At 38.6% G+C, this 488,016-nt stretch overlaps 3 protein-coding genes and 1 long non-coding RNA gene across 12 annotated transcripts; 3 read left to right on the forward strand and 1 right to left on the reverse strand.

The window, feature by feature from the left end:
- The first annotated feature begins 8,533 nt into the window (after positions 1–8,533).
- Positions 8,534–141,729, forward strand: FYB1 (FYN binding protein 1). Of its 5 annotated transcripts, none has more exons than XM_037530099.2 (19): positions 8,534–8,599; positions 58,563–59,712; positions 103,102–103,261; positions 111,279–111,325; positions 112,968–112,987; positions 113,542–113,576; positions 115,002–115,122; positions 116,589–116,748; positions 117,238–117,379; positions 121,272–121,288; positions 122,633–122,699; positions 123,489–123,626; positions 125,264–125,289; positions 127,494–127,560; positions 130,130–130,220; positions 131,155–131,317; positions 138,145–138,178; positions 140,528–140,559; positions 141,336–141,729. In XM_037530099.2, exons 1-19 carry the CDS (start codon positions 8,597–8,599, stop codon positions 141,356–141,358), a joined length of 2,496 nt encoding a protein of 831 aa, XP_037385996.1. In that variant the 5' UTR covers positions 8,534–8,596; the 3' UTR covers positions 141,359–141,729. The 5 variants fall into 5 exon arrangements, with proteins under 5 accessions (XP_037385996.1, XP_054544103.1, XP_054544100.1 ...); XM_054688125.1 differs by lacking the exon at positions 8,534–8,599 and adding an exon at positions 12,961–13,077; XM_054688127.1 differs by lacking the exon at positions 8,534–8,599 and adding an exon at positions 37,079–37,227.
- An 18,825-nt stretch (positions 141,730–160,554) lies between these two features.
- RICTOR (RPTOR independent companion of MTOR complex 2) lies at positions 160,555–265,672 on the forward strand. Of its 5 annotated transcripts, none has more exons than XM_037529954.2 (39): positions 160,555–160,631; positions 160,806–160,853; positions 195,416–195,513; positions 205,393–205,457; positions 206,289–206,420; positions 210,339–210,402; positions 215,157–215,283; positions 218,210–218,379; positions 223,033–223,100; positions 226,004–226,071; positions 227,060–227,142; positions 228,415–228,502; positions 229,080–229,170; positions 229,282–229,348; positions 229,485–229,565; positions 231,334–231,434; positions 233,114–233,279; positions 233,574–233,675; positions 233,793–233,839; positions 235,476–235,611; positions 236,152–236,351; positions 236,671–236,797; positions 237,225–237,389; positions 237,548–237,624; positions 238,396–238,474; positions 242,960–243,069; positions 243,508–243,595; positions 244,782–244,874; positions 245,388–245,494; positions 246,044–246,273; positions 247,164–248,172; positions 248,455–248,526; positions 254,745–254,922; positions 255,718–255,802; positions 256,319–256,552; positions 261,246–261,401; positions 261,732–261,855; positions 263,107–263,245; positions 263,364–265,672. In XM_037529954.2, exons 1-39 carry the CDS (start codon positions 160,583–160,585, stop codon positions 263,436–263,438), a joined length of 5,199 nt encoding a protein of 1,732 aa, XP_037385851.1. In that variant the 5' UTR covers positions 160,555–160,582; the 3' UTR covers positions 263,439–265,672. The 5 variants fall into 5 exon arrangements, with proteins under 5 accessions (XP_037385851.1, XP_037385852.1, XP_054544183.1 ...); XM_054688208.1 differs by lacking the exon at positions 160,555–160,631 and adding an exon at positions 165,544–165,590 and having other exon boundaries at positions 160,831–160,853; XM_037529955.1 differs by lacking the exon at positions 248,455–248,526.
- Positions 265,673–268,321: 2,649 nt separating this feature from the next.
- On the reverse strand, positions 268,322–311,490 carry OSMR (oncostatin M receptor). The gene is made up of 17 exons (XM_054688211.1): positions 311,407–311,490; positions 300,462–300,547; positions 298,544–298,722; positions 293,602–293,779; positions 293,210–293,485; positions 291,872–292,001; positions 291,196–291,347; positions 288,152–288,294; positions 287,668–287,821; positions 284,431–284,507; positions 282,956–283,178; positions 279,206–279,385; positions 277,673–277,777; positions 274,481–274,648; positions 273,452–273,533; positions 272,612–272,684; positions 268,322–272,252 (listed from the first exon to the last, which is right to left on the reverse strand). Exons 2-17 carry the CDS (start codon positions 300,532–300,534, stop codon positions 271,740–271,742), a joined length of 2,706 nt encoding a protein of 901 aa, XP_054544186.1. The 5' UTR covers positions 300,535–300,547; positions 311,407–311,490; the 3' UTR covers positions 268,322–271,739.
- Positions 280,001–294,992, forward strand: LOC129144753 (uncharacterized). The gene is made up of 4 exons (XR_008549287.1): positions 280,001–280,108; positions 280,904–280,986; positions 294,329–294,377; positions 294,776–294,992. It is a non-coding gene; the product is annotated as an uncharacterized LOC129144753 (long non-coding RNA).
- Positions 311,491–488,016: the final 176,526 nt, after the last annotated feature.

Here is a 488,016-nt window from a genome sequence, read left to right on the forward strand (position 1 = left end):
TAAGGCTGCCCACAAGAAGTTTATGGGAACTGGCTATACAACCTTGTTCATTAGAGACTATATACTTTATACCCTGGAATTTTTGAAAAGGTTTGGGGAAAAACTGGTAAGAAATGCTCAGCTACAAAGAAGAAAATGCAAAATCAAAAAATGTTCCGTTAAATGTCAACAACATTATCACTATGTCAACGTTATTAACTGTTAATCTTAATAAGAATTTTGTACATTTATAAATAAATTTTAAGTTAGGTTTTCTCACTTCCCAGGAATTCTCAAGTATGCACACGATTGCTGAGGGAAAACAGTAGCTAGACTATTGACTGGCAAATAATTTCAAAAGCAAAATTTTCAAAAAATAATTTTCAAGTTTCTTTCAACTGCAAAGAAAAAGGTTATTGAATGTGCTGTGCATTTTAATATGTTAGGTATGGTATGGAGAGGAGTTCTAAAAATAAAAGGTGCTTTATGATATTAAAATAGCCCTGAGAGGGCCTCCCCGGTGGCGCAGCAGTTGAGCACTGGGTTGTGAAGCTGCCTGCAGCCTCTAAAGCACTGGTTCGATCCCCGGCTGCTCCCCGGCCACTGGAGGAGGGTCCCACATGGCGCGCAAACCTCTCCTGCTGCCCGCTGCTCCCCTCAGCAGTGTACTTCGGTCCTTCTGCCTGCTCTGCTCCCCGCTCTGGCTCTGGTGAATTCTCTCACCCTCCCGTGCTTCTGACTGTACCCAGTGCTTGTATAAATAAATCTTAAAAAGAAAAAACTTTATAAAAAAAAAATAAATAAAATAAAAAAATAAAATAGCCCTGAGAGCTCAGGAGAATTCCCGTTTCCTGCCCCCAGAAATCTGGGTAAATCAAAAAATATTAGGATTTGTTAAATCTGAGTAAATACTGAACTCTGCTCTTAAATAATCCATTGTTGAGCTTTTGGCACAGAGGATCTGAATGAGGAGGAGTTATAGTAACTACTGACAATTTCTTACCTTGTAATCATAAAGTCAAACAAGAAAAGAGCTGAAATTTGACCAGACCTCAAAAGGTCGGCCTAACGATTTGCCAAGATCCCCTGTACTGAAAATGGGGGCTAAGACGCCAGTTCACTGTTCACAAGAGAGCCTCCGACTTCCTTCAAAGGTGACCTATCTGGTAAAGCATTTCCAGCAGGGGGCATTATTGAAACACCAGAAACCACCCAACCAGAAGCAGCACAGAGGAAAAAGCCCCGGGCCTGAAATGGGAAGAATTCCAAGAAACAAAGAGGTGTGGGCTTCTAGCTACTTGGCATTGCAACCACAGTCTACTTGTAGCTGGCAAAAAGCAGACTCCTGACAAGGAAACTCTTAGTTTGGCACACAGAGCACAATATCACCACTCCCAAGGTCACAAGATTTCTGAGGGTACAACCCACAAATGGAAGGAATGGGACGTGGGGAAAACAGGCCTTGAAGTCTCAGGAGTGACATTCAGATCATTTCCTTGAACCCCATCTGTTATAGGACAGGGAGAGGGGCAGCCCAAGCCCCGCAAACCTGCCTATTCTAAATGGGTTCTGCCATCCGCCGCATCAACACAAAACATAGGAGACTTTAATGGGAAGGAACTTTAATAAAAACTAGGAAACAATACAGGTGAGGCAAAGAGTCTAGTTTCTAAATGAAGCACCCAAAGTTACCCATCCCCTCGTGGGTAAAACTCCATCCATATGGGGTCGGCCCAGAGCAAGGCCCCAAAGCCTGCCACAAGTCTAAAACATCTTCCAGTGGGGACCCACAGAAAAGGGTCACAAACAACCAGACAAGCCCGGAAGGAAAAGAGCAAAATCAACATCAAGATAAAAGCTGCCATGGTCACCTCCCCACGGGTCTCACCCACATCTGTGTCACCCAGTCCACGACCAAAAGACAAGCGCAGTTTCTTCACATGTCTCTGTTATAGGACAGGGCTCCCCCTTTCCTGGGGACCACCCTGTTGCATCTCTAGGCTCCATGTGCCTCCTCCAGGTCTCCTTGCTCCATCCTGCTTCCTTCCTCAGTCTCTTCTGTAGCTTCTTCTCTCCCTGCTCAGCTCCACCCTTCCTTGGGTGGGGCAGGGAAGCTGGAACCTCCCCCTTTCCTGGGGACCACCCTGTTACACAGCCATGATCAAAAAGACCTGGAGGGGCTGGACAAACTTCATGCCCCCTTAAGATTAATGCAAAAGAAACTTATAAGTATTTCTACATTTAATAATTTTCCCCTTTAATACTTAAAACTCAGCTTGCTTATTCATTCTACTGATTACTTGGTAGACCATCAAAATATATCTACCACAAATGTTTAAGGTCTGGCTCAGCATCCTTACCCTGGCGTTACACCCTTGTGTCCACAGGACCATCTGATGGTGAAGCCAGTGCGATATTGCATGCAACAGCCCCACACCAGCAGCCTTGTGTTATTTTGGCCATAGCTATTTATGAAGAGCAGTCCAAAATGGTAGATAAAAGACTAGGCTCAATTTAATTTATTTCTGAAAAAAAATCTCTTTCTCTTTCTCTTTCTCTTTCTCTCTCTCTGAAACACACACCCACACAAACTTACAAATACTTTGAAAGACAAACCTCACACTCCATGTCCTCCGCCACCACCTCAGCCTCTCCATCCCCACAATTCATGTTGATTATCCACTACAATGCTATGAGCAGTGAAATGCTTCAAGAGAAAGGAATGATGTGGCCATTTAACAACAGACAAATGACTAAACAATACATAAGTCACCAGAAAAGTCACTAAGTCCAAGAAATGCCCAGGAATAATGTTATCTCCTCATGGTATGCTTCGGTTGATGCTTTGCAATGACGCATGCAATGATTTGACAGCTAACAGACAAGCAACGAATGGTAGTTGTCACTATTATTATCGTGCTAGGTTATTGATACAAATCTTTCCAAGGTTAAATCTGAAAATTGAGGAAACGATATATGGCAGAGTAGTTCAATGCTTTCCACTAAATAATTATTGAGTTCAATTTGTTGTTTTTTTTGGGGGGGGGTATTTTTTTATTGCAACCAAATATACATTGTGTAAAATTTATCATTTGAACCATTTTTAAGTGTACAATTCAGTGACACTAAGTACATTTACATTGTTGGGCAATGCAGTTGCATTGCATTGTCATATCTATCTCCAGAACTTTTCAACATCCTAACCTGAAATTCTGTACCTGTGAACAATGGCTCCAGTTCCTCTTTGGCATTCCTAAGTCTATAAAGTCTGAAGGCACATCAGTTATTTTTCAGCCGTTCTGGCTTCACCTTCCTGATGGGAGGGACACTGGGAATGAATGGATGGACGAATGAATGATGATTTAGGAAAGAATAAAGGAAACAAGAAGGACTTGTTTTTCATTCATTCATTGAAATGCAAATTATTGTCCACAAATTATCAGGAGCTATGATCAAGACTATTATGGCCTGTATTTTGGTGGGTTTTTTTTTTTTTTAAGATTTATTTATTTATGCATATAAGAACTGAGGTACATACAGGCCAGAGGTGTGGGGGTGAGAGGATTCACCAGAGACAGAGTGAGGAACAGAACAGACAGATTAAGTGAAATACACTGCTGAGGGGAGCAGTGGGAGAGTCAGGAGAGGTCTACTGCGCCATGTGGGTATCTCCCTGGCTGGGGATTGAACTCCTACTGCAGTGGCTGCGGATTGCTTCATAGGTTGTGTCTTAACCCCTTGTGCCACCAGGGAAGCCCTATTTTGGTTTTTTGGTTGCTTTTTTTTTTTTTTTTTTTGCATAGCAGAACTAGGGTGTAGGCCACATGTGGGGGGTAAGAGGATTCACCAGAGAAAGTGGGGAGCAGAACAGGCAGATCTACTGAAATACACTGCCGAGGGGAGCAGTGAGTGAGTCAGAAAAGGTCTACTGTGCCACTTGTGGGTTAGCTCCCTGGCAGAGGATCAAATCCAGGCCCTAGCAGTGATAGCACTGAGACTTAACCCCTAGGCCACCAGGAGGCCCAAAACAAGTTAAATCTTGCTTTTTAGAGAGTAATTGAGATGAAAGGATTGCAACTTGGATTTTACTTCTGAGAAGACTACACAGAACTAAAGAGGTAAGAAGCCATGAAAAGAGAATAGCAAGAGACCATAGACCCCACAGAGTCTCATGAGTCCACAAGATAGAAAGATGGATGGATGGATGGATGCATGGATGGATGGATGGATAAAACAAATGAGAGGGTAAGATACAAATAATAACCAAAATTACAAAGGAAAGCCATAAGTAACGACTATTCATTAAATAATGAATATATGCAATATATATTGCTTTTAGAAGCTTTGTTCTTTGTCTCTTTGTTCTCCAAAGAACAAAGTAGTTTGATAAAAGATTCTTTAAGTACAGTTTAGATTATTCTTCTATTGTCCTATTTCATCATTTTTTTAGAGCTGAGTAAATGGTTGTCTAGAGTTGGGTTTAAATGGTAAAGACAATTTTTCCCTGCTCTTCCTGAATTTAAATACAAAATTCTTGTTCTATTCAGAGATGGAATAAATTTTTCTGGACTTCATAAGTTATTTCTCCCAGGACACTGATGTTCTAAAGGGACTAAAGCTTCTTTTATTAAAATTAGAAAGTGAAAAAATTTATTTTGCTTTCAAAACAAAAAAGAGAGGAGAAATAAGCCAAATCCAGGAGCTGCCCATTTCCGCCTGCATAACCTTGCAAAGCAAGCCTATTCTTAACCTGCTTTCTTCCTGCTGCTTTCGACTTGGCTATTCCATATCTATCCAAGCAGGGAAACTAGAATTTCCTTGCATTTTGTGGATCTTTTTGTGAGTTCAAGTTGTTCTTTGTTGGAGCACATCACATGTATCTTGATAAGAGAAAAAAAAAAAAAAAAAGACTATAATGACATTTGAGTCGACCACATTCCAGGTCTGGAAAGTCAAGGTGTGACTTCACATTTCTGTACTCTAATCATTGTCAAAGAACAGCAGAGCAGTTACCATCTCCTAGTATTTGTCATTATTTTAGCCAAGAATTGTGCTTACACTTCCCATAAGTGATGGGCTTCAGGGCAGGCTGTATACATGCCGAATTAGTGTGCAAACTGTGTACCACTTCCATCAGATTCTGAAAGGAAGCCATGAGCCAAAAACGGTTTAAAAAAATAAAATCTGCTCTAGTATCTAGGGTAACAGAAGGAAGTATGAAAATTAATTCATACTGGAGGAGTTTCAAATCCAGTTGGGGAGCCAAATCCAATGCAATGGGAGAACCATAAAAGGCAAACATTTTATGTCTCAGTCTGTAGTTCAGAAAAAGGGGAGAGCAGTGAGGCAGTGACACAGAAGGCTTCCTGGAAGAGGTGAGACTCTACATCTATTCTCCTCTCTTAAGGGTCTTTTCCAGGTATGCTAACGTTGGGCCCTAAAAGTAATAGCATTTGTTTCTCCCCTATAATCATTCAGGTTATAAATTTGAAATCCTGTAAGAGTTTGCAAGCATTTCCAACCACTATGCTAACAATTTTAACCATATATGTTTTAAAGTCTGGTAAATACAACAATATCAATGCTTTATTTATTTATTTTAAGATTTATTCATTTATTTATACAAGCACTGGGTACAGTCAGAGGCACGGGAGGGTGAGAGAATTCACCAGAGCCAGAGCGGGGAACAGAACAGGCAGACTGACGAAATACACTACTGAGGGGAACAGTGGGCACGGCAGGAGAGGTCTGCCCGCCAAGTGGGACCCTCACCCAGTGGCCGGGGATCTAACCGGCGCTGCAGAGGCTGCCGGCAGCTTCACAGCCCAGCGCTCAATCGCTGCGCCACCAGGGAGGCCCTGTCAATGCTTTTAAATAACAATCAGTTTGCTGTCTATTCTTTTTCTTGTAAATTAACTTTAAAAAAGAAGCAGCTGGTTACTGCAAGCAGCTCAGTGTCTCTGCCCTCATCGCCTCCACCTAGCTGTTATCTTCCACTGAGTGCCAGCAGGCAAGACTCATTTTACCATCAGCTGAACAATAACAGTTTTTTAGATGCAAATGTGTTAAAAAAAAAAAAAAGGTAAATGGGTGCCCAAATATTTGAAGAATTAGAACCACTTTGGCGTTCTCTGAGCTAAGTTTCCCTCCACTGACAGGAATAATAGCAGTCTATACCACAAAAATACAACTTTATCTTCTTTAGATGGTATCTCTGTTATGTCTGTTGTCTTCATTGCATTTCCTGTTTCACCTCTCCGCACAGGGACTGACAGACTTTATTGACTTCACAGGAAATACTCTCACAAGCATATGTAATTTTGAAATGTGGTTTGTTCTTTTCTATTTTCCCAGTAAAGTGATGATGCTCCAAAAACTTATTGGGTTATGAATTATGGCTGGGGACTTCATCTTTTACCTGTTTTTCCTTATCCAAAATAATCTCTTAAATATATGTTTTTGAGAGAGCGCTGAATTTGTTTCAATAGCAACCAAGAATTACCTTAATCTGCATTTAGAAATAAGCATAAATTGAAGGGAATTCAGATAAATGAGCTGAAATTCAAAATGTCTTAATGTCTGTTAGGCTACACTGTTAATGTACACTCAAAATGTCTGTTAGGCTACACTGTTAATGAAATTACTAGAATTCTGTTGATTGTGTATTTTTTGTCTAACTTACTGGTACAGAGAGATAATCATAGGCTGCCTAAGAACAAGTCATCATTATTGAGAGCATAGTGAAAACCTATCAATAAACTTGGTAATAGGAATCAGGATTACTTCTCCTTGTAAAGCATGTTTGGTGATCAATAAACCATCTCACTAGTAGACCACTGTTCCACCTTTTAGAGGCTGGGCCTCAAACTTGCCTGCACTTTTGAATGACCTGGGAGCCTTAAAAATTACTGATACCTGAGTCTCAAATATGGACATTTTGATTTACTGGTCTGGGGAGAAGACTGGGAACTGGGATTAATAAAAGCTTTTGAGGTGATATAAATGTACAGTCCTGTTTGCAACCACTCCTTTAGACCCAGGACTGAGCATTTGATCATCTGCTTCAGCAGATAGTGAATAAGAGGCTTTCTGTTCAGCTACAGAGTATCTCCAGTTCAAGGTCTTCTGGCATTAATATTTAAAAGCATGCCTGGGTCCTACACATGTCTTTCCTTGATCTCTCGGCTCTATTCATTCACTGAGCATTTATTATGTGACAGAGACTGTGTAATTTCAGATCCATGACTACCCACCTCACGCTGACTGCTCCTCAAGTCCACTCCCCTTTAAAATACCTACAAGTTTTAAGTCAGTATCAGGTTCCTTTCTACCTCCAAAACGTGGCCCAGGTTGTCAACCCGCCTTGCCCTGTGGTGCTTCTTCCCATATTACTAAGCCCATCCTTATTTTGAAAAGCATTTTCATGAACAAGCCATAACATACCTTATTTTTTAAGAAGTGATTTGGTATTGTCACGCACCTAATTAGTATTACTTTGACAGGAAGTAAAGAAATTTGGTGACTCTCCCAAGTAGATGTGGTAATACTTATATAACAAGATCTAGAAATTAGCAACCCCAAATTAAAGCATTAGTTGACTTTCCTTTGCAATGGGAAATGAAGATGATTTTCTGTGCTGGAAATGACTTTAGTATCAAGCAACATCTTTAAAATAAAGTAGATACATTTACAAAATGTGTCCAGAGAAGTACTACAGATCACTGGTAAGAAATCTGACTACTTGGGTTCAAATAGTATGTGCCCTTAACTCAAGAATATCTAATTCACCAGTGTCAGAGTTTGAGGCATCTGATGCTAACAAATACTACCAAAAAAAAAATAAATAAATAAACAATACTACCAAAAAATAAACAAACAACCAAAAACATATGAACCTAGTCTGGCATAATTTTTGGCATATATTTTTTAACAAAAAAATAAACATTTTTTAACAAAATATAACAGGCAGAGTAACATTCTGTGATGTTTATGAATAGTGCCATCATTTAAATGTTGGTGAGATAAATTTTATTACATTTAATATTGTTTTTTAAAATTACAATGATCCTTTTGTTCTTTTTAAGATGATAAATGTTGTTAACGATTACAATACACTTAAAACAGAAAAGTCAAAAACTCAGCAAAGTACAAGACTATTATCACCTCCACCCAAGTCAACCACATTGCTGTTTTAGAATGAGTCCTTCATTCATAGATAATGGATAAATGGGTAGACAGATGATAGATAGATAGACAGATACATCCACAAATGCAAATTATATGTAAAATAGGTTAATAATATACGCAGAATTTAACATATAAGCACTTTAAAAAATGTCTATCCATCTTTCAGACTTCAAAACTTTCCCTGTACCTGTTCTCATGTTACTATAAAAATGTACTTAACTGAGTAAACCTGGTCAGGTATACAAATGCTCTGAGGGCTGAGAGAACATGCAAATTCAGCCTTCCATATCAATGTGTGAAAACTGGACAGACCACACAGTCGAAAAAAGGAAGTACACTCTGCAAAGCTAACTTGCACATTCACTGTCTGAGTTACAGCATCTTCGGGTCGGTCGCAGGGCACCAGGCACATCAACTCTTTCCAATAAAAATGGTAAGTAAAATATTTTATGACCCTCCCTGTTTTGGCAAACATCTAATCTTCTTTACATAGTACAGAGAGGGGTGGGGTGCTTCGCAGCCAGGTCTTCCAAGCCTTTCGAATCTTTGCTTGTCCCATAATTATTATTTAGTATGTTAAGAAAAAGTTGCTGAGTCCTCATTATACTAGTGGAGAGACTGGAGTCAAATTTCCCCTTTCTGGTTGTACTCTTTAGAATGGAGGAAGACTTACGCTTACTGAAAGAAAATTATATTCTTTGTGCTTCCTAAGATATCTGGGTGCCAGGACGAGGAATCTAGTCAAGTTTCCAATTATGAGAACTTTGGATTCCAGAAGAGAAATCCAGTGATAAATATTGGCCAATATTCCTGATGATCGGAACCATTTTGACACACAGTAGATCTACAAAAGCTCTTTTGTTTAAAAAAATGCATTTTATTGTTTTAATTAAAAGAAACAAACACAGGCCAGAGAGTCCAAACCTTAGGGGAAGTTTATGTCCCCAGAGTTAATGGAAAGGCATCATTTGGCTCACACTTATAATAAACAATCACCACATCCCCAGTTGTACCACAAAAATCAGCTTCACCCATAATGTAGCTGAACAATAAATGTTAATTAATATTTTGCTACAGCTTCCTATTATTTCCCCATAAAACTATGTTCTAATACATGTATATTCCATTGCTACCATAGTTTAGAGAGGCAATTTTCTATCCCCACACTCCATTCTCTCACTCCCCAACCCCCAAAAGATAGAGACTGTTTATCCTTTCTGTCATTCTGACTTCCCTTGCCATCCCTGCTGAGACCATATGGATTGAGACAGGTGATTAGTCAGAGAGGAAATACACTGTAGAACTGGAATACAGAGGACACAAGGTTCTTGGGAATTTTTTATATTTATAAATTATGTTTATAAATTAATTATTTATAGTTGGAAGCTTTGAAAAAGCACAGCAAAGAGAGTATAACCTTGCCAGGGGAAGAAAAGTCTAAAAACCTCTTAGGCCCCAATATATCAGGATAGTTGTTCAACTTACATATATCCGTATCTAGGTTTTAATCCCATATACTGAGATTTTATTTCAATGATATGTTTTTCTTTAAATTTTTTTAAATTTATTTATTTTTATACAAGAACTGGGGTACAGGCCAGATGTGTGGGAGGGTGAGAGGATTCACTGGAGACAGAGTGGGGAACAGAACAGGCAGACTGATAAAATACACTGCTGAGGGAAGCAGTGGGCCAGACAGGAGAGGTCTGCTTGGCCATGTGGGATTCTCAGCGGCTGGCCCGGATGGAAGCCGCACTGCAGAGGCTGCGGACAGCTTCACAGTGTGGCGTTCAACCTCCTGCGCCAGCAGGGAGGCCCATGATAATATGTCTTTCTTTCTAATTTCTGGAAATAATTTTATTTTACAACCACTAGTTCTTGCCTAATATTAGCTTATTTCTGTTTAAATATTCTTATACTTACCTATGGTCATTCATTTACTTGTTTCTTGATGGATTCTAAAGTCTTAAAGTCATTTCCAGATTTTTCTATTATTTTAATTTAGTTTTATGTAAATTCATCTTTCAACTGTTGATTTTTTTAAATTTAATAGTTTTCTTCCTGTATTTTGAAATTTCATGTTGTAGACTCATTTTGAGAAGGCTTGGTTAGTTGGTTGGTTTTCTGTCTATCAGCCTTCTTTCCACATTATCTAGTATAGTCCTGATCTCTACTTATTTCTGAGTACTTCAATCCAGAACCAGATCTGTACTAACAGTTGTATGCCAACGCCATATATTGCACTATCAAATGTGCAATAATGCACATTTAATTGTTCATTACTAAGTTAACTGACAGGCACCTTGGTCCCTGCCCTGGCTCTGGATTTGTGTCTACCAAAGAGTTTCAGCAACCTTATAGTGCAATGTTGTACAATGTGAGATGTTCAGGAGTATATCTGGTCTCTACTCAGAGATGTTAAGCGCCCCTACTCCAACACATTCCCCAATCAAAATCAGTCCCAGCTGAGAACCACAGATCTGTCCCGAGGCAATTTTTAGCAGCAGATCACTTGTTTTCCTTTCATGGTGCAAAGAATGGGAAACAGATATCTGTGCCTACCCTTCATTTCAGAGTGACCCTAGCTCAGATTTTCAGGTTAACCTATGGGAAATGAACAAACAAATGCTTCTGAAGCCTGAACTAAGAGCCAGTCTCACCAGTGCTTAATTCCCATTCTCCCTTACTGCCTTTCTGTTCAGCTTGTGCTATAGAAAGATATATTTTTTTGGCGGGTGGGGGTAAGGGGAGAGGGTATGTAGCTGTCATTAAATTTTCTCATGTTATATTCTATCACTGACATGAGGTTAGGTCAAGGAGAAAGCCACAAAACTTGAATTTACTGACCAGAAGTTGATTTCTCTATCTCTTTTCCCTCATTTCCTTTTAGTTTCATGTTTGCCTCTTTTCTTTTCTCCCCTCATCCTTGATCAGTGACAAAGGGTAAATCAACAAAGTAGGGGAAATGTGTCAGCATCAGGGGGAATGGGATATTGGTGAATTAGTCCAGTTTCTTCCTGGGAGAATTAATCTCCTTTCTTCCATCTCTATTACCACACTTTAACCCTACCCCAATCTATTAAGGCAATCGTGTATCCCCTAAACCAGCAGCATCTACATTCCCTGGGAACTTGCTATAGATGTTTGGACTCCACCCAAGACCAGCTGAATAATAAGTTGTGAGAGTGGGACCCAGCCACTTGTATATTCACAAGCCCTCCGGGTGATTTTGATGCAAGGTAAAGTTTGAGATTCCTTTACTAAGATGTAGCTAAGGCTTACATTTATGGTTCTCCACCTGGCTGCATAATGAAAACACCTGTCAAACTTTAAAATACACAGTCGCATGAATCCCAAACCCAGAGATTCTGATTCCACTGGCCTGGGTGAGTCTCATGTACCTTTTTTCTTCTAAATTCCCCCAAATGATTTCAAACATTCAGCCAAAGTTTGCTTTAGTCATTCATTTACTTTCTCAGTCCATTTTAATGATCACTTATGCCAACTCTGACCCAATGTTTCAGGAATTCGTAGTGGAAATGTATAGTTTTAGGGAACAAACTTTTTTTAATTTTTAATTACTTAAGTAACTGGTTTACAACACTGTATATGATTCAGAGGTATAAGAGTTCATCTTTTCAGGTATATGAGGAAACAAACTTTTAAATGAATGTTATTTAGTGTTAAGATTTCTTGAATTTCAATCTTAGTGCTGTCCATTATCTGCTATGTGGACATTAAACAATTTGTAATAGAATTGTTTAAAGATTTAACAAAATTGATTTAAGGATTACTTTTATATGATGTCTTCTGAATAATGCCAATCATATAGCAATGCCACACAAAATTTTTCTAGAATATATATTTTGTAAGTAAAACATGCACGGAATCTGCAAAACAAAGTCGAAATAAGTATTTGAGGGAGAGGAGTTTTTAAATGGGTTTAAAGAATGTTTTCCTTTTTTCATATTGGAACTCTTGCTTCATAAGCCCTACTTTTCCCACCAAGTGTTATATGTACTTTCAAAATATTGATTGAACAAATATTTACTTTTGTCATTAACATTTTCACTATACATCTTTTCAATCCATCTAGGAGAATTATAAAACCAGAGTTAAAAATCATTGCTCTATAGTCAAATTTGAGCTACAAAAATTGATAAGCCAATATTAAGTTCAACTCATCAATTCTGACAGAGATCAGAAGAAATGGATTGAAATAAACATTTGTTTAATTTGATCTGTGACATTTAGTTGAAAGAATTACGTGAAATCAAGCAAAAAACACTTTAACATGTAGACATTTGAGAGGTCTGACTTATATGAATACATTTTGATTTGTCAAATTAAGTACACAGACCAAGGAATTACTAACAATGTTATTCACTACAACTTTGAAAGAAAAATAGATGAATTTACATCACTAGAGGATATGCCTTAGAGAAACTAATTCATCATAAGTAGTCACAACTGCAGGAGACAGCATTTCAGGGATAGGTGGGGCTTTTTCACTTGCAGGCCCTCAGCTGATCCAACACAATAGTTCCATTTAGCTATCAATGGCATGGGGAAGGGGAACAGGGAGTTTCCAAACTACTTGTTAATTATCAAGCAAACAAACAAACAAAAAATAATCAATGAGGGTGGAATTTTGTAACTTGATTTCAAAGCAAAGTCCACCTGCAGCGACTGAGCATGTACCACTCAGATGGTTCTAGTTCCCAATGATATAAAAGTTAACCAACCTGAGCAAGTGTTGATTGAAAAGCGCCAAGAGAGAGGGAGGAAGTTCAGAGTTACCGGAATAGCCATATTTTGGTGACTAGTCGGGCATGAAAAGCCAGATAGGATTTCTCTGCATCTTGATTCTTCTACAGCCCCATTTTCCTCACTGTTCTTCCCTTCCACATGGTAAGTCCTTCTATTTAATTTGTAAACCACAGCACCCCCACCAAAAAGAGAGGGTGGCCAGTGCATTCCTGAGAAATGATGCTGCACTTAACCTTGAATCCGCGAGAAAACTGGTTTGTCTCTTCGTTGTTACAGGTAGTCAGTCCAGAAGTGGGAGAATATTGCCCTCTCGAGCGAGTAACATGAAAAAAAGAGAAATATAGAGCATCTTTGCCCTAGTGTGGGAATTACTGTTTCCATTGTTAACTGAATGGCTATAGATATTGAATGCATAAGTAAAAGTTCTATTTAAGGTTCTGTTTTAGTTATAATAATAACTAAATGTTCTTTTTTATTTATACTAAAGGTTCTATTTTAGTTATACTAATAAATCTGTGCCTTTAAGTCTCCTAGACCCATAGGGGAGAAACAAAGAGATAATGGTTACCAGACAGTAGTAACCAGTAGGGCTGAAGCTGGGAGTCTTGGCTGGATTATCAATGGTGTTTTCTCACAAGCTCTTAGGTCAACTCTTCTTCTTCCCACTCCACCCACCACCCTATGCCTCCCACACGAAGACTGGGTCAGTCTCCATTTTCAGACCCATTATCATCTTATCCAAGATACCCCTTCCTAGGTTATCTGCTTGGTTCTGGAAACAATGGAGTTGGCAACTCAGATCAGATAGTTTCTCTTTCTGGATTTAATATTCTATGAGCTAAATAAATTGTTCTAGTTTGTAGAGTCAGGATAAGGTTTGACAAACTTTACCTTCTGGCAAAATTTGGATCTGAAAGTGTCTATGTCTAGGAAGAGAGCTCAAGTGTAAAATCTTTTTTTTTTTAAGATTTATTTTTATTTATACAAGAACCGGAGTACAGGCCAGATGCGCAGGAGGGTGAGAGGATTCACCAGTGACAGAACGGGGAACAGAACAGGCAGACTGATGAAATACACTGCTGAGGGGAGCAGCGGGCGAGACAGGGGAGGTCTGCTGTGCCATGTGGGATCCTCGCTGGCCGGCCCGGATCAAACCAGCGCTGCAGAGGCTGCGGACAGCTTCACAGTGTGGCACTCAACCGCCTGCACCACCAGGGAGGCCTCAAGTGTAAATTCTTAACAGTATGCTGAGGCAAAGTCTCTCTGGACTCATCTTGTGGGGCCATATGTACAGGGGATTGTGGGTATTTTAATGTCAAATAGGTTATTGATGTCTGCAACTCACTTTGAAATGCTTTAAAACCCAAAGGTGAATGGATGTATGAATAGAATTGATAAAACAATAGCAAAATGCTTACAATTGTGAAATCTAGGCAGGGTATATATTGCTGTTCACATTCAACTTCACTTTCAGCTTGTGAGTATGCCTACAAGTTTTCATATAAAAAATCGGGGAGGGAATTTAAGTCTCAAATAGAATGAGCAAGTGTGACTGAGAATTTTAGAACAAGACAATCCATTTTCTATAGTCATAACTTGTGAACTTAAACCCTTCATGAGCTATCAGCAGAAAGGTTTTTCTGCTCTAAGTATAAATGGCTTTATTATTTTCCCCTCTTGTAAAAATGGGACCTATGATGATGTTTCTTTGGTCAAAAAATACAGGAAAATATAGAGGAAAGAAAAAATCCTACCATTTGAAGAAAATTACAATTAACACTTAAGTAAATATTTTTCTAGATGGATCATCTAGACAATCACTAGACAGGATCTTCTGCCTATGTCTCTTGTCATGTTCCCCCACTTTCTGCTCTCCACCACAGCTCTGGCATTTCCTTTGATATGGGGTTTCTAATTTCTTCCTTCCAGAAACCTTCCACTTTTCATCTTAATCCCCCTTGACCTGACTTGTGCTGCCTTAAGCATTTCTCCTAACAATGCCTGGAAATCCTCATCAAGCACCTTTGGTATTCAAGTGAATTTTCTCCCCAATTATTTTGCATCCCACCAAGGCTATTTTGCACACCCAAGGCTATCAATATGTTTGCCAATTTTACAAGAGCTTAAAGATTAAGGCAAAACCAACCATTTAACTTAACAGTAAGTACACAGTTCTTGTTCTTTTAAGATTTATTTTATTTATGCATACAAGAACTGGGGTGTAGGCCAGAAGTTCAGGGGGTGAGAGGATTCACCAGAGACAGAGTGGGGAGCAGAACAGGTAGATTGACTGAAATATACTGCTGAGGGGAGCAGCAGGCAAGACTGGAGAGGTCTGCTGCACCATGTGGCTTAGCTCTCTGGCTGGGAATCAAACTCATGCTGCAGTGGCTGGTGCTAGCTTGATAACGCAAGACCCCTGTGCCACCAGGGAGGCCCATAATTATACAATTTAAAACAAAATTCTAACCCTAGAGAGAAATGAGAATTTCCATGTAAATCTATGTCTGTTAAACTATGAGGAACACAAAGATTTTAACTGGTCACATACAAAATTCCTATTTCATAATTTTCTCAAATGTAAGCCAACCTCAGTTCTTCTAAATTTCTCTTGGATATTGTCTCAGCTCTTTCCCAGGAGTTCATAAATGCATCAGTGGCATAGTGTGAATTGCAGGGAAGGTTCTAGGTTCCCAGATGGATCTTGACAGTCTTCAAGGACACTTTTATTTCATGGCACTAAGACTAGATTTTGATTCTTTAAAAAGTAAGGTGTTCTTACCATATTTGAGAGGTGTCTTTATTACATCTGCTTCAAGAGGTCTTCATGAGTTTCCTTTCTTGTCCTGTAAATTTTCTAAATGGTTTCCTGATATTACAGAAATGTTACTTACTCCCGTTGTAACAGGGTGGTCCGCAGGGGGCGGGTTCCAGGTTTCCTGCCCCACCCAAAAGGAGGGTGGAGCTGAGCAAGGAGGAGAAGAAGCTGCAGAGGAGACTGAGGAAGGAGGGAAGCAGGATGGAGCCGAAAGACACGTGAAGAAATTGCACTTGCCTTTTGGTCGTGGACTGGGTGAAACAGAAGTGGGTGAGACCTGGGGGAGGTGACAATGGCAGTTTTTGTCTTGATTTTGATTTTGCTCTTTTCCTTCCAGACTTGTCTGGTTGTTTCTCACCCTTTTCTGTGGGTCCCCACTGGAAGATGCTTTAGACTTGTGACAGGTTTTGCGGCCTTTCTCTGGGCCAATTCTGCTTGGGTAGAATTTTACCCACGAGGGGACGGGTAACTTTGGGTACTTGATTCAGAAACTATATTCTTTGCCTTTCATGTATTGCTTATTAACTGTATTAAAATTCCTTCTCATTAAAGTCTCATATGTTTTGTGTTGATGCAGCAGATGGCAGAACCTATTTAGAGCAGGCAGGTTTGCGTGGTCTGGGCTGCCCCTCTTCCTGCCCTGTAACACCATTACAGATTCCATGAAGGGAATTTCAAAGAATAATTTGGATAATAAAAGTATACTTTTCATTGATTTCTATCTTCCTCCTTTTACTATAGCATTGTCCTAGCTATAAGATTCAAATCACTTTTCAAACATTGTATTTGAGGAAACAAGAAATGTAATAATATCATTTTACTAAATGCTTCCTATATGCCAGATACAGTTGTGCTGTGCATGTGTGTGTGTGTTTTAACATTTAGTCATTAAATTCTTTTTTTTTTTTAAGAGGAGACTTTTTTTTTTTTAAGATTTAGTTATCTATGCATACAAGAACTGGGGCACAGGCCAGAGATGCAGGGGGAGGGGGGATGAGAGGACTCACCAGAGACAGAGTGGAGAACAGAATAGGCAGATTGACCAAAGTTCACTGCCGAGGAGAGCAGCGGGCGAGACAGGAGAGGTCTGCTGTGCCATGTGGGTTTCTCCCTGGCCGGCCATGTATGGAACTCGTGAAGCGCTGCAGAGGCTTTAGATTACTTCATAGTGCAGTGCTTAACCCCTTGCGCCACCAGGGAGGCCCTAGTCATTAAATTCTTAGAACAAGCCTGGCAGAGAGAGGTTAAGTAATTAGCAACCACTAAGTGGTAGAAAGAAGAGCCGAACCCAGACTGGCTCCAGAGCCTAAGTCTAAGCCCTTGCACTCAGCTGACTCCTCAGGGTCCTAACATGACTCTGTACCAGCCTCCAGGTAGACACAGTGAGAACCTGTTATTTCATGAACTTAGAATTGTTACCAGGCAGGGTGAGGGGCACTCCAGAACCGCTAAACTTGGTGGTTCTAAATAGGTTCTGCCATCCGCCACATCAAGACAAAACCTACTCTAGTGCATAAGACCTTTCATGGAAAGGAACTTTAATAAAATTAATGTGCAATACAGAAAAGGGGAAGAATAAAGTTTCCAAATCAATTGCCCAAATTTACCCATCGCCTCGTGGGTAAATGCTCAGCCAAACAGGGTTGGTCCAAAGCCAACTTGAAGCTAGAAACCTGCCACGAGTCTAAGGCGTTTCCTGGTGGGGACCCATAGGAAAGGGACAGAGGGGCCCAGCACATCTGGGACAGAAGGAACAAAACCAAGATAAAAGCTGCCATTGTTAACCTCCCCATGGGTCTCTTGCCCACATCTTAGAGATGTTAATACTTTGTTTATTAAGCTGTCTTAAATATATAAACATTTTTATGTATCAAGAATGATTATTCCATAAAATGTTAGGGTTCCCTACTTGTTTTTAAGTACAATAAAATGAGAACTCCTTAACATTTTTAAGAGGTTACCCAGCCACCTCCCAAAACTCATGACAGGAAGATCACCCAAGAATTTTGCACAGATATCACCTCAGATGAACAGGCAATATCTCACCTGCCCTTTCAACTTCATAGAGCAACTGCAGGGTCATATCCCCTACAAGGTGATATTTAAAGGACCCTAATCATCTGCACACTTTTAATTATTCCTATTACTTGCTTCCAAAAAAAAAATAAAGTCATAGCTATCTCTCCACATAATCCTATTTAAAAAAAAATAAGAGGATCCAGACACTTTGATTGGTGGTGATTTTGGTTGTCTGATGAGAGCTTTTCTTAGTAACATTACAATAATGCATACTATTCTCCAAACTAATGGAATCTTTTTAGTCTCACTAACATTTGAAGGTCTTGATTTCTACAGTAACATTCTTCCCTGCTTCTCCTCCCTCTATACCTGTAACAATTTCTTCTCAATTCCCCTTGAACCTGTGCCTTCCATTTTGTTAACACTCAGTCACCATCATTTGCCACCCTGTTACTCTACCTGCCCTCCTGAAGCTTTAGCTATAATCCCTGCTGATGTCGCACATGTCTAGCACCTCAAAAAATGCCACGTGAGCTAAACGGAAGTCATCATCCTTCCCCAGTCTGTTCTTCCTATATACAATAACTCAGTGAGTGTAGTACTATCTACCCAAGCACCCAAGCCTCATCCTTCTGTGGCGTTTTGTATCTCTCCATTACCCATCAGTGCTGCCACTCATCATAAACACACAAGTACATTCCCTTCTCTCCAAGCAGATTCACTGGGCTACATTCAGAGTTCAGGTCTTACCTTCATTGACTAGAGTCTTGCATCATCCATATCTTAAATTCATCCTCACCCTACTGCTCAAACAGTCTTTCTAAAGAAAGACACGCATTTAATTATGTAACTTTCTGACTTCAAAACTCCAAGTAGACCTCTCCTGCCTTGCCTGCTGCTCCCCTCAGCAGTGTATTTCAGTTAATCTGCCTGTTCTGCTCCCCACTCTGTCTCTGGTGAATCCTCTTACCCCCCCACACCTCTGGCCTATACCCCAGTTCTTGTATGCATAAATAAATCAATCTTAAAAAAAATACTCCAGGTAGTTTCTAATGGCTTAATGCAGAGGTCAGCAAGCTATGATCTGTGCCAAATTGAGTCCATTGCCTTCTTTTATCAATAAAGTGTCATTGGAACACAGCCACGCTCATTTATGTATTGTCTGAAGTTGATCCTATGTTACAATGGCAGAGTTGTCTAGTTTTGGCATTGACAATGTGGTCTCCAGAGCCAAAAATACTTACAGTCTGGCCCTTCACAGAAAAAGCTTGCTGACTCAGAACTATCAGATTAAGTATGGGGTCCATGGTATAACCTGTAAGACTCCCATTCTTTGGCTGCAGCCTCTAGCTCCAGGGTTGGCTCTTGCCCTTGCACTTAAACCTTATTCTCTGATGATGCTTGTCTGCTTTCAGTTTCCCAGTATTGTCCATCAAAAATACTGTGGTGATGGAGGCGCACTTGCCTGCACCGTCAGCGAAGTAGCCACTAACCACTTGTGGCTGTTGAACACTTAAAATGTGGCCAGTGCAACTGAAGAACTCAATTTTTTATTTTATTTTTATTTTATACAAATAAACCTAAATTGTTACATTTCCAGCAGGTGCCACATTGGACAGTATTGTGCTAGACTGTGCCACCAACAGCATCTTTGATCATGTCAAGGGGAATATTTAAAATACTTGAAATACTAGTGTTTCCCAGTGGACAGTGTATTCTGATAGTTACCTTAAAGGTCACCTTTTCTAAAGAGGCTTTTCTGTTTCTGGTCTCCCCCGAAAGAACTGTGTATCCTCCTTTTGTGACTTTACTGTGCTATCAACAGGAAGATTATTTTTGACTCTGATATGTCTCCCCAACAAGAACAGCAATCCCTGAATGCACGTCCTTGCAAACTTTATCGCCACGTAAAAAGTCTCTAACCCTGTGGCTTGTTTGTGCCAGAAACCCAACTAAATAAATTCACACCACATTCAAACTAAATGTTTTTTTCAACATGTAAGTAACTTTCTGTCACTGAAAGTTTCTGTCACTTTCTGTCTGTTACTTTTACAAAGAAAAATGACTGCTCACACAAGTGTGAAAATATTCCAGTACCCCCCCATTTGATTTATTTCACACTAGAAAATATAACCAATTACAATGCCCCAGTATCCTGATATTGTTAGCATTTTGAAATCCCCATTGCTAATGGCATCTTTGAGACTCAGTCGAAATGCCATATTCCTCTAAAGGTAGTAATGAGGGTCCATGACATGGCTGCTCAGACAACCTACTTATTTCACCTACTTATTTCAACCTACTTATTTCACCTCCACTGGAATATGTTAATGCTGCCTTTTGAGAACACACTGGTAACTTGTGGCTTTTCTATACAGCAGTTGCATTTAGTCCCAGCAACTTTTAATCTTATCCAAACTAAGGACAACAGAAAACTCTGTAGTTTGTTTTCTACAGACATGAGCCCTATATTTTCAGTTGTGCATGTGACCCAAACAACAGCATCACCGTCAAAGGAAAAGGAAAAATGTCACTCTCAGATCTGAGGATGTCTGAGATGTGGCCCAGTCAGGTGGATTTCAAAGTCAGTCAAGCACATGAAACTACACTTGTTCACAGAGCGTGGAATAGCAAAACAAAGCTTCCATGCAAGTCCTATTCCAAGCTCCAATTTAAATATTGACATGTTTGAGGAGCTCCTTTTTGACTGTATAGAATTAAGAGCTCTTTGAGAAAAATTACTTCCAAATGCTTTACACTCTCAAAAGGGACATGTTTGAAATGATTGAGATTTACATTCAGATTATTTTAATTCATCTCTAGTGGTTTTTAAGGTTCTATCTTATGTATATGTGAGTGTCTTAACCCTGTAGGTTCAGAGAATGTGGAGGAAGAAGGATGAAGAGTGAGGAGGGTTATATCTCTGCATCCAATTCCGTCTCTCCCCCTCCTACCAAGTCACCAGAGTTACTGTACACACTCTGGGGATCCTCCGTCTAATAGATTTGCAAGAAGGCTGAGAACAGTCTCCAGAGCCCATGGGTGTGGAAATCCAAATTCTACTTTTTGCCAACTGCTTCACCTTAGATGAGCTTCTCCCTTCCATGTCCATTTCACCCTCTGTAAAATGGGGACAATGACAGCTTCTATCTCATAGGCGCTGAGGCCTGTCAATTGAGCCAGTATCACAGAAAAAGCATTTTGTGCTGTGTCCACAGAATGGAAGTTTATGGAATGCAAGCTCTTTAAAATGCTTCAGACCTCAGTGTAAATGCTTTCAAATCCTTAAAGTCAAAAGGATTTGAGTCTCTTCAAAACGGATTTGAGGGGCTCAAAACTCTTATTTAAAAAATTAAACAATGGCCTACTTTCTACAATGCTTAAAAACATCTGGGATTTCTTGAGGGATCTGAGAGAAGGGAAAAACCAAATATATTAAGTGAATGTGAATCTGAGACTTTGAGGCTGGGTAAATGGGTCACTGTTGTGCAGGACTCCCACTTTCCTATCCTCCTGGAGAGTGATCAGAGAGTTGGGAGCCCCTATTAAGAGTCATGTTACACCTGAGCAACCAAAGAAGCTTGCATTGATTGCTCTGAATGCTGGGGCAGATTCCCAAGACCTCAAAAGAAGGAAAACAGTCTCTCTAAAAAACAATAATAAAAAAAAAAAAAACAGCAAAGGACACCCAGAGCTGAGAAAGTTAATGTTGCCAGTGGATCAATCTTTCAGATGTTTTTAAGTACAAACATCTTTCAAAGCACAGTATATGGTGGCATATACTAGATGCACAGCAAATGTTAGTGATGAAGTTTGCTAAGATTAACTATAGACATGTTTACTTCCCCAGGTAATATATCAGAACACGGTGAGATATCACACTCATATAAAGAAAAGTACCTATAAATATACTTGTAGAATGTAAATGAGGTTTTACGAAAGTTATACCTCTATTCCTTTATTTATGGAGTTTTTTTAAAATCATAGTCCTTACCAATTTGGGGTGCTAATCTGGAGATGTGAATCTGGCTTATTGAATTGAGCCAAAACTATAAAGTATTATTCTTTTTACATCTAATACACACCCTTAGAATAAAGGGCTTAAGGTAAATAGAACAGTCCAAATTGAATATTAGACTTCAATTATAAATACAAACAAGATTTTATCATGTGTTAAAATTATGTGGGGATGGCTTTTCAGACATATGGCATGTAATGATGGAAAATATCAGCTTTGCTGAGCCAAATAAAAATATATATTAGAACATCTTTAACATCTTTAAAATAAAAACGAGCATCTGAGCACTATAATTAAAAAGGAAAGAAAGTGACCTTTTGTGAAAATCACCTGTGGGGGAGTTTTTCAATTTTAAGCCTTATTCTATGGAGGAGGTACTGTCGTTGTTCCCACATCAAATGAGAAAATGGAGACCTGAGCTCTCACAGTTGGATGTTCAAACCCAGGCTTTCTGGTTCTGGGCCCAGGCTGTGCTACCTGCTGTGTCTTTCTGCCTTGAGTAGGGTGATGCTTCTCCTTCCTTCGTCACACAGCTATGAACATGAGCACTTTTCCTGTCAGGTCATATGAATCTGTGATGTCTTTTCTGGATATATGATGTCTATATACTCCATGTTGTTGAATCTGTTCTTTATGTGAGGACTTAGAAACTTTGCAATTCCACTGTCACATCCCTTCCCTACCCTGTCACTTCAGAGGGACTGCTGGGGCATGTGAGTCTAGTCAATAATGAATTCTCAGCTAAAGTCCATTCAGAAATTCATGTAAAGACCATCTAAAACTGTTAACTTTTTTTAAAAAAAAGATTTATTTATTTATGCATATAAGAACTGGGGTACATGCCACAGGTGTGTGTGGCTGGGGGGTGGTGGTAAGAGGATTCACCAGAGAGGCTGTGAAGCAGAACAGGCAGATGTACTGAAATACACTGCTGAGGGGTGCAGCAAGCGAGAGAGGAGAGGTCTGCTGCACCATGTGGGTTGCTCCCTGGCTGACCAGGGATCAAACTCATGCTGCAGAGGCTGCAGATAACTTCATAGTACTGTGCTTAATCCATTGCACCACCAGGCAGGCCCTAGAACTGTTAACCTTATTCTTGCTTTTCTCAGCGAAACCTAATTATTATGTCTTCATCCCCTCTTTCTCAGCCTCCCAAAGAAGCACACAGACCCACATATTGAGAAACACACCTAACTGCCTACTTAGTGCAGGGACCCATAGTTATCATGACTATAGTTCTCATTTTGAGTTGGGAAAGTATCACCTTATAGAGAAGAGTCTCCTCACCCCACCCGTGCACATGCGTATACTTTTATTTTTTTTTTAAAGATTTATTTATTTATTTATACAAACACCGGGGAAAGTCAGAAGCGTGGGAGGGTGAGAGGATTCACCAGAGCCAGAGCGGGGAGCAGAACAGACAGACTGATGAAATACACTGCTGAGGGGAGCAGGGGGTGGCAGGAGAGGTCTGCACGCCATGTGGGACCCTCACCCAGTGGCCAGGGATGGAACCATTGTTACAGAGGCTGTGGGCAGCTTCGCAACCCAGCGCTCAACTGCCGTGCCACCGGGGAGGCCCAATGCGTATATTCTTAAGTATGACAAGAACAGATACGTGCCTTTTATCATTCTGGATGCTGGCAATTGGCAACTGTTAGAACATTGTTGAAATAGATTACAAAGGAAATTTTTGAGTTTGGGGATTATTTCAAATGGAGAAAATAAAATCAGTGATGTGATTTCACCACTTCTGAACTATGACACAAGGACAGCAATCTGAAGATTTCAGAAGCATGTACGTAGGATGACTGAAAAATTAAGAGGGGTAGGGCAGGGGTGAGTAGTGGTAAGAGGGAATAGAATGCAAAATCCTTGACCAGATAAAACTTCCTTTTGGACTTAATGTAAATTTACAGGAGACTTACACTTTAAATAACAAATTCTCTGAACAAAAGGTTATAAAACAGGTGTGTTCCAGCAAAATAGATCTTAAAGGCTAGCAGGTAGAATTGAGATGAACCAAAATCATAACGCTCAATGATTTTTCAATGCACCTGCTTTTCAAATAAGGTCACTTTCTCACTGGAACAAGTCAGTTTCTCTATATTATATGCCCCCTTGTGAGTGGTGCACCCTAAGATTGTGTAGGCCACAATCCACTCTACCTGTTCCTTTGCCTGCATGGAAATAAAGAGGAAAAAAAAATGGGGTGGGTGGCACCTGTCTCCCACTCTCAACCTATTCTTCATGTCCTTCTCTGTTGACAACCACTCCACCACTCTGGGATTTGAGGAACAAGAGAAAAGAGGAAGTACGTGAGGAGGAGATGGACATACTTGGGAAGGTGGTGGGGAACAGATCTGAATCAAAAGGCCCAAAAAAACCTCCCTGGTGGCGCAAGGGGTCAAGCACAGCACTATGAAGCTGTCCACAGCCACTGCAGCACAAGTTCGATCCCCAGCCGCCCAGGGAGCAACCCACATGGTGCAGCAGACCTCTCCTGTCTCGCCCGCTGCTCCCCTCAACAGTGTATTTGTCAGTCTGCCTGTTCTGTTCCCCACTCTGTCTCTGGTGAATCCTCTCACACACCCTCACCTCTGGCCTGTACCCCAGTTCTTATATGCATAAGTAAATAAATCCTTTTTAAAAAAAAAAGCCCCAAAAGTCAGGTGATCCTGAGATGACACTTCTAAGGCTCCATGAGCCAGTGGGGCTGACCAACAAGGCATCTTGGCATGTGATGCGCAGAAAGTTGCCATGTTTTTACGCACAACAAAGGGATTTTCATGTGTTAGAGGGGGAAGTGGTTTGAAAGAGCTGTTGGAGGCAAGATGTAAACAAAACAGACAGATCCTTCCTGGTACCCTTCCAGCTTTTCTACCATCCTGGCACATTCTCTGGGCATTTAAACCTTTCTAACTGCTGTCACTTCCTTTTTTTAATTTAGTTATTTTGATAAGCCTCTTGACAACCTTTCTGCTAACTTCATGGGTGTTGTTGTAGAAATTATACACAGTACTTAGAGGACTTGAGGTCTCCTTTTTCCTCTTCCTGCACCCCAGTAATAGTTCCGCATTTGACTACAGAGACTTCATTGTCCTCATCCGGAGTTGTCCTCACACAATAGCTGCTTTTTTATTGTCCTTTGGCAGGCAGGTGGGTTGGCACGCAAAGTACTATAAATAAATTGGTTTTAATTAAATATTTTTATCTTTGCCAAGTTAAAAATGAATTCTTTAAAAGAAGCCCTAAGAAGAAACTACAAATTCATCAAAGAAAAAGTATTTTCTTTTTCCTTCTCAGCCACCAGAAGTTACTATATGTATAATCAGTGGCATTAAGTAAATTGGTATTTTTGGATATACTTATTTCCATCTTAATTTAGGTTAACGAATCATTTTGAATCTTAATTATATCATTTTTTTACCTATGTCACCCATATTAGTATGACTTGTAAATATCAGAATGCTATGTCTTTTTTTAAAAGATTTTTATTTATTTATGCCTGCAAGAGCTGGGGTGCAGGCTGGATGAGGGAGGGGCAGGGAATGAAAGGATTTACCAGAGGCAGAGTGGGGAGCAGAGAATGCTATATTCTTTGTCTTAGATGAAGATGAAAGTAATTATTAGAACCAGACCCTAAAGATAAGGATATAGAGACACGTTGATAGCAAACTATTAATCCACATCCTCTGAGTAGTGTGTTAGTCAAATGCAGCCAACCATATTCCATTATCAATGCAAATAATCTGTCTCTAAGACACCTCTCATTTCTATTCTAATCCTGTTTTTCCCAATTATATTCACATGAATATTTCATATTCACAGCAACTGAAATATCCAAAACTAAATTCTCCAAACTAGTTCCCTATCCCACCTATGCCATCCTCATCAGTACCAAACATCTTGTCTTGAAGAATGAAAATGTGGTCATTTTAACTCTTTCTTCCCTTCTTTCCTTATATCCAGTCTGCCACTCAGCACTTTAGTTCAGTGAGTATCAGAATATTTCATGTTATGTCCCACAAAGGGATAGATATTAGATGGGATGGGGGAAAATTGAGCTACTTACACAGTTACCCCAAGATCTTAGTGGGTCTTATGTGAATGCACCTATAACCAGTGGACATATAGGCTGGGAAGCTCAAATCAAATCCATTCTCTCTTTAAAATATCTTTTCTTTTTACCCTTTTACTTCCATTTCTGTAACTACCATCTTAGTCAAAGACATTATTGGATTATTGTAATATCTTCCTGTTTTCCTTGCCTTTCCTCAATTTTTCTCTGGTGGTGCTAGTGACTGAAATACTTACACTGTGCTTTTGGCAAGAGTTGACGATTGTTTCCCATTACTCTGACAGCAAACCACATGCTTTCATCCGGATCTCAAGGAAAGGCAATTATGTGGTCCTATGTTACCTTTTAAAGTTATTTCCTATTTCCCCCAACAACCTCTATTCAAATTAAATTCACTAATTCACTTCCTACCACCAACATGATCACATTTTTTTATATTTTCTTTGATACTAAAAGATCCCAGAAGTAGTAGTATAAAGGAGTAAGGATATGAGTGCCTACTATGTTGTAAGTCCTGTGTCAGCTGTCACAGCAACCTTGCATGTTAACTGTTAACTAATATTATCCCAGTTTTATAGAGAAGGAAACTGAAGGAAGAAAACTGGCCAGGTAGAAAATTAAGTGGCAGAGAGTTAATACTGCAAATCTCAGCCTGATTTCAAATAATTTGCTATCACAAGATTAGCCCTTGATTATTCTTTATTATTCTCTGATTCTTGCACTGTTGTGCAACTGTCTGCATTTTTCTCTTCATCTGTCCTATTGTGCTGAGAACCTTTGCCTGAAAAACCTTTATCTCCTATAATTCTCAGTTGTTGTTTTATTGCTATGGATATGACATTTCAACTTCTGAATTTTTGCTAGTATTCAGTGTAACATCTAGTGCCCACCACATGCTTGAAATTATTTAGTGTTTGTAGACTAAAGATAACAGCTCCTATACAGCTGTCCAGTTATTTGGCATCAGAATGTGGGAGGGGAGGAGCAAAGATTTAAGCAACAGAAAGAGGAAGAAACTATAAACAAGTCATCTACATTTCATGAATTCTGCCAAAATGCTAAATGTAAATCTATGGCAAATTGTTGACACCCCTCTGTCCCTGCTTGGACAGCTGTGGATGACATCTGCATCAAATCAGCTAAGAGTTATTTACTTTCAAAATGTGCACTGACCCCATTCTAAGACCATAGGGTAAAAATGTCACCTTTGTTCATTTCTCAAGAAAAATATTTTTTAAGATCTTGTGCTGACTGTGGAAGGAAAAGCTGGTCCTTGGGGTGTTACCCATAATTCACTCTTCATTTAAGATTTTCTGAGAGCCATCATTTCTTGCCTCCATTCCTAGTTACAATATGAATAGGAAAGCAATCTTATTCCCCACAAGGCACATTGGCTTCTTTTTCTTCCAGAGAATGTAATAGATGATTGAGTTTGTGCTTATGAACTGTGTGATTCTGTAATTACTTCTTTGCATTTCAATGACTTAGAGCTTTGCACAATAGAACTGCTTTATCTAGTCTTGTAATCCCATTACCTAGGACATTGCCTCAGAGCAGACAACTGATACTTTTGCATATATAAATTAATGAAGCTTAACAAATTTCTCTCCTTGCCTGGAGTTGAATTTTTAAGTATCAGGAATCTCTTAATAAAGACACAAAATTAAAACCCAAACAATCTTGATGAGTGATTTTCAGATTCATCATAGTTCCTTATCAATTCAGACTATCTGACACAGGGCTACTGTGGTGATGGGACCGTTAGTGTGAAACTCAGTAGAAGATTCTGTAAGAAGACCTAGAAAGAAGACTAAACATCATATGTTTAGAGGCCACAGTTGGTTTATTGGAAGAATTTTTATTCACAGATAACAGAAAACCCTATGATCCCTGGAAATACATCTGTCCCATGTGAGCTAGAGAAGCAGTGGTTCTCAAAGTGTGGAATGAAAGCCCCTTGGGATCACCAGCTTCCTTTTAAGACCCCACAAGATCAAAACTCTCAATATAATAATACTAAGATATTATTTGGCTTTTGCATTCTCATTCCCTCATGAATGTTCAATAGAATTTTCCGGAGACTACATAATTATCTGTGAAGGCTATTAAGATATTTCCCCCCTTTCCAATTACATATCTATGTGAGGCTATATCTTCACATACTTCAACCCAAACAACATGTCATAACAGATTGAATGCAGACCAAACACAGGAATACAGCTGTTTTATATTACATTAAAGACGTTAGCAAAAATGGAAAACAGTGCTATGCCTCTTACTAAATTCTTTGTTTTGGAAAATAGATTTTTTCAACCATGTTATTCATGTGAATGTATAATGATTTATTGTTATTTTAAATGAATTAATACATGAAAAATCTTCTCATTTACTTACTACTCACATTAACAGTTGCTCTTGGGGCTGGCCAATAATTTCTAAGCATGTAAAGTGGTCTTAAAACTGAAGAGTTTGAGACCCTCTTATGTAGAATGTGGTGAGTACAAATTCAAGATAAATGGACTGCTAGGCAATGATTAACTGAAGAAGGAAAAAAGCAAATAGAAGCCTGATTCTAAGTAGAGTCAGAACAATCTACTGAAGATGCTGACCATGGTACTTCATCCAATCAGCTAATTACCCACAGCTCTTTGGAGGCTGCATCTAAGTCATACTTTTCTCTCTTTCATAAACTAAACCATTCATTTGCCCAGCCAAATATTTGCTAGCTCTTTCCAGTTGCATGTAAATTCTTTTGTTATATCAAATATTTACTCAACAAATGTTGCATTTACAATGGTTTTAAGTCAGACTTCAGTTTTAATTTGAGAAAATAGTTGGGTCGTTGGCAGCCTGGCTGAGGTGGGTATGTGGTCACAGCACAGAGATCCAGTTCTGAGATCGATTTCATGTCATCTGTGTTTTTTGCAAAGAGAATGGGTAGATGTGTGATCAAATCTGTCCTGACTCATCTTCCTTATAAGTTTGCTTATGAGTTTGTTTAACGTTCCATTACTTTTATTTTTAGGTAGTAAGGGTTAATGATCCCAGGAGACATTTTTATTAAATCAGTCCTTTTTTTCTACATAAGAATGCAATGTCCATTTTTATAAAATGCTACTACTGAAGGGCATTGGTATGTGTGTGTATGTGTAAGCATGTATATGTTCCCAAGTAGTTACCTCTCATTCTCTCTCTCTCAACCACTCTGACTTGGAGAAAGTTCACCACATTCCTAATTACTCTGCTCTGATCCATTTTCCAGGAGTTCAGAGCTAGGGCAAACAGTTTGACAATATACTTCTCCGTCTCTCTGTAGCTTCTCTTCTATCTTGCACTCTGCTTACAATCACTTTTCAAATCCCAGCACCTATGTAAAAATCTATTATTTCTTGTGTGACCCAAATTTACCTTGACATCCTTTGAAAGGCATCAAAAAATACAAGGTCAAAGGCAGTGTGATGTCAATGACTAAAACCCAACTGAACAGAGTCCAAATGGGAACTGCTGACTCTGTGAGAACTGAGTCTTCTCTGTCTTAGTTTCCTGTCCCACTCTGTGAAAAAGAAATATTTATCTGTACCCTCATTCACCTCCCAGCCATATCAGAAGCATTTTGAGTATTAGTAACCTGTGAGTTCCTTTTTATTAGCACTCTTTCTCCCATTGTCTTTACTGTTCTGCTTTCTCATCCCACCAAATCTACCCAAACCTTAAGCAGCATTTCAGGGTCATGCCAAGGCATTAATGAATTCTCATGTGTGACTTCTTATTTAGCATGTGAAATATATTGCCTGGTTGCAATATTGTGATTTATTAGAAATACTTATTTGGCCACTCATGTGACTAAAGTATACTTATCATATGTGTGTGTATGTGTGTATACACATATACACACACATACATACATATATATATATATTTTTTCCCCTCCACAGTCTCTGGCTCACAGCTCCCAAATGCCTTGAAATTTCCTGTGTTGAATGTCATTTTTTATATGCATGTGTTGATGTTTGGAAAACACCTGGGATATGGTTGATTGCCTGCAGTATCAAACACATGATTAGAATGTTGGAACTTCCAGTCTCTCCCCACATCTCCAGAAATGGACAGGGGCTGGATGTTGAGTTCAGTTGCTGATGGTCAATGAGTTAATCATGCTTCATACATAATGAAGCTCCTATAACAATTCAAGGGAAAATTTCAGAGAACTTCTAGCTTGGTGAGTCCTTGTTGATTTGGGAATAATGGCATATCACTCTCAGGAAAGAATCAAAATATGGCCTAATCATTGCTAGATACCCCATTGCCAGAGACTGGAAAAGACTCCAAATATTAAGCTAGGCACTTCTGCCCCAGTGCCAACCACACAGCTATGGAGGGCAAACCCACTTCATCAACTTTATGATTTGAAGAATGCTGTGGAATTTTACAAACACTGAAATTTTTCTCGGTTGTTCAGCTATGGCAATATCTGAATCCCACATGGCCTGAGATTTTAATGACTAAAAACTGCAGGAGTAGCATACTACAGAGAAAGAAGAGTGTGCTTGGGGATCCAAAGGCTGGGAGTCAAATCCTGCCTCAGTTGTTAATTCCTCTGTACCTCTTTGCCCTTCAGTGGAATGGAAATGACAATTAAGTCACACCTTTAGTTGGTTTTCAGTAATGTTTTCCAAATAGAGGAATCAATGTGTGAGTAGATGGGCAGGCAGGTAGATGGCCAGTGGGACAGATAGCCATTAAGCATATGTAAAACTTTTTTTCATATAACTATAGCACTTACAGTCTAAGCTAAAGGTCAGATTTAGTGATTTAAAGTAGCACGAGTTCATTATCTTAGTTCTGTAAATCAAACATCCAAAATAGGTCTCACTAAGTCAACATCAAGGTGCAAGCAGGGCTGTGTTTTCTGGAGACTCTAAAGGAGAATCATGTCCTCCCTTCTTCCAGCTTCTAGAAGTTGCCTGCATCCAGGGCACATGGACACCCTCCATCTTGAAATGAACAATGGCTCTGGGGTCTTTCTCAGGCTGCAAACTCTGATACACCTGCTTTCCTCTTCCCTGTGTAAGACCATTATCAACCACTGGGCACCCCTGGTTAATCAAAGACAGTCTCCTATCCCAAGTTCCTGACTTAATCACTTTCCTGAAAAGTGTCCTATGCCATGGAAAGTAACATGTGCATACCTCCAGAGATTAGAAGACATTATATTTCTTACCACACTATATGTTGGTTTTGGTTGTATTAGAAGCAGTACAAGGTAATTCAGAGACTCTTGTTCCTCACTGACCATTGGAATCATCTGGGAGCTTTAAAGAAAACATGTTCAGGGACCATGTCCGAGTACTGTGATTTAATGGGACCACCTGGCTCCGGCCATTGGCATTTGTTAAAATACCCAAGATTATTCTATCATGAAGTGCCGCGGACCAGCACAGCAGTACACGATGAGGCCACCTCAGGGTTGAGAGAAGCGTGCAGGGTGGTCAGGGCGTCGGTGAAAGAAATGACAAACAGACGCACTTCAAGAGTGAAAATCTGAGTGTAATTTTCTTTGAGTTTGTGACCAGTATATATATGTTTTCCAAAAGCACAGGAACAATGAATATCAATGAAATCAGCTTGCTCATGGGCTCAGCCTATCACCATCAGGGTGGTGATTTACATAACAAGTAATGACCTTTATAGAAGAAAGAAGGAAGTTTAGAAAGACAATAAGGGATTAAAGTTTGTAGTTCTAGAAAGAGGGGATAAGGTTTTTTAGCATTCTTGTAGTGGTTCCTGGTGGTCATTATCTTTTGATAAGCTTCTGTCTTTTCAGGGAACTTCTGCTGTACTTCCTTTGCTTCAGGGTATTTTGCTGTTCTCCCCCTGCATGCTGGTTGCCCAGCCGGACCTAGGGACCTTGGCGAAAGCCATTCCTAAAGGTCACTGCAGGGGGAGGTGCAGCAGGTATGTCTTCAGAGGGTTTTGCTGTTCTCCCCCTGCGCGCTGGTTGCCCAGCTGGACCTACGGACGGTTAGCCCTAAAGGTCACTGCAGGGGGAGGTGCAGCAGGTCCCCCTTTGTTTTTAGAACGGAGCTGGAAGGCGTACATATCTCGTTGAAGACGATGAATGGACCTGTGAAGTAAGCGGACACAGAGGGGAAGGAGTAAACAAAGGAGGAGGACGAGTAGGGAAAGAACAATAAAGGAGAGAACAAGATGATACCAGTGAGTAGGAGTCAAAGATTGGAGAGTGGAAGCTAGAGAATGAGCAAAGGAAGAGAGTGAAGTGTGCAGATGAGACTTACTGATAGCAGAAATTTCAGCTTGGAGAGACGAAAGGTCATGAGAAAGGTCATTGTCTTGCCAGATGCCCAATAGGTGATGTTTGGTAAGATTCCAATGTAAGGAAGAGTTATAATGTAAAGGCGTAACACAAATGAAACGAAACTGAACATGGCAACGAGTAGACAGTTGTTGTTTGAAAAGTTGAACCTCATTGCCAATAGCAATAACAATTTCTTCCAGAGCATTTAACTTTCTTTCTAACTTATAATCAATGTCCCGCTGTATTGCGAGCGCCATGGACACGTTTTTTGGTAAGGTCATTTACAAAAGAAGCTGTCTTAGCTTCCTGAATTAAAGCAACAGAGGAAGCAGCTAAAGAGGTAACTAAGGAAATCAGAGCGGCAATGCCTAGAATAAGGGTAGCAATAAAACGTTTGGGACGAAGAAGAGCATGTACTTCATCTAAAACTTGCATGGCAGTATTATCATACCAAGGCATATCATGTAAATCAACAGGTAACATAACATAGGAGGGTCTTTTGAGCAAGACCACCACAGGATATAGACGAGCAAGAGAGGGGGTAATACAATTAGTAACAATGCAACCGGAACAATGAATGGAGTAAGAAGTCCCATGAGATTGAATGTGTGTAGCTGAGGCGTTGCCCAGAAGTATAGCGAAGGGGTATCCAACGTAGGCACGCACTGGGATCTTAGCGGTGTCCTGTCCAGGTTGTTTGAAGTGTACATCAAAGGCAGCGAAAAGACGAAAGAGTTCAGGCTTTATGACAGAGCTTTCTGTTCAGGGAACTGGGTTATTTAGTCCTGCCAATGGAGGCAAGCTTCCTCATCATTTTCAGAGGTGTCTGGAACCCTACGAACAAAGCAGCAGTTTCTCCACATTTTAGTTTAGCTCTATGTCAACTCCCTGGAAGAATTGTACTCAAAGCCACACAAAAAGTTAGCTCTGCTAGAAAAAGAAAAAAATATATATGTATATAACATTGCTGTAGAGTCTGGTCAGTCAAAACAAGAAAACTTTGTTGAATCAAGGTAAAATGTAAAAACATTTTCAATGTTATGCCAAACAAAACAGTAAAAATCAGGTGTATATCCAACAGTCTATACAGTCCTTTGTAGAAAGATTTTTACTCTCAAAAGTTTATAATTTTGAATCAATTGAGGCCTTTTCTTCTTATATTGTGAGAAACAAGTCCTGCAGACATTAAATCATTGAAGTATATAATATTGCAAGGCAACAATAATCATTGACAATTTACATACATATCAGGTATGGAAAGATTTTGTTTTAGAAAACCAATGTTAACATTTTTGTACATATTAGAGTTTTACCATTTTTTCAAGTGACAGTGATTCCCTTGTAGTGTAACTTTACCAGGTAAACCAGATGGGATAAATTTATCTAATGTCCTTCCCAGGAGGAAAAGGAGAAAGTTTGTGGAGTGTCTCTAAAGCTCTGCTGACGTTTCACAAAATTTCCTTTAATTGATTAAATGACAGGCTACCAAATTTTACTTTAATTTAGATTTTTGGGAAGCTGTGTTATAAATACTTAGAAAACAGCAAAAACAACCATATTTAATTTCTATAAAAATTTTAGCCCTAAGTATAATATTGACAATTAAATCATAACCTTTATTTTTTTTTTATTTTTTTTTTTTAGAGGCATGTTTTTATTTATTCATTTATTTGTTTGTTTGTTTTGTTTATACATGCACTGGGTACAGTCAGAAGCGCGGGAGGGTGAGAGAATTCACCAGAGCCAGAGCGGGGAGCAGAACAGGCAGAAGGACCGAAGTACACTGCTGAGGGGAGCAGCGGGCATTGTCATCTCAAAAACCTTAGTTTTTCAGACACTAAAAGACATTATGTACCCAAAATCATTAACCTAGACAAGGGCCAAGATTATACCCAATGTTAGTGTATAAGTACATGTTTTGAAACAACCTATTAGATTAAAACTCAGTTATTATTAACCAAAAATTATTTTAGCTAATGTTTTCCCAAAATACTAAAATATAAATCATTTGAGTATAAAAAAATTTTTTTTGTAAAATTTCTTTGAGATTTTTAACATTTTCCTTAGCCTTGTTACTTTTTAATTTTTTTAGACCTTCAACATTTGCTTTAATACTTATCACTTTACTTTTCGGACCATTAAAATATCTATTTTTAATACATGTTTTTCTTTGTAAACACACATTTTACATTACATCGATTTAGGATTGTCACATCTTTCATTAGCAGTAAGGCATTATAATACTGTTATTTGTTTGTACTAGATGACTTAAGTGTGAACACACAAGGTAATATGACATTAGAATTTTTAGCTTTCACAAATAGGTGCAAAAAGTAAACCTGAAAGTTTAGTTGTAGGTTTAGTTTGTTATGACTGGAATTCCATTTTGCATGGCTGTTAATAACATAATGGCACATACCTAGGTTTTTCTAGGCTAGCTAATAAAGAAGCAATTAGGCAAATTAATAAAAACAAAAAAAATCAGAGCACCATATAGATACTATGTACATTTTGCACATACATGTGACTCAGTAGGAAGGACAAAAGTACCTTTTATACCAGAGATTTGTTTTTGAAATAAACACATTTAAACAAAGTATTCATAACTTTAAGGCATATATACTTTGAATTATATTATAAAATTTAAACTAGTTTTTGTTTATTAAAAAATTGTTTGATAAAGATCTTTAAGATTTGTTTTATGATAATTTATAAAGGCGCCATTTATAATTAGTCCTCCGGAGGTAAAAAACAAAACAAACACAAAGACAGACAAACAGATACAGAGATCTCTTGATAACATTTAAAATTTTGGTCATGTATATATATTTTGAAACACAGTTATTTTACCAATATGTGTGAAGATACTGAGGTTTTTAATGAGTTAACAGCTAAAATCTGTACACAGAATAAGTGTCTAATCTTAATTATTACCAAAGACCTAGGGCTGGAGACCACAGCAGTCACGGCAATTTACTAATTTTTTTTTTTTTGATAAGAAAATATTTTTGGAGTTTACATTTTTAAGAAATGATTATTTGGCTTTAGGTTGTTAACATATTATTTCACTGGGAAATACACTGTTATCTTGAGAACAGGAGAAGAGGTAAATTTTTACAGTCTGCCTGTAAAATTTGAGGTTTAGAATTTAGCTCAAAAATGTCTGTATCATCACTTTATGTTTTACCAGGTTAGTTTGTTTTAACAAGAAACATAATCTTTTACAGGTCCAATAAGTAAAATTAAAAGCTTTTATTCAACCAATAAGGATTTTGTATAGCTTGTTAGCACATCAAAAGTAACTCAGCAGTTTTTGCCTAAGACAATTTAGACTTTAAAATTAGAGAAACACAGGGAAATGGAACTTTTTTTTTTTGTAGAATGAACCAAAATAGTTATTTAAGGTGGATAATAGAAAAGCTCAGTCCTCCACAGCAGGAAGGTAGTAGAGACCTGTCAGTGATCCCAACACTGGAGAAAAAGTCCAGGCAGCTGCTTGTTGAGATCAAGGGTAGCCTCCACCAGCCCACTGCAGCGGGTTTATACTATTTTAATAAAAACTTTTTATTTATATTATAGTCATATAGTCTCATACATTCATATTTAACCATTTTTTTATTACTTTAACAATTGTGAATGAACTTTGAATACTATTATTTATAAATGTCTTATTTATTTTAAAAGAAACAAATGGCAAAAATCTTCACTGGGGGGAACCTAGCCTCTTCCCCAAATAATTAACAGGAAAAGATTGGAGCATTTTTCTTTTATTAAGATCATGTCACATTATTTGTTACTTGTTTTTGAGTTTTTATTTTTATCTCAACAATTTTAGTCAAGTCCGAGCTGGAAATTTGGGCTGGATTTTGGAATGGTGTCGTAATTGGGAGCCGATGCCTCTGCAAAGAGGTCAGTATTGGCTCTAGAATCAACTTTTGGCTTTTGAAAAACAATTTCACTGTCCTAAGAATTCTGATCACTTTTTCTAATACTGCAGGCTATTTTTTCTTTTACCTTTTGATTTGCATCTTTCATTTTGCCTCCAGCCAGGCAAAAATGACCTATCTGTTCAGGCAATTGTTTTATTAATACGGGGCTGTCAGCTGAGTCCTTTTTGATGTTATTTAGGGATACAGACAGCCATAAGTTTTTGAGTTTATTTATTTTCTCTAATTCAGACCCTTGATCTAGTGTCGCGGGGGAAGCATTTAAGCAAACTTTAATGTAATCTTGAAGGGTACCAGTTTTTCTTATAGGTCTAATTAGTTGTTTACAGAGGGAATTAGCATTTTCCCATGTAAGTTGTTTAAACAACAAATCTCATGCTCTGGAAGATGGAAGAACCTTATCCAGAGCAGTTTCTAATCTAGCCACAAAATCCTGGTACATTTTATCCTGGCGTTGGTGTATATTAGTAAGGTTAGTGGGCTTATGTTCAGGTGAAGGAAGATTTTTACATGCCGCTACAGTCAACTTATTAATTTAGATTAAGACATTTTTTGGTAGGGCAGTCTGTCTGTGTACCTCAGTATATTTGTCTGTTCCCATGAACATAGAAAGGGAAATTTTCTCAGCCTTAACCTCATCATCGTGTTTCTTAAGGAAGGCATGTACTTGGTCCTCATATTCCATGCGAAATAATACATACATCCCTGAAGGAAGAACAGTCTTGGCAAGATTATGCCAGTCATAAGGGGTCATCCAAGTGGCTGATAACATGTCAATAATTTGATAAGTATAAGGGGAGTTATTGTTAGGGGGAAAGGATGTCCTGAGATAATCTCATACAGGCTTTGTGGACTCCACCCCCACTCCAGACTAAAGCCATCAGGACATTGGGAAAGACAAATCCCATCACCACCAAGGGGAGGGTGGCTGGGACCTGAAGGTGGAGTTGGGCAGCCAGGTTGGATATAAAAACCAAACACGTGGGCCTTGCTCTCGCTCTGGCTCGCGATCGCTCGCCTCCTGGCTTCACCACTCCTGGCTGGCGGCCAGCTCTCAGAGCGCCATTTTGGGATTCCTGATCGGCGGATCGGGTAGGACTCATTTAAAACTTTGTCTCCCACTTTTCTCCCAGAGCTGTACATTTCCTCATTTCCCTTTCCCTTGTAAATAAACCTTTTATTAACCTTTCACGTGTGCCTGCAGTAGAGCATTAATAAGTCCTTTTAAGCGCGCGGGTGAGGACCCACAGTCAGGCACCCCGTTTTGTATCGGGGTTGCTCTACAACATTATGACCTGTTGTCTGAACAGCTAACTGTAATTCTTTTATAGTTTTTATAGGGATGGCCTCCCATGCAGGGCCATCGTCATCAGCACGAGTCAAGGTCGGAGGTCCGGCCACGGGAAAGGCAAATGAAAAATCTCCCGTCTTACTGGCCTCCCTTGCTGATCCTAGAATGCCACCCAGCGGCCCTCGATGGGCCTTGATATGATTAGGATTATTATGTAATGCAATGTTAGGTTTGGTAACAACTGGAAAAAGGTTAGCGGTTGGGCGGGAGGGTTTATCATTTTTGAAAGTTAATTTATCTAGCATTTCAGTATATTCATGATCATTAAACTCATCCTCTGACTGGGAAAGGGATTCCTTTAATACAGGAGCAGAGGCTTGAGCGAATAATGACGTGTTTAGATCATTATTGTTTTTAGGATTATCCTGAACTTCATTCTGTTGGCCTTCCCACAATTCTGCCTCAGTGGCATCAACCAACAAATCTCTAATTTGTACCCACAAGGACAGAGCCTGTCTCAGAACCTGAGATGGTCCATGAAGGGCATAAAACTCTTTCACTTCTTTTCCTACTTTCTTCCAAGTTTTCAGTGACAAACTACCTTCTTCTGGAAACCATGGGCATACCCGTAATATAAATTCATAAAGTTGCAGTAGAGCTTTCTTATTTACTTTAATACCACGTGTTTCAATCATGTTTTTTAATATAGATAGAAAAAGATCTCTGTTTTTGGTCTGCTGTTGACCCATGGTCTCGTGGTGCTTTTGTTCGCTCAAGCAAAGATTTCTTTCAACTGTGCTGTCCGGCCCGTGTCCCTCGCGGGAACTTGCGGAGGCGTCTTAGCTAAGGTCTGTCCGTATAAATCCCGGACCAGGCTACTCCGAAGAGCAGATGACCGTTATGCTGTAGGACGTTCCTCCACGGGAATCGCGGGTGCAGCCCACTCAGACTCCATAGCCACGAGGCCGTGGAGCCGTATTCATACACTCTCACACACACACAGCACCACGAGCATTCACTCTTAGAAAAACTTCTCACTATTTCAAACTGATCACCCTTTATCAGCGAGCTCCGGACGCTCCAGTGAGGATCCTATCCCTGACTGTTTAAAAGAGGGTATTTTAAGGGAATCACATTCACACTCACACACAAGAAGGGAGATAGCTTACCCAACACGATCTCTTCGTTACTCGCCTCTTCTTTGGGTGGAAGACTCAATGAAATGAAATGAAATGTCGGGGCCCCACGTTCGGGTGCCACCTGCCGCGGACCAGCACAGCAGTACACGATGAGGCCACCTCAGGGTTGAGAGAAGCGTGCAGGGTGGTCAGGGCGTCGGTGAAAGAAATGACAAACAGACGCACTTCAAGAGTGAAAATCTGAGTGTAATTTTCTTTGAGTTTGTGACCAGTATATATATGTTTTCCAAAAGCACAGGAACAATGAATATCAATGAAATCAGCTTGCTCATGGGCTCAGCCTATCACCATCAGGGTGGTGATTTACATAACAAGCAATGACCTTTATAGAAGAAAGAGGAAGTTTAGAAAGACAATAAGGGATTAAAGTTTGTAGTTCTAGAAAGAGGGGATAAGGTTTTTTAGCATTCTTGTAGTGGTTCCTGGTGGTCATTATCTTTTGATAAGCTTCTGTCTTTTCAGGGAACTTCTGCTGTACTTCCTTTGCTTCAGGGTGTTTTGCTGTTCTCCCCCTGCGCTCTGGTTGCCCAGCCGGACCTAGGGACCGTGGCGAAAGCCATTCCTAAAGGTCACTGCAGGGGGAGGTGCAGCAGGTGTGTCTTCAGGGGTTTTGCTGTTCTCCCCCTGCGCGCTGGTTGCCCAGCTGGACCTAGGGATGGTTAGCCCTAAAGGTCACTGCAGGGGGAGGTGCAGCAATGAAGCCGGGTTTGAGAGTCACTGGGTATATTTAAGAAAATGGATTTGGTCCATCATATGGACTTAATTTTGAAGACGTCTTTCTATATCTATACAGAGCATCCTTATCTATAAGATGAGCATTATAATCATTTTGGCAATATGGTAGCCATTTAGCAGTATTGGATAATATATTAAGCCTTATATACCTTTCCTGGGATGTTAACCCCCTGATAAAAGGTAATTTTACACATAGTAATTTTACAGAGCCAGCTAAATTATGTCTCTATAAGTAATGGCAAACATAAATATCAAAAGTGAATATTAAAATATATACTCCAAACTCACTCCTCCTAGTTACACTAACAGGGTTTAGCATTCCAACTTATTGTTGGAATGTAAAGTGATAGAGCTCAAGAGACATATTACTTTCTAGTGTCCTTGCATCTGGTTTGGGCCATGGCTAATATTCCTCAGATTTTCTCCTTTTATTTATTTATTTTCTTTAAAGATTTATTTATTTACACAAGAACTAGGGTACAGGATAGGGTACAGGATAGAGGGTGAGGGGATTCACCAGAGACAGAGTGGGGAGCAGAACAAGCAGATCAACCGAGGACACTGCTGAGGGGAGCAGCGGGCGAGGCAGGAGAGGTCTGAGGAGCCATGTGGGTATTTCCCTGGCTGGCCAGGAATCGAACTCATGCTGCAGAGGCTGCGGCCAGGACAGCTTCACAGCAGCGCTCAACAAGCTGCGCCACCGGGGAGGCCCAGGTTTTTTCCTTTTATAGCCACAGCTGGGCATTATGTGCTGACAGCCCATTGTCTTCATTACTCACCATGCAGCATATTATAAACCCAGTCCCATTGCAGCAAGGTTCTTAGTGCTACTGGTATTTAAGTTTATCCTTTTGTAAGAAATGCTCAGTCCCTGGCTTCTAAAAGACTTACACTGTTCCAGAATGCCAACTGCCAGATTCTTCCCATGAGCCACAGTCCTGTCCCACCAGGAGGCACAAGGCAGGACATTCATGCAGAACTGACCCCAATCCTTGTAGAGCAACCACGCCCCTCCCACAGAGAGGGAGACCCTCAGCGTGACCCCTAGACAAAGCCCCTTCACTACTCTGTTTAATTTCATGCATTGCTAAGGATAAGAGTAGGCAAAAAAAAAAAAAAAAACAAAAAAAAACCCCTAATTTTGTCAAGAGAAAAAGCTTTATTTAACTAAACTCAAGAGTCATTAACTATAATACTATCCTTGTGTTTTAAATTTTATACCTCCAGAATTTAAAAAAAGGAACAGAGGTTATATCACAAGCGAGGGAATCATGCTTTCTTCACTTCCAGATCAGAAAAAAATGGAGGGGATATTGTATCATATAAGGAAGATCTCATACATTTAACTTTGCATTTTGCGTTGATGGATTCTTCCTTTAGCTGATGGGGTAATTAAGGGGAAATACCACATTAACAAAAATAAAACTTTGACCTTGATGACTTAAAATTAAAATTTGTGGTTCTCAGTATTCAGGAAAGCTAGAACCAAGTGATTCTACTTCCTCTTCTTTCATTTCTGGGAAGAGACTTACAGCACATTACAATGTGACATTTCCAAAGTTAGCATGTCCATAGTGTGGAATACTTGTAGAAAAAAAAATTTTTAATGATAAAGGCATTTCTTTTTTTTCTTTTTAAAGATTTATTTTATTTATACAGGAGCTGGGGTACATGCCAGATGCGCAGGAGGATGTGAGGATTCACCAGAGACAGAGTGGGGAACAGAACAGGCAGACTGACTGAAATACACTGCTGAGGGAGCAGCGGGTGGGACAGGAGAGGTCTGCTGCACCATGTTGATATCTCCCTGGCTGGCCGGGATTGAACCCACACTGCAGAGGCTGCAAACAGCTTCACAGTGTGGCACTCAACTGCCTGTGCCACCAGGGAGGCCCACTTGTGGAAATTTTTCCATCCTATGTGAGATGAAAGCACCATTTTGGTTTGTTGTTATGTGAAATCACACTAGTTTTTAAATTTCCCTATTTTTTTATACACTCATTTTCATTTCAAACCTTCAGAAAAGCTTGAACGGTAATACAGCAAACAACTATATCCCCTTCACCTAGATCCCCCAATAATTCATAATTAAATTAATTAAAGTAATAAGTTGCACAGATCACTACATTCATTCCTAAAAATTTCAGTATACATCTCTTTTTTGGGGCATAAGAAGAGCTGGGATATAGGCCAGAAGTGCAGGGGAGGGTGTATGTGAGAGAATTCATCAGAGACAGAGAAGAGAGAAGAACAGGCAGATGGACTGAAATACACTGCTGAGGGGAGCAGGGGGCGAGACAGGAGAGGTCTTCTGTGCCATGTGAGTCAGTTCCCTGGCCAGGGATTGAACTCATGCTGCAGAGGCTGTCGATAGCTTCATAGTGCTGAGACTTAACCCCTTGTGCCACCAGGGAGTTCCTTTCAGCGTATATATTTGAAAAATAAGGATATAGTCCATGTTAACCATAATACCATTATCATACCTAAGAAAAGTAACTATATCTTTATCATTTTAATTGCCCATATTAAAACTTCTCCAATTACCCCAAATTATTTCATGTGTATCACATCCCCAGGACTTAACTTATTTTATAATTGGTAATTTGTAGTTCTTGACCCCCTTCACCCATTTGCCCCATCCCCAGTGTCCCTTCCTCTCTGGCAACCACCATCCTGTTCTATTAGTGGAATTTGAATTGCTTTTTTTTTATATAAAGATTTATTTTTATTTATTTATACAAGCACTGGGTACAGTCAGAAGCGCGGGAGGGTGAGAGAATTCACCAGAGCCAGAGTGGGGAGCAGAGCAGGCAGAAGGACCAAAGTACGCTGCTGAGGGGAGCAGCGGGCGGCAGGAGAGGTCTGCGCACCTTGTGGGACCCTCCTCTGGTGGCCAGGGTGCAGCCGGGGTTCGAACCTGCACCGCAGAGGCTGCGGGCAGCTTCGCAACCCAGCGCTCAATGGCTGCGCCACTGGGGAGGCCCTTGAATTGCTTTTTGGTTAGTTTTTAGAGTCCACGTAAAAGTGAAATCATGCAGTACTTGTCTTGCTCTGTTTGGTCTAATACCCTCTAGGTCCATCCAAATAGTGGCAAACAACAAGATTTGATTCTTTTTCGTGACTGAGAAATACAATGGAATATTACTCAATCATAAACCTTTTTTTTCCCTGAAGGGTTGGAGAGTCACTAAAGAACATTAAGCAAACATGATCCAGCTCAACATAGGAAGATCATATTTGACAGCTTTGAGAAGGGAATAGAGGCAGAGCAATACCACAAGTAACAACTACTGTTCAAGAGGAAGGAAGTGATGAAATAGCACACCAGGGAGGAGGTCAGTCTGCATGCAGAAACTATTTGGGAGGTAAAAGCAGCAGGACACACGGATGAGGTGTGCGCGTGAGAGGGAATCTGATGCTGGTTCTTGGCTCGTATTTCAGGCTCGTGTGAATACATGACTGCAGGATAGCCAAGTGAAAATGTCCCTTACCTCCCTGGTCAGAGTCTCAGAACTGAGCACATTGACCCCAGAGAGGGGATGTCCTAGGTGATATGGGACAAAGTGTGGTGAGAAGATAGGCTTTGAACCAGACAGAGGACTTGGCTGCGCTTGCATGCAAATGAAGGAACTTGTTGACCCAATGCATGGTTTGGGGTTCAGCCAAACTGGAGGGATCACTGTGGTTTTGTTAAAAGACACACCTGTGCCTTTTGCCTACTCCCAGTACTATGAGTCTCTCTCCTCTACTTACTGTGCTCTCCTGAATAGAGTGCATACACCAGAAGCAGGGTTCATGATAACTTGCTGGTTATGAGGAGAAATTGTTAGAAATAGTTTGTTTTTAAATGTTATCTTTTATTTTCTGTTTTTGTTTATATTTTATAATGGATAAAGTATATTCGCAAAATAAATATGTGTGTGCGTATAGATAGAGGTTCACTGATAACTAACCACGTATTAGGGGTACATATTCAAATGTATTTTACTTCTATCTACATACAATCAAAATCTACAGTGGCCATTCTTCTGCATCACAGTAACTCAGACAGGAGAATCAAGAAGGAGCAGTGGGCATGGGGACGTGGTTCCTATATACCCGCTTCTCAAAGCCTGCTAACCTCTCTCCAAGCATTGAGTCTGCTGATAGATCCCCCAGCAGGATCCCCTGGGAGCTGCTCCCTTATACCTTTTCTTAATTTGAATGTATTTCTAGAGTCTTACAAGCTCAGAGTTGGAAAAATCTTTACTGTTGCCCAGCTAGGCTTGGTTGTGTTTTGCTTTCCTGAGAAGCAAAAAGAAAGATCAGGTCAGAGGCAGGAAGCTGGGGTCAGAGGACGGTAGGGTGGAGAAAAGTCACCTGTTTTCACACTGTAAATAAAAGCCAGTCCTGCACCTCCCAGGTTGCGATGTTTCTCTGACTTGTGTGTAGGAGTTTTGCTAAGAAGAAGGGGGAAGAAGCTGTTAAAATCAAAGAAAATAAGCAGAAACTCTTTCTTGGCTTCTCTCCTACATGATCCATTTTCATCCTAATTACCAATGTGTCTGAGCATGGGGGGGCTCTGACAGCAAGCAGTGAGCTCACTCTAGGAATATACACCTTGGGTGGCCTGTGATCTGTATATGATTGGCTTAAAGACAGTGCTCTTGACAGCCAGGCACATGTCAGCAGGCACTGGTGTGGATCATGTGTGCTTGTCTGCTGCTCATTAGTCTGGAGCAGTGGCAAGCCTGGGTTCGCCTGCCAAATGCACGCCCTGGCTGAGCCAGCAGAAGGTGGAAGCCCGCCCCATCTGTCTTCATACCACACCCAGATCCTCTTAGGAAAGGAAGCCATCAGGATTGTGTGAAAGCCTAACTCAAGGCCAACTCATTCTCCTCCCAAACACATTAGAGATGTGTTTTCTTGATAAGTCACAGGAGTCTTTCAATGGCACAGCAGGGCAGGAGTATCCAAGGAGCCAGATCACCTCTCCATGGAAGAGGGCTGGATTGGCCGTTGGTTTCGTGTCATTTATTCCTTTATGAACTGGAATGTTAGCAATTGAAGGGAAATAACTGTCATAGTTGCTAACGCATAAGAACAATTATAAATATTTTGTTTAGAGACCAGGAAAGCAAACAAGCATATAAACAGGTCAACACCACAAGGTAGAAATTACATTGGCCAGATAGAGCTAGTGCAAGATTTTTTTAAGCTGGGGCAAAGGTAAAGATGAGATAGGAATAATAGAAGTATTTGTCTGGCTTATCAAGACAGCAATTTTGATATACTAAGTAGGTACTGATACAGGGGGTAAAGAGCTACGTAAGCTAACCTCCTCCATCCTACCTGGTGGCGCAGGTGGTTGAGTGCCACACTGTGAAGCTGTCCGCAGTCTCTGCAGTGAGGGTTCGATGCCGGCCAGCCAGCGAGAATCCCACATGGCACAGCAGACCTCTCCTGTCTTGCCCGCTGCTCCCCTCAGCAGTGTATTTCATCATTCTGCCTGTTCTGTTTCCCGTTGCTGAGGGGAGCAGGGGCATTGATTGGGGAAAGAAGAAACAAGCAATCCTAAGTCCAACTAGGATTCCTTCATGACCCAAGATCAAGTGCTCCATGTGAGATGAAGTCCTCCTTGACTCTTCTGCCCCCACACAGAAGTAATTGCCCTATCCCGCACCTTTCATAGCCCTCGTTCACACCTCAAGGTTAGGAACCATCAAGGGTATTGCAGTTGGTGTGTGGTATCTGTTTCTTTAGTGGGTATAATATAAGTTTGGGGCCTCCCCGGTGGCGCAGCGGTTGAGCGCTGGGTTGCGAAGCTGCCCGCAGCCTCTGCAGGGCCGGTTCAATCCCCGGCCGCCGGGCAAGGGTCCCACATGGCGCGCAGACCTCTCCTGCCGCCCGCTGCTCCCCTCAGCAGTGTACTTCGGTCCTTCTGCCTGCTCTGCTCCCCACTCTGGCTCTTGTGAATTCTCTCACACTCCCGCGCTTCTGACTGTACCCAGTGCTTGTATAAATAAATAAATCTTAAAAATATATATATATATATATATAAGTTTTTTTGCTGTAAAAGAGACCCAACATAAAACTAACTTTAAAAAATCAATATTTCTTCTCTGTCTTCCTTCCCCATCCTCATAACCTTCCAACACAATCCAGGAATGATGGAGTTGCTTCCTGGTGCCAGGGTGCAAGCTCTTTCTGTCCTCTAGCTGTGCCATCCCTAGAACACTGCTCTGGGTCTTTCTGAACAGAAGACTCAGGCGCAGCATCATTCCAGCCAGCAGAAGAGAAAGCAAGAGGGGCCCCAGTTCAAGCGCACTAACCAGAGGCAGAAATCACTTCTGTTTTGATCCTTGTGGGCTAAACTTAGTCAAACAGCTTCCTTCAGTGGCAAGAGGGATCATAAAATGTTCTGGTCTGTGAAGCTTATGATTGGCTAAAAAATAAGAATTCTCTTACTATAGAACAGGTATTGGCTTTTTCTGCAAAGGGTCCAACAGTAACTATTCTAGGTGATGCGTCATCTTTGTCATGTACTGTTATTATTGTTCTTCTTTTTGTTTTTATACCATTCTTTGAAAATACAAAAGCCATCCTTAGCTTGAGAATTAATAATCCATAGTCTAAATTTGACAGTTGGGCCATAGTTTGCCAATGCCTGCTGTGAAAGAAGGGGCAATTTTCCAGGCACAAAGTGGCAACCTCTGCATGGCATCGACAAGATTATAAACTAATAAGAGAAAGACCCTTGCCTCACTGATCTTCTGAGCCCTGGCACAGGGCTTGGACCACATGTTAGAAGCTTAATGTGCATGGTGGATGGATGAGCGAAGGAAGGAGTGATACAAGTAGATAGGGGAGGTCAATTTAACAACCCCAGTTTGTTAAAATCCCATTTAGTACCAATGACAGGCTCTTAATTACCATTTTAAAGAAAATGATAGTTTCAAGAAAAGTCTAAGAGCAGACAAGAGGGAATCTATTGGAGTTTCCACCATGGGAACACCCCTTCAGTTCATACAGTCAAGCACCCCACTCTACCAACCAACCACAGATTCCTCATAGTGCAGTGAATTTTCCTAAGGTACAGGCTCTCCTCAGCCTCCATGGCAGGTGCACAGTCCCATTGCAGGTAGATTACAGACAAGAGGCCTCCAGGGGCTGCAGAGCTGCCCTGGTGCTGAGGGCACAGCAGGAGAGAACTGTTTTTGCCTTTTTATATATCACATGCTTGGTGAGAATGTCAGCAGAAGTGTCCGGGCTGAATCGACATTTTTTAGTTCTCCTCTTTTTCCTTCTTCTTACTCAATATCCTGAAGACATAATAAAACTTTCTCGTCCAAATCAGCCTGATGGGGAAAGATGGGGCAGGCCTCTAGGCTTCCACATGGCGTCCCCCTGCCAGGCACCAGAAAGTGCTTCAGTTCTTGAAGTCTGTGTGTACAGCAGACGCAACAGCCAAAAGTGAGGGGCTCTGGCCCCAGGATGACCCAATAAAGAGGCCATCCTCACATCTCATGCTGCAACAGTCAGGTAACAGCTTTGCGCCCCGGCTTCTTCTTTGAAATAAACATGCCATCTTTCTTTTTTTTTTTAAAGATTCATTTATTTATACAAGCACTGGGTACAGTCAGAAGCGCAGGAGGGTGAGAGAATTCACCAGAGTCAGAGTGGGGAACAGAACAGGCAGACTGATGAAATACACTGCTGAGGGGAGCAGCGGGCGGCAGGAGAGGTCGAGTGCCATGTGGGACGCTCACGGGGTGGCCGGGGATCAAACCGGTGCTGCAGAGGCTGCTGGCAGCTTCGCAACCCAGCGCTCAACCGCTGCGCCACAAGGGAGGCCCCTAAACATGCCATCTTTTACAGCAGGAAAGGGTGCCACTTTGCAATTCTGGCAGCACAGGCTGTGCCAACAGGAATAGCTGAAGTACAGGTGTGTTCTATTGGAAAGAGCTGAAGAGGTGAGCATCAGACACTACTCAGTCTAACTGTAGGCAGTGGGCAAAGGCATGTAAGAAAAGGCATCTATCACTTGCTGTTTTGTAGCTTCTCAAGAGGAACAACTGGAGAAAATGACCTGTCTTTAAAGGCATAAAGGCACCCATCTCTTCGGAAATTATTTGAAAGGCTCAAATCCATGTTGCCTGCTTGTCCTTTTCATCCATTTTTTAGCTAGAAATGGGCTTCAAATGCTGCCCAGCTCCTGCCTGAATCCAGAGGACTTGGAGCTCAGTAAAGCTGGTTTCTAGTGAAATTCTACACCCCTAAAGTGAAGGCTGCCTCATGCAACAGTCACACTGACACCTAGTGGTCCAAAGGTTAAGCGCAAGCAATGACGGGCTTTTTCAAGCCTTATTATGCTTTAAAACCAAAAAAATCACATTTTCAACCAATATTATCCCATGTTAACCAAAGAGAGGTCAGGGGAAGTAGGCAGAATCTTTCACTTGTCTAAGGTGTTAGCAGGGCTGCCTCTAAGTCACCATTTCCAAGAACAAGAATGTAGCAGCAGTGGACCCATATATATATGATTGACACATATATAATATATATACACACATTGTATTTTTTATATATTTATATATGTTTAATATATATTTATAAATATGTTTTTGTATATTTATACATAATGTGTGTATCACATTTTGTTTATCCATTCCTTTACCAGTGACACTTATATTGCTTCTACCTTAGCTGTATTGTATTTGTTTTTTTAGATTTACTTTTCAAAAAAATCTGCTTTTTTATTTTTTTAAGATTTATTTATTTGTGCATACAAGAACTGAGGTACAGACCAGAGGTATGGGAAGTGAGAGGATTCACCAGAGACAGAGTAGGGAACAGAACAGGCAGATTGACAGAAATATACTGCTGAAGGGAGCAGTGGGGGAGTCAGGAGAGGTCTGCTGCACCATGTGGGTAGCTCCCTGGTGGGGGTCGAACTTATGCTTCAGTGGCTGCAGATAGCTTCATGTGCTGATGCTTAACCCCTTGAGCCACCAGAGAGGCCCCCAATAGCTATTCTTTTTTGGTCTGCACGCCATGTGGGACCCTCGCTGGTGGCTGGGGATCAAACCGGCACTGCAGAGGGTGCGGGCAGCTTTGCAGCCCAGAGCTCAACCACTGCGCCACCAGGGGAGGCCCCAATAACTCTTCTTTTAAAACAAAGTTCATGTGTAAAGCCATCTGGACCTGGGCATTTGTTTTGGGGAAGATATTTTATTACTGTTTCAATGTCCATGGTTGTGAAAACTTTGTTCAATTCATTTGTTTTACTCTGGTTAATCTTGGTAGACTGTATTGATCAAAAAATTATCCATTTCTTCAGAGGTTTCTTTCCCCTTTCAGATTGCCTGTGATGTTGCTGATTCAGTGAGAATGTTTGGCCTTGAGTTCTGTCTTGTTTGTTCTATCTCCTTGTCATCTCAGACCTGCTGTGACTACAGCCAAGGGTAGAACAAATATTAATCTATGGGCTGCAGTGACTAAGGATTCTTGGACAGAAGGTCAATTACTAGAGTAATGTGTGTATACTAGAGAATAATGTGTGAACTGTGAATTTTAATGAAAATAGTAACTATACAAGAAAGATAGTCAGGATTCCTATGGTGTGTTGGAAAAATCTAGGTTTAGCTCTCTTTCTAGCATGTGCTTGAACTTTTCTTTCTATATCAATAAGAAGTAACCAGATTTTGATAGGATCAAGTGGCTATTACATGTGAATTTTTGATTTAAAATGTAATTATTAGTTCTAATACTAAACTTAGAGTGTGCATGGTGTGGGGGTGTTGAGGATGTTTGTATCCTGAGTAAGTGATATTTACTAAGGCATAGACTTTTAGCTAGAATATGGCAAAGAGCCTCATACTGGAGCTAACGCATAAGTAAGGAGTTGCCACAACTCTCAGGAGAAAATGAAGGAATACATGAATGAATGGATACATGAGAATTTGAAGTTGCTGTGGGCATGAAGCACCTTGGAGCAGAGGGATGTTGGGTGTTGAGAGCAGGATACACACCACAGAAATCTTGAGAGTGAGAACATCACAATTTTAATGAGAAAAGTAAAGAACTTCACAATGACAAAGGTGAGAAAAGTTGCTCATCTCACAGCAGAATCTTGTTACTGTGACTTATAAGAAGAGAACAAGTGGAGTAAGAAGTGTGAGGTGACTATTTAATTCTGATTGCTAATATTAAATGCATTTTTTCCCAAAGTTCAGAAGAAGAGCGGTGATGGGAACAGGGTCAGAGAAGAGAGGGGAAGTGAGGGAAAGAAGTGTACATTGTCATATTCTGTAGAGTGAGGGTTCAAAATATTATCCATCTCTGTTGTAGAATCTTCCAGAATTCTGGTTTTTACTTTCTTCACATCACACTCTGAATCCACCACTGAGTAGCAGCTGCCATCTGTCTTGATTAGTCTGTTGATGCCTCCCTCTTCTAAGCAATTCTCTTAACACAGATCTTTTCACATGCAGGAAAGGAAGTCTCAAGAAAACCCCACAGAGGGCCCCACCCCTCCACCCTCACCCCACACCTTGCAGAACATAGACTTTCAGTTTCTAATTTGTTGTCAAGTACAAAAAAGGGGTTCACTGCCCAGGCTTGTGTGTATGTGTGTTTATAATTGTTGGGAGAGATGTGGAGGCTAATGGGAGGAAAGGAAGCATAATATATTTTTTTTTTCTCCACAGATACTCAAATAGTATCTTTTTCAGCCATCAAAAATATTTCTTTCAAATTTCATGTTTTTAACACAGTGAGTTTTATTTTGCTGGTTTATGCCATTTACATATAAAAAGTAGAATAGCCATAAGAAAAATAGATAAAAGTACGATCTCTTTACACTGTACAGTTGGAGGTACAGAAAAGATGAAAGGACTTATAACATTTCCATTAAATATTATCTAAGCTCTAAGTAAGCCACCAGTAAGGTATCTATAAAAACACTGCAAGTTTCTGTAAGGTCACTGTCCAAAGCAAAGGTAAATGTCCTAGCTGTTCTCTAATTTGGCATATTTAGTTAATGCAGGCTAACTGAATTATATCCAAAGAAAATATAAGCTACATTGCTGTAAAAACTATATGAATTAGAATAACAAAAAAAAGGTTACCAGACTGTTTTTCTATATTATCTACATCCGACTATCCCTTCTCTAATGCTATCACCCTTCCATTGGCATCAAGACTTCAAAAACTTATAGCACTATGAACTTCAGATATGCATTAAAAAGTTATAGTTAACTTCCTTATCCATTTATATTTAAGCTATGTATAGGACATGGCCAAGTCCAAACTGTATTTGTACAGGAGCTCTTTGGCAGGAAAATCAAGAAGAGAAGTTTTAAAGGTTCTCATTTAGAAGATACAGGTGATTTTCAAGTCCTGGCCTTTAAAGAGGTTTCCCAAAAGCCAAACTGGTTCATATACCTTGAGAACCCAAGACATCACAGCATTTGGGAGGTGGGCCATCATCATGTACACTTTACCACTTGCTGAACTGTCTTGCTTCCCCTGCTTCAATTGACCTGGAACAGAGAGTACAGGAGGAATAAGTAAAGGGTCAAAATAGCCGGTGCCTGGATGATACACAGTTACGCTTAGAGAGGTGTCAGGCCAGCCTCCTAAGGAAACCTCATTCACCTGTGTTGAGGAAAGTCAAGCACACAATTCCCAGACAGACCCCATACAGCTGGGTGGTTTCTTGTTACGCCGTTACACCTCACAACCCAAGGGACAGGGTCACAACAGACCTGGCTGCTGGGTTTGTCTGCTGTTCTCCACCTTCATGAGTCACCGAGAAAGTTGCAAAGGGTTATCACAAGTAGGGTTGCTGCCACTGCTTCCGCCACCAGCTCCTCCTACCTGTGCCCAGTCTGCAACAGTCCGCTCTTGCCCCAAGAACTCAATTTGTGGTGAGAGGCATGTTCCCACATCCTGTAGAAGAGGGGCCTGATCTCCCCTCCAGACACACAGCACAGCTAACTGGAATCCATCACAGCCCATTTGCAATGAAATGGGGATTCTGTCAGACAGAGAGTTCTTATGATTAGATTTATGACTGGGGTTTAACATTCTTTAAGAAGCTAAGGAAATATTTCTCCAACTATCATCTGTGTGATCCATCATAGTGAAACTCAAGTAAATTAAGCTCATCAGCCAGGGTGTTTAATCCATTAAGGAAATGTATGGAAAGAAATGGGCCAGGCATTAGGGAGACATTTCTTAGTGTTTCTCTTTGCAGGTGATGGGGTGCAGGGTTGGGGGGATGCTATTTTTGAAGAAGAAAGTAAAACTAGGTCCCTGCTTTTACATCCCATTGGAGACATTGAGTGTACATGTAAAGTCCATACATTGTGGAGGGTTTTTTTCTTTTAAAGATTTATTTATTTATACAAGCACTGGGTACAGTCAGAAGTGCGGGAGGGTGAGAGAAATCACCAGAGCCAGAGTAGGCAGACTGACGAAGTACACTGCTGAGGGGGAGCAGCGGGTGGCAGGAGAGGTCTGTGGGCCATGTGGGACCCTCTCCCAGTGGCCGTGGATCGAACCGGCGCTGCAGAGGCTGCGGGCATCTTCGCAACCCAGCGCTCAACCACTGCACCACCAGGGAAGGTCCATACACTGTGGTTTCTTAAATACCTAAATATTTAGACATTGTTAATGGAGATGAAAAAAGGTTTACTTTGGCTTCCTTAGCTATCGTGGAGCTGGCTATATACCATCTTATAAAGGCTTTTATCACAAGTACTGTATTTTCAGCCAACTTCCTTTAACTCTCCCTTTACAACTGAAGGCAATTAGAGTAGCTTTATTAATTTCTGAAAATAAAGGTTTTTGAAATTTATTTTCAAATTAGAACAATGTCCTTCTCTGTTTGTTGCATGTGAAGTCTCTTTAGAGAGAAAAAAGACAACCTACTGTGTATGTATGTACACACCTGCACACATGTGTGCAGGTGTGTATTGGGAATGAGTGGGGGGCTCAGTTGTGGGCAATATGTCTGTTATTTAACCTGAGCGATATAAACCGTGCGGTTGAATACCATTGTTCTAGTTAAGTGTGTTCAGTACCATTCAGTTCCATTCACCAGCCTGCTTCCCACCTGAAGGATAGCAAATTTATTTGACTAACAGATAAACATTGTGTCTCACTGTCTTTTTGTGTGTTTTTTTGTTTGTTTGTTTTTTTGTTTTTTGTTTTCTGTCTTTTTGTTATATCTTCTGGTCAATCTTTGGTTGCATGGCTGCTAAATATAAGAATCTGAAATGTAACCCAACAAGCTGGATTCTCCCTGCTGCCCTCCCCTGCCTGCTCCCTCCTCCACTTGCCCTGGCTGTGGTCTCTAAAGCCCTGGGCAAAACCCAGGCTGGCTTTCTGGAGGATTTTCCCTTTACATACCTACCTCCTCGTAGCATCCTGTATCTTCTGATGCAGCTACACCAGGGGTCCTATTCTGGCCAGTGACAGTGAAGCCAGGAATGAATTTTCTTATTTGAGAAGAACCAGCAATTCACACCAAATAAATCACGGGTAATGACATGTCACTTCAAAATAAAAGAATTATAAAAAGAAACCCATACACAGTAAAACAGCTTCACAGCACTGTGCTGTGAATGACAAAAGGGGAGGGGGGTGGGAGAGAGCATGAAGGCAATCTGGGTAAGCTATTATTATTTACTCCCTCATGATTAAAAGCGTTGATGCAATAAAGTAAGACCATCTTTTCCATGGGCACTATCTAGAGAACAGCATTCATAAGAGTGATTCATTCTCCTCTTACTTTAATTGCAAGAGTGACACAAACACATTTCAGAAAGTGAAATTAGGCTTTAGAGTAATTTTATTTTTTTTAAAGGTTTATTTATTTATACAAGAACTGGGGTACAAGCCAGAGGCTCAGGAGAGTGAGAGAATTCACCAGAGACAGATCGGGGAACAGAACAGGCTGACAGACCAAAAACACTGCTGAGGGGAGCAGTTGTTAAGACAGGAGAGGCCTGCTGTGCCATGTGGGTAGCTCCCTGGCCTGCCGGGGTTCACTGCAGAGGCTGCGGACAGCTTCACAGCACTGCACTTAACCCTCTGAGCCACCGGGGAGGCCCTACAGAGTTATTTTAAATTCAGTAGCTACCCACTATTCATGGATATTCTGTTTCTTTTTCACTTTACAAAATCAAACTTTACAAAGGTGAGACTATCAACAGCATGGTACCTTAAAAACAATCTCTAGTTATGGCCTTTTTGTATCATCTAGTTAATGTACAGTATTTATTGGTTAAGAGCATGTTCTATTCAAAAAGATGAAAAGCAGATTCTCTGGAAAGGTGTTTTCAATATATCAGACACAATAGGATTAACTCTCAGTGGTGTTCCTTAACATCAGCAGAATTCTTTGTTGTCCTGTGCATTGTGGGATATGTAGCATAATCCTGCTGTCATATATATATATACACACACACAAGTATGTATAAATACATATATGTATATATGTACACACATATGTATATGTAATCTGTTTTTAAAAAGATCTAGAAAATACTGTGCACTCATATGGACCATTGACAAAAGATAAAGGCAGAATTATTATTGAAAATATTAACCACTGAGATTGCATAGGTACCAACCAACCAAAATGGTTGCTGAACTACAGTCAGCTGTATTGTTTGTGTCAACTGAATATCGGGTAGAAAAATGATGCAGAGCAAAGATTCTCATTTGTGCCAAAACTGGGGTCAGGGAGAATATGTGTATGTGAATGTGTCTGCTTATTTTTATATATTTGAATATGCATGGTTTAGAATTATACAAAATAAACTGATAACAGCTGTTGTCTCTTCTGAGGAAGTGACTAAGTTCACCGTGTACTTTATTATTTCAAGCAGCTCAGTTTTGAAAGTATAAGGGAACTATTAATTATCCCAGAACAAGAGGCATAAATACATACTAGACTGGTGAGTTAATATACGATCACCCTTGAAATGGGGCACTAATGTTAGAAGTTTCAAAGCTTGGAGCAGTTTCCCTAATTCTATCATTCAATGATATGTTGCTCCTACCCTTCTTGTTTGTTTGTGTGTTTGTTTTCAAAAGGGCTCTAGAAAATGGAGTGGATATTCAATCTGTAATGAAATCAGGATGAAGACTGTCAAGAAATTTTTTGTATCGTTTTTGCTTTATTTCATCATTAAAGAAGAAATATAGATATTAAGGTAAAGGCAGAATCTGGGTGTGGAGAATTTTATCTAATAAACATCTTTATAATTGTACTAAAAAATCTCAAGAACCTCTGAAGCTAAGCTCTCTGTAGAGTTCAAGTTATTGATTTGCCAGACATGTTTGTAAAACTCAGATGCGACTGTTTCTTCAAAGTTTCTTACTTATTCTTGCCTTGTCTTTGAACATTCAGTGAAAGTTTCGGCATGAGTAAACCAAATTCAAACACAATTAACTCTGAGATGTTATCTGGTAGTGTATGTGTTCCAACCACCTTGATATAAAATTAAGACAAATCATTAGAAACGATACTACATGGACTAGGGAATTAGAAGAGATGATGATGGCAGGTAATCACCAGATGTTTATCTCATGCAATTCTTTACCAGTGAACTCTACATACATTAGACCAATTAATCCTTAATTAAAAAATACCTTGTGAGAAATAAGTATGAGTAGTGTTCTCATTTTATATATGAAGAAAAAAAATTGAATCTTAGAGAGGTTAAGCAACTGCTAGATCACATAACTAGTAAGTGGCAAAGTCAAGGTCAAGCCCAAGTCAGTGTTCCCTGTCCTGTTAGTCCTGACCTGTGCTACCTCTACAGCTCTATGATTGTCCGTTCCACTTCCAAGTCAAACATGTCTCTATTTTCTAAAGTAAAACCAGGACGTGGAGTTTGACTGTGGGTGAGTGTTGTCATGGTTTTCTCCCTTAAAATCCAACATGTAAAGTTTGGGTAATGAAATAAGATGTCTCTTAAATCTTTTGGTTTCTGTTCCCTCCCCAGTGCAGTGAGAAAGGTAAACCAGATGATGTCGAAGACTTCAGGAGCTTTATGAAAACAGAACACCTCCCTTCGTTACAGGAATTTTTTTTTTGAGTACCTTACAAACACTAATTGTTGGCTCTTCCTAATGGTTCTGTGCACAGGATTATTATTCCCTTGATAGTGGTGTTTAAACTAAGGCCCAGGGGACGTGTGTACGTACGTAACCTAAATCAGATCACTACTGGACTCAAACCTGGAGTCTTGTTTCCAACTCTGTGTTCTATCCACTCAGTTATGCAGACTCTTGTTATAAACCTAAGAAACATTATAGATTTAGAATACAAATTACAAATATAAGTCTCAAACATCAGAGATCTTCCATGGAGACCTACTTCTACAGGGGAAGCAAATTTCTGTCTCAGCTGTTTCTTTCTGCTTCTTGTGTTGAGCTTTGAGTCCTCTGTAGCTATGCTCTCCACGGAGGCCTAAGAGAAGACACCTCTTTTTCTATTCTCTCCCCAACACCCAAGCTGTCCTCACCATCATCCCACCTTTTGAGGCTACTTGAGGATTTGAGGAAATCATGGGGATGAAAATGGGGTCAAGGAAGGCAAGCTGAAAAAAAGCATGTTTTCCATAACTCAGATATAGTGTCATAAATTAGAGGAGCAAAATTCAAGCTAGAAAATGCATCTCTTATCTGGTTTTCTCCTTCTGCCTAAATTCTTTACTACCATCCTACAAATATATATGCCCTATAGTTTGGTAAAGAATAAACTCTGGTTAAGGACATCATTTCTTTTCAAAACCCCTCTTCAGAGTATTCAGCTCAGAGTTAACTCTTTTACATTCCCCAAATGTAAATTAAAACCCTGAGAGTGCTAGGCACTGGTCCAGGAATTGTGGGGATACCAAGAGGAATGAGGCATAGGAGCCCAAGACAGACCTGAGCCTATTCCCTATGCTCACAGTTCCTGCCCCACAGGCCTTGAACATGCTACTTAATGTTTCTGGTAATAACAATGTCCACATACTGAACCCATGCTGTGGGCCAGGCATGCGCTTTATAAATTCCATTGCTAACACACATGACAATTATGATGGCTAAGATTTATTACCCCATTTTATAGATTATACTACTGAGGTCTTTAATTAGTAAACTAGGGTTCAAACCAAATTCCCATACACTTTCTATGATGTCCTCTTGCAGTTTCAACCTCACTTTCCTGTCCTGTGAAATGGAGTTAGATAATTCCTTTCTCTGAAAGGATGAAATGGGGTCATAGAGAAAACGTGTGGTTCACAATCAAGCACATGTATTTATACAATAAAAGCCCATTCCTGTTATTATAAAAGAAAATAACATAAGGGCATGTAGAAGCGCCTAAAGTGCTACATGAAGTAAGAGGAAGGAGCAAATCTTCCTAATTGGACAGTGGTTTTGTGGTATTGAAGCAGATCTTGAAAAGTGGAGTATGTGTGGGTGTGTGGCAATAGTAGATGGGGATGAGAAGTAAGGAAACATTTTCTAGATGAATTTTAAAGTACAAAAATAGGGGCCTCCCCTGGTGGCGCAGGCGGTTGAATGCAGCGCTGTGAAGCTGTCCACACCCTCTGCAGCTTCTGTTCGATCCCCGCCAGCTGGCGAGGGTCCCACATGGCACAGCAGACCTCTCCTGTCTCGCCCGCTGCTCCCCTCAGCAGTGTATTTCATCTGTCTGCCTGTTCTGTTCCCCGCTCTGGCTCTGGTGAATCTTCTCACCCTCCCGCTCATCTGGCCTGTACCCTGGTTCTTGTATAAAATAAATAAATAAATCTTAAAAAAAAAAAAAAAAGACTCAACCTATGACGCTATTAGCAGCCACTGCAGCACGAGTTCAATCCCTGGCCAGAGAGGTACCCACATAGCGCAGCAGACCTCTCCTGACTTGCCCGCTGCTCCCCTCAGCAGTGTACTTCAGTCTGCCTGTTCTGTTCCCCATTCTATCTCTGGTGAATCCTCTCCCCTTCCTGCGCATCTGGCCTGTACCCTGGTTCTTGTATAAATAAATAAATAAAATCTTAAAAAACAAAAAACCCTGTCTTAAAAATAAAGTACAAAAATGAAATTTGTCATGGCCCCACATGTTTTCAGTAATTTTTTTCAAAGCTTCAGATATTAAAGCTTCAAATATTGCTAAAGGAACTAGAAAATTTAAACTCCTTGCTTTTGAGAGAAAGAACAATCACATCATGAATTCTTCAACATTAAATTGGATTGTAGTCACAGAGAGAGGGGCTGCCTGCCATCCTAACTAATACCCTAGTCTAACTAATACCTAGCTAACTAATACCCTACTCTAACTAATACCTAACTAACTAATACCCTACTCTAACTAATACCCAACTCTGCAGCAGGACTTGAGATGAAATGATAAATGTCATTATAGAAGAGACAAGACTAGCAAAACCAAAAGACTGAAATTCAGGCTTCCCAGACAGTCCATGTTCCTTCCTTATCCAGTCTCCTTTGTGCCCCAGACAGTGTCCCTTGGAACTAGTTTTGAAAGTGAGCATACTCTGCCTGCTAGTCTGCTTCCAGTTGAATCATCAGCACCAAATATTTAAAAAGAAATAGAAAAACTCATTACTTGGGTATGAAATGAATTTTTCTGCTACAGGTTCCTATAGCAAATAGACCTTAAATGTGGATGGGAAAAAGAACACTCCTATAAACCACCAAGATGCTAAACATGGCCGTGCTGTATAAAGCTTACAACCTAAATTTACAGGAGAACTTACTTTCATTTTTTAAGTACAGTTCCTGTGTAAGAATCTTGATTGTAAAATATAGAAGTCCTTTTTTAGTCACTTTCATGTTTTTCAGGTAAAATAAAACCAAGTTCAGAATAAATCAAGGAGCTAGAGAAGCAGGAAAGGGATGAGTGATTACTTACACAAAAGTCACAAAAGTCTGCAAGTCAGTCAAGGTAACCAAAAAACAAAAACGACAAAAAAAAAAAAAAAAAAAAAACCAAAATAATGCACCACAAGAGCGCTTCCCCTTCAAAGAAACTCTCACAACTTATTTTGCCATAGAGGAAGATAAATGTTACAATATCTCTCTAGCCAATCAGCATCACTGCAGGCCTCAAACCAGGAAGCCCTTTAATGTGTTGTATTTTAAACTGTGCAAGTAACTTCTGACTCTCAGCCAGTTTTTGTTCCCTATGCTTGTAGGATGGGAAAGCAGATGTAAAGTCTCTCATGGCGAAGTTTAACACAGGGGGCAACTTGACAGATGAGGCCTCCTTCAGCAACCGGCCCTTCAAAGTCACAGGGCAAAACTCACCTTCAGGAGTACAAGCTAAAAAGAATTTATTCAACAACCAAGGAAATGCCAGCCCTCCCACAGGACCTAGCAATGTACCTAGATTTGGGTCCCCAAAACCACCGTTGGGGGTGAAGCCTTCTTCTGACGAAAAACCTGACAAGGAGCCCAAACCACCATTTCCAAAGCCAGCTGGAGTGGGCCAACGATTTGGGGCTCCAGCAAACTCAGCCACCAGAGACCCTGAGGTGAAAGCAGGATTTCTGAAACCTACAGGCCCCAAGCCCATCAACTTGCCCAAAGAAGATTCCAAACCTGTATTTCCTCGGCCTCTTGGGAATAAGCCTCCGCTGCAAGGGATAAACCAAGACCATGATGTAAGGCCTCTAGGCCAGAAGCCCAGGTCTAATCCTCCAAGCCAGGAAAATGAACAGAATCAAGTGTTTCCAAAGTTGGCTGGGGTTAAAGGCAAGTTTACTGCAGCCACACAAGAACATGAGGCCAAGACCCCAAAACCTGCCTTTGGTCAGAAGCCATCCCAGGGTATAGATGATTCCCATGTGGAGGAGAGCCCCACTAAGAATGCACAGAAAGGACCCCCAGGTTCCTTGGGACCCAAGTTCAAAACTGGCCCTTTAAAACCAGCAAGAGAAGACTCAGAAAATAAAGACCATGGAGGTGAGACCTCAGGTTCTCCTTTTCCTGGAGTAGTTCTGAAATCAACTACAAACAGAGGAGGCCCAGGCCTCCCCAAAAATGTCGAAGAAAAGAAAGAAGACAGGAAGATAGATGCTGCTAAGAACATCTTCCTGAGCAAAGTGAATCAGGAAGAGTTGCCTCCTGGGCCGCCTCCTGCCAAGTTCACTAAGACCCCTTCTAAGCTGACAATAGGAGGGCCCTGGGGCCACAGCCAAGAAAAGGAAAAGGGAGACAAGAGCCCGGCCACCCCTAAGCAGAAGCCATTGCCCCCCCTGTTCACCTTGGGCCCGCCACCACCGAAACCCAACAGACCACCAAATGTTGACCTTTCGAGATTCCGAAAAGCTGCAGCTGGAAATGGTGAGCTATTTTCTTCTTTGCTATTCACTATGCTTTGTTGCACAGCAGAGGGTGTTTGAGCTACTGGGGGACAGTTGTAACAGGAAGGTTCCTATCCCTGGCACTCCTATATATTTGTTGACTTTTCTTTAATATCTTTCCTCCTTTGACATGGGAGGTACAAGAAGGTAGAAGACCTCAATCCTATATAGTCATTCTGGGAGAAAATGTCTTCGTAGGCTGGTTTTGGGGGTCGAAGGAAATATATCTATTCGGTCAATGTGTAGTTTTGCTTAATAATAAACATTTCATAAATGTCCTTAGTTAGGTTTCTTTTCTTTTGAATGAGACTGAGTTGTTAATACCATAAAGTAGAAAGATAAGCAAACCTCTAAGTCAGTGGTTCTCAAACTAGGGCAGTTTTGCTGCCCAGAGGACATGTGGCAATGTCTGAAGACACTTTTGATGGTCACAGCTGAAGTGTGCTACTGGCATGTAGTTGATAGAAAGAAGCAGGGACACTGCTGTAGACCCTACAGTGCTCAGCCCTGCTTGGTCCAAAATGTCAAAATTACATAAGTTGAAAAGCTCCCCTCCATCTGATTTTAAATGTCCTCAAACTTGTCATATATTTCCAGAGCACAATATTCAAGTAAGAGATGAATAGAACTCTTGTAAAATGACACTATCTGTTTTATATTTTAGCTATTTTCCATTTCTCAGTGAAAGTTTCCTGAATTTTCTGATTCATGAAGCAGTACATAACTAGGAAAATAAACCAGACAAAGGAAACATATTTTTCTGGGCAAAAGGTTTAGTTCAGGTGTGTGTGTGTGTGTGTGTGTGTGTGTGTGTGTGTATGTTTTAACCAGAAGTGTTATCACACTATTATGGCAATGCTGTAATTTGATATTCAATGATTTAATAAAGATTTCTAGCACTATATAGTGAACAGAGAAGCTCACTGAATATAAAATATATAATATTGTAACATGTAATAATGCCTGAAATAATTAGTATTTTAGGCAGATAATGTGTAACTGTTGTGTATTATAAGGGGGGTAAGGATACTGACAAGTGACCACTTCATTATTAGATGTAGTTTTCTAATATACATGGTCTAGTTAAAAACATCATAGGTATAAATATTGGTATTCTCTTTTAGCTCTATAAGAGCATCTTGCTATATGCCATCTTCCTGAGAAAAGGATTTCTTGGCATTGATAAACAGACCACATGATCAAATCTCCTATTAATCTATTATGTAGAGAGCAAGTTTGGAATGAGTCCACCACCATTCTTCTTCCAAAAAGATTCAGTCTTGTTACACTTCGTAATTCCTTACTGTCACCTTCTCCTTTTAAAACTGGTCTGTAACTCAGAACTGTCATTTTTAAAAAGGAACTCAAAGATCCTTTATATTTCCCTTTTGCATACCCGCCCCGCAACATACCTTCCCACTGCTCAGTTGCCCCAAGACATAGTTCAGATTTGAAATCCTCTCCTCAGTGTATTCTACTTCCAATCTCTGATTCCTCAAGATATAATTCCAAATGGATCCTGTTACTCTTAATCCATCTCTTCCCAAAAAATCAAAGCTCAATTCTTCTGAATTAAAACTCACTTCATGGCCTCCCTAGTGGTGCAAGGGGTTAAGCACCGCACTATGAAGCAATCCGCAGCCTCTGTAGCATGAGTTCGATCCCTGGCCGGCCAGGGAGTAACACACATGGCGAAGAAGACCTCTCCTGTCTCGCCTGCTGCTTCCCTCAGCAGTGTGTTTCAATCAGTCTGCCTGTTCTGCTCCCCATTCTGTCTGTGGTGAATTCTCTCACCCCCCACATCTCTGGCCTGTACCCTAGCTCTTGTATGCATAAATAAATAAGTCTTTAAAAAAAAACTCACTTCAGATTGTTATCAAGATAAAGGAATCTGATTCATAGTTTTAAATCCTGAATAACTTCCTTTTAAAGTATTCACATTTTTAAAGCATTTAATTTTTTAAAAGATTTATTTTTTTATGCATAGAAGAACTGGGGTACAGGCCAGAGGTGTGGAGGCTGAGAGAATTCACCAGAGAGAGAGTGGGAAGCAGAACAGGCAGACTGAGAAATACACTGCTGAGGGGAGCAGCGAGCAAGTCAGGAGAGGTCTGCTGTGCCAGGGTTTCTCCCTGGCCAGCCGGGGATTGAAATTGTGCTGTAGGGGCTGCAATAGCTTCGCAGTGCTGTGCTTTACCCCTTGTGCCACCAGGGAGGTCCCTAAAGCATTCAATTTTTAAACTGAATTTTTTTAAGTAGAAATTACATCTGACTCAAAAACAGCAATTATAAAATGATATACAGTGAAAAGCCACCTTTAGTCCTTGTCTTCCCAGGCTTTGTTTCACAATAACCATTCTTGTGAATCTCCAGGCCTATCTAAAGTTTTGTTATGTTTGCACAAGTAAATATAATAGCAATCTTGCTAGCTTTATTCAAGAAGTAGAATACTGTATATAATATTCTAGTTGTTGCTTAAAAAAAAGCATTAATCCTATATATCTTTCCATATTTTAACAAGAGATAATTGATTATTTTTTAGAGCTGTGTAATATTCCAATAAACGGAAGATTCATCTAATTGATTTAACAATTTTTGTTGTATACAAACTTTTGCTATTAGATCATATAAAAACAAGAAGAAGGAATCATGCAACAGAAAATAATCTTGTAAATGTAATAAAAAGTATTTGTTTTCTGAACACAGAATATTTAATTGTCAGGTCTCCTGATCCTATCACTGCTATTTTTCCCAAACCATGCTATAAATACTGTCATTTAGCATTCAATTAAAGAAGGTTAAAACTATATCAGAATTACAAAGTATATAGTGCTCAAACTAATGTTTCAGTTAATAACTCTATAGTTTTCCAGAACTCTAAAACAATTTTCTTAGCCTTCTGATTCCTTCTGATTTCTCAAACTCTCTACCTTTAGCATGTTTGTCTAATATATTAGCCATTAAAAATATTTATCATGGGGCCTCCCCGGTGGCGCAGCGGTTGAGTGCTGGGTTGCAAAGCTGCTAGCAGCCTCTGCAGCGCCGGTTCGATCCCCGGCCACCGGCGAGGGTCCCACATGGTGCGCAGACCTCTCCAGCCGCCCACTGCTCCCCTCAGCAGTGTATTTCATCGGTCTGCCTGTTCTGCTCCCCACTCTGGCTCTGGTGAATCCTCCAACCCTCCCACACTCTGACTGTACCCAGTGCTTGTATAAATAAATAAATAAATCTTTAAAAAAAAAAGATTAAAAAAAATTTATCATGTGTTGAGGATTAGTTATATAGCAGATACACTCAGCCCTGTTATTCCTCCCAAGAACCTAATGAAATAGGAAATCTATGCAGAAACTCAAGCCTAGAGGGGTTAGGCTGCTTGCACAAAGCCACAGTGCAATCAAGCAGGGGGAAGCTGATGCTCACTTCTCAGGGATTCCAAAGTCCATGTCCCCTTTCCAGCCCTCCCTGCTGGGCTGCCTCTCTTAAACCACAGGGCATAATGAGATAATAAATCAAGCATAAGTTCAACCCAAAAATCTCCTTCCTCTCCTTTTCTGTACTTTGGTTAAAACATGTCATCATCCTCATTATTACAAATAATAAAATAATATATTTATATAATGTATAAAACTGAGACCAGTCTGCTTACCATTATTTATTTAGAGTACAGGGATAATGTAATTCCTGTTAGTTGCTCAAATTTGTCCTCTCACCAAAATCTATTTAATCTAAATTTAGTATTAATACTGTCTGCAGCTTAGCAATTGCTTTAGTGCAAATATAACCTCTGCCAATAGACTTGCACCCAATTGAAGGGAGTTGGGATGCAAAATGTATATATTACACAAGGTCTATGTTGTCGATCTATTCAGTTTATTCAGTCAACCATGAATTTCAGTAAATCATGTTGCTTTTCTGAAAATGCCTTAAAAGCTAATAACTTTTAATTTCCAGAACCATTTAAACTTGTGAAAGCCTAAGTTTAAGTTTTACAAAAAAAAAAAAAAAAAAAATCAGAGAGATCAAAATTTCTCTGAACAAACCTCTTCTCTGGTTCCTGTTGGTTCCCAGAGCAGTGGTGAAAGACTTCCTCTGAAGCAAGCCTGTGTGCTTTCCCAGCAAGCTTGGGCTGTTAAGAGCCTTGGGTGTTGTTTTGCACTTAAGAGCTAGTTTTAACTAAAACTTCTGGGAAATACTCAGTCCATTCCTTTTTCTACTTGTCTTCTTAATACAGAGAAACAAAGATGTGTTATTCTACACTCCACTGAAGAACGATCAATTAGGCATCTTGACAACTGAAGGGGTAAAGCCAGGGTCATAGAGGGTGTTAGGCAAAGGCAAATGGGTGCACTGACCCCTCCTTATCTGAGTGTCACATTAAATAATCAGGCCTACAGCAATTTGCAACCAAAGCAATTTGCAACCAAAAGGTGTTTGGATTATTTCACTGATAAGTAACTTATTTCTTGGAAGGGGCAAGATTTTCCTTACAGACCTGAGGCTAATGCATTTCTAGTTTCCTTCACTCTCATTTGCATGCATTGTTTTACAATTACTTTGTTAGATATTTATATATTGAAAGGCATTTCAAATCCATGTGAATTGCTCCTACCCACAACCCAATCATTAATAGAAAAAGGATTTTGTGCTTTAACACTTTTAAGAATTGGAGGGTGAATGGACTCTTTACAGCAGAATTTCTGCAAGCATTGATATGTTTCATGCCCTTAGAATCTGAGAACAAAGTCCCTAAAAAGCAGATCCCAGGACACTCTGAGACATTTCACAAACTGGACAGTTTCAGGATGGAAAAGCTTAGAGATAAGGCTCTATGGAACACAGAATGGGACTGGTTGAACAAAATGGTGTTTCAGCTTCAGGTGGCTACATGGCTCTCCATTTGCTGTTGTGCTTTTGTTACAGGGAAGGGGAGAAGTATACCCCTGAACCCCCAAACCTACTGGCTCTAAATAGGTTCTGCCATCTGCTGCATCAAGACAAAACATACTCTAATGCATAAGACCTTTAATAGAAAGGAACATTAATACAATTAGTGTGCAATAAAGAGAAGACAATACAGTTTCCAGTTAAAGCACCTGGAATTACCCATCCCCTCATGGGTAAATACCCAGCCAAACAGGGCATTTTGTGGCAGAGCCTGAAAGTCGGCCACAAGCCTAACGCACCTCCTGGTGGAGACCGTAGGACAGGGGCAGAAATGTCCAGACAAGTCTGGAAGGAAATGGGCAAAATCAAAATTAAGATAAAAGCTACCACTGTCAGCCTCTCCATGGGTCTCCTCGCCCACATCTGTTTCATCCTGTCTAAGACCAAGAAGCAAGTGCTGTTTATTCACATGTGCCTCCTCCAGGTCTCCTTGTTGCTCTCTATCCTTCTTCCTTCTCCAGTCTCCTCTCCAGCTTCTTCTCTCCTCTCCACTCAGCTCCACCATCCCTTGGGTGGGGAAGGGAACTTGGAACCTCTCCTTTGACTGGGGACCACTCGGTTGCACCTTCAGATGCTACAGGTACCAGCTGTGTGCCTTGTGATTGGTGTCCCCTCTTACTTTACTCCAGCCTGACCCATTCTACTTCACTCACCCTGCTGGGAAAGCAATTTCCCATGGGCTCCCTTCTATCCAGGTTGAAATGTCTGAGGAACCACTTACTGTTAATTGAGCAGCCTACCCAAGTTTGAGTCCATAAGAGAAATGCCTCCAAAGAGTCTCCCTTTTTTTAAGTGCTCAAGTGCCTCATCAACCCTTAGGAGTTTCCTCTTCATTTCTCTTGAGTTCTAAACTCTCTTCAGTTCTTCTAAATTACACCATCTCCTTAGTCTAACCCCTGTTTTCTTGAGCAACCTGTTCCTTGCTGTATCATCTCAAAAGCATCCTTTGCCATTTTATTTTATCCAACGTCAACACCAGTTTTATGAACGACTACATGTTTTTTATTTTTATATTCTAATATTTAAATTAACTATCATGTCTGAAGTCAGCCTGAATTTCCCTCTTTGAAAATGATTTGCTTTTCTATCTAGATTTCAAAAGAAACATATCTTTAAATTTTAAAAACTGAGCCAAAATGTCTATCATTCATTCTATCCTCAATATCTTCTTAGATCTTCAGTATCTTCTGCATATTTTCTCTTAGAGATTTTCTGTTCAATATATATAGTGTCATGCCATTTCTCTTGACCTACTTGCTGGATGACAAATGCATTTACTTGTTTTAATCCAGTGTGATGAGTTTGTCTTTTTCTCCAGATGCAGTCTGAATTGAGTCATGCTTTTAGTCCACTCTTCTGTGGAGGGGGGATAGTTACAAGACAGTCCTTTCCAGGGGCCTGGATGCTATTTCAATCTCTGAATATCTCAGCCAGTGTTCTCTAGCAGGGCAAGGCCAAGGCTGGTGGCTCATCCCCCTTCTGACTCGTGTGATCATGGTATGGTGTTTGGGATCTTCACGCTAGAAGCTTCTCCTTGAACTTTCCCAGGCTGCTTACTTACTCCTGAGCCCACTTCTCTACCTGAAGTGTAATAAGGGGAAGTTACAGGCTTTTCTAGAATTACCATCTTCCCAACTATTGCTTCTGGACTCAGGGAGGAGGTAGGAAACTTCATTTGCTTCCTGTGGCACCACAATCTTTGTTCCTTACATACCAATTTTTGAATTTTATCAGGTTATGTTCTTTGTCTGCATGGTGGTGATTAGTGAGTTTAGGATAATGTTTATCTTGCTTATTTTTATTTTTTTCTATGATCTCTCTCTCTCTTTTTTTAAAGATTTATTTATTTATTTACACAAGCACTGGGTACAGTCAGAAGCGTGGGAGGGTGAGAGAATTCAGCAGAGTCAGAGCAGGGAACAGAATGGGCAGACTGACGAAATACACAATACACTGCTGTGGGGAGCAGCAGACTCAGCAGGAGAGGTCGGCGTGCCATGTGGGACCCTTCCTGGCAGCCAGGGATCGAACTGGCACTGCAGAGGCTGCGGGCAGCTTCTTAGCCCAGCGCTCCACCGCTATGCCACCAGGGGAGGCCCTGCTAATTTTGTTTTTGTCACTTTATTTGAATGTTGGAGTAGGGACAACTTAGTGGCCCCTTCCCTCATTATTTAATACTAATTGAGTATTTCAATTATAGCCCAGGGGTTATATTTCCAAGCAAACCATCAAGTCACAAGGCAGGCAGGAAGCTACTTCCGTGAACTTAGTGCCCACTGAGTCTTATTTTACCTCCTCTGGAGTCTGCTCATTGGTCAAGGATACTTGCACCTCCAGCCCCTCCCCAAGTCTACTATGCTGAGGAGTCTTCTAAAACTATCAAGGTAGGACAAGGAGAAGAGCTAGCCCCCCGAGGGGGACTTCACCTCTGGCTTGATAGGTTGATTGAGTCTGACCTCTGCTAACTTGCAAATTCCCTGAGAGCAGTTAGATTTTAAGTCTTTATCAGCTTGTTGGTTTCTACTTAGATTAGGAGAGGGGTAGAATACCGGACAGAAAAATAAGCCAGAGAATGAAAGAACTACTGGACCTGACCTATGAGAAAAGCAAATTTCCTCCAAAGCATAAGTCATTCTACCGTTGAAAAGTCCCCTCAGCACATTTAGGTTCTTAGTTCCTTGCTTGGTGCCCAATTTGACTTTCTTTCTTTTTTTTTTTTTTTTTAAAGATTTATTTGTTTTTATACAACAACCAGGGTACAGGCCAGATGTGCGGGAGGGTGAGAAGATTCACCAGAGACAGATTGGGGAACAGAGCAGGCAGACTGACGAAATACACTGCTGAGGGGAGCAGCGGGTGAGTCAGGGGAGGTCTGCCGCACCATGTGGGACCCTCGCCAGCTGGCTGGGATCGAACCAGCGCTGCAGAGGCTGCGCACAGCTTCACAGTATGGCGCTCAACCACCTGTGCCACCAGGGGAGGCCCCCCAATTTGACTTTCAATATTCTTTGCAGTCACTATTCTCCAGTACCAGCTGGTCTTTATTTTTACTCGTCAGTCTTTTATATTATATATTGTTATATTATTTGGGGAGTACATCTTCACACTTCCATATGTGCACACAACTAATCTTTTTTTTTTTCTAAAGATTTATTTATTTATGCATACAAGAACCAGGATACAGGTCAGAGGTATGGGGGGGTGGGGGTGGGTGAGAAGATTCACCAGAGACAGAGTGGGGAACAAAACAGGCAGACTGACTGCAATACACTGCTGAGGGGAGCAGCGGTGAGTAAGGAGAGGTCTGCTGTGCCACACCCAACTAATCTTTAAAGTTAATTTTAGCATATCGGTATCAACTGATATCATTTAATTTACAGAGGAATGTTTCCTTACATTCCCATATGTTATTCACCATACTTAGAGTAAGTATAAGTTCTTAGTTATGGGAAGAGAAATTTCTGTAAAACCCAGCTTATAGCAATACGCATGTTTTTTTACCCTGTTGTAATAATTCTTCCTGTCATCAAAAGGCAGAAGTTGGTATGTTTTTAAGCTGCTTACAAAGGAAAATGTGTAAACATTGTATAATCAACTGGAATTATATCGACAATAGTAGCATTAGCACAATATCAAAGAAGAAATAGCCATTTGCAATACAAATAATATTTTACTTTACATAGCTGTCTTACCCTTAAATAAAATGTAAAATTTACTATGGGATGACTTACTATAAACTGAGTGTCATCAAAATTATTTTTTGAATAGTTATTCAACCTATGGAATTAAGAACATTAATATGAAATTGCAATTGACTTGAGACTGAAAAGAAAGTTGAATCTAATAACCAGTGCAATTACATATCTAACAATCAAATACGTAAAAATGCTTCCTGATTTACTTTCAATTGCACTTACACATGTTAAAAAAATTTTCACTGTATAGGAAGATTAGAGTAAATATCCATGATATTATTTGTTTTTTTTTTTACTGGGCAGGAGAAGCCTTGCTTCATCTACTAAAATAATTTCCAAGTCAAGCCAAATGAAACCCTGTTTTAGAGGTAGATTTCCAAAATATGCATGTGCCACTCAAGGCTCTTCCTTCATTATCTTGATGAAAACTATGTCCAAATATGATGGGTTCATATGCTAAAAGCACCCCTTTGTACTTATGTTTTTAATTTTCCAAATAAAATGAAATAAACTTATAATCCAAGAATAAATCCAGTTATTGGTAGAACAAGATTATGTGTTGGGAGCAGAAATCTGGCTACCTGTTTTTACCAAAACATCTGGAAATTCCCTATTCCTTTAGAGAAAACACAATCATGATAATTATGAAATGACTCTAAGGCGCTAGCTTATTTGCTTTAGCAAAGCATAAGAAACAAAGAAGAGAAAATGGGTCTAAAAGCTGGAGACATTTATCTGCTATGTTAATCAGAATAAACAGGTAGGCAAGAAACATTTCTCTTCAGTTTGAATTGCACTGAAGAAAAAAACTGTGTCACTTTATTCTACTTGGCAGAGCGAAGGCAGAAAAAACATCCAGAACACTCACCAGCAAGAGATATTATCAGGAAAATGTAACTGAAGATCAGACATCTGGTTATAGAAAAAAAAATCTGAACAAAAAGCCAAATGAGGTTTTTCTTTCTCCAAAGTAAGAACTTGTGCTGTAGAATCAGCTATTTGTATTTATTGCAACAGGCTGCAGCTCTCTGCAGCTGCAATGCTGCATACCACAATGGTTTTTGCAACCTGGGGTGTGATCCTGGCAAGAAGCTGTACTTTTCCAAGTGGGGTCTGTAGGCCTGTAGATGTCAAGAGGGGCACAGGGAATGGTTCTTGCCACATGACATCTCTCTTTTCTTGATTTTCTTATGATTATCAGAGCAATAAGATCGTTCATCTGATTTTTAAATCAGCCCATTGGTGATATGATTAGAAGAACCAAGCAACTAAAAATCTGTTCCAAAATGGCACAGGGGATAAATACGGGAATGATTCAAAGTTTGAGTATTTGTTCTCCATATTCCAGAATAAAAGCTGTTCAACTATCATTAAGTGACGAAAGAGTCCTAGATTAATGTCAAAAAGGTCCCTCTTAGTAATTTGTTTTAAAATTCTGCAGTAGTTCCTATTTCTCTTCCAAATTATTACCTTACAGAAGTTACAACACACTTGAACTCTCAGTTCCTGAGGCTCTAAACCTCATCTTCTCCAGGATCCCTGCTACTCCCTGCTCTGCAAACTTTAGCTTCTGAATTATTCAGATTGAGTAAGAAAGATACACACACTCTCTCACTATACTTGTTGCTTGTTCTATAGTTCAGAAACAGTTATATGTGAGAGGAGGATAAGGCAATTCTATAAAATACATTCCAGCTGTTCGTTTTACTTTAAAGAAAATTCTCTAGACCCAATATGAGCAGTTTCACAAACAGGAAACCACACTCTTTTGTAGGAATATTCTTTCTTTGCTTTCTCTGAAGCCATAAATTCCTAGCCATCACAGGAGAAATTACTTGTACTCTGACTGAGTGGCATGCAACCAGATTAGATCTCTAGATCTGAATCTCTACCACTTGAAACTCCTGCTTTCTCCACTCCCACTGAGTTATTCTCTGGTGTACCTGCTGTTTGAATGGATCGGTACAAGGTCAAGGTCAGTTCAGGCTGCTATAACAAAATATCATAGACTGGGTGATTTATAAACATCAGAAATTTATTTCTCACAGTTCTGGTGACTGAGGAGTTCAAGATCAAAGTCCCAGCAAATTTTGAGTCTGGTGAGAGCCCACTTCCTGCTTCATAAATGACTCTCCTTTGTGTCCTGAAGTGGTAGGAAGGAAGAGGTAGCTTTCTGGGGTCTCTTTTATAAGGGCTCTCTTCCCACAAATGAGGGCTCCACCTAATGATCTGATCACTTTGTTAGGGGGAAAAGGATGTCCCAAAGCTAATTCCATACAGGCTTTGTGGACTCCACCCCCACCCCAAACCAAAGCCAAAGACACTGGGAACTCCAAATCCCATCATCACCAAAGGAAGGTGGCTGGGACCTGAGGGTGGGGTTAAGCAGCCAGGTGGATATAAAAGGCAGACACGTGGGCTTCGGGGGGTCCCCCCATTTTGGCTCTCCGCCAGCTCGCAGCGTCCGGCCAGCTCTGAGAGTGCTTTTTGGATTTCCAGGTCAGCAGATCGGGTAGGAAGCATTAAAGACTTTATTTCCCTATTTTTTCCCTGAGTTGTACATTTTCCTTATTTCCTTTTCTCTTGTAAATAAACCTTTTATTAACCTTTTGTGTGTGTCTGTAGTAGAGTTTTCATAAGTCCCTTTAAAGCGTGCGGGTGAGGACCCACAGCCAGGAACCCATTTTAAAATCGGGGTTGCTCTATAACAGCTTGGCGCCCAACGTGATTTGCAAGTTTCACCCATGGTTGACCAGCCCAAAGTAATTTTTCTTGCGTTGGTCACCATAAAAGCGCATTAGGGGCCTCCCAGGTGGCGCAGCGGTTGAGCACTGGGTTGCCAAGCTGCCCGCGGCTGCAGCACCGGTTCGATCCCCGGTTGCTCCCCGGCCACTGGAGGAGGGTCCCACATGGCGCGCAGACCTCTCCTGCTGCCCGCTGCTCCCCTCAGCAGTGTCCTTCGGTCCTTCTGCCTGCTCTGCTCCCCGCTCTGGCTCTGGTGAATTCTCTCACCCTCCCGCGCTTCTGACTGTACCCAGTGCATGTATAAACAAAACAAACAAACTAAATAAATAAAAAACATGCCTCTATTAAAAAAAAAAAAAAAGCGCATTAGGTCTGCAGGACTCACAGTGAAACTCTTTGTTTCACGTCTTGAAAAGTTTTTTTTCCCGTTTTAAAATCGGGGTTGCTCTATAACAACTTCAGAAAGCCCAAAGTACAGGGGATTAGGTTTCAACACCTTTACTTGGGTGACACCAACATTCAGTCGGTAGCGGGTAGTCTCTGCCTCGCAAGCTAACAGATGCTGTTCCACCACTTTGTCAAGCATGTTTTTTTTTTATTTATTTATATTTTTAATAGAGGCATGTTTTTAAATTTATTTATTTGTTTGTTTGTTTGTTTGTACATGCACTGGGTACAGTCAGAAGCGCGGGAGGGTGAGAGAATTCACCAGAGCCAGAGCAGGGAGCAGAGCAGGCAGAAGGACCGAAGTACACTGCTGAGGGGAGCAGCGGGAGGCAGGAGAGGTCTGCACGCCATGTGGGACCCTCCTCCGGTGGCCGGGGAGCAGCCGGGGATCGAACCGGCATCACAGAGGCTGCGGGCAGCTTCGCAACCCAGCGCTCAACCGCTGCGCCACCGGGGAGGCCCTGTCAAGCATGTTTTCTGTTTTTTCCTTGTGTTCTTCATCATACTCACATATTCTTTTCCATTCTTTCACATCATAGACAGAAATCTCCTTCCTTTGGAGATAAAAGCTTTCAGTAGAGCTCACAGAAAATGCTTAGCTTTATGGAGCTATGAGAACCAAGAGATTGTTTAATTGTGAACTACTAAGAAAACGTGGAGAATTGCCTGTGTCAATTTGATGATGAAATAGAAAAGCTAAGGTTGGGAACAGAAAAGCTGTTAGTGTGCTCCATAGAATATCAAATTAATTCCAAACACCAGTTCATGTTTTATTGAAAAATCTAATGCTCCCCGCAAGAGATCAGTGAATCACCAAGTCACTAGAATTCTCAAGGTCACATTCAGCTTTCAGCTTCTGCTTCCTATTAGATCACTTTAAGGGTTACCCCTGTGACCCTACAGTCACCCAAACAAGACTTGCACTTTTCCTTGGCTTTCACTGCAAAGTGCTCACGGTAGGCATTTATGTACGTGATAGATCTCGCTGAAGTGTTTGGTGACTAAGGGGTTTACATTGTGTTGAGGCAAGAAACTTAAAATGAAATCTTGGCAGTCACCCTCCAAAAGCAGCTAGGTATTTTGCAATTCAAGCTCCTGTCCTCTCCCCTGTGGCCTCACCTTCTCCTTTTTTTCCCCTCATTATTTTGAGTTCAGCTGTCTCTGGCCCCAAACCTTAAAATCAGCTGTTGTTTCCTTTGCATATATGAGGAAGTTTCTTGTTCAAAGTTCTCAAAGTCCTCTTCACTATCTTTTTGAAAGTCTAAGAAGTTAGTGGGAAGGAATGGCCAGGGGCAGGCCAGCAGGGAGGGGAAGAAGTTTTCTTTTATATCCCTACTGATAGCCATTATATTCCTGGAAGCAGACTGAGGATGAATAAAATATATCCAGGAGAGAGAGTTTGATCCTTTCCAACATAAGTACCCCAACGCAAGTGTTCCAAAAGAGTGTGGTTCTCAGGCTGTTTTTACCTGCTTTCTAGTCCCAGTGTCATTTAATAACCAGAGACACTTAAAAACCCAAACCGGGTCTCTGGTTTATAGTTGCTTGTTGATTTTAATTTTTACTTTATTATAATTAGGTTGGGGGAGGGGAAGAGGGAGTAGGATCAAAACAAGGGGGTGGGAATTGTATGGGGACTATAACCAAGATGAAAATGCGTACATTGTGCAAAAATGAAAAATGGTGTAAAAAATTAAAAGTAAATAAATTAATTAAAAAAAAAAAACAAAGTGGGGCCTCCCTGATGGTGCAAAGGGTTAAGCACAGCACTGTGAAGCGATCTACAACCTCAGCCTGCCAGGGAGCCACCCACAAGTCACAGCAGATCTCTCCTGTCTTGCCCTCTGCTCCCCTCAGCAGTGTATTTCAGTCAGTCTGCCTGTTCTGTTCCCCACTCTGTCTCTGGTGAATCCTCTCACACCCCACACCGCTGTACTGTACCCCAGTTCTTGTATGAATAAATAAATAAATCTTTAAAAAAAAAAAAACTTAAAGCAGTCCAGAGGAACTTTCTTCTACCAGACCTGGGATTTAAACATTTCCAGGTTCTTTCTTGAGTAAAAATATCACAAGGACCCCCTGCAAACCAATGTCCCTACATGTGTTTCTGATCACTGTGACACTAAATGGGTCTCTAACGAGGAAGAAGGCCAAAGTGAATGGACATTCCAGTCAACAGCAGAAATACATATATTCAGAAGATGCAAGAGAACATCAATACTGGGCCTTACTCTTTTGGAGGTTCTCAAACTTTAAGTTGCATGCAAATGCCCCCAAATGACTACTCCAGGAATTGGAATGGTGATCAACGTCACTTTGGAGGTTCTAAGGCAGGCTGTTTTTGGACAAAATAAGAGTCTATGAGAGCTATGGCGGCGGGGGGCGGGGAGGGAAGTAAAGAGAATGGTGGGAGAGGAAGAATTTCTAGTCACAGATATTTTTCTAAAAATGAAAAAAATGCTACAGCACGAGAAAGGACAGTAGGAGCTAGTGATTATAACATCAAAACAGGGAAACGAGTGAGTGATCTGTTTAAGCAAACAGGTAGTAGCCTATGGTTGATCTTAATAATTTGCTTATTTCAGGAAAGTGCAAAGGTGCTATTCAAATATCTAGTGCTGGGTCCTGAGTCCTGAAAGTTCTTTGTTTACCTCAGGCTTAACCTTTCATTTCCTGGATCATAAAGAAGTCCAGGGGTGTCTGAGGAGTGTCTGGAGTCCTTAGAGGTATTAGCTAGTTCACTGTTGTAACAGTTTGCCTTGAAATTGAACGCACCATCTGACTGGTACACCCAGCTGACCTTGACTTCCAGTACAGAGCACCCATAGGACATCTGTAATCAAGGCCTCTTGCCACCCTCCCCTTCTTTCCTGTCTTCCTACTTTCTGTTGTCTATCCCCTCCCCCTCCTTTTTTTTTTTTTTTCATTTCTTTCCTGTCCTCCACCCTGCGGTGGCCTGCAGGCTAGTTCACCCGAGTTTCTTTCACTTGACATGAAATTGCAATTCATTGAATTAAAAGGCATGTTAACCATTACTCAAGGTCAACAAAAAACTGGAAACACTAAGATAAACAGGCTTTGAAAACCAGAATAATTGTGCATCACTGTAAGAAGCATTGCTTCTTTGACAGATATCGCTACAATAATGGAGCCCACAGTCCCACCCCATGTGACCACATGGGTGTCCTTGCTTGGTGATAGACCCCCCCCCCTCGCCCCTCCCCACAGCTGACCAGGAGGATTAAGGGATGAGCAGAGTTAAAAACACTAGACGTTTCTATGATCTGAATCTAATCAGCAGCCAAGAGCAACTGTGCTGGTGTATTCTGCTCTCTAGATAACTCACCACTTGGTGAGAAGATGCATCTTTTTCTTCAATGTTTAGTGTTTTGAGCATCTAATCCTCAAAATAGACCTGTGTGTATGTAGTATTTAAAATAAATGAAGCCAATGCCAAAGAAAGTCTAGTAGTTGTTCTAAATTATGGAGTGTCTTTCCTCTGTGAGCTTTTTAAATGGTCTTCAAAGGTATGAGAGTTTCAAGAAAAGTACTTTCAAGTATTGATGCTGCAAGACCCCTGCATTTGTGAACTTGGTGATAAAAGGGGAATGTGGATGTGGCATTGATGAAAACAGTCTTTCTTCCAGCTTGTGATTGTTTTTGTAAACGGGAAACTTTTTCCCTCACTGTGATTGTGATAGGAGAGCTTGCAAAAAGCACTCAACCCTGAGTGATCCATGTGGTCCGTGAGATGCATTATAAAGCCAGGAGCATATTTTCATTTGTTTGTTTTGTTTTGAAAAATGCAAATGTGTACACAGTTGCTTTCATCAGGGAGAGTTCAGAGCAGACGCTTTGTTACTACACAAACTTTGTCCCAGTAGAGCTCCACAGCTTACTGTGCAACCTCCCAGAAAGGGGTAGCCTTTCGAAGCCTCAGTGTTCTCATCTGTTAATGGGGACAATCTGTCAATGCTATCAAAGAGATATTGTGAGTATTAAACAGAAATATATGAAAAATATTTTGCACCCTTCTTGGAATAGCGTCGAGTCAAGTCATCGGCAGCAACCTAATGATCTTTATTAATGAGCAGAAGGAGATAGTATTCAAATAAAGAACCCATCAAAAAGTGGAGGGTAGCCATCAGAAGTAAGAATGTCCCTCCAAGTAAGAACGTCAAGCGATTGCTGGAGATGATAACTCATTTTTATTTTGTTAAAACACAACATAAAAGATTTTGATTATCATATCAACTTGGCCCTCTTTTAGATGCAATATCTTCTTGCATCTCTCTTGTGGCATTGCTGTTGCTTAGGTGTGGGTTCTACTATTTGTAGATACCTCCTTTCTTGGTAGTTACTGTTCTTGAATATTTTCTTTGTGTGCATGTTGCTAGCTGAGATTCAGCTAAAACTGTTCACTGTTTCTAATTGTGCAGCCAGCTTGGGAGAAGAGCCAGAATGTGCTGTGGGGCTGGCCACTTTGGTGGCTAGACTTCACCATGGCCCCTCCCTCCTGCATGTAGTAGCTGGCTGAAGCTCGGCTCAGCTTTGCCCACTGAAGGTCTCAGCCATTGTGTTCATGATCCTACTGCGTAGAAGTCTAACTCTCTGGATATACCTCTACCTGCTTCATTTCCGCAGGTCGTTCCAAGGGCCCTTTCCTCCCCTGGCATTCTCTGTCTTCATGTAGACACTCTTGGCAGGTTCCTATTTTTATAGCCTTCTCTCTTGTGTTCTCTTCCGGCTTTTATTTTCTCTTTCAGCAATCTCTATTTCAGCTGATGTCTTTTTAGCAATTCCTCATGTCTTCTGGGACATTATGGGTTGACTTTTTTGCATTCCAGTGTGTTTATAATTGATTCATTTGCTTTTAATCAATTACATTTTTCATCATTCCTAGAGATTTGGGGTGAGCTTTGCTCACCCCATGACCAGCCTTCCATATTGACTGAGAACTTATAATCATGCATCTTAGTGGGAAATATTACTGTTGTAAAGCTTAACAGCAGAAAACTACTTAATGGATTGTCTGAAGACTATCATCTAGGGTTTGGGTTTACACAATGCAAAAAAATGTGAAAAATTCATTCATCCTCATGTATTGATATTGTATATGCCAATGTAATGTTTGCATCTAGTCAGATAGAGCCAAAAGTCCTAAAAAAACTAATTGATTATATATATTTTTTCATTCTTGAACTGTCTTGTGACATTTACATACAATACACACTCTTCCTACAAGGGGATAGAGGAGTGTATTTGAGTGCTTTAGTAGCACTCATTATCCATTATATGGAATTTTTAAATTATATAGATTTCAAAAAAGGATTTTGATATAGAATCCAGACTTAAGTTAAAAATGCTAACATAATATTAAGCTGGAACCAAAATTAATTGAAGCTGGGCTAAAATTACTTTTTACTTTTACTTATATTGCTTTCTATTCAATTTATTTTTATATGGAAATTGAAAAATGCCCATGGGACTGATATTAATTTTTAAAAAATACATATGATTTCTATAAAATTTTCTAACTAGATCAGAACAACTGGTACATCTTGACTTTTGAGAGAAACTATTTCAAAATATCTTTCACTTTTCAGAGAAACTATTTCAAAATATATTTCCAACAATTATCTCTCTGTAACACCATTAAGATAAATTTTGGGCAAAGGGTAAACCATTTAGAAATACATACATTGACTGAAGACATCTTTTTTAAGTCACACCCAGAAAATGATGGCAGTTTCTTCAGCATCTTGATTTAACAAAGTGTATTAAAGTATATTTCAGACCAGCTTGTGGCCACTGGGCTGGCTTTCAAGTTGATCTTTGAAAATTCACAGAAGACTCCTGGACACCACTTACCCCACCTGGTCACCTATAAGAGGCAAATACTTTTAAGTTATGGCCTAACAGGTCAAATGCATATGTTGCCCTTGTTTCCAGTTGTGGCAAAGACAACTTGAATACAGCCACTTTCCTTCCTAAACTAGAGTTTGAAAGAACCTAAAAAGGGAAGCGAGATGCCAGCAGAAAATGTCAGGCTTTTGAGGACAAACTTAATTTACTTTGTTTTACTTAGAGCTAGCCTGCTACAGGTTTCTTTGTCCTAAGATGACAATTCTGCCCTGAAAAACTTTTGTGGATTATGAAATCTTCCTGAAAGACATACAGGAAATTAAAATTATACCAACAATAAATATAAAAGGAACAATATCAAAGCTATGTAGGACAGAGATGCCAAATGTGGTAGGGATAGTGATAACATGAATAAAGACAGTCTCTCTTACCACCAATAGTGCCCCTGATTTTACCAAATATTTCATGTCATCCATGTGCTCAGTACTCTGACCTTAAATTATGGATCCTGGTTTCACACTGATTTGGTCTATGATAAACTACTTAACAAGGGACACCATTTGCTAAAATAAGCTCCATTTCACTTTGTAACCTACATTGCTCACACTTACTAACCCTGTTAAAATGACATACATAACCTGAGTCTCTGTGAAAGTCTTCTACAAACTAAAACCTTACATTAACCAAAGATAGACCTCAGGCCTAAATAAAAGTATTTATTTTTATTACTTAGGAACACCTGCTCAGTATTTCTGGGAGCTTCCTCAAATTTTGCTGAAACCAAATGACAATGGTATATGGCATTTGACCACACACATACACTAATGGCATCTGTACATGCCACCTGTTTTCCATTCACACTGGCATTTTTTGATGAAGACTAAGAAGGGAGGTTGCATGGAAAGCAAAAAGGAATAAAAGCAGTAAAAGATAAGAATAGAGAGGAAGGAATGGACCAAACCTTATGGCCATGTTAAAGATACAAGTGTGACCAGATCAGACTTTGATACTTGGGAAGGATTGTTCTAGAAGCACTATAAAGCACGACGAGTCCATTGCACTATTGTGGGTGGGATCTTGGACTAGAGAGCTAGCAGTGTCTGTGGAAAAAATTAATAGATCTTAGAGATACTTAGATTAGAAAATGATGGATTACTTATATGGGAGAATCATGATTTTTATTTTGAGCATGTTCAGTTAGAAGAGTTTTGGAGATGTCACATACACAGGTACTTGAGAGGGTCTCAAGCTCGAAGGAGTGTCTACCTAATTGTCCCAGCATGACCTTCAGAACTCAATGCTTTTCTGAGTTCTCACACATTTACTAGTGTTATATATTATTATCTAGACCTATATTGTCCAATACAGTAGTCAGTAGTCAGGGATGGCTATTTAAATTAATTAAATAAAATTTAAAACTTGGGTCTTCAGTTGTGCTAACTAAATTTTTTTTTTTTTTTTTTATAGAGGCATGTTTATTTATTTTATTATTTATCTGTTTGTTTGTTTGTTTTTGTTTATACATGCACTGGGTACAGTCAGAAGCGCGGGAGGGTGAGAGAATTCACCAGAGCCAGAGCGGGGAGCAGAGCAGGCAGAAGGACCGAAGTACACTGCTGAGGGGAGCAGCGGGCGGCAGGAGAGGTCTGCGCGCCATGCGGGACCCTCCTCCGGTGGCCGGGGAGCAGCTGGGGATCGAACCGGCGCCGCAGAGGCCGCGGGCAGGTTCGCAACCCAGCGCTCAACCGCTGCGCCACCGGGGAGGCCCTGTGCTAACTAAATTTTTAATGTTCAATAGCCATTACAGTGGCTATAGTAAAAGACAGCACAGATAGTGAACATTTTTATCATTCTAGAACATTCTGTTGAACAGCACTGGCCTAATGACCTGTTGGTACCTCAACTCCTCCATTTTGAAATAGAAATTGCATTTAATAAATATCATATAAGTTATATCTTACATGATATTAGCCATTTCTTTGCTAAATCCTTACATATTATATATCATGAAAGCAAAAACCATGTCCTACTCATTCTCAAATCCCCCATATCCAGCAAAATGTCTTTTACTATGCGGTTCACAAACACTTGTCGAATGAATAAGTTAGTAATTGTGTAAGCCAACACCTAAAATTCTGCTCCAGAAATATATGGAAAAAGTAATCATTTATGTACTCTTTTAGATTTATATTGACCAAATAGGTACTACAAATGGAAAATGTAGAGTAATATTGCATGTTTCATAAGACAACTTCAAAGATAAAAGATGAAAGATTTTATCACACATAATTATAACATAAGCAGCATAGATGTAGGAGGGATAGGAAGTGGATGCTATTCTCTCACATTGCCTTCTGCCCCGACTGCACTCAGTGTCAACTAGACCGGATTTCAGCAGGTAAGACCTTCCACCATTTACCACTTCATGGAGCCTTGAGCAGCAATAGCATTGTTGCTATAGCATATCTACTTCCATCTCCCTTAAGACCCAGGACACCTGACTGGATTACCCTAATGGTGGTGAGAGTTCTGCCCACAGTCTTCCTGGGGCTGGTCAGTGTCATCATAGGGACTTTCCTTAGAGTCTTGGCTAGCACCTACTTGCATATGCTCATCGCAGTGTTGTTGCAAGGGATCCCCTCATCAGACAGGGTCAGAAGGCATGGAGTACTGATGAAGGATTGGTGGAGGGCCGAGGAGGGGGGATAAGGCACATGAAGATGGAACAGGACAGAGAGGCAGGGCTTCAATACAAATACAATATTCCCTCTCTTCCAGTAGCCTAGGGAGGCCTGGTATAATTATCCTTTCTATGCATTCGGAAGAAGGAAATTGTAAATGAGGGATAGTTATTTTGGATATGATGAGTCATTGAGAAATGTTATATCAATTGTTGTGAGTGGCAAAAAATACTGATTAAATATCAGATATGTGGGCCTCCCCGGTGGCGCAGCGGTTGAGCGCTGGGTTGCAGAGCTGCCGGCGACCTCTGCGGCGCCGGTTCGATCCCTGGCTGCTCCCCGGCCACCGAAGGAGGGTCCCACATGGTGCGCAGACCTCTCCTGCCGCCCGCTGCTCCCCTCAGCAGTGTGCTTCGGTCTTTCTGCCTGCTCTGCTCCCCGCTCTGGCTCTGGTGAATTCTCTCACCCTCCCGCGCTTCTGACTGTACCCAGTGCATGTATAAACAAAACGAACGAACAAACAAACAAAAAAAATAAAATAAAATAAAAAATAAATAAATAAATAAATATCAGATATGTGATGGGCATGGACTAGACCTCAGGGACCCCACAAACAGATAGGCTTTTCTTCTCCTAAAGCTTCTCTTGTAATAGGAGCTTTGGAGTCCATGGGTACTATATTATCCCATAATGAATGTAAAGGTAGGGACAGTACAGCCTCCTGGGATTTAAATATTCTTGGACTTTAAAGAAGAAAAGCTTTTTCTTAGAACTGATACATAAGCTGAGCCCCAGAGAGAAAATAGGTGTCTCCCAGTGAGGAAAGAGGTTGAAGAGAGGATTTGGTGGGGAGAATACCTAAGCACGTGTAGATATCTGGAACAGACTGAGAGCTTGGGGGTTCAGGGAAGTGAGCTTATTTGTAATTTAGAATCTCCGTGGGAGGAGTGGTACGTGGGAAGTAAACAATTACTGTAAAGATAAACCCTGTGCCCTAGAAACAAAAAAAATTTCCCTTCTTCTCTGCCCCACATTTTCTGGCTGCCCCACAGGGATCCAAGTCAATATAGCAGGTGCTCAAATAACATTTTGTTATAATGTTGATGAGAAAAATACAATCTCTGTAGAAGCTGAAAATATTACTCGAAGACCTGCTTTCATTGTACATTGGCACAAAGTCGCAGTTTCCAAGAGCTTATTGAGGTTCAGTGAGGACTCATTGCACTTCTGTGCAGACTCGGGCAACGGACAGCTTTGGAACCAGGCTGTCTGATTCCTAGCTCTGCCCCTCAGCAGCTGTCAGACTTTGGTGAGTTAATAATTTGCATCTGTTCCATACCTATAAATGAGAACAACAATGTTACCTACCTTGAAGGTTTTGAAGGATGAATATTTCCATCAGCAGAGGTATTAGAACAGTGCCTGGCACAGAGGAAGCACTCTGCAAAGGTCATCTGTTATTATTATGGCCTAGAAAGATGCTTGTTGGCTGGCTTTGAAACAAGCATTCAGACAACGTTTCAACAGAAAACAACTTACATACTTTTCTGTGCCACAACTCACTGTTAGGGCTAGGAAGATTGCATTTTATTTTATTGAGGTAACATTGGTTTACAACACTGTATTTGATTTAGAGGTGTAGCATCGCACCCTTCAGCTGTATGTCACAGCACCACACCCACCAACGTGCCATAGACCTCCACCTGGTCCACTGTGTCCTGCCAGTCTTTACTCCCTAATCTCTCCCTCTGGCAGCCTCAACTCTACATTCACATTTCTAGGGTCTGATACTGGTTTAGTTTTTTCTGATTCTCTGTTTTGTTTCTCTGTGTTCCACATGTAAGTGCCACCACCTGGTATTTGTCTTTATCCTTCTGACTTAAAATTCCCCTTAACATAATACTTTCTAGTTCCACCTATATTGTTGCAAATGGCAAGAGTTTAATTTTCTTTTATAGCTGAGTAGTATTCTATTGTGTATATACACCACATCTTAGAATGATTTTCAAACTTCACAAATTTTCTGAGTGTTCCCAAGGATGATGTGATTCCTAAAATAAGGGACTTCCTAAGATTATACCTGATCACAAGAATCTGCTTTTTGTTTTTTCCTAAAAAAATAAAGTTTCAGTAGAACCAGTGTTCCCGAGAACTTACTTTGGAGGAAATGCTGCATGAGATAAATGTAGAATAACAGAGAATACAATTCAAATTCACTGCGCAGAAAGGTCTTGTGTTTGCTAGGAAAACTGCTATATAAAACAGAGCAAAAACTGCTTAAAAAGGAACTTATAGTCATTGTTCTAAATCTTAATTTGCTTGAGATGGGGAAGCTGAGTGAGAACAACTTTGCAAAAATATATCATCAATAAAGTAGGAAGTGGGTATTCTTGCAGCTTCTAACAGCTTCAACATTTTGTTATTCAGAGCCAGTGCTGCAAGACACCTGATCTCAGAAGGCACACGCACGCACATACAACCTCAAGGATGTGAGAGAGACAAGGAAGGGTGGTGGGAATTTGCTGGTGTCCTTTTATGTATAAAAGTTGAGGCTCAAAATTTTCACCTCAAGCAATCGCAAATGTTGAAAAACTTACTGGAATAAAATAGTTTTGCATTCTTAACCATGCCCTAATTTTATGGCAACTAGCAGTTTGAGCATTTTAAGTCCCAATGAATCCATCTGCAGTTATTATCAATGTAGTTGTTTTTTTAATGTCAAGTAGACTCCAACTCTAGCCTTATTTCTGTCAATTTTGTGTAATCTTGGGCATGAAATTTGTGGGGTTTTTTAATTGAAATAATATTGCATGATAGCATTATATAAGTTTCAGGTGTGCATCATGATAAATCAACCTCTGGAAATACTTCTTTGAGTTCACCACTACCATCAAATCATTGTATGGACCACCTTCTCAGCTGCAAAATGAAGGGGTGGATTTAGATCACCTCCAAGATGCCTTCCAGTCCTAGAGATATGTGAAAATTAAAGGAATAAGTAGGTTACAGATCTCTCTGTTTATTAATTCCCCAAAGAAATGGAGGCCTCTCTGGATAGCAGGGCATTGGAGTGAGAAGGCAGCAACAAACAGAATAAAGAGTGGAGGTTAGCCACAGCCCCAGGAAACCAGATAGATGTCTAGTCTTAGCCTGCAGGGCTGCTGTGTAATGTTACTAAATTCAGGAAGGTACTGAAATAGTAAGTATGGACCCAAATGGCTAAAAAACATGACAGCTGTCAAGAAGTTATCGTCCAGCATTGCTGGGAGGTAGTTCCTGACATGGAGTCCACATTTTTCAAAGTGAGAAATACAATCTACATGAGAATGTAGAGCAGGTGGGTGCATAATGTCAAACTGAAATTATAGCAACCCAGTCTTGGGAAATTAGACTAGTTTTGAACTTTCTGATTTATTCCTGCCTCTCAAGGTGAAACTTTATGGTGGTTTTGCCAGGGTGATTTTCACTGCCTACACTATCTCAATTAAAATGGGCTTTGGAAGCCAAACAAAAGACTAGTGCCTGAAATGACTTGAGTCCGAAAACCAGGAAGTTGTGTGTTGCTATTTTTATTTAACTTTAACAAAAAGCCTCACTTCTAAAAAAATGCAGTATTTCCATCATTGATTCTCTCCCCACATTTCTGTCTTGAGAGATGAGCACTTTTACAGTAAAGCTACTCATGATAATTGATTAATAATTGATTAATCCATGACAATCCAAAGTTGTGCGGTGTCGTGTGTTTACTTGTTTGAAAGTTTAGAATTTCTTTTGCTCATGATGCTGAGTAGAATAGCAGTGACATGCCTTTCCAATCAAGCTCTACTTAGGTAGCTATGAAAGTGGCCCAGATTCTCTGAATACGAGACAACAACTGTGAGGAGGCCCCTGTGGGGCTGCAGAATGGACTCAGGGAAGATGCTGTGTTGCTGTATTCAGTGGGGAACTGATCTGGGCCCTGCACCTGCTTCTGGAGCATTTATCACTCTGACGCTCATCTATAAAATGAACTATTCAGTTTTCTGGAATGCCACCAACATTCCAGGATACACGATTCCTTGTCAAGCAGAAGTGTCCTGCTTAGTGCAGGAATTTTAGCGTCCTTGACCTCCAACCAATGAAAGCCTTTATGACAACCAAAACCACCACCTACTTTTCTGGCCCCACTCCCTAGTCCAAATGCTTCCTTGGAAGTAGATACTGCCTAACTCATTTGGAACAATTAGCAGATGTGCCCTGAGATTCCTTTCTGCCCAGAATTCCACAAAGGGAGGTCAAGAAGGCCACCAGCAAGAGCAGTCATCAGCCTGCAGTTTAAAAAAATTTTTTAAAGATTTATTTATTTATACAAGAGCAGGGGTACAGGGCAGAGGTGCAGGGGGTAAGAGCATTCACCAGAGATGAGCAGGGAGCAGAACAGAAAGACCGAGATACACTGCTGAGGGGAGCAGCAGGCAAGACAGGAGAGGTCTGCCATGCCATGTAGGTATCTCCCAGGCCAGCCAGGAATTGAGGCTGCTGACAGCCTCACAGCGCTGCACTCAACCCACTGTACCACTGGGGAGGCCCAGTTTAAAATCTTTTAGAGGCATTCTATGCAACAGGAAACCTAAATCTAAAAGGCACATTCATAGTTGAATTCATTATAAAAAGATAAAGGGATGACTCCACATACTTTTGCAGCAACTTTTGTCATTCTTGTCTTTTAATCTCCAGAGGAAGGCAGAGTTTCCATCCAGGAGACTAAACAAAACCCTCAGATAGTTGCAATCCCTGAGCACCCCCACATTCTAGCACGGGTGAGCCAATCTTAACTCAAAGCAGTTTCAACTCAATCCAGTCCCACTCACTTCTTATATCAGGGTGATCAACAAATCAACTGTCTCCTCCAAACCCTGTCTAATAGATGTCTAGTCCAGTTGCTATTGACGAATTTCCTACCTTTACACTTGGGGACCTTCTTTGATATTTCCTTAGATTCTCCATAAAGAAGACTGAATAGTCAACACCATGCCTGACTGTGTGAATCTCCACTCTGCTCTCCCCTCTTTCACCCCCTTCTCTCATCTCAGAGATTTGACTACCAACATTTCCCCTCCCTCCCATGAGTTAATTACTAGCCTTGCTCACGCCAAGTTGATACGCATATATATATATGCACACATGCACATACACATGTACGAGCAAGCATCCCGTCATGACTTTTGGGAAATATTAAGGTACTTGTTTTTCACAATAAACCCTGGGAAATCTTTTTCTATAGGGGGAAGAGGTCTGTCTCTAATTATGTTTGCCCTTTATCTGCTAGTTATTCACTTTTTGTTTTTGTATAGTCTTCCTTTAGCTGCTTCTTGCACCTGAGAAAGTAGTGTACCTTTTCAGTTATCTCACCAGTGAGAAGCTAAAAAACTTATAAAAGGAGAAACTTAATGTAAGGTTGAGGCCGGGACAGAGATGGGGTTCAGAGGGGGGGAACTTGAAACTGCTGCCACCTGCATCCCAGGAGCCGGCTCTGCCCGGTTTGCATGGGCCCTGATAAGCAGCCTTGAAAGAACAACCAGTTCTGAGAGAAAAAACTTCTTTGAAAAGCAACTTCGTCTCTGCATTCTCCACCTCCCTCCAAGGCCAGCACTGCCCTATAAAATCTTGCCCTTATCCCCCAATGGGGTGCGACTGCTCCGACCCCCATTGGGGTTGGTGAACTTCGCCCAGGGTGCAATGAATTTCTTGCCTGTGAGAAACTTAGCCTGGCTCTCCTTTTCTTTACCACACCAGTGCTTTCATTTAGTCTTTATCTTTTTAAGCTTTTGAAACAAATGAGAGAGAGGGAAGGAGGTAGAGAAAGAGCGAACTCACAAGACTGCACTATTTTGGCTTTCCTGGGATGGCAACAAGAACTTAAGACTTGAATAAGAGAAATAGAAGTCTAGTCTTGGATCTCATGACTTTAAACTCTGTGTCCTTGAGTAAATCACCAAACTTACCTGAACCCCAGTTTTCTAACCTTTGATCAGCATACAGGGCATTTATAAGAGTTATCGTATGTTCTGTCATCCCTCATTTTGTGTTTTAAAACACTGCCCAAAAGCAGAAAGATGACTTCATAAAGAATCAACAGTTTCATGTACTCCAAACTATATGAAAGGCACTGTAACAGAAAATTCGCAAGAACTTTCAGTCCTAGGATTTTATGGTTTTTCTAGAAAGAGATACTAATTGTCTAGTCATTTCTTCCATAAGTGTTAGAGGGTAGGTAGTCAAAAGGGATTCTATGCTCTTGATGAGTCCACCTTGCCTTGTTCTGTTCCCTTTCTACACCTAAAACTAGTGGTATTTTATGAATAGTAGTTAAACATTGCTTCTGATCATATTGTCATTTGCCATCTCCTAGGGTCATCATCTAATTTTGCCCCTGACCCTCATCACCATCCACCTCACTTCCCTATTCACCCAATTACAAAAGGACTAATGCAATGGCATCTTAATGACTTTTCCTATTTCATAATCACTGGGTTCTCTTATTTCAATTATGTTGAAGACACAAGGTTTAGTTCTTGTAGAAAGACAAGTGATAACCAGAAGGAACTCTCAGAGAATGAAGTACTAGCTGAAATTGTCAGCTGGTAATTGCCATATTATCATTGAGTGTGAAAAAAATAAACAAGTCATGCTTTAAAACTGAAGAGAGGAATGATATTAATACATTTCAGCCCATGAGTTGCACAGTTTAGGAGTGCAATGACTACTTAAAATTACCAGTCTCTTCACAGCTTTCTGCATTTTTATGTTGACCTTCAAATAACACAAGGTGTCTCACTTTATTCTACATCAGTGATTCTAAAAACACTAATTGCTTGGCCCTAGCCCTCAAGTTTTGAATTCAGGAGATATGGGATGAGGCCTGAAAATTTGTTTTTCTAACATGTTGTCAGGTGATGCTGTGGTAACTGGGGCTGAGTCCACATTTTTCAGAACTACTGTCCTATTTTCTAGAAAAGAAAGCTGATAAGTACTGTTTCCAGATTACTTTTTAAAATTCTTTTAAGCAATCTACTTAAAAGATCTCTTTCTACTTTAACCTAAACCTTTTACCAAATCAGTAATGCCAGTATCAACTGGTTTGAGTTTCACTATTTCTTTTTTTTTTCTTAATGAAAATTTAATGCAACTGCACTTTTAAAATAATGCATACTGCTAACAAGATCAATGTGGAAACAGCAGTGTGCATTAGTATCGTGAGGTACAGCATCATACAGCACATGGAAAAACACACAACTAAAACAAAGCCTCACTATTTCTTTTATTGGAGAAGAAAACTAAAATCACTGTTTCTCAAAATGTGATCCGTAAGCCACAAGCACCAGAATACCCCAAGATGCAAAGCAAGAATGTAGACCTTTGAGCCCCCTTCAAGAGCATTTAAATCAGTATCTCTAAGGATGGGTTTCCAGAACATGTTTAGTAATTTCAAGATGTAACCTATTATGATTCTTATGTACTATAAGACTTTGAAAATTCTAATCATAGAGCTGAGCTCAGTAATCAATTTCTGAACAGTTGAATTTGTACTATTTAATAACAGCCTTTATAAAAGACTCCTTCCTGGAACTAGGAATCATATTTCAACTCAGTTATCTAAAATATTACATACTTTTTAACTTTTAAAATATCTATGATTTATAATTTATTAATAGTTCATCTATTAAAAGGGTTTACTAAAAGTTTTCCTATGAATATTGTACTAGTTGATTTTTTCCTGATCATAGACTAAAATTTTTAATCATTGATAAATAGTGACAAATGTGCTTAATGTCATCCTTGTTAGCGTCCTCTAACTTACCAGCATTTCCTTAAATATAATTCTTTGCTCTAAAGCAACATGAGGTTACCAAGAATCTGAGTTAAATACACATCTCTGACATAATACTGTGAAAGACTTCATGGGAGATTTGGTCAAAATAAGCACCCTGGTACAATTTGTAAGTTTACAGGATAGTCTAGTTTTAATAGAGCATAACAGACTATATCAACCTAAAAGATTTTAGGTGGGCATAGCTTCTGATATCTCTCCAGTTTCTTAAAATAGCCAGTTTGGTGTTCACTGTAGGTTGCTTTTAAAAAAAAAAAAAAAAGATTTATTTATTTAACAAGAGCTGGGATACAGGCCAGAAGCACGGGAGGGAGAGGATCACCTGAGACATAGCGGGGAACAAAAGAGGCAGACTGATAAAACACACTGCTGAGGGAAACAGCGGGCGAGACAAGAGAGGTATGACGTGCCATGTGGGATTCTCGCCAGCTGGCCGGGATCGAACCCACGCTGCAGAGGCTGTGGACAGCTTCACAGAGCGGCGCTCAACCACGTGTGCCACCAGGAAGGCCCTGCAGGTTGCTTATTTATGGTGAAGTCCTAGCATGTGTGGAAAGCTCAAAGTGGGGACTCACTAAGCTTCTTCTACTTCCTCCCAGTTTCTTCATGCTAAGGCTGCATCATCACTACCTTTCTTTTTTTTTTTTTTAAAGATTTATTTATTCATGCATACAAGAACTAGGGTACAGGCCAGAGGTGTGGAGGGTGAGAGGATTCACCAGAGGCAGAGTGGGAAGCAGAAAGACAGACTGACTGAAATACACTGCTGAGGCGAGCACCGGGAGAGACAGGAGAGGTCTGCTGCGCCATGTGGGTAGCTCCCTGGTTGCCGGGATCAGTGCTGCAGAGGCTGCGGACAGCTTCACAGTGCTATGCTTAACCCCTTGGCCACCAGGGAGGCCCGTATCACAACCTTTCATGGTGCAAAAGCTGCATTTAGAAAGTCATATTATCTGAATCTATTACCATTGTGTTAGTAGTTTGTTAGTAGGCCTCCAGCACTAACTTGCTTTACTGTGCACAAATGATATAATAATGATTAACAATTTGATATGTGCAGGCATATTGCAACCAAGTAATGATGATCTGTTGATGGACAGGGAGTAGTAGTTATCTACAAGGTCAAGGGGATTTGACTTTAAGTCTGGCTGACTTCAGAGTAGGTGGTCTTAATACTATACATTGGCTGACTAAGTTAGACTCTCCTTCCTGGTTGACCTTTCTGGATAAACTTTGATCAGTCCAATTCTTAATCTATTCAGAATCCTAACTCCTGACTTGCCCTGTTCTATTATTGCCAAAGGTTTTCTATTTCTCAGCCAAGTCTCTGATTCAAAATTTAAATTCATACTCAGTAAATTTCACAATTAGATAACTTCTTATTTGAATTCAAAGACTAATATTAAATATTATTATTGTTTCTGTGAATTATATGACTTCTGCTTATATTTGATTGTCATTATGTTCAGTGACCTATGACACTCATTTCCACTATGTACTAAAAATTATAAATTCTTTAGTGTATTCAATCTTTGCTTTTGTTCTAAGAGTGTTAAAATTTGAGAGGGCTTAACATTTCTTTTCCAGCAGAGGATAATTTATTTGTTGATACATCTATTCAACAAATATTTACTGAATGCCAACTGTCTGTTTTTGCCTGGGAAAACAGCAATAAGAATGATAAATATGGGTTTTGCTTTCATAAAGCTTACATCCTTTTTGCAGATGCATGTAAGACACAAGTCTCTGAATAAACAAATGCAGAGAATGCTGAGTCCTGTGAATAAAATAAAAATAGAATGATGAAACAGTTACTGAGAAGGTGGGAGGCAAGCTGGAGCTATTTTAGATGAGAACATCAGTGAACACCTTTCTGAGAAAATTATATTTAAGCAGAGACATGAATGGGGAAAGATTCAACTGCACGCTGATATGAGAGAGGAATTTATGAGCCGAGAGCAGCTATGCGCATTCCTCAGGCAAAAGCCAGGTTGATGAAGATAAAGAAAGCAGACTTGGTGCCTTCTTGGTGGCACAATGGGTTAAGACACAGCACTATGAAGCTATTCGCAGCCACTGCAGCACGTGTTTGATCCCCAGCCAGGGAGCTGACCCACATGATACAGCAGACCTCTCCTGACTCACCCGCTGCTCCCCTCAGCAGTGTATTTCATTCTGCCTGTTCTGTTCCCCACTCTGTCTCTGATGAATCCTCTCACCCCCCACATCTCTGGCCTCACCCTAGTTCTTGTATGCATAAATAAATAAATCTTTAAAAAAAAAAAAAGGAAGCAGACCCTGAGTTGGCTAGGATATCGCGAGTAAAGGGAGAAGTGGTTCTGCGTTAAACTAGAATAGTAGGGGCTGAACAAATCCTATAGGTAACTAGGTCATAGTTGGTAATTTGTAAGAGGTGGAGTTATTTGTAATAAATGAGCCATCATAAAAATTAGTATGGTCTGATTTACATTTTAGGAGTACTGTGACATTATTGACTTGTGTTTTGGAGCATATAGGTAAATGAAAATGAAGTTGAAAGACTTGTTGGAAAACTTTCAAGTGAGAAATGATGTGACTTGGACCAGGGTGATACAGTGGAAGGAAGAGAAGTATATGAATTTGGAATATATTTCAGAAGTAGTATTGATCAAAATTGCTCATGTGTTGAATAAAGGGAGTAAGAAATACAAAACAGGAATTACTGTGAGTGGTTGTTAAACATTTATTATATATTAATTTTATCAATTTACTGTTACATTTAGACCTGGTACAAGATTAGGTATAGTATAAGTGTGGCTATATACTTTTAATTTAATTTGTTTAATATAGTTGTAGAATTTATGAATTAGTCCTAGGAACTGTCAAACTTGATATCACTTGACTGGTTAGTATCATTAACCAAGCATACAAAAAGATAAACAAAGTGGGGAAATCTTTAAGTTCCATTGGTAATCTGACTGAGTTGTGGAGCATTAAGGCTCTGTATTTCAGTCTAACATCTTTGGACAGACTCAGAGATTCTTAAATTTCCTATACAAAATTTTTAATTATGTTTTCACTTCAGTGATCTCTAAAAAACATTAATGTAAGCATACATTTACATTAACCCTCAATAAAGCACACTTTTATTTGCCTACAACTAATAAGAAAGAACAAGTAAAGGTGAAACAATATCACAATGAACTTTGAAAACAGGCTTCAGAGTAATTGAGAATGTAAATGTAGTGAGAAATTGAGTATTGGGACATAATATTATAGTAATGCTAAATACTATATATGTCTTTCTAATTAGAGTATTTAAATTAATTTTAAAAATAGAATATGAAGATGCACTTAAAAATAGATTTTCTAGATGGTGAAAGGCATCCGACCAGTTACAATTACTAGCACCATGTGAAGATTAGACAGATCCACTAAACTGACCAAGTTTCTCTTCACTAAGGAATCTGTCATAGAGGAAATAAATGAGTGTGTAGGGAGTGTCTGCTGTGAGCTAGGCACTGGTGAGAAGCACTTATGTTCACTAACCTAATTATCATGACATTGTGAATTAGGATGTTTATCATTTTGCAGATTAAGCTGAGAATCAAAAAGATTAAGTGCATTTGTTGGCAAAATTAAAGATTTTTTTTTAAATGTCCAGTGGTAGAGATATGAAGAAACAGCCCTGAATGTGTCTACATGATGAAGTGGTTCTGGCAGGCACTGTGGGTACACTCTGCCTTCTCTGTTGGCATTTCCAGTCCTCTTTCCTCAACTCTTAAGCATTGTCTGCTGATCTGATGATCTAATTTACTCCTTTCAGAACCTCATTGTTTTGGGTTTTTTTTTAAGATTTATTTTACTTGTTTATGCATCCAAGATCTGGGGTGTAGGCCAGAAGTACAGGGGTGAAAGGATTCACCAGAGACAGAGCTGGGAGCAGAACAGGCAGATGTACTGAAATCCACTGCTGAGGGGAGAAGCGGATGGACAGGAGAGGTCTGCCGCACCATGTGGGTAACTCTGTGGCTGGGAATCCAACTCATGCTCCAGTGGCTGCGTATATCTTCATAGTGCTGAGACTTAACCCCTTACATCATCAGGGAGGCCCAACCTCATCATTTTATCAGGGACAAAAATCTGACTTTTTAGATGAACTGATGATGAAGCAATTTCCCTTAGTAAACTTTGTCTTCATGACACTCTTTCTTAGCTGAAAAAAAATGTTTATTGCAAACTTATAGAGCCCACAAGCCAAGAGAGCCCACAAATGTGTTCTGTTTGATGTGCAGAATGGGGGAGGGGGTGTTTGCTGGATTGATTCATTTTCTTTTTTAAGTTGCCAACATTTAAAAGTTGGAACATTTAGCAGAAAAATCTAGACTTACTCTTCAAATATTTACACTACAATGAAACAGGGCTCCTGCCTCCTGCTCAGCCACATTTCATGCCAGCCCAGCTACAACTGTGTGTTTGCCGGGTTCCCTGGCTGAGTGTGGGGGTTCTGGTTTCGTTGTGCCTCCATTTGCTCATATTCTGAAGTCACAATATCCTCTCTGTACCATCAGTATGTAATTCATCTCTGCTTGTAGATATTGTTTCTGGATTATTTTGATTTTATTTTAGAAATATTGATTTACCCAAAACATTCTCTCTTCCTTTCACGTATATATTAGGTCACACGAAAATGTTTCTAAAATTTGGGTTCTGGTACTCCTTTGTAAGTGATTAGCACACTTTTAAAACCACTTTTAGCATTTGAAGAAAAGAAATTCATTTATTTCTTCAGCTCAACTACATTCTTATAGCAGGAAAGAGGTGCTTTGTAAGCTCTGAGCATCTGATTAAAAAAACCTTTTCTTATATACTGACTGTTTTCTTTCAAAATAATATTTAACGTTCTGAAGAAGGAAGACTCAATAGTCAGCAATCTTCTGTCAAATTATTGCCTAAATTCAATTTCGTATTATTTCATGAATATAAACAGTAAAATCACTTATAAATATAATTTATATTTTATGATTACTTGTGATTATGTGAATTTTTTTTAAATACTTAAAAAAAAAAAAAAGATTTATTTATTTATTTATGCAAGCACTGGGTACAGTCAGAAGCGCGGGAGGGTGAGAGAATTCACCAGAGCCAGATCGGGGAGCAGAGCAGTTAGAAAGACCGAAATACACCGCTGAGGGGAGCAGTGGGCAGCAGGAGAGGTCTGCGCGCCATATGGGACCCTCCTCCAGTGGCCAGGGAGCAGCTGGGGATCCATCTGGCGTTGCAGAGGCTGCGGGCAGCTTCGCAACCCAGTGCTCAACCCCTGTGCCACCGGGGATCCCTGATTATGTGAATTTTTTTAAGATGTATTTTTTTATGCATGCAAGAGCTGGGGTACAGGCCAGAGATGCAGGGGGTGAAAGGATCCACCAGAGACAGAGCAGGGAACAGAACAGGCAGACTGACTGAAATACACTGCTGAGGGGAGCAGCGGGCAAGACAGGAGAGGTCTGCAGGGCCATGTGGGTCACTGCCCTGACAAGGGATCGAACTGGTGTTGCAGAGGCTGCAGATAGCTTCACAGTGCTGTGCTTAACCCCTTGCGCCACCAGGGAGGCCCCTGATTATGTGAATAATTTTATAGATGACAGATGATTAACTATCAAAGTTATTGGGGAGTGTATTTTTAAGAATTAAAAAAATATTGAGATAGTGAATATTGAAATTAGGTCTGAAACAAAGGGGTTTAAGAGTGATCCAAGCCTTTCTTTACTTAGTTTCCTCTAATTGATCATCATATTTATTTTGGTCTCTACTTCACCCTCATTCTAATTTCTGCTTTGATTACTTATGCAAACACAAATGTTTCAATATTACTTTTCTTTCCATTTTGATGGACTATTCTAAGCTAGCCAACACACCAACCGCCTGTTTTCAAAGCAAACGCTCTCTTACTAATATAGTTACAATGCTTTGTTTTCAACTAATTTGGTTTTCAAAATTTCCCATCCACTCCGTGTTTATAAATCCTTTGAAGGTAAGAACAGATGACTTTGAATTAGGGCAAGGAAAAATTCCGTAAAACTAGATTTTAGAAGCCTGTGACTCAGAAGTTTCAAGTCCTTACCTTTAAAGGCTGCTGAGGCTATTCTGAGAAATTTTAAGTTATTTTGACATAAAAGTTGCTATCTATCTATATATATATATCTATAGCTATATGATATTGTATATTAGCTCATAAAAGAGAGAATTTTTTTCAAACTACTTAACTAAATAGGATGCTGTGCCTCTAACATTCTGTATAAGGGGCACACATAGACAGAGTAAGTGTCTCATAAACATATGAAAAGGCCATCAGTTTCACTTATAAACAGAGAAATACAACTTAAATATGTCTTATAATTTTTACCTACCAGAATAAAGACTCAAACAGTGTAAATTTATGACATTAGCGAGGTTATGGTAAAAGTTACTAACTTCATGTGCCAGAGTTATATAAATTGTTCAAATCTCACTAAATGGCTATATTTACAAAATGCTTTAATGTTTGGTTCTTCCAGGCTACCAATTCCACTTTCTAGGAACTGAATTTACAGATATATTTATACTTGTGGTCAAAGATATCAGTACAAGAATAATTTTATAATTGCACTATGTATTATCTATTACAATTATAATTGTAAATATATCTAATATACATAAAAAATATCAAAAAATAAGAAGCCACCTAAAGGTTAACCATGCAGTTACCTGGCACGTAAAATTAAGTTATGGGAATTTTAAGGAAAATAAAATTGTGTGAAATACCACACGTGATTGCTGATTGCGCTACTGAGGGGGTGTTTTCAGCTACTTTTGGCTGCTGGGGTGTCAACGCTGAGGAAGGCAGTACACCACACCACACTGCAAGGGTAGGGGGCTTTCCAGAAGCTTGGTTGCTTCTGGTCAGAAGTGTGGCCACTCAATGTGGCTTCAAGTATAGTGGTAGTTTAGAAAACGTTTAAGTTTCTAGAGTGTGAGTATCCCAGTCTCTGCACAAATGGAAATACATATGCCTGTAGGAGTTTCATAAGATCCTGTCCCATAAAGAACCCAACAGGTGGTGGGATCACTGAAGAGTAGAACACCTACGTGTCCTGGGCAGGAACATGCACTGTTTCTAATTCTCATAGTCATCCTGCAATTTAGGAACCCACAATTTAGGATTACTGAATGTCATATTCACAGGAGGGAAAATTAAAACCCAGAGAAGAAAAGTATGTGACCCAGTGTTCAACAATTGGTACTAGTTGGACTGTAATCCTACTCGGGTCTGAGTGACTCCAGTACAATGGCTTCCTAGAAACCACTCAGCTTCCCAGGTTGACAGATGTTTCTGTGGTATAGGAATCAGGAAAGCAATAATGATGTTTGTGTTGGTACCTAAGAGGAAGGTTTTAAGGATTTAAAGTTAAATTTCCTCATTCTTAGCCCATTCTAAGATTTCCTAACAAATCCAAAATTAGGCATACTTGATTTGGGAGAAAGATTGGGGGTTGTAGCTTATTTTTTTTTTTTTATTTCTGTGGAGAGGTTTGGTTGTTGTTTTCTATTTTTTTTTTAGTTGAGATGGGTAGACTGCAGTGTATCCACGATGCCGCCAGACCAAGTAATAGCTTAGAAGAAGAGGAATATTCATTACATACCATGATGTGTCAGGTGCTTCTGCAAGGCAGGTGTCTATGATCATCTCATGGGTGAGAGATAAGACCTGGAAAAGTCAATCAATTTACTCCAGGCTCCATACTGAGTAACACACAACTGAAAGCTAATGTAAGAGTAGTGGAGTCTGAATTCAAACCTCAGCCTCTTTCCCAGAAGTCTTTTATTCAAACACAATAAAGATACAGGTGTGACAAATACAGACACTTGTTCCAAGAAATTGGTTGTGCAAGGAAGGTGAAACGTTAACTAATAAATGATGAAACAAGGATGAAAAAGGATTTTGTTGAGGGCCTCTCTGGTGGCACAGGCGGTTGAGTGCTGCACTGTGAAGCTGTCTGCAGCCTCTGCAGCGTGGGTTCAATCCTGGCCAGCCAGCGAGAATCCCACATGGCACATCAGACCTCTCTTGTCTCACCTGCTGCTCCCCTCAGCAGTGTATTTCTTCAGGCTACCTGTTCTGTTCCCAGCTCTGTCTCACCCTCTCACCCTCCCATGCATCTGGTCTGTACCCCGGTTCTTATATAAAAATAAACAAATCTTTAAAAAAAAAAAAGGATTTTGTTGAGATGCCTCAGAATAGAGATCAGACCACATTTCAGATGGAAAGGGCATCTTAATGGATGAAACACATAGTTGAAAGCACGTAGTAAGTGCTTAGTATTTCTTGTTTACTGCAAGGGGAAGCAATTAAGAAAATGGTCTGGGCCTCCCTGGTGGCTCAGCGGTTGAGCGCTGGATTGTGAAGCTGCCCTCAGCCTCTGCAGCGCCGGTTCGATCCCCGGCTGCTCCCCGGCCACTGGAGAAGGGTCCCACATGGCGCGCAGACTTCTCCTGCCGCCCGCTGCTCCCCTCAGCAGTGTACTTCAGTCCTTCTGCCTGCTCTGCTCCCCGCTCTGGCTCTGGTGAATTCTCTCACCCTCCCGCGCTTCTGGCTGTACCCAGTGCTTGTATAAACAAACAAACAAATAAATAAATAAATAAGTGAATCAATCTTAAAAAAAAAGAAAGAAAAGAAAATGGTCTATAAGAAAATGGGCACTGATAAGAACCTAGAAAGCCAGTTAGTGTTGGTAAGGAAGAATGACATTTTCCCAGAAATTCAGGGGCAAAGGAAATGAGGGAGAGCAAGATAGAGGATTTTAACTTAGAATGAAGGGTAAGTGGAGATGGTCAGACGAGTGCTCTCCATGTTCTTAAAATAAAAGGTAAAGTCTAAAGTAAAATAAAAGAGTAAAGTCATCTGTGGTGAATAAGGGCTAGGGCCTGAAACTCTAGGGAGATTTGAAATAACAATCAAAGTTAATGTGATAAAATATCAGTGAGACTCTGTCCTGAAAAAGCCTATGCTTTGTTGAAAGGAAATGAATGTGTGTGGGCTTGGAACTTTAAGGAATTCCATTATGTGTGCACCTTGATTATTTTACAAATTACTTGGGGCAGAGTTGACCAGACTCTGGAAATGTCATGTAGTCACTAGAGTTTTTCTTCCTGCTTAGATGGACAATAACTGTGTGTCTACTCAGATCCAGAAAAAATAAGCCTACACTCCAAGCTGTCAGTTCAATGGTTAAATCCCGGGGCAGGTACTTAATAATTCCCATATAAAGATATGATGAACTTAGGTAAATGATTTGAAGTTTTTAAGTCAGGACTTAATAATGGTTTGATTTGCAGTACCCCCTATCATGTGTGGTCATATTTTACATTTATACAATGCTTTGAATTTTTCAAGATGTTTTCACACATACCAACTCATTTAATCCTTAAACCATTGGAATGGTTCTACTCCCATTTAGCAGATAGATAAGTGAAATTGTGCAGAGATAACTAATTTGCCAAAGACAAAGAGTTTTTTGGTGATGGAAGTTGTAGTAAAGTCAGTTTTTGTTTTTTTTTTCCAGTTTTATTTATTTATTTATTTTTAAAGATTTATTTATTTATACAAGAACTGGGGTATAGGCCAGATGCATGGGAGGGTGAGAGGATTCACCAGAGACAGAGCGGGGAACAGAACAGGCAGACTGATGAAATACACTGCTGCGGGGAGCAGTGGGCGAGAAAGGAGAGGTCTGCTGTGCCATGTGGGATTCTTGCTGGCTGGCCGGGATCGAACAAGCGCTGCAGAGGCTGTGGACAGCTTCACAGCGCTGTGCTCAACCACCTGCGCCACCACCAGGGAGGCCCCCTGTTTTATTTTTATTTTTAATCTTTTTTTATTTTATATATTTTTTACATTGTTTTTCATTTTTGCACAACGTATGCATTTTCATCTTGGTTATATTCCCCATACAATTCCCACCCCCCTTATTTTGGCCCTAATCCCTCCTCTCCCCCCCACCCCCCGCCGGTGTGTCTCTGGTTTATAGTTGCTTGTTGATTTTGATTTTTAGTAAAGTTAAAGATTTTTAATGCCTGGCCCAGTTAGAAAACATCCCAACAAAAACAGAATTTAGAAATGCCTAGTCCAGGGTCAGAGTTGGTTGCAATTGGGGGCAAGATGATATAGTCTTCGGCTTTATAAAGAGATCAGATTAAAAAGGAAATTGAGAACCATAATTTGAGATGCTCCTTAGACCTCTTGGGACATGAAGTCTATTGGTGCATTCTTAGTCAAAAGTCACAAGGGTCAGAATTTATGAGATTAGATTTCCTGAGTTTTTGTAGATTTTGTGTTACTCCAGTATTATGACGATATCTGGAACCAGTATTTTGTGAGGTGCAAAGCCATGAAATAGTACAAATTCCACTCTGTATAATTACAATGCTATCTTAATTCATTGTGTCTTCTCTAATCATCCACTTTCCTCCCCAACCCTTCTTTCCTTCCTCTCAATCCTGTTTTACTGCTTATAGAATTTTAGATCATAAAGATCTAAATCACTTGAGGTTGCCTGTGTTTGAAAACCTAGACCTACCTTCAGGGCAGGGTCCAATCACCCCAGGCAGCCTCTGACTCATAAAGGGCCCCTCCTAGTCGTTTCCTCCTGGTAAAATGGTCCCAGAGTCCCACCCATCCGGGCATGCCTGATCAGGGGCACATGACTGAAGCAAGACCTCTTCTGAACTTCCAAGATTAAAGAGGAGAAAAAGTTAGAATAGGAGGTCATTAACTTGCCAGAGTCTTAAGAGCTGTTCTCATGTTCCTGGATTTGTCATTTCTCTCCCCTCACTGTTAACCCTCTCCATTTTTTTGTAACCAGTATGAATTGTTTTCTAAAACAAGTACAGTCAGTTCCCTTTAATTGTTACCATTAGTCACATTTTTTTTATGGTGAGGAATTTTATTATCAAAACTGTTAACTTCTCTTGTGAAAGTTCAAATGTTATAGCAAAGATATGTTGACCTCCCACTTGACTTGTTAGCAAAATGTCTACTACCCGCTTCGAGAAACCTGGAGTTCCTGATAAAATACGCAGGAATTGTCCTGAATTTGACTTTGGATGAGTGTGGGCAGTAAGTTCCAAAGTCAACTGATTAGCCCATAGCCACTGAGTCATCCTACAATGTCCAGGACAACAGCTCTGTCCATTGCTCTGGGGACCCACGTCTCTGTACAAGTCGTTCATTCTTTGAGGAAATAATTCTAAGTCATCTTTTCAGTTCCAATATTTTGAAACCACAGACCATTTAGGCAATACCCTCTGAGTCTTAGGGAATAAAGGAATAAAACCCGTAGGTACATACATCAGTTTGGACTGTTAGTGCTCAAATTTAACATCCCTAATTCTTGATGCCAACTGAACTCTAAACTTGTCCTTTCCCTCTAATTTAGTTCATATATTCTAAAACATTTTGTGACTTTATTTCAAATTCCTCAACACCCATTCTTGAGACTATTTTTTCCTCTCTGGGCCTCCATCTTTGGGAGCCTACTTTCCACTAATTCCTCAGGGCTTACTTTCCTGCCTGCTGACTTCCAGAATCACATTCTGAAGCACATATATGTGAATTTATTTGCAGATTACAATCTCCAGAGGCAGTTCTGCCCAGCATGAAATTAATAGCAGTTGCACAAAAGCATACTAAGAAGAAAGTTAATCAATTAAGAAGGCTGGACTTATATGCAGATCTAGGAATGTGTGTGAATGTCTATTTGAACTTACCAATATGTTCATTTCATTACCTTGAGAACAGGTAATGAAACAGAGCAGAAAGAGCATAGTCAACAGAAGCCCAGCAGGTCAAATTCTGACTGAGTTTAAACTCTACTTCTATTGTTTACAAACTCTCTGAACTTGGGAATGGGAACCAGATAATAGCATATATCCAAAAGGGTGATTCTAAAGATTTAAAAAATCGGTGATTAATTTGTAAAAATTTGTGATTAATTCATGTTATAGTTAATCTCAGAAATTTCCTGTAAATGTACTGTTTCTGTTTCTTCTTTACTTAATTTAATTCTATATCCACTCCCTTCTTTCCATCATCATAGATTAGATGTTTGCTTCTGATAATTCTCATATTACTAATTATATTTTAGTATACTTTAGAAAGTCCAAATTAAGATTTCAGAGCCAATTATGTTGCAAGTCTATATGTTTTTATCCCTGAAAAAACTAAGATGGTTTTCCTTATAATTATCTTGTGTATATACAATTATATGCCTTGTAGTATTTGAAAGTGACCATAGGTTTTACAAAACAGAATGATTCACTGCTAAATATTAATGTAATGTAGGCAGAATTTAGTGAATGCTCTCCCAAACTTGATCAGTAACATGACACATAAACAATGCACTTAATACTTCATTAAGCTTTTCACATCATCTGTGACAATTTTCCAAAAGTATTTTTTCTTTTAAATCTAAGGAGTCCCTCTGTTATCTCTCAGCCTGCTTTCCCCAGGTTAAGCTGCTCTCTGGAGCAAGCCCTTTCCTGGAGGAGGGAGGTGGCTCCCAGCAGTTCCAGAAGGACCCTCTTTGATTTCTAAGTCCTGTGGAAAAGCCAGCAGGCCTCTTTCTGGGTGGCTTTCGGTATTAACGCCCAGGGAAAGGAGGTTAGATGGCAGGCAAGCAGAACAGCAAGGGTCAGCACAGATGCCACGTCAGAAAATTCCATCAAGTCTCCATGAAGATGATAAGGTAGCACATGGGTTTCAGGGAAAGTCCATTTTCAGTGTTGCCAATCAAAGGACTCTTCATTCTCCAAACCATGGCTATGATTCACCCCCAAGCCTCACAACACTCTCATATGGTATTCCTCCTGCTTGTCAAAATCCCTTCTATGAAAAGGTATCACAAATGGTTAATAAGTATTTTTCCTTCTATTTGGACAATGGTTTATTAACATCTACTTCCAGTAGCTTACCCTCTTGTGTACAGCTTTCAAATCACTTAAGTATCTATCAAACCATATTATTTATAAATTAAAATAACAAGATGTCATTTTCGTCTATCAAATTCATTAGGGTTTTAAATGTTTATTCTACTCTAAAAGAGATATAGCAAATCAGTAAATAGGTTATTAGGAAAAAAACTATAGTGGGACATTGTTAAATGATTTATGCCATCTCACTTCTAACTTCAAAATAAATGACTGAGTTTTTAACAGTTAAATGTAGAAAATGAAGCCAATGAGAAGTAGGTGAAATATTAGATAAATAATTCTATATTTCAGACTAGGGAAGGCCTTCCTAAACATAACTTTAATGATAGATATTATACGTAAAAGAAATTATTGATTGATGAATTGGACATATATTTCTACCATATATGTAATCAATTAGAAATTTCTATTTATTAAATTTATATGGAAATGAATGTTCCCTACCTCAGCCCTGAAAAAAAATAGCTACCAAAAAAGAAGACAATCTCTTCCTGTGGGAACCACACCTAGTAAGGTATGTCACAAGACAGGAGAGCAGTCTGAGCAATTTTTAAATCTCCCAGAAGACTGTGATAGTGAGGGGAATGCATGAAGAGAGAGGGTGATATTTTTAGCAATTACTGTAAGTAATGAACTTTGGAAAGAAGCAGAAATATCTACAAGAAATTAGGAAACTTTTTGTATAATATGTCATTTAAAACTCTACCATTGATCCTCTAAGGAAATTTACAGTAAAGTACTATATTTCCTTTAAAGGTTTTGAAGATTTTTAAAGGTTTTATTGGTTAATGTAATTGAGGAACTTAAGGAGCTGCTGTGCTGATGTTGTTTGTTTGGTGTAGACAGGTAGAGGCAGGAACCAAAGAGCTCAATTATCATATTTAGTGAGAGGCAAAGAATATGATCCTTAATAAAGAGGTTTTACAAGCAAAGTTATGCTTTTGCTAAATGGAAAAATAAGGGAAGGAAAGCAAAAATCTTTATCTACCAAATAGAAAGTCAGTCTTTATAAAAATCATAGACATATATATATAGATAGAGAGAGAGAGAGAGAGAGAGAGAGGGATGGGTGGATGGATGGATGGATGGATGGATGGATGGATGGATAGACAGATTTGGAAGTAAATGCAAAAGAAACATCAGAAATGTTGGAAGTGATTGCCTCCAATGGGGAGAGCAGAAGACTACTGATTTTTACTATTTTTAGATTTTTTGTCACTATCTTGCTAATTCCTGAGCTTGTATTACTTTGATAAAAATGAAACTAAGATAATAATGCAGAATTTTTCTATAATATTGTCAGAGACTCAAAATGTAATGGCAAATGTACACCTACCCACCTAAGCTCTTTATTATAGTCCACAGGGACCACCATTGAATATACAGTCTATCTTTGGCCAAAATATTATTAAACAACATATGACTACATATGCAATAGAATATTATTCATCCTTATAAAAAATGAAAATTCTGTATTTTCCAACACCACTGATAAACTGAGAGGGCATTATGTTAAGTGTCATAAGCTAAACAGAAAAACAAATTCCCTTATATGCGGAATACCACTTTTTTAAAATAAAACTCATAGCAACAGCATAAAAGTGGTTACTGGGGCTGTGGGTAGGGATAATAGGAAGAGGTGATAAAAAGTCACAAAGTTTGACTTATAAGGTAAATAAGGTCCAAGTTACCTAATGTAACACATGGTCAGTATAGTTGCTACCTCTGTATTATGTAATTGATATTTGTTAAGTGTAGAGAACTTAAATGTTCTCACCAAAAAAAAAAAAAAAAGTAAATATGTCAGTCTATGAATGTGTTGACTTGATGGGGAGTAGCCTTTCCTAATATATATTTATGTTTAATGACCATATTATATACTTTAAAATTCCTATAATTTTATTAGTCAATTTTTTCTCATTGAAGATGGAGGGGAGAAGAAATGGAGTCTGTAAAATATCACATGCCATGATACTTAGCATAAAGCACTAATTCAACTTCAGTTGCATTTATTATATTTTCATTTTTAAGATTTTCATTTCTGTACACTTGGAATAATCAATTCTTATGTTTTGAATATTTATGTTAATTCATGGTATTTTTGCTTTGCTTCTTAGGTATCAGCAAGGGCCCAACATCATATGCAACATCTTCCCTACCACCACCACCACCACCCCATCCAGCCAGCCAGCCGCCATTGCCAACATCTCATCCAGCACAATCACCACAAGTCCCAAGTCTACCTCCCAGAAATATTAAGCCTCCCTTAGATCTGAAGTAAGCAAAATTTATCTTGGCATTTCTTTGTGTTCTCTGTGCTTGACTGAATGCTAAATGTTCCACTGTAAACTGCTGGGGTCACAAAGGTGGGCAATTGACGAGGGAATAGGATTGATGAGCAGATGCTTTCATGCCCTATACTCCTTAAAATCTGAGCAACTTTTCTTTATTGAGTCTTAAATTGTCTTCCTTGTAAGAGTTCATTTAAAGAAAGCTTTTACTGACTTTTAAAAAGTTCTGAAACATTCCTGAAGGCAGCATTACCACCATCACCATCACCACCATTATCACCAATATTATCATTGTCACCACCACCACCACCATCATTATCAACACTACCACCATATTTTACTGACTGGCTATGATGGTATTTTGCATATATAATCCTTACATTCTTTTCAAGTGAATGGTGTTATCATCATTTCACAGAGGAAGACATGGAACTTTATAGAAACTACTCCAAGATTACACAAGAATGTAGAGTAAAAATGTGAGACAATGCTGGTCTTCTGTCATCCTTTAGATTTTTGATTGTGTGTTAAAAAACACAGGATACTTTCATGCAATTCTACTCTTTCTTACATTTTCTTAATTAGTGCTTTTTAGAAATAACCAGACTATATAGGTTGCTATGCATGGGCTCTTTATTTGTAATTTACCAGAATAGCTGATTCAGTAAAAAAAACAAGTGGAAGAGTGAAATAGAATGAAATGTTTTACAAAGACATATTGAGATAACGGCAAGTGTGGATCCTTGTGGCAAGTCAGAGTAGATCCTCCCTTATTCTTCTAGAAAATTGTCTTACATGGTTGTCCTTTACCACAAATAATAGCTCTAAATATTTAGCTTCAGTTTGTTTTTTCTTTACTTCAGTTCCCCAAATTGATGTCCTTAACATTCCATAATCTGTGTAACGGTTTCTGTTAACAACCATTTCTGACTGAATGTTTTTTGTTAATTGGTGATGATTACAATTCTGAGCAGGGTTGTAAACATATTTGTCAATGGTAGCCAGCCCTATGTTTATTGTGTTTTCTTTCAATTATAGGCCTGAACCTATAATTTCACTTTGACAGTTTAAAGGCAGTAACTGTAAGGTGCTATAGCTTAGTGGCTATTTTCATATATATGGCCTGCTTTATGCATTTATGTTAATGACACACCCTTTCACACATTTGAATTTATTAATGCTAATTCCAGTACTCTAATTAATACCTTATGATAACCAGCTACCAAGTCAGAATGTTACTAATATGTGTTCTTAAATACAATGGATTTCTGTGTAGATCTTTTGTATTCATATATATTTAATCTTGTTTTTTCCTAATATTTTTCCTCCTCTAATAAATTTAATCCACTAGATATTTTCTTTCCTTCTTTCCTTCTCTCGCTCTCTTTTCTTTTATTGTAGTAATATTGTTTTGCATCACTGCATATATTTTACAAATACAGGTTCACGCCCCTTAAAATGTAAATTACCACGCTACATCCAACACCAAAGTACCAATACCCTCCTCCACAGTCTGCTGGACCCCTCCACCTTTGGCTCCTACTTTTCCCTGCTGGTAACCTCAGTTCTGCAGCCAGAATATTGTTTGGTTTTTCTGTTTCTTTGCTTTGGTTTTTTATATTCCACGTAGGAGTGAAATCATCCAGTATTTGTCTTTCTGCTTCTGACTTGTTTTATGTGGTCACAAATGGCAGGATTTCATCTTTTTTCTATATAGCTGAGCAGTAACCCACTGTGAATATATATCACATCCTCTTTGTGCACTCATCCATCCTTGGCATTTTATTGTTTCCATTTTATTTTCAAAAGTGAAAATGTGGGGGGAAAAAAAAAGTGAAAATGTGGTGTGTAGACCAAAACTTTCAAGTTCTCATTACAGACCTCAAGTAAATTCCAAAATGAAGAAATAGTTAGGTTTGAAACGTTCCTCCAAGGAGGGAAGTTAGATGACAACAGGAAGTAAAAGCAAAATGGCTCTTGATTTTCAGGCTCAAAGTTTACATTTTATGTGAGAGGAGATCTGGGGATAATTTTGAAGTAAAATTATGAGAAATAGCTAGTTTTATGCTTTACTTTTTTCTGCTACCTTCACTCTTGAAAGCATGGGCATTGGCCTGTCCCAGGTACTCCTGCCAGCTGCACATGCTGTTTACTTCTTGGGGCAAGATCTGGTTTATATTGTTTTATATTCACTTGATAGCTATTTTTTGAAACTCTCTTTTGTGCCTTCGTAATAAGAGTTCAGGTACTGTCAGTGAATAAGACAAAGATCCTTGCCGCCATAAAACAGGGGGCAAGAGACACAAGGGAGGAAAATAATAAACAGGTGATGGACATAGTATGTTAGGAAATATCTGGTGCTATGGGATAAAACAGAGCAGGGTTGGGTGGTATAGAGGGAGGGTGATCTTGGAGACAGCATGTTGCAACTTTAAAGGAGAAGTGGGGGTGTCTCCTTTCACAGAATGATACACTTGAGTGAAGGGTCAAGGAAATGAGGGAGCTAGGCATGCAGATATCTAGAGGAAGACCATTCCAAGCAGGAAAAACAGGCAGAGCAATGGTTTCAGGTATTCCAGGACTAGAAAGACTGAGCTATGGCTGGAATCAAGTGAGAAAGGGAAGGAGACATAGAAGAGTCAGACTATGTAGGGCTCATGGGATGTGATGGAAACTGTGGCTCTCATCCCAAGTGAAAAGGGAGTCACTGAAAGAGTTTGAGCAAAATGATGATGCAATCTGACTTACGTCATATAAATCTTGCCTTCACAGCTGTGTTGAAAAGCTATCATGAGCAAATGCTGAAGCAGTTAGGTAGATATTGCAGAATTTCAGGCAAGATTTGGAAGTGACTCTCATCAGTATGGTAGCTGGGGAGGTGGGATGAGGAGTTTTGATTCTGGATACATTTTGAAAGCAAAGACAATAGTATTTGGATTTGGGGTGTGAAAGAAAAAAAGGAAATATTTCCATCGGTTGAAATGGGGAGGCTGAAAGTGAGGTTTAGGGGTGAGAAGACAGAGCTGGTAAAGCAATGTGAAGCCTGGGGTGCCTCTTAAATATCCCAGGGGAGATGTCAAGGAGGCAAGTGTGTATAAATAGTGAAGAGTTGGGGTGAGAGCTCTGGGTTAACAATAGAAACTTGAATGTCATAGGCAAATATTCCACACTTAAAAGTCATGAGACTGGCTAGGGTCACCAGGGAAGTAAGTGTAAAGTGAAAAGAGAAAAATGGAGAACTGGAGAACTCTGACACTGCCTGATCCAGGAGAAGAAAACTCAGCAAAGGAGAATAAAAGGGAACAACCTCCTCCAGGCAGGAGCAGGGGAAAAGCAGCACAAGGATGTCCTGGAAGCCAAGTAAAGATAGAATTCCCAAGGAGGAGGCTGTAGCAATCTATTGTCTGATGCTGCTGAAAGCGTGATAAGTAAGGATTGTAGGGATCAGAATGCTACAGCCTCCTCCAGACCCAGAGTGGTGGGTCTACAAGTCTGACCGAAATTGCTTTAAAAGAGCATGAAAGGTGAGGAATCAGAAAGAGCAAAAACAGATACTCTTTTTGAAAAATTTTATTGAAGTAACTTTGCAATAAAACTTTTTTTTTAAGATTTATTTATTTATTTATTTATTTATACAAGCACTGGGTACAGTCAGAAGCGCGGGAGGGTGAGAGAATTCACCAGAGCCAGAGCGGGGAGCAGAGCAGGCAGAAGGACCGAAGTACACTGCTGAGGGGAGCAGCGGGCGGCAGGAGAGGTCTGCGCACCATGTGGGACCCTCTCCCAGTGGCCCGGGATCGAACCGGGGTAGCAGAGGCTGAGGCAACTTCGCAACCCAGCACTCAACCGCTGCGCCACTTTTTATAAATTTCAAGTATGTATCATTATAGGTCAATGTCTGTATACATTACATTGAGATCATCACTAGAAGTCCAGTTCTACCTTTCACCGTACAGGAGGAAGTCAATAGACAAACCTTTACTGGAGAAAAAGGAAGCAAAGAGATGGCACAGTGATTGGCTAGGGAAAGGGAATCAAGTTTCTTTTTGATGGAAGAAGTAACAGTATATTTGCATGCTAAGGGGGAAGAGCCAAAAAGAAGGGGAAGAATTATAATGACAGAGAAAGGGGAAAATTCTTGGAATCAAGTACTAGAATAATAGGGATCCCACGTGTAGGAGAGACTGGCTACCCAAATGAGCAAATGTCTGATAAAATTTCCAGTTCTCCCCACCGTATAGAGTCCCTGTATTATTTGAGGCAAGAAAACAAATCTCTAATTGGTATCAAGAAGGAATTTCAGGAGCAAAGATAGCCTTCATTACCTGCAATGCTTTTTAGAAGTCATTTGTAATTTTATCATTCAAGTCATAATGCCTTCAATGGTAAAAGATTGGAGGGAAGTGAGAATTAGAAATAATAATATTTTTTTAAATAAAGCTGTTGAGGCCAAAGTTACAATGAGTTTAAAACATAATTTATTACTGTATTGTTTCTCCACCTAGTGGTCAGAAATCAGCTTGTTACATTTTCTACTGTTTTAACTTAGACTTCTGTAGTGAAACTGAACTGAGTCAAAGAGGGTGTTTATTATTATTTGTGTTCAAATCAAAATCTTTAGTGGAACCTATTTCTTCCTAGCATTTTTCAAATTACTCATAATTTTAATGGCATAAGTAGTCTTTATATGAAAATAAAACCAAAGGTTGCGTATTTTGGTATACTAAACAAATCATATGGTTATTAATAGTAATGAGACAGGAAAAGTGAAGTAATAAGAAATAATAAATAATGGGAAGTGACTAAGGCAGGGAAAGGAAAGGTAAAACTGTTCTTACCCTGAGGTCATTTATAATCAATGTGAGACTGTTGTTGGTGCTACAAACAGAGAAGAAATATTTATAAGTATAACCTTTTTAGCCACTAGAAATCTAGCTTAAAATTTTCTGGAGTTTAAAACTTGTCATATCACACTCTACCAGATAGTCCTACCTAACTCCATTTGGATTGCATTGGCTTAAACAATGTTTTAAAAATCCCTTGTGTGTTAAACACGGGAATACACATTGCACAGAAAAGCTTACAAGGTTTCATTCTCAGTAAGGGCAGGTATAGAACAAAATTCTGTGTCACTTAGATTTTCTTTTTCTTTAAAAAAACAACTGTAGTAATTAAAAATAAGATTCATAAATAAAAGTCATGAATAACAAATAGGTATAAAGTTCAACAAATTTACAACTTTAAAAGTCAGGAAAAAGAGCTGTAATGACTTTCTAAAAATGAAAGTCATAATATTAAAATAACTTCCCTTAGCCTATTGAATTCTGCATCGTGTAGCAAAAAACAAAGATGTTGGTACTGTAAAATACTGTAATTGCCGAGAAGGTTCCTTTTTTTCCCCCTTTACCTGCTCTCTGCTTAGCTTTCTGGAACTGGGACTAACTAATCTCATCATCTCTTTATCTCCCTGTGGGGATTTTCTCAATGCCCAGAATGCAATTTTTTGAACAATTGGTGATAGTTTGACCTGAATTTATTTACAGCATTCACCTACTTCTCATCTTTTTCTTTTCTTAACAATGACTTCTATTCTTATCACTGTTTCACATTTGTTGAATATTTTATTGTGAAGCATGTTGTGAATTTAAACCTAAATAAAATAAACTAAAATTTATGTGCTGTGATGTTGGATTTGTGAATAAATGTGTGCGTGCAAACATTGGCTACAAGTAATAAAAGGTTTGCATAAACGTGCTGGCACATACATCTGAGTGTGCTGTGCAGACACCCCTCATTTTGCAAGTATTTGTTATTCATCTGAGTGTCTTAGGAAGTAAACTGCAAGTCCAGGAGTCTTTTTGATTTAACAGTCTGTTTCAAAAACCACAATAAGCAATTCACTTCAGTTACAAAAATTAATTTAATGTCTTAGTATTACTAGGGCATCATTAACTCCTCAAAAAAAAAAAGTCATGTACATGGCAGGAATTATTCTAATAACTTTCTAAAATTGACAGGTATAATAATAAACTAACTAACAGTGACAATCTTCTTTCCTCAAGGGTCCTGCAGTCTCATAGTGGGAAGAGAGACCTGAGATAATTACTGTATAATTATAGCAAGTCAGAATAATTACTCTAATAGAGTGATGTATGACAAAGAAGCGGCAACCCAGTGGACTTAGGGAAGACATGGATACCTGCAGAGAGAGAGAGTGTGTTTAAGAGGCTCAAAGATTAAGCAGGGAACACAAGCAGGGTATGATGAGAGGGCAGATTATTCCAGAGGAGGGAAATGGCATTGCTTAGGATTGGAGGAATAAGAAACCAGTGAATGTTCAGAAAATGAGCTACTAGTATTAGTAAGTGAGAAGATGATGTAGGAGGATGATGAGACAAAACTGTAAAAGAATAAGACTGAGCATAAGAACCTTGTCTTTCATGAAAAGGGCTATATGAAATGTCAGAAGGAGAAAGAGAAATACCAGCTGATTTCACTCATGTGTGAATTATAGAGGAAAAAATGATAGAAGACAAAAGAAACATAAATCTGAGCATAGAATTGAGGCTACCAGATGGGAAGGGGCAAAGGGCAGGAGGTAGAATGTGGAGAGGACCCAGTGGACTATAGTAAAGGACCATGGGTGCTTGGTGATGGGAGTGGTGGAGTGACATACATGTGAAAGTTGTGAACCAATATCTGAATCATATATGGCGGTGTATACCAGTGCTACATCAATAAAAAATAATGCAGTTAAAAAAAAAAAAAAGAGCTATGGGCCTCCCTGGTGGCACAAGGAGTTAAGACACAACCTAGGAAGCTATTCACAGCCACTGCAGCACAAGTTCCATCTCTGGCCAAGGGATCAAACTACCTTCATGGTGCAGCAGACCTCTCCTGGCTCGCCCACTGCTTCCCTCAGCAGTGTATTTTCAGTCAGCGTGCCTGTTCTGCTCCCCACTCTGTCTCTGATGAATCCTCTCACCCTCCACACCTCTGGCCTGTACCCCAGTTTTTGTATGCATAAATAAATCATTTTAAAAAAGAGCTATATATTTTTATTCTGTAGAATGCCCATGTATTCTCATGTCTAAGGTATTTACCTCTTGTGTTTTTATTAATATTCAATTAAAATCAACAATGCAAAGGTCTAATTTAAATATTTAAATTATCATAATATAGCATGCTATGCTAATTATGTATTTATTAATTATTTTTAAAACTAATAATTATTTAAAAATATTATTTTTCAAGGAGATCGTGGTTATATGAGGAAAAGATTATTGGATGAGGAAAGAGGTGAAGGTTTTGAATAACCATCAAGAAGAATGATACAAGAGATGATTGACTAAAAACAGTCCAATGAGATTGTGAAATAGTGTTGAGGATACAGTTGATTGAATATCAATTATGTGAGAGAGCTAGAATTAGTAAGATGAGAATTTTCCCCACCTATGCTAATCAACCAAAGAATAGAATTTAAAAAAATATAGATTGTTCCATTAATTTTTGTGGGAGCAAGGTATTAACAATGTTAAGAGAAGTTGGGTGAAGGGTTTGGAATGAAGCACCTAGGAATTCAAGACACAAGTGTGGAAAGTAAAGCCAGGTGGAGAACATCTGGAAAAGGTGAAGGATTTGAGGATTAGAACTAATTCCCTTTCATATATCTATGATAGAACCAATCAACTGCCTTCGGAATCCTAGAATTGAGCTATTGATTTTCCGCTATTTTAAAGGAAAACATTCCTGCCCTAAAACTGGATTAATTGCATCTGTCCACCATGAATGGAAAGTACTATACTCAACCTCTCTGAATCTCTGCTTTTTTCTCCAGCATTAATAGCATAAATATAAGGCTGAAGTCTATTCCAAGGACTTCTGAAAATTTAAATCAGAGCAAATATTAAAAAGAATATTTTTTAACTGTTCCCTTAATTTTTCCTTTCAAGGTGAACACCTTCTAATTCTCTTCTCAATTTTTTTTTCTTTCTTATTTTTAGAATCCCTGTAAACGAAGACCATCAGGATGGTTTCATGCCCTCTGACGGTAAGAGGCAGCGATGCTGCATTTATTTATTTGGTACTGCAGGAGCAGAAGATAAAGTTAGTCATTCTCAAAGGTCATTAATGGGTCATTATCATGGCCCATGCTGGAATCCCTGTTCTTGTTTTACTTACTTGTTCATTCCCTTTTAGTTCTATAACCACTCTTTTTCTGCTCTTCCTTTTATCACAGACAAATATCCTAACATATTTAAAGTATATGTGTTTGTATACATGTTTTGCATAATGTTGTATATGTGCATGCATTTGAATTTACATAAGTTATCTCTCTCTGGTCTTTTTAAAATACTCAATGTGGTATTACTCTATATGTATTTAATTTGTTACTGTTAATTGCTACATAGTACTTCCTGTATATTCCAGACAATGGTAATCATATGTCAGATGTAGATATTGCAAATACCTTCTCTCAGTCCATTCATTTTTTATTAACTTAGCTCTTGCTGTCCTTAATGGAACATAAATGAATTTTTATATAATTCATTAATTTTAAATTTGTAGTATATGCTTTTTAAGTTTTATTTAAGAAGTTGTATCTTGAGTACTCATACTTTCTTCTATGAAATTTATTCTTTGTTTTTAGGTCTTTGATATGTAGTTTACCTTTAAAGAGTTAGTAGAATTTTTTACATCATGTATAGAATCATTTTGCCATTACTGTACTTTAAATGAAAAATCCATTCTTTCATTAATTTATAATGCCACTTTTATGCTATATCAACTGTTTATGTGTGTCTATGCATATAAATGTGTGTGTGTGCATATAAATTTGTCATCTGTCACTCTGCTGTCTATTTTTTTTTAAGATTTATTTATTTATGCATACAAGAACTGGGGTACAGGCCAGAGGCGTGGGGGTTGAGAGGATTTACCAGAGACAGAGTGGGGAACAGAACAGGCAGACTAACTGAAATACACTGCTGAGGAGAGCAATGGGCGAGTGAGGAGAGGTCTGCTGTGCCATGTGGGTCACCTCCCTGGCCGGGGATGGAACTTGTGCTGTGGTGGCTGTGGGTAGCTTCATAGAGCTGCGTTTAACACCTTGCATCACCAGGGAGGCCCTGGCTGTCTACTTTATTCCATTGATCCATTTGTTTATATACCAACACCACTGTTTTTTTTGTAATTATTGCTCTATGTTTTAATATCTAATCATTAATTGATATATCTAGACACTGGAGCAGTAAAATATTTTTAAAATCTAATTAACTTGACTTGTTTGATGCATGAATGCAAATCCATCTTTGTGAAAAATAAGTCAAAAAGTATGAAATTGTGATTTTCTGAAAATGCTTTTACTCCACAAAAACCATATAACCAAATATACTTGCCTTTTATAAAGTACTAAACAGTGTCCTCATTATTTTTTGACTTTTGTATTATTTTATGAAAAACAATGTAATGATTTCATAATTTGTATGATTAATTTGTCAGTATCAAAAAACCATAGTAAGGGCCCAAAGCATGTATTGTATTTGGTGCTTCTATATCTTTGATAAAGCATCATTTCTGTTAGTTTATTCTGTTTAACTATTTAGAATATTATATTACATATAACAGTCCTTTACTAAAGTGCTTCTTAATCACAGCATGTTAAATTTTAATCTCTGTTTTTAACCCTTCAGGTACTGGAAATCTAGAAGAGGTCAGATTTTTTTCTTCTCATATTATATTGCTATAGCTAAAATATTTAACAATTATTATTATTCATTTTCTATTGATATAAACCAAACAAATGTAAATTCTTATGAATAATGATACTTTTCCATTTGTAATCTTATTTCATGAAAAATATCTGAGACATTAAACACTAATCACTACAGTGATTTATAATAATTTCATAGTGCTGAATATAAACTTAAGTCTAGCTATACTTCTGAATTTTATGGTAGGCTATGAAATGAAACCTTTATATTCTTATTTTCTCAGTCTATTGCTAAAGTATTTTAAACAAGCCAAGTTTACATATATTTCAGTTTGCAGTTGTCTTTCTAAGTATTTTTTGTATTAAATTTAATCATTTTTTATTTGTATTTGTATTAAATATTTGTATTAAATTAATACAATATTTGTATTATTTTTGTATTAAAATTATTTATTTGTATTAAATATTTGTATTAAAATATTTGTATTAAAATTAATCATTACTGATGTTTTAAATTCAAAACTAAAATTAATCATTATTGTTTTTCGTGACAGGAACAAGATAGTGAAGGAGAAACATATGAAGACATGTATGAGTTACACTTTTTACTTTATTTCCTTTTTAAGATGATTGTAGTGTTTCATATAAAGTGGCTATATACTACTAGGGGGAAGCTTTATTGTTCTGATAATTGTATATAATAATATTTTTTTCAATGCAAAGTACAGAAGGTCCTTAATTCTCTAAAGATTTTTTTCCCTAAAGATTTTATTTATTTTTGTGTAGAAGAACTGGGGTGTAGGCCAGAGGTGTGGTGGCGAAGGGATGAGAGGATTCACCAGAGACAGAGTGGGGATCATTACAGGCAGATGTACTGAAATACACTGCTGGGGGGAGCAGCGGGCGAGGCAGGAGAGGTCTGCTGTGCCATGTGGGTCACCTTCCTGGCAGGGAATGAACTCAGGACATTACTTCTCTAAAGATTTTACAGGAACCATTAAAAAATTTTATGTGAGAGATCATAGACTCATCAGAAGGAATTACACAGCCAAGAAGTTGTATTTCTTGCTTTTAGTGTCCTCAGTCATTGGCACTAGTTAATGTATATCTTCCTCACCTGAGTGAAGCTTTACGTCACATGGGTGCCATGAGAAATAACTTATCATGGTGCCAGATGCCAAAGTATGGCGGAAATATGTTTAAAAATAACTTCAAAATGAGTTTCTAGGGTGCCTGAAACTAAAAAATTGTCTTGGAGAGTGAGTAAAAGTCATAAACATGTTTTTTTATCTTATGTTGATTCAACTATCTTAATTTTTCTCTACCCAGTTCTTTTTTTTTTTTTTAATTTTTTTTAATAGAGGCATGTTTTATTTTATTTATTTATTTGTTTTTGTTTTGTTTATACATGCACTGGGTACAGTCAGAAGCGCGGGAGGGAGAGAGAATTCACCAGAGCCAGAGCGGGGAGCAGAGCAGGCAGAAGGACCGAAGTACACTGCTGAGGGGAGCAGCGGGCAGCAGGAGAGGTCTGCGCGCCATGTGGGACCCTCCTCCGGTGGCCGGGGAGCAGCCGGGGATCGAACCTGCTCTGCAGAGGCTGCGGGCAGCTTCGCAACCCAGCGCTCAACCGCTGCGCCACCGGGGAGGCCCTCTACCCAGTTCTTATTCATTCAATTCTAACATTTTTGACCAAAGTTTGCATGGATGCTCTTGTACCTGTGATTACATGTTCATGAAAGAGCATGAAAGTGTGTTGACATGAGTAAGAACAGGGCCTTTATACACAATGTGCTCTACTCGTTGGGGCAAGCTGTATGGGAAGCAGAGCTATTAGAAGGTACCCTCAGTTGTATACTTCTTACTGATTAACGACCTCAGTGACCTAAGAATTTTGACAACGCTTCACTTTTCACCACCTATACTTCAGCAACCATCTTCTGTTTGGGATGGCAAACCTTAACAAATCAGCACCTGCAGATGCTGAAACAGTCTAACAATTTTTATTCTATAGAGAAACATCCAAAGAACGAGAGAAGAAAAGGGAAAAGGAGGAAAAGAAGCGATTAGAGCAGGAGAAAAAGGAGCAAAAAGAAAGAGAAAAGAAAGAACAAGAGATAAAGAAGAAGTTTAAGGTAAGATCTTTGTGACTGAAGGGTGAAAAAGAGTTACCTCACTTTATAACTTTCACACACAAGGGACACCATTTTAAAGTGAGAGTAATACCTCTCCTGAAAGTTCACTATGGAATCAAGTAAATCAGTGTTACAAAAGGCACCATATCTATTAAAGGAGTCATTCAATTTTTGAAAAGTTTATAATATATAAGTAAAATTAATATTATACTCTGATTATTAAAACATTTAACCTTATAGAATGTACAGCTACCAATTTTTATATTTTCATGTGGAAAATGTGAAAAAATAAATGGAAAATCTTCATAGCACATTTTTATGAAGAATTGTTTAGACTATTGATGGAATTATGTGAGTTTTTGCCTGTGTTTCTTTTGTAAGAGTCAACTTTGCACACTTCACTCAAATAATTTTTTTTAGTAATAAAAAATTAGGAGCTGGAAATCATATCACTAAATCGGAACTCCGAAGTTTGTCAAGACTACGACTTCACAAACTATATGCCTTCCACTGAAATGTTGATAGATATTAAAATTAAATTAACACAAGAACTATGACTTAACATCATGTTTATTTAACTATAAAAAAAATTTCACACTCAAAATTACAAAATTAGGATGTATCTCAACATCACTGTCCTATCATACTCTCTTTTCTTTCTCAGGGATACTTAATAAATGATATGTCACATGCCTCAAGTAGCATCCTGAGTTTAAAAATATAAGGCCTAGTTTCTTTCAAAATTATAATGTATATTTGCATGTTAAAAGATCTACGAAGACATCAGTGTAGGGTAAAGAAATTCAGTTTCATGGTATAAACTAGATTATTCCCCTGCTGTCAGCAAACCAGCGTACTATCAGGATATTAATTTTTAAACTTCACAAACATTTGCTATCTTTTTATGTACAAAGTTATTTGAAAAATAATACCTTCTTCGTAGCTAGCCATGTATACTCCAAGTTTATAAACATTCAATTATTGTAAAGTTAAAAGAGAAAAAGAAGGAAAAAATTTTTTCCATAAGTACCATCCACCACTACCCCTTACCTTTCTTTTTGCCATTTTAAGCCTGCAGAGGACCATGTGAATTACCACACAACACAAAAAGGGAAAGGCTCCATCAAAACACAACACCAATGTGGATTGTCACACAAAAGTGGTGTTCAGCTATCAGGGACTGTCAGCAAGTCACTCAGAGTCAGCAGATAAATGTCACTCTCTTCTGGTGCCCAAGCACATGCTTATCTATCCTTTGCTGGTCTTTTCTGACCTCTGTGATTTTCCCCTAACACCTAGAACATTCCCCAGAAATGACATTCACCCTCAATTTCTAGTTCAAGCCTATAATGTTGGAAGTAGGCAGCTTGCCAACTTGTGGACATATTGTCTTTGAAAACTGCGTTGCTTAAAGATTTTCTGAATAGTAAAGACGCCACTTGTGATTATTTCTTTCCTCTGTGCAGCTGACAGGCCCTATTCAAGTCCTCCATCAAGCAAAAGCTTGCTGTGATGTCAAAGGAGGAAAGAATGAACTGAGCGTCAAGCAAGGAGACCAAATTGAAATAATCCGCATCACAGACAACCCTGAAGGAAAATGGTTGGGCAGAACAGCGAGGGGGTCATGTGAGTTCGAATTTCCTATAACTTCAAAGTCTTCTCTTTTGGAACCTATATCAAATGTGCCAATTCTTTCAGAATGCTATAAGCATAAGTTAGGAGTATGTTGCAGGAAAAAACAGATTTAAAATGGCAGGTCTAGCTCATCTTCACTTCATCTGTTATCCTTTTGATGGGGAACAAAGTCAATGTTTATATTGTTCCAAGGAGGGACAAAGGGCATTAGATTCATCATTGATGTTAAAAGGAAAAAAATGACTCATGTGAATCACTTTGGAATCTTTAAAATAATAGGTTTACCCCAAATCACAGCAGCATAAGTCTTTGACAAAATAAAGTACAATATATCTACATGAGAAGTACATAAATCAGACACCAAACAAAGTGATGAAAGGAAAGTTTAAAGAGCAAGTGCGCAATTGATGTTTTCTTCACAACCTTAAAATGTTTAAACTTTAGTTAACAACTGAACATGAATCATTCTCCTTTTGATAGATGGCTATATTAAAACAACTGCTGTAGAGATTGATTATGATTCTTTGAAAAGGAAGAAAAACTCCTTCAGTGCCTTTTCATCAAGACCTCTTCAAGATGACCAAGAAGTATATGATGATGTTGCTGAGCAGGATGTTAACAGGTATGTGCAAATGCACACTGTAAAACACACCAGACTGTCTTCTTGTCATAGAGTGTATATTTTAAGAAACTATAATCTTCTATCCCTAAGCTATATTACTATTTAAAATAACGAATATAAGGAAAGATCCTCTGAAACTCTGCTCTGTTTATTAAAGTCTTTTATTTTACTCTGGTTATAAGTATCAAATAGTATTTGAAAAAAATAACAAGCCATTTGTAATATCCTGTCAAATATGTTGTCATTCCAAAACAATGTTTCATAATATTCTTTCTGATTAGGTGTTAGGGATGTGCCTGAAGTAGATATGATTTTATAAACTACGAAGCATGTAATTTAAAATTTAACTCAGAAAAAATATGAAACATTTAGCACTGAAATTTCTGAGTCTAAATATAGTTGTTGTTCTTATTTGGAAACAGAAAACACAATTTTTTGTACTACAACTCTACTTTTAAAGTGAAAAACTAAAAGTGTGCATAAATAAAATAAATCTTTTTAATAAAGTAAAAGTTATTCTGTGTGATATCTGGAAATCAACTAAAAGTCCACTTTGCATGAGTCACTCAGTCCATTAGAATACAGTGACTTTCTCCCAAGATTTTTGGGCACCCCTTCTGGAGCAGGGGAACAGAAAAAGACATCCTCTGGAGACGCAGAGAGAGGAGAGTAGATATATTCTCCCTGTGTTTTCCCTGCTTTACTTCCCTGCTTTCCCCTCTGAGTCTTTCACTTTCTCACTCCCTGATTCCTCATCTGTCTCTTCACCCTAACTGCAATCTTCCTTGGTCCTTTAGTTTCCTTCTTGCTTTTCCGTTCTTCTTCACCTTTCATTCCCTCTTTCCTCCAATACCTGCCTTTCCTTGTAAAGCCATTATGTCAAGTTGATGGGAAAGGAGAAGGAAAATCTCCAGCCCAGTTAAGAATCCTCTTTGTGGAATTGGGAAATTTCCATTGTGGTCCACAAAAAAACATAACCTGTGCTAGAAGTGCACTCAGGTAAAGTGCACCTGCATTCCCCATAACTCAGATTTAAAGGGAAAAAATGCTTCAGTTATTAACGATATACAACATGTAAAACTATCAAGTTAGCAATATACTTACAAAGCATATAAAGAATTAGGTTTCCCTTTGCTTTTGCCTCATGCCATCATTAATATTTATTATACTGTTTCCTAGCAGTTTCATCTTCTAAAATAAATTATAGCTGGAAACACATTCCTATGTTGTGAACATAAGTTATTCAGCATATATCAAAATATGCAAGATGTGCACAGGAATTTACAGATCATAAATTGACTCTAATAATAAGAAACACATTGACATTTAAGAATCAGTTAATGCCATATTGGGTGTCAATTGAAGTACCACATATAGTCTGAGATTTACAGGATTTTCTGAATATGTCAAGCCACATACAATATATTATTGATATGTATACAGTTTTCACACTTTATTTTTATTTAAAAAATCCATTTGTCTAACATAGATTAAAGAGTTCTATTATATTAACAATGTTAACAAATAACATTTTTATACTGATGTGCAAAAAAAAATCATTTCTTTAAAAAGGGGTGATAGTCTTAAAAAATGAAGCATGATTTAGCCATAGTGGGTGAATGTTTCCCCAAACTAATGCTATCACTTTTTTCATTGTATTGAATCCATACCCAACTCCAAAAGACATGATCTACCTATTAAACATGTAGCAGAAAAAGAATCTTCTATTTAATAAAATGTGGTTGGAGGAGGTATGTGGTTTTAAGACTCAATATCTTAAACAAGTGTGGCACTATAATATTTACTAGCATCCATCCCCCTTATGCATATTCAATACGAAAATGAAAGAAGCGTAATTTCTACACAAGTTTTATTTTTTAAACTACAGCTGCTGCTGGTAGAAATCTCCTAACAGAACATGCTTTGTCCTTAGTGGAACACGGAAGATGCTGAGCCCAGCCGGCTGCTTGCCCTGGCAGAATGAGAGATGGCACCGAAGTCTCCTTCTCCCTCTTCCACATACCTCCTGGTTCCTTTCACTCTTTACCCGCTTTTTGCCATTCTTCCAGGGTCATAATTGCTGACTCTGCACTTCAAAGTCTTGGTAGACAAGAGGCTTAAAAGCACAGGTCCTGAGAGCTGTCCTCTCTTGCCCTCAACAAAGCAGTGTCTGTAACAAACATAAACCATGGAAGGAAAGGAAATTACAAATGCAAATATCAGACCTGCATCATGTAACAGACTTTTTTCTATGCACACCTCTCAACTTTCTCATCCCCTTTATGGTTTCCTCTTGCCTCTTTTCTCATACTCTCTAGTCTTTGTTGTCTCCTTCACCTGTTAGATGTTTTGCATTCTAAATAGACCATTTTTAGATGTATTTGTCAGGACTGACAGTCCCTAAAATTGCCTTCCTTCACATAATTCTAACTGCCTGCTTTATATTCAAAGGGCAGTGTCATAGAAAATGAGTGTGAAAATAGTTTGTAAGCAGTAGAGAATATACTTAAACATCATCAAAAATCCATTTTTTTACATATGAAAACAGCATTTTTTCTTCAAAGTTTCCATTAAACAGATAAGTTTTTATTTCTAAATTAATCATAGATTTGTGTTAGATCAGTTTCTTTCATTCTAAGTTAAGGTTGAGGAATTAGATATTAGTAGACACTTATGCTGTATGGTTGCAATATCAGACCATTGCTGTCAGATTATCCAAAGAGCCAAAATGGCAGCGCAGGGTCTGCAGGTCGGTGTTGGTAAAACAACTCTTGGAAGGCAAGAAGCTCATGTTGCCTCAGCAACTCAGTTAATTTAAAGTGGGCTTGGTCAAGTCAATTTCTCAGAGCTTCCATTTCTTTTCTGAAAAATGAAGGAATAAAACTCAATGACATGAAATTTTTCTACTTTTCATAGTCTATATTTCCTTGTCATTCATGGAACTCATGCTTTCATGGGAAACATGAGCAAAATAAAATCACTGAAATACAGAATGTTGTGGAAGTAATAAGAAATGCAAGCATCCTGGCTTTAGAGAATTAGGGTTCACACTGTATAAAAGCCCTGTGTATAAGGTTTCCATATTTATACAATGGAATATTGCTCAGCAATCAAAAAAGACAAACTCATGCCATTTGCAACAACATGAGTGGAGCTGCAAGGGGTTATGCTAGCTGAAATTAGTCAGAAGGAAAAATATGATACTGGATGATCTCACTTATGTGGAATATAGCGAAACCAAACAAAAGGTCAAGTAAAAGTCAAAACCAGCAAGTTGACTATAGACCTGAAGCATACTGCAAAGGAGGGGGTGTAAGATGCAAAACAGCAAAGGGAAGAATATAAGAGAATATGGTGATGGCTCATGGGTTATATGGTGGCAGGAAAACTATGGGGACTACAACAATGTAAGAAAAAATTTGATTAATAAAAAATAAGTATATAAAAAATAAAAATGTTTAATACCACTAGACCAAGAATAAAATATGATGGCTTTAAGACATTGAAAAAGAATTGAATTTAATACAATAATGGCCTTATTTGACTCCTGAAATAGTATTATTATTTAATAAGTCCTGTGGAATCATCTAACTATGTATAATATGAAAACTGCTTAATGGGGAAATGTTAAGGGCAAACAGTATCCTTGCTTTGAACATTTTTTGCTGAGTCTCACTTGATTCTTACTGGTTGTTTTGTTTTGTCATTTGCTTTGCTATTATTCATCTGTTGTAATAAGGACAAATTTTTCTTCCTATTCACATATAACATGCTGATAAATTTTAATTGGAATGTTATTTCCCTTTTGTAGAACTGCTAATATACATACATCTCTCCCTGAGAACTAGATCCTTCATAGATTAATTTAATTTGTTTATGCTTGTTTTTCTAGCCACAGTGGAAGTGGAGGTAAGCCAAACACTTTTACTGCAGTTTCTCCAAGTTTTCAACATTTTTGACAAAATGCTTCCATCTGCAAATACTAAAGAGGATCTTAATGTCATGGAAAGAATAGTAGGCTAGGAAATTATGGTCTGGATTTGGATTCTGTCATCCCATCCCCATCACTTCTTTCTTTCAAGTTATTACAGGGTGACTAAACTTCCAGTGTACCCATGGCAGTCTCAATTTATGCCAATTGAGCACAATTAGTAACAGCATCTGCCTCCTATTTCAGAAGTATTATTGTTTGGATGAATACCATATAATCACCTTGGCTATGACTTCTAAAAACCTCTAGCTTAGCTTTCTCATCAACAAAATAAAGGAATTTTATTAATCCCTTGCAATGCTGAAATTCTCATACTAAAACTCATATTTCAATTTCATTGTGCATATTTCTGCATGGAGAAGATACTCAATAAGCATTTGTAAAATAATTGCTTGTCAAAAAACAATGTTATTGAGGTATATAGAATAACAAATCAAAAAAAGAAAGGGTCTTACTTTGAAAAAATCAATTGGATGAAATGAAATAATAGAAATGAACAGTAACTTTTCATTTCTTTCTTTCAACTATCTTCATACAAACAAATTTACCTTTCATTTCAATGTCTTCACTTATAGCTTGATAAGTACCTTTTCTGAATGCCTCCTCACTGTTAGTTTTCATTTATCATTTACTCCCTTCTCCACAATAAATATGTAATTGTATCTTCGATTCAATTTTAGTTTTTCTTATATTTATTCTCCCCCTTCCGCTCTTCTCCAGTGCACAGTAATCATTCATCACTCTCATACAGTTATTATACTTAATCTCTAGTAATTCCTTATAAAATAATCAGCAGGGCAATTAAATTGCCTATCTATGTGAGAGTTGAAAATATTATTTTTCTTTAAATGGTTAGCATTTTATTTTTTTTTAAAGATTTATTTATTTATTTACACAAGCACTGGGACAGTCAGAAACACGGGAGGGTGAGAGAATTCGCCAGAGCCAGAGTAGGGAACACAACAGGCAGACTGACAAAATACATAGCTGAGAGGAGCAGTGGGCACGGCAGGAGAGGTCTGTCATGCCATGTGGGACCCTCGCCCGGGGGCCGGGAATTGAACCGGCGCTGCAGAGGCTGCAGGCAACTTTGCAACCCAGCACTCAACCACTGCGCCACCAGGGGAGGCCCTAAATGGTTAATATTTTAAAGAGGCTTTCTGAAGTTAAAGAAAGCAGCTAGATTATCAAATTTTGAATGACTATTACATTATCAAATCATAAAATTAACAGAAGATTTTCTCTCCCTACTCCAAATGAAGGAATCTTCCCACCTCCCCCAGAAGATGATATTTATGATGGGATTGAAGAGGGAGAAGATGATGATGGGTAAGAATGATCAGTGAATTGCCTTCTTGAAAATTATTGTATTTACTGAAATGTAACTTTTATTTCTAGTTAGAAAAAGAGGCAGAAAATAGTGTTCTATATTGCATTACTAAAAAGGATTTGATTGCTTAATTGAAAGCAGTAGTAAATTAAAAGTGTAATTGTACCACACTTCAAATATAGTGGTGTACTGTTTAGAAGGACCTCAAGAAATATGCCAAGTAGTTAAATGAAAAAGGAGTGAATTACAGGTGATATAGATATGTTTTCTAATTATTATTTTGTAAACCAATGTTTTACAACAATCTCTAGAATTTAGAGTTATATAGTTAATCCTTTATATAATAATCATAATTATAAGCAACTCAAATAAATTGATGTCATATGCTATCTATAGCAGAACCAATATGAATACTTAAACTTTTAAGTGTTAAAATATTTGAAATGGCATAATTTAAAATTTAAGATGTATTAATTACTCAATTTAATCATAAAACTAAATGGATATTTAAAGCTTAATCTGACTTAGCTTGTTAGTTGAAGAAGCAAGAGAAATCTCAATAAATAGAAAAAAATAGTAACTACTACTTACCTAGTAGCAACAGTATTCAAACAATATTCAAAGACCATGGCTTATAATCTTACTAGCATCATCTTGTTGAATATGATGAGTAGCTACTGCCTGAATGATCTATGAAGCATAATTACTAAGAAAAAACTGAATGTCCACCCAATGTTTTTACATTGAATCCATTATTACATTTTAATTAATGCCTGTATGCTCCAAAGCTCCATGCTACCGGTTGAAGAGAGAAGTAACTCCTGGTCCTGGGGGATTTTGAAGAAGTTAAAGGGAAAAGATGACAAAAAGAAAAGTATACGAGTGAAAACTAAAGACTCTGAGTCTGACAATAATGAAGGTCCATCGTAAGAGTCGACCACCAAATCCAGTGCATGATAACTACACTAATATTAATTTAATCAAATGCTACTAATATTTTATAACCAATAACCAAATTCTGACAGGCTTAAACTACTTTTTGTTATTTTCATTAGTCATCAGGCTCATTGACTGTGACCGTGTCACTCTTAAATTTATGCGTTTGCCAATATATAAGAAGAACAAAAGTAATCAAAAATTGTCATGGTTCAAAGATCTATTTTGATTTCCTTATGTTCATATGTAAACACACACACATACATACACATACCCTCACACATTCATACATAGTCACATACTTTACTTAGGAATTTTTTTTTAACTGCAGCATCATATCCAAAAACTTGCAATTCCAGTAGTACATTTTATTATATAATATTTTATACTGACTACTCTTAAAATATACAACTTTCAAAAATTAATTTGCTAGACACGAATTGGAATTCTGTAAGTTATTTAAAATCTTTGTAACTCTCTGCGCAATATGATATATTCATTCTATTTGAATTATATATGTATCCATAGTAAATTTTTTAAGTACCTTAAGTTTATCTAAACAAATCCTAGGATGTAAGTTTTTTCTTTCAATCCCCAAAATATACTTCAGGATAAATTCCACATATATGAATTTGAAGACTCTTCATGTTTGTCGGTATAAGAATATTCTTGTTTACAATAGAACCACCATACTTAACAACTGAAATCTGTATAAAATATTTATTCCACATAGACTTCCTAAGTTTAAGCCTATACGTGAAGCACTAAAGCAACACTCAATAAACAGGACACTTAAAAATTTAAGTGAACATAAGAAATCAGCCTCTTGATGCAGCGTTACTCAGATAAGATCTTTACCTGGAAATGAAAGAGGAGATTATTTTTTCTGCTTCAATTACACATCGCCTAATTTTGATCGTGATTGTTTGAACTAATGTTGTCTCCCACGTTAGTGTAACTGTGCACCATTTTTCCAGTGATGTATGTGTGTACATGTGTATGTGTGTGTGTTTAAAGTTTAGAAATAATAGAAACAAGGGGCTTTTTTGTTGCAACTAAATGCCACCCAGTTCTGATTCCAGAACACTCCTATTAATAAGCTCTTGCTTTCTAGTTTGAATGGATATTCCTGTCTTATTCACCATTCTCCTGTTTTGGGGTACAGATTGGAATCATTAAAATTCCTATGACCTTTGTTGACTTTGCTCTGCATTTCTACACTTTGAGTCAAATAAATCGTTTTGAAGCAGAGCTTTGCCACAATAACTCCAAGTGACTGAGTCATTTTTATTTCCTCTGGTGTGATTTTATGATATGCCCAAACTCATAAAACAGATGTGAAAACAATGGTCCAATGACTGTAGATGAAATAAACCACCAAATATCTTCATTCTAATTTCTTGGCCAACATTGGAATTAAATATAATTTATAGCTAAATTCCAAATTGCTGCACAGAAACTGGAACTTTTTGGGGAAATGGAGACTGGAGAATGAGAGAGGAATGATGGTCAACAGATTTATGAGCTTATGAAGCCTCCAGGTTGTTAGGTGTTCCTGCCTTTCCTAAATACTCAGTTTCCATTTTATATTAGACTGATTATAATTGTGTTCTCATTTTCTTTTCAGTTTCCCTTCTCCTCCTAAACAATTGGGTAAGTAATGCAATCTAATTGTATCTTTTATATCTTCCTTCTTACAGTTGGAATAGTGGGAAATCATTACACATACCCACAATATCTGAATGGAAGTCCTGACCCTGAAAATTATGTAACTTTGGGCAAGTTTCTACACTGTGCATAGCCATGGTTTCTCAACTGTTAAATAGCAAGAAGAAGAAAATTAAAAAGATTGATGGTTTTTAAACAGCTCTTCCAGGGGCCTCCCTGGTGGCGCAGGCAGATGAGCGCTGCACTGTGAAGCTGTCCTCAGCCTCTGCAGCATGGGTACCATCCCGGCCAGCCGGAGAAAATCCTACATGGCAAGGCAGACCTCTCCTGTCTCCCCTCAGCAGTGTATTTCCTCAGTCTGCCTGTTCTGCTCCCCACCCTGTCTCTGGTGAATCCTCTCACCCTCCCGCACCTGGCCTGTACCCCAGTTCTTATATAAAAAACAAACAAACAAATAAACAAACAGCTCTTCCAGGAGTCTTTGGGGTCACTTTGGAGAAAGGGTGAACTTGGCAGAAATGGACACCTTTGGTTCCATGCCCCACCCCCCAATTCTTTCAGAGCTTGATGTATTGTCCCTTTGAATTAAGATTTCTAAAAACAGACCAGATTATATGTCACTGAGGACCTTACGCATCTAAATTTCTTTGACTTTTTTTAAAATTACAATTTATATTGTATCTAGAAAAATATCCACTAAATGGAAAACTTTTGAGAACCCGATCACCACTTCTTTGTGCAATTTTAATGAGCTTATTTTTTTTATGCTTGCTGAGACAGCGCTTTAAAAGGCTTCTCAGCTTTACTTTGAACAAAAGAAAATTTTGCCTCACAAGAATTTTGGGGAAATTTAAAAAAGTTTATCTTATAAATACATCAAAAGCAAATCAAATACAAAGTTAATCTTTATTTCCAGACTGACTTTGTTTTCAGTTATCACCTTGAAAATAGGTAAGACAATAACTGAGATTTATCAATAACTGATGCTATACATATCTTTATCTATAATTTTCAAGAAATATAGCTCCACAGAGTAAGGATAAATTGAAACAAATGTGATCAATTCAGTAAAAAATGTCATTTTGTTTCAATTCTCTTTTGTTCTCAATTGTGTTTTAAATGAATCTGAATAGAATAGTCATTTTTTCCTCTTTTGGAAATCAATGATAATCATATTTTTACATATATATTATGGATTCTTTATACACGTGAGCAAGTTTTATCCTATGAAAAGAACCTGAATGAGGAAATAATACAAATGCATGCGTACACATATAAGTATTTGTGTATGTGTTAAATATTTACATATATGTATATATTATATATATTTATGTGTATTATATATATTTACATATATAGATGGAAAGAGAGGAAAGAGAAAGAGAGAGGGGAATTTTTAAAGGAAATCAAAATTCTTGCCACTATCAAAGTGCATTTAAACTTTTTATGATAATCATCCCTTAAATTGTTTGCACACTTTTCAACTAATATCTACAGCTGAAATTGCTGTAAAACAATTTAATAGGCACAGAGGGGAAGCATCCCTCTAGACAAGGACTCTAGAAGAAAGATAACAGGGAACTACAGATTGAAAAATCCACTGACCCAAATAAGGTCATAGCAATTTCCACCAGTACTGATTCTAAACAACTGCAGTGTCAGAAATGTTTTTGAAAATAAATATTCTTTCCATTTCAAGGTGGTGCCACTCCTAAATTACTATAAGTTAAAAGTTACAGCAGAACACATCAGTGAGTAAAAGAAGAAGAAGATCGGTAGGTAGGTAGGTAGATAAAGACATAGACGTAGACATAAAAGGATATATTTTATCATATCTTTCCAAATCCAAAAAGAATGATGTGTTCAGTCTCCACTGTCTGCTGTCCCAAAACCAGGAATGTTAATTTGTTTGTCAGCAGTCTACTAGTCTTGCCATTCATCAATCTGTAGATCTTTAAATGATCTAGGTTACTATTTTTTCCCCCCAGAAAGTGATAATGACAATCCTGGTCATTGGTTTTTTGAAGCAATTTTAACACACATGCCCAAAACTGTTCCCCTTCCAGGAAATGTATCTAGACACTAGGAGAACTTTTGATGTACTACAAGCACTTTTTAATGTAAAAATCATTTTTTATTGCTCCTACTAAAACAAACTAACAGTATTTCAAAATTTTGCCTTTTGTTAGAAGAGGGAGAAGAAGTTTACGATGATGTGGATGCCTCTGATTTCCCTCCTCCACCCTTCGAGATGAGGTAATTAAATTGTTTCATTATAATTAAGTAATGAAAGTGATATTGCATAAGCAAATTCAACTGGAATAAAACCCAATGGGCTGTTTGTCTACGGTTACACTGTTTGCTCTGTCCTCTCTGCCTGATCTTTGCCAGGTTTGTAAGTAGATAGCCTTGGTCTGCCTCCTTCTCTCCCCTCTCCCCCAGCTTCGTCTTTTCCCTCCTGCTCTCCCTATAGTTTTACTCCTCTTCCCCTGATTATCCACTGCCCTGTGACTCACAGTGGTCTGCATTCACTTATTTATTCATTCATGGGGAAAGTATTTGAGTGCTTGATCACACACAACCAATCTCACTGAATCATCTCCCCTTATGTTGACTTTTTTCCCAAAACCCTTTTGTCTCAAATTCACTTCTTAATTTATATATCCCCTCTTCCACCTGGTTCAGATTTTCTCTGAGTTCCACAGGAGATATTTTTTTTTATTTTATGGAAAATAAAATTTGCTTTATAAAAGAACTTTTGGTTATGTCTCTTTCACAGGCGCATCTGATTCTCAAAGGTTCAATATCATTTTTTTAAAAAAGCATTCCATAGCGAATAGTGACATTCTCAACTCACCTAATTTTGATTTAATTTTAGACAAAAATTGTTCAAAAAATATAAGATTAGTTATACAAAAAGGAATGCCTTTTGAAAATTCTTTTGAAGTAGAAAAAGTAGGAGTTTTTTATGCTCCAATAAATAAGTGAGGAGATCTGTGTATAAAAGCAAGAGCATTTCTCTAGCTTTTTCAAGAGAAAAGATGGTAAAGAGTTCTTAGATTTGATTAGTTGAGAGTAACAAAATATGATACAATAAATGGTGACTTCTGAACTATACTGGTAAAAACACATGAGGGAACACTACTTTTTACTAACATTGTTAAATTACTGACAGAGAGTCAATCTCAAGATCAAAGAAACTGAAGGGAAAATATTCTTTTACTTATATACAAAGATCAATTTCTGTAGGAAAAACAAACAAGAAAGATGAAAGGAGAATTATTCTCAATTTTCAGTTCTCCTTCAAAAGGAAATCTAATCTTCTTTAGTAATATATATTTTAATATTCCTCACCATTTCACTTCACTTCAGCAACTCATCAGGAAGTTGTTTTATCCCAGACAGTTGATAATTTTTTTTCTGTTTTATTATTTATTAATGCACAGATGCAACTATATTCCATAAAACAGCTCCTCCAGAATCCAGTCACATATTGGTTCTTTTTTTTCCAAGCAAAATAAAACCCAACTGACTGAACTTTATGTGATATATACTGTATTCTTCTCCATTCTTATTTTCAATTTAAAACAATTTCATGATCTCCAGGATATTATTCTGTTTTTAAATAAAATTCAATAAATTATTCTCTAAGAGAGCTTGTGGGACTTTTTAGCTCCACAGTGCTAATCTGGGACAGCAATTCCAATAATGTCTAGAGTCCCATAAAATAAGAGATGAGGTGATGATGCAGAACCGGTATGGAATATTGTGATAAGTCATTAAATTCTAAGTGAATAAATTAAAATCTAAGATTCAAAAATTATCAAACATTTTAAATAAATCTGTTATACACAAAACTTAATCTTAGGCAATCAAGTAAAAATCAATGTTAGTGTTCAGAGTATTTCATTATTCTCAAATATTCTGATTTTTAAATTTCTTTATGCAGAGATTCACAGCCTTTCCCTGACATTCATATTTAACCCTAGTACATGGTTCTCTACCTCAGTTGCAAGTTAGTATCACCAAAGAAGTTTGAAAATATATGTGTTACTACCTAAACACCATTCAGTATAACTAGAAATTTTAAATCAATTTATATTAATTAAAATTTTTAGGAAATGGTTAAGAACAGTGATAGTGTTTAAAAGCTTTCCAGGTAATACTGTAAGTGGACAGACTGGAAAATCACTATCTTTTAGTAATTAATTTCACATATAATCATTGGTTTTAGTTCAATTGGTATCTATGAACTACATATAATAATATACAGTACATAGTCTTGTAAGCTAATGTTACCTTAATAAAAAATAATACAATTTTTTAAAAAGAAACTATAGTATCTAAAATTTTAACTTACAAGGTTTCTTGCCTGCCATACTGGTTCCATTTCATATAGATATGATAAATCATATAGATAATATTTTTAAGCCATTTTTTATGATGTGCTGATTTTTAAAAAGTTTTTTCTGTGATATTGGCCAAGCCTCAAAATTATCTAGAAAGGACTGAAAATTATAGCTCAAGAATAGTTTGAGTCATGTGAAACTGCTGATATATAGCCATGTTTAAACTACACCTCAGTGATTTTGTGCAGCTCAACATAACAGATAATGCATTTACATTTAATCTATATCCTCTTGAAGAATCCCTTCTGTGTTAGAAAATGATGTCATTTATTACAATAAATGTACTGGATTTGTCAGAAAAGGAATTAATTAAAAATAAAATTTAGCAAAAATTTAATGTATGAATGCTTTACTATATACTGTTCTTTTGATATTTTCGAAATAAGTGTTATGTGATATGTGTTCCTCTATCCTAGTCAAGGAATGAAGGTCAAGACAGAAGAAAAAGACCCTAAGAAACTAAAAAAGCAGGAAAAAGAAGAAAAAGACTTCAGGAAAAAATTTAAAGTATGTCATAGTTAAATATTATATAAAGTTCGTAGAAATAATGAAAAAATCCAAAGACTATTAAGTACTAAAATGCACATTTGAAAGTGTAATTGTGAGTCTCAGTTATCCAATATAAATTCTTTATTTTAGAGGAAATTTCTTCTAGATTTAAACTTATTTCTATAATAAATTAAACTCTCATATATGCGCAATATGCATACTGTGATAATCATCTAAATGTAACCATCCTTTTATGCTTAGTAAATAGATAATAAAAAATAGAATGAATAATAATCAGTATATATTGTTTATGCAATGAGATATTATTTATCTATGAGAAGAAGGAAGTCCTGACTTTTATGTCAATGTAGATAGACCTTGAGATCATTATAATTCGGCAAGAAATTAGACATAGAAAAATAAATACTGTGTCACTTACATGTGGGATCTAAAAACTTCACACTCTTGGAATAAAAATGTGGTTGCCAGGGCAAGTGGCAGGATGGGGGAAATGGAGAGAAAGTTTCATTTTTAAAATGAATAAATTGTGGGGATCTAATGTATGGCATGGTGGTTATAAGTAGACACGCCGTATATTTTATGCTTGATAGTTGCTAAGAGAGTGAATCTTAAGTATTCTCCCCACAAAAAATAAATGGTGTGAAGTGATAGGTTTGTTAGCTAGCCCTGTTATGGTCATCATTTTGTAGTACACATCAAATGAACACACACTAAACTTAAAAAAAAATGCAGATTTCAAAATTATGTTAGGGTGGTGAGGTTATGAGTAACTTTTTCTAAAGGCAGTTTTCATTGATGCTCTTATGCTAGCTTTTATAAACAAGTAACTGTTTATTTAGCAAAGACTTTCTTAATAAATCTGCTAACAGATAAATTATTACTGTACTGGTACATATCAATAATGTAAAATGTTTTTCTTTATTTTTTTCAGTATGATGGTGAAATTAGAGTCCTCTATTCAACCAGAGTTGCACCCTCCTTAGCTTCTAAAAAGTGTGGAACCAGAGATCTCCAGATAAAACCTGGTGAATCTCTTCAAGTTATACAAAACACAGATGACACAAAAGTCCTCTGCAGAAACGAAGAAGGAAAATGTAAGTCACTGTTTAGTCTACATGGAAATGACATTCCAGAATTTACCAAACAAATTTTAGTTATTGCCCCTGTTTTTATTAATTTTTCTTATTCTTATTCTACATATTATAAATCATGGAAAACTTTTAAGAAATTAGAGATCTTGCTATGCTGAAACTAATGTATTTTCTTTTCATCTCTTTTCATTTCTCACTTGCTATATTTGCCACTGTGGTGCACGGTCGTGCCAAATCAGTGCTTCTCGAAATTCAATGCCCCATGTCAAAAATCCTTGTGTGGGCTTTAAATGTGCCGTTGCCTGACCCATCCTTCATTTGCTAAGTTGCAAGCTCTGCTGGTCAGATGGAGTCTGTGACCATAATGTCCTCCCAGCTTGTTCTTCTGGCCACTTAAGTGAGAATCACTGTGCCAAAGCCATGAGTAGCTTTTGTTCTGACCTAGTTTTGAAATTCGTGTATGTCACAGGTAGAATTTCCAATTTTTCTATCTTGCAAATTCACTTGTGTTCACATCCTATAAGACCTACTACTCCAAAGGAATTTGAGAGATTTCCTGTCTTCTTTGACTATATCAGTAATTAAAGCTGACAGATGAAAATGTTTTTGTCTAATTTGGAAAGGAAATTTGTCTCATGTAAAGTCCAGGGAGAATAATTAAAGGTTGTGCTGTCCTTTATTTAAAACTGGATACCAGCCTAGAGGTTTTGTATCAGTTCGGTTAGATTGCACGAAAAACATAAACTCTGAGTCGACTCTCAATGACATGAAGGTGACTCAGGGACAGGAACTGAAATGGAATTGTAAGAAGAAAGCACAGTGATTCAAGAGTGGGGGAAATGGACCCACAGTTGTCATGGAGGAGGTACTGTTGACTTTTTTTTTTTTTTAATTTATTTATACAAGCGCTGGGTACATTCAGAAGCGCGGGAGGGCAAGAGAATTCACCAGAGCCAGAGCGGGGAGCAGAGCAGGCAGAAGGACCGAAGTACACGGCTGGGGGGAGCAGCAGGCGGCAGGAGAGGTCTGCGCGCCATGTGGGACCCTCCTCCGGTGGCCGGGGAGCAGCCGGGGATCGAACCAGCGCTGCAGAGGCAGCGGGCAGCTTCGCAACCCAGCGCTCAACCGCTGTGCCACCGGGGAGGCCCCGGTACTGTTGACTTTTAAAAGGAGAAAACGGGGTGGGTACAAGGATACAGGCAGGAGTAGCATAATATTGAGCCTGAAAGCTCACGGTCAACAGTGCTATAGGAAACAAACTCCCCATTCATGCCAGCACGTGTCAGGATTACCCTAAGAATTGCATTAAATGCGGGCCTCCCTGTTGGTGCAGGCGGTTGAGCGCTGCACTGTGAAGCTGTCCTCAGCCTCTGTAGCGCAGATTCGATCCCGGCTGGCAGCAAGAATTCCACATGGCACAGCAGACCTCTCCTGCCTCACCCGCTGCTCCTCTCAGCAGTGTGCTTTGTCAGTCTACCTGTTCAGTTCCCCCTCTGTCTCTGGTGAATCCTCCTGTGCATCTGGCCTGTACCCCAGTTCTTGTATAAATAAAATAAAATCTTTTTTTAAAAAAAGAATTGCATTAAATGCAAAACAGCTATATGCATTAAAAGATCATCAAAAATATTTTAAATGTTCAAAAATTTTTAAATAAATAAATTCTATGAACACACCAAGCTGAATATTTTATATGATGATTATGATAAATAATGAGGAAATTTTCAGGGCCTCCTCAGCCGCACAGCGGTTGAGCGCTTGGTTGCGAAGAGGCCCGCAACCTCTGGAGCCCCGGTTCAATCCCCGGCCACTGGGCGAAGGTCCCACATGGCGCGCAGACCTCTCCTGCCGCCCGCTGCTCCCCTCAGCAGTGTACTTTGTCACTCTGCCTGTTCTACTCTCCCCTCTGGCTCTGGTGAATTCTCTCACCCTCCCGCGCTTCTGACTGTATGACTGTACCCAGTGCTTGTATAAATAAATAAATAAATCTTTAAAAAAAATGAGGAAAATTTCATGCTGTGTATAATAGTAAGAGAAATAAGAAGCCTACTTAATGCGGGGTAGTATTTATAGTCAGATAGTAAAATTATATAAATAAAAGCAGCTAAACCAAACTAAACTAAAATGTTAATAGTGGGTAATTAGTAGGTTATGGACCTAGGTAGTGTATTTTCTCCCTTCTAATTTGCAAATTATTTCCCATGTCCAATCTACTATTATTAGATTCTGAGTTTGAGAGTAGCTTCAATGAAGTGTTCTAATTCATTAGAACAACACACGCTGGCCAACACATTCTGTAGGACCTACTACCTTGTTTGGGGTTTGCTGAATTAAATGTAACAATTTGGAGATTGCAGTCAGTTTATCAGATGAAAGTATGACAGACAGATACATACATACATACATACATACATACACAGGAAAATGTCTGTTGACTCTTATCCTTAGTTTTATGGTTCACCTGTTATTTATCATCCAGGAAACTATATCTATCAGTTCCTTATTTCTGCATCTTCTGATGAGCAGCAAAAGCAATTATAATCCAACACCATAGTAGCCCTAACATTTTCCTTACTCCCCCTGCTTTTTTAATTTATCAAATAAAAACAGTTTACTAAGCCTAACTTGATGATATAAACTAGAGGTTAAAGCATTAATGATCATCCCTTCCCACTGTGGAGTTTAAGCCACTTTTACAGGCACTATTACATTTGTTCAAGTCTCATGCACTGACTGTGGAATTGAAATTGATAGACATTAAGATCTCAAATATGTTTCTGGCACTTTCCCAATTGTTTAGAATTTCAATATTTGCACTTATTCTACAAACCAATGTCTCATAAGCTGTGAATTTTCCCACCTGCTATCACTGGAGAAAAAATTTGTACAAAATGTGTGTTCTGAGATAGGAGCTGAGTTATTTGTGGCCAAAATGTTCTTCATTTTCCTTGAGCATCAAAGAAAGAAGGATTGTGAAAGTGCTTTGGATATTCCCAAATCCAATTGATGATTTCTTTGCCTCAGACATTTTGTTTTCAATTTTAAAACAAACAGCTGCTCAATTGAGGAATTTTTTTTTAAATTCTGAAATGTAGAAAGCTTGACTTGCAGCCTAAAAATAAGTATAGCGAGAGGGAGAAAGAACATTTTTATTAAACTAGCATTATAATTTATATTTGGTACTAATACCACATTTTATTGTTTTCTTTGATTCATATTATGAATCTTTTCCTTTGAAGTTGGACATTTTTCCACTTGTCTGGGTAGATCTTGGATTTTTTTTTAAGATTTATTTATTTATGCATACAAGAGCTTGGGTACAGGCCAGAGATGCAGGGGTGGGGGAGGGTGAAAGGATTCACCAGAGACAGAGTGGGGAGCAGAATATGCAGATGAACTGAAATACACTGCTCAGGGGAGCAGCGGGTGAGACAGGAGAGGTCTGCCTCACCATGTGGGCTTCTCCCTGGCCAGCCGGGGATTGAACTTGTGCTGCAGAGTCTGTGTATTACTTCATAGTGGGGTGCTTAATCCCTTGCGCCACCAGGGAGGCCCTTGCCTGGGTAAATCTATGAAGTATGATATTTTTTGAAATTGTACGAGACTAAATTGAGTAAATTCAACTTTATTTCTGGATATGCTCACAACTACTGAAATAATAAGAAAATTTTAAAAGTTATCACTTTTATTAAGTGAAAATTTGAATACATTGCAATAAAGGTATTTTCCACTTTCCAAAGATGATTTTGCATTTCCATGGTAATTTATGTCCACAACACCCTTCTGAAAGGTGAGTCATTAGTCCCAGGACACATCTGCACTGTAGCAGACAAATATTTTGGGAAGAAATTAACAAGCACATATGGGGGGTGGGTGTTACATTCTTAACTGGCTCTACCCCACCACATATTTAAAAACATTTGTTTCAAGCCACTGTGTTCTGCTTTATGAATGTGACCTTTTCCAAGTAATAATTTCATGCTATTTGTGAGAATTCCTAGCATAACAATACCCACAATATTATAGGGTTAACTGAACATGGCAACTGCTCTACATGGCACAGAACATAATGAGTCTTTCTGTTTATTTCATTTGTTTGTTTGCTTCATTAACATACATTATGTTGGGTGTACATAGAACATATGATCAAGGAGAGTATGTTTCTATTGCAAAAAAAATTATTTCTAGGAACTATAATGGAGAGATTATATAAAAATTCATGGTAAGTCATTTGTTTTGACACTGTCATGAATCATACTTTTAATAGAATGAAGTTTTAGCAGAGATTTTTAAAGGTAGTAGACAGCAAAACTTAAGCTGCATTGAAAGTCTCAACCCTGTGAAAATGCCATATAATAGTAATTTTACAGGTAATGAGCCCAAAATTATCACATCATTTCAGGAAGCTAAAATAGAGCAGTACATCACCATCCCACACTCCATCTCCATATAGTTTCTTAAATAATGTTCAAAATCATTGATGTTTATGTCTCCCACACAAATATAACCACAGAGCATTTCTCTTTTTCAGGAAGAGCGAGCTTGTCCTTAGAGCTCTTGAACAGGAAAGATATAAAAGGAAATGTACTAGAACTTTGAGAATCTAAGAAAATATGCTTTCTACAATTAATTTATAAATTTAGCTAATTCAGCTGTATGTTATGAGGTATTAACCTTGGTCATGTAAAGGGTTGTTTTAGTGTTAATTTCAGGCAGGGGTTTATCTAGGCCAACACAATTCTAGCATCACTGAGTTTTTAAAGGTAGATTACCTAAAAGCACAGGAAAACAAAAACCTTTCATTTCTAAAAATGGTGATTATATTCTCTTTATTTTGAACTATATTCTCTTAATTATCTACAGATTTTTTAACAGAAATATATGTGATACTAGAATAATTCTAGTCTCTGGTAACATTTTGCAATTTCTCATACATTTCTCTCATTCTTTGTCTTCTAATTTTAGTTCAAAAACTTCATGAAACCCGATGAGATTGACTTCATTGTTAAAGGGTTCAGTTCATATAAGTCACTATTTTATAATCATTAATATAAACATAACCATATAAGAAGAACACACAGTATTGCATTGCTTTATTTTCCAGTTTCTTTTAGGAGAAAATTCAAAATGAAACCAGAACCACCCATTTTAACTAAAGAAAAAAAACTTTTAACAAACCTTCAGAAAATTGTCCACATTTTAGCTTAAAATATAAGTAAACAGCTTCTAGTTATTGGAACCATGACACAAAGTCACAATTTACTATAAAAGCTTTTTGTCTGTACAGATTTTTTCTCTTTCAAGATATACATGTAGAATTGAGTTTGTTGGAGATGAGCTTATCCTCCTTTGAAAATTAAGTTAAATGATGATATATACATTAATTTTTTAAAAAAGATCTGTTCACATGAACAAAATAACTGTGATACCTAAGAGTACCCAAGCATCATAGAAATTAACTTTAAATGTCCTTATATTAGTCATATTTTCTTTGATTGAAATAAAAAGAAAGGTATACAAGCTCTAATTTTTCATACATTGAGTAAAAATGTTACTATAGTGTTTTGATCATTTTGCCATGTTTCATTACTTCTACACTACAGGAATTCAAATATAATTTTGATTCTTTTCTAAATATGATTTTTATAAACAGCTTTCATTAAAAACTGGTATATTTCTTGATAAAATATTCAGGTGGAGTTTTTTGCCTTGGGATATTTTAAGACAAATTTCATTGTCTTAAATTTCAATCTGATAATTTCAGTTGTGTGATCTTAACTTGAAGAAAATTTCTGTGTTAAATAAATGGTAACATGACATCAACATGTCTGAATAAATTCACTTTCATTTTACTAACCTTATGAGCTTCCTAGTTTATAAATTTTTACACATTTACTTTGATTTAGAACCAAAACTAGATCTGAAGTAGACTAACAAGTTGACTCAGTGAGAAATATGATCTAGAGGCATTATTGACAAAGCAATAAATGATATTAGTCTCAAACACACAACAGAGTTTAGGTGCTAACATAAAACTAATAATTCTAAAGTTTAGTAATATTAATTAGACATCAGCAGACATTTTTTGCAAGAGAAGTATCCATACTCATTCATAGGAGAATTTTCTGCAATAAGGGACAAATATAAGATGCTCAAAATGAAAATCACTGCTTTCTAGCATAAGATATGGTCTATGTTCTATTTAATCATGAAACCACTAGAATCCCTTGTATGTATTTTCCATAGTGATTTTGTTCCATGAAAGATGAAAATAAAAAGCCTAACACTGTAAGAGGGCAAAAGCAGTAGTGGAAAATCTTTCACACTGAATAAGAGAGCTATTCTGAAATCATTGAGATATATGCTCCCCCAAATAGCCACTAGATTGATTATTGCCATCTGCATGGAAAGTTGAACATAGTCCTGACTTTGCTACACATAATAAAATTTGAAAATTTTAGGCTTAGATTCAGGAAATATCTTACCTAAAAACCACCTTTGTAATCAGAGAAACTATGCTTAATAAATTCTTCCTAAAATTGGGTAAAACCTTGTGCAATGAGCTGCAGCAGCTTAGAGAAGAAAATATTTTTAATTCAACAAAAGGGAAGAAAAATTGTTGCAAATTGAGAGAAACTTGTGGGAAAGAAAAAAATTTAAAGATTAAAAAAGAAGAAAGTAAGGAAAGATAATGTGTCCACATAAGAAAAATGAGTCATTTTTGGAGATAAATACAGTCATTCAATATATTTTATCATTTAATTATATTTCTATTTATTAAAATAATATAGATTTTTCAAATCTGTAAATTTTATTTCCTTTTACTTTCATAGATGGTTATGTCCTTCGAAGTCACTTGGTGGACAAGTAAGTCTATATTTTCTTCTATTATATTCATAAAAATAATTCTATGCTTTTATTTAAGAAAGATTACTAATTCTGATTTAAACAAAATAATCAACTGAACTATCACCAATTTTAAAACAATACACTATTCTATGTCAATATGGCACAACACATAATAAAATTAAGGTTTTCATAGTCTCACTCTTATAAATAGATGAGAAGCCCTTTTCATTTATGATTATATAGTTCTCAGTTTTGTATATTATTTGGTGACAGATACTAATATTGGAGATAGACAGGTCAGAGCCACTAACACTTTCATTAATGTTCTGTATTTCTCTTGCTGATTAATACAGTGGTTGGAATGAATTAATCAGAGACCATTTAGTATCTAAACAAGGGGTGCTTCTATCATCTGTAAACAGTTTATAGTTTGACCCCTAACCAAGGGCTTTTCTTTACTCACATCAGGCACAGTAGAGTATTAAGTTGCCTTGTTCTATTTTGGAGCCTGCCTACACACACACACACATGCACACACACACACACATACACACACACAAAATAGCAGTCAATGATTCTTGTATTCTTATGAATTAAAACATTGTCACTGGCAGTACTAGTATGTAATTGGAGTCCTCAGAATGTTACAAAATTCTGTCCTAATAAACCAGTGCAAGAAATGAATTCCTTAATCAAATTAGGGTCATACACTAACACAAAGATTTACAGATTGCAGCTTAAAAAAAACCAGGAAGATTCACACACTGTATCTTTAAAAAACATGGCACCCATCAGCAAGATACAAATAAATGTTGATTGCTCTATCCAAAAAATGAGTAAAGAGTGAAAAGGAAAATAATCCTAACACCTTTTTTTACTCAGTTCTTAATCACATGTGGTAGGCTTGGGACTTTTCAATTGGTTTTGTTGTTCAAAAGACAAATTTCAAGGAAAGAATATGTGGCAAATGATAGGACAACTTATCAATAATTATTTTGGGATGAGAAGAAAAAAATTTAAATAAGTAATTATTAGTTCACCACCTATTAAAGTAAATAGTTAATAAATGTTCACTTGTTGAATGATAGGAAAATCTGTCCTCTTTGCATTTGTACCAGATTTGATTAGCCAAACTCTCCCTCAACTTCAGAGAACAGATCCAAACAGAAGACACAGGGAACTCACAACATCTGTCATAGTTGGCAACAATTTAAAGGGCCTGTTGCTGCTGCCATGATAGAAGCACATAGATGCTACAAGAACCAAAAGCAGGTCTGGGATCCGTGACTAAGCCACCTTACGTTTCTGAACTTTGAATCTATGTCCTATATTTTAAGGCTCTGTTAATATTTTCAATACTTTCTATTTTAATTATTTGCAAGTCATTTGGATTCCCTATTAGATTATATAAACTACTTGAAGTAATTAATTGTATCTTATTCATGTTTACGTCTCCTGGTACCTAGGAGAGATCAGTATGTGTGCCAAATAGGACATTTCACAAAGATTCAGGGCCAGGTAAAACCTATAGTGTATAAAAACATCCAGGCCTATTATGGAGGTTGCTTATAACCATAAATATTTTGAGAATTTTAGACCTTAAAAATCACAATGCAAACCTTACTTTAGGTACATATGTTGTGTTTTTATGTTTTATAATCAGTATTTACAAATTATAATTAGAAATGTGGAAAATGAGGCACCATTTCCTATGCCAAATATTATTGTATATCCTTTGACATTTAAAGTTCAAGTGAAAATGTAAACATGATATTAACAAAGATAAGAATGTGTTGAGTGTTGGATTAAGATCCCCAGTGGGTATTGCACCAGGATTGTTCATTTTGTTCAGTTAAACAACCACATCTAACAAGCTCAGTGCATCTAACATGGACTCATGCTAGGCCCTTGTTTCGTCTAAAGAGAGGTAGAAGACACTTTATTCTTTTTTTTTTTTTAAATAATAAATTTTATTTTTATATTCCCCCATACAATTGCAAACCCCCCATTCTGACCCCAATCCCTCCCCTCCCGCCCCCCACCCCCCAAAAAGGAAGACACTTTATTCTTGAAGCTGGATCTCTTCGTTCTATTTGTCTAATATACACAATAACTTATGAGGCTTTTCTTTAATGAAACAGAGGAATAGATTAAGCCAATGAAAGAAGCTAAAAATAAATATGAAATTTCTCCCCACTTTAAATGTATAGCTTGTAACATCTCACCCTTAATTGCTTTGTGTCATATATCATCATATTATTAACCTTTTGATCTAAATATTTTTAGATATTTAGATGTTTTCATGTTTAGATGTTTTCATGTTAAGGAGGCATTTTCTCTAAAGTGAAAATCATTTCTCATTTTCAGTGATGGAGAGATCTATGATGATATTGCTGATGGTAAGTCTCATATCACCTGGGTCTCATACCTTGAAAGATAAAATAAAATTTGTTCATCCCCCCACCCCCAAAAAAGGAAAAACTGTCTTATATGTCATTCATAATAGATAATAGTAATAGTAAATTTACTGTTCTTACAGCTGTTGGGTTAAGTAGAGTCTTCTAATATAGTCAGAATTTGAATTTCTTAGAAATATTAGGAGAGGTAAATGTCCTGTTATAGTGAAGAAAGAAATATTTTTCTTATGAGTAGATATCAAGAAAGAATCCCTAATTTATTTTCTTTAAAAACTGAAGTATGGTAATATTTTGGTGAATTTTTCATTATACTATGAATCTTGCTAAGAATTGCTTTGATCCATAAAAATATGTGTACTTGGCCCCAAAATAGGTGCTTATTCCTTAAGATACAATATTCATTCATATACTCTAAGTATCATACATTTTATGTTGTGATCTAAAAACTTAAAGTAGGCTAAAATGAACTGTAGTATTAATATATCCCCTTTTAAATGAATAATTCTTAGTGATATTTAGAATGATTACCAAAAACTACATTTAATTAAGTATTAGGTTAAAAAATAGTAATCTTGAGTCTCATCTTCATAGAGGCTAAATCTGTCCAGAAACATAACTTGGATTGTATAGTAAGCAATAAAAGATTAATAAATATATAGTCTTCCATTTAATTAGTTTTTCATGAAGTTCCAGTTTGTATCACTTAGAGACTATATGTTTATATAACTACTTTAAAATTTGTATTTTTTTCCTTTCAGGTTGCATCTATGACAATGACTAACTCTCCACTTTGGTCATTTTATTATGTTCATTTAATTCCAATATGAAATGCAGGTTTCAGTTGACATGCTGTTGAGTATCATAGAATATGGATGTACAAACTATTCCTTACCTATATTATAAATGTTGATTATAAAGTTTTGAAGTTTTGGTTTTAGAAAATTATCTGCTTATTCAATATCTCAGACAGAACCCATGAGATATAAGAATTATTAAAATCCCATTTCTGCCTCAACCTCAATTATAGAAGAGCTTCTTTCAGACCATCGAAGCACAGTTCCTCCTAAAAAAAAATTAAGAAAAAATGACTATGTTGTCTAAAGAAATGTAAGGAATAAAAATAAAGTATAAGAAAGGAAACTTTTGTTTGCCTTCCTACTTATCATAGTATCTTGTATTCTCTATTCAAATTTTCTATCTTTAAAATGTCAGAATCATTTTCTCTAATGGTGACATAAATGTTTTTGTAAAGTATAATGATAGCAGAACTTTTTCGTAGTTTGTCCCTATTTGTTAATTGTGAATGTGTTAATTACTTGATAAAGGATGTGTGCATTTAGTATGCACACTTGAGATTAAAAATTGTAGAAGACTCTAAAATATTTTTGTTTTGCAGATTGATTCACTAACCATTTAACTCTGTGCTCTGTTTAAATACTGTTGTAACAGAGCAGAAAGGAATGAGGACTACCCTAAAATTATGACAAATGTACTTGAAAATTAACTAGCCTTTTATGACACATCATCACTATGAAAACTTTTTTTTTAAAAGGTTTTGGGTTTGTTTTCAATTGCAGCTAAAAAGCTTTTTTTAATCACTTTGCTGGAAAGTTGATCAGCAGAGGGAATACAAATCAATAAACCCTAGTATATGGACTAGGCAGTTCCTTCTTGATATATACTCATTCCCAGCACAATCCCAAAATAAAATCTGAAAAATTGTCACACACAATGATACAAAATGCAAAACCATAACACCAGAAAAAATAGCAAGATGGGTAATTTTTTCATAGTTTCCAAAGTACAAAATGAACAAATCCTAATGCTAGATTTGTTAGTCATGAATCCATTATGTGATATTTGGGTAAATTTTTCACCCTCTCAATTTTCTCATGTATAAATTACAGGATTGGATTAAGTCAGTTTTTTTCAACTTTTTCACTAACAATTATCTCAAACATCTGTAACCTACCTCCCCAAAGTAAGTTCATGTTTCAGAAGCTTTTATATTCTTTGATTTAATAATGATTGATGCATTGTCTATGTTTTAATACTGCAAAAGCTTACTGGAGCATCTGAAATTGGTGCCAATGAATTAAAATAATTGCAAAGGAACCCAGAACCTTCATAAGGGTGAAGTAGAATTTCAAATAGGTAGGTGCACTGAAATTTGAATACAGATCATCAACTTTTGCTGTCCAATAGATTCTTGGAGTCTGAGATCTCCAGATTAGAAGCTACTGATCTCAAGGATCCCTTTAAATATGAAATACTTTTAGTTTTATTTTCTGATAGGATAAGCAGTATATCCTTATGTGATGAATTTATTTTAATTTTAGATGAAATTACAATATCCAAAAGTGCTTTTTTTGGTCTGTTTGTTAATTTGGAAGCGAATACACATAATACCCTGACAGTATATTTCCAGTAATTTTTTAAATTAAGAATGGCATAAATTCAATGCAATGTCAGTTTTTAAATTCCAAATTAGATCAAGAGACTATTTTAAAGTTTTGGTTTATACACCAAGAAACATACACATGCTTATGAAAGATTCATGTAATAGATAATTACCTCAATATAAAAGATATATTTGAACTATCGACTTTATTATACCAAATATTATTTCTGTTACAATTTCTGTGTGGAATTTTATCATATGAGAAGATTGACAAATAAATAATACCTTCAGCAGGTAACTTTGCCTTCTACTTCATCACATACTAAAAAATTTTGAGGCATCTGTCATTTTCTCCTGTAACTTGATCCCATTTCTACAAAAGGTTTCCTTTGATTCCCATCTTTTTTTTATATTAATTTTTTATATTTTTTTACATTATTGTTCATTTTTAAACAATATTTTCTTCCCCCCACCCCCTCAGGTGTAGTCCCCATAGAGTTTCCTTCCCCAAGGCACCCATGCACCATCACCTCAGTCCCCTGTGCTCCTCCCTCCCTCCCTCTGATCCCTCTCCCTCCTCCTCCCCTGCAGGATGTCTCTGGTTTATAATAGTTCGTTTTTGCTTTGTTGTGTTTTGTACTGTTATTATTTTTTTACACTGATGTCTTATTTGGTTCCCCTATATTCCTGCTATAAGTGAAACCATCTGATATTTTTCTTTTTTCCTTCTGGCTTATTTCACTGTTCATAAATCCTTCTTGTTCCATCCATGTTGCTGCAAATGGCATGAGTTTATCTTTTTTGATGGCTGAATAATATTCCATTGTGTATATATGCCACATCTTCTTGATCCAGTTATCTATTTTTGGGCATTTGGGTTGTTTCCAGGTTTTACCTATTGTAAATAGAGCTGCAATAAACATAGGGGTACAGGTGTTCTTTTGAATCAATGTTTTTGTGTCCTTTGCATAGATCCCTAGCAGTGGAATTGCCGGGTCCTATGGTAGCTCCATTTTTAGTAGACTAAGGAAACTCCACACAGCTTTCCATAGTGGTTGGACCAGTTTGCACTCCCATGAGCAATGTAGGAGAGTTCATTTTTCTCCACATCCTTGCCAACATTTGTTGTTGCTTGTTTTTTGGATATGTGCCATTCTTACTAGTGTAAGGTGGTTTTAATTTGCATTTCCCTGATTATAAGGGATGTTGTGATTCCCATCTTTTTGCTTCAGTCTCATAGGATAGGATACTTCCTGTTCAAGACCAAACCCTTCACCCCTGTCCCTAAAACTTCACTTCCTACTTTTTAGGGGAACTTGAGATAACCAAGTTCAAGTCCCTTCAACTTCCTACAACATTCAACCGTAATTCAATCAAGACACTATTTCAGAGAATAAAATGTCATTCCTCAGATTCAAAACTGCATTGTTATCCTACTACAATTATTCATTTCCCCCTAATCTTTCTCTCCCCCCACTTTCTCCCTTTCTCATCCCTCACATTCTTCTTTCTCATCCTTCCTTCCTTCCTTACCTCTTCTTCATCTCTAACTTCTCCCATCTTGCAGACTCCATTTTCCATGTTTAGAAACATACATAAACTTTTCTCATTCAAAGTACAAACACGCAATCTTGCCTTGAATCTAAATATCTATCTACAGTTCATTTCTATCTTTTGTAGTCCCATTGTCCTAAAATGGGACTATAAAAGACACATCTGGCAGCCTGGAAAATTTGACTCATAGATCTTCTACTATAATATGTGGAGATTAATTGACCAAAGACCCCAACTACACACTGAAATCCATCACCACATTTATGCCAATGTCAGACTTTCAACAGATTGTTCCTCATCAGTGACTGAACATGGCAGGTCTGTTCCTGAAAAATGCAGAATCCTTCATGTGGCCAACTTTGGTTTGAAGATACTCTGACATTCTGACTAAACCTTCCTTGTCTTGCATAGCATCAAAGATGCTTCTACCTGCCTTTGGGTGATCAGATTTGCATTGCTATCTGATGGTTCTCTCCCCTTTCCTCTTACACATATATTTTTGCCCCACAAAATTATTCAGTTTTCCAAAAACTCCACAGAAAAACTAATTCAACTAATCAATCAGTTCAGTAAAGTGGCAGGATAAAAAATCAACACACAAAAATCATTAGCCTTCCTATACACAAACAATAAATTGGAAGAAGAAATTAAAAAAACCATCCTTTTTATTATCAAAGCAAAAAAAAATCAAATACTTGGGAATAAATCTAACAAAAGAGGTAAAGGACCTATACAAAGAAAACTATAAAACACTGTTAAAAGAAATAGAAGAAGACACAAAGAAATGGAAAGACATCCCCTGCTCATGGATTGGAAAAATAAACATTATTAAAATGGCCATCCTACCAAAAGCAATATACAGATTCAATGTTATTCCAATAAAAATTTCAATGTCATTCTTCAAAGAAATAGAACATTCTTCAAAGAAATTCATATGGAATCACCAAAAACCCTGAATAGCCAAAGCTCTCATGAAAAAAAAAAAAAAGGGAATGGAGGTATCACACTCCCAGACTTCAAACTATGCTACAAGGCCATAATCATCAAAACTGCATGGTATTTGGAACAAGAACAGACACACAGACCAATGGAATAGAATAGAAAATCCAGAAATAAGCCCACAGATTAATGGTCAACTAATCTTTGACAAAGGAGCAAAGAATATGCATTGGAGCAAAGAAAGTTTGTTCAATAAATGGTGCTGGGAAAACTGGGTCGCTGCATGCAAGAGAATGAAGCTTGACTACTACCTCACACCATACACAAAAACCAACTCAAAATGGATTAAAGAACTAGACATAAGACCTGAAACCATAAAATATATAGAAGGAAATATAGGCAAAACACTACATGATATGCACATCAAAGACATCTTTACAGACACATCACCCAAAGCAGTGATAGTGAAGGCAAAGATAAACAGCTGGGACTACATCAAATTAAAGAGCTTCTGCACAGCAGAAGAGACAATAACAAAAACAAAGAGAAACCCCACCGACTGGGAGAACATTTTTGCATACAACACTAATGATAAAGGACTGATCACAAAAATCTACAAAGAGCTGATGAGACTCAACAAAAACAAAGAAAATAATCCAGTCAAAAAATGGGCAGAAGAGCTAAATAGAAACTTCTCTAAAGAAGAAGTGCAAATGGCCAACAGGCATATGAAAAAATGTTCAACATCACTTGTCATCAGGGAAATGCAAATCAAAACTACAATGAGATACCATCTTAGACCAGTGAGAATGGCACATATTAAAAAAACTAGCAACAACAAATGTTGGCGAGGTTGTGGAGAAAAAGGAACTCTCCTGCACTACTGGTGGGAGTGCAAACTGGTCCAGCCACTATGGAGAGCTGTGTGGAGATTTCTGGACCTACTAAACATAGAGCTTCCATATGAACCAGCAATTCCACTCCTAGGTATTTACCCAAAGGACACAGAAACATCAATTCCAAAGAACACCTGCACCCCTATGTTTATAGCAGCACTGTTTACAATAGCTAGGCTTTGGAAACAACCCAAATGCCCAAAAACAGATGACTGGATCAAGAAGATGTGGTCCATATACACCATGGAATATTACTCAGCATTCAAAATAGATAAAACACATGCAATTTGCAGCAACATGGATGGAGCTTGAAGGGATCATGCTCAGCGAAATAAGCCAGAAAGAAAAAGAAAAATACCGTATGTTCTCACTCATAGCAGGAATCTAGAAAACTTAAATAAGGGACCTGGAAAAAGAATAACTATAACATAAAAAAATCAAAATCAACAAACAACTGTGAACCAGAGACACTCTATGGGAGGTGGTGGGGTGGGGAAAGGAGGGATTAGGGTCAAAATAAGGGGGTTGTAATTGTATGGGGAATATAAAAATAAAATTTAAATAAAAATACTTTTAAATTAAAAAAAATTATTCAGTTTTCACTTCACCTTGGTGACTGCTTTTCAGACAATCTCAATTGAACACAGTATAGCCGAACAGTATGAATCTTCTTCAACTCAACTGAATCAATCACTGGCGAAGGAAGTTTTCAGTCAATTTTAAATTAACTGATATGAAAGTAGTGCTTAACCATTAAACATCTTCAGCCAACTAAGCAAGATCCTAGGAAGTAAATGCTGCCCTTCAGAGCCTTCGCCCTTCAAGTCAACAGGGCTAGTTTTTTATTCCCACATTGCTTGTCACTGTGTGGACCATACCAGAAGCGGCATATCCTCATGCAAGTTGACTCTAAAGGAGCAGATATTTGGAGGTGATCAGCAGACCACTCACCTCCTCTGGACAACAAGTTCTTCCACGAAGGAGGACTGGCAGCCCATCTCCACACATGGATTAAGAAGTGAGTGGGTAGGTAAAAGTCGAGACAGACAATATAGTCATCTCTTTCCAGATATTTTACAATAAAAATTAGGAACATGATACATGTTTTTTGCTTGGGGGAATTGTTTTCTAAAACAGAAAAGACTTGATGCCTTCCCAGGTGGCACAGTGGGTTGAGCGCAGCGCTGTGAAGCTGTCTGCAGCCTCCACAGCACAGGTTGAATTCCCAGCCATCAGGGAGATTCCCACATGGCACCGCAGACCTCTCCTGCCGTGCCTGCTGCTCCCCTCAGCAGTGTATTTCAGTCTGTCTGCCTGTTCTGCTCCCTATTCTGTGTCTGGTGAATCCTCTCACCCTCCTGCTCCTCTGGCCTGTACCCCAGCTATTGTATAAATAAAAAATAAATCTTAAAAAAAAAACAAAACAGAAAAGACTTGATCTTATTCAAAAGAAGATGGAAATGATCTAGTTGAGGAGGAAAGATAAAAGCATGACCTCTCCTGCCGCCCGCTGCTCCCCTCAGCAGTGTACTTCGGTCCCTCTGCCTGCTCTGCTCCCCGCTCTGGCTCTGGTGAATTCTCTCACCCTCCCGCGCTTCTGACTGTACCCAGTGCATGTATAAACAAAACAAACAAACAAACAAAATAAATAAATAAAACATGCCTCTATTAAAAAAAAAAAAAAAGTATGTAAAATTCTAAAAAAAAAAAAAAAAAAAAAAAAAAGAGAGAGAGATGAAATAATCACAAAGATCTAAGTTTCTTGAAAAGCTAGAATCTTAGATAATGCATTGCATTTTTTCCCCTAACATTCCTTCCTATATCTTTGACACGCTGAGCATTTGTCTGTATACATCATAGGTCCTCAAATGTTGCCATATATTATTATAACTAATTTTGAAATACTTGCCGATGCTGCCTATATTGTCACAATCTGCTACACAGGTAAGGGTTTATTTTAGTTACTGTGCGCCATTTCTTCTGCCTCCTGCTTGAGATTACCAGCTAAATTATGTAACCTTGAACGAGATTCTAAACTTTGTTGAGACTTGGGATCTTATAAAATATGAAAGTACCTACTTTACAGGGTTGTAAAAATTAATTGAAATCATGTGCTTAAACATTTAGTAGTGTCTGACACATACTATTATTATCAGCGCCTTGCTTGGTACTTTGCTATTATACATTTTGAAACTGTCAACTCAGTAGAATCCTGTTGAACATTATGTCACTGACAGTAAACTTGCTGAGTTATTTCTCAGCTGATATGTGAGTAGAATATAGAAAAACTTAACATAAAACACAATATATAAAACAGTAATAAAAGCAATGCTTGGGACCAGTTCAATTCCTAAATTCCTAGTATTCCTGATTATTTGATTGTGGCGTGGCACATTCTTCAAACCCCTCCTCCCCAGTATTTCCCAAAACACTATACTATAGGAAAAAAGTTGTCCTGGCTTTTGTAACACAGGCATCTACTTTCTAATTCAGTGACAATTTTCACTCTGTTTCACTTGGGGAAGTATTAGACTATGTTTAATGTGATGTAGTTTGGAACATAATCACAATATTCAGCTTTGTCAGCAAATATGTCAAAGTAATGGGTACCCACTGGAACTATACTATATATTAGATATATTAGATATATATATATTAGATATATTAGATATATATATATTAGATATATTAGATATATAGTATATTAGTATATATATTACATGCATAGTATATAAGATACACAGTATATGTATCTTGGAAAATCTATCAGCTCAATAGTAAATATATTTACTATTTTTTCTTTTATTGTTGGTTTAATTTTTCTTTTTTTAAAAAGATTTATTTATTTATGCATACAAGAACTGAGGTGTAAGCCAGAGGTGTGGGAAGTGAGAGGATTTACCAGAGAGAGTGGGGAGCAGAACAGGCAGATCTACTGAAATACTCTGCTGAGGGGAGCAGTGGATGAGGCAGGAGAGGTCTGCTGCACCATGTGGGTTACCTCCCTGGCAGGCTGTCTGGGAATGGAACTCATGCTGGCTGGCTATAGCTTGATAGAGCTGTCTTTAACCCCTGCGCCACCAGGGAGGGCCCTAGTTTAATTTTTGTTTCATGCACTATTCAAACTAAATTATCCCTATAGTACATATTTGATCAATTTGTTCACCCTACAACATTGACCATTTAATGATGAGAGATATCAGATGAAGCATGGTCCATTCTATAACCATCCAATTCTGTCAATAATGAGCTATGCATCCCCTTGTATGGGTGAGTGATAAATAAAATGTATATATTGTCCATGACAGGCAGATTCCATCTTAATAACACCAAATGCCACTGAGAGATCTAATAGAAATACAATCATAAAAATCTAATATAGATACACACAAATTCCTTAGCATCTGACGTGTTGCCAATACCATGAATGGAAACAAATAGAAGTCTAAAGTCAAATTGTGGCTTGGACCTTCTTCAACTGAGAATGATCTTCATTAGTTAATATAGACCGTGGCCAGGTTTTCATTAGCAAAGGAGAGCAAAGAAATACCTTCATTGTACTTCAGTGGACCACCAGTTTTGTTCTAGTCTTAGTTCTTAGAAATAGACCTTTAAAATATTGTAACATTTTTCAAAAACTTTAAATTGATGAAGAGCTTTACTCAGTCATGTAAATTATATCTACTCTTTGAAATTTATGATCTAACACATTTCATCAGATGCTGAAGCTTAACTCTCCACAATATCTCTAGCAGCAGGGTTGAAAGTAAGCCTTTTAAAATTAGTATGAAATGTAGGGTATTGTACTTTAGCTAATATGCTGTGCTTGTCAGATCTTCACCCTAAATGGTAGAAGCTATTAAGAAAAGCACTGAAATGCTGTTACCACCCACATGCCTCAGGGGACCGCAGTTTTCTTTTGGTTTCTCATCTTTAACACATATGAAGCTAAAAGAGGTACACTAGGATATGATGGTTACTAATCTTTAAGATCTAAACAAATGTACAGGATTGAAAAACGAAACAACAGAGCTTTCAAGGACACACAAAGGTTTCCTGTGCATTTGTTTAAGAGAGAAGCAATATGAAATTATCTCCTATTCTAATAAAGCTAAGAAGTGCACCTATTGGGAAGGCTTCTTACACTAGCTTCCCTAGAAGCAGAGCTTCAAATTGGATAAATCAGGAGTAAATTTTCTGCAGAAATAGTGGTTCTTTCATCATATAGGAAAGAATCTAAAAGTGTACATTTTTTGGACCGAATATTATAGCTTGTCTTCCTCACATCATTAGTGGACCATTCATTTCGGCTACAATATCACATATGCCACCAGACTTATAAGTGAATAAGTTGAGAGTCAGTTGAAAGATGAAAAGTCACTATAAATCTATTAATTATTATTCTATGGAATATTTTTCAGCCTTAAAAAAGAAGAAAGTCCTGTTAGTTGCTAAAGAATGAATAATCTTGGAGAACATAATGCTACAAAATAATCTAAACAGAGAAAGACAAATACTTTATGATTTCACCTATATGTGAAATCTAAAAATATCAAACTCATACAAACCCAGAGTAGATTGGTAGTTGTCAGGGACTAGGATGTGAGGAAAAATAGAGGTTGATGGAAAGATAGATGTTGATTAAAAAGACACGAACTTTCAGTTATATGAGGAATAAGCTCTGAGGATCTACAGTTAATAATACCATATTATATAGTGTATTTTTGCTACAAGAGTAAAACTTAAATGTTCTCACCCCCCAAAAAAAATTAATAAATATGTGAAGATGTGACAACTCAATAGTAGGAATATTTTGATTTCATAATTATGCTTCAATTAAAGAAAACACTTTCTCACAGTTGCAGTTGGTCTGTTTATTCTCTTAAATATATCTTTCCAAGAACAGTTCTTTCTTTTAATGAAGTCTAGTCTGTTGATTTTTCCTCATATTGATCATACTACTACAATCATATATAAGAAATCTTCACCTTATCCAAGGTCACAAATATATGCTTTCTTCTAAGAATTCTGTAGTTTTAGGTCTTATATTTAGGTCTATAATCCCTTTTGAGTTAATTTTTATAAGAGTGGGGTAAGATCAAAGTTCATTATTTTATAAGTGAATATATAATTGATACAGTGCCATGTGTTGAAAAACAATCTTTGCTACATTAAATTTCCTTTGCATCTTTGCCAAAAATTAACTGGCCATATATAGATACAGTAGCTGTTTGTATACTGCTATCTTCTTAACTAGTATACTTTGAAATAACATTGTGCCTTTTGATAGTGGAGAACCTTATAGCAGTCCAATTTTGTCATATATTTTACTTCTGTAGTGAAATCCATAATACATAACCCATGATACATCATTATTGCCTTTGCTTTAAATGAGAAATTTTCTTTTAGCAACCATACTTTAAATTTACATATGTTTTAATGATTCTTCAGTCTTCATTTCTTCCGATAGATCTGAACGTTCATGTTATTATTTCTCTTTAGTCTACAGACCTTTTAAACACTTAGGTAGAACACATCTGTTCATCACAAATTCTTTTAATATTTTTAATTTAAAATTTTTTGTTACTTTTTATTTTTGAAAATTGATTTTGCTAAATATAGAATTTTAGAGTACAAATATTTCTTTATGTTTGTACTTTAAAAGTATCATTATTTGAATTGTTTCTTACTAGAAGTCATCAATAATTCTTTCTGCAAAGTCTTCAGTAATTCTTAAAGTTGTTGCCTATAGTTAATTTACTTTTGTTCTCTGATTACTTTTCTGAATTAACTTTGTTTTATATTTGGCAGTTTATTATTTGCTTTGGATTTTTTTTCATTATTTATATTGCTTGTGACTCATCCAGCATTTTGGTTTTGTGTCTTGATAGCTTTCAACACATTTGAAACATTTTTGATATTAATTCTACAAATATTTTTTTTGCCCAATCTCTCTCTCTATTTCTCTAGGGACTCCAATTACATGGATTTTTAACAGTTGGGACTTTTTTAAAATTAGTCACTGATGTGCTTTTCAGTCTTCTCTGTTGTTTCTATTGGTCTCTCTTCTCATTCACTGATCTTTTTGTTTTAGTATCTAATATGTCATACTCTCAGGCCTCCCTGGTGATGCCAGGGTTTCATACACAACCTGTGAAGCTGTCTGCAGCTTCTGCAGCAGAAGTTCGATGCATGGCCAGCCAGGGAGCAACCCACATGGTGCAGCAGACCTCTCCTGTCTCACCCACTGCTCCCCTCAGCAGTGTATTTCAGTCAATCTGCCTGTTCTGTTCCCCACTCTGTGTCTAGTGAGTCCTCTCACCCCCCACATCTCTGGACTGTACTCAAGTTCTTGTATGCATAAATAAATAAATCTTAAAAGAAAGAAAAAAAGAAAAAATAATCTGTCATACTCTCATGGATTTTTGTACTTCTGATATTCCAATTTTCTTTTTTAGAATTTTTTTTAAAAGATTTATTTATTTATGCATACAAGAACCAGGGTACAGGCCAGAGGTGCGGGAGGGTGAGAGGATTCACCAGAGACAGAGTGGGGAACAGAACAGGCAGACTGACTGAAATACACTGCTGAGGGGAGTAGCGGGCGAGGCAGGAGAGGTCTGCTGTGCCATGTGGGTATCTCTGAGGCTGGCTGGGATCCAACCCGCACTGCAGAGACTGCAGACAGCTTCACAGCACCACCAAGGATGCCCAGAACTACTATAGTTTTTTGCCTAAGTTATGACCTTTTGGGGTTCTCAATGTAACCCTTCCCCTAAATTTTTGCATTTTGGGTTCTTAAAAGAATGCTCAACTGTTCACCAAGGTCTCTACTTGCTGGTTGAAACTCATATTCTTTTGGCAATCTGCAATCTCTAAAGTTGCCATTCAATTAAAAATTCCAGTGTAGCTGTTCTCTGCCAAGTCTCATAGGGATTCACCCAGTGCCGTCATAGCTTAAAATTCAGCTAATAAGTCAAGGAAATCCTGAACATATTTCTGGAACTTCTGCTCTGTATAGCTCCCTCCTCTCTGGTACTCTATTCCTCCAAATTCAATGGCTTTATTACCTCTCAATTTCAGTATTTCTTTCCTCCATCCAGTGAGACAGAGATTCTCTGACTTCCAAAGCTTTGTGTTGTGTTTTAAAGGTGTTTCTAGGGGCCTCCCTGGTGGCATAGGGGTTAAAGACAGTGCTATCAAGCTACTGCCAGCCTCTACAGCACGAGTTTAATCCCTAAGTGGCTAGGAAGCAACCCACATAGCGCAGCAGACTTCTCCTGCTTCCCCCGCTGCTCCCCTCAGCAGTGTGTTTCAGTTCATCTGCCTGTTCTGCTCCCCACTCTGCCTCTGGTGAATCCTCTCACCTCCTGCATTTCTGGCCTGCACCCCAGTTCTTGTATAGATAAATAAATCTTTTTTTAAAAAAAGATGTTTCCAGCAAAATGACAGAGAGAATGTAGAACACATTTTGTTTCTTTTATCTTGAGGTCACAGTGACACACTCTGTTGTCTAATTCTTAAAAACATTTGTTCATGTATTGAGTATATATTTATAGATGTTTATTGTGGAAAAGTAAGTTTCTTACCAATTGTCCATCATGGATGGAATCAGAAATTCTTCCTTAAAAAGTCTTCATTTATAGTTCCTTTACATTATGTTTCTAATAGTCTAGTATATGAAGTTCATGGGAAATAATTCTGATTTTTATTTTTACTTATTCTTACTCATGGTCACTTTTTCCTATGAGTTTGATGATATTTGAATGTGAGGGTTTTTTGTTTGTTTGTTTGTTTTTGTTTTTGTTAGATCTTAATTTGTGAAGAGTCAAGTAGTTGAAGTAGTATGTAGTTTTTTCCAGAAATGATTTGCAATTACAACATCTGGAAGCTAGGGGGTGCTACCAACCTGGGTGGACTTTAGTCAACCTCTAGGATCCTGGATTTGAAGCAGGAGCCCTATGTTTTCTGCTTTTCTCTCTTTTGGTAGCAGTTTAGTCTTCAGATCTCAGGTATGTTCTTGGTATTTGCTCTTTAGATAGCTCTGTGTTTCTAGTTTTCTGTTTGTTCACTGTCCCTCTAATTTTACTGCATTGTTTTTGTTTCATGGTTTGTGGTAGAGGAGATTCGAAAAAAAATTTTTTTGAACTGAGGTAACATTGGGGTATCCCAATCATGTATTACCTTTATTAACTGGAAAAAAAGAAAAGAAAAATCAATCTATCGATATTTATTATACAGATAAACAATAGACCTGTCATTTGGTCAGTAGGATAAATTGATACGAGTCATGTAAGGATCCTGAGAGAAGATTGGGTATCTGTACCTTAGAAGAGTTCACACACACATACACACACATACACACACACACACACATATCCCTCCCTCAGAAATTCTTTTTATGTGGGCAAATGGCCATAAATAATGTACAAGTAGGTGACTTTAAAGAATATATTTTCAACTGTCCTTCACAAAATGGATACATGGTTTAAAAAGAATCTTGCAAAGAAACTGGGTATAAGTAACAAAAATAATGAAAGCACAAGATTTTAAAATATGAGAGACCATATACTTTTCTTCATGATATCAGTAGGGAAAAAAAGTAATGATAATGAAATCAGGGGTCATAATGCCAGCCAAATTTTTTAAAAATTGAAATGATTAATATTATGTAAAATATGAAGGTATGCACATTATCCTTTACTATTACTTAATTCCGTATATTGTTCCTTGATATGTTAGTTAGTGGTAGTAGAAATCTATTGATCAGCAAATATTTTAAAACAAGCATTCAGAATATGAAGATCATTTTCTATATATTTTTTCAGTGACGTTAAAAGTCATGTCATATTGACTCTATTATTTTGCAAAAAAGAAAAACTTCTTTTCAGCAACAGACAAAACAATACATAAACTAAACTAAACTAAACTAAAATGTAGTCCCTCTGGTCGACCAAGAAAGAAAACTGAAAAGAAAAAAAAAAATAGCTGATGATTTGAAGAAATTGGTATTGGAACAAATAGACATTATGGAAACTTTGCTATCAGGTTGGACGGGAACATAATTGCTCTGCACTTGTCTCTGTTTGTGGTGCTTGCTAGATTCTGTTCAATAATGAAATACACAAATTTTGTCTGTGCCACCAAAGTCAAGATACACTAAATATGCATTGCTATAAGTAAACAACTTATGTAATAAAAGTAAAGAAGCAAAGTGACATATAAAAAGAAATCACAGAAGAAAAGATACATTACCACATGTGAAAAGTTTACATAGCAAAGACCTATAAAATAATTTAATTTTATACACTTTGCAATGAGAAAGGTTTGGCTATGAAAGTATCTTGTACCACACACATTTGACATTTATTCAATGGCAAACTTTTTTTCATAATGACTGGTAGATGTTACCTATCAGATGTGTTTTAAAAATATTAAATCTAATCTTTCCCTCCAAGGTAAAGTGGTGATAGTAACTAGGAGTTATTATTTATCTAGAGAAACTTGTGCTAGCAAGAGAAGATTTAGGAAAAGTAATTTGAAAAGATTTCCACTTTTTTTGTGATTTTTTTTTTCCCGGAAAACAAAAAGTTAAATGTGTCATCTATACAAATTTTTCACATCTACACACTTTAAAGTCATGGAACAGAGTTGTCTGTCCTAGAAGCTTCCAGATGAGGTTTTGAAACCATCTGATAAAAATTTCTAAATGTTGTAACTTCTGGCTGGCTATGAAAATGGGTTGACATTAGAGACAATGGACTTTTATAAGCTAGACAACATAAAAAAACTTTGCATAATTGATGGATAGAATTGAGAAATGAGTGCCATGGTTTAGAGACTGTAGTCATTAGCGTAGTTCTTTCATTTTTAACTTTGTATTTTGTGATTTCTCAGTTACTAATCCAATATCCAAATAAACTGTTTTCTTACAATAGCCTTTTGAATTGTTGGATCATAAGTTTAACAAGAAATTTTAAAAAATAGTAAGTATATTTAGTCCCATTGCTTTTATTTGTCTCAGGAGCAAAGTCACATTAAAAACATTATTTTAAATCATTTTTATTTCACTTTAAATCATGTTATTTCAAATTAACATTTGTTAATTTAGCCTTTTGCATATCATTTTGATGGCATTTATCTGGAAGTTAAATGCAAGATTTTACTATCAAGAGAAATTACATAAAAATAGACTGACCAAGAAGAGACTGACCTTCATGCTTTATGTTTTAATTTAGCAAAAAACAATTTACATATGTTGGGGTATGTCCACAATTTTTTTTTTTTTTTAAATAAGATGCACAAACAATTTTGATTTGTCCCCTACTTAACAAATGATCATGATCAAAGGTTAACATTGTGGTTTAGGATAATTGATACAATTTCCCTAAAAGAGCTTTCCTTAAAAAAAACTGTACATTTCAAAATTTGTTTTAGAACAATTAAAATTAGGAGATAGCTAAAATGACTCAAAACTCTACCAACCAGTGAGTCACTATTAAAATTTTAGTATAATACCCTTCCAGTTTCTATTTTGTTAATATGTTTCTTCATTCACAAACATGAGCTTATATTTCATTAAAATTTGTTTTTATGGGCCTTTATACCTTATTGAATTTTTTTAAATAAAATTTAAATGAGATTTTGGGACATTTCATTTAAAGGAACAATACTAAAATGCTACTTTAGCCTATAACCAAGGCTAACTCTTCATAATCAACCCTGTACAGGATTATAACATTTGTTAATTTAGCCTTTTGCATATCATTTTGATGGCATTTATCTGGATGTTAAATGTGAGATTTTACTATCAAGAGAAATTACTTAAAAATAGACTGACCAAATATTGTGGGTTTTCACTAATTTTATCTTGATAAGGCCTATGTAATAAGGCAAATAAATAAAGGAACTGGGATTTTGGTGAGTCTTTGTTTCTGTTCAACATGAGAGTAGTACCAGAAACAGATAAAATATGGTTTATAAACTAGGATATTAACTATATGTGGCAGGACAGAGACCAAAAACCAGAGATTGCCTATCAGGGCAGTGGTATATCTTCAGAACCAAGCTGTTATATCCTAGAGGTGTGGTCCTAGACCAAACCTCATATAACATTTTTTATCAATGACTAATGCTATGGGAAAAAAAAATTCATTCACACAGCAGTTGAAGTCTAAATGGGAAGTGAAAACTAAAAAGAGGAAGTCACATTCTTAGTGACCAGATTAGAATCAAAATGACCAGGAAAATTGGAGAAGTAGTAAGAAGTAAACAAAGTAAGTAAGGAACATGGGTGGGCTAAAATAAACAAAGAAGTAAACAAATTTCCTCTTCAAAAAGAGGAAAGGTTGCCTATTGGCAGGTAGACAATTATTTAGAGATTTTAACTAATAACAAGCTGATGAGGATCAATATTGCCTAAAAAGCAAACACTACATTGTGAAATGTATTCCTTACTAAAATTAACCTAAACTCCTGATTCCTAGTTATCATTTGCAAACACTAAGAACATATTGTTTTTTTCTTTTTTTTTAAAAAAAAGCCAGAGGTGGCATTCACCTTAAAAAAAAAAAAAAAAAATGTGGGAAACACCGCTACTCAAAAGACTACAATAGCACAGACTGAAAACTAGTTTCATTGTAAGATTGGAGAAAGATGATTTCTATTCTCTTGCAAGAAATTGGGGGTAATTAAATAATGATCTTCAAATAAGAACAACAATTATAAAGATGAAAGGTTGTGGATTCAATTCTCATGTATTCAATTCTCATGTATCCTAAATTAAAAGTGGATCAGGTATACTCAACTTCCGTGAAAGGCTGAAAGAGAAAATGTAGTTAGATTGTATTAGGAAGGAGTTAATTTAGAATAGAAAAGGACTTAAAAGATAACAGGATAAAAAGGGTGGCTTGAAAATTGGAACAATTGAAAGAATCTGGTAGAATTTCTGTCAATAGATTTGTACTTTTCTAAAATGGTGAAATGTGGAGATACATGGAGGGATGAAATACAAATTATAATGTTCTTTAGTTTTCTGATTGTGCCTTAGGCTGTAGCTAGAATAAATAACTTGCATGAAGACTTACAAGCTACAAAAGAGGGAACACGCTTCATATTATCCAAACTACTGATAATGTCAACAGACATTTTAAAAAAGTATTCTGTTACATCCTTTAACCTATGTGCAATATCTATATCAGGTGATTGCAGATCTACTAAGATAAAGATCTGAGATCTACAAAGCAAAGTATCCTAAGCAAGCAGCGTTCCTTTTATTTCCCTTTTGATGCATGCTTTTACTTTAATTTTTAAAACTTTTGTTTTCTTTATAATCGATATGTATTAATTGTAGGGCATTTAAAAAGTACAGACAAGTAAACAAGAACAATAACCATATATGTAATTCCACCATTGGGGCGGGGAATCAATCAACATTTTCATGTATCTCTTTTCAGACTTTATTCTATACACATGTGTGCAAAAATATTTTATAAAGTATACTTCTTATGTGGTATATTTTAAATGTTTATGAAAATGGGAATGTCCCAGTCACTTGATTTAATATCACGAACACGATTTCCTACACATATTCTAGATATACATTGTCATCTTTAATGGCATAATCCCTACTTATGGTCATTTGAGTGTTTCCGATTGTTCACTATTATTAACGACTGCAATTATCTTCAATATTGCTTCAATTTTAGAAACTGCTTGAGCGCGCGTGTGTGTGTGCGTGTGTACAGTTGCTCTATACTCCAGCAATTTGCTCTACAACCAGGTTAACTTTAAAGAAGGGTGAGCATTTTGTCGCCTCCTACTCGTCTTTCTGTACCGTGAGAATGGAAGTTAATTGACAGTGGAGATCTTGCTTTAACTAGCAGTGTTTCCCAGCACAAGCACGTGCTCTAGAAATGATCTGTTGGATGAGTAAATGCCCTGGATTTCTTCTTTACTCCAATACCTTCCTTAAAGATTTTTATTTTTTTTTAAGATTTATTTATGTATGCATACAAGAGCTGGGGTACAGGCCCGAGGTGTGGAGGTGAGAGGATTCACCAGAGACAGAGTGGGGAACAGAACAGGCAGACTGACTGAAATACACTGCTGAGGGCGAGACAGGAGAGGTCTGCTGCGCCGTGTGGGAAGCTCCCTGGCCTGCTGGGGATTGAACTCGTGCTGCAGAGGCTGCGGATAACTTCACAGTACTGTGCTTAACTCCTTCTGCCAATAGGGAGGCCCATTCTCACGGTACAGAAAGACTTGAGTAGGAGGCGACAAAATGCTCACCCTTCTTTAAAGTTAACCTGGTTGTAGAGCAAACTGCTGGAGTCTAGAGCAGGTGTACACACGCACACACGCGCGCTCAAGCAGTTTCTAAAATTAAAGCCTCCACAGCTAACAACTGCTAGGTTTATGCATTAAAAACACCAGGGCACAACATCTGCCTCAGCCACTGCTCCAGGAGCAACACCGAGAATGCGGACTGAGCGCCCCGCTGCCTGTCTCCCGCCTCGGGGCGCGCGCCGGGGTCGCCCACGCCGCGCTCAGGCACTTTCCACCGCCTTATCCCACCACGGGCCGTGAGGACACGGCCTCCCACCCTCGCCGGGAAGCGGCTCTGAGACCACACACGCGGCTGCTGGCCCGGGGGTCAGGGCGAGGGTGGAAACGAACTTCGTGAACTGGGCTGGGTAAAGCGACTCCAGTCAGGGACTGGGGCACCTTAAAACTCAGCACGTTTTGTTGTGTTTTAATGGTGTCCACGGCCGACTGAGGGTCCCTCCAGGGGCTGAGCCCCAGAGCCCCCGGCAGGCGGCTGCAGCAGGTGGCCCCGGCCTCCGGCCTCCCCTGCAGCTCGCGCGGCTCCGGGGACGGCTTCCGCGGCGGCCTCGACCACGCCGCGCGCCCGCACCCACGGGACCCCCGCGGGAGAGCCCCCCAACATCCGCCCCCGCCCCGGGCAGCCGCGCTTTCCAGGAGCCGGCGGGCCGCCTTGCCCCCGAGTCCGCGCGCGCGCCCCGAGCGCCCGCGAGCCTCACTCAGGGCCCGCCCCGCACCCCGCGGGCGCCCGGGGCTGTCCCGGCGCCGCCCGCCGCCCGGCGGCCCGAGGGGCGGGGGCGCTGCCGCGGGGGGCGGGCGCGGCGCGCGGGAGGGGAAGGGGTTCTCGCGCGACTGGGCGAGGTTTCCGGTGTTGTGACTGAAACCCGTCAATATGGCGGCGATCGGCCGCGGCCGCTCACTGAAGAACCTCCGAATACGAGGTAAGCCCGCTGCCGCCTTCGCCCCCCGCCCCCCGCCCGGCGGCCGCCCCCCGCGGCGCCGGCCTCCCCCGGGCCCCGGGTGGGGGAAGCGAGCCGGGCCGCTGGCCGGGGCCGGGGCGCCGCCGCCGGCCTGGGAGCGTATCCTAACCCGGGCTGTGTGTCTGTTTCGCGCAGGGCGGAATGACAGCGGCGAGGAGAACGTCCCGCTGGATCTGACCCGAGGTAACACGGGGCGCCGCGGGCGCCGGCGAGGGCGCGCTGCTGGGGGCCGCGGCCGGGGCGGGACCCGCACGGGACCGGCGCGGGTGCGGGAGGCTGAGCCTGAGCCCCGCCTGCCGGCCCGCGGGAGCCGAACCCGGGGCCGCCTCCCCGGGCCCATCCCCCTTCACGGCGCCTGCTGCTTCCTTCGCCCTGAGCCCTGCTCGGGCCTCGGGGTGCTGCGGGTGCCGAGGAGCACCGAGCCTCGCGGGTCCCCGGACCCGCCTGACACTGCCGGAGCCGGCAGCCGAATCCCGGGGGCGGCCGGAGGGAGGTGGAGGCTGTTATTTAGGTTGCTGGAGGATGTCTGAGGGAAGAGACCACATCCTGCCCTCCCCGGCCCCCAGAACCGAAGCCGGCCGGACCTGCTAGGTTCTTGCTGACCGCGTGACTGCCTTTCTCTTGGTCCGCCACCCTGGGGGACGGGCAGCGCTGATAACTCGGTAGTGAAACCCGGAGCGAATGCTCACTGCCGAGCGACTGCTCTACGCTGGCCTCCCCCACCCCCTTCCCCTTCCCTTCCCCTTCCCTTCCCCTTCCCCTTCCCCTTCCCCTTCCCGGGCGGCGGGGACTGTAGTTGGCCGAGACCGCCCCCTCGCCCTCGCTGCAGGTTCATTGTTTACCTTCTGCAGCGGTGGAGGGTTTGTTTACACCTTCGGGACTGGGTGAAGCCGGGTTGTTTTTTTTTAGGACCTAATGCGGCTGCTCGCCGGTGTAATATACCCTTGATCAGTCACGACATGGGATTTTATTCGAGGATCTTTCACCGAAGAGTTAGTGGTTCTATACAGGGTTTTTCTTTTCTCTTTGCGGTAAACAGGATCTGGTCTACTGATTCTGAAGAAGTCATGTTCACACTGGCTTGTAGTTTAGCGTGTCAACGGGTTCTTCTCTGCAGAACCAATTTCCTTTTTGAAATCTGAAAAACACTTTAGGAAGTTAAAGTCGTAAACATTCTATATGAATTTTTTTTTTAATTGAAACGTCGTTGACATGATTTAGCAACAGTATTTGCAAGTCTCCTTTTTGAGGTTCATCTCTATTTAAAACAGTACATGCTGTTTTGTTTCATTTTGTGTATCATGTGAGATTACTGCTTTGTAAATGACAGGTTCGTTTTCATTTAGCTACAACATGTTTGTAACAATTGATTCTGAAAGTTCAGGGAGAAGAGTTTCTAAAATAGAATAGTGCTTAACTAATAGCAGTGGCAACTAATTAGATCGCTAATGCACTGAATTGGAACACTTTTTCAGCAGATGGAGTTTGAGTATTAGTACAGAATGATACAAAGCTTTTGACTTTGTGTAACAGTTTGGAAACTTGATTAAATATTACACATATGAAAATTCTTACAAAATGTATGTGGGAAAAAATTTCCTAGTAAATTTCCTAACATAATAAGGAAAATTCCCACAACTCTCAAATTCAGCATTTCCGTTCTGGAAGAGATGTAGTTTATTGATTTAATTTCTGTATGAGCATATATATTTTAGATGGAGGTGAAAAGAACACTTATTAGATAGATCTTGAGTCTAATTTGTGTTATTAAAATCTTGGATATCGTGCTAGAAGTCCATTTTAGTTGTACTTTAAATTGATTGATCTATATGTATGGTTATTTTTCTGATGGGTGTCAAACTTTGGGGAGTAAAAGAGCTTGTGTACAAATCTGATTTAATATCTTTTTGTTTACTCCAATTTTACTGAAGTACACAGATAGCGCTGTATGTTTACCATTTAAAATGCTGTATTCCCTGAGTATTTCGTAAATGCCTGTGTGGATAAGCATTTCTGGATTAATACAGAAAATGCAGTTTCTGCTTGCCCTTTCAGACTGTACATCAGTTTGGAAAATATACATAGCCAATTGAAAACTGATTGTATATTGCCAAAAGCAATATACAACTGAGAGGTTATGAGAACTGTATAGCTAAATCTTGAGGAAGTTTAGAATAAAAAAAAATCTGAGTTGGATTCACTAAAGTTATGCCATTGTTTAAGACTACTATTCTGACAAACATTTCATTGTTCAAAAAAGGCTTGTGGATCTAACATGAAGAAAGCTCATGAGGAATTAAACTTGGCAATAATTTGAGAACTGTGGGGTAGTCTGGGTTACAGCTGCAGGACAGCTGTTTGTGGATTGTGTTACAGTATGTTTTAGGTAAAGTTTAGGCAACCAAAAATACATACTTTAAAATAATAAGGCAGTGTTTGCTCTTATTCTGATTGCTTCTATGTAACCTTTGAGAAGTTCATTGTGTAGCTTTCTAACAAAGTTCATTATAAAATAGAGGTAATGGTCATTGCAATTTCTAAAATAGCCATCACTCTATAGGAAAAAGAGAGCTGACTGTAACACCAAATAGATCTGGGTTGTAATCTCAGCTGTGATACGTAAGTATCTAAAAAAAGAAGCAATAACTTCAAAAGGTTATTAAGAATGTGAGAAGTAAATGAACTAGTGCTTAATTAAAGTACTCAGTACAGGACTTGATACCCTGTGAGTGATGTTAACTAAATTTTAGTTGCCTTCTTACACTGTGAAAACAAAATAATTTATATCACATTAAAAATACTTCAAATGATTGATTATATTATTATTGTTTATAAGGAATCATGATATTCAAATTTTCTTTTTTTTTTAACATACTAAATTGGTTGTAGACTGATCTCAAATAGAGTTCTTGAATATAACCACTATAAAAATATCTGCCTGATTATCAGGAAATTAGGTATATGTACTTTATCTATTTTTTGCATGCAAGATAAAATGTTTCATTTTACAGAACTTTAGATTTTTCTCCCTGACGGTAGAAACTTTCTTAGTAATAATGACATGGCTAGCCTTGCAAGCTTCTCGAAGCCCCAAAGTTAGTAAGATTCCTTGGTTTTAATACTGGTGTTAGTGCTGTGGTTTATAGGTAATGTGCTTTAGTTGACATACTAATTTTTAAACTAGTTTAGAAACTTCATTGAACTAGTTTAGAAACTTCACTGGTCAGCTTACTGGGAATTGTTGCTTTCAGTTTTGTTCAGTCAACAGCTCTCATTAATTTGTGAAAGTCCCAGATATTTGCTATTGATAACATTAAATACTCTTCTTTGTTTGGCATGCCAAAATCTATTTGGAAAACCAAATGCTTCCGATAGCCATTTCCACTGCAAGGGTAGACCTTTTTTTTAAATCAGTCCACTGGTGCATCTCTTCCTGATACTGAATAACTTGAAAAGACACTGAGTATTCTTCCTGTGTAAGCCCTTCCTAGTATAGTTTAACTTTTGTATTCAAAGTGAATTCCCAGGACACGGACACACCTGTATCTAAATATAGCTATTAGGATATATAATTTATTTTAAAATATTGAGTTTTGTATTTTTGGTGATCCAACACACTTATTTTCCCATTTACAAGAACAAAAAACTTGACTGTCTTACTGTTTAATATTGAGAAAAAGTCAGATGGTTATTTGAATTATGTAAATTTGTATACAGAGTTTTTGTTTTCTACTTAGATTTTTCATGTTTAATTGCTTGCTTCAGTTAGACAAAACAAACTGAATTCCTAGTAGATGCTAGATACTGAATTAAGTGGAGAAATAAAGATGAGGATGATGTTACTCCCTTTTTAGGCGTTTACTGGAACAAACATTAAAAAAAGTGATTTTGCAATATGGAACAATAAATTAAGTAATCAAACTGTTCAAGGAACAGAAGTAGCCAACAGCAGAGAAAGATTAACTGTCTGTTGGGATCAGAGAAAATTTCACAGAAGGATTGATTTCTCATAACAGTTGTGGTGGACCTAGTAGAAGGAACTGAACCTTGGCCTTCCAAGAGAATATACCACATCCTGAGAAAGGGAAAGTCAGAAAGAAGAGGAGTTACCCGGGAGGCCACTGATGTATAAACTGAGAGATGACTGAGGAGGGTGTTGATGACAGAGATGAAGATGAATATATATTAGAATGGAGGGAACATCACCTTCAGGTTCCAGACTGACTGTTACTTTCCTGCTTGCAGAAAACTTTATTAATAAGATAGAAGTTGTCTGATGTGAATTCCCTTATCTCCTCTTTGTCCCTCATCTTCTGTTTGTATTTCACTCGTACTTAAACCTTCTGTTTCCCTGACTTAGTGAATAAGGCGCTTCTGTTCCTTTCCAAGACTAACTTAGAATTTTATGTCCTTGATACTGTTTACTCTAAGATATTTTATAGAACTAAAATTTCTTCTTTCTTGTTGTTGGCTTAGCTTCTTGTGTTCAGCAGAGATTTGTTATATCCTTCATATGGACCAAGTAGCCATGTGATGAGGATAGATGTGGAAAGAAAAAGATGATGAAACAATTATTTTTGTAGGCTCTGCAGATAGACTAGTTTACCCTCACGCCACGGCTTTCTTCCTTAGCTGTTGTAGTCTTACAAGCACAGCTGTATTGAAAATAGTTTCTTAAAGGATGCTAGTAACCTTGTAAAGCTCATTGGTCTTTTTAAATTTCCCATTTTCTTTTTTTTTATTTTATTTCTTTATGTATCAGTAGTTTTGTGTATTAGCAGTTAATAACTTAATAGTTTTGTTTCAGTTACTAAAATATCTCATTTAATGTTCAACAATTCTTTGAGGTTCTCTTATTATCCCTGTTTTACAGTTGACCAAATAGGCTTTGAAATTCTAAAGAACTGAAACTTTAGAAAGGTAAGTAATTTGGCAAGGGCACAGGACTAGTGAATGAGTAACTGCAGCTCATGTATTTGTAGTCACTACATTATTGCTATTCTTGCAACTCTCACTCGATTTCGGTGAAATATTCCCTCGGTTCTTTCCCTACTTCTTGTGCCACTCTTTCTCTTTTTACTGACTGGTTTCCCAGCTCTTTAAGTAGATGAGCCTTAAGAGTCCCTCCTTGATTTTTTTCCATCTCTCCTAATGGTGCTACTTCCTGGAATAACCTTTTCACTTGTGGCTTCAAAATCCATGAATTGATATGGTTGCTATAATTACACGTTTATTCAGACTTTCCCTTCTAAACTTACAGAGCATTTTAGCATATGCACTTGTTAATCATCTTCAAGTCACAGATGTTTAAACCTTTGTAGCTCAGAGCATGCCCACTTGTCACTTTGTAGGTAGTGCCACCAGCCTGTGTTGGCCAGGCTACCAACCTACTCCTCACTTTTCGATGCTCGGTTGCTGTGTTGCTCCTATTTCCTTCTGAATGCAGTCTTTCCTTCTTTTCCTTTTCTCATTGGTCTCGTTTAGATCCTCATCCCATTTGGATTAGAGTTAAATACTCTTTTTTCTTGCCTTTTTTCACTCCCTCTGCTGTATTATTGTCTGGCTTATTTCCCTGACTTTGATCTTTCCATTGCCTTACATTAAAAAAAAAAAATGTGCACCCATACCCACTATTCATTTCTTACAGAATGTTGTCCAAATTTCTTATCTTGGCCTTTCTTGTAAAGGCCTTTAGAACCATTTCCAGAATTATTTTCCTATGTACTATCTTAACCATACTATTTTAAGTATATTTGTCCCTCTGCATAATTCGGTAACATAATCCCTTTCTTCTTTACATGAAGTAATTCTTAAAAGGAATTGGTGAGAGTTTGCTAACTAAAGCACCAACTTCCTATTCCTGTTCTTTTTCCTTGGAGATTGTCTTATGTCCCTGGTTGAGAGTCATTGCTTTAATCAAAGACTGCTATTTGTTATTCCCTGCACATGGTACCTGCTTTCTATTTACTTGACCTTGCATAGGTTGTTTCTTCTGCCTAGAATTCCATTTCTTGCTCCCTATTTGAAATCTAATTCCTTAAGGTGTGGATCACATGCTACTTGTTTTCTGGAAATATTTCCCTTTCATTCTAATAGGGTTTCATTGCTTCGTCCTCTACTTTTCCACAATTTTGTTTATTCCTTTCTAAATAGTGCTTACCATTGACTTGAGATCCTTGTCCAATGCGTTTTCCCTTCCTAGATCTTAAGTTTATTCCCAAACAGCTATCATAAATAATAACAAGCATTTATTGAATGGAAGAATGGAGACAGGAAAGGAATAGTGTGGTAATAAAAAAAAAAAATAGAAGTAAAAGAGCATTTCAAGTTTGCTGACCTGAGATACAATGAAATTGATACTGCCTTGAAATGGAGAAATCATTTTATTTTATTTTATTTTTTAAAAAGAGTTATTTATTTATTTATTTATACTAGCACTGGGTACAGTCAGAAGCGCGCTAGGGTGAAAGAATTCACCAGAGTCAGAGCGGAGAGTAGAATAGGCAGACCGACAAAGTACACTGCTGAGGGGAGCAGCGGGCGGCAGGAGAGGTCTGCGTGCCATGTGGGTCCCTCCCTGGTGGCCCGGGATCAAACTGGCACTGCAGAGGCTGCGGGCAGCTTCGCAGCCCAGCGCTCAACCACTGCGCCACTGGGGAGGCCCGAGAAATCATTTTAGAAGGGATGATAATGAGTTCAGCTTTGCATTTTGAATTTCAGGTTATTCACTTTGTCAGAGATGTGTCAAAGGTAGCAGCAAGTACTAGAATGGAAGTTTTACTTCTAAACTTGGTGATTTGGTGGTTCTCTGTAGAGGGCATTGAGAAAGAAAAATGTAAATGGAGAAAGTGTTGAAGATTTGGGTGGTAGAGGATAAGCTGATGAAAGAATATATCATACGGTAGATATCAATTAAAAAAAAAGGGGGGGGAATCAAAAGAAGAGAATTAGCAAGATTATGACCTGTAAACCCAAGAGGAGAGTTTTAGGTTGAAGGGACTGAGAGATTGTAACATTGAAGATGTGGCCTAGAGGACTCAGTTCTATACTTCCTTAACCTAAGGATGATCTTGACATGCTGATCTCTCCTGGCTTCAGTTTCCTGATCTCTAAAATGCATATTTGTGGCACTCTCACCTTCCATCTCTCTTTGTGATTCTCCGATATTACCGTGTTCCTCGAATATTGCAAGGTTAAAGAGCAAGCATTTATAGCCTTATTAAATCACCGCCAGTATTCCCAGAAACAGTAATGAATACATGTAGGAGTGATTGTATTTCATAGCACGTTAAATGTAAATTCTGGTCAACTCTCAATTTCCTTTTAAGTGATCATCTGCAGTGACTTGCTGCCTCCTCCCCCTCCCAGGTCTCAGGCTACTGAAAATAGGGCTGTGAAAAGCACAGTGGGGTGAGTGAATGGTTTGCATGCCTGTTATCTGTATCTGACTATCACCAAGCTAACCACAGTCCACTCTCAGTTATCTCCATTTTAGAAGGTGAGCAATGGTAGAAGCATGCTGAATATGTAATCTAAATTCGTTATTTAGATCGGGAAGATTTTATATTCTTTTCCCCTCCCCACAATAGATTGATATATTTTTCTTTTACATTTTATTTGAATTATTAGCATCAATTTTTATATCATAAGCAAATGCTATTAGAATAGTGGAAGAAAGTAAACAGGTTAATATTTATTAGGCAATCCACATATAAATAATTGAGAGTTGACTGTTAATGCTTTTTGGATCATCCATTGTTTGTATTATCTGTGCTTTGTGTCAGTATGGCCAGGTTAAAGCTGAATAACTACTTAATATATCTCTGTGATGAATGTAATTATAAAATTATGCAAATGACAAAATAAGTTGAAAATAATTATGTAAAAAGTAGCTAAGTATAGCATTCATATGTCCAAAATCACAGGGTTAAAAGTTAATTGAAATATAAGTCCATTCTTAAAATTCTGTTTATAAAATTGTCTGGTCAGATAGATTACATAATCTGTACAACATATCTGGTAATGATGAAATTTTATATAAGCTATAAAGCTGATGATGTGCTCAGGCTTCAAACATACCCTGTTTAAGGAGTCGACTGAATTTAATGGGAAATGTAAAAAAAAAAAAAAAAAAGAGTTTTTAATCTTATCTCTCATTTCCTGAATTTTAGAAAATCTGGCTCCTGCAACTACTTTTCCATTTTTTTAACCCAATATGTTGAAGAATTTGAATTTGTGGTTTTGTTAATGTTGGTCAGCATATTTTTGATGAATATATAATCAGATTAGTAAGAGGCATAATTCTTGGCTTCAAATAATTTATATTACAGTTAATATAGATCCCTGTGAGTAAATAATGTAAGTCAGTATTATTTAAAATACTTGCCATTTATCTTAATAAAGGAATCAGAAGCCAGCAGAATTCAGAAAAAGTGGGATATCAGTAAGGAATGACATAGAGGGAAGACTTCATAGAAGTATTGACACATCTAAGACTTTTGCATTTGAATAGTTAGAGTTCTAGATCAGGGCTTTAAAAGTCATAACTTAAATATTTCGAGAACTGACATATTCCTGTCATGTTATTTAGTATTTGAAGATAATGTTGAGCAAAAAGTTGGGTGATGAGTTCTGTATATAATTTATTTAACTGTTGAAGACTGATTATATTTCAAAGTAGAGCTGTTTGACCTTTGAAGGTACTGCTGTACTAAACTTGAGAGATTTTAGGCATATTGTGAAATGTAATTGTGTGCTTGTGACTATGAGTCCATAAATGTTGGCTGCATTCTAAAACCAAGTATAAATGATTTTTTTCCTTCCATTGTTTCATAGTATATGTGTCTTCTCTCTCCTTCATTAATACTGCATGTTCAAAGGGCTTTGTAAATTTATCATCAAACTATTTTCTAGAAGTATGCAGAGACTATAAATGGAATAGTTAGTGTTTTTATTTTCCATAGTAAAATGATCATATTTTCTAATCTCAAAATTTAAACATGTAGCCTGGATAGTGAATTAGAGTGCTTGAAATTAAGATTATCCTGAAAAACAAGGAATGTTTTCATTGCCAAATTCAAATACCCTATCCAGCCCTCTAGTTATTTGGGTAAAGGATAAACAATATTTGGGGAAATTATTATTCTATTAAAGCAGCAAAAAGAAACTTGAATTGCCACTTGTAGGCATTTTTATAATTTTGTTCAGAATCCAGTGTAATTTCATGTAGTTCTTATAATAAAGAAAGAGTGAAGAGACCCCAAAGCTGTAAACAAAGAAGATTGCCAAGTAATTTAGTTACTGAGAAGGAATAGCTTGCCAGATAAAAGTATATTTCACTGTTTTTAAATGTGTGCACATACATATTTTTATCAGTAATTTTATACTTTGAGAAATCTCATCTTAAAATAGTATTGCTAATTATTTCCATGTTTAGTGTTCATCCCTATATACTAAAACTTTTAATTGCCCTGTTTTTTTCCCCCACTCTAATCCTGTATAACACACACCCTAACCTTCAACCATACTACCATCACTACCAGTCCCCTCCCCCAAGAAAAAAAATAAAGGAAAAAAAGAAAAAGAAAAGCTCTGAGGGGAATAGAGATGCAGAAAGAGTGAGAAGACTCCAGTGGTTGGAGGTAGGTGAGCTGTGAACTCTTAACATTTAGCTGTATGGCAATTTTTTTTCGTGTGGGATGAAGTGGCAAGTGGAGTATTGTGGAATGTTTTATTTAGCACATGTGTTGTAGATAAGTTTTTAATCCTGTCCTGTTATATGATAATAGTATGAAATCATGAAAATGAGGTATTTGAATCTAAATAACTATTTTCTATTCTGTAGTCTGAAATTTCTAGTTTATTTTTGAATGGCAGAACTTGGTACAAACCAGGTCCAGATTAATTCCTGTACATTAAATTTCATATGACATATGAGAATTCTTAACATCAGACTTTATAACATTTTAATTGGTTAAATTTCATTTCATTTCATTTCATTATTTTTTTATTTATTAAGGTTTATTTATTTATACAAGCACTGGGTACAGTCAGAAGTGCGGGAGGGTGAGAAAATTCACCAGAGCCAGAGTAGTGAATGGAACAGCCAGACTGACAAAATACACTGCTGAGGGGAGCAGCGGACGAAACAGGAGAGGTCTGTGTGCCATGTGGGACCCTCACGGGTGACTGGGGATTGAACCGGTGCTGCAGAGGCTGCAGGCAGCTTTGCAGCCCAGCGCTCAACCGCTGGCCACCTGGGGAGGCCCTCATTTATTTAATTTTTAACTGAGATAATATTGGGGTTAATCCTCCCCACCCCCCCAATCAGGTATTACCACCAGAGTGCACCCACCACCAACTCACCCATATTTCACCACCATAGACCATTGTGCTTCCTTCCTTCCCTCTTCATTCCTTCCCCTCCCTCACTTGCTGTTTCAGGTCCATCCTCAACTATCAAGGATTAGTTTTTCAGCTTGTATTTATCTGACTATTCATTTAGTTATTTTATATTCCACATATTAGTGACACCATCGGTGTTTATCTTTCGCCTTCTGACTTATTTCACTTAGTATTATCCTTTCAAGCTCCATCCATGTTGCCTCAAATGGCATGAATTTATCTTAATCAGTTAAATTTTAGATTATCATAGCCTTAAAAATGTTTGAATCACGCTGTATATTTTAGTAAGAGCCTTACAATGGCCTCTTTCTCCTTTGTCGTAGGCAAATTCAGTGCTGTGTGTTCATGTTTCAATATTGTTTTGAATACATAAATATAGATTAGTGTTTGACCTAGCATAGTAGAAGCAAATTTTAAAAGATGTTGATTATTCTTCAAAGTGAAGTAAAGGGGTTAATGAGATTTGGATAAGCTGTGGCAGTAACCTTCTGCTGTTACTGTTTCTTCTAATAGCAGTTTTCTTTTATTAAAACTGTTCAGACTGTGATTTTATACCTCTGAATCACTTGCTGTGTTTCGACCAGTGCTACCTCAATTAAAATAAAAGTTACCTTTTTTCACTATTGTTGATAATTGTTTTTATATTGTAAAAATACTACAGAGAAAAATGTAGTTATTTTAAAATAAATAATTATATTACCATTAAATGTATTTACATATTAATGGATTTGGAGGAGTTATGTGTATTTATAAGTATCATGTCTATCTTTAAGCATATTTGAAAGCTACTTTAGAAAATACTCTCTCATTCAAAATAGGAGTCTTCTCTACCAGTATCTGACAGATATCTTCTATCATCACCCAGTCCTTACCCTGATTGTAGCATTTTCTTAATGGTTTGTTCCTTTGTTGAACAGCTATGTTTGTTAATAAAATTATCCCAAATTAGCTAAAAATTTAATGAAGTATAATTTTTCAGTAGTTGGTCTTCCCTTTGAAACAGTTTTCTTATTCTTTTATAAGTATGTACAAATAAGAAGTAGTAGATGTAATCAGATTGGACACTGTCATATATTAGAGAGAAACTTTTTTTTTAAGATTTATTTCATTTATTTATATAAGAACTGGGGTACAGGCCAGATGCGCGGAAGGGTGAGAGGGTTCATCAGAGACAGAGTGGGGAACAGAACAGGCAGACTGACAAAATACACTGCTGAGGGGAGCAGCGGGAGCGACAGGAGAGGTCCCCCGCACCATGTGGGACCCTCGACGGCCAGGATTGAACCGGTGCTGCAGAGGCTGCAGACAGCTTCATAGCTCAGCGCTCAACCGCCTGTGCCACCAGGGGTGGCCCTGGAGAGAAACTATTACCGTTTTCTCTCATATAGGCCAATCACCAACTATTTTTGAGTACCATTTTTTGTGTTGACATTGTTCTAATTAGTATATGTTTAAAATGTGGTCTTTGAACCCTATGTTGAGGGCTGTGTTAAAAACATAATTTAAATTGTGTAATTTAATTTTAATACATAGGAAATATGTATTAATATCCCTATATAACTGATGAAGAAAGTGAGGCCTGGATGATGCCTCACCAACAGTAGAAATATTGGCAGTAAGATTCTAAAACCTATGCACTTAATCCTTTACAGTTATTTCTAAATAAAAGTACTATAGAAGACAAATCATATTGCTGGAATAATTAGTGACTAATGAATATTTTATATATCAGAAAAATGATGATGTGGAGACCTCAGGAAACAAGTTATTATCTCTGAAATGTACATTTTACCCATTTTGATAAAATTACTTCTGGAACTATTACCTTTTTCTCGAACTTCTTAAGAATATATTAACTATACTTTATGGCTAGGGCCATCATTGTGAAAATTGATTATTGTGTGGGTGGGAAGAAGACAATGTATTAGTACTATACATAACATTGGACTACTCTTTTGAATCTTATGTGCTCTATCATTGCAATCACCTCTTTTTAAATTGCAAATATTCCCATATTTAGCAATCCTTTCATTCTCTGTTTTTCACAGCACTTTCACTGTGCTGTGAAATTGAAACTATATAGCTGGACTATAGCTAAGAACATGCATTTTGGAGCTGTAATTTACAATATTACATGCAAAATAAGAATAACTGATTTGTGATTATGAAGCAGAAGGATCCTGCTGTCAATAATATACATAACCTATAGTGAATAAACTTGGTGATGATACATACTTTGAAGTTTTATTGCTATTTTGGAGTGCTTACTTTTGTATTCTGGTTATTTTCCAAATAATAATTGTCTCATAGTATAGTTCAAAACAGGTGAGGTATGACTTGATGATGGGGTTGGTACTTATATATACAATATGGATATAGTAGAATTATATGAAGATAGATCGTAGCTATAAAGTATTGCTAATCTGAAAAAATGACATTTAATAATATATTAATTACATGCAGCAGAGACAATCTACAACTAAAGCTAAGAACATGCCCTTTGGAGTTAGACATCTGGATTTGAATCTTGACCCTGTCCCATAGAAGTTTTTAATTCTGGTAAAGTTGCTGTCTCTTAGTATGTTGGAGATAACACTTATTTGAGGAGTGAAATATTTGTAAAACATTTATTACAGGTTTGGCACATAGATATAATAGATATTAGTTGTTATTTATGTAGTCAATAAAAACATAAGAGGTGAGAGAACAGAGAGGTTAAGTATGAGCTGGAGAAAAATAAAAGAAAGTGGTGCATTGTTTCAACTTTGAATAAGTAAAATGTGGTTAAATCAAGAGGACTATGAGGCCTCTCTGGTGGCACAGCAGGTTGAGCACAGTGCTGTGAAGCTGTCCGCAGCCTTTGCAGCGCATGTTCAATTTCAGGCCAGCCAGGAAGATACCCACATGGCGTGGCAGACCTCTCCTGTCCTGTCCGCTGCTCCCCTCAGCAGTGCTTTTGGTCTGTCTGCCTGTTCTGCTCCCCACTCTGTCTCTGGTGAATCCTCTCACCCTCCCGCACTCTGGCCTGTACTCCAGCTATTGTATAAATAAAAAATAAATCTTAAAAAAAAAAAAAAAGAGGAATAGGTCATGAGTAAAATCAGGAAACTATTGAGAAAGGAATAAAATGAATAGATCAATAGAATATTAGTCTTCACATTGTAATTACAAGATGGGGTATGTTATTTAAGGTCTTGAAAGCTATGTAGAGATGTTAGACGTGTTTTCTTTTTACATGTTAAAATATATACAGTGAGAGAATAGTAAATGTTATTTTAAAATTTTTCATAGAAAACAGATTAAAAATGTTCTTCATAAATATGGCAGTTCTTTGAGTTTTGACAGATTGAACAGAGTATTGCAATACTGTAGAAGCTCTATTTTGTCTCCTTTGAGATAGTCTTAACTCATCAAGAATACCACTGTTCTGACTTATAACATGATAGAGTAGTTTTGTCTGTTTTTGAACTTTATATAATGTAGTTATACAATATGCCCTTTAACATATATGTCAAATATGTAATATTACCATGCTGTATAAAAATTATTTTAATCCAAATCTGTTTTTGTCTATTATGTTATAATGTGTATGGATTCTTTCCTTCTTTGTGGATAGTGGATTTATATAAGTGGATAGAGTTAGAAATAATTATAGGAATTCCAACTCTTTTAAAGAAATTTGCATCATTTAGATTCAGCATTCTTTTATGTACAAACTCTAAACAGAATGGGAATGGAAAGAACATCCCTCAACATAATAAATGCCATATATCAACCCTACAGACAACCTATTACTTAATGGTGAAAAACTGAAAATTTTTCTTTAAGATCAGAAACAAGACACGGATTCATACTGTTACCACTACTGTTTAATTAACTTAGTATTAGAAGTTTTGATTAGAGCAATCAGACAACAGCAGGAAATAAAAGGAATCCAGTTGGGAAAAGTACAGTAAAACTCACCATTTGCAGCCGATGTGATGCTGTAAATAGAAAATTCCACCAAAACCTATCAGAAACAATAAATAAAAACATCAAAGTTGCAGATTAAGAAATTAACATACAAAAATCTTTGCATCTTTATATACAAATAATAACAAGATGGAAGGAAATTAACAAAATTCCGTTCACAATTGCTTCAAAAGAAATACTTAGGAATCAACTTAACCTAATAAGTGAAGGACATACAGTAACTATGTTACTGAAGGGTGTAGATCATGACACAAGTAGATATATATTCCATGTTCATGGATGGGGATAGTCAATGTAGTCAATATAAGGAAGTGGCATATTTTAATTTTGGATGAGTAGGATGTGGTTAAATCAAGAGGAATAGATTGTGACTAAAAGCAGGAAACAGTTTACTGACCTAGAAATGAAAAAGATATAGAATTTAATTCTTCATATTATAATTATAATATGAACAGTATATAAATGAACAATATATAAATTTAATGCCGTCCCCATCAAAATATCAACAGTATTCTTCAAGGAAATTGAACAAAACATTAAAATTTATATGGGGCCACAAAAGGTCTCGAATAGCCAAAGCAGTTCTGAGGAAAAAAGGAGAGAAATGGTGTATCACATTACCTGACTTTAAACTTTACTGTAAAATGATGGTAATTAAAGCAATGTGGTATTGACATACAAATAGACAAAGGATCAACTCAACAGAATGGGAAGCCCAGAAACAAATCCTGTGTGTATAGCACTAATTCATGACCATGCAGTGGGAAAGAAGAGTCTCTTTAACAGATGGTTCTAGGAAAACTGAAAGCCAATTGTGAAAGAATGAAGTTTGATCACTCTAATTCCATGCACAAAAATAAGGACAAAATTTTGCCATTTGCAGCAAAATGGAAAGAGAGGAAATTAGGTATGGTAAAACAAGTAAAAACTACAAAGACAAGTATTGGACATTTACATCGCAGACTATTTGAGAAAGCAAAATTCTTATGGAAATTAGCAGACTCTAATAAGTGAAGTAAGTTTTCTGAGATTGGAGGCAGGGAGGAGAGAGAACATTTCAAAGAGGTGTGAAGGATTGAGTTGGAAAAAAAGATTTGAATCATTTTCTGAGTATCTCTGTCTTCTTGCCTTTGGGCCTGACCTTTTGATTGAATGACTAGAATTAGCCTATTAACACATCTGATAAGTGAATTTTTCATATTTTTTTCATTAGTAACGGTTTAAGGGGACAAAAGTATCATCCACAACAGAGTTCATAGCCATAGTTTAAAAAAGAGTTTGAAAAGTTGGAATTACAGTGCAAAAATGTTTTGTGTTCAATTGGTGGAAAGATTATCAAAATTGCTTTAGTGTTTTTCTACAGAGAATAAAAGGGAGGATGATACACATTACTTGTTCCTCACTTCAATAATGTATTTACTCGCTATATGTTAATATTTTACATCATAGTTTTAATTGAACATCAGAGTTGAAAAGTTAGTACAAAATAGAGATTCTTCGCCTGACTTACCTAATTCTTTCTTAAAATCTCAAAAAGACCAGTAGAACTGTCTTATCCTGCTCTAGTTTCATATAGGAAGAAAATATAATGTGTTTGACTTTTTAATGGACATGTTAAAACTTTATGAAACTGAGTCTCTTAAGATCTTATTAACAGCTGTAAAGTATCTCTATGCTATTGTTACTACTTTCCATTGTTTTTTCCAACTTTTCTCAGTGGTTTCAGTTTATCGTTTTCTATTTCTAGTCTGATGGTTCTTTACTGTAATCGGATACACTATAGAGATGGACTGCTTTTTTTTCTTTTTCTTAACTTTTATGTAGTATGTTATGTTCCTTGATTTGAAATAAATTTTAAAGTTTTTTTTTTGCATAATCTTCATTGAATATTAATTTCTTTTCCTATGAGATTTGGGGATGTTTTGACAGAAAAAGGTTTCACTGCCCCTGTCTTGATGATTGTCCCTCCAAAATTAGAACTGAGGTCTGAGAATATTACTTAGAAGTTGGTTAAATACCTGTTAGCAACTTTGTAACATATGCTTAACATATATTAATAAAGAGTTTTACACATTTTAATATGCAAAAGCAACAATAAATGTGAAAGTGAAACAAAAATATTGAAGTATTAAACAAATACTAGTAATCACTTTATTTTAAATACTCAAAATGATAAATTTTTATGTATCTACTCTTTGAAGTATGGAAAACAATGTGTTTGGAATTCCCTGAATGTGGGAATTTTAAATAACTTTGCAGGACTGCCTGATTTCTGAATCTAGACTGTTTACTTCACTGAACAGATTTAAGCAGAGTGTGGATTATTTGCTACTAAAAGAATACTTTTTTAATGGTGAATTTTGAGTGCTTATTTGATTCTGTTGGGAATGACATAATGCTGGAAATGTATACTTTTAAGGAGTATGTTATTTTTCACTCTTGTACATTCTAGTACATCGTTTTTCTTTTTCAGTGATTTTAAATGATTTTCCTAGAATAGAGCAGAAGTAGTATAGTAAACTGTTGGCTGTCCACCACAATCAGAACTTGGTCTAAAATGATATTTTGATTAAAACATTATAAAATGTGAAGTCTATCAAATGCTTTGTTGTTTTAACAAATACTCTAGAAACTTATATTTCGAATAGATGTTATTTCTTCCTAAGCTGTCCTCTTGGAAGGGCATGTATGTCCAGTGGTGATGTCATTATTTAAAACATTTTAAAAATTCTGTGTCTGAAGATTGCTGAAACTTAAAATGTGGTCCTTTAAATTGCAAATTAGCTTTTCCTTGAAATGAATTAATTAATTAGGCTTTGGGAAATAGGCTCAAATGTAATGGGAATTCATGAATTCATTCATTAATTTGAAATGAATTTATTGAGCATCTGTATTCTCTGCAGTACATTAAATACTGGGACATGCATGACAAAATATTCTTTACAAAATATGTGATGGGGGTCCTCTCTGGAGGCGCAGTGGGTTGAGCGCAGTACTGTGAAGCTGTCCGCAGCCTCTACAGCGCTGGTTCGATTCCTGGCCTGCCAGGGAGATTCCCACATGGCGCGGCAGACCTCTCCTGTCTCGCCTGCTGCTCCCCTCAGCAGTGCTTTCAGTCCGTCTGCCTGTTCTGCTCCCCGCTCTGTCTGTGGTGAATCCTCTCACCCTCCCGCACCTCTGCCCTGTACCCCAGTTCTTGTATAAAAATAAATCTTTAAAGAAAAATGTGATGGCTGCCATTATAATGTAGCCCTTGACTGTCTTTAAAGCCACTCTCATTTTCCAGCTTTCCCTCTTACTAACTGCGTTTGGCTGAAAAACCTCCTTTCCACTCATTTCTACTCATATTTTCTTTTCAGGTCCTTTGTACTTCTACATTCTGTCAGGATTGTACTCCTCCCAATATCTGTGTATCTTGCTTCTTAATTCATTTAACTCTCTTCACATATTACTTTATCAGTGAGGCCTTCTATCATTCTTTGTAAAATAGTCCCATCTCCATTCCACTTTATTGTACTCCATTCCACTTTATTGTATTGCTTTTACTTCCATCATCCTTGTCATTACTGCCATTACGTTATTATTTGTAGTCTCCCTGGAATGTAAGCTTTGTGAAGACAAGTACTTTATTTTGCTGACCATTGTTTCCTTAGTATAGCACGTTGTATGTGCTTGGTAAGTATTGATTGATTGAAAAAATGACTCAGATGTGTGTTTCTCCTAGGCTCTTCAGACCAATTATTTCCCTGCTTATTCACCACCTTAACCTTGTATATCAGACTTTATTGAATCAAACAGTTATCTTATTCTAAACACCTTTCTATATTTCTGAAGTATTATGATTTCTAAGAAAAATATTTTTCTCTTAAATGTTTGATCTTCATCATCACTTCTGGCTTGTAGCTCCCAAAAGACTTGGAATTTCCAAAGTGTTGAGAGTGACAGATGTGTCTTTTGCTGTGTTCATGAGGGTAATTTTTGGAAAGCACTAGTGGAGGGCCCTGATTTCCTGAGGAAATAAGAGTTAACTTCATTTCTCCTCCCCCACACCTCTGGGAAGGAAAGAGGATCTGGAGATTGAATCATTTTGCCAGTGATCAATAAGTTAATCAGTCTAGCCTAAATAATGAAACCTCTATAAGTGCCCCCAAATAGGGACTTTGGACCTCTTCCAAGTTGGTGAACTTTGGAGATTCTGGAAGAATGGCATGCCTGGAGAGGGCATTGAAGCTCCTTATCCTTTCCCCACACCTAGCCCTAAGCATCTCTTCTATTTTGACTGTTCCTGAATAAACTGATCATTTAGTGAGTAAACAGGTGTTGAGTTGTGTGAGTAACTCTAGCAATTTAATCAAACCTGAGAAGGGGGTTCTGGGAACTTCTGATTTATATCGCTACTAGGTCAGAAATAGAAGTAACAACGTGGGCTTGCGACTGTCATCTGAAGTGGAGGGCAGTCTTGAGGGGGACTGAGCCCTTAACCTGTGGAATCTCTGGTAGAAGATTGTGTTAGAATTGAACTGAATTGCGTTAAATTGTAGATAACCAGCTGGTGTCTGAAAATTGCTTATTGGTGGTAGGGAGCACACGCACACACACACTTTGGAATTGGGTCTGGAACCGTGTTTAATTTCCCATCTGGTTAGGTGCTTTAATGAGGCCAAATTAGACACCCAGGAGACATCCTAGCCTCTATCTTTGTCCTTGTTTTCCACATCAAATCTTCACCGGGTAATAATAGATTTACTTCTGAATGCCTGTAAAATTTGTGTTGCTTTTCCTTTACTTAGGCCCTTATTTCCCTTCTTGGATGATTGCATTGAAGTCCCTATTCTAGTTCTGTACTAAAACATTTTTGGAATTATGTAAAATTAGTTATATGAAAGAAGGTTGACAGGTGTTTGGGGGAGGAGGGATTGTCAGGAGAAAACGCTTCCCTGAGGCAGGTATGTAGTTGATAGAGGAGTAGCAAGAATGTACCGTGTAAAGATATAGGGGGAAAGTCTTCCAAGTAGATGAAACTATTAGTACAAAAACCCAGAGATACTGAACAACCAATATGGTTAATCCCTGATGAGTAGGCAGTTTTGCAAAGGGAAGTTATTAGAAAATTTTAAGTCAGGGAATGACACCATCTGATTTTTTAGAAAGATCTCCTCTGCCTGCTCTGTAGAGAATGAACTGGAACCCCTGGTGCAAGGCTGTGCATAAAACAGGTTACTAAATCTGTGGTAATCAAGTAATCCTTTTATTTTTTTATATCCATTTTTGAATCATTTGAGACTACAGTGTTTTCTTCAAGAGAAAAAGTAGCAAAACTAATATTGTAAAAATAATTGTAAAAAAATGAGTCACTTCCTTGTAGGCTTTGTATGCCTAAACCATAATACTTTAATATTTTGAGTTACCAAATAATACCTGAGCTGTCATTAATTTAATGACATTGCTGTTCACTGTGAGTGAAAATGCTATATTCCTTTATTCATTAAATTAATTACTGTTTACCATAGGTGGTGGTGTGCTAACTTCTCTGAAGGTTCAAGGTTGAAGTTATAAGATAAACTAGACCTTGCTCTTTAAAGAGGCTCTAGTTAGTTGCATGGCATTCAGAAATTGTAGAGTGGATGGATACTTAAATTTGAACACACATCAGAAGGTCAAAAAGGGAGTTATTAACCTTATATAACCTCTGCAAAAAATTGTGTTTATTTTACTTTCTTTGCTGATGCTGTGGTTAGATGCTTTCATTCAAATGTTGACTGTATTATTGGAAGTATAGAGAAATAGGGAAAATAGAAGAATGAATGAAGTTAATGTTTACATTTATTCTCTCTTAGGTTTTTTTTTTTCTGAATATCTGATTAGCAGAATAGGCAAATTTTAGGGGGAAATCTTGTTTTATACCACAACTTTATTTCAAAAATTGGTTTTTTGTGCTTCTCCACCTTTAAATTAATTTTTCTTTTAGTGCAATTCCTATAATCTGTTTTCTTTTTCAGAATGACTTCTGGATTTTTAGTTGTTCTTCAGGTTAAAGACCTTTACTCTTCACTTAATTTTGCTTTTTAATTTTGTAGATGAACATTTTTTTTCTTTAGTGAATATTTATGTTTATGTACAGGCAATGTTCTGGATCCAGCTTGTGCCTTTGGTAAAGTAAAATTATGCTTTAGCTTTGGGGTTGGTTAGTGCACAGGAGTGCTATGGATGAGGTTGCTCAGCAATCATGACACTCTTTCTGCTGAACAACAGTGAGGCTTCATAATCCTAAGCATAGTGTTCCTGGCAGCACTAGGTTTGGCACTAGAGTTGAAACCTGGTTTGCCATAACAAATATAATTGTATAATGTGTGGGTTTTGTTTTATTGATTCAGGAATGTTTTACCCTTTTAACAAATAGTGGACGACTTAACTAAGATATAGTAGGAGAAAGAATATGAAAAATTTTGACTGGTGATTTGCCTTTAAAAAATAATTGGTGCAGAGAAGTATTTAGGTATAATCTAATCAATACTTACATGTTGTTAAAATTTATTGCTAGAAATATTTAGCAAGCATGATTCTTAACTGATACTATTATTTTTTCATGTGACATTTATTACTTAATCTGAACTGAGCATACTTAGTAAGCCAAGTTTTGCACTAAAGAAGGACTTCGTGGGTTATGAAATGGTGTAGTTGAAGATTCAGCTGAAACTGAATAAGCTGTTAGAGTTTGAGTTAGCAGAATCCTTAGAGATCACTTAATGTGGTAAAACCAAAAAAAAAAAAAAAAAAAAAAAGAGTTCTCTGCATACGCTAAAGGTAGACCAACTGTTATCCTTTGAGGAGACTTATTAAGTTTACCCTCTCTTCATTTTTTTTGGTTATGTGTAGACACATGAGCATGCATAAAAGAAGAATTACAAATTATATGAAAAAAGTTTCAGACTTTATTAATAATTTTTACATATCTGGATTACAATTTACTTTTGTTATAATGTGAAAGTTTTTTTTTTTTAAATATTAGCAGTTTAAGCTGTTTTGCTTTAGAAAATTAGCATCTCACTGCTTTTTAAAATACACACATTCCTAATTATTATTGTGAAATGAAAACTGAGTTTGTAGGAGGAAGATCTAGCTTCAAATTCTTGCTCCATAATTTGCAGGGAAATAACAGACATGTTATTTAATTTTCTGTGCCTAAGTGTGCTTATTTGTGTGTGTGGGGGTATAATATTTCACATATTTTGGGGGTCATTATAACTATTAAAAATAAGTCTTCAAAAATCCTCACCTACTATTTGTCAAGTGCTTAGATAAAAACACAGTGGGAAAGTGTTAATGCATAAATAATAGTTATTTATCCATTCTTTTGGTAATGGGCATTTGGGTTGTTTGTAGTTTCTTGCTGTTATGAACAATATTATATAGTGTTGTACATGAATTCTGGTACTCACGTTTCTCTAGGATATATAACTTGCTATAGAATCACTGCTTATATGCTCTAAGTAACAAGATACAAGTTACTATTAATCCTTTGGGCAACACTTTTAGATTTTCAGACTTAAATTAAAATTTGTATTATGAACATTTTCAAACATAAGTAGAGAAAAGAGTGTAAGGACCCTTCATGTATTATTCACCTCACTTCACCCATTATAAAATTAAGAGATAGTCTTATTTCTTCATCTAAGTAGTATCTTCAGATTTTAGTTCATTTATTCTTTCATTTATTCCTTTGCTATATTTACTCAGTTTGCATTTGCATTAAGTTTTTTATTCAGTCATGATACTTTTATTTCAAGAAGTTTTTCTTGAATGTTTATATACACACACACACACACACACGTGTGTGTGTGTGTGTGTAAAATGCTCTCTTGAATCTCACATATTCTAACCTTTCTGGTTATCCTTTCCTTTAAACTGGAGGTTTTACAAGTAATGACTTGCAAATCTTGCAAGTATGGCTTACAAATGCTATACTTTTAATATTTTTTTATTGGGGCATGGCCATGTTCCTTTAAGTATTGTCCATGACTGCTTTGGCACTGTAACTGTTAAGTAGTTAAGTCAACTGCTGAGTTGCATTTTTATGGAACAAGCTTTCTAACTCCTTTACTTTAGATATATAAAACATGTTTCTCATTTTATTCTTTGTATATAAATGATACTTGTAATGAAGTCTTTAGATTTGTTTTTGCTTTATTGATTGCTTCTGCTTAGAAGCAATTTTGCTTTATTGATTGCTTCTGCTTAAATGGTTCTTTCATGTTTTCTTCTGTTTTTCATTTTTGTGCACTGAAATTTGTTAGGATACCCAGGTTAAGGGTAGTTACCTGGTTAAGTGGGTGGGTGTGAGGATGGTTGACGGCTGATTTTATTTCTACTTGCTGCTTGGGACTATTGTAGACCAGAATCTACTTTCAATTAAAATCCTCATAGTGTAGTTTTTATGCATGAAGTGAGAGTCCATTTAGGTTCCAGAAGCCACAAGCAGTGTCATCAGTATCTCAGGGAAGTCTCTTTGTTTTGGTTTGTTTTTAACTTTGTAAACAGCTACTTTCTTTGTTGTCTGCCTCTGCTGGGTTAGCATTCTTCTGATTCATACTTTTTCCTAAGATGTACTGTTTCCTAATGCCTGATACTGTGCCTGATGGAGTTCTCTCGCACTGGCACAAAGGTAAACCTAGAGTCTTCATGACCTGCACTTAAACTCTAGAGCATTTCTTCTCAAATTTTAATAATGTATTGGAAGTCACCTTGACCATTCCCAGGTTTGAAGATTTGCTAGGAGAGCACTTTATGGTAAAAGAATACAAAGCAAAATCAACAGAGAAAAAAAGCGCACTGGGTGAAATCTTGGGGAAAACAGGACCAAGCTTCTAGTGTCTTCAGATTCACACAGGGCATTCTTTATTCTCCCTTGCAATGAATTGTGATAACACATAGTGAAAAACAGTCCACTATGTAAGTTAAAAAACTGGGCCTCCAGGGATTTTATTGAGGTCTTGTCAGGTAGGCAGCGTCTGCCTGCAGGTAATAGGATTCCAGACTGACAGAGAGAAAGAAACATTCAGCGTAAACCATATTGTTTGTATAAATAGGTTAGGCCCAGTGAATTACAGGTTAAGAGTGGTCGGCACTTTCCTAGTATTTGTTTCCATATGCTGGCCAAGGGTCAGCCTTGTAAGCAGGCCTTTTTAATAAAAAAGTAGGTAGGTGTGTAGCAATAAAGCATAATGTACAAATGAGGCACTTTGGGATCTTGTTACTACAAATTATCAGATGGAGTAGGTTTTTGGGAGTGACCAAGATTCTTTGTTTCTAACATGTTCCCATGTGGGGGCCATGTTGATACCTCACAGATACACTTTGGAAGCCAGATAGTTTCTCTGAAGTCTGAGAAGTCCTTTCCATTAGCATTTTTATCCTAAACAAGTTGCTCATTTGAATTGGTAGAACAGAATTTTTGTTGAGGTTCTAAATTCTCTGTGTTGACAAATAGTGGTTATTTCTGGAGTGATATAGTTTAAATATATCACTTTGTTAAATTTTATACAACTTATATAAGAAGATATACTTATATAAGTATATAAGTATATACTTATATATACTTCAGTATTGTCATATATTTTGTGTCACAGGGAGTAAGGAAAAATTGACTGTTTTGATAACTTGTAGAAAAGAATGTAGGATTTCTTACATTTCTTACAATATAAATTATACAGACCCACAATCTCTTATCTATAACTTTGAAAATCCTAAAAACTCTGAAAATGAAAGCTATTTCTATAAATAACTTGATCTGACAAAGCCTGATAAAATTCATTTGCAGCAAAGTACGGCCAAGATTTGTTTCTCAATGTGTGCTGATGAATTTTACCTAAATATATTACTATCTGTGAATATGCCAAACTACCCCTAACCCTTTTGAGGGTGTTAATCTGTGGTGTATTTTGAGATTTAAAAAACTTAATTTCTAAACCTAAATCCCAACATGTCAGAGGAAGGATCATTGTTCTGTAGTAGAAATGTAGAGAATAAATATGTCTCAAAAACTCTATGGGAATGCATAAATAGATATATAAAATATTAGCAGCTAGTGGATCAGCTAGTGGATTCTAACATTCTGTTCATGCAAGTAACAACAAAAGAAATGCAAAATTTCAGTTTTACACTTTATCTTTAATTAAAACAACACACATCAGTGTTTGGTAGTCTGTCTGCTCAAATTCAATATGTCCTGTCATCAAATTAATTCATCCTTTAAACAAAACCTTTTAAAACATTCCCCCTTCAGGCAAATATAATGTCAACTAGGAAAGCACATCAGGCAATCACTAAATATCACTGAGACATCATAGTATATGTATCTTAAGCACATTTTATATAGACTGTTTCACAACAGTATCCTGTTTTTATATACTACTAAATTCAGAATTAGTACTTTGTATTTATTATCATATTTAACATTCTGTTAATGTTTTTTATGGTTAGATATAATCAATTATACATATTAAAGATGACACAACTGGTCTGAAATTATCAGAACAAAAACTTAGTAACTAATCTTGAGTCCTGTATAAAAGGAAACATGATAAATTAAACCTTTCCATAAACCTTAGTCAATGATGATTATGTGTAAATGCCATAATTAACTTGATTTATGCAAGTATAAACAGGTCTTATAAATTTACTACTCATTATTCTTCCCTACGTATCACTTGGGCAAGCATAAAGAATTGTATTAATCAAAATCTAAAGGTAAATTTGAATTTAACCATTGAAAGCTTTGAAAATATTAAAAATAACATTAGAAAAAATGTCATGACAAGGATTCCTTTTGAATGACAGTCATTTCCATAGCCTATTGAATGGCTCTTGTGTATTTACTACATATACTTGTGTATACTTTGTACTTGTGTACAAAATAAAACTGGTTTGTTAATATGAACATAAGTATTCCATTGATCATTATGTTATGTTATTGTGAAAAACAGAAAAATGAACTCTTAAGAAAGTACTTAATACTTTTTTTCCCCATTAGGCAGCTCTTACTCATTTTTTTTTTTTTTTTTTTTTTTAAGATTTATTTATTTATTTATACAAGCACTGGGTACAGTCAGAAGCGCGGGAGGGTGAGAGAATTCACCAGAGCCAGAGCAGGGAGCAGAGGAGGCAGAAGGACCGAAGTACACTGCTGAGGGGAGCAGCGGGCGGCAGGAGAGGTCTGCGCGCCATGTGGGACCCTCCTCTGGTGGCCGGGGAGCAGCCGGGGATCGAACTGGCGCTGCAGAGGCTGCGGGCAGCTTTGCAACCCAGCGCTCAACCGCTGCGCCACCGGGGAGGCCCTCTTACTCATTTTTTGCTTCAAATATCTAGGCCATTCTTACCAGCAAATCTTTTTGATAAATTCAGTTTACATCTGATGTAAACATGGGCAATGATGCAATGATAAGAAGATTATTAGGTACAGTAAATATTAGACTTTAATTCTTTATCCCACCAGTGCAAATTGGGACCTTGATTTCTGACAATATATAAATGTAATGGAAAATGTAATGCTTGGCAGTGGGCAGGGAAAGGAAGCAGAGCAGCTTGAGGAAGATGATTTTCTTAAGGTCGATGTTAAGCTTACATTTCTGTCTACTTTTTTCTTTTTGTACTGACATACAGTTTTTGTTTTGTTTTTTTTGCTTATGACAAATTTGATTGGGTCACAGCAGTTACATTGTTAATTATATTAAATATATTTGTTCTTAGAAAGTGAAATTCCTTTTCAAGCAATAGAAAGATGTTTTGGTTTGGTTTTGGAGGAATGATTGTTACAATTTATTGATGATCCTCAGAGTTTGACAAACACATTACAGAGCAGTATGATCTTTATTTCTTTTTACTATAACTATTGCCATTATAATTAGTCATAAGATATTATTTTAGTTGTCAGTTCTAGTTTTTTAATATTCACTATTCTGACCTGGGGACATTATTTTGTTACAATGCCACACTGAAAGTCCAGTTAAAGTAGTAAATTCCTGTTTAATATGAAAGAATAAATAGTCTATGATATGTAATAATATAAAAATGTTTTTAACTATTTAATGTACTAAAGCTAGAGAGATAAATGTACTGTGCAATGACTTTTCACAGGTTGATACACTTTGTGAAATCAAGAAATAAAAGTAATTGTTTCTGAATAGTATATTCTTTTATTCCATTAGTATTTTTTTTAGTGATTACTGTGTGTCAACCACATACAGTTCTAGATATTAGGATTTATATTACAATGGTGCACTAAAACAGACTTAACAGTTTGAGGAGGTAACTTCATATAAACATGCAAATAAAAATTTGTAATTATAAACTGGTATGTACTGCTAAAGGCTTTATAATGAGGTGGGTAGAATGTAGGGTGATAGCATATGAAGGAATAAAGGTTAGGCTTCAGAATCAGATTGTTTAGGTTCAAATCCTGCCACTTCTGATACTTACATGGTTTTAGGCAAGTAGTGAATTAATATATCTAGAATAATTTCTTAACATGGGGATGGCATTAATAGTACCTCCCTTAAATGTTTGATGTGCAGACTTAGTTTATGTAAAAATACTAGCACAAAGTTGTAGGTTGTATATATGTATTTGTAATTATTATTTTTGTATCAGTGGGTGTTGTTGAATATTGTAACATATTCTTATTTGAAAATGATATACCACCATATTTCAGAGTAGGTTATTGTCTCTTGTAAAGGTTGGATCAAAGAATCCAAAGAGATAAGAAAATATGGTTATTTAATACTCTGTCAGTCTTGACAACATGTTTCAAATTTCAGTGAGCATAGGAATCACAGAAGTGCCTCCTATAAATACAGGTTAACATGGGTCACTTTCCAGGTATACTTCACTTTGGAATCAGTATTTCTTATAATAACCCATATATATCTTATCAACATAAGTTTGAAAACCACTGGTCTATAAATCTGATTTTGATGCAGGACTGACTAGTTATTAGCTTTGACTCATTTTAACATATAACATTGTAAGGAATTTTTTGTTATTGTTTGGTTTTGTGCATATGCTTGCTACAAATTACTAAAAAAAAAAAAAAAAATTACCCCTAAATCTGTACTTACTCTGTGATTCCCTGTTAGTAAATACTATCATTAGTAAATGCTATTGAGAAACATAAGATTTGCCTTTCCACCTTTCCCCCATCTCTAATCCATTATCCATGAAGGTTTTTTGCAGGAAGATTTTTCTAACTTTTTGTTTAAACTTATCTCTGTCCCTGAAGTCTATTCTCTAAAGATGGCATTTTAATGCACAGAGCTGATAATATCATCCATTTGTATAATGCCATCCTTTGTAGTTACCTGTTGCCCAAAGATAGTAAGTTTCTAGGTATACATTTTATACAGCTGTTGGAGCAACTTCACTCTCCCTTGTCCCTGTGATCTTATTTTCTGGGAATACAGAATATCTTGCTATTCTTTAATTCCTTGAGAAAAATACCATATTTTTTAAATGTTCCATGTTTTTACAGATGGCCTTTCCCTATCTTATGTGCCTAGAAGACTTATTTATTTTTAAGAATCAAGTTCTAAGGTCAAGCCTGACCTGACTAACAGCTCTCTTGCTCTCTTGTTCGGTTTTTCTTTTAACCAGTGTTTATAGAGAACTATCCACATTCTTGGTATTATGTCAGAGACTAGTGATGCATGTGTAAACAAGACACAGTTCCCCATACTCATCTAATGAAGTCTCTGTCAGGCATCTCTTTATATTTTGTTCCGATAGTGTTACCTGTCTCTCTAATTCCATTACTAATAAATATTTTTGTGCCTCTCTTTTTCCCCTTTAAATTTTATCTCCAAGTCTGAGGCTTTATCTTACATTTATTACTATTTCTCACTTGGCAGTTGGCACAGTATATGGCAATTAGTGAGAACTGAAATGTGTGGCTGAATAAAACTTAGAAATATAAATGTAAAACTATTCCAAGAATAGATCAGAACTACCCTTTATAAAATACATTTATATATTCTTTATATGGTACATTTATAACTTCAGTTATCTAATAAATGATAAATAATAAAACATGTAAAACTAATCCAAAGGGGAAACTTGTTCCCACTGTATTGTTCTTGCTGTATGTAATGTTCGTAGTATATTTTTTTTCCCTCAAGAACTGGTAGGATTATTCTATCACTTAAAACTTAATTTTAAATTTTTAAAGCCATTTATAATCCATTTATTATATAACTTATTCAAAATAATGATTTGAAATAAAGGTAATAGCTTTTAAGTATTAAGATTATGTATTCATTTAACTTTTAATAGAAGTTCTGTTCATATGAATCATTTACTATTTCCAGATGACTTTTTTTAAAAAAAAGATTTATTTATTCATACAAGAACTGGGGTACAGGTCAGAGATGTGGGGGGTGAGAGGATTCACCAGAGCCAGAGTGGGAAACAGAACAGGCAGACTGACTGAAATACACTGCTGAGGGGAGCAGCGGGCGAGTCAGGAGAGGTCTGCTGTGACCATGTGTGTCACCTCCCTGGCCAGGGATGGAACTTGTGCTGTGGTGGCTGTGGGTAGCTTCATAGTGCTGCGTTTTAATCCCTTGCACTACCAGGGAGGCCCGACTTTTCTTTTTAATGGTCTTACTGAGGTCAATTCTGCTTTGTGTCTGACAGTTATATAGCAATACTCATAATAAACCAATTAAAGACATAGTTTTTATTAATAAAATTGTAAACTATTCCATCAGCAAATTATAAATCATTTAATTTATCTAATCAAAGGTGTGAAATGATAAACCCTCTACAGGGTCTTTTTTCCTTTCTCCATCGGTTTATAGACTCATTTCCCCTGAAGTCATTCAAAATGAAGCAATACTTTGAATTTGTAGAAAGAAGACATTTTTGTGTAGAGAGGAAGGTGTAAAATGAGGTAATTTGACAATCTAAAATTGAAGTTGAAGAAGATCTGAACCCCTGAACCAGTGGGAAGACATTATTGTAATATTTCAGATCAGAAGTTGCCTTACCTCTTTAGGTCATCATTATTATAAGAGTAGGACACTAAGACAAGAACCCAACAAAATGTGACCTTCCAATCTCTAGGAACAGAAGATTTAGAACAAATGTAGTTGTAAGAAAATCTTACAAAGAGTAGTTCATATTTAACTGTATTAATGGTGATCATATAATTTACAATACAACCTAGGATACATTAGGGAATGAAAGGCGGTGGTATTAATAATCACACACAATAGGTATACTTCAGAACACAGGCAGATCAAATACATGAATTGTTATAGCTGCTATAATAATGGTATAAAGAATGTTATGGGAACATAAAGAGGGGAGTTGTAGAATTAGGAAAACCTTTACACTACTGAATGATCCTCTTAGAGTGAGCAGGATTTTCCCCAATTTGGGTAGAGAAACAGGGCATGCCAGATTAAAGGAATCTAGTATCAGATTGCTGTCCATGTAGTCCTGACTCTTAAAAATCATTCACTCTTAATAGGTGCATCATTCTTTTAAAATAATCTGTGAAAATATTTAGTTTATAGTGAAGTCAGCCTGATTTTAAGATTATTACTAAACTGATTTACTTGCAGTAGCAATTGCTTGATAGATTTCCCTTGCTCATTTCTACTGTAGTGTTTATATTTAAAATATACCAGTGATTATCAAAAGGTTATTTTCTGCCATAGTTAGCTTGACAGGAAACATGATTATTTTCAGCATCTGAGGGAAGATGATACCAGTACCTGTTCTACATATTAGATAGTTACACCAGAATGAATGGATGGACATTATTACAAAAGGGCAGATTTTGGCTTCAGTATAAGAAAAAATACTGTACTACTTCCAAAATGTAATGGACTCTCCTGGGAAGTTCTGTATTTCTCTGCATTAGCAGTGAAAGGAAGGTCCTTTATCCATTATGCTATCTTTGGAATAGATCCTTTTTGTATTAAATTATATAACTGATATTAATAATGGCTAGAACTTCAGGAAATGTTAGATAGCTTGAAGCAGTGCTTCCTCAACTTTTGGACCCTGGGTAAGGGTGGCAAGATATACTCCCAGTGTTTTTGCTGGTGAAGGAGACAGATTTACTGCTTGCTTTTGCAAAGATAATGCCAACTGTAGTAATTTTTATATTCTTTTAATCTTTTATGTTTGCTGACAATAACCATAGATAATAAAGTATAAGTACAGATCAGATTTATATAGTTACGTTTAATTTTATTATATTTTGTGTCCCCAGCTTTCTAGCCAGTTGCTTATGTATTAGGCACATATATTCACAAATTACAGAAAATATTGTTCAAGTGTGTTATCATTCCTAATTTCTCTCTGAAATTTTCATGAAGGTTAATAAGTTTCTATTTTAATGATCAAATCTTGAATCATAAAAGTAATTCATGAAAACATATAACAAACATTCTTTAAGCATACTGATGTATGAGTTATACATTTGCTTGGACTGCCCACCTGTAGAATTTCACATGATTGATTCATAAAAATTGTTTTGCTAAACAAATAATAACTTTCAGTTATCATGTCTACTGCTTATTGAGTATTTGTAATGACACTGTGCTAAATTATACCTCATATCTTATAACAATACTTTCAAGGTAGGTAATTGTTTTCACTGTAGGCATGAGAAAATAGTTGTCCCAGAAGTTGTGTCTTAGCCAAGGCTCCACGGTTTGTAGGTGAATAAGCTAGATTCAGTACAGTTATTTTTCATTCAAAAGTTGTGTACTCCCAAATAGTTGTACACGAGAAGTTTTATGGGCATTAATTCACTGTGTGTACTTGAACCTAAATTTTATTAAAAATCAATTTTATATTGTTATTTATTTAACAGGTAGCTAGTTAAATTATTCATATAGAATATTTCAACAAGTTACAAAGCAATATATAGAGGGCATTTTAAAATAATGCATGTTTACGTATATACACACAGATGTGTGTGCATATATTATGCACATAGATAATTAAGTTAGAAGGGGAATGAAGCTATTTAACATTACATATATATGTAGATAGATGAAAGTTTAGTTACTGTAATTTTCTTTTAGTGGTTTCTATATGTTTGTATGTATGTGTATGTGTATGTTTTTATATAATATTGCACTAAACTGCTGGATATATTGAGTGACTGCAGTTATTTTATCACCTCCAGAGAGACCCATCAGGAACATACAATAAAATTTACAAATTACACAATAAAGAAGAGAGCCACTAATTCTAGTAATTCTTTCATGTTTTGCTTGCTTGCATTTTTATGATTTGCCATGATAACTAGCCAGCCACAATTCTTTTTTCTTTCTCCTTTATGTAGCTGTTAGTTTCTTACACTTAAAGGTTTCAGAGACTATCACAGATCATCTCATATATGCATTATAGTACTGACATAACACTGTTGGCAACAGTTAGTTTTGGAGATGCTAAATTGGAAACAGTGAGAATAAAAGGAGACAGATAAACCTCTTAAATTTCCTTTTACTTGTTAAATTAATTAATTCACATATAAGTCTTTGTTTTTTTTTGGTAAAATTGTCAGCAGTTTGCACCTAGAAAATAGGCAATAATTTGAATCTACCAGCCTTTGTGAAGAATTTTCAGATTAACCATTTTAGCTTTCTGTCAGTTCATTACATAATAGTAAGTGGTTACTTTAGTGACACTTTGGTATCTGACAATCTAATTATAAATTAATGTTAAATGGTTAAGTTATATTTTTTCAGTAGGTGAATTTCACATTGACATTAATAATCCTTAATTCTGACATTGCAAGCCACTGTGGAATCTAAATTACTTTAAGGGTTGTTAAGAAATTTTTGTAAAGTTTTCAGATAGTTAATTCATTTTAACATCAGTGGCTTACAGTTTTTCTCCCACAGTCTTTCCAAATGCATACCATTTATAATAACGAAAAATATTACTAAATACTAATGGTAATCTTGTAATTTATATTCCCTTGTAATTCTTTTTAATGCAATCTGATCCCACACAATAAACTTTTTCGTTCTAGTTTTAAGATTGCCTGAACCATTAATTATAAAAACCTTCTAAACCACTTAACTTCTATTGGAATTTCATTTGCGTTAAAAAAATCCAAAATCTGTAGAAGATGCTCTAAAATCAAATGAATCATTTCAGTATGAAGCAATTACAAAACTGATTGGAAGTAACTGGGATATGTAATGTCCTTAGTGGTCTGACACAAACCAATTTGTGATTGTAACAGCCAACACTCAGTAGTAGAGAATGGGAGAAGGTAGGAATATGCAAGCTAATTGTAAAATAAGACAATGCAGTTTCACTTGCTGAGGAAAACACTGATCAAAAATACTGTTCTTGGTTTTGTGTTAAATAAAAATGTCAAAGGAAGTATTAAATGGTTCTAGTAATTAAACTGTTGCAATGTAATTTTTTTAGATTGTTAGTTTTATTTAAAATAAATAGGATGCCACATGTATTAATAGAAAACTAGCTGTAGCAATCTGAGGAGCTTCACACTTTTATTCTGGATTTTAGTAATCTGTTTATCATGGGGTCATCTACTCTTGAAATCTACTGGCCATCTATTATACTATGCCTGTGTTTATATAGCAAGTGAGCTAAGAGTGGTTTTTACATTTTTAAAGCATTTTTTTCTCTCAGTATTTTAAGATGTAGCTTCACTGTCTTATTATTTGCCACATTTGCTGCAAGAAATATGCTGTCATCCTTTTCTTTGACCCTCTCCAAGTAACATGTCTTCTTTTATCTGGCTGCTTTAAAGGTTTTCCCTGCCAGTGGTTTTGACTAACGTGATTAGGCCATGTGTTGGTCTGGTTTCCCTTCATTGTTTTCTGTACTTGGGGTTTGTTGAACTACTTCGCTTTATTGACTTATTTTCATCAAATTAGGAAAGTTTTCATCTATTATGTCTTCAAATAAATTTTCTGTCCCTCATTTCTTTCCTTTGAGGACTCCAATTACATGTATGGTAATTGTGTTAGGCTATTTGAAGTTCTACAGCCCACAAATGCTCTATCATTATTTTTCTTATTGTGTTAAATTTTAGATAATTTCTTTTGCTTTGTATTTAAATTAACAATGCTTACCTTCTATAAAATGTTTGAGATAAAATTTGAATGTTATTCCCATATAGCATGTTTTCATCTGAGACATGGTAGTTTTCACCTCCAGAAATTGTTTGTATGTGTTTTTTAAATGCATGCCTTTAAGATTTTGAACATATAGATTATAGTTATAAAAACTGTTTTAGAGTCCTTTTCTGCTAATTCTCACACATGTGTCAGTTGTGGATCATTTTCAGTTGATAAATTTCTCTGCTCATTAATGGTCATGTCTTCTTTTTTCTTTGCATGCATAATTTTCGACTACATGCTAAACATTGTAAATTTTACCTTATTAGGTGCTGTACATATTTCTTATTACAAATCTTTTTGATATTGGTTTAAAGCATAGTTTAGTTACTTGAAAAGAGTTTTTAATTTTTTCAGCTCTTGCTTTGGAGATTTGTTAGTTGGGATCAAAGAAATGTTTACTCTATATCTCATTGTTCCCCACTACCTAACCAAGACTTTAAAGTCCTGTGAACTGTGAAGTTTTTCAGTCTGGATAGGAATGAACACTGTTCCCTGCCCTGTAGAATGCTGAACATTCTTGCCTTTAATTCTCTTAAGCACTGATTTCCTCACATGCACTAAACATTGCTCTGCTGACTATCTGAGAACTATCTGCAGCATTCTTTCTCTGAATTGCTCTCTTCTGTTAAGAGTTCTTGGTCTCCTCAGACTCTGAGCTCTGTCTCTTCAATTCAAACTGCTTGCCTGGGTTTCTCTTTTCAATACCAAGGCCTGAAATACTGTTAGGGACAGCAAGCTAGGACATTTGTAGAGCACACTTGTGTTTCTCATTTCAGGAATCATTGTTCTTTAGTTCCTGATGTCCATTGTCTCGCGAGCTATAGTTTCATATATTTTGTCCAGTTTTTGTTTGTTTCATTTTTTTTTTTTTTTTGTGATTCAAAGAGGATAGTATTTTTATTGTATCCAGAAGTGAAGGTTAGGATATTCAAATTTAAGATTTAGTTGTTTAATAATTCCAGGTGAAGATACACAGAGTTGGACCACATTCATGAGAGGACTAGATATGTCAAGGTCATCGAATAGGTCATCTGCATGGATGGACTTTGAAGTTACCTAAGTAGATGGGTTTAAGATAGAGAGTAAAATGTTAAACCAAGAGCCAAAGTTGCGAAGTTTTTGTATTGCATGTTTTATGTGTTTGGTTAAGAAAATGCTCTTTTAAATTATGTTAAATTGTCTTATTTTTTATTCTAGAACCTTCTGATAATTTAAGGGAGATTCTCCAAAATGTGGCAAAATTACAAGGAGTTTCAAATATGAGAAAACTAGGCCATCTGAATAACTTTACTAAGGTAAGTAACTTGAATCTTTATTAATATCATCTTAAATTCTTTATTCCTTACGATACTTAATAGACAATCAATCATTAATGAGATACACTCAAAGAATTTCCTCTGCTGCTTCTCAGGGATTTTGTCATGTGTTTTAAGGTTTTATTGAGTTCTTACATGTTGCAGCACCTTGATTAATCCCTTGAATGTATTTTTTTTTTTTTTATATATAGAGGCATGTTTTTTCTTTCTTTCTTTCTTTCTTTATTTGTTTGTTTTTTTTTTTTGTTTATACATGCACTGGGTACAGTCAGAAGCGCGGGAGGGTGAGAGAATTCACCAGAGCCAGAGCGGAGAACAGAGCAGGCAGAAGGACCGAAGTACACTGCTGAGGGGAGCAGCGGGCGGCAGGAGAGGTCTGCGCGCCATGTGGGACCCTCCTCCGGTGGCCGGGGAGCAGCCGGGGATCGAACCGGCGCCGCAGAGGCTGCGGGCAGCTTCGCAACCCAGCGCTCAACCGCTGCGCCACCGGGGAGGCCCCTTGTCATGTGTTTTAAATATAAATGCATTTGAATAACGGAAGCATTATATACTTGCAGAAAATTTGGTAGGTTCAGAAAAGAATAAAGAAAAAGGTCACTGAGAAGTTCACATCCAGACCAGTCTTCAATATTATTCACATAATGATATATTTTACTCTTTTTTTTCATGACAATATATGATAAGTATGTTTATGCTTAAGTAAACATAGGTGGGTGAGAGGATTCACCAGAGACAGAGGGGGAACAGAACAGGCAGACTCACTGAAACACGCTGCTGAGGGGAGCAGCAGGCGAGACAGGAGAGATCTGCTTCACCATGTGGGTTGCTCCCTGGCGGGGCCGGGATCAAACTCGTGCAGTAGAGGCTTCGGACTGCTTCATAGCGCAGTGCTTAACTCCTTGTGCCACCAGGGAAGCCTCCTATGTTTTTATTTTATGTATGTAATGAAAATCTTCAAATACCTTTCTTTTAGTTTGCTGGTCATATGTCAAGTTGTTAATAAGTTGTTTCAAGATTCCAAATTTGCATCTTCTATTAAATTTCCTAGTTTTATTTCCACATTCTTCATTCAACCCTGGTAGATCTTTCCACTTGCCTTGATTTACCTGTTAGAGGTTTTTGATAGAGGTTTATGGCTTGTTTGAGCTTATGTTATTATCAGGTAACAGCTAGAGATATATTTTTACAACTCTTGCGACCTAGGATTTTGTGGATTGGGGATGGATAGATGAATGACAGTGATTTTGTTTATTTCATTCTGGCACCAGTGTGGGTCCTAAAGCAAACTTAAAAGTGTAGAGCAGTACTATCCAGTAGAAATTCAATCTGAGCCACATAATGTAATTTTAATATTTCTAGTAGCCACACTAAAAAGGTAACAGAAACTTGTCATATTAATTTTAATAACCCTTTTCTTTATTCCAGTATATCCAAATTATTGTCATTTGATGCAATTAGTATAACATTAGTGGTATATTTAACATTTTTGAAATCAAGTATGAATATTACGTTTATAGCACTCACAGTTCACACTAGCCACATTTTCATTGCTTGTTACCATCTGCTGCTAGTAGCTATCAGTCATAATGGAATGTGCAGATGCAGAACTTTTTAGAGTAGGAGTGGCATACACATCTATTTTTAGGAATCTGTTAGCCATACCTTTTATTTTCCCTTCTCTAGCCCCCATTTATGTCTGTTTACATCTCAGATTCTCTTGGGTTATCGGCCATTGTCTTCTCTCTCTTTCTTTTTCTCTTTTTTAAAAAGATTTATTTATTTATTTTATACAAGAACCGGGGTACAGACCAGATGTGCGGGAGGGTGAGAGGATTCACCAGAGACCAAGAGGGGAACAGAACAGGCAGACTGACAAAATACACGCTGAGGGGAGCAGCGGGCCAGACAGGCGAGGTCTGCCCCACCATGTGGGACCCTCGCTGGCTGGCCGGGATCGAACCAGCGCTGCAGAGGCTGCAGACAGCTTCACAGCAAGGCGCTCAACCACCTGCGCCACCAGGGGAGGCCCTCTTCCTTTTTCTCTTCACTGTGTCAGTCCATTCAGAGGACTTTGTCTGATTTCCCCCATAGTGTTTCCTTAAGTTATTCCAATACTCTACTTGTTCTCCCTTCATTTGTGCTCTTCTAGTGTTTTCTCTGTCTGCTTCCTTCTCCTCCTCTTTTCCTCCATTCTGCTACTCCCTTTGTGCCTTTATCTTCTCTTTTCACTCTCTCCTATTCTCTTTCTTTTCTTCCCTAATCTCTCCCTCCTTTCTCTGTTCCTCTCTCCTTCCCTTCCCCTACTATATAGAATAATTATCTCTGTTAGGAAGCCCTGGGCTTTTGTGCTTTTGTATTCTTGTTTGTTTTTGTTGTATATAGTCTTTGTTTATAGCTTTCTTATTTCCCTGCTATCTTGGTGTCAGCTAATAGCATATCCTTTATTTGTGTCTTTAGATTATTTATGGATTTTAAAACCGCATATCCAAACCTAATAGAATTGTCTGCAATATGAGGGTCCCACCTTGAGTCAGGATCCCAGGGCCTGTTCTGTTAGTAAAGTCCATAAAGTTTGGACTTGATAAGATCTGTTTTGGCTGCTCCGTGATGTAATGGGAAAAGCATGATCTTTAGATAAAATAGATGGGAACTTACAGCCTAGCTTTGACCCTAATTATCAAAGCTATTTTGGGCCAAATTCTTTACTTAATCTGCTGCCACTGGAGGCAAGATTCCAATATAGTACCTAGCATATAATATATACTTGAACAGATAGTACCTTTCAACCTGGGATTTGTTTTTGTTTTGTTTTCTAACATTTTGTCACTTTTTTAGTTTTTTGCATAACTTTTGGAAAGTGAGTTTGCTTAATAGCTTGAGTTGCAGGCTGGTAAATTGTTACTATAATAGAGTTTTTCACCCTTAGCAATATTGACATATTGGGCGAGATTATTGTTTGTTTGGGGTACTGTTTTATGGTGTCAAGCAGAGTCCTTAGCCTCTATCTATTATATGCTAGAAGCATACCTCCACTAGTTGGGATAGGCAAAAATATGTCCTGATATTGCCAACTGTTTCCCATGGTACAGAATTACTTTTGGTTAAAAAGCACTACTGTAGTTCTTATTACAAAATTTCTAAATACCTAGCACCAAATAAACATTAAACTGGATTTAATTATGATATCTACATTTTGTTTCATTGGAGAGCCAGATTAATGGATACTTACAGAGCTGGTATTCCTATAAAGTATATAACTTCATGTCCTTACAGAATAAAATTTAGCAATCCTCAACAGTTTATAAGACTAGCTTTATAGAATAAGAAAATAAGAAAAATAATTATAATGTCAGGAGATTATTTAGTAGTTAATTGTTGACCCTACTCTGTGTTCCCATAACAGCTTATTATGTGTCTACCAATTTTTGCCTATTCTTTTGTAATTATGTGTTATGGTAAAGTTATTATCTTAAACTGAATTTTTTAAACACAAGAACTATATGGTATTTAGTTCACCATTCTTACATCCTGCTCTACCCTAAAGCCTGGCGAATAACAAATATTTATTTATTTATTTAAAGATTTATTTATTTATGCATACAGGAACTGGGGTACAGGCTTGAGGTGCGGAGGGTAAGGGGATTCACCAGAGACAGAGTGGGGAACAGAACAGGCAGATTGACTGAAACACCCTGCTGAGGGAGGAGCGGGCGAGTCAGGAGAGGTCTGCTGCGCCATGTGGATCTCTTCCCTGGCCGGAGATCGAACTTGTGCCGCAGTGACTTCAGATAAGTTCATAGGATGTGTCTTAACCCCTTGCGCCACAGGGAGGCCCCCCAAATAACAAATATTTAATTAAAGGTTTTATATTACATTGGGAAGACTTTGCATTTTTAAATATGAATTTTTGTTGGTATTGGCATTTGTTTTGTTATTAAGTATAAGCTTAGCTAAGTTAACATAGTAGACAGTGGGGCTAAAATGTTGTATAGTGTAAATTTTGTCCCTAGAATTAAGTCTCCTTTTAAAGTGCAAAGAGAGGATGCTGGTGATATGATTCTATAACATCATGAATGTCATGCACGCATGCTTGCCTTCTGACATCACTTCACTAGATAAAGTAATGTATATAACAGACTGCTGATGAATATAATCTTAGTGTTCTATTTTTAAAGCTGACAACATGCTCATAATCTAAAGACCTGTTTTTAAGATCTTTCACATTCTCAAAGTTCTCTTTCCTATATTTAATCTTACTATTTATACTAGAATCTCCAAAACAGTTATTTTGTTCCCTCAAAATATTATAATCTAAATGTAAAAAAATCAAACAATACAGCAGAATAGATGGTCACAAAGTGAAAGTTTTCTCTCACATACCTTTCCCATTCAGGTCCCTACTGATAAAAATATGACTTTCAGTGTTAACCACTGAAAGGTATCTATCCGTATCTGTTGTAATAATATGTGTATGTGAGTGTTTGTATAATTGTTTCATTGAGTTCTGAGAATTAAATGAGCTAAACAAAAAGAAGTATAGTAATGTAGTGCTCAGTTCACCATTTATATAGCTTATTGTGCGTGTATGTATGAATATCCAAAAGTCTTTTATAATGAGATCATGAGTTGTGTTGATTTGTAGTTTGTTTTTCTATTTCCCAATATATCAGAATCCTTTACTTTTCTATTTTTTTATATATAGCTATGTTTTATATTCACATATATATATACATATGTTTACATACATACAGCATAATTTATTTTATCCTTCCACCATCAAAAATATAAGTTTTCCCCACTTGTTTTTGTTATTGTAAACAATAACACTTGGGTATGATTTTATGAAAAATAGATTTTTAGAAGTTTTTGCTTAGCCAAATAAAAAGCAATCCACTTTTAATTTCAAAGCTTATTTCTAAATTGCCCTCTGAAAAGACCATTCTGTGGAATTTGAATCTGTAATAAGCTATTTTTTACAAGTTGGTTTATTCTACTTTTTGCTTATTTAGTAGGACGATTCATTTAACCTCAAATCAATACGAGTAAAATGAGAATAACATTTAACTGCCCATTACATTTTTTAAAAAATAGTAATTGAATGATCACTCCGATGTTTTTACTATTTAGAGATGGTTTAGACTTTGTTTTGGTATTTTCAGCACAGAATATTATTAATAGATACTTTTGAGTAATTTAGTTTTTATAAGAGTCATGGATTACTTTCAACAAATAAAATGATTGATGTTAGACATGGAATTTAATAAAAATAAACAAGTGATATGTTATCAGAATCTTACTCTGTTTAAAAATAACACATTGGGGGCCTCCCCTGGTGGCGCAGCAGTTGAGCGCTGGGCTGTGAATCTGTCCGCAGCCTCTGCAGCACCGGTTTGATCCCAGGCTGCTGGCGAGGGTCCCCCATGGCGCACAGACCTCTCCTGCTGTGCACACTGCTCCCCTCAGCAGTGTATTTCATCAGTCTGCCTGTTCTGTTCCCCGCTCTGTCTCTCGTGAATTCTCTCACCCTCCTGTGCTTCTGACTATACCCAGTGCTTGTATAAATAAACAAACAAACAAATAAATAATAACATATTGGAGTGTAGTGGACTGTGGGTACTGGTGGTGAGAAAACTATAGTGACTGCACCCCAGGGGAGAAATCCTATGGTGTGAAAAAATAAACAAGGATTTTAAAAAAAAGTTTTTTAAATACATTATGTAATAGTGTTTGTTTTGCTTATATAAAACAAATTAAACAGTTGTGCTCATAAAATAATTGTAGTTGTGATATTGGTTAAGTTTGTTTATAAGTAACAAATTTAACAAACTTTATTCAACTGAACTAAAGTAAAAAGAGGAATTCGCCCCATAGATGAGGAAGGCCAAATAATGGGTCCTAATTTTAGGCAAAACAATTCAAGAGTTGCGAAAATATAATAATAGCATTCTGTTTCTCCATTTTGTAGCTCTAGTGAGCAAAATAAATCATTTTTATGGTTTTCAGTAATAAAAAGAGATGGTAACAGTATCCTTTGCTAACAAAGGATACTGTTACCATCTCTAAAGTATTTCTGAATCTATTGGTTATATTCAGCTTGGTAATGTAACTGATAGTCATAAAAAAATGGGATGACAAAGGATAAACTTGTGACGGCTAATAATTCAGCATGTTATGTGACCCTTAGGTTGCTAATTCTTAGAAATGTCTTTCATAATTTCTAAACATAATCATAATCAGCGGTTTATTCTTAATCAAACAAGCCTGTATGACAGGGCAGATAGTATTACATTTTAATAACATACAGGAGACAGGAAGTTTATTAATAATGACTAAGGTAGTACTGAAGAAACTGCTGCCTAATAATTGAAGATTGATTAATATTCCGTTGACAGTTGAGGGATGATGTTCCCAATGTTGAAATTCACACAACTTCAGCATTCTTACTGTTTCTCAACCTGCCTCTTTCCAAGAGTAAGAGCTAACGGGTTTGATTTGTATTAAGAATTTTTGTTAAGTTAGATGATGATTAATAAAGTAGTGAGTTAGTCACATTAAGAATTTAGTATTAAAATAATTCTTATTTCTATTATCTTGAAACTGAAAATAATGAACTGGTAATAGAAGTGATGAAAAAAGTATGATATTTCTTTGCTAACTAGACCATGAGAATCTTACCAGTGTCTTCTCTAATTTTTTATTCTTGATACATGTGAATTAACTTACATTAAAAAGTTTAGTCTCTACCCCAAAAATTCCACAGAAAAACTAATCAAAATAATCAACCAGTTTAGTAAAGAAGCAGGATACAAAAGCAACACACAGAAGACGTTTCTAAGAAATAGCAACCTAAGGGTCACATAACATGCTGAATTATTAGGCGTCACAATTTTATCCTTTACCATCCCGTGTGTTTTTATGACTATCAGTTACATTACCAAGCTGAATATAACCAATATAGTATCTTTCCTATATGCAAACAATAAATCTGAAGAAGATATCAAGAAACCATCCTTTTATAATTGAAACAAACAAAAAAATCAAATATTTGGGAATAAACCTACCAAACGAGTAAAGGACCTATACAAAGAAAACTAGAAAACATTGTTAAAAGAATTAAAAGAAGACTCAAAGAAATGGAAAGACACAAAGAAATGAAAATAAAAAATATAATTAAAAAAAGTTTAGTCTCTGTTTGGGATAACTTTCCATGAAAGGTATATTTTCATGTAAGACTGATTAAGCCCTGGATTATAATCCTGGAGTCACCTTGAATTACCATTGAAAGCATTGCCCTATCATTTATGACTGTCCTCGAAAAATAGGTCCTGCTTATGACAAATAAGCAGTGTTTCATCAGAAAATGTTGATTTTAGTTTTTATTTGTGAATTCCTAGACTCCACCTGAGAAGAATTTTTTTTTTTTTCAGAGAAATCTTTCTTGCAGTTGAAATGCATTATTGTTAGATAGCAGAAAATGGTATTCCTTTGTAAATATTTTCCAAATTGTGTGTGTTTTGGGGGATCATAATGTTTGCTTTTTTTTTTTTTTTTTTTTTTACCATTTCATCAGAACTGCTAACTCTAGCAAATGTTAAGTGATAAATAGTCATATATTTTGTGATCTAAAGAGGTGGATAATTTGGAAAGTATGCTTTATAAATTGTATTTTTCTGCAAGGATAATTGGCAAGCGTGAAAAATATAATGCAGAATATGAGAATCAAGTACATTATTAGAAGAAAAACTGTAACCTCTGACATGACAAAGCTTTATATACTTTATTTCTAGGATTTCAAGACACTTTATCCCATTAAATCCATTACTGCTATAGTGGAAGAATAGAAATAATTGCCTTTTTAGAAATTGAGTTTTATATATAAATAATTAGTGTAGGAAATTAATGATTTTCCCATTTTTAAAGCAATGTATTTTATATAGTGACGTAAACAAATTCTAAGCTTCCTTTTTCTAATAATTGTGGAATAGAGTATGTCCCTATCTTATTCTATTAGGAACATCTCCCGTTTTTTGCTTCTCATTAAGAAATTGGATAGGAAAGTTTAGACAGATAGTGAATTTGTACTGCAAGCATTTCCCCCCCTAAAACATTAGACCTTTAAAATACATTCTTTCACAAAGTCAAATGTATTGGTAACTTTGATTGGTTTGTTCTGAGTGGCTAAGGTGTTCATAACTTTTTATTGAGGACGAATAATAATAGCAGGGCCTCCCTGGTAGCACAAGGGGTTAGGTCGCAGCATTATGAAGCTATCTGCAGCTACTTCAGCACAAGTTTGATCCCCAGCCCGGGAGCTACCCACATGGCCCAGTAGACCTCTCTTGGCTCTCCCACTTCTCCCCTAGGCAGTGTATTTCAGTCACTCTGTCTGTTCTTCCCCTCACTGAGGCTCTGGTGAATCCTCTCACTGCCTGCCCCTCTGGCCTGCACCCCAGCTCTTGTACGCAAAAATAAATAAATAATAATAGCATTTGAAGACACTTCTGATTCTTCTGTATTAAATGACTTTGCCTTTGATCCATTTCTATTATGCCCATTTCTTAATAACTTAAGAAACTTTTATGTAACTTTTAGCTAAAAATCAGTTTTCAAAACTCAGACTACATCCAGGTTAGGTGAAAGAAACTAGTGTTAGATCAGCGTTTTTAATGAAAACAACTAGGAAAGCCTGTTTGAAGGCAGATAGGAACTGCTCAGACAACAAGAAGTATAGGAGCCAAACTTCAGAGAAGGGAGACTTATGGATGAGAGATACCCAACAATTTTTGTCTGGGGAATTCTTACTGATGTGGAGTGTGGACAGGAAACTAAGCATGGGTCCCAGAGTTCTTGTGCTCAAAAACAGAAAAAACAACCTAGAACTTTTGGTGGGCTGGGGAAGTTATGTATAGGGATATTATCCCTTTAGTGTATTTGTTGAATCCTGGAACTCACTGCTAAGTTTAAAACCTAGGGAGGAGGGCCTCCTGGTGGCACAAGGGGTTAAGACACAACCTATGGAGCTGTCCGCAGCCACTGCAGCACAGGTTTGATCCCCGGCCAGGGAGCAACCCATATGGCGCAGCAGACCTCTCCTGACTCACTCATTCCTCCCCTCAGCAGTGTGTTTCAGTACATTTACCTGTTCTGTTCCCCACTCTTATCTCTGGTGAATCCTCTTACTCCCCCACACCTCTGGCCTGCACCCCAGTTCTATTTGCATAAATATATAAGTCTTAAAAAGAAAACCTAGGCAGGAAATCTTAAAAATCAGAATGGAGCTCGTAGTATTTTTGCAAGACAAAAATTAGATATGTCATCCTCCTGGAACTGGTCCCTGAACGACAGGTTCAGTTAAAACTTGGCAGGAAGTGAGCACAAAGGAAAACTAGAGGAGGAGAAAGTCTTACCAGGAGATCAACCTAATCTGGACTCAGCCTTTTCCAGTGGCCTAATAGGAGGTAAATAAAACTAATGTATGATGGTACTTAAGAGAAAGGTAGAAAAACAATAAGTGAAAGGTGTTGAAAATAAATGAAGTGTTGAAAGATCATAACATTATTGAGAACATGGTAAAATAGTATTTCCTTTTAGATTATAATAAATCATCATAGCATGTTGTAATTTCAGTGGTAATAACTGAGAGAATAGTTTTTAAAACAAAATTATTGAAAAGGAAAAATAGAATAAGAAAGCAATTGGTTACGTTTTAAGAAACTTAAAACTGGTGAGTCAAATAATCTGCATGTTTGAACAGTGGGTCATATATTTTTCACAATTTTATTAAAGAGAAATACATTATTTTCCAGTCTAAAAAATGATGTAATTAATATATATATTCATACTTACTTTTTCGGACAGCTCCTTTGTGATATAGGCCACAGTGAAGAAAAGTTGGGTTTTAACTATGAGGATATCATAATTTGGTAAGTCTAGTTCAGTTACTTCCTTCTACCCTTCTAGATTTTAGTGATTTTAATTTTATTAATTTTAAAACTGAAAATAAGATAGTGTAACATCTCATTAGATTTTCTAGAAATGGATATTTGAACAATGGAAAAATTCAGAATCTCCAATATTTTAAACTTTCTTCCTGCTGATATTTTGTGATTATCACATATAAAGAACTAATGCCAATATTGAAAAATACCTGGACTTCAATAGTTTAAACTTATGAGTTAAATTTGAAATTCACAAATTGAGTCTTCATATGCCAGAACAAAAACAGATCAATTATCTCTAGATCTAACACAAAGTATTTTTATAACAAAGCTGATTTACCCACACCCATCAATAGAGGCATAATGTTAGAGTTTTATAACCATCTTTTTGGTGTACTTAGGAATTACAACTGATTTACTCTGTGCCTGCCATTATAAAGCTTTATTCATTGGATTAAACGAATGATTCTCTAACCTACTTAGAGGCAGGTAGGCAGGTGGAGGGAAATAGATTGTAGAGGCATATATGTGATACAGCTTGAAAAAAAATATTTAATTTTCTACTGTTGATATAAATAAACTACAGAAGGTAGAATAAAACTCAAATAACTTTTTTCTTGATTGGTAAAAATGTATCAAGGAGGCACAGATTAAAAACTAACATTAGTGAAGTTCTGTTGTCACGGTGATTGATTTTTATATAAGTGAAATTACCAGTAGTTTTGCATATTTCAACTGAATTAATAATTTGGTGCCATAATTTTTATATGTATTTGAAACTTGGGCAGTAAAACGTTTTTGCTTGTTTTCATACAGTTTGCGGTTAGCTTTATTGAATGAAGCAAAAGAAGTGCGAGCAGCAGGCTTACGAGCTCTTCGATATCTCATCCAAGACTCCAGTATTTTGCAGAAAGTGCTGAAATTGAAAGTGGACTATTTAATAGCTAGGTAATTTTCCTAGAACTTTCTGTTTTTAAAATTATGTATTAAGGTTTTAGCATACTGATCATAAAACATTCAAATTTTATGATAAAACCTGTTATTTTTTTCATATATGTACAGACAAGTACACTATAATCTTAAATAAGGTATAGAACATTTGCAGCATTCCAGTCAAGTTACGTTTCACCAGCCATTCTTCTCACATTTTTCATTTTAGACTATTGATGGTTTTTCCTTTTCTTGAACATCATACATTCGGAGTATACAATCTTAATGCTTTTATTTCCAAAGTATTATCTGGACATTTAGCCATGCAATTTTTAATTGTTTTGTATTTCATGTTATAAAAAATTATTTATTCATTCCATTCTATTGATGATTTTCTGAGTTGCTTTCAGTGTTTGGCTATTGAAAAAAGCTGCCCTGAATATTCTTGTGCAAGTCTGTTGATAGATTTAAGCACTTATTTTTCCATGGTGTGTGTGTGTGTGTGTGTGTGTGTGTGTGTGTGTGTGTGTGTGTAGGAGTAGAATTGCTAGATTGTAAGGTTTATATAAAGCTAGTCTTAATAGATATTACCAGCTTTCCCAAGTAATTGTACCAATTTACAATTCATCCAATTTATATGCTACCATCAATATTTATTTGCGAGTTCAAGTCTCTTCACATTCTCATCTGCACTTGCTATTTTCAATCTGTAATTATAGCCTTTCTGCTGTTGTTTTCATTGTGAGTTCTCATTGTTATTTTAATTTGCATTTTCCTGATGAGTGATAATGTTAAGCACCTTTCATTAGATAGCCTCCCAATCTTTTGCTCATTTGTAAATTGGATTGTATGTCCATTTTGTTGTGTAGGAGTTCTTGATGTCATCTGGATATGATTCATTTTAGGTATATATTTGAGAATATCTTGTCCAAATCAGTCTGCCTTGCCTTTTCAGTCACATCTATTAAAAAATTCCATTAAATCATTTTATTTTGTGCTTTTAGTCTCTTTGGAAGATATCCTGTGCTTTCCTCTAAAGGTAGTGTATTATATACATGGTAAATGAACTTAATCTAATGTAATTACATAGAAATATACATATATATATACACACACTTATATGAGGTTTTCTTCTGCTGTTAGTCATCTGTCCCATTTGGTTTTGGTCTTGTGTTTCTTTTGGGAAACAATATTTTCTCTTCTATTAATGTTTAGGTTTATAAAATCTTTTAGTGGGCCTCCCCTGGTGGCGCAGGCAGTTGAGCTAAGCACTGTGAAGCTGTCTGCAGCCTCTGCAGCGTGGGTTCGATTCCGGCTGGCTGGCTGGCAAGAATCCCACATGGCATGGCAGACCTCGCCTGTCTCGCCCTCTGCTCCTCTCAGCAGTGTATTTCAGTCAGTCTGCCTGTTCTGTTCCCCGCTCTGTCTCTGGTGAATCCTCTCACCCTCCCGTGCATCTGTCCTATACCCCAGTTCTTATATGCATGAATAAATAAATCTTAAAAAAAAAATAAAATCTTTTAGTAGTTGTCATAGAGATTATAACATGTATCTTTGATATATTACTGTGTACCACTTCTATTACCACTATAACAATACAGGAAATGTCATGTAGTTTATCTTCTCACCTCTGCCTTCTTTATTGTATTTTTTAATTTCTATATATATTTGTAATCCCATAGGATAGTCTAATAATTATTGTTTTAAACTGGAACTATTTATATTTTTCTACACTTGTTATAGCATTCTTCTGTCTTACATTTCTGTTTTCATTTTGGATCACTTTCTGTTTGATGAATTTCCTTTACTGTTTCTTATAGTTCAGGTATACTGAAACGAAGTCTTTCATTTTTATTTCTGGAATTTTTTTTAACATCTTGAAAAATAAGTAATCTTTCTTTTTGTTGCTCCTTTGTGAGTGGTGTTTTCTCCTTGTCTACTTTAAAGGTTTTTTCCTGATACAAATCCTTTGCTCTGGTATCTCAGCTATGAGATTTGGATCTCTTCACTCTGCCACATGTCTCTGATGCCCTTACTCTCTTGTCAGAGTTTTCAACCTTGTGCTTCAGTGTGGTTACTTTCTACTCACATGCAGGTTTTTTTCTTATTCCTCCATCAGGCAGTAAATCAATCTCTTGAATTTTTAATTTCCATTACTGTATTTCTTTCACTACTTTTATTTAAAGACTCTAGGTCTCAGCTTTATTTCTCCCATCTGTCCTTCTGTTTTCTCTGGGCATATTAATCATAGTTATTTATAGACTTTTTATGACAACTCCAATATGTGAATCACCTGTGTTGTTTCTGTTGTCACTTTTTCCCTAGGTTTTTGGTTACTTGGTCCATTGTTTTAAAGAAGAGAAAACATTGTCTTATTGGATGTGAACATTGTATAATCAAAATTTTTGGTTCTGCATCATGTTTTTTTTTTTTTTTTTGGTTAAAGATTTATTCTGCAATGTTAACTTATTACACAGATTATTAAAGGTTGGTTTTAGCTTTACCTTTGCTCTAGGAAGTAACTATTTTGGATCTCGTGAAAGTGTGGCTGTTTAGTGACATCTCTTCTCGTTGCTCACCCTTGAGTCATAACATCTTTCTTGGAATAATTTATGCCTGTTGAAATTTCTGCTTTACTTCTTAGTTTCCCATTTGTTTCTTGAATTTTAACCCTTCTTTTGCACAATATAGAAATTGACGAAAGAGATTGAATGCATATCTATTTATACTTAATATCCATGTTTCCTTCTTTTTGGGATTTTCCCCCTCGAATCCTGGTCACTTTGGCCGCCCTAAAGTTTGGCCTGTGTTTCTAATCTAGCAGGATTTTGCTTTCTGTTAGTGCTCATGCCTTTAAGACTCATGGGATTGTCAGCTTCCCCCAGGGACAAAATCTCTGGATATGGAACTTGTACTTCTCTTTCTGTGGATTGTTTTTCATTGCCCTTTTAAGAGTTGCTCTATGTGTATCTTGTTCAACCTGTGTAGTTGTTTTTAGCAGGGGGGTTGATCTGCTCCACGACTTTAGTTGTAGCCAGAAATGGAAGTCAGCGTCTATGTACTTTTTAATAAAATTGCTATAGATTAATAGTAGTGTCAGGTAAAAGAAATGCTTTTTGAATGGCAAACTGTATATATATATATATATTGTGTGTGTGTGTGTGTATACCGGTATTTTATATATAGTCTAATCAATTTTTATGTATACTTCATATCGGTGCTAACTTAAGTATATAAAAGAATTGGTTAAAATAATGAACTACTTAAACAAATAAAAATTACTCTGCCTGGTAAGCCAAAGACACTTTAGAAATTAAATAAATAATAAATTATATACAGAATTGTCGATTAAGTGATAGTTGATTGAGATCAATTTTTGAAGTGACTTCACATTTTTTTTTTGACTTCACATTTTAAATTATGTTTTGATAAAATAGATTTATTGTGACTAGTACATAATACTTTTAGTTAAGAACAGTATATGAATCTTGGCCCTGGTTAAAATTACAGACTGAAACATAATCTTGAAATATTTTCCCTTTATAATTTTCATAAAATATCTGTATTTTAGCAAAGATCAGTGAATTTTTTTTATGTAGATTTCTGATACTTTGCTGTTTTTTACTTCTCTGTGTATATATGTTTGTGTATTTACAGGTATATAACATTGTGTAAATCATTTACAATATTCCTTCCTGAAGGTTTAAATGAAAGGTTTTGAATGTTTTATTATAGCATTTATTTATCACTATATATATATATATATATATATATATATATGTTAACTAAATAAATGTCTGCTGGTACTGAAAAATATGTTAAAATTTTTAAATACCATATTGACTTTTATGGAGATGGGTCTGGTCTAGTATTACTGAACAAAAAATTTTAAAATAAGAATGTTATCAGTAATTATATATTTTGTTTGTTATTTAGGTGCATTGACATACAGCAGAGCAACGAGGTAGAGAGGACACAAGCACTTCGATTAGTCAGAAAGGTATGCTATTTGGGAGTATAGTAAGATTTATGGCTTTTACATTAAATACAGAACTTTTAGATCTAGACTGGTGAAATTTTAAAATTTACAGACTTAATTCTTATTAAAAATTTAATTCTGTTAAAGTTATATATGAGTTAAATTGGTCTGTTAATTTTCTGAGTATGCATAAGTATTTTGTTTAATAGTCTATGTGATTGGGTATAACCTGGACAATATTTTTTATAAAATGTTCATTGTAAAGTATATTTCTTTCTTTAATAGACATGTAAATGAAATTGTTGCTCTGATGCATCATTAAAGAAAGAGGATTTCCTGCTCCCACTCTGATTTTCTCTTAATTGTGTATTTGGAGCTAATGCTTTTAAATGGATGTCTTAAATATTTAACAGCTGGTTGTTTCGAAGATGAATTTGGATATAATCCATTGGCAATTGCAATAAACAGTTCAGGCCATTGTGTAGGATAAAAGGTCAGTCTGAATTCTGCAAGAGAGGAGGTATTAAGGAGAATCCGTAATACTTCTAATGAGAGGCCTTCAAGGAATGTTTTTGTTGTTAAATATAATGTGATGTGATGTTGATAAAGGAACAGAGCATTAACTTGGTTAGAACACTGGTTGAGTAAAATGTTACCATGTTTCTTCATGAGGTATATTTTTTAATGTAAAAATATCAAATATTAAGCTTATCAGTGTTTCTAAAAACATTGAAAATTATTTAGTTGAGTTTAGCTCTTTTCCACCTTTTAATTCAGTGCTCTGGCATGGTGGACTGTTGAGATTGTACATTAAGTAGACCCCCCTTTTTTTTCCATTCATTTTTATAGTTTATGGTTAGTAATATGTCTTAAAAGAAGTTTGCCATTCTGAGAGTAATATTGGAGATAGATTACAAAATTTTTGTTTGTAAACTGTTTTATCAAGATATGATTTGAATTTTCTTATTTAAATTCAAAGATTGGATTTGTTTTTTACTTATTCATACAGTCCCTCCTACTGCCATGATTTTGAGAATTCAAGACCAGAAAACAAAATTTGTTTCTGAAGAACAAATTGGTTAGTGTGAGTTATATATATCAATGATTTGTAACACTAGGAATTAAAAGTGAGAAATTAAAATACAAACTTTTGAAAAATAACAATAAACCTATTACATGGAAACATGAACTTTTATAAAAAGTAACTGTATTTTCCAAAAAGATAATTTAGTGATTAAAGTAGTAGTATTTTGATTTTTGCTAATCTCTTTAATGTTTATTTTGATACAAGATAATTGGATTGTCATTTGCTCCTGCTTTCTTTCTGTTGTGATTCCAGATTCACTGAAGTCCTTGTAAAAGAATGAGTATAAAATAAGGCAAATAATGTCTTTGTATTATTATGGACATAGTTTTTAATGTCTTTGTATTATTATGGACATAGTTTTAACTTTGTAGAATCCTTGAAAGTATTGTAGGGACCCTTAGTTTCCTGAATCACACTTTGAAAATTGGTGCACTTTAAATCACATTCAGAAGAAAGACTACTCCGAATCGATTCAGACAATTCAATTAAATTCAGCTTCTTTGGATTATTTAGTAAATGTTTTATTTCAACTTTATGAAAATGTTTTATACAAGTTACAATCTATAAAATATTGGGAAAAAACCATTAATAGTTTAGTAATCCCATGACAAAAGTATTATTTTGTCTTCTGAAGAACAAGAGTGAATTGATTCAGATATCATTTGTGAATCAGTAATAGAAAAAAATCTCTTGTAATTGGAGGTAGAATGCAGGGTCCGAAGAAGAGTGTCATGCAGGATCCCTACTTGGTTTAGATAACAGCAGTTAAAGGGAAAGCACACTTGCTGAATAAAACAGTGGCCTCTATTGGCCAGAGGAACTATGATTTCATTTGTACTTTTAACAATGGAGCACATTTTTTCTTCCCCCCAAGGACATCTTGACAGCTGAGCTAGTTGAAATTGTTAATATTGATTACTAAGTCATTGAAGTTTTTGGCATTCAAAAGTTTTTTAATTTTTTGTAGAAGTATTAATCTTATATTTTAAAAGAAAGGCAGAAACCTTTGTTGCTTTAGGATAACTTGCTCTATCAGTATTTAAAGGATACTCACATAAATTTTCCTTCTCTTTCACCTATCTCCTTCATTTGAAGGATAGTTTGCTTGCTTTTTTTTTTTTTTCCAGGTGTCTCTGGTTTTTCCTCTCACTTTCCAAACTGTAGACTCCTTCCTGATTTTTGTCTCTCATTTTCGATGTAATTTTCCCACTGGTTAGTGGTTGTTACTCTTTATCCTTTTAAAATTTTACTTCCTGCCTGATTTAAGCTCTCATTTTCTTTAGTCATTATTTCTTCAGTCACAGATTTCTTATAGTTAAAAGGGATTCATTTAGGGAAATCACTTGCCTTTGATACATGCTAAGATAATGGTAAAGCTAAAGGAATACTCAGTTCTACAAATTTCCAAACCTGTGTTGGCCAGTGAGTCCTTTTGGTATTAAGCACAATCTGCTTCTCTTGGCATTCAGAGCCCACTTTTGGTCCAACCAATTATCACATTTATCACTATGTCATTGTGCATATAGGCAAACTGGCTGCCACCAATACTATCATTATTGCTTCTTTCCTACTCTCTTCATTTCTACCCCTTCCACATTATATTCATTCTATAGTCTTAACTCAAATTTCAGATATTTCCTATAGAGAGCTCAGTGCTTCTCTAATTCCTTTATATCATTTCTATAAATTTATTACCTACTCATGATCTATAATTTGTTTCTTATATATCCTATCATAACAAAAAAGGTGATTAAACTTTTTTTTTACTTAAATAGAATAAATTTTATGACTTTTCCCTTACTTAATATTCATTGATTATGAGTAAAGCTTTCTTTCATATACACAGAATGTAAGAGTTGTTTGTGTATTTCCTGTGGAAACTAAGAAGAGGATTTTATTTGTAATAATATAAATTTCAAGTTTTCTTTCTGTAACATGACACTTGAGATTCATAGAATAGAATTTTAAACTTGAGAATTTAGAAATTATATGGTCACATACCTCCTCACCTAATAACTGGGGAAAACTAAAACACAGTAGGGATTGATTTAACCAAGATAATGGTTTATTGATGGTAGATTTAGCTCTGAAAGTCAGTTTGTCTGCCATCCTAACTAACTCTTTCGAGAATTCATTATATACCTCTTAATGTTTGGGGAATTTTTCTTCTAATCTTCTTCTTGGAAGTGAAACAAGTATTGAAATCAAATTAGTATTATAAGAAGTTGGAATTTTCTCACTTGTGAAGAGTGCTATATTTTTTTAACTTTTACTTCCCTGTTTTCTCATTAGTGGAAAATATTGATTTGAAAATGAATGTGATAACTGTTGTAGATACTTTTGGTTATTGAAAATCTATTTTATAGTTGTGGAACAGTTTTCTATGAATTCAGTTGAACTTTGTAGTATTATATAGTGCTACTTAAACCATTTACAAGTACTCTAGCTAATCAGATCTCTCCTTTGATTTTCTATAAGACTTAAATCTATATATATCCTTCATTTAGTTCAATTGCCACAAGTCATATTTTTCCATTAGGATTCTAAATCCAGTAACATACAGGAACATTTAAATAATTCCCCCCAGGGCCTCCTGGTAGCCTAAGGGTTGAGTATCAGCACTGTTACCCTTATGGTCTGAGTTAAATCCCTGGCCAGGGAGCTAATCCGCATGTGGCACATCAGACCTCTCCTGTCTCGCCCACTGTTCCCCTTAGCAGTGTATTTCAGTAAAATGCCTGTTTTGCTCCCCACTATGTCTCTGGTGAATCCTCTTACCCTTGACATCTATGACCTACACCCCAGTTCTTCTATGCAAAAATAATAATAATTTCCCCCCATATTTTATTATCACCCAGGGCAGAAGTGATTCCTGCACCCATTTCAGGAATCTGTTACTTTGAAATAGCTCATCTATTAAATAGTCTTTATTTTATTAAATAGTAATTATATAATTTGTTTTTTGATTTCTAAATCGATGTTGTATGTATCTATTTTTAATATTCCAAATGTTATATTGCCAGTTATACTTTTAATGTAAACTGAGATTTATCCAGTTTTATCATCAGATGTATACTATTCTCATAATTTTTTTAAATATTAAAATGTTGTTGATTATTATTAGCTGTGCTTTCTGGCAGAGCAACAAATGATGGCTAGAGATAGGGAGATAGCATCTGTTGCAGCAAATTGAGAAAAAAATGAGTGCCCAAATCAATGAAAATGATGGAAGAGGGAATTGGGAAAATGAAGTAAATTGGTAGGATTTGGTGGTGATTGTATATGGGGAAAGAGTCGGGAATATAATAGTGTAGCAGTATGTTGACAGCTGTTGTTACCACCTATTTACTGTGTGTGTCTACTGAAAAGTTGTTTAAGATACAGTTCCTATTATAGTGGAGCTTTTAATCACAAAAACATCATGTTGGTCAACCAGTATATAATATGAGCTATTAGGGGGAAAAAGTCAAAGTATTTTTTCATGGTAATGATTGTTTTCATTTATTGCATAAATTATTAGTTATATTAATTTTATGTTTATATTAAACAGAAAATTTAAGTTGATGGCTAGATTTTATAAATATTCTAAGGTCATAAATACCTCAGTTTGAATAAGATCTATTTAAAAATGGTTTCTAAAATGTATTATGAAGCAAATAACTTCATTTTGTTATTCCTCCTGTTGCAGATGATTACTGTGAATGCTTCCTTATTTCCTAGCTCTGTGGCTAACTCCTTAATAGCGGTTGGAAATGATGGACTTCAAGAAAGAGACAGAATGGTCCGAGCATGCATTGCTATTATCTGTGAACTAGGTCAGAATTTTCTTCAAGTAATAAAAATGTAGTGTTTTGAAAGAATTTACAACCTTTCTTAATACTTTTAATACATGATTCTTTAGTTATTGAAACAAACGTGTAAAAAAGTAGAACATTCCTGACAAGGAAGTAGAGGACTTGTTAAAGTGACATTAAAATTCTCTGAATTTCAGAGTTTTACTCATAATGAAATTTAGTGTGTAGGAATTCCAAATCCCAGTAATTATAATAAAATCTCCTAAAATCTAACTCAGACAGATTAGTTAGCCACATCTTAATGTGGGTTAAAAAAATAAAAATCCATCATACATTAAAAAAATATTGTAAATGCAAAAGCATTAGGGACTTAAGTGGGTGAAAATACGGATGAATATTTCTGATTATTATAAGGAAAAGGAGTTTTGAGTTATCAAAAGATATCAAACAAGGATTTTAGCAGCTATAGATTTTAAGATAACGTGTAGTGCCAGAACAAATAAAAAAATGAATGTCACAAATAATTTACTACAAATTAATAGGAACAATAAATACATAACTAGTCAGCGATTTTAACAGTTCACTACACTTAAAACCACAGAAATTTCAAATGACAAGAGACTTCTCCTACCAAAAGTAGAAATGGTATATTCACTCTTGATATAATAAATTAATGAAAGAATTTTTAAAAAAAGAAGCAAAACAACAACCAAACTGTCACTAAGGATTTTAAAATATGGTCTACAATTCTATTGGTTTAGAGACAAATTCAGAAATTTGTTTAATTAAACTTTTTTTTTTAAAGATTTATTTATTTATGCAAGCACTGGGTACAGTCAGAAGCGGGAGAGTGAGAGAATTCACCAGAGCCAGAGTAGGGCTCAGTATAGGCAGACTGACGAAATGTACTGCTGAGGGGAGCAGTGGGCGGCAGGAGAGGTCTGCGTGCCATGTAGGACCCTTGCCCAGTGGCCAGGGATCGAACCGGCGCTGCAGAGGCTGTGGGCAGCTTCGCAACCCAGCGCTCAACTGCTGCGCCACCGGGGAGGTCCTGTTTAATTAAATTTTGAAAATAATAAAAATTTGATGATGTCGATGTATGGGATGCCTAAAAAATTATGCCCACAGTTAACGTCTCATCATAAAATGCTTTTATAATTAAGCAATAAGTAATGAAAATAAGTGAATGAACCCAAGAAATAGAAAAAGAAGAAAAACTTTTTCAAGGTTATTAGCTGAAAAAACAACAGTGAATTGAAGTCTTAGAAATAGGAAAAAATACATAAATTTTTGAAAAATGTTAAGATCAGAGAAACAGAAGACTAATATAGACCTAAGGAAGAGAATATTATAGGAATTTTAAATCAATTTATATATTTGAAAATCTTATTGAAATGAGTGGACTTCAGAGGAAATTTTAACTTCTAGTTAAAGCAAAACTTAGAAAACATGTTAGATCAAAAACCATGGAAGTGCTTGATGAAAAACACGATTTTAGGTATTTTATCTTAAAAACTTGTTTCAAGGAATAGATAATTCTTTTATAATGTAATCTGATCAAGAACATTAAAAATATAGAAAATACCAATTTATGAAAGTAGCATTTCATATAAATATATATTTATATACACACAGATGTATATACACATACCTCTACACATATATAATTACGAAACTACTTTGTTAACATTCTGGAATCTCTCAAATTAATACACTTTAATTGTAGATCTTTACAAATATTACATCCTTTTAGCTTTTAATTAGCATTTGAAAAACTTTCAGCTGTAGTATAGTAAGACAGTATAATAAATGAAGTTTGCATATTGGAAAGACATTGTGGATGATTTATCTAGAAAACTGAATCAAAAACAGAGTACGTAATTGAGCAGAGTGGAAACATGAAAATACAGATTGATATATTTATTTTGTGTATTGTTAAAAAAAAACAACTGTGTTTGACAAACAAAATAATAGGAAAAATACATGAATTATGTGTTTGGGGAGTACTTTTGAATTTGTTTAATTCTCAAGAAGGCACAACTTACATATACCTGTAAAAATGAGACTAGTGTACCAGAAAGGGACTAAGTGATGTGAGGGAAACTTCTTGGATGGTAAAAAGGATATTGGTTCCCTGGATATAGACATTATTCAAGTTTTTTGAACTGTATACCATTAAGATCTGTGTATTTTACTAGGTCATTTTACCTCAATTTAGGAAAAAGTAGAAGATGCCAAATTTTCAGTTTTAGCAAGAAGAATAAGAAGAACCAATGATTAAAACATACTTTAAAAATAATAAATGGAGTGAAGAGAAAGATTTTCTTCTAATAAATTTGAAGAAACTACTACCCAGGTTATCAAGAGATAGAAATGTGAAAAAGAATAATTGTAGACTGTATATATAGAAAAATTTTATATATCAAAAGTATAAAATTCAGTATGAAAAGTATGCTAGTATAATTTATTAAATATATGAAAAAATGTGTTTCAGTTTCTTGATAGATTGAAAATGGAAATGTTAATCTGAACTCGTGTAAAACATACATACTTGCTTTTGAGTACATGTAAACAAAATGTTTGATTTTTGAAGTAAATGAAGAGTTTCTGAGCTTAAAATCTGACCTAAATTACAAATCAAATAAGGGACTTAAAACAGATAAATGGCTAATATTCCCACTATATAAAGTAACTTCTTGTGATTGATAGGAAAGAAGAATCACTGCCATAAAATATGGACAAAGGATATGAGATTAAAAAAGTTTGGGTTTGGGGAAGTATATTGAGTGACTGACTACATACATTTATCCACATGTCCTTTTAAATGTTAGTAACTAGAAAGTTTTTTATATCAGAGAGGAAATTGTTAAAATAAATAGCCCAGTTTTCTGTTTATTTTTATTAATTACCCCAATATAATATTTTAAGTTTTTCTTTCTTATTTTAGCACTTCAGAATCCAGAAGTGGTGGCCCTTCGAGGTGGACTAAACACCATCTTGAAAAATGTGATTGATTGCCAATTAAGTCGAATAAATGAGGCCCTCATTACTACAATTTTGCACCTCCTTAATCATCCAAAGACCCGACAGTATGTGCGAGCTGATGTAGAATTAGAGGTAGGAACTTTCATATTCTTTTCTAATTTTCAAATATGACTTAAAATACATCCTTTTACATTGAAAATTTAAAGTAAATAATCGGTACAACACAGTATTCATAATCAAACTTAAATTAACCAAGATTGGCTTATTCCCAGCAATATTTTGTAGCTCATTTAGTTTGGACTGAATTGAAAATATTCTCAAGAGTACTCTATGAATATGTACAGAGAATATTTTATTATCTGTGAAAAGTGTACTAAGCAAAATAGAGCACAAGGTTACGTAAGATATTAATATTTAATTTTTATTTAAAGAAGGCCATTTATTTTGAAGGACTTCAATACATCCTGTGTAAATAGCTCCAACTAATTATTCAGTATTTATTAAACTTCTCTGAACTTGGAAACATGTGCTAGTAACGAAGAATATATTCAACTATATATATATATATATATATATATATACAGTAAAATATTTTTACTCATTCAGTGTTTTTTATAGTTAGTCTAAAATAATGAGGCTACTATATACTCCTTTGTGATAATGCATTTAGTGGAGGCTAAAATAGAATTATCACTATATTTTTACAGTTTACTAGTGGTGGTGTCTGATTTAGATATCATTCACAGTAAATGTAAATCAAAGATTCATTTGTATTTGGATATGAAATAATGCAGTATGTAAAAGAATAACTGTCTACTTATTTTTAAACATTTTGTGAAACTTATTTTAAATGTTCTATTTCTAATGTTTTTAGGGCTATTAGACATATTTGAGATTAAAAATTAACATTAACCTATATATCATTAACAAATTTAAGTAGAATATTCTTGGTAAGTGATTTAAAATACATTATTCATTGGAATGAACTGGCATTTTTAAATTTTAAATCTTTTTCAGTGTGTTTAAATCTTTATCAAGAGGAAAAACTAAAATTAGGGAGATTTTCCCTTCCCTGTTTTTGACACTTCTTCCTACCACTCCCCTGCTATATGTCTCATATCTTCTGTCATCTTGCAAGTTTTGTCTCTTTCCTGATCCTTTGTTTCATTTCTCTATGTTCCCCATATGAATGAAACCATCCGATATTTATCTTTTTCCTTCTGACTTCACTTAAAAAATTCTTGTGAAGAATTAATATTATCTGATTAATGATGACAACAACAGCAGCATTAATAGTAGCAGCTAACACTTCTAAGCTTAGAACAAGTTAGGTAGTGTTGTAGGTGCTTTGTATGTATTAACTTTAATATACATACAATTTTTTATTTAGTACCTGGAACATAATAAATACTCAAAATATGTCGGTTGCTTTGGGTGTTTTTCATTATCATCATCTTCATTGTAGTGTCAACTATTGCTATATTTTATCAATTTTATACTAAACCGATGCTTTGATTTTCTTTTCTACATAAAATGAAACTTTTTCAGTTTTACTCTCTACCAAATTTTCCTCTTATTAAACATCCCATTTTTAATGTGCTCTGATTCTATTCCTATTATATGTGATATATTTTTACTTCAGAGAGAAAAAATTGAGAACTTTATAAAATGTTATTAGAATATACAGTCTGTAATGGTTGTAAATTGTAATTTTTAAATTTTAAGTTAAAAAAAACATGTTTTTTAAACTCAGGGTAGGATAGTTCATAGTGAAAAGCTAGAAAAGTAGAATAATTTTAAAAATTATATATTTCACATAAAGATGTGAAAGCAGTGAGATCAGAGGGAGTGAAATTTTTTATCAGGTAGATTTCTTTGAGAGTTGTCTTTTTTTTTTTTTAAGATTTATTTATTTATTTATACAAGCACTGGGTATAGTCAGAAGTGCGGGAGGGTGAGAGAATTCACCAGAGCCAGAGCAGGGAGCAGAGCAGGCAGAAGGACCGAAGTACACTGCTGAGGGGAGCAGCGGGCAGCAGGAGAGGTCTGCGTGCCATGCGGGACCCTCCTCCCGTGGCCAGGGAGCAGCCTGGGATGGAACCAGCGCTGCAGAGGCTGCGGGCAGCTTTGCAACCCAGCGCTCAACCGCTGCGCCACTAAGAGTTGTCTTGAAGATCTACACATTCCTTTGGAAACACTTGCAGATTTTGAGCATAGGCAAGAATATGACCTAAACCTAGGTAGAAGATCAGAGTATTTGGTGGCTATATGAGTATAGAATAACAAATCTAGAGACATGAAAAGTCCCCATACCAAGTCTGATTTACCTCTCCAGATATTTACTGGAATAAGAAAGTAGCAACAATGTCAAAACTTGAAGAAAACATAGTTGAATGTGCTACAGTTTCTAGTGCATAAGAGCAAAGGCCTCCTGGGAAGAAGGGTCACAGCAAAAGTCCAGTGGAGTCTAAGAAGTAGTGAATTGATTATATGTAGTTTTTTCCCCCCTGCGGCCACATACTAGTTAGGATATAATTAGTAGTTAAAAATTCAGATAGGCTTTTGGTGGGATTAGAAAAAACAGAAGAGTTTTTGGCAGTTGTGTTGTGCTTAAGTGACAAAACTGCATATTTCTTAGCTGATTCCCTGTTTTTTGACATTTTTTCAAATTCTGAAGCTATTCTGGATGAATAAGTAAAAATGTAAGTTCAAAACTTAGGAACAGTATAGAAAAATTTCTAATCTCTGATAGCTGAGGAGAAAAATACGTGCTAAGCTCTCTATTGACAGTACTGGAGTACTGTACTTTGGAAAAACCAGGAAAACCAGTGGCATGCCCAGTCTTAAAAGAATTCAGTGTATAATCAGTTTAACTCAGTTGGTGATTAGGGTAAGGGTTTCACCTCTCTTAACCAACCTGACAGAGAACAGAATACATCAACTCCGGTTATGATTGGTAACATCAGGTGGAGCCATTTATAAAATTCACAGTGTCCAACATTTTGATCAAAAATTTCTAATCATCAAAAATCACATGACCATAATAACAGAAAAAAAAAGGAAAAAACTATTTTGTAGAAACATACGACGGGGTGATGTAGATATTACGTTTAGAGGAAAAAGACTTAAGACAATCATGGTTAATTTGTTTAGGAAAATGGAGAACAGGAGGAAGAAAATGGAGGAAATAATGGAAAATTTCACCAGGTAATTGGCATATACTAAGCAAAACAAATAAAAATCCTAGTACTGAGTAATACAGTACCTGAAGTTCTAAACTCAGTGAGGCGGAAAATTCACCTTGTATAAGAAGATATTGTCAGTAAACTAAAAACAACCCTGAAAGATATCTAGAGTAAAGCATGGGGGAAAAAAAAGGAAATAAAACAACACAAGAGATAAAATTATAATTGTAGTATATAAGTGTAGATTCTAGAAAGTAAAAATGTGCAGAAGCAAATTATCCAGAGACAGTTACCACAATCTTTGCTTCTGAAACTGATAAAACTTCATTTCACAAAGCTCAGAAAAACTCCAAATAAGATACTACAAAGAAAACAACATGTGGTCACATCATGATAAGATTACTGAATGCCGAAACAAATAAAAAAGCAGCTTGAGAAAAAACAAAACAAAATAAAACCTTTTACTTTCAGAGGGGCAAATCTGACTGCTGACTTCACAACATAAATAATGGAAACCATGAGACAGTAAAATGAAATCTTTAGAGTGGTGAAAGAAAAATCACAAACCCAACCTAGAGAAAATATCTTTCAAAAGCAAAGGTCAGACTAAACTTGTCAGACTGAAGAAAAAGGAAATTTAAAGGCACATCGACTCTCTTGGATTGCTTGCCTTTATGTCGTAAAGTAGTAAAGCAGACCAAGGTGAGGCGCACATGGGGAGCAACGGAGTCTTACTTTTCAGTTAGTAGTACCTTGTGGGTGAACTAGTTCTCCAAATCCAGTTAAGTTTTCCAAGGACTGCAACCTGAATAATATCTTGACTGCTATCTTATGAAGAACCCTGATCCATAACTCCCAGCCAAATCATTCCTAAGATTCTTGAGTCATAAAAAACATGTTATTAATTAATTAATACATGTTATTATTTCAAAAATGAGACAGACATGAAGAAAGGAAAGACTGAAGGGAGAGTCTGCACTCAGCCTTAAGATAATCTAAGACAAAGAAATACAGGAAGGAAGGAAGGAAAAATGCCAGGAAATGGGTGAGAGAGAGAGAGAGAGACAGTGAGCAAATCACTGATTGTCAAAATCAATACTGGTAATATATCATGCATTTAAAATTATATTTATAATTGAAATCTAGCCCACAGTCAATAGATGAAGATTGATAAATGAGATACAGTGTCTCTAAAGTTATAAAATGAGTGAGTTTGGCAAGTTTGATGAACACACAATACACCAAAATAACTGATTTCTTTATACTAGTAACAAAGGGAATATAATTCAACCTAGTAGTTATGTTGGGATTGGTAGTGACTACAAAGGGGGAATAAAGGGACTTGACATGTGCTGATTTTTTCTGGTTCTGCTTATATGAGTATACTTAATATGAGAAAATTCATCAAATGAACATTTAAAAGTTCAAAAATTTAGTATCATTTGAACATTTTCCTCAGTGATGAGTTTGAAAAGTACATCTCTTAACCCAGTTTACCAATTAAAGATATAAGATGGAATTAATTTTAACTTTACAGAAAGAATATTTAATTTTTAAATGTAATAAGTTGTTTTTTCTACTTTCTCTTTTTTTTAATTAGCGAATTTTAGCACCCTATACTGATTTTCACTACAGACATAGTCCAGATACAGCAGAAGGACAGCTCAAGTAAGTACCATTTGTTTCTAATAACTTATGAGATGTTGCATGTTGACATTTAAACTTTTAAATTTTCCCACTGTTTATATAGCCAGAGAAGTGTGAGTTTTAAATAAATTTACCATCTCATGTAGTCTTGTTCCGTTTCTCTTATAATATGACTGACTTGTTTTAAAAGTTAAAAGAAGCTTTGGGAATTTTAAAGATTTGGAATTTTCTTAAAATGTAAGGCTGTAGTAGAAACCTAGGATGTTAATTTAATTTTTTAAATTCTGTTAATTTTACAGTGAGAGACTGAAATAATTAAATAATAGGAAGTGATGTGAAGAGCTGTGTTAACAAATTTAGTAAGCAGAAAGAAGTACAATGTTGACTTTTGAGAGTAAATTTAATAGGGAAGTAAAATAAAAATCATTTTCTAGAAATGAGGCAGAATAATTTTCATAGTCTTTTTGAAAAGTTCAGTAGTTATTAGGGATAACTTTATAATTATATTGATTTAAGGATCAAATCACTGTGAAGGTTGGCAAATAACATGCCACTAGTAAATATGCAATGAGGTGTTTTTCTAGTAAGATTATTGGATTGTAGATATACTCACTAATTTTGATAGATGGTATATATTTTTAAAATCCTCACTAAATTTGGGGAAATTCTGGAATATTGGGGGTATTTTTGTTGTTTTTAACTTTTTTCCTGAATTAAAAATAGTAGTTTCCTGTCTTTAATCAGGTCTGCCATTGTATACACATTACACCCTAACAGATCATGACTTGAGCTAAGAAATCAAAATTGGTTTCTTTTGTTTAAGACTTAAACCTTATTCTTGCTAAGTATGAATTGGAATTCTTAAGCCCCTTTCTTGCCTGCTTCTTATAACACTTGGACTTTCTCTTTATCACTGGAGAATTATACATGCATTTTTTTTGTTGCTGTACAACAAATTACAACAAATAGCATCAGTTTATTAGCTTACAGTTCAGTAGGTCAGAAGTCTGACAAAGATCTTATCTGGAGGCTGTGGTAAAAAATCCTTTTCCAAGCTTATTCAGGTTGTTGGCAGAATTCATTTCCTTGCTGAAGTACAACTAAGCTTCCTGTTTCCTTGCTGACTATTCACTGTGGCCTACTCTCATCTTCTAGTGCTTCCCTCCTTCCTTAGCATACTATTTGCCACATCTTGAAACACAACAAAAATTCTTCAAATACTTTGAATCTTAAGGGTTACTGGGCTTCATAAATAACAATCACAAAAATGGAAGTGATAGCATATTCACAGGATTCAGGGATTAGGACATTTGATCTTGGATGGAGATGGTAAACTGTCTTTAGAATTTTCATTACCAGAACAAGTAAGAGATGAATCCTGGATATTTTTTAAATTTGGAGGTGAAAAAATACATTACACCAAAATCCTTTCTTTCCTATTGGTTTTGTACTTTCATTAAGTTGCTTGAGTTTGGGCAGTTTCTGGACATGGGTATTTTAATGGCCAAGGAACATGGAAAAGAGTGATTTTTTATAATACTACAAATATATGTAATAGGTTAGAGAATGGATTACCAAGCAATCAATATGTTTGTGTACTAACTTTCTTACAAAAAGGAGTACCAGGGCTTCCCCAGTGGCACAGCGGTTGAGTGCTGGGTCGCGAAGCTGCCCGTCAGCCTCTGTAGCGCCAGTTTGTTCCCCGGCCTCCGGGCGAGGGTCCCTCATGGCGCACAGACTTCTTCTGCCGTGCCCGCTGCTCCCCTCAGCAGTGTACTTCGGTCCTTCTGCCTGTTCTGCTCCCTGCTCTGTCTCTGGTGAATCCTCTCACCCTCCCACGCTTCTGACTGTACCTAGTGCTTTTATAAATAAATAAATTAAAATTTTTTTAAAAAACACTTAAAAAAAAAATGAGTACCAAAGATGGATCACACAGTTGTCCTATTCTTGTTTCTTCCACATCCCATCTCCCCATTTTAGTTTCAGTTGTATTCTCACTTTGATTGGTGCTACAGAGTTTAGTCGGGGGGTGTGTGTGTGTGTGTTTTCTCTAGTGTTTTTTTCCTCTTTCATAGACTGGTGGTTCATTGCTCTTTATCCTTTATTTCTTTCACAGTTCTAGGAGTTTCTGTATTTTCACAAGTGTTAAAAATTTTATTGGGGAAGAAAAAAGGTGGCACAGACAAAAATGAGTATTTGAAAGGGTAGGGTGGTTGAGGTAGCACAAATAATACAAATTGTTGTTAGGTATTGAAATTGGACATAGGCCACACATAGAAAATGTTTGACAAATACAAGTACTTCTATTGCCTTGATTACTTTTCTTAACTATTGCATAGAAAGGAACAAGTGTAATAATTAGATAAACAATTAGTTTATCTAAAGAAACTAGTTGGTGATATTAATCATAACTAGTTATTTAAATATTCCAGTGAGTATATGGATCGTTGAGCTTGCTTGTTTGAAATAAATGCTCAAATAAATTTGGGGCAAGACTTCTGAAATAAAGAAAATGCATGTGGTGAAAGAAAGAGATTTATGTGGTAAGTTTCTATGCTAATGGGTAGCCTTGCTAGAGATGCTTGTTAAGCAGGCTGGTGTTCTCTCTGATGCTCAATTAAAGGTGTTAATGAGCTATCTAAGAATAGTTTTCAGAAAGAGAGCAGGAAATGTAGAACTGAATAAAAAAACAGAATTTATAGCTTATTTTAAACCCTTGTGGATTTTAAATGGGGTCAGTATGTAATTGGGTAATTTCCTTTATGGTAGGTCTGATCTTAGTGGATTTTTTAAAACATGTTTATATTCCTGTGTAAATATTTAAACATTAACTAATGATAGCTCTTGTTCTACTACAGTAGCAGAAAAAACTCACTTTTCATTTTAACATTTTGTATTTCTATTTTTCTGCCCTCCCCTTATAGAGAAGACAGAGAAGCGAGGTTTCTAGCTAGTAAAATGGGAATCATAGCAACATTCCGGTCATGGGCAGGTAAGTTATTCTTTGTTGCTTTGTAACATTTGGTGAGGAAAGCTTGACTTTTTTGTTTTGTTTTGTTCAATTATTATTGCCATTGGGGGCTCCCTGGTGACTGAGGGGTTGAGTCTCAGCACAATCATCTCTATGGCCTGAGTTTGATCCCTGGCCCGGGAGCTAACCCACATATGGCACAACAGAACTCTCCTGTCTTGCCCTCTGCTCCCCTTAGCAGTGCATTTCAGTAAAAATCCACCTGTTCTGCTCCCACTCTGACTCAGTTGAATCTTCTCACCACCCCATCCTACCCGTACCCCTGGCCTACTCCCCAATTCTTCTACACTCACACACACACATACATACACACACACAAATTACTGTTGTTTTATTTAAAATAGAATGATAAAAAAATACAGTAATAAGATAATATTGCAATTGTCATTATTTGTGGCATTTTGTGAGTGTAATTTTCAGATAGCTGGTGATTGAATTTGCATTTTTTCCTTGTCATAATATTGATGTGTTTAAAATTGCTTGACCCATTACTGTCACTGAAGATTTTGATCCACACAATTTACGTGAAGTCTGTTGGTTTTACTCTTCTGTGTGTTCAATAAACTTTGCAATTAAATTTTTAAGACAAATACCAAGCAAAGTTTTGCAGTTTAGGTTGAAAAAAAGCTGTTAAATAAGGGAAATACAACATTGTCTTAACTATAGCCAATATTCTTACTCCCAGAGAAATGCTTATCAACAAACAGAGTCACTAGACAGATGCAAGAACTTTTTTGGATATGAAACATATCAAAGAAATTTAAATGATAAAATTATTGATTATCTCTAACCAACGTGGAAATACTGAGAATCTTTGAAATATACTATCACTTATAACCAGATACTATCATGGCTTGGGCAAAGATTGCAGATTTTGTAATTATGGATATACTACTGTAGAAATTTTGTTTTTGAAACTTAAGTTAGTGATTCCTCTTGTCTACTTTAGGTATTATTAATTTATGTAAACCTGGAAACTCTGGGATACAATCTCTAATTGGAGTACTTTGCATACCAAATATGGAAATAAGGGTAGGTAAACTTTATTCCCATTGTTTCATACCTGGATTTTTTAATGAAAGAAATTTATCCTAAAAAGAAAGATATCAGATGATGCTTTTTCCTCATGAATCGTTAATCTGTATCAAAAAGCTACATGAATTAGTTGAATCCTAAGTATAACATTAATCATTTGAAATACAATTGTTAGGAACTATGACTCTATTAAGAATTATATTTAAAATATTAAATTATACTGTATTCATTAACACTGCAAGCAGTACAGAAGGGCATTTTCATTGTAAAAGGTTCAAACAATGCAGAAATACACTTAGGAAAAAATAAAGTATTTATGCATCTTATGACCCATGTTTTTTATAATTTCTGTTATGGTTGTTTCTGATGAAAATTGTGTTTTTAATATTTATGTGTTTATTTGATAAATTCCTAAGTGTATAGGCATTTGTATTAAATTTTTAACAAATTGAAGTTGGAGGGACAAAAAATTACCTCTTTCAAGTAGCTTTTTATTTTTTCCCATTAAATTTTCTTGTTTTAATTTTTTTCAAAGGAACAAAATTTTCTCCTTTTCTCGGTTCTCTCTATGAACCAAATTCAAAATTATAGCTATGTGAATGATTGACAAGTCAGTAAAATCTGAAAAATAAAAGAGAAACTGTTAACCAGAGCTGCATTGCTTAAATGTGAACTAAAAAGCATTTAGACAGTGGAGATGAAAGATGAAAAGCTCTATAAGAGTGAAGTATGGTTGGGTCAATTCACTTGACTTCTTCCTTAGAAAAGAACATGGTCTACGGAGTCTGGCTAAGATTTAACTCCTGGTTTTATGATATATATAGCTCCATGATCTTGGGCGAATTACCTCTGGCTTTTAAACCTATTTCTTTGTGTGTATAGTGGGGATAATTGAAGATTTATGGGAAAGTTTAAATCCTATATGTGTGTGATTTGAGCAGAGGGGGCCTCCCTGGTGGCTCAAGGGGTCTCATAGGTCTCAGCACTATGAATTAATCCGCAGCCACTGCAGCAGAAGTTCCATCCCCTGCCAGAGATCTAACCCACATGGCAAAGCAGACCTTTCCTGTCTCGCCTGCTACTCCCCTCCGCAGTGTATTTCAGTGGCTCCACCTGTTCTGCTCCCCATTTGTCTGTGTTGAATCCTCTCACCCTCCTTCATCTATGGCCTACATACTAGTTCTTATATGCATAAATAAATAAATCTTAAAAAAAATCTCATAAACAGATTTATTATAGAAAATGAAATGTATTCATTTGCTTGTACAGCGAGGTCTGCTTGAAGTGCTTTATGATATATTTCGTCTTCCTCTACCTGTTGTGACTGAAGAATTCATAGAAGCATTGCTTAGTGTAGGTAAGTATTGAAGTGCATTTGTATCTATGCACATGTGGTAATTTTAAAGTGACTTATATAATGGAGACAGAATCCCATAAAAAAAAGCACTGAAATTTTGAATATTATCATCTTATTGTGTCATCATGGCATGAAATCAACATAAAAATAATTCTTGAAATAGATTTGTAAAACTAAGAAATTTCAGTATTTTCTTCATCACTCTAAATCTTGTAAATAAACAGTGGAATTCATAGAAAGATGAACCAATTAAAAAACAGATAAGACTAAAGGAAACAAGATTAAGTACCTAATCCCCCTGAAACTGAATTTTGTGAAAGTTATCAGCAATTTAATTAAACTAATCTGTAATTGTCAGATTATCTAATTCTTTTAATACACTGGACAAATAACTCCTAAGTTCCAAAGTTTTCTAAAGAAGTTAGATCTTTGTAGATTTACACAATTTTATTTTTTGAGTCATTTTTAAAATAGCATTAAAAGGTAATTCTTTATAGCCCACATACCTAAAGATTCTACATAATTTGATGTGTTTCAGTGATACCTAATTTCCTACTAACTACCTAATCTATTTTAGACCCAGGTCGATTCCAAGACAGTTGGAGGCTTTCAGATGGTTTTGTAGCAGCTGAAGCAAAAACTATTCTTCCTCATCGTGCCAGATCCAGGTAGAATATAGATATGAAATGGCTCAAGTTTATCCCAATACTGCTTTTATTTTAAGTTATGTAATGTTTGGAACACAAGTCAAACCATGTCTGTGATGGGTTTATTTCCAGGCCAGATCTCATGGACAATTATTTGGCACTGATCCTCTCTGCATTTATTCGTAATGGACTTTTAGAAGTAAGACTTTAAATTTTATTTCATTCTATCTTTTATTTATTTTCTTTAGCAAAATGCTTTAAGAGCAAAAGACCTAGGATGTGTGTATATGTTGAGATATATTTTGCAATAATAATATTATCTTTTGTTTTCAAAGGGTTTGGTTGAAGTCATAACAAATAGCGATGATCATATTTCAGTTAGAGCTACTATCCTTTTAGGAGAGCTTTTGCATATGGTAAGTTTAGCAACTTTGGTTAAACATTTTTATACCCTAGTATTTTAATTTATACAACAGGTTATATTATCTGTATTGCTTTATGGTATCTCAAACAATAAGTTTGGATTTTTGCAATGTTTATCTTTATGTTACAAAGAGCCTTTTAATGCCTTTTATCTTGAGATATAGTCATGTGATTAATCATACATATCTATGCTGCTTTTATAAATGGAACAAATATAGAAAATATAAAATATTGCATATTGATTTTTTTTACACATTTTTATATGGGTATTTTCAGTACTATAAATCTTTATCTTAGGATAAACTTTATACCTACAAAGCAGGAAATCACAAAACTATAGATATTTCTTCAGTCAGAAATAAAATCAACATATGACAGTACCTTAACTTTAGAAAACTATGCAAAAATATGAAATCTTGTTTGAACTTCCTTCACTTTAAACTTTTAGTTTAATATGTGAAGGGATAGCACTGTCTGTGAAAAAATTAAGTAATATTGCAGGTTTCAGGTCTGACATTTTTAATTTTAATTCTTAAAATATAATTTCCTATAAGATTATCAATATTGAATATTAATTACTTTTATATAAAGGAATTTCTTTTATAAATTTCATCAATCTCTTCCATTTACCAACATTCTATGATCCCTTAAAATATAAAAATTGGTGATTTTGAGTATAATGGTTTTAAGCCATAGCTGGTTATTCTTACATCTTCTGGCTTCTACATTTAATTAGTTTACTTACCTTCATTGGTGGAAAGCAGAGTCTTAAGTTTCTTAATTTGAAGAATTTTTAAAAAAAATTTATTTATTTTACACAAGAACCGGGGTACAGGGCAGATGCGCAGGAGGGTGAGAGGATTCACCAGAGACAGAGCGGGGAACAGAACTGGCAGACTCACGAAATAACTTGCTGAGGGGAGCAGCAGGCGCTACAGGAGAGGTCTGCTGCGCCATGTGGGACCCTCGCCAGTCAGCCGGGATCTAACCGGCGCTGCAGGCTGCAGACATCTTCACGGCACAGCGCTTAACCGCCTGTGCCACCAGGGGAGGCCCTTAATTTGAAGAATTTTGGAATATGTGAAAAGCCTGTTTTGAGAAGTCTTTTTTTTTTTTTTTTTTCCTATTTTTAGTTGAGGTAACATTGGTTTACAACACTATGATTCAGAGGTGCAGGATCACATCTCTTTGGATGTATGTTAACACATTGCACCCACCACTGAGGCACCATTAGTCCTCACCATGTCCATCGGGCCCACTTCCCTGTCTCTGTCCCTCCCTGTTATCTCTGGTAACCTCAATTTTACAGTCAAATTTCTAGGTTTTTTTTTTTTTGTTTGGCTTTGTCCAACCCTTTACTTGTTTACCCATATTCCACATATGAGCAGAACTATTTGGTATTTGCCTTTCTCCTTACTTACTAGCTTAGCGTTATTGCCTCCTGTTTTGTCCATGTAGCAAGAGGTGGTTTTTAAAACTCAAGTTGCTAATGCATAAGTTATGGTACTGCATCTAGTATTTTAAATGTTATTTTTAATATAATATAGCACTGGATAGATACCAGTTTTGATATTTGTCCTTTTTGGATTAAGAATTGTGTTTAATTCAGTACCACTTAAAATTATAGCAATGTTATAATAAGGATCTTTGATATTTAGTGATACTGTTAATGTAATAACAAGAAAGCAGGGTATTATAACTGTGGATAATCTATAACACAGTATTTTCATTTCTCACCTATTATAAAATATTTGATTTTAGGCAAACACAATTCTTCCTCATTCACACAGTCATCATTTGCACTGCCTGCCAACCCTAATGAATATGGCTGCATCCTTTGATATCCCCAAGGAAAAGAGACTGTGAGTATCAGAGTTCTAGCAGAGGTTGTTGTATTTAGTACCCACTTAGATTGACTTTTTCTTTAAAAAAAAAAGATGAAAAATTAATAGTTTTCAAATAACAGTACGTATTTTAGGCTATAAAATTTAGTAAAATGAACATTTTCTAGTGTATTTTTGTACAAGGATATAAGCTGTCTACCAGATGACTGAAAATGTTGGTTGAGAGTTTTTTTTTTTAACTATTTTATGTTTTGAGAGCAATTCCAGGTTATTTTTAAAAATATCTCAATTACTTCAAATTAACAAAGCATAAAGACGTGGATTTGTTAGAATTCACACTGTGGGCATTGAAATAAGCTAAACTCTTAATATTGTAAACAATAGAATTTCAAACAAAAGTATGGCAATACAGCTGTAGCTTTGCTGGAAGTCCAGTGCTAATCTTAAATTTTAAAGGGTAAAGGTAAAATATTTGAAAGATAAAGATGGAGGAATTTGATTGGGAAGTACTAGTAGGAACCTTTTTCATTTGGTAAAGATTATGTCTCTTCCAGGGTTGTCTTTTTTCCTATTATGGTCATAAAAAGCATGTATTTATGCCTTGTTTTGTGTGTGTATAATGTTCATGAAATATAGTTCATTAGCTTTTTGGAACTATGAGTTTTTCATTAATAGAATATATTGTAAAAATTTAGTTACCTTTATTAATATAGATATACACATGGGCTTCATAGTAGATTCTATTTATTAGTTTTAATTTTGTCAGTGAAAATGCTATTACTTAATAGACTGAAGTTGTATTATAAACTGAGGGAATTAGCAATCTTCTGAGTTCTGACTGAAGGCTTCCAACTTTTATTTTAGTAGTGTCATGAAAGAAAAATGTACTTTCCCTAGCCCTTGGTACCCTAAACTCTGGGTCAGATTATGACCAGTTTCAGTGTTTTCATCAGGAATTCAAATTTACCTTCAAGATTCTGACAATGGTAGTCTTCTTAGAGTGTTTTGTTTGTTGTTTTAAGCTTAGCAAGCTCTCTTTAACTGAGAGTAAAAACTTGCCAAGCTAAACACATCTCAAGATTTAACAATTTTAGATTTAATTTGTATTTACCAGAAGTTCTGAAGTTGAGACTCGATGACTACCAAATTCTTGAAAACTACATGTATGTACCACAAAGAATTAAAAGTAACTTTAAAAAGAATATTTATAGTTTACATCATCATTGGGGAAAATAGAGACTGTTGATTGATACCAGGATACTGGTATTATTGATTATCCATATGGCAGATAAGTGAAATTGTATTCTTAACTGATAATATTCATAAAACAGGTTTTAGGGGGATTAGGTACTTAACCTGTAAAAGCCAAGTTTTAAAACTTTTGTAAGAGAATATAGAAAACTAGGTGTCTGACCTTATGGAAGGGATTTTAAAAATAATATACAGAAAATGCCCATCACCATAGCAGAAAAGATTAATAAGTACATGTTTAGGTGAGTGTAAAAAATTAGTGTTTTTTTCATACAAATCAGTAGTGGTTTTTTTTTGTTGTTGTTGTTAGTTCCAAATTTTTGATTATATAATTTACTTTTCAGTAACACCCTTTAGCCATAAATTTGTTTTAATAATTTATCAAAGTGCTCTCTCTAAAATTATGCTAACCTATTGCTGTATTCATTGAATGTTTTTCTCATTAGGCGAGCCAGTGCAGCATTAAACTGCTTAAAACGCTTCCATGAAATGAAAAAACGAGGACCTAAGCCTTACAGTCTTCATTTAGATCACATTATTCAGAAAGCAATTGCAACACACCAGAAACGGGATCAGTATCTCCGAGTTCAGAAAGATATATTTGTTCTTAAGGTACTAACATGAAATTCTTATTTTTAAGCTATTTCCTTAGTTAACCACTAGATTTTAGTATATGTATACTTGCTTGCATTTGCAGTTTTATTTATGTTTATGGAGTTTCAAATGACTTCAAAGTTTTATAATAAGTAGGCAGTTTAGAGCTGTATTTTTACAACTTTTTAAGATTAAGGAAAAAACACCATTAACTTCTCCTTAAATAAAAATCTTTTTCTTTTAAAAATTTGAATATAGTCTTCTGATGTGAGGACAGTGTGCCTTATTTTTCTAATTAATTCTCGATTTTAGGATACAGAAGAAGCTCTTTTGATGAATCTTAGAGATAGTCAAGTCCTTCAACATAAAGAGAATCTTGAATGGAACTGGAATCTTATAGGGACCATTCTTAAGGTATGACAGATAATTTTTGGTAATTAACTTGATTGTCTTCATTTTGTTATTCATTGTAATTCATCATAATTATATGTTTGGGAATTGATAAATACATATATATTATGTTTTTTGTAGTGGCCAAATGTAAACCTAAGAAACTATAAAGATGAACAACTACACAGGTATGTAAAAATTGTTTTGCATTTAAATTTAAGAAATTCTTATTTGGATTTTTTTTATGCCTAATAACTGTTAAAAATAATAGTGTTTTAAAGATGTATACATGCATTCAAATAGTTGATATTCAATAGGTACATAGCAACTTATTCTTTTTCTAGCTAGCTATATTCTAGTTTATACTATTGGAACAAATGCCATACTTGAGATAGAATTTTCTGAAATTAGGCTAATATCAACTATGTAATAGTCCTAGCCCTAATGTATGAGAATGACATAATAAAGACACAGTGTTTTCCTCCCCAAATAATGGCCCTTTCTGCTCCTGCTTGCATCTGGCCATAGATGGTTATACATTCTTCCTCCTCTTCACCTACCCGGTAATCAAGTTGACGCACACTACATCTTCCATAAAACGTGCTGATGTTGTAGCATGTACATTATTTCAAGCTACTGTCTTATTCTCTGATATACCCTTGTGCTTCTACTCCTTTTGAGTTTAGACTATTGTATTGATCATGTTGAATAAGATGACTTTTCTTTCTTGTTTGAGATAATTACATTAACAATATTATTTGACTGTACTCATCTATTCATGATATTTAACTTTATATTAAGTTTTGAGAAATACATAGAACATATAAGTTACATTGGAATAAAGAAGCACACTCTTTGGAAACAGGAAACAGATGTTTCATTCAGCTTCATTTCTGTAATTCTATGAATGACTTTGTACCTTTATTGGATTAGATTGTAGTGCATGAAATAAATTTAGCTAAATTAAATGAAATCTTGGAACATTGTGTTGAAAATTGTAACATTAAATAGCTATTTCTTCATAAATTATCTCTTTGTTCATAAATTCAGCTGGCTAAGTTTAGTGGCTTTTAAAAAAGATTTATTTATTTATTTATGCATGTAACAGCTGGGGTGTAGGTCAGAGGTGCAGGGAAGGCGGGGTGAGAGGATTCACCAGAGACAGAGCAGGGAGCAGAACAGGCAGATTGACAGAAATACGCTGCTGAGGAGAGCAGTGAACAAAACAGGAGAGGGTTAGCTCCCTGGCCAGAGATTGAATTCATGCTGCAGTGGCTGCTTTTAGCTTTGTAGTGCTGAGACTTAACCCCTTGCACCACCAGGGAGGCTCAGTTGCCTAAGTTTTACCTGCATCTGTTATGCTTGGCTTTTTGCCTCATTGTAAAAAACTGACAATCGTAATTTGGTAACGTTTGCTTACAATATTGAGTATATATTTATTTTGTAGAGCCGTGGGACAAAGTTTTCATTAAAATACACTAGAAGGAAATTTATGTCCAGGTGACTTCCTCATTTTTATCCAACCTTGTCTTCTGGCCACACTCTATCTGTATTTTTCTTGCTAGCATCTTCACGTATTTCCTTCTAGCATCTCACCGTAAAATTCTTACACCACAACAATATACTTTACAATGAAGGGTTTTTTGTTTTGTTTTGTTTTGTTTGTGGGTGAAATGTGCTATATGCCTTTATTAAATTTCTTGCCATTTACCTTCATGGTTTAGACTCAAAACATATTTTTAGCCTTTTCATTACATAAGCTGTGGTTAAGATTCTAAACTATTTGGTTGGTTTCTTACCTTGCTAATTTTATTTTGATCTTAGGTTTGTACGAAGATTACTTTATTTTTACAAGCCCAGCAGTAAATTATATGCCAACCTGGATCTGGATTTTGCCAAGTCCAAGCAGCTCACAGTTGTGGGTTGCCAATTTACAGAATTTCTTCTTGAGTCTGAAGAGGTAATACTAGTACTTTGAATATTTTCCATATGAAATGTTTTTTATTGACGTTATCCCTTTCTTTCTGAATATGCATAAGCTATTTTTAGAAACATAGGGAATGAGCACAGACCTTGATTTGAATCCTGACTTAGTAACTAGTTATGTGACTTTATATGTCTTACAGAGGTTTTCTCTGTAAGGGGAGAGGGAAAGAGAGGGATCAAAACAGGGAGGGAAATGCCCAAGGACTGTGGTAATGGATCACAGGCATGCTGTGGTGCTGGGACAACTTATGGGGACTACATCTGCAGGGAGAAATCAATACTGTACGAAAATTAACATCTACTGGTAACATCTACTGATACAGGAGATGTAAAATGGAAAGTAATATCATTCTTCATGTGTCATTGTGTTATGAAAAAGTAAACAATAGGTACTATGTCATTGAATCTGTTATCAGTAATATTATCATTAATTTTTTGTACTTGATTAAAGTTGATATTTCTAATTACAGGCACTCTGTCCTTTTGCAAAAATGTAATGTGTATTTACTTTTAGGATGGTCAGGGATACTTAGAAGATCTAGTAAAGGATATTGTGCAGTGGCTCAATGCCTCATCTGGAATGAAACCTGAAAGAAGTCTTCAAAATAATGGTTTATTGACTACCCTTAGTCAGCACTACTTTTTATTTGTTGGAACCCTTTCTTGCCACCCTCATGGAGTCAAAATGCTGGAAAAATGCAGTGTGTTTCAATGGTAAACATCCCTAAATTGTTTCAATATCTATCTAAACTTAAATGCTCTTTAGTCTGTACATATTTTTTGTATGTTTCATTAAAATATCAAAAGAAAGTTTTTTAAATAACCTTGTCTTGATGTTCTGATACTTTTTTATGTGATAACTGTCATTAAATGCTTTCTTTTAGAAAAGTTTTGTGTCTGCTAGGAAATGTTTTCTCTTATCAAATACCTTGTTTATATATGGAATTTTAAAATATTTGTTAAATTAGTGAATCATTAATGTAATTTCTAGTAACATGCATTATTTTCAATCTTTTTTTTTTTTTTTTTTTAGTCTCCTTAACCTTTGCTCCTTGAAAAACCAAGATCATTTGCTGAAACTAACTGTTTCTAGCTTGGACTATAGCAGAGATGGGTTGGCTAGAGTTATCCTTTCCAAAATCCTAACTGCAGCCACTGATGTAAGTATAATATTATCAATAACATTGCCTTTTATAACCAATAATATAACATATTGGTTATAATCAATATAATATATTAGTTATTATAGTTATACAGGTATAATTAATTCAATATGCTGTACATTTTCAGTAAATTTTTAATTTTTAAATTCTAAGAATATAAGATGGAATTTAAGTTTGCATTAAAATTTTACTTTAATGATCCTCCAAAGAATTTCATAGATTATCCATATTTTTATATGAAAGAGCAGCTAGATAGAAAGAGAAGTATTTTGTTTTACTGGCACTAAAAAAATTTATATTAAGACATTTACCATCAATTTTATTTTTTCTGCCCCTCTCAATTAGAGGAACTGTGCCCAAAGTCATATACTCCATCCGTGGTGAAGTGTTTTGATATTTTTAATGTTTTCATTTATCTCTGTAGGCATGCAGGCTGTATGCAACAAAACATTTAAGAGTGTTATTGAGAGCTAATGTTGAATTCTTCAATAATTGGGGAATTGAATTACTAGTGACTCAGCTGCATGATAAAAACAAAACAATTTCTTCTGAAGCCCTTGATATCCTCGATGAAGCATGTGAAGACAAGGTGTGAAGGCATTATTTTATAATAAACTACTTGTACATGAATTTTATTCAATTTAAATAGATAATTATATGAAATCATAATGTATATGATACAGAAATTTTGGAAATGAAGTTTGCTATCTTTGTGCAATTGTTAATTTGTTTAATCATTTCCTGTAGGCCAATCTTCATGCTCTTATTCAGATGAAGCCAGCTTTATCCCATCTTGGGGACAAGGGGTTACTTCTCCTTTTGAGGTAAGTTTTTTTTAGAGTTTTTTTTAAAGATTTATTTATGCATACAAGAACTGGGGTACAGGCCAGAGGTGCAGGGGATGAGAGGATTCAACAGAGAAAGGGTGGAGAACAGAACAGGCAGAATGACTGAAATACACTGCAGAGGGGAGCAGCGGGCAAGACAGGAGAGGTCTGCTGCGCCATGTGGGTAGCTCCTTGGCTGGCTGGGGGATTGAACTCATGCTGCAGAGGCTGTGGACAGCTTCACAGCACTTCGCTCAACCCCTTGCACCACCAGGGAGGCCCTTCAGGTAAGTTTTAAGTAAATTTTTCTTGCAGTTATTTTTTTCTTTTGTGTTCTTTGGCAGTGTATTTTAAAGCTGGATTCAAGTATGAAAAGAAAGCACTCTAAATTATCTGGTAGCTTCTGAAAGAGGGCTACTTAGAATCTTGGACATCTGTTACTACTGAAATCATGTTCATTTCTATCTTCATGCTTTTCATGACGTTTTCTTCACTGTGACTGGATTCATGTGGATTTTTGTTTATTTTTTAATTGAAGCAGCATTGGTTTATAATGATATATGTAATTTAGAGATACAGGATCAGAGCCTTCAAGTATATGTCACCACACCACAACAAAAAGATTGTGCAAATTCATTGGTAATTGAAATTACAATAAATAGTAACTCACCTTTTAGTTTTAGGAAGGAGCTATTTCCAAAGTCTTTTAGCTCCTTAAACATTTTTTATCAGACTTAGTGTTAAACTGCTGCTTGTTTTCATTTACAGATTTCTTTCCATTCCAAAAGGGTTTTCCTATCTGAATGAAAGGGGTTATGTAGCAAAACAACTGGAAAAATGGCACAAGGTAATGTCTTAATGAATGAGGTTCAATTTATATGTTTTTCTCTTGGGAAATAGATTTGTAAACTTAGAGGTTTTTTTAAAATATCAATATTTCAGAACAAATGAGGTTAAATATTAAAATATTCATATGAAGTTGTCTTAAATTCTGTATAAGTCCATTTTAAAAATTACAGTTATAATACAGAAACCGAACAAAGGGTCAGAAAAAAGACAAAACTTGCAAGCTGACCATAGATCTTAGGCATACAGCAGGGGAAATGGCGAGAAAGAGGTCAAAACAGAGAGGAAAGAGGCCTCGGGACTGTGGTGATGGATCAAAGGTGCTGCGGTGGTGGGGGAACTATCGGGATTGCACCTGTGGGGAGAAAACAGATGCTATACAAAAATTAAAATTGATGTAAGAAAATAAATTTTAAAATTATGGTTATAGAATATTTTTTACTTTGTATACATTCTTTTAATATTTTGTTTTCTACTTAATTGATAACATTTACTGACACAATTTGTCAACACTACTTACCACAATTTCTTTTATTCTCAGATTCTTATACAGCCTACAACTTTATATGAGCCCTTTTAAGCTCAAACTAGAATAATTTTTCTAAAATAGAAAGTTTTAAAAACAGTTCTATGAAGCAGATAAAGTAATCTAATTACATTTGTTTAGAATATAACTTCTTTCTATGGTAAATAATAGGAAAACGTAGGAAGAAGGGAATAATTTGATATAATTGATAACTTTCTGGCTGGTTGTTACTCTAATTTCATTTTGTTTCAAACATAAATTTTCAGAGCATCTTAGAAACTCACTTAATACTCAATCCTAATGTAAGTGATCTATTAATTTCCCAGAATTTTAGATCACTATTCATATTGTTTATACTAAATCATGTTTAATAAGGGATTAATTTTTTAAAAGTACTATATAATGCATACAACTTCAGGTATAAAGTCATTGAATTATTTGATGAATTGGAGAACTGAGATAAGATGTGATAGTCTTATTTCCTCAAGAGAAGGTATATTTTAATCAATTACCATAATAAAATGGATCACCTTACTATACAAATTACAGTATTAGGAAATAACTTAGCAAATTTGGTGCACTATTTTTAAATAGTAAATGAAAATAGAACTGTTCTAGAAAAGACATTTGCAGGGCATAAGGGAACATAGAGGAAGGATTAATGACTTGCCTTGGGGACTAGCAATAGAAATGTTAGAATATTAGATCAATTTAGCAAAAGGATGTGGTATTTGAAATGGTCCTGAGAAGTAACCAAGGAAATGAAAGGAGAATATTCAAGGAAGAGATAACAGAATAAAAAAATCTATAAAATATAGAAACTTCACAGTCTTGTGAAGAAAGCTATATTCCACTGTGGTTGCGGATAAGGTCGATAGAGAGTGGCAAAATAAGTCTGGAATGGTAAATTAGCTGTGGAGGCCTTATAAACCCACAATATCATAACTGAGTGAGTTCATTTTATAGGATGTGGGGAAACAGTTCAAGAGTTTGAAGAGCAATCATAGTCAAATTTGGTGCACTATTTTTAAATAGTAAATGCAAAGTAGAACTGTTAAAGAAAAGACATGTGCAGGGCATAAGGGTAGGTACGTTGCAACTGGTCAGTTGCAGTGTAGAAGTTTGAGCATCATGTAAAAATCTAGGAATATTGAGACCAGTATAGAAGCAAGACATGACAACAGCATGAACTTAGGTGGTGGTAAGTTTGGATAGGCAGGGATGCATTTTCTGAGCATTTTAAAAATTAAATGGACAAGATATGTGGACAGATTGGACATAAAGAGTGAGAAGTCTAAGTTCACTCTTTAGGTTTCTAACTTGAGTGACTGTGCATATGATGGATCACCATAAAGAGACAGTGATTACAAAAAGTGGTTTACAGAATGAGGATAATGAATATATTGATTTGGTGTTGCCTGCGGGATGGCCAGAAAATATTTGAAAATGTGGGTCTATACCTCAGATATTTGGTGAACATGATAATTTGGGAATTACCAGTGAATAATAGTTGAAACCTGAAATGAGTTTTGAGTGCCAATGAAAATGTGAAGAACATGAGAGAAGAATGGGAATTGCTCCCTAGAGAGTCTCTGGTTTAATGGGGAGTCAGGGGGGAGTATGAAAGGACAGGAACACTGAGAAGAAAATATGCGGAGAATGGTGTCACTAAAAGGATCAGTCAAGGAGAGGCCAATAAGATGAACACTGGAAAACAGGCTGTTGAATAAACCAGTCATTGGTATATTTTGCTGGAGCAATTTCAGTAGAAAGTTGAATTGCAGTGAGTTATAATTTGTTAGGAATTAAATGGGAGGTTTAAAAATAAAGACAGTATATAGCCCACTCTCTCAAATTAATGGGAGAAAGAGAAGGGAACTTTTTGATAGCTTATCAGTGAACTTGGTGCTTTTCAGGTATTAACTCATTTAATCCTCACAGTAAACCCTATCAAATATATTCTATCATTTCTATTTGGTGAATGACAGTATGGAGGGTAAAAGGAGTAAACTAATTCATCCTAGGTCACAGAAATTGAAAAAGGCAAGAAGGGGCATTTTTTTATTCCAAAGCCTGTGCTATTTCTTGCCAGTAGTTTGCAGCATGCCATGGTGAAGTGATACTGTATTTTTCAAGGTAATATAACATCCAGACTAGTGTAATATTAAAATTCCATTCATTCAATTTAAATGTTCCTCAATCCAAGCCTGATAGACTTAGAAACCTACAGTGGACGGAGTATATGGTTAATTTGATGATTCTTTGGTGCTCATCAACTCCCCATTTATGAGCTGCAAGTTTTGAACCTTTCTAGGTTTTAAGCATGAGGGTGAAAAAAGGGTAAAGAGTCTTTTGTGGTCTTACTCAGTTGGTACTATTGTTACAGGGACTTGCTAGCTGAGTGACACAGATTTCATATGCTGATTCTTTTACTTTAGGTTACTCTCATGAATCCCTCAAAGACATCACAACTGGAGATCTCTTATTTGCAGTTCTCTTGACAAGTGCAAAGACTTCTTAGACTGCTTACTTTTATGCCTCTGAGTGCTTAATAATTACCCTTCAACTGGATTCTTTAGGCACAGTCCTCAGTATGACACACATCAGAAACTCAATCTATTTCATAGCTATGTAAGCCATATACCTGAATTTTGCTACTCTTTTCCAAATGAATGCCATAGATCAAATGATTAACTGGACAATACCACATGAATGGAACTACTCCTACATTAAGCTCACAATATCTAAATTAGACTATCTACTGAGATTTTCATGTAGAAAGTATGATGGTAATAGTGAGGTAGTGTAATAATTATTTGCTGATGTTATTAAAATCTCACATAGCTATTGCAAAATAAGTAGGAAGTAAAGGAAAAGTAAAGTTTTTAGAATCTAAATGGGGAATTAAGGAAACTCACCGAACTCAAGTAATCTAGAAAGAAAAATAAGTCACCTTGACCCCTTATTCTGTCTTTTCTGAAGGTTATGTCTACCATGATTTCTCTTATATGCATTCAGATATCTGTACATCTATAAGTACATATTCATTATTTAAAAGTACAAATTAGTTCTATTTACAAGTCTATATAAGACTGTATTATTTAACCTTTTTCATTTAAGCAGTACATCTGAGAGATCTCGGAGTTGTACGTTTAAATCTACCACATTCTCTTTAGAGACTGCTTAGTACATTATATGCGTGTACCTTAGTTTTTATAATTATTTCAGCTTTTTAGTTATATTTCCAGTATTTTACTTTTGTAAATAGTATTTGCTGGACAGTCTGGAATATTTGTGAAAATATATCTAATTTGATAAATTTCTAAAAGTATAATTTAGTCTTTAAGTGCATGTACTTTAAATTTTGATGAGTAAATTTTTGGTAAAAACTGCCAAATTGTTTTCCAGAGGGTCCTACCAATTCTTCCTAAGCAGTGTTAAGTGAAGATCTTTTGCAATGAAAATGGCAGTGTGGTTGACTCTAAATGTAAAGAATTTAACTAGAATTTTTCCAAGTTTTAGTTGGAAATATTTTTCTATATTCTGATTACGTTTTTGAAAAGCCAGGATTTTTTTTCTAATAAAAGGTATAAAAAGGCTAGAACTCAATTTCCTTTAAAAATTTCTAGTGAGTATCTTTGGGGTTTGTTATTTAGAGGCTATTTTTGTTTCCCTTTTAGTGGGAAAGGGGTTTAAATAAAATGAAAAGTCATTAATTCACTTGTATGCACTCCAAAAATATAATTAAATATGAAGGGAAAAGTATAAGCAGAAAACTTTTGGGTATGATAGAACATTTGCATTCAGAATACTTTGTTTCTGCCCTTTTCAAAAATTTCTAAAATTAATGTTAATTTTTCTCACATTCTTCCAAGATTTGCTAGGTACCCAGCATAGTATTATAAATTTAGTGTATCTTATCATGATGCTCTGTATAATCAAAACCATATTATCTTCTAGGAATATAATTCAAAATATGTCGACTTGATTGAGGAACAACTTAATGAAGCGCTTACCACTTATCGGAAGCCAATTGATGGTGATAACTATGTTCGTCGGAGTAACCAAAGGTACAGTCAACCTAATGGAATAATTGCTGATTCTCAAATATAAAATTTAAAACCACTTTGGTAAAAGTTTTCTGAGTATTTGGATACTCTGTCTCTTAAACTGACATAGGTAAAATCTTAAAGCATAGCATTGATTGCTCAAAAATTCTAGTGGCATTCATAAAATGCTGAATACCCTTACTGATAGATACACATACACTCCATGCTCTTACCTGCCCCAATCTGTTTTTCTAGTCTCAGTTCTCTTACCATTATAGTGAAACCAGCTAAACTATTATTTTTCCATAGAAATCTTTATGCCTTTCCTCCTCCATATTTTTGTTTAAGCTGGGGGATTATATGTAATTCAGTTTGTCTAGCACTTTATTACTTGTCATTGTTTTAGTTAGTATATTTATAATGAGCCAATGGCTATATCAATCATCTTTATTATACTAGATTACAGCGTCCTCATGTCTACCTGCCTGTACACCTTTATGGACAACTCGTACACCACAAAACAGGCTGTCATTTGTTGGAAGTACAGGTAAAAACATAATTTGCTTATTTTAAATAGCTGCAATAGTAGAAAAAACTCTTAATATTGCTAAGCTATCCTCCTTGCAAAAACTTCTCAAAAGCCTTGAAGTCAGTAGAATAATTGCTTTAAACAATATCCATCTGATAATTGTTTAAGTCATTTTATGTTTCTAATCCTTAGAAATATTATAGATTGCATGTATTTCTCTGACTTAATGTGTCACCTTTTGTATAGCTAGCTTGTTAGCCCATTTTTTCCTTTATAGTACTTCTTGGTGAAAACAGCAATGAAAGATTGAGTTTCTTCATTCAACTTGTTAGGAAGTTAAACTGAACCTGATACAAATCCCTGTATTTTTGATGAGCAACAAACTTCTAGTATAACTGATAGTATAAACTGCTGCTTGTTAGTGCCTCACTATTCTTGTATACTGCAGGCTTAGGCAAACAGTTGCCCCTTGACTGTAGCTTGTATGTAAAATTTATGACGTATCTGTCTTGCAATTAGATGTTTTCAATAAACACAACCTTTTTCTTACTTTAGAAAGTTGTAGAAGTATTTGTATGTTTAAACAATTGTAATCTGACAGTTTAGTTCCTTTCATAAATATAAGTGTTCATTTCATAAGCAAAAGTTGCTTATATTCTCTAGTTTCATATATTTTTACATGATGTGTATAAAGGTTATTGAGGCACATATCTTAAATTTTTTAATTTGCTAAAAATGTAAATGATTTGCTCGGTGTCATTACATATACATACATACATATAGAATCTAGGCATTAGCTTAGAATTTTCCATTTAAGGAAATAATAGTAATTATAGCTAACATTTTTTTGTAATACTAAATACTAACTATTTTGTTAAGCACTTATATGCCATAACTAATTTAATCATCAAAACCTTATTAGAACACATCCTACTGTTATCCTCATTTTAGAGATTAGGAAATCATGGTGGGGAGTGATTAAATATAACTTGCTTAAGATCACATAGTTAATAAGTGCTAACTGTAGAGTATTAATGTGGATACTATGCTCTAATGCTGTTTCTTAAGAAATTTTATATAAAATTATTTCAGAATTTTAAATATGCAGAAATAACTAAATGTAAACCTTAAATACATATTAAGATGCAATAAGAAAATAAGTTAAAAATATATTGTTACTTATGTGGTATTTTTTCCCCTTCAGAATGTTATTACAGAACTCTGTCACAATGTTCGTACACCAGATTTGGATAAATGGGAAGAAATTAAAAAACTGAAAGCATCTCTTTGGGCCTTGGTTTGTAAAAAACACTTTTTTATAAGCTCTTTGTAATGTATAGATTTTTCTAATTACCCTATTAACATTAAATAAATAAAAATGATTTTTCAAACTTGTTCTTAGGTCAATATTGTAAGAGCAAGATTATTCCTGTCCTTTTAAATATTTTTTTAATGATTTATTTATTTATGCAAGAACTGGGTACAGGCCAGAGGTGTGTGGGGAGTAGGAGGAGAGGATTCACCAGAGACAGAGTGGTGGCAGAGTGACTGAAATACACTGCTGAGGGGAGCAGTGGGTGAGCCAGGAGAGGTCTGCTGCAGCATGTGGGCAGCTCTCCAGCCGGGGATCGAACTTCTGCAACAGTGGCTGCGGATAGCTTCATAGGTTGCATCTTAACCTATGATTTTTTTTTTACGTTTCTTTCCTCTCATAGATGAGGTTATTCTTTGGTTTTGGATAGCTTTCCAAATGTCTTAAAAGAATTACTCTTTCAGATATATTTGACATAAGTGATTTCTTTTCTTTCAGGGAAATATTGGCTCATCAAATTGGGGTCTAAATTTGCTTCAGGAAGAAAATGTAATTCCAGATATACTAAAACTTGCAAAACAGTGTGAGGTTCTTTCCATCAGAGGGTATGTCATTTAACTCAGAAATCTTTCTAATTTGTTGTTCACAAATAAGAGTGAGAAAGAGTATTTTAGGAGTCACTGAAAATCCTAATAATAAAATATTTTTTAATGTATTAAGTTAAATATCTTAAGGAATTCCTTACTTGCTATGATCACTCAATTTTTATCATTATAATGTTGAAGTTAACCGTACAAGTATATAGTGAAAATGTAGTGTGTCCAAATATTACAGTGATCTAGTAACTGAAATATTCTAAATTTATCACACATATAACACACATATGCATTATGTATATAATATACATACTTTTCCCCTAAGATTGCATATGTTCTTTAAAATTATTTCAGTGTAACTTTTATTAGGAAACTTCTCATATTATTTATTGCTTCTCATTTGCTCCTAACTGGTTGTAATATATGTTTGTACAAACTAAGCAATCTGTTGTGACTTTTAAACAAAATTCATATGGCAGATTACTGTTCTGTGTTTGCTTTAAGAAACCTCTGCTTGGAGTTATAAACTTATGTCATTAAAACATCTTTTATGTACAGGACCTGTGTATATGTGCTTGGGCTCATATCAAAAACTAAACAAGGCTGTGATATTCTAAAATGTCACAACTGGGATGCTGTAAGGCACAGTCGCAAACATCTATGGCCAGTGGTTCCGGATGATGTAGAACAACTCTGTAATGAACTCTCATCTATCCCAAGCACCCTAAGTTTGAACTCAGAATCAACCAGCTCTAGACACAATAGTGAAAGCGAATCTGCACCATCAAGTGAGTAACATGACAGGTTCATAAAAAATTAGTCAAGATTAACATTTGTATTTATAATATAAAAATTTAAATGTATTTGTTATATTCCTAATTTACTTTTAAAAGTTTATCATTTCATAGTTTCAGTCTTGTGGAGAATGTGTATCTCTTCACCACAGGTTATAGCCACCAACCTGCTATATTCTCGCCCTTTGCTTTCTAAATAGCCTTTGGAAAATCCTACTGATGGAGTTATATAATAAGCCAGATACCAGAAGAATGAGTCCTGGTTTTGCTTGTCAGAAAAGACAAATCTAATTAGTAAATGTTTATTTGCCTACTTTGTTCATTTAGTTATGTTCATTTTTCTAATGAAGATTATTGAACTGTAATATATTTAATAGATACCCCTTTTGATTCAAGCACTGATTTTTAGTTTAGTAGTGCAGCTGTTAAAATAATATCAAAATTCACTTAAATAGAAAATTGTTTATGGTTTTAAACCCCATGCCTAAGTGCTATTAAGTACACAAAACCTAAGACATGGTTCATCTTAGAAAGAAAGTACAACTTTTATCAAACCATTTTTCACTAGCTCTAAGATGCCATGAATTATGAGATATAGTAGTCTTTTTACGTATCATTAAAGAAGAAAAAAAAATGCTGCCTGTTAAACTATGCTTTAAGATTTTACCTATGTTAGTTTAAGAGACAGAATATCCAAAACTCTGCTTGGACTGTGGGTCTTAAGGAAGTTCTTTTTATGTATCTCAGTGGTTTAAACCTTAAGTTTTGAAATACTTTCCCCCCAGATGACTGTTAAAACAATCTTTCTAAAATATGTCAGTAATAATTACCATGATGTTTTTCCTTTTTTATGTGCTTCTTATTAATCAGTCATTCAATTTTAGGTATGTTCATAATGGAGGATGATCGATTTGGCAGCAGTTCAACTAGTACATTTTTCCTTGACATCAATGAAGATGCAGAACCAGCATTTTATGATCGACCTGGACCTATAAAGGATAAAAATTCATTCCCTTTCTTTGCGTCTAGTAAACTTGTGAAGAATCGTATCTTAAATTCTCTCACTTTACCTAATAAAAAACATCGTAGTAGCAGTGATCCAAAAGGCGGGAAACCATCATCTGAAAATAAGACAACCAACAGGAGAATCAGAACACTTACGGAGCCCAGTGTTGACATTAATCATAGTGATGATTTTACACCCATATCCACAGTACAGAAAACATTACAATTGGAAACTTCGTTTGTTGGGAATAAGCACATTGAAGATACTGGTAGTACTCCAAGTATTGGAGAGAATGACTTAAAATTCACTAAGAGTCTTGGTACAGAGAATCACAAAGAAAACACAAGCCGAGAGAGATTAGTTGTAGAAAGTTCAACAAGCTCACACATGAAGATACGTAGCCAAAGTTTTAATACAGACACTACAACAAGTGGCATAAGTTCAATGAGCTCAAGTCCTTCACGAGAGACAGTAGGTGTAGATGCTACGACTATGGATACAGACTGTGGAAGTATGAGTACTGTGGTAAGTACTAAAACTGTTAAGACAAGCCACTATTTGACACCACAGTCTAACCATCTGTCTCTCTCCAAATCAAACTCAGTATCCCTGGTGCCTCCAGGTTCTTCTCATACACTTCCTAGAAGAGCACAGTCCCTTAAAGCACCCTCTATTGCTACAATTAAAAGTCTAGCAGATTGTAACTTTAGTTATACAAGTTCTAGAGATGCCTTTGGCTACGCTACACTGAAAAGATTACAGCAACAAAGAATGCATCCATCCTTATCTCATTCGGAAGCTTTGGCATCTCCAGCAAAAGATGTATTGTTTACTGATACCATCACCATGAAGGCCAACAGCTTTGAGTCCAGGTTAACACCAAGCAGGTGAGCATACATGTTTAAAAATTAACAATAATGGTTGCATTTAACAGATTAAAATGTGAAGCATTAGCCAGGTTTTACATCTCATAAGCCTCAGAACTGACCTAATATAATTGTTTACTATGGTAGGCTGTAAGCTCCTAGTTACCCGATATGATTTGAAATGGATTCTTGCAGCTGCGAGGGGGGAAAAGAAACTTCTTTAGGCCCTAAAAATAAACTTTTATACTTTGCAAGGACACACAAGTCACAAGCTTTTTTTTATTTATTTCTCGCTTCTGCAAGGATCGATTTTAAAAAGAAGCATGTCGGGGGAATCAGGAGCTTAAGACCTACAATAACAAACAACCTTTTCAGGTAGGTCAATTTAAGGCTCCAAAAATGGCTTTTTTTTTTTAAAGATAACTCAAAATCTCACTGAAATTTGTTTCAAGTAGTGTGATATAAGTAGGAACCTAAGTAACATTAAATGAATTACTTGGACCTCAAATTTTAGCACTGTAGTTTGCCTGTACTCAAGACCATTTGGGAGATTTCTGTGCCATATTTAAATATTATATCAGGTTGCTCAAAATAAACAATTTAGATATTTACCTTTAAAGATGAGCAGTGTTAAGTTTGATTGTTGCAAAAATTTTTGTTCCTATTTTTTTGTTATTGGGCCAAATGTTTCAAAAAAATTTTCTAGGTTTAGAATATTCATTTACATTTATTCAACTGGGTTTTTTTTAAATCACTACTTAGGACAGTGTATTAAGCACTTAATAAAAATTAGAATTATTAACATCATTGTTATGGGTACTTATTTCTTTAAGGTAATCCATTTGACTCTTTTTTTTAGTTTTTTTAATTACTACTGTAATTTATTTTTTTATTTATATCTTTTACATCATTGTGTATTCCATGTAAAATTCCCACTACCAATTCACCTGTGAGCCATAACCATAGTTCCTTGTGCCCTTCTCTCCCCTGTTTTGATCCCTTTTATTCCCCCTCCCTCACAGAATGTCTCTTATTTATGATTGCCTGCTAGTTTTGTTTTATTATTGTTTTTTTTTCCCTGATTCCTTATTTGGGTCCCCTGTATTCCTTCTGTTAGTGAAACCATTTGATATTTTTCTTTTTCCTTCTGGCTTATTTCACTGAGCATGATCCCTTCAAGCTCCATCCATGTTGTTGCATATGGCATGAGTTTATCTTTTTTGATTGCTGAATAGTATTCCATTGTGTATATATACCACATCTTCTTGATCCAGTCCTCTATTTTTGGGCATTTGAGTTGATTCCTTATCTTACCTATTGTGAATAGTGCTGCAATAAACATACCAGTGCAGGTATCTTCTTTAATAAATGTTTTAGTGTCCTTTGGGTAGATTCCTAGTAGTGAAATTGCTGGGTCATAGGGTAGCTCCAGTTTTAGTAGTTTGAGGAACCTCCACACAGCTTTCCACAGTGGTTGGACCAGTTTGCATTCTCACCAGCAGTGTAGGAGAGTTCCTTTTTCTCTACATCCTTGCCAACATTTGTTGTTGCCTGCTTTTATAATGTGTGCCATTCTCACTGGTGTAAGGTACCTTATTGTGATTTTGATTTTGATTTCCCTGATTATAAGTGATGTTGAACATTTTTTCATAAACCTGTTGACCATTTGCATTTCCTCTTGGGTAAAGTGTATTTTTAGCTTTTCTGCCCATTTTTTGACGGTATTGCTTGTTTTTGTTGAGTTGTGTGAGATCTTCGTAGGTATTTGTGATCAGTACCTTATAAGTTGTATTGTGTGCAAAGACTTTCTCCCAATCAGTAGGGTGTCTCTTTGTTTTGGTTAGTGTCTCTTTTGCTATAAGAAGCGCTTTAGTTTGATGTAATCCCAGTGTTTATCTTTTCCTTCACTTTCTTTGCTTTGGGGGATATGTCTTTAAAGATGTTACTGAGATGTATGTCATGTAGTATTTTGCCTGTATTTTCTTTTATATATTTTATGGTTTCAGGTCTTTTATTCATTTTGAGTTGGTTTTTGTGCATGGTGTGAGGTAGTAGTCTGGCTTCATTCTTTTGCAAGTAGCAATCCAGATTTCCCAGCACCATTCATTGAACAAACTGTCCTTGATCCATTGTATATTCTTTGCTGCTTTGTCAAAGATTAGTTGTCTAATCAGTGGGTTTATTTCTGTGGGTTTATTTCTGGGTTTTCTATTCAGTTCCATTGGTCTGTGTGTCTGTTTTTGTTCCAGTACCATACTGTTTTAGTTATTATGACTTTGTAGTATAGTTTGAAATCAGGAAGTGGGATACCTCCATTCTCCTCCTTTTTAGTCAGGAGAGCTTTGGCTACTTGAGGATTTTGTGGTTCCATATGAATTTCATCAATATTTGTTCTACTTCTTTGAAGAACATCATTAAAATTTTTATTGGAATAGCATTGAATCTGTAAATTGCTTTTGGTAGGATGTCCATTTTGATCATGTTAATTCTTCTAATCCATGAGCAAGAGATCTCTTGTCTTACCATTTCTTTATGTCTTCTATTTCTTTTAATAGTGTCTTATAGTGTTCTTTGTATAGGTCCTTCACCTCTTTTGTTAGGTTTATTCTCAAGTATTTGACTTTCTTGGTTTCCATTATAAAAGGGATGGCTTTCTTAATTTCCTTTTCTTCAGATTGATTGTTTGTATATAGGAAGGCAACTGATTTTTGTGTTGATTTTGTATCCTGCTACTTTACTAAACTAGCCTATAATTTTGATTAGTTTTTCTGTGGAGTTTTTAGGATTTTCTATGTATATTATCATATCATCTGCAAGTAGTGGTACTTTTACTTTTTCTTTCCCTATTTGGATTCCTTGTATGTCTTTCTCTTGTCTTATTGCTCTGGCTAGGACTTCCAGTATTATATTGAAAAGCAGTGGTGAGGGCCTCCCCGGTGGCGCAGCGGTTGAGCGCTGGGTTGCGAAGCAGCCCGCAGCCTCTGCGGCGCCGGTTCGATTCCCCGGCTGCTCCCCGGCCACTGGGAGGAGGGTCCCACATGGCGCGCAGACCTCTCCTGCCGCCCGCTGCCTCCCTCAGCAGTGTACTTCGGTCCTTCTGCCTGCTCTGCTCCCCCCTCTGGCTCTGGTGAATTCTCTCACCCTCCGGCGCTTCTGACTGTACCCAGTGCGTGTATAGACAAAAAACAAACAAACAAATAAAACATGCCTCTATTTAAAAAAAAAAAAAACTTGCCCAAAAGGAAATTTTCAAAAAAAAAAAAAAAAAAAGAAAAGCAGTGGTGAGAGTGGACAACCTAGCCTTGTTCCAGATCTTAAGAGAAACACTTTCAGCTTTTCACCATTGAGGATAATAGTGACTGTGGGTTTGTTGTATGTGGCTTTTTTTTATGTTAAGGTGTTCCTTCTTCATCATAAACGGATGTTGAACTTTTCAAATGCTTTCTCAGCAACTATTGATATGATCATATGGTTTTTATTTTTTCTTTACTTTGATGTGTTGGACTACATTAATTGATTTTTAATGTTGAACCATCCTTGTATCCCTGGAATATATGAATATATCCCACTTGGTCATGGTGTATTATCTTTTTGATGCATTGTTGGATTCTGTTGGCTAAGATTTTGTTGGGGATTTTTGCATCATTGTTCATTAGAGAGATTGGCCTGTAGTTTTCTTTTTTGTATTATCCTTGTTTGGTTTTGGTATTAGTGTAATGTTGGTTTCATAAAACATATTTGGTAGCATTTCTTCCTTTCTCAATTTTTTAAAGGAGTTTGTGTAAGATAGGCACTAGTTCATTTTTGAACGTTTGGTAGAATTCACTTGTGAAACCATCTGGTTCTGGGCTTTTGTTTTGGGGGAGGGTTTTGATTACTGTTTCAATTACACTGTTTTAATTGGTCTGTATCGGTGTTCTATTTCTTCTTTATCTATTCTTTTTCTTTTTTTGATGATTGTATGGTTCTAGGAATTTGTTCATCTGTTCTAGATTGTTTAACTTCTTTGCAGATAACTGTTTGTAATAATCTGATTATTCTTTTAATTTTTGCTGTGCCATTTGACTCATATTAACAAATTCTTAATAATATTAAGAAGTTTTTAAGAAGTTTTACTTGAATAATGCTAGCATACTTAGAGGGGTTCCTGGTAGCAGATAATAAATTATGACCCTTAGTAACATTTCATACATTATGCAGTAATGTCTCACCTATCTGGAATGCAACAGCTTTGACTACCTCGTAATTCATAACCTCAAAACCAGATAAATGTCTCAACAGTCTACCAGTATAAATTGATGCTGTTAAGTTCATGAATTTATTGAAAGGAAGTACCTCTGACTTACATGCAGACTTCATGTTTTGAGACTTACAGAAGCAACAATTAGAACTTTCTTCTGGTAGGCACACTGTAACAGAAAAGGACAGCTAATAAAATTGGCAGCAAAGGTGGAAACTTAGCTATAAAAGTATTTGATAATTCAGAGACCTTAGTATCCTGATAGCAATCAGCCAGAGGTTAGTAAGTAATATAGCACACCAATAGAAATAGAAATACCATTACCTTACAGCTCAGTGCAATAATCAAAGTGCTGTTAACTCTGAATTGTCCAGTTAGGTTTATTATGTCTCATTGAAGTAGACATTTATATTCAAATTCATTAAAGCATAAGATAAAAATTTAGTACTTAAATATTCATAAGAATAAACCAGGAAAAAAAAAAAAACAGCTACTTCACATAACTTATTCCCTAACCAATTTGGGTTCTTAGGATCTTGTTTTCTATAGTCTCTACAAGAATAGGAGGGTATTTAGAAATTTTATTTCTAGACTAAAATCCCAAGCTTTTGGCGTTATAAAGGATGAAGAGGTATTTATAACTTGGAAGGCAAAAGAAAAAGCAGTCAAGAGAAACTGGAACAGCTTGTACAGACACATGAAGGCATCATAAAATTTTGTACTTGTTAAATTTTTGTTTATTCTTCAAATTGTACTTAGTACTTACTATGTAACAGGTTTCAGTGGAGGAAAAAAATATGTTGACATTAGTCATCTGTTTCTATTTTTTTTAATTATTATGTATAGATAAATGTTTTACATCATTGTTCATTTTTGTACAATGTTTGATTTCTCCTCTCAGGTGTAGTCCCCATAAAATTCCCACCACCAAGTCACCCATAAATCACCACCATAGTCTCTTGTGCTATTCTTGCCCTTGTTTTAATCCCTTTCCTTCCCCTTCCCTGCTGAATGTCTCCAATTTATGGTTGCCCCTAGTTTTGTCATTTTTCCCTCTGATCTCTCATTTGGTTCCCTGTATTCCTCCTTTAAGTGAAACCATCCTATATATTTTTTTTTTCCTTCTAACTTATTTCACTGAGCACAATCCCTTCCTGCTCCATCCATGTTGCTGCAAATGGCATGAGTTTTATCTTTTTTGATTGCTGTGTAGTAGTCCATTGTGTACTATTCCATTGTCTTGATCCAGTCATATGTTTTTAGTCATTTAGGTTGTTTACAGATTTTAACCTGTTCAGGTTCAGAAAAAAATGAAAATGATGGAAGATAACCACAAATTTACTTTAAAACAATGGCTTGGAGTCCAAACTGAGAAGATTCAGTTGTTTTTTGTAAAATTTCAAAAGTAGAATGACTGTAATAGTCTTAAAAATCATACCTCATCGAGATAGTTCCTTGGACCATAGTAGAAAAAAACACTAAAGTAGGCATTCTTAATTCTGAGCTCTATTCCTGCCACTGAGTGAATGAATTTGGGCAAAGTTCCATAAATTATCTGATAATGTCTCATCTGCCAGGAATTAAACAGCTTTGCAAACTTCGTCAATCCAGAACACAGCCAGGCCAACCTCTCAACTGTTTACTGTTATAAATCTAGTAAAGTTCATGAAATTTGAAGTAACTAGGCTTCAGTTGCCACATCTGGTTGATTTTGCACTAGATTAGTGGTTTTAAAATTCTTAAACATTGCTCTTTAAGAAAATAAACACTTTTCCTCCCATAATCTATGGAAATGCACTATGTGAAATAGTTAAAAATGGAACTATTCTGGGTGAATTAGGGACTGGGAAGAAAGCAGTTATTCCAATAATGCCCCTCCTCCCATTTCCACTAATCCTTGAATAGTCTTGTAGAATCTGAGTAGTGTGATAGAGAGTAATTTAGGTAATATTTAAGTTAATAGTCATGCGTATAGTTTTCTGATAGCAAATTTAGTGGCCTGAAGTGAGACTGTAAAGACGGTCTAGATTATGCTTCTGACTTTTGTAGTCAGTATTTTTTTTTTTACTTGTAGATATTGAAAGCTATATTAATTGCTCACCTTTTCACCTTTCCCAGGGAGACCACTGTTTTGGCAACAGTCAATATTACTATGAATTTTTGTATATCTATTTGTAATAGCTGAATGTTTTCAAGTTTTTATGTATTTTCAGTAAGTAGTTGGCACTGCTTAGTATTTTTAGTGGCTCTTTTATGGTCTTGTATACAAGTATAAAAATATAATTTCTTTATATTATTAATGTTACAAATCAAGAAGGTAATCATTGGTGGTTTTTTTTTTATGATATTATAGGTTTATGAAAGCTTTAAGCTATGCTTCATTGGATAAAGAAGATTTATTAAGTCCTATAAATCAAAATACCCTGCAACGATCCTCCTCAGTGAGATCCATGGTGTCCAGTGCAACATATGGTAGCTCAGATGACTATATTGGTCTTGCTCTCCCAGTAGACATCAATGATATATTCCAGGTATTATAAATTCTGTTTCCTAGGAGTTAGTTTCCTGTTTTGTTTTTGTTTTTTTCATATTATATAACTGCTTACTAGAAAACTATAATTTAGAGTGAAAATTAAATTTCAGGTGAAAATGATTTTTTAAGGTAGATTCATCTTAAGAAATTTTATGATGAAAATTATTCTGCCTTTCTGAACCATTCTATCATTCTATACTCTTTAATTTTTAATTTCTCAATCCCTAGAACATTTTTCCTTTCATGTTAAATCAGGATATTGTTTGATTTTTTTCATCATTATATTCTTGATTGAATTTTTGTGAATTCCTAGCCTTGCTTTTTGTCATATTTGATTGATTCTTTGATTGTTTTATGATTAATTGATATATAATTAATATAAAACATTGTGTCAATTTGAGGTATGCCGTGACTCTCTCTCTTTTTTTAAATCCTCTGTCCTGTTAATGCCATACAGGGAAAGGACAGCAGACATGTAAGGTGAACCTAGTTGCATGAAATTTACAAATTTCTAGATGGTAAAGAGTATTAGAATGTATATTTTTTCAGATGTCTAAATACATTACAGGTAAAAGCTGAAATAGTTATTTTAATATCCTTTTAAGTGATCAAGACTAGAGTTTTTAGAGTTATTTGGTGTTTTCTCAATTTTTGATAATTTATCTTTCAATGAACTTTTTGCTATAGGTTGACATGCTATAATAAGTCTGTTTAAATTTCTTTTCACCTAATTTTATATTTATCAAGTGGACTTTTTACAACAGGACTTATCATGACTTATATTTTTATTTAGGTAAAAGATATTCCATATTTTCAGACAAAAAATATACCTCCGCATGATGATCGAGGTACAAGAGTGTTTGCCCATGATGCAGGAGGTAATTCGTGGTTTTTGTTCTCATGAGGCTTCTCTTTATGTTAAAAATTCTTGTTAAAAGAAACAATTAAAAAGAAATTTCTTTTCAGTAAATCATCTCTGATATGAACTGTAATATTTTAATAAGTATATAACTATCACTTACAAATTTCAAAGCTTCTTGAATTTTTTAACAAGTACACAGCATTACTTCTAGATTCAGAAATACTTTAGACTTAGAATTAGTACTTTATGCAAATATTGAAGATAATTGAAATGATGCCTTAATTATATTTTAGTTTTCCATTTTGTATTTAAAACCTCATATTAAAATAATATAAATATGTCTACTGACTATATTTTTGTAATTTAAATCATATTATCCTTTCTTCCTTCAAGTAGGATTAGATTTTTAAGTCATAAAAAGAGTGCTGGCTTTCTTCCTTTCTCCCTTTTTTAAAAATGTCATAATGTAACATACCTGAAAGAGTTGTTATTGATGTTATCTTTATTATGTCCTATGTTTACTTATGTACAGGTCTTCCATCTGGAGCTGGAGGTCTTGTAAAAAACTCTTTTCACCTGCTACGACAGCAAATGAGTCTTACAGAAATAATGAATTCAATCCATTCAGATGCTTCTTTGTTTTTAGAAAGTACAGAAGACACTGGACTACAGGAACATACAGATGATAACTGCCTTTATTGTGTCTGTATCGAAATTCTGGGTTTCCAGCCCAGTAACCAACTAAGTGCAATATGTAGTCATTCAGGTGAGTGATTAAATCCTAGATGAATCTACTTGAATTTGAATCTGCTCCAGTCACTGTTAATCTCCCAGCCCTGTTAATCATTCTTCATTCTTACTATCTCAGCCTTAATTCAGTCTCTGAACATCTCCCTGTTGGAGATGGCATATATATACCATTATTGATTTGAAATTTTTGAACAAACTTGTGCTCTTTTTGGTGATTATAGGCATGAAAAATGTGTTTTCTCTGCTCTTCCCTCATATTCCTCCCCTTGCTCATACAGAGACTAACACCATCTGTTTAGTGAGTCAGCCTCATCCTAAGTGTCAGAGTGTTTTATTTGTGATGCTCTCTCTGACTCTCAGATACTGACACTCCTTCCACTTGTCGCCCTTTGTGCATGGATGTCATATGATAATTATTGCTTGGTTCTTCTTTTTTCACTTCTATTTAGTAAGTTCTTTCAGGATATGTCTTTTTATTACTAATACCTGGCTGTGTACTTCTTTCCATACTAGGCACTCAGTATGTATTTGGTGAGTAAGGTGATGCAGTGGACGCAGAGTCAGCTTTTTTATGATTCAACAAGTGACATGTATTACCAATTTCATATTAGTATAGATGTGTTTAAAATACTAGCATAGATACCTTCTCTTGGTGAATGCCACTCTGTCACGCTCAGAAAAACCTAATGATGACCAGAGTTCTCTGGATCACTTTTCCAAATTTCTTCTTGTTATTCTGATTCAGAACTTCCCAGCTGATAGGTTGCAGCACTCTGATATAGGAGATGGGTTTGCAAAGATATTAATCCCCTCAATGATTCAAAGCGCCTTTGGGGTCTGGGTTTCACAAACCCCTGGACTCGGCATTTCCCACTGAACAGCCTTGTCCATGGCCCCAGTGTGTGTAAGTATTTTCATTTTCTGTGAGTGAAAAGTTTTGGAAGCATTCTTCTAATGTACCACACACAGTAAAGAAGGTGCTGTTTTAAATCATTTAGGCTATACATTGCTTTGCTTTAGTTACTACAAGTTTTGCTTCTTTATTTACTCATTCAGCAAATACATAATGAAATACTTAACAATGGAGCTTTGCTGTATTGTTTCCTACTTACTTCAGGTGCTAGGTTGAGGAGCAGCAGAGGATGAATAAGTCTTAATTGGGAAATGATTATATGCTACTGGTACCCATTTCAGAGTTGTGAAGGGAGGGAGGATAATTGTTAAAATCACTGAATCATCAAGACTTTAAACTAGATGGTAGGAAAAACAATTGTAGGAGGAAAAAAATAAACAGATATTATTTTTGCATGCTTTAAGTTTTCCTTATTCCAGTGGGGAAGGAGATTGGCTGGTCAATGGAATATGAACATAATACTGCTTTTGTAACTAGTACCATCAAGGGATAGGTACTTGATGTTAGCAAAGAAATATAACCAAATGTGCATGTCAAAGAAGAGACTTCTTGGGGCCTCTCTAGTGGCCTAGAGGTTAGCACTACCACCATGAAGGCCCACCGCAACGGCTAGATTTTGATTCAGGGAGCTAACCCACATGATGCATCAGACCTCTCCTGTTTGCCTGATGCCCCCCTTAGCAGTGTATTTCAGTGGGTCTGCCTGTTCTGCTCCCCACTCTGTCTCTGGTGAATCTTCTCCCCCGCCCCACCTCTGGCCTACACCCCAATTCTACACAAAAATAAATAAAATCTTAGAGAGAGAGAGAGAGACTTTAGAAGTTACTATTGAACTGTGGTCTAAAGAATGAATACAAACTAATGAGGGAAGATAGGAGTCTAGAAAGTTTAAAGATAGAACTGTATAAGCATTGGTCTTTTGATGGCATAAGCTTGAGAAGTAGAAGGTACTATAAAGACACCTGTTTGAATGGGAAAGGGGTGGGGGGAAGGAGATAGAAGATGGTTCTAGAAAGATAGGTAGAGAAAAGAGCCTGCAAGAACCCTTGCTACCCTAAGTGTAGTGAGTAGATCAGGAGCATCAGCATCATGTGAACACTTGTTAGAATGCAGAATCTCAAGCTCTGTCCCCCACCACAAAACCTGCATTTTCATAAGACTTCCAGGTTATTTGTGTACACAGTAAAGTTGGGAAACACTGCCACAGGCCATATTAATATCTTTGTGTATAAAAAAGGATACCTTATTGATGGCAAATGACTGAAAATCGTTCCTTTACTATTTAATGATCCTTTTATACAGACATAACCCTTAAATACAAGAGATTTCATTCTCTAGAAATTCTGGTGGTAGTGGTGGCAGTGATTGTTCAAATAATGTTAAAACTCAGAAGAAAGACTATTAGAATAGTATATTTAGTAGCATTTTATTCCCTGGCATCTTCCCAAATATTTATGCATTGTATGATTCTAGAGTGTAAGACAAAGTGTTGACCTTTAAAGTTTAGTATTATACATTTCTGTTGGGTCCAGTTTACATATACCACCACATTTTCCCTAGTGTAGTTAACCAGCCTAGAAAGAAAAACCTTACAAGTGTTTTAGATCACACCATCTGGAAAGAGAACATTACCAAAAAGAAAGAAAAAAAAAAAAAAACTGTGAAAGATAGGGGCAAGAAGATCTAGGTTATCCCTTGATAACTGTGAGGAGTATGTAGAAACTACATAGAAAGGAAAGACCCTGAAGACACAGTAATGGTTTCTTAAATTATTTTAGTTATAGAATGCATGTTTTTTTAATAAAAGTTTTATTTATATATGCATACAAGAACTGGGGTACAGGCCAGAGGTGCCGGAGGGTGAGAGGACTCACCAGAGACAGAGTGGGGAGCCAAACAGGCGGATTGACTGAAATACACTGCTGAGGGGAGCAGTGGGCAAGACAGGAGAGATGTGCTGCACCATGTGGGTATCTCCCTGGCTGGCTGGGGATCGAATTCGTGCTCCAGAGGCCGTGGACAGCTTCATAGTGCTGTGCTCAACCCCTTGCGCCACCAGGGAGGCCCTAGAATGCGTGTTTTAATCAAAGTCTATGTAACACAACAGATGTATGCAGATGAGGGTATAAGGAGAATGATGAGTAAGACCCCATCCACTGAACCTTTCCCTTGTGGTAACTTTTAAGAAGATTCCAGCAAATGCTAAGCCTCCCAATACTGAAGGCCACTGGTGTAAACAACAGAACAGTGAGCTTGGATTCAAGAAGACTTAAACTCAAAGCCTAATTTTTTAATTTAATTATTTGAACTTGGCTAGTTACCTAATTTTGTTGACTACTACTTTTTGTGTTTGCTTAAGTCTTAAATAGGAATAATCATACATACCCTTTGGTATTTTGATATTTAATAACATGTAATTAGCATTCAGTAAGCTCTGTAGATGTCAACTCACAGTAAAGTGTTTACTTTAGAAATAATGTTTTCATAAATTCTGATAGTTTAGCTTATCAATTGAGTCTGAAATATCATTCATCTCTTACCTGACTATTTTGCAAATCTTTTGGTAATAGTTTTATTTTTAAATGTATAATTTAAGTAGCATATTTACTTTTAAGTACCTTGCAGACACTTGATTTCCTTAATAACCAAAATTTAAAACTATGCTAAATTATAGGTCTTCTTTTCCAAGGAACCAGAGCACTTTCTGCTCATTATTAGTAGTGTATAACTAGCAATTTAAGGAAGTGCTTAGAGATAAGATGAGGTGGTATTTTTCTGTTATGTGGAAAACAACACAGGGGGAGGTGGTATGTGTTAACATTGACCTAGTTTCCTGGACTTTTTAAAAACATTTTTTCCTCTATTCTGACAATATGCTGTAGTAGAAAGAGTAGTAGACGGCTCCACAGGTCTTACCTACCAGCTGTGTGTGTGTCTCCTGTCTCTGAATCTTTATAACTAACTTCCAGTATTTCTTGTAATACCAACATTGTATGGAATAGGTTGCCCAGTATCATTGCCTGAAAGGATAAACAAAGACTTCTTGATTTCCATTGGCTCTAATCATTTAATTTAAATGCTCAGAAAAACTTAAAATCAAAAATTTGTCATTTTTGGTAACACTAAGATGTTTGGTTAGCTTTAAAATCCCACCCAGGAAGTACTTCAGTAATGCATAGGTACTATAGTAAATTTAATAAATTAATAAATTTAAGGAATCAACTTCTATTGGTTATTCTTCTATTGGTGATTATTAAATGAGAAAAGCAAGTCATAAAATAATGCCTATAGTATAGATCTACTTAAACACCTAAAGAACATGAAAGACAAATTTAAAATAGCAAAAATCTGAAATTATATGTGTGTGTGTGTGAGTGTTTACATATGTATGTGTGTATATAAATATATATATATATGTCTCAAACTTTTAACCATATTTTCCTATAAAGAGGTATATTAAGTTTGGGGGTAGGAACACTGGGAGGTAGATTCAATAAGGTGTCTTCAGTGTGTATTTACTAAGGTGTCTTCACTTTTTGTCTGCTCTACATCTTTATTTAAATTTTTTTAGTTCTCAAATATTCATATTATTTTGTAATAGCAAAGTTTCTGTGTAAGTGTCTGTATAATTTAACAAATTTCAGTATCTGAGCACTCTATTTATTTTGAAAATCTTCATGGAAAATAACTTGAAAAGTGGAAAGAAATTTACAAGGAATCATCTTCATTATAGTATAAATACCAGCACAGAAATTAAGACATTATATTACTTTAATTGAAATAATGTTTTTTTCAGACCTTCAAGACATTCCATATTCTGATTGGTGTGAACAGACTATCCATAATCCTTTAGAAGTGGTTCCCTCTAAGTTTTCAGGAATTTCTGGATGCAGTGATGGAGTGTCTCAAGAAGGCTCAGCCAGTAGCACCAAAAGCACAGAATTGCTACTAGGTAAGTTTTCAGATTCAAATCCAAGCATTCTTTATAAAGAATGTGCTAGTTTTGTTATTGTTGTTGATAAATAATGTTAAAGTTGTCTCAAAACTATGATAAGCCACTTTTAGTGAGGTCAATTAAGCCAGCACTTGCACCTATATCAGCCACTGGTGTGTATACTCCTTAGCGATCTGCTTTCATTAGACTTTTGCTCCCCAAATGATGGGTAGATCATGTACAGTTTATCTCAGTCTTAGATCCTTAGGTAAACTTTAAAAACAAATCCCATGAGTTAATAATTATTTTTCTATGTAATAATAAATAAATTATTTTAATCCTTTTCAGGTGTTAAAACAATTCCAGATGATACACCAATGTGCCGTATACTCCTTCGAAAAGAAGTTCTGAGATTAGTCATTAATTTAAGTAGTTCAGTTTCAACTAAATGTCATGAAACTGGACTTTTAACGTAAGTAAACTATGAGCATGAGTATTATTTGGTCTGATTTTTATAGTGAAAAAGATAACTTGAAATACCCAGAAGTTAGACCAGCTTGCATCAGTCGTTCTCAAGTACATGGCATAGTGTGTGACTCTAGATCGTCTCCATATACTTCCAACCAAAATAACATGGGTAACAGATTGAATGCTGAAGCAGACATGTGAATCTAGCTGTCTTCTAGTAAGCGAGAGTCAAAGAGATCTGCAAAAATATAAACAAATATTACTCTTCTCACTTTTATTATTTTGGAAAATAACATCTTTTCATTAAAATTTATGTATTTATGTTAGCATATAGTAGGGCTTATCTTTTTAATGAACAATAAATATCTTGTAATTTTCTAAATTTAAATTTCTAATGTGGTAATTACCAATAGCTGTAACCCACAAAAATTAAGCTTTTTTGGTGTCCTTAATAACTTCTAAGAAAGGGGAGGATTCATGAAACTAAAAAATTTGGGAAACATTGACTTATCTAAAGCAAGTGGTATTTTCTTGGTTTAATTTTACCCTTTTCTCATTCTTTCTCATTAAAATTATACTATTTTTATTTTTCTCAATTATAACAAAATTCAGACTGAATCTTTAACATCTTTGATTTGTACTATACATAGAGCAGTGGTTCTCAGAAGAAGTGTGCCTCAGTTTCCTGTAAGGTTTTAAAAAAGTTATAACAGAGATACAGGGTCCTACTGCATACCTCCTGATCAGAAACTCCAGGAATAATGGGTATTTATTTGTGTATTACCCCACCATATCCCACTGATTCTGTAATACTATGCTTTCCTCGCTGAAATCTATTGTTTGAAGGGTGAAAGATGAAGTGAGGCAGTCCAGTCTAGGGTATCAATAACTTTAGTCTAAGTTTAAAAACTAACTTCTACTTTAAAACTTAATTTTGGGAATGTTTGCATCATTGTCAACTGATAAATTTTGATTTTGCAATTGCTTATGCTTGTGAAAAAGATAGTTCTACCTCCCAAGAAGCATTTTGATTTTGGTCATGTTAAAAGGGAACCCAAAAGTTAAAATATCTTAAGTATGAGGCATGAATATTTAATAATGTGAATTCTTACACTATCACCCCAGTTACGCCATATCAGTATCTGGAGGGAAAGAAACCTGCCTTAAGAATTGATACTTTGGAGAAAAAATAGGTCAGTTGTTATTACAATTTTTATCACAACATACTCTTTTTTTTTTTTTCCTTTCATTTTAGAATTAAGGAGAAGTATCCTCAAACGTTTGATGATATATGCCTTTACTCTGAGGTTTCCCATTTGCTGTCACACTGCACGTTTAGACTTCCCTGTCGGAGGTTCATACAAGAATTATTTCAAGATGTACAGTTTTTACAAGTAAGCAAGATTGTTCTTCTGAAATTTATCCCTTAAGGATAATTTTGTGTTTCACTTGAAACAAATTATACTGTGTACACACTAGTAAGTTATTAACAATTTACTGCTTCTTTCCTAGATGCATGAAGAAGCAGAGGCTGTGTTGGCAACACCACCAAAGCAACCTATAGTTGATACATCTGCTGAATCCTGACCTCATATTTATGATTTAATAGAAATATACTATATTCATATTTGTGGATTTCCTAAAAGCCTCAGAAAATGCTGACTGGGGCAGCAAATACAGGAGTATCTTCTGTACACAGTTCCAGCAATTACTGGTACATAAGCAGTTGGAACTGCAGACTTCTCTAACCAAAACGACTTCCTCTGTACCCCACTGAACCCTTTTGGGGCTTCATTGTTCATTACCACAGTTTTAAGAGTTTTAGTTACCATTGTATGCAAGAGCCAAGCACTGAATACCTGGACAGGTTTTCTGTTTTTTTTTTCATTTTAAATGCATAATTACAGTGGAACAGTAATAGGATATGCAGAAGCAACCACGCTAGTTATTTCTGAATTCCCTTTTTTAGGGTGAATATAAAGATGCCTTGTTTATTAACTAATTCTTGGAAACCAGGAATCAGTGTCTCTGAGGCCACATCCTGTTACCACAATGGAGTGTGCTGTAACTGCTGGTATTAGAGGGGGATCTAGGCCCTTCCACGTTTTTCTTAATGTTTGTAACACTACTTCAGAGGTTTATAACCTCAAAGCAAAGAAGAGCCTCAACAACTCGGGACTTATAAGTTATTTTTTGTTACTAGATTTGCATAAAGTTTCTTAGTTGTTTTCCATCTCTTCAGTTTTGTTGCAATGTGTTGTTTTAGGCTATTTGAACCAATTAAGGTTTTTCACTACAGTACCTGATTAAAATCAGAAAATCATTTTATAATTCAAAGTATTTCTCTGTATGGAATGCATATATTTTCAGTTGACCTCTATTTTCATCAATTTCCCATATCATCATTTTAAACAGGAACTTGAACAAGCACTATTTAGACCTAAAGCAAAAGAAAGCATTAAATAAGTAACACTTTGGAACTCCTGAGGGAAAGATAAGGTTGCCTACAATTTACACATTCCATGGGAAAAGAAGAGCCATATTTCCTTTTTTAAAAATCATTAGAGAAACTTATTATTATGATTAAAAATTGTAGTGAAAAGCCTTAAATACCAAATTTTAAAGTAGCAGTAATTTAGTTTTTATATCAGTGTTCATGTTTTGCACAAACTAAATGCAGTGATAGGTGAGTTTATGAGTACAGTAGTTGCCTTTATCACATTTGTGAAGTTGTTAAGCTGATGAGGGCAAGGTTTTGTTTGTTTAATTTGTGTATGTCTAAAGATATTTGGAAATCTTTGCAGAAATTAAACATATATGCAAATTTGTATATAAAAGTAGCATGGCCATCATCACTAGAATGTTTGTAAATGAAAGGATTATCTTTTGAGGTCTATATATAAATAGGAAAAAATCCAGCTGGACTGATTAGGACCCTTTTTAAACTCATTCGTGTATACCATTTTTACAATTACACATCAGCTTTGACACAGTCATAGTGCATTGATTAATGTTTTCCCATGTTATTCTTTTTAAAGTGGATTTGTTCTTTGAGATCTCTGTAAAGAACCCTGTGAACTAGAAAACAGAACTCACAGAGATTTTTTTTTTTTTAATTTACTAGCACTGAAAGTTCCAATTGGGATGAAGCATTTCATCTCACTTCATAACACCTCTTTTGACTGCACTTCAGTGAATTGTTCTTATGTGCACTGTGTAGCAACTTACATTATAACAAAGCAGATAAGGGCTCTAAGCTGCTGCTTATGTTGAAAGTGGTTCTTCAGATTTTCTCTCATAAAATTCAATTGAAGATATAGCAAATACTTTTTTAACTTTAATTTATTACTGAACACAAGTGTTTATTTAAATGTCAGCAGTACTTTCAAGAACGTTGTTTGTCACCTTGGTCTCTGGTCTTAGATGATTAATCTACCTTCCAGAGAACCAAATGTCAGAGATAGTAGACCAAATAGTGGTTAAAAACTCCAAAGGAGGTAATGTAGTAATCTTATTCATAATGGGATTAACATATTTTAGACATTCATTTTAAACACTACCTCAGTTAATATAGAATATAAAATCTGTGGTTTAATATCTCAAAAGTTAACAGTAATTTTTTTTTTTTTTTTAGTCACACACAACCATCCCCATACCTGGACCCCACCTCAGTCATCCATTTTGAAATGAAGTCTTTGTTACTATTAGCCTGAATAGTTTTTTTGCCTATTACTTAAAAGACATGTGTGTATACATCATAATATTTGCCTATAGCACTTAGTTTGGGGAGACATTCAGAGCTTTGTGGTTATCAGTAAACTTTAGGGAAAAATGTCTGTACTTAAATTTATAGTGCTATTTGGTTTTTCCATGTTTTACTGACAGGTCTAATACGTTTTCTTTAAGTACTTGTTTATATAAAAGTAGACTTTTGTGATGAAAAATGCTCACATGCAGTGCCAAGTGATTAATATAGGTGTTTAAAAACATAGCAGAAAAGATTAGGGATGGTGTCAGTGGTAATAAAAATAATTGAAAAAAATCACCTATAAATAATAGATACTACCGGATATAGAATACCAAAATAATATCAAGATTTTAGAATTAATCTTAGTCCATAAAAATTTGTACTATTGGTAATTAATAAATAATTTGGAGGAATTCAGGCAGTTGTGCTGGTTGCAAATTGTGAATTTCTAATTGTAAATTGTCATTTCTAACAAATTTTTTTCAAGAACAGATTTCAGCTTCACATACTAAGTAAAAATAAGGAAATTAGAAATTTAGTATTATGAAATATGGTCCAAAATTTCTTAAATACTTTTATTTTTTGTTTATGCTTAGGTAGATTTGAGGGGAGAAAAAGACCTCTTTAATAAAAAAAATTTCTAATAAACATTGATAGCATAAGGACAATTCTATAAGACAGTTGACATTAAGAGAGGCTCATTGGAGGTACGTTCCTTATTACACTCTTAACTCTTAACAACATAATTTATACAAATCCTTTTGTAATGGTGGCTATAAACAGTTTCTAGCTCTTTTATCCAGAGCTTGAGATGATTAGAACTGAGTTTTTCAGCACATGTTACATTGGCAAAGTGTACAATGCAGTGTCAGTGCTTATTTAGATTTGTCTGCTGCTATTTACATTACAAATTTTTTTCATTCTGTTGAGAGGATAACTTTTATCCCCACATTAAAGCACAGATCATGAAGCAATAAAAACCAATCAAATAGCTTATCATCCAAATTGTAACTGCAGTTATTTTTGCATAGTAAGAATGAGGTGCCAATTTTTTATGAGATGAGATTTGTAAACTAAGTTGGGAAATTTCCGTTGCAAGTAAGGTTTTTCCCTTTTGGTCCTGTGCTTCCAGTTTTGTCTCAAATTCATAGTTCATTGAAACATGGGAAAGAAGAAAAGATAGACTTAATGGAATTAGTTTTGTAAGATGAACTGTTGGAATAAAAGGACATTTCAGATTTTCTAAAATATAAGCTGGAAAAGGTCTCTCTTGTCTCCCAATTCAGGAAATACATTATTACCAGCTTAATTTCAAAAGTATCACTACAGTGAGAGTTTTAAGAGCATACCAGTGAAATTAATAGTAAAGCTTATCAAACAATATTGAAATCTGTGAGAATCTTTCTAGAGGCACTCTTTATTTTAGTTCCAGGTTCCCAGGGTATTTTTCATTCATACTAGTTTTTAATGACTCACACAGAATGTGAGTTTTTCCCCATTTAGAGTATTTTTTGTAATGGAGGTTGATAGCTGTGCCACAGCATGCATAAATTGCACATTTTGTTTGACTTTCTTTATAAAATATTTAATTTGAAAGATATAATTTATGCCAAAAAAGTATACCTTGTACTTTTGCCACTAAGTAGGTTGAGCTAGCACAAAATGCAAAGTCTTAGGGTGGGTGGGGGTGATAAAAAATTTTCATAGATAGTAATTGAAAAATATTCCATTACTGGCCTGTCAGAAATCCTAAAGCTGCATTGTAAAAGAAATGGTGTAAATTAGTTTGGAAAGTGGTAAGGGACTGTGGGAAAAAAAAAAATCTCAGACTTAATGCTCCCTAACCACATGATTTTCTTTTTTTAATTTAGTAATACGCTGCTACATACTTGGAGGTTCTGGTGTTTGTAAGTCACTGAACAGACATTGAAATCTGATTTATATTGTATAACTGTAACATAGAAAGAAAAAGTATTTATATATTTTCCGTAAGAATATTTCATTGTGTATAATTTAAATAAGGTTTGTCCCCAAATGGTTTTGCTCACCTTGATTTTTTTTTTTTTTTTGATTTTCTTGTTTTTTGTATAATGTGTACAGTTTATGTCAAGGGCATTAAAAGCCTCCTGAAGCATAATCTTATCAAAGGGATACATTGTTAATAAAATGTACTTAAAATTCTTAAATTTGTGTTGTTCTATTTGAAAATTTAAAATACTCAATCTGTTGATTTGCATCATGTACCACTGATGCTGATAATCCCAGTAAAAGGGACTTCTTGCGGTACCACAGATTATGGTCAGGTTCAGTAACCTCAGTGGCAGTTTCAAATATTTTATACCCATTAACATTCTTCAGAACCTAATCAAACACTCCTTATCTTTACACTCCTTATTTATTTTTTTTAGTATCTTGTCTTACACTCCTTATTTTTTAACCTCAAATCATTATAAAGGTTTGGAACAATGGATCTGTCTGTAGACAACAGTTCTGGAATTTTTTTCAGAATTAATATACATTATAAGTGATGATGGTGGGATGACTTTTCTAGGATGACTTTTCAGAAACTGGCCTGATTTGTTAACTAACCTACCACTACGTAATGGCAAATGCTTATACCATAAGGGAAATGACAGGTCTGGAGAATAAAATTCTGTGTCAAAGGTACAGTCTTGCAGCTGTTTAAATACAGCAAACCATATGTTTCACTTTAAGAAATGCATTTATTTTGGATAATTTGGTCTTAAATACATTTCTGTGTAATACTTTTCATTGTGTTCCACTTCTAGATGCCATTCAACAATACATTCAAAAACATAGTTGGCTTTAAAATAAAGAGCATACTTCATCATCATACAGCTGATCTTTGAAAAGAGTGATAATACAGCTGAACTTGAAAAATTGTGTCATTTTTAAAAACTTTTGTATGTAAAAATGCTAAGAAAAGAGTATTACCTTAGTCCGTTTGGACTACTATAGCAAAGTACCACAGACAGGTATCTTAGTGAAAGCAGGAATTTATTTCTTAACAGTTCTGTAGTCTGGAAGTTCAAGATCTGAGCACCAGTGTGGTCAGGTGAGGACCCGTTTCCCAGCCCCAGACTTATGTGTGCTTGTCTGGATTAGGGAGGCTCTTGAGCTGTCTTTATAAGAGCATTGATCCTGTATATGTGTGCTCTAGTCTCATGACCTAATCACTCCCGAAAATCCGCCACATCCTAATATCTTTGGGTCCTGAGATTTCAATGTGCAAATTTTGTGGAGAGAGACTCAGACTCAACTTCCTTTTAATTGATTTTAAAAATACATATATATACTAGAGCTTTTTAAAAATGCTTATCTTAGAGGACTAAGACAACTACATTTGAGTGTGATTTGGATTTATACTCAATTTAAATTGAATATGTTTTGATGTGTGGTAAATACCAGTTTACTAATTCTGAAGGCTTTCCAACTTCTATTGTTTATCTCAGGGTTTTAAAAGTTCTGCTTTATGTCAAATGTTTAATGTTTTGTAGATGAGATGAAAGCCAGATTATCTTTTCACAGGGCTTTTAGAAGAAATATTTTATATTGTCTAGTATTCATTTTTTAAAATACACATTCTGTGGACGTCAGCTCCCCTACAATTAAAGAGTTCGGTGTGGGAATGTCAGCGAGCACTTTCAACCAGTCAGCAGCTCTGTTGTGTAAGTCCCAGTTGCAGTACCCGGAATGCAACTGAAGAGGGCTCCAGGCTTACATGGTACTTACATGTCAATGACAACTGCCCACTAGCAAAACAGCCTGATAATTTCTGAGGGATTACTGATTTGATTTTAGGTATGATTCTTTAAAAAGGTATTATGACTAACTATATTAGAAAAAGTAGAGACAATTTAGCGAAACGTGTATTTACAGATTAAATTATGTGACTTAACTTCAAAATAATATCAGGAGGGAGAGTGGCTAAGGGTATGGCTTAGTGGCTATTAGAGCTAATGCTAGTTTATAGGCACTTGTTACTCCATGTTCATGCATTTTGAAACTCTGTTTTATCCTACTCTGACACAAAAGCAAATTTTAAAGTCACTGAATAACACTTCTTAAACAATGCTGTTAAGGGGCATATAGTCTTGAAAATTAAGGTTTCAAATACTAATTTATTTATTATGAACATAGAAGAATATTTATAGCCAAGACACAGTCACAATGATATTGTAGACACAAAGTGATATAGCCCAACATTTTCTCTTGGTATATTTCAGGAAGTTGTCCTCATTTGACTTAGGCAGTAAGTCTCAAAGTTGAGTGTGCATCTGAATGCCTGAGAGCCAAGAAAATAGATTCCAGAAAATAAGTAGATTCTTGTTTCACAGTGATTCTGATTAGGTGGTTTTAATAGGTACCCTGGTAGGAGGTTTTAGTGGTACCCAGGAATATACATTTTTAGTAAACTCAGGAGGTGATTTGTCAGAATACTAATTATTAAATCTTCAGTTCATAAAGAAACAATGCAATGGTGAAATATTTCAATTAAGTTTTGTTGCAACAAAAATAACTTCCAAGATTTTGTGGATTACATTTTACAGAAAATCTAAGATACTATTTACAACAATATTGATATTTCTTGTCCATTTATAATTGCATTATTACAAAGGAACATAAAGAGGGTAAATGACAATACTGGCCTTAAAGTCTTCTTGAAACTGATAATCAAGAGACTCATTTGTACTATATTAGGGGTACCTAAATCAATTTTTCAGCAAAAGGTTTAGACACAGGGGAAAAATTGAAATACCGGAACAGAAGTTCTGTTTTGTATAGGTATGATTAGGTCTCTAATCATAGAGACCCTCTTCTCCTCTCCCAGCTTCTCTCTCTACAATCTCCTCCCACCCCCCTACTCTCTTCTCATTCTCCGCTCTCTTCTTGCCTCTCTCTCTCTGGCAGTTAATACTAGAGGCACAGTCATTTCCACAACACTGACAGGAGTCAGCAAACAAAAAGGAACCCTTATTGTACTGGTTTAGAAATGTCGTAAATAACATTAAGGATGATGGGCAGAAGGAAGAGAAAGGAACTAACATGTAGCAGCACAGTTGAGTACCCGGTGCTTGGTATGTACTGTCCTCTCCCACTCCATGTAACTTTTTACAGTTAAGTCTAAATGATGTCCAACAATGAGGCTTCATTATATTAGCATACCAGGGTTATTAATGAGATTATAAGGAGGATGCTTGACCTAGAAAACCTCCTTCAAAGTTCTAAGGATGCTAAATGAAAACATGCCATTGTTGTTCTGGGAAAAAAAGAGGGAACATGAAATGTGAAAGGAATTGTTTAATGATATATTTTCCCTTTTCTATTCTGAGGTAGTTGTAAAAAGAAATGCTAGAAGACTGGTGTTTACAGAGGAGTGTTACTGTCTTGACGCTAAGGCGGAGGTCTTGCCAGTCCCACTCTTAACAGTGGTGAGCTGGAATCTTAGGATTTACTCGCTTCTTACCTACTGGAAAAGATCTATGACCCCAGAAGAGAGAATTTTACTGCATCAATGAACTACAAATTTTTATTACTTCTAGGCAAGTCTAAAATCGGCTTCCATTTCAGGCATCTGTGACCTGCTCATAAACATCCAGAGGAAATGAGCAGTGACAACTGATGATCTACTTACAAGTTTGTGGCCGTGATTATTAAATCTAGTTCCTTTTACCTTGAACACGGGGGTGAAATTTAATGGGAATAGTTACTCAGGGGAAAGTGAATTTTTAGACCCACGCTCACCCTGTCCTGTCCAGTACAGAGTGGACAGCGTCTCTGCCTATGTCAAGTGCCAGGGCCTGGAACACACAGCAGCAAAGCAAGCCTGTTCCCACAACCCTGCCATTTCAACAGCAAGTCTGCTCCGAGGAAGAACTTTGGTTTCATGGCTTTTGGACCTGGAAAGCTAGCAAGATGTGGCAGTTCTAGGTAAGTGAGACCTGCAAACCGTGACAACTCACTGGAAATAAGCACCAAGGTGTCTAGTGATGATGGAATGGTGTCAGCCATGCGTCCCATGGTGTCTGTGTAGCATTGGTATGAAATGAGGATGTTGGTCAGCAGTAGTGTTCACCTTGATATGGAAGGGAAATGGAGGGAGCACTGTTAGTCTCTGTCTAAGGAGGGGAAAGACCCAAAGGTATGGCCATTTGTGTTTTATACTCTGAACATAGTGCTGGCACTGGGGGGTTTGTGGCGGGATTATCCTTGTCTCCAGAGAGGAGTGAAGCCAACTGGGACACATAATTCAAACTAGTTTCTCCAGCAGGGGTTTCTCCCAGGGAGTTCATGTAGTTTTTTTCTAGCATCTTTAGTAAATGTTCAGGTGCAGTCAGTAGTTCCAGCTGATTTGGTGGGGCTCTATGGGATACTGGGACATGGTTACAAGAACTGGAGTTAGAAGCTGCCTGGTTATAGGTAAAATTCTCAAAACAGACACACGGTCCAGGTCCCGAGGAGGAGTTCTCTGCTGGGAGGAGGTAAAGGTAAGCAGGCGTAGAAGGTCCGGGTTCTGTGAGTGACTTCTTCGTGCCTAAGCACTGGGTCTTACTCTCTTCTGGCTTGTTTATAACTTCAATAGCATCTGGAATGCAGTCGTTGACCTTCATTATTGTTAGATGAGGATTCTCCTGGAAGGGAGACAAAAAATATGTAGATATAGTCTGTGCGTGCGTGTGTGTGTGTGTGTGTGTGTGTGTGTGTGTGAGAGTATTAAAGTATATAAAATGGGTGAAGTGCATTTAGAGCTTCAGTTTTGTTCCTGTTTCATTCTGGTCATAATTTGAGTGGAGGTGGTGTTGAAAACAAAGGGTTTCCCCTGACACAAGAGAGGAGCTGGACTTCTGCTTCCGCCTAATGCACGGCGGTGGGAGAAGTGTGGCTTTTGCTCTATCCTCCCGTGGCGGTCTAGGAAAGATGGTTATACAGCCCCAACCCTGGATGAGTCTTTAATAGGTACATGGTATACAGGCAATTTCCCAGCATTTACCTTGGATTTTATTAATGACAGGACACTGCTCTTGTTAGGATCTGGAATGTCAGGATAGCACTTCTCCTTCATCCTAGAAAAAGTGAAAATTAGACTGGATTTGGCAAGATAGTGGAATGCCGAAGAGCAAGAACTCTGGAGTCAAATTCTGGGCATCTAATTCTTGCTCTATCATTTATTACACATTTGGGCCAGCTACTTAACCCTCCGTCCATGCTTGAATTTTCTCATTGATTCAATTAATTCTGGTGGTAGTGTGCGGATTAGGTGAATGGCTATATCTAAAGCACTAAGCACACTGCCAAACACATCGTTCAAATCCAAGCATTAGCTGTTGCTATTAAATGCGTTATGCAGTCTTTTTAGGTGTTGTTATTTCCTTTGTGTATTGACCTCAAAAGCTATGTTGTTAAATAAATCATATTCTCATCTAAGCTTCCTTTGTCCTTTTTAGCACTTTTTTTCATATTATTCAATGTGATTTTTATCTTACACCCCTTTCTAGACTTTTCTTTGACTTGCTTTTTTTTAAAAAAAAAAAGATTTATTTATTTATTTATACAAGCACTGGGTACAGTCAGAAGCGCGGGAGGGTGAGAGAATTCACCAGAGCCAGAGCGGAGAGCAGAACAAGGAGACTGACGAAATACACCGCTGAGGGGAGCAGCAGGCGGCAGGAGAGGTCTGCACGGCATGTGGGACCCTCGCCCTGAGGCCGTGGATCGAACCGGCACTGCAGAGGCTGCGGGCAGCTTCGCCGCCCAGCGCTCAACCGCTGCACCACCGGGGAGGCCCCTTCTTTGACTTTCTTTTCAGATAAAATCTTCCTGACACACTTACCACTGGCTTTTCAGGGAGCATACGATGATGATCACCACAACCCCGAAAATCATGAGGAATATGTATATGAGCAGTATATGGGCTGGAGAAGGAAAAGAGAGATAGTTTAATGACATTTTAAATTTAAAGTCTACCAGTGGATAATTCAGTTGGGTTGGTAAATACCCTCTTTTATAAATGCAATTGCACAGAGAGGGCTTGGAGGCTGACAATCATTCAGGTGTTCATTTATTTCTGTTTACTCTATTTGCCTTCTTGTCTTCCCCATCTCCAACACCAGGCTGTCCTGGAAGGAAGAGGGTTTGATTTGGGATTGAAAGGGTGGTAATATCATTGGAGTTTTGTAAGGTAGGGCAGATCTGGGTAGATGCCCAACACCAGTGGAGGATTCTGCAGAGAAAGACAAAGACGAGGTACAGAAGCCAGCACCTCAGCTATGGGTGGAAAATTTACATTGACACCAGGGCAAGAAACCCTCTTCTTGCTCCACTGAAGAACAGTTTGCCCTCAAGCTCAGTACTGCTGACTACAATTGGTTTAAAATTTTGGATAAATTATGGATTTATAACGTATTAGAGAACCAGTGTGGGGAATTAACCACAGCAGTTTTCAAATTTCAGATCACTTTTGGTAAATAAAGCTTCTATTAAAGTGTACAGTATTTCCCCCTAATCATCCGGAGATAAATTTCAAGACACCCCCTCCCCTGTGGATCCCTGAAACAACAGATAGATCTTCACCTATCTACACTCTAATTTTCCTATACACACATGAATAACTATGATAAAGGCAAGAGAAAGTTTCCAGACTATACATCAGTCAGACCAGCTTCACTCTTAACCTGTTTTATGTGGTGGGGTTCTGTGCTGTGTGTGTGATGAAGAGTTTCATCTAGAAACAAGTTTACAAAGACCAAAAGCTAGAGAAGAAAAGTTACAAAAAGAAAATCTAGACAAAGTCCAAGGCAACTGCTATGGAATTAGTTTCCCTGGAACTTCTAAAGGAAGAGTTTTGATTTGGAAAACTCACAGTGATTGTCCGGAGTTGTGACCTCTGTGAAAAGGACATCAGGACCGTCGCCAACACTTGTGAATGGGGTGACAAGAAACTGATAGGCGGATTCCGGCTGCAGGTGTTTCACGGTCAATGTCTTTTGTTCCGGGTTGCTGATTTTGTATTTGCAACAATCTGTACCATCTGTGGTTTTAAAAAATGATTTTCAAGGAAAACAATTATTAAGAGTATGACAGAGCTCTTGAGAGAGCACTGAGTAATAATCCTCTTGTGGATTCAGGACAGACATTTTGGGAACCCACCAAAATTTATTATAATTTCATCAAACTTTAGGGATACAGGTAAAATTTTCAGGAAATGGCAAGACAAGCAACTAAATATCCCACTAAACGAGGGATGCTGGTGCTCCGGGGAGACACATAAATCCACAAGAGACAGTAAGAGTTTGCGAGACTTTAAGGTATACACTGATGACCTGTACCGCGAGTCAAAGAAAAGGAGTTAGCAAGAAAGCTTCACAGTGGCAGGTTCACTCAGGAGCTAAAGATACCTCAAGTCCTTCTAAAAATACCAGGCTGCATTGTTTTTTAAGTCACTTCCAACACTGGTTCCCACTCTCTTGTCTGGCCTACTAATTGTTTAAGAGCAACATTCTATCAGAAAAGCTTGCAAGCAGAGAATTCATCTAGCCCTGGACAGAGATGGCAGCCTTTTCAATGATTTCAAATAATGAGGAAATTTTTTTTTTTAAAGTTACTTTCCTGAAAGAATTGCCTTTTCAAATCCTCTGGGGCAGTGTTTCTCCTTAGATTTCAGATAGACATGGTAGCCTTGTATAAAACCAGGTTGGGAGCTGGAGTTGGCGGAATACCTCTGCCAATGCAGAGTGAAGGAGTAGGGTTTCAGGTCATTCACGAACACCTCGGGGTTGTCGGAAGGAGCTAGGAAAGGAAGTTGGGTAAGAAAAGAGTCATGATTTAGAAGACATCTCAGAGCATTTGTGTAAACTAAATGTGGACCCACAGTTGACTGGAGGCTGGAGGAGCTTCTGCCAAGTTAAGAAATTTTCATCTTTCTTTTTTTTTTTTTTAATGGGGGATTTATGCCTTGCAGTGCATGAAACCTGGGGAGTAGTGGAGCAATATTCTTGTTCAAGCCATACCTGGATGCCCAGAGAGACACAGTAACTCGTACAAGGTCACACAGCAAAACAGAGAATGAAGGTTTTCTTAGACTTAATTCTGGTCCTGAATTCTAAATAAGGTTTCTGAGAAGACCAGGCCAGAGAACAGGAGAACTGAAGTGGGGAGGTAGAGGAGGACCAGGAAGGGTTCTGTTCAAAGAGGTAAGTTGGGGAGGATTTGAAGAACTCCAGTTCCTATGTCACGGCAATGCAAAGTTACCCAAGTATCATTGGGAAAACCTGGCGCGTTTATCTAGAAGGTTGTCCTGAACCTGTTTTACCACATACTATTGTGTATGCCTGGTTTATGCTCACAACTCACACCTCCTGCATGTCCCAGACAGCTCCCACCACAGAATGAAGAAGCCTTCAGAGTTGATTTGATCAGTGTAAGGCAAGCAGGGCCCCAGCAGCTGGGCTTCCAGCAGGTGTGAGATGCTGGAGGCCGGACAAGGTGAATAAGCAACACCACGGGAGGCTCGGAATGGCCCTATGTGCTGCTGGTGGAATCCTGGTAATATTTCTAGAGGTGAAGGCACACTATGTATCAAAGTCTTAAAAATGGTAAAAGAAATGAAAGAATATTTAAGAAATCCAGGCCTTTTGATTCAAATATTCTACTAGGATTTCATTTAAAAGCCATTATCGTAGGATATGGACAAAGAGTTAGCTGCAAAGATGCTCATTCACATAGGACACAAGGTATTAGACAAAGGGAAAAAGAGATTAAGCACTGGAGACTGCTAGACACCTGCAGGTGAATTTTATAGTTTATAGCTGAAAAGCATAATGATCCTAACTGTAATGACAGGTGATATGACATTTACAAAGATGAGGCACTTTGCCATCATAAAAATGACATAGTTAAGTGTAGTTAGTGCCATGAGTCAAAAACTCTTTACAAACTTCAAAGAGTCTATTTCATGCAAAACTATATACGTGTGTGTGTTTACATATATACCGAAAAAAATACCTGAATAAGCATAAAATATTAATTGGCTATTTGGTTTTTGGTGGTAAAATTAGCAATGATTTTGTCTTCCTTTTCCAGTCATTTTATAGATTATCTTTAGTGAAAATGTTTTGTATTTGGATTATTAAGTGCAAACTTGTCCGACCGCTGTGGAAAGCTGTCTGGAGGTTCCACAATCTACTAAAAATGGAGCTACCATATGACCCGGCAATTCCACCACTAGGATCTACCCAAAGTACACAAAAACATTGATTCAAAAGAACACCTGTAGCTGGTGGGAGTGCAAACTGGTCCAACCACTATGGAGAGCTGTGTGGAGATGCCTCAACCTACTAAAGATAAAGCTTCCATATGATCCAGCAATTCCACTCCTAGGTATTTACCCAAATGACACAGAAACATTAATTCCAAAGGGCACCTGCACCCCTATGTTTATAGCAGCACAATTTACAATAGCTAAGCTTTGGAAACAGCCCAAATGCCCAAAAATAGATGACTGGATCAAGAAGATGTGGAACATATACACCATGGAATATTATTCAGTCATCAAAAAAGATAAACTCATGCCATTCGCAGCAATGTGGATGGAGCTAGAAGGAATTATGCTCAGTGTAATAAGCCAGAAGGAAAAGAAAAATATTGGATGGTTTCACTTATAGCAGGAATATAGGGGAACCCAATAAGACATCAGTGTAAAAAAATAATAACAGTACAAAACACAACAAAGCAAAAACAGACAATTATAAACCAGAGACATCCTGCAGGGGAGGAGGAAGGAGAGGGATCAGAGGGAGGGAGGGAGGAGCACAGGGGACTGAGGTGATGGTGCACGGGTGCATTGGGGAAGGAAACTCTATGGGGACTACACCTGAGGGGGTAGGGGGAAGCAAATATTGTTTAAAAATGAACAATGATGTAAAAAATTAAAAAAAAATAAAAAGTAAGTTTTAAAAAATCTAATTATTAGAATGGGACACTGAAGTCTTCTTAAGCCCAAAACTAGGAGTCTTTGAACAAGTCTGCCCGTGACACATTAAACATTTCAACTTACCCAGTTCCTGGGAGTATCCAGTTTTTTTCTCTAATAAATAAGCAGGCTTTTTTGTAGAAATTCCATAAATTTTAAACTTGTATCGGACCCCTGGTCTAAAAGCATCTAAAGAAGAAAAATCAACATATTTTCAATACAGAGTAAAATTCTCTTTGTTTCTGGAAAGGAAAAGAATATAAATTAATGTGTTCCTCCTTCACAATTTCCTCCCAGGGGTGAGGGTAAATGCATTAATCAGGCTTTTAGCGCCACTGGCCTCTGTGACTATCACCTGCAGCCTTGATAGTGTTAATGCAGAAGACACTTGGGTGCGTGGGCGTGGGGCACGCGGCCTGATTGTGGACAACTGAGTATGGGTGTGGGCATGCATGACTGTGCACACCTGAGCCTAGAGGCCAGGGCTATAGGGTGGTGTCACTCAGAGGATGGCTGCGAAAGGAAGAGAACTATATTAGAGGCAAGACCACAAGAGAACGCGAGAGAGCCCAGAGAAAGTAAAGATTCGTGGGGGGCTGGGAGGCTCAGTTATCTGCCTGCCTCCCAGCCTCTCCCCCCCGCACCCTCCCTACACACACACATACTGCCTGGCCCATGCCTGCCTTCTTGCATGCCAGCCTCCTGCCTGGTGTGCCTGTGTACCTGGTTTCCTGAGAGCATTAAAGCCTGAAAAATCCACAAAGGGCTACGGGACTGTCCTTTATCCTTCTGCCTGACTTGATAGTGAACCTGCCCTGTGTCTGCTTGCACAACAAGGGGTTTCTGTCCTTGGTCTTCACCGTCTTCCCTTGGAGTGTCCCACTGTCTCCAAAGAAACATATGTTGTCCAAAGAAACATACATATGTATGTTTGCATGTTGTCCTCTTGAGCCTGAGCCCTCCAACACGCCCTTATCCACATGCAGGATTTGACAAGACGCAGAAAACCTTTTTAAACTCTCCTCCTACTCTAGCAACTTGCTTTTTCGCTTTGCCTTTTCTCTCCCCTTTCCTCAGCTTATCTCTGCAACCACCACAGCGCCCACCAGATGGCGCCACTCACACCCCGGTTCCCCCCAGAAACCTGGCTCCTTTGACTTTGCTCATCTAGTGAGTTTGAAATTACAAGCCCAATGTGAAGGTGAGAGGGCAAGTTCTATATGTTCCTCTGACACTGAAGATTTGATGCTTAACGCCCATCAGCTCTACGTCCTAAACATCCCCCAAATCCATGCACTTCTTTGATTTTGCAAAAACCCTCTGGACAACAGTTGGAATGGCCCTTTGCCATTCCTTTGAGATGACTCATTTAGAGGGAAAAACTCAGCGCAATCATGCAAACTGCTCTTAGGCTGAGTTCCAGCTGTTCTTGTAAGAGTATTAAAGATCCTATCTTAGGTCACATCATTGTAAAATGTGAACTCTTAGCACCTAAGTTGGATTTTTAAGTTCAAAATGATTAGCACAACTTTGTATCCGTGAGGCAGCCCAGAAGTCCTGGCTGGATGTGCTATGAGGTGGATAAAACAAGTCAGTAATATGGAAGTTTCTTCTTACCTGAGCTGATGACTGTGTGTGTGGTATTAGGGCCCAGGTTTTTCCACTGGGGATCACAGCCCAGGTGCCAGGGACACGCGTGCCATTCCACAACGTAGCCCAGCACATCTCCAGACGGGGGCTTCCAGGACAAAGAGATTCCTTCCTCTGTACCGTTAACTCTCTCTTCTTCCACATCTTCTATATGGTACAGAGATACCAAGACTTCAGATTTAATTGTGTATTTTAAAGATTTATTTATTTATTTTATACAAGAACTGGAGTACAGGTCAGAGGCACGCGAGGGTGAGAGAATTCACCAGAGCCAGAGTGGGGAGCAGAACAGGCAGATGGACCAAAGACACTGCTGAGGGGAGCAGTGGGTGAGGCAGGAGAGGTCTGCCGCGCCATGTGGGTATCTCCCTGGCCGGCCGGGAATCTAACTGGTGCTGCAGAGGCTGCGGACTGCTTCTGCAGTGTGGCGCTCAACCGCCTGCGCCACCGGGGAGGCCCTAATTGTGTATTTTGTAGAAGTGTCAAAAAAGAATTTGAATGTGGAGGTGAATGAAGTCAATCAGGCATTTTTCCATCCTCCCGCTGCTGGCCTATATGGCCGGCACCTGCGGTCTCGCCCTCCTCCTGGGTTGCGTGGATGCCTGGGGCGGAGCAGTGCAGACAAGGGGCACACGTACCTATGATGAGGGACACGTGGGCCCACCGGGTGCGCATGTGTAAGTGAGGGCACCTGTGTGAGAGGTGAGGGACAAAAAGGTGCGTCACTCTGCAATGAGGCTACAAGATCACACGAGACTGAGGGGGAGAATGCCAGGCAGAGGCTGACAGGGAAAGCTGGTCTATTCCCTCACTCAGCATTAAAAGCCTGTAAAAAAATCTGTCGAAGTCTCCAAAATTCTCTTTCAGCCTGTGAGTATCGACAATGAACATACCTGGCCTGGGATGGTTGCACGCATCTAACAGGCAAGAGCCCTAACACTTTATTGACAACAAGGTTTGGACGGGGTCTGTTTTCACGGGTGTTTCCCAGTCTTTGGCTTCGCAGAAAATACTCATACCTGCCTTCAGGGGGCCCTCAGCCAGACCTGAGACCCAAGTCGACTTTAGCACCTAAAACAAGGCTTGACAAACCACCAGCAGATGCAGCCTCTTAGGCTTTTTTTTTTTTTTTTTTAAGATTTATGTATTTATTTATACAAGAACTGGGGTACAGGCCAGATGTGCAGGAGGGTGAGAGGATTCACCAGAGACAGAGTGGGGATCAGAACAGGCAGACTGACGAAATACACTGCTGAGGGGAGCAGCAGGTGAGACAGGAGAGGTCTGCTGTGCCATGTGGGTCACTTCCCTGGCTGGGGATCACACTTGTGTTGTGGTGGCTGCAGATAGCTTCGTAGTGCTGAGACTTAACTTTTTGTGCCACCAGGGAGGCCCTCAGGCTTATTATTTATTTTTATATGATCCTGACGCTTTTGGTTTTAATACTTTTAAAGAGCTGTAAAAGCAAACCGACCGCTTGAAGAACACGGACTGTGGAATGGACACTATGATCTGCAAAAGCCTGGAATATTTACTATCTGTCTCTTTGACCCAAAATGTTGCTTTCTGACTTCTGACCTAGAACCGTGTTTGCTACTTGATCTGTTTTCGAAAAATACCTTTAACCGGACAAATAATTCAGCTTAGTTTCTCCACATAATGCAGGCTGCCCCTGGAGTACGTGTGACTTCTGAGATGTTATGGGAAGACGTCGAGGACAAAGAAAGAAAAAGCAATCCAGATACGCAGTAAGTCAGATTACTCAAGGACATGCCTGCTTCTTGTGGTCAAAGCCACCACTTCAACATATTTTCTATATCAGAGTAGTTTTCCTAAAGTCCGATGATAAGAAAAAAACTCAGATGGCCTCAGTGGGCTACCCTTTATACTGATTTCAGGAATCAGCTGAGGCCTTGAGGGATGAGAATTTTTCTTACAGCCCAAGGCTGACTTCACAGCCTGGTCAGGGCCTGGGCCTGCAGGCAGCAGCTTAGAAAAACATTTTAAGTGTGAAGTCACTATTCCATGGAATAGACTTAAGCTAAAACTTTACTCACTGTTTATCTGCAATTCAAATTTCATTGGGCATCTGTATTTTATGTGGCAATCCTAATTACAGCAATCCTGATGTGTAAACACAGAGCTATTAAATTTTCTAGGCCACCAAGTTATTATTCAACTGGGAACACGCAAAGGAATGTGAAGCTCTCAGTACTAGGCAAAGGATTCGCCAAGCTCTCAGAATATCTTTCCTAAATGGCCAGCCTGGTCTTTCTCCATCAAAGAAACACATCTCTTTCACATTGAAGTGGACAATTTCCCACCTCACTTATACATACCAATTGAAATTTCACTCTGAACTTAGAATCGTAATGTGTATTAAGCTGCTTCTTAGAAATGGTAAATATGTTTTGAGGAATGGAGGTAGAAGGAAAAGATAGGGAATCTTTTCAGCCATTTACATGTTAGTATAAATTGGCCTAATCTTATCAGATTACCTCATGGCACAATAGTGACATTATTCACACTAGTTATTTAAGAAGGTAGATTACTTAAGGAAGTCTGGATAGAGACTCACAGGAAATGGTTTGGATTTGAAAGCAGGGCATGGGGAAGGAAAATATGCTAGTAATTCATAGGCAGAGAAGACCCCAAAACAAATAATACTGCTTAGCCGTGTTTGAACTGGGCTTCAGGTGAGGCAGTCTTTCTTTTACCTATCAGCTCCCCAAGGTGAATTCAGGAGAATAAAATGTCTACTTTTTCTGTTCTGTCCCTAATGAAGACAGAATACAACTATACATTTCCTCCTCTAATATAGTTCCTAACAAGCAAGATTATATCAAATCCTTAGTATTTCTTTGATGCCACACTCTTAATTTCTTTTATACTTGACATATTGGGTCATTTTAAAACATCCTCTTATCTAGCCCACTTACCCCAAATTTAAGCCTAATTTGAATGATAGGAGTAATACAACTGACCTTCACTTCATAAGCATAGTCTGAAAATTTTAATAGCAATAACAGAAGCAAGTCTGAAAATTTTAATAGCAGTAACAGAAGCAAGACATTATTGTAAGGTTCATTACAGACCTTCTCCTGCCAGATGTATTGTGTCCAAGTGTGCACTGACTCAGTGTGTTACAGCTGGGGGAGAGGGCTTAGTGTATCCAACCTCTTGACAGCTTTCCAAGAAGGAAATTAATATCACTGTTGATTTTACACATACGGTCATTTCCACCTTGTTTGGTAAGGGATTAGCCAGTTATCACCTTTTATTCTACAACCCAGCAAAGCACCTCATGAAAGATGATGCCCAGACTCTTGTGATCTCTGGAAATGTTAACAAGCTTGTTATAGGTTGCAAAGTCTGACAAAATATTTTGCTATAGAATAAATGCAACTCTTATTTCATAAGCCCAGCACATTCACACTGACTCTAGCTCTTAGTAAGGACGCTTTGCCGGTGCTGCATTTACTTGAGTACACTTGAGACAACTTCCGAGGTGGTGGAAGAGTCTCTGGGCAGTAACGACTGAGGCCTGGCTGAAATCTCATGCTCCCTCCACTGAAAACCCTGAGGGAGAATGAACAGCAGTGCCTAGTAGCTAGATATTTTGCCTCCCTGAGTTACCATCTTTTGAGTTTATCCATCTACCTAATAACATCAGCAATGTTTTCCTTGAGAATAAAGACAAAACAAAATAGGACTTACTGTTTTCAGGGTCTCCAGAAATGACAATGACTGAAGCAGGAGACATGCCCACACTGTTATTAGCTGTGATGTTGAATCGGTAAGAAGACAGGTCGAGGGTTAATGTTTCGTTACTGGCCGAAGCAGGAATGGAGAGGGGTGGTAGTTCACATGATTTGTCCAGATTTTCTATAATTATATTGTAGAATAGAATCTTCCCATTGGCGTGCAATTTTGAGAATGGCTAAAAAAAATTGATAATAGTTTCAAAATGTGTTTTCCTCAGAAGGGGAGTTTTATAATTACTTTTTCATCTCTTCTGTCTCTCAACTGCCTTAAACACACACACACACACACACACACACACACACACACACACACACACCCCTCCGTAGCCGCAAATTAAAACAGTTCATTAGAGAAAATAACCCTTCAAACCAGGCCTGAAGTCCTGGGGATTCTAATCTAACTGAAGCTGAGTAGACAATGGGTTTGTTTGGACATGAGCTTCTCAAGAGCAGAATGTGTTTAGAAAAGAGAGGCCAAGTCAGGAATATAGAGGAAGGGGACTCTTCAGTCTGGTTTAAGAAAGACTCAGTGGCACAAGAGTGAAAGATGTGAGGAAAATAGCACCCCTAGCAGGCCCCAGCAGGCCTGGCTCCAGGCTGACTCCCTCTTCTAGCTGTTCTCATGGTTATAGCCCCTAGACCCAGAGCCACATCCCCCTTCTAGACCACCCTCCAGGCTGCAGAGAATTCCCTGCACACAGAGTCCCAAACCCACTTCCAGGACCTGTCCCATGGGCCTCCCATTCCAAGGACAGACAGCATCCCTGGTGGATGCACCCCGAGATCTGAGAACTGCCTAGGGCGTGGTTGTTTGCTTGGGTGTAAACAGAACCTGGGCAGACTAACGTGTCCACAGGTATGTACTCAGGAGTCCTCATGGGTGGGCCAGATAGAGGTGGGAAGGAAAGTGGGGTGGCTCTGGCCAGAGCAGTTCCCCAACACCATCATGTTTGGGCATGAAACACTAAGGAACAGAGAATTCTGAATACAAACCTGGCCTCACAGGATGCATGAAGGCATGTAAGTCAAGGTGGAAGGCCCACATACAATTTGTGTTACAGTGTTTTAGCTTGATTCATGACTTTTCAACATATCTACTCTGGGTGTATGAATAGTCATAACTTTTAAACATGGTATGTACTTCTCTTCACTTACGCTCCCGCCCTGGGCCCTGCAAAAGTTAGAGGGAGAAACCTGAGTAGAAGTTACTGAGATGCAGGTTCTAACAGTCACATGGCCACGGTGCCATGGGCTTCCGAGGGAGGAGTTGCTGGCCCCAGCACCAGGGACGTGGGTGTGGCACAGGGACTCCACCAGTGGGCAAGACATTCTATTGGACTCCTGTGAAAACCAGCCCACGCAGAAGACTTGCACCAACACCCATTTCATAGTTTCAGATACAGTGCCAAGCAAATCTGTGCCTCTCACCTTCCAGAATAAAGTCACCTCGTGCTGTCCTGGCTTTGATTTCACCCTTCTCCAGACATCAGGAGCCTTCGAGGGGGCTAAGATTAACCAAAATAAACAAAGAAAAATTCTTGGGTCACGATATGTGTAGAGGGCAGAACATTCAATCCTGTTCTGCTTTGGTCAAGGAAGTAGCGATGCCTGTCCTTCCTGAGGCTTGCTTCTCACATGTGCACTCTGTGACTTCCCCCCACTTCTCCAAGGCCACACTGTCCATGCCTCACTAGATGCATGGCAGGTGCTTTACAAAAGGTCTGTTGAAAAATGAGTCTTTATGAACTAAAGTCTTAGTCTTCTGGACACCAACAATTTTGAAATAATTCATCAGAAGGTTAATTAGCTAAATTTCCCACTTTTTTAATTTCTAAGAGCAGACCATGGCTACTTCCTCAGCCAATTTGCAAAGGTTGCAAGAAAGGCTCACAAAGGGAGAGCCCGAGGGCAGGATGAACGCATCCATGCATCCGCATCCACGGGGTCATGACCTCAATTCAGCTGCCCCTTGGCTGGAGTAGTAGCCGAAGGGCTGGGGCAGATGGCGGCTGTGGTCCCTCTGGGCAGCTGCCACAAGTTTGCCTCCTTGTTCTTGACAGTAAACTGGGGGGCCAGTTATTTGTGACTTGTTTCAAAACATCTCTCTGCAAGAATTGTTTTGGAACATAACACTAAGAATGCAGCCCTCTGTTTTACAAAAAAAAAAATGGTTTCTCTCACCTGTGGAATACAAATAACCCCAACATGTACACAGGCAAAATACATTAGGGAATAAATCTTGAACACAGTGAAAGAACGTACTGGCTACCAGAGGGAACAGGTGGGGGGGAGGGGGGGAGGGGATGGGAGGCAGAGGGGGTTTGGAGGAGGGTGAGGGAGCACGTGCATGTATGGAAGAGTGAAATGTTACTCCAAAGCTTGTATCAGTAATTGAAATTTAAGTAAGTCCTTTTTTCTTTGAATCTCTGGCACTTTCAACTTAAAGGTGACCATGCAGTTTATTTTTTTTAAAGATTTATTTATTTATGCATACAAGAACTGGGGTACAGGCCAGAGATGCTGGGGGTAGGGGTGAGAGGGTTCACCAGAGACAGAGCGGGGAACAGAACAGGCAGACTGACTGAAACACTGCTGAGGGCCACAGCGGGCAAGGCAGGAGAGGTCTGCTGCGCCATGTGAGTTGCTCCCTGGCGGGCTGGGGATCAAACTCCTGCTGCAGAGGCTGCAGACAGCTTCATAGTGCGGTGCTTAACCCCTTGAGCCACCAGGGAGGCCCAACCATACAATTTAAAGCAGCTTTACTGCAGGAGGTTTTAGCTTGTTAAATAAGCTACTGCAGGTATCAAGAGTAAATAAAACACAGAAATACTCAGGTCCAATATAGGACTCCAAGTTCAATGGAAAATCTTTAGCTGGTCAGTAAATCCGAACTATGAGAAGAAAGCACTGAGTACAGTGAATGCATGCATCGATGTCACAAAATTCTGGGGTCATTTAACCCTGCTCATTATGATTCTACTGAAGTATGACTATTGTATACATAAACATGGACTTTTTCTGCATTAAACTAAATTTTTTCAGAGGCAAAGTTTAAAGACATCTATAAATTAGACTTTCAGTGGTAAATTTAATGCAGTATAGACAGATGTTGATTTTTAACGATGCACACCTAAAATTTACATAATGTATGCCATGTTACTTCCAAAAACATCAATTAATTCACCATCAGTAGATTCATTTCATTTTCTTGTCATCATCCCAAACAAAGTTAAGTTTATTTTATTATAACCCCAAGAAACACAGTGTATTAAAAACTTGATCCCTTGACCATTTTCCTCTTGCATTTAATTATAGTTGTAATGTTTGTGATTAATTTGCATGGGACAAACAAATGAAATACCACAAACCAAAGTGGTATTTGTAAAGTAAAAATTTTTAACAAAAAACAACAGAGCTATTACTATCCATGTTACTATCAGCAGCAGCAGGAATTCTTGAGACGTCTACACACCTAGGAAAAATTGCCAGGGAGTGGCCAGGAACAGTGGACAAGCAGGGGAGCCACTCAAGACTGGTCCCATATGTGGGACCGGTCAATCGCCGATTGATCGCCGATCAATCACCCTAAAGATACCCAGTGAGAGTCCCTCTTAGGGGAGGCCAGGAAGAGCCCTGCCAGTCTAGAAACACAAATAGCAAGAAGGAGGAAAACCAATACATAAAATCCTTCCTTTGGTAATAAAATAGCCAGGACTTGCAACACGGTTGTAACACCACCACCAAGAGGTGGAACGCAAAAAACCAGATTATGTGGGTGGAGCGCTGGGGTGAGACCGCCCCCGTGTGAGTGGCAGGATCAGCTCGATCACTCGCTGGCTAGACCAGTTCAGTTATTTACTTTCTCTGTGCCTCAATGTCCTCAGCCTCAAAGCAGGGATGATAATATCTACTGCATGCTGGGAAGATTAAAACAGTGAGTCTTTGAGCTAAGTCTGGCACTTACCAAACACTCAATCTGTGTTTACTGTTATTATTGCTGTCATGTTTCTGCCATTCATTAACATTGCAAACTAGGCCGGTCTCTCCAATCAATGGCCCTAGTCACCTTGCCTTTACGCCAAGCATTAAGTAAGACTTTATCTTGAATTGCAAGAAGACGAAAGGAGGGCTGGACCATCTGAATGGCGGAGGCCTTACTGGAGCTCTGAGACACAGTTATTTAGAGGAAAGATTCTTTGTTGAGTCGATATTGAGGAGATTACCATAGAGAGCATGGTGGTAAGGACTCACTGATGGCTGCTAGAAGAAAGCCTGAGATTGTTTGATATGAAAGCAATGTTTTCCTTGCCATGAACACTACCATTTGCTTCTGGTTGTGAATTAAAAATTTATTTGCCTCACCCCAGATCCAATGTGAATCCAGCAGTAGCAGCTGGATTTTGCCAACCATTTTGGCAAAGGCAAAGCTCAGAGAGAAACTGGACAGTAGAAAGAACACTGGAGGCAAGTGTTTGAGGTCCTATCATACTAGTCACTTTTCATGGGTGTTTAGTTCAGATTTTTTTTTTTTCAAGATGGCATTGAGTCTCTGTTGTGATACTTCCCCCTTAGTGTTTGGTACAACTTCAAATGCCCAGGGAAGCCAGCCCATCTCCTGTGAGTCAGTTTAAGTCCTTGGATGAAATGTCAGGGAGATGAACATACCAGCTTCAAGTGTGGTGAAATTTTGACTAATCGACTTGCTCCATTTCCAGAAGTGGTTGGCATCAGCACAGTGTACTCGGGCCATATACTCTGTGTCGGGATCCAGGTCACATAAGACATATTTGCCATTAACCTTCACAGAAACATTGTGCCTCTTGATTAAAAAAATAAAAGGCAGAAAAAGGATGGAAATAAGAAGACAGAAGTATTGGTGAGCAGACCTCATTGCAAAGGCAAATCACACTATGACAAATATTACCTGGAAAAAGGCTAGTTCTTCTTGGGGAAAATAAAATGTCTAAGGCCTTCTCCCCAGCCCTCAAAAGCCTGTGATTAATTACAAAGACTTTTTAAAAATTAAAAACAGGTAAACCACACCATTTGAACCCACATGAAAATAGCTTAAAGAGATTTTGTTTAAAAATTGTCTCCACTCAGGACATAAAGGGACTGTTAAAAAGAGAAAATGAATCAGCGTTCTTACATGTATCACTTCTCCTTTGTCGCAGAGTTCGACCTGACACAAGAGTGTGGAATAATTCCCAATGGAGTGCACCTTCCAGGTCACGGTGGCTTTTGTGGCACTGTTGTTTTTAATGAATAAATCAAAGGGAGACTTGGGATGAACTGTCAAAACAAATACACAAAAGGGAACAAAGCAAAAGAAAAATTAAACAACCTTGGTAAATAGGCAATTCAATTCTTCATTGATTTATTCCATATGCACTTCTTGCTTCTTCTTGGGAAAATGGCAAACAAAACCAGACTTAGAGTCAAGATGCAGTAAGTCAATGACAGCCCTTCTCTCATACTGAGTTTAGTAAAAAATGAACCAAATACAAAATGAAACTACCTGAAACTCTTAAAATTAGAGGCAGATCATAGAGGAGTCAAAACTTGGAGAAGCAGCCCAAAGGGAGAATATGACAGAAACCGAGGCTACCCCAGACAATGTCAACAACAGCAAGGGCACCATTCAACATTATTTGACAAAAAAAGAAAACCCAGAAAGCCACCAGTTTCCAAAGGAAAGGCAATCAATTGATGCAACATCAGAACAACCCACTGAGTGTAATGGCTCCCTCAAGGTTACTAGTTAAAGACTTTAAAGCCAATCCATGAAGCAAAAGTGCATCTGGCATGAATAGAAGGAAAACACTTCTCAGAAGGAAAAGATTTTTTTTTTTTAAAGAATCACAAGGAAATTTAAGAACTGAAAAACAGAATATCTGAAATAAGACTGGTTGAGTTTCAGGTATTGGAAAGATGGAGAAAGCTCCTTCCACTCAGGCTATCCCAATGACCACAACATGCACAGAGCATGGAGCAGCTGCTGAAGAAGGGCAGGTAGGCGGAAGAAAGCTAGACACGAAGTTGCTGAACTGGCAGTGAGCTGACATTTTATTATCAGTCTTCCTAACACTTGGCATAGGAGTGGAAGTCAGTGCCACACATGGGTAGCTATCATGCCCGATTGCTGGCTGAAGAATCAAAATATTGTTCCAGAGTAAGAGAAAGGTAGCTGGGAGATCATGGAAAAAAAAATGTGTTTGGGTGTCTCTAAAAATGATCAGATATAAACAAGAGGGAGACAAAAGAATTTTTAAAAATCAATCTTTTAAAGCCACAGGGGACAATAAGAAAAATTGTAACATTTGTTAGAGCCCCAGAAAAAAAGGAGAAAATGTGTCATGCTGAAAAAGTAATGGTCAAAAACTTCCCAAACCTGGTAAAATACAAAAATCTACAGATTCAAGAAGCTCAAGTTAAAATCTCAAAGAGGATAAAATCGAAGAATGCCTACACTGCAGTCTGAGTGATTTTGTTCCTACAGAGGAAGTCACATCATTTATGGGTCCTGATTAACACCTTCCCATTCAAATGTGGTGTCAAGTTTCACATTGATCAGGCCACTGCCTGCCACTACAATCTTCTCTCTCTCACAGGAAGGACACAAGGAACTTCTTTCTGTCTCTCTAAAAACCCAGACCTTGTCCCCAACCCATGACCTTTTAAAATTCTATTGCTTTTGCTTCAAATGTCCTTCATCTAGATGTTTTCTCCCTCCTCATGCTTCAGCTCCCTCAGGTATTGTGCTGAAAGACCACTCAGGCTGCATTGTAGGGTTTCTTTGATTTTTATCCTTTTTGAGGTTTTAACTTGAGCTTTTTGAATCTGTAGATTTTTGTATTTTACCAGGTTTGGGGAGTTTTTGGCCATTCCTTCTGTGAAGCTTTTCTTTATAGAAGAAGCAGCTCAGACATTCCCAGGACTAAAATTTATTTTTCTTCACAGTACATGTCGAGTTTTGAGATTTTTATATTGACTTATTTACATGTTTACTGTATTTCTACTCCCCATTCTCACTCCACCCCTTACCCCAACACTCACTAACATGTAAGCTAATTATGGGAAGTTATTCAGTTTTGTTCACTGCTGTATCCTCAGTGTCTGCTACATTGAAGGCACTCTGTAATGAGTTGACTGAATAAAGTCATGATTAAGCTGAATATAAAATATATGTAGGAATTAAAAAGGCAAAAGGAGAAAAATGAGCGTCCCAGAAAAAAAATGGGTATGTATAGATTCTACTTCTCATCAAAGAGGAGTCAGATACAGATACAGTCAGATACAGTGAAAACATAGAAGAGATCTTTATCTTCAAGGACATGTGATCAAAATCATAAAATGTCATTTTGTACTCATTTAATTGACAAAAATGAAAAGGGTGACAATACCAACTTAAACAGAATGCATAAATCTAAAGGGCTGTAGTATAACTGGGGTAACTACTTAGAAAATCATTTGGCATAATCTCATAAATTGAACATTCACATTTTCTATGTTCTTGCAGATTCTACTCTTTTATATATGTAATCAAGAAAAACATGTATAGATGTATACTAAGTGTGTGTATATACACACACACAAATGCTCAGATTAGCATTGTAGCAAAGAGCAAAAACCTTGATTCAATCCATCAAAGGAAGTGCATGAATAAAACGTTGTATATATTTATACAATGAAATACTATGCAGCAATGAAAAAGAATGAACAAAAGCAATACTCAATAATGTGGGTAAATCTTATCAATTAAATATTATATAAAAAGGAATTAATAGATTATCACATACAACTTGATGTCTTTTATACATTATAACCAAACAAAAACATTGTGTTTCCAGTATTACATGAAAAATGAAAATACACACACAATTTAAACCTGCAATTATACTGGTGGAAGGAGTGGGGTGGAATGGGAGATGAAAGAAATTATTGTCAAAATTCTACTTTCAATGTTGAGAAACAAGCTCATTGGTGTTTATTATGTTATCCAAACCAACAAATCACAGGGGATCATGGATCACACGTACATCCACAAAGAGAAGTATGGAATGAAGAAGAATTATAAATTAAAACTTTTACTTAGGATGTGAATTCAGCAAAATTCTGCAGCATGTTTATTTAAACACATAGGCTACCAAAGATACACTGGTAACCACAGAGGCTACCAGACTCTCCTCTCACCTCGATGAGCCAGGTTAAAAGCAATATTGACACTTCTCTGTCTTAAGAGGTTTCTGGCCAGGAGTGTGAAGTTATACATTTCTTGTGAGTCTTGAGTTACTTGCCAATTACACCAGTTTTTGTGTACACAAAGTTTCTTATTCCCGGAAATTCTTAAAACAAAACAAAACAATTTTAAGGTTTACACTTTTGCTGGCTCAGGTGTGTCTCTCTGTATCTCTTGGGGGCACACTGAGTGGCATTAAAACTAAGTTCACAAATATGACTGATCCATCTCCAACAAATAGTAACCATGAAAATATTGCTTCAATGAAAATGATTTATATGGTATATCGAAGAATTGACTCCCTCTCGTGTGGTGAGAACACTCCTTATATTTACGTGGAATATTCTCGAAGAGTCAGAACTTAGGCTGACTCAGCTCATCAGATGGAACTGTTTTCACATCAGTATTCACCACTGTCTTTATTATCATTTTTATGTTACATTATCTTTAAACAAAAGTTAGGTAGAAATAGCATACACTTGTGACTACTTGAAGATTTTCTCCTGACTATGGCAGGGTGCTTTTAAAATATTTGTTTGAAGTTTCTGCAACATCTAGATGTGACTTTTGTATGATATCACAAACACCTTAAATAAAAATGTGCCAGTAACATAAGCAGTGCTAACTTACGATTCAAATAAAGTGTAGCTCTGGGAAGGCATGTTATGCAAGGCAGTGTCGGTTCCAGCATCCCAAGTACAGTTCAAAGTTTTGAAATTCTGGGTTTCACAAGAAAAGTCCTTGGGTTCCTCAAGCACTTCTGTTCGAATAAAAAAGAAGAAAGGTCTAGTTAAAGCCCTTTATTGAAAACAAGTCACAGGAAGCTCTCTTTGGGGCCTGAGCCCATTCTGAACAATGAAAGGATCATATGAACGAAAGGTGACACATCACAACTCTAAAAAGTCACATCTCAGACTCTTCATCACCTGGGTTCTTTTCTTCCCTTTCCTGTGCCTTTCTGAGGTCTCATGGAGGATCAGATAGGAGTCAGCACTGTCTCCATTCAGTGGAAAAAATGGATGGAGTCAAGGGTGCCCGGTGTTTCATTTTGGCTGCCCTGGCTGACAGAACCAGGAGCTCTCCTGGGCACACCAAGGAGCCAGGCAGATTTTGAGAACCTGGTCAACACATCTCCCGGGAGCTGAGAGTCCGAGCAATGAGGCAGAAGCCCAAGTCCCCTGAGTCATGGCCACTCTTAGAAGCCACCCACAGATGAACTAAGTGTCCAGGACACTGGGGACAACCTTTGGTAGGAAAACAGGGAAGAAGGAGTCACAGATATTTCCCTACTGTGCAGGGCAGGGAGGTCTCAACACAGGAGGCCACTGGGCATGCGCTCACCAACCTACATCAAGAGTGAAATATTGGCCAACATTTGTTGGTGCACCTCATGATGTCCATACCAGTTGAGCACAGTCATCATGGCCTTGTTTGCAGAACTCCTACTATGCGCAGTTGTACTGGAGCCAGGCCTGCCATGCTCATTGAGCCTCACAACCTCAATTACTGGGGCCATTTCACAGAAGAGGAAACTGACTCAGAGACTGGAAACTTGGCAAAGATACCATGCAGGGTACAGGACTCAGGAAGAAGACTGAACCCCAGTCTTCAGGGCACAGCCTTAGCTGTCTTTCTTAGCCTTCTGACTGCAGCCCCTCCATCCCTCTGGATCTTGTGCTAATCCTGCATGGTTAAGGCAAATCAGGAAATTTTCTCAGGGGACCAGGTCATGACCTGAACTTTCTCCTCTTAAATCCTCTTGGTTCCTAGGAATAAACTTGTCAGGAAGCTCAAGAAAACAACGGGAAATCCTGCAAGCATTGTCCTAGACTCTCCAGTCTTATAGAAGTCTTGGAAAACAATAAAGTAGAGATTGAAAATGTTTACTTGTCATCTGGTACAGGAGATTCCACCTATTTCACAGGAAATGGGAAGGGGAGGGGCACAGAGGACAAGTCCCTTACTTACTTGCAACAAAGAGAACGGTGCCATCCAAAATATCATCGTCTTCCCCCTTACAAAAGAAATTTGTCCCTGTGTTTCTAATGAAAGGCACATTATTCAGGGTGAACACAGTTACATTTGGATCAAGTTGTTCTCCATGTATCCATGTTCCCTCCAAATGACATGATATGTTCTCTTGGTGGCTTCTAGAAATGTAGCAAAATGTGACATTGGAGCCTTCTTCCACTGTCCTGTCTTTAGGGAAAATCACCAATTGTTCATGTCCAGGGGGATTCTGTCCTGCGGGAGTCAAAAACACAATTGAACTCAAAGTTCCTCAAGGGGGACTTCCACCACTTACTGATGCCAAAAAAAATTATTAACTCTATCCCCTCCCTTATCACCTCATGTCTTACCTTCTACTTTCTCCCAGGAACTCCAATTGCTCCAGGACATCTGTCTGGGGATTGTGGCATCATCCACCTCCACTATACTCCTTATTCTTACAAAGTGGGCTGCACATTGCAAGGGGAGCTCAGATTCCCAACTCCAATGTAGAACTTGATTCCACTTCACAGTAGAGGTATAATTCTCCTAGAGATAAAGAGAAAAACGTGGAAACATAGAGTCATGTTCTCCTCGGAGCTGACGTGGCTTGACATATTCCAAAGCAGGCATCCAGGAGTCCACTGCAACTCCACAATTTATGCAAGAGCAGTCCCCTCTTAATCAGCCAGCTCCCCTGCTTTGATGTCTCAGCAAGGAACCACTCATCACTCCTGTCTTTTGGAAACCTGGTTCTCAATCCGTCTGGATTTCAGGGGGGCTCATATGGAGGAAGTGAGAGAAAATTGAAGCTACTCAAGTTGTGCAGGGAGAGGTCAGAGACAGAGGTGCTGGTTATACAGAAGCTGCTAAGAAAATACTGAAAAACTGAAAAATTAGTTATTTTTAAAAAGTAAGCAGGATTGGCAAGTATTTTTTTTTTCACTTCATTTTTAGTCAAGATCAGGTCAGCTTGGCTAAATATTAGTAGACAGGACAGTCCTTCATGGGTACCAAGGAGTTTCATTGCCTCCTAGAAGTCAATATACGGTGTTCCACATCTCACTGTGCTTTTGTTTTTGTCTCTTAACTTTTCAGATATCATGGCCACCTGGACTGTCCCGGAAACTCCACAGCTATTAGAATCGTGAGTCCCAACGATGATAATCACATAGCAATGTCTTACAGAATTCTCTGAAAATTTTGCCTACATTGAACTGCCTAAGTTTTCTGGCACAGCTGCTACTCTTAATTTTTCTAAGACACAGTTATTTTCATTCTCTGATTCAGTAGGTACAAAAACTCCTCTACACACTCCCCTGCCATTCAAGGCCATCTACAGTCTAACACCAACCTATCCCTTCCATGCAAGAACCTGCTCTCTGGTCACACTTCAGGAATAGCTCCCAGCATTTATGCCTCAGTGTTTGATAACAACGCCCTGAGTTTCGTGTCCCACTGTCCTTCTGCAGGGGAACTGATCCCATTCTTCATGTTCAGGTCACACCTCAGCTCCTTCATAAAGCCTTTCTTGCTTTCCTCTAGGTTCTTCCCACCCCTACGTCTCCTGTACACTGCACGTAGCTGTTGGCACTTCCTCTGTGGCGTGTCCCTGGTTTGCACGTGGCCTCACCAAGCAGGGACTGTGCTTCATTTTTCTTCACGGTCCCACAGTTTCAGGTACTTACATTCCTGTGTGGGCCACCAGGACACCTGCTCTGGGCCCTCACAGCTGGGAATCCAGGACAAAAACAGCTTGTATTTTGTGGGGGAAAAAGAGTTTGTGTCTGTTTCTGACAAGGTGGAGAAGGGGCTGCATGCAGGTCAGCTGGCAAGTGCTGAGGCCTCCCTCAGGTCTGCCTTCCCCTCCCCAGGAGGCTGAGCTTAAACAGAGCCCAGAGCTCAGGAAGCAGCCCTGGAGCCAGAAGAACAGCTCAGCCCACTCGGCAGTACCTAATCCTGCAGGTCCTTTTTCCCTCTATAAGGAACTCCAATTTTTAAAGCGTTTGTATTTTACTTCAGTTTATTCTATGTTCCTAGATTATAAAACACTTTAAAACTACAGGTTTTGAGGGCCTGCTCCATGTGACTTTCACTATTTACAATGCACAATCTCAAGTATATTTTGGTTAACATTGTTTAAGAGCCAGGACCAAAAAATGAACCATGTCAACACTGGTGACCTTACTACGCGCTCTCAGGTCAACAAGCCACAGGCTGGATTTCAAGCCCTGCCTCGCTCTCCAACTCAGCCACTCCTGTCATCCGCTCCCCAGGCCCTCTGCTGACTGACCCTGAAGCCCACTTCATTCCTGTCATACTTCGCCTTCTCCAGTGCCCCCGACCATGATTCAAGGTGCAGCCAAAATGCAGTGGTCAGACCCTGTCACTCTCCTTATCACTCTCAGGATGAACAGCGAACCTCCATGTGAACCCCGGGGCCCTGCATCGTCAGCCAGGGGGCCCACCTGCCCCCACATGTTCAGGGCCCTGAGGCCGAGAATCTCGTTCTCAAGTCTCAGCTCATACCTGCTGGATCTTCCTAGGGTATTCTTTCCACCCTCTGTGTCAAACTGGCTTCTAACCCTCTTTCATATTTTGGCCTCAACAGTATTTCTTCCAAGATGCTGGAGAGGGTTGGGCTTAACCCTGATCCCACAGCAACCGGTTTAGCCACCTGCACCCCAACTCCCACATTTAGGATCCCTCCTTTCTGAGCTTTTCTCATCATCCTTGCGCAGCCCAGAGAGACCCAGACTTTGCACAATGCCTAGACCTGGCCCACAGCCTGAGATTGTTGACTGATTTCATCAATTCATGAATATGCATAGGCTCTTCCTTTCCAGACACTGTTGTGTGGATTCTGTCTAACCTCAATTTGTGCTTTGTGGTCTCTACAGGAGATAAAACTCTCCTTGAATGCATCAATTCAGTGAGTGTTTGCCAATGTGATGAATTGTGTTTGGGCTGTTTTCATTAACTGAAGGGGCAAGTTTCATTTGGCCGAGGGCAGATATGAGTAAGTCCCCAGAAACTGGCACATAGATTTGCCACAAAGTCCAACTGAGGTCACAGATTGCTCCCTGCAGCGTGTGCTATTTCCAGATCGACTCATGCTCTCGGCCACTGCAAGCTCAGTGGCTCTCCCTGCTCTGCCATTAATGGACTCACGCAGCCAGGGGCCGGGCGGGCAGGGAGAAGCCCGCCCAGGGTGAGGTGTGCTGCGGCAGGCAGCAGGGCTCCGAGTGGCCAGCACCACAGGGAGGCAGCTCGGTGTCCTGGGTCTAGCTGCAAGCAGCTCAAGATGCTTTTCCTTCAGTCTATTTGGAAACACGATAGCCTGAGACGTGGATCTAGAAGTTGCCTCCACTCAACACGAGTGAGGGGGTATCATGGGGGTCAACTACAAAAGGAGTATTATGTTTGAGCCAGAAGCGGCCTCTCTCAGCTCTCATCCCCTTAACTAGAGGGGAGCACATGTTTTGCCCTGACCTCAGGACACGTGATGGCCTGGGTGGGCTGTGTGTGACAGCTCGTGTGGGGGTGAGGGTGATCCTGCCCAGGTGCTGTCATGACAAACATCCTAGGCCTTGAGTTTCTCCTCTGTTGGGGTCACACCAAGCTAGGGAGTTGGGGCAACACAATATAAGGCAGAACTTTTTCTCTTCTTACCATTAATCATTAGTTTTATTCCATCTTTAGTTTGAAAACTGTATATAATCTATTGTTAAAGATCTCAAACCTCGGGAGGTTATAGAGGTGAGTTCCATAAACGGCTTGAGCTTGGAAAGAGAACTAGTGCATGAACCAACAGTAAAAAAAGATACGCACAACTGCCCATCAGAAGGGAAAGAACTGCCCATCCACTTGCTCAGGATTCCTTTCCCTGAGGATATTAAGTACTAGTTTTCTCAATTCTTTTGAGAAAAAAATTTGGAAAAAAAAAATCTCAAATTTCCTTTTCTTAGACAATTCTCAACCTCAATAGAATTTTTGCTCAAGGTTTTCCTGGGTCTAAATCAACCACCAGTGTTTCTATAAAATATACAAAAAAAGTATGAAAATACCAAAATGTTTAGTACACGGCGGGAGGATGGGAAGACGTGCTGGTGGGGGATGTGGGGCAGTGAACAGCGGTGCTTATGCATTGCTATTGTTTAAGATCAAAACACAAACAACACTCATTGTGGGAAACTGCCCTTTGAGGGGTAGAATTATAGACCTGGTGTTAACCCTAAATCAACAGAATCAGAATTACATTTAATTTCAGCCACTCAGATCTCAAATGCAAGAACCGACATGAGAGTAGCTCGCTTTAAAATGAGCGGTCGGTATGCTTTTTCTAAAGGAACCAACCATCTGGATCCCTGCACCTGTGTCCCTATGGCTTGAGAGGAGTGGCCCTCTGTGGAGTCACCAACGTCCCCAGCAGTGACACATTCCTGTGTCTCCCCTCACCTTCGGGTTCAGACAAGACTAAAAAATAAGAACAGCCGATTCTCCACTCCCCTTCAATGAGAGAACATTCTACTGTCCTTCAACATTCCATGATAATGAATTAAGCAGATGTATGTGTAGATTACAAACACTCCCCAGGCCATAAATGAAATAAACTACCAGTGTCTTCACGCCCTGGATGGGCAGCATCAAGTGAGACAGACACAACTATTACTGGAACCAAAACGAGCAAAATATTTACCCTAAATACTTCAAAGGCAAAAAGACAATGAAATTAAGGACTTATGATTGAATTTGTCATAGAAAAGCTACATGTGAGGCAACAAGAGAGACCGTAAAAGTTTCTCTCCCCCGTGGATGGTCATGCAGAACCCCTGTACTGGCTTGACCATACAGAGCTAGGCCATTCTCTCCTGCACTTCAGCACAGGGTAAGCAAAGAAGCTGCCAACAAGCTATGCTGACAATAAAAAAGGTCAAACAATCGCACCTTATTTAGGTAAATCTATGTTGAACAAGTTAAAAAGAAGGAAGAAGAATAAGATGACTGATCTTCACAGATGTCTGAATCTAGTATTCACAAGGAGACACAGAGCTCTTCCTGGGACAGAGAAGAGTAGGAAAATATGGGTTTTTTTTCCATATATTCCATTCAATCTACCAAACAAGAATTGTCACATTACTTTGTCATGGGACCTCTTACGTAAAAACACAGATGTGCAGATATACAACTTGTTTAGGAAGAACATCTGGTCTCCCTAAAATGTTTTCAAGTTGAGATTTTTTGAATGTTGTAAAACACAAATTAGGGCATCAGAAAATAATATTTTAAATATTGAGTCAAAAAATTACTTACCACCCAGATGGTATTGGATGTATTAATTCTACTGATCTGTATCTGAAAAACCATTTTTAATTGATTTAATTGATAATGATTGCGGTTGTGGACACTCCATTGTAAATGCAAACGTTGATGTGAATAATTGATAGAAATATTCAGTGATTCAGGATTCAAGAGTAAAGTTTCAGACAAGACTGAAAGATCAAAACAAGATATGAAATAACATTTAATAGGAACATGATTGAATAGTCACAGATAATTAAGTTGTTCAGTATCAACATTGTTTAGCTTTGGAAAATATTATTCACATATGCATCTAGAATCAGACACCATGAAAGCTGGAACAGAATTTAGAAATCACTTGGCAGATGAAAAAATTAAAATCTAAGTGTGCAAAATGATTTGCTTAACAAATTAACACAAGTGAATAAATTAATAAGCAGTTAAAACAAAGGACACTTCATTGGACAGCTCACTGGTTTAGAAACATAGTAAAGCTAAATAAAGAATCAGGTCTTTTTGCTTTAAATTCCAAATTTCTGGAAATCAAAATTAGAAAGTTTTATTTTTGAAAGTATTTGGTAGCTTATTAAATAGCTATAAAGTTGGAGCATTTCCCATCTCCAGACATAATTGCTTATATCTCAATGCACTGAACTTAAAACATCTCTAGGAGGAATTCTCTGGACTCTTAGGATGGGACCCACCAACAGAGAGGCACTTAGTGCTTTTAAAGTGCATGTAAAAGGTTCTAGGTCAAGGCAGGAGCCTCGCTGGAGGGACACAGAGGACACCTGTGAAATAACAGGGCACAATACATTCATAGAGTCCTCAATGATGTGACAGAGTCTGTAAGAGAATAGAGATTCAAGCAGGAAACAGCTTTGCTGGGATCACTGAACTTAGGAAACAGACCAAGGGAAAGGATAGGACTCAATGGAATGAGTCATGGCTGGTTCTTAGAGAAAAACAAGTCCCCAGTTTTCACTTAAGAGGAGGAAACACGACACAATTCCTTTGGAATTATGGATTGTGTACTGCTCACTCAACTGGTTTCATTTATTGTTGGAGGGGGTCTTAGCGAATGATTTTGAAAAGACAGAAACCATGCTAATTAAATCAACTGGTATCTGATACTCTGAGGTATCACAAGGACCATCTGCTAATCATTCAGTTTTTGAGTTCTATGAAGATTTCTCTTATGATCAAAACCCCTCTGGCAATTAAAGGCAAGAGAATAATTCCTATCATCAACAAAAATTGGAAGCAATCTCTAATACTGAAAAAACAATCCAAAACTTCCAATCTCATGTGCTGTTTTCCTCATCAGGAGGTAAAAATAGCAGCAACGATAATAGAGGGCAGGTACATTTTATCAGGTACAGTGCCAGGTGTGTTACCCATACTGTGTCCTATGATACCTATTAAAAATTTTGAGATAATAAATTTTTATTGACAAAGAAACTAAATAACTTGTATAAGGCTATCTGGGATTTAAATACAGATGTCTCTAATACCAAAACCCGTGCTCCCTTTGACTGCACTGTACCCCCACTGATAAGGCAGGAACGTCTTGTAACCAAAGGTGGCAAGGAATGGAATGTCAAACAATGTCCTGCCAAGGCAGGACAGTGACCAGGACGGGATTCTGGAGGGGGCCAGAGGCTCGTGAAGTTCTGAGGGATGAGGTCCAATGATCAGGGTGCTCACCAGGAAATCTGGGTTAAGGTAAGGCCGAGTAAATGGAATCAAGATCTGGGAAGGAAGGCTAAGTATCCATGGGTATGAGAGAATGGACAACTCATGTGAGCCACTAACCAACTCCAAGTTATTTCCAAAGAAAAAGAGAATCGTTCAACTTTACCCCAAAGCAACCGATTACCTCATTTTCTCTCTATGTGGCTTTTTCTTTACTGTTCTTTCTGCTTCTTACCTTGATTCTGATACGGTCTCAATGGCAACAATGTGAAAATGAATGCTGTCTGAAAGGCAGCAAGAAGAGCCATAGGATCTGGTTTCCTGAAAAAGATACATCACAAAGAAGAGAAATTTTATTAAACTTTAGTTGTGAGCAGGTTTCATGGAACTGATTGTGGTAGATAAGGCGCGAAAGCCCCCCTTTCTTTTCTCCTCCCCATATCCATGCCTCTTCTTGTGTGACTTGGAGTTCCCCTCCTGAATTCACAGGGCTTAATTCTTCACTCCATGTGGCTCCCTTTGGTCACGCATGAGGCAGTGACTGTGTGTGGCTTTGAACTTGTTCTTTAGGATACCTGTGCAGCCCTATATGCACTTTTGTGTTTCTGCCTGTGACATAAAAAGAGCATTTCTGGGCTGCCCTTCTGGACTCCTGAGGAGACTGAGCACAGATGATGCAGAACTGAGTCGCCACAACTGTTCCAGCTGGGACCAGCCCAGGTTGGCCTGCACCCAGATGCAGCTGATCCCGGATGCAGGAGTCACCTTACAGTTGTGTGCCACTGAGGCTAAGGGCAATAAGTAACTGATCTACAATTTCTTCAAACCATGTAAAGTATGGAAAAGAAAAGAAAGTCAGAAAAACAAAAGTTAAATACAAAAGGCAGACTCCAATTGGAAAGAGAAAAAACATCAGTCTTAAAATTTGGAATAGTTACTTATGCGTGAGTCATCGCCACTCTTCCCTGTCTCAATAAAATCTCACCTAGATGATAAGTGGAAACTAGACTTTTGCTGGTGACCATAATGCATAATGTCCTATATTCAGATGTTGATTTATAAGGCTATATAATCCTAGAAACCAATATTACTTCAATTAAAAAAAAAAGTCATCTAGGGAAAATAAGAACATTCTAACTAAGGACACAGTTTTTCATTGTTCAAACTTATTTTCAGTTCTCCATCCATGAGAGGAGAGCGATACAAAACATAATAATGGAGACATTATATTCCAGACTCCAATCTATATTACAAAGCCATAGTAATTCAAGCAGCATGGTATTGGAATAAAAACAGACACACAGACAAATGGAATAGGTTTGAGAGCCAGAAATAAAGACACAATTTGATGGACAGCTCATCTATGACAAAAGAGCCAACAAATGGCGTTGGGAAAACCAGATACCCATAAACAAAAGAATGAGAATAGATGACTCTCTCACATAAAAACTAATTCAAAATGGATTAAAGACTTGAATGTAAGGCTTGAAATTATAAAATACATTGAAGAAAAGAAAGGCAAAGCACTCTAAGACACTAGACAATCTGACAGCATGGCCTTGAGAAGGTGAAGTTCTTAATTTAATAATGAACATGTTAGTGAGGGGAAGCACTGATATTTCACTTTTGTGCTTCTAAGTTTGACTCATCACAGAGAGAAACAATGACATAATTCAGACAAGCTTTGCCTGGATTTCATCAAAAGCTAGACACTCCAAGAACCACATTATCAATTTTTTTTAAGATTTATTTATTTATTTGTTTGTTTGTTTATACAAGCACTGGGTACAGTCAGAAGTGCGGGAGGGTGAGAGAATTCACGAGAGCCAGAGCGGGGAGCAGAGCAGGCAGAACGACCGAAGTACACTGCCGAGGGGAGCAGCGGGCGGCAGGAGAGGTCTGCGCGCCATGTGGGACCCTCCTCCGGTGGTCGGGGAGCAGCGGGGGATCGAACCAGTGCTGCAGAGGCTGCGGGCAGCTTCGCAACCCAGTGTTCAACCGCTGCACCACCGGGGAGGCCCACACACATCATCAATTTTTAACACTCGTTGTTCACTCACCTCTCTCTATTTTTTTTTTTTTAATTTTATTTTTCAAGTAAATGAGAACAACAGTGAAGACCTGGAATGGGTAGACCACACCCTTAAATTGCTCCGGGGTGCTCCAGCCCACCTGCAGGAGAGTCCAATGTGTCGGCAATGACAGGTTTCACTCATATTCCTCTAAGCACTACTTTCTGCTATGTCTGCTTTTGGCAAATGGATTATTCATACCTCTCTAAAATCTCTGCTTACAACTTCAAACAGGTTCCTATTAACACTGCATATCAAAGCCCAGAGTGAAAACAAATTCAAGAGAAAATAATTTCTGCTTAGAACCTAATGACAGGCAGAGGAAAATATTGAAGTCAAGCCTGACACTCACAGTGCAACCTACCCTTCCAGTCGCACTGCACAAGTACAGCGCCTCATGGTGCATACATTTCCATTTCTTGAGTAATGCAAGGGGCTACAATGGAAGGAAATCTCAGCCCATAAATTTAAAAGCAGATGATTCAGGGGATGATATGCATGTTACTCACGTTCTCTAAAGGATAGGATGATTCAAAATGTTCTTGAAAATTTAGAGTGCTAGCAAATAAAGCATTTTGCATGTTGCAAAAATTTAACAAGTCAAGGGGAACAAAAAATTAAAACTAATAGTTAGAAGCCACCTACCAACTAAAGATAACCAGAAACTGAAGGATAAAAGTTGCATGAAACAAGACTGAATGACAGACAAAAGTGTTGGAATCTGAGGAAATCTTTGAGAATCACCTGGATGGTCTGTCTCACCATCTCACCAACATCAGCTGGAGAATACAAGTTTACCTTCAGCAGCTATTGAATTTACTGCTTTGATTTTCATCAGTTCTGCTGTGCAATTTTATACAGACTGGCACATGGCAATGGTGACATTGTGATCACGAATGAGTGGTTGCTTGCAGTGGTGACTGGAAAGCCACTGCGTTCACCTCAGCGCCACTTACACAAGGACTGCGAGTCCTAGCTGTTGTCAGCAAACCTCCTGGCAAAGGCAATAAAGTTCATCAGAACTTGCAGAGTCAGCAGCTGGAAGAATATCTTAGAGACACCTATTGGGACACACCACATGAACTGTATTTCCTGATGACACAGAGGGTGACAATGGAGGAAGCACACAGAAACCTATGGCTCCAAGCCAGCTGTTTCCCAGGTGGCTGACAGCACAACCCATGTGATCCCTTTCTCCCTACCCTGTAACCAATCAGTTCTCAGACTATCAGTTGCTTCCTGATGGAGCCTATCAGTTGCTTCCCAATGGAACCCTCACCAACACCGTGAAAAGCTTGGGGGTGAGGGAGCAAACTGTGTAAAGATCCTGGGATGGGAGAGTGCTTGGCATTTTCAAGGAACCAGGACCCGGGTGTTGGAGTAAGCAAGGAGCTGAGTGACAGGAGATGGAATCACAGCATGCAGAGGGGGAGGGCAGACAGGGAAAACACTCAACTTTACCTTCTACTCTGAGCGAGGTGGTCTAACTTACACAGCACAGGAAGGATCCTGTAATGCAAAGAGATTGAGGGGCAAAAAGAGAAGCAGTACTCCAGGGAGAACGATGTTGGCAGGTGGAATTTGACAGCGATTTTAAAGACAGAGCTGGGAAGACATGGGATGCTGACAAAGTGAGACATGCCAATGGTTCCAAGAATTTTGTCCTGAGCCCTTGGAAGAAGGGACTTATAATTTAGGAGAATAAGAAGAACAGACTTTGTGATCTATAACCAGGACTCATTTTGTAACATGTTAAGTTTGAGGTTCCTATTTGATATCTAAGTGGGGAAGCCAAGGATACATAGAAGCCTGATGGATACATGGCCTGGAGCTCATGGGAGAGGTCCTGCTGGGGTGTAAGTTCGGATGTCCTCGAAGCATCTGCAGAGTATTTATAGCCAATAGGACTGGCTGTTGCCAAGAGATGTAGTACAGGTAGCAAAGAAAGAGGTCCCAGCGTAGTGTCCATATCTCCTAGTGAAGGTCAAATGAAAATCCAGGACTCAGTCAGGCTTTCCTACACCTCAAAGTCAGGCTTTCCTACACCGCATGCTGTGGTTGCCTTGAAGCCCCTTCCAAGTTCCACCAGCTGCTCAGTCCATTCTCCCTGCTGGGTGCTCAAAATGCTCCAAGCTCACCTCTCCTGGTGGCACAGCGGTTGAGCACTGGGTTGCGAGGCTGCCCGCAGCCTCTGCAGCGCCAGTTTGGTCCCCGGCTGCAGGGCGAGGGTCCCACACACACAAAAAAATGCTCCAAGCTGGGGTTGGGGTTTCTCCCAAAGCTTCTGACACCCAGCCAGCCAGGTCTGTCACCCATCAACAGGCTGTCTCTTTCCACAGTTGTCTGTGAGAAACACAGCCACTTCCGATTTCCAGTAGGAAAAAGAGGTTAGGATACATGAAGTAATAGAACTCAGAAAGGAAAAAAAAAATACTTTCCTGCCTCCTCCACACTACTTGGTCCTTTCCGCAAATCTGTTCTTGATTTCTCATTATTTTCCAGATCTTCATCACTCCAACCAGGCCGTGGGTTTTGTGAGCACACATCTGGCTCTTATGCCTCACTATTTATCAGTCTCAGAACATAACTACTGCCCAGTAAATATCTGTTAAATGAACATAAATTTGTACCAAGTTTATCTTGTTTTCAGGTTTTTTTTTTTTTAATTGAAATAGGTTCCTTTAAGGGGTTTCTATTTTTATGTTGCCAAATATTGCCTAATTTATTGACATTTCTTCAGTGGGTGGAAAGAGAGAGGAATGCAAAGAAAATCTACTCACTTATTTTTTACAACTTCTCATTCAAATCTCATCTTGTTGCAAAATGAAGATGCCTTTGGATACTCCTCAGTATGAATACTATCACATGTGTAATAAAATACAACTTTTGAAAGGACCAAAAGTCTGCTCTTTTCACCTGCACTTCTTGCTCTGTCACAACTGAGTATACCTGGGAAGTTTCTCTGTAAATAATTATCATAGGAAGCAGCATGCTCAGTCATTGCTTCCCAAGAATGGGGTGTATTGCCAAACTCTTCAAACTGGCAAAATGCCCTATGACATCATATACAAATACTGTCTTAAAGAAAAGGCGTTGTTTATCCAGGAAGTATGCTGGTGTGTGCACCTGTGAAACAGTTCCGTGTGGCAGTACAAAGTGTTGTGTGCCATTTGTCAGAGGTTCTGCGCATTTCTCAGATTTGATTATCTTTATTGCTTTTTTTAAAGAGCACTGCCATTTATCCTGCAGAGGCCTTTTGACGACATTACAGCATAGGATTGGTAATCTACTGGGTTTCACTCCAATTCCACCATCACTTCTTCCTCAAGAGGATACTGGAATGAGAATGTGTTCATCCCTTCCTACTAAGAAATAGGCCCATGGAAAAGTGACAGCCCTTCCTGTCCTCCCATTAAACACACTCAGCTAAATATTTCTGTCTCTTCTAAGGTGAATCCTGATTTATGATGCTGAATTGGCTCATGGGTAACCCATTTTCTTTTTTTCAACAATGTTCAAGATTTCTGGAATTTGTGACACCAGCTAGGAGTAAGGCTGAATCAAAGCCAAAAAAGGGAAAGCAAAATCTGGATCCAAAGAGTATTCTGGACTCGTAGAATACGCAGGAATTTAATATATGCTAGAGGTGATATTTCTAGTGACTTGAGAAAAGATACATTATTCCCCAAAATGGTACTGGAACAATAGACTGGACAATTGTGGAGAAAGGAAACTGTAAATGTCAAGTACATTAGCTATGATATAAGATTGGTTACGGTTAAAATTCTACTCTGGCACTTAATGATGTAACCATGGTTAAATTACCCATTTAAATTTCAATTTCCTTCTCTGTAAAATAAGGATAAATGCCCCACCCATAAGATTGGCATGAGAATGAGATTATAGTAATATATCCAGAGTAAATTCAATTAATAATAACTTTACCATTATTGCTATTGCTTAATTTCCTTCAAAAAAATAAATTTCAAGCGAATAAAGATATAAATGTAAAAAGCACGGACATTACAAATACTAGAATAAAAGACAGGTGAATACTTATGTAATCTATATGAGTATATGAAACTCAAAAGTAACAAAGATAAAGACTGCTACATGGATTAGCTAAACATTTTTTAAAATTTAGTGCTTTAATTGGTTCACCAACAAACTGGGAACAATAATTTCAATACTTAAGGAAAAATGTTACTATCTCTATATATAAAGAGTTCTCAGAAAACAATAAAAGACAAGCAACTGTAGAAAAATTGGCAGATAACAATATGTAATTTTCAAAAAATAAGGAAATGTCAATAACCAAAGGAGTATAAAGGAAACCTGAACATTATTGTTTATAATTGAATACAAATTTAAACAATAATTATATACATCTGTGTAGTGTCTGATTGATAAAGCTCAAAAAGGTCTAGATACAAGGTCAATTGTAGCACTGGAAGAGTTTTAAGTAGATACTGTTACTCACTGATGGTTGAAATAATAATAAAGCAACCCTAAGAAAGGAGAAGAAAAATAAAGGCGTCATGTTACCTGATTTTGAACTATATTGTAAAACAGTGATAATTAAAACAATATAGTGTTGAAACAAAAATAGAAAAATGTATCAGTGGAACAAAATCAAAAGCCCAGAAATAAATCCACACATATTTAAGATAAAGGAACCACAGCCATATGATGGAGAAAGAAAAATCTCTTCAACAAATGTGTTGGGAAAACTGGATGGCCATATGTGAAAGAATAAAGCTGGATAACACTCTATCCCCAGACACAAAAATAAATTCAAACAGATTAAAGACTTGGATAATAGACATAAAACCATAAAATACATGGAAGAAAGCATAGGTGATACATTCCATGGCATCAATGACAGAGATGTCTTTGGGGACTCAACCCCTGTGACCAGGGAAATAAAAACAGTTGGGATTACAACAAATTTAAAAGTTTCTACACAGTGAAAGAAAATATTAGCAGATTAAAAATGTAGTCTTCACTAATGGGAGAATCATACATCCAACAAGCAGTTAATTTCCAGGGGAATCGAAGAACTTACCCAACTTAACAAAAAAACAAACAACCCATTTAAGAAATGGGCAGAAGACCCAAAGAGACGCTTTTTTCCAAAGAGTTTTCAAAGCATTAGTAAGGATGTAGAAAAAGAGGAACCTTTCTAAAGCAGTGGTATGTAAACTGGTACATCTTGGAAAGCAGTCTGGACCTTTCTTTAAACAACTGAAAATAGAAATAAAAAAAAAAATCAAAGCCAGACAGAATTAAATAGAAATGCCAAGTGAAGAGTGGAAAAAAAATTGAAGTCTATAGGCACATATACACAAAGAGCTTGAAATAATCCAGATAGTTAATTGTCACAGTGATTTTAGATCTAAGAATAGAATTTGGTGTTATATTTAGTGCTCTCACTAAATTTATTTCCTTTACAAAAAAAAAAAAAAAAGGGCCTCCCTGGTGGCACAAGAGATTAACATGCAACTTATGAGGCTGTCCGCAGCCACTGCAGCACAAGTTCGGTCCCCATAGCGCAGCAGACCTCTCCTGTCTTGCCCGCTGCTCCCCTCAGCAGTGTACTTCAGTCAGTCTGCCTGTTCGGTTCCCCACTCTGTCTCTGGTGAATCCTCTCACCCCCCACACCTCTGGCCTGTACCCCAGTTCCTGTGTGTATAAATAAATAAATCTTAAAGTTTATTAAAAAAAAAAAGAAGGGGAGAAGGGAGGAAAAAATGAAATAGCACAGCTGTAATTTAGCTCTTTAGCATACAGTATTAAGATAAAGCAATTTACAAATCTTGTCAACCACTTGTGTCCTCATAGGAAATACCACTGCTATCAAATTGTCAATTAGACCTCTCATAAAAATCTGCATTTAAAATAAGCTCTCCAGGTGATTAATAAGCATACTGAAGTCTGAGAAACACTATGATTTTCAATTCTTACTACATATTTGTCTTCAAAGATAATCGATATATGAAGGGAAAGTTCTTGAGTCGAGAGTAGGAGGTGAAGGTCATTAAGAAGTGGTGGCAGGATGCTAACTCCCTGCCCAGCACTCAGCTAAGAAATGTGTATGAATTTATTAATGGAATCCTCACAACAACCTTATGAAAGGGAGTCTAATATCATCCACACACACAGAAATTAAGGCTAAAAAAGATGAGAAGTCTTGACAAAGTTAATCCAGAGCTTAAACCAGACTTGAATTTTTGAGTCATTTTCTAGAACACACTTTCCCATATTACATCACTTCCTCCCTGCTTGCAGCTCATGCTAGAATGGACATAGGCACAAAAAACAAACAAATAAACAAAAGTCATCACTAACAATTATAAGCCCATGGAAATCCTAAGAAAAATTCCAACAGGATTTTATCAAACTCGACGAGTTATTTGTAAAATTGATACAAGCGAGAAAATGTATGAGAATCATTTTAAAATTTTTTTTGAAAATAAAAAACACATCTTTATACCACTAGATATAAAAACATACTGTAAAGCTTAAGCAGTTAGCACCTGGTAGTACTAACATAGCAGCCTGGAATAGACTATAAGTAGGAATTCATTTTACTACAAAATAGAATTTCGAGTTCACTGGAAAAAAGACCGATGATCAAAACAAACAAATGGTGTTGGGTCAACTGCCTAAAACTTTAGAAAAATATGTTACATTTTACTGCTTTCACCTTATTTAACAATCTGGTATTTTCAAATTAGATATAAAAATCAAGATAATGAAAGTATTGGAAGAAAATAGGATAATTTAACATTAAAAAATAATTTTAGGTGGAAAAACTTCCTAAGCTAGACAAAAGCACACAAACCATGAGCATGCAGAGTTGACTACACATTTAAGACTTCTATGCAACAAAAGATAGTCAAAATCAAAAGCAATATGAATGGGTAAGGAAAATGTGGCAGGAACATACCATGGAATAATATTCAGTCCTTAAAAGGAAGGAAATTCTGATACCTGCTACAGCATGAATAAGTGTTGAGTTCATTTTGCTAAATGAAATGAGTCTGTCAAAAATAGAGAAATACCATGATTCCTTCATTTATATGAGGTCCCTGGAATTGCCAGGGGCTAGAGAGAAGAGCGACAACAGGGAGTTAGTGTTTGAAGCACTCAGTTTCAATTTTGAAAGCTGAAGAGTTCTGGAGATGGAGCGTGTGGATGGTGGCACAGTGAACCGAATGTACTTAGCACCATTGACCTATGTCCTTAAAAATAGCGAAAATGGCAAATTTCATTTTGTGCATTCTACCATATTAAAAAAGTGGGGAATGAAAGAGCATTACACTAATATTTGCATCATCTGCAACAGCCAAAGGATTAAGATCCTGAATATTATGTGTAAAGCTTCTGCAATAAATAGGAATAAGAAAGAGCAACTCAATAGAAAAATGAGCAAAGGATGTGATAAGTAATTCATTGAAGAACACAATGACCCATTTAATATTTTAATATTCAGAGATTAAATCACAGAAATAACCAGCAAATTGCAAATTAAAAGGCCATATTGGGTTTCAGTCATTAACCAGCTGATGAAGGGACGGGTGAGAGAAAAAGATTGCCATGCACTGAGTTAAATTAATATTTAGGATGGGGGCAGTGATGCAGTGGAAAAGGCTGTGTACCTTTAGTGGAAAATGGACAAACCTTTATGCCAAGAACACCTCTCCTCGGATTCTATTCCACAGAACTACTCAGGTTAACATGTTGTGAATGTTGAACAATTTCAAACAACCCAAATATCTATCAATAAAGAAAAGGACTGATAAATTATTTTTCTATTTTAATATAACATGTAACCATTGCAAAAGGGGTATGTGTGGTTCTGGGAAGGCCTCTGACAGTGGAAAGGAAGCTGAAAAAAGAAGCATCTCTGTGGCCACAAGGAAGTCTTCTTGGATGTACAAACGGTTTTTCTTTATAAAGGCCATGATACTTTATTTTTTTCATGTTACATGCATTTTTAAAATCAAGGATTTTCCTTCCCCTGGGAAGGGAGGGCCAGTGCTGGCTGTTCCTGTGAGCAAGATGGCACACACTAAGATTTCCTTTCTCCATGCCAACACTGCCCAGCCCAGTTCCCACACGGAAAACACTCCATCCTCTTGTCAAATCACATTATCATCAATTCAATCTCTTTCCAAACCATACGCATTTTCCTGACCTGGTAACTTTTTCAGGGTCATAAGAAACATCAGAGATTCTGAAACACCAAGGGCACCCCTGTAAGTGATACCACCAAAGTGGCTTAAATCTGCTGGACACCTAAAGCCAGTCAAGGTGGCCTCTGATACAAAGCCCTGGGCACATGCGCTGGGAAACAGGAGGCTGCATTGGGACTAAGATGTAAGTCACAAGGAGGCTCATTACAGGTGAGAACCAGCCAGTCTGGCAATGCAATCTTAGGTAGTGAGCATCCCGCCACGGAGGCATTCTAACAGTTGGGGAGGTGCCAAGGCGGGCGTGCCTTGAAGATTCTGAAGAGATGGCTTAGGCTGGTGTCCTAGAACTTTGAAAAGCTTCAGGAATGACTCTGAGGCACAACTCAGTTTGGGAAACCCTGGCCACCATGACCTTGGGGGCCTTCAATCACAAGGGTCTCTTAGTGCATTTTAAAACACCTTGAAGGAGAGACCAGGTAAATCTGCAACCAGGTAGCATGTCCAGACCCACTCCAGAGTGTCCTAAAGCCCCAGGCACAGTACAGAGGCTGTCACTAGGTTACAACCCACCTGTGTGTCAGCGCCTCCCACTTCTGGGAGTAAACTGTGGGGGGAGGTCCGGGCTCTGAGAGGAGTGAATGTCCGGCGGGTGGGTTTGCGGGAGTTTGGGGACAGCAATGCGCTCCCAAGACAGGTGCTGGGACACGGGCACAGGGGGATCGAGAGGGAATTTTAACTCAGCAGACGTCCTGTCCTTCGACCACTTGAGAAAAAGGCGAGGGATGGTGAGGGTGGAAGCAGTGTGGGGGGCGCGGGGGTGGACCCCGCAGCGCGCCTTCTGGAAGGAATTCCCCTGGGCGTCATTCACCCGCGAGGCGGGCCGGAGGCTAGGACCCCTCAAAGCACCTACCTCTAACCCAGCCACCGCGGCAGGGGCGGCGCCCAGGAGGAGCGGGGGTGGTCCGGGGCGCCTCGGGCCAGGGGAGGCGGCGAAGTGGTGGGTTCCTCCCCGCGCCGAGCCCGGTCCGCCCGTCGGAACAGCGTCGGAGGGGGGCTGCCGGCGGCCGCGCGCGGGGGCGCGGGGCGCGGGGCGCGGGGCTGCTCGCGGGGGGCGCAGCGCCCGGTCGGGCCGAGTCCGGGGCGCGCGGGGTCCGGGGCGCAGACGCCGCTGTGGCCGGGCAGAGGCGGCCCGCGCCCAGGCTATGAATCAGCCGCGGGGCGAGCGCCCAGGGGCGGGAGTTACTGGAAAGCAGGGGGCGGGCAGAGGGCAGAGGACTTTTGCAATTTCCCGTCTGGAGGCGCACTCTTGGCCCTTCCGAGACCCGCGGGAATTGCTTTCGGTCTCCCGGGAAGCCGACGGGACCCTACCGGGGCTGGACGCGATTCCGCGGAAGGTGCGGCCCCCGGACCCGGCGGGCGGCGGGCGGACGAGTGGGAAGGGAAGTGGGAGCGGCCTGGGGTGGAAAAGTGGAAATCGGGAAAACTGCGCGGCCCGAGGTGTTGCGCCCCCCGCGCGCCGCGGTTCTTCTGCCTGGACCAGCCGCTCGGCGGGGCGCAGAGGGAAGCCGGGTCAGCCCCGACGGCAGCTTTCGGCTCCCAGGCAGAAGATCTTGGGGCAGAAGACAAACTCTCCGACCAAACTTAGTGTCGTGTTTTCATTTGGATTGCAGAGCAATAAAACCCTGTTAGGACAGATTTCGAGGAGCCTGGCTCTTGTCATCTAGAAACGACCTGTCACACAGTTCCCTTGCAGCAATGGTTCTGGCGCTTTTGTTTCGCTAAGCTCCGTGCAAGCCCTCTCTTGACTTGCATTTCCTCTTAAAAATGCCATCCTGTCTTTGAAATACGCAGGTCAGATACAGGCCTTGGAACACATCTTTGTCCACTTTTTGCAGGTATTTGGGAAACTCTCAGAAGTCGTATCTACTTGGTGGCTGGATGGAAAATATGCTAATCAACTTCCGTGGCGGCCTCACCACCCAGAGTCTGCAGTGGAGAAGCGGCCTGGATGTCTGACAGCTTGGGGGAACTTTCATGGGGCCTTACAGGAGTAAGGTCTTACAGGAGTAAGGACTAAGGACTCCTGACAGGTCTGGTTCGAGGTTGGGTCCCTGGAAAATACCGCAAAACAAAGACAGGACACGGAGGAATCAAGAGCCATCCAGATTGACTGCCCATACATCACACCTTAAAGTTACTATTTATTGACTGGATAACTCAAAATAATGTCAGAATCACCACAAATAGGTCTTTTTATGTTTGTCACATATTTCCCTCCTCCCCAAGATCATCCTAGTGGGGGAAAAAAAAAACAAACCAAAAAACAACACTAAAACCTAGGCCTAAATACATTTAGTACCCACCTAATGGTGCCGAGAAAACATGGTGCATAGTAAATATTTGATGATAATGAAGAAAAGATACTTTTGTCTAAATAGATTATGATCCTTTGCCACACCTACTTATTACAAGAGTCTTAAAGGGTCCATTAGTTTAGCCATCTGCATGGCTGCGAAAACCCTGTCAAACCAGGTCCCAAAGGGCTAGCAGGGCTTTCTGATTCTGTATGTATTTCACAGAGTGAAAAACCTGCTAATTTCTTCATTATGGAAAGAGTTTAGAAGTGACTTTCTTATAGCAGACGAGATGGCAAATGAAAAATATTCAGTATGAGTAATTTCTACAAAATTTCTACAAAATGTAGTAATTTCTACAAAATGAGGCTTAATTCTACAAAGTGGACTCTTGCAATGAAAAGAAACTGAAGTGAAAAAAAATGGTGTCCACATTAAATGCATTTATTTGGTGCACCATTCTCATTTAATTTCTCCCTTTTTCTATAGTCTGGTTGCTATGGCACTGGTAAGTTGATGGTCATACCCTTCAGATGGTGCAACAGGTTGAATAGTGTCCTCCAAAAATGCATATTCACCCAGGACCTCAGACTTTATTGGAAAACTGTTTTTGCAAATGTAATCATGCTAAATTGAGATCATACTGGATTAATTCAATGATTGCTGTCCTTACAAAAGGAGGGAAATTTGGACACGGACACTCAGGGAGAAAGTCATGTTCTTTTTGAGGGAGGGATTGGAGTCATTCTGCTCAGGCCATGGATGACAAGGATTGCTCGCCACCAAAAGAAACTAGGAGAAAAGAACAGAATAAATTCTTCTTCTAAACCCCCAAGAAAGAATTACCCTGCCAACATCTGGATTTCAGACTCCTGGGCTCTAGAACTGTGAGAAAATGCATTTCTGTTGTTTTAAGCTGCTTGTTCTGTGGTAATTTGTCATAACAGCCCCAGCAAAGTGATCCATAGTTACCTTCGAAAGATTAATTTTTAAAATTAGCCTAAAAATTGTTGGGATGAGAAATTACTAAAAGCTGAAATCCCCTCCTTTGCTTATCACTGACAAGATTATGTTTGGAAAATATGCATTTATTATGCTCCATTCAACACTTCTCCCTGAGGCCCTCTCTTCATTTTGATTTTTGTAGCACCTCTCTCCACTTTCCCCCCACTTCCCTGGCTTTCTTCCCCATCACCTTCTTGGGCTTCTTATTCTCTGCCTGTCCCTTAGATGTTGGTATGTCTCAGACTCCAACCCTGATAGCCTCTGCGTTCACACCATCTCTCTAATGATCACAGTATGCTCCTCCTTACACAAACCCATATACTGATGGCATCAGATCTTCCTTTCCATTGTGATTATTTCATGAAATTTCAGACTGTTTTATTTGTACATCAAAATCAAGGTGTCAAACTCTGCTTTTCTGTTTGATTCTTTTCTATTTAGTGAATGTTCGTCCAACCTGTAGTCTGGACACTATATCAAAAAGCCTGGGAATGATCCTTGATCCATCCTCCCTCATCTTCCATCTTCCACCAGAATGTCTCATATATGTAACTATTACAGAAGAGGCATGAGTGGTAAATCCCTACTTCAACTTCACAGAGGAAAAACTGTGCCATCACTATAAGGACATTATCATATAAAGATATGGATATAGAGATATGAAATAAGCCAGTAAATTAGGAAATCTATGATTCTATTTGTTCAACAACTTTACATATTAATATTGACATGCTGGGCAGTATTTGATACTGAAAATGATGTGTTTGAAGGAATTGGGAAGTTCCTGAAGAAAATGGCTTCATCAAGTAAGCAGTGGATGATAATTTCAAAAATGCTCATGGATAAAAATTCTCTGTTTTGTTGCCCTAAGATCACATTTGACATTTTAGGGTTTTTGGTTTTGTTTTTTTTTTTTTTTTTTTTGGCATAGAAAAACTGGGTGTAGGCCAAATATGCAGGGGGTGAGAAGATTGACCAGAGATAGAGACAGAGTGGGGAGCAGAGCAGGCAGATTTACTGAAACACACTGCTAAGGGAAGCAGTGGGTGAGAAAGGAGAGGTCTGCTGCACCATATGTGGGTCAGCACCCTGACAAGGGATCCAACTCAGGCCATAGAGGTGATAGCACTGAGACTTAACCCCTAGGCCACCAGGGAGGCCCCACATTTGACATTTTGATGATTGACTTTTAGGTCTCAAGAATGCTGTTGTGATTGTGATAATGGCATTATTTCTAAGAAAACTTGAATGGCAATTAGTGTTATTTTATAAATGAATTTCGTATTGTGAAAAGCAGGCCTCTTCCCCAAATTTTCCAATATAAAATTTATCATAAATCTTGACTAATAGACTATCTTTTTCAAATACTAACAAAATAACAAAATATTTCTAAAAAGGCATCCATAATAACAAAGCAAGATATCGAACGTCAGAGGCCACATGGAACACTCACATTTTAAAATTGCGAAGGATCCACTGTAATTATTAAATTATAAATTGCATTACTTTCAATATCTATTAAGTGAACTTAAGTGAGGAATAACATTATCTTTAATAGTTCTAAAGGAGTTCCTTGCTTGAATAAATATTACTTGCATATGGATGGATGGTTTGATTGATTTTGCATGTTCCACCCTGTCCTGGATATTGTAATTGGGCGCATAGCTTTTTCCAGAAATCATCAGAAACCAGACAATGGGGAGTATTTTTCCATTTTCTCCCCCATGGGCTTTAGGGAGAATGTTAAATATGTATTTGTTTAGTTGCATTTTTTTCCCTTGGTCTGGGTTATGGGAATTAATAAATTAGAGTGATTCCTTAATAGTTATCAGCAAAGGATGGAACATAGATACAAAGAGGAAGGAAGAACTTCAAGGAAAGTTAGATAGGAACTTTAGGGACTTTCGAAAATTTTGCTAAGCTTGATCCAAAATAAATCTAAAGTGTTATTTGTATTTAAACGGTATCTCATACAGACAGCATGTAGTCGGAACTTTATGAAAATTCCAACCTGACAATTTCTGCATTTTAATTAGATAGGGACTGTTTAGCACATTTGCATTTTACGCAATTATTGACGTGGTTGGGGTTAGTCAGCCATTGTACTCTAGATTTTCTGTTTGGTTTTTTTTTTGTGCTTCTATGTTTCCTTTTCTACCTCTTTTTATATCCTTTGAGTACTTTCTTGAGTTTCATTTTAACTTTTGTTGTTTTGTTGTTGCTTTCTCTTTACAGGATGATTTAGTGTTTGCTCTGTGGATTACAATATGTGACTTCAATCTTTCCTGTCTATTTGAGATAATACTGTACAATCTCACCTAACAGGTCCACTTAACCACACCCTCTGTCCTTTACATCATAGTTGTGAAAAGTAACACAACTGTGACAAGATAAAACTAGCAATATGATATATCCTTTAATGAAATCAAGAGGAAAATTTGTCTTTTCTAATGTACCCACAGGTTTACCTTTCCCCATATTTTTCAATCCTTCTCAAAGATTTAAGTTTGCATTTGATCTAATTTTCCTAAGCCTAAAGCATCTTTTACAGTGCTGGGTTATTGGAGATCCATTTTCTTAGTTTTCTTTTACTTTAAAATATTTTTATTTTGTGTGTTATTGAGGGATTTATTTCTTGGATTTTGGATTCTGGTTTGACAGCTTTTCTCTTTCAACAATTTAGAGAACTTGTCCACAGTTTACCGACTTTCACTGTTTCTGATGAGAAATCATCAATTGTTCAACTCACTGTTCCCCTGTTTAGATGATATGCTACTTTGCTCTGATTGCTTTCCATAGTTTCTCTTTATCTTTGGATGTCAAAAGTTTGACAATAATGTGCTTAGAAATTAAAAAATTATCATCACTATTATATATCCCGCTTGACATTTGTTGAGCTTCTTGAATTTGCAAATGTTTGCCTTTTATCATGAATTTTCAAGTAGTACTTCTTCATGTTTTTTTTTTTCCTTTTCATTATCTTCCTCGTTTTTTTCTGACTACAAATATGTCAAACATCTTCATATGGTTCCAAATGCCCAGTAGACTTATTAATTATTTTCAGACTTTTTCTCTGCATTTTTCAGGTTGGATAATTTGTATTGAATTATCTTTAAGTATACTGATTCCTGCTATCAATTTCATTCTGCTATTAAATTCATGTAGAAATTTTGCATTAATATTCTATATATCAGTTCCAGAATTTCACTTTTTTATTTTTAAAATACATATTCTTAATTGCTCTACTGATATGTCCTATCCTTTGGCTCAGTATAGCCATATTTTCATTTATCTCTTGAGAAGAACTGTACAACTGCTGCATTTAAATCATTGCTTGGTTATGCCAATGTTTAGATAATCTTGGGATCAGTCTCAACTGATTGTTTCTTTTATGGCATCACGCCACCTTTTCATGGTTTATTTATTTATTTTTGATTGTCAGGTAATTTTGAATTAAAACCTGAACATTGCAAATACTCTATTATGAAGACTGGCTTCTGTTATGTTCTTCCAGTGACAATGATATTCTTTTAAAATGGGTAATTAACATGGCTAGACCTGAACTGCAAACTTGGTATTGCTTGTAGTACATAGAAACTTAAATCTGAGTTCAGTTTGTTTTAGCCTTAGCTGGACTGCTATGAGTCTGCCTTGCACAAGAATGAGTCAGAGATTATTCAGGAATTGATATAGAATTTAAAAAGAATATGAGCTTCTTCCTCTCTAACACTCTCTCTCTGTGATTTCCTCTTCACTGTCCAAAGGAAGTGATTCTACCACCTTTCTTGTCAAGCCAAAAATATTGCATAGTTTTAAACAGGGTTCGATCTACCCTACACTGCACAGTCTCAGACTAAGGGCCATAAAATGTAGAATCTCCTCCCTGTTCTTTCCTTCTTCCAAGTATCAACTCCCCTCCAGAATCTTCCTGCTGTAGCTGTTCTCCTCTGCTTTCAAGTGTCTTTTTTTTTTTAAGATTTATTTATTTATTGATTGATACATACATACATACAAGCACTGGGTACAGTCAGAAGCGTGGGAGGGTGAGAGAATTCACCAGAGCCAGAGCGGGGAGCAGAGCAGGCAGAAGGACCAAAGTACACTGCTGAGGGGAGCAGCGGGCGGCAGGAGAGGTCTGCGCGCCATTTATATACCATTTTCCAAGTGTTTTATATTGTTATATACTGGGAGGGGGGGATTTAATAGGAACTTCTTAGCTATGACTAAAAGCAGTACTCCCTCACCCCCACCTTCTCTCTCTCTTTTCTTTTTTTTCTGGCAATCACTAACTGGTCTTGTAGTCTAAAAGTTTGTTTTTGCTTTTTTAGTTCATTCATTGATTTGGTTTCTCTATATACCACCTATGAATTAAATCATGTAATATTTGTTTTACTCCATCGGCCTTATTTCACTGAGTATAATAGCATCTAGGTCCATCTATGTTTTTGCAAATGGCAGAATTTCATCTTTTTTTTTTAATAGTCAGTGGATTTCAATTGCGTATATATATCACATCTCCTTTATCCAATTATCTGTTGATGAGCACTTAGGCTATTTCCAGGTGTTGGGTATTTTGAATAATACTACAATAAATATGGGAATGCATATATCTCTTAAAATGTGTGTTTTTTTATTCCTCAGGTAAATATCCAGAAATGGAACAATGGGATTATATAGATTTTTTATTTTTAATTTAATTTTTTGTGGTATTTCCATACAGTTTTCCATAATGGCCCAACAGAATTACATCTTCTTAATTTTTTAATAGCACCCTGTCAAAAACTATAAAATAATAAAAAAAATATATAAATGAGAACGTGATAACTATCTGCTTATTTAAATTAGGGGAGAATACCTAGGAGTGGAATTGCTGGATCATATGGAAGCTCTATCTTTAGTAGGTCAAGAAATCTCCACACAGCTCTCCATTCCAAAGGGCACCTGCACCCCTATGTTTATGGCAGCACTATTTACAACAGCTAAGCTTTGGAAACAACCCAAATGCCCAAAAATAGATGATTGGATCAAGAAGATGTGGTACATATACACCATGGAATATTACTCAGCAATCAAAAAAGATAAATACATGCAGTTTGCAGCAACAGGGATGGAACTAGAAGGGATCATGCTCAGAGAAACAAGTCAGAAAGAAAAAGAAAAAATCCTAATGGTCTGACTCATAGCAGGAATTTAGAAAACCTAAATAAGGGACCAGGAAAAAGACTAATTAATACAAAGTAAAAATCAAAATCAACAAGCAACTATAAACCAGAGACACACCACTGGGGGGGGGAGGGGCAGGGAGAGGAAGGATTAGGGTCAAAATAAGGGGGGGTACAATTGTATGGGGAGTATAACCAAAATGAAAATGCATACATTGTGCAAAAATGAAAAATGATATAAGAATTATATAAAATAAAATATTAAAAAAATTAATTAGGGGAGAAAACCTCTAAGACTTATTATAGCAATATGATTAGAAATAACTGTTCCTATTTACTTACAATAACAGAAATTGGTAATCACTCACAGGTCCTACATTATTAGGTTTACTTCCTCCGGGCATGGAGGGGCTTCGTGTAGTACCAGAGCTCTGTTTCTCCTTCAGGGCATATTCTGAAGCCAGTCAGATGCTCTTTCCTCTTCCTCCCCATTATAGGACCTGGGGCATGGAGACTGCTTTCATTTTATAGCCACACATATGGAACATGTGTCTACTGGTTACTAGAGCAACAGAAGAGAGAGAATGGGAGGAGGTTGTAAGGGCAAGGTCAAGTCACTTATGCCATTAGCTGGAACACAGTCCCATGGTCCCAACCACGCTGCGAGGGAGGTTGGGAAGTGGAAGCCTTCTATGTGTCCCAGACACACAAAGAATGTGAAGACTGGAAGATTTTGTCTTAGCACAGAGAGAACTTTGTGAATAAATTATGCTTTATCTTTATAATGGATATCACACAAACATTAAAAATCAGGTTTCAAAGAGTAATCTCAGGGAAATGCCAGTGAAAAGAGTGAACAGAGAAAGATACAGACAAATGATTCTGATTTTGGAAAACCATAATATTAATGCATGATATGTGCCATTACTATAGAGTAGAAAGGAACATAGGATACATTATTTGTGGTTATCTGTGAATGATAGTTTTAAGTCATTTTTATTTCTTTTTATACTTTTGAAGAAATTGCTAATTTTCATCAACAATCACGTATTTCTTCAAAAAGGAATATGTTTGATCTGAAAAGTAAATTATTGTGTATGAAAAATCCTCAGATCATCTGAAACTAAAGGGCCAATTTAAAATTCATTTATAAGTGGCTACTGACTCCAAATTTAAAATTAAGCTAGTTTTATTTTTTTAATCAGCAGAGGAGGCAGCTCTCTGCTTCAGTGCTTATGATTCTTCATAGCATAGATGTTAACCAAATCCCTTTTTACACAATAACTGTGGTCAGAATCAAGCATTAGATTTATTCCTTTGGAAAGGAGAAACCAGGTCTGAAACATATCTCTGTCCATTTGCAGCACAGACTGAACATTTTACTGAGCAGAACAAATAAGCAAACTAGGACTACCCCTTCATGGGTTTTAATCTACTGCAGATGGTACTAACATATCTACAGATTCGTTATAAAGCAAATGCAGATAGTGGACACTGTCCTCCTAAGAAGACAGCAACTACATGTCTACAAGAGAACAAGGACTGGGCCATGGGTATTATGATAGGAGCGGGCTAGATGGAAACCATACCTCTTTTTTACAGGGAGACTTTGTGGATGAAATACCCATATAGAGCAAAGAATACAGTATTCTTCTCTTTATCCGAGGAAGCAGTCCAAAAATATTGCTTACAATAATGTTTTGCGAGAGACCACTTTCATGTCACTTTTATTATAGTATGTTGTTATAATTGTTCTATTTCATTATTGTTATTGTTGGTCTCTTAATGTGTCTCATTTATAAATTAAACATTGTTGTAGATATATATGTGTAGGAAAAAAAGCTTAGCATGTACAGGATTCAGAACTATCTGTGTTTTCAGGCACCCACCTGGGGTCTTAGAGTGTATACCCTGCAGATAAAAGGGGTTGCTGTGTTGACAGGATAGGAACAGATAAAATACAGATGCTCATTAAAAACAAGAAAAAAATGTCCTATATGTGTTTTTAATCTACCACGTTGGAAAGATTTGACCATGTCCAAAGAGAATTAATATGTGGATTAACACTTAATTCTCAAACGCTGCTGGTGGGAGGATAAATTACTTAGCTTTTCTATCACCAACATGTTTGTGTATATTGACTTTGATGAAAATTTGAATGTCTGAGAAATCCCTTTGCCTCAAGATAATTCACTCAGCAGAAATAAAGCGGTTGGGTGAACAAAGCCTCTGCTGTCCTGCGGTCCACCTTCACAGATTAACCTATGAGACACTGGGTTCCTCCACCCACCCAAGCCACGCAGCAAACTTTTCAGCTCCCAGCAGGACCAGCTGCCCTGACAGACCCAAAAGCGCCCTCTAGTGGCCCCTTTAAGAAAACAGAGCTTAAGGAATTTGCTTCAAATCTTTCCACCATGTCTCCAAAAAAGTAAATGCTGAGGCCACATACCCCCCACACTGAGATCTGTTACCGATCAGCCTCTGGCTCAGCTTTGCCTAAGATGAGGTCTGGATGTTCCACAGGTGGCGCAATCCAAAATTCCTTCCCACCTGTATGGCAATGCAGCTAGCCAAGGAGCCTGGCAAAATTCCCCAAGATGTTGTCTTAAGGAGATCCCCCATAAAGCCTAGGGACACAGTGATAAAACAACTCCCTGGAGCAACTTAGGTTTCTAGTTGCTTCCTTGAAAATATGCAAATCAATTTCTCAAGTGACCTTGAGTCACACAAAATTGAGCAAATAAGGAAAAGTTTGCACAAATAGCAAAGAATGGGCAGCCCCAAAGAGGAACATTTATATTTGCAGAGTGCTTATTGTAGGCCAGAAATCAGGGCTGTTGCATGTGCCGGTGTCTGAGTGAGCCACCCAAAGCTGTAAGATGCTCTGTAAGGTGTAGGAGAATGTGGGTGCAGGGCTTGGCACACAGACAGAACCTTCATGTGAAGCTGAAGAGACCCTATTCTCTGGCATATGGACCTGCATGCTGAGACACGCAACTTGGTGAAAGAAGAGGATTTGTGTTTAGTGCCTACTCGCCTCCACCTTGTTGGCTACACACTTTGGTGGAGTCCACCAATGCGCAGATCATCAGCAGTCAGGAGTGTTATAACGCCAAGGGCACAGCCAAGGGCAAGAAGAGGGCCTGCTGGCACACTTACTCTGCTGGCGAACCCCTGAGCTCCACGTCAGTGTGGAGAGGTCACTCTTGTGTACTAAGCACATATGTGCCTTTTGTGTTAGTGGCTCTTTGTCTATGTTGTGTTATCTGCTAATGACTCCATAAGGGAGGCAGAAGGGGATTTACTGGGAAGCTAGCTGACTCAAATACCAGACAACCTCAGCGAATATGTGTGTTGTTCCTCAGAGGACAAAACCTCCAGGAGACTCTGATCAGATACTGTTCATTCTTGCCCCCAACTTTCCAAGTGTCACAATAGATGAACTAGATGTTCTAGTCAAAGAAGACTGGGAAGAGGCAAAGAACAAATTGGGGAGATTAGATCAAAAAGATGCAGTGGAAAATGTGAAGCCAGCCCTTGCTGGACACACACTGCTACCAGGAGAGTGGTGTATCATGTGGCCTTTGTGTTATTTAAGCTACATTCTAGAATACTGTGGTTTACTTGAACCTTAAATGTACCTTCTCATTTCGTCTAGTGGTGAGTACTGGATAGAGAGGGCACCTTGCCATGCTGAATACATGGCCTCCAAGAGCATTCCAGATACTCCCTTTCTCCACCCAGAAGGAGGGGGCAGTGCAAGTCTTCTGGTTCCGAAGTATCACCTGGTCATATCCAGCTGCTTGAGAGGTCAAGAAATTAGTCTGTATTTAGGCCCAGGTAAAACTTGGCATTTTTTTTTTTTTTTAGCTAAAAGGAAGAAGGGAGGATGGATATTGGGAGATTATGAGTGGCATCTACCAACCCCATAAGCCAGGAATGATTTAACTTACAAAACTGTGAGATGTGGGTTCTCTGAGCACAATGCGTAAGTTCACGTGAATGTAGGACAGAGAATGTGAGCAAATAAACAGACTTGCCAGGAAATAATGAGACGTAGGCTGTGTGGGGCAAGGAGAAAGTTGAACATGAATTATTTTAGGAAACTTCCTTAGAGCTGTGGGTTGTGATGACTGGAAAATGAGAATATGCAGAGGGAATCGGTCATTCACTGACTCACAAGAAGACTTGGGAGACCCAAGACAGAGACCCCAGGGAATGCGGAAAAGGCAAAGACGAGAAGGATTGAGAATATTCCCAGTCAATCCATGGCACACCAAATCTACCAGTAATGATTCACTCTTACACATGAACATATGGTGGTAACCACATCCTTCCCTCCTCTTCTCGACCAGTTCTAGAAGGAGAACTATTTAAGGACTCATTGTCTTCACCTTATTATTTCAAGGAAGCAGTCCTTGTTTTGGTCTCCAGAGACATATTTACCATCTGATCAATAGATTCTTTACATTTTCACAAGTTCCTCTACATCATTAAGGGATTAACTATTCACTTCTTCATAGGCTATCTTGGTATGATGCCCTGTCACTGGTTTCTCCCAATTTTCTCTTGTTTCATCCCCTTATTGTCCTCCCAAAATTCTTCTTGATGGTTGTATAAATGAGTAGGTCTCATTGCAGCCACGCCCTAGATCTCAAAGTTTGGAAAGTTAAAATGCTAGTGTCCCTAAGTCCCTTGCAGCTGGATATATAGATAAGTTTTCATTGTCTGTCTGTCTATCTGTCATCTATCCAACAATCTATGTGTTCATTTTTCACTGCACAGTTTAGTCTTGTTGGACAGTAGTGTGGCTGGGGGAGGATCCCCAAGTGGGGCTGACGCTGGGATTTCAGCTCCGCCAAGTGAGAAGACCAATGCTGCTGTGCTCGGAGAACCCACATCTCACAGTTTTGTAAGTTAAATCATTCCTGGCTTATGGGGTTGGTAGATGCCACTCATAATCTCCCAACATCTATCTTCCTTTCTTCCTTTTAGCTAAAAAAAAAAAAAAAATGCCAAGTTTACCTGGGCCTAAATACAGACTAATTTCTTGACTTCTCAAGCAGCTGGATATGACCAGGTGATACTTCTGAACCAGAAGACTTGCACTGCCCCCTCCTTCTGGGTGGAGAAAGGGAGTATCTGGAATGCCTTGGAAGCCATGTATTCAGCATGGCAAGGTGCCCTCTCTATCCAGAGTACTCACCACTAGACAAAATGAGAAGGTACATTTAAGTTTCAAGTAAACCACAGTATTCTAGAATGTAGCTTAAATAACACAAAGGCATACACCACTCTCCTGGTAGCAATGGGTATCCAGCAAGGGCTGGCTTCACATTTTCCACTGCATCTTTTTGATCTAATCTCCCCAATTTGTTCTCTGCCTCTTCCCAGTCTTCTTTGACTAGAACATCTAGTTCATCTATTGCTGTTGGTGGTCACAGGGACCCAACTTGAAGAGATTAGCCAGAAAGCACTGATGTCAAGTCTGCATTATTTTGCCCTTGATCCCTTCTCAATGGTTTCCCAATGTCCTTTTCCCCGAGCTTGAGGTGGATGGCTCTTTTGATTTTGCCCAGAACTTGCTTATTAGGAATGGCTTGTCTGTTCTCATAATCATGATGACCATTGCTTTCCTTTGATTTTCTTTGCTCTGCTGGCGCCAGTACATCAACTGGTCCTCCTCCTGGGTCACCAGGTCATGGCTGCAGCTCCAGGCCTAATTGGTGGTCTGATGGTCTAGTTCAGTCATGTTCTTGGTGACTGAATGCTGTTGCTCTGGCCAGAATTCCATTCCTGGAAGTATCCAGTCTTCTGGTCTCTGAGCTCCTAAGATGGTCTGCTTGGACTTGACCTGAGCAGCCTTGGGGTCCTTGTTTCATAGCTTGGTTATCATGTCCCAGTTGTTCTCAGCAACAGTGGTGAGTCTATGGCTCCACTACAGCTGCTCTAAACCCTGGGTGGACAGTGAGCCTCTAGAGTTTCAGATTCTGCCCATCAGATGGACTCATGTAGAGACCTGGCCAGAGACTGGGGGGAAGCAAGAAGCTTGGAGCAGACTATGATAAAGACATTTATTGTATTCTTAAGAAAGCCCTTACTTTCAAAGCATTGCTACTTTACACACTTCCTAAAAGATGCATCAGCTTTCATGTTTCACTTCCCTGGTGGGTTATGTGATGCCTGCCTTAGTCAGTCACCCATGCAACATGGTAAGAAACAAAGCAAGTTCAGGGACTTGCAACAACAGCTTTTATATCTTTTTGCTCACAGCTGTGTGGGTCACTGGACTCCCTCAGCTGCAAGCTGCAAGTGACCTACCTGGGCTGGCATCAGGCTTCCGCGTGGGTTTGGGTCTGCTCTGTGTGTCTGCAATATTCTCCTGGATGACAGCTATCCTGCCAGGTTCTTCCCATGGCAGATCACAGAAGCCCAGGAGAGAGGCCTAATCGTACCAGTACACTGAAAGCTTCTGCTATCCTCATGTGTGCTCACATTTTGGCGGCCAACGGGAGACACTAGGCCAAGCCCAAAGGCAGTGTAGGATGGGAGTAAACAACAGGTCCTCAAATAACTCTTTTGTTGTAACATTGATGCGGAAAATGTCCACTTCTGGTCAGGTCTGTTGTCCTGTGGAATTGGCACCTTCTCCCTGTGTCTGACTGGGTTTTCTCTGGTCCTTGTTTCTTCTCGAATCTCAAAGATGTACTCATGAGGCTCATAGTCCCGGTGTGAGCATGTGTATATGCGGCGCCTGTAATGGAAGGGCGTCCTGTCCACACTTGGGATCCACATTGCTCCCTCATTTCTGGATAGGTTAGGCCCCCAGCGACCCTGAATGGAAGAAATGGGTTCCAAAATTGAGGAACAAAGACAAGGACTATTTAATACTAGAAGTGTCTGGGGTCTTTAATTTGAAGTTTGCTGATGTTTTTGTGACTTGGGATATGCCACAGGGACTGAATTCACAATAATTATCTTATGGTGATTTGGTTTTGTTATACATCTTTTTGCGTAAAGTCACACATGTCAGGAACATATCACTGAAATTAAGTAGGACTTACTGTACTCGTCCTCCAGGGGAAGGAGGAGAGGCGTTATTTTCTAAAAATTAATCAAATCTATTCTAACTTCCAATACAAATCTTGGGCTTAGAGTATTTCTCTTGGGCTCTGGATACTGCCTGCAGGGCCTCTTCTCTGTGTTTCTGCTGCTTCTAAGGCTGCCTGCAGATGACCATGGCTTGATATTATTTAATAACTGCCAGCTGGCGAGATTAAATGGGAACGGTGAAAGAGATTGACGGCTTCTGCAGAGAGAGGATTGGCGAGGGCTGGAGAGTCCAGCCCCAAATTGTTCAGACTAAAACCTTCTAAAGGAGCAGACCTCACTTACTTATTTGCTCTGTTGAACAAAATATATATGAGTGTGTGTGTCTAGTATTCTTTAGACACACGGAGATGTTTCAGATTTGATTCTGCTTCCAAAGGGATGAATCTAAGACATTATTCTGATCCCAGTTTATATGTAAATTGGCTAATATTTGTGCTTTGAGCAAATATTTATGCCATGAGAAAATATATAAATATATATATGTATATATGTATACAAAGGCCCTGAGAATTGGAAGGGTGCTAGGAACACTAGTGTTTGCCAAGGTCAGTGTCACCACGGATCTTCATAGTTTTTCCTATCATGTATCATTGTTTCTTACTTTTTTTAAATGGTCAAATAAACACACCTTTGATACCTTGTTGTAATAATATCCATGAAACCAATGGTTTGATGGACTTGTCATATTTTAATACTTTGATATAAATGTATAACTGTTCTAATTGAAAAATAATAGCCACCTCCACCCCAGCATGAATGCTCCCCTCGCTCTGCTCTTGGGTTTTGACACCTGTGCCCACCTCCTCCTTTCCATGCCCACCCCTTGTCCTCACACATGAATCCCCTCGCCCTGATCAGTGTGTTACCTCCTCGAAGGTCAAGGTCATCCCTTCCACCACTCAATTCACTCTGCCTGGGCTCCCACCCCCGCCCATGCAAACTCAGGAGGGAGGCTTTCCTGACGGGCTCACAGCATACCACCATCATTTTCTTTCTGGTAAATTCTTCAGCACTCATCTTGCAGGACAAGACATCAGTTTGCCAGTTCTAGAGACATGGGTTGTTGATATGTTTATATATAAAGTTGTTTATTATGTTTGTGTACAGTATTGTATGTAATGTCGTTTATGATGTGTATAGGTTTGTGTATAATAATGTTTATGTTTGATCCTTGTGCGGCCTTGACGGAAGATGACAATGACTCAGAATCAGTGGTGGCTGTGGATAAATGAGTGAATCAGGCTTTTTTTACACCCCCACCGCCAGCGTGGATCTGGGGGCGGAGAAGCGTGCACGTGGGGCAGGAGCGCCTGGAATGATGGACAGGTGAGCCCGCGGAGCGCGGGTGTGCGCGTGCGTAAATGCTCGCACTTGTGCAGGGAGGCGCCGGATAAAGGCAGTGGCTGCAGCACGACTGTGTAAGGACCGGTCTGAGGCGAGACCTCCAGACGATACGAGACTGAGAACACCAGACAGAGGCTAGAGACAGCGCAGATTTGCCCGTGCCTGCCTTCACGTGTGCTAAGCTCCCCACCTGGTGTCGCCCCGAGAGAGCGTTAAATGCCTGAAAAATCTACAGGGGCTCCGGGACTCTATTTCCATCTGCTGACTCGACAGCGAGCCTGCCCTGGCACTGGAATGACACTCCGAGGTTGACTCTTAAAGGCCGCTCCGCTGGTTACCCTGGTTTCCATTGGACAGAAGCGTCGGTTCCGCCATGCGGAGTCTCTGAGACAATCCCGTGGTTCAGAAAAGGGATCACTTTTCAAATGATCTTTTTTTAACCCAAAATTGCCCAAGTTTCCAGTTTGCTTGGAGTACGTGGCCAGGCAGGGTCCTTGCGCTCAAATCTGCAGCCACTGCCAAGAAGGCCAGGTGAGCTCCCTGGGCACAACCAGCCTCACTGCTTCAAGCCAGGAGCACAGAGCAGGCCCGTCTGCTGCAGAGAGGCAGAGACAAGTGTGACTTAGTGGCACGGGGGGTGGTGGTGTGTGGGACTCGCATCTGCTCCCTCTGGGCTCAGCTTGCTTGGCACGTTGGCACCCCTGAGTGCTTTGCAAAGATGGCTTCCCATGCTCAGCTAGGAGGTGCTGGCTGCTTGTGTACCTGCCGTCTCGGCGGCTCCACAAACCAGAGCATCCACACTGGCCGGAGAGCTTCATCAAGAAGCGATGCTTCCAGCTGCTGCCCCTTGGCTCTTTGCGGGCTGCTTCATGCCAGCCACCGCGGGGTAAGTTACTTTACTCCAAATATAATTTCAGTTTTCATGCCTCTGTGCTGGAAACTCTGCTGACTTTGTCACTAAGTATGTCTTGGCATTCTTCATCTATAAAATGGATGGTTTTCACATGGTTGGAATTTGTTTTAGATTGCTTTTTCTAAAAAAAAAAAAAGGCATTTAGAACTGAATTTCACGAGGAACCACAGTATATCTGACAAAGGAAAGTTATTATCTATTTTTTAAGATTTATTTATGCATATAAGAACTGGGGTACAGGCCAGAGATGCGGAGGGTGAGAGGATTCACCAGAGAGAGTGGGAAGCAGAACACGCAGATCCACTGAAATACACGGCTGAGGGGAACATTGGGTGAGACAGGAGAGGTCTGCTGTGCCATGTGGGTCATCTCCCTGGTCAGGGATCGAACTCTTGCTGCAGAGGCTGCAATAGCCTCATAGTACTGTGACTTAACCCACTTGTACCACACCAGGGAGGCCCTATTATTTATAATCTAAACATAAATTCTGGCAATAAATGGGGAAATGGTTCAGCTTTTTAGGTGAGAATTGAAAGTCCCACATACAGGTGTTGATTTAGGCTGATTTGACCAGAAACCTAGGTCATGTTCTAATGTAACTTTCAATTGTAAAACCCCAAAGATGTGTTTATTAATTTTCCAGACAAGAACACAGACACCAGTGAAGGATTCTCTGGGTGCTCTGATGGGGAGTGTCTGCTTGCTTATAGGGACAGTGAGCGGACGATGACTCAGAGTAATGATGCTAATTAAACAGTGAAAGCCGGCACAGCGTAGCACAAGTCCGCAGGGCTGAGCAAAGTTGGTTAACACAAGTCCTATTGTTCGTTTGTTGAAACAGTGTCTTCAGCCTGGTCCAGTAAAGTTGATGATGACCTCCCGGCTTCAGCTGGTTAGAGCCTGTCATGTTCAAACACATTTGTCAGTTTTGATTCTCCTAGGCAAGTGGGCCCTGTGTGGAAAATGTTCCTTTATAATAGGAATATTAGAACCAGGCCAGGTTTCAAGAAAAGACATCTAAAGCGAGGCAGAGAAATGAAAACTTGCCCAAATTGTTACAAAAATATAAGCTAGCACAAAGGGGACTCCAGGCTCCTTCCTAGGTGCCCAGGTTTTCAGCAGGGGGGGAGAGAGCTGCTCTAGCCCTGTTCCCAGGGGTAACTTACAATCCTGTTGCTTATCAGTGCTCCTGAGTCACTTCTCACCTGTCCCGACTCAGACCTGAAGTTGAGAGGATTCCCACACTGCTGGTTTGGCCGCTCAAATCTGTGTGATGTGGATGATGTGGCTTATCATTTGTTTTGGGGGGCGGGGGTGGGAATGGGCAGCCGGCCAGCAGCTCAGTCCCTTTGACAATTCTTTCAGGCTTACTTTTTTAAAGCAACTTTTGATTCACAGCAAAATAAATAAGACATCACAGAGGTTTCCTGGACACCTTAAAATCTGCCCCCATGAGTGCGTAGTGTCCCTCATAAATACCCCCCACTAGGGGGGTATATTTGCTGCAATCAGTGAATGTACTTGGACACTTTATAATCACCCAAAGTCCATAGTTTGCATATGGCTCACTCGTGGGGTGTTGTACATTCTGTGGGGTGGGGCAAACATGTAATGGCATGTATCCCCCATTTTAGTATCATATAGAGTATTTTCACTCACCTAAAAACCTCTGTGCTGCTCCTAGTCATCTCCCACCTCTAGCCTGGTAATCTACTTTTTTATTGTCCCTGAGACATTTTGAACAACTGAAAGAGTCGAGTTGACACAAGGATTGAACACTGGTATATTTTTATTATATATTGTTTTACACTAAAAGAATATGCAAAACAATACGCTTTTAGTATTTTTGTTTTGTTTTGTTTTGTTTTAAAGATTTATTTATTTATTTATACATGCACTGGGCATAGTCAGAAGCATGGGAGGGTGAGAGAATTCACCAGAGCCAGAGCGGGGAGCAGAGCAGGCAGAAGGACCGAAGTACACTGCTGAGGGGAGCAGCGGGCGGCAGGAGAGGTCTGTGCGCCATGTGGGACCCTCCTCCAGTGGCCGGGGAGCAGCCGGGGATCGAACCGGCGCTGCAGAGGCTGCGGGCAGCTTTGCAACCCAGCGCTCAACCGCTGCGCCACCGGGGAGGCCCCCTTTTAGTATTTTATATAAAATATAGAAATATATTCTCTGACACTCTTAATAAGCCCATCTATTTTTCAGCTGATTTTCCTATTAAAATGAGTTCATTTTTTCATTTCAGAGGGCAAATCCACCATTTTTTTCATTCTTTTGAGTATCAAGTATCTAATCACTAGCAATTACTGAGTGTTTACCTTGTGTCCAATGTGCTGCTTCTTCAATCATACTCAAAAAATCTCATGAAATTTGGACCTATTGCTATTCTATTCTTCCGATACACATTGTGAAAGCACATTATTAAGATATTTGATGTAATAAGTTCATACTCACACCACTTAAAATTTGACAATACCACAAAACATCAGGTTTAAAAGTTAAATGATTAACAAATGTCCAAACATACAATAACATTTTATATTGGCTAGGCTGTAGGAATACAGGTCTTTTGTGTATTTTGGTTAAGAGTACAAATTCAAAAAGCCCTATAGAGGGCAATTTGGCAGTATATTTATACTCAATTCCCCAGTGACTTGACTTTGGTGGAATTTATCATCTTTATACAGATGCAAATAACATATGTTCAAGTAGTATCAACTGTGGCATTGCAATTGCACAAGAGCCAGGGAAAAATATAAATGTTTATAAATAGGGCACTAGTTAAATTATTGCGCAGCCACAAAATGGAATATTATAGTGTGGAAAGCGTGTGCTAATATGAAAATGTCTTCAAGATATAAACTGTGAGTAAAGCAAAGTATGAAACTCTGTAACAGGTTACTGTTTGTGTCTAAAAGGAGAAAGAGTAATATATAAAGGCAGCTGGTTTCTCTGTTTGCTCTTCTAGTTTATTTCCTTGTCTTTGTCTACTGACTGAATGGTGTCCTCCACCAAAACACAGAAATAAACCAACAAAAAGGAAAAACAAAAGCTCAGTGCAAGAAAGATCGAAAACCTCCAAAATGATGGGGCAGGGAAATTCCAGGAAAACAATTAGGAGACAGATAATAGCAGGCCAGAAGGTTCTAGGAGATATATTCAAGAAAGTGAAATTGAGCACTTACTTGGTTTTAATACATCAAGAAGAGATTTACAGGAGAAGTGTTTGGAAATAAATTAGTAATAAGCACATAGAAAATGAACATGGAAAAACAAGAAATATTAACTTTAGGGGAAAATGTTAGTGGAAAAAGCAATCATATTGTGTAACATTGCTGAGCTTTATCATTTATGTATAGCCACATAATGTATTTACTGAGTATTGATTCTAACTTTACTGTAACCATGGGTGAAAGGGACGCATACCCTGTGTGTGTGTGTGTGTGTGTGTGTGTGTGTGTGCATGCATATATGTGTGGACATGCATATATGTGTGGGCATGCATATATGTGTGGGGGAAAAGCACTATCTTCAGTCTCCATAGAGGAAACAGAGCTACCAAAAAATATCAACATAAGCTTATTTTTCAGAGATATGCCAAGAATAAATCCAAGGAGTTGAAACTAACTGCCTTTGAAAAACTGGAAATCACATGGAGAGAGGGGTTTCCTCCTCCTTATAAGATCTGTAGAGTTATTTCACTCTTGCCACAGGTTGAGTTGTCTGGAACTCATTTACTGGGAAGTGCGTTTGGGACCAAACTTCATGGAAGACATTTGAATGATGAGCAAGGGAGCCCACTCTTAGAGATGCAGGGGGCATCTGGAGAGCATGAGAATCATTAACCCTACGGGGAGCCTGGTTTCATTTGTTTTATAGGAATTGGAGGGTAAAATGATATGTTGTTGTTATATATATGCTTTAATTCAGTGGCTGTTCTACAGTCAAGAAGCCTGATCATAAAAACCTCCGCTTTCCCCCCACAAATGTTCTGTGGGTCACATAATAAAGATCTGAATATCCTTGCAGGGCAGGGACTGGGGATCAAATCCAGTGCTTCTCAGATTAGTCCGCAAGCCCTTTCACGCAATGATGTACTAAGGTATCTACTTTAATAAACTCCTTTAATAGTGGTTGGGTTTTCTTCAGGAATGTAACCTCCAATTCTGGCATTGTTCTTAAAAGGTAATATGACTCCCTTTATGAGGAAGATTCCAAGAACTGACTGATGTTGGCAAAACAGGGTCTGTCTGTACATGCCTAGTTGAGCGCTGTAAAATGGAAACTAAGCGAGACAAAACATACCTCAACTAGAAAGTAGAACCTGGGGGTGAGGGGGTGATGGTAAAGAGGGAGGGAGTGAAGCCTGTTTTGAACCAGGTTGGAAAGATGCAGCTGGCATCGGGAATCACCTTAAATAAAAACACACAGGGTGGGGGAAGGTTTTATCCCTGGAAGCTGGATGGAAGAAAAGGAGGCTTGTGAAAAAACAGATGGGGTGGATTTCAGGAAAGGAGATGTTGGCAGAAGGTTCAGGTGGATTAGACCATGTGGTTACATCCCACACTGGCTGAGGCTGGAGCAGCCAGGCACCTGGGGTCCTCATCTCTCAGGGGCTCTGCTGCAGGGATGCCGGCCTGGCAGGAGGGCGTGCAAACTGCAAATCGTGACTCGTCAGGCTGTTAGTCTAGAGCAAATGACTCAGTGTATCTGCCAATTCCCCAACACTGGGTTGACTATTTTTCTGAGACACACAGATTGCTTCCTTTCACAGTGGCCTAAGGTCAAGGAGGTGGGGGCAGATTCCAGAAGACAGGGGATCTTTTTATTTTTAGATGAGCTTATAAAGAGGAGAAAAACCTGTGCAGATCTTTTCCCTTGGTCCCTTAGGAGAGGTGAGGGGGGTGAAGCTGGGGTCATCATGTAGTTCCAACATACATTTCAACTAGTGAAACACAAAGAAAAAATACTTACTATATATAAATGTGATGTCTATACTAAACATTTTTCCTTGCTGTAGGTGAATTTTTAAAAAAGTATTACATAGATACAAAAGAATGTTCATTGTAGGTACAAGGTAACAAAATAACAGTGGTAAATATACCTGGTTGCAGTTGGAGGTTAGGGTATGGGAAAGCATCAGACTCTTAAGTGTCAGGCAGGAAGTTTGTGTTGATACAATAGTTCAGTATATTGGTTTTAGTAGTGACTGTAAGTCTATACATGAGATAAAACTACTTAGAACTGGGCCTCCCCGGTGGTGCAGCGGTTGAGCGCTGGGTTGCGAAACTGCCCACAGCCTCTGTAGCGCCGGTTTGATCCCCGGCTGCTCCCCGGACACCAGAGGAGGGTCCCACATGGCGCGCAGACCTCTCCTGCCGCCCGCTGCTCCCCTCAGCAGTGTACTTCGGTCCTTCTGCCTGCTCTGCTCCCCGCACTGGCTCTGGTGAATTCTCTCACCCTCCCGCGCTTCTCACTGTACCCAGTGCTTGTATAAATAAATAAATAAATCTTAAAAAAAAAAAACCTACTCAGAACTGTACATAATCCACATACATACCCCCCATACAAATATCTACAAACACACACACACACAATCCATGTAAAATCAGTGAAATCTGAGTAAGGTCTGCAGTTTATACCAAGTCAGTTTCCTGGCTTGGATAACTGAACTAGGTATCTGTAAGATATCATTGGGGGAAGCTGAATAAGGTACATAGGAACACACTCTGCTTTTTTTCAAAGTTCTGTGTGAACATAAAGTTATTTCTAAATATAAAACTTAAACTTATGGGGGTGGTGGTTAAATAATAACACATTCAGAAATCCTTGTCTACTTTAAGGTTTCTGGCCGTTATTTTGGAATCTTTTAAAATGCCCTTCCAGATCTCTTCCCCATCAGAGGTAACTAACCACACAGATTTTCTTTTTATTCATCATTCCTTTGCTTTTCTTTATAGTTTGACCTCATATATTTACACCCCCAATGAATGTGTTATTTAGTTTTACATGTACTTGAATATTATATAAGTGAAACCATTCTGCATATATTCTACTATTACTTGAATTTATGCTCAGCATTTTCTCTTGGGATTCCATCTGTGTTGAGTGTAGTTTTTTATTTTTATTTTTTTTAAAGATTTATTTATTTTATACAAGAACTGGGGTACAGGCCAGAGGCACGGGAGGGTGAGAGGATTCACCAGAGACAGAGCGTGGAGCAGAACAGGCGGACGACCGAAATACACTGCTGAGAGGAGCAGCAGGCGAGGCAGAAGAAGAACCATATGGGGTTCGCTCTGGCTGGTGGGGAATCAATTGAACCAGTGCTGCAGAGGCTGAGGACAGCTTCGCAGCGTGGTGCTCAACCGCTGTGCCACTGGGGAGGCCCTGTAGTTTTTTTATTTTTCACTGATGTATTCATTGTGAGTGCACCACAATTTATTTGTTCTATTGTTTATTAACATTTGGTCTGATTTCAGTATTTTTTCCAATTACAAAAAAACCAGTGTTGGTGGAAACATCCTTTTACTTGTCTCCGAGTATACATGCAAGAGTTTTGCTAGGGGCTATAACTTTCAGTGGAATTATTAGGTCAGAGAGTTTAGCTACTTGTCTGATTTACTAGGTGAAATGAAATTATTTTCCAAAATGTTGTACCTATTGCTGGACAGTTCCCATAACATTGGGTATTGCCAGGATTCTTATGTGTCTGATAAGTAGAAAATAGCATCTGATCTTTGTAGTTTGTTATTTTTCCTAATTTTAAATAAGATTGAGCATTTTCCATGCTTATTTGTCCACTTCTTTCTCTTTTTGTGTGAAATACATATCTATCACTTTGTCCATTGATCAGTTGCGTTGTCTTTTTCTTATTGATTTATGGAAATCTTTTTATGTTACAGAGATTAATCCTTTGTGTTGCAAACACCTTCTTCCAGTTTCTGATTTGACTTTTCACTTTCATTGTGGTGTGTTTTAAGGAACATAAACACTTAATTTTAATATAGTTCATCTCAGTTTACGAACCAATTAATTTTTAGCACATTTTTTCAAAGAAATATCTATAGCCAGAAAATCATAAAATGATTCCCCTATACTAATTAGTACATTTTATAATTCTACTTTTACTTTTAAGTTTTTAATGTGCTAAAATTTGGCTTTTAGGTATGGTGTGAGGTATTCAATTTTTTTTTAAACCTATAGGCCATTATTTTCCCCATACCTATAGATTGCAAAAACTCATGTTTCCCCCAGGTATCTGCAAATGTCAACTTTAGGCAAAAAAAAAAAAAAAAAAAAAAAAATCTAACAGATATCTGTGCACATGACCTCAATATTCTACCGCATTAGTCCACCTATATACTTTCCCATTAGTATCACGCAATTTTAATCGCTTTAGCCCTAGAGTAAATTAAACATTTGGAAGACAAGTTCTCCCTGATGGTTCTTCCTTCTGAGTGTTTTGTCTATTCTTGGCTCTTTGCTCTTTCATATAGATTTTAGAATCAGCTTGCCAAGTTTCTACAAAGCTCAGGGGGATTTTGTTTGGAATTATGTTGAATTCATGATGTCATGTATCTTCAAGTGTATATACTTCCGTATTTTTACCACATTTTACAACCAAATAGATGGTTAATACAGCATTGCCCAGGGCATTGGGGCATGTCAGAGCCAGGCAGTTGGTTCAGTGTAAAGGTACATGATGACAGTGGTCTTTCCAGGGTTCAGTCTATCACGTCTGATTATGACATGGGAGGAGAGCCTGTACTCATATTGCCATGAACAGAGTTTTCACTTCAAAAGTCTATTCCCTAACTCAGATAAACTCAGGGATTGCAATTCCTATTTCATGGGTAGGTCAATATTAACCAAATGCTATGGGTTATAGCATTTGAAAACCATTTTCTGAATGATACTAACCTGATTAAGAGACTGATATTATTAGCCAACTGACACTATTTTTCAAGTGAAAACAAATCTTAACTTTTGGAGCCTATCTTAAGGGCCAACCTCTGTGTGTTGTCATTGACTGAGCAATGACAAAGCAAATACTATGTAATATAGCAGTCAGAAACTCTTGTATATGGATCTATCTTCCTATCTATAAAGAGTTTGTGAAAAATTTTTATTAAGGATTATTGAGCCAATTACAATGAAATGTGATTATTCAATGTGGCTGCAGAAAGGGCATAAAAATTAGAGTCTAAACTATTTAGATTAAATTAATATTTGCAGTTTTTCTTTTTGCAACTTAACTAGGAACAGGCTTTAAAAAAACTAGGCTTTTAAAAAAGCCTGTGAATCCTAATAATGCTAGATGAATGATACTTGTCAAGCTTTTTGTCCTATCACCAATGCCTGAGCACAGCCTCATTTATCTTGGCAGTGAAGCTCAAGGAAGCTTTGACTTCAGCTTTCAAAATCTTATATGTTGATGTGTGTCCCTTGTCTTCTAAAGATTAAGTGATTTTTCACTGCCATTACTCATCATGTCAAAGTGATCAGAATTTCTGGTAAATTCTTCAGCACTCACCTTTCGGGAAAAGACATCAGAAATGGCTTGTTTGTGATGTTGTATTGTAATTTGATTCTTGTGAGACATTGACTAAAGACAATAATGGCTCAGAGTCAATGAAAATACACAGAGGTTGACCCTTAAGATATACTCCAAAAGTTAAGATTTGTTTTGACTTGACTATAGTGTTGATTGACTAATAATATCAGATTCTTAATCAGTATGATTCAGAAAATGGTTTTCAAATCATTTGACTGTTTAATCTAAAATTGCATAATCTAGTTGCTTGGGGTTAAAGAGTGGCCAGCTAATATCCTGGCACTTAAGTAACTTAAAATTTAATAAAGGAAACATCAAAGAAAACCAGTTGCAATAGGACTGGTCAGAAAAGTTTACCAGTAAGTTCAAGTGGGATGATTGCAGTGGCAAGTCATGATTGCCAGTCAGTTAACTGCATTAACTGGACATCCATTTGTGAGTGATCAGTGGTCTTCAAATTATTTTTGCATGCTTCGTCCTAAAAGTAAATTGAAAATTGTATACCTTCTCCTGTTTCTGCTGCCAATGTGGGAATAGTCAAAGACATTTCCCCTGAGTTTGCTATGCAGGCATAATTTGCTGTAATAATGAACTAAGACTCCTTCCGGCTCAATGAAAAACCACAATTAGTTTACTAGGGTGCAAGAAAACCCAAAATTGTACCATTAAACTCTAGGATGATGGAAGAATCACTAGTGAATATTTTTACATGCCAGGCTTTCCCTGAATACTTTACATGGTTTATCTCTCTTAATCTTCACAAGAACCCTATGAAGTAAGTACTAGGATTATTCTCATTGTATAGAAAATTGAGGTAGGGCTAATGTAACCAAGAGGCAAACAAGCAACTCAATCATTTGGCAGCTGGTCCAGGTTCCCAGCCTCTGACCTCTCCTCACTCTTTCCAAGGCAAAGACTGTTTCTCCCCAACGTGGTCACCAAAGCAGCTTTCTTCTCAAAGCTTAGACACATACTTACCTCTGTTTTCTGTGGATTTATCCATTTTGGATGAAAAGGACTGCTCCAGCTGCCAGGCACAGCCTTCTCTAATCATGGTTAGGTTGTACCTGGCTCTCTCAATAAGCTGCAGTTTCAGCATACAAAGCAAGTGTTTCCTCTCGGGTCTATGGCAGCAGGGGAAGCCTCATCTCACTTTCTTGAACTCAGAGGAGCACAGCAATATCACAGAATTATCAGAGTGTCCCTGGATAACACAGTACCTGCATTTGTAAGATCCTGACCTTTAAAAAATATCTATATTCCCTTCAGGACGTCTAGCCATCCTTCAGAGGTAACTCTGACCTGGAGGAGAAGAGGCTTAAAAAAAAAAAAAAGAAAGAAAGAAAGAAAGAAAAGAAAGAAAGAAAGAAAGGAAATGGTAGCTGTATGTCATTTTTAAAATCTATAACTTCAAGTTAGAATCAAGTTCTTAAGCAAAAACTGCACAGTCACAGCTGTTATTACTTGGGGAAAATTGCAAGCTTAGAGGATTAAACAATTATCCTTGTAGTTTTGATTTCTATTGCCTTTGGGCCAAATTCTCTCATTAGAAATTAATAAATGTTTTCCATCATGTGCAAGAAAGGTTTTGTACAAATTCCATTTCCCAGAACTCTGTGAATGAAGTGGAAACCCCCTTTTCTGTCTGTGGAGAAAAACAAACAAAAACCCCAACGTGCTCTGCTTAGGGTTTGCTGAGCAGCCTCCGCTCTTGCTAGGTGGCGCCAGAGGCTCATGAATGGCTCCTGGGCTTTCAGCTTCTGCCTTCTCAGGAGTGAAGATCAGATTAACTGACAAGTGTTGACACCCACCTGCCAAAGCTCTTATTGCTGCTGCTTGCTTTTTTTCCCCCTGCATCTCCTGGTTGATCATAGCTGGTGGTGGTGAGGAGGAGAGATGCTAGGCCTTGTGTTTTGTCAATTCTTGAGGAACATTCTGGGAAGAGTTCAATTGAATCCTAAATATTGTGTTTCCCTCTTAGTATCCCAAAACTTGTTGAAGAATCTGGGGAGGAAGGACCAAGTTCATCTTAATGAACACAAAGAAGCTGTGATCATTTTTGGGTTTCAGTGGCTCCCTCTTGGTCCCCTGAGCAAGGTCAGCAAGTAGGCAAAGTCCGACTCTCCTTGTCCTCCCTCGGGCTTGCCAGGGGATGACCTTTCCTTGCTGCAGTTCTGTGACCGAGCTTTGCAGAGAAATAGAAAGCCTCATTTTAGATAAGGGGGTGCAGAGATCCGAGAAACCCCTTGTAGTCATGGATGTCAAAGAATCTTTTGACTTAAAAGAGAATCCCCTTTTCCACTTGCCAGAAACCTGAAACCCCGAGTTCCTGTCTCCTTTGCCTGAGGGAATTAAAGACAGTCCTTAAAATGCAAATGCTATGAAAGGGTTTAACTGGAAAAGTTGGAGGAAAATGCATTGTAAAAATGGCATTGTTCTGAGGAGAACCCCAGTGAGGAACCGGTGGTGGAGGGAAGAGGAGAGAACTAGATGGAAACAAATTCTCTCACTCGCTGTCTGTGCAGGGCCACCTGCTCTGTTGAGCAGTGAGATTCAGACCTGCGATTTCCAAGGCTGAGTGCCTCACAGTGTCGGGGAGAGCCCAGGTTTCTAGGGCTTTCTCAGCATCCCCTAACCTAAGCACACAGATTAGACTGCCCATGTGGAATCCTCCCTGAAATCCAGTTCACCTCAGGGGCGTTTGACAGTGGTCATGGGTTCTGCTGGGGACACAAGGCTGAGGAGGAGCTCAGCCAGCTGAAAGGTCCTGCACATACATTCCAGAAAGGAAGCCTCATAAACAACCACCTGGGACACAAATGGGAATGCCACCTACAGAGAGAGTTCAGGGGAGAAAATCCTTTATAAAAGTAATGTGCAGCGCGCCCTCACTTAATATCATGGACAGGTTCTTGGAAACCGTGGCTGTAAGTGAAAAGATGTAGCCTGTGGTTTTATCACAGGCTAATTGATATCAACAACAGTTAAGTTCCTACAGGTTATTTCTGCTCACAGAAACATCACCCAACTTCTAGACAAACACTTCTAATATTAAAGCGTTGTTTGCATTCACTCACTCGCTGACTTTCTAGCCCACTTCTCCAGTTCAGGGTCATGAGTAGCCAGAGCCTTTCCCTTCAGGAGCAAGGCGGGAGCCAACCCTGCACAGGAGGCCCTTTCATCGCCCCTTGCATCCAGGCGCACTGGCGCCCACCTGCTCTCACGCACGCTGGGACAGCTGAGACTCACCCAGGAACCTCATGTGCACACTTTAGGATGTGGGAGCACACGGGGTATGCGGGGAAAACTCACACTGCCATGGGATGAACGTGGCAACTCCATCCCAAGTGTGGCCCCACTGGCATCGATTTTTTCCCTCATCAATAATGTAATGAAACAAACTTGAACCAAATGACATTATTTGAGGACTTGTATAAAAAGTCAGAATGGGAAGGAAAACCGTTTGAAGGAAAAGCATTTGTATGTATGTACATGTGAGTGTGTGTGTGTCATACACACACACACACACACACATATCACAGGAAAGTAAGGAAAAATACAAAAGCCCAAATTTAAAGCATAAAAAGGCAAGAATAAAAAATGCACATCTCTGGATTTTTGTGATGATGTTGTGAGCTTGCTTGTTCTGAAACTCCCCTAAAGATGTTATTTGAACAATTATTGAAACTCTTACAATGCCATGTCCATCTTGGTTGCTCTGTTTCATCCTTGGAGAATCTATCAGTGCTTCCTACATTTATCTCTGTCACAACATTGATGCTTCTTTGGCAGTAAACATTAGTAAACTTAAGTGCCATGAGTCATGTTCAATTTTTAATTAAATCACGGTCTAGCTAGAGTTTGATTTATTTAGGCCTGAATTAATTTAGACCCTGGTCCACATAAATTTGCACCGTTTATTTAACAAGCTCATGATTGTATGTATTATAAAATCCCTTAGATAGGTACCACCTAGATTGTAAAATCACTCTTATCAAGGAAAGAGTGGTAGACGATCATTTCTGAGTGGCGTTAACTTTATTTTTAAAACACGCATTATAAAGGAGATCTGTTGTTTTCCTAAATGAAGACATTTATGAGATCATTTAAAGCTATTTCAACCCATATGTTTTCACTCAGAGTTTTAGTGATATGGCAAAGCCTCATTAAGAAGCAGTGTTGCTGATTTTTTTTTTCCCTTTCCCAGAATGGTTACAGATGGCCGTAAATCCATACAGTAAGCATCTAGCAAAAAAAACCTCATCTGCCTCTCTCAGATATAATAAATAGTGTTTTAAACGGCAGAAGTGTGAGTCATTCGGATATCACTTTCTTAGAATTCTGATAAAAACACATCATGGTTAATTAATGTTCCCAAAAAAAGGTCACAGCTTACAGGAAACGAATGGGAAGGTGACAGGAGGAAGGGCGGGGGACAGCGCACTGACAGGGGATTATTGGGGAGATTCTATTCCTGCAGCCAGACACTAAAAGCAGCCTTGGGGAAGGAGGGGGGTAAATCATGCTACACATTTAAGCTCAGATTTGGCCCGACTGGAACGGCAGGGCTGGAGAGGCTGAGGGAAGATGGGAGCATGGAAGGACAGGAAGGAGGGACGGATGGTTGGACACTGTGGCTAGAGAGGTTGGCGGGGGGTCCTCAGGACAATGGCAGAGAGGACAGCTGGGGGACCCCTTCCATGTGGCTGATCTGGCTGGGCCCTGCTGTCAGCTTGCTTTGCTGGGTTGGGCCTCATAGAATTTCTGAACGCTAACTATGATCCAATGGGTAGAAGTGGCACTTCTGTACTCATGACTCAGTTGAATTTGGTAGCCTGTGTCAGGGCTACAGTAACCCTCAGGAAGGACAATGAATCAAATCCATCTTCTGCAAAAAGGCAAGATGTAATTTGCATTGTGGGAACAAAGGAGGGTGCTCCCCATGATTGTTTGCCTGAGTGGAATGCAGGCGTGAACCCCTCTGCCACTGGTGATCTGGGCCTGGGGTGCAGGGGTTGCTGAAGTCGGAGACCAGGCCTGCATGGAGGCCAGCTTTCCCGTCTTCTTTCCTTCATTCTTTACACTGGGTTGCAGTCCCCACATTTCCAAGCAACCATCAAGATGCAAGTTCCGACACAGGGTTATTTTCTCTGATGAATGGTTTGATGGACGTGAAACATTTACAAAGGTCTAAAAATCAAATCAAATTTCATTACATGCTTAATGAAATTATTTGTCAGAAAGAAATAAGGATTCTTCCGGGAAATCTGCAGAGGGTGGCTGTCATACTTCTAGCAATTCCTGAAAACCCTCATGTAATATTAATTTTCCTGGAGGGAGGGGCTGTGAGGGCCTTTGCTGGTGTCTCCACATTACATGCATAGCTTTCTTGTCTCAAGGAGATACGCTAAACTTCTTTTTTTTTTTTTGAAGATTTATTTATGCATCAAGAACTGGGGTACAGGCCAGAAGTGGAGGGGGCGAGAGGATTCACCAGAGACAGAGCAGGGAGCAGAACAGGCAGACTGACTGAAATACACTGCAGGGGGGAGCAGCGGGCAAGTCAGGAAAGGTCTGCTGCACCATGTGGGTAGCTCCCTGGCCATGTGCTGCAGTGGCTGCAGACAGCTTCACAGCACGGTGCTTAACCCCTTGGCCACCAGGGAGGCCCCTCTAAACTTCTTTTTAAAAAAATCATTTGATGCGCCTGATTTCTTTTTTGATGGGGGTTTGGGCCAGGAAGAGGATAGTAATAAAATGTCAGGTACTGCAAATCCCTAAAGGTTAGGGCACTTTGGGCTGGTCCCAGGGAAATGGGGGAAGCATTACCACAATCCTCTCCCTCGTGGCACTGTCATGGGTGCAATGAGGAGAAGAGTTGGGTTTCAGTGAGAATGTAAGTACCATCTGCTAATCTATCAGAAAACACTGGAAGGTCCCATTGGTGTGTGATATTGTTTTTGTGAAAATGACAGGTTTACTGAGTGGAAATAAAAAGCCAAGAAAACCTGAGTAATGTTTATAACATACCGTGGGGTCAAGATCGTGTTCAAAACTCAGCTCCACAACTAATTAGCTATTTGACCTTGGGCTAATCACATTCTTTCTGGGCCTCAGTTTCTCAAGAGGATATGGAAAGTAGGCAAGAATAACTTCATTTGTTGTTTGCACATACATATTCTTGGCCCCAGACAGAGCACCTGCTGCCCTCTCTGCCCTGGATGGAGGGAGATATTCTTTTTGTAGTTTCGGCTCCCAACCTCTCTGATTTTTCCTGTTAATAGGCAAGGATTCTGTAAAGCCTTATAGTTTTACAGGGCATGGGAGAATGTGCTGAAGGCAGGCTTCTTGTTCTCTTGTACCAACCTAAGAACAAATCTCCAGCATCCGTTCTGTGAACATGTGTGCGTGTGTGTGTGTGTACTGGGGAGTGACGGGGCATCTATTGAGGTTCCAGTAGAGAACTTCCTGGATTTTGAAAGTTTGTCTCTGATGGTTAGTTTTAAATGTCAACTTGCAGGGTATTTTGGAAGAAGGTAGCATATCATCTGTGGTACCAAATGAATTCCTCTGTCCAGGCCTTAATTTCTTTATCTGTTAAGAGGGGCTGATTGTTATAGTTCTGGCCTCATAGGAGTCCAGTGTTAGTCAATAAGGTGATGCATGAGACGTGTCCAGTCTGGCAGGTAATAAAGGCCTGATAAATGATAGCTTGAAAGCAAAAATCATAAGATTTAGGTTAAGTTCAGGCTTTCCGAAGCACTTACAGTGATCAGAAGCAAATTGCATAACCTCTTTGAACTGAGATAATCCATCAAGGTGTCATGATTGTTCTGCCAGTGATTTTCTTCCATAGCTTCATATTGAAATTACCTGGAAGATTTGAAATACATTGGTGCTTGGTATCCACTTCTAGAGATTCTGATTTCAGTGGTCTGAGGTGTGGCCAGAGCATCAGAAATTTTTAAAATCCTCCAGGTGATGCTAATGTGTAGCCAAAGTTTGAGAATCACTGCTTTATCCCTTGTCATTTCTTCATGGCTGCCCTTGCCTGTTTGAGGTACACTGGTTTTGTTCACCCAGGTAGATGGCAAGGTCTTGTGGACTCATCAATGTGTTATATTTTATAGCCTGACAGTAAGAGGCACAAGGGACTAGAAATAAAAAGTCTTGATTCTTGATCTGATTTTTTCCAACTGGTTATGGAACTCTAGCTCATAAGAAGGTTGAGCATGCACAATGTACCAGGCACTCTTCAAGTCTTGCATGTGTTAGGTAATTTATGCCATAAACCTGATGACACAGATTCTATTGTTGGCCTCAGAGTTAATAATAGCACAGAGATGTTAGCGCTTGCCTAAGGTCACATCACCGTGTAACTGGATGTGAACTCAGGAGAACTGTGCATCCACCATGAACCTTTCTACACTCCTGGGCTGATGTTTGGTTATTCTTGATTTTATGTATCACTAGGGAGAGGAGCTGGATTGTCTTTGTGCCCTGCTCAGCACTGTTCCCATCAGCTTTTAGCAGAGATATCACTTAGTGGGTGATCTTGTTCTACTTGGCTAAGGATTCATTATTGTCAAGGAGTAAGCTTAGATCAGAACAGGGACAGCAAAACAAGGTGGCAGACCAATGGCAGCCATGGCCTAGGAGAGTGGTTGTGCTCAAAAATTGACAAAGCTAAAGGGATTATATTATGCTAAGTGTTGTACATCACTTTGGACTTTGGGCCGAGCAAATGAACATCAGGATGTGTTAAAGTCAGTCACAAACTAATTTAGCCTAGGATGTGGAAAGGTGCATTTCCCTGCATAAAAACTCATCAGAAATTTTGGGGGATGGACGCTAACAAGGGAAATGATGAAAAAGTCTCTGGAGTGAATATGTCCCAAAAACTACAAAATAATTCTGTGACTGGACTTTCCCATGGCTGTTGGGTTTTAGGGTGGTGATGGATGATGTTCAACTTTTTTTTAAGACTATTTATGCATAAAAGAGCTGGGGTACAGGCCAGAGTTGTAGGGGCGGGGGCTGAGAGGATTCACCAGAGACAAAGTGGGAAGCAGAACAGGCAGATGGACTGAACTGCTGAGGGGAGCAGTGGACAAGACAGGAGAGGTCTGCTGCGTCATGTGGGTTTCTCTCTGGCTGGTCAGGGATTGAACCCGTGCTGTAGAGGCTGAATTGCTTCATAGTGAGGTGCTGAACCCCTTGTGCCACCATGGAGGTCCAGATGATTGTCAACTTTAAGTGGGTGCCTGTGCTGTTTTGTGGGGTAACACCTGTCATGAGCACTAAAGGTTCCATCAGATCACACACACTGTCTTCGGCGAGTGATGTTTTAAGGGAATGAAGGGATAGGAATGGTGTTGATCCTGGAGAAAAGCAGCAAAAGGGACTGATGATGGTTGCAGAACATGAGGCAGAGAGAAAAAGTTCAGGAAAACAAGAAGAGGTGTCATCGAAAATTAAGGTCCCCAAAGAATCACTGGATATCTGGGTGAACAATGGGCTTGAAGATATTGAATATAGTCTATTAAGGACAGGAAGATCCTCAGGGAGTTTGAGAGGCTGGGGTCCCCAGGAGTCTGATGTCTGGGTTATTCAAGGTAAAACAAGAGTTTGAGACTGAAGTGAAAATTAAGATTTCCCCAGTGAATATATACCATGGAATATTACTCAGCATTCAAAAAAGATAAACACATGCAATTTGCAGCAACATGGATGGCGTTGGAAGGGATCATGCTCAGCGAAATAAGCCAAAAAGAAAAAGAAAAATACCGGATGGTCTCACTCATAGCAGGAATCTAGAAAACTTAAATAAGGGACCAGGAAAATGAATAACTATAAGAAAGTGAAAATCAAAATCAACAAAAAACTACGAACCAGAGACACTTTTAGGGGGGCGAGGGTGGGAGGGGAGGGATTGGGGTCAGAATGGGGGGGCTGCAATTGTATGGGGAATATAACAATAAAATTTATAAAAAAAAAAAAAAAAAAAAAAATTTCCCCAGTGAAACAGAGGAATAAAGTAGAGCTTCAGTCTTCATAAATTTTAAGAAGTTGAATGTCTGGGTAGAATAATTCCATCACCCAGGCAGGCTTTAGAAGACACAGCACCACCCCAGGTGTTCCCTGGGTTCTGCCTATGTCCGGAAAGGGGTTTTCAGTTCTGAGGAAAACTGGAATAATGAGATTGTTCAGAATGTTGTTCTTTGGTCCTACTGAAGGGAGGAAGGCGGATGTAAGTGCACCAGGAGGTGACATGGGCCAGGGACTTTTGAAAGCTCTTCGGGAGACTTAATGTATAGCCAGGGTTTGGACCCACTATCACATCTGGAGAATTCTGCGAGAAACACACAGCTGGGGACAAGAGAAAACTGGTAACTCCACAGAAAGGGCTTTGGTAGAGGCCTAAAACTTTGTGTTTATTTCTTAGTTTTAAACTTAATTTTTGGTGGCATACTGTTAGGTGAGACTTAGAAGTTAATAAGAATTTTAGGTGTGAATAAATACCCAGAATAACCAATGTGTCTTTCCTTGCATAAAATCCTAGCAGAAACTTTCCCAGAGAGAAAATCTGGCAACTTTGGATCTCAGTTACTGGAAGAGGTCTTTGGATCCTGTAGCATTTAGATGAAGGAGGCCAAACACAAAGTGATTGACTCAGAGGCCTGGGGAGGCTCTGCCTCTCTTCAAATATCCCCTCTAATATTGGGAGTGAAAAATCACAGCTTGAAGAGCAGGAAGAGGCATTAGAAATTATTTAGCTATATCTCTGCTGTTCTAGAACTATAAACAAAAATAGAGACTGAGAAGTGAAGTGTGCAGCATACAAAACCCAGCCAGAGAGCACAGAGCCAAGATTAGAGTGTAGTCTGAACATTCTGAATAATTTCCCCCTTAAACCTCCCTGCCCTTCAAACACAAGGGTTAATGTGTGCATGCCTTAGGAGAAATAATCTGACTGAAATTCATACTCAAGTGTACATGACTAATACAAAAGTATTTTTAGCAGGCTATTATTACTGGGTGAAATTCACAAAACTTAAGGACCCATTGTATGATAGTTATATCTCAAAAAAATAATAAAACTTAAGAACCTAAGCATGAGTAGAGAGAGGAAAAGTGCCAAGAGTGATGGGGGAAGTCAAAGTAAAGGGCTGGACCTGGGAGACAAGGACAGACAGTGCAGACTTCCCAGCTTAGACTAGGGCTGGGCCGCCAGCTTAACATAAGACAGACCCTTCCCTAACACTGGGAGAGGGCGCAGAGTGACTTTATGATGAAAGTGTTTATGAGTGGACGCATTTCAAATGAACACATGCCAAAAACCACCCATGCACCCGGAGCTCAGAGGAAGCCCCTAAAAGCTGTCCTCAAGTGACTCAATCCCATTACCAAAGAATCACTTGCATTAAGGCTATTTCTGTTTCATCCAAAAGGTTTTCAGTTACCTTCAGAGTCAACAGGAAATTAATCAGCAAGTAGAACATTGAAAGAAGATCGGCATCGCACTGTCGGAGTCATTAAAATAAAAGCAGATTTGGCGAAATGGCAAGGTGTTCTTTTCTTTTTTTTTTTTTTTTTTTTAAAGAAAAGAACCTCTTTCTTCCCCTCTTAATAAATTGAAAATTAGAAAACAAAAAGCCTGAGGAACAGAGGCTTCTTGGAGGCCTGGGTACATACTGTCCTGGGGCCTGCACCGCTCTCTGGAGCACGCCAGTGCAATCACCATCCAAATAGCTCTGCCTTTGCTCTCTCAAAAAGCCCCTGGAAACCCAGCCTTGCCGGGGCACCGTCTATTTAAACCTTCCTGAACTCATCTCAGGGCACATCTACATCCTGTATTGTTGGATTTGTCTCCTCTGTAAGCTCTTGTTTTGGAATGATTTTATTTATTATCATAAGCCTGGGTGGAGAATGTACTTCCTTGCTTATCACACAGTTGTGTAGAAATATTAAATAATAATAATACCTGGATGTGGTAAAGAACAGAAAACTCTGCCTATCATGTGACCTTTGCTCTGCCATCCTGAATATCTGGGGAAGCAGCTTCTCTTAGTCTTCCTAATTATGGAAACAAGAAATCCAGAGAGACTAAATTTAAGAAATGATGCATGGAAGGATGGCAAAGGCAAGACAGTTTCCTTGTTCTATTCCACTAGCTTTTTGATCTTGTATGGAGTTGGAAGCATTTCATATGAAGTCTGAGTTAAGGCTCTTGGTGTTGCAAGTAGTAGAAACCAGCTCCAGTTGGCTTACATGAGCAGTAAGTTCCTTGGAGAAACAAAGGGGTTTCTCACAGAATCCAGGTTCTCAGGGACCTCTCAGGCAACTCAGGCCACGCTCATTTGTGCTCTCTCTCTCTCTCTCTCTCTCTCTGCCTCTCATCTTTTTTTGCTCCTGCACTAAAGATGACTGTCATGAAAGCTGGGATTTTGTTTGATCTGTTCCTTTAGATTCACCTGTGCCTACATCATGGCATGGCTAATAGTAGTTGCTCAATTAGCATTTATTTCTGTTTTTCTTTAGAGAGAAGCTTCTTATGTATCTCTTTGCAGTCAGGCTGGAGTCTACTGTCTGACCCATTGATAAACTCCAACCAGAGGTTGGGGTTCCTGAGCAAATATGATTACATGCAAAGAGAGTCTCTGCAGTTAGATGGACACCTTCATCGTAGTTGCAATCGGGAAAGTAGTTGTCACAGTGCAGATGGCTTATGGGAGACAGTTACTAAGTCATTCCTATATAAAGTCATCTTTTGATGAATGGCCAAGTAGATCAATACATCTAGCCACTTTGCTGATTTTTTTTTTTTAAAGATTTATTTTTATTTATTTATACAAGCACTGGGTACAGTCAGAAGCGCAGGAGGGTGAGAGAATTCACCAGAGCCAGAGCGGGGAGCAGAGCAGGCAGAAGGACCGAAGTACACTGCTGAGGGGAGCAGTGGGCGGCAGGAGAGGTCTGCGCGCCATGTGGGACCCTCCTCCCGTGGCCGGGGAGCAGCCGGGGATTGAACCGGCGCTGCAGAGGCTGCGGGCAGCTTCGCAACCCAGCGCTCAACCGCCGCGCCACCAGGGAGGCCCTGCTGATGTATTTTTAGCAAAATTCCTTTTAGGCATCTCGAGGGGCAAAGAAGACATTTTTTCTTATTTTTTGTAACACACTTAATTATTAGGAGCTCTACCCATGTACCTGTCTAACTTCAAGCTCCACTGGTTGTAGTTCCACCTTTTGGGCCATAGAGAGCAAGTTTCTCTTCCATGACATTCCTTAAAAAATTATTGGGAGACGAATAGCCAAAGCTCTCCTGAAAAAAAAAGAAGGGAATGGAGGCATCACACTCCCAGACTTCAAACTATACTACAAAGCCATAATCATCAAAACTGCATGGTATTGGAACAAGAACAGACATACAGACCAATGGAATAGAATAGAAAATCCAGAAATAAACCCACAGATTTATGGTCAACTAATCTTTGACAAAGGAGCAAAGACTATGCATTGGAGCAAAGAAAGTTTGTTCAATAAATGGTGCTGGGAAAACTGGGTTGCTACATGCAAAAGAATGAAGCTTGACCACTACCTCACACCATACACTAAAACCAACTCAAAATGGATTAAAGAACTAGACATAAGACCTGAAACCATAAAATACATAGAAGGAAATATAGGCGAAACACTACGTGATTTGCACATCAAAGACATCTTTACAGACACATCACCCAAAGCAGTGATAGTGAAGGCAAAGATAAACACCTGGGACTACATCAAATTAAAGAGCTTCTGCACAGCAAAAGAGACAATAACAAAAACAAAGAGAAACCCCACCAACTGGGAGAACATTTTTGTACCCAACACTAATGATAAAGGACTGATCACAAAAATCTGCAAAGAGCTGATGAGACTCAACAACAACAAAGAAAATAATCCAGTCAAAAAATGGGCAGAAGAGCTAAAAAGAAACTTCTCTGAAGAGGAAATGCGAATGGCCAACAGGCATATGAAAAAATGTTCAACATCACTTGTAATCAGGGAAATGCAAATCAAAACTACCATGAGATACCATCTTACACCAGTGAGAATGGCACATAATAAAAAAACTAGCAACAACAAATGTTGGCGAGCGTGTGGAGAAAAAGGAACTCTTCTGCACTGTTGGTGGGAGTGCAAACTGGTCCAACCACTATGGAGAGCTGTGTGGAGATTTCTGGACCTACTAAACATAGAGCTTCCATATAATCCAGCAATTCCACTCCTAGGTATTTACCCAAAGGACACAGAAACATCAATTCCAAAGAACACCTGCACCCCTATGTTTATAGCAGCACTGTTTACAATAGCTAAGCTTTGGAAACAGCCCAAATGCCCAAAAATAGATGACTGGATCAAGAAGATGTGGTACATATATACCATGGAATATTACTCAGCATTCAAAAAAGATAAACACATGCAATTTGCAGCAACATGGATGGCGCTGGAAGGGATCATGCGCAGCGAAATAAGCCAAAAAGAAAAAGAAAAATACCGGATGGTCTCACTCATAGCAGGAATCTAGAAAACTTAAATAAGGGACCAGGAAAATGAATAACAATAAGAAAGTGAAAATCAAAATCAACAAAAAACTATGAACCAGAGACACATTTTGGGGGGTGGGGGGCGGGAGGGGAGGGATTGGGGTCAGAATGGGGGGTTGCAATTTTATGGGGAATATAAAAATAAAATTTATTATTTAAAAAAAATTATTGGGAGAAAGTTATGTTGTTTTGAAGTCTGTACCTTGGGGTGACTGATACGTGTTGTCTATACTAATTATATTGTATCTTGATTGGTTTTCTCTGAGTCCTTAAAATAATAGTATCAATAACTCCATTGTGAATGGAAGCTATGCTTTCTAGACAATGGGCTGAGATATTGGTCCCCACCCAAAAGACAGACTTCATGTGGGTGATCAGGCAGCTTCTAACCACTCTATAGATGCACTAGTTTTCATCAGTGGAGACATCTCTTGCTTTGAGGAACATGTGTTATCTGCTGAGACTATGTGGCTAAAGGAGCTCAATTTACCAACTGATTGCTCTGGACCAATAGACACCTCATTGATAACCAGTAGCTGTTACTGTTATTAAATTTGTCAGCCCTTTTATAGCTACTCTTTTCAAGACTGACTATACTCTGTTCTTCTTTTCATTCATATAATTTATCAAATATTTAGAATACCCTAATTATGACTTGTAAGGAATTTTACTAGTTGTTGGGATAACAGATGGAGGACAAGAAATCTACCTTAAAACATTCATCATGAACCAGGAATAGAAGGCTGAGAAAACAGATGACTATAACCTAGGATGAATGCCATCGAGTAGATAAGGACCAGCAGCAGTATATCAGAGGGGAGGCCCTCAGCAGGGGAAGAATATTGGAGCAGGGAGCTCTAGGGATGCTGCCTGGCAAGCAGAGCCTGAGATGAGTCTCCAAGGACTAGCAGGAATTAGCCAGTTGTAGGAGGATGCATGAGGGAGGTGGGTAGACAAGGCTGAGGTCTTGCACTTCAGTAGCTATGAGGGAGTTGACATACTGGCTTGTCAGAGTGTGAGTGAAGAATATGAATGACAGAGTAGCGAGATAAAGAAAGACAGGGTTTGTGTGGGTTGTAACAACTGGCTACTTAACAAATCACTCAAAAACCTAGTGACTTAAGATAAGAAGCCTTTGTTATTGCTCATGAGTCAACCAGTCAACTGAGAAGTTCTGCTGAACTGGCCCAGGCCACCTGATCTCAACTGGGCTTGCTCCATAGGTCAGTGGCCAGGTGGCAGATGAGGGGGTCAGGCTGGTCTTGGGTGATTTGTCAGACATCTGACAGTTTGTTGGCTGGCATATGGGTGTCCAGGTGATGTGTTTTCATCACACAGCAGACTAGCCTGGGCTTGTTCATACAGTGGTGGCAGAAAGTGGTAGCATTGCCACTGAAGACCTAGGTATTAAGCCATCATTGCCCATTCTATCAGTCATTGCAAGTCACAAGATGACTTCACTTCTAGGGACAAGAACATCTGTTGACGGATGATGCTGCAAGGTCTTGTTGCAGAGGATGTATATGTAGGAAGGTGTGAATAACTGCAGTCATTGTTTTTTTTTTTTTTTTTTTTTTTTTAATTTTTTTTATTTTATTTTATTTTTTTTTTAATAGAGGCATGTTTTATTTATTTATTTTTATTTGTTTGTTTTGTTTTTACATGCACTGGGTACAGTCAGAAGCGCGGGAGGGTGAGAGAATTCACCAGAGCCAGAGTGGGGAGCAGAGCAGGCAGAAAGACCGAAGCACACTGCTGAGGGGAGCAGCGGGCGGCAGGAGAGGTCTGCGCGCCATGTGGGACCCTCCTCTGGTGGCCCGGGAGCAGCCGGGGATCGAACCGGCGCCGCAGAGGCCGCGGGCAGCTTCGCAACCCAGCGCTCAACCGCTGCGCCACCGGGGAGGCCCCAGTCATTGTTTTTGATTAATCCATTACAAAGACCTTACTTAGATGATTGGGATTCCTTTTGACAAAGGTGGGATAACATCAAAAGGATAGTTTATTAAAAATTCTACTAATTAAAATTAAAATTATGTTCTGTTATTAAAATTCAATTATTTAAATTATTCTATTGATTATAAATTAATTTTTATTTAAAACACACAACACTTAAGTTAATTTTCATGAATACAGGTAACATTAAAGCACATTCATCCTTTAAAGAGCCTATCAGATAAGGCTGAAGTTTTCTGCCAACAAATGCCCTTGTTGAGTAGGATGGTGTGGCTAGTGCTTCCCTGGACATCGTACTCCGGTGATGTGGGCCATTTTCTCAGCATCCTTTGGCTCTGGTAGTCCAGCTACTTATGAAGCTATATAATGTCAGCCTCCAAACCCTATTCTCTACCTCCTCACAAGAACACCATAAGAAATTTTGTCAAGTGTCTCTTGATATCCCGATGATACCCACTATGATAACACATGCCATATTGATTCTCGATCTAGGAAACCTGTCAAAAGAGAATGAGGTAGGTTCAGTCTGACATGGCTCTCTAAATCTCCTTTTCCAGTCACTCACATCTCTAATAATCCATTCCAGAAGAGGACTCAAGTTCCATACTGAAGTGATAAGTCTCCTCTTTGGAGTGTCCACTTTGATCCACCTTCTGAAATTTGGGATCTGTCCTCCTCTTGTTGTCAAAGTTCCTTAAACACAATGAGCAGCATTTCCTTCATTCATTGCCAGGTCTTCCCAGGCCCTGAGATGAATTTTATTTTAAAGATTTATTTATTTATTTATACAAGCACCGGGTACAGTCAGAAGCGCGGGAGGGTGAGAGAATTCACCAGAGCCAGAACGGGGAGCAGAGCAGGCAGAAGGACCAAAGTACACTGCTGAGGGGAGCAGCAGGCGGCAGGAGAGGTCTGCGCGCCATGTGGGACCCTCCTCCGGTGGCCGGGGAGCAGCCGGGGATCGAACCCGTGCTGTAGAGGCTGCAGGCAGCTTCACAACCCAGGGCTCAACCGCTGCGCCACCGGGGAGGCCCTGAGATGAATTTCACCATAACCCATGTGCTGGGTCTCATCTAGTTCTGCCAGGTTCATAGACTAGCACCTCTCTTGGCTGGCTGTTCAGTTCTCCCAGAGAAGTCATGTGCAGGGGAAAAGGAAAGACTGAAGACATGGGGCGATGGGAAGAGAGAATGAAAGGGAGGCAGGGAGGAAGAGGAGGAGAATAAAATGTGTGCTCTTTGATTCTGCTCTCAATTTATATTGCACCACAAGCCCTATTTGACTGACTTCTAATTTGCTTAATGCATCTTATTCAGCATTTAATTAAAAAAATGAAACTTTTTAATTTTTTTAAAAGATTATTTATGCATACAAGAACTCGGGTACAGGCCAGAGGTGTAGGGGGTGGGAGGATCCACCAGAGACAGAGTGGAGAGCAGAATAGGCAGATGTACTGAAATACACTGCTGAGGGGAGCAGCGGGCGAGTCAGGAGAGGTCTGCCGTGCCATGTGGGTAGCTCCCTGGCCGGGGATCAGACTAGTGCTGTAGTGGCTACAGATTTCTTCATAGGTTTCGTCTTAACCCCTTGCACCAGCAGGGAGGACCCCCAAAATGAAACTTTTTTGGACAATTTTTCTGGAAGTAATCCTAAGAAACTGTTAGTAGTGGTTCCGTTTGGGGACAGGAGCTGGGGCAGACTTGATGGGCGCAGGTGGCTTCATTTTTTCCTTTGGAGCTTTTCTCTACTTGTTGAATTCTCTACACAAGACAAAGAGGCTTATCTGGAAACCGGAAATAGGGAAAATGTTTCTGATTGTCTTCCTAATTCTTTTCTTTTTATTAAAAAATATTGAAAAGGAAATAGCCACTTTTTTGTTATTTTTTTAAACAGCAACGAATCTTTAAATAAGTACAAATATTAAGTAACAAATATAAATGTTTTGTGCCAGACACCACATTAATGTGCTCTACATATATTCTTTGTCCTTCCAAAAGTCAGTGAAGAAGGTTCACACGTAGTTTAAAGAGGAGGAAATGAAGGCACAGAATTGTTAAGCAATGTATTGAAGGTCACACAGCTACTTGGAGTTAGTGCCAGGATTTCTCCCCAGTAAGTGACTCCATAGCCAAGGTTTCATCTATAATGTGATGAGGACTCTTTCTACTTACAATGGATATTCTTTGAAAACTTGGGGTCATCAGGAGCATCTCAGGCAGCCATATGAATTCCTGTGGCCAACTCTTCCTGCCCTAGGCCATCCACATGGGGTAGAATTAAAGTCTTAAAGGCTTTGTGGGAGTCTCTGACCTGCTCTTTTCTCCAAACTCTAGAATTTACCCCCAATGTTGAAAGCTCCTGTCTCACTGAGCAATAATATTCTTCCCTGATTTCCTGAAGTATAAGCTGATACTTTCTGTCTATTTACTGTTTTTTCTAATCAAAGTTGGGGGCAGAATGGTGATTCTCCTTATCTCTTTTCTACCATCTGAGGATTGAAGTAGTCGCAAGTCACAAGAAGAATGTATTGGGTATGTTGTTCTTAGCTGACCTCCCTGCTGTCTTGCCAGACAATAAAATGCCCCGGGTCCTGCATTCTGCTGGTGACTTTGGGGTTTGTTTGTTTGTTCAATGTTAACCACAGCTGAACTTTATGTCTGGGAATAGCCTCCAAGTTTCTGGAAATAGTCAGTAAGTGGCTCTCCATCTTTCTGTTGTTGCTGTTGATCAATTTTGAGAGAAATTCAACCTCAAAACCTCTTTGATTCCTTCCTCTCTGTTCCTCTTCCCCTTCTCCCATTCCATTAATGACCACTCTCTCTCCATAATTTTTCTTACATCCTACTTTCATGACTAGTTTTACCACAATAAATAAAACAAGGTCATGCTTTTGAACTATCTTAACCCTCAGTTTGGCAATAATTCCTAAACTAGTCCAGTCACCATGATGATTTTCTGCCCAGCGTCTTCCCAGCCCAAACTGGCCAAACTAACCCAGTCACACTAGTCCTAGTCCCCTCGCCAGCGACTGGCTTAGGGATGGCATGTGCTGCTCTGTTCAAAGAAGGGCAGAGGTGTCCCCACCCTTAAAAACAGGGCCAGTGTCTACCTTTTCTATATGTGCACTCGAATGTGATAGTAGACTCTCTGGCAACCATTCCTCATAAGTGGCACAAGGAACCTACTCTCTCTATGTATTCCTCTTTATGTGCAGTTTCAGCTGTCCAAATTTTTAAATACAAAGCATCTGACAGATACACTAGTCTCTCTGCCTATAAGCCTCCCACTTTTCATCTTACTCATGCCAGGAAACCACCTGAAAACACAAAAAGACTTTTTCTGACTTTGTTCCTCTCCTCTACTTACCTTTCATGAAGGGAACTGAGAATTTGAGGCCAGGATTCAATTGTAAGAATGTGTAAAATTCTGTAATTTTGCAATTTCCCCATATTCCCATGCTTGGTCATTTTCTTTCATTCCACACATATTTATTTAGCATCTCTTGCCAGAAGTTAAGCTGTATCTTGTAAAATAGAAAATGAGTAAGAACCAATTTCTGCCATCAGGGAATTTATACTCTAGTAGAGGAGTGTTGCAGGCACTAATGCTGCCACTTAGGAGGTCCCATCTCATTTTTGTCTTCACAGACTCTTATTTTGTTCAGATAGTTTGTCAAAGAGGATGATTTGTAATTTGTCTAAGTGTGAGCATGTGAATGAAACTTAAGGGGATTTTATTGGGGACTTTGGGAAGAATTTTTCTCCTGATAAAAGGCATGAACCAACTACCTACCTCCTTACTTCTGGGGGTCTGGTTATATAAGACCATGATATTCACAACAGTGGCCGCCATCTTGAAATTGGCAAAAAGTTGGTTGGATTGGAGAGATGGTCACAGGTCCCATAGTGCCACTGAACTGCTGATACATCTATGGAACTGCCTCTTTCCAGACAATTTTCTATAAGGTAACCAAGTACCATTCTTGTTTAAGCCATTATTAGTTGGTTTTCTGACAAAACCAGGAAAAAGTCATGCAAGAAAAAAATTTGAAATACAGTATAATAAATGCAACCATGTGTCATAACATCTAGGTTTGTGTAATTACAGTTTGTGATACTCACATAACAATGAAATTGCCTAACAGCACATTTCTCAGAACATTTTATATTAAGCAAAGCATGGCTGCAGTTTTGTTAAATGTTGTCAAGTTCCCCTCCTCAAAAGTTGTACCAATTTTCATTCCTACCAGCAACTTCAACAACAAAATGTGCTGTCACATTTTTTCGAACCATTTCTTAAGGCTTTGAGTTAGACATGCAATAAATTGTATATATTTAGAGTATAGTTTGCTGTTTTAATGCACTTTAATCATTAAGACTTCATAATTGTAATAAAAAGAGCATTCCCACCCTCATTCTTTTAAAAACAGTTTAATGTATTTTAATAGCAAACTTACAGAAATAACACAGAAGACAGACACGTTTAAAAACACATACTTGCATTAGGGCAGCTCAAAGACTATATAGTGTATGGATGAAATCTGCTCTATGATAAAAAATGCTGCAACTACCATTTAGTTGCCTTCAGTGTGAAATGTACTTGATTTAAAAAAATCCAAATGCTGATATTGTCCAGAAAAATTTAATAGGCTATTTATGATTGCCCTAAAGTTGAACTGCTAACACTGTGTTCACTGAAACATTCTGACTTGCAATAATGCTTTATGTCCCAGCATTTGTATTAAAAATTCACACACAAATGAAAATGGAAAACCACTAATGCCTGATTTCTGTTCTATTTTTCCATTTGCAATCATATACTTAGGTAGCTTTTAAGCCCATGGTGGGTGGAGGCAGATATCTAATGGCCAGAATTACCCATAACATAAAGAAGAAAAAAAGTTTGTTTTCCATCATAGTGGATTCTTACGCGTGTTCTCCTCATACGTGGTATGCTAACTGGACGTCTTTTGTTGTGATAGCTACATATTCGGCATGGAAAGCACACAGGTTGTTGTCTTCCAAAAGGCCAAAGAGATAAGCCTCACCGCCTCCTGCAAAGCACCAATACTAGCACTCTGGAAGTGCAGATCTGTTTTCAAGTCCTGGGCTATTTCTGGAAGGGAAGTTTGTGAATCAGAAATTCTATGAACTTCTGATACCCTCTCATTTCACTCATTGATGCACTACCCAGACCTGAAACAGTGTGGGTTCTCTGCCCCACAGTAGCAGGTGCACTCCTGTGAGGAGCTTTGATTTTCTCCTCAGGGCTTTAGCACCTGTTCACTTGCCAGCCGTCTGCTTTGCCCCAGCCTGGACATAGAGGTCTCCTTCGTTAACTCACTTTGTTTGGAGTTTGTTGAGCTAGAGCCCCTCATATTTTTTTAAACTTCTCCCCTGTCCTTTCAGGTTCTCTGGGGAAACTTTGATTTACTTTTCTTTACATTTTCTAGAATTTTATGTGATTGGAAACAAACTGTTTACTCTTTTTGTGGCTTCATAGATGCTGTGAAATTATTTTGAGATTCAACAAATTGTTCATTCTTTTCCTTGCTGATTAGTATTCTGTTATATGGATGGACCACTATTTGTTTTACCGTTCATCTTTATTTTTTTAAGTTTGATTTATTTATGCATACAAGAACTGGGGTACAGGCCAGAGGTGTGGGGGGTGAGAGAATTCACTAGAGACAAAGTGGGGAGCAGAACAGGAGGATCTACTGAAATACACTTCTGCAGGAGAGGTCTGCCGCATCACGTGGGTCACCTCCCTGGCCGGGGATTGAACTCATGCTGCAACAGCTGTAGATTGCTTTATAGAGTTGACCCTTAACCCCTTACACCACCAGGGAGGCCCCCCATTCATTTTTTTATGAATTCTTCCAGTTTAGGGTCATTATGAATAAAGCTGTTATGAACGTTTATAATTTTTTTGATAGATCCGTGTTTCTTTCTCTTGTGTTACTACCTCTGAGTGTCATGCCTGAGTCATAAGGTAGGTGGATACTTAACTTTTTAAGTAACTGTTAAAACTGTGATCTGAAATGGTTCTTTTTTTCTATGTGCAACAAACAGTGTATGAGTGTGTGTGTGTAGACTATACATCTCTTGATTTTTTCTATGAGGTCTATCAGGTCTTTTTCTGTGGTTTTTAAATAAATTCTTTATACGAAAACTTTTTTATATACTTGGAATATTAGCCCTCTATCTGTGACATATGTTGCAAATGTCTTCCTAAGAAGATTTAATACATATTCTTATTAAGAAATACAATTGAATACTATTAATATCATCTCAATCTCTGCTCAATGAGTTAGGCTCTAAATCTACTATTAAGTATTTATTCTCTTGACTTTCTCTGAATTTATATTTTTAGTCTCGTTCTTAATTCTTATTATTCTCATTTATCTCAGTCACCCCAGAGTCCTATTTTACTTCTTGATTCTTTGGGTATCAGTGGTTGGGCAGAGTATCCCTCTTACAGAGGACAACAGGGACCTCCAACATTGAGCCAGGCGCTGAAGCTCATGTCCAAAGTCTCCAAACACAGGGCAGACTTCCCGTGGGCACCCAGAGAGCCTTTTCAACCACTCTTCTGGAGATGGCAGTTTTCATCTGTCATAGGTTGCAGATAAACATGCTCAGCTCCATCAGCTGCTCTCTGTGGCTTTATGAACAGTTAGTACAACAAACACCTGTGTTCTGTCTTTCTTGTTATTTCTGTGCCTCTCCTAAAGGTTTATTTATCCAAAAATAATGCTCCTTTGACCTGTTTAGGACTAACCTCACTAAAAGGTATTTTAGACACAAACCAACTATTGTTCGCCTTGGGAATAATAATTCAAGCACAATTTATCAGTTTCCCACACAGTCTGGAAACTCCCTTGATGGTGCTGAGCAAACTACATTATTTCCAATCACGATTTTGTTGGTTTTATCAGAAGTCTCACCTTCAAAGACCAGTCCTGCTCTTCCCAAGTGTCATCAGCCCAGGCCATGAATCTGAAGCCACCACCCCTGAGATATATTTGTAATGTCTTTCGGAAACACAAAGGCAACCTGCCACTTGTCAATTCCCTTCCTTGAATTGTTTTCTCTTTTGACTTAACTCATCAATTTTCAGTCAGTTATCCTTCCACTGAAGTGCACGTGGTCTTTATGTAAAATCCCTCCCTTTTGGATACCAGAAAAGGGCTTGCTCTTGCTCCCATCTTCTCAAGTTCTTCCTTGTCTCTGTGTCGCTGAACTAACCTAAAGCCCTGCAGACTCTGCAGATCCCTGAAGCAAGGAACACATGGGTCCCTAAAGAGTGCTTGCCTTGTTAAACACAGTCACTATGTGATTGTGAACTGGGGATCTCAGTCCTGCTAAGATTCAGTTTCCAGGGAAATACAATCATTGACTAAGGCCAGATGAGGACAGAAACTAGAAACACCTATTGGTTCTGCAGAGAAGCTTCTCTCTTCCTAATTGGATGGTCTGTGCTGCCTGAACTCTCATTACTTTTACCCATCACAGCCCACACAACTGTTAGTCAGACCCGTCAGTTGCAAACTGTACCCTGTGTGTCAAACAAATCAACTGTACCACAGTTGATTTTCAGTCCAGTTTTACATCTTACTAAATTTTCCAGCTGGCTGGACAACAAGCCCCATGAGGTTAAGCGATGTAGTCCTATGTTTCGGAGTGAGGCAATTGCTCAGCTATGTTGTAAAGTGTGGACCCATGCAAGCTTCCAGGACTTCTCTCTAACCAGCAGACCAGACCACATGGTCCCTCTCCTGCAATAAGATCGGCCTGTCTGCAGAGAAATGGAATTAAGCTATTAGCAAGTGGTTTCTAACTCTTGCTGAAACACCAGCAACAATAGCCACTCCACATAACGTTTTAAGAGAGCTGTTTGTTTTGGCAACCCTTCACTATATTACACATTCCTGCCACTTAATTGTCCTTGCAAAGATAAACAAAGACCTTCTGAAGCAGGCTGGGAGCAGTATAACTCGCCTAACCAAATGTTTGTTAAACTGAGGAGCAGAAGGGGGTTGCTCTTATATATTCAGCTGTGCTGTGAAACGACACCATTTTCCCTGCATAGGCGTCCATTTCCTGGACTCTTGGCTTCCTCTCCCACCTCCAGTTCCGAAAGAATGTTTAAAATTATGTTCGAATTCTTGATCTCATTATTATCATATTATTTCCTCTGACCTTTGGCAAGTTCAACATTCTCAGAAGGCAAAGTATTCATTTTTTGGTATTGCTGCTCTTTCTTTTTTTAATATATATTTGCTTTCTTACATCATTGTTAACTTGACACAGTATTTGATTTCTCCCCTCCTGTGTAGTGCTGCTAGTTCTCCCACGCCTGTGGCACCCACGGTTGATCCATCACCACAGTCCCTGTGCTCCCTCCTGCCCTGTTCTGACTTCTCTCCCTCCCTCTTCCCTGCTGTAAGCCTAAGGCCTATGGCCAGCTTGCAAGTTTTGTCTTTTTCCTGATCCTTTGCTTGCTTTCTCTGTATTCCACATAGAAGTGAAAACATCTGATTGCTCTTTCAATATAACACAAATCACACATTGTAACGATACTGATAGTAAACAAATACCTTCTCTATTTTACTCAACAGTGATAAGGACATAGCTAGGATCTATGCACATGATTTAAACTTGGGTCTCTCTTGATAAAGACAGAAAATAAAAACAGTTGTTGATTGTCATTTTCTGTAGTGTATTTTGTTATTAAATTTTTGATTTACTTAAACTTTAAAAACAGCAACAAAATAAATCCAGTTTACCCATGTCTCATATTCATTTTTCTATGCCTTCTCTGTGCCATTTCTGTCAGGTACAAACAATAATGGGAGAAATCCCTGCCCACATGAGTTAATGACCAAGCAGGATGGTGAGGTCATGCCAATGTTAGTGGTGACTGAGACCTGCGGCAGCCTCTGCCGCTGAACGCCAGTGAACTTACTGGAAAGAGGGAGGCTTTCACTCAGACACATCAGAGTGAGTAAGACCCCCTTCCCCTGTGCGCTGGACTGGACAGTCAATGATGGGTAAGATCGGGGGCAGACTAAAGAAGGCACTGGCCAGCCTCATGTCTGTGACTCCTGACGACCTAAGACAGGCGCAGTCCCCAAGGGGCTTCATCATGATAAACTTTGGCGTTCAGATCAAACAAGGTCTACATGCCTATAAGCCTAATTTAGGCACCAAGCCCGCAGTAATTAACCCCTCCTTTGATGGAAACAAGGCTGCTAAGAACGTCACCTGCAAACAAGCCTGATGGAATTACCTACAAAGCAGTTTTACCATTAATCAAATAGCCATTGTTTCAGAATAAGTAACAACTTAGCAACCTGCCTATAATCATACTACTTTTTCACTTACTTTGCTTTTTCTTTATATGTGTACAATCAGTTTCAGGAAATGCATGATAAAGAAAATAGTGTGTGGCAATAGTAGTTTTATAATAATCATAATACTTCTCACATGAGACAACACCATAAAAATCAAAATGCTTATGTAGAGAATATATTGCTCGTGATCACTAAAAGTAGAAGGTGCCAGTAGGTAAATATCAATGTTTTTGATCATTGTGGTTTTGGGATACGAATCAAGAAAATCTAGCTTAAAGAATGCTGTTCGGTGTAAGCTAAAATGATTGTGTAGATTCAGTACCTGGAGATCGTTTACTGTGCCATGTCATGGATCAGCGATCACATGCACATGAATAATGAAGTAGATGTCTTATGCCTTACAAAGTATTTTATGCTGAGAAAGAATTAAATTGTATGAAATCATCTATTGTTGGAAATGGTATAAAAGTGTATGATGATTTTGAGCAAATTACATTCAGATCTTCACTCTTGAAGTGTGTCTGTCTGTCATTTATGCGCCGATTCCTTGAGCATCCTCACAGTTTCTCAATCCTGAGACAGTCCTGCAAGTCTACCGCTGCGTTAGTCCGCGGCAGAGACCTTTTAAATGGAGGCAGGAAAATCACCCAGTGGCTTCCCTGGGTTTGGGGAATACTAAAATTAAGTCAGTTTATGGCTTGAGTGACAGTAAGAGTGGCATCCATTTTTATTCCACCTTATACTTCTAGAAGTATTTCCATCTTTATTATGTTTCAGGTGTCCTATCAAGAAATTCATATTCTGTGTGTAGAAACTGCTTTATGCAAATAGGCAAGTAAGAAATGGAAATAGAAATAAGGAAACTCATCTCTAACCCTTAGGTGATGGTTCTTGCACTAAGTTACATTGTCAGGGGAGAAAGCAAGGCAACTGGTTATGTCAAAATTATGCTTTATTCTCTGAGTTACTGGTAAACATGTAGAGCAATACCAAGTGCATGGCATAGAACAAAAGACATTTTGTGTGTCTTATGAATTAATTCAAGGAAAAGAGAAGCATCTTAAGATGCAAATGACCCATGAGATAACCAACCACTGCCTTTGCACAGCTGTTCTCTCTGCCTGGAACACCATTCTTTGCCTGACTCACCAGTACTTCCTGTGCGAGCCTCACCTCAGGTGTCACTTCCTTGAAGAATCCAGTCTTGTCTTCTCAAATTCACACTTCTACTGTGTGAACTCATATTCCTGTTTAATCTCACTGTATTTTTTTAACTACCTCATCCAGCATTAACCAACATTAACCCTAGCTCTTCCTGAATAAAGACACTATTCAATTATGCTCCTTTGAGACTAAGACACAGTAGGCCTATATAAATTTTTTTTTTTAAATAAGGAATTGAATTTTGTGTCTCTGTGAAAGAAGGTAACAAGGAAAAGTTTCCACAGTGCAGCTGAGAGAAGGGATAGATTAGCTCCTTTGACTGATGTAACCAATTGCCATAGATTATGTGACTTAAAGCAACAGAAATTCATCCTCTCACAGATCTGGAGCTAGAAGTCTTAAATCAGCATCACTAGGTAGAAATCAAGATACCAAAGGATTGTGCTTCCTTGGGGAGCCCTAGGAGGAATCTAATCCTTGTCTTTCCCAGCTTCTGGTGACTGCCAGTATTCCTTGGCTGGTGACTGAATCACTCCATTCTTCAATACCAGCATCTCCAGACTCCCTCTGCTGTCTTCACATTGTTCCTCTTCCCTGTGCATGTCAAATCTGCCTCTGCTTCTCCCTTATGGATAATTGTGGTAACATTTAGGGCCTGCGCAGATAATCCAGGATAATCTTACCATCTGAAGATCCTTAAAGAAATCACATCCACAATAACTGCCATATAAAATGATATTCATGAGTTCCTGGCATTAGGACATGAATATCTTTTGGGACAGGGCATTTTTCAGTCTACCACAGGAAACTTAGAAGGAAAAAAACATTGATAAATGATTTGTTGATAAATGATGATAAAGGAGTTAGCAGGAAGTAATTTGATGAAAAAAGTAATTTGATGATTGATACAATGTGCAAGATCTTTGACAATGTTGATAATGATGAAATAAAGAAGTCATTATAACAAAGGAACCAAAATACTTCATGGGAAATCTAGGGAGACCAGCTCCATGGCCCAACAGTTAACAGCAAAGATGACAGAACCGAACTGCCAGCTTAGACCTGGCTCCCCCATTTGCTGCTAATGACCAGGAGTAAGTAACTCAACTTCGCTGTGCCTCAATATCTCCAACTATAAAATGGGAATAATAATAGTACTTACTTCATAGGACTGTGGTAAATAATTAAAAGACTGACTACATTTAAATTATTTGGAAGTGTTTGTTATTTTAAAGGAATAGGAAACCATAACAAAGGAAATGAGAAATTTATAAGAGGTATGGCTGAGAACAATACAAAGGAGAAATATGTGAAAGACACACATCAATAAGAAAACTTTAAAAATGATTGCCCAAGAAGGAACATCCCAAAAAAAGCTGTATAAATTATGTAAGATGAAAGATATTATTTAAATAGCAAATTAAAAACCTTTACAACCACAAATTTGAGGGGGAAACAGAATAAGTATGTTACATATACAGAAGAAAGAATGAAGCCTATAATTGAGGACAACAGGAAAATTGAAGAAGGCAAAAAGAATGTTCCAAGGCAAACGGCTCTTCTTTCCTTCATCTGTTATGTGGTTGGTAGAATTTTTCCTTTTTCAGATCATCCCTAACTTTTTTTTTTAAAGTATCATTTTCTTTATGATGCTGCTTAAGAAGTAACAACTACAGGTGAAAGAATGTTCTTTTGCAAATGTCAGAGAAAAGATTTTTTTTTTTTAATTTTTTTTTTAAGATTCATTTATTTATACAAGCACTGGGTACAGTCAGAGCGCGGGAGGTTGAGAGAATTCACCAGAGCCAAAGCGGGGAACAGAACAGGCAGACCGACAAAATACACTGCTGAGGGGAGCAGCGGGCGCAGGAGAGGTCTGTGTGCCATGTGGGACCCTCTACGGCAGCCTGGGATTGAACCAGCATTGCAGAGGCTGTGGGCAGCTTCGCAGCCCAGTGCTCAACCGCTGTGCCACCAGGGGAGGCCCAGATCATCCCTATCTTTGACAATTTTTTTTTGTCTACTTTTCCTATTGTTTGTTGAGAGAAGACATAAAATTTATCAGATTGTGGAACTGTCAGATTCTCCTTTTAATTCTGTCCATTTTCACCTGATGTATTTTGAAACTCTTTTACTAGTTGCATGTACTTATGATTGTTAGGCCTTCCTCATGGTTGACCCTTTTATTATAATGAAATATCCTTCTTTGTTACTAATACTTTTTGTCTTGTATATTAGTTTGGTAGTGTTGCCATAAAAAGTGCCCAAAACTGAGTGGTTTAAAGGTTTCAAACATATTTACTCATATTGCACCCCCCCCCCATCTTAAAACAAGATTCAAGACTACTTCATTACAAGGCTGGCCACAATGCCACATGCCAGGTCACAGGCTTCTAACTCCCTTTGCTACTTGGGCACATCAGCCCCAAGAATAGCAGACCCCCTCAGCCAACAGCTCCTGCCTTAGTTTCCCCAAAAACAGGCTTCAGAATAGTGTGTGGTTATCATAGCCAAAGGCCACAGTCTACTCCAAGGTTTCTCCCAAGGTCTATGGAAAGGAGTGGGAGATGCACTAAAGCTTGTCCTTTTATTATTGTCTCTAACTTGAAAATGAAAGCACAAACAAGTTCGAATGGGCTTTGAGTTGTAGGAAAAGGTATCTAGGTCTCATTCCCTCCAGGCAAGCCCTTTGCCCCAGCCTGTCCCCTGCTGGGCTGATGGATTTCTGGGGCTACCGGCCTCTGGAGCCCAGCTCTCCCTCCGCATAGTATCTAGGAAATCTGAAAAGTCAATACTCGTGTCTTTCCACTGCTGGGAGAGTCTATCACCTACTCCATGCCAACCACTGGTTCTGATATTTTTACTGGATAATCTATTTTGGGTTGATATTTTTTCCTTCTGAACTTTGAAGATGTTCTTCTATTCTATTACCTTCTGGCATCTCTGGTTTTGATGAGAATTCAGTTATTAATTGGATTCTGTTCTCCTGTGTGTAATATGTCTTTTTCCTTTTTTGCTTTCCAGGTTCATTCTTTATCTTTGGCTCAACAGCTTAACCATGATTTGTTTCAATATTAGTATCTTCATGTCTACTCTAATTGGTGTTGACAGAGCCTCTTGATTCTGTAAATTTCTGTCAACAAATTTGGCAAACATTTGGCTATTATTGTTTCAATTTTTAATTTTTTTACCCTATTTTACTTCTGAGATTGCTTATATGTTTAATCATTTGATATTATTTAGATTTCCTATTTATTTCTTTTTCAATCCTTTTTCTCTCTCTTCATTTACTTAGACACTCATATTATTTCCATGTTCACTTAAACTCTTTTTTATCCATTTGATTATTAAATTTATCTGATAATTAAAAAAAAATTAGATATAGTAGTCTTTAGCTGTAATATTTCTGTTTTTATTGTTTAAATATTTCATCATGCATGCTTTATTGTATTTTTGACCCTACCCTGTCTAGCACTGAGTTTTCCTGTTTGTTCATTCATTGAGAGCATATTTTGCTTTATCAAGTATAGTTAAAATAGCTGCTTAAACATCCTTATCTGTTAGTTTCAACATCTGGTTCATCTCAGGGTCAGCTGTGGTTCACTTTCTTTTCTCTTGAGACTATGCTCCATTTTCTTGATTTTATTTTATATCAAGTTATTTTGGAATGTGTCCGGTATATTATGAATGTGAAGTTATGAAGATTGTGGTTTCTGTTTTTTTCTCTAAGTGTGTTGTTTCCTTTGTTTTAGCAGACAATTTTCTTGGCTAGCCTCGCACTGCAAGCTCTGTTTCTTTGGGCAGCAGCTCTGGTGTTGATTCAAGTCATTTACTTTAGCTGAGCTGTTTTATTCTGTTCCATGCATGCCTGGTCCAGAAGTCAGCCTGCAACGTAGGCTGGGTAGACAGAATTTAGCCATCTTTTTTGTCTCCTTTTTCTTCCCTTCCAGGATCCCTCCATTCAGTAACAGTTTCCCAGTTTCACTTTTCTGATTCTGCTAACCAGAAAGACTGTGGGTTTTTCCATCAGTGCCCTTACTGCTGGCTGCCAAATGCCAAATGGACTGCATTAACCCCAGACTAAAAGCCACAGAAATGGGGAACTTGCATCATAACACTGCTCTCCTCCAAGTATACTCCCTGTAAGAGTCTCTGTTTCTGCTCACTCTCCAGTGAGTTCAGGTGGTTGTTTTGTGCTATGTTCAAGCTTTATTGTTATTTTGGAGGAGATAGGTCATCTTCTGGTAGGGACTTATTCATCATTACCAGAAACTGGAAGTCCATTTGACTTACATATTGTTGTTAACAGTAAAGAGCTGGAAGCTACTTGACTGTCCATTGACAGGAGAATGATTAGACTGTGATATAGTATTCCTCTGGACACTATAAAGCAATTTAAAAAATAGGAATGATAAAACTTAAAAGGATAGATTTTCAGGACATATACTTAGTTTTAAAAGCACATCTCAAAGCTGTGTAAGCTACCTGTGGATAATGTGCCTCCCAGGTACTCCCTTCAGACTCAATGCACTTGTTTCTCCAGCTGCCAAAAGTGTTAGCTGCTGGGGCTGGAGACATGTGAGAAATTGCCCAAAGCTAAGGGAGCTGTATTTTCTCAAGTACACCCCCTACTCAGGGGTCGCTCGCATTCAACAGCTGGTTAGTATGAGGTCCAATGGACCACTCTCATGGCCTCAGTTTGGGTCAATTTTGAAAGACTATCCTAGCTCTAGAATGTCCGTTAATGACGCTGAGGCACCAGCTGTATTGGTATCATCTCTCAGCTTGTCCTTCAGCCCGGTTCTGTTTCCTTTTCTTCCTTACAGATGTCACTTCAGTAACTCATTACCCCTTAATCTCCCTCTGCATAAACAAGGCATGTGGAAGTCATCTTTGACCATTCCCCCTCACTCCTCCCTTGCCAATCCTGTTCAAGTTCCCTTCATTTCAGGTTAACCATCACATTTGCCTGGATTGTTGTTTCAGCATCCTGACTTTTCTCCTTGGTCCCACCCAGTCTTGCTCTCCTTTAATTGCCACATTCCAGAAAGACCAGGCTTTTCAAAAACGAACCTGTTCAGATTTGGTGGGACAGGAGTTTGCATGGAATCATTTGGATTCTTCTAGTTGCCACTAACTCATTTTATGAGCGTTACCATATTGGGCCTGAGAGGCAACCTGTAATCTGAAAAAAGAAAGGCATGCCCACCTTGGCATGAGAGACACAGAGAGAGCCATGTGGGCTAATTGGCCATTTCCAGTGATAGCCTTTCTTAATGATAACCCCTGAACCCTGTGGATTATGCTGTGTCCATGGACTAACTGGAGGGAGTTGAATAGAAGCAAGAGTGATGAAAAGAATGAAAGAAAAGATAAGAAATATGGAGAAAAGTTATAGGGACTTATATATAGTTTTGGCAGGCTGACAATGAGCTAAATCTTATCCTTAAATGGAGGTGAAGGCTAAGAACTCACTGTCTCAAAACACAAAAGTGGCCATAGAGAAAGTGTGGAGAGGGTTTAAACTAAATTTGAACTGTCTGTATTGAAATGGGTCACTTACTCCTGGTGTTTGAGATGCTTAATAAAGCAAATCTTGAAATGCTTTCAAAAAGCAAAAAACATTTTTTGAATAGCAGAACTGTAGATAGAGTTAATATTTTAACATTTTTTCTTTAAAATCATTTTGATATTTTTGATAAGGCTAGTAACAATTTCACCAAAAATTTAAATGAAGTAAGTCTTGTTGGGCCTCCCCGGTGGCGCAGTAGTTGAATGCTGGGCTGCGAAGCTGCCCGCAGGCTCTGCAGTGCTGGTTTGATCCCTAGCCTCCGGTGAGGGTCCCACATGGCGTGCAGACCTCTCCTGCTGTGTCTGCTACTCCCCGCAGCAGTGTATTTCGTCGGTCTGCCTGTTCTGTTCCCCGCTCTAGCACTGGTGAATTCTCTCACCCTCCCACACTTCTGACTGTACCCAGTGCTTGTATAAATAAATAAATAAATGTTTAAAAAAAAAGAGAGAGAAACTTGTCAAAGTGAGCCTGTCAACTTCCTTTTTTTTTAAAGATTTATTTATTTATGCATACAAGAACTGGGGTATAGGCCAGAGGTGCAGGGGGTGAGAGGATTCATCAGAGACAGAGTGGGGAACAGAACAGGCAGATGTACTGAATACACTGCCAAGAGGAGCAGCGGGCAAGTCAGGAGAGGTCTGCTGCACCATGGGGGTAGCTCCCTGGCTGGGGATTGAACTTGTGCTGCAGTGGTTGCGGATAGCCTCATAGGTTGCGTCTCAACCCCTTGCACCATCAGGGAGGCCCTCAACTTCCTTTTTATATTAACTTTAAGCTAAGAAAAATTTTCAAGCATATGCAAAAGTAGAGAAAATAGCGTATCCATCTTTATGTGTCCATCACTCACTTTTTGCCAATCTTGTTTTGCGTAATCTCCCCATGTCAGTCGTTCAGCTATTATTATCAGCTTCTTATCTACTGCTGTTCTGTTTGTGATGCTGGGAATTGGGGTTCTTCAAACCTCATTCTGCTTGGCCATCTTGTTTCCTGTTGGACTCTGCCAATAGTGAGGGGAGGCGGGGGAGCAGGGAAAAGGGATTTATGTCTGTCTCTTCCTGTTGGCTCCCTGCTGACAGCACCTCCACAAAGCTGCTTCACTGTGGAGGTGATAGTCCTTTCTAGAGTAACAGCAGCATCCAGTCTGCAGTCTTTCTAACACACATACTACAGCCTCACTGGCTCTTCAGGGGCCAGCCCCAGTGGCCAGTGTGCTCTCTGGAGTCCAAGCCTCTAAATTTTTATAATTATAGCTTCTTCCCAATATTCCCCAAGGCAAGGGCATTTGGTTCCTGCATCTGTGATACCTTACATTCTCTCTTTGCCTTCCAGGACCTGGCTAATATTTCTTCATCTGAACCTCTCTGCTACTATAAATGGTGTGATTTCTGTCTCCTGACAGAAATCAGGCTCTTGACTGATATGCCCCTGCCTTCTTTTTTCTGTTTTATAATTTACATAATATGCCATCTCATCTGTGAGTACTTCAGGGTGCATCTCCTGCATATATGCATTTTTTAAAAATATGCATAACCACATGGCATTGACTAAATTTACAACATTAACAGCAATTCCTTAATGTTATTTAACAATCAGCCTGTAAACAAATTTCATGATCTTCCTAAGATTTCTGAGACCTCTAAGGATCATTCACAGTTGCCCTTGGGATGGAGGGAAGGAACAAGGTCAACAGATATGGGAGGATGATATCTGTTCCCAGAGAGAATTCCTAAAAAACTAGGAAACCCCTTTAATTTTCCCTTGTATGAGGGCTGTACCCATGTTCAAAAGGAGTGCTGGGAGCAGGTGCAACAGCCTAAGTAAAAGAAATTTTGAGATGATAGGATGTGTAGCCCCAAGTCCTGTTTGAACAGGTGGACTAAATCGTCCAAACAATTTGACCCATCACACTGACCATGAGGCGCCATCATAGATAAACAGTGTTAGATCCCGACTAATGATTATCTCACAGTTTCTTGGAGGGAGAAAGCTGAGCGCCCACATGAGCAGCTGGAATGTAACCCGTCTACACATGCCTGGGCTAACCAAACCAGAACAAACCATGGCATTGCTCTTCCCCTCCCTGCCTCGTGGAGTTACCCTTTACATATCTCCTCCTAGCTCCTTTTGGGGAGTCAGGCTGTTTTCTCCTTCCCCCAACTGGTTCCCTCATGCATGGGTCTTTCTAATAAAGCCTTACCTGGTTCAACTACTAGATTTTCTGGAGAATTCGTTCCCTTGAAGGCAGAGGACCTACTTTTAGGTCAGGGCTTATAACACAGGTACTTTAAGAGCAAAACAGGGCATGGTGGGAAGCCCTGGGAACCAACCCATGGAATTTGGATGTACTGGGTAACGCATTATCAGTTGCCCTTGGGCACTACCTTTTTATCACAAGCTTGTGTGAAGAGCATGAGTTAAGGCAGTACCTTCATTGCACATCTTTACCCAGGAAAATACTGGCAAGGGGAGGTACAAGGAAAGGTAGAGTAGTGGCGTGCATCAACAGGGTTGAGCTGGATGCTTCATTCAGGCCTTTCCATGACAGGAAGGCATCTCCTTGCAGGGTATGCTTGACTGGCTCGATCCTTCATCCAGACATCAATCTTCATTGCTTTTCCAGGAGAAACATCACATTGCCAAATGGCACTTTTCATAATGAAAGTTTCAGTGATTTATTTATCTTCCCAAGATTCTCCAAACATAAGAATTTAATTGGACTTGTCTAAACACTGTCAGTCACCCGTAGCCTTGAAGACCTCCTTACTCAATGTTCAGAACATAACTAAAATTAATGACACAATAAAGATGCCAAAACTCTGGTCTCTAGTAGAAGCAAAGGAAAAGTAATGAAAAATGACTGCAGGGACTTCATAGCTGTGCTGCATTATATTCCAGTTTTAAGGGTATAAATGAACCAAAATGAAAGAAATGGTAACATCAGCTATTTTCTTATGAAAACAGATCACCCTCTTGAACCTCCAGGGCATCTTCATATCAGATTGGTAAACCTTGTTTTTAGAGAGAAACAGGCTATTTTAATTGACACTTGACAATAACCAATGCTTAACCCTAAGCTATAGTACTAGAATCACCTATAATCATTTTCTCAGCACATCAAATTGCCCATTACTTTCACAGCGTCATTAGAATAAGCTGAGTAGTTCTTTTGACTTTGAAGTGTCAGGCCGTCTCAGAATTTGTTTTGTGGTTATTTTGTATGAACTTGACAAGCTCAGGAAACTGTGCAAGCCCCAATTTTTGAAAATGAAGTTGAATTTTTTTCAACCTCAATTAGCAAAACTCACCAAAAGACCATGAGTCCTTTTGGGCTTTTATGGAGGCTTCTTTACCTAACCACAACTGATTAAATCATAGGCCATTAATGATTGATTCAACCTTTGACCACTCTCCCCTCCCTGGAGGTCAGGGCAGCTAGGAATGAAAGTTCCAGCCTTCTAGTCACGCGGTTGGCTTCCATGACCACCAGCTCCCATCCCTAGGTACTTCCTGAAAGTCATCTTATTAACATAACAAAAGATACCTTTGTTCCTCTCATCACTTTGGAAGTTACAAGATTTTTTGATGCCCTGTGCCAAAAATAGGGGAAGCTACCAAATACAGAATTCTTACTATGAATGACTATGTTACAAACCATTACCTGCTAAATTTTTAATATACACAAGAAAGGCCAACCTTGGTCTGTTTGCCAGTCTCTGACAAGTTTATCTGCTGCTTTAACTTCTCCAAAGCCCAAAGTCCTGGTGCGCCAATTGGGGCTGGGTTTCTGTGTACCTGCCCTTCAAAAATTCCTTCTCCCCATTTCACGTCTCCATATTCATCTCTCCTTGCAGCAAGAGTGGGTTAATGCAGGGACCTCCCTGGTGGTACAAGGGGTTAAGCATCAGCACTATGAAGCTGTCCACAGCTACTGCAGCACGAGTTCTATCCCTGGCCAGGGAGGTGACCCACATGGCACAACAGACCTCTTCTGTCTTGCCTGCTGCTCCCCTCAGCAGTGTAGATCTGCCTGTTCTCCCCGCTCTGTCTCTGGTGAATCCTCTCACTTCCCACCCCCACCCCCAGCTCCTCTGGCCTGTATCCCAATTCTTGCATGCATAAATAAATAAATCTTTTTAAAAAAATTAAAAAAAAAGTGGGTTAGTGCAAACTGATGTGTTTCACAACTAAACTGGGTCTTCCTATTCTAATTTAATGCAGAAGTACTCTAAAGTCTCTTCATGCCCCATGGCCACCTCTGAAAATCTGATGGAGGCCTTCAATTTGGTGGTCCCTTGCTAAGACATTACATCAAAACTGTCTTTCAAAAAAGCATTTTTAGACAATTTGACATGGTGTTTGATGACTTTGATACTTAGTGTATTATTGGCTACTGTGTTCTCTGGAAACACTGAAATTCAACTTGTTCAAAAATGAATACATCCTATTTTCTTTCAAAAGGTTTTCTTTTTCTGGGTTTTCAACTTTCATGCAGTAACTCAACCAGAGCCTTGGTGTTTCAGAGGATTTTGCATTTTACCTGATGGCTGACTTCCAAGAGGCAGGAAACAGAAACTGCCAGGTCAATTAATGGCTAAGTTTGTCACTGGTGCAGCAATGCTTCTGCCAAATTGTATTGCTGAAACCAGTCACAAGGTTCACTCAAATTCAGCAGAGTGGAGAAATTGACTCCCTCATGATGGAGGAGAAAGCAGTCCATATTGTGAAATGGGCCAAAGTGTGAAATGGGCCATATCATTGTGACCATGTTTGGAAAATGCAATCTACCACAATGGCAAGATCAGAAATCAAATTCACATACAACCACCTACAATGCCAGAGTGCTTAAACATGAAGTTATGTTGCTTCATGTGTTCAAAAGAATACATTGTACTCTTCTAGAAAATAGTTGAAATGAAAAATATTGGTGCATTATTAGTTTACTATTCCTTCATTTATTCATCAAATACTTTACGTACCTACAAGTCCAGCCATAGTTTGAGCACACAGTGGTGGACAGATAAATCACTGATCTCCTGAAGCCCAGATTGCATGCTTCTACCATTGCTTAAGTACTTTCATTTTGAATTGATGGAATCAGAACCAGTTGTTTTTAAAGGCAAGGAACAATCAGTTTTTGATCCTAAGGAATGTTGGAATGAAGCCCTTCAGAGAGGTAGAAGTCTACACAGAGTTTAAAATGGAAGCTTAACCCAAAGTTTATAGCATCATAAAATATTTAGACCTCTTGGTGTGGCATGTATACAGGGGAGATTGTACATTTTAAATATTTACTGCTGATAAATATTTTTCATTATATGACAGCACTTGACACATAACAGCTTGTAGGAAAAAATGCTTAAATTCAGCATTCAAGCGAATTAATTTCACATCCTGTCCTAGGGTCAAACTGTGGTGCCGGCTAAATGGCCAACAGTTGGCAGGCCAATTGCCAAAACAATCAATTGGATCACTGTGCAATCCAATTCCCTCGTTAAGACAACTGAAACAATAACAACCAAATCAGATTGACTCTATGAAAATCTAATCAATTGCTCCACAATCAGATATAAGCGCTCTACAATCAAATTAATTTAATTTTATTTGGCTTAGTTAAGTGACATAGGCACAACCGTCATGGGTGTTGTTCTCCCATACACAGCATGACATACTATTAGCATCTGAAGTGATCCTGGAGACATCTGGCTCCTTGCTTCTCACATGGGAAGAAGTGTAGGCAGTACACAGAGTCACTAGATAAATGTGGTGTGTCACTGTGGAGTTCTAAGTGCATCTTAAAATTTGGAGGGGAAAACATTTATATATTCAAACAAGTCCAAATATAGCAAGGATATGTACTACTTAGACTAGATTAGATTATGCTCTGATAACCAAAAATTCCTAATTTTAATGATGTTTAACAACAGAGCATACTTCTCATTCATGCAACATACCCAGTTAGGTCATCTGGGACCTGTGTTTGATGTGGTCCTCTTTCCAGCAGCAGAGCAATGAAACAACCTTTCTGTAGAGCTTGCCTATTGTTTTAATGAAGGAAAAGACACCTGATATGAGCCAGAGACTAGATCTAAATACAGTCTGTCATCTAAAATGACACCTGCCATTTCTACACTTGCTTCAGTGACCAAAGCTTGCCATGTTGACCCTCTTATCTTCAAATAGGGACAGGGAGTTGCAGTGCTGCAGTGTGCCCAGGAGAACTAGCAATATTTGGTCACAGTAACGATGTTTGCATTGGAATGCAGCATAAAGTTCATATAAACTTTAGGATGAAACACAAGACTTTAAAGAAGTTTCTTGCAATCCACATGCCCCACTAAAAGATTGTAGAGAAATCTAGAAGTGATACATGCTTGCCAAAAGTGATTTATTTATTTTTAAACTTTTTTCATTTTTAAAGATACTTTATAAATTCACATCCTGGGTGAAATTTTTTATCTTTTCTTATTTTGATGACAAGAGTGTACATTTAAGAACCTTTCTTCTCTGAAGTGACTTATTTTATCATAACCTATATAAGCATTTATTCATTCCCTTATCTTTTGAGGTCTAAGTAGACTTCTATGAAAATGGGCTCTTTGATTGGCATTTCCTATTATCTAATAGCCCTAAGTGCTAGGTCTGTGTGAAAATCTAAAACCACAGCAGTCACCTGAGTATAAAACATCCTTCAAGATACTCTAGAAGTCTTTTACATCATCTCTTTCACACATGAAGTAATTTCCAAATGTAAGTAACTTGCATTAATCAGATATCTCCAATACTTTGTACTTAGCTTTTCATGTATTTTACCATTTGTTTAAAATATTTCAACTATGCAGATAAGAATCCATCTTGGCATAACTATGACCTCAAGAGCTGGTTTTCATAGAAACAGCAACTCTATTTTTGTACTCACATTCTAGGTGTTTAAATAATATTGAATTAAATATGTAATAAGAACAAATGGTAATAACAGGTTTGGGAATGATGCAGCTCAAGTAGCCGTAATATAGATGCAAGGGCATCTCTGTAGTGCACTAACCTCTATAATTCCAGTATATCAGATAGTGGATTTAAATTAACGAAAGGAGAGCACCTGAGGATCACCTCATAAGTGATTAGCCAAAAGAACTTGTACTAAACTTTGGTGGAAAAGTTTAAGAGCACTGCTCAATATCCTCATATTGCATTAATGATCTTAAAACCCAGAGCCTATGAATGACTTAAATCCATTCATTCATTCATTCATTCATTCATGCATTGATGCATTCACAGGCAGTACAGAGTAGTGGCTAAAGACTTGGATCATGGTACCTGACTCACTGAATTCAAATTCCAGTTATGTGTTATGAGTTTCAGCCAGTTTCTTCACTTCTCTTTTTCTTAGTTTCCCCAAATGTAAAATGGAAAGAATAGGGCCCACTTCATGGGGCTGTTGTGAGGATTAAATGAGATGGTTCGTGTAAGTGTTAAGTGAATATTAATTCAGGATAAAATTATTAAAATAACACATATCTGATGAGTAAATGCTACGTGCCATGTATTACACTAGGTGATGGAAAAAGAAAAACAACCACTCAGTCATTATTTGGAGTTTATCATCTGTCACTAGACAGATACTACACAAGTAAGTTTTTAAGTAATTAGGTACAATTTAGTACAAGGAAGTACAAGGTAGTAGGGATGAGTTTTCCCTGTACGGTATCTTCATGATTTAGTAGAATGTGGAACATTGATAGTCCTCAAGTAAGTATTTCTGGAATTAATGAATAAATAATATGACTTACACAGAGAGTAATATCTATTAGGAGATGAGAAGGTATCAAAACTAAAGTCATCTGATTTCTAGCTTTTCTAGTTTGATAAGATGCCTACTTAAAATAGATTTAAATTTAGATTTCTGGATTCAGAGCTCTAACTTTTATGTGATGAACATCACTACATCTATGCTTATAAATTTAAGAAAAATGTCAATAGGAAACCATTATAGGGTTGGGAATGAGGAAGGAAGTGGAGGATGGAGCCTAATGGACTATAGTGGAGGATTATGGGTGCATTGGTGGTGGGTGTGGTGTGGTGACGTATACCTGAAGAGGTATGAACCTGTAGCCTTCAGTCAAATGCAGTGTTGTAAGTCAGTGTTACCGCAACAAAAAAAATTTGTACAATTTAAAGTTGTAAATTTTAAAACACAATTTTTTAAAAACACTAATATACATTTGAACCACTGTTTGTATATTCCTCAAAATGAGTTTGTTTGTAGAGGTTTAAGTTTTTGAACAGTAGGACTCTTGACTAGCAAGTGATGCTGTTGAATGCAAAGTAAAAGCCAAATGGTGAGGGCCTCCCTGGTGGCACAGGCGGTTGAGCACCACACTGTGAAGCTGTCCGCAGCCTCTGCAGCACAGGTTTGATCCTGGCTGGCTGGTGAGATACCCACATGGCAAGGCAGACCTCTCCTGTCATGCCTGCTGCTCCCCTCAGCAGTGTATTTCAGTCAGTCTGCCTGCTCTGTTCCCCACTCTGTCTCTGGTGAATCCTCTCACCTTCCTGCACATCTGTCCTATACCCCAGTTCTTGTATAAATAAATAAATATATTTTTTTTAAGATTTATTTATTTATTTGTTTGTTTGTTCGTTTGTTTATTTATTTATACAAGCACTGGGTACAGTCAGAAGCGTGGGAGGGTGAGAGAATTCACCAGAGCCAGAGCAGGGAGCAGAGCAGGTAGAAGGACCGAAGTACATTGCTGAGGGGATCAGCAGGCGGCAGGAGAGGTCTGCGCGCCATGTGGGACCCTCCTCCGGTGGCCGGGGAGCAGCCGGGGATCGAACCGGCGCCTCAGAGGCCACGGGCTGCTTCACAACCCAGCACTCAACTGCTGTGCCACCGGGGAGGCCCTAAATAAATAAATCTTTTAAAAAAAGCCAAAAGGTGAAATGTTCTATTGCCCCCCAAACCGACCCAAATGGACCCACCATTTAGTCGATCTCAGAGGCCTTCTTTAATTTGGATGACAAACAGATGCATGAGCACTTGGGCTCTCTACAAGTTTTAACGGAGGGTTTATCCCCTATAAACATTAAACAAAAGTTTTAAACAGTTTAGATAGAACTTTTTTCAAGATTATAGGCTTCCCTGACTTCTTAGATAGAATGTTTTGAAAATGCAGTGTCAACCTCTAGCAGAGTGGACTGCACTAAAGAAACCTCTCCAGTGGACTCTGTGAAGAACAGAGTGCACAGTTCTGAACCTTTTGTTTGTTCCTGTTTTGCTCATGTACAGTAATTTCCCAGATGTGTAAAATGGGACCTGACCAACAGGGGTCAAACATTTCTAGCCATTCACTCCACTATTTGCTGAGTTTAAGAGTATCTATGGATGTCACAGGCAGAATTTAATGTTTGCAGTGTCTGCTTGTTTTATAGACGTCTCTGTTCTCTGAAATTCTGAACTTCATGTGTTCACTCATTCCTAGACTTATTTTTTTAAAGATTTATTTATTTATGCATACATGGAGCTGGGGTACAGGCCAGAGATGAGGCAGGTGAGAGGAGTCACCAGAGACAGAGTGGGGAACAGAACAGGCAGGCTGACCGAAATACTCTGCTGAGGGGAGCAGCGGGCGAGTCAGGAGAGGTCTGCTGTGCCATGTGGGTAGCTCCTGGTCAGCCTGGGATCGAACTCATGCTTCAGAGGCTGCGGATTGCTTCATAGTTCGGTGCTTAACCCCTTGCACCACCAGGGAAGCCCTCATTCCTGGACTTATTCTCTATATTTTTCTTCCTCTCATTCCCCCCTTTTCATTTCGTTATCTCCCTCTCTTGCTCTTTTATTTTATTTTTACTTCTTCTTTTCCCTTTCACTTCTTCCTCTCTCCTCCTTTTCCTCTTCATTTTCCTTTCTTGCCTCCTCTCTTTTCCTCAGCCATCCCTTCCTTTCCAATACACACAGCTTCCAATCTCTGCAGTTGCTTACAGTTAAGTCCCAGAGGTTCCCAGAGGTGCATCTTCTAAGTCTGCCAACTCGTCAGGACTTCAGATCTGGAGATAGAATGATACCTATTTATTTATAAGAGAACCAAGAAGAATAATCAAACACAAGCTGCCAGTCAACACTTGACAGAAGAGCTCTCTTAAAGAGAATTCCCAGCTAGCATCCTGAATTGTAGAGCAGATGAAAGACAACAGGAAAAACTGGATTTAAACTTAGCAAAGTAAAAACACGACGTTGGATCTGGGAAAAGTTGATGATAGCTCACTAAGAATTAGATAGTGGGCTGGAAACTTCCTGTGGGAGCCCTGGATTGGTCGGTCTTCCCACTCTGTGGACTCTGCCAGCAAACACATCTCCTTTTCATTTGTCAGCATTCTGTTTCTTATTAGAGACTGGGATTCCCGGCAAGGAAGAGAGCAGCCACTTGATATGCAGGCCCTGCACATGTGAGCGGCTCTGCCCACTTGCGTCCTTGCACTCTGGTGACACTGCTTGTTGCCTCAGTCACCTGCTGTGCAGGGGTGGAAGGAGCCCAAGCTTTTGTTTCTTCTAAGAGGCAGCATCTCATGTTGCCTCCTACTTCGCCCCCTCCCCATATATTTTTTTGTTCCAGACCATTTATTTTCTCCCTGAGCATGCTCCTCTACTACTTCTCTTTATATTACCAATTAAAATACTGAAAGATACTTGTTCCGGCTGCAGGGGTAGTGCAGTAGGGGTCTGGCTGGCAGGGGAGATGAGGGAACCTTCTAGGGTGCTGGACATGGTCTCTGTTTGGACCTGAGTGTTGGCTGCCTGAAGGATGCGTCAACATCCATCAGCTGTGCACTTAATGTTCTGCATTTCACTGTGTGTAAGTTATTTCCTGAAAACACAGCATATACAATAGAGACAAAGAGATCGGGGTTGGAAACCATTTATGGTGGTGTGACCTCTGGCTCTTGTCAAACCTTCGCTTTTCTTTTTCTTTTTTTAAAAGATTTATTTATTTTTATACAAGAACCAGGGAATACGCCAGACGTGCGGGAGGGTGAGAGAATTCACCAGAGACAGAGCGGGGAACAGAACAGGCAGAATGAAGAAATACACTGCTGAGGGGAGCAGCGGGCGAGATAGGAGAGGTCTGCTTCGCCATGTGGGATACTCGCCGGCTGGCCGGGATCAAACCCGCACTGCAGAGGCTGTGGACAGCTTCACAGTGCGGCGCTCAACTGCCTGCGCCACCAGGGAGGCCCAAACCTAAGCTTTTCTGGGTATCAGAGATAAACACAGTGCCTGCCACACATAGGGTAGTGAGGGTGACATGAAAGAAAAAGGCAAGCCATGTGTAATGACAGGATTAGTATTCCATAAGATTGCAAGTATCATCATTATTGTTTGAGAAAATTATTCTCCCAACAAGGTAATGAATGTAAATGTTTTGAATTAAATCCCTGTCCATATATTGGAACATCTGGAGACCATCTTTCAAGGTCTTAACTCAAAGGTATGAGTAATAGAGGGGATTTTAGGCATCGAGCAGGCGAACACAAGAGAATTACGGGCATGGGGCCTCTGAGTGCTCTGTAAGTTACCTCAGCTGGCGGACCAGGTCACCTGGCTGCCTGTGCAGGCTGGCCTCACCTGTCCATCACACCCATTACAGTCTCCTTTCTTGAGTGCAGGAAGCAAACTTTTGGTGAATTCATTTTGGGCAAATGAACTCCACTCATAAGCAAATTGTAAACTCTTGATCTACGCACCCTAACACCAATGCTGAGAAACACAGTGATGACTAATGGCATTGTCTCAGCTCAGCAGTGGAAAACCAGAGCCTCCCTGATTCTTTCTCTGCCATCATTAAAATCTGCATGACTGTGCCTAGGAAACTGGGGAGACCCCTCGTACTTATTGCTGACCTCAATTTCACACGTAACTATTTAGAAATCCACAAAACTACAGCAGTTCAGAGCTCTAGGAGGTTTTACAGATGAGCTGAGTGGAAACCCTTCACTTTATACATGAAGAAGTAACCTGCATAAGGTCCCTTAATCTCCAACAAGTATTTATTCAGCCACTGTGCAGCCAGGGCTTGCGATGGACCCTGGGTGATATAACCCGGTGGGGAAGATCTCTGGAAGAGATTCCAGAGTTCTCCAAGCCAAACTATCACTCAGTTCAGTCCTGCCTGATGAGCATAGATGTCTTCTCTAAGCACTAATCTGGAATGTAAATGACATACTGTGTATGACGACTGAAGAGCTGAGCCAATCACTGGCCTACCAGGACGCTTAGCAGTGTTGCCAAGCATGCCAGCAGATAAGACCCTCAGGCTGGTGTCCAGAAGTGGGTGGGGTCAGGGCATGCCCCTGCATCCCTCTTCTAGTCTCTCCTGCTGCAGCCGTGTGGGTCTTCACCTCCGTGTTGGATTTCCTGATTTTCAGCCTACCCTGAAGAGTCATTTCATTCTGAAGTCAACCCCCGAAGTGTGGTGGGAAGAGAGAGGGACTCCACAAAGGGACGGGGGCCCATTTCCAGATTCCCTAATCATGGTCCTGACCACCTTTGCTGGGGGCATTTAGGCAAGCTTTATCCCCTCTCTGCCCTCTGGGCAGATAAACCAAACTGATGAAGTGGACCAGGTAGCTGCAAGTTACCCAAAGAGCATGTGGGCAGTGGCATTTGGGAGAAGGCACACCCTCCATCAAGACCAGTCACAGCTCAGCTCAGTGGGTTTTTCCATGGAGCAGAGGCCCAGCATTGCCACATCTTTAGACTTTTCAAAATAAGCCAGAAATTTCAATTTCTTAAAGATGTTATTTCCCAGAATTTTTGAAATCACTCTGTAGGTCAAATGAAAAACATTTGTGGGCTCCTGGTCTGTTTCTTTTTTTGGTTTTTCAACTATTGCCCTAAGGACTGGCCTAGATATATTCTTTCAAACTCAAGGTCAGCAGATGAGAAAGAGTGAGGATGAACAGAAAGATACTTGGATATTAAAGTTTATTACCTCTTGGTTCCAGAAAGAGAGCGCAGACATTGTGAAAGGAGCTTCGATCACAAGGACACTGACTTCCAACCATGTTACTCCCCCTTTACCACTCTCTGGACAAGTCATTTAAGCAATTTGAGGCATCTTTCCTCATACCATCATCATAGGGATTTGTCATTAAATCAAGAGACTTCATGTGGATATTCTCCATCCACTCATTTATGCATTTATTAAAAATCATGCAACAGACATTGTGCTAGGTGTTTGCAATCAGTATTGAGTAAAATAAATAGTTTGGCTCTCACAATGAACACACTTGAGACAGAAAGAGATAAAACAGAGGGCAATAGCAATGCAGTGTGAGAAGTGTTGTGAGCGGGATAGAGAGGCCTGTGGAAGCCACCACGTGACCTGGTTCCTGGCCCCTGACAGTGTCATCTTCCTCATTACTTGTCTGGTTCCTTGTGTTCCCCCCAGAGTATCTAGAACACCTCCGAGCACATCAGCCTCCGTGTGCCAATCTCTTTTCTGTCTTTGAGTTGCTCTCCTTGCTTGGGATTATCTTTCCCCAGATACTTGCAGCTCTGCTCCCTTATCTCACTCACATCTCATAGCCCTGCGCCCCCTCCACTGTCCTATCTCAAATAGTAGCTTCACATTCTTCTCTAGTTTGCCCATGTTTCTGCTTTTTTTGTTTGTTTTCATTTTATAATACACGCTGCCACTTGACCTAGTGTGTACTTGTTTTGTTGTTCTTCTTTGTCAGCTCTATGAAAGCCTGGGTTTTTGTCAATTTCCTTCGTTGCTTTCTCCCCAGTGCCTGGAACAGAGCCTAGACCCTCATCATCAGTCATCAAACATTTGTTGAATGAAAGAATGAGGGAAATACAAAGAGGACCTGACATGGTTGCGGGAGAGCTTCTAGGCAGAGGCAATGGTTAAGCCATAGACACGATCAGATAAAGAAGTTGTTCAGGTAAAGAAGTTGCTCAGGATTTGGGGCAGAAGACACAGCATGTGGGAAGTCCCAGAGATATGGTTGGGTGTTAGAATGTGGGAAGGGAGGGATCACTGAGAGAGCAGTTGGTGCATGGACAGACAGATTCACATGCAGAGGACCCTGGAGATCCTTACTCTATGGGTAGAGAGCGAAACTTCAGCCTTCCAACATAGGCATGCAAAAATGACCCAGCCACTTTGGAAACAGCTTGACAGTTACTGATAAAGTTAAATATTCACTTACCATACAACCCAGAAGTACTACTTTGGGGTGTTTAGTCAAGCAAAATGAAAACATATTCACAGAATGAAAGTACATGCGGGCTTTTTATACAGCTTTATTCTTAACTACAAAAAAAAATATTTTGAATATTCTGTGTTTGGAATGTTGTGGACTCTATGTGTTATAGGACTCTATGTGTTCGTCAAAACCTATGTCAGTAAACACTCAAAAGAGTGGTTTTCAAAGATTGGAAATTACTCCTTAATTAAAGGGACTAGGGGAAATCATTGGAGAGCCTTGGTGGAGCAGTCACCTTGTCAGATTGATGTTTTTTGAAGAATCTTTCTGGCTAGGGACCTGCAAGAATGGAATTGAGAATCTGACAGGATTAATAGCAGTGGACCAGGCAAGAGAGGACTGCAGGTGGACTGTGCTGGAGAAAGTAAGAATGCAGAGGAGGGCCTCCCCGGTGGCGCAGCGGTTGAGCGCTGGGTTGTGAAGCTGCCCGCGGCCTCCTGAGCTCAGGTTCGATCCCCGGCTGCTCCCTGGCCATCGGAGGAGGGTCCCGCATGGCGCACAGACCTCTCCTGCCGCCCGCTGCTCCCCTCAGCAGTGTACTTCAGTCCTTCTGCCTGCTCTGCTCCCCGCTCTGGCTCTGGTGAATTCTCTCACCCTCCCACGCTTCTGACTGTACCCAGTGCTTGTATAAATAAATAAATAAATCTTTAAAAAAAAAAAGAATGCAGAGCATTTGCAATATATTTATAAAATAGAATTAGCAAGACTGGTTAATTAATTAGATATGGGGAATTAGGACAAGGGAGGAGTTAAGAATGTCAGAAAATTTGGCTTATAAGCAATTGGGTAGACAGCAGATAATGTGCCCTTTGCAATAACAAACACAGGAGGAGGAGGAGGGCTTGGGAAGCACATGGCCAAGGATAACAGGTGATAACAGTGGGGTGGTAAACATCAGGAGTGCGCTCAATGTTTTGGTCTGTTTGACTCATTTGCTCGCTCTGGTTTTTATTCTAGCTAGGGAGCACATACTTGAGTGCTTGCTGCTAGAGGATTCTTTGATGCCATAACCAAGAACCCACCTGTCTTATGAGTTACTGTGGAGATTACATCTCTCCTTTTGACAATTAAGCCATCATGTCTACTCAATTTTTGTAGCATGGCCCTATCATTAAGATCATTATTAAGTCAGATGTTGCAACTTTCCCCATGCCCACTACAATTTTCTTTTTTTTTTTTTAAGATTTATTTATTTATTTATACATACAAGAACTGGGGTACAGGCCAGAGGTGTAGGGACCCACCAGAGACAGAGTGGGGAGCAGAACAGGCAGACTGACTGAAATACACTGCTGAGGGGAGCAGAGGGCGAGACAGGAGAGGTCTGCTGGCACCTTATGGTTCACTTCCCTGGCTGGCTGGGTTGAAACTTGTGCTACAGAGACTACGGATAGCTTCACAGTGTTGTGCTTACCCCTTGCACCACCAGGGAGGCCCCCCACTACCATTTTCAACAAAATTTAGAGATAGAGCAAAAAGAAAACTTAAAAAAAAAAGTCAGTACAAATGTCCTAGAAAAGAATTGTCTTCCTCCCAAAGCCCTTAGCACCTGCGCATGGATGTGGCTTGGCTGGTTTTGATGGTACAGAGGAGCCACGAGCTTCCCCAGGCTCTGCTGCTTTGTCAGCTTCTCTCATTCTCTGGCCTAGATAAAGCTGTGTCTCCAGCCAAACCACCTTCTCTTCTTTTCCCGTGGCCCCAATTCCATGTGGTCTGACCTGGCAAGAAGAACCCCAAACTGAATGAGTGTGGTTCATGGCCTAGAGATTATTGATGCCTTTCAGAGCATTCAAAATTCTCAACCAATTGCATATTCTTGATGCCAAAAATATTCTCATGAAGTTAATTAGAAACTCTGGCTTGTTTTATGAGTAGGGAAGCTGAAAGAAAGATACACCATTCTAGACAACTCAGCCTAGCTTCTGTATAATTATATTGGCAGAGGATTGGTTCTTCATTTGCCCTCTAACATGTTACCCTTGCTCTGGAGGCATGTTGTAACTTGAAGGGCTCTCTGAATGTCAAATTCAAAGAAATTGCATTTTAGTGATTGCCTCTTGGTAGATAGAATTATAGGAGATGTTGATATTCTTTATGATTGTGCTTTCTGAGTTTTCTATAATAAGCATGCATTGCTTCTTCAATTGGAAAGAAAATAAAAGACACTTCCCTTTAAAACACTATCCATAGCATGAAGCCATTTTTAAATATGAACATGTGGATTACAGTATTAATGGCAGTCATCCTGTCTGAGAATAGGGGTGATTTTTTCCTATGTTTTCCCAACATTTCTGATGAAGTCAAAATATTTCTAAAATCAGAAAAGCTATAGGCCATTCTTAAACAAATTATAGACCTCATGCCTCTCCTGAATTAAGGCAGTAGGACTCCTAGGGTGAGGAAACCAGCTTTGTGGCACCAGGCAAGTCACATCTATCTCCATGGCTTTCAAGATGGGCCGTGATATTGGGGTCATCCACCCTTGCTGTCAGCCCCCTGTGAGCTCACGGCGGGAGACTGAGTGTCTGGAAGGGAGGTACCAGGCTGGCTGCTGCAGTCCAACTACTGTCCCTAAATATTCTGTTTAGTACTGTTAAGGGAACATGTTGTAATGAAGACACATTATTTTTATTTTGAGGAAAAAGCTAAATCACAGTTATGAAGCCCATCTCCTGCACTCTGGCACTTTATGTACTGACTGATGTTATGTGAGAACAGAAGGGGAGAAGGTTTGTTCCTTCACACCTGGGCAGCCTGCCACCACCCAGGCTCAGGCTAAGGGCTCTGCCTCTGGAGGGCCGAGAGCCCCCGGGGGTGTGTGCAAGGCCAACTCTAGGAAAGGCGCGTCCCCTGGCCAGACAGCAGCCGGGTGGGAAGAGAGATTTTGGGAGAGCTGCGGCCGCCGCCTCTCTGGCTGAGTCCTGTTGGTCTCCTGAGTCTTCTACCAAGACAGAAAGTCAGGCCCTCTGAGCAGCAAAGCATGACTCTTGGTGCAAAATGACAGAAAATCCATGGCTGAGGAAGAGATCTGTGTTGGGGGAGGGGGAGCTAAAGGCATTGTTCTCCTTCAGTTAAAAGTCATGTAACTATCAGTGTTCAGTCACATAGTTTTACAGCCATGATGACTCACACAGGTGCTTTGTAAGAAGGAAAAAAATGACAGAAAAAGAAGGTTTTATAGATCAACATGTTCAAATATATCTCTTTTTATATTTATCTATATATCCCTCCCAGAGGGGCAGATTTGAGAAACTTATATTTCTTTGAATTTGAAGCTTCACCAGGCATTTAAAATATTTAAAATTATTTTCTCATACTTTCTTCCTCTCTCCCTTTCTGGTAGAAATGGAAACTGTTTAGCCTGAGAAGTCAACTTAATTCAAGTTTCTTCTGTGGCTAAGCACTAGTTGGGGATGGGGAAAGCTATTTTCAAAAGTTTATATTCTGATCAGACTTTTTAAAAAGACATAAATTATTAAGTGATTAGTGTATGGTAATTACTACTACAAAATGATTAGCATGTTGGTAGAACTAAGAGTCCTTGAATGCTTTTCTGTAGTACAACTGGTTTAATTTTCCATATACCTGGAAGAAAGAAAATCATTTTCTCTACTCTTTAAACAATTTTAGGGGTTGCCCTATGGTTAGAAAAAGAAAACAAAGCTTAAGCTTTTGAATGTTAAAATGGAATGCTGGAGGACATCCTGCGGTAATTTGATTACTCTCTGTGTCACTAAGCAGGATCACATTGAAATCAGCCTGGAGAGGTGGCCGACTCTCTTACTTCAGTGACAGGATATTAAATAGGATGGTCCTGTGGGCTCAGATTCCAAAGCCGAGGGCAGCGGGTAGTAGACCATCAGCAGGACTTCCTGAGAGGTTGGAACCAGTTTTGCCACCCATAGCACATAACCACGTTCTCCTACAAATGCAAAGGGCGATAACAATGCTGAGAAAAAGTTAGTAAGAGGATTTCTCTGAACCCAGAATATTTTCTCCTCACCTTCTACTCAAATTGAATATGTGATGGGGAGTGAGAAAGCATAGAGGATAGGAGAATTTTTGTCCAGAAGGAGAGAATACATCTTACCTACTGATACCCAAACAAGTTACTTGCATAACTACAGAAACCCATAATGCCACACACTAAAAGAGAAAGTTGGATGAATGTTCTCCAGATTTGGGAGGTCTCAGAGCCTTCAAAAATTCAAAGGGGAAATATTGATGGAATTGCCTGGAGTGGTAGGACAAAGAAAGGGCTTAGTATGTAGGAAATGATTGTTTTTATCTGTGATGGGCAAAGGTGGATGCCACCCACTTATCTATGGGTCAAGGAGGACATCTCACATGAAAATCAGGCTCTGCTTGTCTTGAAAAGCTCTCACTGAAAGGGTTTGCCCACAGGGACTAAACAGCGGAGCAGACAGGGTCTTAAGCATTTAGAAGGCTTACATGTAAAAGAACTATCATAGTTTCAGTTCCCATAATGTTAGTCAGTAGATAATACTCTCCACAGGGAATTGTCTCCAGCAGGAGGCCTCAAAAGAGCTAACAAAAGGAATGAATGAAAGAAAAAGCCAAGACGTGCCACGTGGCAGGCCACGTGCAAGTACAGCTGGAGTGGGGGGTCAAGTTAGGCTCTCTACCCTTTACCTCTCTTCCTCTTCTTGCCCTTGATCTGGAGGAGTTAGAAGCAGCAAAGAGCGCTGAGAGGGGGTAACAGGGCAAATATAGACTGTTCAACACCTCTTAATACACGAATTTGAGCCTCGGTCAAACCTGCTATCAGGGAGGGGAGAAGCTTTGAAATACATGTGAGATTGAAATTTTGAGTTAGAAAAACTTAACTTTTTTTTTCTTTTCACTTTATTTATTTATTTTTTAAATAATAAATTTTATTTTTATATTCCCCATACAATTGCAACCCCCCATTCTGACCCAATCCCTCCCCTCCCGCCCCCCACCCCCCAAAAAAGTGTCTCTGGTTCATAGTGTTTTGTTGATTTTGATTTTCACTTTCTTATAGGTATTCATTTCCCTGGTCCCTTATTTAAGTTTTCTAGATTCCTGCTATGAGTGAGACCATCCGGTATTTTTCTTTTTCTTTCTGGCTTATTTCGCTGAGCATGATCCCTTCCAGAGCCATCCATGTTTAATACCTGGGAATGAGACATCCCTGATATCTGACTGACAGGAGAGACCATCAAGGTGTGAGGGAGGGAGACCCAACAGGGAAGGTCAGTGATCAGTGGGTGGAAGAAAAACGAATTAATTCCATAATAGTCCAGTCCTTCAATATTTTGGTGTTTTGAGCAAGGATTACAGAGAGGTATCTGCACTCCTTGTCTTTATGGATACTTTTTGTGACAAGCCTCTTAGTGCTGGACATAAAAAGTACTTCTTTTATCTCTGTAATGTGCATCTTGGCAGACCTCTATCTTTGATAATCCGATCTAATCTGGTTCTGGATTTGAAGTTCTCTTCCACTAACTGCAGGGATTTTGATGTTCAAAGTGAGTAGATAGTCCAGAATGTAAAATTGAGGCCTTGAAAGGTAAGTGTTCTAATGAGATATGAGATGTAAGATTTATAAAGCATGAGTAGGGATTTTCTCTGAGAGACAGGTTCAGTTCTTAATTGAATCTCTAACATTTCGGAACTATAAGCACAGTGATTCAGTTCCCAGACTCAGACCCTGGCTCTGTCCTTTCCAGATTGTGTCACTTTGAGAAAGTGACATGACCTTTCTATGCTGCAATTTGTTTCTTTTAAACATGGGGATGTAGTAGTGCCTACCATATAGAGTTTTGAGGATTAAGTGATTTGTACATGTCAAGCACTTAGAACAGTGTCTGGCACCCTTGTGAGTACTCAGAATGTTAATCATAGTGGTGGACACTGTCAGAACCCGAGTCCTATTTTCTTGACCTACGCCACAACTGGCTATCATTGTTCCCCACACACCTGTGGCTTCCTGCCCCTTCCTTCTCTTCCTGAGGGTGCTCTCTGGCTTTAGTAGTGAGCTCAGCACATATGCCAGGCAGACCAGTGGTGCCGGGAGTGGAGCCCCTTAACAAGGTGAGGAGGTTCAAGGATAACTACCCCAGCTCTTGTGTGCATAGCAAGTAGCTTCTGAGGCATTTTCCACAATTGTCTTAGTAGATGCCCAAGAGGACGGGGCCCCGGTTGTCCACAGCAGTAACCCATTCACTTGTGCATCTTCTGTGGGCTTGCCTTCCTTCTCTGTCTCCTTCCCTTTCTCTCTTATTATGTATGCTAAGATTGCCTTCAAAATAAATGACTTATGCTCAAATCCTCAGCTTAGTGAGGAACACTATGGGCACTGAAACTACGATAGTGCTTTCACATGTACGCCTTCTAAATGCCTAAAGTTCTACCTTGTCTATTTTTCACATCCTCACAGCATATAGGAGCTGCAGAATTCACAGCAGGAGCTCAATTATTTGTTGACTTTTAATTTTAAATCTTCTCCATTCTGTTTTTCTCTTAGCATCCCCATGAGATTCTAATTAGTTATACTCCCAGAATTTCAGGTGAATGGATAGTTATCCTTTATTCCTGAAAGGTCATTACTAATATATATATATTTTTGAGATAGCACTAGATTTTAACTTTATATAAACTTCAGGTGTGGAACCTCTAGCTGAATTTTTGGGGGCCCTGGAGCTGTGCCAGAGGCTGGATATGTGTAAGCTCACCACTGCCTGTGGCTTGAGGCTGGGGTGAGAGTAACACAGAGTGAGGAAGATCTAATCTAACCTGGAGTCTGTTTTCTGACTGCTAGCCTCATGCTTATACTTTCTGGATTCCAGAGAGAGGGAAGTGGTTAAAGCTATGGCACCTCAGCCGCAAAAAATCAGAATCCAGTACTCATGTACCTATTGGAAAGTCAGCTTTTATTTGGTTGGTTGGTTTCTGGTGTATGGTGTGTCTGTGTAGTATAGTTTACTCCTGACTCAATGGAATAACTTGAGAATTTTGAATCAAGAGATGTATGCTTGAACAGAATCTGTTTTCGTCTAGCTCTTGAACAAATCTCTTACCCTTTTTAATATTCCATTTCCAGCTCTCTACAATGGGGTTTGTGCTACCTGGCCATATGCTCATAGTATTGCTTTGAGGAGCAAAGCATAGAGGGGGCAGGTTAGACTTAAAAGGACCAGACTCCAGGGTGAGTCCCTAAAATAACCCCAGTTTAGGAAGCTGTGGAAACTTTAACTGCGGAACTGATAAATCCCAGAGGTCTAGTTGTGGCTAATGATTCTTCTTCCCTTTGTTGACTATCCCAATATAAAGTCTGGGTAGAATATAGACTTAACTATCTGCTATTGCTTAATGAATTTAAATAGGTGGGTGTCTATATGACCTATTGGTTAATATAATTATCTCTGTGGGTTTGTTTGTTTTGTTTTTTAGCTATGAACACATTTTAATTCTTGAGAATCTTAAGGAACAAAATGTTATTGGCATAATCTCCAGAAACAAAGAACAGCTGCATGTGTTTGGGATATTTCCCAGGCTGCTCCTTCTTCCATGTGTGAAGGATGCTCTTGAGCTGTCAACCCTACGGTGAAGAGGAAGCCTGCCTTCCCACTGCCCTTTGCCAGTCTCATGCAGCTGTTAGCTGTGCCATGTGGGTGCTCTCCTCTCTCTTCTTCTTCCAATACAGTGGCCCACACAAAGGGAACGCTATCTGCAGTCCTTTCTCATCACTGTGGTGACCATGCAATTCCAGTGGAGGAAAGTTCTGGAATATCTCTGCTACTACCACTGATCTCATTCTAGCCATTGTTAGCATGTATGAAAGGATCAGGTGTGTGTGTGTGTGTGTGTTTAAAAATTGAAGTAACAATGAATACAGCAATCTGTAGGTTTCATAGTTTTCTAGATACCTTGGAAACTACATCATGCTCTAGATATCTAGAGCTACATCATGCTCATTCCAAAGGACTGAGAGTCATGAGTGAGTTGAGAGGTCTCAAACTTGGCTGTCCAATAAAATCTCCTGGGGGAACTTCTGATACTTAATGGTTAGGAGCTTTGATCCTGATATTCTGCTTTAATTGAATTGGATCAGGGTCCTGGCATTTGGTGTTTTATAAAAGCTTTTGTAGATTGAGAACCTCACTGCTCTAAAACTAGAACCACTGTCTCATTTCTCATCCAGACAACTGGAGAGAACATGGACTTCAGACTCATATACTTTGAATCTGTCTTATTTGCTCACTAATTGAGACCTTAAATGAACTATTGGAATTCTCAAATTCCTTGCTGGAGAAATAACACTCATCTCAGAATATTTTGGGGAAAATTAAGTGTTTTCTCCACTCATAAGCAACTTGAGGATAGGAACCAACCAGTAATAAAAATGATGGAGGAACTATATGTCAGGCACTATATATGACACCACAAATGCCACATTTATATTATCTCACTTAAGCCTCATAAGACAACTGTATATGCGATACAGAACAATTCCATACAACAAAGCAAATAAGACACTGATAAGGTAACTTGTGCCCAGCATTCAACAGGCCACATACAACAAAGCCAGGTTTGGAACCCATTCTGACTCCACAGTTCATTATTTTTATCAGTGCATGTAATGTGTCCTGAGCCTATGCTAAATGCTGTATCCTTATCCCCTAGCATAAAGCCTGACTCAATAAATATTCAAGGAGTGGATGGATACAAAGGAAAAGATATAAATGAATGAAGTGCTCGTTCAGGGTAGACAATTAATATTAGTTTTCTTTTCCGTTATTCAGGCCTCTCTAACACTATCAGATAAACAGTGCTTACCTACAACAGAGGCAATAGGTAATAAGCAAAATTATAACATGCTGTATTATTGCCATAGTAAAATGAGGCACTGGACTAGCAATACATCAATTTCATTCTTCCAGATTCTATTAGATTTTATTCTAAAGTAAGGCCTAGACATTACTTTAACATGGAGCACATTGATAGCTCCAGAAGAAAAACAAATATCTATTGCTGCTAGTTTTAGATTCCTGCTAATCTACAAAATGCTTTGGATACAAGTTGTCATCATATTTTATGTATTTCCTACATGTGTTCTGAGCACAGCTGTACCAAACCTCTAAGGGCTTATTTGACACATTGCAGCAGCTCACAAGAGTTAGAAATGCACAATGTGTAGACTCAGCAAGTTTGAGTTCAGGTTTTAGCCATCCATTTACCAGCTGTGAAGCTTGAAATACAAGCATCTCAAATGAAGTATTCATGCCCTTGAGATTTGGGACTTTGTGCTGGAAAGTCTCAGAGATGCAGGATAAATACAACACATCCATTCATTCGTCAAGCAAATATTTATTCAATGCCAGGCATTGTATCACAAGTGAAATGAATAAGACAGATAAGGTTCTTATTCTCATGGAGCCTTAGATTCTTTCAAGAGAGATATAGACATAAGATTTTTTAAGATACAGATTTATGCTATTTTAAAAAATGAATTTGTTTTTTAAAGCTGAGTAATATACTTATTTTAAAAGGCCTGGTAATTGCTTATTATTAGCTGCCTATCCAACTTTCTGATGGTGTACTGTCTGTTGATGCCACACACCACCCATGGGACAAGCTCTGGTTGGTTTAAGTCAATTATACTCAATCATCCATTGGCTTGTGGTAGCCATGTAACTTAAATGGACAATTAGGATAAATCTTGGGACACTGACAGGCAATACTGTATCAAATTTGTTTTTCTGCTCTTCTTCTCAGAATCAGAGATAAAGATGTAAAGACATGCATGACCTGAGCCATATTGCCACTAGGAAAGAAAGGGTTTAAGGATTAAGCTGACAAGAAAAGAAGGATGTAGCTGAGTGAATCCTACTCAGAGGTAAACTGACTCCAAGGCTTGTCTTATCTCTGAACTTCAAGTCATAAAAGCTAGCAAGCCCCTTTATTGCTCAAGCTATTTTGAACCAGCTCTTCTAGTTCAAAGCACTCATAACTGATCCAGAATTTGACTCCAGGAGTAGAGTGTAATAAAATGCAAACAATAAAATGTGAACTTGTCTGAGCAGAGGCAATGAGATGAGGAGAAGCGGCTTGTTGGGACTCAGCCTATATAGACAAGGCACATCAGGGAAAATGGTAGGAAAAATCCAGGATTTAGGATTACAGTAAAATCCTACAATAAAGAGATAATCTGAAGATAAAGTGAGCCATCCGAAAGCAGAGAAAGGTCAAAGTATGGACTTGCTTAGAAAGTTCCTTTTGAGGGATGGGCTATAATCAAAATGATTGGAGTCTATCAGTGTTGTGAAGACCAAATACTCTACTCCAAGATAAGGTTCATGAAAGTTAAAACAGGTGGTACAGCTGAAGCAAAAATCAAGCTTCATCCCATACTCATAGGCCACTTCCAAGAACTTGCTACCAAACAGTCCCATCTGACAAAGAAATCAAATACAGCTACAGTGGAAACTAAGGGCAAAAAAAAATCATTCTGTTCCAAGTCACTGCGACAAATTGTCCAGAAACAGAAGCCAGGGTAAAAGTAACAGATATTGACTAACACCTTAGGGAATGATATCATAACAGAGGCCTGATATTAGACAACAGAAATTCCTAGTTTTAATACAATGACCAGGGAGAGGCTACGGTCTATGGATTCTAATTTGTGGAAGTAACAAGTCAAATAGCCTGTTGAAGGCTATGTTTATAAAGGAGCCACATTCCCTAAGAAATCCCGATCCTGGGCCACCAGTTCATGACTGCTCAGTCCCTAAGGTAGTCTCAGATTCTTTGAAGTCACATCCACAGAGAAGGGGATACAGCCCCTGGAAAGGGAAATTTCTCTAGATATGTCAAAGAACCAAGACAAGTTTTTAGAATAAGAAAAACAGAGGTTGCCAGATTGATTGAACAAACTAGTCTTTTACTGTCAGGGTATTGTCAGACAATGCTGAGAAGAAGAAAGGAAAACTTAATAGAGCTTCCAAGACAGAGCCCAAGACTCACCCAATTGGACTGTTTTTTATAGTTCTGTACTTCCGTTTACTTCTATATTATAATGGTCTCATTAGGACTAAAATGTCTATAGATAGCCTGTAGACAAAATTGGCCTTCAATTCTTGTTTTTGGCTGTCATAAAAGTTTCCCCACTTCTGCCCCAACAAATTTGATTTGCCACAGTCCTCATTTCTCTTTGTTATCACAAATGTCAAGCTGTCTTTATTGCTTTCATTACCAGATTTGCTTTTAGTAAACATGTCTACCAAATTTTTGAAATCTTGTGTCACAAATTAAGCAAAATATGTACTCTTAAATAACTTGACTACAGGTTCTATTCAAATAATCACATTCACTGATTCACAGGGTCTGAGTCAATGTCCACTTGACATTTATTACATCATGAAAATAAGTTTTATTTAATTCTTGACTCAGAAATAACCATTAGTCACCAAATTCCTAATACCAATCTTTGAATTTATTAGCAGTTAAGATCAATCACAAAATACATGAAAAAGAGAAGACTCAGAGAGATTTTGCATTTATTACTCATTTCTCAGAAACCTGATGGGCTCTTGATTTAAGGATGACATCATCTCTTCTAGAGTCTTCCTCTACCCCATAATTCAGTCACCTGGGAAGCTTTTAAAATACTTATGCCGAGATGCTACGCTCATAAATTCAAATTAAATTCCTATGAGTAAGGCCTAGACATTCATAGTTTTTGTAGGTTTTGCAAATGATTCTAATGTGTTCTTCCTTGGGTATGTTTGAGGAGATTCAGCTCTCATTGTGACAGAAACTTTGGCAACATTGGCAATTTTGCTCCCCCAAACCCATTTATATATAGGGTAGGGCACTGAGAAGAAAGTTGACATTAAAATTTCTTGGGAAGCTTGTCGGGCATGCAGATTGCAGGCTCACTCCTTCATAAATTGACTCAGTATTTCTATTGCACATCACCCTAATAATCTCTAAGCCACTTCACAGGAGGACCCACAGCTTTCTGTCCTTCAAAGCTTTGTTTCTGAATCGCTTGTCCTGACCCATTTATTCTTCCACCTCTTTGCCTCCTCTACATCCCACAGACGTCCAGTCTTAGCACTCAGGGCTCAGTTCTCTCTTCAACTTTCTGACTGGGCTTGACTCCTGACATTTCCCCTCTCTGGATTCCCACTGGCCTTGGTATAGTCTTCCTCTGTGAATCCACTTTAATCTGTCTTGGGAAACTTTTAAATCTATCTCGGGAAAATGCCCACTTTCTGGATCCACTCTTTCAGAGATTTCTCTACCTCAAAGTTATCACCTTCCAAATGCTAGATTTATTCAGGTAATATGAGTCTTCCATATTACCTGGTTAAAAAGGTACATTTTAGGTAGAATATAGAAAAAACAAAGGGTCAGAAATACAAATTTTAAAACTAACCCTTGAAAGCTGACCACAGATCTGTGGTTTTCAGGGTTGGGGTGAAAGTGGGAGAAGGAGGAACACAAAATGGACATTGGTGGAGGATATGGCGCTTGGGTGGGGAGCGCTATGCTACTACACCTGAGTGGGAACATCCTATACTGTCAAACACTAGGATGTGAGAAAATGGTACTTCAATAGTAATAAAAAAAATCACCTTAAAACTTACTGGCTTATTCATAGAGTCTAAGAGTTATTCTTGTCATTTTTCTGGTATGGTTATTTATATTCTCTAAAATAGTGAGACCATCTGGTCTTTTATTTTCTGACTGATTTTTGTAATCACCTCATGATGGTGATAGGGCTGTGGCCCTGGAGCATTAGTGGAGGCTGATGAGGCATGTTCACACATAGAGGTGTGAAGTTGCAGTCCCCAAATTATACAGATATGTAAATTAGTGGCAAATCAACAAAATTTGAAAATAAATCAAAATAGCTAAAAACAGTGTAATGGTGTAACACAAAAAAAACATGGTTCTATGAAATACCAGGATGTTTCTTCTAATTCAAGCCAGCTGGGTTAGAACAGGCCTCACACATATCTTTGAAACCTCAATGGGGCTGACTGGGACAGCTTGGGACGCCTCTTCCAGAGAGCACTTGTCATTCATCCTCCAACAGGTCAGCCTGGGTTTTTTGGTATGGTGGTGACAGGGCTTCATGGAGGCAGCAAGACAGAGCAAGCCCAGGGAGCAAATGTTTTTTCAAGCATCTGCTTGTATAACATTTGCTGCTGTACCTCTGACCAGGGTAAGTACATAGTTAAGTCCAAAGTCAATGTGGGAAGCAGCTACCTGAAGGAGTTGTCATTGGTGCCCTTTACTGAAGCAGACCACATTCTGCTCTTATTTCCAATTGTTCATGCCCTTTTAGGTACTAAATATACTCCCTTTCTTTGAGGACGCTTCCCCACCCCCAATCTCATCCAACTATTGTGTTAGGCTCCAAGTCCAGAATTCTGTTCTATGATTTCTGTCAAGTCCAATGAGGATGAGGCTCTTCAAGTGCAGTTCCTTGGCCAGGAATCCAGATACCTATAAATGAACAGGACAAGTCATATGCTCTGCATACACTCAACAAGCAGTGAGAGAAGGGGCAGCACAATCACAGTAAACACTTCCAGTCTAAATGGGAATTAGAAGCACTGAGTTGTAAAAATTCTGGAATCCTACCCAGCATAGTTGCCAGCTGTCCCTAGAGTGGGACCTGGTTCTACCCCCTGGGAGAACTCCCAATCCATTGTTCTTCATCTTCTTGGAGCTAGTGACCTGGCTCTTGCCTTTGTCTTCTGAGATATCTTCCTTTTCTGTAGGAAATAACCTGTGTTGGCTCCTGAGAGGTTTTCTGTGTCTACCTCTTACTTAAAAAAAAAAAAAAAGTTGGGGCCCGATGTCTCAGACTGTTTTACTCCAAGGTGGTTATGTTTTGTTTCTTGTTTGTTTTTTACAGCAGTTTTAGATTCACAACAAAATTGAGGGAAGGTATAGAAATTCACCAAATCTCCTCTGCCTCTACATATGCATGGCTTCCCCCATTATCAACATCCCCAGCAGGGCCTTACATTTGTTACAGCTGGTGTACCTGCACTGACACATTGTAATCATGCAAGTACAGTTTATTTTAGTTTGCATGTGGTGTTGTATATTCTATGGTTCTAGAATAATGTATGACTCCTTTCCAACATTGTTGTATCATACATTATATTTTTACTGCCTTAGAAATCCTCTGTGCTCTGCCTATTTATGCCTCCTTGAACTGCCGTTCTCCGTACCCCCACCCCTGTGATCTTTGTATTGATTCCAATGAATTGTCTTTTCTAGAATATTACTATTGTTTTTTCAGCACAACTCTTTTTAAAATGTTGTAAGTGTTCTCCTTATTTGAACTTAATTTCACCCATGCTCCAAAACCACACCGTAATTCTTCTTGAGACTGGCATTCCTCTACTTGCATCTGCCAACTGAGGAAAAAACCCTTAAGATTTTTAGAAACCCTTTATCTATCTCTGATATTTTATTGGGAACCATCTTCTAAAACTCCAAGCCTAAAATTCAAGAACAAGTAAGATTCAAAAAAGAATAGGAAGGGATGGTTTCTGCAAGGTCGTGACATGGGCAGAGACCAGGAATTTACAATGAACCAATCTGGGACACTCAGCTCTCATTGGATGCTGTATGGATGGACTGAACTTGATAAAAGACACATTGGGAAAGTATCCAGAATTTGACAGCTACTATCTCAATGTATATTCAGTTTCTTGAAGTATCTTTTCATTTTAACATTATTTAACATGTATGTTTGCAACCTTTTTCATGGTATTTGTCATATATATTTGAAATGACTGGATGGTTCTCCATCAAATTAATGTGTCATGATTGCCAATCCCCTATAGTATCACATTTAGACAATTTTGCTTTGCTGCTATTAAAATAACTGCTGTTACTGTCTTTGCACTTTTGAGTTTATTGATTAAAGTATATTTATCATCCTTCAAGACTTAGAAGACTGGGAAGTAATACAGAAGCCTACTTGTGGCAAGTGTGCTAAGTGCCCAGTATTTTCTAGAAGAGCTGTAATTTATAAAACTGTTGTCACCTTACCTATTTCCATGAAGACATCATCACTGAGTTTCATCACTTGTTCTTTTTGAGAATTTAGCAGACAAAATGGCATCTCTGGTTTTAATTTCCATCTTTAACTTCTAAATAGGGCTATCATTTTTTCTTTTATTAACCAAATGTGTGTGTGTGTGTGTGTGTGTGTGTGTGTGAAGTCTGCCCTAGTTGTGCAGTAGCAAATTAGGTTCAGCTGCAAATGACAAAGACAAAAATCCAAAAAATAAGAAAATGAGGGGTGACTTCTTTTCTTTTTCATAAGAAGGATGTCGGGAGAGTCCAGTGCTGCCAGGCACTCCAAGTTGTTAGGAACCTGGACTCTGAAGGCTTGTGCTCTGTCATCTTCACCAACAGCTTATACACGCGATTTACATTCCAGCTGGCAGGGGATAGTTGGGGGTGGGAATTGGAGAAGCCACTTCCCTTTAAGGACATTTTCCAGAAGGTGCACCCAGCTTCTGTTTATATCCTTTGGGCCAGCAATTAATTTTATATCCAAGAAAAAAAGGGAGAGCAGATACTGTCTTGCCAAGCCGTCTCTGACAACAAATCTCCATCTTCCATGGGGATGAGACTGTACCAGCACTGGGAAGAAAAGATGGTGCCTGCGGTTCAGGAGGGGAGAAAGCTGGAGAAAAGGACCAGGCACAGGCCAGCACAGAGATGGGTGTGTGGTGGCGGCAAGATAGCCCTGTGTGAAGTCAGCTTCTCTCTGCTCCTGGACTCTTTCTGGTGCTTAACCCTCATCCTTTTCTAACAGACCTTCTCTCCTCCCCCAATTCTCAACATGGCTCAAGGCCCAGCTCAGACCTTCACTCCTGCAGCCTCCTGTGACCACCCCATGCCCTGAGTATGTATTTGAACCCACTCATTGAGCAGGTGCTGTTAAATTATCACTTCTGTATGGTTAGTTGAGCAAAAGAAATGACAATTTTATTGAAAGCAACATAGTCCCTTCTTGCATCTTTCAGAGGCCAATGCCTCCTGCCTGTTTAGCTTTCCACATTCTCTCATGTCAGCTTCGGAAGATTTACTTCCAAATATCCTGTTGTGGGGAAGCCAGGGTTTAAAAATTCAGAGACTGTAATTTACTCAAAGTATCTAGTGCCTCTTTATACCATCAGCTTTGCTCTATTCTGATTGGTAAGCAAAATTGATGCTATGATAAATTGATTTGGGAGGGAGTAATACAACATTTTCATTTTGTTGTTTGGTTTTGATTTCCATGTGTCTGTTGTATAGATCACCCAGAATTATCAGAGTATGTTCCTGAAAATTGTTACATGTGGCTTGAAGCTATATATCAGAACATATGAAGTATGTTAAAAAATGGGAGCATGGTGCCTGCTAATTAAGATGCAATCATCTTTTTTATTAAACTGGAAATTTACCCATTTTGTTCACAAATATGTAATATGTAGCAAGTGCCTGCCACCTACAAGGCACAATGAAAAGTAATGTGGGGTCAGATACCTTGGTGGATCCAAGATGAAGGAGACCAGGAGAGACTCCTCAAGAAATCTTTAACCTTGAAGGTGAGAAACACATACACAAATGTTTGTACATAGCCTATTAATTGTCCTGTTAACTGTTGGAGGATAGAAGAAATCTCACTATTAGAAAGAAAACCATGCTATGGGTTCATCGGGGGGAAAAATTATCTAAGAGTGGCTGGGAGCAACCTTTTACTTTGTTCCACAGAGTTTTACATGGGCAAGTGCAGAGTAGTTCAGGCCTTTGCAACAGTGTCTCTAGTTAATTATTGTGTATTTTGGCTCTTACCCAGGGTAGGTAGGAAGGGGTGTTAAAAAAAAGAAAAACACAAAAGGGGGTCAAGAGCCACCTTGGAGTCTTGAATGCCAGGCTAGGGTGTTGAAAGGCAGATCCACAGACAAGTGTGGTCTTGTTATCAGGTAAAAGAGACCCCAAGTTCACATTTCTTATCTATCAGATATTGACAGTGTGAATGTGGGCCAATGACTGATTTTTCAATATGTAAAATGAGGATTATAAAAATGACATCTCACTCAATACATAGTAATATCTTGTTAGTCCACAGAAATCATTAAATATTTGGTAAGACTTAAATGCTTTAATATGTCTAATGGCCTATTAAGCAGGCTATAAACTACAACTTGATAGAATTACATAGGAATTAATTTTTTTATAGCTACAAAATTATTCAACAGATCACTCATCCAGATGCAGTGGGTCAATTGGCTCCACTTCCAGAGAGTTTCTGATGCTTCTTGAGTTGTCAGGCTGAGGCTTGAAGGAGGAGGAAGCCCCAGGTTTCTGAGTAATGGGAACCCCAGGGTATTCAGGTGCTGGGGCGTTCCTCTTCTTCAGTTGCCCAGAGGAAGGCCCCTCAGACTAAAAATACCTGCACTAGGCGCTGGGGAGGGGAAGGGAAGAAGCAACCTGGGAGGAGTTTGGGGAAGAAAGTGAGAGGACCCCAAGGAAATCCTGTTTTGCTTGAGCTCTGGCCTGACACCAGTCAATTTCCTTCTCCCTTGGTTGAAGAAATCCAGCTGAATCTTTCTTTCCTCTTCCTGAGTTCTGTTCTGTGTTTCTACTCTGTGGTGATAATCCCAAAGGCAGGAACAAATGGGAGGGAGACACTGGGGGGTGCAGTTGAACAAGGTTCCTTGGTTCTCACCCATGAGCCATCTAGCACCCTCCAATTCTGTGCTTAGATCACAGCCACATTGGAAAAGCCCCATCCCCCTTCTCCTGTCCCTCCCCTCTCCTCAGGATCTGGGCTTGGGAGAGCCTTCGGAGCCAGGGGCCCAAGGTTACCTCTGCCTTGCAAACCAGTTAAATTTAGGAGGTGTTTCTGACCTGTACCTTAGACATTTGCAGCTTACAGTGTATAGAAATCCAGATACTGATGAGGCTTCAGGAAGTGAGAAAGAATGTAAGAAGTAAGAAGATAGGCATGCTCTTACCTGTTTCAACAATCAGAAGTAAGGCCTATTGAAACTGGATTGCAAATTAAATATCCGAGCAGTCTCAATTTATTAGCGTGCATGTCTTACTGTGACAATCAGAAACCAGGACCAGAGGTCCCTTGGAATGAGAACTGGGCCTGGAAGTTTGAGGGTGGTGAGAGAAGAAGAAACAAGTACCTGGAACTTAGAGGAAGAGGGCTCTTCTTGGACCGTTGAAATGGGAGGTGCCCTTTAGATCTTTGACTTGATGAGGATGAATATAGGGGTAGGTGCAGTCAAGGGACTGATGGCAGACAAAGGATACCCCACAACAGCCCACCACCAGAGGCACACATATTCCCATCCACCAGTACATGGACGTGTGTGATTCTAGGAAAATTGATTTCCAAATACTAGTTTTCATCTGTCTTCCGTCCATAAACTGACCCTGAGTACACATCTGGGGCTCATGCTGCTCTCATTTCTCATCTCCCCTTTGATGGTTTCCACGGGCCCCCTCACGCAGGCTGCCTTCCACCAGGGCGCACTGCCTCAACAGAGAAATCCTCCAGTGTGCCCAAGAGAGGAGCCACTGGAAATACTGATGTCTGTGTCTCTAGTACATGTTTTGCATTAATTTCAAGTAGGGGGAGATGAAAGATTAAGATTACAGTTTCATATTAAAGTAAGTTTTGTGGAGTATTTTTCTTAAGCATTTATTCAAACTTACTGGAGAACAATTTCATTTTTGCCAACAGACTATTGTGCATTATAAATGCATAATCATTTTTGAATGTGGGTCTAAGTCTCCTTGCTTCATCTCTTTTGCTTCATCTCTTCAGTGACCCAATAGCTTCTCTTATTCTTGCTGGTAATTTTCAATGCCAGAGGCTCAGAGAGGTGAAGTGACTTGTCCATGAGAAAAGACTTTGCTGCATGTCACCATGTGCCTGGTCCCCAGGGGATACAGCAGACATACTTGACCCAGTCTATACCACAAACAAGCCTGTAGAGATGACACATGCCATGATAGTATTATAAGGATCTAGAAGGCAAAGGTAGGTAAGTATAAAATAATTGTTTAGTTGCTTTAATTATTTAATTGCATTTTTTGCATAAAAAATATTCAGAGGGTTCTTTTTTAATTTTAATTTTTTGTTTTTTTAAGATTCAATTTATCAAGCTGCCAGTTTAAAACTCAAGCTTTTGATAAATTCTGCCTATCAATAAAGACTTATAAATTTAGTAAATTTGAAAAAAAATCACTTTTTCAAGTCTTAATATGTTGTATCACAAATTCAGTTAATTACTCTAAACACTTGGAGCTGGATATACAAATCTAATACATTTGATTTCATTTTTAAAGTAATTTAGTTGCCTGATTAAACAAAATATTCTGACTTCCCAAATAATCTTATAAAGCATTAGCAAGTCTCAATCTTGTGTGGTGAAACTATTAGGGGGAAAGGATGTCCTGAGCTAATTCCATACAGGCTTTGTGGACCCCCACTCCAGACCAAAGCCATCAAGACATTGGGAAAGACAAATCCCATCACCACCAAAGGGAAGGTTGCTGGGACCTGAGGGTGGAGTTAAGCAGCCAGGTTTGGTATAAAAACCAGACATGTGGGCCTTGCGGGGCACCCTTTTGGCTCTCTGCCAGCTCGAAGCACGGCCAGCTCTCAGAGTGCCATTGGGTTTTCAGGTCGGCAGATCGGGTAGGATGCTTTTAAGACTTTATTTCCCTATTTTCTCCCTGAGTTGTACATTCCCTCATTTCCCCTTCCCTTGTAAATAAGCCTTTTATTAACCTTTTGTGTGTGCCTGCAGTGGAGTATTAATTCCCTTTAACCGCTTGGGTGGGGACCCACAGCCAGGCAAACCATTTTATATTGGGGCTTCCCTGTAACAAAGCTTTCTTAAATGTTTTAATACTATACAAAAAAATGAGATTCCACTTAAAAGTCCAAAGGCTTCACTAGATACTCAATTAAGATTTTAGGTTGATAGTTCACCTAACTCAAATAGGCCCAATTTTCCTAAATATCCACATATCTAAAATACCTAATCTGCACAGCTTAATACTATTATTTTGATATGAATAAACATTTCTATACCCAATTTTAACTCTTTGTGAGATAAAACAAATCAAAGAATAATTTAGGTCAACCTATCATATTCTGAGAATCCTCTTCCCATAGATTTTTGGGATTGCTTTCTCCGCTTGCTGAAGGCTGCACAGCAGTCAGATGCGGAATAATCACCCACCTGTTGCCCAATGTCATGGACACTCAAAATGATGTCTCCAGGGATGGCTTTTACATTCAAGTTAGATAATAACTGATTCTATTGCTGCTCAAGGAAAACTTCAACTTGCACTCGAGCTGATAGTTCCATTGAGTTTTGATTTTGTTTAGATCTTAAGATGTGGAAAAATATTTTATATATGTTTTATATTATGTTATATTATAGATACAATATATAAAATATATAATTTATACATTATATTATATAATATGTTAATATATTTATATTAACACAAAGCATCCTTGAATTGAGAGACTCTAGCACCATTTGAGCTCTCCAGTTTAGAACCTCTCAGTTCTTTGTTATATTAACAGAGAGAGTGGTGCCTATTCTTCTGAGGGCAGTGAGTCATTTGTATATTTTAACTGGAAATAGAATCTAAATGATAGTTAGATAAAGAGTTTGTTAGATAATTAAGGTGAGGATTCCACCCCAGGGAGTAGTTCAACAGATTTTACTTGTCAAAACAAACACGAGATTGGCTATTTACATAGGTGAAGCAGAACAGGAATTAGCACAGAGGCCGCATCCCTCATGCCCTATCTGGTAACTCTGAAAAAATACCTTGTGTGCACATTCCAGAGCAAGATGACCCAAACCCTAGATTGGACACTTTATCTCACTCGCCCACTGGGTGCTGTGGATCGTGAAACTTCCCCTATCTTATTTGATGAACAGGGATGTTAAGGCCCAGTGATATTGTTAAATAAAACTGACCAGAACCCATTCAGGACCCCGTCTGTGAGCCCCGACCCCCTCAATCTAGGCAAGTATCTGTATCAGCTTAGGACCCCCGTACAATTCTCTCCCGAATCTGCCCACACTCACTCCTGAGTATGTACTCTCACCTGCAATAATCTTCATGTCTGACTCAACTGCTCTGCCTCCTGTGTGAATTCTTTGCTGCACCAAAGTCGAGAACCTCGGGTGCCCCTCAGCATTACTGAGTCCCATCATAGGTAGGAACAGTGAGTCCTTGACATTAAACAATGTTAATTATGCTTGGCCTGGGGGCTTCTAGTTTCAAGTTGTCCTAAATATATGCTAATTCTAAGAGGAAGGCAAAGCAGGGTTTACTCTCTTCCTTTTTAAAGATTGACTGTGGAGATACAAATGCTGAGTACCCATTATTAAATTTTCTTTACAATGCTCCTTGATCGTAGTGTGGGTTGAAAGACTAAAATACCTTCAGGCAGCAGGTTCCTGCTTTAGGGGGAAGCCTGCTCTAACTCAAGTTTGTGCAAATGGCTTTGCTCTCTTACCTGCTAGACCAGGGAGGGGAAAGTGGTACCAGAACGTTTTGCAATATGCTCACATGTATGTATCACCTGAGCAGTCTTACCTCTGATGAGGTTCAGGTGTTCAGGTTCAATGTGTGGGGTCCTTGTGTAACAGGGTGGTCCCCAGGAAAGGGGGAGGTTCCCTGCCCCACCCAAGGGAGGGTGGAGCTGAGCAGGAAGAGGAGAAGCTGCAGAAGAGACTGAGGAAGGAAACAGGATGGAGCCAGGAGACCAGGAGGCGCATGGAGCCTAGAGACACGTGAAGAAACTGTGCTTATCTTTTGGTCGTGGACTGGGTGACACATGTGGGTGAGACCCGTGGGGAGGTGACAATGGCAGCTTTTATCTTGATGTTGATTTTGTTCTTTTCCTTCCGGGCTTGTCTGGTTGTTTCTGACCCTTTTCTGTGGGTCCCCACTGGAAGATGCTTTAGACTTGTGGCAGGCTTTGGGGCCTTGCTCTGGGCCAAACCCATATGGATGGAGTTTTACCCACGAGGGGATGGGTAACTTTGGGTGCTTCATTTAGAAACTAGACTCTTTGCCTTACCTGTATTGTTTCCTAGTTTTATTAAAGTTCCTTCCCATTAAAGTCTCCTATGTTTTGTGTTGATGCGGCGGATGGCAGAACCCATTTAGAATAGGCAATAGGCAGGTTTGCGGGGTTTGGGCTGCCCCTCTCCCTGTCCTATAACACTTGGGTCCCTCTGAGAAAGATTTTGGCAGAATTTCCCCTTCAGTGGCACAGGGCGAGTTTTTTAAAGAAAAGGCTGCATTGGAAAGGTACAAGTTTAAGAAAGAGCTGCCTGCATGGACATAGGTGCGTAGTCTTAGGACAAGATCTGTATTTTGCCAGAGCAAGGGGGTGTTCTTTTATGTTGCCCTTTGGGAGATTAATTTCTTTGTGGATTTTTATCTCCTTGGGGTCTTGTTGGGTTCTTTTTTTTGTAACTAATAATCCTTTCGTCCCTACCTCAGATTTCTGGAAAATCACATTGCTGGTTTAACGACTGCTGAATCATCCCTACCTCTGGTTTTTGTCCTCATGAAAACTGCCATCTACATTTTTCTACACTAATCTTCTGTCGTTTCTAAAATCACATTTTAAGATGAGACCCTTGTCTTCAAGGATTTTACAATTTTCATTGCTTTCTATCATGTGCTTCTTAATGTTACATTTTGTCAAATATACCTCTTGAAATCCCTCTATCTGCACAGCACACCCAATATATTTGTTAGGAGTTGAGCAAATATTTGAGAGATTCAATAAGGAACCATGATGAAAATGTGTAATTAAGTGGAAAATTGATGTGAAGCTGATTGAAAAGAGACGGAGTGAAGGTTGGTCTGTGAGGTTTGGCAGCAAAGAGGGAGGAGAATGATGAAATGTAAGGCCTAAGGAATAATTTTGTAGGTGGATGAGAACGAGTTAGTTCAGAGAAATGTAATAAAAAACACATTTGTTGAGTGCTGGCTACATCCTGAGTTCTGTTGTAAGTACTTTATATATATCAAACAACTCATAATCCTTCCAACATCCTTGTGCAGTAGATATCATTTATATTTGCCATTTTCCAGAACAAGGATACTGAGGCATGAAAGATTAAGTCATTTACTGTCATGCTCTTTGTGTGAGAACTTCTTTTAAGACATTTTAATGTAAAATTCATTGTGCTGTTTGGATGTGTAATTTAACTTCAGCTCTTTGGGTAGGTAGTTTGCAGTAGAAGTCTGCTACTTGGGAATCCACACCTAGTGGCAGCCATGACCCTAATCTTGCTGGCTGGTCCTGCTGTCCGAGTACTTTTCTGTCTTCCTTGAAGTGACTCTTTCATGCTAGGTGCTTGTTGGGATGCACACAGATGGAGCAGGGGTAAGCCAAGCTTATGAAAATAGATCGGGGGGGCAGTTTGTATTTGCCAATAAATATTTGCACTTTTAGCAGAGTTTGACCTATGACTGGCTGTCAGGGGAAGTTATTGGAGACTGCTTTACCTTGATTGCCAGAAGTTATAGTATCTGCCAGAAACCATGACAACTGCCTGAGCACCCCATTGCTGAGGGCAGCCTGTGAATGCCCAAGATCATAAGGCTGGCAGATGGTAGTGTTATAGGACAGCCCCGATATTGAACGGGTTCCTGGCTGTGGGTCCTCACCCGCACGCTTAAAAGGGACTTATGAATACTCCACTGCAGGCACACACAAAAGGTTAATAAAAGGTTTATTTACAAGGGAAGGGGAAATGAGGGAATGTACAACTCAGGGAGAAAATAGGGAAATAAAGTCTTTAATGCGTCCTATCCGATCCGCCGACCTGGAAACCCAAAGTCACTCTCTGAGCTGGCCAGATACTGTGAGCTGGCAGAGAACCAAAATGGGGAACCCCCCCCCAAAGCCCACGTGTCTGCCTTTATACCAACTTGGCTGCTTAATCCCACCCTCAGGTCCCAGCCACCTTTTCTTTGGTGGTGATGGGATTTGGAGTTCCCAGTGTCTTTGGCTTTGGCCTGGGGTGGGAGTGGAGTCCACAAAGCCTGTGTGGAATTAGCTTTAGGACATCCTTTTCCCCCTAACAGTAGTATCTGCATTCATCACTAGTACCCTGGGTCCCTAATTAGCACCCCTCCATCAGAAGAGACTGAACCCAGTTGAGTAGCATCTTTGCAAAGGGGCAGGATTTTTAGGCAAGGGGCAGAGTTAGGGACAGCTATGTTAAAGAGGAAATATTCCCTTTGTGGGTACCAATGAGGGAAGTGTAGAGGCAGAGGGAGGAAAGCAAGTGCTGCCTTTATTTCCTTAATGAAGTAGGAATCAGGTCTTGGGTGAAACTTGTAAAGGGTGTGGTGTTGGTAGAGGCCTTAAGTTCAGTGTGATGGGGAGAAAGTCCCTTTTGTTTCTCCTATGTCTGTTCTTATAAGAAGCGAGTTCGTATGCAAACGCTCAGCCGTGTGCTGCTCTCCTGAAGGGAAGCCCAGGCAACCAGGTTTTGTCCTCAGGTAGAGGCAGGGCATGTCCAGACCCTAGTACCTATCAAGATGTCACCACCATCCCACTGGAGGCCTGGCATACTTGCCTGTCCTTCCAATACTCAGTAGGAACAAAACGCAGCCTGAGGGCCAAGTAACCAGATACCACTTAGCAGGACTCAGCGCGTCAGGGAGGGAAAATGGTGGGGCTCTTTCCTATCCTTTCCCAAAGTTCATCAAAAAGTTCAGGATGCTTGTGATGAATTTTAAGATCCCTTGAGGTCAAAGAGTGGGACAGTCATCTCTGGGGGAGACAAAATGACTCTGTCTTTTGTTCTCCTGCAAGAGCTGATGAATAATTCAAACCAGTGGTAAGGAAGCAAACTCTGTAAGACAAGCCAGCTCAGAGCAGGGACATCCTGGTGGGTTGCCATGGGACTGAGTTCTCAAAGAAGGGATCCTCTCTGCATTGTGTGTGCTCTCCAGCCCTCCTGGCACGGATCCCTCCTGGCCCCCATGGAGCCATGTTCCTTTTCAGTTAAGGGAATAAATGTCTGCTACAGACAGGCCTGGAGGAACTTCAAAACTCAGGGGCAGACAAGCCCCTGAGCATGAAAAGGCCAAATGACTCCCTTTCCCAGCTTTTACATTGTACTAAAAGAAGCAATGAGGGGACCCTTTCAATGAGAAGTGGGTTGGCTGACAAGGGTATCCCATAAACCTGCTGGATCTGACTCCACATGCCTTTGGAGAGGTCATGGGTCCCTCCCTGCTCATCAGAGTCTCTGCCCTGAGGACAAAACCGTCTTTATAGGCAGCCTTCCCCCATGGACTCACCTTTCATCTAGACTTGTTGATTCTCACTGAATGGAATAGATCTGAGGAGCCCTCACATACAACAGAGGCTTACCTCCAGCTGGAGCTGGATAGACACATGGGCAAATCTGATACCTCGTTCAGAGAGATAATAACCATTGTCTGGACTTTGTCTCCAAATTCAACGGTCAGTATATAGCTATTTTATCTTATGAAGAAACTCTGTCCCAGGCACTTTAAGTGCTGGTGCCCTTGTAAGAAGAACGTGCAAAGGTCCTGACACTTAACCCAATTACCCAACAGAAGAGCTGGCTCCTGCTCTCTGAAGCCTCTTCTGCTTTCTTCACCATGTGGAAGGCAGTCATGTCTTAGGCAATTATACATGGGGTGCAAAAAGAGAATGACTATTCAATATGAGTGAACATCACAGTACGAAGTTTTCAGTATGTAGTATATAGCTGCATAAAAGTGAGAGATATAGACACTCAAGCATAGACTAATTTGAGAAATATTAGCAACCAAGTTAAGGTCTTGCATGTGGGACAAGGGACTGCATGTTCTAATAAGCTGTCATCAGTCTTCAGCAATGTTACCCAAATTACAAACTTGTGTGGGTACAAATCCTACTGAGTGAATCAACCCCCTGTGACTTAGAGTCACTGGCTCCCTGGAATTAGTGAAGTATGGTAAATTTTGGTGACTCAGGGGAAATCAAGGATTCCATTTCATTTAAATAGATGTCCCCACTTTTTGTAAAGTGGTGTGCTTTTTCTAAAAAAATAATGTACCTTAAGGGTAGGAGGAATGATTTAGGTTGAGAGAAAGAGAGAGAGGGAGCGACCTGGGAAGTGGTGGGGGGAGGGTATACTGTGAAGTGGGGATGGGGGTACTGTGAAGAGTTACGTAATTCGTGAAGACAGCATTGAGTGTCCATCCACTCATTTATTTAGCCAAGCAGAAGTCAAGTACCCACAGAACTGCTAGAATTTAGGAATGAGGTAAATCAATCAAATTAATGATAATAGAGCACTTTCTATGACTATGTAGTTCAACTGCTACTCTGCTCTGAGTGTTGTGTCTCCTCTGAATTCATATGTTGAGATTTTGAACTATTAGGAGATGATTAGGTCATGAGGGTGGCACTTTCACAAATGGGATTAGTGTCCTTATCAAAGAAACCCCAGAGAGCGTTCCCTTGTCCCTTCCTCCATGTGATAGATGATAGAACTAGAACAAGAAGGTAGCCAGCAGTGGAGAAGCTGTCTTGCACCAGAGAGTGAACTTGCTAGTGCCATGATCTTGGACTCTCTTGTCTCCAAAATTGTGAGAAATAAATATCTGTTGCTTATAATCCACCCAGATTAAGGTGTTTTTGCTATAGTAGTCTAAATGGACAAAGACACAGCTTTAATATGTCCTGGAAAATGAGTTACCTGGTGAGAAGAACAACATATGTCCAATTAACAAAACACAGGAGCACATCATCAGTATTATAAGAAAAATAAGAGCTGTGTAGTTGCACAGGAGAGAAATACAAATTCTCAAGTTAGTAGAGAGAGGTAGGAAATGCTCCTAGAAAGGAGAACATTTGCGTTGGCAGCCCCCCTCACACCAGCCTACACTCAAAGGGATGGTAACATTTCAGTGTCCTCAGCCCCCCAGGTGACCACCCAGGATGCTGTGTACCTTTTTGGATAAGCTTTCTCTATTTATTTTATTTTATCCTCTCTTTGGAGAATAAAATGACCATGCTGAAGTTCCCTTGCAGTTCAAACAACAGGAGACCAAGATTCCACCAGGGAACTGTCCTGGCATAAGATTAAGAAGGCGGATGTGAAATAGAGACTGTCCTTTATGATGGTGGCCAACAAGTTAACTCCAGCAGATGTGAGTGTTGCAACAGCAGTCTTCAGGTCCAGTTTCATGGAAAGGGGCAATTGAGGCAGCAGCAGTGATAATAGCAGCAGTAACAGCAGCCAGTTCTCTAGATGCTACAAAGGGTTTGATCTTGTAATTTAAAATCTATTGGTAGCCCCCTAACTTTATCTCCTTCAAAATTTTCACTCTGAAACACCTAGAGACCTAGAGTGGTTTCTGTGTCCTGCCCCAAAAACCCTGATAAACAGATTCTTTGAGCAGATAATTAACAACACTTAAAGATTAATATTAATGTCAAGAAAGTTACAGCCAATTTGGGCATGGCCATGTTCACTGCATCCATCTGTAAGCCTGCAAAGGTCTGACCACTGTCTCCCCAGCCTAGCAGGACTGTCCTGTCACTGACATCCAGGAATTCCATCTTCACAGCTTCAACTGACTCGTTGCTTTGCTGATGTGTTCCTTCTGTCCCCATCCTAAAACTGTTTTTATTTGTATCTGCTCTGTTCACAACTGCTTTTTCTCTTCCTCTTTGAATTCTCTTTTTTTTCTATCCATATTAAACTCCGTAGTTCCTTGATCTTTGCTCCTTCATCTTTGTATTTTCTCTCCTGGAATAATGTATCTGTTTTTTGTTTTTTGTTTTTTCCCCACTTGGTGATTATCAAGCATGTGCTAAGTGCTCCAAGATACAGATGAGTGGTGAGACTCACACTGATGGTTTAGTAAGAGCAGTAAGCAAGGTATTTAAAAGGCATGTTCTCTAGTGAGTATTATAGGAAAAGTGTCAATAAAGGGTTTTGAAAACTGAAGGTAGAAATATTTAGGAAGTTTTGTGAAGGAGAGAGCTTGGGGGCTGACAATGAGAGGAAATGGCTGGAGAAACTGGAATTGAAGTGAGAAAGCACAAGGTATGGGGGGAGAATATACTCCTGCTTAGGGAAATGGCTCTTAAGTTCATAAAGAAATCTTACAGTTGGTTTATGAAGTCTACGATGTCAGATATTTTGCTTATTAATCTTCTCTTCCCAGAGAGACGAGTGTTGTGTCTGGCAATTCAGGGTTGTTGAATGGAAGCCTGGAGCGATGAGCATTCTCTCCTCTCTTGTGGTGGATGAGCCTAGTCTAGAACCCAGGTGGTGCCTCTATCTAAGGACTCTAAGAATCGACTTAGATCAAAGCCTTTGAGTGCAGAGCTCCCAAACTACATCTTCCATGGATCCCAGCCAAAGATATTCCTGCTGACTTTATCTTCTAGTCTTCTAAATTTAGCCAACCCACATGGCTGAAGTTGCAACCAACCATCAGCTAATCCTGATGGTTCTACCTTTAAGCTATATCCCTTCTCACCACCCCCTCTTGTGTGCCAGTGCATTGCTCCCTTTCCACACATTGCTCCCAAAAGCACAACAGCCAGAGCTAAGTACTTTGATGATTTTATCACAGCCTGTCCCACCCAAGCTCTTCTCAGTTAGCCGTGGTCAACAAGGCCTTACAGGATCTGGCTGTGCTAACTATGAGAAGCACTTTCACCCACCTCTGCCATTTCTGTCAATTCCATGCCAGCAAATTTCTGTCTCACTCATGGTAAGATGTATTTTAACCTTCTTTCCTTTTTCTTCCATCTCTTGCCTATTTATCTCTTTTGAAATGTATTCATCTTTGTCCTTTCTCAGTCCTATTTGTGAGCCAAAAGACAGGCTGTATTAAGTCTGATGAACTTAAAAAGAGTTTTAGAGATTTAATGACCCTTGCATTTGGAATGAAATTAGATTAAACAAAGAACTAGTGTTGGTATCTTCTGGTTTGCCAACAAGCACTTCATGTCTGCAAAATCCTTTAAGCATTCCCATAGTTCTCTGTCCCAAAGAAGCAGGCTATTCTTTGAGTCTCCCTTCAGTTACAGATTATTTCCAAAATGATTCCTTACTAGGGATTATTGTTCTTATGTTTTGTTTAAGTATTACAGAAAGACGAATTCTTATAGATTTCCCAGTGAAATAAGCAATTTTTAGTTATATAAGCATTTGGATCAACACTTATTCTGTTGTTTTTGTGGGAAAGTCAACTAATTAATGATGAAAGGAAAGGGACAAAAGAAGTTTATTGCAAAGGATCAAAGTTATTTTTAAAAACTACACTTTTTCTTTTCCTTTTTTTCTTTTCTTTTTTTGAGGCATTACTGGGAGGGAAGGTAGAGATGAGTCCTGATCCTCAATGCCAATCAATTCATAACATAAAAGAAGGAACAAAGAAACTACATACACACACACACAAGGCAGACACACTTATCAAATGCGAGCAGGGACAGGAAGCCCATGTTAATTAAGATAAATACTTTCGACAATGAAAATTCTTTGCCTCTCAAACCAGAATATAATTCTTAGAAGCTGAAGGAAGAGACAAGTTTCCGAGAGTATGAGTTCAGTCAGTTCAGAGGAGGAATTACTCCCAGGGAATTTATTGTTTCATTTCATAGCATAGCCTTTTTGATTTGGTAGGCTGGGCCCCTATAATCTATTAGAAGGGGACTGACAGGACATTTTGTTTTGAGTTTTTGTGTCCCATTCAGAAAATCTAACCAATTTAGGTAAGATGGAAGTACAGAGATGGGGTAAGGCCTGGATTTGAGAACTTGAAAATATTTTGCTGCCTGGGAGAGTGTCTGCAAGCTGAGCGTGATGACAGCTGGCTGTAGGCCTCAGCAGATGCATTTCCCAAGTACTTTCAGACTTAATGAGTCCGGAGAGCATCCCATGGGGTAGGGCAGTCACATTATTACCAGATTACGGTAAGGAAATAGGGAAACCTAAGGGATTAAGTGAATGATGGGGACACCAGGAGGGCCTATTTCAGCCTAAGTTCTCATAAACACGTTTGCTTCCAGGAGAGGCAGGGAAAAGGGCTAATTTCAAGTGCAAGTGTGACTTCAGGAAAGAGGGATGTAATTTTTCAAGTGTACATTTAGTCCCTTGCTCCCATGAATCCTGCCCAAGACTGCAGAACCCACCTCTCCCCAGTTGACACCTATCAAGCCATATGTCTGCCAACCACTTTCCTGGTATCCTTTCTTAGCTTGAAAATATTTATGGTCATGCTTCCCCAGAAGGGAGCCAGAAACTCCTTTCCCCAAATTCCTCTGTAGCTGGATAGAGATGTGGACCCAGCCTCTTGAGATGCACCCATGCCAGACTGATGAGGACGATAGCTGGCAGAGTCAGCTGAGAGAAGACTTGAAGTGAGGGTGAGAGGGATGCTTGGTCTTCAAAGCAGAGGATGCACAGGTGTTCTCAGGGCAAGTTCCCTACAGCGCTGCCATAGTTGAGTCTCTCCGACAGCAACAGTGTGGGTCCTAGTGAAATAACTTACAAGCCTAATTATCTAGCGCTCTCAAATATTTTGTGTTCTGACCAATTAGTCCAGTGAATACAATTCAGATCACTACGGTGAATTCTGTTGCTTGCAACCAAGAATTCTTCCTAATACTCCTTGCATGAAGAGGAGTACTGAACAAACCTCAATAATCAAAATGAATATTTTAGTGTGTCCTTTTAGTAATCATTGATGCATTCAAATCTTGCAAAAATGTATGCCTAAGCTTATTTTTATTTTAAAGAAACAGAACTTGAGAAAAGACTAGTACTGCATTCAAGCAAGCTAGCACATCCAAGTCAAAATTAGAACCAGGCTTTCTTTCTGATTTCTAGTTCAGTGCTTTCTCCAGGAAAACCTGCCTCAAGATGTGAAAGATTTGAGTGATAGTGTTGATTGATTTAGGCAGAAATTAAAGGGCACCTGAATAATGCAGTGATCAAATAAAATATTTTAGTACAATATTCTAAAAATCAAAATTCACGCAAAAATACTTGATGGAAAAAATATCAAAACTTCAATAAGTTTAGGCTCAGTATGATTAATTTTCTCTGTATCTCAAACTCAATATAGTTACTGATCCTATCTTTAGGAACTTGTAGGTTTTATTTTAAGATTAAATTAATAGCACAGATTAAACTACCTAATGTCTATCTTGAATATTCAAAGTTAGTTATGTTTTTCCTCCCGGTGTGCAAATTTTCTCAAGCAGCACACGCAGCAGTTTCTCCCTGTGAGCATTCCTCAGCCTGTAAATTTGGATTAGATCAGAATATCTGTGTCCAGACCTGTCTGGACCTTGCAGAAATATTAACTCTGGCTGAATTTATAAAATAGTAGAGTTCGGGAGAGCAAATGAAATACAAGGAGACATCCGATTGCATTTTAATGACTATCCGGGCTGTTGCTGTCCAACACCTTTAAACAGATGCCTCAATAAGTCATGAAGATGAGGATGGAAGTCAACATTTATTTGACACTCTGTGCCAGAAATTGTGTGTTAGACACTTTAACAGCTGGTGCTTCTTGTCACAATTCCTGTGAGGTGGGAACTCACAGGTTCCTCAAAAGAGAGGTTTAAGTTTCTGGTTAACAAATGGCAGAGTCACAAACACAGGCCAGACCTGACAAACTCAAGGTTGAAGTCTACCTGCCACCTAACTCCTTTCTAAAAGGGGGTCTGCTCTCCAGAAATCAAGAAGCCCAGGAACTATGGGACATCAGGACTGGACTTCCCCAGCAGGCTAATGGACACCGTTTGACTGAAGGCCTGGGGTACAGCCTCACCTTCTCTTTGATGAATGGAATGAGAGAAAGCAGTGACCCTCAAACCTGGAATATTTGTTCAGAGACACAGCACTACTGAATTACTCCTGCCATGTTATGAAGTTGGTCCAGCTGCAAGGGATAACCTCATGCACTTTGGAAACTGATACCTAGATAAATAAAGTAATTTCAATAGTAAAAGCAGGACTAGAACCCAGTTTTCCCAATCCCCAGGTAGGAGTCCATTCACTGCACCATAGGGTCACCTGAGGCGAATCCTCCACCCCAAAGATGGGGCCACTTCTGTGAGATTGAGAGACTATTTTTGAGAGGTGTAGTGTGTAGAATAGAGGTCAAAAACTGGCATTTTATGGCCCAAATCTAGTTTGCAGATGTGGTTGTTTTCTTTTGTAAAGTGTTTTCTTTTGTAAAGTTCAAAAATTTGAACTAGTTGATATCATTTAACAATCAAGAGTTTTCACATGCAAATCCAGATTTCTGGCTGCCTTTGAAAATACCAGGGTTAGGACACACTCAAACTATTTTCACACATGGCAACTGTTGGCTCGTGCTGGTGATGAGCTGAGCCCAGGTCAGACTGGCTCACAAGAACTGATAGCGAAGTGTTCAGAAATGTGGGCCAATTGTTAAATAGTCCATAACTCAAACAGAGCCATGGTGGGATTAATTACACCATAGATATTGGTCAAAATGCACAAATTCTGTTTTTCCCTTCTCTTCCTCTGTCCCTCACTTCCTTTCTTTTTAGATGCAACATGCCTGCCTCCCTCCATCTCTGTCTCCTTTCTTTTCCTTCCATTCCCCTCTGAACCTTTCTCTTCCTCCCTTTCTCGCTTGTATACTTGCTTTTCTGCTCTTTATTTTTTGGAGTGCCCATTTACCGCCACAATAATGACTGGACTGAAGAGATATCACATGTTTGGAAAAACATGGTCCCACTGGCCTTCCTCACTTATTTGTGTTCTCTCCCTGATTGGGGAGGGAACTGGAATTTTCATCTCCTACAAAAAACTGTAGTTATAAATGGTAGGATTCCTAAAAGCAAACTTGAATGTTGTTATTGAGTATAGAAAAGAGTCAGTCATCATAATCTCATTTTAGGGCCTTTTAAAACATTATTTGTTCAAGCATAACACGAATGTACAAAACCTGAAAGCCCGGCTCAAGGGGTTATCATGAAGTGAGCACCACTTTACATCTCCCGGGTCGACAAAGAAAATATTGACTGTGTACCCAAAAACCCCTCCTAACACGTCCCAGTTACTGCCCCTTCCTTTTTCACAAAGATAACCACTCTCCTGTCTCTAACATTTTGATTTTGTTTTGCCTGATCATGAACTTCATATAAATGGAAACTCAAACATATATTTTCATGTCAAGCTTCTTCGACTCAATGTTATATTTGTGAGATAAATCCATTTTTAGAAGGGATACATTCCATTCCATTCCATTCCATAAATTCCAACAACCATTTTATGAATATTCCATAATTCATTTTTTCATTCTGCTACTGGATGGTTTTCAGAATAAGCTGGCTTAGGGCTCTCCAAAAGGAGAGCCCATGGCCGAAGATTTGCTTGCAGATACTTCACTTGGGAATGTTTTGCTGGGGAGCAGGTATGCAGTCCAAGGGGAGTGAAATGGGAGAAGGAAAGTCAATAAATGGATGTGTTGTCATGGTAAACACTGCTAGATTTAGCTGGCGTGCCATCCCACCAGCATCTTTTAAGGGGCGTATAAAAGGCATCTCCCTGTTCACTTATCCATGGTCAAGTAACCATAGACGGTCCCACAAGCATAAATTCTCCTGTTCTTGAAGGCCTTTATTGCATGAGTTTTCCAGGATACTCACAAGTCAGAGAGGCTGTATTGCAGGAAGTCAGTCAGGTGTCTGGGGTGCAGGCCGTAGACAAGACATTACAAATTGCAGCCAACTTCTGCATGAAATCAGTTGCAACAGCAAAGGTAGGGCCAAGTGGATTTGAAATTGTGCAAAAGAGGTGTCTATAAATTGGCTTTTTTGAATTGTGTGATTGTGAGCATTCTTGTATGAGTGTCTTGTACATATATTTCTGTTAGTTACACTCATCAGAGTGAAACTGCTAAAGCATAAGTTGTTTACCTGTTCAACCTTAGGTGGTATTGCCAAACTGGTCACTTTTATTTATATTCCCATCAGCAAAGTATGAAAGTTAAAGTTGCGTCATCCTTTCATGTTGTCAATTCTCTTTAAAATGTCTTGAAATATATATGTATAAGTTTCTAATGGCCGAGGATTATTGCCAGCTGTGTCTCCTCAACTGTCTGGTTCACTTAGCACCACATCTTACATCTGGTCATTTGAGTTCTATGTCCTGGGCCACAGATGTGCTCATGTATTCTGGGCTATTGGGGTGAGATCAACAACTTCTCACTTGACCTCAGTGGCAGTCCAAAGTAAACAAAGAGAAAGGAACAAGACATGCAACATCCCCAAAAGAAGTCACCATAATTGATTGCATTTCATGTATCAGGAAACTGTTCCAAGTCTTTGACTAATTTGAGACTCCCTGTTGTGATAATCTCTTCCTCTGAGGGATGTTATAATTCTTGCCAGTAATAGCCAGGGGCCTGCATTTCTCTGTTCAGAGTGTAGGTGGTCTGTGACATGTAATCTTTGATAGAGAAACAGGAAGCTAGGAGAGACCACCTTTCAAGGTTTGACCCCAAACTCCCTTTCTCCTTAGTTCCAACTCAAGGTGAACCCCTACCTGCCTCCTCCGGCTACAGAACATTTAACACTCTCATTCTGAAGTGTTCCTTTGGCTCTCATTGGCCACAATAAAGTTTCTTTCTCTGTGGTCATCTTGACCTGAGTTCAGAGGAACATCTCCTAGGAGATACCCTGGGTCTAGGAAGACCACGCTCCGTATCTCTTGAGTACTAGACATGTCTTCTGAAGACAAGTAGAATTGGATGAACCATAAATAGAAGGAGCTTCTACTCAAGAAATCTCAAGGCACTCCAGGGATTCATCTACCTTTCTGACCTGCTGTGGCCATGCCAATCCTTGGCCACTGTGAGCAGAAGCTTCTACCCTTCCCTTGAACCACCTGGTGTCTGATACAGGCAGTTACTAGGCACACTGCTGGCACACCTACCATGCCAGGCCCTTGTACTATGGCTACAGTGTGGTGTTCTGGGGAACATTGGGAGTCTTCTTCCTTAGAAAAATGCTTCACTCCTCAGAGCAGAGGGCTCTCTAATTATTATGAGCAAGGAAGTCAAACTGATCGCAACTTCTTCCCATGACTAGCATTCAGAAGACCTTCTCAGGTATCTCAGCAGCTTTTAGTCTCCTGAAGAAATCACAGGGAAATCATTTTTCTCTCATACCTCCTCAGTCTGCCTCAGAGCAAACTGTCTTGCTCTTATAAGTACTTGACCATTTCCTAGACCCTCTGCTGATTGACTATATTTGTGAGGAGCAGGCAAAGATGAGCATGATGGGGAGCCAGACTTTAGAGCTTTATTTTAAAACTCCCCCACTGTAATAATAGTCCAGTTTTATTGGTAAACTCAGCATAATACTAGGTAATTTTCATGCCTCTCATTTCATTCTTACAACTCTTTGAGGCAGATTAGAATGTACCAGTTTGATAGCTGGGGAAGTGCATCTTTGAGCACACACTTGGAAAGTGGTTGAGCTGAGATTCAAACCTAGGTGTTTGGTCTCCAGAGCCAACACCCTCAGAACCAAGACTTCCTAGTAGCACCATTGCAAACTCAATTCCCACCGACCTGCCTTGATGTAATCTCTTTGTGGTCCAGCTCCTGGGACTGTCCTGAAAATAACTCCAGAAAGTTTTGCTGAGACCCTTACCACCCCTTGCTTTCTCCCCAGGTTCTCCAGAACCTCCTGAGATCTTCACCCTTATGTTTTGTGCTAAGAGGTATTGTCAAGTGCAGTCTGCATGCATAGACTTACACACTTCACCTTCAAACTCCAGCTCCATCATAAGACATGAAAACTGAGCAAGTTTTTAAACTGCCCAGGACTTGGTTTCTGCTTTGGCACCATAGGATACTAGAGATAAGTCTGCCTAATAGAACCCCTTTCATGGGGTGAGTAGAGCTGATGCATGTCACATAATACAGTGATGGGCACTTCCTAGGGGTGCAAGTTATGTCCGTTTTACTAGTCACAAAATGCCTGTTCAGGCTTTACAAAAAATAATTTTGTTCAGGATTGCACAAAACAGACTCCCTCTTGATTTGTGATTTCTCAAGTCTTCTTTCCTATTTCCTCATTTCAGCATTCTCCTCACCCCCACCTGGCTACTGAGTGTTCACACTTCTCTATCACCACTTTGTTCCTCAGGGACTCAACTCTTCTGTCCATGTGGATGAGAGACTGAGCTCTTCCTGTAGTCCTTGGTCAAAAGTTTTACCCTTGGTGCCTCCCTAGTGAGTTCAAAGCATCGCCACTTAAATTTGGCAACTCAGAGGCCCACTCCAGATGAAGAATGCAGAACCTTTACTAGATCCTGAGTAACAGTGAATTATCACCTTAAGTCAGGTATCTTTTCTTCCCCCTTCCAGGCTATAGAACTGAGTTTTCTTACCAGTCTGAGCCACTGCTACCCAATAAAAGTATAAGGAGAGCCACAAAGGCAAGTATTACATATATAATTTTAAGTTTTCTAGTGGTCTTACATTTAAACTAGGTAAGGTGAATTTTTTTTTTAATTTTATATATATTTTACATTATTCTTCCTTCTTGTACAATGTGTGCTTTCTCGGCTCAGGTGTAGTCCTTGTAAAATTCCCTCCACCAATAAGCTGAATTAATTTTAAAAATACATTTTATTTAACCCTAATATCCAAAAAATACCACATTTTGGATATTATCTGGATAGTCTCCAGAGTAACATTACATTACTCAATGTAGAAATTAGTAATGAGATCATCTATGTTCCCTTCATTTGTTCTCAATCCTAAAATCTAGTATATAATTTACACTTCTGGCACATCTTAATTCACAGTGGCCATATTTCATGTGCTCAGTTGCTACACAAGGCTGCTGGTCACCACCTTAGTGCAGAGCTTAAAACATTGGCCCCTGTTATCCCAACATCCTTAGACATTTCCTAGTACAGGTCTCCAGGCCATCAATGTGAACAGATGACACAGCGCCTGGCACATAGCAATGTCTGGACTACTCTTTACTACTAAATGTTGTTTTTATGAAATCATCATCCTCATCCTGAATTTTCCTTTCCTTCTTATCTTACTGTATTTTTTTCCTCCCTTTTCCAGGTACATGGAAGGGGCTAGGAGACTAAATGCAGTATTTAGGTAGTATTAGGCAACATTTCTAAGGCCAAAAATAGATCATCTGTCCTGAACTAAAACTATATCCCACCCCTTAGAGTCATCATCCAAACCTCTTGTAGTTTATTACAAGTGTGACTTTAGACCAGCTACTGACCGTCGTTGAGTATTACTGATGGACAGTGTCAATGTCCACAACATGCATAGAGTTCTCATCAAAAGAATATTGGTGAGGGCTGGCTTCTTACCCCAGAAGGATTATATTGCTCATGTCAAGGATCCAGTTGCTTTTCTTTGTAAGTCCATTTGACATGGGCACATCTCACGCGAATGCACTGGTCCTTAGGAAATAGGTCAGAATTCCATACCTGAGGAGAGTCCTAAAATGTTTTTCTCCCTAAGAGCCTAGCATAAATTTAAATTATAGAACCAGGGATATGTATGTATTGATTCTGACACTGTCCACAGCCTGCCACTATGTTCCCATTCAAGAACCACCATCTTGGTGGTTTTTCAGATGGTTGTGTCCAAATGAGCAAACCTAAAATGGAAGTTTAGGAAATCAAAATTGTCAAACTTCCAGCAAAGATCATTCCACATGCTCTTTGAATCTCTGCCGTTTCAAAACAGCCTCTTTCCTTTTAGCACACAAAGGCTCCATCTTAACTTCCATCTTGCCCTCCATCATGGTCTCCACCATCAGCTCCTTTCCTCCTTCTATTTGTGGCATTTGAGACAGAGCAGTAACTAAATATATACAGCAAACCAAAGAATCGAGCCCTAATTAAATGGAGGTCTCCCATATCTTATCAATTTACCCAATAACATTTTTTCTAAGTGTCTTTCTCAGCAGCGGTTACTCTTCATTCACATAAATGAGAATTAGAACATCTCTGCCCTGCTCCTTTCAGCGATGTCATTGTGCTGTGACGCATGCCGCCGTCCACTTCACTTGAATGTTTGCCATAAATTTGCTTTTAAACGACATTCTCTTATGATACTGTCAATGGACCTTGCATTAAAAATGAGAAAAATATGGAAACATGCATTAAAATATTCTGAAATAAATGGCTTCTTTATTACATAAAAGCTCTCATGTGTCTCAAAGGTACTGAGAATAGAATAATTTATCGTAAATGAGATTATTATTGCTGGGAAAAGGTCTATTTTAATGCCAGTTTTCTTGGGGATTAAACCAAACCCTAGGAGTCCACTGGGGGTGTTCATAAATGTATAAGTCAAATACTTAAAAGCTTTAAGTGGAAAATACATGCTGATGCAGCAGTCTTGGAGAAGAGAGAACACATTCTGTTTGTTCTTATCTCCAGGGGGGTCAGCTACAGAGACCAGAAAAAAAAATGAAGATAATGACTTGTCTGAAACCAAGATGAAGATCCACTGTGTTTTGGGGTTTGAATTGCAGAGCAGAACATCAGACTCACATCCTCCAGGGTCTCCAGCAGCTGGGTGGTGTCCAGTATCAGGGATACACTCTGCAAAACAAATATTGTCTCGAGAAAATTTTATCCTGTTGTCCTTTTGGGCATATATTTCGCAAGAAGATAAATGGGAACACAAAAGCAAAGTGGCCGATCTGGAGTTAAGTGAACGAATAAGTTGTATTTTCTGACATAGCCAGAAAATAGGATGTTCTTCTGGTTAATAAGCCTTAAAGATGGGCGGACGATTTTTAGAAACACAGAACATGCTCAAATGTGCTTCTCGTGAAAACTACATCGAGTGTTATTTCATTTCTGAATCAGATTCATCTTTACAGATATTTTTTTAATTTATTTATTTATACATGCACTGGGTACAGTCAGAAGCGCGGGAGGGTGAGAAAATTCACCAAAGCCAGAGACAGAGTGGAGAGCAGAGCAGGCAGACTGACGAAGTACACTGCTGAGGGGAGCAGCGGGCGGCAGGAGAGGTCTGCGCGCCATGTGGGACCCTCACCCAGTGGCTGGGGATCAAACCGGCACCACAGAGGCTGCGGGCAACTTCACAACCCAGCGGTCAACCGCTGCGCCACTGGGGAGGCCCCATCTTTATAGATATTAATTATCATTGTACAGTAACTGGGCAGAGTCAGTGATTACAGTGCCACTTAAACCAACTTTCATGGGGGATGGTTATAATGGTCTGGGGAGCGGGGGAGCAAACTTGCATACCAAGCCAGGGCATCTAAAGATGTTTACAAGGTAAGAGGAAAGTGATAGATACTCATTTGCTACCAGTGTGACATCCATGGAAGTCTGACATGCCGGGGATTGAATTTCAAAGGCATCATTATCTTACTCAGCATTGTGATAACTGAAAGGGACCCCACTTGAAGCTTTCCCTCTGCATTATCATTTCCTTACCAGTACCTTTTATCCCATATCCTTTTGCAAATTCCTTTCTAGGCAGTGTCCTGCCACCCCTCTGGAAAGATCTATGGCGCTGAGTACTAAAATTGTCACGCCTGTCTTTTGTTTTGAGGGATGGAGGGGAGTGTTTGGGCTGCCCCAGGTCCCCGGCCGGAAGAGAAGAGCTGGCAGCAAAGATTTTTGGCCTCAGGATAGAGTCCCTCAGGACTGATGCCTTGGCAGTCTATTCAAATCCTTGGATATCTGCTCAGGGTTATAACAAGAGCCAAGATTTATTGAGCATTTCATGTATGCCAGGACCTGTGCATTATCTCCTTTAATCCTTACACAACCCTGCGAAGTAGACACTTTATTTTATTTCTGTTTTAAAGATGAAGGCTACAGCTTAGCCAGATTAATTTCCAAGTGTACCCACCAACTAGGTGACTGATCATGTGGTGTCTTCGCCCAGCTCTAGCTCAGACCACTCTGTCCCCTCCCCACTATCAGATATATATGTTTCCTTCTTCCCTTATCCCTTTAGTCTCTCTACTTTTAAAAATGATGCTGGACTTCAGAAAATACGTTCATATCATCATCTATATTCTTTGTAAATTTTTAAAAAGCAACATGGTTGTTTTTGGACCAAGTCTCCTGGGACCTAACTCATTGTATCACAGTGACTCTGGACCACTGGGCCTCAGTTTGCCCTCCTGTAAAAAGAGGGAGTCAGACTATTTGAAGCTAATCCAGCCTCTGACTTTAAGTGACTTCCCAGGATCGAAGAGGGGCTGTGGGCCATGTTCCATCTGAGATCTGAGTGCTGGGAAAACAACAATTTGGGCATAATCGCTATGGTTGGATTTCCAAGACCCAAATCAGAACACCCATTATCTGAGTCATTGGGTGACAACTGTTATAAGAAATTCAGTCACTTGGAGAACATGGTGGTAAATCCAGACCTACCTTGCTGTGGATGTTGAGCACATCAGGAACTTTTTTATTTCTATCACCCCTCTGTCTCCTCAGCACCCAGCCCCAGAACTGCCCCCCTGTCCTAAACTTCAGCAAGCAAAATAAAGCTGAGAGCAGTGTTTTTGTCCTGTTATTAAAACATTTCCAGGACTCTGGGCTGTATGACTGTTCACATGTTATTCACATGTATTTGCATATTTCCCTCTGTGAAGTGGCTCCAAGTTCAGTTTTTTCAATAAGAGATTGCATCAAATCAGTGCAGGTGGGGCAGCTGCATGCCCGTGTGGAGCAAAGGCGGCCACCTTTAGGAAGCGTGTTTTTAAACCAGCCCCTGGAAACCCTTCCCACTTCAGGAGAGAGAAAATATAATTAAGCAAATTTGCCACGGTGAGAAGCCCGTCCTGTTTTTAATGGGGATAGAGCACTTTGGAGAGGAAAAATGCCAAATGGTATGTGATTTTTAAAACCTAGTTCATGTTTAATAATTAATACTTGTTTTCCTTCTTCCATTCTTTTCTACCCCCTCAGTTCCTTCCCCCACTCAAGTGCAGATCTTTGATAGCCTCTCAGGAATTAGGATATCTTCAGCTGTTTACATAACCAGAGATTAAAGTCCACTTTAAGAAAAAAATTGGGCATAAACAAACAAAACATTCTGATAAGAAAACCAGAAATGTTGCTTGCCTTGGGGTTATATTCTCAGGCTCAGTCTAACAGCCTCTGAGGGGATCTGGTAAAAAGTTTTCTGGTGGACTCGTGGGTTAGGGGTTGGAGAGATTGACAGTTATTGGCAAAGCTGGAATAAATAAAAGCAAATGGCCAGTGACAGCCTTCTCTCTGGAAGGGATCTGCTGTGTTTGTGAGATAAGATAAAACTCTCATGCAAACATTGATTTAGTTTCTCCTCCTTTGTGCTTGGCCTCTGCTATTCTCATTTTTGTAGATTTGGCCCTCCCTTGTACAGCTTGAAAATTTCCAGGTGTGGACAGTTGCAGCTTCTCTGTGCAGGGCGGTTTTAGTGCCTGGAATTCAAGTTCCCCAACTCGCTGCCTCTCCTCCCTCCGACCCCAATCAGCCCTGACACCCTGCCTGACTCTAAGACAGAATAAACCATTACTTCAATAAGCCATTATTCAAAGTACACTGGATTGGTGAACTGGCAGCACCCTTGTTATTGCAAGTTTGAAACAGCCGGTGGGGGACAGGCAGGTGAGTGGGTTATGCAACAAAACTGATTTGGGGCACTGCCTGGGTGAAGAGGAAGGTGGGCCGAGCTGGGCATTGACAGCTTCTGCAGTGGTCAGTTGGGGTCAGTCGCCCTCGACCTTGTCATGGTAGAAAGAATCATCAGGTCTGCTCATGAAAATGCAGATTCCTGGGTCTCTGCTCTGGAAATTGATTCCACTTTATGGGGAAACAATCAGATAATTCTGATATAGGCAGCCCAGGATCAGAAACACTGAGAAGGGCAATGGGCTGCCTGCTGAGGATGAAGGGTCCAGGAAGAGGGAAAAGGGCAGAGAACAAGAAGCGCAAGATTATGTGAAGGCAGGAAACAGAAAGTCTTTAGAGTCAAGGCTAAATTTCAGTCTCAGTAATATCCCCACTTAACCTTTTGAGCATTCTTCGTCTTGTGCAAAGTAACAGTGACTAGGCACTATGCAGCGAGGTTCTCCTTAGCACAGGGATGCGTGTTTGGTGGACTAACTCATTTAAACTCACAAGAGCACTCTATGGGTCACATCCTTCTCATTTTACACGGTAAGAGACCAAGGTGCAGACTCAGCATATAACTTGCCTAACAGGCAGGTATTGCTAACTAGTGTTGGAGCTGAGATTTGAACCCAAGTTTAAGTGTTGAAGCTGGGGGGAATTCAATGAGAAAATGTAGAAGAAATGCTTAGTCTCTACCTGGCACAGATGGGTCGGGGTGGTTTTCCCCCGTATTTATGGGTATCTGTCAGCTGCCTGCTCTGGCAGAACTCCCCAGTAGTTGCTCAAGGATTGGGGTGGTGATGGCTGCGGGTGGGAAAAGTCCTAGATCTGAAGACCATCTGTGAGTTTCCATTTCCTTATCTCTAAAGTGTAGGCTTCATATCCTATCACAGGGTGCCATGATCAAATTAGACAATGCCCGTGAATGCAAACTGGTCCGACCATTATGGAAAGCTGTATGGAGTTTCCTGAGACTACTAAAAATGGAGTTACCCTACTAGGGATATACCCAAAGGGCACAAAAACACTAATTCAAAAGAATACCTGTACCCCTATGTTCATTGCAGCACTATTTACAATAGGTAGGACTTGAAAACATCCCAAATGCCCAAAGTACATGACTGGATCAAGATAAGATATGGTATATGTACACAATGAAATGCTTGCTATTCAGCAATCAAAAAGGATAAACTCATGCTATTTGCAGCAACATGGATGGAGCTAGAAGGGATTATGCTCAGTGAAATAAGTCAGAAGGAGAAAGAAAAATATTGGATGGTTTCACTTATAGCAGGAATATAGGGGAACCAAATAAGGCATTAGGGGAAAAATAATAATAAAAAACATAGCAAAACAAAAAAAAAAATAAGCAGACAACTAGAAATCAGACATTCTGCAGGGGAGGGAGAGGGATCAAAACAAGGGAGGGAAGAGCACAAGGGACTGTGATGATGGTAGAAATTCTATGGGGACTACACTTGAGAAAAGGCAGCAAACATTGTAAAAATATGAACAATGATGTAATATATATATATAAAACAAATTATAGAGTAGGAAAAAATAGGTTTTCATTTTGGAAAAAAAAAATTGTCACCTCTAACATTCTGTACAAATATGCAGTGTCGTTGAGAAGACATATAATGATTCCATTAACAGTAACCAAGACTGTCTTATTCAGTCACTCTCTTCTGGTGGCTTCTTAACTAAAATAAAATGTGGGCTAATGTTTTCAGATAGTGACTTAATCTTCCTTTCTTGATGGGCCCTCTTCTCTGGTGGGTGAAGGTGGGAGATTATGTGAAAGTATTGAAGCTATTCCATAGGGACTGAAGGAAAGTTTCTATCCAAAGAAGGCCAGGATACAGGGCATTCAATGACATTCCAGAACATTCCATGTATTGCAAAAGGTGGGAGAATTCACCCAGACACCCATATAGGAATGTGACAAGACCCACAGTTTTTAGGCTGGACAATAAAAACAAACCAGAAAAGCAGTATTGCTGTCGTCCTCTAGGGATCTCTTTATCATGGTTCTTAGAAAAACTTCAGATCCACAAAGAGAAATATAGATAATTTTGCCTATAATGAGAGTTGGCAAATAAAATCTTGTGGCAAATCAGCACCCTCATTCCATGTAGAAAACTTATACATTTCCTTTTGGAAGAAAAAGGACCGTTTTTTGTTTTTTTTTGTTTTTTTTTTTTGTTTGTTTTTTGCTGGAGAAAGCAGACTAGGAAAATCCCAGTTTTAAAAGAAAATGGAAAAATCTTTTCCATTCTCTTTACATTTCGTCACATAAGACCCTCTTAGTTAGATGTTCTTTTTAAGGTAGACCAGAGTTTGTGGGGGTGGGGGGAGGGGCTGAATTCACTGTTATGGAATTCAGTTCTATTTCATTCCATTCTGAGTCATTCCCTGGGGAAGAATTTGATAACTACCATGGAATTCTTGTGTGTTTGGGAGCTCTGTAGGAGCTGGGACACAGAAATGGGTGAAATCAGCTTGTACATCTGCTTTTGTGGATTCAGACTGGAAATGGGCATCACGTCGCTTGGGGGTGTTTTTGGAGGGGAGCAGGGTATAATCAGCGATGATAAAAAGGCAATAAAAATGCATTTAGGGGCCTCCCTGGTGGCTCAGCAGGTTGAGCGCCACACTGTGAAGCTGTCCACGGCCTTTGCAGCGTGGGTTCCATCCTGGCCGGCCAGCAAGAATCCCAAATGGCGCAGCAGACCTCTCCTGTCTCGCCTGCTGCTCCCCTCAGCAGTGTATTTCAGTCAGTCTGCCTGTTCTGTTCCCCGCTCTGTCTCTGGCGAATCCTCTCATGCTTCCATGCCTCTGATTGTACCCAGTTCTTGTATAAATAAATAAATCTTTTTAAAAAATGCATTTAGACTTTAGTGGTTAGACAGAAGGCAGTCAGGATCCTGAAGACTGAACTCTAAGATTGTCTAGATGTAACTCCACACATGGTGTTGCATTGCTGGGGTAATAGAAATGGAGCGTTTGTAATGGGCTTTCAAGCACGTTGCTTCACTTCATCCTTAAAACAATTCATGTCATCACCTTGACTTTATAAATAAAGATATTAAATCTCAGTCATGACTTGCCCACGATCTTGAGATTTCTAGATGGCCCACAGAAGACCTTAAATCCAAGTCCGTTTGCCTATCATTTTTTCTGCCTTTTCACACTCTCTATGAATATTTTATATTCATAGAATGTCTTACACAACTAAAATATTTTAAGTTATGTTGTTTATTGTGCATTTCATTTATATTTTACTTGAGTCTCCCTCCCTGGGATAAAGTAACCTTTGGGAACTGTGGTTTATATCACTATTTTATTACTTTGGTGTATAAGACTAAGTTTTCATTCCTGGACCTCCCCGGAGGCACAGCGGTTGGGCACTGGGCTGCGAAGCTGCCCGCAGCCTCTGCAGCACTGGTTCAATCCCCGGCAACCAGCGAGGGTCCCACATGGCGCGCAGACCTCTCCTGCCACCCGCTGCTCCCCTCAGCAGTGTATTTCGTCAATCTGCCTGTTCTTTTCCCCACTCTGGCTCTGGTGAATCCTCTCACCCTCCCACGCTTCTGACTGTACCCAGTGCTTGTATAAATAAATAAATAAATAAATAAATAAATAAATAAATAAATAAATAAATAAATAAATATTTAAAAAAAAAAAAAGAAATTGCCAAAAAAAAGTTTTCATTTCTGGGCCTCCCCTGGTGGCGCAGCGGTTGAGTGTTGGGCTGCGAGGCTGCCTGCAGCCTCTGCAGCGCCGGTTCGTTCCCCAGTCACCAGCGAGGGTCCCACAAAAAAAAAAAAAAAAAAAAGATTTCATTTCTTCAAGCTTAAAAATTGGGCCCGTGCTAGATAACATCCAACACTTTGGGTTTCAACATTCTGTGATTCTAAAATCAATTATTATATTTACACTCTACTTTTAAAATGTCTTCCAAAAACCACAATGATTTTGAGAAATGGTGCTGATGCCACATTTATTAGAGTTTGAAAACAGAACCATATTTTCCCTCTTTGGAGGCTAATAATGAACTTTGATATTTTTGCAAATGTAAAAATTCTTTCATCCATGCCAAATTAAGTCAAAACATCTAAATGGTCTGCCTCCAGGTGTCATAAAATTTTCTCTTTTAGGTTTGGAATTTTACTTTAGAGAAACTCTATCCTGAGAGATGTTGTAGTAAGAGAGTGAAAAATTGCAGAGAGCCCTGGAAAAAGGATATTTGCTAGGTGGGCTGGGAGCCAACTATTGTTCTTGCTGATTCTCAGTAGAGAAGAGAGAAGAGTTTACTAACTAGCCCTGGAATCTCTGTCAATTAGTTTGGAATTTGAGGGATTTTCCTGATTTTTTTTGTGAAGGTCACTTATTGTTAGGGGGACCAGGTAAATATTCTTAACCCCACAGTGGAAGATAGGCTGGCTCAGAAGACCTGCTTAGATGGGAATGCTGCCTCATTTTACTTGATCAGCTTGCTGGGGGCTCTGTGAAAATAACCACCTCCCCCCAAACTCAGCTCTGTCTGATGCCATGGATGACACAGGAACCAACCTGGTTTCCCTAGTGACTCTCAAAGCATAGTCCTCCCACCTAGTCCTAGAACTGATTCCAGACCAATGATCTCTGAAAATAGCTGTGGGTGGTGATCCTTGCCAGGCAGCAGATTGACACCTCCTGCCATATGGTTTTCTGAAGGAAACAAGGAAACAACATTTATGTATGTACAGAAAACAGGAAAGTTGTCGCATCAGCAATCTCAGGTCTCAAGAGTAACAAATCGTACAGCAACAGGTGGTCAGCTCCCAGAGTCCATGGGGTGCTGGAGAGGCAGAGAGAAGACCTATGAGGCCCTTACATCTAAGATAGCCTGTAAGCTAGATGCATATATAAGGCAAAGAATTAGGGGTAGACAAGAAAGAGAGGTGGGTGTTGGTTGGATCTTGGCAGGTAAATTCATGGATGTCCAGAACCCACATTGGAACTTGAATGGTAGAGAGAATATGGATGGCTAACATTTGATAGAGGAGCTGTTCAAGTTAAAGACAGTTATTTTGGTGTCCTATAGTCAGTGGCAGATATAGTAAGACATTTGGTTAATAGCTGCCTTCGCGGGTCTTACACAATAGTGGTTGTGGAGGGGAGGTGGGCAAAACATTCTGAAGCAAGTAGTTTTCCCCTTCAGTAGGAGGGGAATAACTCGGAGCACAACCAGAGATGATCTGTAAGGTTCAAAGGAGAACCACCTCTTTCCGAGTTCCAAGTTAAGAGGTGAGTGAGGACAGGGGGTATTGGCAGGGATGCAGAAAAAGTGCATTTGGGGGTCAAGACTTGGGGAAACTGAGCTAAACTTTGAGAGTTAGAAGGAAGGTACATAAAATAAACAGGAAAGAGAGTAGGAAAAAAGGGTTCCTTTTGAGGATCAAAGGTTGGGAGGGGAGACAGGAATCCTAAAAATGGGCTTGCAGTTCTCTCCCAGGGATTGGCTCCCAGTTGGACTTCAGAGTTTCCACCATCTTACATGCTTGGCAGCCACTCTTCCAACAACTGAAGTCCCTTGCTTTGTGTCCAGGGAGCAGAGCGATGCTGTGTCCCATGGAGAGTCAAGCCTGGCAGCCTTGAGGTGGCATCAGTACCAGCCTCAGTTCACACAATTCAGCTCTGGGGGTGGGTGGGTGTGACATAGAGTCAGTCGCCACAGCCTGCTTGCAAGCTTGTCCTCTTGAGTTTCAGTGACTGATATTTTTATCCTTTATCTCTGGCTCACAGTTTGCAAAAGGGAGCCAAGATGTTAATTAACACAAAAGGTTAAGCAGTTGTTTGACCTGCTCCTTCTGCAGAAGGGGGACTGGGGTGACTGGGCAGGAGGAAGGTAAGGCCATCGCTACTAGCCTTTGTTTATAGGAAGCGGCTTCCCTGGTGCCTCCAAGTTCCAGCCTGACTGTAAAAGATGGGAAGGGTGTGATTATGGTGCTGGCAGGAAATGGGAACACATTGTGGGTTTGTTTGGGCCTGTGGGGAGTTTTGGTATGGTTTTTTTGTGTATGTGTGTGTTCAACCCCCCTATAAAAATATTTGGGGATTCAGTGGTGCTGATTCTGCATTTCTCTCTGAAGCCCACACTTTCTCTTCCTTGACTCTATGTGAGGCTGGGTTTTCACCCTCATTGGCCACAGACAGTCTCTCAGTCTCCCCTTGCAGCCCGCTCCTGCTGCCTTCACCCAGACCAGAGGTATCTGAACAAGTCACAGTGACTGCCCTCAGGCTCGGCTTCCCTCCTGAAAGGGGACCAGAGTTGGGGAATGTTGGTCCCTGGAAGCTCCCAGCAATCCCCTGAGCCAGGAGACCTATTTCTTTTATTATGAAAATAATGTGTGTATTGCAAAGGGCCGCACATGGAGGCTCCCGCATTGTTAAGTCCACAGAGTTAAGCTGTGCTTGGAGGAATGTTCTAGCAAGGCCAACAGTGCTTCCTAAGCACAGGAGAATTCCCCATCCTAACCACTAGGGACCACCTGGACTGGCCTTACCAGCAGACTGAGGAGGAGGCAGGGGGTGCCTATTTCCTGTTTCTATTTTCAGGGATGAAAAAGTAGGTATTTTAAGACTCTTATTTAGATGTAGTGAAAACTTGGCTCTGGCAGACACTAATTTGGTCCCAGTCACCAAGACACAGGACATCTTGAGAGAACTGTGCTGGTTGTAGACACCCACCTCCTCCTAGCTGCACCCAGTAGCCTCCTCCACTGCCCCTGCCCAGGACTTGGCCTGTGGTTTGACCCAAATCATCACTTGGCTGCACTGGATATACACGTGGGTTCCAGAGCTTCCGGCTGCTGAATTTCTTTGAGGAAAATGTTCCTATTCAGAGCGGGTCATTTTAAAAGTACGTGGGCATATGGAAATAATGGTTTTGAGTTTCCTCAAACCGAGCGAGGGCTACCCTCCCTTATTAGACATGTTCGTGCATCATTATCTTCTTCTAATTTTTGCTTTGCTTCTTGACTAAAATTAATTCAACAAATGTGTAATAAATGACCCGAAGATGCAAGGTTCCAGATGTGGACAATTACCCTTAATTTGGACTTCACTATATAATTTGGCATCTGTGGTCTCCTTTCGTTCTCTGTTGCTGAGCAGATACTAATGTCTCTCGTTGTGAAATGAGCCGGTGAGGGCAGGTGGTGGTATCTGCACTCACAGAAGCAGTCAAAGGAAGAGGGGATGTGACCTGCGTGTTCCGACCACCGAACAAAACAACTTCCACTGCAGCACAGCCTCTCAGAGGGCAAAGCCCGAACTGCTAAGCGATCTGCCCTCTCTGTGATGCGCCCTAAGAAACTGGAGACAGCAAGGTTAGGGGTAAATGTGAGCCAAGAGCCAGAGCTCAGTGTCCAGACAATCCCCACAGCTCACCCTGCCCCATGTGCCTGAAGCAGACAGCCACACTTCTTGAAGAATTAAGAGCAGGACTTGTGAATTGACTACTCACTGTGTGACTTGGGCCACTTTCTAAACCTCCCTGTGCTTCTGGTTGTAAAATGGAGATAATAAAATACTTAACTCATGTGGTTATGACCATCAGTCTTAGAATAGTACTTGATATCCTATGAGTTTATGTTAGTGCTGGCTAAATAACAAAAAAGCACACACACACAAACCAGCTTGCTTCTGTGCTGGGCTGGGCTAATTGCTGAGGATGAGGGTATGCTGCACTATTTTCTGAAATAAAAATTGTACATCTGCTTTGGGAACTAGAGAAGATGTATGAAGTCATTTCTACACTAGCTCCAGGCTGGGTACGATGCCTGTGCCTATGGGCACATGACTGGCTAGGCTGAGAAGAAACTGCTTTTAGAATCATAAACTGTTCATGATGGAAAAGATCTTAATGGCCAACTAATTCAATCTCTTCATAGGTCCAGCCCTTTCCTCCATAAATAAGGAGGCCAAAGTATACAGAGAAAACTGACTTGCCTAGATTCATGTAGAGAGTAGACCCACATCACCTAGCCCTCTAATTTGTTTTTCCTGTTTGAATTGGAAGTCCCTGTGAAATTGACTAAGGATGCTTATTGTCCCAGTTTGGGTTTTTTATGGACTAGTGTTGAGACTTTGACGACCTCTGGTGCTCCCCTGGAAGTTAGAGCTTTGTTTATTCTGGAAGGACTGGCAATACCTAACAGATAGAGAGGAGTTATATAATCTTTCCACCCCACTCCCAATTCTGCTGCGTATGGGCAGCAGTAAATGGCCCACCATACTCTCAGGGGATCTTAGCAAACCAGGCACAAATTCCAAAAGCATCCTGGGTGGCTTCAAAGCTTATGGATAAGCCAGGAAACCTCAAAGACCTCACAAAACCTTAGGCCAAATGGTTCAAGACTGGATGGGTGTACAGCTTACTATTGTTTTTGTTTGTTTTTGCCAAAGACACCTCCTGCCAAATACACAGACACTTTTTTAAAAATCGTGGGGAGGGGTATACTAAGGACTGATGTAGATATGCAGATGCTGGGAAACATTGCCATGTTCCGTAATCTGGTTGGAGTCTGCATCAATGATAATGATAGTTAAGGTTAGTGTTAATTATTAGCTAAGTGCTCCTCCTAATCCTCCATTAAAATGAGGAAATTGGGGCTCAGAGATGTTAAATGATTTGCTGTGATTATGTGACTAGAAAGTCACTGAGCAGAGCATCTAAATGCCCAACCAGGACATCATATTTCCATGCTCTGCTCCCTTCTGCAGACATAGGGCTAAATGGGCCATGTGGAATCTGCAGTGAATATATCAAGAAGAAACTCATGACAATTCATACAGTACAGACTGAGATGGTCCAGGCAGTAGCAATTTCAAGAGAGTGAAAGGGAAAGGAAGGTCTGATTAGAATCCAGATGAAGAAGAAGCACACGTCAAAAGTAAATTGGAAAATGTTAAGGCAACAGATGGAACCATAGGAAGTAGATGAGAGGACAAAAAAAGTGTTGGAGAAATAGCCTAAATCTACCTTGTTCAATAAATCTGGAATGGGTTCTTATCTTCAGAAGTTATAGCTGGCCACAGTCAACTGTTTGCACAGTTTTATAGACTGAAATATCTCTTCACGGATGCAATAAAACAAATGTAATGAAAGGCACAAGTTCTGGTGACAAGAGCTGGAATCTGGGATCTAGGGCTTAATCTGAGCATGGTTTCCCATTCTTGTGTTAGGAAGACAATATAAGAATTGATGGAGGATAAGAATTCTTAGAGTCTTTTTTAGTCATCTAAAAAAGATGATGAAGGTGTCTGTTAGGGATGGAAGGCAGAAATGAAGAGACATTAATGGTTCAAAATGCAAAAGCAGTTACACAGGATGTGACTGGCCTCTGAATAGGAGTCTGAATCACATAAGAGAACGATCTGAAAGAAGTCTTGAGCTAACATGATACTTCTAAAAGGAAAAGGGAAGAATATATCTCAGAGTAATCTGCATGAATGACAATTGATCATACCTGATGGAAAAGGAAGTTGCCTAGATCAGTATAGGTTTCTGATCTGATGCTTATGGTTGATTGAAGGGTAATTCACAGAATTAGAGATTGAAGTAAGACAAGTTTAGATGGGGGGGGGGGGAGGGTATGGCAGCCTGGAAGTGAGAGGTGATGGGTTCAGTTATATACATTCTGAAGAGGAATTGTCTGAAAGAGTTGAACATACAATCCTAGATCTAAGAAAGTAAGCCATCCTCCTCCTAGGTGGGTGGTTGAGGACAAGGGGGTGAACCAGATTGCTCAGGAGCATGTGAAGAAGAAAAGGACCAATGACAAAACTTTGGGTGACAATCACAGTTCAGAAATGGACGAGAGAAGAGATAACTTCAGAGAAGTCCAGGAAGATGGAACATGATAGGTAGGAGGTAAAGCAGTGGTAAATCAGCAGTGCCTAGGAAGGAAAGGGAGATTCATTAAGGAGGGTCTAGTCGACATTGCCTGGATTAGACAAGACACTGGAGACAAGCTAGGGAAGACTGAGTCAACTTCCAACTTGTGGGACTTTAGAAATCAGCAGCAAAGGAATGAACTTATTCATACTTTATGAATATTGGATGTGGACGAAAATAAAAAGGAAAAGGAAGATGTGATACTGTGATTTATAGTAAGAAATGTATGTTTGTTCTTTATCTCCATTTTTGACACAGAGCTCCTACAACTCTTGCAATTTCCTAAATGATAAAAGTGATGCATCTTGATATTCGTAAGTCCCTTTCAGCCACAGCTGACTCTTGGAAACAATCTAAGGATGGGGGCTGTTTCCAGAGGAACAAATCACAAGACTGAAGTTGAAATTTTCAAATGTCCACCCTCCTGACATCCAGGGAAGGGAGAGAGGCTGGGGTTGAATAAGTCAACAATGGGCGGTAATTTAATCCATTGTGCCTGTCTAATACAGCCTCCATAAAAACCCAAAGGGATGGGCTTTAGGGAGTTTTCAGATTGATGAATCAGAATACTTCTATGTGCCACAGTGCCAGACCCCAGATTCCACACAGACAGGAGCTCCTTTGTTTGTGACCTCACCCTCTATATCGCTTCACCTGGCTGTTGATCCACAGCCTTTATAATTAACTGGGAATCTAGTTGAGTAAATTGATTTCCTGAGTTCTGTGAGTGGCTCTAGTAAATTAATTGAACACAAGGAGGAGGTCTGGGGATCTGTGATTTATAATCAGTTGGTCTGAGCATAGGTAACAACCTAGATTTGAAGTTGGCAATCTGGAGTGGGCCAGGTGTAGTGGGGATGCAAATCTGACCAAGCCCTTGCCTTGCCCCGTGGAATTTGATGCTCTCTCTGTACAGATAGTATTAGATTGTGTTGAAATGTAGGACATCCCAGCTGATGTCAGAGAATTGCTTGGTAGTAGAAGGGATAAAAATCAAATATTGGAACTGGTGGTCAATTTCTTAAAAAGCAAGTTTAATGGCTTAGGGAATAAGGCACTTTGAGACAGGCAGAAGAAAATACTGTAAAGGCAAAACAGTATTCTAAAAGAATTGCTATAAAATACCTAATGCACCATCAGGATATTCATGTTCCCTTCCTAGGGGAGGTGGAAAATGGGCAGGAGATGGAGGGAGAAAAATGCAAGCAAGAGTAACCATTTCATTGCAGTAGAAACAACACACTAGTGTGATTGTTGGGAATTTTGAAAGCTGATGCTTAAAAGAAAGAATGTTATATAACCAATGAAAATGGGCTAAGATCACAATAAAACTTGGAGAGGTTTTAAATGGATTTTTAATACATGTATAATATCACCTTAGGAAAAAAAATTGTGAGGGATTGTAGGACAAAGAAAATGTCAGGCTTTTCTGCCCTCCCGCCATCAGGATAGATGATGGATCCTTGTCCTGAATGCATGCCTGATGGTGGGCACCTTGAGTAGGGTGTGGGCATATGTAGATGGGATTTACCTGGGCTAAGACTGGGCATTTAAGGATGGCATCACAGGAACACCAGCAGAAGCAGAGAAGCAGAACAGAAGCCGAGAGGGAGAGAGAGAACACCGGAGAGCCCAGATAGAGTGACGACTTGCTGGGGGCTGGGAGGCCTGCCAGCCTCCCGGCCCCCCAGCACCTCTGCCTGCCGTGTGCCTGGTAAATCCCAATAAAAGCCTGCAAAAGCCACTGAGGGCTCCAGGATTCTCTTCTCCTTTACCCCAGTCTGCTGGATCAGTAAACCTGCACTGTGTCCTTCCTGCCCCTACAATCACACACGATGATACTTCCTTAACACCCCACCATCTGTAAAGTGTTTACAAAAATACATCAGATCATACCTAGATCCAAACTTGAGTTTACAGGAAATAAGGGAGCAGAGGAATATCTTATACAAGAGCATCAAAGTGAAATGGAGAGAATGGAAGTGACACAGAAACAGCTACAGACTCTAACCTGAGCATCATGCAGAAGTAACAGCAGCTTCAGTGACTAAGTTTGATACCAGGAGGTGGAGGGGAGAGTAAGCAAGGAGGCCTATAGCAGAGGCCTTTAAACCCCACTAAAAAGAATTCAAAAACCACGTTGGTACCCTAAAGGAAGAGGTGGCCTGGTTCTAGAACCTTCTTGGGAGATCAAACAAGGAGAGCTACTGATAACATGTAGAGACATTGGTTCCTATTTTCCTTGAACATCTCAAAGGCTAAGTAATCAAGGGGGTTACTTCCAAGACATTTTAGTGACTAATTCTTTGATATAGGGTGATAATCTTGGATCCCATTTTATAGCAGAAGTTGGAAGGTTACGATTTATAGTTCTTTCTAGTTCCTTTGTCTACAACCAGGTGAGTAGTGTTTTTTTGTACCATAGCCTCTGAGTTAGAGCCTCTAGGCTTTTCATGGAAACAGATGGTTAAACATTCAGTAAATAAGAAAAAAATAGAGCCTCCCTTGTGGCAGACATAAAGGGTTAAGACACAACCTATCAAGCTCTCTGCAGCCACTGCAGCACAAGTTCGATCCCCAGCCAGGGAGCTACCCACATGGCACAGCAGACCTCTCCTGTCTTGCCTGCTGCTCCCCTCAGCAGTGTATTTCAGTCAGTCTGTTTCCTGCTCTGTCCCTGGTGAATCCTCTCACCCCCCACACCTCTGGCCTGTACCCCAGTTCTTGTATGCATAAATAATCTTTAAAAAAATAAGAAAAAAATAGAGAAAGGAAATTAAAAAAATAGCTAAGTAACCATTAGGGAACACTCTACAGTGATTCACAATTGCAAGGGAATTTGCTAAATAAGCACCGATTATACATTTAGCTTTTCTAATGGCGACTTAGGGATACAGGCAAACCTTGTTGTCCTCCCATTGACACCATTTCCAGCCCTCTCTCCATGTGGAACTCATTCATCTCCAGCTCTATACATCAAACCGTTCTGTGATGTTTCTTCCTTGCCACATAGAGCTGCCAGCTTTTTGTGAGTTCTGGAAGTCTAACTTATGTCTACTTCTCCATATGTAGTCAGTGGGAACTTCCTTTCCTGACCCTTCACACTGTGGGATTGTTTCCCATTGTGAGCGCTCTCTCTTTAGTTTCTATTAAGAATAGAGTGTAGGCTGAATTGTAGGAGGATTTTGTTTAGACTTTGGTCAAGACTTCCTAATCCTAAGGTATGTGAACAGGGATGCATTGCCAAAGCAGTTTTTTCTTTTTTCTCATTTAAAAATATCAAATGGTTTAAAAAAATGTATATTTACAAAGTCTTCTCATACATAGCCTCCTTAAAGGTTAAAGATAACTGATGTATGCGTAAATAATCTCTGTCTTTCTCACTAGGCCAACTATTCTCTGACATCTAGAGTCTATCAGAATACAATGCCAAATGGCATGGGTGAGCTAGGAGCTGGAAACAGCGCCAGAAGCTATCAGTCAACAGAAGGGGAGCTGGGAGGACAGCTTTTTGCACTTTTTGTCAGCCTTTCTGGAATTCCAGAGGCAAGATTATTCCAACTCACTTAAAAACAAAACAAAACAAAACAAAACAACAACTATGTACCAGTATTATGGCAGCATTGGAAAGACTTATTTTGGACTTTAACGACTTGAACTTGCATTGCTATACTTATTCAGACCAGTCCTTACTATTTTGTAGGCACTTTCAATAGCTTCAAGACTTCACTACTCAATTCAATGTGAACCCCTTGGCCCACTCAAGGCAGAGTGGCATAAAACACAGGTCCCATCGTAGCTCCAGAGTCATCCATAGGTTTGAGTCAGATTTCAGATGAATATGGGCCACAAGGTCATGACCACGTATTAGAGTTGCCCATCTCATCTCATCTATAGAGCATTTAAGCTTTTCCCTCCTAGGGTACAGTATTATTTGTTCTCATCATTGAATCAAAATGGAGGCATATACTGAAGATGGATGTGAGTCCTCTATCACCGTGGTGCACAACTGCAGAGCCAGTGTGGAGGCAAAAGGGAAAGAAGATGCACTGGGAGTTAAAGACATCTTGTTGAAAGTCTGGTTTTCTGCTTCCTCTCAGGTGTGTGATCCGGACTAGAGTCATGCTGAGCAAGAAACCTACCTGCCAAGAGGAACATTTGAGATAATGCAGGTAACACACCTGTCCATAGTAGGTATGCTCGTCTACTTTCACTGTTGTTTAAATTCTTGTGTAAAACAAGTCTTACTTGGCCTTGCAGTCCATGCAAATAGGCTTCCGGCAGCATGTTTTTTTTCTAAGCTATTTTTGATTTTTTTCTCTTCATCAGCCAGCTCACTACACTTTTTTGTAATGTGGTCATTATTACCAATTAGATACAGTTTTCACCAAGATTTTTTAGCATATTTTTCCTCTCTTAAAAACAATTGCAAATTAAGGTAACCTCTCTGTGTCTGATTCATTCATTCAAGATTGCTTTCAAATATCTCTAAACTAGAGCCTTAGTATAGACAGCCACCCCAAGAAAGAGCAAATACCATTTGATCACAGATTTCCCCATGTCTGAATAGTGAAGGTGCAATAATGGGAAGACCTGGAGGGGTGGTGGTCGTCCTAGATCTACCATTTATTAGCTATGTAACCCTATCTCCATTCACCTCAGTTTATTCACTGCTAAGTTGGAGCTGATAATACCTGTTTTGCTTAGTTCATGAGGCCTCTACCCTGGGGTTGTTGCAACGATCCAGTCTAACAGTGTTGCCCCAAATGTGGTAGGTATAGCAACTTGTACGAACGTGAGATGATTTCTGGGGGTACATGCCTCATATTTATTCCTTTTTTCAAATGCAAAGCTTTGCATTTATTTTTATGTGTAATCGAATAAATTGTCTAACTATCTAGCCAACTCATGACTTCATAGATACAATTGCTCAGCAAAAGATTTAAGTAAAAAGCAATAAACAATAACAAGTATATATGTGCAAGTGTGTATGTGTGTGTGTAATGTGTAATTATGGTAAAAAAGGAAGGCAATGACCTCATAAAATATGAGTTGGCAATAACAGGATAAATAGAATAGCTGTCTGAGGACCCAGGGGAGCTTAAAAATGTGTCGCTATCATTCCTCTGGATGTCCCTGAGTGTCTCATCAATAGAAGGCAACAGATGTTTGTGATCCCTTGCACATACAGGAATTTGCTGGGTTCTGAGGATGTTATTTAGGAAGACTAGAGACTAATGCCTCCATCTTGGGGTTTACATTCAGGTGGAAAAGCATATCCAAATTCACAAAATTTCCCTAGGACGGACAAAGAAATCACTTGACAAGCACTGTCTATCAATGCCCAGTACCATTGCTGGGAGATGCCAGATACAGAAATGAGGAACTGCTTTGGGACTATCTAAAAATGTCTGGCAAAACACAGAGAGTGCATGAGTGTGGCAAATGTAAATTGTTTTTGTTTCTTTTGGGTTTTCATCCGAGTTAAATTCCTGGAAAACGTTTCTGAAAATTTTTGCACAAAGGGGCTTATCTTAAATGTCTGTATTTGGCAATACGTGCTCTCTAGAGGTAATGGGAAATGTGAAGCTAACAAGTATCATGTTAGAATCATGCATTTTAGTCTTCAAATAGTCAGCTCAGCTTGAATTAATCTAACCATAAAATTGCTTTAGTGAATCAAGTGCTCTTCTGAAGTCCAAATATGTAAAGTCTAATTTGTTTTCCTTCATTCCTTAATTTTAAAGTTCCATCCAAAAGAATTAGCAAATTTCCCTGGACTTATTTTCTCTTTTTAAATCCCCAAAGTAACGTATTTCTTAACTGGTTTGGGTTGCATCGAGTCTGCATTTATTGGCTCTTCCTATCAGCTCCCCAGTTGGCTGCTTGACAGTGCTTAGAAGGTCAACTTGGAAACTAATTGCCTTGGGGAACTTACTAAATAATACCCTCCTGACTTGGAAGAGTTAAAATAAATTTTTAAAATAGCACGAATTTCCAAATAGGGAATAGCTTATGTTCTGGGACACTGTGTCAAAAAATGAATAACAATAAATTCATAAACATATAACCTCCCTGCAAAGACTAAAACCAGAACATCATATGTGATGGGAATGGGACATGTATTAACTGGGCTTGTATATGAGACAAGTCCATATAATTCCAGCTTTTCCACCCTCTGCAAGTGAGCAACTGGGGTACTAATTCATTACTCTCACAGTGTGCCCCAGCCCTGTCTTTATGCAGGTCAATATCTAGCACATTTACTCAGCGAGGTGGCTTCACTGTTTTGTTAAATTCAAGTTTGGACATTTATTTTACTTCATTGATTCATGCTAATGTCCACAGCAAGTTTGTAATTTGTGCTTCTGTTTCTTGGCTTAGTGTACAAAAAAATAGTAAAAGCTTTCTATTTTGATGAAATAGTACACAGGTGAAATGATTTGCTAAAGCTGACTACCTGATATCAAATACAAGACTTGTAAATTTCAAACATGAGGTGGGAATACAAAGTGACTTTTAAAAATAAATCTCTCTGAACTTAGAACCTAAAGGACTGTTGTTTCCTTTTGGCACATTCTCATTGGGAGGTCATATACTTATTTTAATTATGTTGTTTTTCCTCTAAACATTTGGAACTCCTCTTGTGGAACTGTCTTCGGAGCCTGCAAAGCATTTTTGTGAGAGCCCAGCTCTGTGCCAAGTCATCATCCTTTGGGGTGGTGCAGGGATGGGACCAACGGGTGGGAGTGGATTTAATGATTTCTGGAAAGAGCCGAAAGTCATCCAGAGGCCAATCTGGTAAAGGCAGTGAGTGTAACCATTTGGGGTTAAATAAAAAAGAAAAGCTGTCCACACAGAGAGGAGTTTGGCTCTGTCAATTGGATATGAACTGGGTCTTTGATGACAGACCTCAAAGAGACTCTCCCAAGCAGTGTAGGCCAGTGACTGGCTTTCTTTGAATAAAGTGGCAACTTTCAAAGTAGCAAATCAAACATTCATTTTCTTTTATAAGTTAAAGTCACTATTTCACAAACCAGCATGGTCTTACCTACCAGACAGAAGCCATCATTTATTAGGGATAAAAATCATGAGAAAGATTGTTAGATAAACATATTTTTTCAATAACTTTGAGGAAAGTAAAGAACTTGATGTTAAGTATTGATTCCTCCACCTTGAACCTTAGGTCAGATTCAGCCAGATCCATGTATCTACCATATATGCTCTAGTATAAGGCAAAGCCAAATATATGAGCCACTGTCATTTTCCAACTAAGTCCTTCTCTCTGGTCACGAAACATTTTAATAAATGTGGTTGAAAAACACCAGTCATCTACTGACAAATATTTATTAATATAGTTATATTTATATCTCAAATTATTGTATGCTTATTAAGTTGATATATTAGTATCATTTTATGTATTATTTTATAATTCATATAAAGAAATTTTACCAGAGTCATATTTTTCCACTATTGTATTTTAGTTTTATCCATGCCAGAGCAGAGCATTATGACAGCTGTCTTCTTTCATTCTTGAAGTTCTGTATTCTCAACACCCACTATACAACCACTAATTGTAATACTTTAAGAAGTGATATTGTAAAGGCTGTTCACATCAATACACATGCTTGCAAAGTGTGAGGCCATTTACCCAAAGGAAATAATTATTAAATATGTATTAACATTCACTGATTCCATCAGAAAATTGCATTTTTGAGGGTGATTCAGAATAATGTATCTTCCCTGAAAAGAACTGTAGATATTTGAAATAAAATAATGATGAGAATACCCGAAATATGAGCATCTGAGTAGAGAATGACTCACTCTTTTCCCAAGGTGTGACTTTGGGTAAAACCTTGCCTGGCATTTGAACCCACAGGGTTAATGATTTGCTCTCTGCTACCCCACAAAGACAGAACATTTCTCTGAATTGTCATTTCATTTGAAAAGGTTTATCTTTTTAAATGGATTACAGCAAAAGTTAGAATTCACAGGAAAAAATTTGATAGAAAGATTGTAACAGACAGAGACCTACAGGAGGGAAAAACAAGACATAGTCCAATTGTTTGCCCTGGGGGTGGGGCCACATGTACTGGATTGCAAAGCAAGTACCAAAAAACTCCGAAATAATAGCAAATAGCTGTCGGGAGAGGAAGGAGAATAGTAAGCAAGAAGGTTATTGAGTGTTTAGTTAAACAAATAATGCCAGTTTTTATCAAGATATCATCAAGATTTTGGCAGCATTAACATTTTTAAAAAATCATCCTGTTTTGATGTTAACATCTCTATATATTCCAACAATATATAACCCAATAGCAGAAGCTAATGTTCTTATCTTTACTGGGATTTTGTATTGCCTTGGTGGCTGTTCTCAAGTTCAACGTGGGTCAAAGTACTGACGCCTTTCCAGGTACCACAGCATTCCAATAAAATAGCAGGTTTCCCGCTGTTGACCGCGCCTTGCCAGTTTTGGATTTGGAAACAAAGAAATAAAGGCAATCTGGAGGATAGATGGAGAGATTTGGTTTACAGTTTGTTTCCTTTTCTACTACACAAGTTCTCAAAATGCTGGCCTATGAGGTATTATCCTCAGCCTGATACCTGGCATACTGTACCCTGAAACATAATAATCTTCTTTGTAATTCCCTCTTTCTAACTTGGCAGCTACCATTCCTCCCAATTTTGGAAAGTCATTAGCATGATTTGAAAATTGTATTATATCTTTTGAAAAGAGTTGATGTAGATAAATAGCCTTTTCTCTTTTCTGTACTTTTCATTTTTCACAGTGCTCTACTGGCCAGAAATATGACAGTCATATGGATTTAAATATCATGCATGAATAACAATTCCTTTTATTCTGTTCTTCTATTTGGTATTTAATGTTTCATTTACTTAGGTTTCCTGATAAGTGCTTTAATAGTTTAAAACTTACTCTCCATAAAGATCTTTGCTTTCTTTGGTAAGCACCCCCATCCTTTATACTTTTTGTTGCTACTCTGTAGAGTATCTTCTATTTCTTTTTGGATTATTGCTTGTTGGTAGGAACTTTATTGAGCTTTGTATACGGGTTTTAAATCTAACTACTTGCTGAATTCCCTTTTAATGTTAACAATTGGCTGGTTTTCTTAGGTTTCCCATGCACTTGATCACTGCCTTAAGTGCAAATAGTAACAATGTAGACCCTTCCTTCCTAGTCTTAGCGCCAGTGACTGCAAGGCACTCATGTCTTGTTCTGAACTTTAAGGAAAATTGCATCTAAATTGCATTAAATTTGATGATTGTAGTATATCATTGGTAGAACATCTTTATGAGGTAAGGGAGTTTCTCTATTCCTTGTTTTCTAAGGGTTTACTTAAAAACATAGATGTTGAATTTTATTTTTAGCCAATGCTTTTTCTGCATTTGTCGAAGCAATCATGTAATTTAGCTTCTTTGTTTCATTGATGTTATGAGTTATGTTCATAGTTTTATATTTTTTAAGCCATTTCTTCTTTTCTGAATGGATCCTGTTTGACGTTTTATGTTTTGAATTTTGATTGAATGCTGACAGTTGATATTTTTAACTAGGATTTCATGTTCATGTTCAAAAGTGAAATTTTTGAAGAAGACAGTTTTGTCTTGAACTGGATTTGTTATCAAGACCATAGGAATCTCACAAAATGAGTTTGATCTTTTACCTATTCTTTTTCTCATTTGTGTGAGAACTTGTGTAAGACAGGGCAACAAAAGCCCTGATTCCAGTTTCTTTTTCGCCCATATTCACTTTCTGAGCAAATCATACTGGTTTCATCTTTACAATATGTCTCAAATCCAGCCACATTTCCTCACTCCACCTCCAGTCTTGTCTATGTGAGATGACCATCATATGTGATTGATGCTACAATCCCCTATCTGCTCTGCTTCTTTTTGTTTTCATTTCCTTATAGCTTATTCTCAATAGAAGGTTCCAGCATCTCTTTAAAGCATAAGTCATCATGTGGCTCTGTTATAATCATCCTCTGTTTTATATATATATATATATATATATATATAATCATCAATCTGATCGTTGAGAGCGGGATTCCCACCTTAGGCTTATGCACATGGCTAATAATCAAACACATCAATGTATCACACCCAACACTGGACAAATGAGACTGATGAGGGTTTATTAGTAATGGGTACTCACAGGTGCGGGGGAGGATCCTGCAGGCTGGAAGGAGTGCACAACAGGGGTGCTGGGGGGCAGCCTTTGTAGAAATAAGAGTGTGTGGTGCTTCATGGTTCTTACAGGAGGACATAATTGGTTGTTTAAATAATTCAGAGGTAAGTAGGAATTATGTCTAATCCATATGATAAGAAGACTGTTTGGTTAAGGGGTCTTTTTTGCAAAGACAGTCTGGGAGGGAAATTTGGGGAGCTAGTGGGTAGATCATTTGGGGCCTTCATACTTTCCCTGAGATGTCAATACAGGAGATAATAGGTCTTAATTTTTGGCCTTTGGTCAAACTTCCAATGTCAAAAATTTCCTACTACAAGCCCTTCATGGTCTGCTCACTGGCTACCTCTCCACCCCGTTTTGGACTCTACCATCCCCCCATACTCCATCCATTCCAACCTGCTTGCCCTCATCCAACGTAAACATATTTCACCTCAGCTCTAAACCCTTGTTTTTATTTCTCTTGATACTTTGAACCTTCCTTCCCCAAATATGTCTATGACTTGTTTTCTCACTTCAGGTCTCTGCTCACTTTCTCAATATATAGTAAAAAGGTATTATTTTGCATGCTTTTAAACTTTGTATCAATGGAGTCCTATTGTTGCTTTTGTTCTTCATTGTTATGTTTTGCACTCCATCCAACTTGCTGCATTTAGCTTTGTTTCATTTATTTTACCTACTGTATTTATTTCATTCTATGAATGCAACAACATTTATTCATCTCTTTCCCTGATGGGTATGTTTCTGAATTTTTTCCATTACAATGAATGCTTCAATGATAGCCTTGTCAGGTCTCTTTGTGAACATGTATGAGGTTTTCCTCCAGTGTATATACAAAAATGTGGAATTGTTGGACCTAGGATACCGGGGCCTTGCTGGGAGTTGGCCTTACAGGGGTGGTGTTTAGAGAGTCTTATGGACTCTTCCTCCTGCTAAATAACACAGAAACTGCTGGAAGAGTTGAGAAATGCTGAGACCTAAAATAAGGTACTAACATAAGTAAGTGCTGACAGTTGACTCTATGGTTCACCAGAGGAGTTTCTACTGTCTGTGTGCAGAGTCATTGTTCCTGGATACTATCACCAAGGGCCACCCTCTGTGAAACATCTGTTGCTACTGAGCAAACTGTGGCATGATGCTCCCATTGGCAGGAGTGGCTGCTGTGACAAATTCTAGGCTCAGGGTCTTAATTCTTAGAGATGAAGGACTTGTTCCCTGAACCTTCCATAAGTCATCTTTACCTACAGGGAAGAACTGAGAGAAATTGGTTTCTGTCAATAGTCTTCACTAAGTTAAGAGAATAACAATTTCCCCATAGGAATGCTTGGTAAGAATCAGATGCCTAAAAACTGACAAGAAACTCAAAACAGCTTGAGAGCTTCGGAATTAGAGCCCAGATTTCAGATTTTTGATGGAGGATGTAACACAGGAAAAATGGCTTTGTTGACATATGTATCTATTTACTGTCTCCCTCCTCTCATCCTTCTTTTGTGTCCCCTCCCTCACCCCCATCACTCTCCTCTCTCTTTCTTTCTCTCTTTCTCAGTCCCTTGTACATGTATTACATTTGTCAGTAGTTTTGCAAGACTTCACTTTGCCACTGTTGTGTTCATGTTTTGACACTAATGGAAGTCAGTTATGTTTCTATATATAATAATGAACATCAGAAAATGAAATTAAAAAAGCAATCCTATTTCCAATTGCATCAGAAAGAATATAATACCTGGGAATAAATTTAATAAAGGAAGTAAAAGGCCTGTAGATGAAAACTAAAAGACACAGTGAAAGAAATTAAAGACACAAAGAAAAGGAAAGTTATTCCTTGCCCACGGATTGGAAGAATTGTTATTATTGAAATGTCCATATTACTCAAAGCAACCTGCATATCCAGTGTTATCTATATCAAAATTCCAAAAATATCTTTCACAGAAATAGAACAAACAATCCTAAAATTTGTATGGAACAACAAAACCCAATAGCTAATTTCTTTTTGAGAAAGAAGAATATAACTGGAGGTATCTTATTTGTGATTTCAAATTATATTACAAAGCTATACTAATCAAAAGGTATGGCATTGACATAAAAAAGACATAGTTCAATGGAACAGAATACACAATCCAGACATAAACCATGTATTTATGGTCAGTTCATATACAGCAAAGGAGCCAAGAATATATATTACAGAAAGTTAATCTCTTCAATAAATGGTGGTAAGAAAATTGTGTACAAAAATAGATAGGTCTCAACAGAAAACAATATTTTTTAAAGTGGTAATCAAACAGTGTTGAAAATGGTGTGGGAGCTATTAGTAGAAGTATGGACAAGAAGAACTATGGAGTCAGAAGGAATGGTGAGGCACCAAGATACTAAGGACAGTGGTGGCTATTACCACACCCAGGCTTCAAAGGACAAGGAGAGAAGTTAGAGTAAGCAGAGCCTAGTTAGAGCTATAATGTGAGTTTGACTGTAAGTGGAGGACAGATCCAGAACTTCCTGGCAGAAAGGGGATCAAAAAATACCTGGTCCTTCCCTTTCATCTCCTTCTAGTGCCTGCCATTGAGAATACAAGGGGCAGGGGATAAATGCAAACTGGAACAAAATTAATATAATGATATAGAATTAACATGGGGCCAGAGAAAAAGTTTTCCTTAATGACAACAAAAAGGTAGATAAACAAGCCTAAGTTGTACAATCACTAAGGGTAAATACAATTTTTAGATAGAGAAATGATATAAGAAATTTGGTGCTTTAGCAAGGTAAATATGGCAACCAGGTTCAAAAAAGCAAATTGTTCTCATAATGGTTAACAAGAGCCACATACCCTTGTCAGCTTCTTTAAAAGAATGTTCTTTCTAGTTTCATGGAAAATGCCCCTTGGGAAGCCACAGAAATAGACCATGGCCCTTATTTAGTGGGGTGTATTTAATTGAAACAATCTCTCTCACTGTCAAACTAGATGTAGATTGTATCCTCCCAATAGGTGTAGTATGTTGGGTCTGGAATTTACCGAGTCATAGGCAGAGGGTCTGGGAAATAGAGTGATTGTGGTAAGATAGAGCTGATCTAAGTCCAATAAGACTGTGTCCCCCAAAGGGTGCATACCTGGGAAGGCAGCCAGAGAACAGGAAGCTGTGTCAACCAGGAAGGCCAGCCTCCTGGGGCTTAGGGCAGAGTAAAGAAGGCTGGAAATGGATTTGGAGGAATAAATGGAAAATAGCTCTGTATGGCCAGTCTTTGAGTTCAGGGAAAAGCACAGTGCCATTTTTGTCCTCAGTTTTTCTTTCATTGTATTGGCTATATGCTAATTCACACTAATTGATGGGAAAAGCTATCTATTATATACTTGTACCAAATCATATTAGATATGGCATACAGAAGGTTAAGCTCAGTACTCTGAAGGAAATACATTCTCTCAACTAGGAGGATGTTTCACTTTTAAGCCATAGAAAGATCCTCACTACTTCGTGCTCTTGTTTGTCTTCTCTCTCTCTCTCTTTCCCTCTCTCTGTCTTTCTCTCTCTCACACATAAATTAATTTTCTTACATTGTTGTTCATTTTTGTACAGTATTTGATTTTTGATTCTCTTCTCTATATGGTGGAGTTTTAACGGGCCCAGTAAGTGATAGTCCTACCCTTGTTCCGCATAGATATATTAAAATTGGGCAGATGGAGATTTTTTTTAAAAGATTTCTTTCTTCTTTCTTTCTTTCTTTCTTTCTTTCTTTCTTTCTTCCTTCCTTCCTTCCTTCCTTCCTTCCTTCCTTCCTTCCTTCCTTCCTTCCTTCCTTCCTTCCTTCCTTCCTTCCTTCCTTCCTTCCTTCCTTCCTTCCTTCCTTCCTTTCTTTCTTTCTTTCAGCACTGGGTACAGTCAGAAGCACGGGAGGGTGAGAAAATTCACCAGAGCCGACTGACGAAATACACTGCTGAGGGGAGCAGCGGGCGAGGCAGGAGAGGTCTGTCATGCCATGTGGGACCCTCACCATTGGCCAGGGATTGAACTGGCACTGCAGAGGCTGCGGGAAGCTTCACAGCCCAGCGCTCAACCGCTGCGCCACCAGGGGAGGCCCAGATGGAGATTTTTTTATTTGCTTTCAATGAAGCTAATGTAGAAAGTAATGTTTAGTAGAAAAATAAACAGGATTGCTAAGATTGTGCTGCAGAATACAGCTCAGCCACCCAGTCATAGGCAAGGCAGGACAACTACAGGTCTTGCCCAAGAGGCAGGGTGTTTATTGCTAAATGCTTCAGCAGAAAATATATGCTTCAGGCAGAGAGACCCCAAAAGAGAAGAAATGGAAGCTGAGGCACATTCCTTAGTTCTTTCTCCCAAATTAAAAAGGTAAATCTGCTCTTGACCCCTGGTAAGAAGAGTTCCAACAGTATCTCAGGAAGCATAAAAACAGACCAATTAAACAGGCTCATGGTTTACCTGTCCATATTTCATTTTTGATAGCAGCATCCAAGACTATTTTATGGGAGAAGAGGGTCCAGTTGTCCCCAAGACTCTGAAGGACTATGTCAGTGCACAAACCTGATTTCCAGGAATCCTTGGTGGGCCAATTTATGAGACTTTGGGGGAGACTAGTCCCTGGTTTGCCACCTCTGCCTCCACATTCTTTGTACCCCAGTACTATGGGGGAGCAGGAGGACCAGACTCCATCCCCACTGTAACCTCCAGGTGGCAGGAGCACCGTCTGTACTGTTGTGTGCCGGGGGCAGATTTGGGCCAAGCCAGAAACAACACTGCGTCCCTGTAGAGGAACACACCATGCTCTCCTAGGCCCCCAGGAAAGCAGGTCACAGTGAAGGATGGATGGTTCCTTTTGGGGTTCAAAGGAAAAATATGAGGTCCTAGACCAATTTTCCTTCAAGGTCTTAAGTGCCCTCTCCAAGGTTTCCTCTGATCCTTTGCTAACTGGATTCTTTCACATGTTGTTGAGTTAGTGTCAGAAATATTCAAACAGCCTAACTCAGTATCCAGGCTAGAAAGCTGTTCCATTCACTTTAGAAAGAGGGACAATAAGTTGCAAAGACCTTTGAGACAGGGCAAGCTAGGGTTATTAGGCAGTTTTAGGGATAGTGCAGGAGGGGACCTCTGAAAAATTTAGGGAGGCTTCAGAGATAAGGACAAGCAAGGGAAAGTAACCCATTCCACTAGGAAAAACAAACATGCCAGGACCAAGGACAACATTGTTAACGCTGGTCCTGGTTTCCTTCAGGTGGTAAAGGGAGGCGGAGATGGGAGAAATGGAGAGTGGTTTAATTTATGGACATATTAGAAGGGCAGCTGTTTAACTTCAATGCAGGGATGCCCATCCAGAAGACTGGGCCATAAATTTAAAGATGCAACAAATGGGGAAAGACAAACCTGTTAGATAAGGAATGTGAAGATCCCCACTCAGTAGCAAATTAAGTGAGACAGCCGAGAACTAACCAATCACAGAGAGACTGGGGCAGCTTTAGAATAATGAGGGAAAAAAGGTATATATTCCCTAAGACACGACTCTACTTTGGCTTCCTTGCCCCTCCCAGGCCTGGTTCCCTGGCCTGGGAGTCCCACTTTATTTCTGCTCTTTTTCTCCTCAATAAACTTTTTTCTTCTAAACAAACCTGTGCTTCTCGCTTGCTTGCCTGAGCGTCTGCGAAGTTCCTGCTGCGGCTTTGTGAGACACCAACCCGTGGGGGGTCTAGTGGCTGGGGCTCAGCGCTGCCCTGCAGCCTGAAATCCTATCCTGGCTGGGAGACTAGGCCTGACAATTCCGGTATCACCTTCATGCCTGGCCCCACCAACCCTCCCCTCCCCCATAACCTCCATCTTAAAGAGAATCAACATATGCCACCTTCTCACCTGATTTTCAGAAACTAAAGTCATGCGAACTATTTTCTGCTTGATAATTCTTCATAGATGTCCCAAAGGAACACTTCCCATCCTTATCTCAATCCTGGTCCTTCATCTGTGTCCCCCTTCTCAGTGAAGTCATCATCACCCAGCCAGATGTGCAACAGGGTAACCTACGAATTACTCAGTCCGTATCTGAGTCATTGTCTAGCTCATCCCACATCTTAGTCATCGTCAACTCATTTTGATTTTGTTCCCTAATTATCTCTTGAGTCTCTCTCACTGCCACCATGGTCAGCAACATCATCCTCTTTTGACCTAACTGTACTGCCTACATTCCCTCTTGCCTGGTCTCCAGCTCCATGCTGCATCTAGAATGATTTATTTTTCAGAATGCAAATCTCATCACTTCATATCTTCACCTGAAATCCTTTCACTCACCACCACCCCCCCACCATTGCTCCTGTGACAAAAATGAAGACTGAAATAGCTACCAGACCCTAATCTCATGCTTCCTGCACCTCAAGACCCTTGCCCTGATGTGCTCCTGTGGCCCTCTTCTGTATTCCTGTCTCTCAGGCCACCAAAGGCCCATGAGTAAGTGTTTTCTCCTCCTGCAATAGTCTGTGCTCTACTCTGTGCAAGTTTCAGGCTGTCTAACACATCAGACCTCAGCTGGCAGTCACTTCCTCAAGGGTCCTTTTTTCCTTTTCTGAAATAACCGAAACCACCCCATGTCATCTTTTCAGGGTGCCAATGCACATCCCTATCTTTCAGGGACTGACCATAGAACAATTTGACATTAATTATTATAACCTACCTCCCCAACTTATATGTATCCACACGCAGACAAGGATCACTGCTATGTTTTTCCTCACCATGAACTGCATTCACAGAGCCCAGGCTAACACTGCTTCTTCCCCACTTCCCCTGAAATAGCAGCATGTTTAGTAACAGCAAGGCCTCCCAGCCATGCTTTGGATGTAGACCTTGAGACAAGAAAGAGCAAATGCAAGATTAGAAATTACATATATGAAGGGCATATATATATATATATAGGTGGGCCACACGCATTATGTATTTCTCACGTAAATTAAGCAATGGCATGTTTCTCCAAAATGTCCTTCAAAAAGAATGAAACAGCTTAGCAAGCTGGGGTTCATAGTCCTTAATACTGTTCTGAATTTCTTCTTGACTTTGAGAAGCATTTTATATAAAGACCAGTCCATCAGTGATTGCATCAAGGTCAAAGTGTGGTATGTAAAAGCCACGGCCACTTTGGCACTTAATACTAGCTCTCTATACTGTCGGTCTTCTGGGTCTACTCTTTCTTCATAGGGTCAGTAACCAAAAAGGATAATCTCATATTACAGAAAGGAGGAAGAAAACTAGTGAGAGAATGAACAAAACATCATTTCGAAATGGGGTTGCTAGGACTACTGTGGAAGAAGGAGAAGCTCATGGCTCTATCAGCCTTCCTGCATCAAAAATCCACTGAAAGATTGGTGTCATTTACATGTTTATGGCCCTTATTGTCATGTGATAGTCAATTTACGCATGTGAATGAAGTCTTTTTGCTCTAGGAAATGATTCATCTGTAAGTCCGATCAGAAGGTGTTTATTATTAACAACACTTCAGCATTTATTGAACACTTGTATTGTCACACATTCTGTTAAAAACGTCACATACACTATTTCATTCAATTTTCAATTTACAGACAAGGATATGATGTGGTGTGATGGGATTCTGCATATTAAAGATACGATTTTATCCTATCAGACATTTTTCTAAATAAATTTATTGTCAAACATTGAATTAGTAGCCAGATCAACTGATCGTAAGGCTCTGAGAAGCAAACCACAGGGACATTTTGAGAATAACCAAGGCAGGTTATTTGAATTTGTCCTGGGTTCCACAGTGATTAATGGCAAAAGGAAGATTCAAACTCAAAACACTTCAAAGATTTCTGTTCCTTGGAACAACAGTGAGCAAGTATCCATAGAGTTAAATATTTGAAACAAAACAAAATAAAAACAAATAAAAAACTACATGATGAAGGACATAGTTGGGCAATTCAACACCAGAAATGACATTGTAGATCTGATCTGTGTACTGGTCCAGTTGTTAAGTGACCTTGACAAATGGTGCTTTCTCTGGGACGAGAAGAAGGAACCTATATATAACAATAAGAGGCTAATGACATTACAAAAACACTGTCTTTTCTCAGAAGCAATAGGAGGAATGTTCAAGAAAAGAAAACACTCTGTCAATACTGCATATAATGCAGTTGCTTAAATCAAGTTGACATGTTAGCATTCTTATGGGTGTAAGAAACCTATTATCATAGCCTAGTTATGTTTTCCTCCCTTCCTATGGCCACAGAAAGTCCAATTGCAAAATGAACTCACTTAAAAAAAATCCTTACTTCTTTGACTCTCTTCCGCCTGTTTTCTCCCTGAGAAATATTTTTGAACAGAGTTTGCTCCCCCCGCCCCCCTATTTTTAGCTTTCCAGTTTTGGCAGGTATGAGAAAGTTTATAAGTGGTTTGTTTTCTTTGCTATGTCCAGTGTTGATTTAGGTCGTTTCAGCCACTGAACAATTGGAAGCACTTTCAAGGAAGGTTGAAATCTGCTGAGGGCTGATAACATTGTGAAATCTAGTTAGCCTGAATGAAGCTCTCTTTGGGGTGCAGGAGGGTTCAGGCTGTTAGCAATTCTTAGCAGTGCCATAGTTTAAATAATTATCTTCTTTTCTGGTGACTGTTCTGGAGGAAGTTTCTCCTTGACATAGGTAAGGAGAGCATCATCTGAATATTCTCCCAGTTTTGGTAACTCTGAGCCAGACTTTGAGTTTGACAGCTAGATAAGAAAGCATGTGGCAGCCATTCCATATTTGAGCTCTGGCCTTTAGGGGACCTTCCTTAGGAACCTATGTTTAACATTTGGTTTTTAACCAGGCTGCATATTCTGACCAGAAGCAAACCTTAGTGGTTCTTTTGTTCAGTGGAATTTCTGGGTTTTGTTTCATAAATGACTAAATACATTTGAAAGCCAGTAGAATTATAGGCATCTTACCCTCCCAGATGGCATGTTTTTATGGGTGGTATGGTTTTCTTTTTTTTTTTTTTTTTTTTTTTCTGTATTTTTCCACCCCTTGCCTCCCTATAATTTGTGGGTCTTGAGAAAAGTCATGGTTTGCCCTGTAAATATAGAGAAAGAACTTGTTTGGGGTCATCCCATTTTTTCTTGTCGCCTGGTTCTTGTCTGCGGTGCTATAGGAAAGGGGACCCGCAGGAATAAAGAACCCCAACACAGAAGGATGGATTTTCAACTTCTAAAGCATCAGGAAAAAACTATGGTGTTTCTAAAATTAAGTGACTCCTGGAAAGCCAGCCTCACTGGGGACAGGAGCAGAATGTGGTACTGCCCACCTGTCATCTGATCCAGGAGCAGTTTGGATAGGGCAGAGCCATCACAGCACAACCAGATGCTTAGAAGAATAGAAAGAATTTCAATAGCTCTCCCTGTCTACTAAGGCTGCAGAAAGGGGCATTAATCCTCACACGCCGGGCAGGCCAGCCTCTTTCCCCAGTTTTACTTTATTACGGAATTTTCTCCAAGGTCACTGAGTCAGGTTTAGTCAATTCTGGGAACAGCTGTATACCCACTACCTACCTCCACTCTCTTAACCCATCTTGGAATTTCCAGGTCAGTTCTTTGCCTACCTCTTTGGGCCATCATTATGACTTATGTCCCTCCTATACTTTTAAAATGTAATGAGTACTTTAACAAAGTCTTTTAAAACATTTTTCATTTTTATTTAAAACATTTTTCCTTTTTCATTTTTCATTATGAAAAATTCAAATACATACAAAGGTCAAAAAACAGGTTTACTGAACCTCTTAGACCTTCACTCAGATTCGGTGATTATCAAGACTGATTTCCATATTTGCTCCATGCCTCCCCTACTTTTTTCTACCATAGTATTTTAAAACAAGTTCCAGACTTAGGCCATATATATACATATCTAAGCATTGTTGATATTTTTATATGTAGCTGTATTTTTTCCCACTTGTGAATATCATCTCCTACACACTTGGATCCAAAAGTTTCCAGTTGTTCCAAAGAAGCCTGCTAACCATTTGGTTAGATTAAGCATTGATCCCATGAAGGATCTCTCATTGTATTTGCTTGCTGCACATCTCTCTGTCGTCATCTTTTTCTCCCCTGTTACAATATTTTTGGAGGAAGCAAGTCATTATCCAGGTGCTCCTTTATATTCCCACAATCACACACATTATTGGAGGGCTAAGAGCAGGCAAACTTCCCTCACCAAAACTCATGGCAGCCAGTAAAGAGCATTACATATCAGAAAGAAGTTAGTAAATGTGTGGCTGTTATGTAAGTGATGGTAATATATCCAAATAAGAGAAATTTCTTTAGATGTTGAAATTGGTTAGTAAGGAGGGTTATCATATAAACCACTTGGTGTGGCTTAAGCATAATTCTTTTCTAGGGATACAAAGTAAGCAGGACAAGGACTCTTCTTTTAGACAAGAGGTTGAACAGGGAAGGGAGAGCACAGCAATAAAAATATCTTAGCCACTATAAGAGATATAGGTGATCAGTTGCCATATTTTCTCTCCTGGTCAATTTGCCTGACCCATTATCTATTCTTTCTTTCACCAAGTTTTAAAAACAGCTTTATTGAAGTAACATATAATAAAGTATATGTTTGAAGCATAAAATTTAATTTAATTTGAGGTATGAATACACCCATGAAACCACCACCACAATTAATATAATGATCATATGTTTCAACCTAATTTTTGTTACCCAGTGCCCCTCCCTCCCTCCTACCCCTACTCTCCTGCCTACCCCAGACAACCACTGATCTGCTTTCTGTCACTGTAGATTAATTTGCATTTTCCAGTAATGTATGTAGGTGGAATTATGTACTCTTGTCTGGTTTCTTTCATTGAGCACAATTTCTTTGAGATTCATTAATGCTGTACTCAATATCAATAGTTCACTTCTTTTTATTACTGCGTAGTAGTTTGTTATATTCTCTTTCTTTCTAGTTAACTGTGGAAAGGATTTAGGAGTTCCCTTACCTGGACTACTGTTGGACCTTTAATATCACCAATAATTTTGATGACACACTTGGCCTTTTGATGACACACTGCCTGGGGCAGTGACCATTGTTTCTTCAACCTACTCCCACGAGAATCAACACTTGCATGATCACTGCTTTCTTGAGCTTTCCTAGCCCAGTTCAGATAGATGGGTTTCTGAAATCACTGTCCTCTAGTTCTACTATGTACGAGTTTGTTGATGGCAGTGGTGATGGTGGGCATGGTGATCACGGGTGGATTCTGGGGAAGGGTAACATCCATTTATAATCCTAGTGACAGCATTGATTGCTTATAGGAATACCAAAACCCCTTTACTCCCAATGTTACAAATTCTGCCTTGAGCTATGGAATAGTTGAAGGATCATATTTCTTTAAGTTACTGTAATATGAATTCCCTCAGATTTTCTGAAGATTGAAATAGTGATCATAATGAGAATCCTTGTATTTAAAACTTATGCAGAGGATGTTGTCACTGTGCATGACTCATTATTTTGCAGATGCATTAAGCATCAGCCAAGGGTGGTTTTTAAGTACCAAGTAAGAATGTTGATCTAATGAACCTGAGGCATAGCCACAGAGGACAGTTCTAGAAAGGGAAGATGAACTAATCATGTTGAAAAGAGAAAGCAGGAGAAACAATTTTCCATCTTGCTCCTAATCCAGAATTATAGAATGAAAATGATGTCCTCACACTGCCTCCCATCCCTAACCTACGGTGGTTCAATACACACAGGATGTCTTTTTATTAGAAAAGTTTATGTTCCCCTGAGAAAGCAGCTCTTATTTGCTTGGAACTTGCTGGCCATGAACATTCAGCCTTTTTCCTTAAAGAGTCAAAAGGAGAGCGTGAGGAGGATATGGCAGGGGATTTAGGGTCATGATTGCCATTTTATTTCTTCCTAGAATAACATATTCTTTGCCGGTTGCCAGCAGGCTTATTTTTATGTAGATTTGACCTTGGTTGCAACCTTGAACAGCAAAAATAGAGTAAAATAACTATAAGAAATTCACAAAGCTTGATCTTGAAAATATATAAAAATATAAGACAAAAGCAGGAAAATGAGCCAGGCTGCAGCTTTGAGCAAAGAAACAGTGAGCTTCTTGGGTTTAGTTAAAATATCAGCTTTGTGCACATTTGGTTCCTTTCTGTGTTTGATTATTTCTACAGTGAGTGCTGCCGTTATCGATTGTTAGAGTGGAATGTTAAAGAGCATTATATTACAATCTGTCTCTAAATGGCTTTTCAGAAAGAAATTTCCTGTAACTCAGAGGCAGAAATTATGCAGGGAACTGAAAGGGAAGAGACTAGACAGCTGAATTTCACCCAGACGTTCACATATGGGAAAGTGATGGAGTGCACCAGACAGACTTGTATTGGTTTTCGTAGTAAAGAAGGTCAGTTTCAGCTTATTATTATCACATCGCCAGAGACTATGCTCACTGCTATATAAAGCCAAACATATGGGATTGTGGCTTTGAGAATCAATACTTTGGCTCAGATTACTCCCCTATCTCTCCTTCATCCCAGTGCCTGCTCTATGTTCCTGCCTAACCCTTGTTCCTCATGAAGATTTTCATTCTCTTTTGCCAATCAGCCCCTCCTGAAAGCACTGCATAATGTACCACTCAAAGCCATCTGTATATTATTTTCTAATATTTACATAGGTATTGATCTTATTTTCCATTTAGGCTACCAAGTGAAGTGTATTTCTTACACATTAGTTTCCTCCAACGAAAGTTAACATGTGCTGTGTGTGTGTGTGTGTGTCCATGTCCCACCCCAGGCCCCACTGGTTCCTTTAATGAAAGATGTGGTTCATCTGAATTAATAATATTGGGTTGCAAATACAGACACTTGTCAACTCAGCTGAAGTAATTACAGACTTTATTTTTTTTGACAGTAGCCGGAAATCTAGTTGTAGGCCTGGTTTCAAGTGAGGTTCAATCCACTGCCTCAAAAATGGGAAAGCAGACCTGATTTCTTTCTGTGGTTTCAATTCACATTCTGTGAAACTGGCTTTGTCCTAAAGTTCTTTTTGTCACAGGATGGCTGCCAGCAGCTGAGGGACACGTGCAACCTTGTTCCCATTAGACGAGAGGGAACATCTCTGCCCCAGCATTCCCAACACCAGTCCTAAGCATCATGCTGCCTGGCTCAGCTTAAGTTGTATGTTCATCCCTAGTGATTCCCTGCAGCAAGGAGTGTGGATACGCAGACTAGCCTGACCAGCTCCCCTGACAGGGATCTCCAAACTGAAACTGAAAAATCAAATTAGTAGATGGAAGCTTGGAATGCTGCCAACCAACCCTATAAAATTTCAGTCTATATCAACCTCCCACAATCTACTAATATTGCATCTCATATGGAGGTATTCATTCTCTTCCTTTTAGGTATTTTTCTTTTACAGAAAGTGAAAGGAGCCAATAAATAACTTTGGCATAGACTGATCGCCACAAAATGTGGGAAGTTCTCATGTTGCCACATCACTAATGCAGTTGTCAAGGGACTGGGGATCACTTCCATTCACTGCCCTTGACTGCAATTTTCTCTTAAGAAAAATTGCAAAGAAAAAAGAAGAAAGAAGGAAACAGGAGCAAGAGAGAGAAGGATGGAAGGAAGAAAGAGATGGACAGAGGAAAAAAGAGGGAATCAGGAAGGTGTGGGGAGTTCTAATTTGTATTTTGGCCAATATCCATGGTGTAACTATTCCCACTGCAGCTGCTTTTGAGTTATGGACTATTTAACAATTGGCCCACAACATTTCTGAACACTTTGCTATCAGTTCTTGTGAGCCAGTCTGACCTGGGCTCAGCTCACCACCACCCCAAGCCAATAGTTGCCATGTGTGAAAATAATTTGAGTGTGTCCTAACCTTGTTTTCAAAGGCAGCCAGTCACATGCAAACATGTGAAATCGCTTGATTATGAAATGTTATCAACTAGTTCAAATTTTTCAAAAACACTTTGCAAATCAAGATAGAAACCACATCCGTAATAACCTACTACAAGTTTATTGCCTGATGAGTACGAGGTATGTATGAGTGAGGGGTTACATTCTTGCAGATGACACTCCTCTTGAGTATGAGACTTGTTCCTTCCGGCTCCATTTATAAGCTCTACAGAGAGTGACCAGATGATTTCAATTTCTGTTTCTACTCTTGACAATATGTGAGGTCACGACGACTCTCACGAGTAAACTATTGGTCGATGACAGGACTAAAATGAATTTTTAGTATGGTGATTGACAAAGCCCAGTTTTCAGACATCTGCCCACAGAAACTAAGAATGGGAGTGGAGGCACACAATGAAAATGATTATTGCTTCACTGATTGTGGAGTAATCATTTTGCCATCTGAAAAAGTCAGTCTTGGACTGGAATTGAGTGTGGGAAGGGGTGGCAGGCAGGGTAGAAAATGAACCTTGTCAGCAGGACAGTCTTTATAAAGGAAAAAAATACCTCTACATCGTTTGGCTTAACACCAATTATTTCTGCATATAGACTCCAGACTTAAAAATGATATAAATATTCTTCACTTTGCACAATCCCAATATCTGAAAATATAATTTACAGAACATCTAAGAAAGAAAGGAAAGGGAATGAATAAGGGTAGGAGGATAAATTCTTTTACAAAGAGATTTCTGCAGGGACATTTTAAGTAAAAGTCTTCTCTTGGCTTTTTAAGGGAGTTCAACTCTACCCAGACTTTTCTGGAACTCATCTACTTTGAAAAAGGAGGTGAAGGTAAAATTCAATGTTCTTGCACTTCTTGAAGCTTCAGTAAAAATGTGGAGAGTTTGCTTTATCTGCCTAGTAGAAGACTTCAGTTTAAAGAGATCTTAAACCCATTTCATTTTAGTGTCTTATTCAAATTACTGTGTTGAAAGAGTTCCAGAAGATAGGAATAGATTTTGCTTTTCTGGAAGGAATCAGATCAGATCAAAGAGGCACAGACTTTGCTTAAACCAAAATGGTGCTTGGAGACATATTGTTCTTCCTTCTCCAAGACCGATCTGGACAGGATGACACTGCTGTCTAGTTCAGTCATCTATAAAGTGATTTACCCATCTGCGGGGGCCTTGATATGTCTAGGAGTCTGCTTACCTTGGTTGGCCAAGCAAGAATCAGGGATGACACAATGCATGTTTTCAACCTGTGCGTTCTTGCAAAATGTGTGCCTCCTGGGCACTAATTTTCTCTGCACAAGACAATTTCCACATTCTCTACATTGTTTGTGGCATTCGAGTGCCTGCTAATTGCTTTCTTTGCACCAAAACACCTGTGAAAGCAGCACTCTACAACAGCAACATTAGAAAAATCATTCATAGTTAACATTTAGACAACATAAGCAGAAGGTCTTTGTGGTAGCTTGTTACTAAAACATTATTTGAGATCAAGCAATTGCTGTCTGGAAAAATCACAGCTGGTGGGAGCTTAATAGGTGGCCCTGATGTGTTTTGAATTCATAAAGGAATGTTCATGGCTAGGTGTTGACCTGTCACAGAGGCTGACTATCATGAGGCAAAATAGTTTTCACAGCCATGGTGCAGTAGAATTAATGTCACCAGGTTGTTGCCCATAACACCAGGCTCAATTCTGGCTATCAAAAGCTAGTGGGACCCACAGAGAACCTTGACAAAGGCAGAGAGGATGTCAAGAAATCTGATGAAAAGATTGGAAAATGAAAAGAGAAGGAAGCTGATGTAAATACGGAATTATTTGGAACTATAAGCGAATATAGTTATGGATTGATGGTAGCTGATGTTTCTATGTCTTCACATGAAGCACGTGACTCGTGGGAGGAAGGTGTGACTATTGAAAAACTTGTTTCAAGGAGAGAGGTTCTCAATAGGGGTGGAGGACTGGTCTTTCCATCTTGGCCATAATTTATGGCAAACTGGAGGATAGCTAAAGACTCCTTAGAGGGGTCTCCTTAACATTTTAAATTGCTTTTCTCTCCACAGACCTCGTGTTTCCTGTAAATCATTTCTACTTACTGAGTAATCATATATTCACCTAGGATTTTCTAGGATTGTCCCAATTCTTTTGTCCAGTATCATTATCAATTTTTTGTCCAGTATCATTATTAGCAGCGTCTCCTTTCAAAATCTTTTTGATTTGATGTAGTCCCAGCTGTTGATCTTTGCCTTCACTATCACTGCTTTGGGTGAAGTGTCTGTAAAGATGTCTTTGATATGCAAATCACGTAGTGTTTCGCCTATATTTCCTTCTATGTATTTTATGGTTTCAGCTCTTATGTCTAGTTCTTTAATCCATTTTGAGTTGATTTTTGTATATGGTGTGAGGTAGTGGTCAAGCTTCATTCTTTTGCATGTAGCAACCCAGTTTTCCCAGCACCATTTATTGAACAAACTTTCTTTGCTCCAATGCGTAGTCTTTGCTCCTTTGTCAAATATTAGTTGACCATAAACCTGTGGGTTTACTGCACAGCAAAAGAGACAATAACAAAAACAAAGAGAAACCCCACCAACTGGGAGAAAATTTTTGCACACAACACTAATGATAAAGGACTGATCACAAAAATCTGCAAAGAGCTGATGAGACTCAACAACAACAAAGAAAATAATCCAGTCAAGAAATGGACAGAGGAGCTAAAAAGAAACTTCTCTGAAGAGGAAATGCGAATGGCCAACAGGCATATGAAAAAATGTTCAACATCACTTGCAATCAGGGAAATTCAAATCAAAACTACCATGAGATACCATCTTACACCAGTGAGAATGGCACATATTAAAAAAACTAGCAACAACAAATGTTGGCGAGGCTGTGGAGAAAAAGGAACTCTTCTGCACTGTTGGTGGGAGTGCAAACTGGTCCAACCACTATGGAGAGCTGTGTGGAGATTTCTGGACCTACTAAACACAGAGCTTCCACAGGATCCAGCAATTCCACTCCTAGGTATTTACCCAAAGAACACAGAAACATCAATTCCAAAGAACACCTGCACCCCTATGTTTATAGCAGCACTATTTACAATAGCTAAGCTTTGGAAACAGCACAAATGCCCAAAAATAGATGACTGGATCAAGAAGATGTGGTACATATATACCATGGAATATTACTCAGCATTCAAAAAAGATAAACACATGCAATTTGCAGCAACATGGATGGCGCTGGAAGGGATCATGCTCAGTGAAATAAGCCAAAAAGAAAAAGAAAAATACCGGATGGTCTCACTCATAGCAGGAATCTAGAATACTTAAATAAGGGACCAGGAAAATGAATAACTATAAGAAAGTGAAAATCAAAATCAACAAAAACTATGAACCAGAGACACTTTTTGGGGGGGGGGGCGGGAGGGGAGGGATTGGGGTCAGAATGGGGGGATTGCAATTGTATGGGGAATATAAAAATAAAATTTATTAATTAAAAAAAAAAATCTTTTTGAGAAGTAAGGTATGTGTCCCATTTGAGAAGTAAGGTATGTGGTTTTCTTAACAACTAACCTAGATTTCAGAATATACATGGATTCCATAGGTTTGTCTCTTTTAAATAGCCTCAAAAGACTATTACTGGGAAAATTGGCTGTACTAGGAGATCTTTTAGCCTGCAAGTGTATGGTTCTGTGAGTTAGTGATATTATCCCATGGGAATAACATGGCAACCTCCCAGAAATATCTTCAGCATCATTGGAAACAGCAGGAGCTGTAACAAAACCCATTCTTTCAGCCATGAGTTTCAAGAGAGAGAAAATTTCATTGCACTGTCTGAATTGGTACCATCACATTTTTCAGATGCCAGGAATAAAGGCCCTCACCATTATCCTATTATTTCCAACTCTGGGAATGTATGGCTATGGGAAAAGAATCAACCTGAGCTATCTAAATTGAATTTTCATTTAATTCTATAAATATTTACTAAGCATCTATGCGTGACAGGTACCTTCTAGGTACTAAGGAACCAAGAGTGAAGAAAAGGACCGAATCCCATCTTCTTGGTATGAAATTCACTAATATATTGTGAAATATTTTGTAGGGGTGGGGCCTTGAACAACAGAGCAGAGGTCCCCAGGAGAAGACAGGAGAGCCCATCTCCAATCCCATCCTTGCATTGAAGGCAGCATCGTGGCTGGAGCATTGTGCTTTTTTATTTAATAGAAATAAAATATGTGCTGGTGGCACAAGTCAAGCAATTGTCACTACTTTCTACCATCCTGGGGCTCAGGTTTCCCAAAGGTGAGAGTAACAGCTGTGGGGTTCCCTGAGCTCCTGGAGGGAGTGGCCCAGTCAAGTCACAGGAAAGATCATTCCTGTCCAGAAACTCCTTATTTCCTGAAATAAATGCAAAACCAAAGAGGCACAAGTTCTGTTCCTGAAAGACAAATGGTTTGCAGATCTGACTTTATCACTTTCTTCTCGATTCTCATGTACTGATTTCATCTTCAGGTCTCTCCCCAAACCCCGCTTCATTCCTTCGGGTGTCAGTTAAGAGTAAGCAGTGTTAGCTAGAGGATAACTTGAGTTTTTGTTTTGTTTTTAATCTTGAAGAATTTTGGTAGGAAGAATGGTCAAAAATAAACATTTAAGAATTACACCATGACTGTGGTCATAAAACTTTCCACAAGTGATCTACAAAATGACATAGGGTTGGTATTTACACCCCAAACAGAACTGGAGCATTTTATCTAGCTGTTACAAGATATTCATAGGTGCACAGAGGGGGTTTCATAAATATTTATTGAATTGGCTGGAACTATATGATGTGTTGAGAAGTATTGTCATAGATCGAGAGTTTCACTGGTACTTTGTTCTGGATGCTTTCCAGGAGTTGTTGTCACTAAAGGTTTAAATATATAAATATGGCACAATAGACTCTATTTTCATGGAATAAGCTGGACTCTAATACACCAGAAGTGGAATCACTTTGTTTTTTCAGGCACATAGAGAGGAAATGCCATCTCCCCTCAGTATGACACGCTGCCAGTTAGTTGATGTATAGCGACTTCTTTTTCTACAAGGAGGAAGAAAAGCAGCCTAACTGAGAGCTAAAACTGCAGAAACCTCAGAAGGAATTCACACAAGAAAGATGGAACCCTGGGAGGTGACAGGCATTGCCCAGTGTCACAGACGTGGGCTGGATCAGACTTTCCCTTTGCATATTAGAGGAGAGGAGTCCTATCTCAACACTGGGCCTTTTCCAACTTCACCCAGACACCCTCTCTCCCCTTCTCCATAGAGCCTACCTCAAACTTTTCTGTGTGTCTGCAAGTTGTCAAGCCCACTAGAACCTTCCCTTCTATAGCCAGCAGAGGATTTACTCTCCCTTCAAAGACAATAAGAGGAACATCAAAGAGAAATGCCTCCTTTCAGCATCACCCATCTACCCCTGGGACTCCCGTTAGACAATGGAAGATGTGTCTTTCCTCCAGTGTCAGGCAAAGCTCTCCAAGCCAGGTTTATTCCCATCCCTTCTCACCACTTCAGGAACTTGCTCTTTTAATCACCTTCAGTCTTTTTGTACCTTCCATTCACATAGGCATGAGCTCAAATCTCTCCCATCCTTAAAAAACTAAAATAAAATTCCTCATGTTTCTTCTAAGGAGGAACCTTCATCCCTTCAGAGACAGGATGATAGAGGAGGTGGCTCTCACCAACTGCCTTCCTCACTGCCATTTCCTCCTTACCAGCCACTTGTTTTCCCACTTCACAGAAGTTCCTCTCATTAAGGGCTCGAATTCCTTCCTGGAAGCTAATCTGATGGGCAGGTCAAAATCCTTGTCTTCCTTGATCTCTTTGCGGCTCTGGGTACTCTTGTCTCTTCCTTCTTGTCTCTCCTTTTAGTCCACAAACCACTCTCTCTTGGATTTCCTCTTAATTCTTCAGCTGCTCCTTCCCCGTCTTCCTCTTGGCTGTGTTTCCCTCGTGAACATAGGAGTTCCCTGGGGATCCATTATGATCCGATCTTTCCTTACTGTTTCCAGAGTGATTTAGGAAGATCTAACCATTTCACACCCCATATGGTCTAAATTACCTTCAGAATAAATTCTAACTCCTAGGCAGAGCTCACCAAATCTGTCCTGTCCAGGTTCATGTCAGGTTCTTCTCTTACCCCTTCTCCACACACTCACCAAGCTCCTGCTTTAGTGAGCGATTTAATTTTAAAAAATCAAGTTCTTTCTGGTTTCCATGTCTTAGAAATTGCTGTTTCTTTTACTCACAACACACTTTCTTTACCATTTTCATCTAATACTCAACTTAAATTTTTTTTTCTCCCAACATTCAGTGCTTTTTATCACAAGTTTATCAATTTGTATTATACTTGTATTTTCACAATTAGTATCCTAATTCCTTAAGCCATGAGCTCCATAGTATCTATTCTTTCAAATTTGGTGTTTCTCCTGCCTACCACAATACCTACAGGCACAATACAATTGTTGCATGAACAAGTGAGTAAATGAAAGACTACATTCTTGTGGATTCCAAGTCTCACACACATGCTAAGTTTAGGTTGGACTTTTCCTATCAAACCTGAGTCTAGTGCTTCTGAAGCAATTGAACATAGCTCCACAAAATAAAGGATATTGATTTTCAATCTCCCAGATAAATGTAGTTCCTGTTGGGAGACATGTGTTTGTTCTGACCTTCCTGGTAGTCATGGAAATGAATTATAGCCTTGGGCAAAAGGGCATCCCTCACTCAAGGGATGTGGTGTGACCTGGTGGGTAAAGAGGGCGTCTTAGAGGCAACAGTCTATTTTTAGCTGCTATTCACTACCGTGGCCACCAAATGGGCAGTGAGGACTGAACGACTGACCACTCCTCCTTCCTGTCCATCCCTGACATGAAGTGGAGGGATTTGCTCTCCTGTTTTCAAATTGGGTTTGTTTCAAGGTTAGAAAAGTGTTTGCTGAAGCACTGTTTACAATAGCTAAGCTTTGGAAACAACTCAAATGCCCAAAAATAGATGACTGGATCAAGAAGATGTGGTACATATATACCATGGAATATTACTCAGCATTCAAAAAAGATAAACACATGCAATTTGCAGCAACATGGATGGCGCTGGAAGGGATCATGCTCAGCGAAATAAGCCAAAAAGAAAAAGAAAAATACCGGATGGTCTCACTCATAGCAGGAATCTAGAAAACTTAAATAAGGGACCAGGAAAATGAATAACTATAAGAAAGTGAAAATCAAAATCAACAAAAAACTATGAACCAGAGACACTTTTAGGGGGCGGGGGCGGGAGGGGAGGAATTGGGGTAGAATGGGGGGGCTGCAATTGTATGGGGAATATAACAATAAAATTTATTAAATAAATAAATAAATAAATAAAAATAAAATTTAAAAAAAAAAAAAGAAAGAAAAGAAAAGTGTTTGCTGAGAGCTGGAGGCCAGAGAGAGCTTTGGTAAGATTTTATTTCCACGGAAGCTTCTGGATGGGTAGCTACATTTGTGTAGTCCTTATGGCTCATGTGTTTGTGTTGCTTCCCTCACAAGATACCAGTGTCTTTCAGAGTAGGAACCAAGTATTTTTCTTTCTCTAGAGTATGTCTCAAATGAAGTTTAGATGTCTTAACTTCCACATGCTGGCAAGCAAACCTTACTAAATATTTGTGAGGATAATTACCAATCATAAATTTTTTTTTTTTTTTTTTTTTTTTTTTTATAGAGGCATGCTTTATTTATTTGTTTGCTGGTTTGTTTGTTTGTTTTGTTTATACAAGCACTGGGTACAGTCAGAAGCGCGGGAGGGCGAGAGAATTCACCAGAGCCAGAGCGGGAAGCAGAGCAGGCAGAAAGACCGAAGTACACCGCTGAGGGGAGCAGCGGGCGGCAGGAGAGGTCTGCGCGCCATGTGGGACCCTCCTCCGGTGGCCGGGGAGCAGCCGGGGATCGAACCGGCGCCGCAGAGGCCGCGGGCAGCTTCGCAACCCAGCGCTCAACCGCTGCGCCACTGGGGAGGCCCCCAATCATAAATTTTGATAATTTGTTTGAATAAAAGTGTAAAATAAAAACTATCATTTAACTCCAAGATCCATAGATGTCCAAGATGATTACATGTAACTTCTCTACAGACATCAGGACAATCTGAGAAGACTCCATGGGTTATTAAACTATGTAACAGGTAGGGAAGTATTGGTTCTCAATAGAATGGATTCTAATCACCTTCAAGTTCTGAATACTGATAGCCCCTCAGCTCTCCTCAGACTTTGAGTTAAATATGAAAATGTTAAGAGCATTCAATAGACAGACTTTTGATTCAGTTCTTTTAGACCTGTGATATCTCTGGTCTCCAAGAAGACTCAAGCTATCTCCTTTCTGCTAGTCACGCCCAGTATAGTCTCTCCCACAGTCAGGACAGCCAATGTGCATAACTAACAGGATTAATAGAAAGGATTATTTTGAGTCTTTTCAGTCCTAGAAGGAGAAGCAATTAATTTTGACTAGGATTGACATGCATTTTCTGGTATGGATTTGCTTTTCTTGTCCGAAGGATTCTGACAGCCTCCATTGGCTAAGCTCTCCTCCTGTCCCAGGCACGCTGCTGTTATGTTCACTGGCTCATTTTGTGTCCACAGGACGAAAAAGCAGGTGTGGAGAAACAGATGCATGACTTGCCTAAGAAGCCAGGGCTCATAAATGGCAGAGCAAAGATTTTGACCTTGGGGTTTAATCACCCATTCGGTCACGTCTTCTAGCACAGGTTTGGCCTGGCCTGAGAACCAACATCCAAACCAGAGTGGACACTGGTAAGGTTTGACACTACCTCCTCTTATCTAACAGATCATTGAAACTGGCCAAATTCATGGCTAGTCCAGTACCAACCCTCTTTGTGTGAGCCAAAAATTATACAGAACCAAAAGAAGCCCCCACTGGGCTGGCTGTTCCTAGATCAGCGAGCCCCTTCCCTTTACTGTCCCCCTTCCTTCTTGTTCTTTCTGCTCAGGGCCAGGTCCAAGCTCTGGGAAGCAGAGAAATGGGACAGGGAAAGGTAATTGTCTCCATGGACCTCCTCTGTGTGTGGGATTGCGCTGGGAGAGCGGGGTGGAGGGAAGGCATTCCTCATGCAGTAAACAACCCTGACCAATTTGCACCCCAACCACTGAGCAGTAATCTTTTCATTATGCTTTGCATATTTATAACCAAGGGTTCTATTGCTCTGGTACAAACAAAATTGCAATCAGCCTGCCAAAGGAGTTTTTTTGTTGTTTTTTTTTTTTTTAAACATCAGTCTTTATGGAAGGGGAAAAAACCAGAAAAACAGCCATTCTTATTGAATGCCCTTTAAAAAAGCCATTCTCCCAACCCCCTACCCTAGGCCCCACCCCCACCCAGGCCACAATGCCCTCCTATTCTCTTTGGCTGGAAGACATTGTCCAAGCTGGCTACTAAGAAGAGAGGATTTCTTTTCTTTGAATGACCTTTTTCAGGTGTTCCTCATTTTGCTCAGAGCAGCCTCGAGTCCTTTCAAATGCTTTGCCCAGTGGATGCCTGCTTGCTTGAGCTGCTTCTGAAGATGCCAATTTCAGCTGCCACATTTAATTTGTATATCCTGAGGCCCTCCTGTGCTTTTTTCTGATTCTCTTAACTGAATAAAAATAACCAAGGAGCACAGAGCCCATGATCCTGACTCCAGCTGCTTTTGCTACAAATAATGTTTGTCTATATCCAGATGCATTTGTTTTAAAGAAAAGATGGAACAGAAAAGGGGAGCCTCCTAGCTCTGCTTCCTAGATGGGGGGGGAGGGCTATACAGGGCAGAGAGTTAGAATGAAGTCATGACAAAGTCTACCCTACTTCAGTTCCACATGAAAAGGAGCAGCTGAAAGAAGAAATTCCTTATGCTGGTCCCAGGCTCTCAGCAGCTCAAGCTGATGTGACTGGTGCGCAGAAGCAAAGGGAGCAGTGCGGCCACATGGTCTCCATTGGAAGAGGCATCTGGAGTTCTGGGTTGGCCTGGAAAATCCTAACTCTGGGGTCTCTTTCTTAGGATCGTAAGAATGTTACTGAGAAGGGGAAGGGAGCCTGAGAATCTCTCTATCACCCTGAAAAAGACCCCAAAGGAAAGGCTTGCTGCACCCTTCCTGAGCCTCACTGGGGGGCTAAGACTGTGCCAAGCTGAACCAGGAGACTTGGGATCCTTTCTATGGCTTTTTAAGGGCCTGTTTAGGAGAGAAGCAGTCAAAAAGTGCATTTCTGCTGCTATTCTTGCTCCTTTACCAGCCAACCCTTGGTCGCCAGCATTTCTCAAATCGTAGTTTAACTGTGAATACCCAGATTTTCTTCCTGTGCCAACCACAGTTGCCCTGGTGGTCATGCCACTTTCTGGCACTGCCAGGCAGAGGGCCAGCGGCCTCAGAGGCTGTGAGAGGAGAGTGAGGAAAGATGCCTTCCCTTCACGGCCCAGAGGGATTGTGGTCCCAGCTGCCCGAGCGTTCAGGGTAAACCCAAGCTAAGAAAATCTTAGGGAGTGATTTAGGGAATGTGAGGAGGGGTGTTTTCAGAGGCCGTTTTCAAAGGCCTCTGTTCTGTGAAGGCGTTCAAGCCAGAACTTGGCTTTCTCTTCGTGAATGAATCCATTTGTGGGAAATACTGCAAAAAAAGAAAAAAGAAATAAAAAAAGGAACAAAAATAATTTTTAATGTGAGTTATTGCACGTATCCTACCTTTTTTGAGGTTTAGCTTCTCCAAAGATTCTTCAGCGTTTGTCACCAATATTTTCGCCCCCTACATCCTTTCTTCAGAATGCCAAGATGGCAGCCATAGAGCTCTTAGGTCTTCTTAGAGGCTTGCTGGGGAGACAAATCATTTCCATTTCAGACACTCAGTATTATTTAGTGAGCATGCAGTCAGCCTTGCTCCGGGAACTCACAGGATCTTCTGCTTTTTGTTTGGAAGCTAAAGTTTCCATATGTGGATACAAGATACACACACCCAAACGCGTCACCACTTCCCAATGGCATGCCTGCACTCCGGGTTTACCGAAATCTTACTCATCCTTCACAACCTCGCTTAACCTCTCTCTTCATGTGGACCTTTGTAGCCGCATCATCCCGCATCGATCCCCCTTTCTGGAAACTCTTCTTCCACTTATAGACAATATCACCCAGTTAAGTGCTGAGTCAATTTCTATTTCCTTCAAGAGTGTGTTTTGTCAATCTTGATAAACGACAAGGTCAGTCTCTGGGGACCAGGATCAGATCTCACAGCATCAGACATAGGATATGGTGGAGCCACTTTATCAACATTGGTTTGATGAAATAAATGTACAAAACTCTTGTTTTTCAGGGAACATTATAAATCCAAGTGTTCTCATCTGGGTAAGCTTTCATTTCTTGGCCATTTCTTCAGCACCACCACACCGCCTGTCTCATACTTTCTAAAGGCTTTTCAGTCCAGCGGGTGCAAGAATGTTAGTCCTCGCACTGTATTTGAGAAGAGTTGCATTGTTCTTAGATGACAGAGGAGAGGAATTGGTCTGCTTTTCGTAATTTATATGTAAATATTTGTTTAAAAGGCAAACCTGGAGGCTCAGCATGGGGAGGAGAGCAGGTCAGCTGGTGAGCTCTTCACACAATTTTGTCAACAGCCATTTCAAGAACAGCCAACCCTAGTTAATAAATACGTGGGCAACTCAAGAGCTATGTTCTGGCTAGGAGCCCTCCTGTCCCTTTTTGAACATTTTGAGTTTCTAAGATTTCTTCCCCAGGGATCCTGGAAAATAGAGAAGAACAAGAAAAAGAGGACAATTAACAAAGGTAATGTAGTTAGCCCTGATTGGAAACGTACTGGAGAGCAGGCTGAAGGCTGTTGCTCAGAACAACACTTGGGGTTTTAGAATTACCTCAAGATTGAGGAGACCTATGCTAGCCATTGCTCCACTGCCAGGGAAATATATGCAGATGGGATTCTGAAGGCCAAGTGAGCCACATGCAGTGTTTATCGGTGCCACAAATAGTTTCACCTTCTGTTTGATTTTATTCCAAGATGTAATCATAAATGCTGTTATTTAAAGAGTATTGATTAAGTGCCAAACACTTTATGTAAGAGAGGATCTCATCAGTGAAACAATTCTTCACAGTCTAAATCATCTCATTTATACAGATCAGGAAAGTGAGGCTCACAGGAGTTAAGTAAACATCTGTTCAACAAATATTGATCATGAATCTTGATGTTCCAGGACTTAGAACCAGAGGATAGCCAAACTAGGACCCAAGGTCAGGTGTGTCTGAGTCCAAGCCTGTATTCTTTTCATGGGAATAATACATGACTTCCCTTAAGGAGGAATGTCTCCCAAGGGCCTTCTCTTTTGTCCTCTGTATTAAAATATTCTCACTAATTTCAGGAAATTTTTGGGTACAGACTAAGGACTATTTGTCATATTCACCTAAGGGTAGTGATGCTTTGAAGATGTCTGGCTAGTTTGGTGTTTAAAAGGAGACACAGAGAGACAGTTACTGGACCTTATTTTGTGCTTCTAAATTTAGAACTTTTGGGAATCAATGGGAAGTCAGGAGTTGCAGAAAAGCAGTATTTTGGATGTGGGAGTCTCTATAATCTAATTAACTGTGCCGAAAGAATCAGATGGAATTGTTACAAGGGCTCAGTTTGTTGCTTAAATTGCATTGTGCTCCTCATGTGCTAGCTCTGCCTCAGAGATTCTATCTAGTTACCCAAGCCCCACGCCTTTGAGTCAGCCTGCACCCCTCTGCCCTGGTCTTATTGAGACTGTCTACCTCTTCCATGTCTCCACCTCCTCCATCCACATGGCCTGCCACAGCTGTGGTTTTCTCTTGCCTACATATCCACAACTAATTTATCCCATAGCTCTGGCCTTATTTCCCTTAAATCCATTTCCCAGATAGCTGCTGGGGTCATATGAAATGCAATCCTATTTTTTCCCATCACTCTTAAGATGAAGTTCAAATAATTTAGCAAAGCAAATAAAGTCTTCCATAATCCAACCCAGAAATGCCCAATATGATGTGAGCCACATGCATAATTTCAAATGTTTGTATAGCCACATTTTAACAGTAAAACAAAAAAACAAGGAGAATAATTTTAATAAATCTTATTTAACCCAATATAGCTAAAATATTATTTCAATATTCAATCAATAACATCAAAATATCCATGAAATGTTTCCCAACGCTTTTTTTCTTGTACTTTTATATTCAAATTCTGGATACCAATTTTTATAGGAAAATCTGGATAACAATTTTTATATGAAATCAAGATCTATATTGAATTGCCATAAAATTTATACTTGAAAAAGTAAATTCACATATAGCCAAAATGTTCCAAACATACTGAAATTGTTGCAGTAACTGAATGAAGTAGTATTGTAAATTAAAATTAAGCAAAATTTAAAAGTCATTTATTTGATCACATTAAGCTCACTTGAAGCACTTAATTGCTACTTGTGCCTGGGGGCAGCCATATTGAATAGCACAGAGGGAACCCGTAGCTCAGCCTCTAGGTGATAGTCATAGTAGCTCACACCTGTCTATGGCAAGCGCCAGTCTAAGTGTTTCCAAATATTAACTCAGTTAAACTGAGTCACCACAAGATAACAATCTTATGAGACAGGTACTATCACATCTCTAGCTTACTCAAGGCAAATCGAGGCACAGAGAGATTGAGTCAAAATTTGCCTAGAAAGTAGCAGAAATGCAATTTGCACCCACAGCACCATGCTATCAAAATTGTGCTCTTAACTCCAGTCACCTTGGCGTTTTCAAATTCCTGGAGCTCCAAGAAGCATCCTCTTGCCTCAAGGCTGTCACATCTGTTTTTCTCTGGAGCTTTAGCAAATTTCTCCTGCAGGCTTGGGAATGTATATTGGCTCTCTCAACCTGGGAGGGTGCCAGTTCCCACATAGCAGCATTATTTTTCTGGTAATTATTTGGTTCTTATCTATGTGGATTGTGGAGTCAGTGAATTGTTAAGACAAATGTCAGGTTTATAACAAGATCCAGGACAGAAAAGTATTTCACAGATGTGCTTATCAAGTTTCTTCCTCCCTTCAGAAATGTCCAAGCTGCTTTTATTTATTTATTTTTTAAAGATTTATTTATTTATGCATACAAGAGCTGGGGTATAGGCCAGGGGTGTGGAGGGGTGAAAGGATACACCAGAGACAGAGTGGGGAAGAGAACAGGCAGATTGACCAAAGTACACTGCTGAGGGGAGCAGCGGGCAAGTCAGGAGAGGTCTGCTGCGCCATGTGGGTTTCTCTCTGGCTGGACAGGGATCGAACTCATGGCAGCGGATTGCTTCATAGTGCGGTGCTTAACCCCTTGCGCCACCAGGGAGGCCCCCAAGCTGCTTTTAAACTGCTGTTGTCCCCCACCCTGACTGAACATTTGATGAACCTACTGGGTCACATAATTTTGTGTGAACTTTTCTCTGGCCGTAGGACACCATGGTTCTCAGGCATCAAAATGGACATTTCCTGTCCCTCCCCACTGATGAAGAACAGCCTTTCCAGGAAACATGTGCTTTGTGAAGTCTGACATTAAGAGTGCACTAAGTCAGCCTGAGAGTGAGGTGCAGTTAAGTGTCATTAAAAGTAGAAGATTAAAAATCTTGCAAAAATATTATAACAGGAAATGGAAAAGAATTATGAGCAGGATAGCACTTGCTGCACTTTGACCTCAAGAAGAAGTTACCTAGTTATGTAAGAAGGGAAAGAGGTGGCGTTACCATAAATCACTATTAAAATTCACATGAACAAAATTACAGTTACAAAATTAGATGAGGAGAGGGAAAGCTAATTGGATTCTGGTATAGTCGAATTAATCAATATTCTTTTCACAGAAGAGAGGATTTATACAAAGATTCCACTGACATATTAATGACCATGGGTAAGCAGCACCAAATGGTTTGGTGTAACTACTAGAGATGAATCAGCTTCTTAATTTTTTTTCTCAAAGACATGAACCAGGAAAGACTATCTTTTAAGACACTTGTGGCCAGAGTCTGGCCCATAATAACATAGGCAGGATCTGAGTAGAAATTTGGAATAATCGTGCTCCCACAGTCATGGGTACATCACTTATAGCAAATGCAATGACAGCATGGGAGATGAATTTTAGAGAAAAAAAACATATAGGTAGAGTTATAAAAAAGGAGCCTGTAACCCTGGTGGAAAAAACTAACCTTTTCCTTCTCCTCTAAACTGTAGCCACACACACCAGAGTTTCTCCTTTATCCCTATCCACTGTAGAGAAAGGGCAAGATAAACAATGGATGTGCCACTTCAACGAGGTTGCCAATGTTCACTCCAAATGTGTTGCCTAGAGACCAGATGTCTGCGTCCAGTTGAGATGGAGTAACAGGCACCAGAATTCCCCTTCCTCTTGAAGCAACCAAAAAAAATTCCAAAACATGAAACAATGGTGTTGAGAATACTGAATATCAGGCAACAAAGGAAAATTAAAAAAAAAAATAAATTCTTGGTCTCCCTGGTGGCACAGGGATTAGGGGCAGTGCTGTCAGGCTGTTGCCAGCCACTGCAGCATGAGTTCAATCCCCAGCCAGCCAGGGAGAAACCCACATGGCAGGGCAGACCTGTCCTGCTTCGTCCACTGCTCCCCTCAGCAGAGTATTTCAGTGGATCTGCCTGTTCTGCTCCCCACTCTCTCTGGTGAATCCTCTCACCCCCACGCCTCTGGCTTACACCCTAGTTCTTGTATGCATAAATAAGTAAATCTTTAAAAATAAATAAACAAAGTCTTATAATTGTCCCAATTCACTGCTTAGAAATAATTTGCAGGCCAAGATATAGGGAAAGGAAACCCAAAGAAAGCCTAAATTGAGGCACTAGAACTGAGAGACAGAGGAAATCAAGGCAAGAAAGTTTCTTGGAACAGAATACTAGAGAGGAGATACCACACAGAGAAAATGCAGAAAGAATATGCCTTTGGAAAGCTAACTATTTAAGTGATAAGTGCAGGCATATTTGGAACTACTAGAAAAAGAACCACCCAAAAATTAGGTGAGGTTATTTCAAGTCTCACATTATTGACTGAACACTATCATGATTCATGGGGAACTGGGTAGAGTTCACAGATGAGTGTTGTCTCAATGGTGGGGAATAATTGGCACCAATTACTGAACACTGTTCCATTTTCACCTAACAAATCTTAAAAGCATATCCAAAATAATCAAACTTTTCCCAAGTAACATAGCTCTATCATTTACTAAAATCTGAAAGTCAGTAGGAATACAAATATTTCAGAAAATTTACAGTATCTGGCCTCCAATGAAAAGTACTATGAAGAAAGAAAATATATGAGAAACAGCAATCAAATTGAACTGATCCAGAAGCACCCAGGTGTCAGAATCAGCAGCATAAGCCATGAAAATAGTTATCATAATTCCATTCTATGTACTCAAAAAGTTAAGATACGATAAAGACCAAATTGAACTCTTAAAGATTAAAAAGAACAATGTCTGATATGAAAAATATACAGAATTAGACTAATAGCTGGTTTAACTATTTTAGAAGAAAAGATTAATGAATTTGAAGATGTAGTAAGAGAAATGATCCAAAGTTCAGAAAGAAAAGTGATTTAAAAAATATAAACAGAGCATTACTGAGCTATAACGTAAAGGTGTCAAATAAATATGTAATTGTGGTGCCCAAAGGAGGGGTGAGAACAGTAGGCAGCCTCTAAGATGCCCTTTCCTGCCCCCAATCTTTATGTTCTTCCTTAATTCCTACTTCTTAGATGTGGGATAAATTTATTGATGCACTTCTAATGAAAAAAATATGGCAGAAGTAATAGAATATCACTTCCAAGATTAGATAACAAAGATTCTGGTTTCTATCTTGGATGCTTCCTCTTTCACAGTCTTCTGATTCTCTTTTTTTCTGGGGAAGCCAGATGCCATGTCATGAGGCCATGCTGCAGAGAGATTTACCTGGAAAGGAACTGAGGCAGCCAGCAAGCATGTGAGCAAGCTGGGAATAGGATCTTCTGGAATCTGGCAGTAGCTACTGGCCCATACCTTGACTGAAACTCCTAAGAACTCGTCAGTCATACCACACATCAAAACTGAGCCCAGATCCTGACCCACAGAAAATGTAAGACAAAAAGTGGATGTTGCTTTCAGCTGCTAAATTTTGGAATAATTTGTTACATGGTTATAAATAACTAAAACACAAAAAGAATTTCTAGAAAAAAATGACTATAAAGTTTGATAAAACTATAAACCCACAAATCAATGAAGCTCTTTGAACACCAAGAACAAAAATAATGTTGAAAATCACAGTAAGACATATCAAACTACTTTAAACCAGTGACAATGAGAAAATCCCAAAAGCTGTCAGTTAAAAAAAAAAAAGACTGGGGCCTCCCTGGTGGTGCAAGGGGTTAAGTCTCAGCACTGTGAAGCTAGCCGCAGCAGAGATTCAATCCCTGGCCAGGGAGGTGACCCACATGGCGCAGCAGACCTCCCCTGACTCGCCCGCTGCTCCCCTCCGCAGTATATTTCAGTCAGTCTGCCTGTTCTGTTCCCCGCTCTGTCTCTGGTGAATCCTCTCACCACCACCCGCCCCCCTCCCCACACCTCTGGCCGGTACCCCAGCTCTCATATTCATAAATAAAAATAAATATAAAAAGAAAAAGACTGACAAAGCTAAGGTGATCATAAAGTTCTTGCTAGAAAAAAGCTGAGCAAGAAGACAGAAGGACATTGCCTGTAAGTGCTGAAGGGAAAAAAATAAGTGAAATCTTTCCATTTGCAACAACATGGATGGAACTAGAGGGGATTGTGCTAAGTGAAATCAGTCAGAAGGAGAAAGACAAATACCACATGATCTTACTCGTATGTGGAATACAGAGAAACAAAACAAAAAAAAAAAAAAAAAAAAGGAAATCTAAACCTAAACAAACCCTAGAAATCTGTTTGTAGAACTGAAGCTACCAGAGAGGGAAGGTGGGCGCTGGAGAGTAAAGGGAGGTGGGGGGCCCTGTGGACTATGGTGGAGGCTTGGGCGGTGGGAGAGGTATGATGACAATCTGAAGAGGGGTGACACTATACCCCAACTCATATACCTGAATACAAATAACACAATAAAAATGTTTTAATAGCAAAATATTTCTAAAACAATGGTAAAAGATTTATAAAAAAAAAAGTTGAAATAAAGACTTTTTCAGACATACAAAAGTTGAAAAAATAAATAACCAACAGACCAGAACTTCGCTAAGTATTAACAGACATCTTCAGGCTGAAGGAAAACAACACCAGATGGAAATATGCATCTACACAAAGGAATAAAGAGAACTGAACATGGTTAACTTCATGAGAAAATATTTAACCTTTCTAAAATATTTAAGTAATTTCAAAAGGTAATTGACTAAACAGAAAATATGGTGTAGATTTCTAGCATATATAAAATCAAAATGTATGGCGATACTAGCATAAAGGGTAGGAGGGGAGAAATGGACTATCATAAGATTCTTCTATTATTTATTAAGTGGTATAATATTTTTAAGTGGACTTTGATAAGTTAATGATACATACTATAACCTGTAGCAACCATGCAATAACAAAATAAAGGCTTGACTCAGCAGACAAAGGAGCAAACATACAGTCAAAACATAACCAATATAAACAGAGGCAGAAAAGAAGATGATGAGAGTGCAAAGAGCAAATGGGACAAATAGAAAAATGCAGTAAGGTGAATTTTTAAAACCCAACCATATCAGTAAAAAAAATAATATATAAATGATCTAAGTGCCCCATTTTAAAGGCAAAGATTGTCAGATCGTTTACAAAAGTAAGGTTCAGCTAAATGTCATCTATAAGCCATCCACATTAAATAGAAACACACAAACTGGTTAAAAGAAAAAGAGTGGAAAAGTTATACCATGTTAACATTAATCAAAAGAAAACAGAAGTGACTATATTAATATCAGACAAAGTAGATTTAGAGCAAAAATATTTCCTGGGGTAAGGAGGTTTATTCTGTAAATATAAAGAGGTCAATTCATGGAGAAGACATCATAATTTAAAATTTTTATGCCCCTAATAACAGAGCATCAAAATATATGAAGCAAAAAATGATAGAAGAGCAAGGATAGATACATCCATCCTTGCAATGTCAGTGCCCATCTGTCAATAATGGATACAACACATAGAGAAAAGGTTTTAAGATGACATGGTTAACATAATCAATCAACGTGACCTCCACCTAAAAAAGAACACACATTTTTTTCAAGTGCACACAGGACATTTACCCCAGATAGATTATATTCTGAACCGTAAAACAAGTCTCAGTAAATTGTATATTCTATGATCATAATGGAATTAAATTGAATTAGTTTAAATTTAAACTAAACATCAGTAGCAAGTCCATAACTATTAACACCTATATTCCATCATATTTGTCATTTCTTTTTTGTGCTGAGAATAAATAGATAAGTTTATATCCATACAATGGAATGCTACTCACTAATAATATAAATGGATTATCTATACAGAAAATACATGAGTGAATTTCAAGAGTTTTGCTGAGAAAGTAGACCCAAAAAAGTATAAACTATATGATTCTATTTATTTAATATCAGATATAATGTATATAAAGGTATAGTTATCTAAGGTAAATGAGTGATCGCTTAGTTTGAGAACTAGAGGACATTGAGAAGGGGCAGCAGAGAAGAGTTATGATGGGGACAAAAAAATTTGTGGATGTGGTGGTTATAAGCCCTTTATTTTGACTGCAGGAATGGTTTCATGGGTGTACACATATGTCACAACTTATCAAATTGTACACTTTAAACCCACACAGTTTGTCATCTCAATAAAGCTTATATCATATAAATTATACTTCAGTGACGCTATTAATAAAAGATCAACTTCAGATATAGGTAAAATGTTTTCCATTTATTAATGATGGGTTAGATTCTGAGAAATGTGTCAATAGTTGAAGCCATCCTTGTATGAAAGTGTAATTGTGTAAATCTAGGTGACATGGCCGCTACACCCCTCGGCTTTGTGTTGTAGTCTGTTGAGACCACAGTGGTATATAGAGTTCAGTGGTGTCTGAAGTAACAGTAAGCAATGCAAGACTGTTTTGTGAACCAGATTAACATTTGATGTGAATGACAATACAAGTTTATTTCAAATTGTAAATGCTTCTTTTAACATCTCCAAACTGGGGAAACCAGAAAGGACAACACATGTATTCATAACATATGTTACCCATGTGAGGTCTCTGGGGTGGTAATATTGCCTGTCTTAATTCTGCGAGTGTTACAAGAATCGCTACATTCCCAAGAACTCTGCCTTTCTTGACTCTTGGGGTGTAGAAATTATTAAAGGGAACATTACTCATTAAATTCAATTTTTAGACCAATTCTTGGGCCATGAACTTGTGCCAAGTATCACATCTGTTTCTTTTAAGAGTTTTGTTAGTGCTCCATATGAGATACCATTAAAAGAAAACCCATTAAACTTTCAATGCGTTTCAAAAAATCATACTGGATCTGCCAGGCTTAGAAAGACATTGGATGTGGCACCAACCCTGGGGGCAGTAAGGGGGTGTAACAAATGGCAGGCATTCTCTAGCTGCTAAGGAAGCAGGCTCCACAGGACTCCTGGGGGCCACAGAGGGAACATTCTGCCCAAAGCCAGGTCAGCTTTTCGCTGCCATCAGACAGAGAAGAGGGTTCAGCCTTGAAGGGAATTATTCCTCTAAGACTGTGGATGGCCCCATGTTACTCTAATAGTTCTTTCCTTTAGCTGGGTCCATATCTATCACCATGACTGAATTCTTTGCATCAAATTCTGTACTAAGCACTTTACAGCACATGAATTCTTCATCCTAAACGTGTTAGGTGGACTATCAGGCATACATTTGGCTGCATGTGGCTTAACATCACAGGCTCTCCTTCTGATCTTCCTTTTCTTCTTCCTTGCCTCTCATCCTCTTAGATCTTTTTGCACTTAACAAGGACTCCAGGATGGGCAGTCTGGAATATGTGCAGTTTCTCAAGGACCCGTGCTTCTTAGTCCTCCCTGTTCCTTCACTCTCAGTCTGTGACCTCATGCCTCAATGAGGTGTCCATCCCTGGGTATTGTATCACTTTCCGGGCAGGAAGAAGGGGAATGTGAAGTGAAAAAGCATCTGCAAGTTGAAACTGACTCCCCCGGGGACAGCCCCACCCTGTGCCATCTGCTTGCAGCTCACTTACTAGAACTGTGAGTGTGGCCACCCCCATCCTCTGTTTGGGAGATGAGTGTTTCTAACTGAAGATATCATAAAAACGAAAAAAATCATGGTTCTGTTAAAGAGAGAAAGGGAGCACAGACATGGAGTAGCAAACTAACAGCTCCTTCAGAAGACATTTATATCCCCGTTTTGTAGACGAGGGAAGTGGTGCAGAGTTATCTTAATAAGAACTAATAGAGATAAGATTTGGACCAGCCTCCTGGCTCCAGCCTCCGGGTACCTTATCACTACAGCAGGAGCCACCTGCTCTGTGCACTGTGCCCCTGCACAGCATCACCAGGAGTGACGTTCCACATAAGCAGGGGTGGCAAGGATATCCTGGCCACCTCTTAGGAAGATCAATAATTTTCTTCCCGTGATTCCCTTCATACTATATATACTCTAATAAATTGATTCAAGATTTCCTGGAATAAATATTGGGTTTTAAGCTATTTGCTTAAGAAATGCCAGGGTTTCTCTGCCTCTCAAACTAGTAATAAGATCTGTTGAGTCTTATTCATGGAATCAGACCAAAATATATCACACCTATTGACTGGGCTGTGAGAATAACCTAAATTCCTTGTTTAGAGTAAGGCCTCTGTGCACACCAAACACGCCATACCTTCTGTCTGTATAGGGGGTGGGAGGGGGCCACTTTCCTTACATGGAGAGATCAAATTTGTAGGCTTGTCGGATACTTTCATGGAAGGTGATGGGTGAAAGAAAAGTTGCCATTTTCTATCTCCTTCCTTCTCAGAAAAGTACCAGAATCGTGATCCTCTAAACTCTCCTCTCAGTGGAAGCTCTGAGTTTCACGTGTGTAGATCAAAGTAAGTACAAACCCGTTTCACCAGTTTCAAGGGCCACAGACTTGGCACAGGCACATGGCGGGCTCTACTCCAGTTCCTTGTATTGATATAAGGCCGAGTCTCCTTGGTGATAATCATGTCTGATCTTCATGTGCTTTAAAAGTCACACATCTGTCATCTCTGGGATTTAGGTATATGCAGGTTCTACTGTTTCTGTCCTTGCTAACACATCAGAGAGCCCAAGGACAACTACATGCTTGAAGATTGTACGTAAGCACGTGCATGGATATTTGTACTTAAGTAAATAAATTTCTTTTCTATAAAAGGAATTTTAATTATGCTTTATAGATGATAGGGCAGCGTTCAAGTGACTCTGAAGATTGTTGGCAAAATAACAGAAAACCCCAATCCCTCTCCAGAGCCTTTGGCCTCATTTGTAATGTGGGTGTCCACAGTGCACCCATGTGTCAGATAAGCAGTAAATCTCCCTTCACTTGGGATCTACTAAGGGACAATATTAAATTAGTATTTGATTGAGTTTGGGCTTGAATTTCAGGATTTCCTTTCATCTGTAGAAGAGGCCATGTGGAGGAACTGTACCATCTGAGCCGAGGAGATATTTCTTGTCTCTGGTTTGGTTTGTTTGGATATTTTTGGCAGTGAACTCTGGCGTTTGTTTGCAAGTTTATAAAGAGTCCTTTATTTCACCCTGTGTGAACTTGACATTTCACTTTTAATATAAATAAATTGCAAAGAAAGCAGTAGTTATTTAACCCTGTGCCAACCAGAATAGCTAACACAAAAATGAAAGTCTAGAAGCTTCCAAATGTGTCTGCCTTTGTTGGAGTGGCAACTTTCCTGCAATAACACAAAGCTAAAAGGGTTCAAGGAAATGGTGAAGGACAATGATTTTTTCAAATGCCTATTTACTGATTTAATAAATAGTATTCAAGAATAGTAATCAAGCCATTTCGACATCTTGGCTTTGTTATGAACTTAATGTGAGAAGCCAAATGTCCCTGATTCTGACCAATTCTTGGACAACGACTTCTGGTCTCGTCTCTCCTTCTTCTCCTTCAACAATACACCAGCACACTACCGGCATGTTGTTGTGCAAGTAACCTAAACTTTTTGAGGCTTTTTTCTGACTTGTGAAATGTTGATACTAATAGTTCTCACACTGTGACTGTGGCTTACCTGTCTAGAATACAGTACATGACCAATAAATGTAAATGCCTTTTCCCTAAGTTTTCTCCTGTCTCCACAGCTGACATCATGGGCATGTTGCCTGTGGAACCCCACAGGGACCCACATTTGAGAGTGTGCCCACTCTCGGTTTTATGCTGAGCTGTCATGGTCTTTTTTTTTTTAAGATTTATTTATTTATGCATACAAGAACTGTGGTGTAAGCCAGAGCATAGTGAGGGGTGAGAGGATTCACCAGAGACAGAGTGGGGAGCAGAACAGGCAGATCTACTGAAATACACTGCTGGGGGCAGACAGGAGAGGTCTGCTGCACCATGTGGCCATGTGGGTTGCTCCCTGGCTGGTCGGGGATGGAACTTGTGCTGCAGTGGCCGGAGATAGCTTGATAGCGCTGTCTTTAACCCCTGCGCCACCAGGGAGGCTCCACTGTCATGGTCTTGAAACCCTTAATAGTTTCTAAAGGAGGTGCCCACCCAATTTCTAGCATCCACTAAACCCTGAAAATTATGTCATCAGTCTGCCTATCCATTTGACTCTTTCTCCCTTTTCCAAACCTTTGGGGTTTGAAGAACAAATGTCCCAGCAGTCAGCCTGCAAGGTGTCCTGGTGGCCAGAGTGAGGCCGATGGCTGAACTCTACCTTCCCAACCATGAACAGGCCTTACCCTTTTCCTGAGCAATGTCATCACCATGTTTCTGGTTCAGGTTCATGTGAACAGGTCAGGAAATAACTTTGAACAAAAAAACTTAAAGCTTTGTGTCAAAGAGTGTATCTGCCCACAACTTCTGGTTGGTACAGCTCAGATGTAGTATAAAGAGATCCCCTCAGCAGTGAAATTGCCAGATCTCTGGTGACTTTGGCATTCATTATCTGTTCCTTCATTTTCCCTACCAGAGACAGAGCTAGATGTTGTGAGACCTGAGCTCACATCATCTGGGGACTCTTTTGAGGAAAAAAGTGCCAAATTACAAATACAAACTATATCCAGGGCCTTGAAGGGAACTGTGATTATAAGAGGGCCTGATATTTGTGCTACCTTTGCCTCCAGGAAATCTGCCCCCTGTGCTTCCCTATCTACCAAAGAGCTTTTTACTTTCTACTTTGCTTATGAAAACAGGCCACAATCAGTGTCATGCCCTGGCCTTTTCAGTCCTACCATGTTGATGATATGACTGGTGATGTGAAGCTGTTTGAGGGATCTTGAGCACAGCACATTATTTATCTCCCGTAAAGGTTAGGATCACTCAGGACATGGTCCAGGGCTCCCTCTCTCTTTAATTCTGAGAATGACTTAATCTATTCTTATCCTTTGACACCGAGCATTTGCCAGACGCGTGTTCCTGTTCGTCCTTAGCCCGTCACAATTCACACTTGTGACGGCAGTGGTCTCCTTGACATCTTCGCTTGGCTCTTCTCTTTCCCTTATTTTTGTTACATCTGTCACAGCTCCACTGTTTCTGCCTCCAGGATAAACCTCAAATCTTACCTATTGTTCATCATCCCCAATGCCACCAGCCTCGTCTGTGTTGTCTCGACTCTCTCCCAGTTGCCATTCTGACTTACCCATGAGCAGAGATGTCCTACTCCAATACAGTCTCTTTAGCAGCCAGAGCAATTTTCTAAAACCTTAATGGATCAGGACCATCCCCAAATTAATATCCTTTAATGACATACCATTTGTTTGAAATAAAATGCCTTACTGTGGCCCATAAAGCCTCCAGCCTCTTCTCCACCACTCTCTTCCTTTACTGTACCCAGACTTCTGACACCCATGCTCCTTTGTAAGAGGCTTAGTCTAGCTTGTGCTCCCTGACCTGGGAGGCTCTCACCTCTGCTCTTTACAAGACAGATTCTTCGGGGTCTTTCTCAGCTAAGATATCTGAGAAACCTTTCATCTACTTCAGGAGTGTAGGTCCACACTTCCATAATCACTGCACCCTCTTTGTTTCCTTTAAAGAACTTAGGGGCCTCCCTAGTGGTGCAAGGGGTTAAGACACAATCTATGAAGCTATCTGCAGCCACTGCAGCACAAGTTAGATTCCCAGCCGGCCAGAGAGCTACCCACATGGTGCAGCAGACTTCTGACTTGCCTACTGCTCCCCTCAGCAGTTTATTTCAGCCATTCTGTCTTTTCTGCTCCCCACTCTGTCTCTGTTGAGTCCTCTCACCCCCCCCCACACCTCTGGCCTGTACCCCAGTTCTTGTATGCATAAATAAATAAATATTTGAAAATAAATAAATAACTTAGCATTTTGGAGAATTGCATGCCATTTTTGCTGTTTGTGTATTCACTTATTTATTTCCTCATCCTCCATCAAGCTCTAAACTTTATAAGAAGGTTAGGGGGATTTCCTCCCCAAAATATAGTACATGTCTTGGATAATGACTGAAGGAAAGAGGCACTAAATTCATAATTGTCAAATGAATGGATGAGCTACCTATAAACACTGAACAGCCTTTATCATGCATTTATTTCAGTGTAATGCAATTTAATTATTTCCATGTATTTTTCCCTGATTGACCATGACAATAAAGCCAAGTTATAAATAATATTTATTCTCTGTAATTTCCAGCATTTAACATAGTGCTCAAGATGCACGTAGACTACTAAACTACTTAATTAATGCATATTTGATTAACTTAGCTACCACATTATTGATGACCACCAGCATTCAACTTAGAAAGTCAGTGGAACACAAGAGAGGTAATTGATCATCACAGCTGGAGGAGTAGATGGTGAGGAGAGAATTTTTAGAATTAGCAAGAAATTGAATGAACATGTTATTTGCACAGTAGTTAAGTTAGTTACTTGAGACAACAGATAACACTATGCCATTAATTGAAGTGTTAATGTGTATGTTACTCTAATTTATATAAGGAAGGTTGCAATATCAGCACTATCACTTGTGATACTCGTTAGGTTAAAATCAAACTCAGCCAGTTGATAGTCAATATGTTCCCTGATTTAATGAACTATCAGTTCATACTTCTGAATCATTTTATCTGATATACCTGTATCGACCTAAATAAATTATAATTGTATTGATAGTAAAACCTTGGAGATAATGTTGGTATTTTTTTTCAATTCCCATAGCCGTGCTCATAATTTTTGCAGAGAAATACTCAGTAAATATTTGTTGATTGACTTATATCATGTTTCTGCACTTTATGCCAAGGCAGAAACCCCAGTACTTCATTATTGTTTAAAGTTGTAAAACTAGTAAAAACTAATTCCTAAAACTGGAAGGAATTGTGCACATCATTTAGTAATAGCTTCACTTTACTAATGAGGAAAAAATCTGGAGAAATTAAGTGACTTGCTAGAGCAGTAAGTACCAAGGTATGAACCAGTCTTCTAGCTTTTCAACTTGAATTTCAAGATTTTTTACTCTAGGACGTGGAATGTGTGGGTGCAGAAAAATAAAAGACAGAAATTTACTTAGGTTACAGCTTATTTAATGAGATTCTTGAATATTTGGAAGTATTTTTTATTTTGTTAGTTTTATCAGTGAAAACACAGTAATGATTCCAAGGTTAACACTAGATTAATGTGACTTGAAAAGACTCCCTTTTATTTTAACTGGGAGGAAATGTACGGAATTAGACTGGTCATATTTCATAATGACAATGTTTGTGATTTATGATAATATCCAATTCTTTTTCATAAGTCATAATTTATTTCAAAGCTTTAATTTAGTATTATCTTCTGTCTGAGGAAAAAGGCATGTTTCCTCAAGACAAATAAATAGCTAGCAGAAAATGCTAAATTATGAGGTACCCACTTTTCCTGATTTTGATAAATATTAAAAATGATTATAAGCCCTCGTTCAAGACATTGGAATACTATGAACAAAAATCTTCAAATAATCAGAATTTGACCATGTGACCCATATTGACCACCCATCACAAAACTTCTCTTTTACTGGCAGTTTGGACATCCTCCAAGGCTCAAAGATTCCAGAAGGATAATTCCTATGACTCTTTGGGGACATCTGTTCCCCCGCCCCCCCCACACACACACAATGAGCAGGCTGCCTGTGCAGGGAATTATTAGCTCTGGTTGTATCTTAATATCATTCAGGGAGTTAAAAAAATGATCACCCAGATCCCAGACCAATCAATTCTAATTCTGAATATCACTATTCTTTAATATTCTAAATATTTAAGACATTTGAAATGACATGAAACTGATGTGCAGCCAGTGTTTAAAACCACTGGCCTTTATGGGTTCTTCTGCCCAGCTGGATCCCATCTGTTCCAGCCCCTGCCAGGTGTGGGGAGAACACTTGTGGGAGATGGACAGGCCTGTGATACAAGATCCTGCTTGTTTTCTCCAATCCTGAGCTGAGAAGTGGGAGGAGAGTGGGTTCCAGGTGTGTGCCTGGGGGACAGATTTTATTTTGTTTTGTTTCTTTGTCTTATTTTGTGCCTTTCTGCCAGAGATGCAAAAAGAGAAGACAGGCCTCTGCCATCTCCGGAGCAGGGTTTCCAGCCTCGCCTCTGTTGACATGTGGGATCAGATACTTGTGTGTTGTGAGGGGCTATCCTGTGTATTGTGGGATGTTTGGCAACATCCCTGGTCTCTATCCAGTACATACCAGTTGCACTTCCCTCCCCAAGTTGTGACAATCAGAAAATGTCTCCAGATATTGCCAAATCATTCCTGGGAGAGTGAAATCACACTAGTTGAGAGATCCTGGAGAGAGTGGCAAACATTCTTGATGGAGAATTTGGTAGTGACTGGGAAGGCATGTTGATGAAGACATTGGTGGAGATGGGGATTTTGACCAAGGCAGCAAGAAAAACTCTAAAGGTAGTTTGAGTGACATAGTGGCAAAAGTAAACTGTTGACAGTGACTGTGGGCCAGTAGGGATGGTGGAAAAGACCTCAGCAGATCATGCTAAGGCTCTGGATTAATGCACAAGCCAGGCAGCTAGGAGGTGGGAGCAGTTGCAGAGCTTTCAAGAATTTTGTTTTAATTACACAGGATTAGAATACATGGATGCTATTTCCATAGCAGTAAGTTAGATTCTTGAGACCATAGATAACAGCTCTTCAAGAAGAGGGACAATGTTGGTAGAATTTTGACTTGGACTGCTGAATGGAAACAGGAGGGGCATATGGGAGGGTTGGAAGGGAACTTGAATGCCTCTTTTGAAAGTCTGAAATGTCACAGTTGGATTGGACTTTTGAGGATAGCACATGAGAAGTCCCATCCTTGATTGCACAGGACTTCTGCTTAGTAAGTTAATAGAAGGAAAAGAAAAGCAGATTTTGCTTTGAAATCTCCTCAGTATCTATGTAACACTAGTTGTGTAACAGGATCTGTGCCATAATCTGTGCAATTAAAGTAACTTAAAAGTTACACTGTATTTTCTTCCACTCTTATAACTGTAGTCATAGTTACCTCCCTCCATCCCCTCTTAGATAAAAGGAAAGAAGGTCTGAGAGGATGAGAGGGAGCAATTTCCAAAGACTTGTCCAGACTCCACAGTTCAAAGCACATAATCCTCCCATTAGGCTTGGAGAGGACCATCATTTCATCAGTGTTTTTCCATGATTCTCTCATCCTGGGGGATCAGCAGTGGTGGCAGCTACATTGATACATGGAGATGGACTTTTATTTTACCTTTTTTAAAGATTTTATTTATTTATGCATAGAAGAACTAGGGTATAGGCCAGCGATGCAGTGGGTGAGAGGATTCACCAGAGAAAGAGTGGGGAGCAGAACAGGCAGACTAACTGAAATACACTGCTGAGGGGAGCAGTGGGCAAGACAGGAGAGGTCTGCTGTGCCATGTGGGTAGCTCCCTGGTGGACCTGGGATTGAACTTGGGCTGCAGAGCCTGCGGATAGCTTTGCAGTGCTGTGTTTAACCCCTTGTGCCACCAGGGAGGCCCAGAGTTTGTCTTTTAGTAAAACAATAGATGATATAAAAATTTTTCTACACATCTGCATAGACTCTTTGAAACAAACACAAAATAATTTGGCTCTCAGAGTTGGCTCACATAAGTCACCAGGTTTTCCAGATTTAGGGAGCAAATGCCTTTTCCTTTTATAGAGAATCATAAATTT

This window comes from Talpa occidentalis, unplaced genomic scaffold, assembly GCF_014898055.3.
Source record: "Talpa occidentalis isolate TD23 unplaced genomic scaffold, MPIMG_talOcc4v2.1 talOcc4.6, whole genome shotgun sequence".
Taxonomy (NCBI): domain Eukaryota; kingdom Metazoa; phylum Chordata; class Mammalia; order Eulipotyphla; family Talpidae; genus Talpa; species Talpa occidentalis.

Excerpts from the sequence above, each read along its gene's own strand:
- FYB1 (XM_037530099.2), top strand. Across the intron at positions 115,123-116,588 it reads AGATAAAGAAGAAGTTTAAG|CTGACAGGCCCTATTCAAGT; the intron begins GTAAGATCTTTG and ends TCCTCTGTGCAG. Across the intron at positions 122,700-123,488 it reads GAGGGAGAAGATGATGATGG|CTCCATGCTACCGGTTGAAG; the intron begins GTAAGAATGATC and ends TATGCTCCAAAG.
- RICTOR (XM_037529954.2), top strand. The coding sequence starts at position 160,583 with ATGGCGGCGATCGGCCGCGGCCGCTCACTGAAGAACCTCCGAATACGA. Across the intron at positions 226,072-227,059 it reads AACATTCCGGTCATGGGCAG|GTATTATTAATTTATGTAAA; the intron begins GTAAGTTATTCT and ends TGTCTACTTTAG. Across the intron at positions 261,856-263,106 it reads CATGAAACTGGACTTTTAAC|AATTAAGGAGAAGTATCCTC; the intron begins GTAAGTAAACTA and ends CTTTCATTTTAG.
- OSMR (XM_054688211.1), bottom strand. The coding sequence starts at position 300,534 with ATGGCTCTTCTTGCTGCCTTTCAGACAGCATTCATTTTCACATTGTTG. Across the intron at positions 291,348-291,871 it reads AGCTACACTTTATTTGAATC|AATTTCCGGGAATAAGAAAC; the intron begins GTAAGTTAGCAC and ends TTTTGTTTTAAG. Across the intron at positions 277,778-279,205 it reads ACACACAGTCATCAGCTCAG|ATGCTTTTAGACCAGGGGTC; the intron begins GTAAGAAGAAAC and ends TTTCTTCTTTAG.